General features: G+C 43.7%; 7 protein-coding genes and 1 long non-coding RNA gene across 17 annotated transcripts; 4 read left to right on the plus strand and 4 right to left on the minus strand.

Annotated features, from left to right (window-relative positions):
* Positions 1-10,156: 10,156 nt before the first annotated feature.
* LOC147527952 (uncharacterized) lies at positions 10,157-15,114 on the minus strand. Of its 3 annotated transcripts, none has more exons than XM_086619196.1 (2): positions 15,090-15,114; positions 10,157-14,717 (listed from the first exon to the last, which is right to left on the minus strand). In XM_086619196.1, exon 2 carries the CDS (start codon positions 13,056-13,058, stop codon positions 12,027-12,029), a length of 1,032 nt encoding a protein of 343 aa, XP_086475322.1. In that variant the 5' UTR covers positions 13,059-14,717; positions 15,090-15,114; the 3' UTR covers positions 10,157-12,026. The 3 variants fall into 3 exon arrangements, with proteins under 3 accessions (XP_086475322.1, XP_086475321.1, XP_086475323.1); XM_086619195.1 differs by lacking the exon at positions 15,090-15,114 and adding an exon at positions 14,839-14,896; XM_086619197.1 differs by lacking the exon at positions 15,090-15,114 and having other exon boundaries at positions 10,157-14,298; positions 14,451-14,896.
* A 3,890-nt stretch (positions 15,115-19,004) lies between these two features.
* Positions 19,005-205,179, minus strand: LOC147527953 (uncharacterized). Its single transcript, XR_015222483.1, has 3 exons — positions 205,129-205,179; positions 116,763-116,893; positions 19,005-19,265 (listed from the first exon to the last, which is right to left on the minus strand). It is a non-coding gene; the product is annotated as an uncharacterized LOC147527953 (long non-coding RNA).
* On the plus strand, positions 100,061-199,927 carry FGD5 (FYVE, RhoGEF and PH domain containing 5). Its single transcript, XM_086619078.1, is given in 22 exon segments — positions 100,061-102,888; positions 130,563-130,692; positions 141,081-141,139; positions 141,248-141,278; positions 154,861-155,012; positions 158,062-158,150; positions 158,153-158,217; positions 162,045-162,132; positions 164,850-164,900; positions 168,145-168,207; positions 174,879-174,949; positions 176,458-176,496; positions 176,498-176,527; positions 184,510-184,593; positions 186,235-186,314; positions 190,586-190,685; positions 192,365-192,502; positions 193,585-193,687; positions 195,504-195,634; positions 197,393-197,521; positions 199,025-199,173; positions 199,891-199,927. Coding segments are annotated over 22 exon segments (4,632 nt in total). The 5' UTR covers positions 100,061-100,075.
* A 505-nt stretch (positions 205,180-205,684) lies between the features above and the next one.
* On the plus strand, positions 205,685-243,298 carry NR2C2 (nuclear receptor subfamily 2 group C member 2). Of its 6 annotated transcripts, none has more exons than XM_086619337.1 (15): positions 205,685-205,735; positions 208,980-209,063; positions 218,051-218,161; positions 221,826-222,026; positions 223,222-223,324; positions 224,368-224,547; positions 226,657-226,804; positions 228,496-228,589; positions 229,001-229,134; positions 230,764-230,941; positions 231,950-232,071; positions 232,584-232,723; positions 235,592-235,729; positions 237,252-237,357; positions 239,540-243,298. In XM_086619337.1, exons 2-15 carry the CDS (start codon positions 209,004-209,006, stop codon positions 239,712-239,714), a joined length of 1,890 nt encoding a protein of 629 aa, XP_086475463.1. In that variant the 5' UTR covers positions 205,685-205,735; positions 208,980-209,003; the 3' UTR covers positions 239,715-243,298. The 6 variants fall into 6 exon arrangements, with proteins under 6 accessions (XP_086475463.1, XP_086475466.1, XP_086475467.1 ...); XM_086619338.1 differs by lacking the exon at positions 205,685-205,735 and adding an exon at positions 206,046-206,073; XM_086619339.1 differs by lacking the exon at positions 205,685-205,735 and adding an exon at positions 210,396-210,495 and having other exon boundaries at positions 209,029-209,063.
* A 6,782-nt stretch (positions 243,299-250,080) lies between these two features.
* Positions 250,081-260,623, plus strand: MRPS25 (mitochondrial ribosomal protein S25). 2 transcript variants are annotated; one of them, XR_015222487.1, is made up of 6 exons: positions 250,081-250,230; positions 250,361-250,467; positions 250,875-250,962; positions 251,202-251,440; positions 257,882-257,997; positions 260,585-260,623. XR_015222487.1 is itself a non-coding variant. In XM_086619329.1 (4 exons), the coding sequence occupies exons 1-4, from the start codon at positions 250,097-250,099 to the stop codon at positions 251,392-251,394; spliced, it is 522 nt and encodes a 173-aa protein (XP_086475455.1). In that variant the 5' UTR covers positions 250,081-250,096; the 3' UTR covers positions 251,395-251,684. The 2 variants fall into 2 exon arrangements, 1 of the variants encoding a protein (XP_086475455.1); XM_086619329.1 differs by lacking the exons at positions 257,882-257,997; positions 260,585-260,623 and having other exon boundaries at positions 251,202-251,684.
* On the minus strand, positions 252,452-267,504 carry RBSN (rabenosyn, RAB effector). The gene is made up of 11 exons (XM_086619328.1): positions 267,345-267,504; positions 264,567-264,710; positions 262,643-262,743; positions 261,957-262,002; positions 261,664-261,825; positions 260,519-260,760; positions 259,564-259,634; positions 257,835-257,921; positions 257,313-257,415; positions 256,804-256,878; positions 252,452-255,901 (listed from the first exon to the last, which is right to left on the minus strand). Exons 1-11 carry the CDS (start codon positions 267,502-267,504, stop codon positions 254,765-254,767), a joined length of 2,328 nt encoding a protein of 775 aa, XP_086475454.1. The 3' UTR covers positions 252,452-254,764.
* Positions 267,505-278,375: 10,871 nt separating this feature from the next.
* TRH (thyrotropin releasing hormone) lies at positions 278,376-280,349 on the minus strand. Its single transcript, XM_009985253.2, has 2 exons — positions 280,139-280,349; positions 278,376-278,962 (listed from the first exon to the last, which is right to left on the minus strand). The coding sequence occupies exons 1-2, from the start codon at positions 280,332-280,334 to the stop codon at positions 278,376-278,378; spliced, it is 783 nt and encodes a 260-aa protein (XP_009983555.2). The 5' UTR covers positions 280,335-280,349.
* A 32,870-nt stretch (positions 280,350-313,219) lies between these two features.
* On the plus strand, positions 313,220-415,949 carry TMCC1 (transmembrane and coiled-coil domain family 1). 2 transcript variants are annotated; one of them, XM_086619131.1, is made up of 7 exons: positions 313,220-313,261; positions 315,588-315,834; positions 332,283-332,339; positions 335,039-335,750; positions 405,268-406,202; positions 413,034-413,169; positions 414,766-415,949. In XM_086619131.1, exons 4-7 carry the CDS (start codon positions 335,205-335,207, stop codon positions 415,078-415,080), a joined length of 1,932 nt encoding a protein of 643 aa, XP_086475257.1. In that variant the 5' UTR covers positions 313,220-313,261; positions 315,588-315,834; positions 332,283-332,339; positions 335,039-335,204; the 3' UTR covers positions 415,081-415,949. The 2 variants fall into 2 exon arrangements, with proteins under 2 accessions (XP_086475257.1, XP_086475258.1); XM_086619132.1 differs by lacking the exons at positions 313,220-313,261; positions 315,588-315,834 and adding an exon at positions 317,101-317,137.
* Positions 415,950-437,248: the final 21,299 nt, after the last annotated feature.

Below are 437,248 nucleotides of genomic sequence, written 5' to 3' on the forward strand. Positions count from 1 at the left end.
AGGGTGGCTAGGAGGATCAGCCCTCCCATTTTGACTAGTGGACTGCTCACTGTAGACTGGGGCAACAGCTGTCCTGGAGGAATTGGAGAAAATTCTATTTCTGTTGGTTCTTCCTCCCAACTGGCGTACCCTTGCCTCTAAAGAGGAGGTGGGTTTTCCATCCCACCTTCTCATGTCTTCTCCATGATCACGCAGGTAGAACCACAGCTCACCCCGTGATCTGTACCGTCTCTCTTGTCTCTCTCGAGGAGGGTAACGCCTGGTTCTAACAGCTGAAATTCTAGAATGTTCAGGTGGTGGGAAATCTACTTTTTCTCTTAATTCTCGGACCTCCTCAGACAGCTTTTCCACAGCCGCAACACAGGTTCGTATAGAAGTATTATCATCATATCGTCGGAGGTAGGTGACCAGATTACCTACGGATAGTGGTGTATCATCGTCTCCGAAGTCCATTATTGCCAATGAGGTGGAATATGCTGATGGTGCACTCCGTAGAATCTTTTGCCACATTGGTCGTGTGCACCAGACGTCATCTGGATCTTCGCATCTTGGTCCGCTTCTCGAGTCAAGATAAATCAACTCTCGCACAGCCAGTTCTCTCAGATACTGAATAGCTTTTTCTATGTTGGTCCACTTGCTTACATTACATGGCACCTCGTCCTTGTAGGGATACCTTTCCTTTATAGCTGCCAGGAGCCGTCTCCAGAGGCTGCGAACTTGTGTCTGTCTTCCAATTGCTTTATCAATGCCTCCATCCATGGCAAGGGCTCCTAGCTGCCTGGCTTCGTTACCATCTAACTCCAGACTATTGGCTCCCATGTCCCAGCATCTGAGCAACCAAGTGACAATGGGCTCACCTCTAAGACGGCCATAATCTTTTCTAATATCTCGCAGCTCGCTCATTTTTAGAGATCGGGTGGTTATTGTCTCATCTATGATGTCATTTCTCCTCCATTGAGATTTTCTTTGGGGTGAGACAGAACGTTCCCACTTCATCTCTTGTGATGGCCCTGGTTGATCTTCATCATCATCATCCTCTCCTCTGCGTCTGATTTGCGCACACATTTCCTCGGTTGCTCTTCCTCCAATCATTGTGATGGCCCTGGTTGCTCTTCTTTGTCTGGTTGTTCTGATGGCCCTGGTTGCTCTTCTTCATCTTCTAACTTTTGTATACATTTTCTTTTCCTTACGGGGGCAACTGATACCATTGTAGTCTGAGTAGCTATAGTGCTTGTCATGGGAGTCGAGATGGCAAGCACAATAATCCGAGAAATAAATTGGTATACACCCCTAAATGGCCGATTGACTTTGAATATATATATAATTAAACATATATTCAGGAGACCTTGCAGGACAATCAAACCAGTTAAATTATTCCAATGATGTTCAGCATTATCAAAATTGACATAAGCTTTTGTAAATGAAAAGTCACCAGTATAATTGGCAATGACATCCACCAGGTGACACTCAAAATTAATAAACGAGCTCCACATCACCATCCCCCTGTGCACTGCAGAATACAAAGACTGAGCCGGTTCCAGCACCGATGATCTTATCAGTGTTACACCATACAGTATAGCAAAACCCTTAATTAACGATAACATACTTTTCATACCGGTCCAACACCCAGAGCCAGAAAACCGCATAAGCATTCCGCCTAACATCATATAAGGTAAATAAGGCAATAAATTATAAATGTCCAGTAACATGTATGCAAGCATAACAAACAGCATTCCAGCCAGCAACATCGTTATCTCAACCCCGTCAGGCCCCACGTTGGGCGCCAATTAAGACTGTTGTGGGTTAGGCCACTCCAGCAATCAAACCACCCCCCCCACAGTCGTTGACTCACCCTCCCCCAGCCCTAGGGATGAGAGAGAGAATTAAAGGAGAAATGGGATACCCGTGGGTTGAGATAAGAACGATTTAATACAGATGATTTAATACACAGTGTAGATGCTCACCACCCCCTCGTATGCGAAGCCCATCTCGTCCCAAAGCTGCAATCTCAGATGAACGCGAGGCCCCGAAATAGAGGGGGGGGGGAGAGAGAGATAGTACTCTGAGAGTGGGCGTACTGGGGGGGGGGAGACAATAGAGCAAAAGCGCAGCAAGCACAAAAGAGCAGAAGCGGCAAAAGAGTCAAAGCGCAAAAGCCCTTTTTTCCGGCTGTCCCTCACTTTTATACTGGGCATGATGCTGCATGATATGGAATACTAATTGGCCAGTTTGGCCTCAATCTTCAGTTTCACCACAAATCACAAGGGGAATCGTGGCCCCCTTGTCTCACCATGCTTCTGCACTCCGACACACTGAAAAGTCCTTGGAGTCTCACGTCCAACCACAAACATCAGCTTGCTATCAACATCCTTCTCAGAGCGAGCCTCTGAGTAAAACCAAAACATGGAGCTCTTCCAGCTGCTAAAAAGAAGAGCTAACTCTGTCCCAGCTAAAACCAGGACACTGACCAACCCTGCATTCTTCTCCTTGCCTGCTTTTTACTGACCCGCCCGTCTTTTTTCTTCTCACCTGCTTTTTACTGACCAACCCTGAATTCTTCTCCTCACCTGCTTTTTACCAACACACCCTGCTATTATTTTTTCTCCTTCCCTGCTTTTTACTGACATGCTCATCTTTTTTTCTTCTCATCTGCTTTTTATCGACACGCCCCATCTTTTTTTTCTCCTCACCTTCTTTTTATCGACACGCCCCATCTTTTTTTTCTCCTCACCTGCTTTTTATCGGCACGCCCCATCTTTTTTTTCTCCTCACCTGCTTTTTACTGACCCACCCTGTTTTTTTTAAACCTCCTTGTCTGCTTTTTACCAACTCACCCTGCATTTTTCTACTTCTTCACCCACTTTTTTCCGACCTACTATGATTTTTTTCCTCCTCACCTGCTTTTTACCCATCCACCCATATTTTTTTTCCTCCTCACCTGCTTTTTACTGACCCACCCTTTTTTTTACCTCTCCACCTGCTTTGCCTGCTTTTCACAGACCCACCCTTGTTTTTACCTCCCTGCCTGCTTTGTCTGCTTTTTACCCACCCACGTTAGCCAACACAGGCTTCCAGCTCCCACTGCCCTGTGCTGCTGTTCACTCTGTCCGGGTTGTCTCAGGGCTATCCTTCCTCTCCGCAGGAACTAGCTGTAGGCACCTGCCTTTGGGACCCCCTGGATTCTTTAGGACCCCCAGGATTCACTCCTCAGCCACTTCCCCTCCATCAGCCCCCACAGACACATGTGCCCAGCCAACACTTTTTATAGCCGCAGCCCCACCCTCAGCCTCACTGCTCACACCTGGGGATGTCCCAGTCACAGATGGAGCCTGTTAGGAAGAGGAGCCAATGCCTCCAGGATTTGCCTAGGGGGGTCTGGGGGCTTTAAGAAGGATCTGGGGGCTCAAGGATGCACATGGGAGGTGTAGAATGGATCTGAAGAGATCAAGGGGTCTCTAAGATGAGTCTGGGGCTGTAGGAGGGGTCTGGAAAGATCTGGGGGATCAAGGAGGGATCTGGGGGGGTATAGAATGGGTCTGGGGGGATCTGTAGATCTCTAGGATGGATCTGGAGAAGCGTAGAATCAGACTGAGGGCATCTAGGGGTCTTTAGGATTGATCTGAAGTCTTTAAGAGGGGTCTGAGCTCTGTAGGAGGGGTCTTGGGGTGTGTAGAATCGGTTTGAGTGGATCTGGGGGTCTCTAGCAGGGGTCTGGGTACTCTAGGATAGGCCTGGAGGGGTGTAGAATAGATCTGTGGGGATGGGGGCTCTAAGATTGGCCTGGAGACCGTAGAATGAGTCTAAGAGGATCTGGGAGTCTCTAGGAGGGGTCTGGGGGATTTTGAAGAGGGATCTGAAAGCTCTAAGATAGACCTGAAAGGGTGTAGAAGGGGTCTGGGGGGACCTAGAAGACTGTAGGAAGGGTCTGGGGGCTGTAAAGAGGAGTCTGAGGACTCTAGGATTAGCCTGGGAGGGTGTAGAATCCGAGGGGGGACGTGGATCTGGGGGTCTCTAGGATAAGTCTAAATGATCTAAGAAGGGTCTGGGGTCTCTAGGATACTCCTGGGTGGATCTAGAATAGGTCTAGTGAGATCTGGACTGCTGTAGGAGGAGTCTGGACTGGGAAGGTGTAGAATGGATCTGGGAAGATCTAGGAATCTCTAGGATAAGTCTGGGCTCTCTGGAAGGGGTCTTGGAGCTCTATGAGGGATCTGAGGGCTCTAAAATGGGTCTGGGGTGTAGAATGATTCTGGGGCGATCTAGGGGTCTTAAGAATTGGTCTGGAGGCTTTAGGAGGAGTCAGGGGGGCGTAGAATGGGTCTAGGGGGATGTGGGGGATTCTGTGACGGTTCTGGGGGCTTTAAGAAGGTTCTAGGGGCTCTTAGAATTATCTAGGGGGGTGTAGAATGAGGCTGGAAAGATCTGGGGGGTCTCTATGATGGGTCTTGGGGCTTTAGGGGAGGTCTGGGAGCCCTAGGAGGTGATTGGGGGCTGTAGGAAGGATGTGTGGGGTGTGTGGAAAGGGCTTGGGGGGATCTGGGTGTTGTTAAATTTAGTCTGGGGTATCTAGGACAGGTCTATGGTCTCTAGGAGGGAACTGGGGAGGCATAGAATGCATCTGGGGGTATGTGGGAGTCTCTAGGAGGGGTTTTGGACCTCTAGAAGGGGTCTGGAGGTTCTAGAATAGGCATGAGGGATGGAGCATGGGTCTGGGGGGATCTGGGAGTCTCTAGGATGAGTCTGAGGGCTCTAGGAGGGGTCTGTGGGGTGCAGAATAAATCTGGAGGAATGTAGGGGTCTCTGGGATGGGTCTGAGGGCTGTAAGAAAGGTCTGGGGATTCTAGAAGAAGCCTGAGCGGGTGTAGAATGGGTCTGGGGGAATGTGGGGTTCTCTAGGATGGGTCTGGGAGAACTAGGAGGGGTCTGGGAGCTCTAGGAAGTGTCGGGGGGTGTGCAGAATGGTTCTGGAGGGATGTGGGGGTCTCTAGGATGAGTCTGAGAGCTCTAAGAGGGGTCTGGGTGCTTTATAATACACCTGGGGGGTGTAGTATGGGTCTGGGGGTATCTGGAGGTCTCTAGGATGAGTCTGGGCGTTCTAGGAAGGGTCTGGGGGCTCTAAGATAGGCCTGAGAAAGTGTAAAATGTTTCTGGAGAGACGTGAGGGTCTCTAGGATGGGTCTGGGGGCTCTAGAATAGGCCTGGGCGCTTGTATAATCTTTCTGGGATCATCTGGATGAGGTGTAGAATGGGTCAGGGAGGATCTACGGGTCTCCAGGATAGGTCAGGTAGTTCTGGAGGACTTCTAGCCCATAGAGTGTTAGTACGGAGGACTGAACGGGCACTTCCGGTGTCCTGGAGGACTTCGGGCCCACAGAGAGCGAGTTCGGCTGACTGACGGGGCACTTCCGGTGTCCTGGAGGACTGCCGGCCCATAGAGAGTGAGTTCGGCTGACTGACGGGGCACTTCCGGTGTCCTGGAGGACTGCCAGCCCATAGAGAGTGAGTTCGGCTGACTGACGGGGCACTTCCGGTGTCCTGGAGGACTGCCGGCCCATAGAGAGTGAGTTCGGCTGACTGACGGGGCACTTCCGGTATCCTGGAGGACTGCCGGCCCATAGAGAGTGAGTTCGGCTGACTGACGGGGCACTTCCGGTGTCCTGGAGGACTGCCGGCCCATAGAGAGTGAGTTCGGCTGACTGACGGGGCACTTCCGGTATCCTGGAGGACTTCCGGCCCATAGAGAGTGAGTTCGGCTGACTGACGGGGCACTTCCGGTGTCCTGGAGGACTGCCGGCCCATAGAGAGTGAGTTCGGCTGACTGACGGGGTACTTCCGGTATCCTGGAGGACTTCCGGCCCATAGAGAGTGAGTTCGGCTGACTGACGGGGCACTTCCGGTGTCCTGGAGGACTGCCGGCCCATAGAGAGTGAGTTCGGCTGACTGACGGGGTACTTCCGGTATCCTGGAGGACTTCCGGCCCATAGAGAGTGAGTTCGGCTGACTGACGGGGCACTTCCGGTATCCTGGAGGACTTCCGGCCCATAGAGAGTGAGTTCGGCTGACTGACGGGGCACTTCCGGTGTCCTGGAGGACTGCCGGCCCATAGAGAGTGAGTTCGGCTGACTGACGGGGTACTTCCGGTATCCTGGAGGACTTCCGGCCCATAGAGAGTGAGTTCGGCTGACTGACGGGGCACTTCCGGTGTCCTGGAGGACTGCCGGCCCATAGAGAGTGAGTTCGGCTGACTGACGGGGTACTTCCGGTATCCTGGAGGACTTCCGGCCCATAGAGAGTGAGTTCGGCTGACTGACGGGGCACTTCCGGTGTCTGGAGGACTTCTGACACATAGAGAGTGAGTTCGGCTGACTGACCGGGAACTTCCGGAGTGCCGGAGGACTTCCGGCCCATAGAGAGTGAGTCCGGAGGACTGAAGAGGCACTTCCGGAGTGTTGGCCGGGAGTAAATAGTCCTCCGGTTGCACAAACAGGCTTCCAGATCATAGAGGTTCACCGGGAGCGGTTGGAGGACTTCTGGGAACATCGAGACAAGCCTCCAGAGGCACAGACGGGCTTCTGGATCGTAGAGGTCCACTAGAAGCCTTTCCTGGTCTTATTGTGAGCTGTTACCAGGGTTTCACACCCATCTGTGCCCCCCCCCCCCCCCACCGCCCCACCCAAGCAGTTCCTCTCAGCTGCTCTGCACGATTCCGCTGTCATTCATGGCAGCCATCATCACTTGTGGCACCGAAGACACCAAGAAACGAGATTTTACTGTTGTGCTTCAAACAGCAACAGGGTGTTGGGCAGAAAGGGAGGAATTAAAACATTAGAGAGAGGGAGCTGGATAATGGAACAGTGTCAGAGAAATTAAATATCAACAAGGTACAAAGAATAAAGGGAAGAAATTAAAAAAATCCAGAAAGGGAGACGGATAGAGGCCAAGGTGGAAAGAAAATATAACAGTGATCTAGGACCAGAAACATGGGAATATTAAAAAAATAGGGAGGTGGGTAGAAGGAACCATAAAAAGGGAATTTGTGCAAGAAACAGAGGAAAGAATTAAAAAAATAGGAATAGGGAGGTGGATAGAAGGAAACATAAAAAGGGAATTTGTGCAAGAAACAGAGGAAAGAATTAAAAAAATAGGAATAGGGAGGTGGATAGAAGGAAACATAGAAAATTTAAAAGGGAAATTTTAAATTTTAAAAAGCATAAAAGTGATAAGAAAACATTGGGAAGTAAGGACATGGATGAGGGGATACACAGAAAGAGAAACTGGAACATGGCAGAGAACAGGAAATAATATTACATTAGGGACAGGGAGGAAGATAGAGGGAGAATTGGGGGAAAAAATCAAAAAGAGGGTAAAATTCACACTGCTGACAATTAAAAAGTAAGGCCAGGAAGTCGGGGGGGGGGGGGGGGGGGGGGGGGGCAGGGGGCGAGAGAGGGAGAGATCGATCAATAAAACTTTAAAACCATTGGGGGTAAAGGAAGGAGCAAGAAGACATAAAATATAGGAAAAGGGACATATTAACAATTAGGGTCAGGGAAGCAGATAGTGAGAGACATGGAAAAAAAAATTTAAAGCAACATTTTGACATTTTTACTGGTCCTTATCTGCAAGGCTTTCTCAATACACGGCAGCTCCTGGACTTAGCCAACAGAGGCTCTGAGCTCCTGGTGCTGTGTACTGGTGTCTGCTCTGTAGGGGATAGCTCAGGGGGATCCTTCCTTGCTGCAAGGCCTGGCCATTCCTTGCTAGAGGCAGCAGCCTGTGGGACCCTCTTGGATTCCCTCCTCAGCTGGTTCCCCTCCATCAGTCTCCACAGGCAGGTGTGCCTGGACAGACTCTTTTATAGCCACAACCCCTTCCCATAGCAGGGCCAGCCCCATGCTCAGCCTCACTGGCCACACCTGGGGCAGCCCCAGCTGGAGCCCACTGGGAGCTAAAAAACAGGGACAGAAAACTGGAGGAATAAATAAAAGAGGGAGCAGGAGAGAAAGGCAGAAGGGACCAGCAGGAAAACAAGATAGAGATGAGACAACAGACAGGGAAAATTCTGAAGTTACAGGGGAAAAGAAACAGAGAAAAAGTAGAAACAGGGAGCCATGTAGAAGTAGACATAAAACTAAAGTTTTGAAAAGCAACAGGGTACAATAAACACGGGCAAGAAGTAACAAATAGGGAGATGTAGAAGGAAAATGTAAGAAGTGACAGGACAGAGGGAAGAATCAACATTTAGAGACAGAGATGGCTAGAAGGAGAAGAGGAAAGGAAAATTTGAAAGCACGGGATACCAGCATCATGAACAATTAAAAAGAGGTACATGAAGCTACACAGAGGGAGATGTAGGAAGAAAATTTGAAAAGTGACAGGGTACAAGAAACATAGGCAAGAGATTAAAATTAGGCCAGGGAGACAGAGAGAGGGAGAGCTAGCAAGAAAATTTAAAAAGCAACTGGGTTCAAGAAACATACACAAGAATTTAAAAAATAAGGATGGAGAGGCAACCACTAGGTTTCAAAAGCGATAGGGTGCAAGAAACATGGGCAAAATTCAGGCAAAGGAGCCTGACAGAAGAAAACTGTGGTGGGTTGACCTTGGCTGGCTGCCGAGTGCCCACCAAGCCGCTCTATTGCTCCCGCTCGTCAACAAGACAGGAGGAGAAAATACAATGAAAAAAGCTTTTGGGTCAGGTAAGGACAAAGAGATCACTCACCGACTACTGTCACAGGCAAAACAAACTCGACTTGGAGAAATTAATTTATTGTCAATCAAAATCAGAGTAGGATAATGAGAAATAAGAACAAATAAAAAAAAAACCCTTTCCCCTTGCCCCTCTCTTTTTTCCTGGGCTCATCTTCATTCTTGACTTCTATACTTCTTCTCCCTGAGCAGTGCAGGGGGACAGGGAGCAGGGGTTGCAGTCAGTTCATCACATGTTGTTTCTGCTGCTCCTTCCTCCTCATGCTCTTCCTCTGCTCCAGCATGGGATCCCTCCCACAGAGCCACAGGTCATGTCAAAAATCCTGCTCCAGCATGGGCTCCTCTCCATGGGACCACAGGCGCTGCCAGGAGCCTGCTACAACACCAGCTCTCCACAGGGTCACTGCTTCCTTCAGGCACATCCTCCTGCTCTGGCATGGGGTCCTCCACAGGCTGCAGGTGGATGTCTGTTCTACCATAGACCTCTGTGGGCTGCACAGGGACAACCTGCCTCACCATAGTCTCCACCACAGGCTTATAGGGGAATCTCTGCTCTCACATCTGGAATGCCTCCTCCTTCTCTGTCTTCACTGACCTTGGAATCTGTAGGGCTGTTTCACACTCATATTTTCTCTGTCACAGCTTCTATGTAGCATTTTTAAGCAGTTCTTAAATATGTTGTCATAGAGGTGCCATCAGTGTTACCGATGGGCTCAGCTTTGACGAGCAGATCTGTCTTGGAACTGCCTAGAACTGCCTGTGCCAAACATGTGGGCAACTCCTGGTGTCTGCTCACAGAACACACCCCTGCAACCCTTGCCTCCACCCCCAGTTAACAAAACCTTTCCACGTAAACCCAAAATGACAGCAATCAGCTGCAGAGCACAGAGCGTGAGACAGGGGATTGAGGAATAGGCAAAGGGAGCCTCAAAGAGAGAGGCAGAGCAAGGGAAAAATATTGATGGGCTACAGGCCAGAGAGGAGGAAGCAACAGGGAACCAGACTGAGATGGAGAAAAAACAAAGAATAGTGATGGGCCACAAGGAAGAGGGAGGGATTTAAAAAGGAGACAGTGAGGTGGACAGAGAGAGACTGAGAAATACCCAAAAAGTTTTGATAAACTAAAGGGGAGAGGCAGAGGAATTAAAGAACAGGGGCAGAGATCCAGACAAAGGATGATAAAGACAAAAATGGCCTACAGGACAGAGAGAGAAGAAAATAAAACATTAGGGACAGGGACCTGGAATGAAAGACTAAGAAAGAAAAAGTATACATAGCATACAGGGCAGAGAGAGAGGAAATAAAAAATGGGGACATGGAGCCACACAGAGTCCATGGGGAATTGGAAAGGGCTAAGCAGCAGACAGGGAGGAATTTAAAAAAAAAAAAATGGAGTATGAAGGCAGACAGATGGAGAAAGGCAAAAACAGCGATGGGCTTTAGGACAGAGACAGGGTGAAAACTAGAGGGACAGGGAACAGGACAGAAGCACAGAGAGAAAAAGAAAATGGAGAGGTAGAACAACAGAGAAAAAGGGGGACTTGGAGAACAAGAGAGGGAAAGGATTAGGGAAGTGAAAAAAATGACAGTGATGAGAGAAATACAAGGGAAGGCAAAGAGGGATCAGGATGCAGAAGAGGGGTGACATGGGTCCAGGGGTCTAGGACTCACCACAGCTCCTGCTCTGGGAGAATTTGACAGTTTGGACACATCTTTGTCTATCTGTCTCTCTCCCCACCTCCCTTCCTCCTCTGTAGCTCAGATTGCTTGACTGTCATCCAACTAAAAGAATAGATTGGTGTTTTACAGCTCTTATGACACGAGGATTGCCAGATACATAGCCTCATGCACGGACACAATACATGCTTTTGGTCATGCATACAGACCCTGCCGTGCACGTTGATGATCAGATCTGCTGAGGATTACACTTAGGGATCCTTCCTCACTCAGAGAGACAGGCTGTCTACTGTCTGTAGATGGAGGCAGCTGCCAGCTGGATCCTCTTTATTTTATCCTTCAGCTGTTTTAACTTTCTCTGGCCTCTCCAGCTTCAGTCGTGGCAGCTCCTGTCCACAGCCAGTAAGTGCTCTAGCTGTCCCTTTTCTCTCATGCTGCTAGGAGAACAAGGCCAAAGTCAACCTGTGTAAACCTGAGCTAGGTGCAGTCAACATCTCCCTCCAGAGAGGAGCTGACAACTGCGTCCTCAGTGCTGCCTCTGGGGGAGATAAAGCACAAGCAACTGTTATCCATTGGGATTACTGTAGCTCTCCTCAAGCAGGAACCCCTCCTTCAGCAGTTGCTTCTGGAGATGCTGCTCCTTCCCCAGACTGAGGCTAGTGGCACCTGTGTTTATGGAGAATAAGGCATATTCAAGGGCCAGCTTGCTGCCTTGAGGACAGGGTTTGGGGGCAGTCTGTCACTACAGGACAGGCTTCAGGGGTGGTGCTGGAGCTGGAAGCAGCTGCACAAGGTGAGCAGAGCTGGAGGAGTTTTGTTGAGTTGGGGATGCACCCAGCACCTTTTCCAGGGGTTGGCAAGGCCTCCAGGTACCCAGAGGGGTGGGGGCAGCCATCTCCTTCCCCTCTCCCTGCTTCCTTTCTATGAGCGCTCAGAAAATCCCTGGGAGCTGCCCTGGTGGGGCCTGACTCCAGTTGACCATCAACCTGTCGTTTGGAAACATCCTTGCATCTTGTCGGTGTTCTCAGGCAGCGTGCCCCAGCAGCACCATCCCGTGGGTCTGCAGCTCTTTTACACAGAGGAGCCATCACCATCAGCCTCACTGGCCCCACCTGGGGCTCCTCCAGCCCCAAACCCACAGCTGCAGCCATGGTCACTGACACCCACTGTGTAATCTGCTCCCCTGGACTCTGTGACAGCCACTCACCAAGTGCAAAGGACTACAAACACAGACATGAGTGCAAAGGAGACAGCAAGTGTTTATTTGTTAATGCTTATAAGTCCTGAGAGTGAGTCTGCTCTGAGGCTCAGTGCCTGTACACTCACCCTTCCCTGGGAACACTTGGCAGTTGTTACTGGGAACACTTGGCAGTTGTTACTGGAGCAGCAGATACAGAGAGCGAATATACAGCGATGGGGAGCAGGGCAGAGGAACAGAAAGAAAAAAATTAAGTGAGGGAGGACTGAGGAGCAGAGAAAGAAAGGTACAGGGAAAAAGGACAGTGAGATGGAGAAATCAATTTTTAAAAAAAGGGATGAGAAGCCCTGCAGGGACAAGGCAGAAGAAAAACAGGGTCAGGGAACAGGACAGGAAAGACAGGGAAAGAGAAAGAAAATGAGCGGGGAGCAGAATAGACGGATCAAGAGAAAACCTGAATGAGAAGAATACAGAAGGAAGGAGGGACGGGGGGGAAAAAAAACACACAAACCAAAGAGGGAACAAGCCAGCAGGATTGAGGGAAAAAAAGAGAGACAGATTGAGACAAAGAAAAACCAGTGCTGGGCTGCAGGATGAGAAAAAAGGCTAGGGAGCAGGATAGAGGGGAATAATGGGACAGTGAGCTGGGCAGGGGGATATAGCAAGAAACGATGGGACAGGCAGTGGTATATACAGACAAAAAGTTAGGGGGAGGATAGAGGACAGGGAGAATAAGAGAAAAAGGACAGGGAACAGGACAGATGGGTAAGGAAACATTAGAGATGGAGAGAGGAGGAGAGCAACAGGACTGAGACAGAGAGATGGAGACAGACAGACAACAATGATGGTTAGCAGGCCAGCGGGACAAGGAAAGACAGGAGTAAGGACAAAGCAATATAGAAACCAAGGAGGAACAGGGAGCCAGAAAACAGGATACTGCAAAAGAGAGAGGGACAGGGAGCAGAATGCTGGGATAGAGAGCCAATGAAAGCAACAGAGAGAATGATGGAGAGATGGAGCACGAGAGAAAACTGGGACAGAGAGCAAGCCAGAGAGGTGAAGCAATAAATAATAGGGCCAGGGAGCAGGACAGAGGAAGAGAGACAGTGAGAGACTGACAGGTAAGACAAGATATAATTATAGAAAGAAGAGAAAGAGAACAGCACAGAGGGTCACAGAGAGGGATGACAGGAAGAGAAAAATAAGATGAGGGACAAGGACTGAGGAGCGGAGAGAAAAAGTTACAGGGAAAAGGACAGAGATGGAGAAAACAAAGAAAGACTGGAAGCAGAACAAAGGGAAAGACTGATGAGGACAGGGAGAAGGATAAAGGGATGGAGGAGGAAGAAACAGTGACGGATGGCAGGATAGAGGAAGAGAGAGAAAAAGAGCAAGAAGAGCAAGAGAAGGAGAATGACAGAAGGATGCAGAAAGACCTGGGCATGTAAAAGGTGGGAGTGGGGGACATATACATCAGAAGAGTAGAAAGATAAAGAGAGAGATGAGGAGCAAGAAAGTGTTATATAGACAAATGGAGGGAAGGAGGGAGTGGGATGCAAGGATACAGAAAATCAGAGGTACAGGGAAAAGGAGAGAATGACAGAGAGAGAATGGGGAGATCAGGAGCAGGGGACAGAGATGGAGAACTAAAAAGCAGCAATGGGCAGAACACAAACACAAAGAATTAAAAAGTACTTCTAGGGAGCAAGTCAGAGGGATAGAGCAAGAGGGAAAAAAAATCAACAGGGAGAAGGATGGGTAACACACAGCAGGACACTGGCGGAGTGAAACGGAGAAAACACAAAATAGGACAAAGGGATAGAGAGTGGAAAAAAAATAGCAACAGGAAAAAAAGTAGAGTAACGGGGGTGGGGGGCGGGGACAGAAGAGGAACTGGACAGAGATGGGCAGCAGGACAGAGAGATGGAGAAAGCAAAAACAGGGACAGAGGGATGGAGAAGCAAAGAGAGGGACAGGAACCAGGACAGTGGGATAGAACCAAAGGGGATTAATGGGAACTGGGGCAGCAGGATGCAGACAGCAAAACCAATGATACATAACAAGACAGAGGGACCAACAGAGAAGTAAGGGACAGGAGCCGGACGGAGGCGTGGAAGGAAAACAATACTGACAAGCAACAGGACAAAGGGATACAGACAAAAAGAAGGACGGAAAAGGAAGGAGACAAAGATGGAGACAAAGCACAGGACTGAGACAAAAAGCAGGACAAGGAACAGAACACAAGGACAGTGAAAGAGAAAGGAGAGAAAGCAGAGAGGAAAGCAGGGACACCGAGTGGCACATACATGTGGAGAGAGAAACGAATGTCAGAAAACAGGCCAGAGAAATTGTAGCTAAAATAAGAGATAGATGCAGATCAGGACAAAGAGATGGAAAAGTGATGGGCTTTTCAGAGGCCCACAAAGACAGAGGATTTTTTTTAAAAAAAAAGGAGAGGGAGCAGGACACAAGAACAGAGAGAAGTACAGGGAAGCAAAAAAAAACCCCTCAAAACAGTGCAACAGCATGGGAAAGAGAGGAAGCCAGGGGAGGGGCAGGGAGGGCCCAGGACACACAAGAGGGAAGAAGGGCCCTGAGGGCCCAGGACTCACTGCAGCTCTTGCTCTCAGCACTGCCAAGAAAATTTGATAGGTCAGGCACTTCTTTCTCCTCCCTTCCCCTTCTGTAACTCCAGTTGCTTGGCTGTCCTCCACCTAAAAGAATACATGGGCGTCTCCCAGCTCTTACAAGACGAGGCTTCCCAGACACATAGCCTCACTTGCTCGTGCACTGTGTGGACGTACTGCCCTCGTGGTTATGCATACAGACCCTGTGGTGCAGACTACGAAGAGGAAGCCTTCCTCACCTGGAGACAGGCTCTGTCTTGTCTGCAGGGGAAAGGAGCTGCTGGCCTGATGGCCTTTGATTTCTTCTTCTTTACCTTTCTCTGGCCTCTCCAGCTTCATCCGCAGCAATTGCTGTTGACAGCCAGTAAATGCTTAGCCTGGCCCACTTCACCCCCATGCCACAAGGAGAGCCAGCCCAGGCACAGACAAACCACGCAAGCCTGAGGTGGGTGCAGTCAACAGCATCCCCAGAAGAGGAAGGGACAACCGCAGCCTCAGCATGGCCTCTGGGAGAGGGAAAGAAGCAGCAGCGATCGTTATTAGCCTAGATTGCCCCTGGCTGAAGCCTGTCCTTCTGCAGGGGCTTCTGGAGTTGCCACTCTTTCCCCACACTGCTGGTAATGGCACCTGCACTAAGGGAGAACAAAGTGCATTTGAGGGCCAGCTTGACGCCTTCATGACAGGGATAGTGGGCGGCCTGGGGCTGTGCAACACGCTTCAGGGGAGCTGGGGTCTCCTGCACAGGGTGAGCGGGCCTGGGCAGTTAGGGAGACGCCCAGCATCTGCGCCTGGGGTGACTGCCGCCTCCTTCCCTCTTCCCTGCTGTCAGCTCCCGGGCAGCTCCGGCCCAGCTCGCCTCCAGCAAACCGGGAGCCTACCGCAGCGCGCACTCTGAAGCTCCCGGTCTCGCCTCCTCCGGCAGGCCAGCGGTCCAGAGGCATCCCTGCGCCGGCAGAAGGGGCTCGCTCGCCTCATCGGCGGCCTCGACCCTTACCCGCCACGCCGCGCCGAAAGGGCCGCGCACGCAGTACCGCGCTCCGGTCACGAGGCGGCAGCGAGCGCCCGGCGGGCGGTGCTTGCCCAGCGGCGGAACCAGCGCTGCGCTGCCGCGCGTGGGTGTGGAACGCCCGCAGACAGCGAATACGCGGCGCAGCTGCGGCGTTTGCTTAACGAGGGAACCAGCCCGCGGGCACTGCAGTATCGCACTGCCGTTACCGGCGGACGGAAACGTCCCTGCGAGTGCGCGGCGCCGACGTGCCGAACTGCCTTTTGGTCGCCGTGCGTCATCAGCGAGCGCGGCGTCGCGCGCCATCCCGCATGCGCAGCTCCCGAGCTGCGGTGCCGACGCGTGGTCGCCCGCGGGCAGCAGCGACAGCGCTGCCACACGCCACCGCGCATGCGTAGCAGCCCAGCGGTAGTAGCTGTGTTGGCGGCCGGACGCTGCGATCGTCTGTCGTAGCGCGAGACGAGCTGAAAAGGCTCATTCGGTCTGTGAAATACCGGGGGTTTGCTACCTGTGATCACTGCCTGGCGGCTGTTGAAGAGTAATAGCTTGATTGTCTGTCTGTATATATCTATTTATCTACCTATGTGTCTATCTATCTATCTATCTGTCTATATCTGCCTATCTATTTATCTATGTCTATCTGTGTCTGTCTGTCTATCTGCGTATCTATCTGCCTATGTGTCTGTGTGTCTATCTATGTGTCTGTGTGTCTATGTGTCTATCTGCCTATCTATGTCTATCTATCTATTCATCTATCTGCCTATCTGTGTGTCTGTGTGTCTATCTATGTGTCTGCCTATCTATCTGCCTATCTGTGTGTCTGTGTGTCTATGTGTCTTATCTGTCTATCTATGTCTATCTGTCTATTCATCTATCTGCCTATCTGTGTGTCTATCTGTGTTTGTCTATCTGTGTGTCTATCTATCTGTTTACTTTGCTTGATTACTACAGTTACTATTACTGAAAGCACCTAGTCTTACAAAGAGCAAATACTGACTTTTTAAAAGCTTTTAGTGATTCCACAGAATTGGCTTTACTTTTGATAGGTTGACAGCTTCTTCAAACCAAGCTGCAAGAAACACTTTACCTTTGCGGCACAACCTTCTGCTCCTCCAGTAGTTAATGACAAACCTATGGTTCACTATTTTCCAGTAAAATGTAAGTGCTACAACACCTTCTCTAAGGGAACTAACTACTATATCCCAATCACTGCAGGTTTCTTAGTATCGTGTTGTAATCTGTTTTCAATGCTTTTATGTAAAAGACAGACATCAAAATGAGGTATTAATGGATTTAACCTTTATTACATGCACTACCCTGGTGCCATGGAGGATGTGCTTTAAAGCATCAGTAACACATGATTTTTCCACTTGATCTCAAGTATCTCTGCACATAAAAAGCTATGAAAATGTGCCACTAGGTAACAAACCTAGACAAGCAGTTATTCACTCTAATCCTTGGTTCTTGGTACTTCCACTGGATTTAGTCAAAGATGTCTTCTTCACATTCTACTAGCTTGGGCCTTCCTAGAAACTCCTGCAAGCATATTACAGATGAGATTTAAAAGGTAGAAATTCTGTACAACTGGCAAATGTTTTGCAAGATTGAGATAAATTGGATTTGCACAGAAACCACAGACCTTTTCATACAGTCACAAAGGTGTTTAGGTATTAATTCATATTAGCACCAAAGGAAATAAGGCATCAAATAACCTTTGAGGCTATATGCTTGTTCAGTTTTAGAACAAGAAAAATAGCCAGTCCTGTCCTGTCCTCCCGTCCAAGAAAAGACACAACTGAAAGACATAGATAATCTTGTTAAAAGAATGAGAATGTAAGACATGCTGTGCATGGCACTCAGACATAATCTTTAGACAAAAACCATGAAACTCTCTTAATTAAATTTGATGCCCTAAAGGGTTATCTTCTTTGTGGCACAGTACTGCTCGTACATAAGCAGGCTGCCTTCTTATAATGACATCTAATACCAGCAAGGAAACAATGAAAAATTCAGGAAACTACAGCATTTACCAGAAGCACTTCCAATACATTTAGGAAACAATTTTAAGGAGAAGATCATACAAAGCATACAACCATAAATAACGCGCTGCATAAGGCTTGAACTGACCAGCCTAAGGGATGGATGATGTACTCATTGATTGTGAAGCCCATTTCCGGAACATGAGTTCTCATGTTTCTATTGAATGTATCACTGCCTATGAAACAGTGCACCACAGTAATCCTGATCTTGGGGCTTAAGTCTGGAATAAGAGTGAATCATAGAATCATACAATGGTTTGGGCTGGAAGGGACCTCCAAGACTCAGTATCTCCTTCCAACCTCCCTGCCATAGGCAGGGACATCTTTGACTAGTTCAGATTGCTCAAAGCCCCCTCCAACCTGAGCCTGGACACCTCCAATGGCAGGGCATTCACAACTTCTCTGGGCAACTTGCTCCACTATCTCACCACCTTCATAGTAAAGAAGTTTGTCCTTACATCCAATCTAAATCTATCCTCTTTATGGTTTAAAGCTGTTGCCCCTTGTCCTGTCACTAAAGGCCCTGCTAAAAGCTTCTCCCTGTCTTTTCTTATAAGCCCCCTATATATCTTGAAAGGCCACAATAAGGCCACTCCCCAGAGCCTTCTCTCCTCCAAGCTGAACAACCCCAACTTTCAGCCTTTCCTCACAGGAGAGGTATTCCAGCCCTATGATAATTTTTGTGGACTTCTCTGGACCCACTCCAACAGGTGGGAGTCTTTCTTGTACTGGGGTCCCCAGAGCTGGATGCAGTACTCCAGATGGAGTCTCATGAGAACAGAGGGGGAGAATCACCTCCTTTGACCTGCTGACCACAGTTCTTTTGATGTAAGCCAGGATACGACTGGCTTTCTGGGCTGCAAGTGCACATTGCTGGCTCATGTCCAATTTTTCATCCACCAGTATCCCACAGGGCTGCTCTCAACCCATTCATCGTCTGTATTTATAATGGGGACTGCACCGACTCAGGTGCAGGATCTTGCACTTGGCCTTGTTGTACTTCATGAGGTTCACATTGGCCCACTCCGTGAGCCTGTCAAAGTCCATCTGCGCGGCATCCCTTCCCTCTAGCAAATTAATGGTACCACTCAGCTTGGTGTCATTTGCAAACTTGCTGAGGGTGCACTCAATCCCACTACGTATGTCACTGATGAAGAAATTAAATAGTACTGGTCCCAGTATGGACCCTTGAAGAACATGACTTGTTACTGGTTTCCACTTGGACATTGAGCCATTGACTGTAAGTCTTTGGATGCAGCCATTCAGCCAATTTCTTATCCAGCTAACAGTCCATCCACCAAACCCACCTCTCTTCAATTTAGCAGCAAGAATATTGTGGGCCTTACAGAACTCCAGGTGGGTGACATCCATAGCTCTTCCCTTTTTCACTGATGCAGTCACTCTGTCAGAGAAGGCCACTGGATTCGTCAGGCACAATTTTCCCTTGATGAAGCCATGTTGGCTGTCAATCACCTCCCTGTCTTCCATTCTTCCATATGTTTTGACTCATCTTCCAGCAGGATCTGTTCTGTGATTTTACTGGGCACAAAGGTGAGGCTGACCGGTCAGCACTTCCTAGGGTCCTCCTTTCACCCTTTTTAAAAAGGGGTGATGTTTCCCTTTTTCCAGTCATTGGGGTCTTTGCCTGACTGCCATGACTTTTCAAATACAATTGAGAGTGGCTTGGCAACTTCATCAGCCAGTTCCCTCAGGACCCCGGAATGCATCTCATTGGGTCCCATGGACTTCTGTATGTTAAGGTTCCTCCTTCACTTACAATGGGAGGGACGTCATTCCCCCAGTTCCTGTCTTGAGCTTCAGGGGCTTGAGAGATGTGGAAAGAGAGATTACCATTGAAAACTGAGGCCAAAATTTGCTGAGTACTTCAGCCTTCTCCATGAAGGTTTCCACTAGTTCTCCTGTCTTATTCTTCAAATCCTTTGCCAAATTCAACTCCAACTGTGCCTTGGCTTTCCTGATCCCCACCTCTACACATCCAGGTAGCATCCCTACATTGAAAGAAAAGAACATATTGAAGACAAGTGTGAGGTTACAAGTCATATGGAATTCAGCCATCCAGGCATTCTAGATTTACTGCCTATTTAAGTGTATATATTCCAGAATTCTGTACACTTCACTTTCCCAGAGGCCTGTTGCAAAAAAGACATGCATATTCAAGAAATGTCCAGCACAACTGCCCTGACCTAAATAACCACTGAACGGTTATAATGCTAGCATTCAAAAATAAGAAGAAATGTCAAAGCAGCATGACAAAGTAGGACATAATTCTGAAACTGGATATAAAGAGCCATCTTCCAGTTGTGAGCTGAAGTACAGTATTTTCGCTAATGAGATTATAGAGACCTGCAGCTGTACAGTGTCTTCCATACTACACAAAGACACCTAGTAAATGCTATGTTCAGAATGTGAAAGCAGAGATTTGAATGTAGAATTTCAAACAAATGCTCATGATGTACCAGACATGTAATGTATTCTTAGCTTTTGTGGTTCTTTTACGTGCACAGGCTGCTCCATCTTCTTTATTTGGTAGCTGACAGACACTGTGTGAGGAAGCAAAGCAAGCAAGAAAATAAAAATGAAATTAACCAGATTTGAGATCTATCTTACAGGATTTAATTGATTCCCTGACCCCCAATCAGCTTTTGAAATGCACATTTCCAAATACATGTAATTCTGCAATTGCCTGTATTCTGGAGAGGCTAATAATAAATGGCACTTGTGGAACAGGCATGAAATTGTAAACATAAACCTCAGAACTGTATGAAGCCAAGATGAAATTAGAAACACTGTGTTAAAGGTTTCCCAAGCTCCTTGTTTCATTCAGAAGCTGGAAGCTTTTTGAATACCAGTTATAATGTCAGCTATACCAACTGACATTTTGGTATAACCTCCCAAGCACTGCTTCAACTTGATCGTTATGAATGAACGACCCATGTGTGAAAGACTACCTGTACAGATGCATCTCAGTCATACACGTGCAGACAGAACATTGAAGGGTTAAAAAGAATGGTGTTCTGAAACTCCCTGGTTCCCAACCCTCCTTCCTTAGGTCCGGACCTTCCTCAGCACCTGGATGAGGTGAAGCTGTTCTCTTGATCATGACCGTTCAACCTCCAGAGGCAGATGCTGAAGTGAAAGGACAAAGCCAGCAACTGCAGTCTCCTACTGAGCAGCATTCAGCCCTTCTCACTTACCCGGCTGCAAATTTGCTTTTGCCTGCTCAGGGCTTGAGTCAGAGGAGGCACATAACAACCAATGTTTTGTTTAAAGGCATAGTCCATCTGGCTATGTTCATTATTAACTCAGCTGTTATTATTAATATAGATGTCTATAATTTTATAATACACCAATTACAGAATAATACACTACAGCCGCCAAAAATGTTACTATATAGCATAGAATATAAATGAAAAATTCCAAGCGCTTACAGCCTGCTGGGTCCTGTATGTGACACCTGATGTTAGGCCAAGGCAAGTGACCAGGTAAAGCCATAGCTCTCTCCTTTGATTTTCAGAGATGGGATTTCTTTTGGGCTTGCTATGAGCTGGAGGGGAAGTCAGCCTAATTATCTACCTTCTCAAACTCACGTTGCAGGAACTGTCCACCTTCTTGGCCAATCCACAATTGAGTCCACACTTACTCTCCCCTGTAGGTGGGGAACGGAGGAACATAAAGCCATTCATATGTACCATTGCCCCCATCCCATTGACGTGTTACTGGACTCATACTGGTAATAGATTAGAACCTCTTCCATTTTGGTTCTAAGGCATGTTTCTTTTTACCCAAGCTCAAAATCATTACTTGGCCTCAGTATCACCATATATATATGAACTTGATTCCCATTTCCCCCCTTTTTTTCTTGCTTCTTTTACTGCTTCTTCCACCAGACCCCAAATTTCTTTTTTACTCTCTTGTAATGTTTTTCCATTCCCACTGATCACCTTCAGGATCTTTAGGGTCTCATGTGTGGGGCATGGGCTGTCCAAACAAAACATGCTATGAATGTAAACTTGTGCATGAGCCTGTTGCTATTTCTTAAAGCTGCTAGTATCACCGGTAAATTTACCTATCTCCTATCTTCTATCTTATGCTAGCCAGTGATCCATACCAACAGCTGATTTCCTGAGATACGTATTTTTTTACACTTACAGCTGTTGTGTTTCTTTTAGTGGGGAGTCTTCAACCCATTCCAAAAAGATCTATGTGATGATAAGCAGAGACTATTCCTTTAATTTAGAGCCATTTACATAAACCATCTGCAGTATTTACCAAGGTCTCCAGCTTCTCCAATGCAAGACATGGGAGCCTGGGTTTATTAGGTTGCTCACAGAATTCAGCTCAGTAGAGAAAAATGAGATGGCATGAAGCACCTCCTGGCAGTCCAGAGCTTCGCCTCCACATACACACCCCCTTCAGTAAAAATGGACTACAGCATGAAGCGCATAACTTGAGATGCTCCAGCAGATCACCGGGTGATGCACCCCTCACAGCCAGCGCCTGCTCTTCCTCTCGGGAAAAGCTGCAGGACCGGAGATCGTCTGGGTGGCTGAAAAGTGCTACTGATACATGTGGGCGCCAAAAGGGTCACAGGAGGGATCTGTGTGTGGGAAAAGGCAGACGTGTGCTCTCGTCTCGGACTCCCACCTCTGCTCCTATTGTCCAGCAAGCAATGAGGGTGCTAACATGCTCTGGAGGAAGAACGTGTAGCAATCAGAGCACCAGAGACTGCGAGAAAACAGATCTAAGCGCCCTGAGCAAAACAGGAAAGGGAAGACGTTCAGTCCAAGTCTCTGCATTTGTATCTTTTTCTGTTGCAGAGCAATGTGGGTCTTACCCCCTCCCCTTTCTTCTTCCTGACTGTTTGTCAACAGATGTACACTAGAGAGGAAGCCGGTCTGCAGGGGCTGTGTTTTCAGCGGATATGACTGCAGTGAGAAGAACCTGCTGAAGCACATTGGCAAAGCTTGCCTCGGCTGTAAGACGGGTCACTTCCTGATGGACAGTTTCAAAGTTAGGTGAAACAGGAAATGAGGGGGAGGGAAACCCAAGTCACATGAGGTCTGTTTGCCACAGGTTCTGGACTGAGAGGAATTGGGGGTGGGTGGAGAGGGACATGGCCAGGATAAGGCAGGTGACTGTATTGATGAAGTCATAACCAGCTTCTTCAGTTAATAAACTATGTAAGTGGAAAAACAGGGGAAATTAAACACATACAAAAATTAGATCTGGTGAAATATTTTTTTCTCAAGTACTTCAGGTTCTTGGAAAACTCTTGAAGCGCTACACTTAATGTAGAAGGGAGAACAAGCTGTAAGGATAGTCTAGGCACTCTCAGGGTGCCAGCTAAACTCATCTAGTGAGTGCTGGTTAGGAGCCTCCAGGACTTGTGGGGAATTTGAAGGGGAGCCAAGACATTGCCATTTACTCAGGAAAACCCGTTTGTTGGATCATACTCTGGGGTGAGGTTTGCAACCACACCTTACAGATTCAACCACACAATGGGAAATCACCTTGAAGCCTACCTGGAAACTAAACTCTTTAATTTCTTTGGTGTCAATGGAAAACAGAAGTTCTTTACTTTACAGAGGTCCTTCCCTTGCTGATCTGAGGGATCACAAGTCAGAGGAGCTGATCTATTAAGTAGTAGTTGCTGGTCTCAATCCACCATGGAAAGCTTTTCTTTCTCTAAGCCACTCTGACAGGCAAATATTGCTCTGCTTCTCCACATCTCAGATTAGGGTAAAAATATGGCAGAGCAGCGTGTAAGCTGCTGGTTATGACTTCATCAATACAGGAGGCATTCCAGCATTCCCCAAAAGTGGGATGCATTGGGTTTTCCTGAGTAAATGGCAATGTCTTGGCTCCCCTTCAAATTCCCCACAAGTCCTGGAGGCTCCTAACCAGCACTCACTAGATGAGTTTAGCTGGCACCCTGAGAGTGCCTAGACTATCCTTACAGCTTGTTCTCCCTTCTACATTAAGTGTAGCGCTTCAAGAGTTTTCCAAGAACCTGAAGTACTTGAGAAAAAAATATTTCACCAGATCTAATTTTTGTATGTGTTTAATTTCCCCTGTTTTTCCACTTACATAGTTTATTAACTGAAGAAGCTGGTTATGACTTCATCAATACAGGAGGCATTCCAGCATTCCCCAAAAGTGGGATGCATTGGAGCAGGCTGTTAAATTTACTAACACACAGCCTTCTTTGCTGTCTCTCACGGTTAAGGTGGCTGCAAGATGCTTGCAAGGCATGGCCAAGGCATGAGGAACACCTCTGAGAAGCACTGCTTCGAGTATAGACAGGCTTTGGCTGTGAATGATTACACTTTCCAAGGTCTGTGTGTTTGCTTGTACAGCTTTGATCATCTTCAATACCCTGTATCCAAAGCATGGACATTTAAGGACAAGATCCTTACAAGAAATGAGAGCTCTTGCTTCTGGGGGTCAGCAGTGTGTATAACTGGTATTTGGGTAGCTAGAACATGGTTTCTAACAGCTAAAACAAAGTCTAAATCTGAACCTAAATCACTTGAGAGTTTTTCAGGAATCTTGCCTTTATTCCGTGGCTGAACCACAAAAGGAGGGGAGCAGAGTCATCATAACAAAACCAAGAAAAACCAGTACATTAAATGACAGACTCAAGACAATAAAGGTAAACCAGTAGCAGTAAGTGGAAGGCAGCATGATCCAATGATTAGTTAATCAGTAGGTAGCTAAATCCTACAAGGGCAGCTGGGACTTACTGGAAGCGTTGGACTTCCCATGCTTGCTCTACGCAAAAGACCTGAACATTCATGACAGGAAGCACTTTGGAAAATCTTAGACAAAACAAAAGATAAAAAAATTCCTTCAAATTCACCCAGACAAACTCTCTGGAAAAGCAGCAGCTGCTACGCAATAGGAAGATGTGAGGGAATCCTCTGTTTCCATACATGCTTTCCATCATGATAGCAAACGCAAACTCTGTGGTCCCAAGGATTGCATTTAGGACACCTAAAGGGTTAATCAGGGCTGGTATCTAAGGATGACTTAGCAACAAAAGAAAAAAACAGCCCTGCAGCACATATTTAGTGATGGCATGAGCATTCTGCATTTTTACAAGAACCTTGTTCTACTGGTGACACAACAGTTACTCATTTTTCTGGTATTGTTTGTGCTGATAATTCTCTGTGAGGTGGGAGTGAACATCATTCAATGTTCACTCACACAATGGCAGAAGAGCTACCTCCTTTTCTTTCGCACATTAGGCTGGCTGCTTTTGGACCTGATGTGGAGACACCACTGTGTCCTGGAACCTGTGGACTTGCACTTGTTTGATAGGGAAGTTAAACTTTCACTGTGGAGACCAAGTTGTTTGCCTGAAGGGGGACTTAGGTTTCTGTAAAACTATGGTATTTGAAACTGCACCACTCACAGGAGCTGCTTAAGAAATTGCAGTGCTTGGCTCATATGTGCGCTCTTCTCCCAGCATCAGACATTTCTGTGTGCACAAGCTCTGGGCCAGATATTTTACTCATTCCTTACTTCAAGCAATCTTTGGTTTTGAGTTCAGCAGATGTTTTTCTGAGGAGGGGTAGCAGACATAAGGGGATACTTTTTCTGGTAGATGAGTTACACCAGGATTGTTATACTATAGGATGTTTCTCACATTCTTCCAACACACTCGATAGTTGAAGACATTACAAAATAGATGGCCTAGGAAATTTGTCTAAGTGTGCCAATTCTTGTATTTTGATGAATTTAACATTGGAGGACATATTGATCTCGCCATACTGTTAAACTAAGAGTCTTTTTTTTAAGCTCCTGCAGAATAGACTTTTTACAAAATGTTCACATAGGATGGGTCAACTTCTAAAAGTCTAGCACTGGATTTGGGATACCATGGCTAGCTCTAAGCAAAGCTTTTCCCATTAAGGAGTGACAGGCAAGGGGAGGCTGGATAGCTAAAGAATTGGCAAATTTGATAAACAAACAATGGGTGTAAAGGATATGGGAACAGATTTGAATCCAGCTTGTGATGAAGATGTGATGAATCCACGTTTTATGATGGAGAAAGCTGAGAGACTGAAGATGTCATTTCAAGCTGTATCAAAATCCATACCTTTTAGTTGTTGCTGGAGTGGCCAAAGCAAAGATGTGCGACACAGGTCAGCCCCAAATGGATGAGATCAGAATCACTATAATAATGTTGTGAATATGGAAAACTATATTGATATAAACAAGGCCAGAGCAGCACTGTCTTCCCATCTGATGGGGGCTAGTGTGGGATATCTTAGAAATACAAAATCCCAAGCACATTGCCAGGGACAGGCAGTGAGTCAGAAATGTGAAAGCCCAGCAGATGTTTTCTCTTCTGTTCCTGTCATTGTGAGCAGCACAAAGTGGCAACCAGAAAGTTAGCAGATTGCCTGTGTAATATGATACATTTGACATAGAAAACAAATGATGAAAAGTTGAAAAGAACAAGAAAAATTTCTGAAGTCCAAAGGACAGTGAGATCAAAGTCAGTACTGAGTTTTCAGGAAAGGCTGAATGTGGCCAAAAATTTTTGATGCATTAAATGACTTGTCCTATTTGTTCATATAAAATCTCTTCTCTTCCAGTGATCTGTAAGTTCAGTATTCTTGTTGAGGGAATCGTAGAATAGTTTGGGTTGGAAAGGACCTTGGAGATCATCTAGTTCCAACTACCCTGCCGTCCCTGCAGGGACACCTTCCACTTAAGGCTGCTTAAAGCCTCATCCACCCTAGCCTTGAACACTTCCAGGGAGGGGGCATCCACAACTCCTCTGGGCAACACGTTCCAGTGTTTCACCACCCTCATTGTGAAAATTTTCTTGCTTAGTTCTAATCAAAATCTCCCCTCTTTCAGTTTAAAGCCATTGCTCCTTGTTCTATGACTACACACCCTTGTAAAAAGTCCCTCTTAGGCTTTCTTGGAGGTCCCCTTTAGGTACTGGAAGATTCAACATATAGCAGTATAGCATGTAGGCATTTTTTTCTGAGAACTTTAGGTTCAAGATGTATCCTTGTTCTGTATAAGCACGCATGATCTCATTTTTTGGTTTAACTGTACTAATGCTGCAACAGTATTTCTGCAATGAATGCATCACCACCCAATAAACTAAAGAAAATGGCATTACCCTATGTGTCTCATGCAATGAACAACCTCCCTTCAGTTGCATTGGGATTAAGGAACTGGGTTATCCAGTTTATGTTTCAGATAGTGATGGATTATGCATTGCACATTTATTGTAAATTTCTGCTAGTCTGCATATTCAGCTGCAATAAATTACCAGAATGCCAGAAGCCCCAGCCCTAAACTGCATTCATGCCTGTGCAGTCTGTCAATGTCTCTGTCCATTGGTGTGAATAATTGAGTGTAGTGACAGAGGCTGGAACTTTGCTAATAGTTAAAATACTTTTGAATTAAAGCAAGTAATGGAGGGAGGAGGAGCCTGTCTGTACAGATTACTTTGCCCTTCGGGGCAATCGTCAGAGCAGTCAACCTCTTTACAGGGAAAGTGAAGCATAAGAAGGTTATTAAATAGGATATTTTGGTGGACGTTTTTCTACGAAAGCAGGTTTTGACAGAAAATGTGGTTCTTTATGGGAAACTTTTCATTAAAAGAAAATCTGGAAGACATTTGGCTGAAAAACAACATATCGCAAAAATAGATGGCTCCCATCTCCTCTAGACATCAAGCAAGAATTTCATCTTCCATGACCCCTCTGTGAAGCTCTGCCTCTTGTTAGTCAAGAGCAGATTGCGGTTCAATATGAGAACTGTACTGCAGCACAAGCCTGCACTGTTGACAAGGTTAGAAAGATGAGATCACAAATCACAACTCCCAGAAAGTGCAGCAATGGCATTCCCAAACATACTGGTTCAGATTTAGCAGCAATATTTCAGTTTTGTATTTCCCTTTTTCTGGAGGTTATGTTTTTACATCCAATCAATTCTACTGATTTTCCCAAGGCCAGATGGCAAGCTAATAGTAGCACTGAGAACAAAGATGCTTGGCCTTTCTGTCCTTTCCAACCTCCAACATCCAAACAAGATGGCCATCACCTGAATAACATGGAAAAATTAAGTCAGCAAAGATCGTTCCTTGTTCCTGTCGAAAAAATTGTGTAAAATGCCTCCGTCTGATCCTATTTGGTAGCTCCTGTTCTGTACTTAAAGAGCAGTGATATAACTAACTTTCTGGTGTATATGCAAATGAACTGATAAATTGATTGCTTTTTGATTATCAGTACAATCCTGTTGAGTCACTCCGATTCAGAGTGTGATTGCTTACCTTTTGCTGTTAGCAAAAAACACCTACTCTTAGCATCAATAAACTTCCGTCACAAACAATAATACAATGACCAGTTGCCTATACTGCTTCTGGGAAATTATAATTTTACCTTGAGATGGCAACATGGAATATGCTCAGTCTATGCCTATGCTTTACAGGAATATAGCAAAACCCTCACAGTTCCTGAGAATGTAGCTTTGAAGTTTAATTTCCAGCTGCTAACCTAAGGATAAGTTTAGTTGCGGTGACTAGAATCGCTAGAGCTAAGATAGCTAAGCATCTCATTACATTACAGCCAAGATATAATCAGTATCCACAGGGACAGCTGGATTGCTGGAAATTGAAGCCATTAGCTCTTAAAATGGAAAAAGCAGTAGCTTCATCGCACAGCATCACCAGTTGGATGTCCAGATCTCCCCTGATAGCAGAAATCTCTATTGCTAAAGCTACAATTCCCTTTCTGGGTCGTTGCAAGAGAAATTTCATTTTGTTTTATCAGAACAATCAGAAGTAAAAAAAAGCAAGGAATGACAGATAAAACCTAAGGCCTTTTTGCATGTGAAATCAGATATCTTTCAGCAAGCCTTGAACCTCCACAAACTGTCCTACAAAGCAATGCGATAGAAATACAAAGAAAAAGGTGTCATACCCAGTAATGCCTCAGGGCCCAGTTGATAATGTTCCACTTACTGGGTCAAGATGCAATATAGCCCAAAAGGCATCTAGCTTGCAGAGGCTTCGCTGCACACTAAATCCAAAGGCAGCTGTAATCAGCAAACAGTTACAGAAATCAAACCAGGCCCATTGTCAATCCTGGTGGCCTCTTTGAAGAATGTCTTAACGTTAGTACACTGGGTGTCTGCTGGAAATGTGAAAATAACAAGATTTTAGCAAGGAATGAAAGTTGAAAAAGGCTCAAGATAAGAAGAAAAAAATCTGAATCCACTCCTAGAAAATTTACAGCTATGTGTTTCTTGTCTACCAGCAAAGCAGTACCAGTAGTATTCTGTAATCGACTCTGCTTATCACTTCATTAGCCAAAGCTATCAGCCTGCATTAGTTTTACGAAGTTTCACTCCTAACTTCACCCTTTAGAAAACTTTTGGTAATTAGGCTGATTGTATAACTAGGTCTTGAGGCAAGTAAGGGTGTAAAGAACTACTCAGGAAGAACACATCTGAAAAAGGAAATTACTATGCTCAGCAAACCCCAGTTTGTGTTGGTTCTCTCTCCCCTCCTATGCCCTGTATTGTTCTAATTAGTTCTCAAGTGTTGTCCTCCACATCTTGTTTTCTTCTCCATAAGCACTGCTCAAACAGAGCCCGAAAACCATGCACCACTACCAGTAGCCTGTCTCACTGAAGTCCTTGCCATTGTTTAGTTGTCCTACAATAACAAATTGCAAGTTCCTTTTAATTCTTTATCAACATAGATCTCACAGAGTGCTACAGGAATAGATAAACACCATTTTATCCATTTTACAAGGAGAAGGGATCACATAAGATACCACAATGAGTCACTGGCATAGGTTTAATAGCATCTGTGTTGTGTTCTCCTCACTGAACTCAGGCTCCATCATCACAAACTCCTGAGAACTCCTGGCAGGATGTTTCCTCATCTGGGAAGAGGAACAGATTGCAGTTCCTGCCTAAAGGATGAGACAACAAAGGCCTGGCTTTGTTTTAAATTACACAAGTGTCTTCTTCAGAGAGCGCATCTATTGCTCAGAAATGTGACGTAACTATAGACATGCAGATCAAGTGTCATTCAATTTCAAAGCAAATATGGGCTTTCAGGGGGAACGAGATAACTCAAGACCTTCAGGAAAAGGATTTGGGGAGATGGGATTTTGGGGCTTTTTTTGGCTTATGATTTCTACTTAGCAAAAGTCTTTTTTTTTTCTTTATAATGACACTTGGTCTCACCTCTTGGAGTGCAGATAGATGCTTGCTTGCTTGCTTATAGAAGCTGCATAGAAGATTCAAAACTATTATAAAGCATAGCTGCCCAGTGGTGTTGGCTCTGAATCATTAGTAACTGCAGTACAGAGTGACAAGAGCTCATGTGAGATCAGCACCACATTGTGGGGTCAAGTCACGCCACATCAAAACAGACCAGGAAATAGTGGTCAGATGTTTAAGGATTCATGGCAAAACTTAGAACAAGGACCTGGGGCCTTGCACTCAAACCAGTGACCCTGTGCTTATGTGCTGCGCCTGGAGCTCACTTGCAGGCTCGGTGTTTTAAGACAGGTAAGAAGGCTTGCCACTTCATGCTCCTCAGGGGCCAGAAAATATTGTCGTGGTGAAAATGCTTTTCTTTCCTTTCTGGAATTGCTGCTCATGAAGCACCAGTGAATGCTTTTCTCTCTGCTTCCTCAGTTCTGTCCCTGGGGAAGACCCTTTCCAAGAAACACAGAAGAAATCTAGGGAAGATCTTTTGAGAAAGGAATAAAAAAAGACCTAAGTCTGAGCATTTACCATGGGAAGTCTGCCCCTTTGCTACCCCAGAGTAAGCCCATTAGCTGCCACCTGTTAAAAAAAGAAAAAAAAAAAAAAATCTCTCTTAAACGAGATATTGGGGGTTTAGAAATGGACAGGCCTTAGGAGAATGTTACTTTGCAGGTTTCTCTTAGAAATGGGGTTTCATTCAAACATCTCTTATTCCAGATTATAACCTCCTTCTTATCCAGTTTGTTTTAGAGAGCAACAACAGAATTCATTGGAATCTCTTTGGATTAAAATGAAATTCCTCTCCTTCTAGTCCATGGATAAGTTAGGAGAAAATGATGTGATTCTGAGTAATCCTGTCTTCTGTAAGAAATGCTGAGAGGATTGATGCACAATGAAGTCCCATAGAAAAGAGGCCATCTGCTCTTGATGAAAGTGTTATTAAATTAGTCAAACCTTAACATCGTAACAACCATAGGACGACCAAGTCTCCGCTATACTGAATCTGTCATAACAGTGACTGAATCATTAGAACGTAACAGGAGAGGTACTTCCAGCAGAGGAAGAAAAGCAGCCACTGTACATTGTGCTGGGGAAACCTGATCTGCAGTGCTGTTAAACGTAGTGGTCAGGAGAGAGGAACTAGAAGGGAAGAAGAGCCAGCCTCACCACTGTTAAACTGGAGCTAAATGAGCTTGAGGTCAGAGACTGTAAACCATAGTTGCCTCTGCTAGCAGAGAACTGCTGCAAGCGACACAGGAGGCTCCTTTTGACCTAGTGAGAAATGAAAGAGTCTGCTGTGGAAAGAATTATCCGCAGTAGTTTGGACAGGTGCAAGATCTATAGCATGCCTGAGAGAACTGCTCCTTCACTGGCTGTTATAACTGAATTTGAAATGGATGCAAGAGCTGAAGCTCTGGGGATTGGTTTATCTTTCTTTTTTTTATAAGTCTTGTTATCTTTTCCCCATTTGTCTATCCTTTGTCTGCTCCAGCACAAGTAACATCCTCTCAGCCAGAAACTTAACAGGAGATGAGACAATTCAGGAATATGAAGCCCTGGCAAAGCTGTGTAGGGGACCAGAAGGCAGGAATGTATATCTCTGTGTACCACAAGATTATGATGCATTTAGGGCACACTGGCTGGTTGATCTACGGAGCGAGCAGAGGCCTTTATCTTTGGTAGAGCGGCTGGCAGGTGCATCAGTGCTGCAGAATCAGTGCCAACTGTATCTGTGATGGTGTTGAAAGCAGTTTTAAAATGTAGCTGCCAGTAAGCAGATCAGACACCTATTCCCATGGGAATTTAGCTTCAGGGATTTCTAAAGGAAGAAAAATGTCACTGTTGTTTGGAAAACCCTGGAGTGATACTTTTCATTTTGCTACTTTCTAATAAAGAACACAATCATTAGACAGTGGTGGGTTTTTTTCGAAATCTGTGGAATGAGGAAAGAAAACAGACCGTTGGTCAAAATTCTGACAGAAAGTAAGTGCTGTGCAGATAGACTTTCCAGAAGAGCTGGATCTTCTTGCTGGACATTGAGCATGAAGAGAGACAAAGGCATGGTCTGAAAAGCTGGAATCACTGCATGGAACTCCATTCCATAGGCAAGATCTCTCTCTAAGATCTGAAGGGTTGGGACAAGGCAACAAGAAAAACAGTTTGAATGACAATAAAAATATCCCAGCTCTACATTTCTTTGAGCCAAATTCCATCTTGGCTTGAACACATGAACCTCCCAGCTAGAACAAGTATCAGAATGCCTCAGAGAAGAATTTGTCTCACAGAGCCTAAAGTGAGAGACGGCAGACCTTAAATTGGCATAAATTTGCAGAATATTTACTGACCTGACAAAAGTTAGCCTACTATAACTAGATATGCCTTCAGTGTGACTCAGTTTTGCTTTATAGGAAAATTGCTTCATCTTTCCAAAGTTAAGGCAAACCAATCAAGACCCATTTTTGTCTTCAGATCAGCTCTCCACTAGAAAGGTAAGCTTTAGAAAAAGGGTAATTAGCATAAGTGAGTATTACTGATATTTAAATCAATGTGCTTCTCTCTCTCTAAGGTCTCCTTTTGGGTGGATGTCTCAGGTTATGTTCCTGAACTTTCATTTTCCTACCACACTTGATTTTCATACAAGAAATATTTTGACTCTGATTAAGACACATTTGGAACAATTTGTTCACCCCACAAAAACAGTGACGCAGCCACCTTTATTACCTGAGTTTTCCCTATTAGACTGTAGAATCTGATGTCTGTAAAGAAACTGTTACTGATGTAAACGCAGAAGAAACGAAACTGAGTATCTCAGAGCACTGAAAAAGATCCCTGAAAACTGATTTCGGCAAACAGCAAAGCATTTGGCAGGCATGTTCACAAGGCAGGCATGTACATCTCTCAGTTCTGCCACAACATGTTTTTCGATTTTCAGTTTGATCAATTTCGATGCTTTGGCACTTTCCAAATCTGAACACAAGGTGATAAGCAAATCCGAGCTACATAATTTGATTGTTTGGGGTTTTTTACTGAGTGATAAGTCCTAAAGAATGAAAGCTGCAGAGAAGAATGAGAGAGAAAACAAACAAGCAAAGATTCACCTGGAGTGTTTTGCCTTAGCCAGTCGGAAGTGCTGTTCTCAGGCATCCTTGAAGGAAAGCATACAGCTATGAAATGTGCAGGGTCTGAGTGAGCCTGGACCATAGAACAGGCTTTCAAAAAGGGTGAAAGAAGCAAAGGAAAGTGAGGATAACAGCCTGTATGGATAATTCAGTACCAGAGAGTATAACAGCAGACGTAGTTCTATATGAGTGATTGATCTCAGGACTGTAAAAAGAAACAGAGAGAAGCTGAAGAACAGTGTTTTAAAAGGGATACAAGTGGAAACTGCTAAACACAGCTTAATGGGAGCCCATATATACTGGGAGACAATGCTTATGAGGGCGTTAGCACAAGCTGATAGACTCCCCCTCCAAGCCTTCACTGCCAAATTGCTCCCACAATCTCCGGGTGGAATCAGATATGTCCTTCAGATATGCCCTTAGTCTTTGTGGTAGCCTCTGTGAGCAGCAGGATATGTGTTATCTCCCTGTCTCAAAGTGAGAGGAAGGGTCAGGCTCACTATCTCTGCCGGAAAAGACATCATAGAAGCATTGTCAGGGGCAAAGAGGTGAAGCTTATTAAACTTAGATATAGAAAAAGGCCATATTTGCCTTTAGTTTTAAAATTAGTTCCAAAAGTCAGCAATGAATGGCATTTGCCCCAAAGGAGATTGCAACCAGTATGCTTCGCCAGACTCCAGTTTCAGAGGATGCAGCAGCCTCCAAGAGTCAGAATCTGAGTCCTGCTGACTGAATTTCAGCTTTACACACTCGTCAGAAACATCTGTATATACTGCCAGCAGTAGTAAAATGCTGAAGTTTCCATTAAACGACCCCTCCACACACAGTCTGCATCCCTAGCCTTCAGCAGCTGGCTTGGTAACAGTCGTGCCCTTTTCAAGTTAATGTATATTCCTGTGGGGCTTAATCTCTCTTCCATCCCCCGTGCTCACCCTAGTAATGAATCATCACCAGTTGTTGACATTAAGGTTCTTCCTTTCCAACTGAGTGCCCCCTGCAGGATCCCATGCACTATCCATTTCTTTGGGGAGTGGAGGAGTGAGTGTTTCATAGGGCAGAAAAAACATTTTGACGGAAATTTCTTTACCATGGCTGTCTGGAAGAGCTGAAATTCTCCATTTCTTTTCCAACAAAATTCTCATTTTACTTCCTTTTCATGGCATACTTTTGGCTGCTACTTTTAAATCAAGTCAGTTAAGAAATGAAAAAGCATCATTTATTCTGATGGCTGAAGCCAGATAAGATGTCTTTATTTTTATTTTTATTTTTTTTAATGTGGAAGCAATATTGTCTTAGCACGTCTGGGATACAGGACAGTGGGACTAACTGTAAATGGAAAATTAAACTGATCTCTTTTGTTTCCGGTTCCAAATTACATGAAGTCTAAAAGGAAGGAAAACACCATCATTGGAGGAAAGGCATCAAGTTTTGGAGGGTTTTGTTTTGTTTCGTTTTTTCTCTGTTTAGAGGATTTGTTTTAAATGCTTCCCAGATTTTCAGTTCAATCCATAGGTTTGGAATTTGTCCCATATTAGAATCCATCATGTTATTTCTGCACTGACAGTATCCTTTTCATTTGTGTATTTAAAGGTCACCAAAAAAAAGTGAATGACTGGAAGTGGGTATAAGTGCATTTTTAAAGAACAAATGTATGTTGTGTAGAGAGTAAATGGCTAATGTGCACATCCCTGCAAGAGCCCCACCACTGGGGATACTCAGCCCCTCCATAAAGCTGCTAAACCCCTGCAATAGCCCAAGGGAGACTTCGAATGCTCAGCACTTCTTGAGAAATGCTCAGCATTTCTCAGCATGAGCCCTGTCCTAGGGTTTATAGCAAACACCTCTATGTTTTAGTAACTGAAGGAGGGCATAGGGCTGATGAGAGGCTCCTGCTAGCAGCTGCTTGTGCTGATTTTATTCTTGGCTTCATCTGATGATTTTCCCTGTCATGTTTTGTTAGTATTGGCAGGGAAGAAAATCAGTACCATAAACTATCCATCAGATTATAAATTGCCTTCCAAACCATAATTCTCAATTATTATCCAGCTGCTACATATATCCTGTGGGGACTGACAATGCAGATGGTCAAGGGAGCGCAATGTAGTAAACAATTGTCTAAAACAAGCTGTAACTTTTATCCCTTTTCTTTTTTCCCCCCTACCTCTCACTTTTGTATTTCTTCTTTGTCCTCAAGGAGTAAAACAGGAATCTTTAAATAGAATGAAGGACACACTAATAAATGCCTGCCATGAGAAACATGTTCGTTGAACTGGTACAGTGCAGCACGAACTGTAGTGCTGGAAATTGTGGATTTAAAGTGCTCACCTTTGAAACGATGATTTGCCCTCAGCACTGCACCACGAGTAGCAGGGCTGCCAGGCCTGCCTGATTGCAAACACTTTTTTTTAGTATATGTTATTTTGCAGTACTATAGAGCAGTTGAGAAAAATTATTAACCCCATCTCACAGCTAGAGGAAATAAATATCAGTTAAGGTATCACTAAGGTCGAAATGCAGTCTCAAAACCTGGCTTCTGCTCAGTGGTGATGCTTTGGGAAAGCACACCGACCTAGTGCAATGACTTCCTCTACCACTTTCTTCTCCCTCCCTTTCATGGTCGGGTTGTGACCTCAGGCCTGAGTAATAGCAGCAGTGCGAGCAACTGGTGTTTTTTTCTACAACTCCTCAGACAGGCCCCTAGACTCACAAAAGAGAAATCTGCCAGAGCAGTATCACCTTTGTGCTGCATGGTCTCGCGAGCCAAGTGCACAGGATGACAGAGGAACTTGTCGTAAAGAATTCACTGGCCACAAGCAAAGGCGGTCACTCAGCAAGGCTCATGGTTTGTTGTAGGTCAGGATGTGCTGTGGTCAATTTGTCTCACCTTTTCACGTCTCTGCATGTGACACTTGCCTGCTAAGTTATGACTCCAGCTAAGACGTGTATAGGTTTCAGTCAGCTATGGCTAATTAAACGTGCCTTCCCTTTATCTGAGAATGCCCCACACCGCAGCGAGAGCTGGAGAGCAGGCTCCAGGCAAGTTGGCTCTGCCAGGGGACTGAGGACAGCATTGCTCAAGGAGAAGAAGGTTGTCCAGGGGAACACTGCAGGTATTTGCACTATAAGTGCCTATCTTAATGGATTTTAACTAGATCTTAAAGAAGGAATGCGCCTTAAATGGCTTTGGGCCAAAGTTATGCGATTGATCACACTTAGAGCTTGTGGCCATTGGAAAGGAGACTAGCAGACTGAGGTGGGGAGCTGTGCCAGTCTTTCACTGTATGGGCGGTAAGGATGCTAGCAAAGATTAGCTTCTGCACTGGCCCTCTAGCACCACCATTCCAGGGCCGTGTTATCCACACAGGAGAATGCTTAACCGCTGTGGAGCTTCATCACTCTTCTTTCCACAGGGTTTCATTCCCATTTCTCTCAGTCTGGTGCACGAGACCTTGATTCCAACACACACCGAGAAACACACCATCAAGCTCCTGCAGCCACAGCAGGGGAGGTAAACATGGCAAGGACATGCTTTCAGGGAGGAAAATGGTATCAGTGAGGTCCAAGTTTGCAAATGGAGAGGATGACAGTGAGCAAAGTTCTCTTCTTCAGCCGGCTTAGCTCCTGACCCCTTCTGGGAAGTTAAAAGTCACAGAATAGATGATTTTGCAAGCCTTTTCTTATGGGCTAAATTCATCCTCTTGAAGCTTCTAAGAGTGATATTTAGTGAGTGTTCAAATAGAATATTTCTTGTATTAAATACTGAAAGTTCTGGGGATACAGAGATTCTCAGAGAGAAACCACTATATGAAAGAAAATTAGACTATGTATAATGCACATATTCAACAAAGATAGCAAATCACACAGGTTCTGGAACTACAGGCCAGTCAGTCTCACCTCTGTGTCCGGCAACATCATGGAGCAGATCCTCCTGGCGACTGTACTAAGGCACATAGAAAACAAGGAGGTGATTGATGACAGCCAACATGGCTTCACTAAGGGCAAATCCTGCCTGACTAATTTGGTGGCCTTCTATGAGGAGGTTACAGCATTGATGGATAGGGGAAGAGCAACTGACACTGTCTACCTGGACTTATCCAAATCATTTGACACCGTCTCACACGACATCCTTGTCTCTAAACTGGAAAGACATGGTTTTGATGGATGGACCACTCGGTGGATAAGGAATTGGCTGGATGGTTGCTCTCAAAGAGTTGTGGTCAACAGTTCAATGTCCAAGTGGAGACCAGTGACGAGTGGTGTTCCTCAAGGGTCAGTACTGGGGCAGTGCTATTTTACATCTTTGTTGGAGACATGGACAGTGGGAATGAGTGCACCCTCAGCAAGTTTGCAGATGACACCAAGTTGTGTGGTGTTGTGGACACGCTGGAGGGAAGGGATGCCATCCAGAGGGACCTTGACAGGCTGGAGAGGTGGGCCTGTGAGAACCTCATGAAGTTCAACAAGGCCAAGTGCAAGGTCCTGCACGTGGCTCGGGGCAATCCCAAGCACAAGTACAGGCTGCGTGGAGAATGGATTGAGAGTAGCCCTGAGGAAAAGACTTGGGAGTGCTAGTGGATGAGAAGCTCAACATGAGCCAGCAATGTGCGCTGGCAGCCCAGAAAGCCAACCATATTCTGGGCTGCATCAAAAGGAGCATGGCCAGCAAGTCAAGGGAGGAGATTCTGCCCCTCTACTCTGCTCTCGTGAGACCCCACCTGGAATACTGTGCTCAGCTCTGGAGTCCCCAGCACAAGAAGGACATGGAGCTGCTGGAGCGGGTCCAGAGGAGGCCACGAAGATGATGCGAGGGCTGGAGCACCTCTGCTATGAAGACAGGCTGAGAGAGTTGGGACTGTTCAGCCTGGAGAAGAGAAGGCTCCAGGGTGATCTTATAGCAGCTTTCCAGTACCTACAGGGGCCTACAGGAAAGCAGGAGAAGGACTTTTTACAAGGGCGTGTAGTGATAGGACAAGGGGCAATGGATTTAAAGTGAAAGAGGGGAGATTTACATTAGATATAAGGAAGAAATCTTTCACTCTGTGGTGAGGCAGTGGAACAGGTTGCCCAGAGAAGTTGTAGATGTCCCATCCCTGGCAGTGTTCAAGGCCAGGTTGGATAAGGCTTTGGGCAACATGGTGTAGTGGAGGGTTTCCCTGCCCATGGCAGGGGGGTTGGAACTAGATGATCTTTAAGGTCCCTTCCAACTCTAACCATCCTATGATTCTATGATTTTTTTGCCAGATCCGGGAGCTTTTTTGCTCTTTACCTTTCAATAAAGCTGGCAAAGCATTTGACAGGGCATCTTCATAACAAAGTACTCTGTGGAGAGTGTGATAAATTAATATGGGCTAGAAAATTGTTGTCATTAAAACAACATTTTATTGATGTGGGTGTCTAACTATTCCCCTTGCAAACTCATTTGCATTAACTAAGAGATGCTGCATGATTTTACTCAGCTATATAAATCTGCAGGGTGGGGGGAGAGGAAGGGGAGAGAGAAAGAAAACAGTAAGAGATCCTCATGGACTTCTAAGATCAGGAGAGGACAATCCATTTTCATCTGCTAAGTAAAGTACATCTCCCTCCCCATGGGAGCCAGGCATTGCAATTGCAGTGGGCCATAGAAAGGTATCTTCCTCTCTCCCTTCATTGCATGCAAAATGTTGGATTTCTGCCCTAAGATCTAACCTTGTTAAAGCACTGACTGTAACGTTAGTAGGCCTGAACCCAGATAGCACCCGTGAGGGAGAAAATAGATATGACTCCTGTGATGGAGTGCAGTTCTGCACTGGTGGAAGAAAAGGACTCTGCCTCAGATGTGAACACATTAGCACAAGTATTTATCAAAGATTTAATGTCCCAAGAGTTAAATATACCTGTTCTCTTTGCAAAGTCCAAGCAGCCAAAGGAGGTGGTTCTGTGCAGCTCACATAATGAAATCATGCAGCTCCTTGCAACAGGGCAGGTGGATGCCAATAATTTAAGCAGATGTCAAATGGGAGTAGAAGTCTGAATAGACAGAAAACTCCCCTCACTCTAGGAAATCTTGGAGCCACAGATCTCTGGAGAATGGGAAGTTAGCCTGGAGGATTATCATTACCTACCTACAGTCTCAAAACATCTGTATTTGCTACTCTGGGACACAGAATGCTGGGCTGGCCAGACCTTTGGTCTGATCTGCATGGCTGCACTTACCTCCTTAGGCACTGGATGAAAGTCCTGAGAGACTCCAGGAGAGTGGCACACGCCAAGCAGGACTGTCCTGCAAGACCACAGGCAACACTAACCAGCATGGTCCTTCGCCATTGGAACATCTGGTCAGATATAGGCTACAGGCATTTTGTGCCTCTCACCTGCCTGAACAGTGATTCTCACCTGCTGGCCCAGTCGCAGAGGGCAAGGTGTCCTCTAATGCCCTGGAGGGCAAGGGAAAGCCCGCAGTAAACAGGCCATCGCCACATAATCCATGCTCTTTTGACTTTCCTTCTTCACTTCCAACCCAAGCGATTCTATGATTCTCCTCTAGCTGGAGGACTCTCCAGTTGAGACTGGACTCACTTCCAAGCGTGAGAACTAAACTAAAAGCTGGTTTTGCAATAGCAATACTGTTCTGCAGAATCAGCTCTCCTGTCAAGAAAAGCCACCTCTGCCTCTGTAGAGGCTGCTCATAGTATCCTGCATCACATGGACCAAACCAAAGGATTTCTCACCTGTATCACGGGCTGCTGCCTTGAGGAAATGGACACTGCACCTGCAATGGAGATACCCTTCACTGTCTCTCCATAACAGAAATACTGACAATTTGGGTGTCAGGAACACATTCCCATAATGGGGCCTAATTCCAGCTGCGAAAATGTAATTTACAGCCTCAGCAGCTCAAACCCATCTGGAGCACTTCAGGACCATATGTTCTGCAGGCAGCATGGATTATTCATCCTGAAAATCTTTGATGTAAAACACATTTAAGCCTCCATTTAGTATCATGATGTGAAAGTCAGTATCTTTTAAAGAGGTTACTCCATGCTCTGTCAATGTGGGAGAACTTCAGCCAGCAGGATCTACTGATTACAGCAAAAGAGAGCAATCCATAAGAGCTAAGCCTGAGCTTTCACATCTGTGCCCACGGCAAACCAACGTGTGATTATGACAACTAATGAACAGCTGCAGAGCTGCAGGCATAAATAGGGCCTGCACAGAGTTCTGAAGTATACAGATACAGTATTAGATCCTCCACTAACATGACCTTGAGCCAGTCTCTCCAGTCTATCTGGGCCTTCATTTTCTGATGAAGCAAGAAATGAGAAATCCTTTCTTTCAAAAGAAGCAGGATACCTCTTTTGGTCGAGCAGGTCGAGGGGGATGATTCTGCCCCGCTACTCTGCTCTCGTGAGACCTCACCTGGAGTCCTGTGTTTACCTCTGAGGCCCCCAACATAAGGACATGGAGCTGTTGGAGCAGGTCCAGAGGAGGCCACAAAGATGATCTGAGGGCTGGAGCACCTCTGCTATGAAGACTGGTTGACAGAGTTGGGGCTGTTCAGCCTGGAGAAGAGAAGACTCTGGGGAGACCTTCTAGAAGCCTTCCAGTACCTAAAGGGGGCCTACAGGAAAGCTGGACAGGGACTTTTTACAAGGGTGTGTAGTGATAGGACAAGAGGCAATGGCTTTAAGCTGAAAGAGGGGAGATTTAGATTAGCTCTAAGGAAGAAATTTTTAAAATCAGAGTGGTGAAACACTGGAACAGGTTGCCCAGAGAAGTTGTGGCTGCCCCATCCCTGGAAGTGTTCAAGGCCAGGTTGGATGAGGCTTTGAGCAATGTGGTGTAGTGGAAGGTGTCCCTGCCCATGGCAGGGGGGTTGGAACTAGATGATAACTTTAAGATCCGTTCCAACTCAAACCATTCTATGATTGTATGATTCTATTAAGAGAGCAGCTGCCAACATGGCTAACAATTTTTCTGAGCACTGAAGGCTGCCAATGAGAGGCACCATGAAAATGAAAAGCACCTCTCTCCGTCTTCTGCAGAGGAAAGTACCTTCTGATCCAGCTCACCTGGAGCCACGGTAGAGTGGGCTCTGCCCCAGGTGCCAGGCAAGGGGACAAAGCTCTGAACAGCTCCAATTCCAAGCCCGTGCTCTTTCTTCTTGCTTCCATGATGCTCTTCTAGTTTACTCTAAAGACCCCAGAGTTAGCTAGGGCTGGCATCCCTCTCAGCCCTCACACCTTGGGGATAATGTCTATGTTATGATACAGTACATATATACCTGCAACCCACTGGAGAATGCCTGGTGCACATTCATATGCAGCTGTCGTTGTGCAGACCTCCTCAGCCCAAGCAAGGCCCAGGTTTTCCCAGCCTCACTATGGCTCAGTTCTCAGATCTACTCTGCCACTGTGGTATGCTCACTCACAGCCCCAGACGAGCCAACAAAATCTCATCAGCTGCTACCACAACATAACAGCCGCTCCTGGAAAACACCAGTAACAGTTTTTAGGGCTGAACTGAGCAGGGACAGGACAAGGTACAGGACAAAATCCTGCACAGCTAGGAAAACTCTGTTAAGGGAAATGCTGTATGCATTTGCTGTTACGAGGCTTACACATAGATTTTGAGATCGAATTAGTGTGTGGAACAAAGTAGCATCTTAGAGAGGACTGACCAAAGCCATTCCTGTATACTGGAGAGAGAAAGGAAAGACCGCAATAATTCAAGGACAATGATACCTAGTTATGGGATGATCTGAGCCAGACCTGAGATACTGATCCAGGAGGAGGAGGGTGATACCTAGGGAAATCTATCTTGATTTTAGGAATCAGATAGCCAGAGAGAAAAAAAAAGAAAAGTTAGATGGAAAAGGGAAAAGCAGACTTACTTATACATGCTAAGATAGCACTGGCGAAAAAATGGGAAACTGGATAAAAAAATCCATCCAGATTTATTGGCTGTAATAAGGCTGGGAAGTGAGCAGTTAAAAAAGATTAATTAATCACAGAATGTGGTTATCTCAGCAGCCCTGTAGGACACTATCTATTAGAATTTATAGATAGCAATGTTACCCCAGAGGCCCCTTGTTGCGATTAGCAGCATGCACTTCAGCTACGATGCAAAAGGCCAACCAGGCCATGGAGATGAAACTATGTGCTGGGTTTACGGGAGGGGCTATGGAAATGACCCCTGTAAGTAGCTGTGAAAAGCTTCACTGGCTCCAAAACCAGTCGGACCAGCCTCTGGCCAGGTCAGACTCTCCCCATCCCCTCAGGCCAGGGCTGAGCCATCAGCGCCTCTGCGAATGCCCTATTTAAGGCAGGGACAAAGGAGCCCGAACTGAGGCTGGACCTGCACTGAAGAGAGAGGGGAGGCAGAGGACTGACCCCCTGGCGTCCTGGGAGAGTGGCTGCCCACGCTGGGCCGCTGCTACCAGACTGGAGATGGCTGTAGCAGCACAACTTGGAGAAGCACCCTGTTGCCAGGACACCCTCTGGGAGGACATCTTGCCAGGACTGCTGAGGTTTGTTGAGAGGACTGAGAACTGAGAGAAATGGCCATGCAGACATCAAAGACAGTTAAGATGGAACAGGAGGTGGTGTGCTGGAGATGAGATTCCTCTGCAACCTGTGGTGAGACAGCAGGTGGCCCTCCTGACACCCATAGAGATTAATGGCGGAGCAGAGATCCACCTGCAGCCTGTGGAGAACTCCAAGCTGGAGCAGAGATGCCTGTGCCTGAAGGAAGTAGTAGAGAATGTTCTCCATGTGCTGCTGGAGGCTGATGATGAGACGGAGAGGCATCTGAAGCCCGTGGTGAACCCCATGCCAGAGCAGGTGGCAGCTCCCTGAGAAGCCCTGACTTTGTGGAGAAGAAGCCCGCGCTGGAGCAATCTGATGGGTAAGGATTGCATCCTGCGGGAAGGACTCACGTTGCAGAAGTCTGGACTGTCCCGTGAGGAGGGGATCCACTGGAGAAGAGGAAAAGAGTGTGAGGAATCCTCCTCCTTTAAGAAAGGAGCAGCAGAAACGTGTGATGAACTGACCTGCAACCCCCCCATTCCCTGTCCCCCTATGCCACTGGGGGAGGAGGTAGAGCGAGGAAGAAGGGAGGGGTGAGGGGAAGGTGTTTTTTGAGTTCTGGCTTTGTTTCTTGTTACTCTCTCTGAATAAGCTGTTAACGAATTAAATTGATTTGTCCCCAAACTGAGTCTGGGTTTTTTTGGGTCATGCCTCCCTGTTCTTATCTCGACCCTCAGGCCTTTTGTTACCCTTCTCCTCTGCACCTCAACGAGGAGTGAGAGAGGGGCTGAGTTGTAGCTGAGCTGCCGACCAGGCTAAAGCAGGACAAACTACCATTTAATCTGAGAGGCAGATATCAAGGAGAAGAGTGGAGACATATGGGTAAGGGCAGAAAGGGCAGCAAGTGCAATAGGACTGCATTTAACCACCTTCAAGTGTTCAGCTGCCTGTTAAACCTGAGCCAGCCCAAAGTCCTGAACTGGCAGGTTTAAAGGGTATACATGTAAACTGCAGCCACTGTCCTGCCAATGTCATCCTGAGCCCCAGTGTGACAATACAGTAATATGATTTTAGATCTCCTCCTACACCAAAGAGCTGGATCAAAACCCTACAGTCACCTAACCGGTGTGCTGTGCCAGCCTGAAATGATGTATTTCGAACCGCTTTAATGCTGGTTCTGGTATTGCCTACCTACTCTGTCACAGCTGGAATAAAATTATCTAAACTCCGTGTTGTGTACAGATCTTTCAATGAATCAGCCCCATTCTAAAGTATTCTATTAAAAAGAAATCAACTATAAGCCAAGACTGGTGAAAACACTGTACTCATGCCAGGGAAGGTAATTTGGGAATTCTCAGCACACATGGAATTTTTTAATATTCAGTAAGTGTATAAATGTAATGCAGCACAACCATTCAGCAGCATTGTTTTTTCTTTTCATTTAAACCAAAACAGCTGCTTTTAAATAGTTTTTTTATCATTCTTCCACTCTGCTTAGTCCACAATTTTTACCATCATGAACCTGAAAGTGAAATTGGCTATAAAGCAAAATGAAGCTGACTGTCTTGCTTTGCCTTTGCAGAGGCAGGCAAAGAAAGCAGCAGACACTGACTGTGCACACAAAATTAGATTTCAAAAATTGTGCAGTTGGCTATACAAAGACCTTTGTTATGCAGATTTTAAATTGACAGTGTTGCTTAAAAAAAAAAAAGAGGCCAAAACTGAAAAAATAGAATGTAAATCTGACACTCCATTTCTATAAACACTTTAAAGTAATGATACTGCCAATGAACGCTGAATTACAGTGTAAATCTAATAGATCAACTCTTGACACCTAGATTATGATGACAGGACTTTATCAGGTGTAATGAATATACCACAGAGTCAACAATGATTATCTCATTATGTTAAAAATGTTACCTGTTTTTCTTTATGAATGAAACATTCATTTTTCCTTCCAACAAAGCAAACACTTGAGGAGCTCCTGTTAGCTTCATACCACAGGTTCTGGGATTTCAGCAGTCATCTCCTCTGGATTACTGCGAGGTATCTAAGGAGGTGCAAGACGTCTGACTGCTTGTTGCTGTCAGAAAGAAAGCAGTGTTTTCAAATGATGAAATATCTAATTAAGGAGGCTTGCTTGGTTGCATTGAATAAGTTTCACTTTCCTATTGTGCTTTCCACCTCAACTTTGTGGCTTTTTCTTATTGATTTAGCATTGGTATTTTCCAGGAATAGTGGAAAATGAGGTTTTGTCATTTTTCATAGAATGAGGACAGTAAAAGTGAGTCAGCATGAGGTGGCTCTAGCACAGGCAAGACGTGTTTTGTCAACAGAAGGATAAGGATCAGGATTGCCAGAGCTGACTGCTTTGCCCTGGGAATGGGGATAGGACTGGGATGAAGGTCTAGGGGCTACTGGACAGCCAGAGGAGCCAGGCCTGTCACTACAGGGACAGAGTGGGTGGAGAAGGTGGCTGCTGCTTCATGAAGAAATGGGGAGATATGGGAGGATCAATGAGCCCATGGTAAGCTTGCCTGTGCTAGGAGAACTGAGAGATGGATGCAGCTTTAGAAACTAGCCGTTGCACCAACTGTGCCTCCACCATTGCATAGATATGACTCTTAGTGACAAGACTTGGCTCAGATTTGGAGCAACAGGGTCATCTCCCCTTACCTATAGAGGTACTTGTATATCAACTAATAATGCAGTTCATAGACCCCAAAATAGTTTTCAACAGAGAGGTATTAGCAACTAAATGCTGACAAAGGAGAAGAATGAGTGGTTCTCCCTGTGTTACATAGAAAGGCTTTAAATATAGCCACAAAACCCCCTAGAATATGCTAAAATAGGAGATATCTCTGGAAGCCTTTTCCATACTCAGTGGTGTGGGATGCACCCTTCATCTGAAATGCCTGGAGCAGGGAATACCTGCAGGGAAGAAGCCAGGAAGCAATCTCAAGATTCAGCAATGGCACTGTATGCCATAGTCCCTCATAAATACTTTCTCTGGTCCATTTTAAAATCATATGGTGCAAGAAGATGGGAAAAACACACTGGAGGAGAGAACAGGAGTCTCAAGTCCATGGATGAGGCAGAATCTCCCCAAGAAAGAAGGAAGAGAGCTGATGAGGCTGATGGATGGATGCCGGTGTTCTTGGTCGATGATAGAGCGGCCAGGCTTTTTTCAGTTCTTGCTTTAGTAACTGAGTGATGAGTGAGACATGCAGTTCCTGACTTAGACGGGATGCACCCAGCAGGAATCTCAACGCCACCCCCACCAACCTCACCAACATAACCATATAAAAATTTGCTGCTCCGCCCCCAGAGTCTTCAGTTTCATTAATGACAATTACCTGGGATGTATCTGTACCTGCCATCTTGCGGTAACATGGGACATTACAAAAAATATCTGTGACCTGTATTGCACTGTAAGCAAAATCCTGAAACTTCAGTGAAGTGAAGAATACTGTGGCTGTTCCAGAATAGAGTTCTGTTGTATTCTAGCAACAGACTATTTTACCCTGAAATAGGTTGCCCAGTAGCATTACATGTATCATTGCATTACAGAGTGTCTTTGAACACAGATGTATAGTCATACATTTGCATAAACTCATCAGTTTGCAGAGGTAATGCTACAGCAACATGTTTGTAAGAGATGGTTGGCTTAAGAAGAAAAGATTCTATCCTTTCCTGACTGAGTTTCAAACTCAGTGATATTCCTGTTGCTGTGTGCTGTTTTATACTGTAAAGCATAATGACAAAATCCATTGAACTGGCTAATTAAACTGAGTTTATGGCTGCATGGTATCTCTGGAGAAGCACAGAAAGCAGGCAGAGCATTCTGCTGTACATTTATTATGATTTTGTAAAGTATCATAAGGTATCTACATTTGCCTGGTCTTATATGTCCCTGTCCACCAGTTTGCATGGTCCAAAGCATCCACAGTTGCCAAGTCCTCATGCACAGGATTTTTTCCACTGGTGCAGATATTACTGTCCGGTAGCTCTGAGTTCACTCTGACACTTTTCTCCGAAATCAAAAGCCTTTGTTCTTTATTCTCCTAAGTCTAAAAGTTCTTATGGCTGCTGTTAGCTAAAGCTAACAAATACCCTTCAGCAAACCATGCATTGCAGGAATTTCCTTTTTGGACCATATGTGGTCTGACTCCCACTTGGAGCTATTTAAATCCAGCTATGGCTCAGCCTGCCTTTCAATGATTAACTATTTCTCCACTCCTCTCAACTGTGTTTGAAAGCTTAGAATAAGTGCAATCCTGAGCAGACACCCAAGAAAATGCTGGTGCTGAGCGCTAGGTCTTACTGTCTGATCAAATGCTGTCCAGTGGAAAGCGGCTGCAGATCCACCCAGGAGGAAGGAAGTGATACTTGTCTACAATGCTTTGATTTTGACCCAATATAGATTAATTTACAGCATGGGCAAGACATAAGGATCATGCTCACATCACATACATCTGTCATAACTTCTGCCTTGACTTTCACAGTTAGAAAAAAGCTCTCAAAAAACTTCTCCATGTATCATGTGTGCAAGAGAGTTCTCTTCCCTCCAGCACCAGCTAAGAGCAGCCAGTGTAGCTGGGGCCCTGCCCTGCGGCCCTGCTGGGGCAGGGAACCTTTGCTGTCCCCAGCTAGACGCTCATGTTCGATCTTTGACTACATGAGAAGCTCTCTCATCAACATTTCTTCTTTTTTTCTGTTTTGTTTGTTTGCTTGTTTGTTTCCTGGTATTTGCTTTAATTCTGTATTTTTATCTCACATAGTTGGAATCAAAACTCTTCGAAGGAAACTACTATCTTTGGATTTTACTGTGGCACTAGGAGTAAGTATCTGCCACCAGGCCTTGCACTCAACCACATCTGACACAAGTTTTATGATTCTTGCAAGCACATTGACTATCTGATGTGGTAACTCCAATAATCTTCTCTCTCAAGTCTTGGGGACTGCTGAGAAAGGCTAATAAATCTTCATTTTTATTACAGACTTTGCTTTATCCATACTCTGTCGAGGGAAAGGCAACATTTAAAGCCAAGTGAAATTTTACAGCTCTAGGGAGGAGTTCAATACAAAGTGAAAATTACAGGCTATGGAAACAAGGAGAACAGAGTAATAGATGCAGTGTTTTCTTAATACCCACAAGAGCCTGACTCTGGAGTGATATTTTCAACTGACACCAATTATTCTTTAAAGGTTGGTTACTTGATGATGTTTATACAGTTATGGTGAAGGTCGTTGGCAATTAGGGCTAGAGATCCAGGACCTATAAAGGATCCCTACTAAATAGCTCTCCACACAAACCTGCAGGTGGGGGCTTTTTGCCTTCTTCAGGTATGGATTCTAGATGTTTCTGTGCTGATATGGATATCTGCTTTGGTCCAATGATCACAGTGTTTTCTCTCAAAGAGCTGGCACGTAATTTCAGATTTAATACTTCTATTTCAAGTAGCCCAAAGAGTTGGAGAGGAAGCAATTAAAGTCTCCATTGTGCATGGTTTGCACATGTCCCTCATAAAAGGCTGCAATAGCTCCATTCCTGGGAGTAGCAGCTGCTCTTGCAGACAGCAGGTATATGGATTTTTAAACATAAGTAGGCAGGGAGAAACTTAACATTTAAATACACTTGCCTCCCATACACATAAATGTAGACATATATAGATTGGAGTCCTGTATCACAACATATATGCCCTGAAAGATTTTATAACATCTAGTCTCTAATTAGATTCAAATCCTGCTTGGATTTGGGCCTATTTCTGATTATTTTAATGATATTGTAATCACGTTCAAGCCTGCAAATGCACTAGAAAGACAAGTGACAGAGAAGAACTATGTCTCTTCCTCCAAACATTTAGGTGATTTACTGATATATTAATCTGTCTCACTATTTACAGGATTTATCCCCCCTTCTTATTCCAGATTTCCTAGGAGTTACATGGGAAGAGATTCATTGCTGTTGAAACCTGTTGCTGTAAATGCTGTTATGGTGTATTCTTCTGCAGGGGGAGGATTAGCTCAACTGTTAAGAGATATTGGGGACCTGCTAAAACCAGGTCGCCATGTCCTGTTCAGTGAATGTCAGCAATGAGCTTTGCTGTCAGTTTGCATCTCTTGTTGGCCTCATCCCCGGCCAACTGAAATACCTGCAGTCAAAGTACCTCTGTATGTTTACCTGGCTTGACAAATCTACTGTCTCTGAACATTCAGACAGAGATGTTACTTTTCACTCTATTGTCTAATATGAAAGGCAGCATCCTTGGGATGCAGACAGGCTGTGGCTCTTCATGAGGGGCGGGGAGGTGGTGGAAGGCATTTGTGTGATAAAAGTGCATCCCTGCCTCATGGAAAAGTACCTCCTCTTTGGGGCAGGCCTTCTTATCCCTCAGAGTTCACATCAGGAACCCAGAGGTGATTGCCCTCGGCACCTCTTAATGCTGACAAGGAAAACCTAACCGTACATGAGCAACATGCTTTGCCTATTTGCAATTCCAGGTTCAAAACCCTCTTCAAAACTTCCAGTGCAGACTGCTTGGAGATGCACAGAACAAATCAGGCTGCAAAATGGAAATCAATACCACAAAGGTTTCATACATTTAGATTATTCTCTACTATCATGCCCTGATCTGGAATTTAAAAGCCCTGTGCTTCCAGCCGTGCTAGAAATAAGACTCGAGCATGCAGTCATCTTCTGTTATTACATTAATGTTATTAATTTTATTCATTATTTCTGGTATAGTCATAGACATAATCTATACTTGATTACCTGGTCTGCTGTATTGATCCTGTAACTGATTGTGAAACTCATGATCCTGTGTGTGACCACTGAAGCTATGTCATTGTTATTCCTTGTCCAGTAGAAAATCAGTCTAAGTTCATTTACCTTTTCAAAACCTTCTTGCTAATGTTTGTAACAACAAAACAATGAAATTCAAATTGCAATGCACAGTCTCACAGCCCTCCATGTCAACAGGAACAGCAAAGTTTGAAACAGCTCCATTGCATTTTGTTTTTTTAGCCTAGCAGAGATTCACATCTAGTTTCCAGAAACAATTAACTTTTACAAGGGAGTGTTACAACCCAAACAGTCTTCCTGAACCCAACCAACTGTATGTAACTATACATACCTGTGGGTGAGAGAGATACACATTGCCTAGAAAATTGATTTTATTGCTGCGCATAAGCCTAATTATAGAGCAGAAATATATGCTTATAGAGGACTAGATGGCTCATGGGTCTGATAATGATGTATAGTGCCTTTCACCTGTAGGCTGAAATTCAACCCAGATCAGCAGCAAGCAATGCCATTACTACCTAATGACTGTTTGGCAGCCTACGGGAAATGCATGCGTGTCATGAAAAATTACAGCTCCAAACACACCTCTCTTCACTCAAACAGACATAGAGAGCTGACTGGAGGTGACTCCTCAGGCTCAAGAAAGGCTGAAGGCAACTGTCCTGACTCTTTGCACTGACCATACATACACTGGCTACAGCTGTCAGCCTCAAGACCTTCCGCCAGCGATCAGATCTGCTAAACAAATGGAAAGACCACTGTTCCTGTTGTTTGTGTATGCAGTAACCATGAGCAAAAATCTGTCACACTTCTGTTTTTTCAGATCTAATCCCAGTTTTATCAGTCTCCCAGACCTGAACAAGGAATTGCTTTGGTTTTTTTCTATCTACAATGAGCATTGAAGTTTAAAAAAAGTCAGGAAGAGAGTTTTACTGTCATAGAAACCAAACACTGAAAGTCCTTATATGAGCTTCGTAATATGCATTGCAGGCAATCTTCTTATTATAGAGTGATTTAAAAAAGCATAATGAGAACACCATTAGTTTGGAGTCATGCTCTTTCATTGTGCGGCAGCATTAATGGATGATACAATTAATTGTTCTTTTTCATCACCCATAAACATCATGACAAAGGGCACGGGCTCCTTCCAAGCTTCAGCCAATCTTCAATCCTTGCAATATATCTTACAGCACATTCAAAAATTCATATAGTATGTATGATGAGAGGGGAAATTAATCAGTACCACATCTCTGGTTTATGAGTCACTGTGGTTCCTCCGATCATATGTGAAATGTAGAAGAGAGGTGGGGTAACTCACATCTGACAAAAGCAATGGTTACTATTCATAACCATATGGGCAAAACAAATGTTATCTGATTGCTTTGCAGGAAATAATCTTCACAGTCTCATTTTTTGATCTGCACTTCGAGTCTTTTCTTTCACCCTTTCTTTTCCCCACCTAAATTAAAATGTTTTGTTGAATGAAACAGACACAAGCCAGGCTCCATCTGGGAGAATAAATGCTGAGATCACCCACTCCTTCTCTTGGTCTCAGGACAAGACTATGGACCATCTCTCAAATCAGTGCTGATTTGGACATGTTTCAGGTGTGAAAATGTTAGACACGGTTCTGGCCACTGTGCAATGTGAAAAAAAAGTCATCCATTGATGGCCGATTCTGAGCTTTAAGAGCAAAGTCTCGTGCTCAGTTGGGACTGTAAGTGAAAACGCCTAAGAATTTCAGAGCTTTTCCACATGCATGAGCTTCCAACATGAAGTCTTGCAACTCCACTGCTTCTAGTGACTCAGGCACTATTATTTCTATTTTGTACAGGCAGAAGCAAAAGCACAGAGGTCCATCCAGCAATCAGATAGAAAGACTAATCAGTAGATTTCAATAACCAGAGATTATTTCTGTCAGTTATTGTACTAATTGCTCAGAGGAACTGATCTCCTTCAGTTGGAGATCCACTGCAGCTAATGAACACAGAATGGGTCTTCACATGTCTATCAGCTCAGGCATGCATTTTCACAAGATATCTGTGACCTTTCATTTACCTGTCCTCACTCGAGTGGTGGAAGAATACCTCTCTTCATTTAAACCTGGTCCTTCTAATGCTAGTCAATGCCCTCTCATTCTTCTAAACCTTTCAGCATTACTCAAGATAGAACTCCTAGGTCTGAATCTGAGTCTCCTTGAGTAAATCACAGAGGTCAAAACTATGATGATCAATAGACAATGGGTTTGCATCTAGTCTTTGAGGCAACTAGTTGTTCTAAGCCAGGCATGTTGAAGTGGAGATGACCCCAAATATTAGGTGTCCCGTAGTACAGATCCCATAGGGATCCCAATCTATATCCCCAAACAAATAACCATCTTCAGTGACTTAGGAGTTAGTTTCTTTCCAACAAATCTTCATCTGTTAAGGGTATGTTAAAACTTCACTCATGTCTGTAAAGTGCTGCAGGATTTTTAGCTGTATGGTATGGTTATTGTTCATCTTGCTAGCTGTTACTAACTTGTGACCAAAAACCATGTAACACAGCACACATGCAAACCACCTGTGCTTTGAAAAAAAATACCACAACAATGAGGACTGCACTGGAATTGCAGGTCATCACTGGCATATTGAATTCCTGGGCATAACTGTACACTTATGAATATGGAAGTCTGAGTAAGGGCAAGACCTTTATAGTGGGGTGAGAAGTCAAAACAGTCAGGATTTTTACATGGACATTTCCACATTGGTTACTAAGATGGCCCAGTGCAATTAGAGAAACCTCCTATGCCAATAATTTTTCCATATTCATCCTCACATCTAAGATCATCACCCTAAGGTTACAAGGCTATTGATTTGAGATCCATTTCTCTGAAAGACAGACATTTCCCACCACAGCAAAGGCTACAGACAATAGGCAAGATGCATCATAGATCACCTTGGCAAGTATTAAGCTCTCCCCCAAAAAGTTATCATTCTGCAGATGTCTTCAGCATATTCATCTCATTACGCCATTCCTCAAGCAGCAGTTTCCTTAATTAGGTGTCAGAGTGCTATGGAGGAAGGCCAGATGTCTGAACAGAACTATAGGAGGAAGGGGGCACTGTGGATGTTATTTGATTGCCAGGTTGTATAAAATTTCACCTCCTACTTCCCAACCTCCCACAGCTCTTCTTCCATCCTTTACTCTAGCTGCACTTTCTCTAACTTCTCTTTGCTGACCCCTCTTACTACCATCATGATGTGAGCTGGCAGGATGTATTTCACTGTCAGACACATCGGTGTTCGTTTTCCATCCTGCTGCTCCACAGGGAGTCAAGGAAGCTGTTGGCATCTTCTGTGTGATTACTTCACATAGCCCTTCGTAGGTTTTGCTGCTAGATCTCAAGGTTACTAAACAGGGTTGAGATACACTGTGGTGGGCCTCTGGAAGTAGGATGCAGGCAGCTCTTGATATATTGAGTAGCCAGGTAGCTCATGTGGAAGGGGAGACGTGAATAACCTGCACACAGGTTGAAGGACGTCTTGAGCCTGCTTCAGTGCAAAACCACTGAGTATTTACTGCATGTAAAACACAATTCGGAGAATTAAGATCATTACTTGACTTAAGTCAGTATAATTCCCTCCAGCCAACCAGCTAAAGCCATCTTATCAGTTCACTCCTCCTCCCTTTCAAGTGGAGTAATGCTGTCTTTGTGCCTCCATGGGAAGATGTGTCCCCAGCAATCCTGCAGGGAAGAGAACAAAGAATTCTCTCTGTTTTCTATGGCAGCAGTTGTGAAAATCCCTAGGGATTCTGGCCATCACATCCACAAAACCATAAACCAATACTCACTCTTTCTAGTCCAGACCATCACATTTGTTGTTTATTCTTACTGATAATCTTCTGTCAGCCTACTCAGGTAAGAGCACCAGGGACAAAGACATAACAGACACTGTTTACCCATTTCCCAGGGTATGTACTAAGAAACACTCATGATCTCAACCTGCTAACATGCACGGTGTAGTACTTCCTAATCCCAGGCAAATGATTCTGGCAGGCAGCTGAACCAGTGAACTTCTTCCCCGGCTAAAAATCATAGAATCATTCCAATTCAGTATGTGCGCTGCTGAAGCAAACCTTGCACATCAATTTATTAAGCAGTTTAATAAATTGTTTCTGCCACGCTGGGAAGATATCAGCCCCCAAATGGTGGTTCTCACTGTGCATGACATCAGTGAACTAGATTCCTCATTGTTGGAGAGATGGCATGCACACTATTTACCTGTGTTTTAAACCTTCTCAGAACACAGCATTTCTTACCCTTCTTCTCTGCAAAAAGGTTGCCTGATGCTGTCAGAGCACAGGCCAGATGGCTATATTGGCATGTGATTACATCTTCTATTATGACTGTGTAAATCTGAGTGCTGGGCTTGCTAGTGAACCTACTGCATGGAGAAACACTTCTGCATGGTGCTAGACAAAAGGCTCTATGTCTGAGTTCATGAAAGTACAGTTGAGGAAGCACTCTGGAAATACAATGTGTTGTATACTAGATGATGCATTAGGGTGAGTACTGTTCCAGTAGATCTGAATATTGAGCACAGTAGCAAGATAGAAGGATGAGAGAGACAGAGAAAAGGTCGTGAAAGACACATGGATGGATGTCTGTCATAATGCTCTGAGTCTTCTCTTCCAGAGCTCAGGCTTGTCCCCCATTGAGTCAAAGGCTAGCCAAAAGCATCTCAGAAACACGGGGAAAATTAATTTAATATGAATTTTAGGATAAATTACATGTCCTTGAGGACCTAGCATTGGCATGGAGAAATAGACCAGTTCCCAAACATTAATTCATCCTCAATGTGAACAGATATCATGCAGGTGCCAGTACACAACTGCAGCACAGAAAAAGAAGGCAACACAACCCAGAGGGAGAGTCCCAAGTTCATTTCCCTCCCACATACACTCACTGTGGTCCAATCCATTAAAATTTCATAGGAACCTTTATGTGTTCTGGTAGAAGGCAGCATATCGTCAATCTGTATGTTACAGGTGACAAGGGAGGGCTTACAATGGACCAGAAGATCCAAAGGAGTAAGTGTCTGTGCAGCAAGTCATCTTTGTGGGCCAGGCTCAGAAGGCAGTTAACCATTCAGCCACTGAATTTTTAATGCTTTATACAAGGATCTGAGGCAGGGTTTGTACAAAGCAAACAAGCAACAGAACCTAATACAAAAGCTGCCAGCCTTCCCCAGGTCCCTTCCATCAGGTCCCATCTTCTCCTGTCTCAGCCTAGCAGTTTCTGAAAGAGGTGCAGCAGGCCACCAGATATTGCATAGGGGCGGCCTTTTTCCTGCCTGTTGCACTCCCTGAAACAGCACAAGTCAGTATTTAAAGATATTTAATACTGTTTACCAGAGACTGATGTTCATATGAGTTCCCCCTCCTTGTAAACATCTGATTCAGACAAACTTACGGTCTGTGCTTTACCCTTTCATCACTCAACTGCAGTACTTAAAATGCCGAGAAACATAACATAAAGCATGACATAAATCCATCCAAACAAAGAGACACAACCATGAAAGAACAGCTTTGATGATAGATAAAATATCAACTGTAAATAAGTTACTGTAGCTTAATGTAGCACCAGCTTTTACATGATCGAGGACATGGAGAAATGCCAATATGGCATGTCTCGCTATGAGGCTGGGTGGCTGTTCTACTTAGCAGTGTATTTTGGAAGAAGAACAAGGATTTGGTTTTAAAGACTGATGGGCAGCATCTGGTAACGGGAGATTACAGAGCTATGAGTTATTTGGGAAAGTACAGAACTTCATTTCCAAATTATCTGCTTCTTGTTTTTTCAACTCGTATTCTTGCAGGTGAATCAGCAAGTAGTGGATCTGAAAAAAACAAATAGCAGTCCAGGCAGCTCAAAACTCTTTTTCATCAGATTTCATAATCTCTCTGCATAGAGTCTTATCCTCCTCACAGAAGTCCTTCCAGGATGGGAGGAAGCAATGTTCCCTCCTCTCTTGACAGCCCTACTAGGACGGGAGCTACTCTTCATGTGTAATGCCATTTCACACATGATGTTTGTTTGTTTGCATTGGACTTACAAATGCAAATAGGAACAAGTCCAAATTAAACAGACTGACCAGGCTGGACTTGTACTAACAGTTTACACTCAAATGCTGCTGTACTCAAGCACATGTGAAGGCCAAAAATAGGATGTATAGCTGTATTTTATAAATGTTCCTTTATCTTTATAATGGACCCCGAAACATCTGAGTATCTGGATATCCCACCACAGTGAAGATTAGCACTTAGGAGCTTCTAGACCCTGGCCCCATGTGCTGGCCACACCTAATTCGATATCCAAACAGCAGAAGGACTTTGTTTTACAGGAAAAGTCAGCAGCTATCATGACAAACAGGATGGCATTTTCCCTAGAAACGTGATGTCACAGTGCTACAGAACATGTGCCTACCTTGTATTTATAGTGTATGCAAAATTTCTGCTTTCATATCAAGAGCAATTGCTCCTGAAAACCATATTCTCATAATGTTTTTACTTTCAAACCTCTGAAAAATAATAGATTTTTGAAGAGTATAGAGAGGGGTTAAATCTTAGTTCCGTTTCACCAAACTATTGCGTAACAGAAATATTGGAAGCAGCCCTCCTTACAGTGCTCCTCCACTGCAGTGAAAGTCCAGAGGAATAAGAAGCTTTGCTAAACCAATTTTGATCACTTTAGGAATCTAGGAGTCAGAGCTGTGTTGCAAAACTTCTGGATGCTATTTCCAGGAACATTACCACCTCCCAGCCATACCCAGTATGTGGTAGCAAAGGAATGTTCTGCTTACTCACCTCTGACAGTAGAGAAAGTGAGAAAGTCTACCAGTAAGTGAGATCTTCCAAATCTAAATAGCCTTCAAATGTCTTCAGAGTTCATCTTGAGAGGCTGGATGTTAAGCCACAGCAGCTGTAAAGATCTATCTGCCCATATAGTGATTGTGTGGCGTTCCTGCCTCTCACCCCTCCTTGATACATTCTGCATCCTTTCTCATTCCGGGGAAGCCCTAGGCTGAATTCACTTTTGGGGAATACACAGTGAAAACACCAGTCCCTCAGTGCACTAAGACTTTGGCCTGAGGAGAGTCCTATGTAGCAACTGCAGCGTTTGAGACATCTCCCATCCACACGTGCAAGCCCACATGCACAGCCGGAGGGAAGAACCCTTGCCCAGGTCTCCATGGAGTATTTAGTTCTGTTTCAGTGCCTGTTGAGCTTATTTCTATTGACTTGAACAAGTGCATGGGTCAGGTTCTAACAGGGACAAATCTGGAGGCAGAACCTCTCTTTGGGGTCCCCAGAGTCTGTAAATGCCATTCTTATCATAATGCAAAACGTACAATTAAGTATGACTGGTGAATACTCTATGCCAATGCTAGTCAAAAGGACTGAATTATTACATCCAGAAAGCTCTTGCTGAATTCTAACAACATTGCCTCCACTGTGTCTGGGCAGGACTATCAGAGAATAGGGTAATTAGGAGTATGGAACGTGATTGTTATCTCTAAGCATGAGAATTGTACAGTGATTAAATATCCATTCCAGGAAGGTTTCCTAAATAAATGTCAGTCATTAGAATATACTGTCCTTGAATAATTTGCAAAGAAAAGGAATTAATCTGCACTGTTATGCAAAAGGATTTATGTTACTACTTGGGTGTCCTAGCAGTCTTCCTAGAAACACTAAGCAACCTTTACAGCCTGAGTTATGTCAGACACTCCTTCAACAAACTGACTTTATTAAATGCTCCTTATGGAAGAACCTGGCAATGAAGGAGGAAATTTGTTTATTACAGGCTGCAGAGAATCACCTGCATGTAGAAACAGGGTTTACTGAAGGAACTTAGCTTAATTGGGGATGACGGAATTAAAACTGAGAACCAGGAGAGCTAATGATAGCATAAAGATAATCCAAATGTCCTGGGATGAAACGTAGCAGCCATTCGACACTGCAGAACAGCTTAAGACAGGAAGAGGAAAACACTGTATCCAGCAGGAATAGCCTGGGAAGGGAATTAGAGAAAATATAATTATGCACATGGAAAATTAGCTCAGTGACTGTGCCTAACATGTTTTCTTTTGCAAAACATGCTGAAAGATATCCAAGGAATCAACCTGACTGAGCCACTGTGCTTCCAGCAATGTCGCTTTCTCAGTTGGAGCAGGCGGGGGGAACAAAATTGATTCAAAGGAATGTACATCCTTTGTGAATTCACCCATACTGTGACAAAAATGTGTACTTATTTCTTTATTACAGACTCATAGGACCCCAGGCATTCTGCTAGTCTGTTCCTCTTAGGAGATGCTTGCCTATCTGGCTCTCAAAGACTCTGAGCGATGGAGACCGTGCAGTTTGCCCAGCTGACCTACGCAAGTCTTTCCCTCACCACAGACATGATTTTCCCCAGTCTCCTCCTGTCCCTGTACTCGGCACTGGTGAGGCCGCACCTGGAATATTGTGCCCAGTTTTGGGCCCCTCGCTTTAAGAGAGATATTGAGCTCCTGGAGCGGGTCCAAAGAAGGGCGACTAAACTGGTCAAGGGGCTGGAAAATAAAACTTATGAGGAGCGGCTGAGGGAGTTGGGGCTGTTTAGCCTGGAGAAGAGGAGGCTGAGGGGAGACCTGATTACAGCCTACAAATACTTGAGAAGGGATGGGGGGGAGGTGAGGGAAGGGCTCTTTACATTAGTGTTGGGTGATAGAACAAGAGGAAATGGGCATAAGCTTAGTCAGGGGAGATTCAGGTTGGATGTTAGGAAGTATTTCTTCTCTGAAAGGGTTGTCAGCCACTGGAATAGGCTGCCCAGGGAGGTGGTTGAGTCCCCATCCCTGGATGTGTTTAAGAATAGGGTGGATGATCTACTTAGCGATATGGTTTAATGGGGATTAGGGACGGTTGGACTCGATGATCTCTAAGGTCTTTTCCAACCTAGAAATCTATGAAATCTATGAACACTCCCATTGTCATTTAAATTCACCACATCCTTCCCTAGCAACTGTTATAAGATTAGATTGTTTGCTTCTTCTTTCTTTGTAACATTCTTCTTCTCCTACAGTTCTTTTCTTGAACGACATTAACTTCACCAATGTACTTCTAGGCCATACTTGCAAGACCTGTATTTGGGTTATCACTCTTCTCAAGTTAGGCCACATCTGAAATGTGGAACCCAGCCTGAGCATAAGCTTCCAACAGAAACCTTACCAGCACTAAGGGTGGAAGTATTACTTCACAATTACTTTGCAGAATTGACTTAGGCTTAAACATCCCAGTATTTGTTCATCTTTTCTACATCGTCATAACACTGTTGACTCACATTCACCTTGCACCACACATATACAAATACAATTTTAGGTCAGATTAGTGTGAGTTGATTAAAAATAACTTTGTTGCAAGGACTTCATTTTGGGGAACAGCTCCATTTTGATACAGCAAAGAGATAATCTTTACTTTATAGGCTCAAGACACTTGCAAAAACATCTGCTCGTATGAGAGTTTTTTAAACAGATAGGCTGCTCTTCAGAAGGTTTGCCTGTCTCTAATTCAATCACGGAGTTTTGCAGTTATCACTCATAAATAATAGTTCCATTTTCCTACCTTCAGACTGGATATTAAAGAAAATAGTGAGGTTTGGATCTGTCATGATATTATATAGTCTAGCCTGTCACCATACCTCCCAATGTGCCCCAAAGCCATACACAAGATAAAGTCTTTTACTTTTCCATCTTTCTCTTTTCTTAACTAGGAACTGAACTGAAATTCTAGACGGAAAATTCCCTAGTCTTAGAGGAACCTACAATACATGGCTGGATTACAAAATTGCAGCTCTGTGTGAACAACTCTACGTCTCTCTGCATCTTTAATTTGCATTTGATTCTGTTTTGCAGAACAAAGCAGAACATGAAGTAGACTCTTGAAACTTTCATATTGCAGAGAATTTCAATGAAACCTTCCTGGTTTCTTTATAATGACTCTGCCTAATGCTTGACTACATTTACTGTTGCCCTCTAGTGCTTTCAGCAATTGCCTCAAGATGTAAACACGCTCATATATCAATGTAAATCCATTAGATTATGAAAAGAGAGGTCACTGCAAAGGGCACAATCAGCTACTGGTCTTGGCTGTGAGAGCTCTGTCCTTCATTAGTTGAGTGTTCAGAGAAAGTTAACTTTCTTCTCTGCAGAAGTCACCTGTGAGCCTCTTTTCCTTCAAGGAAAGGCCAAATGCAAGATACTACCAATGAAGTTTGAAAGAACCATGCTTATGTACAGTATAAGCAATCAGTGTTTGCTAGGGATGCTTTCTGAATGGGGAATGGAGATGAGGGACAGGCAGTTATTATCAGCCAGCCACACTGAGCATTCCCAGCTTGATCCTTAGCACTGAAGAATTCTTCTGAGCCTTGAATGTATGAAATCCAGATGCAAGCCATGATCTGGTGTTTATCAAAGTCAGCCTGGGGCTGAGGAATACACTGGAAGTCAAATTCTTCCCACTTCTATACAGGTCTGCATTGTGCTTGTCAACTGTTCATCATGCTAAAATTGATCCTTCGATAGGTATTTAAAATACAGAGCTATGTTCAATGTCTGCAATTCTGCTATGGAATAGATGTATTTGATAATGGTCAAAAAGCATGACAGCTGCTAGGAATGTTTAGAAGAGGAAGAAATAATGAAGCAGACATCATTATTCCAACAGAAAAAGCAATGCTGTGGTAATACCTTTAATACCATTGTCTTGCCCCATGTCAGAAAAAGGCTATAAAACTAAAAAAGGTGAAGAGAAGAGTAAAGGGGACAACTAAATCTGGGAAGTGATTTTGGTTATCCCAGCAGCTATTTGCCAGGCTGAGGACACCTGGTTTGTTTAACTGTTCTTTAGGCAATGTGTTCAGCTGTCCTCTGATACTAGAACAGAATATAGCAAATGAAGCTAGAAAATACTAGATTTAAAATAGACAAAAGTGCTTTCAAGAAGTGCTTTCATACAACGCGTGGTGAAGCCATAGTAAGATAAAAAGGTTAAATAGATTCAAAAATTGATTAGGCACATCCACAAAAGAAAAATCCACCACAGGCTTTTTTAACACAAAGATACCATTCTTGGCTACAAATGAACTAGAGGATGCTGGAGAGTGAGTGTTCTCAAGGAGGACAGTAATACGGTCATTGCATTCTCGTACTTCCTGCTGTTCATTCACTTTTGGCCAACCAGGTACAAGACACCAAGCCACTGGTCTGACCTAGTACAGCAACTATTTATGTTCTTATGATGCTGAAGCTAAGCAAACCTTTTTCCATGCCTTCCTAGGGTGTTACAAATGTATTGCATTATCCTTGCTCCAGTTGTGTGAGAGAGAGGAGAGATAACCTGTTGTTTGATCCCACCTTCAGTCATTTCAGAGACCAGTCAGGCGCGAACTGGAAACTTGAGCTGAAAGACTCTGAACTTCCTGTATCTCTCTCTCCACTTTTCCTGCCTGCATTGATCCCTGCCTACCCAGATCAAGTTCTCCCCCAACACAGTCTGTATGAAAAAAACATGGGTTTGCACGTTTTGCCCCATTAAGGCATTAAGTAATGGCAAGCAGGCAGCCAATTAACGGAATAGTTACTAAGATTCCAGCTGTAAGAAATACAACACACTTTAGCTTCTCAGTTTTATTGGGTTACCCGTGTTTGTCTGAGAATCAAAAAAATACCCTCCCCAACACCCAAACACATTTTAAAATGCCAACTACTCACTGCGAGTGTTACAGCAGCAGGGAAAAAAAAAAGAAAACAATCAGCCTGTAATTTTTATGGGCTCCTTTGTCACACCTGTGCCTAAAATAAGTCACCCAAATAAAGGTTTTAATTCCACATTAGTACATACAGCAGTTTATTGAGTTTATGGCTGATGGTTAAGCTTTACGAACGCTTAGTATTTCAGTGCTACAACGAAGGAAGTGCTGAGCACAGATGTTTGCAAAGAGTGATAATAGGATAATAAATTACTGCAAGGTAAAGACAAACTCTCAATGCCACAGACTTATTGCTCTTATTTATGCAGCAAAAAAATCTTAATACATTCAGTACTAAGTTGTCAGCAATGCCTGGCTGGTGCTGCAATGGGCAAAGATACAGCACACTATGCCTGAGCACTACAGTTTTGCCATTTTTCGAGTCAGCCTTGTGGAGGCATTTCTCATATCCAATTCTTTGAGTTTTCCTTTGCTGACAGCCCCAGCTGAAATCTGATAAAGAAGTAAGTTTTGAAGATGACAGAGGCTGGGAGGGGGACGAAGGAGTTGTGTTCCCTCTTGAAGAGCAAGGCAAAGCAGTTCTCCTCATGCCACCACAACTCAGGGGAAATGAAGGCTGAGGAATAAGAAGGGGGTTTTAAAGAAATGGGACGGATGGCTCTATTAGGAGCACAGGATCTGAGCCCCTTGAACTTAAGATTAGACCAAGAAAATAAATTTACAGTAGATCTGTGTCTGATTTCTGCCTTTCTTTCTTTTTACCACCTGTTCCCAGTGTGTGCTTGATCTAGAGTATCAAAACTAGACAACCTATTTCTGAGATAGACCTGGATTTCACAGCACATACTCATTCTGACTAACACCATCCTGCCTGCAGGCATTCCACATTTGCCTAGCCAGCTACAGGAAAACATCACGTCTACTTTTAAGACATGAGTACAAGAACACTTGTTGATCCTCTGCTCGAGTCAGTTTTGTACATTCAGTATGGACCAGGTGGGACAAGCAGGGAGTCCAAGCAGCCTCTCTGGTATGAAGCATGTCACTTCTCACAATCACCCTCCTGCATATTGGCTATTTTCTGCTAGGGGAGAGGAGGAATGTGAATTTTCCTGGCAGCAGCCATGTTATGGTACATGCCACCTGGGCACATTCCTCAGCATGCCTCTGGCAGCTGCCAGCACTCAACACTGCTCAAAGAGCTCTCTGCCCAGTAGGGATTTTCTGATGTTCTCATTTCTTCCCAGGAGATTTTAAGTGAACCTGATGGAGCAGATGGTGAACAGAACATGTCTTTGTGAGCACTGGCTTGGTTTGGAGCACAGAGTTTAACTCCAGCTCAATATCATTCTGCAATGACCTATAAATACAACCAAACTACATCAGAGGCTGCAAGTGAGTGAAAAGACTAACTAAACCTCCTCTTATATTTAGAAGACAGAAACTCCCTAGGAGACAACTGTATTTAACAAGCATGGGAAAAAAGATACATTAGGAGAGATCAACACAGAAAAGGTCCTCCTCCTTTTATGCCAGTTTCACTACTTTTCTGTTCCTTCTTTAAATCGTTTCTCTAGACCTGTGAGACAAAATCTTACAATGAAAGGAGTTTTCCTGTGTCCCTCATAGGCAGGAGACAGGGATGTGTTTAAACACTGATCTAGTATATAGGAACCCTTCTCACATAACCATAGGGACATAATTTATATATCTGGGTCTTACCCTCCCACCATAAATGACTTTGAAACCTCTCAAGATGGGAACACAAAGACAAATCCAATCTTGTGCACGTACTGCTCAGACCCTCTCTCCTCATAAAGACATTTCCCTCCCGAGAGCAGAAAGATGTAGTGCCACTGTAGCATCACAAGAAGCAGAATACAATGGAGGAGGAGGCGGCTCAATAGGCAATATATTTACAGCATTGTCTGGTCCTTCAATAGTCCTCTTAAGTGCAAAAGAACTATCTGTGACTTTTGACATGAAGTGACAGCCACTGGCACTGACGTGTTGCTGGCTTTGATTTCCAGCACCCATAATATTACCCTGAAGGGGTAGGAATGTTAGGTGTTTGCTCCTGAAAAGCTGCATTCTCTCCTAACAGAGGCTACTCCTTTCAGAGACTTGCAGGCATGTCCTGTGGTTGCTTTTATTTAGTGCCTTCCTGTCACTGGCAGAGGTTTTCCTTCTTTGACTGACCTATTTGTGTCAGGGGACCAGAGAAGGAACACATGCGAAGGCTGCTTGCTTAGATCTCTGTACAACAGGCGGCAAGGCAGGAGTGAAATATCTACAAGTGAGTGAAATATCTACAATGGTGTTGGAAATGCTTTTGTTTCCAGTTTTATAAGTAGCTTCTATCACAGAAGAAAACAGGTGGAAAGGCTGAAAGTGCTATTTCCAAGTGAAAATATGTCCATATCACAAGCATGCAATGTCACCTCATTTTACCACGTTAAACAGTTGAACCCACAATGTCACTTTAATTCAAGCCTACTGATAATGCTGGTAAAGGAGGAGGAAAGCAGCAACTACAAGCTGAAAATAGCACTGTGTACACCTTTGTTTCACATTTGTGATGAAGACGGATGGAAAGTAAAGCGTATTAAATGCAGGTGCATGTATGAGGTGGCTGTGTGAGTCACACGTGCATGCTGTGTTCAGTTGGAACCTGACCTGAGAGTATTGACTGGATACTTGTTTATCCAAAATTGGCACAGTCCTTTACACAGTTTATCCATGTGATCATGGTTTCAGAATTTAGTCAGCACATTAGGCAACCAGCTATTGGAGACCTGCCCTAACAATTTTTGACTGACAAAGTTAGATGAGGACTCATGCAGGAGAGTGAGGCATGGCTCAAACCAGGACCAAGAAAAACCTCGGCAAGGCAAAGAGGTGAATCTTCCAGCCCCACAGCCAGCTACAAGCCAAGCAGCCACTAGGAAATAATAAATAGTCACTGTTGCCTGTTTTAACCTATGTGATATTTCTCATACTCAGGAAAGAGACTGGAAGCAGGCATTGCAAAGGCACCATTGTCGCATCCTTCATTTTTTAACAAAGTTTTTAAGTGACATGTTTGTTTGTGGAAAATTAAATAATTTCCTTTTCCCCTTCTTCCTCCTCAAAACATTTCAGAGAAACTGGCCTTTTTCAATAGAAATTCCTTTTAACCAAAGTGTCCTGAGCGGCTGCTCTTGTGAATAGAGCCCTGAGATATCAGTACATAGGAACAACAAAGTCTCAGCCCAAAGGCTATTAAAATCTTGAATGGAGCTTGATGTCCATCTCAGGCACCAACGTGCAGAGGCTAGAACAATAGCATTACCTCCCTATTTAAAAAATTCAGCTCTGGAATGGAGGTGGACAGGGAGAGGGGTTTCTCAGAATTTTTTATGAGCATTTTGTCACACAAGCAACTAAGTAAGGGTCTTACTACTCTCTTTGCAGATATATGATAATTCATATGTGGGTAATTATTTTCTGTGCATCTTGCAAATATGAGAGGAGTCTAAATTGTCCCTTTAGTTGATACCTCTACTAAAGAGAATTAGTCCAGAAAAAAAGGCTTAAAAATGTCTTAATTTCTACAGTTGAATTTATTTTTCCTCATTTTGCCTGGGAAATTTTAAAGCCAAATCCCTGCTTATAGTTTTCCTATTGGGAAAGTAATACAGCATCAGTGGACTCACTCCCAGTCACAGCTATCAACCCAGCTTGAATGTTTCATACTGGATACTCAGAGCTAGCTCTTAACCCATAGACATTTTTAATATTTAAAAAAATGTCGAGCAATTTGCCATCTGCCTAAAGACATTGCTCCAATTTATCTGTTTGTTCATTATTAATTGGTATAAAATACTCTGAGGCAGATTGCACATACATGCAAAGCAGAATATAACAAAGAAAGGAATCAAATGCAGTCCTCTTGGCTCTTTGGTTTGTTACTAAACCCTGATGACAGTTCTACTTCTGCCACACACCTCATAATTTAGTTTATAAATTCATGATTTCCAGTGTACTCTTGCTGGGTCTTGGCACAGGTGCAGAAAAAGCTTGTGCTCAAGCTGAGCAATAAATAACTGCACTAGCAATCATGAGAACTAATGTCAACACTTCCATGGCCATTTGATAGTGGTCTGTGTTGAACCAAGGCATGAGATCTCCGTTCTTTTATTAGCTCTCCTGAAAGAGATAGGATTGTTAATATTCATCTTCCTCTGATATGATTTGATTTCAGAGACTCCATGGGAACCAGCCAGATTAGAATAATAAAATAATAGTAAATTGCTTGTGGCAGAAATTGTATATAAAGTCCCTCTAATACATTCAGTCTCTGGACAGCAACAAGAACATGATAACTGAATTAGGCTTTTAACAAGATTTTGACGATTGATGAGGCAAATACAACCTTTAAAACAAAAAATTCCCTCCCCCTCTAGTCATGTCTGAGCTGTTAGTAGAGAAATCTGGTCCACCTCCTTCATGAATTAGTCTCTCTATTTATGTATTGCCTTTCTCAGTGTTTCCCATTTGCTACAAAACTGGCCAACCCAGCTTATTTTGTTCTGGCATTATTAAAATTACTATTACAATTGCAAATGCTTCCAAGGGAGATAATATTAATAACAGTCTCTTCCATCAGATCCTGTCAGTTCCTGGAGTGATTAATATTCCTGTCTGCAAGAAGCATTATATCATTTAGAGAGAGAATATTGCTTGGCTCATCGGCTATTCTTCATGGTCTGTGATGAGTGCATTGTGATCTGCCATTATTGCATTACTGTTTACGCAGCTTGAGATGCCTCACAAAGCAGTCAGGAATGAGCCCAAATTCAGATAGATTCAGATCTGGGAAATGAGAAAATCTGACACAAAGATCTTCAGGCTGTTTGGCCCTCTTCATCCCCCACATCACATCCCCACTGACTGTTGCTGTCATCCTTTCCCTACCTGGGATGCAGATGGCAGCTACATTTCTGTATGTATGGCCAGTGAACCCATCCTTGCAAGGGTGATCATAGGCAATCTGCTGGCTGCAAAGCACCGTGGGCTCCTTGCAATTGTTTTCTACATAAATACCATACTGTGTCTGTGGGGAGCTGCTACTCCATTTTGAGACAGGTCACTTCAACTCCTTGGCAAGAACTGTCTAGAAGGAATCAAGATCAGTTTTTATTTTCATGGAGATAGCCATAATCTGGATCTCCCTAGGAAGTTTGGTGATCCACTCTCACTTGTATAATACAGACGTGAGTGGAGCAATCTTTATTTTGAACACAAGCTGTTCATGGAGTCTATTCCTGAACACTCAATGAAATGTGCACTTTAATTTATGCAGATCATACACAGCAGGTGGGTTCAAAAGCAAGTCACCAAGGCAAACCCAAGGGCAAATCTTGCTTCACAAAGTCTGGACTGTGCCATAAATGATGGCTGAAAGCATCTAATTTTCCAGTCTGGTCTAAAACAAATGTCCAGGAAGATTTGTCTTCTCAACATCAAAGCCAGCTGATAGCTCCTATGCCTTTAGTGTGTAGTCTGCAGATGATTTAGATCACCTTGTTTCTCAAGTGATTGCCAGCAAAGATCTTTAAGGAAGCAGCCAAACCTTGCTGACATCATGGGGTCAAGGATGCACAGGACAGGAGTCAGGTAATCTGGAAGCATGAGTGAACTGCCATTCAGTGACAGTTTGGATAGAATCATAGAATCATAGAATGGTTTGGGTTGGAAGGGACCTTAAAGATCATCTAGTTCCAACCCCCCTGACATGGGCAGGGAAATCCTCCACTACACCAGGGTGCCCAAAGCCTCATCCAACCTGGCCTTGAACACCTCCAGGGATGGGACATCTACAACTTCTCTGGGCAACCTGTTCCACTGCCTCACCACCCTATGAGTGAAAGATTTCTTCCTTATATCTAATGTAAATCTCCCCTCTTTCACTTTAAATCCATTGCCCCTTGTCCTATCACTACACGCCCTTGTAAAAAGTCCCTCTCCAGCTTTCCTGTAGGCCCCCTTTAGGCACTGGAAAGCTGCTATAAGATCACCCTGGAGCCTTCTCTTCTCCAGGCTGAACAGTCCCAACTCTCTCAGCCTGTCTTCATAGCAGAGGTGCTCCAGCCCTCGCATCATCTTCGTGGCCTCCTCTGGACCCGCTCCAGCAGCTCCATGTCCTTCTTGTGTTGGGGACTCCAGAGCTGAACGCAGTATTCCAGGTGGGGTCTCACGAGAGCAGAGCAGAGGGGCAGAATCACTTCCCTCGACCTGCTGGCCACGCTCCTTTTGATACAGCCCAGGATACGGTTGGCTTTCTGGGCTGCCAGCGCACGGTGCCGGCTCATGTTGAGCTTCTCATCCACCAGCACTCCCAAGTCCTTCTCCTCAGGGCTGCTCTCAACCCATTTTCCGCCCAGCCTGTACTTGTGCATGGGATTGCCCCGAGCCACGTGCAGGACCTTGCACTTGGCCTTGTTGAACTTCATGAGGTTCTCACAGGCCCACCTCTCCAGCCTGTCAAGGTCCCTCTGGATGGCATCCCTTCCCTCCAGCGTGTCCACAACACCACACAACTTGGTGTCATCTGCAAACTTGCTGAGGGTGCACTCATTCCCACTGTCCATGTCTCCAACAAAGATGTAAAATAGCACTGCCCCAGTACTGACCCTTGAGGAACACCACTCGTCACTGGTCTCCACTTGGACATTGAACTGTTGACCACAACTCTTTGAGAGCAACCATCCAGCCAATTCCTTATCCACCGAGTGGTCCATCCATCAAAACCATGTCTTTCCAGTTTAGAGACAAGGATGTCGTGTGAGACGGTGTCAAATGCTTTGCACAAGTCCAGGTAGACAGTGTCAGTTGCTCTTCCCCTATCCATCAATGCTGTAACCTCCTCATAGAAGGCCACCAAATTAGTCAGGCAGGATTTGCCCTTAGTGAAGCCATGTTGGCTGTCATCAATCACCTCCTTGTTTTCTATGTGCCTTAGCACAGTCGCCAGGAGGATCTGCTCCATGATGTTGCTGGACACAGAGGTGAGAGTGACTGGCCTGTAGTTCCCTGGGTCTTCTTTTTTCCCCTTTTTAAAGATGGATGCAGATGTTGGACACCTTAGGTAAGCAAAAGCAAGTTCAGTGATTCACAGCAGAAGAAAAAAGAGCAGCAGCAGCAGAAATAACATCTTAAAGACCAAAGGATTCACTAATTCCCTCTCTCGGATATAACACCCTGTAGATAAGTGTAGGAATGCAGGTGAGACAACTTCCCCTCTAATCCTAGAGCAGAACGCAAGCTGTGACCTCTGGTTTTGTAGATTATCCAGCAACAGGGAGGTGGCAGGGAGTGTATGATGCAGTGTCACAGAGCAATCATGAGAGAGGACAAGGCTGGCAGCTTCAGAAATACTCTCCATGGCTATGATAGTGTGGCTGTAAAAGGTACTCTATAAGACACAAAACATGGCAAATCCACTTCAAACATTGATACAGGAGAGGTATTCAAAGAACAGGGACTTGTTATTAATCTCAAGTGCCACTCTATTGCCAACAACTGGAGCTGGCTGTTCATCTTTATTAAACTTTTTGAAAATAGTAAATGAACCAAACTGGAGAGACATGGGCTTGATGGATGGACCACTCAGTGGATAAGGAATTGGCTGGATGGTCACACTCAAAGAGTTGTGGTCAACGGCTCAATGTTCCTCATGTTCCTTCTTCATTCTCTGCTAGCTGTACCTGATCTTTGCAGTATGCCCTATTTCCTCATCTGAGGCTATATCAAAGCCTTCAGTCTCAATATTCACACATCAGGAAGCTCCATACTCTCTTTTTTATATATTGAGAGTGGCTAAAAGAAGATGTAAAAACATAGTGGTATTGACTTAATAAATCTTAATGAGTCGTAACTTAATATATACAACCAATGTGTTTTGTATATGAGACTGTTGTGAATATAAAGAAAAATTCATGCAACTTTGTTTGCACAGAAATCTGTATCTCTGACAGCATACTCCACAGTGGTGTATTGCTTGTCATGACAAAGGAATGAAAGATATGTGGAAATACATCTCTCTGAAGATCACCACAAGTAAACCATGCCTGTGCATACTGGCAGGAACAAGAGTCATGCTGTGGAAGCAACAATATCTCAGTGTGGTATGATGTCAAGGTGACTTTCAAGTTCCCATTCAGATTTTAAAACTACTGTCAAGTAGTAGCACTCTCACCTCCAGTGCAAAAAGGTGTTCTGTTTTATCCCTCAAGAAAAGGCAAAATGACAAATGCTCCCATTTTACAGTGCAGGCACATGTCCTTTCTGAGGATAAGGCAAAGAATTTGATGGACTAGGGAGTATAGAACACGCTTACTGAATTTAATTCACAAGTCCTTGGGTATCAGTAATACTTAGGACAAGTATGACATAAAGATTTTGCTTTTACTATAAAAGGGATATTAAAATTTTTATCTTTGGCATGGGGCTTATAGTATCCCCATGGCTTGCACTGGAGCTTGCCTCCACTGTAAGACATTTCAGAGCTACCAGCAGCAAATGTCAGGTACTTAACAGTGCTTATGTTACTGCTGTAAGGAGATACCATTCAGAAAAACTAGAGAAAAGGCCTCTAAATTTCTAGCCCATCTGCTTATGCAGCATGGATCTGCTTAGCCCCAGTGAAGAGCAACAGAGCTTCACTGACTTGAGCAGAACTGCTGCCGATTATATTGAGAGATGTTTCTCTCCATTAGTTATACATAAATTACCTGTTCGCCCTGCACCACTGCCTTTATAATGCCATAACTCTGAGACTGCTAAAATAATTTAATAATAACTTGTCTCATCCTTTTTGGGGGAAGCAAACCTCCCTAAGAACTACTTGCACAGACTATCCATGCATAGAGAACAAATGAGGTAGAAGGTAGGTCAGAAATGTGCCGTCTTTGTGGTTTTAGAAGGCTTCACATTCTTCCTTGTAAACGCCCATGAAATAATGTCCTTTATTTTACAAGCACATTTCACCAGCAGAGAACTGCTAGAAGTGTATGTCATATGTCTATTAAAGGGAAGGCTGTCAAAGAAATTCCCTAGTTATTCTTAGTGGTGGGTTACTGTTTGTTAACAGGGCTCTCTTTCAGCTTCTTGAAGACCTCAATATCCTCTGTTGAGTGATAATTATGAAAGTAACTTTGGAGAAATCAACATACTGGCTGAACCAGAGAAAAGGCAGAGAATATAACTGGTCTCATTTGTTCCCAACCAGCAGTAGCCATCAAATCATCAACTGCTCATTTGCATCCCCTCAGACAGTAGTCAAGACAACCAAGTCTTGGTAGAAGAAGAAAGCTAAAAGATTCCATAAAAGGGGAGGACTAAACAAAGTTGAGCATTAACAGCCATAGGATGGTCCTGGCTGTTTAAAGACTACGGTGACAATCTTGCACTCAAAGGTCACCATTGACATGACTCTGCTAAGCCATTCACCAGGAAGCAGGAAACTCTCAGTGTGTACAAAGCAATATTTGAGTCCTCTGGTCATGTGTGAGCATTGGCAGGTGTTACAGGCTCTCATGGCTGAGCTGCTTTTGTCATTAATTGATGCTTTAAGGAATAAAAGTGTGCTGGTGACAATATCTCCAAGGTAAATAGAGGCACAACGAATCCAAGAACCATACATCTCTAAAGCTCTCCCTTGCTCCAAACAGACAGGCCTGCTATCAACTCTTACAGAACACCCAAATACTTTGGGCAAAGTCTGACAAACAGCTCACCTTTCTTGAAATGCTTTTGCATTCACAGCTGCTTTGTTGAAAAGTTCAAATGTTATAAAGTCAGGATGCTTCAGAACTAATCTCTGTTCTCAGTCCTTTTCTATTCACATCTCTTTCTATTCCCACATGAGACTTTTTAGAATTATAACAAAAAGTCTGTTTCTAGAGTCTCTGTTTCTGCCGTTCTGCCAAAGTCAATGCACTTGGGTGTTTTGCAGCCTAGCCCTTTCAAACATAGATATTCATATTTAGATATGTTCTATCCAAAGTGCTCACACAGCACTCAACCCCAAAGTGTCCAAGTGCTTCACAGAAATAATCAAAAACTTATCAAAATCTTTTGTAATATACTTTTTATTGTTGTTTTTTGTTTCTGTACTTGGGAACAAGTGCGGGGAGAGCTGGATGACAATTCATGCTTGAAAATAAAGAAAGGCAGAGAAAAATTAGGCTAGAGACAATGACGATTATTTCATCACCTTCCTTATTATTTTTGAATGAAATACTATGTCTGGTATATTAGTTGTAATTAGCCATTGGATTTCTCCTTAAGATGCTGTTCATCCTATAATTGTAATTATGTTCTTCCCTTGTTGGCTTTCATAGGTCAATAAATATAAGGAGTACAGTAGCTGCTTGGTCCATAGGAGAGGTTCTCCAGCCCTCAGGAGGGCATCAGTGTTAGGACAAATGGAATCACCGGCATAACCCTGGCAGTTGTTCTTAGGTTGATAAAGAATTCTCCATCAAAGACAGATTTCTGTCTGGTGCATGTGAATGAGGAAGGTTTTCTAGGAAGGAAATTTTTTCAAATGTTTCTCAGAGCCTTTTTCCTGTTTTCTGATCGTCTGGCTCTAAAGTGCCTGTATTAATCTTCCTCCCAACAGACAGGTAGAAATTGCTGGTCTTCTTATGCAGCTACTAAATCCTGCATTTGGTCTGTATTAGATGTGTGGCAAGAGGACCATACTATCCAGTGCCTGACTGAAAAAATAGCTCTGTCAAATAAAACAGAGATAAGAGAGAATAAAGCATGAAATGAGAGAGAAGAGAAAGAAAACAAGAGGAAATTAAGCAAATGTGAAACCAATTATGTGTATCTCTGAATTTTGTTAAAACCAAAGAAAGAGATAGGGAGAGAAAGTTTCATCCTTATGGGCATATTTTACTGTAGGAAGTGGTTTAATTGCTTTCATTCTAAATTCAGGCGAATAATCACTATCACAGCTTTCATTGAATATTGCATTATTGCAGAATCATCCCAAACCAGACACAGGGCAGTCCCTTGATACTATACACAAACATAGCAAGAGGATCCTTACATCAAAAGGGACCCAGTACAACAAAGGAAACAAGAAGCCAGTGCACGGAATCTTGTTATGCAAGTGCACGGTGCCCACAGGACACTGTCATGCCGTACTAAACTGAGATTTGGTGGTGTTTGAAAGCGTATAGCATTTTCACATTTTTTAAAAGAGAAAAATTGAAACTTGTCATAGAAAGCAGATACTTTCACAGGAACACATCTTTTGCTGAAAACTCTTTTTTTTTTTTTTTTCCAGCAGAAAGTTTTTTTCAGACAGTGGATTCCAAGCTGGATTCCATGCAGTGGTTTGTGAGGGCACAAAAATGATGCTCCGTGGCCAGTTCTCTATGGAGTCATATTACATTCACAACTTTTTCAATTAAAGCTTTGATGGAAAGACTATTTAGTAGAGTCATTTGCATATGAAAAAGAGGATCCAAAAGAGTTGGGGAATCATGAGTCTAGGTGAAGCATTTTTAAAATGCTAAGATGTGGAGGACCAATGATTTGGTGGTTATATACTATATACTAAAATACTCCTTTAAATAGTAATTTCACCATTTGGAATAATTCCCTGTTCCATCTGTGCTTTTTTGTAAGACTACTACACACAGAAACACCAGAAGCCAATGAAGACTTAATTACTTTAGTCTCTAGATTTAACCTAGAGGTAGGTACATGTTTTTCGCAAGTCGCTGAAGAAGAAAAATGCATATTAGCGAAATCTCTGATACAAATTGCTAATAGAAAAGCTTAGTTGGATAAGATGACCATTCAGAGACAGCACCCCAACTCGAACTATTAGAAGTCAGAAGGGTGCCTGCACCTTATCATCAAGCTTGTTCTGAAAGGTCTCAGAAGAGTTGGAAAAATATGAAGGCTTTCTTTTATCCTATGGCTTGGCTAAATGACCTCATTATGGAAAACAAACCCTGTTCCAGCCAGCTGTTATCTTTTCATTCCCACCCGTCTTGTTATCTCCTTTGAAGCTGAGCAGAATGTAGAGATTTCCAGAGACAATTGTGAGCTCCCCATGCTCTCCCTTAGCTAAACAGTGTGAAGAAGCAGCTTCCCTCCCATACGTAATCCTGACCAAAAGTCTCACAGCTGCTCCAAAGCAATCCACAGAGTCAGTCAAGAAATGCTTGTAATAGAGCAGTCAGGAAGATGCTGAGAAACCCAAATGCTGTTACTGGGAAGAACACATTTCAGTCCTTCACATCTGGATCTCACAAGTGGTAGGGTCACCTCATGTGTGAGATACTGCCGACATACTTAGGAAGTTCATTCCTATCTTTCAAAGGCCACACTGCATGCAGCACGGCAGAATCAAAATAGAAAATACAACTGGAGAGCAGAGCTATAGCAAATGGGGAAGAGTAATTACATCTCCTATATTTAGCACATCTTTTCAAGTTGTTAAGTTGGAAAGACAGTTTTGAAGCTCAGCTGTAAAAAATCATATCTCATTTTTGTGCTTTTTAAAAATTGTGTTCCACAAAAACATGTGAGTCACATTCTTACATATTATGCCAAAAAAAATCAAAACAGAAATATTTGTCCCAGGAAAACAACTATTTTTCTTTTCATTTTCAAAGTTTCTTTAAGATAGCATACGCATGTTATTTTCTTGAATTCTTCTTAAAAAACAATTATCAGTGTGTACATATCTATATATTTATACACAGTAAACGTATGTATGTATGTGTGCACACAATAGTGTATGCGTGTAAATATATATACAAGAACATATGTGCAATGTTCTTGTATCTATAAACAGTAAGCATATTATATGTATATTTAGATGCCTTACTGTTCAATTGAGGCTGATCAAAAGCTCACAATCTTCAAAACTAGGCTGTAAACTAACAAACCACAGGCACTGTGAGGTTGTTCGGTGGCCAGGTCATACCGATACGGTAAGATATGATACATATCAGCTACCATGATCAGTCACTTAAGCTGACCTAACGAATCAGTAGTTTAACTGAGGTCAATTACATAATCCTTAAAGTTATGTAATTATGGTAGCACAGTCCTGGGAGGTGCCTTGAAGACAAACATAGGGCCAAATTGTCTCCTGTTGTAATCCTTGTGAAGCCATTGGAAACCTGCTGAGAATAAGCACATCCTATTAGGACACGAGAGCTGTGTACTTGTTCAGTGGCAGTTATTCACCCCTCTGGAGGGCACCGGTTTATCCCCCTCATCTTTCCAGGAGGTTTATGGAAGGCTTTCTGTGAAGCTCAGGGCAGATATATCCAATGTGCCAATTATACCCGGATCCATAGTCCTGAAGGGCAGGTACCATAGTTTCACCACTGTGGTAGCAAACCTTGCAGGACTACACAGTACCTGCTAAAGATGGAACGGTTCCCTCTCTGTCCCTGGATTCTACTGCAAAAGACAACTTTGATAGCCAGGCTGCTAAAAAGCTGTGCAATTCTTTCCAGGAAGCGTCTTTTGTCATTCTGCCTTCAGGCACAGAGTGCACCCTAGGATCTACCACACTGTGTCCTCTTACAGACGTTCTGCTCAGAGGATGCTTGAAACTGAGCCAATAGCAACAGAAGTAATAAAAATATCAATATTTATCAGCTGCTTCTAGTCTGTTTCAGTTTTATTTCAGATGTTAGCTCTTCAGGTAGGAAAATCTATTTTTGCTTGGCATGCTTAACAAATAATAACAGCAAATGACCAACAGGTCTTCAGGACACACTGTATCTGTATACATGTTCATACTTCGCTGCCCCATAGGTTCTAGTCATATAATAACATAATATTATGTTATAACAAATAACACAAATTATCATCTTGCTAATTAAATTCACATGTGGACCCATGCTATATAGATGCCATTTCAGCTGGTTATTTTATCACTTTTTGCACTATACCTACAAAAAATGTTTTGTGCTAGATTAGTACAGATTAAGCCAATTAGGGCCTAGATATGTGTTGGCAGTGTATATGATACGAGGATGTGGATGGATAAACATGCACATATTTTTCCTTTGAATTGGATTCTTTGCAAATCACTTTCCTAAATTCTCCTTCCTGTCCATTAAAGAAAATTATTAATTGATTAATCTATATCTGGTCTGCAAAGAAAAAGGAGGCAGTAGAAAAATTTCAGGAGCTTACTCCTGGCATAAAAAAGGCAAGAAATTCAGCTGGGTAAGGCAGTTTTACAGGTAGATCATATAAATCGGAGACTTGCAAGCAGGAGAAAATCATGCAGTGAAAAACTGTGGAGACAGAGATAGGATAATTGCTGTATCAATTATGTGAAGCAGAAGATAAAGCATGAATTTGAAAAGGATAGGAGACAAGCAAGGAAGGTGATTACCAGCTTTGTTTTATGCAGGCCATGATGGGAGAACACGACTATTACTAAATCTGAAAATGAGGAGGCTACAGTAACCAGGAGAGAAAAGTGCTAGGGTTTGGGTAACTTTCCTGTCTGAAAAGAAAAGACAGTTAAAAAAAAATTCCTAGAGGTGAAAATTATTCTGGAAAACCAAGTCACAATTCCCTTGTAGCATTCATAAATAGCCTAAAATCTTGTTTACAGTTGTACTTTCTATTTGATGGAGTTATTGCCAAAGAGATCAGCAACTCCTTTCAGTTCAGAGACATTTAAATTTAGCAGCAGGAAAAAGAAGTTTGTTGAGTGTGGAATCCACCCCTGCTGCTCCAAAACAATCAGAAACAGGAAAAAGTAATCAGAAGGGAGTTTTAATGAGTTATAGAGCTATTGTTTACTGGGGAGGGCTGAAAGCCTGAAGCCAAGCCTGGAGGACCTCTGTGACCCTGCAGTGCCTCTCGGTGGCAAAATATTTGCTTCAAATTACGTCAAAACAACACGATGTGTGTGTCCGAAGGCCATGGGGAGGCGGGGAGACGCTGAGAAAAATAGTGGAAATTCCCCGAGTCTCTTGAATGTACCGAAGGCTTTCCTTGGAAAACAAGGCAATAACCAGCAGCTGCACTGGCACAGGCCGGCTGCCATCGGCAGTGCCGCCCCGGCGCGCACAGGGCACGGCCGTGTCGCCCCAGAAGCAGCTGCAGCCCTTCGCTCGCGGCCGCCGGGGCCCACGGCCGGAGGGGGCAAGTGCCGCGGGCAGAGCGGCGGCCGGCGCGCGTGCCGGGCCCGCGGGCCCGTGGCCAGCGGTCCCAGCGCAGGGAGAGGCTGTCCGCGTCCCCTGGGGCTGCCGAAGTGAAAGCTGCGCCGCGGGATGAGTAAGCTGTCCTGGAGAGGGGCTGAAAACAGGAAGCTAATTCTTCCAAGGAAATAGCTATACAGAAGTGCTGGGTTTTTGAGGAAGGAGACGTTTGTTGCTTTCCCAGAACTCTCCCTGAGGTAAAAAAGCACAACATTAACTCAGTGTTCAAAGGCAACAGGACAATTTTACTGCGGCGCTCATCAGCCATTACTTAAACAGTAGCATGCGTCTGAAAGCAGCCTGCTGCACCTGCCTGCCCAGGGAAAAGTACCGTTCGTCTCTGCCTGTCCCTGGCAGCTTCTTGGCTGGAAAAATCTCTGCCAAAATGCTCACGACTGGCATTTAATGCAAGTCACACTCCAGGGAATGGGTACAGACCCCACCAGCCTTCCCAAAAGCATCTGAGCAGGAGCAAGTCAACAGATACAAAAATAAGCAAAAAGATGAATGTTTCCCAGGGAAAATGGGCACATTAAAAACCAACAGCAGACCTTCCCCTGCAGGAACAGCAGTGAGTGCTGTGTACTGCTCAGACAGCGGAGTCAGTGGTGACAGGAGTGCAACCTGTAGGCTTAAATTATGACATTACAGATTACCTCCTCAGCCACACACTGCATGACCTGGAGAATTTGTTTACCTGTCCATCAAAGTAATATTCTCGACACAACAATCCCACTGGGACACCAGCCAGATCCTTGGGAAAAGTACAGTAAGTATGATGGTCATGAGCTAGCTGGCTTTATCTAGGCATTCATCTCCTGCCTTCTACAAATTGCACTCGTCCTGGTTGGTGGCACCACGCACAGCTTTGCAGCATCCCAAGAGACTCCCCTGGCAGCTGGCAAGGGACGAGTTTTGCCCACTGTGGAGCTACACAGGAGGCGATTCACAGCAGCTTCCACGTTAACAGTCCCCATGTAAATTTTGATTCTTGCAATACCCAGCTAAAAGGCAAGCTTTCCCTTTGCATATCACACTCTGGACAGCATGACGTCACTAACAACCCTTAAATTTTGTTATTATTGCCACAAATAATCAACTGAAGAAGAAAGATGAGAGTCAGCTGCTCTACAGGTAACAGGGAATGCTATTTGACACAGTACTTGACGTTTAACACACATTAAATTGCTGTTGCTTTGTATATCTGTTTCACCAGACAAACTGTCAAGCCAGACCAAGTATTCTTATTTCACCAGCACCTACTACACTATGAACAGGCTTGTTAAGCCCCTAGATTTTATTTCACTTTTACCTTTGTTAAAATTCCAAATAACCATGTTTCATCCGCACAAGATCACTTAAGTGGACATATAGCTTTCCAGGGAAATGTAAAACAATAACTTTGTCTAAAGTCATATAATTTTCTCTCCACTCATATCACTCTACCAAGAAGCCAAGAATTTTTAATTAAAACATGTAAAGTCAGGCTGTAAGGAAGAATTTAAAAGCAGAAAACACTCATAAAGTGGCCACTAAAATTTAGATTCTTCAGCTTTTTGTAAGGCAAATTAAAGATTTTTAGCCCACTAACATCCACAGCACCTACAGCTGTCACTAGAGCTGTAGGCAGTCAGCATTTCTGCAGGCCAAGTTCAAATGAGCTGAGGCTGGACTCAACAAAATTAAAGCATTCAGGCCCACTGACTGCATCTGAAAATTTCATACACGCTCAATTGTACATTTACATGCACACGCCTCATTTTCTAGAACATGTACAGTCATGAGCAGTGCTAAGATCTACTAAGGTCTTGCACCACTGTAATTAGCATCTGTAAGTGTAGTTCCATTTGCTGCATCTACGCCACATATATTAAGAAAAGGCTCACTGTGATGTTATGCATGTGTTTAAATAAGACTTAAGATGTTTGTTAGAAGTTACTCTGTTAGAAGTATAATCTACAATAAATGCAATATCAATGAGCCGATACTACACAGTTTCTCAGCTCTTCTCATGCTGATAACTTCAGGTCCATTATTGAATTTAGAATCAGATTATGGATTTGCACAGACATACAAATACCTCTAAGAACACCGTGTTTATATACACAAGCAGACGCCTAATTACAATAATTCTTAATATTTTTGACACTTACTCTTCAAAATCACAAGCCCTCACAAGCACTCATTCAGTTGCCAATCTGGAAAATGCCAGCATGTCTCAAAATGTTATTTACAAATGAAATGCAAGTCATCAGCTTGACCTTTGGAGCAGAAGAATATATATATATTCTTAAGTTGGCAGAAAAAATAGCTGTAGTTTCGTTTCTTGATCAAGGAAACATGTTTTGCCTTGTCTTGTATCTATAAGCAAAACTGGATTTGGGAAAAAAAGACATATAGTAAAAGGCACAACTACCCCGCCTTCCTCACTGCCCGCTCTCTCCTGCCATTGTGTAAAGCAAGGAAGTAAAAGGCTAGTAGAGACTGCAAAACATGTTTTTCTTTGAAAGTGCATCCGCAGAAATATTTATCAGCTGTTGGCAAAACACAAAAAAAATAATTTTCTTATAATATAAATAAAAGCCAGAAAAAAGTAGGTCCTTTTTTCACTGAAAAATGGAGGACGTTTGAAGTCTGTGCTGTGAAAAACATGGGTTTTATTTGCTGCTTTTATTTTTTTTTCACAGCTTACTAGAAGTCACTGAGATCTTTTGCTGCTCAGATCTGCAGTACTAACCACTGTATTTTTGCCTCCTGGCCAGTCGCAGTCTTCCTTCTTCACAAATGGATGTCACCAAAGCTATCCATGGGGAAGAGAATCAAAAAACCCCACTCATTTATCCAGATGCTGTCAATAATTGGCTAGTAGAATGATCAGCCAAGGATGGGTACGTGGGCAGAGACAGGCTGTGTCCACACCGTTCAGAGTGACTGGAGCAATACAACTCCTGGCAGACTGCCCTCAGAAAGGTGCCTATTTCGGAGGACGAAGAAGCCACAGTGGGGGCTGTCTCTGTAGAATACACCAGGTCCACAGTCCAGCCAAAGCCAAACCCCAAACCTTTCTCTGGTTTAATGTAAGCAGCCTGGCTAGTCTCAGGGTCCCGGATGGTCTTGTGGGTGTATAAGGACATCATAAACTAGGAGCTCAATCCCTCCCACAGTTCACAGTGAGTCCTAGAAACAGATCTCTTTCTTCCAAGCCTCTCTTGGCTCCCTTCTCTCTTCAGCTTGCAGCAGGGAAAGTTGCTCCCAAGGGAAACACACTTGCTTTCTGAGTCCTTCCACACGAGTGCGCAACAGGATCTATCAAAAATCAGGTACCAAACAGGTACCCAAGGAAGAAAAAAAAAGGCAGAACGAAGTCCTTTTCTTTGTTTTCCCACTTCATTTCCTCAGTATCTCAGTGCTGAAATCACAGCACTTCACAAGACTGTGGAGAATCCTTCATTAGGGCAGGTAGAAGGATGCTTAGAAAATGGGGAGAGGTGAAAAAATGCCCCAGAACTAGCATGACTTAAAGAAATTTAAGGAGGTCACTGTATCTGGATTTTAATGATAGGGAAGTAATGCGCTAAAACCACCCTGACACACAACTGGTTCCATCACTGTTGCCTTAGGTAAGGCATACAAAAAAACCAGCCTCACACTGACCATGAAAAAGGTCTGGTTCAGCCACAGCTAGAGGAAACCAAAGGGGTCCTGGAGTGATGGAAACCCACATAAAATATTGTCTAGCTTCCTGAAAAAAAAAATCCAATATCCTGATTTTACAAATGCAAAGTACTTTTAACCCCATTGAGAATATACAAGCTAGTGGATGCTTGATAGCTCTGAACAAACAGTCTGAAAAATGGTGCAGGGCAGGAACATTTGGGAACACACCAGAGTCTCTTGGTTACATGCACTGAGAAGGGATAGAGACAATGATGACACTGTCTCCATTAATAGAATCAATTATATGAATGGATATATGAGAAGAGGGAGTAGGGAGAGGCCAACTGCTTCATAGGCATATGCATAATAATGAGGTGCTAGTGTGTCATATCTGTCCTTATAAATCAAAACACTTAAGAAAATTAAATAGCTTCTAATAATGTCACTCAATTAGAACATGTCCTTCTTTTTCTCTGCTTGGAAAAAAAAGTAGATTCTGGGACCTCCAACCCAGTTTTAGAGGTACCATCAATACTATCACCCAGCATGTACAATTATTGTGTGTTTTGTCACTTCAGTTCTCCATATTAAAATCCTTCAGCTGAATGTTTCTCCTCTCCTCTTGATACCCTGCCACTGAAGATCTGAGTCTGGGATTGGCACGTAGACAAGAGAGAAAGAAACAGAGTGTAGGAGAAGTTGCAGTATGAGTCCACTCTTTATCAGACAGTAAGGAATTCAGGAAGTTTTTTATTTAACAGCTCAGCTGCAGGGAAGATCTTTAAATCAGACTTCACGTTATGTTTGACTTGAAAGGCAACCATGACACAAATTTATGAGAAGCCAAGGTTAATTAATTCCAGGGCTCAATACTTCTGAAAGAAAGTACTGCTGGAAAGTGAGCAGTAGATACTCTTGCTCTACTTTGACAAAATGATTGTTATAGACACTTCTTGTTTTGTGTACACCTTCTTCCCCTAGTGATGTCTAAAAATGTTCAAAATATACAACTGGGGACTGATTCATTCAGGAACAGTATTTATGTGTCAGTCGTGCCTATAGAACAATAAAGTAGTGCTCCAAAGAAGTGAGCCACTCAGATATCTGCCTCAGAGAAATCCTCGTGAAGTCTGAACCTAATGTCAAAATTAGGAGTGAAAGTGATTTTACATCCTTGAACAGTTGCAATGACTTGGAAATGCTGCTAGAGGCAAAGTCATATTAGGCAGAAGAGAGAGATCTCAGTGCTGATGCTCCAGATGAGGAGCATACCTGAGTGCATTGGTTCCATAAGGCTTGCATGCATCTTATGTTGCTTATCCAACAAACTACGATCAATACTGGTGTGGCTTCTCACCACACATACCAGTGCCCAAGAGCAAGCTGAAAAAGTTAATTGCCTGGTTCAGAGACAAGTGAGTCAGCATTGCAGGAATGCTTCACACCCTTCCTCACATGTACTTCCACTTGAAGCACATTGACTTGCACCGCAGCCGGGCCATGGAGTAACACCATGGAAGCTGGAAAGCACTTGACCTGCTCTAGAAATGGAAGAACAGAAAAAAAACAGAGGCACTGAAGAAACAAGGAGGGAAATGCTCAAGATAAGAAATTTTTGGCATTTCAGAAATTCATTCCAGTTTTGGCCCCCAGAAGAGCTGGCTCCAGGGAACAGATACATCACCAGCAGTTTATCCCACAATCTGGGCCATTGTGAACAATGTTTCCATATTGTGATCACACCACTTCTATATTACCTCTCCTCATGCAGCGTAATATCAACTTTCAAGAGCTAGGTTTAGGTTTTTTCCCTTCAAAGAACAAGTCACAGAAACAGTGATGAACTGCAAGCATCGTAGCAGCAATCTTGTGTCTCATTACGTTCTTCTGAAGTTTATAACTATGCTGAAACAGAAAAGGTACATTCAGCTTGTATTTAGCTGAAAATCTACTGTTTCGTCACCTCATCTGGTGAGAGGAATGAAGGTGAGCTTGTTTGCTTTAAGACCCAGATTGGTCAATCTATCAAAACAAATTTCTTCTCTCAGCAAACTTTACTTCTCCCTTTAAAAGAAGTCACTTGCAGTGAAAGGACAAGCTTCTGTGTGTATGAAAATCATAGGAAACTTAATGAGAAACCCTTCTGCTATAAGGCCTCTCTCTCCACTACTGGCAAAGGCATTCAGGTAGCCTGGGTTACAGCAGACATAAGCCAAAAGTACGTAACAGCTTCCCCTTGTGATCAGTAATACATAGCAGAGTGCTGTAGATATAGACATATGCAAAATAATTAGCTCAGATTTTGAAGGCAGCCATTCTAGGATCAACAGCATAGCTTGCTGGCAGGAAATCGGACAGTCCGAGGCGATCCTCCCCTGTAGCACTCTACTCTCAGGAAGTATTTGGTGAGAAAGGAGCTGAACACAAAGGAAAGGATAAATTCTGAATGTTGCTGTGTCCTACTGCTCTATTTCCTTAAGCCTGAACACCAGGAAAAATACTCCGACATCCAAATGGCTCAGTTTTATGTGTGGAGCAGACAGGGACAGCTCTGTGGGTCTGCATTTGCTATCAAAAGGTGATCGGGTAGGTAGAATTTATGTCCAAAACCAAAAATAAGAACAAGGATTTCTCACTGTTTACCATTTTCATTTTATTCTGTGAGGTGCATTTTAATCCCGTATGAGATAGAGCTAACCTGCGTGCTCTTTTAAAAGAACCCACCAAATTTGAACTCTAAAACCAAATTTTTGTCTGTCTGTGCAAATACAGAATTACAGAAGTTAATATTCATTTCAGCTGTGCTCCACTGACTCTGCTAGCAATGGTCCTTCAATGATGCAAACTGCCAATTATACGCATGTGTGTGGTTTTCTCCAGGACTATAACGGACCGCATTCAAACTACGGGTGATTTTCTGAAAGCTCCACTTCAGACTTCTCAAGCAGGCCTGATCATAAGTGGGAAACTACTCAATGAGCAAAGCATGAGATGTCGATACTTTTTAGTCATATGATACTTGTGAGATACAAGAAGCGGTCGTTAAAAAAAACAAAAAGGCCTACATAATATTAAGATACACCAATGACAATGTGGTCATGTTCAGTCACCTCTCCAATGCAAAGGTGGAGGGACAATATTACAAAATTATGTTCTAGAGGTTGCTGACACAGCCAATATTTAGTCATGAAGATGAAAAGCATTTACAAATGCTTCCAATGGATAGTATTGTCATCTGCTAATTAACCTCCAGACTGTTTAATGAGGCAGCAGCATGGGCACAGAGTGGTGGGAGCAGTGGTGCACAGAGAGGCACTTTCCAGCCTTCAGAGTAGATTATGGCTTGAATTATGACCTCCCACTGTATCTGTTGTGGCACCCCAGTGGTTAATAGGAGCCTTCTTTGTCCAGGGGTTGCTGCGGAGACGGTTCCTGTACCTCAGGAAGCAGAGAGAAGAGAAGTTTCCTGTTTTGAAGAAGGTTTAAGAACTATTTTCCTCCAATCAGGCAGCAGATGCCTGGGCAGGAAATGGGAGAATACAGCTGCCAGCCGCACTCCGGGTCAGCGGTGGTGCTAATCAATGCAGCCAAGGTTTACCAGAGCCAAAAAAGCCCCAGTGATAAGTGGTTTGCAGAGTTAAGGGGGGGACTTGTGGTGGAAGGTGCTGGAGCGAGACTGTCACTGGAGTGAGACCAAAACAAATCCAAATACTGAGAGGAAATGGGCGTTCGGCTTCCTCCCTATATGTACCTCTCACACAGCACACTGCACCCAGTATATGGCCCTGATAAAAACGAGGTGTGTAATTAATTGTTGTGGTTCAAAACAGTGCTCAGAGATAGCAATAGCCATTGTTGACGTAACCTTTTCTCTCATTGATAATTCACTGCTGAGGGAGATTTGCATGTATTGGGGGTGTCAAATGCGTGGCCCCATCAAATGCAGGAAACCAGTCAAAATTTCTCCAGCTGGATATTTGGGGTTTTTTTCCCTTTTCCAGATGAAATGTAGCAAGAGTGTTTGCTGACCTTGAGGAGTGAAATTCAGCTCTGGCCCCAGTGAGGCTAGAACTGCTGTTGACTTTGTTTATGACAAATCTCAGCCTTTTTGACTCAGTGCCAAATTTTTCCTTCACTGACATCACTTTTACACATGCATAACATTTGACCCTCAATGGCATTGCTCCTCACTTACACTTGCTCACTTTGGGTGATGTCTGAAGCACCCATCTGCTGTCCTTCAGCTCCCAGCTCACAATTTGATTCTCTATGCTGTTATTTCCTCTGGTACTTTATGTAACAGATAGCATCTGAGCGAGTGTGAAAGGCTGGAGAAAAACAAGACTAACTGCAGTAGGTAAATCCACAGAAGTGTATTTTCAGCTGCTTCTCTGTTTGTTGCCGGTAGAACTGTACTGATACTTTGCAAATATGGGCACCAAGAGCTTTGGAGTGCAGGATCATCACATCCCATTGAGTAAAGATAAACATGTTTCTGGACACATCCTTGTCCAAGCTAAGTACATTAAACAAAGCTTTGCCTGGGTAAGACATGGGCCAAAACTGAGCAAAGACTTGAGAATTCGGCATCTGGGCAGCTGAGAAGGAAAGAAAATCTCCGTGGCAGTGACGAATGAGTGGACCCAACTTTGGCATTGTATAAGCTCCCAGATTATGTACCATTGCCTATAAATATTCTTTTTTTCTACAAAAATACTAAGCAATAGAAATCTCAGAAACCTGATGCATCAGAGGAACCTTGATGGCACTATGAACCTGAATGGAAGCACATAAACCTCCTTCCTGAGAGGACTAGTGCTCTTGCTAGGGGCCCTTTACTGAAAATGGTGAGTGAAACAACTAGATGTTCATTCATTAACTTCAAACTGCAGGATCCTGGAGTGCTACAGTACTACTAACCTAAGACATGCTCCTGCCAATGCACCTTAAATCCTAATACAACACTTCTCTGGCAACAGCCCTCGTGGCTCCCCAGGCAACTGGCCAGTGACAAGCTGTCCTGACTATTCTGGCTCTGAGCCTCTCGGTGTCAGGCAGAGAGGAAAAAGAAATCAAGAAAGTGAGAGAGAGATGACATACCAGGCACTGCAAGATATACAAAGTTCCACAGACACAGGAATTTGTCATCAGGCAGCAATGACATCAGTCTACAACTGCGCCCAGTGCTATTCCATCGCAGCAAAGATAAGTATCTAAAAAGTGTTTACCAACAGTATTTACCATAGGTGGCTATTACTATACTCAGCTCATCACAGCTGCCCACATCTTACATTTAATTTATCTGCCATCCCAAGGAATGTATGTGGTTATTAACATGCATTTACTTTTTTCCATACCGTGTCACTAAATTTCACTTTTTGTGACATGCAGCACCAGTTTACCCATGAATAATTGAAATGCTGAAGTATAATAATGTTAAAGCAGGCCTGATCAGCTTTAATTAATCCATGCCAATGTAACAGACTTTCCCCCATATATAAAGCCTTTCAGATGTCCCAGGCACCCTTAGGGGGATAAACACAAGAGATGAGTTGCCTTATATACTCTGTCTATGGATCTACATGCTTGGGCTTTGCCAGATCACCAACAGGGATGAGTGCTGTTGAACCATCTCTCCCGGTCCCATGGTTCCCTGGGTGGCATACTACCAGCTAGAATGCAGCAGGAAATATCAAAATAACATGAAAATAGGTGATTTCTCAGGCAACTAAGACCAGATGCATGTAAAGATTTATAAGGTGATGCTGGTTTCTGAAATTGCCCCCACTACCAAGTTTGGTTCAGTGTCATTTGTATTCTTAGTCTGATGCCACAAAATTTCTTTTAGTAAGGCCTCTGACACCAAAACAGTAAAAAAGAAACCCCAAAACCCGAAACCCAAACCTATAGACCCTAATGAAGACAAGATAGCAGGGTGAAAGGTCATGAAAAATGTCCTGAAAAACTGCTTATAATGAAGCAGAACTCATCTTGAAAAACGCTTCTATGTAATAACATAAAGAGGCTTAAAAATAGCAATTAGGATGCATAGGTAGTGTAGTACGATAGACAGTCTCCAGAGCTTTGTTAAAATGGCAGAGTGCTAGTTTATGTTACAATGACAAAAAATAAGACTCCAACATGCCAGATAGCTCTGATCTAATAGGGCACTTAAGTATATGGAGTAGCCCTACTTAAAACAGATTATGCACTTGCTTAGTTTTAGGCATGTACTTAAAACATGCTCGATGGGGACCTATAAGCCTAGAATCATAGAATCATAGAATCACAGAATGGTTTGGGTTGGAAGGGATCTCAAAGATCATCTAGTTCCAACCACCTTGCCATGGGCAGGGGCACCCTCCACTACACCAGGTTGCTCAAAGCCTCATCCAACCTGGCCTTGAACACTTCCAGGGATGGGGCATCCACAACTTCTCTGGGCAACCTGTTGCAGTGCCTAATGTTCATCTGAGTTTTAAAATTCATCAAACTTATTAAGTGGATAGTTGGATTATGTTTTGAAGGAAATCCTTTGTTAGAAGTCATGTTATTATTAAAAATTAGTTGGAATGATTTAAAAATATGTTTCATTTATTTCAGTAATTGAGTAATTAAAATAGATGTGTTGATTTCACTTCTAGTCAATTAAGTCACAGATTCTCCCTGGGGAAGATGATTCCTCTGTGCTGAACTCTACTTGCTTCAAAGAATCTTTTATGTGGTGTGGCCTCCACCCTTCAGTAGTCTTCACTGCAGTATATGCTTGCAAAAGTGGAGATTCCTCTTTTGGCTACAAAAGTTTGGTTTTACCCTTCAGCATCTCCTGAACAGGTTCACATGCATTCACCTTCCCATTCTTCCATTTGTAATACAGATCATTCCCCATTATTTCTGAAGAGTGTTAGAAGATAAACTGACAAATTTCAAGCAGTTATTTTATGGTTCTTATTTGCATTTAGCTATAAAGCTCTAAAGCTTTTCATCATTTCAGTACAGGAAATTATACCCTAGATTGTCTTTTAGACTGACAATAAAGAGAATATAAACCTTTTGCTTACTAAATATACTTTCCTTTTTTTAAGATAGTGATCACTGCACAAATGTTTGTTTCTTTATCCCTGTTGCACCCAAATTATAGCTTAATTGGCTATCTAGCAGAGTCCGTGGGTTCCAAAATTAGTCTGAACTGCACCAGAATACATTCCTTGGTGAACAGTGCAATATCTTGTAGTAGTGCATGTGTTGCGTTTTCAACCACCATAAACCAGTTCAAAGTTCAAACCAATCAGATCTGATGAAAGAGAGGAGTCAGCGACTCCTGGAGGTACCCTGGCACCCTGCCCTTTGTGGCAGGAAGCAAGATTTGAGAATAAGCAGACAGGAACTTGTAAGAAGCACTCACCCTTTCATGAGCTAGGTCACAAAACTAATCATGGGTAATGCTTGCGCCTCAGCCAGACTCCGAGCTACTGGCATAGTGTGAGGAGCAGGAGTTGTCCCCTTGTCATTACGTATAGGGTTCTGCTGGAGTGTTTAGCTCCTTTCTCAGAAAACAGGAGAGAGAAAAGAGTCATTCTTTGCTCCATAAAATTTTTCACAAATTGGTCGTTTGGATCACAGTCTATGAAGTATCATGGTTCTTTACCCTACAGCAGGCCAAATAGAACTTTGAGTGAAGTGCACGTTAGAAGTACCACAGCAACTACAAGACCACCTGGTCTACTTGCAGAATTCCTTTTACAAAGGCTTTGTTTTGCCAGTAACATACTTTAACCAACATTTTTCCATTATGTATCTAGGTAGGAGAAAACTTTGTTATCTAAACAATGTTTTTCAAGTTATTAGGAATATCCCCCAAATTCTGCAGTCCACATTCTCAGTTCTTCTATGAAAACCTGTTTCTTTCCTTTCTGCTGCCCTCTCCCCTAGAGCACTATTATTTTGCAGCTGTTTAACCAAAAAGTTATCCTCCTGGAAAATATATTTAAGGATTTTTTTACGAATCACCTGTACTGTGCTTGATTTTTTAACTTACGCTTTCTTTTCCACCGTGTGACATAAACTTTTACCCACACTTTGCAAGACCCTAGATCTGTGTTCCTGAAGCTGCTTCAGATGATGTTTTCTATTGACATCAGTTATTTGTGTTGATTGACACAGACATCAAGGCTGCAGGTGGCAAGAATAAATCAGGGACCAGCACATGAAGACCAGAGAAGGCCAAATGACCACTGGTCACAAGTGGGCCAGGGAAACCCATGCACCAGGGCACATACCAGGCATGTTATTCTATGAGGGAAATACATAGGCCTTTCCATCTCCTCGTCTGTGTCAGTCAGACTAGTAATGAAAGAGCTGCTACTGTGAATTTATGCATCTCCAAAACCATATAGGATTGCAAGTGCTTGCTTAGAGGTGGTGTGATATGACCAGGGTCCCCTAGAGGACCAGAACCCAGCATTCCTGGATACCAGCCTCAGTGAGAGAGACTCAAGCCCACAGAAAGAAGAGTTTAATTCCCTCACTGCTTGCTTTCTCTGCTTCAGAGGTCTGTGCACTAATGTGCAAGGCATTCTGCAACCCATCAGTCACAGTGAGACACCACTGAAAGGTCAGGAAAAAGAGCTTTGACTATGCTACAGAGCACCTGTCAGTAAGATGATGTTAGTTATTAGGTACTTTGCGAAAGCAGAACTAACAGCATCTAAAATGAAGTTGCTCTGAATGGTGTTAGCAACAGTCTTGATTTCTCTGGGATTCAAAATGTCAAAGCAGGACCTGACTGCTTCACATTCCCCTTGGCCTGGACACTGGGCAGGTACAATATGCTGCTTCTCCTGCTCCCCAGCCTGTCAGCATGCAGGGCTCTGGGATGGCTACAAGCAACTGTCCTGCCCTGGGGAGGAATGGCCCCTTCCTGACTAGGGAAGTGACTCTTGGAGTCAGCTCAGCCCTCCTGGGGTGTCTTTGCCAGGGGAGGGAAATTTGCAAAGTTGCTCTTTCTTGCGTGAGCAATACAGGTTCCGCTCAGAAAGGTAGCAGGGCTACATTAAGCCTCCATCGAGAGGAAGGGGGCGATCCAGCCTTGTCTGGGGGTTAGTGCTGCTGCCAGCCCGAAAACAGAGAGAAAGGCCCAGCCTGTGTTAACTTCATTTAGCCAGGAGCCGGTTTATGGGAGAAGGGAAAAGATAGCAGTCTGCAGCTGCCCGAAACTGCTCGCTCTGAGCAAGCGTGGTTTGTATGCGAGGGACAGTCCGCGGCTTCCCTGCGCTCAGACACCGCTTCCAGCAGCAGGTGCTGTCGGCTCCGCAGGGATGCTCCGCGCCACGGGAAAACGCCCGGGGCGAGGCGGGGCTGGGGAAAAAGGGGGCTCCCCCGAGCCTCGTTCCCTGGGGGTTCCTAGGCGGGGACATTCGTGTCCCACGGGGGAACGGAGCGGGGGTGTGCGTGTGGAGGATGGAGGAGGGAGCGAATGGATTGGAGAGGATGGATGGAGCGGGGGAAAGGATGGACGGGAGGAAAAGGATGAAGGGGGGAAAAGGATGGAAAGGGAAAGGATGAAGGAGGAAAGGATGAATAGAGAGGATGGAAGGAGGGAGGGGGGATGGAGGAGATAGGGAGGGAGGGAGAGGAGAAGGCGGAAGGGGGAATGGAGAGAGGAGGACCAAGGAGGGTGCAAAGAGGGACCAAAGGCGATGGAAAGGGAGCGGGGAACACGCGAAGCGGGGGACGAAGGACAGGGCGACCCGCGGCGCTCTCAAACGTTCGCGCCCTTGGGCATACGTGCCGCGCCCCTCGCTGCTCACCAACACCCTCCCCGTCCCCGCACCCCGCGGCAGCCACCGGCCTCGCTCCGCGCCGCGGATGCCCGCGCAGAGCCGGCGCGCCCGGCCCGGCCCGGCCCCGCCCGGCCCGCCCCGCGCGCCGCCGGCCATGCGGGGCCCCGGCGCCGACCGCCGCCACCGCCCCCCGACGGGCCGCGCGCGGGGCAGGGCGGGGGCGCGCCGCAGCGCTGACCGCCCCCGAGCCGGCGTCGCCGCCTGCCCAGCCCGCCGCTTCGGGTCCGGCTGTGCCCCCGAGGGGCTGCGGGGCCGGGCGCGTCCGTGAGGGGCGAAGGCGGCGGCGGCCCCCCGGGACCATGCTCTGAGCGCCCGGGGCAGCCAGCGAGCAAAGTTGCGGTGGAAGATGAACAACGCCGGTAAGTGCGGCTCCGCCGGGATGGCTCTCCGCCTCCGGACATCTTTTTCTCCGCGGCCGGCAAACACCGGGAGGGCATCCTCCCTCCGGTACCGGCACCCTCCTTCCCTCGGGCCGGCACACCCCGCCTCCGGGGCCAGTACCGCCGGGATGGCACCCCCCGTCCGGGCGCAGCTCCTCCGAGGCTTGCACCACCCCCGTCTCGGCATCCCTCCTTCGGGGCCGTCAGCTCCCGGGTCATGCCACCAGGGCCGGCACCTCTCCTCCAGGCACCCTCCGTCCAGGGCTGGCCCTCCTTTCGCCCCCGCCCCGGCAGGTGCTCACCGGCTCCCCGCCGGGACGGGGACAAGCCGCCAGCCCGGGCGAGGCGGGGGGTTCCGGGGACAATGAGACTCGCAAGTCGGGAGGGCTGCGCCTGCTGAGGGTCGCGGGTCTGCGCCCACTCTTCCCTCGGACACACTAAACCCATCACAAAGCCCCTAGGAAATTCGCTGTGACTTTCTTTCCGAAAGTCTGTTTTTTTGGGAGGTAATGTTTTTTGCAGAATTTTCTCTCCAAAGCAAACCTAAACCCTTCCTCCTTCCTTCTGTTAACTTCCCAGAATTTTTCCTTGATGAAAACTGGGAAGGTGAAAGAGACAGGATGAGAAGGGAACAGAGATTAAAGACAAGATGTTCAACAGTTAAAGATTAAAAGAAGTCACTGGAAAATTGGGGCAGACTTTAAATTCTCCACCAACACTTTCTGATTTTCAAGGGTGAGGCACGTGTGTAAAAACCATAAAAATCCAGGAAACAGTTATTACTAACTATGGAGTTATTTAGAAAAATCTAATGCTGCATCTAGAATTAAAGAGGAGGAGAAACAGTCCCTTTGTGTTAGCCTTAAAATTTTCCACTGTGTTTGCTTGTTCCAGAAGGTGAATGTTGCTGGGCACCTCACTTGCATGGGTACGTTCTGAAGCCCAGAGATTCTGCCGCTAGATCCCTTGCCCTACAACTGTAATGTACTGGGAAACTGTGAATCATTGTTTGCCAAAGCACAGGAACATAGGATCAGAAAGGATCTTTTAGGTCAAACCCAGCCCTCTGCTGTTCTATCAGCATGTCATACCACTCCTCTGAGTTTAAAGCAGAAGGTTCTCTTTCCCCTTGGAGCATGGAGTGAGGCACTGTCCTTCCCAAAAAGTGGTGACATTTCATTCTATTTTCTGATCCTATATGACCAGGCTCTGCCCCTCCCAGGAGACAAACTCATTTGAAAGTTAAGAGCCAGCCAAAAATTGCTTTAGCCATGATGCTCCAATCCCTTTCTTCATTTCTCCGTTATTTAAAACAGACCGCTGGTCTGATCCTGTGGAAGCATGGTGTAAGGAATATCAGATGTATCCATTTGTAAAGACTTACATTTTATTAGCAGTTTTTATTTTTCAGGAATGTAGGGCTGAATGAGATTACCTTCATTACCAAAAGCAGTACCCATTGTTACAGAGCACAAGGTCGTATTACTCCTTATATTAATTCATCAAATTATATCTTAAACCAAAGCTTTTTTATGTAGCTCTCCTGCTATTACTCTTACAAAACTGAGAACCTCCTACCATTGCTAGTTCTTCTAGTTTCCAGACCAGATTCATTGCCATTTTTTCTTGTAATTACATTGTCCTTTTGCTTAAAAATAGTTCTTTTCCTCCTCTGGTGTTTACCTCCAGGTTGTATTTATAGAGCGCTCATATCCCTTCTCAGCCTTTGTTTTGTACGTTCACACAATGCAAGGAATGTCTGTCCCGTAAGTACAAAGCAGAACTTCCTACTGAATCTGAAGGAGAGGGGCATTTGCTAACTGGTGCAACTCAGGGACCAGCATTAATCATCTTTGTATTACAGTAAGTAATACATAGCACCAGTAAGAAGAGTCATATGTGCAGGCATATATGGCAGCCTTGATCCCACAGAAGTTAAAATAATGACAGACAGAAAACAGGAAGGGAGATATGGATTATCCTCAGAGATGTGGAACTGATATGAAAAGAAAGACGGAGCAATCCACCCAAGGTCGCAGGAAGTCTGTGGTAAGAGACCAGAGACAGACCCCCATCTCCCCGCCTCATACATATCACCTTCCAGTCTCTAAGTACCGATTTGTTTGCCAGGTGCTGAAACGAAGCTGCCCATAGGAAGAATATACAGATGTTACACCTCTGAACAATCTGGAGTCTAAGCAGACTGTATATCCTTTCAGCTGCTACTGAAAGTGATATAGGAAAAGCTGCCATATGTACCTGTCAGAGAATTTTAACCAAATTTAACCAATTCTTTGGCTCCTAGGAAGCAATATATGAAACAACAGGTGAATATAAGCTATCTGCTGCAGTGTGAACTTCCTGGTGTGAAATCACCAAACTGGAAACATCACAAACACTTGCAGTTACATGAAAAAGAAATATGTGCCAGTAGTTTAGAACCAAGGTTATTTGTCAGGTACATGTGGTTTTTCATAGTCAGGCCCCCCAGCCCTACCAAGACTTGTATGTACAATCGGCTAGAGACAGTGAAAATGCTGGAGAATTTTCAGGATCAAGATTTTTTGCTGTTGAAATTAATCCTTTTCTGATTATATTGCCTTTAGATTTTTTCCCCTTCCCCAGCAGTGTTTCTCTGTGGGATGTTATGCTGTTGTGTTGTATTTACAGATGGCTGCAATAAAGTTACATAGTAAGAGAAATTTGTAAGCTATTGATCTGATATCCCAGAGTCATAATGCATTGATCTAATCATAGAGGATGGATTCCAGTAACTGTACAAAACAGCATTTTATTTCTGCAGAGTGGGATGTGCTCTGACAGCCCAGCTGTTAATATTTCAATTAAGATTTGTCAGACAAAATTCCCATGGGATAGTTACTACTGACTATAGGTCTGTCTTCACACTAGTGGGGCCTTCTTGCTATATACGGAGTACTTTTGATCACACATTTGAAGAACATGCACTGATAAAAGAGTATAGATGTTTTTCAAAAGTACCAGAGACTTATGCAGAAGTTGAAATATAATTTTCATAGTCTGAGGTGTTTAGGAGCCAATGACCTGCTGGCTTTGTACAGGGCCTCAGATCTCAGTGCCTAAAGCCCCAATTCTCAGAAGACACTTAAGTATCTAATTCCAGTTCAAGTCAAAGTGGGAGCTGATACCGAAATCTAGACTGAGGTCTCAGTTGAAAGGAAGACTTGCACTCCTATGTCATTAGAAAATCCTAGTCTAAATACCTTCTCCATTTCAAGTGACTGCCATGCAACTGTTTTCATTTCTTCTGTAACTGTTGTCATTTCAAACTTTTCTCTGATAGTGTGAAATAAGTGATGCATTTACATCCTGTCAAAGAGAACTACTTTTGCAGTGAATATTGCAAAATTAATGACATCTTGGTTATTTACAGTACATCCTGGTTCCTACCAGTGACAGCACTGGTGTTTTATGAGTTGAACCCCTCAAAAGGATTATACTTTCCTTGTAAATCATGCTACCTCATCTATTTAATCTCCAACATATTGAAGCAGGTTACACAGCTTATGCTGGGTACTTAATTCAGAATGACATTAAAATGGCTTATCTACATAGGCAGCTTAAACACACCCTCACTGTCTGACTTGGACAGCTGGCAGAATTGTAATTACAGGTTGGAACCTACAGCTTCCTATACTAGAAACATAATAAATGAGTTTTAGGACTCTGTGCTTGGCTTGCCTTAACGTTCCTGGCAGCATCACTGGAATGGCTGCTGGTGCCCATGTTCTGGCCAGGTCCAAAACCAGCTCTTCATCTGCAAAGAAGAGCTGTCCGTTTCACTTACAGTGAAGCTCCATGTGTTACTTTGATAGGAAACTCTGTCTGCCATTCTCTCAGAACAATTTATTCTCTGAGGAGTAAGCACCACGGTGAAAATATAAACCCATGTATTAGATAAGCTGAAATAGACACAGGTACAGAATTTCCTCTTTGGCCTGTTTTGTAAGAACCTTGGTGGTGTTTTGGTAGCTGAGGTGTGGAAACTTCTACCTATGACTGTACAGTGCAGTCACATTGTTTCCATGAGTTTCTGGGTTTGTGCAGCACTTAGCACACGTGGCTTTTGTTAATGGTATGAGCTCTTAGACAGCAGTTATGCTCTGATGTGAGAGGGGGCGTGAGCATGATGACTGCTGGTATAGGATAGGTTCTCTGTGTTTCATGTCATTGCCTAGTTTATAAAATAGAAATGCTACCGTAAAATAACTTCCATCCTTCCTGACCCAAATACTTTTAATGTCTATAATAGTGTTTCGGCAAGTGACATGTAAATCAATTACGACGTTTACTGCTATTCTTAAGGTTGCTTGTTCCCATTTCCTCAACAGTGGGACTCCACTTGTTTCAAATGCGGAATTTGATCCTAGTCTTTGGAAGAAGTTACAGATTTGCTTGAGAAAAGTAACAAGACATAGATATAGATGCAAAGACATACATTGATGTCTGTGTAGTATTTCAGTAGCGCATTCTGATCTAAGATAAAAGCATTTATATGACACAAAGTCTGGGTTAATTAGACTGAGGATTGGCTAACTGGCAGTAGCAAATCCCTGCAGTAGTTATCTGTAACATTATCAAATGGTGGTATGCCTAGTGCTGGGACCAGGATTATGTTCATACTGTCCAACGTTTTCCTTGGTAGGAAAGCAAATAGAAAAGTATCAGATGACAAAATTCACTTTATGATGTCAAGATTGGTGGAAGGGTAATTAACAAAGTCAGCAGGGCAGTTATATAAACTGACCTGGATCATTAAGTTGGATCCATTCAAACAAATTACACTTAATGCATATTATAAAGCTATCAGTTTAGAGACAATGACAGGCAACACAGCCTTGGGAACAATTTAGAGGTCATAATGGACAAGCAAGTCAACCTGATACAGTAACAAGCTAATACAGAATAGCAAGAACTGGGTCTAAGAAAGTACAGAACTCTGTAGACAGCATCAGTACCCACTGTGGAATTCTTCCCATAGTTCTGCCTCATGTATTTTGTAGGGGTTACTGGACAATTGGAAAAGGTTCAGAAAAAATCCAAAAGACTTCAGGAAAGACGAAATTGTCCAACTGCAAAGATTTAATGAGTTCATTTGTTTAGTTTACCAAAAAGAAGAATGTATCAAGACATAGCTGTAGGGAAGTGTATGTCTTCCCTAGAGAAACACTGAATAATAAAAGGGTCTTTAACCCAGTGGAAGAAACAATAACAAATGCGGGAGATAGAAGCCAGGCAGCACTAACTGGAAATGAGGGCTTTATTTTAAAAATGAGCTATTTATTACAGGAATAAGATAAAGATGATACTAAGGTATATGCTCCACCTTTTGCTGACTTCAGAACAAAGCCTTCAGAAGACAAGTTTTAAGTTTATTCTGATGTAGCTAACTGAAATTATACCGCTCCTGATCAGAGCTGAAGGAGACTTTCTGATGCCCTTGTCTGGATATTCTCCCTCTACTTCCTGTTTCTCAGGCACTTTCCTTCTGTGGATTCCAAGTCCTTCTTCCTGGGAAGAGGCAGTAACAGACAGGACTTGCGTGCATTGGTTTTCACTGGGATTCTAGGTTTGGTGCAGTCTCATCTTACTGTTGCAATGTGGTCTCTCCACCAGCATTGTCATTTCCATCCAAAAGCTCTCCAGATCCCTGAACTATGCAGTGCATTCACTGTTCTCAATGTGTCTCTCATTTTGACATATGTCTGAGTTGAATTAATGCCAAAGGCATGAATAAAACACAGGTCCACCAAAGTTTGTTGGTCAGGAAAAGCTACTTTCAGCATCTTACGAGCTGGCTGAACTGGACTGTGGCACCAGCCAAGCCTGAACTAGTATCTGCTCTGTGGAGCTAAGTCATTTTTCTTGGGCCTGGGACACGTCTATGAATATCCCTGCAGATGTGAAACCTCAGTGTTTAATTAGGTCTTCAACCCAAAATCAGCTGCTTGATAGGGGGTGGGGGTGGGGGGGGTGGGAGTGGTGGTAGATGTGGTCCCTTACAAGCCTTAATTAAATTCTAGTTTAATTCCTAAATCTGGAGAACATTTGAAAGTGGGTAGAAATAGTGTTTCAGACAACACCTCACTATAAAATGTCTATTGTTTCAAAGAAACACTTGAACAGTGAAGGCTGTATGAGTTGACTGCCATTCCAGGAGAGCTGCTAGGCTGCTGTTAACTGCTTAGAAACTTGGGAGGGGAGGAGAGTAATGTAATTTCATGTGGGCCATGGCAGAAATGAAACCATGCTGAAATGCAGGTTAGCCTGAAGGAAGGTGGGTAAGGAGAGGAAGTGGTCCTTGTCAGTACAAGGAAGCATTGAACAATAAGGGGAGGAGCAGGCTAAAGAAATTCCTATTCCCCAAGAGTTTCCTTTTAAGCACAAGGTGGGTGTGTCTCCCTCCAACATAAAATACATCTTAAAATAAACATGTACAATTATTTGTGAACATACACATTCCTTATGGTGCAACGGTGTTTTGTGTCCATTTAGAAGTTACAGCCAGAACCTTTCAAGCGGCTCAGACAGAAAAGGAAGCAGAAATTGAAGCAGAATGAAATCGTGGTGATAAAAGGCAAACAGTGGTGCTTTCTTTTCAGTAATTGTTTGGGTTATTTTTTAAACAAACACCTGTACTCCTTCAGCCACCTCCCTACCCCCTCCAAAAAGAAAAAAAAAAAAAAAAAAGGGAAAATTGTTTAAGGAGCCTTGTGAAAGGCAAGATCAACACATGTAACAGTTAGGAAAAAAATATGGAAGGAATCAGTAGTGGCCAGTAGCTGGCACAAGTGGGTAAGAGGAGGACACCAGGATCCGTTACCGTAAGTTCTCTTCCACTAGCAATATTACTGAAGGTAGCAGAAGGAAAAACTCAACATTACCTGATTCCTTTTCCTGGAAGAAATTATCACTGGAGGGAAAGTGGGTAACTGTGTTTAAGCTTTTTTTTTTTTTTTTTTTTTTTAAGTTGATGTCTGCATGGTTATTTTACGTAAAGGAAATTAGTTCATTACCTTATTTTATTTTGAATTTGTTTATAAGAGAAAGCTTGGGAGATCCTGGCATTCTCTACAGTCCAGTCTTTTTCTCATTACTCAGTGTTTCAGTACAGACACTCTGTCTGACAAGAGCAAGAATGAGAATGCAGAGACTGTGTTCAAGCCTGGTCACATCCCAGGTGTATTTGTGTCCTACTCTTGGACTGACATTCACTCCTAGGAAAAGCCAGACTCTGCAGAAAGTGGTATAATACCTCCCAAGTGATGTTTCTTCCTTGGAGTTAGTCCTAAAAATGCCTCATTATGGTGGTTAGGGGTCCATTGCTGATTTCTGGTGGGAAAGGTGTAAGGACTCAGTTTAGCTAATAAAAACGTAATGCATTTTACTACCAGAAATTTAGTTTAGGATGTTCAGTCATTGCAATAACTGATCTAAAAATCCAAAAGGTAGATCTGGCTGGGGAGCCAGGTTTAGAAGATACTCAACCCACTTCTATTCTCTCCCTGTTTTTAACTGTCAACAGTTTTCAGCACTCTGCAGCCTTCATCTGCTGCAGACTTGCTGCTGGCTGCAAGAGAAGCAATAGTACTTCAGCGCCGGTGAAGTGTTCGGCACGTAACGTCTCTGAAATAATCTGGAGGGAAAGATTAGCTACCCATTCTGTGATTTCAATAATGAGATAGATGCCCTGCAACTCAAAGCAGCGGTGGATACTGTGAAACAAGAGTACACACTACAGTACTGGAGACTGGCAAATACACAGTTCTCTCTCCCTCCTTTTCCACAAGTTATTTTAAGCCTCCCACACGTGAAGCTGGATTGGATAAAACCCAGATGCAGAATAATTCTTAATCAGTATATGCGATGAGGTGCCTGATTAGAACAGACTTTCTATTCCTGCTGGGCTGAGCTGAGATCACTGAATCGGTTTTATCTTAGATGAAGTCTCTCTGATGTCTCATAATTCTAGAAAGACTGTTTCCTGCTACATCAGAATGCCAAATTGTCAGCATCTTTCTGAGTATTGGAAGAAATTTCAGCAAGGTTAAGAAGATCAGAAGAAACAGCCTCTTATGTCTCTCAGAGTCAAACCAAACAAATATGCCAGTATTAGTTCAATACAAATTACTCCAGCTGGACTAAGATTACAGTAAGAAAAGTACCATGACACCAAATATCAGAACAATCAGAGAATAATTTTTAAGCAGTTTGCATTCAGTATTACTTTATTCTCAGTATGGTGCACAGCTGAATTTTAATTGTCTTCACTTCCACATGTCAAAGCCTGCATTCCGAAATAGTTATAATATAACAGCACAGTAGCTACACTTCCGGAACCTTATACTATGATTTAGGGTAGGATTTTGCATAGGAACCATGTCCCAAATGGTGTCTCTTGAGATGCTCTTCCCTTATGTCCTGTGCGTGGGACATGAAGATTTTGCACAAAGAATAGTTCCTGTCTCTCTCATGGTGAAATAATTTGTCCTGTGCTTTTCCTTACAATGGAGAGCTCACCTTTTTCCACTAAAATGTATTAATTAAAATTATAAAAGTAATTAGAGGTTTCTGATTGATTAACCATGTAATTACATGTTGATGGCTAGGAAACATTAGTAAGAGCAAAATCCTTCTCTTATTACTATCTGTAACCATTTGGTGCGCTGGCTTCTTCACACCACATATTTAATCTCATCTAAAATCTCAAGAGGGAGGATCCCTATTGTCGCTTATTCATTCAGCCTTTCAGCATTTCATTTAGTTATTTAAAGAATATTAATTTCAGGACCAAGGCAGCTGGAAATGGCGGTGGCACATAAACTGTATTGTGAGTAAAATGGCCATACATGACTTAATTCATCTAGCTTCAATCTAACTTATTGTCAGCGCTTTCACTTGAAATAGTTTAGAGACCCTGGCTGGCCTTATTTTGCAAGATAACTCACTTTTTAAAAGTATATTTTGATGTTCAGAGAAGATTGTAATTGCAGGGGGTCCTGGGGGATCTTACGACTAAAGAAAGGACTGAGGAAGCTGTACGCTGAAAACTGAAGTTTAAACCAGTAACTCTTGAAGTTTAAACCTTCGTGTTTAGGTTGAAGTATTTCATTCAGTGCATTATAGCTCAGCTGCATCATCAGTGTAAACTATTAGCCAAGCTTTTAGCAAACTGTCTTATCCCTCATGATTATCCCTCGTCCAGGTTGGACGAGGCCCTGAGCAACCTGATCTAGTTGGAGATATCCCTGTTCCTTGCAGGGGGGTTGGACTAGATGACCTTTGAAGGTCCCTTCCAGCCCTAACCATTCTATGATTCTATGATTCTATGATTCTATGATTATGTTGTTTGACAAACAAAATGTAACTCCATATTTTGTTACCGTGGTAATGGCAGATAGGAAGACTGTGTGTGAACACCAGGTGTTCAATTTAGTTTGGCTGGGTTGAGTTAAACCTTCATTTGTTGGTAAATCTAATTTTGTTCAATGCTAAAATTCTGCAAACTACATATTGAAATTAAAATGATTGCTACAAAGTGTACTGTGTTATAAGAACAGCTACTGTAGCTGAAAGGCACTTCTTTCACTGCAGTGAAACACTTCAGCATCATTGAATCAAAGTGATCATACTTAATCTTAGGGCAGACAGATTTCTGGGGCAGAATCAAAAGGTCTCTAATGTCATTAGTACTTCTGAGTGCAGGTGGTATTACTCATCTGTGGATATCTGTGTATGATACCCCCCTGGCTCCGCAGCTGTACATCTTTGTCTCCCCAAGTGTGCCAGGGCTGCATCTGGTTCAGTTCAGTTTTGACCTCAAGCTGTGTTCCCTGGAATAGCGAGTGTCACATGGAAGCACAATGCATATGCTTTGCTCCTTCAGTTCTCTTTTCAGAGTGGAGCCTTTTATTGGCTGCACTCCTCCTGCATTACAAGTCACTGGTATAAGATAAAGTCTACTGTAGGATATATTCTGCTGGCTTGAATAAGAAACCAAGATTACTAACATAGCTTTTCTCTCTTTTCTCCAGAAATCACAAAGCCACCACTAGCACCGAAACCAAAGATTATTGGTCATCTTTCTCCAGTAGCTGTCTCCAAATTTTCTCCTTCACTGCCAAGGGCTGATATTACTCATAACACGAACTCTATGTCCAGGGGTCCCAAACCACCTATTGCTCCCAAACCAAAATTCTCAGCTGACACTGAGGGCACATCCAGTGTTTATACTAACAACAATTTAAATAAGTGCTCAAATGGGAAACTGTTATGTCTTGATGGAGATGTCTATGAAGGAAAGCAATGCAATGCTGACTGCCCAGAAGCTGAGGCACATGATGAATACATTGTAGTTCCTGAAGCTCAGCTGACCAGCAGAGACTGTAATGACTTGGAACATGAGAATGATCAGAACCTAGATACCTCTGTGAAAAATGAAGTCTCAGAAATTCCAGAAGAGGTAGAGAAGAAAGAAGATAACATTGCTAATGATGAGGATACCAGTAATGAAGAAGTCACCGAAGATGAGCACCATAACTCTTCAGATATTGCTGAACGAATGGAACCAGACTCTGAGGAGTCAACCAGAGACTGTGACGAGTCCGAAGCACTTTGTGAGGAGTCCTCAGATGCCCCTGATGTGGATAATGATGCTTCCAAGAATGTAGATGAAGATGAGGATGTTGTAGGTGATTGTAGTGAAACCAAAAGCAAGGAGGAAACTTCTAACAACCTGGAACTGGTGAAGGACAATAGTGATTGTAAGACTGACAGTGATAACATTTTGAATAGACATGAGGAACTAATGGGTGATATCTGTAAAGATACCATTGTAATGCCACTATCCGCAGATGAATCAGTCTCAGGTTGTGAGAAGGCAGGGCAGGAGGAGGAACTGCCTGAGATTTTCAAAAAGGGAGATAAGTGTCTAGCACATGATGGTGACCATAGTGCCCATGCAGAGCTCGATTTGAACATGGAAGGAGAGTTAGAAAATGATGACTATGCAAGGCCTGACATGCTGCCTGATGAGGCCAGTGAAGAAACAGCTCCTGGCTTAGAACCACGTGAAGATGAACCCAGTGCTGAAAATGATTTAGGAGCGTCCATCCTTCAAGCAGCAGCTGAAGAGGAGGAAGCAAACCCCAATATTACAAACATAGGAGATGCCAATGATGGCTGCCAGATCACTGAGAGGAGAGGTGAGGAGAAGACATCAGAGGTAGCCTGTGAAGCAAGCAAAGACTCTGGGAAAGGGGAGGAAGAACCTGGGAATGCAGAGAATATGGATGATGGCTGTCAAACTGCTCCTTGTGAGAATGAATGTGGTGAGGAAATACTCACAGAACATTCAGATGAGAATCTTCAAACAGAAGGGACCTCTCTGGATGAAGATGATGTGGTCTCTGATAGTCTACTTAGTAGTCCAGGGATGAAGCCAGAGCTGGAAGATGTGACTGTTGAAGAGCATAGTGAAAGTATTGTGGAAACCTCTAAGTCAGATGAGCTGCAACTTGGAGACAATGAGGTGGAAACAAACAGCCTCAGCAAATGTGTCCCCAGTCCACCTCAACAGGTCCCACTTGAGGAAGAGTTGGAAGTCTGTAAGTATGGTAAAATGAATGTAGAATGTGGGACCAAACATGTCTTGCATGAAAATCTAGCAGTCCCTGAAGTGGTCATTGTGCCTGAAGAATCAGAGGAAAGAAAAACCAGCAATGATTTCCTAGATGACCCTTATGTGCTTCCTGCAGAAAATGAAATTGCTCATGATGGGCAGACTGATTTAGGAGCTAATCACAGTAAAAGCGATGAATTAGGCATGGATGGTGAAAACAACTTGCTGCCCATTGATCGTAAAACCATTGTCACTAGAACACGGTCGCTCTCTGGGAAGATGCCAGGCTATGTCCCAGAAACAGTTCCAGAAGAAACTGGAACTGAACCTGATTTACCATCTTCCCGCAATCGCTCTGGGACAGAAGACTTAAGCAATAATTTATTTTCAGTGGAAGGAAAACCAATGGAAGCCAACAAGGCATTACCAACTAAGTCAAGATGTTTCATTTTATATCCTCGATCTTACTCTGTTGAAGGGAGAGAGATACCTGTCTCTGTTTACAGAGAAAGTGATGGCTGTGTACTGGATGATAGAATAAAAAGGACAGAAGACAACTTGTCTTTGCCTTGTGTCAATGGTTCTTCAGGTAGTTTTTCCCAGATAAATCATTTTTCATCATGTGGCATGTCTACTCCATCCTCAGTTGTTGATATACCACCTCCTTTTGAACTTGCCTACATCACCAAAAAGCCAATCACTAAAAGTTCCCCTTCACTTTTGATAGAGAATGACTCACCTGATAAGTATTCCAAGAAAAAGAAATCTTCCTTTAAGAGGTTCCTCACTCTAAAATTCAAGAAGAAAACTGAAAGTAAAGTCCATGTAGATGTTAATGTTTCCTCTTCAAGGTCCTCATCAGAGTCTAGCTATCATGGGCCTCCGAGGCTGATGGAGCTGGACAGGAGGAGCCTAAGTAGCTCACCTCAACTAAAATCACACGTGGGGAAGCTCCGTGCATCTGAGTCTCCCTCAGCTGTTCTTTTCTATAAGGATGGTAAAAGAAAAGGAACGCCCAAGTCCTTCAGCAGGAGCGTATCAAGGGTGGAGTCATTTGAGGACCGGTCCAGACCTCCTTTCATGCCACTCCCATTAACAAAACCTAGGTCCATTTCTTTTCCCAATGCTGACACGTCTGACTATGAGAACATTCCTGCTATGAGCTCTGACTATGAAAACATACAAATTCCTCCTCGAAGATCCACCCGAGCAGGAACTTTTACGGAGTTTTTTGAAGATCCCAGCAGGGCATTATCTGCTGCTAATGAGAATGATGGCTATGTGGATATGAGCAGCTTCACTGGCTTTGAGAACAAGCAGCAAACTACAGACCAGGAAACAGAAAGGTACTGTAATAAATTATTATGTAAGACCTGCTAGCCTTGGCCCAACAGGCAAGGCTTCCCCTGCTAGGTATCGTAGGCAGATCCTCCATGTTGCTTGGCTTACACCCCCTCTCAGGAAATGCTTACAAGAAAGATTGGAAGAATACAAGATAAGCCTTTATCAGTGAAAAAAAAGACAGCAAATTAACTCTTTACCTTGTAAATGTATACTGGCAAGTCCCATGGATCTGGATCCTATGGTTTACAGATACAAACCAAAGAACGTTTTAAAATATTTGGTTTATCCAATGGATCTAATTTGTGTGAGCTGGGTACATGGGGAGAGTTTGCTTTTTTCTCCAGTAAGAAAGGTTTCTGACTTCTTCACTGAATGAAAAGACAGCCTATTTGCTGGAAGGGATTCTACTTCATTTTTTCTTTCCTGTCAATTTTTCAAAGCAACCATATGTATGTATATAGCTTATCTTTCAAAGTATATCAGTTAAGTATAGACCAGAAAATCCCCAATAATAAACTAATCAGACTAGACAGTCAATTTGAAAAGTTGCTTTAAAGCCTATCATTATGGCCCTTTGACAGAGCTGCTGATTTATAAATGAAGCAAATAGCTCTGTCTGAAATCATATGCATTGCTAACATTAATAACAATCCTTCATCCCATTCCATTAGACTATTTGCAAACAAGAAAATGTTTTTACATAGTTACATAGGAGCAATGCACTCAAGACCTTTGAATTTGATTTTCTTGTCAGATTATAGCGTACAATCTGTGGAGTGCAGAGATGTAAGTCAGAAGAGTGTTTTCCATTAAGTTCATGTCAAACAGGTAATAAGAAAACAAGGTGCAAAGCAAAGGAATTAAAAGGAATGTCTTTAATGCCGTTGCATTTTGTTAGAGCTGTGTGAAAAAAACATCTCAAAAGCAAGGTTTTCATGTCCATTTTCATCCATCATTCTCCTTCTAAAGATCGAATTATCCTGGTTTTTTTCAACATTTATTTTTTCCGGTCCTCTCCCCTGTCATTGTGAATGGAACAACCCATGGGCATTTCACACATCCCTCTTTCGATATTTCAGACTTCGAGAGTAAAAGAACTTTTCTTTAACACCTCTGAATGAGTCTTGCAACCCATTTCTAAGACAAGAACGATGTACAGTGCTTTGTCTTTCTGAGAGACGAGAACTGGCAGAGGTGGGTGAAGTGAGTATGGACAATGGGGAAAGAGATTGCACCAGTTCTTAAGCTGTGGATCCAACCGTGGATCCAGACGTGCCTGAAGCTGACGGGGCTGGGACACAGGCCTGTGGTTTAGCTCTTTGGAGGTGCTGGCAGCCTACAGCGCTGGGAGCCCCAGTGGTGCTGACACTGGGACATGGTGGAGCACAGTGCAGCTTCACAACGCACACAACCGCATCCTCAGCACAGCGCCCAGCAAAGCTGGGCTAGCAGGGCCTGACAGCCATTAGTCACACTGGTTTGCATTGCACCCAGCACACTGACGTCCGCCCTTGGAAAAGCTGGCCAGTTCTTTGTGTGCACGAAACACCGCCCATTTAGGGTAGTTCTTGAAGAGCCAAGTTAAAAATACTAAAACTACGTCAATTGCTGTGACTTGAGCCCATTTATGAACTTCCTGTGGAAGCCTGTTGTTTCGAGGGGAGAGCCAATCCAAACTGGTTCAGGAAGTCTCAAGGTCAAGGCGTGAACATAATTTTTCAGTCTGCTGCTTGTTGTGCATGCAGTTTTTGCTGTTGGGGAAGAAATGAAGGCTAGGCTCCTGAACAACCCCTTTATCAAGATAACTGGGGTGGAGGGGAAGAGCATCAGGCGGATAGCAATATACATACATTACTGCTGAGATAGCTATTATTTGCTGCATTTGTCAGGATGTTTTGGACAAAGACATGCCTGAAAAGCTTTGATGAAATGTAAATGGGTAATACATATCCAGTGGCATAATATACTTGGAGAAACAGTGTAAGGTCTAATCGTAAAGCAAAGCAAATCGTACAAGTACATGAACATGAACCTATTTACACATGCATAGATGATATATGGACATGGATGTTTTATTTCCTGCTAAAGCAGTTCTGCCTAAAATATCTCTCAATGGATTTAAGCTTTCTAATATGTATATCTGTCAAATACAGCTCTGCCACAACCACACAGGGATAAAAATTACTTTGAACTCCAGCCTGGTCATATCCTGAGGCTTATTTCAACCATTTGAGAGTACAAGGGTGTTGGATTAAACCCTTGCAATACATGAGACTTGAGCCCATGAACTTATCTTTGGTGCATTCACCTGCAGAGCACTGGTATTTAGCATCTGCTCATACCTTATGGAATTGCTACATTTTTGATGAATGGCCAAGTACAACTCTTTTATTGCATTTCAGAGAACAGAATGTGAGAGCGCTATAAAAGATGATAATAATCCAGAAACCTCCACTACTGCGTGCGACTGGGGAAGCAGGTGGAAGGGAGGCTTACAGAAATTGACAGATTAGAAGATTCACTGTTTAATTTTCTTGCTTAAAAGGAACGACCATGTGGAGTAGATTTAAACCAATAATTTCTAATTAGAAGCAATTGCGTTTATAGAAAAAGTCCAATAACAAAAGTGTTCTAGAAATATATCTTAACTTAGAATTACCATTGCCATAATAGACCTGGGAATATTGTCCCCTGAAGGGCAGTTATTATGTATTCCCAAAATTTAGCTATCTAGTATTAATAATTAAACTCCGATTCGGATGTATGACAATATAGATCATCATTAGCCTTCTGTACAGTGTAGAAATAATGGGACATAAGTGGAATTGGACAAAATTTCCCTGATCTTTCCCCAGTCCACATAGCCTAAATCAGACTCCATTTTCATTTGCTTTTGAAAAGTCACTTTCTAGCCCCTTTTCTCTGAAGAGCTGCACTACAAATTGCAAAGCAATACAAACCAGTTGTTCAGGCTGAAAGCAAAAGACGGCTGCACCCCTGTAACCTATAGCACTGCTGTGACTCTCAACAGCTATAAGTGAGAGCCATTTCACCAAAGTTACTGGCTAAACTTTCATCAGATGAAAGTCAGTTAGAATTGAAGTATTCTGGCACATATCTTACAAGAATAGCTTCACTAACCCAGTTTGACCTTCAGTGCATCAGCCATGCATATGACAGCATGATAAACATCAAGGGGATGTACCTCAAACACTCATTTCATAGTCAACCACAGTGCTTTTAGGACAGATGGAGAGAGTTTTATCAGGGTTTAGATAAGGTCAAGAAGATGGCATAGGTTGGGTATTTTCAGAATTTCTTTTCCCCTTTTTGCTTTCTACTTAAAGTCCATAGTTTGGATTTACCGGGTTTGCTAAATCTCAGTCTTTGTCTCTGCTAAGATGCTCAAAATCCAGAAAGGAAAGACGATAGGGAGAAGAGAGGAATAAAAGGAGTATATCTGCAGTTCCACAGCTAATCCCACTGTCATGTTGGATATTCATAAGAAATGAGCTAAAAACCCATGTTGCTGTTACCTGTACATTCGTATATCCTTCTACATAAAATGGTCATCCATACATACTAGAAGAACCCCAGTCTGATTATTGTACTTAACCAACAGCAGTACTTGCTCAGACTTTGACTCTCAAGTTAATTCTTGGGGGGCCAGTGTGGGGATTCCAGGGCTCTGTGCAATTGCTCCAAGGCTCATGGTAATTCCTAATAAGTCTCTAGAATTGCAGTCTCATGCCTGTAAACTACTCTCAAGGCTCTGACTTTCCACTGCTTTTAAAGATATATAGCACCTATCTGATGCTTCTTAGCTTCAGTACAATCAAGAAAGCTCATCGCTTCTTCAGTATCCTATTCCTTTGTAAATGTGTTTTATTCCCAAGGGTTCTGCTTCTTCAAGAAGAAGATGAAAAGAAAATTGTCTTTAGTAGGAGGTCAGGAAAAAAACATGGTTTATGTGTGTCAAGCAAGTGATACCTTTCCTTTAATTTGGCCAGACTGAAGCAGGAACACACAGGTGCTTAGAGACTGATACAACAGTGCCAGCATCTGAAATGCTAGCATTGGAGAGGATGCTTCATGGGTAAGCAGCTACATTAAAAGATTTGTAAGCAATCCTCTGCATGTAGCCGTAGTCAGTCTGGGCTTCTGCCAGGCCTACACGCAAGATCACAAGGACTACGTCAGTGCAGACCAATTCCAAAATGTATACCAAAACCATATTATAGTTACACAGCAATAGAACCACTGCCTGTGGTTGATGGGCCATAGAGAATGCAAATCTCTCTCCTTTAAAAGGAGAAAAATCCAGTGGATGAGCGGTTACTTCCCCCTCCAATGAGTATTTAGCTGTCCCTTTGCCTCACCACTGGATTCATCAACCTATGTTCTATCAAATTATGCCACTTCAGCGATTATCTCCTCTCTGCTCCCTGCAGGTCATCAGTCACTGATCAGCTCCAACGTGCGGTCAGGGACAGTCTGTATGACCGCCTATTCCCTGCCCTTCTGTAACATACACAAAAAAAGCCTAACAAAAGCTGAGCCTAACAAAAGCGGAGCATAATAAACATCTTAGAACATGAATTCTCTGCCTAAAAATAGTCTGAATAACATGCTACTCAGCCCTTCATATGCCCTTAAGCTTAAGATGAAATTTAAACCATTAGAGTTAATTTCCTACAACATAGCACATATTTTTAACCAATAAAATCAAGATGTCATATTCCTGGCTCTCTCTGCTCCTTCAAATGACAAGCACATATGTTATAGAAGATTAAATCACCAACTCTTAGAAAGGCACAGTGTGGTATCTAAGCACAGCATATGAAAGATAAGGTGAAAATCTAGAGATAATTATGTAATGGAAGCTTCAGTGTAAATAGTTCAAACACCAAAATAGCAGTGACCAAGAAAGGACAATCAGTGCTGTCATATTTAAAATAGTAAAAGAAATATACAGGAATATTATATATCTCTTGTTATAGTTGTGAATCAATGTCATTTATATAACCTCATGGAAATTCACAGTGCTTTAATTTACACAAAAGACCAGTAAGCTTCCAAATAAAAAGAAGGTTCTTAGAAAACCCAATACAGCAATACTGCAAGGTTTGTCAAAGTGGCAGCATGTCAGAGGTGCTCAGATACTGTAGTGAAGGACAGATGGGGAAGCAAGCAGAGAGATGCTTATTTGGGGAGAAACACTCATGAGGTTAATAAATGTACGTGATATGATTTGAGAATAACTACTGAAAGAATCCACCAGCTCTTTATCAAAGGCTGATGTGGAATTGAGTTCGACTCTTTATCTGCATCGCTAGTGTTTAAAAATCAGACAAGTACTTGCTGAACTGAAGCTGAGTAAGGGTGCCAGTTAACCTACAAGGCTATTATTTAATGCTCAGAGCAGAGAGGCACAACTTGAAAGTCTGATGCATACAAGGGCAGAAGCAAATGTTCAGGACTGTTCTTCTATGAAATCCATCAGAGTGAGCTGAATTAATGCCACTGTACACATTAAAGCAGGGGGAAGCTGAAGCTGCTACCTTTTCATTTCTTTAAATTAGTTGAATAAATCAGATTTTGATCATCAATTTCTTCTCCCCACTCTCCATTTTCTTTTTCTTTCAATTAGTGAAGACATTTGAAACAATTTAATTTAACTTCTAAAGTAGGTTACCCGCACCACAGAGTTAATCCCCAAGCATGATATGACTGAAGCCTCTAAGAGTGTCTGCCTTCAAATGCCTGCTGTAGATCATAGCCTTTGTATACTTTCCTCATTGCCAAAAAGTTCTGGACATCAGTATTTTGTAAAGTTGTGGCTCGCATATTTAATCTGTCATTCAAGAAAATGTACCTATAATTGTGGTTCTTGCGTTAGAAAAGCAAGCAGAATGGTTTCTAAAAGGGTGGCCTGCTTTACTGCTACTTCAAATTCCCACACTTAAACTCATTCCAAGAGTTTGAGAAAGCCGAAAAGGTTTCTGTAAAGGATATTGGAAGGGATTTCTAACAAATTGTGAAGAGACTTCCCTTTCATTCAAATATTAATCAGACAATCAACAAAGACTTTAAGGGATTCTACAGGAGATGGCTGAGACTAGAGCCTAGCCCTGCAGATCTCTATTGCTTGTAAGCAGAAAGCACTTTTTCTTTTTTTGTAATAAATGTCACTTGACCATTCTTTTCCTTTAAAGACTCTTACCCTTTAATAAGAGTAGGCAAAACCTTCCTCCTTTCCAGTGATCACTGGCCCCGTGTGCTGTAGTCACAGATAGGTGTGTTTGTAAAAGCCTATGTAAGAAAATGGATGAGAAAGAAAAGTGTATAGACTAAAAGAGGAGATGGTCTGCATACTAGGGAGTGAATTGTAGAGCTCATGCCATCCAGTGTCTCTGGCTGAACTATGTAGCACTCAGAAGTCCTTAAATAGAAAACAGTCTGTTCAGAAGGTTATTGCCATTAAAACGTGAACATAGGCTAATTCCCTGCTACATTGGATGCAGTTATGAGTAGCTGAGCTTGGCCCTCCAGCCAGTCATTCTTCCATAGACACTTCAAGTTTGGAGAGTCAGTGGAGCTGATGCTGGGGTGGAGTTTGGCCTGTAGTTCTGTCAGGAACATTGTTGTTTCTGCCTCCACAAAGAGCAAATGAGGGGGAAAAACTCTAAAGAGAGAAGCAGAAGAGCCTGATACACAAGAAGGACTTGTGAAAAGTGAAGCAGCACCAAATTTCTAGATGTTTCTGACATTTTCTACAAGACAAAGGCAGAAGAAAGTCACATGATCTGTTAGCTGAAGAGCAGGTTTAGCTCTGCAATATGCTCATATCAGTATTACTCTCATCCCAAAGAGCTGTCCAGTTACATAGTTTCTTGTTTAGGATAACAGTCACAGAGAATTTTGTCAAGAAGATAAAATCAACTCATGCTTTGTTTTTTCTGCTTGTCAGAGCTAAAGCAGCTCACTACAGGCATGGCTGGCAGAGGATATTTGAAAAAGATCCCCATTTTCAACACTGTTCAAGCTGTCTTTTGGCTTACTGTTGTATACAATAATAGCAATGCTGCTGACATTAGTTCATGCTATTTTACCCCACACTTGGAGTAGAAGCAAGTTAACTCTGGAATAGACCTGGAGAAAAACCTAGACAAAGCAGGCTTTCGGGGCATCTGGGCTTGGGAAGAAAGTTAAGCCCTGAGATGCAGATTCAGCCTAGATTTCAGGAAGTTGTTTGGGGAGAGATGTTCCCATCCCTTCCTCTTTTTGCTTTCTCAGAGAAACAGATCCTAGGTGATGATTCCATTCAGTTCCTAGTTCTCTGCCCTATACGTCCCTGCTCTGTGCCTACACTAAGCTAGCAGGCACCCATAGTACTGATAAGAAGCTTTACAAGGGAGAAAATTTCCTTTTTATAGGTCAAGCTGATGATAATATTAATTATGGAGGTAGCACAGAAGTGGTCTACTAATGGGGCTCAGGTCCCTTAAAGACCTGTATCAATCTATTGTATGGAATTTTGCTGACGGTTATTAAGCCAAGGAGAAACATGGTGATCATAAGCATTGTGAGAGGTCTTTTAAAGAAACATAAATTATTTTTAAAAACTTATAAATCTATACATAGCTTTTCTTTGTCTCAATGTGGAACATGTGCTGCACTGTGGATTTTGTAGATGAGAAAAAGTCCCATAAAAATGCCGTAACAGTGGGAACGAGGATCAGGGATTGAGCCTAGAGACAAGAGAAAGAAACATGTTCACTTGTGATCTGGTGAACATGATGGAAAATAAAATCTCATCAGCTTTCATCAGTTGTTGTACTTTGCAGCGTAAACCTGAAAGAAAGTTTGGTAAGTTCATTGCAGAGCAAGGGATCCCAGTACTGTACCCTGGCTTCAGGCTGTGCACAGCCTATTGAAATTCTTGACAATAGCCACAGCCAGCTCTGACATGAGTCATGTCTTTACTTCTGTTTACTTTAGTATTGTCTGAATTGCCACAGGGAGTTAGAAGGTGATAGCGATTAATGCAGGACTTCCAGCTGCTGGAGACAGGGAGCAGTCTGCGGGAGATAACCCCTTGCTGCTCAGGTTTGGGCACAAGTAATGCTTCACCTTGTATTATCAGGTATTAGAGGGGCGGGGAATTGTCTTTCCAAGACAGCAAGGACAGAAAGACAGCTATTAAATGCTCTTCGATGGTGGAGCTTTTCAAACAAGCACCTTTGAGAAATGTCTCTGGACAGTATTAGTAATGTCATATTGATACTGAAGAAGGAGAGATTTTAATGTTGTCCAGATTTACATATCAATCTTACATCAACTCCATGACCACTCTCATGTTTCCTGATATCCATGGAGCTGTTTGTCCTGGTTCATGCTGGGGATGCAGGTCTGGGAGGCCAGTATAGGTAGTCAGGAAGGCAATGTGCTCCCCCAGCACAGGTTTGCATTGCATCTCACCATCCTGCACACACAGCAGATGCATCCCAGCATAGCCTCAGAGGGATGCCACTGCTCAGCCACAACATGCTGGATCCAGCCCTGGCTTTGTTTATGAGGAATCACAGTCCTATATACCTCCCAGGAAATGGTCCCAACTCCTCAGTAGATGTTGGTTTTATTAGCAGCTGGACTCTATTTTGATGGCTACTTTTCTGATCAAATCACAGTGCAGAGAAGGAGGACTGTGTACATGCGGCCATCTTCATGTCCTGAGGGCTTATAAACCTGGGTAGACTTCTTTGTCTTCTCTGTTTCCATTATATGAACCAGAAATATATTTCAGTGGGGTTACACAAGAGGAGAGAGTCTGCTATGTGTTGTGGATTTGCCCTGGGTGATGTTTATGGGGCACAGAAGTGATATTGGTGTGATATAAGCATTCCTAGCACCACACAGAAAAAACCACCATACTGCAGAGAGGGTGATGAGACAGCAGATTGGCAAGATGCAGCCTGTTTGAAATGGTAAGGTCTTTCACTGTCAATGAGTGTCCTGTGCATGTCTCTCTCCTAACCCATCCCCACTCTGAGCCTTACTGAGAAGATTTATTGAACGAGAGATTGCACATTACAATTCTGCAGCCTTTCCAGAACCTACTGCTCAATGATATGGGGTGTATCTCTAGATTAGATTTGTAAAAAAAACAACAGAATGCTCCGGCATTTTAAATGCAAATCTAATCTAGTAGTTTACGGTTTGTTTTGCCACCCAGCAAAGTTATTTATAACGTACAGCACATTTTTAATTATCCTAAAAGAATTCTTCTTTTACAGGACCCAAGGGGGGTTAATGTAAGAACTGCCTTAAAGACTTGCTGTTCAGTGGCATAGAACAATTAATTTTATCTTAATCGACTAATTAGAGTTAATGGATGGAAGAACATATTTAAGAGGCACTGTCTGTTTTGCCAGGACCCCCCTTAAAGAGCTTATAAAAGGACCCTTTCACTTGAGTATTAGACTGGATTAATTAGATGCGATCCTTCAAAGGCCTAGAGCAAGCAGATTAGACCTGTCATCAGGAACACCTTTTGATGATCTGACTCATGCTGTACCAGCTTTATCAGTATCATAGGGATGCCCTCACACTTCTTTTTCTCAAAGGAAATACGGTTAGGTCCTGATGAACTGAGACAAGTGACAGTTGCTTGCATCTGTGTTCAGCAGTTTCCATCCAGCCATTCTCAGCTGTCTCAAATTAAATACCTCTTCAGTCATTTGGTAGTTTGTCCTTATGTCTTGAATACATTTTTTAAGTTTGGGCCGAAACCTCGAGTATTAACCCACTACTCTGCCTGATGGGCCCTCTAGGCAGAGTAGAATAGCTAGTTTGGTGTTTCTGATGAAAGTTTCTCAGTGAGGCTTGTTGACCCTCTTACATTTCAGGTATCAGACTCCATTCTTAGTTCTGAGAGTTGGCTAGAAGAGCTCAGAAAGGTCTCTTCCTTAGCACACGTGCCTTCAGAAGTAATAGACTACATACAGTACAATACATCTTTGATTTCGAATCCTCTGGTCTTAAATAGATAAGGACAACATGTGAGCTAAAACTGAGGACCTCAAAATCTTTCCTTTAAACTTTCACACCGTTGGGCTTAAAAAATCCAGAGAGTGGCAGTGAAATAAAAACATATCACAGTGAATACACTCAGGGTAAATATCCTCAATGAGAGTGACATATAGTAACATGACAAAAATATAAAAACCTATTTTAAACTGTGCTGGACAAACAATTTTTCTTGCTATTTGTTTGCAGTTCTAAGGAAAAACATTGCTTCAGTGGCTGAAAGAGAAATGAAATATATGTGTCTAGCTGAGAAGTCCAAGGAAAAAAACCCAACAAAATAAAGGAATTCAGTAGTTCCCAAAATTTTTTATGATTTTTTTCATTTGCAAGTAAAAAAAAAAAAAAGATATTGAAGCAAATCCTGAACTAAAACATACTTCTGAATTGCAGAATTAAGATGGTTTTGATTTTACAGAATTCTTGGGGGAGAGGGGGGGTCAGATTAATTAGTAGATTAATCCCAGCCAAATGTCACAAATCTCTGCAATTTTTCATCACTCTAAGCCTGATTTTTTAGCTAAAGAAGTTTCAGCCAAGCAGAACTGCAGCCAGCTCTAATTTTAGTGAAGGAACTGATACTGATGTCTTAGGAAGCAGAGGAGAGCCATTGAGCACTTCCATTCAGCTGTACATATTATCAGTTAAGCTCTGTTTTAAACAAACAGAGGGACTTTTTACAAGGGTATATAGTAATAAGACAAGAAGCAATGGCTTTAAACTGAAAGGGGGGAGATTTAGATTGGATATAAGGAAGAAATTCTTCACTCTGAGGGTGGTGAGGCACTGGAACAGGTTGCCCAGAGAAGTTGTGGCTGCCCCATCCCTGGAAGTGTTCAAGGCCAGGTTGGATGAGGCTTTGGGCAGGCTGGTGTAGTGGAGGGTGTCCCTGCCCATGGCAGGGGGGTTGGAACTGGATGATCTTTGAGGTCCCTTCCAACCCAAACCAATCTATGATTCTATGATTCTATGATTCTATGATTCTGTTTCTCTCCTGGAAATATTAGGCTTTAACAACTGGGTGAATCTCTGAAATGCAAGAAAATGCAGTTCACTTGATGTTTCCCCCAAACGTCAGGAAAGAAAAGCCAGATAAAAGGTCTTGGTTAGTTCAGAATTCTAGGAGCTCTGTTTTTCTGGTAAGGCTGCAGGATAGTTGAGTCTCAAATCAGATTTGTGCTTTCAAGTCCAAAGGGAATCCCTTCTGGAAGGACAACCATGAAGATAAGAGTTTCTTAGTAGTGTCAGTTCCTTTCATATGTCCTCAAATTTCTCTGAAAACTGATAGGAAAAGCTGCCAAACCTCACTGCCCTTCTGATAGGGAGGTATTTATGCACACCCAGCTTGCAGGAACTTTAAAACCCAAGAGACTGGGCACTGCTTTGTTCGGGACTGGTCTTTGGGGGGGTAGAAGCATTCCGGACACCGTCTCCCTCTCACTGCCTGAGGTAACTGAACACTGCAGCACCAGCATTAAGAAGCACTATTACAATGATGCAGGAAAAAGATGACTGCATTTTTAAATCTTTTTCTACTTGACAACCAAACGACAGGACAAGCCTATGCTGGCCTGAGAGCAACAGACAGCTCAGTTTTCAGCTTGTGTTTTGAGGGATCTGCTATCTAAAACTTCCCAACTCTTTCCTAGTAGCAAAACAATGTTGGGGATCTTAGCATGAGACTAACACACATTTAGCACAAACTACCACAGCTTCAGAAAGTCTTTATGGAAGAGATTTAGGCTAGGGCTGACCATCTATGAAAATGGCCCTCGAGCGATGGATGTTTTGGTTGATAACAAGACAGGTTGTATAATCTGTACCAATTCCTTTGTGGCTCTGGCAACACAAATAGCTGAAGTAATGCTGACAGTGCTAAGAGAGGAGTTTGCCAAGTCTCGCTCCAGCCGAAAATACTTTGTTCTGTTTGTTTGTTTGTTTTTTTAATAAGGAATATTACTATTGTCATCTAGACAGGTTTCCTTCTGATCCTAGCTTCACTGCATTTTTCCCCTGGTTTGTTCCCAGACCTGTCTGCATGGTGTTGATAAAGCAGCTGATCTTGCTAGTACAGGGAAATGACAACTCCCCTTCCATCTTAGGAGTCCTGCAGGGCAGCATGGTGTTCATTATTTTGAACTTACTATGAATATTTTCCATGGAAATCATGGAATAATGAATTGGCAATAAAATGAAAATAGAACATAAAGACTCTGGTTCCAAGTTTTAGTGACTAGGTTACACTGCCAAAAATAAACAAAGAATAATCAGGAACATACTGCAATCTCCAATCTACGATATGTGCCATGTCATCAGACAGTTTCCTTTTGTGAAATGTATCATCTTTTTCTAACTGGATCCAGAACTTGTAGTCAGAAAAACATTGGTAAATGTGTCATAGTCAGAAAAGTGACTATTTAAGTGGAATCTGGATGAAAAAACAATACTGTGACAGATGCTCATTTGGGGTACATTGGTATGCTCTGTTGGTTTGTACCTCTGAGGACCTGAACAGCTGTTTTATGATTTGACTGCCTTGATAATTCAGGCTAGCACCTGAAAATAAAGTGAGCTGAAACATTTTCCAAAAGGGAAAAATTCACAAAGCATTCTATGTGAACAATATATCTATTTTGACAAAGTTTAAGGGAAACTCCTATATGCTGCAGCCTAACATACAGAAAACTCAGCCTCAGCTTCTCCCGGGTCTGGTTTTTGTCCCAGATCACTTTGAATCAATCAGCACTGGGAGTTAGATTCTGAATTTCTCTCAACCTAGCGTCTAAAACACTAGCCATAGGCAGAAAGAAATACCCACAGGTTTTGGTCTCAGGGCAACCAAAAATGGACACAGTTCTGCTTCATTTCTAGAACATCTGAAATAATTTATTTTCAGTTTTCTGAGGTTCAAAACTAAATTGCTAAGCTTCAGATGTTGCAGCAAAGAAAAACAGCTGTGTCCTGGTAAAGTCCTCTACAAACTGAACTAACAGTCCAGATTCTACAGTAATCAGAGTTTGCCATTCTACATGTAGCAAATAAAATACCTTTTTCATCTCTGCTTTAAGCTGAGGAGTTCAGAGTGTTTGACTTTCATAGTCTGTGTAAAAGTAAGTGTCTCAGATTAAAAGCTGGGTGAATGGGATGACAATTCAACCAAAAAGCGTCGAGGCGTAAAGAGGAGCAATACTGTAGCAGGATGCTATTTTAAAAGTTATCTGAGGACTTTTCACATAGATAAACATGGCATTACTTGGACCATGAAATCTGTGTGACAGGCCAGGGACTTCAGAGAATGGGACCATGATGGGAAGTTGGGAAGATCTGTTGCAAAGTCTTGGAGCATCCTCTACTTAAAGATACTGATTTTCATTTCATTGATAAGTGAACAGATTATTTAGGGCAGAGAACAGTGTACCTGCTGCAAAACATCATGCTACACCACATGGCACAGGGCCAGACACGATCTTTTCAGAGTGGTTAGAGTTACTTCTTGTCCTTTCACAACCTTTTTTTGCCAGTGGCTTCAACATCAGGTTTTGTAAAGCAACGTCTATCTGCAAAGGGGTTGTTGAGCATATCAGTCATTTCCCCGTCAGCCAGCTATTTCCCCATGTCAGCCATGTAGCCAACCTGCTGGGAGTGTGTGAATCACTCAGGTTACCACATCTCTTACTGTACCGGTGTACATTCATTCCTAGAGTAGAGAGAGAACTAACAGCCATGCTTTGATGCTGCAGACAGAGGGCAGCTGCAGAGAATCACAACATAAGATGGTAAGAGGGCATACCTGGATACTTTCACAGTAGGAGAGAGAGTAGGCAGCTTCACTGCATTTTCCATGGCTCATGGGGATACCGCCATTTGTTACACTGGTCTCCTTTCTGATCCACTGTATGATCTTCCTGCCCACGGTGCCCTCTGAAAAGTAAACAGCACAAAGTGGTTGCAGAATACGCTGCAGAGATAAGCAGGACTGTGCGTACACCAGGATACACTGGTGTGCGTACACCCCCCAAGGTCGCACGGCCTTGTGCAGCCCACGTTAAACCCCAGACTGTGGTGTTAAAACTAATTTAAGCTCATCTATTCTGCTGCTGCCTAGTCCCATCCTCCTTTTTGACCATGGCCATATCCTCTTCCTCTACGTTGTTCCAGGGTCTTGCTTGACCCCATTCAGACAGCTAAATGGGCAAAGTTTACTTGCTTTTCTGGTGCTGAGCTAGTTTCAGGTCGAGGACCCAGGCCATGCACACTAGCTTTATTGGTCAAATGGTAATGGAGGCACAGCCTCACTCTCCATAATACAGCTATGCTGCCAGGTCTCAGACTGTAATACACACATACAAAGAAAAAGAGTTTTGTCCTCTGGCAAGTGAACCAATAAATGTGGAGCAAATCCTAAATCTGCCTGCACATAGAACACTTTATTACATAGATAGAAGCAAGATTAAGGCACAGAAAATCACTTGACAAGGGTTCTATTCCTGCTTCAAGCTGTCATTAATTGGGCCATGGCTTCTCGCCACATCATTACACAAACTCCCTGGGCTGACAGTACTGATGCCGCTTATATTGCTGGCTGCTTCTACTTGCCCCTGGAGCAGAAGGCTGGGCTGCACTTTCCACGTTGGTCTGTTGGCTGAGCGCCCTGCCACATCAGTGAAGTCAATGAGGTTGCCACTTGAAGAATGATGGCAAGAAAATGCTAGTTTAGCCAATGTGGGAGGTGTAAGCACAGGGTCATTTGATCTGAGAGGGGACAGAGGAACACTCTCAAGCTCTCTCGAGCAATTAGGGAGGCTGTATTTAAAATGCTTCTGAGGCTTGTTCCTCTACCCTTATTGCATGGGGTGCTGTTTCATAACAGAGCTCATTGCTCATCTTTTCTTGTTCCTTCATGGTTTATAAGGCATATGTTACTCCTCTTACTCCTAGGTCAGGAAGTCTGCCACAAATTGTCTGTCTGCCTATCTAGGCATTTAGACTTGTTTGCTGCCTTAATACATGCAGCAGAGGAAAGTTCTAGCCCCCACTTAAAGAGATTCCCTGATACCTCTAACATATAAGCATTAAGGTTTGAAGCTTTGGGACTTTTTTTAATGTCAGCATTCCAGTTCTGGAGCTGAACAATAAAGATACAGGAGTGTTAAACATCTGATTGCAAGCACCAAGGTTTTGTGTACCTGTGTCATTGTAATTTGTCATTTGCGTGCCTTGAAAAATTCCACTTTCCATTAAAATCTGATGTCCAGCAAGTATGCAGATCAAAATAGATAGTATTTTTTTACCTTCTTGGCTGTTGCGAGGCACATGTACAACGTGGATCTTAGGGCTTGAATTTGAAAGAAATAGGCTGACAGGTTTACAATATTTTGTCCTGAAAATGTTAAATATCACTTTAGACCCCCACTCAAATAAAAATTCTGAGCTGTAACATTAGCACCTGAACTTCATCCTATAAATCCACTTCATTATGGCTTTTTTTTCCCATAAAGTTTACTTTTGGGATCCATTAATAATTTGGAACTTTAAAATCATTCATCAAGCCTCAGAAAGCCTGACAGTCCAACCAAATTCTTTTGATTTATGGTAAGTTGAAGCCAGTCTTGTATACATGTATGCAATCCTGCATGGGAGCTACTGGTTCATTCTTTCTTTTTCTGCAGAGTTGGTCGCCTAGGATGCAGTTTGACACCTTATCAGCATCCACTGTTTCTAAACCTCTCCCTTAATTCCCCTTCAACCTCAGTACCATTCTCAGCCTGAGGTACATGTCAAATGAAGGGTTTATGCCAAGTTACTGCAAGGTTAATTCTTTAATTTCAGGACAGAAATATGTAAAGCTCTGTGAGATCCCCTTGCCAGCTGCTACTGAAGGCACTCAGACTGCACACTTGGGCACTCTTCTACTGCTGGATCTGAAAGACTGATGTTACTGCATTGAAAGGCACATCTTAAAGCCATATGTTACAAAGGCCTTTTCCTCTTTGGAAATGACAATTACAAATCATAGGTATCTTAATGTTCCTAATATCACTTTCAGAATTCCGTGTTCTGCCCTTAATTGCCCATGCGCATAACCATTCTACTTACGTGTGAATGAAACGGACATCAGTAATGCCATAATAATGCTTAGAGAGAATTCTCTTATTTGGACTTACTGTCATGCAAGGTGTTTGTAATTGGACTCGTAAGCAAAGCAGTACTTGCAAGAAATGCATGTATCATCTGAGTATTGTAGTGGATTCAGACTTTCTGAAGTATTAGTGGTGTGTTACTGCTACTTCTCCTAATTTAAGAATAAAATCTGCTTTTTTAAAAGAAAGAAAAGAAAAACTGAAAACTGTCATTACCTGCTTTGGAAGTATCATTTTCTCTGTTATCTTAAAGACTTTAGGAATACTAATTTTAGAGTCTTTTCTCGCCACAACCCTGAACAGCTTAAAAAAATCCAAGCATGTTTCCTGCCACAAAACCAAGCCCTCTATCTTCTACCAGTTCTGCTGTCTTTTGGAATCAGGTGTTGAGAATTCAGATTTCTGTTAATAAAGCAGATCAGTAAAAAGTCTGGCTGCAGCAAATGATGAGTGATTCAAGTTCAGTTTTATGTTTGTGCTTCACTGACACCATTTCCAAGCTGGCATGCTCCTTTAAGTTTTCACTTCTGTTATCACTTAAGATTTATGCTAAGCTGGATCTTCTGAAAGGATTATAACGAGCTGGATCCATTTGCTGCTGTAATGATCACATTTGCCTAATTGACACCTAATCACATTTCAGACCAGGCTAGATTCCAGAATCAATAGTGTAGTCCTGGAGGTACTCTGAATCTCAGGACTACATGTGCAAAAGTACAGAGCAGCTGCTGTATTGCACAAACCTAAAGACACTAAGGAACAGGTTTTGTAAAGATGTTCTAGTTCTGCGTAGCTCAGGGTAGTCAGTAACCTCCTTGTGCAGCCATGAAACACATCTGGACACAGATTCTTACCTATTTAAAACTTTAGAACTCTTTATTATGCTTGCGAGACAGCAGAACCAGTCCACCAACACTGAGCATCTCCAGGAGAGCCCACTGCACGTTACAAACACCTTTGTTCTGCCTAGCTCCATTTGCAAAACTCCCACAAAATGATTTATGCAGATCTTTTTCTTAAGTGTCCATCTGCAGTTTTTTTATAAATTGCAATTCCTTGGGCAAGTAGTACTGCCTAAATCTTCCATTGTTGGTGTTCTTCTCCAGTGTGCGCCTTTGTGCAGAAATGATGCCAACTTGGCTGCTTGAAAGCAACGGAGAGCCTCTAACTCAAGAACCCCCAGTCCCAGCAGAAAACAGCCACGTTAGCAAGCATGACTGTTAAATGGTTCCAGGTAGATTTCTGTAACTCATCTTGGCTACAAAAACGTAAGCATTACTCTGTGCCTTAAATTAAATAAGCATGGGCATGATCCTGGGGTATCGATCCCTCTTTGACTCAAGGACTGGACCACAATAGTGAAATCCCTTTTAGTTTGCAGTCAACAGGAAGAACAGAAGCAAAACTGTGCACCAAGGGAGATGGACAGAGCAGTTCTGTTTGAGACACTGGTAGGGATCTACAGTGTCCAAAGCCTTCACCACACTTACCTGCATTTTAAACATGACATTACTCCGGGATTGACCACTTTACACAAATGACAGCCAAAGCACAAAGAGGTTAAGAGACATGCCAGAGATAAGTAATTTGTAGTAGGGCAGAGACTTCAGCTTTGCTACCCAGACAGGAGTCTCCCTACAGAGATGTGCTTCTCATACTCCGAGATGATCATCAGGTGACTAGCTGAAGGTCACCTCTTCCAGAAGATATCTTTCCCTTCTCCTTATTAATGCAGTTCTAGGTGGTTGGCTTATTCTGTCACTGATTTATGAGAGGAATAAATCTTACAAAGAGTTCAGAGTGAAATCAGAGAGTCTTATTCTGCTTAAAGATCACAAGTATAAATATAAAGTGACTCCACTGAAGTCAGGGTGAATTCCTCCCAGTTTTACACCACTGTATCCAAAGTCAGACTGTCACTAAGATAAGTCACTAAGATAAGAGCAGAATAGGGGAAAACTGCTGAGTGGTTTCATTGTCAGAGGCCATTTGTGCTGTGACTAGGGGTTGCTCAGCAAATCACTTGAAAGCCATCCTGATAATTAGTGGATGTTTTCCTTGTTATCTTCTATCCCTTGACAGATGTGCAGTATGGAAAGTTTCAACGTGATGCAGATGTATGCCCTGCATGGTCTGTGAAGGAAGATGAGTTTCACAGCATGAAACGAGACTTTTGTCACTGCCAAGCACTTGGGGTTTCATTTTACCCCTCTCAGTTCAGGTTTCCAAGCATTGCAAGGATTCAACATAGCAAAAGGTTGCCAGAGATGGGGAAAAATTGGATGCTGGAGAACAGCAAGGCTGTAATTTAGCAAGGGAAAGAAGGAAAAGAGAAGTATAAGAAGAGCTGTGCTGATGCCCTAATGATTTAATGAAAGCAAAAGCTCTGTGGTGGCTGACATACGATGTCAATAATGTGCTCAAAGGAGTCTATAAAGGGCAGAGCTGCCTTTAATAACCTATTATGTATTATCAGCCGCCCCATTGTACCTTCTGGCATGGTGGGGCGTTGGGTGCGGTGCGGCCGAGCGTCAGCTGTCGCTAGTTCATTGCCAGGTCATCTCTGGGGAGGAAGTGTTCCCTGTTTACAGGAAATGCAGGACAAGGGCCGGAGGGCCAGGCTCAGCACAGGCTGAGGCTGCCACAGCTTACCGCCTTTCCAGTGTGCCTGGGAGAGCAGGGAGGGGGTGTGCCACTTGTCTGAGGCCCAAGGACACCGTGTTTTGTTTTCAGGCATGTCCAGCTTTTACTGTTGCTTTGTTTTTTCTAGTGGTTTAAAGCCACAGTATCAGGGAGGGGAACGATGCTTGCAGACAGTGGTGTACGCCGGGGTACATGTAGCTGAGCCTGAAACATGGATTGGCTCTGCAGGTTTGTGCAGGTGCCTCAAAGCAAGAGCAGCCCATCCATCCCAGTACATCTGGGACATGGCTAGTGAAACTACTTATACTGCCCCAGGCTGGGCCAGAGGACATTCCCTGACATGGAGCCTAAATCCCTGTGTGCTCCTCAGTGCCTGCACTCCCTTCCAGACCTAGACCTGCACCGGCACCACTTTCCTCTGAGCACCTCCAGGAGCAGTGGTTGAAGGTGAGAGTTTTGTCCCTAAAGTTGTTCAGAACAGAGCAAAAGACTTACATACCTGACCCAAAATGCTCTTCTCCTCTCCTATACCCTGCACTACACCAATGCAAGAAAGACCAACATTCAAATTAAAACGTTTGTGGCATGAGGAAGAACTCCTTTCTGGCCTTGGCAGGCAAACAACTCATGCTTCAGAGTGTGAAATGTGATTATCCCTGTGTTACCTTGCCTTATCAGGCTACGTATGTTATTAGCAGATATCATGTCTTTCCTGCCCTTTTCAGACTCTGACTGCAATATTTGCCTTGATGATCTGCCATAACAGGGAACTGACTGGCTAAGCATATGCTGCACTAACAGGCATTTTCTTTTATTGGCTTTAAATGCATTTGGACTTTAATTTCCTTCAGTAATGAGCCTTCCTTTTGCAGAATGAATTTTAAAAATCATTTACAAATGGATAAAAGAAAATAAATAATCAGTTTTAATAAAACAGGGTCATTCAGCGCCCCATTGCCTCTCCCAATTACCATCACTGCATCGAGTTAATATGATTTTAATTTTTTGCAATAAGGATGTCACTGAGAAAGATAGGGTTTGAACTAGTAACTGCTGGGCATGTGAGCTGAAATAAAGCCAGGGATAGGGATACTACCTGTAGAAAAAAGTTGCATTCAATCCATTTTCTCCAATAATAGAGGTTTGTTTTTTGGTTTGGGTTTGGGTTTTTTTGGGGGGTGGGTTGGGTGTTTCTTCCCTCCTCACTGGATGGAGGGGATTTTATATATGTGGGCTTTGCATAATCCAACTGTGTCCAGGTGAGATCTGATCTTCCTCTTGGATCTAGTACGTTATATCCAGTTACGAGCTAAGATCTCTATGACAGAGCAGTCAGAATGGGCACAGGCTGGGGTCTGTGGATGGGAAGGTTATGGCAGCAATTTACTAGTCATTTGCAAACTGAGTATATATGATTCCAAGTTTATGTGTCAAGCTCATCACCACTCAGTTGGCTTCAGGGAGGTTATACTTCCAGAGGACATACCTCACAGAGAGAGAATAACTGTTTGTACCTTCCTAGGTAGTTCCTACAAACCCGCTTTGGTGACTCAGGGCAAATAATCACCAATGCAATCACCAATAGACATAGAAAAATATTTAGGGTCATAGCTGGCATTCATTTCAGAGCTTTGGTGGATCTAGGCCTAGCTGAACTCAACAGCACTGCCTCTCTTTAGCAAAGAATTGAAAGAATTGTCTTTAACCATCCAGAACCATGGTTTCGCTAATGAAATGATGAAACATCCTAGACAAAAAGACATTATGTCCCCCACAAAAGGCAGAGCAGGAGCCAGCATTTACCCCAGAAACCCAGAGAGTTCACTTACTTCCTATTCCCACTATGTGGAAACAGTGAATATGGTGAGCCATGCATTGATAATTACTGGCAAAATCAGCTTCTAATAGCAGTTGTTCCACTGTAGGAATGAGACCAAGGATGTGGTTTCTAGCCTCTTCTATTGCTTTCTTAATCTTGTGATGATATTTTAGACCAAATACTGCTTTGATCTTTACTTGCAGGCACTTTTGAAACCATAAGAAATTTTCAGGAATTTTCAAGTATGTTGGCAGTAATTAAGTTGCATCATCTAACTTGCAGTTTGCAACAGATGCAAAGAAAAAAAAATAGCAAGATCTGTAGAAAAAAAGGTTCTCTCTTCCCCCCCCCCAAAAAAAAATCGTATTGAAGATAGTATCAAACATTCTTCTCTTTTTCTCTGTCCTGGCACTGACTAGGGATGTAGAGTGAAAGACAACAGGGAGGCAGCAGGGAGGTAATCCAATTGTCATGAACTGAATGCTGTCACAATGGTTAAAACCTGAGCACACCCTGGACTCTGTTTCTGGAAATCATTAAGCAAGGTTTGCCTGACCTCTAAGTATTACTAGCTTGGATCATCCTTTACACTGTATATACCTTATGGAGAGAAATTATGTGTTCAGTTCAAATCTGAACACAGCAGAGGTTCCCTAAGTGCTGCACTTGTTCATACTGTTCTTTAGACTGAAAGTATACCGAAACTTACTTCCAAAAGAAACCATTTACTCCAAAGAAGTTAACTCAGGCTGGCTTGTGAGAATGTGTTACATTCCTGTGATTAATAATAAGCCACCTAGTCTCTTTCTCCAGAAATTGCATTTTGGAATACTGAAATCCAATTTTAGAAGAAGTTCCCTGTCCCTGAAGGGACACATGAGAATGACGGAGGTGCTCAGGAACTGGGATGAGGGAATCTGGATGTCCTCACTGGTCACATCACACTTGCTTTGCCGTGGAGATGGGTCCAGTCACAGGAGTCTGTCACTGGTCTGCTCCCTCCCATATGATTAACACTGGGGGAATCGCTGCGGCACTAAAACTGTGCATCTGAACCCTACACAAATGCTCACTGCTTCAGGGAGATGCTGAATTGCTCTTGACTGACCAACAAATTTCTAGCAGACTTATGCTGTCTGAGCAGGCTCAGTTGCAAGGCAGAAATACGTTGTAAGCCTGTCCCACCACACACGATCACACCTTACAGACACTGTGATGGATCTGCTGCCCTGGTATTTGAAGGGCCATTGCCAGCACACCTTAACAGCCTAACCAGCTGCATTTCAGATGTATAAAGAGCCACTTGATGGAAAGGATGGATACTCCACAGGTATTATAAAGCATAACTGAGAGCTCTAGGGATACATGAATATAAATACCTTACAGGAAAGAGCACTAGGCAGGTGAGATTTATGAGCCTTTCTTTAGGATGCACCACTTGATGTACACATTCATTGAAAGCAAACTGCTGGCAATATGATCCTCACTGCTACAGAGGACTTACATCACCTAGTGGAAGTGACAGACCTTAAGTTTAGATTTCCACCAACTCAGCTTTTTTTTTTTTTTTTGAGACAGTTTTTGATTCTGAAGGAGGAAACAAGACATCACTTTTCTATGTGGCCAAGAGATGTGCATACAGCCAAGGGCATTTGTGTTGTTGTTTAAGCAAAAATACATGGTCTTCCTAGGCCTTTATTATAATAACCTTGGCTGGGTATGTTTGCCACTGGTAAATTCCTCAGTTAAACTCTTACATCTCACTAATGCCGACTGAATAACTTCTAAAAATCCTAAAGAATTGGTGTGATAATTGCTGAGGAATGGGGTAGAATTTGCAAGATCATTTGAAGGATAAATGTGGAATTAAAAGACGGGCAAGTATCTCTTTGAGAATTGCACATTTAAGCCAGACAAAATACAGTATTTGGCAGCCTGTGAATCATGTTCTATGAGCTCTCACACCTGTTGGGTATCTCCACAGTGCTCCCTCACTTCCCATGCACATATCATCTGTGCTCAGACTCGTCTCAACCTGTGCTATGGAGGAATCATAGGTAGTTGAGACTTGTGTCTTGACTTTATTAACAAAGGAGCTAGTACTATTACAATGATCAGTTTGGCTTCTCTCTCCTTGATGGCTTCATTCTCTGCTCAGTCCACAGATCCTTTTCCTTTGAGGTCAAAGGTAAACATCACTATAGGGACAGGATAACCAGAGAGTCTGTAGACTCCAGAACACCTTTTTCCAGATGTACCGATACGTGTTCAGAGGTAAAGGTACATAGGTAACTAGTGGAGTGCATCTATACAGCAGCTCCCTACTCCCTGCCTATCAGCAGCTCTGCTAATGGTAACTGGTGCCAAACAAAAGACTTCTGTTGCACTGCCTCCTTCTGCATTTATTCAGTCAATTTAAGGTTACACCATCCCAGCAGACACATTACTTCCTTTGCTGTGCTGGCTAAGTCTTGGAATGATCATAGACAATTGCTGGAGGAGCAGCAGATTATGTGTCTGCAATCTGCTCCCATTCACCCATGTCATTGCTACAAGGAAGAGAATTAGTTGGGAATTACCATGTCTGTTGAGATACTACCAACTACTGGGACTAATTCTCTCCTTATTCTCCACACCCACACTTTTATTAGCATCTTCCATTGCATTAAAGTTTATTGCTTGCAATAAGTTTATTTAGCAATGCTTTTAATCAGCTAAAGAAAAATATCATTTATCAGAATAAAGAAACACAAGGTTTTGAACATTTATGACTAATATATAATTATATATTATTATAATTGTAATAATTATAGATATGAAATATATAATTATATATTCTATATGCACAGTTATTTAATTATAAGTTATATTCTACATAATTATAATGGTTAATTTTATAAAAAATCTCAGCCTTGTTGCAGGTGTAGTAATAAATTTGTCATGGTGTCATCTTACGCGCACTTAGATATGCCCTGTAAGTCACACAAAAGGCCAGGATCCATTTGAACTCTGAGGGAGGAAGAGAAAACTGCTGAAGCTGATGAACAACCATGTTGTTTCTATAAACACTGATGTTATTATGGCAAGCTTTTAAAGACATTGGGCTTTGAGGAGGAATAAAGAGGGAAAATGAAGGTAAGATATCCTTTTGTGACAGATCTATTTATTTATCCACATTCTGAGACCCATTAGAGGGACATTTTCTTCGAAGGAGTTTGACAGTAAACTTAGTGAAAGAACAAATAAAACTCTGCTGTGGGTTGTTGTGGGTTTTTTCCTTGCAATTCAGCACAACAAAATAGTAGCTGCTTCCAAAAAAACACGTTGACTTGCAGTCCAATCCATGCTGATTATCTACAATGATTAGGAAGGGGTTTTTTTATACACTGTATTTTTGCTGCCCTCAAAAGTAGGAGGGTTTCTTTGAGCACTGGATGTCTAGGCTTGATGGATTCACAGGCAAACCTTACATCCCCAGTGCTGAGGGGATATCAACACCAAGACATTCTGCCTTTCTTAACTGAGCGCTAGGGGACAACCAGGTGGCAGCTGAGCTGAGAAATGCTGCAGTGCTGGTAGGTCAAGGTACTGAAAGTTCCATGCAGCAGCTGGTATCAGTTCTGAACAGACTGTTTCTTTTGAGAAAAGACAGACGTTAAGTTCCTAACCAGCTATCAGGGAGTACCACTGTCCTGCTTGATCTGGATTCAAGGAAGAAGCAAATGAAATAGCAAGTGACTGGGACATCTAGCAATTTGTTGTGTCCCAGGTTTATGCAAGAAGCAGAGTTTGTAATTCAAACCACTGAGACTTGCTGGTGAGGTGCAATGGAGATTAAACTGCTTTAGAAGAACAGTAGTGCATGAAGTTGGCTGTGACTATTTCCCCAGTATTAGAGATGGACTCTTGTCATGATCAGTGGTCACATCTCATTAATCTTGGTGACTCTATCATCTTAATAAAGCAGTTTATTTTTTGTTCTCAGATAGCAAGTTGGAAGGCTCCTCCATTAGTGGCAGTTTACCAACATCAAAAGCAACCTACGTAGTCTCTTGGAAAGTGCTAAATCATGTCGAGGTGATTTTCACAGGGTGCACAGCGGCTTGTACTAAGATGAATGACTTAATATGCAATTATGGTAATTGTCTGGGCATACCTGAAGGGTTTGCTCTGTGGGTAACACCTTGCCCTGCATTAAAACTACTCTTTTTTATAAAATTTCCCAAAACCTGTTGGGCCTCAGAAGTCATCTGCCACCTATCCCTTCATCCTTGGTGTTTTTCTCCAGGCACCTGATTAGTGAAGACCAGGCTGCCCAGGGCACCTTCACCTGGTGACCAGTTCCTGGGCATAGTTCAGATCTTCAGGAATTAGGATTGCTAGGAGACCACAAGAGTGTAGACATATATAATGGATGAAAGGATGTGAATTCATTAGAATAAAACACATGCTGGGTATCAGGAAAGGTGTGCTGCCCAGGAGCTCTACGACAATATAGAACAGTCTCAGAAGTGAAGACCTGAGTGCTGCTGGAGTGGCTGGAGAAGGGCAGGATGGAGGGGGTGTTACAAACATGTCTGTGGCCATCCTGTGTGCAAATGAGACCCATAACGTTTTGGGACTTCTCTTTAACACAAGCCAGTGCCACTGGATTGCACGTCTACTACAAATGAAGCCCATGCAACAGTTCAGCAATATTGCAAGTTTTGCTGCTGTATGAGGCTGCTGTATAATGCCATTAATAATGCTCACCAGACTAATATACTGAGGCATTCTTCCCAAATTATAATGTGTTCTTACATTAACATAATGCAGTCATTTATAAGAGAGAGAGAGGGAGGGAGGGAGGGAGGGAGGGAGGGAGGGAATTCATTTCACGTCTGCTGGGGCAGACAATTACAAATTGCAGAAGGGCTGTGCAAGTAAGGAGGGAGACTGGCTAAACTATTAACAAGCCTCCTGAGCTGATCCTGTACCTGCCTTGCTCTTGCTTTCACTTGTGCTGAGGCCCCTTTGTTGTTGTAGCTAGGCAGGGTTTCGGAAGTGCCATGGTGCCGCCCACACTGAAAAATTGCAGACACTAATAATAAACAAGAGAAGACAATGGTGAGGAACAAGCACTGCTGCTTGGCCCTTTGCTCAGCCATGGCAAATGCACCGGGCAGCTTGCAAGAGCTCCTTGACTCCGTGCATGAGGGAAAAGCTGGCGGCATAAAAGAAAGGCTGGCAGCTGCACCTGCATGGGAGACACAGAGCCCTGTTTGCAGCTTGGAAGTGAATGCAGATACGTAGGGAGTTTCCTTTCAGAAAGGAAATATGAGTCTGGTCAGTGACCTTGGGAGTCTCTTTCTTCATTGCCCTCCCACTTACAGTAACCCATCTTTGCCCAGCCTCTCGTTACTCTAGCATTGGCTTTGAAGCTTTGGATTTGTTCACATCTGGGATCCCCAAGTGGGAGATCAAAGCAAAATAAAAGAGATGAGGCAGAGCTGTGAAAGCAAATCAATGTTTCAGAGGAAATGAGAACTAAAGAAATCATATACATTGAGTAAGCCAGACCCATGTTACAGACCAAACTGGTTGGCCAGAATGTCCTCTGGAACACACGGAGATGTCAGATTTTGTTTCTCAAGACAACAGACTTGGTGTATAGTTGGTGCTGAGACGTTAAGGACCTTTCAGCTTCCCATGTTTTGCCAGTGTGCAGGAGCACAACAGGCTGGGGGGGAGCATGGCCGGGACAAAGAGCCCACAATTCCTCTTATGATTTGAAGTTAGATTCAGGAGTGAAGGCCTGTTGTACAAGTTGGCTGAACGCTGGAACCTACCCCTGGGAATGTAAAAGGTTTGGGGCCACTGTGGTTGTGTAAGCTGTATATAAGCTCCCAGAATGATATCGTGGCCAAAAATACCAATCTGATCCTTGAATGTAAAGACACCATAAAGTCAGGAATAGATGGATGTTACCACTGGTATACTTGGCACTCCTTTTGCCAGTGCTGGAATATTGAGTCTTGTGTTGCAGTACCAAGAACAGTACTAAAACTGGCTGGTAGTAAAAACTGGTGCTAAAATGGTTAGTAAATGGGGTAAAGTTCAGAGATTTTAGAATGATTAAATGATAGGAAGCATGACGTAGTAAGACATGAAGACCATCACCTATTTCACATAAAAGACAAAATGAAGGGACGACCTGAATACAGCCTGTGAGTACCTGCACAGTTTGGAAGATTGCCTCCAATTCAGCAGACAAAAGTTTAACAAGACCCAGTATCTGGAATTTGGAGCTAGGCATATTTAGATCAGCAATAAAAGACACCTTTCTAAGGCAAAGGGCAGGGACCATCTGGAGAACCTACCTCTAGTGATGCTTTGCTAAGAGAAAGCCACTAGCCTCTATTACACACCAGATCCAGTACTCTCATTGCATGATGATCTCTGGGTTTCCGGAGCTGAATTCAGATACCCTTGAACCAACTCAAGGCCTCTGGGATCTGAGTACCTTATGCTCTAATTGATGCCATTGGTATTACAATTATATTTTTCTCATCCTTTTGATGTTTTCCCAGAAACCCCATTGTTACAATATCTAAATTCAATTTTTAATGAGCACTGAGATGTCAGTATGATTTTATTACATCCATTCTGAGGGGTTCACTAGGGAGGAACAAAGCAGGTCTGGTTGCAATTAAGTATGAACTTTTTGCTACAAACTAAGCCAGAACATTGATCCTTTGGGGAAGCTTGAACAAGTTCAGTTAACTTCCCACAGCTCCTTTCAGATCCTTCTACTTGCCTGAACGGTTGCTGTTGAACCTGGCAGCACAAAATCAAAGCTTGAGAAATCTTGCTTTCCAAACGTAGCAGGTCTGCAAGGATTCCCTGCCCCCTGACTGGTTATCTCTGGGCAAGGTGTGGATTTATGTCTGAGCAATAGCAAGTGTCTGGGAATAACACCAGTGAGCTAATCTGTTCTTTCTCTCTGCAGTGCCTACACCGAGCCCTACAAGGTGTGCCCAGTCTCTGCGATACCAATGGAGGTCGTCACATCAGATGAGGAACAGAAGAGTTCAGAAGATGAGGAGAACAGCCCAGGTGATCCCAGCCTCATCAACAAGGTAAAAGAGCTGAAAAGGGGGAATGTGTGAAACCTGGAGAGGGACAAACAATTTGCAGAAGAACCTGGATTCTCAGCTCTCTCTGCTCTTTGCCTGGTGCTCGTTTAGAAATGTCAGAGCCATCAATCCTTTACTCCTGCAGTCCACTAGCAACAATTTACCCCCATAGCATGTGGCAAAGCCAAAGAACTGCAGTCCTAAGATGGACAGTTGAGGCAACATAGCAGTAAAAGTCTGACTTGAATGTCAGGAAGAATGTCTTAGAAGAAGGATTTAACTGCAGTGTTGCAAAATTTAAAACTACATTGAATAAAACAATGACACATACATTATTGAGACCAGTTCTGCATTGGCGAGGAGATGGAGTAAATTATCCAATAGGTCTCTGCCATCTTGAAAGTCTCTCATCGTGGGAAAATACACTTGTGTTTGGGTTTATTTTACTGACTTCTCATGAATAAAACAGCTCTTAAACAAATTATGGAGAAGACCGTAGAAATGTGACCACAGCCTAAGAGCATACAAGGCTGTTTTAACCTCCAGTAAGCTGACTAGTAGTGCAGTTGTTAAAGAAATGGCCTTGAGCAGTTTTAGGCATATCTTTGTTTTTCATATAATTTGTGTGTGTGTGTGTTCTTGAAACCTAATATGAGTCTAACAATCTAACGTTGTGTCTCTGAGTACAAGCACGCACTATGTAGCCCATTCGGTATGCATGCAACAAATTGGTATGTTCTTCTGAAGTCTTGCAATTTGAGCCCAGGAACTAAGGCTATACAGGAAAAGAGCAAATCCCAGTTTCCTACCCTTCTCTCTGCCATTCATTTTGGCCTGGTCTCCCAGTGTCAGCACAGCTATGTGGCTTCTTGATTGTAGATAACTTGTGTCTGGTCATGGGCACATTTCAAAGCCTGCAAAAGTTTGTGCAGATGCCCCTCCAAAACCAAACGATGGTTGAGTAAGGGCCAACTCTGTCAAGGAGAAGCATAAGTATATTGATTCTAGGAAGATCAGGTCTCTTCAGGCATTTCCAGAATGTGAAGCTTTGTTTAGAGGCAGATGTAGAGAGAGGGGAGCAGAATTTTCCCTTACCAGGATACCAGTCTTGAGTTTCTTGAGAAACAGAAAAAGAAACTGCAAGCGGAATGACAGTGAAGGGCAAATTAAATTGCTGTAGCTCTAATCTCTGAGGAAGAATAGGTTCCTTTGATTTCCCTGTATGCTGTATCACTTTTAGGTCCACTCTGCAGAGTGCTGAGCTGCCTGTGGTACCAGCGAAAAAGACTATGGCTGGATCTCCTTGCTGTCATGAAACAAATCAAACAGTTGCAAGCAACCTTATCTTTTTTCCTCTGAGATTCATGAAATTGTTTTGGTTGGTCGTTTTCACACTGTTTTGGAAAGAGAAAAGCCTTTAAATTTCTGAGTTTCCCTGTTAAATGAAAAATATTTTTCCTTTCAGTTCTTCTAGTTAGCCCTGTGTGTCCCAGCTGTCCCCAGGATCCAATCTGTTAAAGGAAACACCTAACCTGGGCAGTCAGAGGCCACCTAGAATCAGGACTCTCTTGCCACTCTATAACAGCTTCAACATCACTGCTGCAGGCTGTGGGAAGCAATAGTCAAAAGATGGCCAGGGAATACCCAATTTCCTCGGGAAAACGGTCAGTGCAGGGTTCTGACATGAAGGATGCAATATATTTAACTGTAGTCTTTCACCCATGCTAGCCACAGATTAATAGTGATACGGGACTCTTCCAAGGTCTCATGCAGCCCATGCTGCAGATTCTCTGTCAGAGACAAGGGCTTCCAGTTCATTGTAATTAAGAGTGAAGGGGATCAATTCCATCTGTCTGCACCTCTTGTCTCAGAAAGCACTGATGTCTTTACAGAGAACTGACAGAGGACTGTTTTTCCTACCCTACTGCTCCTGACTCCTTTTATTGTCTTCTCACACAAATCTTCTGGGTGCCAAAGGAACAGTAAGCTGCCCTGTCAAAACCTGTCTCTGTAAAAGAACAAACTCGTCCAGCTCCCCAATGAAGTGATGTATCCCTTGGAGCAAAATCCTCAGGCCAACACAGAGTGGCTGTACAACATGAAAGAGTTCAGAAGCACTGTCACTTGGGGAGAGTTGGCAGAGAGGTTTTGGTCTGAATGCCAAATACAGTACTATGGATTTCAAAATGAGCTAATCTTGTTAAAACAACTGTTTGGGGCTGGCCTACTAAGAGCTGAATTTGGATTTTAAAAACCACATACACACAAAAAGAACCCTCTGGTGTTTGATGGTTTGATTTCTGTTTTTCTCCCCCTCAGGGAAACTTAGTTTAAATTCAGGCATGAAACAGCCTAGATGATAAAATCTCCTCCCTGTGTTCAGATATATGATTTTCATTTGCATTGAACTGGATTCGACCTGCTGCTTTCACAGTCATGAATGAAGTCCTGTACCAAAACGCATGCGGCACGCTTTAGTTTTTCTCACATGCTTTCTCCGAGCCTGCTTGCTGGATAATCGCAAGACATCCAGTGGCAGCAAAATTTTTTCCTCTGATGTTTCTTTTTAAGGCTCTTTTTAAAAAGTAAATATAATTTTTAAAATAAGCTTTGTACACACATTTCCTGGCATTGTTTCAATAGCTCGTCTCCTTTGAATCCCTGCTCTCATGGGGCCCAGATTCACACAAGTGCGGAGAAATTTTGAGGGCCTACTGGAACCCATGTTCTGTATTTGAATCATAGCCAATAATATATTTGGGTATATTGAGGTATTTTTTACATTATCAGCTTTATTTTAAAGAGCAAACAAAGAGAGCCTTTCATCTCTATTGTGTTACAGGAATTTTTATTACTAAAAAACTACTTGGAATGGGGCAGGTATAAAAATGTAAAAACAGGAGGTAAGTTTCAACTTTTTGCCTTTATGCCACTGGGAGTACCTCAGACCCTGAGAAGCTGAGCATTTGTCATCAGAAGTCACCTGGTAGTTTTGATTCTTCTGTATTAGACTAACATTGAAAATTAATTCTTTCTGGTTAAATAAGCACTTTATTTCCTTCTCTTCAGTCTGCTGGCATTTGATAACAACTTAGAGAACTCACAGGCAGGGAATGCTGTAAGTTTTCTTAACCTTTGTGATTCTACATGGTTTTATTATAAAAAGCCATGCCCTTCACTTACACTACTGATGGAGATTCACTCTTTTTTTTCCTCCTGCTAAGCTAATTTAGAAGAGCTTCTGGGCCATCTCTCATTCATGTGTCTTTTATATATGTTCATTTAATTAAATCCCTCCCAAATTATCAGAAGGTGACACATGGCTTTTCTGTACTGGGCTCTCAAGGTTATATGATGGCATCTGAGCTGCCTACAGAAAAAAAAATATTGGAATTAAGGATTCCAGTTAGGAACAAAAAACTTGCATCAAGTAAAATAAGGGCTTTCTCTTTATCTCCTGCCTCTGAACGTTCACTCACTAGACAAATGCTCAAAGTCCGGAAAGTAGAACTCCAGATTCTTCCTGTCATCATTGAGCTAGATTTAAACCTGAACTTCATGATTTTTTGTTACTGCTAAAAACAGGTAAGTCCATCTTAGACCCATTCAGCTAAGGAGCATTAAAGGAATTAAAGGAGAAATGAGCTTAATAGTTCAGATTTGACTAGACATCAACTTCAAAATTAGTTCCATTTGGCAGAACTTAGTTTTTGTAGCAGTCTCAGAATTTCCAGTTTCAAAGAGAAGATCAGAAACAGAGACAATATAATATTGTAAGTCTACTTTTGACAAGGTCAGCTGCATGCTTTGAAATGGACTGAAATGAACACATGCTGGTAAGTTTCACCTATTGCTGGTTACAATCTGAATTTTTGAATTGCCTTGGTAGTTTGAGGAAGATGCTGCATATGCTGGATCATCAGTTACCCCTAGTGACAGAATCTTTAAGCAAGAGTCTTCAGACAGTTCCTTTCTTGTGGGTTCTTTTTAAGACTGGTTCTTCTGGCCAGTTGACCCTTTTTATCACTAACCTCCTACAACCTCCAGTTGCTACAAAACTGAAGGGAGCCCCAAGACAATTCTTTTACCACACCTAACCCACTGCCTGGGTGAAGATAAAGACCGAACAGGGAGGAGTGATTTTTATGCTGGATCCAGAGAAGAGAAAAAAAGATCTGATGCATATTAGACCTCAAACTTGAAGGCAAGGCAGAAAGCTAGGTGCTAGCCGTTAGGTTCATTGTGGGAACATCCAGCCTTTCACGGGATTCACTGAGATGATAGTATCAGGAATGCATCTGCCTTCCTATCACTACGTTAACAGTTCTACTTGGGGAAGTAGGTTAGGCTGGGGAAGGGCAAACACCTGTGGGACAAACCACAGCAGGGAGATGCAGCAGAGGCCCCATGGTAGCATGAAAATTTTCTGAAGAAATACACGGAGATGAAGCACAGGTTTGGGGTTTTGTGGGGATGGTTAAGGGGCAGGAACCCATCTGCCAATTTAAGAATTCATTTTTCCAGCATCTTGTGCAGATGGTCCTGTAACAACACTATAAAATGTGTTGCCCTGGACTGGGCTTCAAGAGTTACTTCCCTGCTTGATTCAGACTGTGTCACACACATGCTAAAGGTATGCTGATCAAACAAAGTAACAGGCTTAAAAATAACACCAATAGTCAATGGAGGGCATTTAGATTGCCATCAATGGCACAATTCGCACCACAGTGATGAGAGGCTGTCTTCCTTTACAGAGTGCCTTTGGAAGAAGAAAGCAGTGGCTGGGTAAAAGGGGTGCTAGGAATATTGCAGCAACATCAGCTGTTTTAAGAACTCTGTTATAGCTAGGAATGACATAGAGCAAACCCTACATTAATACACTAGGAAAAGGAACAATTAGAAATGCTCTCTTAAACCTGTCTCTAAACACAAGAAGGAGTTTGATCTGAACAACCGAAGGGAATATCATAAGAAGAATAAGAAAAGAATGTGATTAATCTGGGTGAATACCTGTAAGAATTATAGTCTATAAAGCACCAGGAAATAAATTAATACAAATCCTAGAACAAGCAATAAAGCCACAGCTGGAACACAGATCTGCCTGCCAGTTAACTGTATGGGAAATCTAAAAGTGCATCAATTTGTCTGCAAATACAGTCAAGTTTAGTTTAAAACCAGTAATATGTTACAAGGAACTGTATACAGCCAACATACAAGAGGTGTGATCTTGTATGCCACCCTCCTGGCAAAATAAGAAAGTCTGTAGCGAGGTGTATAGCATGTAACCAGAGCAAAATGGTATAAAAGAAAGGGAATTCAGACCAGATGCGGCTGGATTTTATGCCAATGAAAACCCAAAGCATTCCGGCTAGTCATTTAGGACTTTAGGTTTAATATATCCAATTCTAGTCAGACTGGAGGGGAGCTCATTGCCATTATATGGTGGTGTGCTGGGGGCCAGGGCATGAAGAGGAACTTCATACAGAAACGATCCCTAATGCTATACTTGTGAAAAGGCAGCACTGGAGGTAAGATGCACCAGCCTTCTCCCAGGTATCAAAATAAAAGGCAGTGGATGACGAGGGAGGCAGCAACCCAGTATGGCAGATGGAGGGGAACACACAAACAGGGAATACTAAGCTTAGCCACAAAGGTCTCACAACAAGCAGGGCAGCTACTGTCTCATGGCAGCAGTACATAAAACTGCCTTTGCCGCTCCTTATCCATTTCCACTGGGTGGGCTTGGTTTCCAGATTCCATTAATCATTCTGTTTTGCAAACCTTTAGCCTTCACATATTAAAACACACACACTCACACACACAAAACTGAAACGTGCTGGAGTTGGGAATGACAGATTTGTGTGCCTTGAGGAAGCATGTAATTCAGATGCCTTTCAAGGGACAGCTCTTGATTTATATAATTACACAGATTCCCCAGGAGAGCTGCAATCTAGCTCTTCAAGGCAAGGGCCTGGGAGACAGGAGATGTGGACTGCTTTTCCTTCTCTCTCACTGAAAAAGTCACTTGTTCTTGCAATGCCTCAGTTTACTGTTGGCACCAGTGTGACATCACTGTGAACTGCTACATAGTTCATAATAATTACAAAAGGGGCATTATGAAGTCATTCAGCTCAGAGGCCGAAGCTTGCAAACTACTGATTGTGACAGTAGTGCTCTTGTGCTGGGTACCATCCAGCTGCAATGCACCTACCCTGAGGAGTCTGTGAAGTAAGACACATGTAGGAAAATGCACAAAGAGATGCAGTTTGTTGTTGTCAGCATGGCAAGCCAGTGGCACACAAGAATGGAGCTGCTGCTTCTACATCTTGACTAGTTACCCTGCTTTTGAAATACAAAAGGTTACCCCCTGAGTACTCCAAATGAGTAGTTTGCACAGTACTAATGCTTCAGTTTTACTGAACTGTTCTGTGATCTACTTGTGCTGCTCTTAGGCCACACAGCCCCATTCCAGACCACGGAGGCAGATTCGCCCCCAGCCCCACAATTTTTTAAGATGGATCAGGAGACCAGTCTGGTTCTGATCAAGGTCCTGCACTGGGCCCAGAGGGGAGTGACCAGCACTGTCACCAAAGTAACACCTAATCAAAGCGTGGCTTGTTAGGGCCAGTGTCAGATGCCTTGGCATTGCTCAGAACAAAGCCAGAGCATATAAATGACTCAGCGTGGAGATGTCATTAATCGCATCACTACCACACAGAGAAGGGAATTCTGCAACAGTTAAGTGCCACACTCAGCATGGGCCATTAGCCACCTTTCTCCACTGTTGACTACTTGCCCCTTCTCAGCCCAAATGTTTGTTCTGTCAGAAGGCACAAAAGGGGCATGAAAGCCAAAGTTTCTCAGTTTGAACTATCTAAGACTGGTACTTCAGCTGTGCTCACACATGTGCTCTGTAAAGAGCTGCAGGCTTTTGGGTCTTTGTTGTTCTAAACAAAAGCTTTCTGGTGGTTGTGTGCTTCATTATAGATTGGGAAACACTGGCTGTTGAAGAGCGAGAAACTCTGAGCAAGTCACAAGTTATCCCTAGATCTTAGTTTTCCATCAGTAAACTTGGTATCCATTTGGAGTTTGTTAGCCAATGGAGAGATGGTTGCACAGTATCATCTTTGCTTCACCCTTATCAGCTGTAGCAACCGGTACAAGCTCCTAGCCTGGTTAAAGCTCTTTTATGTTTGAAACCTTCCTGGAACTAGCATGTTTTTCAGAGTAGAGAGAATGGGGAGATATTTCAGTTACATATTGCAATTTTATATTGTGTATTGCAAGCATTTTATTAAGTATTTGGTTTTGAGGAGGATGAAGTGATGAGGCTATGAATCAAGAAGACTCAGCAAAGCAGAAAACCAAGGGTCCCCACATGGCTGCATGGCCTTCATCTGCTAAGCAGAGGCATGCAGTGAGGCCTGGAGTGGGAATTGGGAAGGAACCTGAGCTGCTGAAGTGGGAACTGGAAAGGAACCATACTGTGGGGCTGGGCAGGGGACTGGCTGCCAGGAGTAAAGATTGCTAAAAAGGTGGCAGCTTGGTGGTGTTATAATAATCACTTGGGCTTTGTTTCAGAAACTTGATGCTTGAGGGACCTGCATCCCCTCTATCCCCTATTCTCACAAGTCTGTCTCTGGACACTGTCGTCAATCTCAGAGTTCATTTCCTGGTTAAACAAACAGCAATTAAATAACACGAGACAGGCAACGCCTAGAGATACTGCCTGGAGATGCTGTCTCAAACTCGCTGGAGACAGACCATGTGACACTGAGGTCCCTGTGGTCTGTCTTTTGGCTAAGACATACGAATGGTAAGAGGAATTAGAGCGGGCACATGCAAAGCTAAAGCGGGCCTGGCCTGCTCGGGAAACGCACTCTGCTTTGTGGCACTGCGAAGCCAGGCTTGTTCGCAGAGGACGTGCCGGCCAGCAACGGGCCAGGTCACCCAGAAAGAAACACACCCCCTTTCATTTGCTCTGTTATACCTGTGTAGAGAAAATGAGAGAGAATAGAAACTCAGTCCCTCTAGTATGTTCCTTCAGCAGTTGGGACAACCAGGAGAGGCACATCAAGGTCTTCAAGAGTGGAGACCAGTGGGATCCAGAAGTGGAACCAGAGGGAAAGGGGCAATCAAATATTTGCTCTCAGCAGAGAAGTGAAACTAAGGAAAAAATGTAAGATCTTTCTAGTGCACTCTATTTAAACTGTAGTTTAGTTCTCCAAAAGTAAGCGATTCAAAGCGTGCTCTTTGGCATCCATCAGCTCAAAGGAACAAAGTGCTAGGGCAGACTCCTGGTGCTAAAGGAGAGGTGGATTAGACACCTCAGACTGATGAATAAGTTCACTCTCTATATTTCCTTTAGATCTTGCAATCTTCAGTTGCCTCTAAGTAGAAGTACACAGAAATAATTTAAAGATGAAAAAAAGTCACTGTGACACTGTTCATTTTCTATACATGAAGTCTCACTCATTTAGCCCATCATCATCAGGTGCAAGGACTTTTTATTTCATATTTGCTATTGATCAGATTGTAATCCTCCTTGGGGTCCATCACCCCCAGGGTGAAAACTCACAGAGCAGTAAGGGCTCTTTAGTCTCCTCATAGAAACAGAAGCCTTTCCTTTGCTCGTGTATGCAGTCCATACTGACATCTGTTTGCAACATGCTTTGACTGGCCCTTTGTTCCTCTGCAACGGGCAGTGGTGAATTCACTTGTTGGTGCTTGAAGTCCTTGCTTTTGCAATGAATACCTAAAGTTATTAAAATCAGAAGAATCTTAAAAATATAACTTCCGTTCCATCACATATTCCTCTTTTAATTTGCAGATGTTGGACAGTGAAATTGCTTCTATTAATTGACCTTGCAACTGGGTTTTTTACATTCCAGGTATCCACATGACTGAATTTCAGCTTCCAGCACTTCAGGGAATGTTTCATTCTTTCCTACGCAGTTTGCAGCTTACTGCGGGCAGAAACTTTGGGAGGGGAATAAAATCTGGAAATCCAGAAGTTGATACCCCTATAGATGCAAAAGGTGACAGATGGTTCACCGTGATGATGGAATGGGACTTTGAGCAACTCAGATACTTCTATCATGTACCAGAACACCCGCATCCCAAGGGAATGCTAATGAGGAGAAGGGACAGAGAATAAAAAGTCTATAATGCATTTAACTTGAACTGGCTTAGACAGTTTTTTACTGCTCAGATCTGCTATATAAATCCCGACTGTGTATCTGATCTATCAAGTATGATTTGGGAAGTCAGCATTTGTGGGAAGCTGAATTTGGGTTCAGGGTCCTATCAATACTTTTTACGAGGGGTCCCAAATTAGCTTTGTGTTCCCTGACCCCTAGCAGCCCCCTCATGCACAATTCGTGGAGGAAATATAGCCACTAACTTCCCACCTGACTGTTATACCAAGAGACTGCATGATACCTGAGCAAGTCCCAGTCTCTCCCGAGTAGGCTTTCAGAAGCAGGATCTGCAAGCAATGGGTTTGCAGCATACCTGGTCTGGCAAACAATGTTGCCAAGTCCTGAACTCATCTCCCGAGTCCACTTCAGGGCACTGAGGGCTGCTTTTCTTTACTATCACTAGACTACTGTTTTAGCTCTCTGCTTCTCCACTGCTAAAGAAGTCAAACTTTTCCCAGTAGATTCCTTTCAGTAAGTATTTCTGTGCTTTGGTTATTTCTTACCATAAGGATGAGTCATGAAATAGGAGTAAATTATCCTAATTAGCCACTTGTACCTCGGAGCCATACACTTTGCGTCTTTCGCAAGTTTTCTGTGTCTTCTGAAATGCCTACCAGTTAAGTAGATGCCACTAGGATTTCAAACAATGTCTGCTAAAGGACTGAACTGTTTGCTTTCTGCACATACTTATGGCCATTTAGCTTAGACATTTTGTTTAGCATGCAATAAAGCCCTTTGCCCCATTTGCTTCCACAAGCAGTCAGAACAGTCTGGAATATCACCATTTTGATAAAGAACTCCCTTTTCCACGTAATTAAGAGTACTAAACACATGGCATGAGCCTCACCAGCCAAGAAGCTAGCCTATTCAAAGCTAAGCACTTTCTGCTTCTCTGACAAATTTCGGACCTGTAAAAATCAACAGAAAATTTCTCCTTCAATAAGAACACATTTTTTCAAGCTTGACATCTGCCTTAGCAGCTATTGTATTGTACCATATTACTTGTATTTGAATGGTGGAAACACCCGGTCATGGAAAGGACTCCAGGACACCAGACACTGAACAACAAAGAATGAAAGCCTGGTCGCCAGTTTTTACTGAAGAGTATGTCAGTTCAAAGTGCTCCCTAACACTGCTTTATCTCTTGGAATGAGACATCTCTTACTCGTCTCTGTTTTTTGCTCTTGACAGAAGGAAGGCCAGTCCAGAGCTTACCTCATTGCCCAGGAGCTGATGTCTTCAGAAAAAGTGTGAGTTCATTGTTACGTTATCTGTTGCTCTCCTAAAACTGAAGCTACGCAATCCCGCCTTCAGCATTGGTTTGATGGCAATTAATAAAAGTTTGTCTCTTTCCCCAGATATGTGGAGATGCTCCAGCTGTTATGTATGGTAAGTAACTCATTTTAATCACTGAAATTTAATTGCCTTTTTACTTAGCTGCAATTTAGAAGACAAAATCTTTGAAGGGACCGAGATGATTTTGAGGAGGAATGGCTTACTGTGAACCATTGCGAAAGAATATGTCTGCCACTAATCTGCTCTTGGTACAGATCTTCAGATCTAGCATGTCATTCATAGGAAAAAGTGCTGGCCAGTAGTGCTTTCTGGGGGTCTGAGACTGGTGTAAGATGTGGAATAAGCATAGTGCAGAGAAGGAAATCGTGATAAACAGGGGTGAACTCTCTCTCTTCAGAGAGAGACAGATAGGAGCAGAGCTATGAAGCATGGGGATTTGGTTTGAATGGATTCACTCTGCTTCCTTGTAAGCTTCTTTTTTTCTGATAATGCAATATCAGTAATATCCAGTGTGGCCTAGATATCCACACTGTGATACAGGTAGTCACCATGGGCAAAATATAGGCTGGTGTCAGAAACTCATGAGGGAAGAGACACAAAGAATCACTTGTGCATGGTATAAACCCACTGGTGGCTTTGCCCCAGAAGACTTTGTGTCCCTTTAACAGAGCTGCCACTGCTTTCATGGAAACTGGTACACAGCTTAAGTAGCCTCGCTCTCAACATCTCTTCCTTGACTGTTAGTTGCAAGGCAGTAGGGAATAACAGCCACCACACAAAGCACGTCCACTGCTACTTGGAAAGAAATCCCCCAAGAAGGCAAAAAGTTGTTGCTCACCAGCCTGGCCTGCAGCTCCAAGGACGCTGTTCCATCTTCCACAGCCAGGAGGAAATGGCCTGCCTTTTGTAGGCAGGGTCTGTACCTTGGGTTAATTAGTTAATTCAGTCCAGCTGGGTAATAATGATTGGATGCCATAATTCCTCATTTTTGTTTTACAGTTTTTTGGTTTTAGAGGTTTTTCAAGAAGGCTTTATGGTGAGCAGAGACCCAGTCCATTCATTCCAACTCCAGCACACTTCCCTCCCGTGAATACCACATTGGGGCTTGTGGCTTTACCTTCTTCACCAAAGGGCTCTCGCTCGGGCTCTGGCTCCAGCTCTGGCTCTCAGCTCCGGCAAGGGAGTCAGGGCTTCTCAGAGTCTCATGGATGTATCACGTTGGGGTCACCAGTTGTTGCTCACCAGCCTGGGCTGCAGCTCCAAGGACGCTGTTCCATCTTCCACAGCCAGGAGGAAATGGCCTGCCTTTTGTAGGCAGGGTCTGTACCTTGGGTTAATTAGTTAATTCAGCCCAGCTGGGTAATAATGATTGGATGCCATAATTCCCCATTTTTGTTTTACAGTTTTTTGGTTTTAGAGATTTTTCAAGAAGGCTTTATGGTGAGCAGAGACTCAGTCCATTAATTCCAACTCCAGCATGCTTCCCTCCCACAAATATCACATTGGGGTCACCAGTTGTTGCTCACCAGCCTGGGCTGCAGCTCCAAGGACACTGTTACATCTTCCACAGCCAGGAGGAAATGGCCTGCCTTTTGTAGGCAGGGTCTGTACCTTGGGTTAATTAGTTAATTCAGCCCAGCTGGGTAATAATGATTGGATGCCATAGAAAGTAGCCCCAGGTTGGCCTTGGAGGACACCACAAACCCTGTCAATGGACAGGAACTCTGATAGAGAGAAAAGTAATGAGGTCAGCATTGTATTGCTGCCTGCTTATTGTGCCTCTCAAGGAAGCTGCTAAAGCTTAAGAGCCTTCTCAGGCTTGGGCAGCAGAGGCAGGAGAGCAGCCTTAAATGTGACAAACACCTTGCGGATGATTGCATTTGAGCAAATCAGAAACTGCCAAGCTGGTTTTTATATATGTTTCAGTCCTGTAACAGAATATTCCACTGAATCCTATTTTGCCAGGATTTTGTTTCCCTGCCTGCCCATCCCACTGAAGTAGAGGGATCTTATGAGTTTTGCATATGCTCATTATTTCCTTAATTATGAAAGTCAGAGCATCAAAAGAGGACTTAAAATTTCAAATTAAAATAAGAGATGAGCCTAAAGTAAATCCTTGAATGAATGCATTGGTTTGCAAAGTTAAGCCACTTAACAGGTTGTGAAGTGTCAGAAGCACTGTAACCATGCACTCTTCACTTTCCCTGTCCCAGTTGCCATTGTCTCAAGTTAGAAAGTTCAGAAAGATCTGCATCAATTTTAAGATGAGATTTTGGGTACACAATTTTGATTAATGATTTTCTTCTGCAGTGGAAAAGTATCCTTCTTGTCCTGTCACCAAATGCATACACTCCTTTAGGGGCTACTGGAGGCTTTTTTCAGCAGAGTCAACAAGCAAGTTTCTCAAATAAGATTAAATTACTTCTATGAGTTGGCTTTCCTAAGTAGTGAGGATATATGAATGGCACCTGGGTTAGAGACTGAGGGAGAGGAGAGGAACAGCCAGTCTGTTTTCACACTTGACTGCTAGTTCAGGCACTCGTTAGTTTAGAAGAGATCAAAAATCTTTATGGCAACAGGATCAGAGGGTTCATTTTTGTGTTTTACTGGGTGCCCATAGCCCTAGCATACCCCATCTCTGCTGCTATACGCTGATGTCCGCATGATAGTTACCTACTGCAGTGGCACTCAGAAATCATCTGCAGGTTTCTCTGTCGCAATCCCGTTCAATCTAGAAAGCCACAGTCCCAGCACTGTTAACTTTCCCACCTCAACCACCGTTGGATCTTTATATTCACCCGTAGCCCACTGTATTATTCCGGAAATCTAGAGAAACCATTGCCAGTTTTACAACATGTAAGTCCCTCAGACTGCAGGGGTATTATTGCCTAACTGAGGCTTTTCAATACTGCCATAGTGCAAAGAGTTACAACGAACTAATTACTCTCTTTTGCATATTTGAGTAGCATTAGGCATAGTCACATCAGTCAAAAATGGTGCTTCACTGTGCACTTGCTGTTGACACACATCCTCTGGCAGATGTCACAAGCAACCACCAGTGACCACAGAGTCATCAAACTGCCCTCAAGGTACAACACCCCATTCAAGGCCAATTAGGACCAAAGGCGTCCTCGACAGCATATTTCAGCTCAGGCAGACATTGCCCTCTGTTCCTCATCACCAACTTTCTCAAGAAAACAGTTTCTAAATGCTTGTCTTGAAGTCTCAAGTCTCATCTTTTTATATAAATCCATATGTTGGTAAGAAAGGCAAGGAACTAAACCACACCCTAGCTGCTTTCAGAAAGGAAAAAAAGGCTTTTCTTAAGCCTGCAGCAGGAGCAATTTCCCATCTCATTTCCAGGCTTGGCTGGAGCTGCTATTCATTCAGCATAACAGAATCTGTTTGGCCTTTTAGCGTAGACTTTAATAAATTGATTGATTGCCAGAACGATGACATTTCCATACACCCACTCTGCTATTGAACTGAAAGAGTGGAAACATTGTGTTAGCTCACAGACTCGTATCAGTTGGTGTGGTAGTAGTGATAATAATCTAAAGGGTTAGCTGTTATTTGGCCTACTCAAAGGTAATGCAGCTCTCTGGAGCAGGGAGTTAAGAACTCATTCTGGATTGAGCAGATGGGACTGGCAGGGCCTTGCAGTTCAAGTCTCTGATCTCTTGGTACTCACAATTTAGTTTTCCAAAGTTGATTAGTCTTTGCATTTCCTTCAGGGTCATCTACTCCTCAAACTTCGTCATTCTTTTCTCCTATTTTCCCTCCCCAGTAATGCAGGCTGCACTTGTCATCTTTTTCTTAGTGCTTTCTCCTGAAGAAAAAAGCTGCAGGTTGCTTTCTCAGCCTAATGTTTCACACTTTAACTTCAAGGACCAAAAGTCTGGTTTATGTGCTTCCCTTCAGCCAGTCCCATTCAATTGATTTTACTAGATGTACACAAATCAAACTTAGTGTGACTCATACTGCCTCAGGATCCCAGTCTGTATGGGCTCAAGTATTTGCTTGATAGAGTACTGTGTTCACATTTATTTTGTCTTTGGCTTCTGTACATAAAATCACCTTTTTGTGCATAAACCCCTTTGAAGTCATTATTACTTCCCTCTGAGGCATTTACTGAATTAAGGTACCTAAAAGGACAGCTCTGCACTGAAAAAACACCAGGCCCAACACCTCCCTGTTCAAAGAAAGTTGATCCTGTTTCCTAGTTTACATTTTCCTCATAACAATGGGCCACAATTCTTAGAAACGCCAAGACTCAGATTTATGCTTCCTCAGCATTTGAAGATATGGATATGAATATGACATCAATAGATTTAGATGTGCTGGTTCTCCAGTCTTCGGAGCACTTTGAGATCCAGCCCTGCACTGGGCATCTCAAGGCTTCTGACTACAAAATAAATCTTAGGAAATAAAAAAAGAACAAAATCATCCTGGTACTCAAGACACTAACTCAAAGGTACCTAAATGCAGATTATCATGAAGTCAGGCTCACTGGTTAAACTCTACTTTGAGAATTCTTGTGGGCAGCACATTCTCAAGAACAAAAAATAAACATCTGATTTAATAGTCACTATTACATGTTAGACAAAACAACTCCATCTTTCTAATTATTTACACTTTCAGTGAATGATTGGCTGAGCCTTTTTTACTACTGTGAATTTCTTGGATGATGTTCAGCATTCTGCTGGACCAATCAAGTCATTACTTTCTTAATTAAATACTTTAGTGAATGGAATGTGCTGGCTAAATGAAGAGCTAGCTGACTGTTAGACCCTCTGAAGCTCTTACAAAAGCCAAAAGATACACTGTCACAAAAGAATACCCTGCCCTCACTTAACAGTAGGCCTTTTTTTTTTTCATTTATTTATTCATTGTTGTTTTCATCAGCAGTGGGAAAATAGCTGTGTATTGGCCAGGGAGCTTCTGCAGTGGGAAGGCTGAGCCAAAATAGCTTTCAGATAATCTGTATATCTCTAAGAGAGGGAAGTCACATTAGCACATTTGGCATCAGGACACTTCCCTGGTAACAAGCCCCGCTGATACAGTATTCGCAATGCATACTGTACAGCTTGCCAGTTCTAAAGATCATTTTTAGTGTTATGGACGCAATATTTGACTGCATGTGAGCGTGCGTTGAGGTCAGGGTTCCTAACCTGGATTTTACCCTGCAATGGCAGGATAAGAGACTAACTGTGTCTGCTGTGATAGTATTTTGTGCTATTCATCTGGCATTGCTTCTCCTGAGCTCAGTAATGAGAAATTTGGGAAGATCACTGCTCAGTGCGGGTCAAGGGTCACTCACTTTTTTACAGAAGATGTGCCACTTTCTAATTTGGGGTGCCACTTACACTTTCGTCATTAGGAGAGAGACTGCTGGCTGTAATGAAGATACCTCCAAGAACCACCCTTGAGTCAGACTTGGCTCACGGCATACTAGACAACATCTCGTGCCTATATTCAGCTTTAATATGGAGACTGTCTTCTCCCCCTTTGAACTCTTCAGCCTCCCCTCAGGTGTAATGCCTAGATGTCCAAAAGAGCCTTGGATCCTGCAATATGCAGTATCTGTTGAATTGACTTTCATTTTAGAAGTGAAAGTGGTTGTAAAAGCCTGCAACGTTTTATGCAATCCGTGTAGACTTCAGTTGTACAAAGTTTGGACTGCAGTAAGATTTCATTTTATCCTTCCTGGCCCACTCACAAAGGGTCAAATATGCTTACTTCCCAGTATTACCAGTTCATTAAAATACCAGCTTGACTTGGGAAGCAATTACAATTCTAGATATACATGCAAAATGATTTTTAGGTGCATGTATGTTTCATTATTTATTGAAAAGTATAGAAGTCTGGGTGCCAGGTGGGAGTTGTGGTGTGAGCAAGGTAAATACGCTGTGTGCAGATGTGATTTCTGCAGCTGAAGTGCCAGTATCCCCACCTGGAGACTGAGGCAGAAAAATGGCCATGGTTTTCCACTAATGTATCTGCTCTGTGCCCTCCCTTTTTATTTTTTTTCTCAGCTGTGTTCCCTACTGAAAACTCACATATCTCCCCAGCCAGAACTCTCCTTGAAAACTGTAGAAATATCTTAGGTGAGGTTATTCACCCATCAGTCCTTGCCTGTTCTTTAACACAGAGGCGAGGTATAAGCAGGGAACCTGATTCAGCCGTGACAGCGTTAGAGGTCGGACCTTCGGTATAAATTTATATAGTTTTTCTCTGACAGGTAACTGCAAGAACAGCAGATTATTAGCTTTGTCAAAGCACTGCATCAGACTCCTTTTGAGTTAAGATTTCTTTTCCTCATTATCAACTTCATGAAGATACTTCAGAATCTGGGAAGCAGTTGAGCTCTTTTCTGCTTTGTGCATTATTGCAGGTAGAAGCTTCCTTCCTTCCTCCCTTCCAGTGAGACAATGCAACAAAGAGCAGATACTTTGCTTCAGCACCCAAGAAGTGGAACATACTACTTAGACCACAGGCATTCAGAGCTTTTTTAATGTAGCCACACAGTCTAGCAATCTTGTCCTTCTACTATAATATGCACTTTTTGGTCACAGAAATATTTTTCCCTTCAGGTATTTCTCTTGAACTGTTAAAGTGTGGCTTTACGTGACAACCACAATCTTCTACTAGAAATTCACAATTTCTGGCTCAAATGCAGGCCTGATGCTAGGAACACAGTGCTGAGAGCCAGTGAGAAGGAACCTCCATTCCCACCTGCAGAACAACTGCTGGTCAAACTGTAGGACTATAGATTACAATTGGCAAAGTCAACGTAACGGTGTTGTACTCCCTTCTCCTCCTGTTTTCCTGCCACTGTAGTCAATACGCAAGAACTAGGATTTCCATTGGGTATGGATTAGCATCTTATACACTGCTGCTTTAGAAGATGAACAAATAACAGAAAACCAAGAAGATCTAGCAACCAACCAGCATTTCTTGATCAATTTTAAAAGGTTTTCTTTCAAATAGATCTATCTGTTTAGCTGCTCCTTTAAGTCAAAATCTTGACTTTCTCTCCTCCAGTCTACTCACTTTTCTAATCTACATAGTTGTTTTCAGCCTATTGCAGGTGGCGGAACCATCAGCTTTTTACAGGGAAGGCAGAGATTGATTTCAGTCCTGCCATTTCCTGACTACCTCTACTAGACTGGCTGCAGTAGTCCCTGGTTCTCCAGGGATCCATGGGCCATTGGATGAACTGATATAACTTGGCCTACTCTGTTCTACACAGAAAAAGCAAACAGATATTCTGGATCCAGACTGAATTACTGTACCCTGGATTATTTTCAAGTAGAAATTAAAGAAAAGAAATCACCCAACATAGCAAATATATCTATATACAGGCAATTTTTTCTCCTAGGTAAACTACTTGCCTGAAGCAGTGGTTTAGCTGACAAGAGATTGTTTCCCTTCCTTTCGCTAGGGTCCTACAAGGTTAAATGTTCTCAGGCTAATACAGGCTAACTGGCAGCAGGGCTGAAACACAGAAAGAACCACAATATGTATGCGATGTATCCATCTTGCAAAATGGCTGTTGATATGCATACAGGATTGCTACAATTGATTTTTGCAGCTGGACTCTAAAGCACATTCAGCCCCGTATTGGGGAGATTTAATACACAACCTCACCATTTCTGCATCTGCTTACAAAACCCTAGAGGCAAAACTTCGAACTAACTTTCATCCCACTAACTACCCCTTTTGCCTTTGGATTAAAATATCATGTTTCACATAGATGTTGAGTCCTGCAGAGAACTTTTTTGCTAAGTGCTCTACCAAAAACCTCTGGCTGCTGGCATTGCTGACTCCTTTGAAAGAGTACCTGGAGATAACTGGCTGCTACAAAGGTTTCCAGGTTGTTGATCCCAGGTAAATTGGGCTATCTTTCTGTAGCCCTGAGCCAGGTACTTAAATCTCCTTTTTTTCCACAACTCTCCTGGAATCACTCTTTCTTCTTAGCATTAGCAGCTACTGGCAGCATCTCTAAAGCATCTCATATCCCAGCACCCTACAGTGAGCCTCATCACCTCAGAGAGGGTATCGGATTCTACTCCAAGAGCCAAGCACGTGACAATTAGACAGTGCTCCACATAAACCACAAGATCTTGTTGAAACTAACCCCACATCCCTCCTTGTCTCATGCCCTTATAACAGGCTCCAGGTTACAGTCCCCATTTCCAGCAGAGAACAGAAGTTCTTCAGAGGCATTCCTGGGGGAAAAAAATATAACTTGTGCATGCTAGTGATGTGCACAAAGAAAAGAAGAAAAAAAAACAAACCAACCAATCTTTGTGGCTGTGGGTTTTGATCCTCTTTGTTTCACTTAATTATTTGTAGGGTTTATTTCAGGGATGTTAGGGATTTGGCCATTGAAGGGCTGTAAAGGGCTTATTTATGGGTGCCCAAAATGTATTGAAAAGTTTTATGTTTCAAAAATGTATTTTCGTAGCATAGTTGCTAACCTTCTATGTCACCTAGCCAGCTTGGGTTATGCTTTCACATGCACATAGAAACACTGGTGCAGGGCAGGCATAAGACAGGAGTGAAATCTGTAGGCTCATATACCCCTGGATGAGACTGAGCCTTGTGGCTATCATGTCAGAGCCTTGAACTGAACCACTTCAGTTCATGCTTCTGTTCCAAGACAGCTTCGGCCCAGCAGGGAATTACATGGACTCAGTGTTTGGACATGGGGCTTGGGTTACAAACCTGGCGACCTTCAGGGGCCATAATTGATTAGAGTTAGTGAGACTGCAAAAGCACTTTGCAATTGATTAATGGCTTCCCAGACACTCAGCATTTTCAATAGACATAATTTTTTTAAAAAAATTTATATTTATAGTGATGCCTGTTATGCTGCAGGTTTTTTATTAATCATTAGGAAGGTGGCTACCGAGGCAACTGGAATAAAATAATTTGTCTGAGAATTCATTATAATCAAAGGGGCAGGCAATTAATGACTAATTAAATCCACTGAGATGCTACGGGAAAGGAGTGTTAATCTTGTTGCTCAGCTATGATGGAAAGTGGACAGATATGGAGCTGTTTGATGTTAATTTGGAAAAGATGACATTTTTATAACATAATAGGTTACTTAAGCACATCAGTAGTGAACATACTACAGCTATTCACTTCCCCAGGCACAATAAGCTGAAAGAACCCTTTGGATTCTTTCTCTTTCCTCAGTCTGGATTAATTACAATGACTGAGGACTTTGAAAGGTTGCAGATTCCTTTGAGTTAGGAAAAGCATCCAGAAGATGGAATGACTGGCTCAGTTGGTTGGAAAGACTCTGGAGTGTGTGCTGGATGAAATATGTAGTTAGATAGGCTCACAAATACATCAGAAAAAACAGGAGCTGGAATAGCACAACATCAGGATTATTTGTGGCACTGGGGTAGGACACGTGGAAATCAGATCCAGATAATTAGGAAACACAATAATAACTCTTTCAGAAATTTTTATGATCTTGTTTTATCCAGGACATAGTTAGTCAAAGAGAAAATTGTCATCATGACCTTTTTTTTCCTAGTTCTAGTGGCTTATCAGGAAACAAATGCTTCATCTGTCATAGCTCTAAACAACAGCGTATGTGCAACTTTCCTGTTGGCTAGTGGCTATTAGATACTCCAGTCATTCCAGCTCATAGTGAGGCAGTGTGTATACATTGCGGTTGATAGTGTCAAAACAGAAAAGCCAGGAATGAATCTGAGGAGACTAAGAACTACTTTTGCCTCAGTCAGTTCCTACTGGTGAGGAAAGAGGAATTTTGAAGTTCTTTGTCCAGAGGCTCTCCTGCTCCTTATAGAACCTTTCAGCAGGACCACAGTCATACCAACCAGATCCCCAGCATGCTGAAATCAATACAGCTACCTTGATTTAATCAAACTAAAGTGAACCATCTAGTCATAGAATCATAGAATCATAGAATGGTTAGGGCTGGAAGGGACCTTCAAAGGTCATCTAGTCCAACCCCCCTGCAAGGAACAGGGATATCTCCAACTAGATCAGGTTGCTCAGGGCCTTGTCCAACCTGGCCTTGAACGTCTCCAGGGATGGAGCATCCACCACCTCTCTGGGCAACCTGTTCCAGTGTTCTACCACTCTCATGGTAAAAAATTTTTTCCTAATATCCAACCTGAACCTACCTCCCTCTATTTTAAAACCGTTACCCCTTGTCCTATCATAACTGGCCCTCCTGAACAGCCTCTCCCCATCTTTCCTGTAGGCCCCCTTGAGGTACTGGAAGACCGCTATAAGGTCACCCCGGAGCCTCCTCTTCTCCAGGCTGAACAGCCCCAACTCTTTCAGCCTGTCCTCATAGGAAAGGTGCTCCAGCCCTCTTATCATCTTCGTGGCCCTCCTCTGGACCCTCTCCAACTGGTCCATGTCCTTCTTATGTTGGGGACTCCAGAACTGGACGCAGTACTCCAAGTGAGGTCTCACGAGGGCAGAGTAGAGGGGGAAATCTAGTATAAAATACGGATCCCCAGTGAAACATACTATGTTTAGTTGCTCATACCTGGACATTAGCAAGTTTCATGAAATCAGTTATTTCAGATTCCTCCTTAATTACTCCATGTACTTATAAAACTTAACTAGACAGAAGCTAGAGTAATGAGAAATGCTGTGGTAAATCGTGGTACATCCCAGGGAAGTTCATGAGATTGTCTCTAAAAGTTCAGGGAACAGAATTTGACTTTTTGGCAATACGTTTCATGATCACTAGATCCTGACAGAGGAAGGTACTTAACCTATCCCATCCTGGTTCAGGGCCAAATAGAAAGAGCTTGGCATCATTCAATGAGCTGTGCGACCTTAGAGGTTTCTTTTTATCAAGCCCCTGCTTCCTTTCACAGCACATTTGGCCACATCACATACAGTGGGGTAGGAGGCCAGGAAATGGTCTCTCAGTGGAAAAATCTAGCTGCCATTTCTATTAACTCATCCAGCAGAATCACCTTCTCGGCTATTGTTAAAGCAGCTGCATTTTTTTTTTCTGCTGAATTGGCTTCTGTGGGCAGACAGAGAATGTTTTTAATATATCTTTGAAAAAACACTGGTTTTAATAATAACTCACCGTTTGCAGAGTAGCGTGTGAAAAAATACATTCACAGCATGGATCTGGCCGGACTGGTCAAGACATTAAAGCCTTCCTTTACGCTAGATCTTGGGCTGAAGCAGAGCTCAGTGCGAACCTGCTGGAAGAACAACTACTGGTGTGATGGCCTTAGTCTCACAGGAAGCAACCAGGGCTTTAACACCAGCTCTGCTGTGACTAGATGCTTGGGCTTTGTATGTGGTTATGAGCTACCCGGCCCTTCATGAGATCACCAAAAGCCCCTTTAGGGACTTGGTTGGGTTTTCTTCTCTCACAATATCCAGCATATCCATAACATGTGGTAGATTCCCTCTTAAATGTAAGCCAGTTGTTTTCCTAATGCTATATTCTAGTAAGTCTTGTGGTCTGGACTACTGACCAGACCACAGTAGATCATATCCTATCAATATGATCCCTCCTGGCTTCAAAGTCAGTGAACCTAAGTATATTCAGCTACAAAGCCTCCATTTAAGTATTTTTAATGCTGAATTTAAAAACAATACCCAATTTGAGGTACTTACTGGAAAAAACAGCATGTGTAGGCTGGCTAGCAGTAAGAGAGAATGCTGCAATCCCCTAGCCTTACCTTCACACACAAAAAAAGAAAGGAAGGTCAGATAAGAACAGATAGTATTTTTATAAGGAAAGAAGCTTTGCCATCTCCTAGTCTGCAGCTGCTGCACCAAAATGAGTCATCAAGAGCCTTCAACCATCACAGTTAATGTGGCTTCTCTACTGAGCTGTTGTTTTGATTATTTACTCTGGTTTTCACTCTCACCCCTTTTTTCCTCATCTTGTACAACAAAAACTCCATGCACTTCATGGCTTATGGGGATGTGGAAAAAGATTGGAAAAGGCACTCACAGAATTAGTTTCTAAGCAATTATATATGAATCCCCAGTTTCTGCTCTCATCACAAACTGGGATGCACTTAAGCTTCTAATTGTTCCCTGATTTTCACAGAAAAACTGAGATCCAGATACTTTGCCCATGAAGATCTGACTAGCAGAAATGGGAAATTCAACAGTAAGAACCCAACCTGACCCTTATGGAGGAACACACAGAGTCATATCCCTGCAGGGAACAGAGAGTAGAATTAAACCTGTAACAGTTCTGCAGGACCATCCTCAGGCAAACACTGAATACGATACTAATGCTTTTCAATTACTTGTAGTTTCACCAATATTGAAGAAGCAGGTGCTGAAATCACACCATTTTAATTTAACTGAATGAAGGCTGCTGCCTTTGAACACCAGATACTGCTATGAAGATAAACCATCTAGTTACAGTGCCCTAGCTTCTGGCAAAGGCTGCCAGAATCCCTGGCTTAGGAACCTGCCTCATGGCACTCAGCAGCAAAGCCTTAGTTACACCTCTGCACAGCGTCAGCTTTCCTGCCCTGCTGTGTCGTGCATTGCCTTGCACCCCTGCCACAGCCTGCGTTCAGACCTCCACCAAGCCCGGGCAGCTTGAAATGCCTGAGCATCTCCAGCCACTGCCTGTGAAGAGAGGATGTGTCTGGCAGCAGCAGCCAGGGCAAACAGCAGTGGCTTGTAGGAACCTGGACAGAGCCAGAGCACCACAGGGGCCAAAGTCTCTCGAGTGTATCCAGGTGCCAGCAAAGGATCCTGTACAAGTCTAAAGCAGAAAAGGTGGATTCTGTAGGATTCAGGCTTTGACTTGAAAACATCTCAGCATCCAGAGCTCTGGATGAAGGAGACTTTAAGCAATGTTTTGCACACAAAATATTCACTGTCTGCTGTTGGGATGATTTCCTAATGCCCAGGGATCTAATACAAATTATCACTGTAGTTTCAGATGGAGGCCTTATTCCTCACTTCCAAGTCAAAGCTGGCGAAACACTTTGCTATGCACCCTTAAACAGGTGCCCTATTATGTACCAGAGCTGGCTACATTTTAACGTAGAGGAAATTACTCCTGTTCCCACATAATTTATAAACGACTTCAAGATCAAAGCCATTTCTAAGATGAGGAAAAAAGGTCTCAGTTAGGTTTCATATGGAAAATTGTTTGTTCCATAGCTTAAATGTATAGCTTCTTCCTCTCTTTAAGTTCAGATTTGGAGACAAGTATTGCAAATTTTAGCACAAGACATGTAGACGTTGATGCTTTTGTGGCAAGCTGTTGGACCCAATGAAGCGATGGAATAATCTTGTCCTTCATTTTGAAAAATCATGTTTCTGGTTAATAATAAAAATGAGACCAGCTACACCTAGAAAAGCAGGCAAAAAAGGCAAGGTAAATAAAAAGATACCAAAGTCATTGCATGCATAAGGTCTGATGGTTTGTTCAGGTGAAATGTTCAATTTTGGGCTGACAGAATTGTGGAATTCAGCTGAAAATGTGTATGAACTAATGGACGGAGAAAACATATGCTATCATCTCCTTGCTATACTGAGCACATGCTATCACTATTGATGGCATATCTTATAATTCCTAGAAAGCATAGTTTAGGAGTCAAGAAATTATAATGATAATTTCAGAACAGAGATTTTAGGTCTGTTTGCCTAATTTCTGTATTGTTGTTTACAGGATTTCTATGAAGGTATCTTGAAAGTGCTTGGTGAAGAAGATGAAAATGAACAGGAGGAAGTTAAACTCAAGCAGGGCTTAAGTGAACTCCCTGAAATTTATGAATTACACCAAGACATCCTGGGAGAACTGGAAGAAAGAGTCCTTCAGTGGTAAGTATAGAATGGCATGGTTTGATGGTCTTAACATACCCTCCAGAGCAAGTGGGTGAACTCGTGAGTGTGCCCTTGACCCCACTAGCAGGGAGGCTGGGATTCCAGCAGAGAACTCCCTTGGCAGATTTTGCATACAGGCAGGAAGGAAGTAAATGTAGAGGCTGTCAGACCAAGAAACCAAATGCTGAAACATCTGCCCAGTGCACAACCCAAGACCCCAAAATGGCTCCGTCAGTCAGTGTGAGGACAGCCTGCTTCATATGCATTATTCCCTGACACCAGTTCATAATCATCACCAAGTGGCTTCACATTCATGGCCTGAAGGTCACAGACTCATGCCACAGGAGGCAGGAACAGAAGACATCAGAACTGATCCTAAAGAAGATCAACACGAGCTGGCAGCGTGCGCTTGCAGCCCAAAAAGCCAACTGTATTCTGGGCTGCATCAAAAGAAGTGTGGCCAGCAGGTCGAAGGAGATGATTCTCCCTCTCTGCTCTGCTCTTGTGAGACCTCACCTGCAGTACTGCATTCAGCTGTGGGGTCCCCAACAGAAGGCACATGGACCTGTTGGAGCAGGTCCAGAGGAGAACCACGAAGGTGATCCAAGGGCTGGAGCACCTCTCCTACCAAGAGAGGCGGTTGGGGTTGTTCAGCCTGGAAAAGAGACGTCTCCAGGGAGACCTTCTAGCAGCCTTCCAGTACCTAAAGGGGCTTACAAGAAAGCTGGAGAGGGGCTTTTTACAAGGGCGTGTAGTGATAGGACAAGGGGTAACAGCTTTAAACAGAAAGACGGTAGATTTTGATTGGATCTAAGGAAGAAATTTTTTACAACGAAGGTGGTGAAACACTGGAACAGGTTGCCCAGAGAAGTTGCAGCTGTCTCATCACTGGAAGTGTTCAGGGTCAGATTGGATGGAGCTTTGAGCAACCTGGTGTAGCAGAAGGTGTCCCTGCCCATGGCAGGGGGGCTGGAACTAGATGATCTTTAAGGTCCCTTCCAACCCAAACTATTCTATGATTCTATGATTCTAAGATCATCTGCGTACAGAAATCTGTGTAGCTTGGATAAGGGATACCACTTCGCTCCCAGCACCAAGGCAGGGCTCTGCACAGGTTAGGCTTCCAAGCCAAACAGACGCTGTCAGACTGTTGAGGGACTCCACCTAAGCCAAACGTCCTCACAGGGTGAAGTGTTTCCATGAGAGAGTAAGACCGTGCCTAGGACAGACAAAACTCCAAAATTCATTCATTTAAGGAGACTTGTGACTTAAGCCAGGCTGCTAGGCTAAGAATGTCTAAGAGGAATTAAACTGCAGAGCCAAGCTGACTAAACCTACAGCAGCGAGCGCAGCCCCTGGCCTAGACTGAACTACTCTGGCTCTGACAGCTTATGATGGACCATGCAGCCCCACACTTTCACCCTGATGGGCTCCAGGAGGCCGTGGTCACTGACAGTGGCTGATCCTATCCCAGCACAGCCACTGAGCAACTAAAGAAGTCAGATCAGGCGAACTTTTCAGTAACAATCCTAAATGCAGGGCACAGCTCTCCTTGTCAGCCCTGCACTTTCATATCAAAGCACACAAGAAGGAAAGAAAAGGCTAAAGGGAACTGTATATTGGTTTGTGTCCACCAAGAGACTGTTACAAATGGCAGAAAGACTTAAAAAATTTCATACATTATTTATGATTCATACGCTCCTAATACAAACAGAAGTAGTGTCTCCAGCTGGGATCTAAAATGACTTGTATCCTACAGAAGTCGCAGCCCTACTCTAGCTGCATGTTACCTGAGACAAAAGGGACACAACTGGAAATGCCCTAAGGTTCTGTCCAGAACTACTCTGAGGCACTGGGGAAAAATGAGGGCTGTACTGCAAACGCTGCCAGCACAACACAATGGCACATGGCATAGGGCTGCACTCATGTGGGTTCCTAGGTCACCACCACCCTTGGACCTTCCAGTAAGTCCTTCCCTGTGCCTGTGCTCCCCTAGACACTCTGTTGCTGTGGGGACTGTTGGACTAGGGTCCCCAACATAAGAAGGACATGGAGCAGGTCCAGAGGAGGGCCACAAAGTTGATCTGAGGGCTGGAGCACCTCTCCTACGAAGACAGGCTTAGAGAGGTGGGTCTGTTCAGCCTGGAAAAGAGAAGGCTCCAGGGAGACCTTCTAGCAGCCTTCCAGTACCTAAAGGGGGCCTACAGGAAAGCTGGAGAGGGACTTTTTACAAGGGCATGTAGTGATAGGACAATGGGCAATGGCTTTAAACAGAAAGAGGGTACATTTCAATTAGATCTAAGGAAGAAATTTTTTACAGTGAAGATGGTGAAACACTGGAACAGGTTTCCCATAGAAGTTGTGGCTATCCCATCCCTGGAAGTGTTCAAGGCCAGGTTGGATGAGGCTTGGAGCAACGTGGTGTAGTGAAAGGTGTCCCTGCCCATGTCAGCGGGGTTGGAACTAGATGATCTTTGAGATCCTTTCCAGCCCAAACCGTTTTATGATTCTAATCATAGGAACTCATGTTCCTCTCTTAACTATGATTACTCTTTTGCTATCTCAGATTTTGTCCTTGTACATGCTTCATAAATATTTCAATATTGTGCTACTGGGTACTGAGACAGATGACGGTGGGGCAATGCTGAAAAGGGAGCAATGAAGGAGAGGTGAAAATATGATGTTACAACTGCAGATGTTGTATTATCTCCCAGAACCAGTGCTCAAAGTATTGCAGCAGCTGGAAGGTCTGTTTAGAGAAGCGGAAGCTGTGTCCAGAAAGGAGACATTCTGCCCACTATGGACACACAGTGCTGCCATGGCAAAGGCACAGCTGAGCAACCAGCCCCTCATGGTGCCCCTTCTACAGCAGCCCATTTTGTTGTCCAGTATATCAGTGAAGCACTCCCTCTTTCCTGCTATTTTACCTAGGCTTTAGGTCCACAATGTCCTTAGCCATTGTGGGTCTAATACAATGAGAAAGAAGTATGGCTCCTCTTCTTTAATTTTTATTTATTTGCTGCTTCTTTTCTTTCTGTGGCCTTAGGGAGGAACAACAGAAAGTTGCTGATATTTTTCTCTCCAGAAAATCAAGGCTGAATCACCACACAGCATACATTATGCAGTTTGATAGGAATTGGCTTTGCTAGATGAATCCTGCCTTAAATATTCCCAACTGGCTACCGTAATTCAGGAGTTTGAGGTAAGGCTCCCATGGTTTTTTACCTGCACTAACGCATGGCTGTGCCACAGGACTTACTCAAAAATAATTTTTCTTCAACTCCACCAGTGTTCATATAGGGCAGAATGGGAGAATAGCTCTCTTCACACATCCTGGTGCTAAAACTGAAGTGAGATGTTCACATGTGCATGATGTGTTTCTGTTTCTGTGTCCGTGTCTGTTGTCCACACTCCCCTGTGTTTGCATACAAAACGTATGTTTGTGAACCTACATCTATCTGTGAGTATATTTCGCTGAAATATATGCACACAGTGGAGTAGTTTCTCAGTCATAGCTCTTTGAGGATGTATTAGAGTTAATAACTATTATTATTAACCAGGCCTGGAAGTGTTCAAGGCCAGGTTGGATGGGGTTTTGAGCAATTTGGTCTAGTTGAAGGTGTCCCTGCCCATGGCAGGGGGGTTGTAACTAGATGATCTTTAAGGTCCCTTCCAACCCAAACCATTCTATGATTATTACTCATATCTTCCCTTCTTTCATTGCATTTTCCATCATTTCTTTTGTTCTGGGTCTGGCCAGGATGAAGGTAGGGCCAGCCTGTATAGGTGCTTAGCTGCTGGCAGCGATCAACCCACTACATCTTTACAATGGCATTTCTATGTGTTTTTAAACACCTGTTAACTGTTTCCTCTGTTTACAGAGGATGTTGTGACAGGCAACACTGAACTGCACAGGAAGACACAAACTCCACTGGCCAGACACATACAGGGTTCTTTTCATCTAGACTCCCTGAATGATCTGTAACTTCTAGGCCTGTAACCTCTGGCCCTGTAGCAAGAAACACTTAGTTTCCAGTTGTGTTAACTCACTCATCTATGCTGAGTAACTGAAAACCACCACCAAGACACGTGACAGAAATTCCATGATTCCTGATTATATTTTAAAGTATTGGCAATGTGGCCACTTCACATAATTTCAAAAGCATAAACCCGTAAGTGAATGGGAAAGTTCAGTTGAACTACACTGACTCTCTTGAGCTAAAATGGTTAAAAGATCTGTTGCTTTATTGTAGGTTTCTTATTGTCTCTATCTGATAAGAGAACAATGTTTATTTGAGTAAGAGAGGGGTTATAAGGATAAATTAGTGATCAGACCAGCTCTATGGGGTATGGATTGTGTTTTTCTCTGCAGCACATGTGAAATATTAAGGATAACAATTCAAAATGCATTTGGAAGTCAGCATTTACAGTTACCTTGCAGTCACCACAATTATTTCCTGTTAGCAGCTGAGGGGAGCTCTGATGGCTCACACTGCTCTGAACATGAACTTGGCAAAGAGCCTGTATTCACAGCATCCCTCCCAGCCACATGCCTATACACTTCTGTCCTAACTGTCAACTCTAGGAATTAGCTCTTTTTTCAGAGAAAGCAGATGAGGCTTTTCCTATGATGAGATCAGCAGGATTTTGCCCTAGAATCAGTGAGTTCTCGAACTTCTTGCCCTCTTGATGCATACACACACCTCACAAATGAGGGTGAGGTGTCTCTCAGTCCTTTCCTATTGCATTTTTTTAAAGCATGACCATTATTAGCTTTACAGTCTAACAAAACAGAATGTAGGGCCTCATCTTATGTTTCTGGCACCCTTTGACTTGCATATAGGGGACTGGGAACGCTCAGCACAACCCTGAATGGACATTTGGTGAGAGTAGTCAGCCAGTTAAAGGAGTTATACAGTAACATAAAATATCTCTACTGCTTTGGAAAATACTGTCTCTTGCCAGCCTTCCTTTAAACAGTTAGATCCCTATTTTCCTTTTGTCCCTTCACAAGTGGCAAACACTTCAGAAATGTTGGTCAAAGAACACTGAAACCCCATGAAACTTGACTGAATTTGGACTCAGACCTTGTAAGGAACCAGCTGGGTTTTGTGCCACTCCTCTCAGGTCCTGTAAGCTTCTGTTTCTTAGTGCCTCTGGAGATGTGAAGACTTCTAAGGATTGAGTTTTGTGGCTCTGCTTGTTTTTGCAGCAATGTTGTGACACTTAACAGATACCCGGCAAGTTTCCTATTTTAATTGAGCCCTTATAGAATAGAATCATTTAGGTTAGAAAAGACCCTTAAGATAATCATGGCCAACCGCAAATCTAACACTGACACTAAACCATGTCCTTAAGTGCCGTGTCTTTTAAATACCTCCAGGGATGGTGACACAACCACTTCCCTGGGCAGCCTGTTCCAGAGCTTGATAACCCTTTCAGTGAATAAATTTTTCCTAATATCTAATCTCAACCTCCCCTAGCACAACTTGAGGCCGTTTCCTCTCATCCTATCACTTGTCACCTGGGAAGAGAGACCAACACCCACCTTGCTACAACCTCCTCTCCTCCAGGCTAAAGCACTCCAGTTCCCTCAGCCGCTCCTCATAAGACTTGTGCTTCAGACCCTTCACCAGCTTTGTTGCCCTTCTTTGGACACACTCCAGCACCTCAATGTCTTTCTTGTAGCAAGGGACCCAAAACCGAACACAGTTTTCCAGATAGCAGCCTCACCAGTGCCAAGGACAGGGGACAATCACTTCTCTAGTCCTGCTGGCCACACTATTTCTGATACAAGCCAGGATGCTCTTGGCCTCCTTGGCCACCTGGGCACACTGCTGACTCATACTCAGCCGGCTGTTGACCAACACCCCCAGGTCCTTTTCCACCAGGCAGCTTTCCAGCCACTCTTCCCCAGGCCTGTAGTGTTGCATGGGGTTGTGGTGACTCAAGTGCAGGACCCGGCACAGCCTTGTTGAACCTCACACGGTTGGCCTTGGCCCACCGATCCAGCCAGCCCAGATCCCTCTGTAGATCCTTCCTACCCTAAAGCAGATCAACACTCCTGCCCAACTTGGTGTCATCTGCAAACTTAACTGAGGGTGCACTTGATCCCCTCATCCAGATCGTTGATATAGATATTAAACAGAACTGGCCCCAGTGCAGAGCCCTGGGGAGCACCACTTGTGACCGGCCACCAACTGGATTGAACTCCATTCACCACAACTCTTTAGGCCCAACCATCCAGCTAGTTTTTTACCCAACAAAGAGTATGCCCATCCAAGCCATGAGCAGCCAGTTTCTCCAGGAGAATGCTGTGAGAAATGGTGTCAAAAGCTTTACTAAAGTCCAGCTAAACAACATCCACAGCCTTTCCCTCGTCCACTAAGTGGGTCACTTTGCCATAGAAGGAGATCAGGTTAGTCAAGCAGGACCTGCCTTTCATAAACCCATGCTGACTGGGCCTGATATGAGGCAGCATGCAATGGGTCAAACCTAAAGGGTAAAGGTAATGAGAAAAATGCTACTTCTTTTCCATGTGTGTGTTAAATTAGATCACAACCTCACTTTATTTTCTTGTAAACATTCTGGACAGTCAGTTCCAAGTCAATCACAGGGAGGTGCTTTGCTGTGTTTTGCTCAATCCCATGTCTTGAAATAAGATACTAAAAAGTTGCAGGCAGAAGAAATTTGCAGTCCAAAAAAGGAACAACAATGACAAACTTCACTGAGGTCTGACACCTCTGTCTTCAGATGCCACCCTAAAATCTTTATCTTCACTTTCCTTCCTTTGCCTTCTGAGTCCCAACTATTTGTGAATGATGCCACAGGAATTAAACTATTTACAGTACTTTATAGTCACAAAGACAGTGCCCCCTAGCAAGCTGGGTAAACTGGGAATAGTTCAATGGAATTTGTGCATGCAACTGGTAGAAAATTTTTTAGTACACATCAGCTGGAGATGACAATTCACTGCTGAGCTGACACATCCCTGATCTTTGTGTTTCCTTTCCCTTCCATTGAGGACAGCAGAGCTGTGGTGGCAGCCCTCAGAGTGTGAAACACCAGCTTTTGAAAGTGGTGCAGCGTGTCTTCCAGTATCGTGTGCTGCTCACAGGTCAGTAAAATCACTCTCAAAGGTACTCAGTGGAAACCCTCTCATGATGTTCTGTGCCTCGACTGCACCACACGTTGACACCAAGACAGCTAAAATAGGGCTGAAGCAGTGCGGGATTTCCTGGGAACTTCAATATGCTTAGTACAGGATTCAGGAAATGTCAGGGAGCCTGGGAACGAGCAGACACTTCTTCAGCACAACCATGCTGAAAGGTCACAAAAAACACGTAAAGTCAGGTGCTTTTAGCCATTCATTCTTGGCTTTTTCCTTCTGTGAATTAAGAGAGGCAGAGTTCAGCCTCATTGCCAGCAAACATGTTTGATTTTATTTATGTCAAGGGCAATTATCAGAGACAGTAGTCCCCAGCAAGGGGACTCTGCACCACATCCTGTATGACAGTGGCAAGCATCATCTCCTTCTACTCCATTAACAAAGCAGTTGCATCCAGTACAGCACTCTAAGCCCCACCTAAGGCTAGTAATAAGTCTAAGTCAAATCCCAGTCCAATTTCTCTGCATTGTAGGAGGCAGAGGTCCAAATTTACATTACTAGTACATTTACAGATTTTACATTTACAGTAACACCTTCCCTTTACATTCAGGATCATATATATCACTCCCACCTAGAATCTCTCCAGGGGGGTTTGTGTTCTCTCTGGTGGCTCATTCTCTGCAAGCCACAGCAAATCTAGGAAGTCTGAGCCTGTGAGGTGAGCAAGCTTTCTGGAGCAGGTTGTGGCCCCCAGAAATAATTATGAAGTTTACGTTTGTAACTAATGAACTGGTTGGGGAAGGAAATAGTGAAATGTAACCATGAATCTCAGTGTTGTCAAGTAATTTAGTCAGATCAGAACACAAAAGAGCAAGGATCATAGACATAAAGATGGAGAAATGCTTTGGGAATATGTATATATGTGGGTGGAGATGGATGCAAGATGAGTTATGCGTGGGACAGTAAAAAGGAAGCCATAAACCCAACCCATAATCAACAGCCGAAGAAGAGCACAGCATATTGGACGGGACTCCAATAAATGCAGCAGAACAAAGTGACCATATGAAGTCTATTCACAGCACAGATTAGCAGCAGTTTCATCTTGCTCCAGACACTTCGATCAAGGATGCAACTCATTATTCACAGCTGGTTTTGCTTTTTTAGTACAAGCAATACAAATGAACACCAGATTCCAATAGTAGGACTTTTTTTCTATCTGACTTGCTTCCCTCTCTGGAGTGTCTGCGTTAAGGGGTGCTTTTCCATACTTGTTAGTTGCACTACTTAGTAATCTCACATGATCCTTACAGTGTTTTTAGAGCATGCATACAAATACTGCATCTAAGAAAAAGGACTTGGCATGTCCCTGTCAGAAATACCCCCACTACGTTCCACTTTCTCTGCCCATTTCTGTGGTCCACACGGGTGGGTCTGGAACAGTGCAGTCCTTCAGATTCTCTAGAGAGTGTAAAAAAACCTTAAAATATGCAGGTGTACTTGTGTGTTCATAACTGCCTGTTTCTACAAGATAAGGCAGGGCATTTTCTGAGGATATTGGTTGCCAATTGCTGCACTACAGCCAAAAAGAGTTGCCCACTCAGTTAAATGTCTGTAGCCAAGGACAGAGCTTGCAGCTGTGAAAAGGAATGCTAAATGTTGCCTGATCACACAGCACAACCCCTTCTTGCCTGAGTGAGTACAGGCGGATGCTTCCCTGAACGCATGTTAAAAGCCAGGTAGGTTTCGAGGCGCCAGGGAGGGCACAGCACTAGAAAGAGAAACGTGTAAGGACAGGAGGTTCAGGGGAACACATATCCACGCACGGCACCATTCTCAGCACGCGGGCCTAGTTCTGCCCAGGCAGAATTTAGTACCCTAAATAGAAAGATAAGAATGACGTATTTCAGGATTAGGCTTTTAAAATGGTGGCACTCATATCCTATAGTCATTAAAAGTATAAGGACTCAGACAAAGAACAGATAGATGATCCAAGGCAAGCAGCCCAAATAAACCGACAGGTTCAAGGTTTGTATATAATGCGAATATAATTCCTGCAAATGTAAGTCATATTGTGTGTATTTTACAGAACCTATTTTCAGAATGTGATTGAGTTCGGTAGTAATCATTGAACTCTGCATTTGCAGAACCAGAGTCTCCTTCCTGTGTCTACAAAATGTATATAAATCATTTACTATTAATATAGAAAATCAGTCATTACAGCCAACACCATTCATTCAGATGGGAAAACAGAATTCACTGGAAGAACAATTATTTGTAAAGTGGTGCTACTCAGCAGTTCTCTTGGCTGAGACACAAGGAAATATTTTTGTCACTCCCTGTTTATTCATTCACATCTGCCAAATTATGTGATGAATCCAAATCTGTACCAATGCTCTTGCATTCTCAAAGCAGAATGCGGTCAAAGATAAGTTTTGCTTTGGAAAGAGGCTATATACACTTAATTATTTGAGAATAAAGTGATATGGGACATTACTGTGGATGCCCCATCCCTGGAAGTGTTCAAAGTCAGGGGCTTTGAGCAACCCGGTGTAGTGGAAGGTGTCCCTGCCCATGGCAGGGGGGTTGGACTAGATGATCTTTAAGGTCCCTTCCAACCCAAACCATTCTATGATTAGGATTTTATATTTTAGCTAATAACACTACAAATTATGTGGATCTGTATTCTAATTACTGGATGTCTGTGTGTGTTTGATTGTTTTCTACAGATTACTTGAATAATCTTTGCCCTGATTCTACAGAGTATGAAGCCACACAAGGTAAAATGAAATGGGTAGAACCAAAATTCTGCATTGCTAACTCTTGCTTCTAAGGAGGTAAAGGATCTATACTGGTAGTATAGATCTATACTGGAAGAGGATTATTTTCACGATTTGTGTTAATACGTTAGATGTAAGATCTGTAAGAACAGATTACTAATTTAGACAAATTATTTAGGGCAAGAACCCTATCTTTTTTCACTGAAACATATGGGCTTCCTATAGTTTTGACACAATGAAATTACAGAAGAAGAAATTACCATCTATACAAGCGTGGTGCAGATATTGTAGTTCTGCTCCAGTCCTAGTCCTCTTTGGCTCCATTCATATTTGAGCTGTTCATTGTAAAGTCAATTGAGATGGCTCCACGTGCTTGTTTGTGTACCATTATTGTGCACTCAGTGTTTGCTGGCAAGTGCTCTAGCCACTGACCAAGTCACAGAAGGAGAAGGCAGAGACTGGGAGAATGAAGAACCACCCACTGTAGAAGATCAATTTTGAGACCATCTAAGGAACCTGAAGGTGCACAGGTCCATCGGACCTGATGAGATGCATCCGCGGGTCCTGAGGGAACTGGCAGATGAAGTTGCTAAGCCATTATCCATCGTATTTGAGCAGTCATGGCAGTCTGGTGAAGATCCCACCACCTCGAAAAAGGAAAACACAGCCCCCATTTTTAAAAAGAGAAAAAATGAAGACCCAGGGAACTACAGGCCAGTCAGTCTCATCTCTGTGCCTGGCAAGATTGTGGAGAAGATGCTCCTCGAAACTATGCTAAGGCATATAGGAAAAAAGGAGGTCACTGGTGATGGCCAACATGGCTTCACTAAGGGCAAACTGTGCCTGACAGATTTGGTAGCCTTCTATGATGGGGTTGCAGCATTGGTGGATACGGAAAGAGCAACTGGCGTCACCTACCTGGCCTTGTGCAAAGCATTTGACACTGTCCCACACAACATCCTTGTCTCTAAGTTGGAGATACATGAATTTGATGGATGGACCACTTAGTGGATAAGGAACTGTCTGGATGGTCGCACTCAAAGAGTTGCAGTCAATGGCTCAATGTCCAAGAGGAGACCAGTGACAAGTGATGCTCCTCAGGGGTCAATATTGGGACTGGCGCTGTTCAACATCTTTGTCGGTGACATGGACAGGGGATTGAGTGCACCCTCAGCAGATTTGCTGACAACACCAAGCTGTGCAGAGTGGTCAATGAGCTGGAGGGAAGGGATGCCATCCAGAGGGACCTGGACAGGCTGCAGAGGCAGGCCCATGCAAACCTGATGAAGTTCAATAAGGCCAAGTGTGAGGTCCTGCACATGGGTCGGGGTAATCCCAAACACAAATACAGGCTGGGCAGAGAATGGATTGAAAGCAGCTCTGAGGACAAGGACTTGGGAGTGTTGGTTGATGAGAAGCTCAATGTGATCCAGCAGTGTGTGCTTGCAGCCCAGAAAGCCAACCGTATCCTGGGCTGCATCAAAAGAAGTGTGACCATCAGGTCAAGGGAGATGATTCTCCCTCTCTACTCTACTCTTGGGAGACCCCATCTGCAGTACTGCATTCAGCTGTGGGGTCCCCAACAGAAGGGACACGGACCTGTTGAGCAGGTCCAGAGGAGATCTGCAAAGGTGATCCGATGGCTGGAGCACATCTCCTATGAAGACAGGCAGTTGGGGTTGTTCAGCCTAGAGAAGAGACATCTCCAGGGAGACCTTTTAGCAGCCTTCCAGTACCTAAAAGGGGGCCTACAAGAAAGCTGAAGAGGGACTTTTTACAAGGGTAGTGACGGGACAAGGGGCAATGGATTTAAACTGAAAGAGGGGAGATTTAGGTTGGGTATAAAGAGGAAATTCTTCACTCTGAGGGTAGTGAGGCACTGAACAGGTTTCCCAGAGAAGCTGTGGATGCCCCATCCCTGCAAGTGTTCAGGGCCAGGTTGGATGGGACTTTGAGCAACCTGATTTAGTAGAAGGTGTCCCTGCCCATGGCAGGAGGACTTGGAACTAGATGATCTTCGAGGTCCCTTCCAACCCAACCTATTCTACGATTCTGAGTTTATCTATGGTATGCCTGCTGTGCTCTGTGAACTTTGGAGAAACTCAGGTTTGAATCGTATATCTGTATTCCTTTAGCCTAAGTAAACTTGAAAGACATTGCATAAAAATCAGTTCTTCACAATAAAGAACAAACCCAGATGTTCAGTTGCTAACACCATCCTTTCATACACATCAGATGGATAAAGCAGAATTCGCTTACTCTCACTGAAGTCAAAGCAAGGATTAGCTGTGGCCTCCTGGGAGCAGCTTCCAAGTTGGAACAAGCAGGAATAGCTTTGTATTAATGAAACCAGTTCATCGCTCTGTTACACTGAGTGTAAATCCAAGCCAACTCGCAGCAATAATGTCTGTGACTGACTGCATGTCAGTCTGTTCTGATGAAGAGTAGAGTGTTGTGCAAGATTCAGGACCCTAGTCACTGACAGTGGGGCTAGAGCTATACCAGTGATTTAAACAAGGCCAGGGAAGACACTCAAGCCCTGTAGCCACGGTTGCCTGTCTTGGTTCTGGTTAGCACATGCTTGTCACATTTCTGGCCTGCGATGGCTAGCGTGCTCCCGGATTATGCCTAGAAACAGAGAGGATGCTCTGTTCCACAGAGGAAGGGATCTGAGATAAGGAGCTGAACCATGTTATGCCACTGGTCTCGGGGCCAGCAAGCATGCCCTGGCCCAGGTTATTTGCCAGCGGAGAATCCAAGTGTTGATTCAAGTCACCACTTCATACACACTTCTGTCAGAAAGGGATGACCTGGCCTCTCCCTCAGAAATAAAGGGAAACAGATCACCTTAGATGGCCATGCTTTTGGATGGCTAAAGGTCGGTTACCTTAATCTCTCCCTACCACAAACTCCAATTGTCAAAATCTGCAACTAGAAAACATCATAAAAAGATTTCGTGCCATGTTAGGTGCTTAAAAGGGACCTCACGAGCTCTCTTGGTTAGCACAAGTATGAGGCAGAGTTTCCCACAGGAGAATGATGAACGGGAGGGGAACTGACAGCACTGTGCTGTGTCTTAAGTTTGCTGGGCAGTTGCATTCGGAAGGTGCCAAAGAAGTTAAAGGAGCTGCTGCTGAGGATGTTGTTTGCTTTTTTTAAAGATGCCCTTGCAAACAGAAGGGATTTGTGTTATTTTCCTACTCTTTTTTGTGATTTATGGTGTTCGTTTTGCTTCATTCCTCAGCTGCCTTATTCATTGTTTCTGAAATCACAGACCGAGCCAATGACAGCATGCTGCAAGCGGTGAGTCCTACCATGACACATGCTCTCCTGATCGATAGTGTCTTTTCTGCACATCAGCTGAAGTGAATGCCTATCTCTGCTAAATTTTGAAGCGTCCTCCAGGGTGAGACTCAAGGGCTTACAATATTGCAGATATGGAGTAGGTCTATGCCCTTTAATGCAGCTGTGCAAGATGTAAATCACTGTAGAAAGCAGCATAAAGTTTTTTTCCCTCTTGGGTTGCTGAAATGGTATGTGGAGCAACAAAGAGAGACATGATTCTGTTTCTAGCCTGGGATGTTGTTAGATATGAAATGTTGGAGAAATCACAAATGTACTGTCAAAGATAAATTTTGAGCTCATTTACACAATTCTTCCACAGTTCTGGAATCCCATTTTACTTCAGAAGAATAGGTCATAGTTTACAGTCTTGCAAATGATCACACAATGAAACAGACTAGCCAAGGCTTTCATAGGTTGGAGTTCATGTCTAAATTCAGATTTAGGTATCTTAAGTAAGTTACATAGTTTTCCAAAGTCATCAACAGTTTCTGTGAGGTCAGTGTGATTTATTAATATTGCTTACATGATATTAGAGTCCTAATTTACTGACAAAGATAGCCTGCATATAGCTGGTCTTATGACCATTTGTTTCCAAGGATCTAGGTTTGATTTTCATTCAAGATGATAGGAGTTTTCTATTGACATCAGTAAGAAGCAGTGTTGGGAAGCATAAGAGGCAGCAGAAAGACTATCAGACACAGGATCCAGCAGGTTCCAGGGGAATTCAACTTGGACCTCCGGGTAATAACTAAAGGCAATGCCTTTCTTTTTGTCATACTAGCCACGCACATCTTGCAGCTAAATTCTCTCCTGAGGTCCACGTTGGCTTTAGCAGACCTAGCATTCAGCTCAAGTAGGTAGAAAGAAGTACCTACGATCTTTGCAGTCTAATGAAATGTTGCTAAGTAGGTAGTTTCAGAGTCATTCTATAGATTAGCCACATTACAATTTTTTTAATAATAAAACTCTATGCTTGTTAGACTTAGAAAATAGTCATAATAGAGACCAAAATTTCAAAAATGCCATTTTTAAGCACTTTTCAAGGCATTTAGATTACCAAGGAGTGCGTGCAGTTGCTAAGGAAGACAGTTTGTGTTCAACAGCATGCATGTTAGAGAACAAAGCACCTCATTCCAGGCATCCTGCATTTTATCCAATACCGAGTGGTTACACTGAAGTGCTTCTTTCTCATCTTAAGTATTTTACCATTGCATTGGGTCACAGGGATTTCAATTGATTGTGAATGTGGCATATCTTTTGGGAAGCCTTCACATTTTATTTCTCATTTGAACATTGCTGAATTTAACATCCGGCATTGGGATTTTGCTGTGCCTTTGGTAAATTAAAGATCTCTTTGGCATTGCAAACATCCTTCCCTATGTTTAATTACAGATGGCATTCGATTCACTTCTTTATTATTTCACATACTGAGCAGAGAGAGGGTTGTTAATCACTCGGGCACCAAAACACAAAATTCAAGAGACAAAGAGAAAAAAACACCTCGGCATCAATGCAGACAAAAGAAGAAGAAACAAAATGTCAACCCTTCTTAGTAAGAGCTTGTTTTCAGGTAGGATTTTAAGGTTGAAAGAATGAATGCACAGGAATTGTTAGTGAAAGACTCGTGCTGGAGGCCACTACCGCTACACACCAGCACTGCTGACTCAGCATATTCGCTTTAATGCCTTTGCCCTCTGCCTGCAGGGGAGTGAAGCACTTGGTGAAGCAGTGAATTCAGACTGTGTGACATGGTAAAAACACAGTAGAACAACTAGATGAAGGATGTTTTTTGCAGTTGCTTGGGAGTTAAGAATGAGAGGGTCTCAAAACCCAAGGTGCCCTTCATCTTTTAAAATTGAAGCTTTCATGCTTTGTTCAGAGAAGTGGAAGCATCTGCTTGCAACAAATGAACCCAAGAGCCAAGAATGTCAACTTTTGCTCCCATCTGGAAATCTCTGCTGCTCAGGTTTAAAAGTTTCTCATAAGTGTGCCAAGGTCATAAATGGAGCCCATGTGTTCATTGGCTGTATCAGAGCACCAAGTTCAGTGATGATCTCCTCATGGTCAGCAACAGACAAAACCCAAGCCTTCTAATATTTGCATCAGAAGGATAAATTGTAGTTGAAACTATTTCCTGCATAGAGAACCTATCTTCATGGATCTGCCTCCTTCTCCGTCTGATAGCTAGAAATTGAGACTGAGGCTCTGAACCTGCTTCTCCTGAAGCCAGGGGTAAAATTACCACAGATCACCATGAAGTCCAATTGGTGGGTTTTTGGTTTTGTGCAGAGATGATCTAAAGCCATGACAACAGATCAAGATTTTGAATATTCTAAAGTTAAAGTTTTTTAAGGTCAAAATTCAAAATTCGGATCTGTGTTTTCACTAAATGCAAACTTTAAAAAGTTTGGACTCATTGATTTGGTTTGAGTCAATTTCTGCTTTTCTGCTCCAAGCTTTTCCACCCCCAACACTATCCTGGCATGTCTACCTCACAACACATTCCCCCTTCATACAATAACATCAGCCCATTTGCTGTGCTGCTGCTGCTCTGTGACAACCTAAGACCTTCAAACCTTAATTTTAAAGACAGTATTTTTTTCACTCCTCCGGATTGCTAAGGAAAAGTTCCAAACATGAATTATTATTGCACACTCTACTTGAGTAAGCAGACACCTTTGCTGAGTGTAAACTATCAATCAGCTACACTGATCTCTTTGGTTGCTTATTCTCAGCTTTATTTCAAGATACTTTTGGTATCAGCACAAACTATTTTGTCATCAGTCATTATAGTAGATAGGATGGGGACAAATGTTGGGAGGGAAGTCTTTGTAGATGAAACAGTAGTTGCATTACAGCCAAAAGTAATGGTGAAGGAGCAGAAGGAAAGGAGAGAGAAAGCAGCATAACAGACGTGCAAGACGCATGGAAACAGTGATGCTCACACAGACTAATTCTGAGAGATGTTCAACACTGACAGCAATAACCAGTAGTTAATTACTACATAAACACTATTCGGGTACCAAGACAAAGCACAGATGTAGATTGGAGAAGGATGTGGTCTAACAAACCTAGAGTTTTATCATAAATAGAAATGTAATCTGGCCACTCTACAGAATGACTCTGAAACTACAGACTTGCTGAGCAAAGTTTTTAACTGGTTTGATTCTGATTTTCTTTTTTCCTCAGGCAGAAAATTTATAATCATATTTTTCCATTATTAAAGCAGTCTTTGTAGAAAATAATAAATATTTCATTATAAAACTGAGATCTCAGGAAAAGCTTCCACAGTAATCTCAGAGCTTTAGGGATACCTGTATTAGAGGCCAAGAACTGTAAGAGCTGAGTTCCTAACAGATCGAGGTCACACATCTTTTTCTAGCACCTGTATTTCCTTAGATTAAACTCAGATTTATGGGACATTTTTATGAATGCTTTTCTGAAGTTAGAAGTATACATAATTGGCCAAAATAAAATTTGCTGTGTTGCATTACCATGCCATGTTTTTATCTCCACTAAGCCACACTTTAATTTGAAGAACATCACCATATCGTCTGAATTTTACAGATGTCACAGACTGTATCATAATTGGTATTAATAATGTCTGTTTTGGAACAATTCCATTGCAAATTCCAAATAGATTTTTACACTTCATTTTTTATCATATCATCAGCGCATGTCTGCTCTTTTTCAAAACTGTGGCCTGGAAGAGATGAAACAAAATTTCCTTCTTTCCCATCTGTGTGAATGCTGTGGGTTTTGTGAAGGTGCAGGTTCATGAGAATCAAGGTTCAATACTCTGCTAAACCAGAAGCTGTCCTCCTGTATTAATATCCCATCCACAAAAGCCACAACCAGCAGTTCTTTTCTTTCTCTCAGATTTTAAAAAATGCAAAGAATTTAAGAAGCTACTCTAATTACAAAACAAATTGAACAACACTACTCAAGGTAATGATTTGTACCTGGCTGAAGTTCTAGGCGATAATTTAGACTTGGCATGAACCTGGAAGGGGGAAGATTTCTGCTGCTGCTTATCAACTCATCAAACTACACTCCAAAAAGCTGACAGGAACATTGAATTATTACCTACATTTTCTGCAGAATATCAAGGATTCATTATTAGCTTTTTTGTTTTATGATAATAACAATCTAGCAGTTTTTCCCTTGGGAACTATTAAGCCAGGATTTTCAGACACATTATGACATTAACTATCTCCACAGCATTTTCATCAAGTAGGAAAATATTATTCACCATTTACAGACATGCAGGCAGAAGCATAAGGCATACCATCACCACATAGCATTAAGTCTATCTGTAATTCTAGGAAACATTCACTACTTGAATCAAGCAGGGTTTGTACTGCTCTCTGAACTTCTACAATCTGTTAGAGGCCCTGAGATGCTAAGAGCCATAAATCATTGTTGCTATTAACAGCTGGTGAATTCCTTGAGGAAGAATTACTTTTGCATAGACATAATGATAATATGATGGAAGCTGCAGTTCACTGCTAAAACGGCCAAAGAAGGATTTCAGCCACCCACATCTGCAGTACTAGTTGAGTGGAGCTTTGTTTTTATTTTTAATCATAGCTTGTGAAGGATATTTGAAAGAAGAATGATGACAGTTTTGAGGAGAATGAAGAAAACTGTATAAACAGGGAATTTTAGGGGAACTGTAGGGAAACTATATCCCCCTCAGCTGCCCACATTCTCAGATAAATCACTGTCCTTCACATGTGATGGCAGTTTACCTTCCTACAGGAAATGTGTTTGATACATCTCTGTCCATTTCCTGGTGAACATGTGTCCATATTGCAAACATCAGCATTACAACAGGCGCCTCTGCCAGCAGTCCTAAGGAAAAGCTGAGGTGTATCTGATTTGCTTCAACTCCTCTCACTCTTGTGGAAACCCCAATGAGTAGTACTAGCATTGGCCATCAGTGTGCTCACAGGAGGGCACTGCCTTTTCTGCGGATGAAGAATGGGTTTCCATTGTTGAAGCTGTGAATTGGACAAGTTTTGCTAGGGCTGAAATCCCCTTTAGTGATGGGAAAGTCCTTTGCAAATGTCAGCTGTCCTATGATCCCTGGTGTTTCCTGTGCTATTAGTTTATACATTCTGTTACCATTTTGCTGGCCTATAATATTTTAGAAGTGATCTGAAAAATTCTGATTGTTACTTCCTGGATTGCAAAAGAGATACCTGACAGCTGAAAGTCTTGAAAATGTGTCAGCTGCCAGTTACATTGCATGGTCACAATGCAGCCCTGTGCTTAAGGCTTGTAGGTGTTTCCATATGTTTGAAATGCTGTTACTGATTAAGAACTAAACTTAGTATAATGCTAAACAAGCGTAATGTTCCACCAGGGCAGTAACATATGGAGGTATTTCACGCTTATCTCAAAAAGCAAGCTGCGATAGGTACAATAATTGTGATAGCTGAAATCCAGGGTAAATTAGCCTTGACAGACCATCATGTTGACATGGATATGCTCCTGGTATCTGTGATAGCTTTCTTAATTAGCTGATTCCATAGACAGCACTGATTTGTATCAGGCAGATACACTGTACAATCTAATTGAGTCTAACTAAGCCCAGGAGTATCTTAATGCCAGTCAATGGAGTACAGGAAAACAGACTGTTATCTGTCATAGCAGAAAACTGTATTCAAAGGCTCCCAGCTCATGAAGCTGTATCAAATATGGACCTTAGTCTGTACTTTTGAGTATGTGAGGATTTAGGATACAATGGCTAACTTAGACAAGAGACTCCTAAGTTTTAGATATATTCCTATGATGACTTATTGCTGCTGTGCAGCCCGTTCTGTTATTCTGACTAGATAAAACCACAGTTGAATCCTATGTACAAGCTTTGGTTTTAGCAGCCTCACCTGCTAAATGGAAGGAGATTTGAAAAGACTCTAGCAATATTACAAAGGTACAGACATCCCTTCTTCTGCCTTTGTATATTCATCCAATACCATCTTCTTCTATGAGAGCGCAGGCTTAGCTAGATTAATTTACCATCTTCATAGATAAGTTCATGTCACAGGCCAGTGCCCACTGACTGACTGTGCTTTAAGGCCAGGTAGCCAGCTAATAGTATCAGAGTTTGATAATTAACTTCCTGATCTTTGTAAAGCATCAAAAGAGAGATGCTGCCTCATTGCCTGCTTACTGGTTAACCTTCTAAATCTCCTATTGCAAAGCCATTCATCTGTTATCACAGAATATAAACCTCCAGATAATCCTAGCAACAGTCTGACAATATCAAAGCATGCTTTGGATTATCCATGTCATGCCACTAATGCACAGGTCTCTGGAGCAGATATGTACTTTGTCTCTACCGTATGGAGTTAGCAGGCCCTTCTGAAGGTGAACTGAGGTATCAGAGGTAAACAGGAGTGTAGAAGACCACAGTAGAGATGAATGCAGGTGATGAGGTTTTATAAAACTTGCAAGGCTAGAAGACTTTCTGGGTGTAAAATCCCTGGGCTCAGTTCTCTCTGAAACCTAATTCTGTAATACCACTTTTAGAGAAATAAAATGATGAGGAGGGGTGAGAGAATGTTTGCCTGCTTGTCTAAAGAAGCATAACCATGCAGTCTCCTAAACACTGTTTCTCTCCTCTAGGAAACTTGCAGAAGCTGGTACACATTGAGCACAGTGTGAGAGGGCAGAGTGGCCTCCTCCAGCCAGGAAGGGTGAGTGCTGCAGGCAGACCTATGCTGATAAGAGCATTGTTTCCAGCCAGCTGTATCTCTGATGGTGTGGATGGCCAGATTTCAGACGTCTACAGGTGTTGTTTACTGAGCTACTGTGATAAGAGTTAGACCACTGGTTTGTGTAAAAAGCCATCACTCTGGCAGTGTGCAAAGACATGTGCCGAGAGCCTCAGGCTGGGAAAGACATGCATGCCCCTGCTTTCACACAGAGCAGCCATTTGACTTTCACTCCAGCGGTCCTCAGCCACCCCATGTGTAGTGTGTTTTGATGAGGCTGCTGTTTTCCTCCCTATATGCTCTTGTTGAAAGGTTGCAAGGCTAGCAGGAATCACTTGCAGCCTGGAAAGACTGAGAGTTTTATTTGGCCGGGTAAGGGTCTTAAATCAGGGAAATTCTTTGTTTTCAAATTTTTATTCTCACCATTCCCTAGGGGTGCTTTAATGCAAGACATTATTTCTAAGAAACACATGAACAGAAATGTGGGAGAGTGCATAGCTCTGTCTTGCCATCCACATCAAATGCAAATTTCTTCTCCTGGCTTTCAAACCTGTCCAGTTTCCTCAGCTCCAACACTTGAAAAAATTTATTTCTTGAGTTCTGCAACTCTAAATTTCCCTTCAGTCCACTAATATCTTTAGCAAAACTCCTGAAGCAATTTTCAAGGCATGCTTACTTGTAATGTAAGAAACTTCACCAGCCAAATTCTGCCGTCAACCTCTATTTTTTTCTCTAGCATCAGTATTCTCATTCACCCTTGCCAGGTAACGCTTTAACAAATTTTGCAAAGCCCAGCATACAGAATTTGCGGGATTGCCCTCCTGATTATAAATTGTTCTAGAGGGGAAAACTGCACCAGATTCTGTTCTCCATCCAAAAATAGTAGATGACCGTTAATCCATTGATGTAGTTCAGTTATTCTAGACCTTTTCAAATGTTATTGCAATCAAGTTCTAGAATGCTGGTTTAGCTGCTTAGGTACATAGTCGTAACTATGTAACTACATAGTAACAATATGGACCAACAAACCATTGTGTTTGCAAACGTATACAGATTACGTATGCAGGCAAAGTTAGGTGGACGTAGTGTGCTGAAACCAAAGATTTCATTTTTTCTTTTGTTCTGTCTATTTTAAAGGATTTTTAAAGACAAAATTCTTTTCTGAAGCCCATTACATGTTAGCTCTGCAATCTGTGACAGTCACCTCTGAGCACAGTCCATGGTGCAGAAGAAGCGGGCTGAGGACAAGTGGGTTTCCAACCCGTTCCGTTCTGATACAGATGCAAGCCATGAAGAGCAGCAGGGCTAACCCAGGCAAAAACTAAGCAGACCATAAACAGGAAGGCTAGAAACAAGTGTTGAGGTATCTGTCTCTTCCTGTGCTGATGAAAGCAGTTAGAGTAGCTCCTTCCCCAGGAGGAATATTCTCTTGTCTCAGTAAGATCAAAATGAGAAGTTTTAGGATCACAACCTGCTGTTTTCTCCTTCAGATCTTTGTTAAAGAGGGAACGCTGATGAAAGTCTCTGGCAAAAAACAGGCATCCTCGCCATTTGTTCTTGGTAAGTTTCTTTTGTATTTTTACTGTTTCTCTCATATCTTCTCTTGCAATTATGCAGCCCTGATCCCTGGCAGAAAACTTTCAGGCTGCAAGCCATTTAACCATCAGCAATGATGTGGTGAGTCAGTTTCTGTTGCTAACGGGGCTGTAGTCCTTCTCACACATGTCCCACTGGCCCTGCATACAGGAATATGGGCTGTGTAGCTGTCCATTTGTGCCACAGCTACGTACAGCCGTGACTAGGCCATCATTTTGCAAAGGAGTGCAAGTTTCCAAGGTGATCAGGAGGATGGGAGCTCCTGAATACTTGCAGCAACTAAGCTTCACACTTGAAAGTCCAACCCTAAGGTCTTGGGAGATCTGACTAGAAACGACAGAGAATACCCTACTGCTAAGCTTATGAAAGCTTTCTCTGGACTCGCTTGAGAGAGATTGTATCCTTGAAGCTCAAGGACTGGGTTTTAGTTCCTGCTGTCCACATCTATGTAAATTACCTCATTACTGTGTATTGCCTCTGTATAGTCCCTGTGAACACACACCTCCAGCTTCCTGTTGATTAGAGCAACTGTTTTCAATGAGAGTTTGCAAAATTCTTCTAGGATAGTTAGGAAAAATGAACCCTTCATCAGTTGGCTGGAATACCCTTCACAAGGGTCCCAACCCTGCTGCAAAAATTGCAAGTATTTGCAAATCAAAACAGATTAAAACCCACTGTTTTGGAGATAAGCTATTAACACTCACGCCTTCAGTTTTGCATTACACAATATATTGAGCAGTTAGAGAGTACCTGAGACTCGAGGCTCCTGGGCTCTATTCTCAACTTCTCAGGGAGCTTATTGTGTAACCACAGGCACTTCTATGCATTTATCCGTATGAAGGGGAAAATAATACTTGCCTGTGTCTTAGGACTTGGTTACCTGCTAATGTCTGAAAAATTCTTTAGAGCTCCTTCCCAGAAAAGAGCCACAAAGAACTGAACATTACTGCTGTTGTTAACATTAAAGTACTGTTTGCAGAATTTATTTTAAAATAAATGGCTTACATGCCTAGAATACATTATTTGCTGTGGCCTCTGTAAGTGCTGACAGCTCTTCACCCTGGGACTATTGTGAGGAGGAGAAATGGCTTATTACAGAAGTCATGCATTTTGCCATTAATTCTTGTTATTTCTCCTCTCTTACTAATATTTTCCTATTTGTACATGAGTGGATGCACAATCTTCTTTGCGTCCTCAATTCATATACTGCAGTCATAACCAAAGATCAGATGGGATGGGACACAGTGCTGACACTGCACTTTTTCTGATGGCTTCATTGGTTTCTGTGAAACTTCAGACTTTCATGTACCTAAAGTGATGGATTTCACACAAATCTTCAAATATGAGATTGCTGCAGTGCTCTTTTACTGAGTCGGCATCAATGGACTGAAACAACAGCAATAAATGTTAAAATCATGACTTTGTTGCAGCCAAGAGAAAATGATCATGCCAGAATCTCCAGGAGCTGGTCTTAAGAAAGTGTTCTCAGCAGTAGCAACTCTGAAGCCTACTGATGAACACTTCATAATAGATCATACTGCTTCCTTACTGATCTCTCTTCTGAAACACTCGCCTTTGCTAGTATTACAAAAACATTGTGGAGTTGTGGCTAAAGCTGAGACCAATTCCAAGAAGTTGTTACCAATTTCGTCGGCCATCATAATCCACTACTATGGCAAATACTGAACTGTCACAAACCTAGTTATTATAACGGATATAGAGAATTTAAAAGGAAGATCAGAAAACAGGCTGGTAATAAACGTTTAGAGGAAAAGTAATTTAAACTTGAGATAAACTGAGATAAATTTCAAGTAGTCCGAAATGGTTGTATCAGCTGAATGTCACAAGAGGCTGAAAGTATTACTGGAACAAAGAAAGCACAGAATTTAGGAACTACTTTTGATTCCTGGGGAGAGTTCAGCTGCTCAAGCTCAGATGTTAATTGCAAAGAGAGAAGTGTCTATTGGCAGCTGGAGACATTACAGAAGCTAATGCCCTGTAGTTAACAGATTCTCTCAGTATTCAGAAACAGTGTTTTGTTCTTCCTTTCAGTCAGAAAGGCAAACTGTGACCAAACATGCTGTCATGGAAAGTATGTGGTGGAGCTAGACTAAACCATAGCAGTCCACTCTCAAGAACCAAGAGACACATAAGACTGGCTTCTTTCCTGCTCTAACACACTAAAGTTGCAACCACTTCAGGCTTCCTATATTATGTCTCCTGTTGGGATGGGGCAGGGGTGATTGGATCTTGGAAATAGTTTGAAATTTATTGGCCAATATCTGCCTTTGGGTTCAGTGATTTTTTTTACTCAGTCTTCTCTACCCTGAAAAACTGCTTAGGTTGCAGAGCAATGTCACGTCGGTGAAACTGCAGGAAAGCAAGTCACTGTGAAATATGGTAATTCCTGCATTGACACTGGAATGGTTTTGCATTATCTGCTTGTCACTGCTAATGCTGTTGATTCTATGTCGTGCCACACTACTCGTGCATTGCTTAATGGACTATTTAGCCTGTGGATACATTAAGACAACTACTGCATAGCTATGGCATCATATTTTCATCTTGGCATATAGCGTCTTTACTGCATAAGTCTTGAGGCTCTACCAGCCATCACTGCCAACGTCTTTTTGTAACAGCTGGGGCCTGCATGAACACATCCTTCCCTCTACCAGTGCATCTAGCCCAACCCACGTGCTGTCTTGAGTCTGATGCCTGTGGACATTGTGCGGAAAAAAACTCAACCCAAACCCACAAAACCCCGAGAATAGAATAATCTCCTCAACATGGTCTCTTAAAACCCACATTTATTTAAAGCCCTTATCTTCTCAGGACCATATCATAATCCTTTGAAGCCACTGTAAAAATCAGGTAGGATAAGAACTTGTCCTAATGTATAAACAAAAAACGTTTCAGAACTGGCTTTTTTTTGATGTTTCGCATGTCAGCTGCCACTTAAAAAAGATCACCAGAGGCTAACCTGTAGAGGTGTAGTTTGATTTAGCTTTGGATGAAATAAATGTATTTACTTTAGCTACCCGAAACAGATTTTTACATGAACAGCATTTTCTGAAGTTCTTAGTAGCGAATTTAGTCTTGACTGAAGCTAACTCAAGCCCAGGTCCTGGAGAGAACTTCAGTAAAAGAGTATACGCTGAAGAAGAACCCTGAGAAGGGTAACTCCTACGCATCCCAGGAGATGAGCCCACCAAACTCAAGTTGTAGTTAGAATACGCTATAAAAAATTGAGTGTGTGCCAGACTCCTATTTGGCCTGTGCATTCAGGGTGTGCTTCGGTGGTGTATGTGCTTGTGCTCTGAATATATGCCCATAAGGAGCATCTGTGTGCAGCCCATATAGGCATGAGTGTGTAGGACACACATTTAGGGGCTTTTGAGGCACATATGTTTCTGCGGTGTGTGTTGTGTGTATCACAAGGTTACTCGAGCTGGCTGTTTTGTGCGGGCTGATTGTATTGTGAATCTGGTGTTTCCTGGCAGGATGTTTGGTGAGTTTGCTGCACGCCTGTTTCCTGAGTCCAGTCTCTGTTTACAAGGATGTTGGGGCCTCTTTGCAGCACAGTATGGGCTGCTGACACTGGCAAGCCCCCTAACTGCCCCCAACCACAGGACTTTGCAACTCAGACACTGTCTCTTATCTCACCCTTCCAAGAATTTCTCTACAAAGGCTGCTTGTGTTGCAAATGGCGTGCGGGAAGCTGCTATCAAATGGGAGACTGTTAATGCTCTAGCTGGCAGGGCTGGAATATAGGAGATTTTGGAGTCAGAGCTTGGAAAATGCAAGCCCCAGCACACATTCAGGCTGCTCCACTGACACTCAGGGGACGATTAACACAGATTTAAATAGAACAACAAAGGGACTACCCTTTAAAACATTCAGAAAAAACAAACAAGTGGTAGGAGCTTTCGGACAGAGAGTGCATTACGTATGGATGCCAGCAGTTCAGCAGGGCATAGATAAAACTTGTTTGGATCAATAATTTGGACACTGTAGGTTAGAAAACTTGCACTGGTCTCTAATGTTACTGGGTTCCCATCTCAACAGAGGGGATAATAAAAAGAAGGGAGGAAAAAGAAAGTGGCAATGGAAAAAAATAAAATGAAGAGCAGATTTATCCTTCCTCTGTGTTATTAACTGTTGTTTGGGAGACTGTGTGTGTGCAGAACAGGAATATTTGCTCCCATATCAATATCTGAGCAGTTTAGCAATCCAACTATTCAAAAGTTTTCTGGAAAACAGGAAGTGGGTCTGAAGCTGAAAGACTTGGGGATTGTGGCAGCAGATCTCTTCTACCACAGACTCCTGGAGGCTGCAAGGTCAGCTTTTATCATGGCCCAATCCTCAGTGCTTCAGGGAACAGTGTGCAGTGTGAAGCAGGACTATGCATGAAACCACTGGTACTGATACTAGTTCTGTCCATACCATTCATACAGCCACCACTCACATCTCCAGTGTAGATGTGGCAAAGGAGACAGCAGTTTGCAGCGAGTGCAAACCTTTCCTTCTTCATGAATACGTATGCCTTGCTTAGCAGGGTCTGAAATATTTGTCATACTTTCATTATGTCAAGCTGTGGCTGGTGGGACCTCAGTCACAGCCCACCACTATATACTGTGGGGGAGAAATACAGAAGGAGGAAAAAAACTCCAATGGGCAATTAGAAAGCAAAGTCATCATTAATGTTTAATAAAATTTTGGGATATTGACCAGAGCTGTCATGACAATGGTATGTACCAGGGTGTCATCTTTAATTAACAGTAATAAAGAATGATCTGCTTTTTAAGGAAACATGTAACTTTTAAAATAAATAAAACAAATGAGGTTTGCAGTTCAAGAAACCCAGTAGCACGTTATGCCAGAATCCTGAAAATCTCTCTTAGGAGTTCACTTCCTTGGGCTTAGTCCCCATAACTAGTTACCTCTTCTTGTGGTTTGAAATAGCCTTAAGTACTGGCACTGATGAGTGGCAGAGGAAGTCCTGTTTTCTCTTATAATCCTTTGAACATTCAGGAGATAGCAGAATCACCAGGCAAATATGAGATTTCGTAAGTATTCTCCTAATGTTAGCAATAAAGTCTGCTTGCCTTTTTACTTTTTCCCACCTGGCTGCTGGAGTTCTAGTTGCTACTAATAATATCAAGTGAAAATAGCTTTCATCTGCTTTTCACTGAAAGATTTACATTTGCTCAGTTTTTTTTCTACCTTAGCCTCCTAGGTACTTAGTGTGCAGTAGGTTGGAATGAATTTTCTGGTTATGCATAGCCCTGGTTAAACTGGGAATCATCATGTGGTCAGTACTATGCAGGTGTCAATGTGCTGATGAGATTAATGTTAGCATGGAGGGTAATTTATGGAGTAATAAGTAAATCATAGAAAAACTGTGACAAGCCATTTTTCACCTTGTTCTAAGGAAATTCTACCGTGTTGTTGCAAAAGCAGTAAATACTCTGTTTTAGACTACAGAGAAGAGAGCGTGACACTCTATTCTGACTTCACAGTATGCTTTTATATCCTCAGTTGAGAAGTGTTTTCTATTAAAAGAGCTTTGAACTTTCTCCACGAGTTAAGGACTTAACTAAAAGGACACAGAGAAATACACAGTAGAGTGGCCAATGCAGGAGAGCATGGGAGACTGTTAAAATGTTAGAATGAAATGTTTCAGCATTTTCTACAAAAATATTGGCTGATCCTACTCAGTAAACTCAATTCAATTTTTAAAAGTAGTAAAATTTGAAGTAAAAGTTTTGGAGAAAGTCACTCTTCAGTATATTTGCCTCACGTTAATGGGACTCTGCATTTTAAAGGTGGGCAGCTAATGCACATAAGCCTGATTTGCTGTGAATCAAGCAGCTACTCATGAACTGGTGTCCACAAGTGAACTCATGACCCTAATAAGGCACCAACAGTTTTGCTGTTAAGTCCAAGGTGATAAGGATTTCATCCCATGAGTATTAATTCTATGTCATTTTTCTTTAACCATTGTTCCTGCTCTGTAAGAAAGCTGAACTATGACCTTTTAAGAAAACATCTGGGTTTTTTTCAGGCAAGCAAATTAGTGAAAATTTTACACCAGCAGTTTTAGGTGGTCAGGCAGTACTATCAAGACCCCGACAATCTCAGTCATACAGGATACATTATTTCAGTGCCAAATCATTCTATAGTTTCCTCTTTTCTTCTGTGTCTCTCTTATCACAGTTTTCCTTCCAGAATATAGTATTATTACCATCCAATTTGCTAGATTTAAATGTGTTTTTTTTCTACAGAGGAATCCAAGTTAAACTGGTTTCTGTCTACTTTTAATTTCTTGAGAATTTCTGCATTTAAGATGCCTTGTCTCTGGCATCACACGGTATTATTACCTATGCCTTAGTTTTACATTGCCTTGCACATCTTTGTTCATAGTATCATGGTACAGTAATCAAGGGGCTGTCTGTGTTTATGCATATTGGTACTGATGTGAGAGGCCTGGGAAGGTGAACAAGAAAACATGACCTGCTTGCTCAAGTAAAGCAGAGAATGTGTACATACAAGTATGTATACAAGTATACATGAAGATATCAGAGGGCTGGAGCACCTCTCCTACAAAGACAGGCTGAGAGAGTTGGAGTTCTTCAGCCTGGAGAAGAGAAGGCTCCGGGGAGACCTTCCAGCACCTTCCAGTACCTAAAGGGGCTACAAGAAAGCTGGAGAGGGGCTTTGGACAAGGGTGTGTAGTGACAGGACACAGGGCAATGGCTTTAAACTGAAAGAGGGGAGATTTCAATTAGATCTAAGGAAGAAATTTTTCACTCTGAGAGTGGTGAAACACTGAAACAGGTTTCCCAGAGAAGCTGTGGATGCCCCATCCCTGGAAGTGTTCAAGGCCAGGCTGGATGAGGATTTGAGCAACCTGGTGTAGTGGAGGGTTGTCCCTGCCCATGGCAGGGGGGTTGGAACTAGATGATCTTTAAGGTCCCTTCCAACTCAAACTATTCTATGATTCTGATTCTGTAAGTGTTATTTTGGCAATGTTAAGGCCCACCGATACTGCTACTCGTTCTAGTACCAAGGGAAGGAGAGGCTAGCAAAGACCTACAAGGTGCAGTTCTGCTGTTTCGTTTATTTGTTTGTCGGCATAAAGGTAAAAGGCTGCAATAATGCCTATGATTAAGTTAGGTAAACAGCACAGAAGATCTGATCCTATTTAGTATGAAGCTGTTTGAAAAACGTGCATTCTGCAAGGAGCTGTGAGAACTATGGAAATATTTTAGGCTTTTAAGGTACATAAAGGTTTCATAAAATGAAAAAAAGTTTCTCATTCTTGCCCTTCCATGGCTTCTGCTGCAGCCCACAAACTCAGCAAAGCTGTTGTATATCTAGGCAAGTTTTGCTAACAATGAAGTACAGTTACTGTTCTCAAACATCCAAACCATTCGTCCCTGAATCATTCCTCCAGACTGTGGCAGCTCTCTTCACCGCCACGTCCTTTTTGCTAGAAAATGGAAGTCTTTGATGCCCAGCCCTACCCCCTGGGCTCACTGCAGCTTCACTGTCAGGGAGGCCCTGAGACAGTAGAGCTGCAGCATCCTGGGCAGTTGGTATTGCTAGGTAGTAAATGCAGAGTCTGCATTCCCAACTTGAACATACCATTGCCCTTAAAACAACCAGCTGTTTCACCTGAGCTGAATAAAAAAGAGCTGATTATCTACTTGCTTAGGCGTTAGCAACAGTCAAAATTAGGAAGACATCAAAGTCCGGGATGCACACTCCCCCGAGTTCTGTGGAAACGCAGGTCTCGATCCAAGCTGTGTGGCTCGGGCCTGTCTTCAGTAACAGTCCTAGCAGTTCATCAGCTTACTGCTTGCTCTGCGTATCCTCCCCAGGAGGAATGGGCAGGCCTGCAAGCCATATTGCAAATTATTGATTTTGTCTTTCTCTTCATATAGATGAATGATGTTCTGCTGTACACATATCCCCAGAAGGATGGCAAGTACCGACTGAAAAACACCTTGGCTGTCTCAGGCATGAAGGTAATGCCTCAACTGTATTATAGTTTGGAATTAAAGTTGTATAGTGGGCTGCTAGTGCTTTGCTGCTTTATGTCTCACATCCAGCTGAGGGCAAGGGGAAAGAGCAGATGGAGCTGTTATCAGGCAATTACCTTGTCTCTTACAGGAGACAGAAGGAAAAAATAACATAAAGCAAACATATAAAAGATTATCTTTAAGGCTGTGACTTAGTACAACAGCCTTATTCAGGCTGCACAAATAATACAAGCCAAAATCAGATTTACCATCTGATCATGAAACTGGAGACAGAAAAGATTTATTATCCCATTTTGTCCATTTCTCTGTTCATGTCTCCAGCCAATACATGGTTGTTCCTTACAACATATTCACTAGGGCTTAGTCTGTCTGGTTTTAAACTCCTGCCACTCAAAATTTACATAAGCTTTCATTTGCCTGGTTTTCATGTGACCTTTAACTGTTTTCATCAAAAGCATTAACGGGTTCAAAAAGTGATTAACCAACTTTATGGGAAAAATGTGTACTGGGAGCTATTACATGCAATGATATAAACACAGGCTCTTCTTCAGTAAATTTCTGAATTGCATATTACAGAAACTGGACACAATTTTCCTCTTCTTACACTCTTTCCCTCAATATCTATTGGCACCAGTACCTGTGCAACAGGAGATACTAGACTGGAGCGGGTCTTTGCTTCTTACCTAGCCATCTATTACATACCTTCCACCAAGAACCTTCATTAACTGTTCTACAGCTAATATGCCAAGTTGTACTTATGTGAAAGAGGAACTGAAGTGGCAAGTCAGGAGTCTGGGGATCTACAAAACATGCATGATGAGAAGTACTAACCATTCATTCCAGTGGAATGACATGGGTGGGTTGTGGTGTTATGAAAAGGTGGAAGGCTGATCACCCTAGTGACCTGATAGTCTAAAACTGACTATGGGATCCCAGCTGGTGTAGGAATTGCCAAAACACTCTACCTTTAGGTGAAAAGGAGTTGCAGAGCAGATATGTGTTGGGGTACATTCAAAACACTGATCACTGGCATAATAAATGCTTGTTAATAACAACATATCAGTACCATGAAACCATGTTTCTCCTAAGTAGCTGTTGCTGTTAGTAGGCAACTAATACACTGCATGGCAGGGAAAAGGTTTCAGCTGAGCTGTAGCTTTTAAGTATTTTTTTTGCTCTTAAAAAGCCTTGCTGCAGGGAGGCATTCACTGAACTGGAATGCTTCCCTGTATAGTGTCTGCACTGCAGGAAGAAAGTTACTTTCATTAATTCCAAGAACAGCCAAATCTTTTGGCCAAAATGCTCTGAGACTTGCCAGACTAAACCTCTCCTAAGCTTGTCCTATTAAAACTGAACCTTGATTGATACTTTATCCTTACCTTTATAGTTGCATTTAATGATTTTTTTTCCTTTAGCAGCACCACCACCATATTGAAATAGAGAGCATTCCTCATTACACCAGCAAGACAAAAGACAGAAAACTCTTCCTGCCCATCTCTTTCCATTGAAATATGAAATGGATGGCTGGGACATCATAGATCCATATGCATTGAGACTTGTATGGTGTACTGGTTATAGACAGTTTAACTCATGTCCACATTCATGTTCATGGCTTTTATTTTTTAGGTCAGCCGCCCAGTGACAGAAAAAGCCCAAAACGTCCTGAAGATTGAATATGATGAATATTGCCTGACCCTGTCAGCAAGGTACTGTCCCCAAACAGCCATGGCAGAGGGTGTTACATTTAGAGCTGTATCTCTAGATTAGTCTAACCAATACCCAAGACTTACTGGTGTCTAATTTTTTTTTAGCTCATTTTCAGTCTGTGCTATTCTGGCAGAAAGTGACTGAGTGCTTGATGATACAACGAAGTTACTAATTATAAATATGAAGCTCATAAACTGTAACTAATTCAACTCATATACTGAGTAAAGATTAGAAATCAGCTCTTGAAAACATCTTTAAGAGAAAGGAAAGAGAAGACAGTCTGTTACGAAGAAGCCTGAGTCCTTTTCATTATCTTTTACACTTATTTGCTGTGACACTAAGAGTATGTTGTATCTCCCTTTTATAAGTTCACTTGTTACCTCATGCCACTAGGGTTGCAAAACTTCTGGAGAAAATCGTAATTAGGTAATACCATGCAAGAGATATAAACCCATTTAATAGTGCTTAAATGGCAAAGCCAAAATTAAAACTTACTGGCAACTTCATGGGTCTTTCTAATAAAATGTCGCTAATGAGTTTGTGTAGTGCTAGTACTGATTGCAACTGGGAGTCAGTTGCATCTCTGTCCTGGGATCACAAGCTAACACCAGAAAGAGATTATAGGTCAGTTTCTGATGAGAAGATAGCAGTATACTGTATTTTTTCATTCTTCTAGCCCAAAATTACCCTGAAAATTCACCTAGAGCTACAGCAGAAAGGTGGCTGGCTTGATTTTCAGGTGTAGTTTACTACAAAAGACATAGCACCCTAGCAGTAAAATTAAGTCTTCCAAATAACAAGGTCTTCAGTGCTTTCAAGTACTGACTTTCCTACTATCAGCCTGGAACCACAGCATGGCTAGAAACACAGCAGACTTCCCTAAACTACACAGTGCAACAGAAAGACAGGGAGGGCACTTCAGAATCTGAATTTGGAGCTGTCATCCTTCCCAGAGCACTTGCTATCTGTGGGCAGTGCTCAGATACCTATCAAAGCCTTTTTGTCTACTTTCTTTTATAATCAGCAAATGAAAAAATATCTGAGATTTTCTTCCAGCTGCATGCTCATCACAACCCTCAAAATATACACACAGTACTTCTGAATTACCTACTGCCAGTTACAAAAGCAGGATGTGTACAGTCCTTCTGTATGGTAAAGGGGAAATAACTGCTGCATGTTCCCGTTATTCAAAGCAAATGAAGTTGGCATCTCTAGTGAGAAGACTGGGATGTTCTACTTGCATTGTTATGCTGTTTCTTTGCCTTTTGTACTCTTGTCAACTCTGTGCTCAGTTAGCCTAAACAAAGCACGTGAGGCCACCGCAAACTGTATTTCTTTGGTAGTAGATATAACCAGGGCCTGAGACTAAGGTTGCCCATCTGATAACAGCTAGATGGAGACTGACTCTTATCAGAGCACTGGGATAGAGCCCCTTTCCCTTTCTTGTGCTGCTTGTTCTGGGACCAATCTGCCCTAAGTCGCCTAAGAACATTTTTTCCTCTCGTTTTCTGCACTGGCTAGCAGAGCTGATGAAACAGGGGACAGCATGTTCTCCTAACTCCGCTGCACAACACCCTTGGCCTCCTATACTCACCAAAAGGAGCACCAAAGACAGGAAAGTACCAGAAGGTTTCAAGCGTCCCTAAAGACTGCATCTTTTAGTGCTCACACTGAGGTGCTGCAAGTCTGCACTGAAGGCCAGCTGTTAACAATCACAACCCAAACCTCAATGCCTTTACATCTGTATGAGACAAGGTGAATGCATGGAGGAAATATGGCATGAGTGCCAGGGTCTAAAGTCAGTAGAATAAGGATGACCAAAGCTCAGAAGTCAGTGTGGCTATATGAGCAGATGGCACTGAAAGCCTTCACATCTCCTGCTGAAAATGGCTCACTCACTCAAAGAGCCATGTTATGGGCTTGCAGTGAGCTGATACCAGATCTAAGCACAGAGCCTTTATGGAGAAGGCTCATACTGCTCTTATACCTTCATTTGCATTTCAAAAATGTTGGGTTTGGACACAGAGGTAACAATGTGGTGCCCATCTAAAATACCAGAGCACTGGGAGAACGCAGTCAGTGTTACCTCCCTAAAAGGCTAATTCAGAGTGACAGTGATTGCACTTTGACAAAATCCCATCCCATCCCACTCCAGTTTCTGTGTTCCATGGATATCCCCTGCTGTCCAGGAGACTGCAGTGATAGTTTGACCTTCTCTTTCTAGTTGCTTAAGGAAGAATGTATGAGCAAACACAGACAAGAGAAGTTGCCCAGAGAACTTATGGCTGTGGCTTCCATCCCTGGAAGTGTTCAAGGCCAGGTTGAGAAGAGGCTTTGGGCAACCTGGTGTAGTGGAAGGTGTCCCTGCCCATGGCAGGGGGGTTGGAACTGGATGATCTTTAAGATTCCTTCCAACCCAAACCATTCTATGATAACTGACAGCTCAAAAATCACACAAGGACTAGATGTGGCAATGGTGAATCAAGGTCTGAGCTTCTGTAAGCCTCAAGATGTTCTGCAAAAATTCCTCTGAGCCTTCATGCAACCAACGAAATAGCTCATTAAGAACAGGCCAGTGCCAATTGACATAATTTATCTTACTCATCAGCAGACAGGTGTTATTCCCACATTTAGACCCTAATAGCCTCTGATTACTGCCTAGAAATGTTTAATAGAATGGAGAAGAGGTTAAAGGGGCCAGTTAGATAGCAGGCTTTTAATAGCAGATTGTCCCTCTCATCTGTCTTTCTCAAAGTGGCTTTAATTTACATCACTATATGGGCCATGGTTTCCTTTGTTTATTAAAATAATATCTTAATTCTCAAGTGAAGAGAATTTCCAAGAAAGAATTAGCAGGAGAAAGGTTGAAGCCAGGACTTCTTTTAGTGCCTCGCAGGCTGCAAACACAATTTGTCTGGAAGACACAGACATCTTCAGATTTCTTAGAAAGTAATTTGGTGACACTTTGGTGGTAATAAGGACTGACTAGTAGCGTGACTCTTGTCAGAGATTATTTCCTGTAACATAGCCCCTTGGCTTGCGAAGGTTAGCCTATATGCAGTAGATAAACTGGCTCAGTTTCTGCTCCCATTTCTGCTACAGGCTTGTTGAATTTTACAGAGGCTGGTGTTCTCAGACAAGGGCTTATGCTTATGGTGTAGAGGGATGCTAGGTCAGAGATCATTGATAAATCTGGCATTTCCTCTCCTTTTGTGCCTTTTTTTTTTTTTTACCAACCACAAAAGACAAATTGTTCTCAGATGTCTTGTTTGGTGGCCTTCATTGAGGACAGTATGAGGAAATCACAGCTGAGCAGCAGCTGGCAATGATGCTACCGCTAATTTTTACAACAAAGTCTAGTGGGTAGCTTTAATGTGAGTGGTTGGTATGACTCGGGGAGGGAAGACCACACTGAGTCACATTCCCTCTTGTGACTGAGGCTGGAAACAGCTAGAGCTGTGCTCAGTTTCAGATGGACAGGAAGCGCACGGTTTGAAGTCACAGCAGGAAAACCAGCTAACGCAGGCAGGACAGCTTATGGCCGTAAGAGAGCGAATGCATCTGGGAAGTAACAGGCACTAAGAGCTCTGCTGCTTCTCTGGGACAGCTAGACTGGCAGGGAAGCACTAAGTGCTCACTGTTTTGCCTTGTGCAAAGAGGGCATCTAGGGGCCAGTCTGGAGAACTGCTGGCCTCCATGCGTAACTGCAACTACAGGGAATGCGGAACTTCCTTTTCAAATTGCTGTCCTGGCATCTTGCCAGGAGACTGAAGATTGTCTGTGGTGGAGCTAGAGGAAAATCAAAGCATTCACATCTCTACCGTGCATTGCCCAACATGTTGATGATCTTAAGCATCCTACTGCAGAGATGAGCATAAACACGCTTTCTTTGAGCAAACCATGCCAACACTACATGCCCTAGAGTGCCTAAAAGCTAGGGCAGACATGACAAAAAGAGACATTTCATACTGTCCTACGCAACCTAGGATTGAGCAGCTTATAGCAAAGTCAGACACTACTTCGAAAAATTTTCTGGGCATTTAGTTCCTTCTCAGTCACAGTCCTAACCATGGATACGATATAACTAATCATCTGGCTGAATACGTCCAACAGTCAATTTTGTTCCTAGTTGGAAAATTACCAGTTCAATGCAGTAGTGGGGGAAAGCAAACATTCATAAAGTGAAGCTTTTCTCCTCTGATCCAGAAACAGCTTGTTTCAGTCCCTGCTGTGCATGTCAGTGACTGCTCTGCTGTATTTCATTCCACAGCTCTTGCTCGGAAAGGGATGACTGGTACAGCTGCATCAGCAGACATATCCCAGATGACTACAAAGCTCACAATACTTCCACTTTCCACAGCAGTGTGGAGGTAAATGGAGGCTAAGTCTTTCAGTGCTTGAAAGGGGAAGGGGGAAGAGAGAGAAAGAGAGGAAAGGAAAAGAGTTATAAAATGCTGCATTCAGTTCTGGGCTTCTTAGTACAAGAAAGACGTGGAAACCTTGGAAAGAGACCAACAAAGGGCCACAAAGATGATGAAGGACTGGAGCATCTCTCCTGTGAGGAAAGGCTGAGAGCTGGGACTGTTCAGCCTGGAGAAGAGAAGGCTCAGAGCAGATCTCATCAATGTGTACGAATACCTGAAGGGAGGGAACAGAGATGATGGAGCCAGGCTCTTCTCAGTGGTGCCCAGTGGCAGGACCAAAGGCAATGGACACAAACTGAAACACAGGTTTGGATGTTCCCTCCAATATCAGGAAACACTTTTTCACTATTGAGAGTCACTGAGCACTGGCACAGGTTGCCCAGGGAGGCTGTGGAGTCTCCATCCTTGGAGATACTCAAAAGTCACCTGGACACAGTCCTGGGCAGCTGGCTTTAGGTAGCCCTGCCTGAGCAGAGTGGTTGGACCAGATGACCTCCAGAGGTCCCTTGCAACCTCAGCCATTCTGTGATTTAATTTCTGAAGACTTCAGAAAGTAAAAAATGGATTCAAAAAAACAAAACAGGTTTTCTTTCTGACCTGAAGCTAATCTACTTTCAAATATTTAACAAGAAAAAATTATAAATTGGTTAGTATAGCAACCTAAACCAAATCCTTTTTCAACAAATGAAAAAATAATTTTTTTTTGCAGCTCTGCTTCTGATGTAAACCTGAATGTGCACAAGGAGAAATTTGGAGGAATTTGATTTTTCTGTGCTTAAATCTATTTATCTGCAGAAGTCTCATTTCCTCATAGGAAACCCTCCTAACAAACAGTCTTTCAAAGGCACAATAGCTTGTACTACTTGTGCCAAACACTAAGCTGCTGTGAACTGACAGTGGGGCACCCATAATACTTTGGTGCTGAACCTGAAGTAACACAGCTTCTCAGCATGGCTTATTAGAGTGAGTTCAGTTCCACACTGACCATGGCTCCCTGGCCTTAGAGCAAAGGCACCTGTGTAACACTGCAACATGGTGCATTCCAAGAAATAGGAACAGGGATTAACTTTTCTAAAGCTGCTTACATATATTGAGATCAGCCATGGAAAGCATGGATCACATTTGGATTGTCTGTGGGTAAATTAATTTTTGGTTTTATTGTTTTCTGTATTCTCTTTCCCATCATAGAACTGTCCCAAGGTGTAATGACATAAAGAGTTCAGGTCCTTTTCAATTGAAAGCTATAGAGCTTTTTATGGATATTATTTAAAAAAAAAAAAACAATGGCTTTAACTCATGTTCTTACCTGCAATTTGCATATGCAATGAATCAGATCCTTGTCTGATGTGGAAGAGTGTCGGTGCCTGACCAGTAACAGACCTATATGGCTTTTTACGTGCTGTGAATCTGGCTTTAACAGCACTATGTACTGACTGGCCACAGTCTTTCAGTGCTGAAGGAGCTGTAGCTCACTTACAATGTGCATTAGGAATTAGAAAACGTCAGGATCTTAGCAGGTGAAGGTAGACTGAAACGAGAGGAGAATTGTATGTGGTGGAGCAGAGCTGACTGAGTGTACTTTGGAAGTGTGGATCCTTCTTCATTTGTTCTTGTTTGATTTTAAGCTAAGGGAAAGGCTTGGAATACCCTTGGGTGAGAGACCTCCTACTTTGGTACCTGTGTCCCATGTCATGATGTGCATGAACTGTGGCTGTGACTTTACCCTCACTTTGAGGCGACATCATTGCCATGCCTGTGGAAAGGTAAGAGCTGTACAAGCGTCTCTGGGAGGCTCTATTCACACCTCTAGGACACTGGCTGTCACTGCTGTTAACTTCTACAAACTTGTAGCAGCATCAAGACAAGAATTTGACTTCTCACAGAACCTGTTAGTGCTTTGCTAAATTAGGTAATTAGGTATCTAATGACTTTAGTAGGAACGATAGTAACCATCCCTTGAGGGTCAAATTAATTCCCAAAGGCTAACAGCTGAAGGCTTACAGGATAACTGTTGCAGAGTCTGGCCATTATACCTGATGCACAGCTGGCTCTAGAGGTAATACACTAAAAATACAGGCTCTGTTCTGGATCAGAGCAGTAGCACATCTAGTCCATAGCCTGTCCCTAATAACAGCTGGTAAAATTATCTTCCAGGAAAACTGAAGAAACTCATCAGTAGAGTCTGGTTTGGTCAGTGATAAAAGGGAAAGTTTCCTCTGTGCTCCATTCAAGAGCTGCTGCGTTTTGTGCTAAAGCCAAGGGAATCTATAAGCTTTTTTTTGTTTTGTCCCTTTATCACTGACTCTAGAGATTTGTTTATACACATAAACCTGCAGGCCTGTTTTAAACCATGGCTGTCTTTTAGCCTCAGTGATTTTTTTTTTCTTTTGTTTCAAGCTACCAGTGATTTTTGCTAGTATGAAAAAAACGTTTACTTAATCTTTTTTCTAATTCCACAGGGAAAATCAGTCTGTACCTACACAGGCATAGCGGGAACATGCATTGCTTAAGGAAACAATGTTACTAACAAAGCTATAAAACCAGAAGTAATATTAAAGTGATCTTTTCTGTGATTCAGTAGGAGGGAAGGTATAAAATCCTGAGGAGATGAGCAAAGCAATGGTGTGCAACCAAATCCAGCCATCAATTCTGCTTGGATTACGACAGTGTAAACCTACAGCAATCACATTTCAGTTAATAGACTCACCCTGACTGCCACTGTGTTAGGAGAGAGTCCTATCTGGTCCACTATCTACCTTCCTCTCCCAAGCAGCTCATGGGATTTGTTTTGTATGTGCCTGTATATAAATTTAAATTATATTCATGTGCATCTCTCCTGGAATAGATTGTATGTCGAAATTGCTCAAGAAACAAGTACCCTATGAAGTACCTCAAAGATCAAGCAGCCAAAGTCTGTGACAGCTGCTACGTGGAACTTAAGAAAAGAGGTAAGGTTCCTTCATTCTTGGTAAAACTGACAAATCCATTTCCTGCCTGTATAATGAGGAAGCTTTAGGATCTGCTTACCATGTTGTGTTTTGTTAAAGAGGATTTCTCATTTCAAGCACAAGGCATGTGTATTGAGGAGTGCCAGGCAGTATGGCAGCTAAAACTGTTTTAACAAGCCAGGTTCTCTGAGGGCTCCCCTGGCCTTTCAATAAACCAGAATAATGATAAACCTATGTCCTATGAAGAGCAGCTGAGGACCCGGAGTTTGTCTAGTTTGGATGAAAGGAGGCTGAGAGGCTACCATTGCTCTCTGCAGCTTCCTAAGGAGGGGAATTAGGGATTATGGATTATTATATTAATGGGGATTAGGGATGGTTGGACTCGATGATCTCTAAGGTCTTTTCCAACCTAGAAATCTATGAATCTATGAAGTGGAGAGGGAGGTCCTGATCTCTTCTCCCTGGGATCCAGGGACAGGATGCCTGGGAATGGTTCAAAGCTTTGCCAGAGGAGGTTCAGACTTGACATCAGGAAACATTTCTTTACCCAGAGGGTTGTCAAACACTGGAACAGTCTTTCTAGAGAGGTGGTAAATGCCCCAAGCCTGACAGTGTTTAAGAGGCATTTGGACAATGCCCTTAATAACATGCTTTAACTTCTGGGCAGGCCTGAATTGATCAGGCAGTTTGATTAGATGATTGTTGTAGGTCCCTTCCAACTGAACTATTCTATTCTGTGATGGAGTTACAGGTGATAGCTCTTTCTTGTAATTTCTAATGAATTATCCATTAAAAGAAAACAATGCCTTTACAGTTCCTCACTGTCCTCATCCATGTTGTAGCTTTTACAACAAGAAAAGCAGAGGTAAAGCGCAGAGTCACTAAGAGCTCTTCTACATGGGGAGTTAATCTGGATACAGATGAAAGCATGAATTCAAATCAGAAGAGCTACTGCCTAACTAGAACTCCATTTTATTGTCCTACTGTATCAGTTCCTTTTCCGATTTAAATATACATCCAAATCAGAAATAAAAGGAGAGACAGGGGCTACATATATAGGAACAGGGAATGAAGAGGAAATATTCTTGCACCACTATTCATGTAGACAATCTCTAAAAGTAGGCACATCGTATTGTCAAGGATAAGAAGGTGAGGACAGATGAAATTTAGTTTTTCCATCCTGATGAAAGAAATGCACACTAGACAAGCAAACACATGAATGGATGCTGTCACGACAGCAAAAGAAGCATCCTCAAGCCACTGTGTGTCCAAGAAGTGATAACTCAGATTTGTGCTATAACAATGCTGTGCTTTACTAAGAGCTTCCAGATAATGTGTGTTGCCAGAAGTGAGACTATGAAGATACAAACTCAGGCAACTGGGGTTAATGGCGGAGACAGAATAACTTTCTCCCATGCAGAACTCAAAGAGAATGGCTCATTCAGAAAGAATGTCCCATTAGTGAAGCTATCCTGCAAAGGTGTTATAGAGCGGATAGATGGAAAAGCCATTCGCTTAATGCTGATTTTACATTAGAAGAAAACAAGCAGTATTTTGTGCTTTGTCAGCTTTCTTGCAGGCTTCTTTCAAGTATCTGTACTTTACTACCATTAACTTAGGGTGCTATGAAATCCACCCATCTAATCAGACTTAAAGAGGTGATTTGAAACAAAAGTTTAAAAAAAAGGCTATGGACATGGCATGGCATGTTCTTTAGTCACTTTCATTGGTGCATTGTGTGTCTGTTATCCCCAGTCTGATGTACACCGGTTTATCCATTTCCCCCTTCCTTTTCTGAATTTTCTTAATCTTGCAGAGCGGCCACTAAGCATGAGCTTCCCTCCAACCTCATCCAGGTGTTCAAGCAGTGCCTTCTCCTCTGTCTTCCACAATATTCATTACTCATCTTTTAAGAAACAGAAGAAGATCCCTTCAGCTCTTATGGAGGTAGGACCAAGCTGCCTCAGAAAGGCAAGGAACTGTAGAGAACTATATGCTCATACTTCAGCAGCTATATTTATAACTTATCCTGTGTGCGGGGGGCCCAGCCCATGCCCTGGTCTACTTTCATCATGCAATTATTTTTTTCTGTTTTTCACAATAGTGTTCAAAATACAAAATACTCTGAGCTCTGAATATACCACAGAAGCTTCTTGAGCCCAGTGAGAAACTCAATTAGAGTGACGTACTTTAATTTGCTCATCAGCTTGTGAAGTCTTTAGAAAACTAAGACAACTTCAAGGTACTAGATAGTACAACAAGGCAGAGCACAGACAAGTATCAATAGAGCATGATATACTGTTGACCAGTTACCTTTTTGACAAGACCTTTACTTCTGACATCTTACTTCAATTTCAAGAGAAATAAAATACCACTTAGGGAACAGACTTTAGTCCTTGGCAATCAACTCAGGAGCATACATGTTTAATCAGGCACTTTCCCTCCAGCTCAAACCAAACTATTTCAAATTAAAGGGTAAAGATCCCACTAACATAAAATTCCCACCAACTTCAATGGGGTCAGGATTTCTCCAGCTGTATCAGTTTTCTTTACAGGAACAAGGTGCCAATTATGTTGATGTAGTCTAGGTAAGTTGCCCACTGAACTCAAGTGCTGTAGGGCACTCCCATTTCACTGAATCAGCAGGTATTTATCGTCATATTAGAGAGAACAGAGTACAAACATCTTGCTGAACTCAATGTACAGTTGAGACACTGGAATTTCTTGAGGTCTGCTTGCGCTCTGGTGAAACTGAACCATAGCTACAAGCATGTAATACAAACACACAAATGGAATACTGAAGGAACCTGCAGGCAAAAATTTCAGCCCCATTAGGAAAAAAGCACTGCCCTTCTATCCTCGGGGAGGCAGTGCTTGTTTATTAGTACGAATCATCTCACAATAGCATTGCTCCATAACTTTTTTAACTTGCTCTACCCAGGTCCCGGAACATTTCTGTTCTGCTGCAAAACGCTGCTATATTACCCCTCAGTCTTCTCTTGTGTCAGTGCTACAAAAGCTGGTTTTCAATCTCTGCCCTTTGTTTCTAAATCCAATACTGTTGCAGTTTACTATTGTAATTAATTAACAAACGCTGCATTGTGTGTGCGGGTATAGTTCCATCTACTCAAAATCTGGATCTTTAAGAACATTAAGCACTTAGATCTCAAAATACTTCTGTGAGAGGAGTAACTTCTCAGAAATATTATTTCACAAATGAAATGAAGTCATAGTCAAGTGGTTAACATAATTGATACAAAACCATTGCGAAGTCCTAAAGATACTTTCATCTTAGAAGTGTTCAGCCACAAGGCTGTAATTCCCTTTTGGAAGCATGTACTTTTAACATATCAAAAAGCCAGACCTGAGAGTAGGGTCAAGTTTGGCTTCTCAGAACACAACTGTAAACTTGCTGACCTCAGTAATAACTCAACTGCATAGTTTCCAACAGAGTTACTGAGAACTCACTTTAACCAGAAATCTTCAAACAGCTAAAAAGAACCATAATACCACGTTATATTTTTTTGTCTCGATATTTTTAATTTACTTTACTTATGTGTTTTTGTTTTGTTTTGTTTTTTTCATACAATCTACTTATGGTTTCACACACATAGACCTGGTTGTCTGGTGAGATGCAAACATGCACAATCAGGAGGGGAAAAGCCTTTACTGTTACAAATCCTGATCTCTCCTACTCTGCTCCAGGTGGCGGCCTCAGGAGAGGGAGCTACCATCAGTGGTTATCTCAGCAGATGCAAGAGAGGCAAAAGACACTGGAAGAAACGCTGGTTTGTTATCAAAGGCAAAGTCCTCTACACCTACATAGCAAATGAGGTACTGTGCAATCTGACTTGAAATAGTTTCCTATCTGAGTTCCCTTCTTTACTCCGTACAGGCAGCACGAGGAAATGTGAAAGGTATAAATGGCAGTTCTCACAACTACCTGCATTCTGAGACCTGGTCCTAACAGACTGAGTCCCCAGGGAGCTGTCCTTAGCTGAGGGGCCTAGCTACAGCCCTAGCTGGACCTCGGCAGCCCTCTTCACAAACTGCCCTTCATTATTGCACTTCTTGCCATTCGTGCTATTATAAACTGTCAGCCACTGTGAACCTGAATCCACATACACCTATACGTATTTACACCTGAAGACTTCGAGGTCCTTCGGCATTCTCTGGTGCACTTGGTAACTGCCAGATATTTACTTGTAGAGAGATGGTGCTATGATCCATTTCTGGTGGGGAGGAGAATCTTGTAGTTTTGCAAGTATAAATAGGAAATATTTGTCCTACCAGTACCAACAGGGAAAGACAGTCCGCAGAGGTGAGAATACTGCCTTGTGTATAGGCCGGTAAGATCCTCCTTACAGCCAAGGAGGTTGGATATCAACCAGGTAATTTTTTCTGCATTTCGTCCCTTCCCACTCCCTTATTTTAATTTCTTGTCCTTTGTGAATAGCTGCAATACAAATAAACTTGAAGTAAGTGTGATATAAAGTTTGGTTGTAACTGACAGATTTCATAAGCAGAAGCATAAAAATTCACTGTGCTGAACAAAGGACACAGAATGCAAGAACTGTAGTAATAGCAATATTTGGTACTTTAAGACTTCAGAACACTTTGCAAACATCAATCATTTAAACTTTCATCACCACTGTGATGGTTGCATGTAGCAATAGTATCCTCTTTAAACAGATGAGGAGAATGAGGCACAGAAGAGTTAATGATTTGGCAATTCAGACCAAATTAACAGCAAATTCTGTATCCAGTACATTTACCCTACCTCTGCTAACCTTAAAAGTGATCATTTCTGGTTCAACAATAGGGAAAAAGCAATGGATGGCTAATTACACTTTGCAATCTCAGTTTGCAATTTAGCTTCTAAAAGCAGAGGCAAAGGCAATATATACATACATAAAACATTATCTAAACACAGTGATCAAAAGTGCAGCTGTCAATAATATCTAAACTGCAATTCGATTAAGGCTTATTGTTTTCTTTAATTTGTATGTAGCAGCGTCTGGCAAGCAAAATTCATGGATGTTTCTTGGAAGTAAATAAACAATTAATTGCATTACCAGCTCAGAAATTTCAAAGCAGCATTTTCGAAAGCAAGTGTGCTGTTCGAGACAGTGCAGATTTCTAAAAAAGTTGCTAGTGCTATGAAAGGAAATGACAAGGTACCAAAAAGACTACTATTGGCACTCAGCAAATAAAAACGGTTGAAATGGAACATAATTGGGAGAGAGGGGTTATGTCATTATTTGGTCTTCAGAAAGAGCCCTCAAACCATTACAAGCCTTCTCTCTTAATTTTGGTTCACTTCTTGTTTGCTTTCAGGACAAAGTTGCCACAGAAAGTTTGCCTTTGTTGGGTTTCACCATTTCCCCAGAAAAGGAGGAAGGAAGTACAGATACAGTTTTCCATCTCTACCACAAGCAGACTCTCTTTTATAGCTTTCGAGCAGAGGATAACAATTCAGCACAGAGGTATGGGTCTAGACTTCCACAATAGCCAGTGTGCAGGTCCAAAAGTTTATGTAGGGCTTTTCCCTCTCCTTCACTTCATAATGCCTTCAAAACAGAGGAAACAAACAGCTGATTAAGCCCAATTGCATGTGACTCGCCCAGGTGACATTAAAAATCTACCTGGTGCTTTTCAGTTTCTTCGGGAAGAAAAATTTGCTCCCCTGTATAGGTAAAGAGGAGGCTCAGTCTCAAGATTCATGCTTAGAAGTCTGTCAAATGTGATACTGTACAGGAGCTTCTCTGATTGATATCTCTTAGTTTCCTCATCAACAAATAATTGTTTAGATTTCCCATTCTAATGGGAATACAGTCATTAAGTTAGTAATAAAAATGCCAGCATCTCAAGACACACAGGGAAGGAAAAGAGTGTTTATGGGAGTTTTTATTACTTTTACGCATACTTCGGTGGTTTCGTCTTTCCTATTCCAAGACAGCACTCATACTATCTTTGAGATTTTACAATAAATTACTGTTAAAGGTCGTACTAGAACACAAGAGTCCTGGTACCCAGTTCCCTGCTTTAATCACAAAACTCTAGCTCCTCATTAGAGCTGGGATGGGAAATACAGTCCTCTTCAGGCTTTACGTTCTTAAAATACTTACTTTTCCTGAAATACACACGTTCTTAAAATGCATATGATTTTATATGTGCCACTTTTTCTTTCCTGCCCTTTTTAGGTGGATTGAAGCCATGGAGGAAGCATCCATATTATAGCAGCTATCACTCAATGGACTTCAAATAAATTCTCAGATTTCTATACATTCCCAGCAACCCTCTTCTGTCTTACAAAATGGAGCAGTGTATTTCAGGCAAACTGGCTACATACACTGGATATGAACTGTTTCCAAATTGCTCTTTTGCTTCCTTCTTCTTACATCCGCATTTTTGCAAGCGGAAACTTTAAAATAGAGAATATTTATGGTGATCTTTATGCCTGTGCAAGTTCAACCCGTACTATAAGCTTCAACTCTGATACCACAGTAAACCAAGTCTAACATCAAGACAAGAAAATAGATGGAAATACTGACTACACTAAGTAGCAGGCTCAGTTTTACTTACTCTAGAGCACTATCATATTTCATTAGGTTGGTTTTGATGTCTACCATTAAATGAGGAACAATGTAGTAAACAATGAATGCTCATTTAAAGCACTTTATTATTTTTATTGAACTACAGCTTCATTTTTTCATGTTTCTAAGGAGTTCTGTGGTCTGATTTATTATTACTCATCCATTAGCAAGTGCCAGCGTGAAATTATGCCCTGCATACACTAAATTGCTTCCACAGAAAATAAACGAATACCATGTTCAATTTACCTGGTCTACCAACACTTCACTAGCTATGATCCAGGATAATTACTGACTATCAATTTATAATTTTACACAGATCACTGTGTAATTTATTTTGAAGGGTTTAATTTCATACCACTGCAGTACTTTGAAACGCACTCCAGTAGCTCTACAAATCCAGACGCTGAATAACATCACTTCTCTCTAAATAGTGCATCAGACTTGAAGGTTATTTTTAATTTATTATAAACCTACAGACAGTTTTTATTTAACACTAGTCGACCTAGTAGTGTTAAGATTTTAATCATCTATTTAAATAGTCTATCTTTATTTTCAAAGCTCCTGTTGTTTCTGCTGTTCTTGTTATGAGAAACGTCATCAAACATTTAATGCACATAACCAGCACAACATTTGAAATACGCTGATCGGCTGAAATGCACTTGTCTGAACCTGCTCTGCTGGAGTGCTTTGGAAGCCCTGTGGACAAATGTGTCTTACACCAGACTGCTGTCGTGCACTACAGCTCCAGGGCTGGGCTCTCAGCAGCCTAGTGTCTGTATGACTTCAAAGATGCTGTGCTGCTCTACACCAGCCGAGGGTATAGATCTCTGGAGTTCGGGGGTTTGGGGTTTTGTTGGTTTGGTTGGGTTTTTCTGTTTTGGGGGGATTTCGGGGTTTTGTTTGTTTGTTTGTTTTGGGGTTGGTTTTTTGTTTTAGTGTTTTGTTGTTTTTTTATAAAGAAGGTTGAGAAGTGGTGTTCTAATCATTGCAATAAAATGGTTTTATGTCCTATATTTGTCATAGTACTTGACCGAGGAATAGAATGGCATTTATGATTAAAATATATCTTTGTATAAAAATACCATGTTCAAGAAATTACTTACATTAAAATACATGGAGGGGATTTTTATTACTTTCACTTTTCCCTTTCTTCAAGAAGCTTAATGGATATCTGAATTTTTGACCCTAACAAACTGTTTAGAATTGTCTGTATTTTTAAAGGTCTATAATATGTATCCAAATGATAAAGGTAGTTCAATTTATCATCTGGAAAACTGAGCTTAAAAAAACAAATACACACCTACCACTAAATAAAAATATAGTTGTTTGGGGGTTTTTTGATACATCTGAGTCTAATAGTTTCACAAAGCATAGGTTATCATGTGCAAACGGAAACTAAGTATGAGAAAAGTAAAACTCTTGTCTTCAATTAATGGATGAACGGGAGTGGTAACTCTTTCACAACAGAATCATGGCCTTGCTACCAATATACTGTAAATGTTTATTCCCCCTTAAAAACATTTTGCACTGACAAAAAACACTCTTAGATCTCTAACCATGGTCCCAAACGAAACAAAACTGCACTATAGAACAACAGTATTACAAAGATTTAGGTGCTGACATTTAGTGACTGTCGTATTAAATTTTCATTTATAAGCAGGAAATGAATACATGAAATATTTTGTTGTCAAAAATAAGATACAGTGCTATTAAACATTGTTTTAAGTAATGTGGAAAAATAAAAGAGCAAAACATAACTGCAGTTCTATAGGCTTTTCCTTTACATTCTTTTTACCTTCTTTAATTCCAGCTTTGTAGTTCCAGTTACTGTTAACAGACACCTATTAACCAATTCTCTGACAAACTAAGGAAGAGCATGAAATCAGAAGATGGTAGAGAAGGCCTTCTGACAGAAACAGGATTTAGACCTAATTGCTATGAAGAAGCGTTTCAGTCCACACTGCGTTTACCTCCTGTAGAGCCTGCCTACCATTCAACTCTACTCCAGTTACAGCTATAAATGGTCTCAATAAAGCACAAAGAAAGAGAAAAAAATGAAAACATCCTCACAATTTCAGTCCAACTATTAATCTAATTTGAGCAAAGCTAAGCACCAGAGACAGAAATTCTCTTCATTTCAGAGTCAATCCAGTAACCACCTTTTAGAAAATTTTAACATCTTAGAATAGAGGTATATAGATACTCAGTTTACTCCATGTCATTTACTTACAAACAGCTCCTTCTTCCTAACTTGTAGCTAGTATTACTTCTTCAAAACAAAGATTTTGTCCCACACCTTCACAAATGTTTCAAAAAAAAATTCAGTAATATTTGAACTATGGAATTACAATGTACTACTCAGTCAATAGCTCAGATGCAAGCTGATCTGATTTGTTGCTTCAGTGTTCTTCTGCTTATTTTGCTACTTACTGAAAAGCATGAAAATTATTAGCCATTATCTGCAACTAATATTTAGATCTATCTTACAGTATACACCTGGTTAAAATCTCTTTTTTAAACTAATTAAATTATTTTTCCAAATAGAAGTACCAGTCATTCAGAGTTGGAGAGTGTTCAGATATGACAAGATCCCATGACACTTACACAAGTACAACTGGTATGAAGCCCTGGGACTGCTACCTTTCCTGAGCTGATTCTGTGTTGCTTTTACAATTGATGAAAAACACACAGCTACAAATACCAATTAGAATTTTCCTGTTTACATGCTACTTTGGTATAAAAGCAATAAAGACTACTTTGGCTGTAACCACGTTCGGTGAATATCACTGCTTGTGAAGGTAAAAAAAGCGCCAATACTCAGCGAGAGGAAAAGTTATTATTCCCTTGTCGCTTTGAGAGCCTCCTACACTTACAACACTAGTCTAACTTCACAAGTTACTTGGGAACATAACATACAAACTTCTGTGTATTAAAAACTGTTATCTTCAGTCTGGATAACACTGAGACACCACTTTTGATCGAGTTTTGACAAAGCTTCTAGACTCCAGGGCAGGTCTTCTCCGTTCTCCTACTCCATTTGATTTTTAGAGTTGTCTTTACGAGCAGGAATGCCAGAATATATAGAATGGGGAAGAAGTAGGCTAGGATGCTTTCAGTTAGTTTTTTGCTTTATATAGAAATCCCTATAGTAATGATTTTTTTTTTTTTTTTTAGCTCTTCAGGGAAATAAAGTGTTGTTTTTCCTTGATAATAAAATATGTTTTAAATTCATTTACTTCTGCTCACCAGTGAATTCTCTTGCCCACACCTCTTAAAAGGGAGGTCCAGCATTTCTATAGCTTTTGACTGCTAACCTGTTCCTTTTTACTTTTGTGATATCTGGCTATCAGTATTTGGATCGAAATTTTGAACTTTTCAGTTGATGCATAGAGAGAGCCAGGACTTTTCAAGGACCCCCAAATAACATTCCTAGGTGTTTGTGTTTTGGCATTTGTTCACTTTTCTGTAGTAGTTAAATTGCTTACCAGCTAAGTCGTTTTCCCACAAGTCTTCTCAACCCTTTTCACTGCTCTATGTTTAGAAGCATGCAAGAATTAAATACTTTTTATTTAAGATTTAAATACTTTTCTACCTAACCATGAACACAGGTGGTGTGAAAAAAAATAAAAGACATTTATTATGATTCTGATGAAAACATTTTAGGATATCAAATAGAGGACAAAACTAAAGATTCAGTTTAAATTTGCTTACAATCATGATCCAACAGATGCACATCTCAGTTCAAAGCCAGAATAGCAATTTATTCCCTTAGTTTATTTAACTTTAAAAAAAGGTGGGTTTTTTTGCCAAATCCACTATTAAAAAAACCAACCACCATGCTGTGCTTTTAGATGCTTCTCCACACATCATTATCCTTGATTTATAACAAGGGAAACACATTCCTTCCTTAACATTTAACCTAATTCCATAGTAAGACTATTACAAGAATTTTGAAAACCCTTAAAGGTATCTGTTACAAAAATGTATTTACGCTTTAATCATATGTTTTATGAAGTAGAAAAAAAAAATCTGCTTTTGAAGGTATGTGCATGTTCATAGTTTGAGAATCCGAAAATTTTTAATGTATTTAACATAATGGTAGTGAACTAACACCAGAGATGTTTTTTAAAACATTTTCCTTTTTTTATGTATTGCAAACACATCTGTATATCATGTGCTTTAATGTTATTAACTCCGGTTTTATAACAATAAGGCTATAATTCATAGATGTAGTTCTTCACTTCTCATATCCTTGACCCAAATACCCAGTTCTAATAAAAAAGGCAAAAAAACAAGAAACAAAAAATCAGGGTGCTGAATGTGTAACTATTCAGACAACAGCACCTCCTGTTTAAGCGATTATTGCCTTCAGGTGCTATCTCTTCCGTGCATTTCCTCTCAGGAGTTACTATCACGTCACATGTTCCAATTTCACTGTTCATCTGACCACTCTAAGTTAGCTTCTGTCAAAATTACTAGACTTAAGAGAAACTTCCTGAAGTGCTAAGATGCTTTTGACAGGGAAGAAACAGCTGTACAGGGTTACGACAGTGAACTGGGCTCACAGGTCAACACAGATCGCCTTGGCAAGCTATGCCACATACTGGAAGGTTCTAAGCTCTGAAACCACCTGGGCTGCGCCCAAACCTGGCTCACACCTACACGGCACGTTCAGAGGCAAAACAGGCCTCGCTTGCAGCCAGCTCCACTGGGAGAGCCCACATGGATGACACTGACTTCACAGAAGAAAAACTCGGTCTGGCACCGGCCTTTGTGAAAACCAACGCCAACTGCAAGCGGGCTTTCGACTCCGCATCCTTAGTAAGAGCCAAGACTTGCACCCACCTGCGCACACAGGAACCACCTCCGCCTGATTAACTCAAGCTGCGGGCCACAGAGGAGCCCCACCGGGCACGGGCCGGGGTCGCGGCGGCTCAGGTGCTGGCTCCACACCCGCTCCCGCCGGGGCGCGACACGAGCCGAGCGCCGGGCCCGGAGCCGCCCTCGCGTGCGCAGGGCACGCCGCCGGTGCCCGGGCCGCCGCGCGCTCCCCGCCGGGCCGCCGGCGCGGAGCGGCTCAGGTAGCCCCTCCCCGCCGCCGTCCCAGCCCCGCCCCGCGAGGGGGATGGAGGGGGCCGCGGCCGGCCTGGTGCTGGGAAGAGGAAGCGGGGAAACGCTGTCGGGCGGCGGCAGCGGCGGGCGAGGTCACGAACTCTGACCTTTCACAGGGGCACGGCACACAAAACAAAACACCACCCCCCCCCCCACCCCCCCGCGGCCCCGTAATACAGACCCGGCCCCCCCTGCCCCTCCGCGGACCCCGTTAGCCCCCTCACCGCCGCCGCCCTCACGGGGGGAGGGAGGGCCGCCGCTGGGCACCGTCACCCAACACCGGCCCGCCTGGGCCCGGGTCAGGGCCACCGCCAGGGCACGTTTGGCGCCAATTCCTGAGGTAAAAATCGTTTTTTAAAATTGAGGCGGCCCGGTTGGGTTTCTTTCGTTGGGGCCAGGAAGCGGGAGGAGGTGCGGGGAGGTGGCATCGGGGCCCTGTTCGGACACCCCCGCGAGCGGCGAAGGGGAGGGGTAACGGTCGGTTTAAGGGGAGGGGGGATTCTAAGGCTCCGGTATTCTGCTGGTAAGCGAAAGCCAGCCGTGCTGTAGGCTGGCCTACAGCGCCCGGAGAGAGCGAGGACCATTGTGAGGTGCTGGGTCGATCCGGTGCGGGAGTCCCGTTGCGGAGCCGCTGGGCTAGAATGTGGGCTGCCTGAGGTCGGAGCCGGTCCGGTCTCGGTGAGAGCAGCCTGCTGTCCGGGGGGTTGCAGGGGCGATGGTCGCGGCGATGACGAGCTCGGGATGCGGACACAGAGAGAAGATGGAGTCTGAGCGGGCGGAGGCGGCGGCTTGAACCCGACCCTTTTACCTTTGCCACCGGGAGGGCGGAGGGGAGGGGGCGGCGGGTACTTTGCATACGGGGCTGAGACCGCCGCCATCTTACCGGCCGCTTCCCTACTGCCATGACCGGGCCTCTCATAGCCTGACATAAGGATATACCGGAGGGGAGGGGGAGGGGGGACTAATGGCGGCGGCAGCAGCCCCGCCTGGGACTTGGCCGCCAGCCAGCGCCGCCATCTTGTGCTTAGTCGCGTCCCTCGGGTGTTTTCGCTGCTGGTTGAGAGGCGGGGCCGCCGGCCGTACAGGCCGTTCCCGTAGCCAATCGGTGGAGCGGGGGAGAGTGCTGCGTCTTCGATGAGGTCACCGGTTGGAGCGGGAGGCGGGAGGGCGGGGCGTGGTCTCACGGCGCGCGGGGCGCCAGTGCCGAAACGCTCGTCAGTGCCGGCTGCGCGCGCGCTGCAGCCAATGAGGGCGCGGCGGGACGGAGGGCGGGTGCTGGCGGGCCCGGCCCGGCCCGGCCCGGCTGCGGCGGCCCGGGATGCCGCCCGGTGCCGCGCGTCCGAGCTGCTGGAGCCGCTCCGGGCGCGGCCCTCGTTGTTTTCTGTCGTGTCGTTGCTGCCAGGATTCCTGCCGGGCACTGTGACACTGCCGACACGGTGACAGCCGTCACAGGGGCTCTCGGTAGAGCCTCACCTGCGAGCCCCGCCTTTCCTGTGGCTCTGCCCGGACTCCCGCTGAGGAGAAGCGAGCGGGCCTGCTGTTCGGTGTAGCTGGGTCAAGCACGTAGCGTGAATAATCGTGTTTTTCTTAAGACAAAGGAGCAAATGGCAGAAAGCTTGAATTCGGCCTGTTGCCATATATCTTACTAGGGCCGTACCCATAGAATGTCTCAAATGGAGAGTATGACTTTCTTCTGGGGTTTCCCTGCAATTTAGGGAGAGGTTAGTGGGTTTATGCCCTATTTTGGACAGCGCTTTATCTACAGGTACTGAGTTGGCTGCCATCCTATTATACCGAAGATATTTTCCTGGTGCTCCAGGTGCTTCCTTGCAGTTTTTAAGTTCCACTTTTTCTGTTGGTTTGTTTTGGGGATTTTTTTTTTCCCCTTATGAGCTCTGCTGCTCAGGGTTTTGCTGGGGAGTCAACATCATTAACAAGCTTGCTTGGCATGGCAGTGCATGGTCTCTGGGCTTCCAGTTGGATTTGATCAGATAGCCTCAGCTTATTGCTGTTTTGGGAAGGTGGAAAGTGCAAAAAACCTTGGTGGGTAACAACACCAACAGCGCATCTGTCAGAGCCTTACCACAGCAAAGACTTCACTGGGTCTTAGAAAGGTGTTCTTATAAACAAAATGTCTCATCTTCAGGGCTTCCTTCATCTTCAAGCACTGAGAAAACAGCATGTTAGGAGCATATGGCCATCTTCCTTTCTGAACATAAAAATTGAATTTAAAATAAGAGAAGACAATGAAAAGGAATTACTGAACAACTGAGAAAACATCCACAAGCTGCAATATTAAATGGGTCTGGTGGAAATGATTCATAAGCTTACTGTGCAACTTGAACACTTAAATAAAAATGAGAAAGTAGCATAAATATGATTTCCATAGGAAATGTCTTGACTTCGGTTATGCATTGTTACAAATGGTCTTCTGTTAATTATACAAAATAATTTTCACATTTAATTTACCATAATATGATTTAATTAACTTAATGAATTTTGACATTTTCAACAACATTAGCTTTGTAGAAGTTGCATTTGAACAGGGAGGGGTTGGTGCTAGAGACATGCATGTATTTTTCTGTTGCGTGTTTTGCTATTATTCATGGCATGTTTTAGTTTTATGTTAAATGATTGCTCTGCAAGTACCAACAGAAGGTTTTCAATAAAACATCAAATGGGCCAGCATTCAGTAATGCCTTTTCATTACCTACACCTGGGTCAGAATCTGAACTCTGGCTCCATAATGAGCAAGTCACAATTGAAAACTGAATGCATGAATTTGAAATCTTAATTAAATTTACCCTTGGAGAAACACAGCCCTAATAATGATCATTAAAAATATGTTGGAAGTGTCTTTTTTCTTGTTTCTTCTTTTTTCTATTCATTTTGTCTTTTTCTTTTTTTAAACCCTGAAGAGCATGAAGTTGAAGGTACAGACACTCACAATAGGATAAAAAAATTCTGCAGTATTTTCTCCTCAGAGTGATAATACTATCACATTATAAAAAAAAATAGTTTAGCTAATAGAAAATACATTTTAGATGTGACAGTGTATTTCCCTTATTATGCAAGATTACCAGAAGAATAGGGATGAACATGGCAGTTTGATGGAATGACTCAATAAAAATTTGCTCAAAACAGCATTCTTTGATTGCTGTTTCCTTGTTCAGCATGTAGTGTAGAAGCAGTTTGACTGTAAGGTTTCTCTTCCCTTCAGTTGAGGAAAGTGCCTTATAGATCTGAGAATTCCACAAACTGCATCAGTAGTTGACGCTCAAATTAGTCCTTTCTAATTCATGAAATATCTTCTTTGGAGCTTAAGTAACAATAAAAATAGTATATTAGAGGCTTTGTAAAGGAAAAGAATAACTATGTGCTGCAGCTTTTTGAACAGTGTGGTTCCAGTATGCATGTGTATAGATGTATGTGTGCACACACACACATCCATGTCATATTTTCTCATTTATCAGATACATCAAACAGTAAATTATCAAAAAGTCATATCAGAGCTTTCTTTACTAGTAAGAAAAAAACCCATAACTTTTGTGCCTGATGGAAGTTGCTGGCATCTTTTCAAACAGGTTCTCTAATGATCTTGCTTCACCATGGCAACCAATATGGAGGTGCTGGCTCAGCAGGTAGTGGAGACTCAGCAGGTGGCTGAGGTGAGTGACAGATGATATCACAACAGTTGGTATATGAGCTTCTGAAATGAAAAACATGTTAGGGAGACCTTGCTGTTTACAGTTAAGCATAAATGGAACAGAGAACCTTTATAGAACAGTATTGCTTTACGCTTGGGGACAGACAAGAAACCAGTGCAACCAGTATGTGGTTTGTTTACCTTACTTCATTCTGGTGGCCCCCATACTAGGAATGTAAATAGGAAATTCAACTTGAGCTATAGATAAACTTGACTGTATTATAGATTGATAAAAAATTAATACAACAAAAATTCTGGTCACTTGATCATTAGGTTGACTATTTTGGACGTGAGAGGTTTCTGCTTATCTCTTGGATTGCCATCTAATTCCAGAACAGTGTTTGAATTTACCTGTTCTACTTATGCACTCTATTGAATTCACAGTAGGATGATTAATTTAAATCAGGCTTTATATTTGCTGCCTACATGTATGAGAAAAAGAGCACAAAATCTACTTAAAGTGATATTAAGTGATGTCTTGATGTATATTCACTAAAGCTTGGATGCTTAACAGCTAAAATGTCTAAATCCACTTGTAAACACTAAAACTACATGTGATCATGGCCACAGAAATAACCTATTTATGTCCTTCAGTATGCAAACTTCAGTCAAAAAATAAACTAGAATTTTGTCTATTTAAAATTATTTGGTTTAATATCCTTCAAATTTACTACACATCTACACACATATATGTATATGTACACAGTGGGCAAGTCAGTTTAGTAAATTAGTATGCAACCTGACTATATATGGTTATGAAGGAAACCTATTTATTTCAAAGGACATAAAAGTAATGAAATGTCTAAAGAAGCTTAGCTTCAAACTACTGATTTTATGTGTGCATGTATGTACTTTATATATACCTATATATCAGAAAATTAATAAAATTAAAATATTTTTAGTCCTAGAAGAAGCTCTATATACGAAGGAAATACGTGGGTTATTGTGTTTTCGGAAATGGATTTGAGATTCCTTACTGAGAGCAATAATTTTGATTCTTTTTAAGTAGTGTGGAAAATGGCCTACTGAGTATCCTGGAAATAACATCTAAAGGGTAGTTTCAAAAAACTCTATGATTTCCCACTGAAAACCAACAAGCAGATTTTCACTCTAGTTTACTATACCAGATAGCAATTTGGCAAGCTGCATTTTTTAAAAACACTTCCAAACAAACTTGGAAATAAAAATCTGTAATGGAAATGCTGGCAAACCTTATACTATTTTGGTAGAACTTGAGTGCTATAATCACATCTAAGGCACATAAAATATGTGACATTTGTAATTCCTCGTGCAGGAAATGCACCGTGGTAACATAGTGTGATGGTTGTATCTTGCCACTGGAGAGGTCGCTCCATCTCAAGAGTGTATGAAGCTCTGTGATTTCTTCCTGGCCGGTGGGTAAATAGAGGGCTTCATCTCTTTATAGTATTCAACTCCTCCTTAAGTTATATGCCTGTCCACTGCATAACACCACGAAAACTTTGCTCATGGAAAAACAGTTAGAAGCAGCACTATCTCATTAAGAATTAATTTGTGCTATGACTGTGTTGATGTTGTACCATTTCTCTATGAGTGGCGGGCTGCCTGCCTGCTATTTGTGTCTTCAGTCAGATACAGTTTTTAATATAGGTGACTATGTTACTAGTTTTCTTGCAGTATGCTAAAATTCTGTTTGTACTCACTGTTTCGCAGAGAGAATGTAGCGTGAAACTTGGCACTGGCCTTAATAAATGAGAGTATTTTTCAGAATATCATATTTTTCATTGATGAAAATTAAATGGAAGGAGAGAGAGAGTCATTAATCATGCCCTGAATTTTAAGTTATGAATGATGAGAGACAAGTTGCAACAGGATAATTTAATGCAAATATTGGTGGGTTTAGCTATGTCTGCATCATTTTTCAACATAATTGCCACATATGTATTGCATGGATTTATTGAACCTATGATGCCAAGCACCAGATCAGACTTTCATGTCTGATAGGTAGGGCATACGTGTTTTTTCTGACTTGAGCAATAGTTCATCAGGTTTGGTTTCCATGAAACTCTGAATGTATCACAGAAGTTACTGAGCGCACTCCAGTATTGCATGTATTTTGTAGTTTTTCTGTTTTTAGGACTTTATAATCCTTGCAATGGTTTCAAATGGTTTCACTGCTGTTGCTTGCTTCTGCTTTATAGCAGTGTTGCTTGTTGCATTTTTCCAACAGCACATTTCTGAACAGATTGGGTGAGAAGAGTTCCATTTTTAGTGTTTGCAGTTGCCTTTACTCACAGTTCATGAGACCGTAGAACAGAGAGCAGCCAGGGGATTCAGAGGGAATTTCAGCAATTCCTCCTCATCCTGAGTAGCTTTTGAAATGCATAAAAAATGCTTTAGCCTTAATGCAAAATAAATAACACTGCATTTGTCAAGTATTTGTTTAGTACTGTCTGTGCAATATATCAGTGGCCCAGGTTCAGCCCCAGCACCAACTTAGGTTTGATTTGTATGTTGTTTAAGAAAACGTATTTGATTATGAAGTGGAGATGTATTCCCTGTGCAGCGCCCTAGTTTTTAATGCTAAGTTTTTAAACAGGTCTGTCACGTGGGGAGGAATAAGGGCTGTTTCTTCTTTCCAACATCAGCTCTGATGTGACCAGGAAGAACGTTTAATGGGTGCTCAAACTGTCCCCTTCCAGTTAAGTGACAGCCACAAAGTATTTCCAGTGCATCCTTTTTATCTGTCAGAGGCTATAGGAAGAGACTCAGAGGAGATGACTGTATTGAGCCCTGTGCTTACTGGGGTCTCTTTTATGCCAGCTGCATTGCTGGAGGATTTCAGTTGCGTTCAGTTCCCTCAGTGCCCTGATAAGAACCTGTCAGAACCTTGGACCTTTCTGAAAGTATGTTTTGCCATGGGACTGAAAAAATACTGCATATATGTCACATAAGGTATTTCTTAACCCTTTTCAGATCTCTCTGACATGGTACGTCATAAGTAGTTCAGCAGTTTAGGTTTAAGTCCAGATGAAGCACGCTTTGCTGAAAAAGGAGAGTAGAAGCACTACTGTTGTGATGGAATAGGTTTTTGCTTTGTTGTAAGAATGAAAGAAGTGTGAAATAAGGCCATTTATGTTTAATATTATTACTATTGGCTGTTTTCGCATTTCTGGATGAATTTTCAAGGTGGATTTTTGATGCTGAGTCTTCTCAAACAATTTTTGCTTCAAATACGTCTTTTCTCAAGTTATTGTTAATTGCATAAGACCTAGACATACTGTCAGTCTGAGAGGCATCTTGCTCGAAGTGCGCGTTGGAGTAATGAGATCTTGCCTGGCTCGTGCAGTAAGCTTGGCAGCCTCTGAATTCAAGAATGTGACCAGATGTGGCATGGCTGCTGTTGGAATATAGGTATTGGGGTGTTATGTAAGACATAGTCTATGATTTTTTTAGGATGCAGATGTGCCAAGAATTCTTCCATGACTGTTGCCTTAATGTGGCTCATACAAGATATTGCATGAAAATCCTGTTAGGGCATTTAAACTACAGATGAGTTCTTTCGTGGTGGATCTAAATTTTATGTGCCATTATACAAAGGGCCCAAGTGGTCAGGACAGTTAATTCCAAAGAGTATCGCTGAAACCTTTTTTAGATATATCTTACATCTGTAAAAGAAATATATTTAGACATTTCTAGGCAGTACATAAATGACAGCTTTGTGACAAAGCTGTTAACTACATTAGTAACTAATTAATGTACTACTAACTCCTACTACTACATTACTACTAACTCTGTTAGTACACTGTAGTTGACAGGTTTCATGTTTTATTTGAAATTTAGATTACTTTGCTAGCTTGTCTTTTGATTCAGAGAACAAGCAACTTTTTAGTCTTTCTTTCTTACTATGTGTTTTTGTATCACCTCTACTGAAGTGTTACAAGGATTCCACCATCTCCTTGCAATACAGCTATTCCACACTTTAGAGTTGGAAAGTCTGCTTCTGAACAGAGGGGTACGTAGTGATAAAGTATTCAGGATTTTGGTTTTGTCCCAGGAAAAACCAGCTGTTAATCAGCCATCATAAACATCTTTCCTGAATTAACTGGACAAATGAAAGTCTAGAGTGACATGGTTATTAAATGTGATATCAGATAATAAGTACAAGGAAAATCCAACTACAGTTTCATTGCGTTTTCTCACGTTTTAGGTATAATACTTTCCCCAACACTAGATCACAGTTAGTTGATCTAACATTCACCTTGTACCCATGCTGTAAATATACTCCTGTAGTTATTGTAATTATTCATAGATACTATTTTTAGAGAGTTGTACAACAGATAATTGTGTTTTCTATCAAGTAGAGAGCCTAATTTCAATAACTAGCACATTTCTGTGCTAGGTTTAAGAGTCCTTGAAGTTCCAATAAAATACCAGTGCTACTTAAAATTGACACCTAAGTCATGCATTTGTTGCATAAGGCTTTGTAGTGGAAGTCCACTGCATTCAAGTTCACTGTTCTAAAACGTGTCAAGTACATGGTCATTTTTCCCAAAACTTTATGTACCATAACTTTAACAAATTTTACTTTCTCAGAATTTAAAAATGTTTTCTCTTTTCAACTATTTGTCAGCCTGCACTGCAGCCTCATACAGATGTTTTGTTATAGAGTTTAAACTAATTAATCACACGTGCGTCATGACCTCACAGTATGAATTCTCGCGTGTATTGAGACTGATTATGCTACTTCATATTTGAGAGCCCTAGACTAGTTTAGAAAGGTCTGTGTTCCTTTAAATACGTTAGCTTAATGAACTTTAAGGCTAAAGATGCTCCACAGGGAGGAGGAAAGGTAAATTCCTTTCAATTTTGCTGATTTGAAAATAATGTGACATACAGGCGAACTCTTTTCTCTGATTTCATTTTGCTGGCTCACAGTTGAGAGAGAGCAGGCTGAGGGGCTTAAGAACAGAGCATAGGGGAGCTTGATAACCTGGGACTGTCTTCCCAGATGAAATTAATCTTACTATTAGACAAACTCCTTCAGCAGCTGGCAAAACAGCAGGAACACGTCAATTCTGCTTCCTTGGTTACAGGGAATGATAGTGCACTTGACCTTCAGAGGAACAGGGTCATAAGAGAGGGCATTTTAAAACAATACTGGCTGCTTTCTGTGGTGGCAATCCTCAGTAATGGAGACTGGCTGAAAATATCTGTGATTTGACTAAAAGTGACCTCGACATTTCTCTCGGATTGTTTTGCCCTCAGAGGTTTGCTGAGGAAAAATGTAAATAAGACTGCAGGAAGAATTTGACACTGTAAGTACGAGAGTCTGTACAGTGTACAGCTAAGGAACTCCAGGAAGCAAACAGTACGAAGTAATTAAAGCAGATTATTTTTCCCCGTCTCTTAAAAAAGTGTTTGATGTGTTTTGTGTAGGGAAATCAAGGGGGTTTGAGCTATCTTGTACATTATATGTGTTATTTTCTGACTATGTCTGAGCATAGTGTTAGTGGTTACTTTTAAGTGATTATTGATCAAGCCTCTGTAAAATGTGGTGTGCTGAAGTTTTCTATGATATATGGCCTACTTTGTTTCTTTCCTCATTTCTTGAATATGAAGTCTTATTTGAGACTCTTTCCAGTCTTAAAGAAATTAAAGTGTATTTAATTTTTAAAAATATATTTTAAAATTACAGAAGCATACCGTAATTGACTTTGGAGGACTAGGTTTTTGTGCACACAGCTTCCAAAGCAGTTGCTTTAAACATGATACAGGTTTCATGGTGTCAAGTTTCTTCTGAACAACAGATTAGAATAGTCAGTTATGTTTAATCCTGTACGTGAATATAATGCTAAACTGCTAAACTTATCTTCCTGATAAAAGTACTTAGAAGGCATTTGCTTTCAGATGGCTTTGATTCAATTTATTTGGGAGTCTAGTTAATGATAGCTTAATTTTTCCTATAGTATTTATATAAGCTATCTCAAGTAAGTGTTACATATTCTGGGACTACTAACAGTATGTTCAATTTAGGTATACTTTTACAGTATATGGGACTACTTATGGTACAGGCAATAGGAGAGTAGAACAGTATAGCTTTAACACCTTTGCTTTCCCAAAGAGACTGCAATAAATTTTCCTCGCTATCTGAACTGTTTTTTCTTTCTTAGCATCACAGGAAATCTTACAAAGATTTTTATACACAAGCTTAAATAATGAGTAAATTGACACTACCCTGTTGTCCAGCTGTGTAGGTTTTGATAAACAAATAATTCCAAGATTGCTTAAAAGAAGATTTAATAAAAACAACTTGTGAGCTTCCTGGTTTTGCCCACATGTCAGTGCTGATATCAAACACTAATTTGGCACTCTCGAATTCCCATATAGAATGCAATTATTACAATACACTATACACAATCCTGTAGATTCTGTGGGACAATGTAAATGTGTATTTAGAAGGTATTTTTGAAAACCCAAATTACTGTTTACAATCACAATTTACAAGTATTGTAAATGATACAAATTACAATATAAAATTATTTAAAATTATGAAATTATCAAAATGTAAAACCTGTTTAAAATGTAAGTAAGATTTATTTAGCATGGGGCAGACTTATGTAAAAATCTAGGCTGCTAAGTCATTGACATTATAGAACATTTTTCTAAAGAACAGAATTTTGGCCTATATTCATTGCTGTCAAATAAGTAGTTATGAGTTAAACTGAGTGTAGAAATTTATATCATATTGTAAGAATTTACAACACTTGTTATTCAGATATTTTGCATTTGTAAAATTTGCTGTCAGCAGTCTTAAATGATACTGTGTTTTTCCATCATTTTATATAATAGTTTTCAGTAAAGAACGTGACTGAAAAAGTATCCGTGTTTTGCTGTTGACTGCAGACAGTAATGACACCTCTGGAGTTGCTGTAGTCTGCACCAAAATACTAGTGTCTTGTATGCAGTAACTGTAGTTCAAATATTTTTGCAACTTTTTTGAAAATACTGGTGAACATATGGCTTTAGAACCAAATTCTGTCTTTTGTTATGAATTTTCTCACGAGTGTCAAAACATTGAGCCATGCCACAGACCAGTAACTTGTAAAATGCACCAAGAAAGCAGAGCTTCCCTGATGAGTACAGCACAAACAGATGTATGTAATTTTCTTCTAGTTACTATACTAGAAGTAGCAGAATGATTCAGCTTTCCCTTGACTCTACTGAAAACAAAACAAACAAAAAGAAATCTGGAACTAACCATGTTCTAATTCTTCAAGAACTTCCAGGATAATTTTGATATACCTTGTTTTGATTTTGTTCAATTAAGCCCTATTTTTTGTGTGGTCAGGTTCCAACCTAAGAATGGCAAAAATGCATGTGAGAATAGTGAAAGAAATACATGTAGACATCTACATTTACAGATACTTCTCTATGTTAAAGACTGACGTAATAGCTTCAGCTCATGTTTGTATCTGAAAAAAACCCACTAACTCTAAATAAGGTACTTTTCATAAGCATCTGTGTATCCTAAGCTTAATAAACATGAGATTGGATGGCTGTGGGGAGTGGCAAGCAGTACCTTTCTACCTGTGAGCTGACTGTAAGGACTAGAATACACGTGCTTCATCTATACTACATTTACAATTACTAAGAAGTAACAATTAGTGCTAACAGTTGCGTCAATAAATCTGAGAATGAACAAGCACAATGTCTAAATATGCACAACTGCAGAATGTGTGTAAATGTACATTGCCAATGCCATATCCCTTCTGTAAAGAGAAGATAAATGCTGTCAAGTCAATGTTATCTTGCATATTTAATTTAACATTTAACAGTTTTGCTCTGAAAATAGCTATGCAAGGGGTGTTTTTCAAGCTTTTTCTAGGAATTCAGAACTAGATTTGCATTGTAGTTTGGTGTTCTAGAATGATATGGAATAGAACAAGAAACAATAGTGTTCAGTTGTAGTGCCACATTCAATCTCTGTCATGCTAGTGAAATCCTCGCTAGAATAACAAGAATTAACCACATACACCTGAACACATGCTGAATGTATTGGTGATCTGTTGGAGTACAGATTCTGGAAAAAAATCTGCACCACTCTGAAGTAGAAAAATAGAAATTGGGGGACAATAAAAACTGGGGAGGGAATATGAGCACACTAAACAACTCAAATTCTGATTTATTCTACTATCTAAACCACAGATATCCAGATAACCAGCCATCTTAATTTTAACTTTTTACCTTAAAAATACTGGACAGTTAAAATTATTCTTACTTCTTCTTGAAAAATGAAATTGCTGTTTTCTCCAAGTGAGCTGTATAGACACCACACTTTCAGAAGGCTTTATCGATGAAATAAGGTCAGAGAAAAAAAAACTAAAGGCCGGTGTGGCCAGATAGGAGTTCTGTGCACTATTCCAGCAGATCCTATATATCTCTTGTCCCATATATGTACCTGGAGTTGAGGATATTTTTATTTAGGTGCCTAGAGAAAGCTTTTCTAAATTTCAGCCACCTGGAAATTAAAAAAGTAGTTCACAAAATACTTCAAAATTATTAAAAGCTGAAATATTTAACGTTATAAATTATTATGTATATGGTGTATTTGTTTTTATAGAAGCAAATAGTGAGGCAAATACGTAATCGAAAGTTGAAAAAAGTATTTCTACATTTCAGTAAGCTGAAGGATCATATAGTAATTATCCAGTGATTTATTTGGGATGGGGTGGTGATGGTGGTTTGGTTTTGTGGTTTTGGTCATCTGTCAGATTCATTCTGTTCCCCCAAAAAAGCCAATATTCTGATAATTCATTGAAAGCAAATCCAAGTTGGTTAAATGACTGTAACCTTTCCAATAAATTTAGATTCCATGCTATAGGGACATCTGATCTTTAATAAATATATGTATTTTTTAAAGTGTTTGGTACTGTAACAGTAAATTAAAACTCTCTGCATTATTTACAGGTGCAGACTGTTCAGGCTTCAGTATCTGAATCTCCAGTGATGACCAACCCTTCCCAACGTATCCAGATAATTTCTACAGACTCCTCTGTAGCTTCACCACAACGCATTCAGGTAAAAATTCATTGATTAACTGTTACATGTTCTTTTCTTTCTCATCCTTCCACTTAGGTTTATTAAAAAACATGCTGAAGTCTATGGAAGACTTCCTTAAATCTTGTGAGAACAGTTCATCCTTAGTGCAAACTAGAATTCTCCTCCCTCAGCATGTATTTGGTGATGACTAGCTAGCTGTACATAATAATTGTATTGATGATGTGGTCAGTGAGGAATATTTGCAGAATTTAAACTTAGCCTATGTGTGCAAGTCTCCTAAGCTTTAGCCACAGCAAATGGACAGACATTTGTCAACAGAACACCCAAGATCATCTCCAAGGGCATTCCTCTTTCTCTCTCTGTCTCCCGACCATTTTTATGAGCCAGTGGGAGACTGGATAAAGTTGGCCTTTGGGAATGCTGCAGAGTGGGTTGTTGTTACTGATAGATGATACAAAGATACCATTCGTGTATCAGAACGTATGCAGTGAGAAATTATATAAGAATTGTTAAGTATTAATGTTACTAGAGCGTTGCAGTACTGCACTACTGAGCTTCTGCCCTCCTCGTCCTTGTTCTGGTCCAGTACAATAATCCCATGTACTTCTGCCAGAGGTGGTGCTGGAGAAGAGGATCTTCTAGTCCAGGGCATTTGGAACAGTCCTGGCAATGCAGCCTCCTTCACAGGACAGATTCTTCTTGGAATATGTCTTGATCAGGGTGGCTGGGTAGTGCCCCTATGAACAGCTCTGAAAACACTTTATAAAAGGTTTTGACATTGTCATTATACTTACAGAAAAAATTGTGTCACGTATAGTAATGTTATTTTCAAAGATTCAAATTGCAGTATGTATAATTACATACATCGTTAGTTTTCTTATGGACCTAAATGTCATTCATTTCTTATCCAGCCTTTTTCTTTAATCTTAGTTATTTATTATCATCAGTGCTTATATCTGATCCATGAAAAATTACAAAGAAGTCTCTATGATTTTTCTTTATAGACAGCACGAAGGAGATGTTCTTCAGGTATCAACAACTTTTAGCTATATATGTTATCTAAGATGTTATTCCTTAATGTTATCAGCAAAAGGTGGAATCAGGCAGCCTTACTGTTTCACATGCAGATTCTCAAGATTCTATTATGATGGAAGGTTTCTATTTTTGATACAGTTGTCTGGTAACATAATCTCTATTTTACCTGGTAGAGTAACCATATCAATATGTATCAATATTTCATTGCAAGGTAGATGTTCTCACAACATGTATAACTGAAGCGTTCTGAATATTCAGCATTCATAAGGTAGGTATTTACATTGTAATTTTTGTTCAATTCTGCAAAATAATCTACCTCCTTATATCACTGATATATCTGGAAAAATGCTGTGACTCCATGATGAAGGAGAATACTAGGATGAGAAAAGAGTATTCCTGCTTCCTCGAAACAACTACAGGCAATATCGTAGTGGTGTCAGTTGTAATCCAAGATTAGATTTCACTGTGAATTGTCCTGTTAGTTAAGATCTGTATGAAAATGATGGAGACTGAAAAATCTCAACAAGGAAAATGCTGGGGAGCTTAACAACTTAACAGTTGTACAGCAATGGGACTGAGGGGTAACGATTGTTCTTTAACTTTTGAGCTTCTTTGGAACTTTATGTTTGCAAACTCCATGTGCTTACGCACTGAAACGTTTATGCGTATTAGACCTAAAATAGTTTATTCTATTCTGTAAATACAAGAATCCAAAGAGTCCCTGAAAAGCTCTGTCTTGTCCAAAATTCAGTAGTACTCACCTTTGAGTACCATTTCCTTTGTGCAGGTTTCTTTCGGTTTGTAATCACAAAATGTTCTTTCCTGAAGAGTTTCTGTAATCTAGAAAAATCATCAGCTCTGTAAATTCAACTCCTGCTTTGGGTAGTTCTAATGCCTTTTTAAGGCATTCTAGCTTAGTAAAACTGTTAGCATAGTCTTGCTATTAAACTATTATCATACTGAACTTACAGAAAGTAAGACATATTACACAAAAAGGACATGACAGCTAGATGGAAAGTCTAGATAATGAAAATTAGGGAAATAAATGCACCTTATACAGTCCATTTAATATGTGTGTAAATTGACTTCACGTTTTATTTTCAGTAGGAGTTTTAACTCTGACATTAAGCCAAATACATAGATCAATTGTATCAAAATAGCTTTCACAGTCAGGTGCATACAAAATGAATACAAATCTCAAGAATGTACCACTATTTTTTTGGTTGTCAGCTGGAGTAATTTTTAATTTAATGTTTTTATAAATGATCTGGAGGCCCGAGTTGAATGTACATTAGATAAGTTTGCTGATGATACTAAACTCGGAGGAGCTGTGGACTCCCTTGAGGGTAGAGGGAGAGAGATCTGGATAGACTAGAGAGCTGGGCAATCACCAACCGTATGTGAAATTTATTTCCAGAGCAACTGCTGGATTATGCACTTGGGACAAGGTAATCCTGGTTATACGTACAGCTAGGGGGAAGAGAGGCTGGAGAGCAGCCCCACAGAAAGAGATCTGGGGGTCTGCGTTGATGGCAAGTTGAACAGGAGTCAACAGCTTGCCCTGATAGCTAAAAGGGCCAACTATGTCCTGGGTGCGTCGAGCACGGCCAGTTGAGGGGGGTGATTGTCCCACTCTGTACTGCACTGCTGCGGCTCTGCCTCGAGTGCTGTGTGCAGTTTGGGGCAACTCAATATAAGCAAAACATCAAACTCTTACGAGTGCGTTCAGAGGAAGGTGACCAAGATGGTGCAGGGTGTTGAGGGCAAGACTTACGAGGAGTGGCTGAGGTCACTTGGTTTGTTCAGCTTGGAGAAGGCTGAGGGGTGCCCTCATCACACCCTACGACTTCTTCGGGGGGGCAGCGGAGGGGACAGTGTTGATCTCTTTCTGGTGGCCAGTGATAGAACATGAGGAAATGGAATGAAGCTGCTTCAGGGGAAGTTCAGGTTGGACATTAGGAAAAGGTTCTTCACTGAGAGGGTGGTCAGTCACTGGAAGAGGCTCTCCAGGGAAGTGGTCATGGCACCAAGCCTGTCAGAGTTCAAGGAGCATCTGGATGATGCTCTTAATCATACGGTTTAGTGTTAGGTAGTCCTGTGAGGAGCAGGGAACTGGACTCCATGATCCTTATGGGTACCTTCCAACTCAAGATATTCTGTGATTCTATGAAATTTCTGTGATGCCGTGTCACTAGGCAGAGTGTACCCTGCATATATACCTGCGATTCATCAGCTGTGGTTCTTAACATTACGTTTTGTTCTTTACACTTTGTTCTTATTCTATCTGGGATCCACTATACCTAACTCCTTTTGAACAGTTAAATATGATTACCAGATCTCCACATATCTCTTCATTATTAACAACATCAGACTCACACTTTTCACAACTCTGTCTAGTATTTTCCATCTATGCAGTAGGTATGAGATACGTATGTATTATATACCTATATGTTTAGTTTGATTTTGTTGTTTTGCACTTATGTAGGTAGCTGCAGTAACTTTGCACAAGTGTAATAAATGTACAAATAGCAAAATAATAAATAACAAGGACAATTATCAGAGTGTATCATATAATTCTGAGACAGAATGAAAAGTTTAAAACATAAAGTTTATTGTGGCTCATAAAATTCTTCGATATGTTTTACAGATTGTGACAGATCAGCAAACAGGTCAAAAAATCCAAATAGTGACAGCAGTGGACTCAGCTGTGTCTCCAAAGCAACAGTTTATTTTAGCCAGTCCAGATGGAACAGGTGCAGGAAAGGTGATATTGGCAGCACCTGAGACATCTAATGCCAAACAGCTTATCTTTACCACCACGGACAACATTGTGCCAGGCAGAATTCAGGTAAGTACAGTAACTGAGATAGAACAGATTTTTGGTTTTCAGTTTTAGGTTTTTAGATTATTTAAGTCTATTGCTTTAAGACAAATTGCAATAGTTTTCTAAAGATCTAATGACATGGATCAGACCATACTAATTGTAGGCTTTGCTATTCAATCATAAATCCTCCTGTCTTCACATTCGTCACGTGTTCCGTTGCACTCGTCACCCCTTGTTGTGTGTCCTCATTAAAATTCCAAAGACATGAGCAAATACTTAGATGATGCTTGTGAGGAGTGCCAGGATTTCAGACAGTCTGCTCAAGATTCGCATATACGTAGAGATACAACTCACCTGAGCAAACTTACGTTCACAATGCAGTGTCAAGACATTGCAGTAAAAGCCCTCTGGAGCAGAAGCTGTTCTCTGTTGTTTGTGGGTCTTGAGCATAGTCCAGACCAATGAGAGCTTTGCAAAACAAATTATATAAACAGTAATCTATCTCTAGTGAAATTTGAGATTTCTTCCTAGCATTCTTTAAAAAAAGGGTGCCTAGTCGCTATTGCTACAGTTACAATAGAGAATATTTTACAGGGAGAAGTATCATTCTTACCTAAATATTTGATAAATTTTATTAAGTCTTCTAAAATTTATTTTACTATGATAAATGGATTATCTGATGGAGGGGTGGATTTTTTTTAAATTTTTCTGTGTTAAGTGGAATGTTCTGAACAGAAGTTTTAGAATCCAAGGCCTTCAGAAGCTAAACTGTTTCTGTAATGAAGCTCAGCTTCATTATCCCCATTATTCATATCCCCTCTGAACCATATGCCCCTAATAGCTAGAGAAAGGATAAATGTGAACAGCATCTGAAATACAACCATCTTTAGCTAAAATACAGCAGCTGTTTAAGAGTAATTGCAAGGGAAGGATACTGTTGCCTGCACAAGTAAGGAAACTTATTTGTAATGAAAAAAGCTAGGAGTTTTATTTGGGATTTGTTTTGCTATGACTTTAAACAGTCTCACAGTTGACATAAAAACTCTCATTAACTTGCATTTTATACTACTTAATTTCATTCCACATGTCATACTTATTCTTAGATTCGGCCACCTCTTCCCAGTTTCTACACCAATCTTCTGTAGGCAAAGCCTCCTTACTTTCATGTCAGAAGAAATATTGGATAATTACCTCCTTTTGTTCTGGAATTTTGTTTTAGATAGTGACAGACTCTGCTTCGGTGGAACGTTTGCTGGGAAAGGCTGATGTTCAGAGGCCCCAGGTAGTAGAATATTGTGTAGTCTGTGGTGATAAAGCATCAGGTAAGGAAGCATAGAAAGTAGCATTCAAGAAACTTGATTGAAAGGATGACTGGGGTGAAGGGAGGAGGTTTCATGTATTTTGACTGATTTCAGCCTTGGTGATGGCAAAAGCAATTGAGTCTAAAATGGAAAAAGATAAGATTATACCTTGTATTTGTACAGAATAGTTAAACTCCGCTTGGAAGAACATCAGTTTGTACTTCGACTGGAGTGTATGATAAATCAGCATGTGCTGAAAGACAAAATAATGATTGAATAGCTCCTGATAACTAAAAGAGACTATTTAAACCATTTAGTCCAGTTCCTCACAGCTGTGGGCAACCGTGCAATAAACACGTCACCTAGAAAAGCCTACATGCTCCAGGAAAATACTTCTTAGTGCTCTCTGACAAACTTAAAGACTTCCCACTAGATTTTGGTCTTTTACTATCAAAGAAAAAGGCAAGTATAGATGAAGTGAATCCTCAGCATTTCAGATCCATGCAGTAACAAGGAGTCTATGAGGTAAAATTTCTACATTAGCCAAGGAAGCAGTCTGCACTTTCATGCAACGGAGAAGACACCTTTCTGTCTTGCTTTATTTTTTTAAGTGTTTATGTAATTAAAACAATACCAGAATTGATATGTATAGGAGTTTTAAATTAAGATTGCATTTCAAATTTTATTGTAAAATTACTTATATTCTGAAATTACTTAAACACTTAGCCTGTATGTTCTTTTAATGTATCCTGTAGTCTGTAACAGCAGATAGAATTGCATCTGTACTTGTCCAGAATGGGAACTACCACTTCACAGGCCTCTCATTCAGAAATAGGCTTAGCCTTCCTCTCTTCTCTCCACTCTGCCACCAAAAAAGCCCTGACAATAGGTAAACAAAAAAACATCCTGTAAGACTTTAACAATGTTTTCACGGTCCAAAATGATGGTAAGAATACAAAATAAATTTACAGGTGACTTTTACAATGCTTTACTTGCTTAAGATAAATATTTTTATGTTAAAATATAAGTAATTTCCATCTGGTAACAATATATATGTTTCCTAGGTCGTCACTATGGTGCTGTCAGTTGCGAGGGATGCAAAGGTTTCTTTAAAAGGAGCGTAAGGAAGAATTTGACCTACAGTTGTCGTAGCAACCAGGACTGTATCATCAATAAACACCATCGGAATCGCTGCCAGTTTTGTAGGCTAAAGAAATGTCTCGAGATGGGCATGAAAATGGAATGTGAGTGTTAAGTACCCAATGTGATACTGTGCCTATCAAATAATAAATATGTGGACTACCACTTTTTAGTGTGTTCTCTCCATTTTGGTATATGTTGTGTGAAGGAAACAGAACTCTCAGCAGCTAAAGCATCTACTGCACCTTTCATCACCATTTTCTGTCTGAGGTGCAGCAGTGATTTATTTTAAACCCTGTCTCGTACTACTGTAGTCTTTGAGGAGCCCGCTTAGAGCCTCACTGAGAACGCATGTTGCAAACACATTGTATGTTTATAATACAAAATATTTTAACATGGGTGGACACAATCTGAGTCTAATGTTCCATGTTCAGAATCCACTTTCCTTCTGTTTTAATTTTGCTGCTTTTTCATCCAGTGACAGAAAGTAGTTGATGTCTTTTTTTAATGATTTTTATATTAATTTGGTCATTTGTGAGCATTGTATTACGAGGCATTGTATAAACTGTCATATTTCAAGCAATATACTTTTATGTTTGTATGCAGTGCTTCATACAATTCTAGTGCTAGCATTCAAACACCTCTTTCAGTATATTTTGTTGCCAGTTTATGCCACCTCTGCTTCTTCAATCCAGCACTTCATGAAGCCTGTTGTCTGGTTGTTCTGTGGTAAATTTATGGAGAATTTCAGGTGAAGAAACAAATACTTCTTCCGCTCTGATCTAGGCAGGATAAGTTCCAACCACTGAGTGCAAGGGAGGCAGAACTTTAAGGTGTCAATAGAGACGTCTCTGTTGTATTTGCACTCTGGAACTCCAGATCTGTAGTGATGATTGTTGTGCTTTGCACACACTGTGCTGAGTATAGAGGGAGACATTTGTACAAGAGAAACTGCTTCATTTCCAGAAGCTAAACCTTTCTTATCCCAATATGATTAGGATATATGCTCATTGACTTTATTGGACGTTGGATCAGGTTTCTGATTAATATGTATCCATCAAGCCAACAAAATGGATATACCTACTTTTAAGCCCCTAAATTTTACTGACAGTAACAATATTAGCAAAAATAAAATCAGGAACTAAATAACTCTTTCTGGTTATGAGGATAAAGGGAGACATATTCATGTGTTTTACTGTTACATTCACAAGGGCTATAAAGGAGGGTTGAATTTTTTTGTTTGCTTGTTAATAGTGTTAATCTTCTAGAGCAATAACTGCTGTATGATTAATTGCTACAATGAATAGCACAGAAATATTGTCTTCATTTATATTATGCCTTACATTTGCAAAGCATATGGGAATTAATATTAGTACAACACACTTAAAAATTCCTTATATTATTATCCTCATTTTCAGGTGAAAAATCTATGCAGTCAAATGTTATGCCAAGCTATAGAGGAGTTTGTAAAGCTTAGTGACTTAGATTCCAGATAACTTTCTGTATCTGTTTAATAATGATACTTTAATATTATAAAGATGCACCTTTCACTTCCTTTAAAATTACAAAGTTACTGTTTCTTACTATTTTTATCAAAAGTTTTACCACACTTGTTTGGCACATTGGATCCTAAGCTTATTTTACTCTAGTTATCAAGTAGAAATATTTTAAATTCTGAAAAGATTAGTTTTGGAACACTGTTCCCTAACTGGGTGGAATGAATGGATCTAAGTGACTTGTGTATCACACAGAGACTCACCTCCCACGGAATTAACCTGCATCTCTCGTGTAACTTGTCTGTCTTGACTTTTTCTGTGTTTGTTCTGGGTTTGCATTGTTTTGAATCATCCAGAGTATGACTGCGTCTAACATTTAGGTATAGCTTTACCTGTGAAAAATAATTTGAAGATACATTTGCAGAATGTTCCATCTTATTAAATACCAATGAAATAGCAAGTTTTGACTCCAGTTTAGCAAAACTTAAAGCAAATAGTCAATCTGTGACTTTCTTAGTTAAAAATGTACATAATCACAGTTACATTAAAAGTGGAGCCTGTGTTACTTCAGTCTTCATATTAAGTTTCCAGTTTTGCACTGAGCTGATACACCATCATAACTGTGCGAGCTGAAATCCTGTGAGAATTCTACTTTCTTTTTGTATTTTTCAGTTGAATTATTTCCTTTCAAATCTGCATGTTTCTATCTTTATGTAGCGGTTCAAAGTGAAAGAAAGCCTTTTGATGTGCAACGTGAAAAACCAACCAACTGCGCAGCTTCCACTGAAAAAATCTATATCAGAAAAGATCTACGAAGCCCTCTAATAGCAACTCCAACGTTTGTGGCAGATAAAGATGGGACGCGGTGAGTACTTCGGTTTTAACAGGTCTTATTTAAGGTTATTTGTGCATATTGCTTTGCAAGCACATCTGTGATCTTTTCTCCCCTCTGCTCTAAAGAATTGGACAGAAAAGAGCTCCAATTCACAAATCATCTGTTTCCCTTACCAAGACCAACCCAGATTGTTCTGCTTCGCATGAAGGTTTTTATGTCTGAGTACAGCTGAGTGGTTTTCAGTTCAGAGCTGGCTCTTGACCAGGCAGGTCAAAGCACAGACAGGGCAAATATGTGATATTCAAGCAAAAGGCATCTAGGCTTATGCTGTGATGCGTTCAGGTTAGCACTTCTCTGAAATCAAATCTGCAAATGGCAGACTCAGTCTTCCTTCTCTTAAAGACAGTAATAAAAGAGACTGCAGTGACTGCTGATTCAGATCCCAAGAGACCAGTTTCAACAACACCAAAACAGCAGCATTTTCCTTTTGCTGTATGGAAGATACTCTGAGACAGTTCCCATGCTCTCAGTTGTCTCCATAGGCAGTGGGTGTAGAAATGCATATTGTTATAAATAGAAGCAAGATTTGTCCTTTTCTGAGTAGAATAAAAAAGAACTCCAGGTTAAATTTCACATTTTTAAAACTGTAGGTCCAGTTAGTTTATGAATGGATAATAACCACCTAAAGGTATTGGATCTCAATATTCAGATGGGTTTTTTATATATATATATATGTTTATATATATATAAAAACATATGTATATTTTTTGTTGTACAAATGACACTGCTGTTAGGAAGTCTGAGCTGCAAATTTCTTGGAGAATTGTTTTTCAGTGTTCTGGTCAGATATTTGCAGGTCAGATTGTTCAAAAGTACTGCTCACAGACACATCTGCTTCTTTGAGGTTTCCTTATGCTACAGATCCCTTACAGTCCTATTAACAATATTATAGTCATTAAGTGTGACTATACATATATAATCCTTTATTAGTAGGATTCAGATTTGCATAACACATGATAATTTGCTGCCTGTGGTAGTTCACAATGGTAGTTGTTAGTCTCAGATGCCTTAAACTATAAATTTCCTGCCGCCTGAACCTGTGATGAGTGCATTTGTATTGGGTTACGTAGATGTGGAGTGTTATGTAAGTAACAAATCAGCTTATCCTTGCTAGCTGCAAAGACTCCCCACTGTCTCCCTAAATTAAATACAGCAAAGGGAAAGAACGTTTAGTGAAAAATCAGCAGAAATAAAGGCAGCAGAGATGTTACACTGTATTTTGGAATGTAAAATATATTTTCTTGACATAACTTTTTTCTTCAGTGCTGTCCATTGTCTGACTTGAAATGCACAATTAGACCTGCCTCCAAAGTCTAATGCAGAACTCTAGAGCTATTGAGTGACTTCTGAGAGCATGAGAAGACAACAACTTTTCTTAAGGCAGAAGAAAACAGCATGAAAAGCAAATGAGAAGAAATCTCTTTGCGAAGTTGTCATTGCTTTTGCACAGGAAAGGAAAACGTATTCCAGTCTTTCTGTCTTTCAAGCTACTTTTTGGAAACTTGTTTCAGAAAGACTTAAGTCCTGATGAATGAACTCTGAGCCTCCTTAAATTGTTAATGTAAAATTGGTAATCCTTTATATTCTAACATAGGTTGTTACACATTCTTCTGATTAATGTCAAATAATACTGACTGTCAGATGCCTTATGCTTTGAACAGGTCAGCAGGTCTTCTTGATCCGGGAATGCTTGTGAATATTCAGCAGCCTTTGATCAGGGATGATGGTACAGTCCTCCTAGCTGCTGACTCCAAGGTATTCTTTCAGTTAAGTTCTGAACATATATTTATTTGTTCAGATTATTTTAGCTATGTACATAGACACAAGTAATTCTTGCTCTTGAGAAGATAAGGTTGGGGTAAGTCTGAAGATCTGTACAAATGGAGGTAATAAGCTGATCAACAGGAACTTGACTTCTTTTCACGGGCATATTTCTGCAGAAGGTCAGCCACAGGTAGTTCCCCACATGATATGTCAGCTGGGGCTGGGGTTGATGATTACAATAGGATTTAAAGATCATTGTGAGCCACTGTTCTTCCTGTAGGTGTTCAGGAGGAAGGAAAAGGTATGTAAGGGAAAAAGACCGCAAAGATTAAAAATGGGAAAAATTTATGTATGATACGTTGTGTATAATTTTGATGTACTAATATGGTTCTTCCTTTTTAGGCTGAAACAAGCCAGGGTGCTTTAGGAACACTAGCAAATGTCGTAACATCTCTTGCTAATCTCAGTGAGTCTCTAAATAATGGAGATACTTCTGAAGTTCAACAAGAAGAGCAATCCGCAAGTGAGATTACACGGTATGCGTTTATATTTGCGTCTTATTTAGCACTTGTATTCTGCATGGTGTATACTTGCACTCGTTCATTGAAGTAATTTGGCGTTGTGGCACCGAGCACAGTAAAGATTGCCCCCTGCTTTGAAACAGGAAAACAATTGTGTGGAAATCCAGATTTGGCAGTTGTCCTCTTGTGAAGAACTGTGTCCTGTGTTATAAATGTAGTGTTCTGAAGCTAGACCAGATTTCATACTCAGAAAAATAATAAATGACTAGCTTGGGACTTTGAGAGGCTCTGAGAATAGCAACACTTCAATGCTATTTCGATAGGCTTGTTATATGGGAGCTTCTCCTGCACAATGCGTATGCCCTTAGTCCTGCTCTTCAGGGGTCTGTATTACTGCAGATTTCTTTTTGAGATTGTGTTGCCATAGTACCCGCTGGTAATGTAGGGAAAATGTAGTTAAACTAAGATCAATAAACTTTTTTTTTTTAATGTTTAGAAAGTTTGAAGTCTTGGTTGTCTTTATTAATGAGAAAAATGGGAAAAAGGAACATGGAATCTTAACATTTCCAGTAGAGCTTAAGACTTTTACGGTTGGGTTTTTTGGTTGGATTTTTGTTTGAGGGTTTTTTGTGGGGAGTGGATGGGTTGAAGGACAACATAAATTGGCAATATAGTGAAATAAGAAAAATACTTGGCCTCAAAACTGTTCCTTGTTTCTCAAGTAGAAGATTTTTAAGGGGAGCTTTACTTCAGGCTCTTAAGTCTTTTATTTCAACTCTTCGAGTCAGTGAACTGATACTTAAAAGTACTTGACACCACAGCTTTGACTTATGTCAACCTTGCACTCTTTCTTTAAAGCAGAAAAAAAAAAATCCCAAACTGCCCCTCCCAAAACTTTTTGACAGAAATACTGTTAAAACAGCACTATACCATAATACTGTCCACTGGTATGAAATTGGAGCACGAAATTCTTCCTTAAATCTAAACTCTGTTATCATAAGAAGGGAGTTTCCACTGCCTTATTGTGGCAACAGCCGAGCTACAGCTTGAGTAGAAAGGAGTCCAGGGACCAGTCTCTTTTTTATGTTACTGTCATAAGGTTTCTAAGGTTCTTTCTATACTGTGAGATCAGGAGAGTCTGGCCATATCTCGTCTTAAGGGAAAGGAAATTCAGGCATATTGTCTAGAAGAGAATCACATATTCTCCACTGTTTCAAGAAACTGGACATCAGGGACTGCAGGGTGTTCTCCAGAGTGCATCGGGTCTATAATTCTCACATAATCTGTTAAACATTCCAAGGAGAGAGAAGGGGATAGTGAATATAAAGTGCAAGAGACCCCTTTACTAGAACAATACTAGCATAAAACTATTATAGCAGGATTTACAGTAGTAAAATGTTCCCCCCCTTACAGGGGAGATCTTTTAGCAGTGATATATGGCAGATCTGTTCCTTTTATTAATGTCCGAACAGCCCAGAGAGGCCAGCTTGTAATGAAAAGTCTGAGCTTCTGTCGCAGCATAACCAGTTCCTGTATATGTTACCTCTAAGGGGAAATGCTTTATAGGGTTACTTCGACCACTACTCTGAAGTTTTTTGAGGTGTAAGGAAGCACTCTTTCATTGCTTCTTACTTCGTTTTTCAGGGCATTTGATACTTTGGCTAAAGCACTTAATACGACAGATGGTACAGCAGCTCATAACTTGGCAGATGGGATAGATCCTACAGGAGGAGGGAATATTCATGTAATCAGTAGAGATCAGTCAACACCAATTATTGAAGTGGAAGGACCCCTACTTACAGATACACATGTCACATTTAAGGTATGTGCTTCTTTGAATGTCTTACTAAACAAACTAACACTTAAGACATAAACAAGGATAAGTTTACTATGTTTACTTTATTCTTATATTTAATTTTGGCAATATGAGTCCGGATAAATCTGCTGTTTCAAAGCTTCTAATGCAATTTTCACTCTTACATGCTGTATCTAAAGAGTATAGGTGTTATTTTGTAAGATCTTTTCATAGACAGAAGGATGCTTTAAAATTTATTTCACTTTCCAGTGCTGTTGATAATCACTTTCAATATCATCCATATAGTACGATGTCTTGTTTAATTCATTTATAATTCTAGATAGTGTAAAACTTTCAGCTAAAAGATTTCTTCATATAAAGAGAGATTACGGTGCTGCCTTAGATGTTTATTGTTAGACCGCTGAAAAAGGTTTTGCATTTTAGAGGTGCTTCAACTGAATGCCAACACACACACACGTTGATAAACAGTGTTCGAGAAACACTAAGGGTGTTCATCTTGCTGTAATCAAGCTGCACTGTTTCAAGAAATGCAAAGATTGTTACTGAAATAAGTAAAACTTAATGTAGTCAAACTCTTGTTATAACCTTCTTATTCCCACTAGTGCTGTTTTGTGATTGTAGATTCCTATGACGTGACCTTCCCATTTAGATATTTAGATTTTAGATTTTATTTTGCATCTTTTAAAAGTTTTATAGCACTGTGATGCTAGCTAACACTCCACAGAGCAATGAAATTTATAGATTTAATTATTATTAAGTGACTATTAAAGCATTTTAGCAGGAAACATTTGAGCTCTCTCCCACATAATTTCTTCTCTCCTATTCCCATTTTGCATTCCTTGCCAGTAGTAATGAGTTATTTAGTACAGTTTTCCTTTGACAATTTCTTGTCACACAGTTGCTTATGACAGACTATGAGAGTAGTTTGAATGTTTTTGCTGGTTATTTCATCGGTAATAAAAATTGGTTTATGTCTGAACTGTGCATATTGTACTGTACTTTTATTTTTTGCAGTTGACAATGCCCAGTCCGATGCCGGAGTACCTTAATGTACACTACATCTGTGAGTCAGCATCACGACTACTTTTCCTCTCTATGCACTGGGCTAGGTCCATACCTGCATTTCAAGCTCTTGGGTAAATGGACATATTCTGTTGGCCGGTTTGCTTGCTAACGCATTTAAGCACTGATCTGAACACTTTTCAGTTATTTTGATTTTTTTAAATGATGATATTGTTTAATTTGTAATGAATTCTTTAAAATGTGTGAAGACTGTGCAATATTCTCCTTTTTGAAGAATAAAATAGAAGATTGCAGAGGAGGGGATAACTACAATATCTGATGTTACTGCGGTTACAGAAGCTAAAGCCGAATCAAAAGCAAGCATTTAATTTGTAGAAATATATCTTGGTAAAGAACTGGTGAGCACCATTTTACAGATAATCTGAAATGGTTTCCTGTAGTCAGCCTATCACTTCTTTTTGCTTTTTCAAATACTTGTAATATGCTAATATATGCCTTTTAGTAAAGTGATTTGCAATACATTAATCCTTGTTATTAATTGTTACAATTAACATAATTACACGTAGGGCAATACCAACCTGATATGAAAACCACCTACAGTTGTTTGATTTTCTGTTGTTTGTAGGCAGGACTGTAATACAAGCCTTGTGCGTGCCTGCTGGAACGAACTGTTTACCTTAGGCCTGGCACAGTGTGCCCAGGTGATGAGTCTGTCTACTATCCTAGCGGCTATTGTCAACCATCTCCAGAACAACATACAAGAAGGTATGTTTTCAGTGTGTGATTCTTAGACGTGTTCAGTCCTGTCAACACTACAAGGGCATTTGTATAACATTTCTCACGAGATGTTTCTTAATCAGTGGCAGAATTGTTCCCCAGGATCCAGGGAAGGAGAAACCTTCTCTTGCATAATCACCTTTCCTCTGGTGATGTACAACTTGTGTTGTTGCACTGACCTCACAGATCTCTGTGGGATAGAAGTGTTCATAGAAGAAATGGGGATAAGGCTGGAGGACGAATTCTTCTGTCTTCTACATCTGACTGGCAGTATAGAGAAAAACAAGTACCTCCTAAAGTTGGGTATGCTCACAGAGCTTTCCTCTCATCCAGATGTTTGGGTTTTTTTCCTCTTAGAATAATGATGTCTTCTTCCAAACCACAGCAGATTTTTTTCCTTCTAGAACTTTCCTTCTCCTCTTCGCAGTGTAAAACTATAGCATTTGCCAAGTGTCACAATGAGAATATTCTTGCAAGTACAATGGGTTTGGATACTGCTATAATGCAGTAATAATGTATTTTGAAGTACCCTCTGAAGCGTTAAACAGCCTATTTTCTTGACACTCTTAAGAAGATTTATGTAATTTTATTTTTAATTCAGTGTTGGCCTGTTGATAATGATGACTATATCTAGAATGGATTATAATCTGTTATGGGTTGTTTTTTCCATTCTTTTCTTTCAGGATGCTCCCAATCAATATGATTGACTAGCATGAGAATAACATCCCATTTTTAATAGGAGGAAAAAAACAATACTAGCAGCTTTAAACTCTGCAAATACAGCATATTACATGAAAGCTAGCTTAAGTTTAAGTGTGAGTTAAAAGTACTATTGATACCAATTTGTTTGATGTTTTTTCTGGTGCCATTAGGGTGCACACAGCAAAAACTGGAAAATAGGCTTTTACTGAGGAGAGTAAAACTTGATTGTAGAACTATGAAACGTACAAAAGTAGATAATCTGAAAAAAATGTTTAATATCCTTCAATCATAGTAAAGTACATTTGTTTTAATCTACTTTATTATCTTCATTATGATAAAGTAAATCAGACATAAATTTAATTCTTCAATGGATAGTGTGCTCTCATAATGAATATAGAGGTTCTTTTCTTCTTTATTTGTAATTTAAGAGAGCCTGAACAGCCCTCAAAATACACCAAACTGTAGCTCGTGTCCTGCAGAGAGAGAGGCGAGAGTTTAAAAGACCAACACGGAAGCGTGCACATTGTATGTTCTGCACAGAGTTGGGCTTTTAATTGTATCTGTCCGAATAAATAGAGCTGTTTATTCCATTTACACCCCAGACAATGAGTTTGTGGAGGAGTAAGTGGTGGGACTGTTACAGCCTTAAGGTGGCTCCACTTCTATTCCCATGTCTTAAAAAAATTAAAAAATAGATTTGTTCTACAACCTGTACTTCCAGTCATACCATGTTACCTGGGACTGGCCAAGAAAAGAGGATGATTTGTTTGATTATGATCTGTTTTATTTATCTATTCTGCGAAGTTATCATATTATATTGTGTATTATAACTTTAAAATTGTAAATAAAGTGAAGAAATTTCAGAACTTTATCTAGGAAGCATATTAGTGATTAGGCTATTTGGAAACTCTGGAATTGAAGTTCATTTTTCCTGAGTATTTCTGCACCATCATTTCCTACTTAATATAGAAATAAAAACATTACATCATATTTATCTTGATCCATCTTGAGTAACTAACATTTCTATCACAATTCATGTATTTTAGAAATGTAGATTATGCTTTCATTCTTATTTCAAGACATTGTGCACAAAATGTTTCTTCCGTTCGATCTTTTTATTGCGGTTTCAGAAAATATGTAAAATAATAATAAATTACATTGAAGATTCAGTTTAAGGCACATGGGTCTAAGCAATCATCTACACTATTAGCTGTACAGACAAAGGTAAAATATTTAAGTTATAATGATATGAAATATTAGCATTAGAGATAATGACTGGAATAAAATTATTCTGATGTGTTTCTCGAGAAAAAGATTTATCCCTTGTGAACTGACTTATCTCTGAAGTTTGGTAATAGTAATTATATATTCTAAGATTTGCCTTAATGTAATCTCTAAGATTTTAATTCTTTTACTAGTCTGCAGATACGCAGTAAGAGAGAAGGTATATTTACCAAAGTAGAAATCTTCCCTTCCCTAGCTGAGCAGCTAATACCACTCAATTGTAACTTATCCACAAATAATACAAGATTTCTTCTTAAATCAACATATTAAGAAAGAATATGAAGCCAAGATAAGAAAGATGATGTTTCAAATGATGGAAGAATCTGTATGAGTGAACTTACCCCGTTGGAAGGAAAAAAGACTATTTACCATAGTAAATGAAAAATTCATTTCTAAAAGTACAGATAGAGGAAAAAGTAGCACTATCATTACTGCTCTTGCATTCACTTCTGGAAAAGCTAACTCAATACTGTTTGAATTTAAAATTAGGATTGCATGATAGCATCTGTTTTAGGCTTCTGTTCATTCCCAGCATCACTCTAGCCTTTCGTAGAATAACTCATCATAATTTGAGAGTCTGTGCTCTGAACAGCACATCACTGGAATGAGATTGGTTTTACAGATTATGCTCTACGGGCAAAATTATGCAAGAGTTAACATTCTGTTTGCTAGCCCTATGTCTGACTCAGCTTTATAAATCTTCACTTCCACAATCATTCAAACCATCCTTAATATATTAAGTGGTTTTAAGAGAGCAAATGACACAAAAGACTTTAAAATGTCACTTCATTTGTTTTGATAAAAGAATATTGGTTAATATATCAGATATACTTTAGCTCCCATGAAATAGTAAGCAATATCTTTTCGTAGATAAACTTTCTGGAGACAGAATAAAGCAAGTCATGGAACACATCTGGAAACTTCAGGAGTTCTGTAACAGCATGGCCAAGCTTGATATTGATGGATATGAATATGCATACCTTAAAGCTATAGTCCTCTTTAGCCCTGGTAAGGAATTTAGTAACCATATCTTTTTAAATAATAATGTTTTAGCGATTTTTTTAATGAGACTAATGTCTTGAGACTGATCTGTTAAGCTGCAGATAAAATGATCCATAATGATTTAGCACAAATCACAAGCACGTGTTTTGAAAATAACTTTGGAGCAACATAACCATGTCTCTACAGTTCCAACATATCAGGTATTTCCTGTACACCCACCTTAGAAGACTAGACTCTCAATTATCTTCAGCTGAGAATCCATGAGTAATAAGTTATCTGGGACATGTACTAGCAGTATTAGTGAAATAAACAGCAGGAAGGATTGGAGGAAATACATTCTCACAGTGGCAAAAAGAAATTTGCTTTGATTTTAATATTTTGAATACATCATATGAGGGAACGCTGAAATATGAGCAGAAATACAACTGTATTTTGTATAGAACTTCCACAAAATCTCCAAAACTAAATGTAAACAGGCTGTCTTCCATTTGTTGCAAAAAAAGTGACAGCAGACAAGTAAAGCATGATCAACAGTGTTTGTGAGATAGGAGGATTTACTCTTAAGACGACACTTGAGATTTTCTGGAATGATAAGGTAAGGACATTAAAGGAGTGGGAAGTGAGAGTCTCTTCAGCAAAGGTGGAGAAATGTTCCTAGGACGCAGAAAAGTTAATTAAAACTGCTGACTGAGTGAAAGGGGAACTCTTGCTCAGAAATGTAAATTATTTACTTTAATTCAAAGCTGTTTACCACTTTAATAAAATACAAAGAAAAGGAGTATCTTATCAGGGGTTTGGGGTTTGGTGTTTTGTTTTTTTTTTTCAATGATATTATTTCTCTCTTTGTAAGAAAACTTACTTTAATTAGAAGATATTGGTGTCCTGAAATTCGCTTTTGAAATTTTTTTGCAGATTGTACCATCAGGGTTAGGTTTATTAGGGTTTTTATTCAAGTTGGATGAGCAAGAAACTCTCCAAACTAAAGCTAGCTCTATCCTGTTTCAAGGGAAGAGCATTGGAAGACAACACTGAAGATATTTGGGCATAGTCAGATATGTGGTATTTTCTGTTTTTTTCTGTTCATGTGACTGTCTTTGAGGAGCTGTGCCAGCTGGAATTAAAACATTAGACAGACTCAGGAAGATGAAGAAATTGATCTGTCAAGAAAACAACCCTAGATACTGCTCAGTCAGCATAGTTAGTTGAAATCACAGAGGCAAACACATTTAAAAAAGCAAGATTAGAAACACAAACTAGGAGTGTTATTGCCTGGTACATACCTACAGGCTTAATCTTTTTCCACTTTCTTGTGGATACACACAGCTATAGAGCGAAAAAGTGAGCAAGCTAATTCTGAAGCCAGGAAGCAAATGTTCAATTGAGTGGTTTCCATTATACAGCTAACATGTTAAACTTCACAATACAAGGGAAATATTGAAATGAAATTTTATGCGAGAATCTTATGACTACATATATTTCACAATGTATAGGGAAACAATCGACATACAGAAATGTTTTGTTTCTTTAGATCACCCTGGTCTGACCAGTTCAACCCAGATAGAAAAATTCCAGGAGAAGGCACAGATGGAATTGCAGGACTATGTACAAAAAACCTATCCAGAAGATACTTATAGGTATTTATTGTCTCTAGTACCCAAAGTAATATTGTGGGCCATAGCTGGCAAAAGTACAAAATAACATCACTGATGTAAAAATTTCCTTTTTAATATCTTTTTTTTTCACTGTTGATGAGAAAGAACTAGAACCTTGTTCATAAAAGCAAGCAGCTTTGTATAAAGATAGGTAGAAGTAAGAATAGCTGTCTAGTTTCTTCCATGTATGTTAAACTTGAGTACTTTCTTTTTTTTTTGAGAGTCTCATTGCCATGTTTAGAAAAGTAAACTTAATTTATTAGAAGTCTCAAGAATAACTGCCTCAACTGCCTCTAACTTCTTTAATTCAAACTGCCTCCTTTTCAAGTCAGTTGTCAGAGGCTTTGAGATAATAAAAGGTGATTATCATCCTTTAAATGTTTAAGTTACACATGCAGCAAAGTATTAAACTTGTCAGTTTATAAATGTTGGAACAATAAGGATTACATGTAAGGAACAGTAACCAACTCTTAAGCTTCTATTTATTAGAAATTCCCATGTCCTACTTATTTTCTCCTTTCTTTTATTTTAAATTTCCAAGGACTTCTCTTTGAAAGGGTCTAACTTGTTTTTTCACCTCTCAACTGTTCCTGATTCTTACTTGCTAGAAATAATGATCCTATTTTCTAGTAGTCTCCATCAAAACTGTTTTAAATTTCATCAACACAATGATTCTCTGCACTACAAGGGAAATTCTGACTTCTGTCTAGCAATATATCCTAGAACATACTCTCCTTTACTGTGAAAGGTATACCCATGTAAAGAAGCATGCAATCTTATACATTTAAGCAAGGTCTGAGGATGGTGTGACTTCTAAAAAGACAAAAAAAAAAAAAAAAAGCAGCCTGTAAAAGAGAGAGCTTCTCCCATCTCAGAAACTAGTTTCTGCACTGACTTAGAGAGCTAACGTGTTGGGCAACAGAAAAGGCATCAGGATTCTCAGGTGCAGTGAAGATGGGATTCTCTACTTCAGAAATGTCCTCAAATCCCAAATTCTTCTTCTGTGTACAGTGCAATTATTCTGGTTTTAGGCATGAGCGCTGGATATCTGCCATAAAAAAGAAATACAGAATTTGTTCCATATACTCACTTCTCTTAATAGTGGCTCAAGGAGGAAAATCGGAGTTAAATTTCCCCACCAATGACCTGTATTTTAATTGATATTGTCTGTATCCCCATGCTTACCCATAGATACGTTTAGAGTACAAATCTGGTTCTTTCTGAGCGACTGAATGCTGGCACAAATTGAGATAGAGGTACAAGTGTTATAATTTTCACAGAAACAGCAGCATAGCTTGAATCTTTTTGCAGTTTTCCCCTGAAGTTTACGAGATATGGTATGCTCGCAGAATCGACTTGGTATATTTCCTCCGTAGATATTCAAGCACTTTCCAGAGGCCTGGGTTCAGTGCTGCCTAAGGTTTGCTATTCCATGGCTCTGGTTCAGGAAATTTATTGTGGCATTCGTGATGCACATCTGTCATAGAAACAAAGCAGATGTGTTTTCATCACTGTCCAAATTTCAAATGCATTGAAAGTCCAGGAATTCAATGCTATCACTTCTTTATATTGGATGTCTCTTAACACCCTGATACATAAACCCACAGCATTTGGCGATATTTATAATAGCACATCCCTCCAAATTCCTCTTCTCATCAGAAGCAGATTCTCTTATTTCCTTTTATACATACCCAGTCCCATTCTTGCTATCTGGTTTGTCAGGAAGTTGCTAGGCAACTGAGGACTATGCTGTTGATGGTTTAAACTTTAATTAAGCATTTTACTCTTAAAATTGTGCAAATGTTCTCACTAGTCAGTATGAATATTATTAGTCTCAGCAGTGTCCTGAACTATGAAGTGTTTCCAGAGCTGGGAATTTCAAAAGCAGACCGGGAGAATTGTGTGTTTGTACATACATGTTGTATCTACAAAGGGCATTAATATGTGCTTTTAACTGGAAAACCACAAAGAAGGATGATGGGTTTTCATTTCACTTGCAGAATAGAAAAGTAACCATTATTTTTGCGGTAGCTCAATTAGCTTTAATTGCCTCTACTCCCATTCACGAGTTAAGGTAATAATAAAAAAAGATCCAGCTCTTTAACTACAAAGTATTTTAAACTGGTATTATATGTATTTATAATCCACTGAACTTCTTTTTCAGGCTAGCCCGGATTCTAGTTCGCCTACCAGCACTTAGGCTGATGAGCTCTAGCATTACCGAGGAACTATTTTTTACTGGTCTTATTGGAAATGTTCCCATTGACAGCATAATCCCCTACATTCTCAAAATGGAAACAGCAGAATATAACGGTCAAATAACTGGCACGTCTGCGTAGTGTGAACAACACAATATGATGGATGGAAGTAATTTTCATAAAAACATACAATTATGAAGTTAAAAGAATAGCTTTTTGGTATGTACAGATATTTCCAACTTGTTATCAGTTTCCTGTCAGATTTATCCTTGTCTGTTTGCTGACATTGACAAAATTTAAGCAGCTATGAAAAGACCTGCTATAGAACCTTTTCTGCCACAAGGAATATTTTTGATGCCTTTCATTTAAAAGGCTATAGATTACTGAACGTACTTTTCACATGCCTTGTATTTAGAAATTATCAGTGGTTAAAAATAGAATTTTATAATATTGGAGATTAGTAATAAAATTACTTTAAAAGTAAAAGGAACAGTATGTATATATTTAAAAATATCCTTGGAATTAATATCTAATAAATGCCAGGGCATAATACTAGCACTTTGTAAGCACTTCTTGTCAAAGTGATGACGTCATCAACATCCTGCTTATGAGTATGGAAAATGAAAAAAATTGCGTATGTCCTTAGCCAAAATGCTAGTTATTTCTGTGAAAATGTAGAATGCTACAGAAGACAATCATTTATTCTACGAAAAGTCACTTACTCTTATGTTGTGCATGAAATATTAATGTGGATTCTTAAATAAGATATCCACGTTATATGAAACTATGTTCTGTTAAATTAGTGCAGTTGAATTCACAGTATGATGCAGTCATAGTGACTATTACGTGCTTCAGGATTTACCCAAACTGGAAGAAAAAAATGTGTTTCTTGCCACAGTAATGATGAAATATTCAGGTTCCTTAAAGTTTCTGTTCAGACCAACACAGTCATGACAAATGTTATTCTAATAGGAAGCCCTTTGATCACTGAAAATCGGTCATTAACTGGAAGAACAGTCATTTTCAAGTAGAGCTGTGTGATGCTCTTTGTATTACAAATTTATTCCTTCTCTCTGTACTCCTAAACACCCTCGTCACCCAGCTAAAGGTACAATTTAAAACCTGAAATGTGTAGAACCTCTGGCTGTGGGCGAGAGTATATGGCAAAGCTCTTCTTAATGTGGCTCTCCCCTTCCCCGACTGGGCACTCCCAGTTTCGCAGTGCTCCCAGTCATCCTGTGACTCAGTTTGAAACTGAAATATAGTTAGGATTTACATTGTCACGGACAGTTGCAGTTAATGACTGATATTCTGTGGAGTTATAAAAGTGTAACTACTTTTTAATTGTCTAGAGTGATGAGCCATCAACATGCTTTCTAGTATTGGCCATTAGCTGCTAGCATTGCTTTCATTTTAGTATAATTTATTATTATCGACATCAAATATTTTAAACAATCAGAGTTAAAAAAAAAAAGTCATGGCAATTAATACCTTCACCTGATCCTTGCTCTTTAGATGCATCAATTGTTTTACTTATTTGTATGGTAGAGGCACTTTCTACTTGTGTATTTTTATGTGACAAAAATCTAATGGTAAGTTCAGCACTTTTGTTTTTTCTTGTTATTGACATTTATTTAGAAACACCAACCAGGTTGGTGTTTGTGTCTTTTAAGGGTCTGAATTGTAACCAAAAGACATTAAGCAGCTCTAGAGGAGGCTTCTGATGTAGTAACAAGTCTTGACCTGATACACTTCATTCTCATTAGGAGGCTTACGTTTGTAGCACTCACTGTCACACAGAAGGCTATTTAATTTTAGCTTCTGGATGCATTAGTCTTCTACAGTTACCATTGTTACACCATTCAGAATCTTCTTTTCTCAAAAGGGTGTTATGAAGAGTCCAATATACACGCAGAGATTTGTAATATTGCACTTTCACTTCTCTAGGCTTTTGCTATAGCAGAGGAAGTTGTCATATTTTTAAAGTGACAGAAGGTCCGCACGCTGAATGTTAAGTAAACTGGAATGCAGAATTTTGTACTGCCTGTTTTATTGCAGTGTAACTCCTTGTGTGATTGTGTCAGCACTTCTGATGCAAAGTCCCTGTTTTAAGGGTATACAACTTAAAAATTAATTGTGATAGTAACAACATCAGAAGTAGCAGCTACCTTGGAAAGAGTTGTCACCATTTTTTGTTAAAATTTTATTGGATTAGGTCATTGTTCTAAAAGCAGTATGCATTGAACTATTGTGATATTTTTCATTGAAAAAAGATTATGCAGTTTAATTTGCTTTCAGTATTTTGTAAAAATTATTTAAGCAGCTAAGTAAGCATTGTTAATGACAAATGAAATATTCCTTAGCACAAAAACTAGCCAGTGGAATACTTTTTCCCAAATTTGAATACACACTAGCTGGCTTTTTTATTACAAACATAATTTCAACTTCCAATTTTTAAAGTAAAAGGGCCCCATTTTCTGTGCAAAAATTTGTTTTCCTAATTTTTCTTACTTGTGCTGTGAGCATAGCAGTTCAGGAAAGAAAATAAGGCCACTACAGTTTTTTGGGAACAGAGGGATCGCATGAATTAAAAGTTAAAATGCGTGGATTGTATTACATTTGTAAATCAAAATGGTAAATGTCATGCAGCTCTGTTTCCAAATAAACTACATTCCCTACAAATGCAAGGCCACATAATGATATCCTTGAACCATCTCTGGTAGTCACTTACTCTGCAAACAGTTCCCTGGGCTCTAGGGATAAAATATTGATTTGTGTAAATGAAGTAACAACAACTCAATCCATATCAAGGGTTCATTTATTGAGCATGCATTTCGTACATGGAATGAAGCCGTTCCATACTTAAGATTCTGATATTACCACCTAAAAGCTCTAGTCTCTCTTTGTATAGCATCATGAGCATGATTTGCTGGCTTGCATTAGTCAAAATCAAGCTGATTTAGTCTTTATGCCATTAACAAAAAGAACTTTCTCTAACTATGTTTTGATTCCAAGACTAACAATTTAGATTGTAGAAGTGTGGAGAGCAAATGGTAGATCTAGAGCTTAAGAAATATTCAGAATCTAAAATGTTTTGCATATTTCTATATTAGCTATAAAGAAAAAGATAGAGATGATCAATAACCTAACACTTCTTTCTCATGTCCTGTTCAAGGCCTGTCATAAAAATGAGCCAAAGATTTGGCATATGATGGAGAGACACTGAAAGGAATCACCTAAAACACTGCCATATAAAACTATAAACCATCTTCTCCAAAGCAGTAGGGCTCCTTTGCACTAAATATCAAGTGCCATCACAGAATGGCTGAGGTTGGAAAGGACCTCTGGAGGTCATCTGGTCCTACCACTCTGTTCAGGCAGGGCCACCTAGAGCCAGATGCCACAGACCGTGTCCAGGTGGCTTTTGAAAATCTCCAGGAATGGAGACTCCATAACCTTCCTGGGCAACCTGTGCCAGAGCTCACCCTCAAAGTGAAAAAGTGTTTACTGATGCTGGAGGGAACTGCCTGTGTTTCAGTTTGTGCCCATTGCATCTGGTCCTGCCACTGGGCACCACTGAGAAGAGCCTGGCTCCATCATCTCTGTTCCCTCCCTTCAGGTATTCGTACACATTGATGAGATCTGCTCTGAGCCTTCTCCTCTCCAGGCTGAACAGTCCCAGCTCTCAGCCTTTCCTCACAGGAGAGATGCTCCAGCCCTTCATTAGCCTCTTTCCAGTAGGTCCATGTCTCTCTCGTACTGAGGAGCCCAGGCTGGACACAGCACTCCAGGTGTGGCCTCACCAGTGCTGAGCAGAGGGGAAGGATCCCCTCCCTTGAGCTCCTGGCAACGCTTTGCCTAATGCAAACCAGGATACCGCTAGCCTTCATTGTGGCAAGGGGATGTTGCTGGCTCATGTCCAACTTGGTGTCCTCCAGGACCCCCAGGTCCTTTTCTGCCAAGCTGCTTTCCAGCCGGGTGACCCCCAGCATTTATTGGTGCCTGGGGTTGCTTGTCCCCAGGAACAGGACTTTGTGCTTCCCCTTTTTGAACTGCATGAGGTTCCTGTCAGCCCATTTCTCCAGCCCGTCGAGGTCTCAATGGCAGTACGACCCTCTTGTGTATCAAGCAGTAAAGCTGCTCTTCTGTCAGTCATCTCGGTGTAATCTAGCAGTGAAACTACTTCAGCTCGTTCAAAGAAATATTTTTCTTTTCCTTGTATGTCCATCGATAGAAGACAGATGTTCAAGAGGCGCAGGACTGACGAAGGGATTCTTTCTGCCGACAGTTTAGGTGTTGCTCGCTAGCAATAGGAAAAGGCACATCTAAGGAAAGTGGGCCTCACAAAGTTGTTCTTGCTCTGTGTTAACCTTTGACGTTATTTTCAGCCTCTTCTGGTGACTGGGCTTTCAGGCCACTCGAACACAGTGGCGGTAGAGCAATGTACACAGTACAGTTGCAGACTCACGCAAGTTTTAAACTGTATCTGCAGAAAATACTACAAGGCTGTGGTGGTTCTTGTAGTTTCTGAGGTTTGTTCCATCCCCTGTGCCATTAACTGGAAGATGGCAACAGGCTAATCTTACTAGCTTTGCTTTTGAATTAGTTGCATTTTGTTTCTTCTTTGCAAGTGCAAACTTTTGCCTATGAATATGGGACGGGAGATTTTATTATTGTAACAATTATTGAAAAACTGTTTCTGGATTTTAAAAGTATGGAAATAGCTTGTTTTTATAAAGGCCAAATTTCAATGCCAAACTTAGGTTTACAGAACTAGGAGTCAAAGGATCACAGTCTGAGAGTGATTCCAGGAAAACTGACATCTCACTGAAGCTGTACTTAGTGCCTAAAATTCACTCTCTCTAGAATTTTTGAGGTCCTGTTTCTGCTGCTCTTGAAATGAAAATATTTTAACTTGGTAGAAATATAGTGGTAAACTATCTGATTAGCTCTATCTGAACTTGAGTGCATGTGTATATTAGAAATAATTCATTCAGACAAATGTTAGAATTCTGTGCTGACTGGAACTGGGGCATACAAAGAATGATAACGAGGCAATAGTGTCCATTCTCCATGTGCTTCATTTCTTTTCCAATTATTTTGAGAAGGAAATGGATTAGGAGCTTGTAAATAGAAAGAACAATCATCAATAACTGTGTAGGAATGTTTTGGGTTATCTTTGTAGTAATGATTTTTATTGCATTTGTGACAAAGGCAAGAAGGTGTACTACTTTACTTCCCTTAATTTACTTACTTTGGACAAAAGAGGCATGGAGCTAAGACGATGTGCAAAAGCCATCTTTCTCTGCCTGTTTACATTGCTTGGAAATGAGATACAATGCTTTTGGGGCCAGTGGAGTTACTCTGGCATGGAACTGTTAGCGGACAAAAAAATAATCTCCAAGGAGAGATCCTGCAAAGACATCATTCAAGACTTTATTTTAGCTGCCTTAAAATGTTAGAATATTAAGGAGGCTCAGTTTTCAGAGCACTCTGAGGCAAGAAACTATTGTCGTTCACCACTGATTACTTGGTATCATTTACCACCATCTGAAGCACTTGGCCCTCAGGGCAGCCGTAATGCCTCCAGGGAATAGCACTGGCTCTGTGCTGAATACAGCTGCCGCGGCATTATCGTTATCGTAGCCTTTGGCAAAGGGCTGTTCTGGGATGGGATAGTGAAAACAAGGCCGGGCTGAAGCTTCCAGGCTTCCAACTGTGTTTCTTCTTTGGCAGAGACTGTAGAACACTTCAGTGGTTTCCTTGTTGTGTATAGTACACAACTTTCACAGATTCCTGAGTGATTTCATCCAAGATGCTGAAGATATCAGTAGTTTTCCTGCCTAATAAAATTAAGAGGGTAGTTAGGATTCTTCCCAGATTACCTGCTGTTTAATTACTAAAGGATAACTTAAAAAAGCACCAGATAGCATGAGTAGCAAGGGTATCAGGAGTTCAGTTTAGCCAAGAAAAGGGATCTGGAAATTATCAGGCTGAGGATACTGCCAAAGAAGCGGTGATGAAAACAGCTTTCTGCAGTAACAGCACCAGTCAGAGGCCCAGCTGGAATTGGGTGGTGCGAGCAGTAGAACAGGCAGGTCATTCACACATACACAGGTGCCCCAGCAAATACAGACAGGATGATATCACTCTGAAAAGAAAAAAAAAAAAAAACCACGTTGTTTTTCTATTTGAAATCCCTCTCCTTCAGTTACTCTTTAGAGTGCAAAAGCAGGGTAGGTTGGTTCTTTTCCATCTACTCTTGTACACAAGAGAAGCAGAAATACCAGGCAAACATCTGTTTGCCACACTGGCCATACAACAAGAGAACAGCTGCTGTGGTGCCTTGCTCTGACGTAAGTATGGGCCTGCTGTGAGAGCAGCACACATCATCTGCAGTCCTAATGCCTCCATATAGCCAGGGAGAATCAACAAAATGAGGCTGTGTTCACCCGAGAGGGGAGAGTAAGGGGCAGAGGAAGGACGAATTGCCAGCATCTACTGGATCCTGAATGACAGAAAATTAGTTTAAAAAAACAGCTTTATATGAAAAAATATCAAGAGGGCATGGCAAAGGGGAGAAAATGAAAATATTTACTTTTTGCCTCTTTTAATTCTAAAGTTGCTGAGTTGTTTTAACTGTAAATTCACCTGAACTAAGTTCAGGCTTATTGTTTGATGAAAAATGCCATAACCTGGCTTGTTGTATAATGCTACAACCTTATTTCTGCGGCAATCAATGTTATCGACACTATATGGGAAATTATTTGTGAAAAAAAAATTTATAACATTATTTATACTGAGGTTGCAAGTTAGAGTAAAATTCTTCGTAAAGTTTAAATGCTCTAAGTCTAAATATATTAGACTTGGAAAACATCAGACCCCAGACTTACCTTATTACTGAGCTTCTTGTTAAGTCATGCTAAGTCCAGCCCAGATAATACTGTCATAGAATTCCCACCACCTGTTTTATCCTCTGAGTTACATGAATGCTTTGAAAATGTCTTCTTATTGTTAAATTCCTACCTGTCTTCCTTCTTTTTAAAGGGTCTGATAGATTTTTACACATCTTTATTTTGTGCCTCCCACCATTGTGCATTTCTGCATGTTCAATTCTAAAACTCACTTGAGCAGCTAATGCGTATGTACATAGTTGTATGTATGTGTGTATGAATGTATGTTTATACCTGTCAAAATATATTATGTACAGTGTATAGAGGTGTGTAGTGTATGTATATATGTACAGATATGTAGCCAAGTATTCATACTGTTCTGTAACTTAAAGCTTTTCATTTATTTGCTGCTCCAGAGCTTCCTAGATTTCATTTATTAGCCCAAACTAAGCCTTGCTTAAGCAGGTGAATCCTCATGAATTTCTGAGCTTTGCACCATTTTCTAAACCCAGCCTGAATTTAGTATTTTCTGTTCAGAAATGACAGATCTATTCCATGAATTTTCTGGCCTTTGCATTACTCCCTTTACCTTTTCTCATGTGACGTGTAGAAGTCTGCCAGTGAATAGTTAATTAACATACAATGTCTGTTAAAAATAAATGAATAAATAAATAACTACAGTCATAGAAAATACTTCCCTGTTTTCAATATATACTCATTCTCTTTCAGCCTTCTCAGAGACTTTTTTGTAAAGTCTTATTTTGCAGTGAAACTTGGTAAGAGATTGATTTTTTTTTTTTAAGTCTTCAGCAGTGGCTAATTGGAAGAAAAACAAGTTGCCCTTTATCATTGAACTGTAGCACACAGAACAGGATGCAATGGATGCTGTTTAAAAAAATCAATACTTGTGTAACCATAATGATAACATGAAAGCAAATCATTACTTAAACAAAGACTATGTCCTCTGTTGAATGAAACCATGACATTTCTGTTACAGTGGTACTTAAATAAGAGGGAGATTGCAGTTAGTTTATTTCTTAGCAAGCATCAAGACTTATTTAGGATTTTCACAATGTGTTTCAATTGTGTGTTTACTTTCCAAAGTTATTCTCTTTTGTCTAGCTTAAACTAAGCAAAGCTGGTTTGTTCATTTAGTTGTCAGACTAATGTTCATTTTCACATTCTGTCCTTTCCTGAAACTGTCATCTGTGCAGATCTTGCACTGTGTGTGTGAAGTTCCCATTGCTCACACGGGAGCGGGACACATGGCGCGTTTATGAAATTAGACTTGCAGTAAGACGATTTATTACTCATAGTGAGTATTGAAACATGTAAATTATCAGAATATAAGTAGTTCTTGTTCCTTTTCCCTTCTGATGACTTAAGTTACAAAAGAAAGCCTTCTGTAAAAGTAATTTTATTAACCTTATGTTTTAAAAAAAGCACTTAGACTGTGTAGGGGAGTGGTCAGCAAGTCTTGTTTCTGTCATATTAAAAAGACGAAGTGGAAATTTCTGGGCATTTCTTTACACCTTGTGTAGAAAGATGTGGCAAAGATTTGTGTATATTTAAGCAGATGAGCAGACACCAATGAAAATAATGTGAGCTTCTTGCATGCTTAATGTAAAACACAAGTCTCTTTCGGAGTCAGGCCCTCTGCTTGGATGACTTTGCTATGGAAAATGCGAACGATGTTCTCTGTTTCTCACTGTATCGTTTAGTCAGCGCTTGTACGCTTTTGTTTCAAATGTAGCAGAAAACCTCTAAAACATCCATTTGAACATTTCAAACCTTATTTTGAGATTTTCAGCAGGAAAATTATTTAAATGGCAGGGATTCCTGTGACGCATGGTCCTTCATTGATGTCCTGACAATCAGTGTCATTTCAATAATGTTTGTTTGCCTCTTCAAAGGCTGAATGGCAACCTGAACGTCTGTTCACTACCCTGCAGAAACGTGAGATTAGGAAGCCAATTGGAATATTGATCAGGATTGAATCTGTTTAAAAAATCAGTTGTGAATTTAGGAAAAAGAGCGTACCTTAAATTTCTCAATTTGTTTTATATACATATTTGAATTGTTCGTATAGCGAAGGACAAAATGCGCTCGACTTTAAGTGGCAATAAAGGCTGTGTTGTAATATAATGTGGAAGCCACAGAATGTGAAATCAGCTTTCCGTATTTGATCACAGAAGGCAAAAGTCTGTGAAGCACACCCATTTCCAGGTATCTAACACCCCTGAATAACTGGCTTCTCATGTTTTTTAATCTTAGACAAATTATAATAAGGCGCAGGTCCATTTTAAAATATTACTGATGATTGTGAGTCAAAAGTAGAATTGAATAAATTTCAAATAAAAAAGATGTTCTTTAATAAGAAAACATAATTTACAGAGCATATTTTAAATTTTTCATACATGGAACCAATGTAAAATGTGGGAATATTTTTAATTATTAATCTGTACTCCAAAATACATTGCAAGCCAGTGTTCAGTTTCATTAACTGAAAAACTGCACACGGTGTAAGTGTTGTATCTATTTGGCACACCAGGGTGTTCTGAGCTCCTACAAAAATAGCAAATTTTCATAAAAGGAATCATCTACTTTTACTTCTTTGGGATATTTTCTGGAAGCCTCTATTCATTATAATTTAGGAAACTATTGTTTATGTCATTATATTTTAATTTCAAGTTAAAAACCTTGCAACAGTTATTAATTTCTCACAGCTTCTTTTGTGAAATCAGCATTGTTATGTGATAGCATTTAAAAATAATAGCATGTTCTTTTTTTATCTGAATTTTATATCATCTGAATTTTATATCTATCAATGTCTTCAGTCATGAAGAGGAATTTGCATTGTTGTGTTTGTATATAGAGTATTGCAGTGCATGATTTAGCTTATGCATTTTATTAAATGCTGTTTAAATGTGGCATTATATTGTTGTGGCTTAATAGTACTACCTAAATGAGGTTTATACCATTAAAGTTAACTACAAATATAAATGCATTTTTGAGTTTTATTTTAAGCTCATTTAATTTCTTCTTAAACATTAGGTATCCAAAGCAGAAAACATAAATTACTATCTTTTAGGGGGAAACAGTATTTTCCCTTCACTACAGTGATTGTCTGAGGAGCGATTTAACCGGATCTAAGACGGAAGATAAATCCCATGAACCTTCCTGACATCAGAGCTACTTCTAGAAGGAGAAGGACCTTTTCTTAATTCATCTTCTTTAGTCTTCTGTTTTCTGAGGTTTTTTGAGGCGATGAGATGATTAGCAGACAATGTTTGGTGTTCACTTGTCCCGGGCGGCTGCTCGCTGTGCCCGTGCTGCAGTTACGGTGCTGCCCTCGTGGCTCCCCTCGCGGCCGCGGTGACGGGCTCCCCCCGGGCTGTCACTCGGTGCTGCCGCTCCAGCCGCCACCGCACCCGCGCGCCGGGCCCTGATCGGACCCTTCGCGCTGCCTTGGCTCCCCGAGCGGTCGCTTTGCCACGCGCTGACGGGCTCGCACCAACAGCGCCCGCCCCGCGGCTGAGCTGGCCGCGCACGCGCACGCGCCCCGCGCCCCCGGGGGCGGAGCTTCCCGCCATTTCCGCGGCGCGGCGCGGCGGGCCGGGCGCAGCCGCCATGCCGATGAAGGGCCGGTTCCCCATCAGGCGGACGCTGCAGTACCTCAGCCAGGGCGACGTCATCTTCAAGAGTTCGGTGAAGGTGATGACCGTGAACTACAACACGGCGGGGGAGCCGAGCGAGGGGGCGAGGTGAGCGCGGAGGCGCGGCGGGAGCGCGGGGCGGCCTGCGCCTTCCTCAGAGGCGTCTCGGCTTGCGAGGGGCCGCGCCCTCCTCAGAGACGCCGGGGTTTGCCTCGTGTGTTCTTCTTCTCCTTTCCAGAAAGTTTGTGTTTTTCAACATCCCCCAGATCCAGTACAAGAACCCCTGGGTGCAGATCATGCTCTTCAGGAACATGACCCCCTCGCCCTTCCTCCGCTTCTACCTGGGTAGGTGCCCCCGGGACCGAGCAGCCGCGCCGGCCCCGAGGCGCTGCGGCCCCGGGGCTCCTGCCGCGCCCCGGGCCCCGCGAGGCAGCGCAACGGCCGCGCTCGTCCCTCGCAGCGCGCTTCGAGCCCCGTTTCTGTCGTTCGGCCTGGGCCGCGGCCGCTCGCGCAGGAAAGCGGCGTTGCACGGAAGCAAAGAGGCTGCGCTCCCCGCTGTGCCCCGCTTCTGCCAGCAGAGCTAGAGCCATCCTCCATGGAGACTCTGCTTCTCCTACTGGAACATACACTGGACATTAACTGTAGTGCAGAAGCAGAGGACTTCAGTTTTGTGTGTTTAAAACGCTTTTTGCAGCTATTGTGAAACAGCACGTGTTACTGCGTGACATACTATTACCAATCTTTCTTGACAGACAGTGGAGAACAAGTTTTGGTTGATGTGGAAGATAAAACCAACAAAGAGATAACTGAGCACATTAAAAAAATCTTGGGCAAAAGCAAGTAAGTAATACTTAATAAGCTAGTGTACAGCCTCACATCCATCATAATACAATCCCTACAAACTTTTGTGAGATATACAGAAGGAAATGCCACTTTTCCCAAACAAAATTGACATGAGCTATGTAAAGTCCACCACCTAGGAATGGTGAAGCCATCTTTCTGGTAAATTGGGTTCAGGGAAGGGAAAGGAAATGTTGCCATTCAGGCTGCAGATAGTAACAAACAAATCTCTTTTCTAGAGAAACACTTGAAAAAGAGGAAAGAGAAAGGAAAAAACTATCACATCCAGCGACTTTTGGGCCCAAGAAGTATCATCTGAGAGAATGCATGTGTGAAATTGAAGGCCAAGTTCCCTGCCCTGCTTTTGTGCCGCTGCCCAAAGAGATGAGGGGAAAATACAAAGCTGCTATGAAAAATGAAGCATCAACCTGACGTGCCGAGTCATGCAGTTGTTTTTCCTCAGGGCCCGATGATCAAGGTACTGCAGTGAGAGACAAGAGCTAACAGCTCCTAGAAACAGGAGTTCGTGTAATATAGACAACCTTGTCTCATAATTCTTACAGCTACAACTGAAATAATTCAAGTGAAGAATAAATAAAAGTTAAAACCCTAGCTTTTTTTGGTGCCAGTTTTACAAAGCATTACAGTCAACACTGCATAAAAGGAAAGCAGAACAAGGAAAACACAATGACTAGAGCCCTATTTGCTACTCCTGCCTGCAGGTATGAGGTTATGGCAAAACCAAGATCATGTTTGCTTTGGGATAGAGAGACTAGACTAAAAAGTTACTTTGTCTTAGAAGCAGCACAGAAGCCAACAATTTATAGGAAGTGGTGTGAAAGCGTTCCTGGCGATTGCCATCTTAGATACTAACTGAAGACAGTCCAATGATAACATACCTGAAGGATCAAACTACATGTTGAATTTTAACTGATTTAGTTACCACTCAGAAACAGTTAAAAGTCTCATTTACCACAAGACACAACTTCTGTAGTTTACACTGCATCTCGGAGAAGCACTGATCAAGTCAAGAATATCAGCAGTAAAGGAGAATGTGTAAGTTGGTATTTGAAAGATACGCTTTACAATTATCTTTGTTACCCTTCAAAAAAATATAAAGCTACTCTTAAGACAATTTCCTAAACAATCTTCCTTTAAAAAAAAGCCATACAAAGGAGAACTGTGTCTAGATTTATCCAGTAAATAATTCTAGCCAGCAAGTCCATTATGCTTCAAAGCCCAGTGCTGCTGTACAGAAACTCCTCTTACGTCAAACACCCCTGCACATGGTCAAAAAAAACCTTCTAAATCATCATAGCTTCTGCCTCACCAAACAATTACACTACACCTATAATAGTATATAAACCACATGATGGATTGTACTATATTGCTTGGAATTTGGTAATTGCACATAACCTTTAAGTCAGGCTTATAAAAATTCCAAACCAATTTAAGCATCCCGTAAAAATTCTCCAGAACAAACACAGCACAAAATAAACACATTGTTTTATTTAATCTGTTTACAAAGTTTCCATACAGAGTAGTGCATGCAATTTTAACAAAAGTCAATGCTAGTTATTTATTGAGCTTTATAGTTAAGATGTCTTCATTCCTTTGCGCCTTGCGAGTCTCACAGCAGTTCAAATACCAGCATAAGGTCTTCACTGGAGATGAGTTTAGTATCAGATGTCCAGTCTATCACGTTTAACACTGACAAAGATCATGAGGTATGCTAGTCTGTTACCTGCTTGTAAAAATGCATTATTACATGTACAATGAAGATACTTTATTAGTGTATTAGACTGAAAATACAAACAAGGCAGGATAGTTGCAACAAGGAAAAGACACTTTTTAAAAAATGTGAAAGCTGAAGCCACTGAAACATTTTTTTCATGTTGATACCAGAAAAATACCCTTTGGCTTACGCTGCAGGGAGCAGTCCTCTTGCCTAGCAAGCAAGTCTGTCTTAAATAATGACCTTATAGTATTTCTGTTAAAACAATTCCGGGGATTATATTCGGCTGTCTCAACATTTACTTTGCTGCCTTTGTAAATCTGGTGCCACAGTGCACATTTTGTTGGTTTACAACCTTTCAGAATCCTGTTCCTCATTTCACTTTGTGCAAAATAACACTCAGGGGCTCGATCAACTCTAGTAAAACATCTCAGTATAAAAACTTCATGGTTTTAAGACAACCTGTTCTGTGCACCTTTCAATTTCAGATTTCGGCTACATCAAGAAGAACATCAGCTGTCCTTAACTGGCTGCTCTAAGTCATTGATCAGTTACTAGTGCTATTAAGTGAGGATTTAGGTGGTTCCACAAGTCCCTACCTCTACTTATTTACAGCAAAATAAAACTAGAGTTCCTGCTCTTTAGGTAGTGTAATTATTTGTGTCCCTAAAATACTATGCAACACGTGGGCTACAGCTATGCTAATACATAACTATCAGAGACCTAGTTAAAAGACATGTCCATAAAAGCTTACACTTTTTGAGTAAGCCCACTAGTGTTAGTGCTATACAGTGTGATCTGCCTGATTTTCCTCTATTTCAGCTTTAAATAAATACAATTTTTATAGACCAACTCCTCCCCACCACCCTTTCAAACACTGATGCCTGATGACAGACCTCTGCCTTTCAAAGATAAAAATCAGAGCAGCTCAGGCTCCATCTTTCACAAAGAAACAGGCTGACATAACCTGCAATGATCCTATGTTCCTGATAACCCGTCTGCAGAAGCCCAGCTCTAAGCCCTCCTGCCTCACAGGTGCTGGCCATCACCTAGTCATCCCCAGGACCACAGGATCACGAGATGACTCCAACTGGAGCTTCTTTTTTAAGACAGATGTGCCTGATTCTTGTAACAACTTCTGAGGGGAATCAAGCATGAAAGAGAATTGCTGGTTGGCACTACTGCAGCCACAGACTGTCTCCCAGCTTTCACAGAATTCCAGTTCAGTGGCACTTCAGCTCTTCATTGTAAACAAGATTTTTGTTCCTTGAACGCTACAAAAAGAGGGTTCCAGTCTCACTAATATGACAAACATGATCATTCTGTCACCCAGAGAATTTAAAGGAATGTGTAGATTGTAAAAGATGATTAGGAATTGGAGGGTCACCCTTTGTGTTATTTTGAAACAGTGCTAGCCTGATGCTCTTTTCCCTGGAAACAAATCGCTATTTGTGCTGGCACAAGCAGGTCTCTGAATCCAGCATGGCTCTATTACACTTCAGTTTGTGCTCAGAGGAAATCAGCACTGCACAAAACTGCTCTGCAAGACCTGCAACCTCAAAGAATCACAGGAGCCTTTTAACAGCACTTTACCTAACACCATCGGGCAATCCAGCTAGCCTGTAATACTGCACTGTGTCACTGCCAGAGGACGCAGAAGTTTTAGGAAAGTTTTCGTCTCCCGTTAGTCAAAGACCCACTTGAAAGGCCAATACTACAACAGAAAGGGGAAAAATGACAAACCAACATCACAACCATTCCCAAATCATACTTCCCTATTAGCACTTAACCACTTCGACCAAAATAAACACACAATAAGACCAGGTAGCATTAAAAGAGTGTTGACACAAGTTATGTTAGAATTTCTTAGTATAAGCATTTGAGACCAGCAGCATACCTCAATAATTCTGTAAGACTGAGTAGTAGTGGAAATGCCTAACTGAAAGTGCATAAAAGTCAGGATTCTCCCAATTCCCTCTTGTGATCTGTACTCCTCTAAGTACCTGCTCTACCTTCCCGTATTTAACAGCAGACTGGAAATAATTATTACACAGCCCTTTTACTGCTTCAGCAGTGGGATTTCTCCTTCTGCTTTGCTAATGTGCGCTTCAATTCCTTTAAGTTCTCTGTCAGTACCTCCACCTCGTCCATTCGTCCGCTATGTTTGGCATCAAATATATAAGCTTTGATATTATCTATCTGTTGGAGAAGCAGCTCTTCCTCTATAGCCTCCTCTCCAGAGATCTCATTGCCATCCTCCACTTCAAAGGGATTGGTAGAGGATCCTTCCTCAAATGGATTCCCGGAATTCCAGCTGCCCTCAGGCTTTTTAAATGGATTTTCATCCTCTTCAAAAGGGTTTGTACTACTGCCAGGTGCTCCATTAGTTTGTTCATCCTCTTCATCGTTTTCAAATGGATTATATTCTTTTTTATCACTTTGCAGAGCTACATTAGAGAAAGAAATCATTGGAGAAGTGTCTTTGGCAAATGGGTTAGCAGGATCTTCCTCTAACTGAGGGCTATCTGCTTCATCTTCAAAGGGATTTAGACAGGCTGTCTGATCTTGGTCTTTGTCATGCTGTGGGACATTCTGGGGTCTGAGCGTGAAGATCAAGCGCTCTTTAGTAGGCAGCTGCTCAACAGCAGGAGTTTCAAAACTTCGCTTCCCTTTGATCTGAGTAACATCCAAATCCAACGCATGTGCTGTCAAGTTCTGATTCTCTTTTGCAACTTCATGCCGAGGCTGCTTGACTTCTCTGAAGTCTAAGGAGCGTGTCCTTGAATGCTGAGACATGAATTTGTGGTGTTCTCTTTCCCACTCTTTTTCACGAAGGACCTGAAGTTCCTCCCTCTGCATCTCTTCCTCTTCTGCCTGTTTTTTAGAAAGCTCAATAGCTTTCAGAGTTTGTTGTTGATCATATTCATCCTGAAGCTGCCTCAGGTTCTCTTGCAACATATGGACCTCGTCTATCCTATTAGCTGCCTTTGCTTGCTTAATAAAGGATGTGATATTGTCAATCTGCTGAAGAAGTGGGTCTGCTATCCCACTCTCCCTCGATATGCTGGATGTAGGTAACCAGCCTTCAGATTTCCTGACTGTTCCTTTTTTCAGGTGAGTTGCATCACCATTAACTGCAGCTGCAGATCTGGAGATAAAGTCTTTCTGCTTTTCCTCTTGTTTTCCATGTGTTTCGAGAGCCACCTAAAACAAAAAACACGTAGTAAGAGAACACCATGAGCTTGAAAAATTCCATTCTAAATATCCATAGGTACAAGAAGTTAGCTGATCTTTGACATTGCTGGATGACACTGAAAGCTATCGGCTGCATTTTTGGTTACTTTGCAGAAAGTGATGATTTTCATAATATTACCCAAATGCTTCCCTTCAGTTTGTGATGATACTGATCAAAATCCCATGACATCTGCCTCTACAAACTTGTAGGCAAGAAGGAGCAGTGACAGTGCTTTCTATAGGGGAAAAAAATGCTTAATGCAACTGTGTAAAGAGTGGTCTAGATCGACTGGCACAGTAACCGCATCGCATCTGACTACAGCAGACACCTGTAACAGAACACCCGTGTTAAAGGTCACTGCTATCATTCGCTTTTAGAGTGAACGATTCTTATTTCTCAGCTTCCACCTGGTGAGTCAATTTTACCATTAATGATGTCCTCCCTCCGAACTGAAAAACCCCCTCTCTCTCTGAGGAGGCATCCGTATTCTAACGTGTCCTTTCTCACCACTGGAAGAAGTCTACGAATTCTACTTGTGCAAATGCACTCCAGAGCGCGATCTGAAAATCCCCATAAACGACCACATTTAGTTTAGGGCTTGCTCTGCATGCACTGCAGCAGACACAGCATGTGCAACCGAGTCACTGCTGCTTTCTAGAAGCGTTCAGCTGTTCATACACACCTACTTATGTTCTGGATAGAATACAATGACGGCGTCACATGAACCCCTGAAAAAAGGTGTGGAAACATCTGCATAAAAAACCTGAAAAACTAAATCCAGTGTTAAAGGCAACTATTCATACACGCAGAGCTACTAGGCTTAAGCCCTTGAAGGAGGCCCTGATACAAGATGTAACACAACCTATCTTACCATATGCAGTCTTCTCTTCTTCAGTTCTTCATACTGATCTTTGGTTGGCAGGGACATCAGGCCGAGCAGTTTTTCCTGGCAAAAATTTAAATATTTACAGTGTTTGTTGCTTGCAGGCATTCAGCCCATTTTCAATTACTTGAAAAGAGAGATACCACCAACAGAACACCCCTCAAACAAATAAAAGGCACTTCTACACTGCAGTCACTGCTGCAAGTCTGAGCATGTCTTTGCTGCTGTAACTATGCTGCTAGTTAGGTTCACACCTCAGCAAGAGACAAAACCAAGATTCGCACATTCTCTTCCGACCTTAAACTCAATGCTGCTCCAACTACACTATCTGTATTCAAGCTAGCTCATTTAAGGCTACAACACATCATTAGGGGAACTACAGAAAACACATGGAACTAAACCTCCTGCCAAAAGAGTTTCAAGCCACAGAGATGCCTGGCAAAGAAGAAAACGCTATATAAAATTTACATTCAGCTCATAACATATGCTCCACATACCTGAACAAAAAGCGTAGCTGAATATCTTATCATTCTCTGAAGCTGTAGTGTTTTAGGATGAGGTTGGGGATCTTCACGCAAGCCTAGACTCAAAATCTTCTTACTGAATCAAAGCAAACATACAGCCTCATCAGTTCAAAAACAAGGGCGAGCAAAAATGCAACAGAAGGGGAGACAATATTGGACGAAAATTCTGATGTTCTTTTAGGTAAACACTTTCCACTCCCACTTTTAAAAAAAAACCAACACACACTATTTATTTCCCATGTAGTTGGTTATTTCCACTGCAGAGGAACGCATGATTTTAAGGCTGGAAAAGGAAGTACAGATTGAAGTGCACAGGAACAGCATCTATCTTTTCACATCCTCTGTACAACTGAGCAGACAAATTGATTATCCATATGAATAAGGAGGTACATGGTACACAAACAGACACCAACAGTTGAGAAAAACCACAGAGAAATTGTAACAGCGGGAGATACACACATGCTGGGTGGGGGGAAGGGAAGAGCGATCTTTTACCTTAAGGCATCTATAAATTCATACACTTTTTGAATCTCCACCCTCAGGTCGTTTGCATGTTCAAGACTGTAGGTCGTCTCTCCAGCACTAAGAAATAAATACAACTTTACTGTAAGTCATGCATCCAGCTAACAACACACGGAACACGAGACGTTATCCCAAGGTAAGGAAGATTCAACAATGCTAACAACAGCTAACACTAGAGGGGTTGAATGATTTTATTAGAAGCTCATTGTGTTTAAAAACTCCTTCGTGACGGAAGCGGAAAATGACAGCCATCTGGTGAACACGAACATTTCCTAGGAGATCACTATATTTATGATTGTATTATCATTTATTATTATAGAAGAAACTCTATTTTAACACAAGAACACCACTCTACCAATAATATCTAAAATATACACATACTTAGCAAATGCATCTATCCGGTGGTTTTTCCAGGCAACTGAGTGTGGAAAAAGCAGTGACGGACTGAGTTAAGTACCTATACCATTAAAGTAAAATAGTTCTCTCTAACATTTGTCAGAGAGCAAAAGCCTACAACCCCACATGGGTACAATATTTAAGACACTAGTAAGTGTCCACATGGGGACACAATCAATTATATGCACTTTACTAGAATCTCACATTTACAGATAAATTAGGATTTAACAAGGAAGAGTCTTCACCAGTTTTTGGCCTCCCTCTCCTTTTATATCACAAATATAAAAGATAAGGATGACTCTCTCAAAAGCAACTTCACTATCCATAGGATTCCAGTTTCTGGGACTCACTACTAGTGAGAAATTTTTCATTTCATCAGTAAAGAAGTCTGTTGTTTTCTGACATGTGCTTCCGTTGTCCAGGAAATTCATATTTTTATTTTCTCCAGTTGTCAAGCCACATAACACCAGCCCCCAGGAAGCCATGACAAAAAGCAGTAACAGCTTAGCATGTTTTTCACCTTCTGTACTTCTTTCTTCCTTTTGGGAGGTGTGTTTTTACCAAAACAGTTCTGTTACGATGAATGACAGCCTAGTTTTTCTACAACTGTCAGATCTAATGGACAGGTACAGAAATATTTGTTAACTTGAACTTCCCAAATGGACATACTTCATAGCCTAAGATCAATGTGTGTATTTCTCTACTGTGCAAGCCAGAAGTATAACCTGACAGCCTCTTACAGGTACAGCTGGAGAGGTTTACCTTACCCCAGTGAGAGAACACTACGACAGAAGTGGTATGTGAATGCACAGCACAGGGCAGCCGCATCTGGAACAACTGTCAGGTGAAGGTGGCTTGCTTTCCACAAGAACGGATGACAACATTCAAACGATCCTGTGCTGGGGGCACTACTTGGAAGCCAAACCATCCAGCTGAGGGCAGGAATACCCTACTTCAACTGTTTTGAAGAGGCTCATTTACATAACAAGAATTGTAGCCTTGTATTTCCTTTTTGCAAAGGTGACATGTCAAAGTATGACAGTGGCAACTCACTGGGAAATGGCTTTAAAAAAAATGAATCAGATTACGTTTCTACATGCAGTGTTACAATTAATAACTAATTCAGTACTATTTTGAAGAGCATCCAAAAGACAACAGATATCTAACACTGCTTTTTCTTAAAATTTTCTTAAATTTCTTAAATTTACGCACTCTTGTCTTAGCATGCCACTTCCTTACTCCTTCCCACACTTCTGGAGAGGAAAAATACATATATTCATAAACAAAACCAGTGAATGGGGCTTACTTCAGTGATTCTGCCATCCTTATGTATTCTGGTGCCTTCTGGTCAACCTTCTCCATGCAGAGTCGAAGTTTCTTGTTTAGAACAAAGCGTATGAAAAAAGAACTTGCATTAAAACTGATGCAAGAACATGCTGATGTAAACATTTCACGCTGCCTGTGCACATTCAGAGTTAACCATGATGAAAGCCATTTAACTATTCAGGATGACAAGACTCTCCAGTTATCTTCAGGACACAGATGGTGTGGTCAGGAACAGAGAAAGATTCCCTGTAACCCTGCAAGGTGAATTTTGAATTCAGAAGCTGTTTTAATGGATGACTTGGACAACTTCTAGTCTTAAATCTCTTCACAAAGCGCACCAACAGAAACCCCTATAATACTAACCTGGGGGGGTTGTAGACTCTTCTGAAAAGATACCTGATGATTGTCAGTACCTGCTTTCAAAGCATATTTGAACACAATGTTCCCACCATGCACTGTTGATTGATGTAGATGGTTCAAAAAAGCATTTGTTATCAGTGTGAGGACAAACAGTGCTGACAACATTAAGTCCTACAGTTCCAGTGCAGCCCATCAACAAAGTGCACAGCGTATCAATGGGTTAAGCAAGAACTGTTCTGAGGAATCCCAGCTGATACAATTCACAATTTTAAGAGACAGTCATCTCAGAACTATTAGTTCCAGATTATGAGAATGAAGATGTATCTTACAACGATGTTTGAAGTTACTGTGGGATAGAAATACTATACGACAACTGGCTCCATCATTTCAGGTACATCTTTGTTACATGGCATCAACACCCATTGTCTTAGGTGTTGAGAGAGTCTATTCTAACACAAGTGAGTATTAAGTCATGAAGTAATTTGAGCTTGGACATGAGATAACAGGCCAAAAGTCAAGTAGTGACAACTGCAGATACATACACCGAGGATGAAAGCAGCAAAGGGTTTATTTACCTCGTAGAGTTTCACAATCTCTGGAGTGTATTCCTTCTCATCAATCTGTTGTTCTCTTTTCAACAGAGTATCTTTGCAGTGCCGACAACAACGGATTCGGTCATCATCCTTCTCATCCAGAACTGAGCTCACGCTGCTTATGCTGCTAATGCTGCCACGGCGGGACCCGTGGACACTATTAGGTGAGGAGTTGGGGCTAGTATGAGAAGCCAAGGACTCTTTGCTGGCACTAGTGAGTTTACCTAAAAATTATACATAGGTATTTTTCCAGTGATTGGAAAATAGTCAACGGATTTTACCTACACAAACAAATTGCACTTCAATAGAAACTTTACATTCAGTTAACAACAGAAAACCAAGTTGAAACAGTCTGCTGAAAGACATGCAAGGAACCTCTAACAACCAAGACTGCAAGTCATAATTTGGGTCTTAGCTGTAAATCCTGCTCCATTCTAAAAGCAGCTAGATAGCAGCCTGCTAAGAACCACCTACTCTGCTTATGCCTATAGGCACTCTCCTGTTGGATCTTGCACAGTTATAATGTGTGGAAGAACAGGTATGTCAATGCTGACCATGTTTTGTGCTTGAATGCTCCAAAAAGTGCAGTTAATGTCATTTATTTCCACAGAAAATACAGTCTCCTCTCCATCTCGCTAGATGAGGAAATTAAAGTTCAATGGGTTTCTTAAAGGCCTGTGAATGAACTTCCTTGATGTCAGCATTTGGACAACCATGGGCAAGACTGGAAATGTCCACAATAGTTTTAAATGTCAAGAACCTTGGCAGTTTTAATTCCTAAAGTTAATACTTTCATAGTTATGGTACTCGGCAGAATAAGACACTAAATATTGATTATATTTACTAGTAGTATATACTGCTACTACTTCTCCTAGTAACTTTTTCAGTGTTATGTGATGCTTCCAAATCTGAAGAAGGAACAGAGATAAAGAATGGAGAAATTAGTCTTCTTACTCTGTTTCACAGACAAGTATCTGCATGAAACTGAATGACACATTAGGGACCAAGTTTTCTGCACAGGCAGAATATTGCCAGCAGCTTTTTCTCTAACAGCAAAAAGCCAGAATGCAGTTAGCACCCTGAGTGAGGTAAGGAAAGAAGGAATTAACACTACACGCTACACTTACTTGCCAAAGGAAGGCTGACAAGTTCCATGCACTTCTTGCACATAATAGACCCACAAAGGCGGCAGTGGTGACGTCGGTTTCGAATACTGAACTTATTGCCACAGTCTGGACAGAACGGAACATCCTGATCACTGACCCAAGGCACAACAGACTTCTCTATAGCTGTGATCGGGCAAGAGGGGAGGGAATACACACAACGTAAGGTAAATTTATTTACCTTATGGTTAAGGTTAATAACTTAACCTTATTGGTTAAACTACAGGAGCAAAAGCCTGAGGTAAGCTCATACCAACCTCTTATTTTAGCTGAGTCTGTGTTTGCTCTGTCAAATGATGTAAGCTGGTAGAAGAGAAAGAATACATTCAAGAAAATTGTACTTTTGCAAGAAAAAAAAAAAGACTAACACAACCCAGCCCAACAAGAAAAAAGAAACCTGACATTTTTAAGAGATAGGAGTCAGCTTGTTTTACACCAGATTCCCACAATTTTCCTATTTATTTCTAATGCCATATTTATACAAGTAGTGCTAGACAATAACTGCCAAACCTGTACAAATCAGAGCATTTTGGACATAATCCTTACAGCATCCAGCATTACAGCATCTGAGCCAAAATGTAAGTATATCATTGGTAGATTTTGAAGAACGAGAAGCTGGAAGAATCATGACAAAAACGTTAGGGAGTAATTTCGCAAAGTAAAAGATGGAGAGAACATACAGGAAAACAGGTTCTTGAAGCATGTGGAAGTAGCATCTTCAGCTTGAAAATAGTACAGAGAAACAGAAATCATATCCACAGTACAGGATCAGACCAAGCACAGTACTCAAGGATGAAAAAGGCAGAGAGTCATAGTTGACTATGCTCTATGCACATATCAAGCGCACTGCTAGATAAATGGGCACACTTCATACTAAAATACTTTTTTTTTTAAATCTAGGAAACATTCAGAAGGCTGGAATATTAAAAAGCAGCAATTTTACCTTTTCTAATCTGATTATTAACTTATTGACTTCAACTACATAGTGATCAATCCTGGCTGCTCGGTGTTTCTTGAAATCAGAAAGATGGCTTCTCATAGCACCTGGCAAGATAGCAGACAATTTTCATAGTTACCCAGGTGTTCTTTATGGATTTAAATACATTTAATGCCTCTTGAAGGAAAGCTGTAACTTCTTTTCACCATTTACTTCTCAGGTTCAGATCAAATTTTAGGGACACATTAGAGTCCTACATTTTCATGGTGCTGCTCTAAATAAAACATGGAAGGTTAAAGCCTCAACTCCAGGCTACCAACAAACAGTGTTTTATTTCTACTACAGAAAACAACAGGCACTATGTTAAAGAGAACATCTGCAACATTTTTTTTTCCTCCTCTTCATCCCTCAGTTACATTTGGCAAGCTATTATCAACCCGTAGTATTCCCCAAACCTTTAGTTTTCTGCCTAAATGTTGAACGAAGGGAAGAGGCAGGTCCAATGATTATTGGGAGGTCAATGCAACAGCAATTTCTCTTTCAGACTTCTGATCATCCTTCCACCTTCAGGGGTGGGTCTGAATCGAATCCTTGATGACAGTTCAGGTTTATAGAAAACTGATCACCAATTATACAAAAGAACAGTACAGCATCTATTTAAGAAATGTACAATTCATACTTGACAACATTGGTTTCAAGGTTAAGTTTTGATCCTTTTCTGAGTAAGATGAGCCAGGTATTAAAAATCAAAGTTACAGATAAAATAAGGATAACAAATAAAAATCTTCCTTCTGACTGGTAGAACACAAAATCAGATGTTGCTTTTTGATACTACCTGCGTAAGTGAAAGAATCTCACTTCTCATGCTAATGAAATAACCAAAAAACCTCCAAAGCTGAATTCACAGGAATGAAAGGGCCCCTCTGGGTAACTGAATTCAGCCACTGCTTTGGAGACATCACGTAGTCCCTTTCACGAACCCACCAAATCCCATCCTAAAATCCGTAAGGTTCATCTCCACTCTTATCAGAAAAAAGTTCTCACTTCTCTAACGTTCAGAAATCTTCTGCTAGTTCGCTGCCTAAATTTATTCTTCACTAATATTTATTCTACGATTGCTGCTGAAATAGTTACAAAGTCAGAAGTATAATAAGCTGCAGAACTCGGACTCTGCAGACCCAAAGGACTAAGTCCTAGTCCTAGTAGCACAGGGAGACTTTCCCAGGATCCACCAGAGACAGTGCTGCTTCCTCCCTCTGAAAGCAACCATAATATTTCAGTAAGAGGCAATCTCCAGTAGCAGTATTTGTAATTACAGACTCAGTCAACTTGTCCTTGAAATTCTACAAATGTAGATTTATATTCGGAGGGTTGGGGTTGTTTTTTCTTTGTTATGTGTTTTTTTGCTTGTTTGGCTTAAAAAGTAAATCTCTTTTCAATGAGATGATCTACACCTCCATTCCAAAGAAAAAGCTGAAAAAGTTTAAATCAATGGACAAGCTTTTTGTCACACACGTAAACTAACTACTTTAAGTGTGGCCCAAAAGCTGGAAATTTACATAGCTTAATTATTAATTAGTGCATTATCTGCTTTGTAAAAAGCCACAACACGGTTGCAGAACACCTCAATGAAGCTAGGTGCACAGAGGTAAACAGATATCCAGCAGCAGGCCTCAACAGCTCAGGCACAGTGACATGACAAACTGTCCTGCTCTGAGATTAGCTGGGGTACTGATTCTATACCTCCCCCCCCATTATCTGCATCCCCCCACACAGCATAGGCAGGCTGCACGATCCATAACCCCGTGCTACAGCGAATCAAATCAATATGGACAGGATTCCATGCAACTTTGCCAACACTGTAGCACTTTCCCAATTAAGATTAAAGAAAAAGTTATCCCCCTTGCGTATTGCTTTCTAGCTCTCCTACCTACTTCCTGGGGCTCCCACATGTATGGATCTACTCCACCATAGCTGAATGACTCATATCGTTCCTGAGATCCAGAACCAGTTCTATCATCTCCTTCTCGTTTCAGCAATTTCATCTTTGCTCTTTTGGCCTTCTGGACTAGATCTGAAAAAGATAAACCTAAGTAATCAAATGTGGCAGATTTTTGTCACATGAAACCAGTATGGAATATTCTTCGTCTTCGAGCCCAAGTCTTCTTCCTTGATGACAAGTTTATCCTCAACACGTTCTGTTTAGAAGCAGGATGCAGTTCGGAGAATCACGGATGACACGCAGTGCTCTTTGTGTTCTGTAGCACTAAGGTCTGCATGACATAACAGTAGTTTTTGACACCACATTCAGGGATTTCATTGTAATACAGTGAGCTGTCTTAAACTATGGGACTTGCTTCACAGCGTTCTGGGACATCATACACAGATGTATGATAATATCTTAATTCTCTTAATTCCCAATTATTATCTTAGGATTCAAGGACATTCAACACTGTCTTTGTCTTCAAACTACAAACTAAGAATTTCAGTGTTCTTGTACACCTAAATAATTTCAAAAGTACTAAACAGCCCACGGCATTATCTCATACGAATGCTAGTGAGAGAGGACAGTCTCCTGTGCCAAAAAAAAACAAACACCAGGAACTTGAAACTTCAGAGCTTTCATTGCCCTTGCAGCTAAGTTCCTCTCTGGACGCCAGCAGAAGTTGAGGGCACTACTTTTCTTGCCAAACACATCCAGTATCTCATTGAACTAGACGTTTTATACATCCAGCTTTCTAAAAAGCTGCTGGAAATCATGAGTTAGCGTGTCCTTTCATATTTTTAACTTTCTTATTTAGTGTCCAAACCACTGGAATGTCCACCTTGACCTTACTGGAGGTCATCTCCCCTGAGCTTCAGCCACTAGGGCTGAGCCAGCAGGCCCCTCATGTAGACATCATGCTTCCTAGCAGTTTTTCAGCTCCTGAAGTTATGCTGCCTCCCAAAAATGACACTGTGATATAAAACACACTTCTCAGCAAAACCGTGTCAGGTTGGCAAGAGCTTTGCTAGCACTGTAACATCATCTAAGAAATAGTGTTTCTCCTCTCCCCACCTACTCTCAAGCCAGCACAGCAAATGCCAGCTACACACTGCAGTTTCTTAAGTGAAGATTACACTATCTAAATAGAAAATACTCTTGCACTCAGGACTTTGAAAGTCTGACATACTCCAAAAGTAAGGATGCCTCATGGCTTTACCATAGACACAAAAGTCTTTCAAGCAAACTTCATAATCTTGTTTGACATGAAGTCAAATTTAACCACCTCAGTACGACTCAACTGAAGTAATAAGGTGATGTGTAAGCATTTCTAGAACTCCACAATTAGGATAGCTGGAGCTCAGCACAAAGATGTGCAACCACTTGTGATGCAGTTTGAAAACCAGTCCCTAAGCCAGGTAATTTACATAGGTGACTCTGCCGGCCTTCCTTCTAGAATGGACTTCACTGGATAGACCTTGACACGAGTAACTAGGACAGAGAGCAAGCAGACAAAAGCAACATCCCTTATGCAAGAACACACATGAAAGACAGCCTGACAAGTCAAGGTACGCTGGTTTAGATTAAAAGAACACTGAAGAGAGAACAAAATAAAATGCAGGTGTTTTGTACTATATAAAAGAAGTATTTGGGAAATTTTACCAAGTCGAAGTTGTTCTTTTCTTTCATCACAATGAAAACCATATTGTTGTTCTGGTTTAAATGCTCTGTGGAAGCATCTGTGATTCAGCTGTGACAGCACTGTACTCATGATGAGAACATGACTGCAGTACTGACCAGTCTACCTTCGCTGGCAGAAGAAAAGCACAATGCTAAAAGCCAAGTAGCGGCCAGACTGATGGAAAGCAACCCAAAGACTCATGACATATTCAACTGTACTACCCTTAAGATCGGCTTGTCAGAAACACACACTTTTCACTGAGAAAACAGACTTTTGTAGTAATAATCATCAATCTCAGGAGAAAAAAAAAAAAAAGTAAAAAGTCAAGACTTCCAGGCCAGTCTCTCTAGTATAATAAAACAGCCAGAAATTTTTTTTTGCAGGGAACACACAGAATTATCACCAGTTTTTGCATATTTTTCTCTCAATGTAAATTGACACTGTGTACACAAGCGGGGTAAAAAAAGGAAAATGTTTCAGTTAAACAGAATTCAAGGGATTTTTCAAACACCAGTTAAGAGTTGGTAATCCATAGCACAACCCCAGGACACTCTCAGCATATACGGCCAGCCCCACCACCCACATTCTCTTCCATCTTTTCCCACCAACAATCTTCCTAACTTTAACCACAACTACAGTTTTATCTACTGTCAAAACAAGGGATTAATCAATTGGTACCTGGCAAACGCCAGAGATTCCCCATGTTCTGCAAGGTCTTCAAGTAATGCCTGGGAATTCATCTGGGTTACAGTATAAATCAGAGTTGTCAGATAAAAACAAGCAAAACCCCCAGAAGGCCAATAATAAGAATGATGCATAAAATCAGACATTCGAAGAGTGCCGTCTTTTTAAGTGTCTGCTCCAACAGGTAAATTCTAAAGCATCAGAAATAACGTAGGCGTTATTGGCCTAAGGCCATTAACCCCTTCCCTCGCTTGTGACTCAATTCCATCGGGTTTTAGCCGACACTCTGGCAGCCCCTGCCGAACGGACTTTTGACGCGGCAAAACCAAACGCATGAAAAGAGCTGTCGAGCCTCTTACTTCGGAGCTGCCCTCTGACATCCCTGTCCTCACTGGGATGCTCCTCCTCGTAGTGCGCCTGCAGCTGGCGGAGCGACTGCAGGTCCTTCAGGCACAGCGGGCACAAGAAGCCTTCTCTCACCTCCGCCGGGTCGCCGAACGGCGGCGGGCCGGAGGCCATGGCGGCGCGGCCGCCCGCGCACAGCGCTCGCTCCCGGCTTCAGCAACGGCGTAAGAGCGCGGCGCACGGCCGCCTCGCGGCGACGGCGGGCGGGGGCGAGCGGCGCGGGCCCGGCATCGTCCTTCGCGGCTTCCTGCAAGACACCCGGGCAGCGGCGTCACCCCACGCCTTTCCTGGCCCCTCCGCGGCCCGCCGGGCGCCCGCGCCGAGGCCCCGGGCGCGGCGGGGTCCGCGTCCCGCCGCTCCGCATGCAGCGGCCGGCGCCCCCGGTACGCGCCCCGCGCGGTGCCCGAACGGAGAGGCCTGTTCGCGTCTCCGCCTTGGGAAGGGCGGGCGGGCGGCGAACCGGCAGCAACGAACGGCGGGTGGCGGGCGGGGCGGGGCGGGGCCGGAGCGGAGCGGGCCGCGCGCCACCCGCCCCGGCTCGGCACGTCTCGGGGGCAGCTCCTGCCTGCGCAGGCGCAGGGCGCAGCACGCGCCGGGCCCGTTGCCCCCCGCGCGGCCCAGGCGGGGGGCACGCAGGGGAAGGGGCGGGGCTTAACGCTCGCGCCGGAGGAGCGGCCGTTGGGGCCCCAGCCCGCTCCGGGGGCTGTCAGTCCTGAGGCAGGCGGGCGGCCCGGCCCGGCCCGGCCCGGCCCCGCCTCGCCTCACCTCACCTCGGCGTCTAGACGGGAGGTGCGTGTCTCCAGCCGCAGGGAAGCCGCGCTCCTGCCCGCTCGGGAGCCCGGCTGCCCGCCCGGGAGCGGCGGAGCCCGGCGGAGGGCGGGGCGAGCGCCGAGATATCGATAGGCGGGAAGGGCGGGGACAAGGAGGGCTCATCCGGGACCGGAGGGACGGGGGAGGCCGAGCTAAGGCCTGCGCTGCCAAGCGCAGAACTATCGATGGCGGGGCGGCGGCGGGGAGGAAGAGGAGGAGGAGGTCTGGCCCTTCCTAAGGGCGGGGCGAGTGGCCGCTCCCCTGTTTGCGGCCGCCCTGCAGCAGGCGCTAGTGACGGGCCCTGCCGGAGCGGCCCGCGGGCGGTGTGACAGGATCCTCTCGGGGCGGGGTTGGCCGCCCTCCTCGCGCTGCTCCGGGCACCGCGCAGAACGCTCCCCTCTGCCGCCGCCTGCCCGGGGCCTTGTGCTTTGTGTCCCTGTGGCTGAGCTGCGGGACGAGGGCACCGTTGCCGAGAACGGCAGTCCCGGTGCGCCCGCTCTCGGCCCGCCAGCCCGTTCCGAAGGTATGTCCCGAACCGTAAACCATGGCACCTGGTGGCGCTGCTCAGAGCCACAGGCAGATCTCAGGAGTCCCGCTGCTGCCTGGCTTCGCCGCCTGACTAGTAGTTGTGTATCAATGGCGAAAGCTTTTCAATATTCCCTCTCTGGTGCTAGTTCCTGTTCAGTCTCAACGGGCACAAATCTGTGCTGTCTCACGTTCTGTAGTGCACGGAGGAAAAGGAGTGTGAAACAACACACCTGCGTTATCTGTTAGAGTTGCAGGCTTTTGGAGGCGGAGGTTTTCTTATGTGACAATGCCTTTTACACTGGAGTCCTGTCCGTTAAAGGTGGATTTTCACTGTTAATGTCCTGCACTTTTATCCTTGAAGTTAAGTCCTTTAAAACATTTTCAACGGATGCGTGCGTGTATGAGTGTCCTCCAAGTCGTGAATTGTAACTAGGTGCCCAACTCCCGGGGACTTCAGATCCCAGCTAAAGGATAGCAGATGTCCCCAGGTGGGATAAAGGGTTCATCCGCAAGCTGATTTTAGTAGCCATTCTAAATTTTGGGTTCATTCCTGCAGTGTGGTCTTTGTAGGCTGTTACATGGCCACTCTCAGCACCTTGTCACATCACCAATGAGTTTCAGCTGGTTTGTATTTATAGTTCCATCATGCAGCAAAAGTATAATGGGAAATCCATGTCTTAAAACCGAACTGATTTAACCATAGGAGTAAACGAATGTTATAAATTGTCAGACTCTCTGATTTTTACATGTACAGTTTCCTGGTATGCTTTGGTTTTCAACACTGTGCAGTCTCGGTTCCGTTAGGAATAGAGAAACAGGCAGCTGTGGAAATAATGTAGAGCCCCAGTTACAGTCACCTTCCTGTTCAGCGTGCAAAACTCAGACCCAATCTCTCTTTGATAGTAAAAACTGACAAGAGATACTATAATCCTGTAAAAGCTGCCCTGGTCCAGGACTCTCCCTGCAGTGCACTCAGGTAAATTACAAGCTGCTAAGCTTTTTTAGAAGGTATGATCAATTGTTAACCTCTTTATTTAATAAGCTAAGGGACTGTATTAACTCCAGGGTCTTAAGAACCTGGAGATGTTCTTAAGTGTTATCGGTTTCGTTTTAAAACTTGCAAAGTCCTCAGCCTATAGGACTAGAAGTGACACTAGCAGTGTATGTAAAGAAAGAAGGTACTTTAAGGATGAAAAGGGAAAAATGCAAATAACCATCTTACTTTTCGTATTGCTTTTGCTATATAAAAAGTATGTTTCTGGCCTCTTCCAGACTTAGCTGGAAGAATTTAGCCATGCATGAAACAGGCCTGCCAAGATGTGCTCGATATACTCAGTCCTGAGCTGGCAAAGCCTTCTAACGTGCACATCTCATCAAAGCTCCTGGGTTTTCTCACTGCATAGGTCTAGATTTGGAATTGGGGCTTCAATTAATAAGCATCTTCTCTCACAACTGTAATCCTTTACTCTCCTCTTTTTTCCCCTAATGCCTGTTTTCTGATCTCTTTTATTGTGTTCACATCTTAAGAAGGCACCTTTTCCTACAGAAGTATGTCTTGAATCCAAGCAGTGTTAGTCTCCTGTGATCTTTCTAAATAGGGAATGGTTGTCTGCATCAGTTTTGCATCCGAGACTTTAAGCCTTGTCTGAAACAGGGAAGACCTTGAAACAGTCATTGTGGAATAAAAGTTATTCTACATTAGCTCCTGTATAGACTCTCTACTCTTCCTGTAAGCATTACATTCAAGCACACATGCTACAGAAAGAAACAGACAGGGAACAAATTTGGGATAGCGACAGTACTTTGAATTTCTGCTTTCTCAGATTCATATTAATTCTGAGAGTGTTCCTTATCTTGGCCAATCCTGAGATTAAAAACTGTTGAATGCAAGAATTACAATATTCGCTTGTTTCTCTAATACAACTAGCAGATTTTTGGGCATTCAAGTATGCTTCTAACAGTAAGTACATGTGCTTAATGCTGGAAAATTCAAATTATTACCTCTTTGATAATCCCAGCAGAGTCATTTCATGCCATTTTTTTGGGGCCAGCACACACTTCCTTCAAGGAAAGCATTAAGAAAGTGGATTATGCTCACAGTTTTGAAGTTGTCTTTAAGTCTGTACTATGTGAGTTGTCTTTTACAGTTCTGAAAGAAGTCAAAGGAAGGCACTTCAGGCAAGATTTAAGGGAACAGTTTGTACATCCTATTGTATTTCTCTTTGATTCACTAACTGTGAGTTTGGCCCTCAGCCTCCATTTTTTCCACTCATTCATGTCTTACGATGCTCACTTATGCAGAAGTATCCTTGTATTGCCCCATGTATCTGCTGCATCTTTCAGACTGGAAGCTAAGGATTGTGCTAGCTTGTCCACAAGGCAACATTTCTTTGCAAAACAGACCGGAAAATCCAGGGTTTAATTGATCCCCATCCCTGATGAGGCACCTGTGTATGGGGTAGGAGGAAGTGGGCAGTTGAGGATGCGAAGGAGGGGCTTGCAGTGTAATACTTGAGGGAGGCAAACCTGGAGCAATACAGGGTACTGTTTTTCTCCCTTGTGTTCCTGTTCTTCGAGGAAGAGAGCAGGAACCAGCCTGAGGCTCAGTGCCCTTGAGAATTCACCTGCTGCGGTGTCATCCTCCTTCCCCTGGATTTGCTGGATCTGGGCTGTTTCCTAGCACTGAGCTGTGCTTGTGCCTTGGGAATGCTTGGATTGAACCAGCTACCTCTCCCTTTGTTGTTACCTTGCTAATTTTGTCCCGACCTCTGTTGAGGCCAGGGATTTATAACTCCCTGAGCCAGTGAAAGAATGCTCCAGCAATACCAGTGTGAGAACTGCAACATCTGTGCTTGGATGGGAGAGTAGGGCGATAGTGGGAATAAGTGAAAAAGAAAAGACGAGTAGATGCAGGGCTTGTGGGGGAGTATCTGTAGGCATTTCAGTTTTCTTGTTCCTGTTTCGTGTGTGTTTTGTTCATTTAGCGGGTGTAAGGAAGGGACAAGAAAGGGGGTAGGTGGGGAAGGGAATACGTGCCTGTCACTAGATGGAACGTCAAGCTCATCTGAGATCAGCCGGAGACCTTCTGGGGACATTTGCGGCTGCAGTGGTTTCATCAAAGAAAACAAACCACAAGTGCCTTCTCACGGGTCTAAAAGTAATCTCAAGGCAGGTAGATAACCCAGTTTTCTCAGTCTGTTCTCAATTCTCCCCATCTGTTTTTATCAGAGGTCACTGTGTTCAACCTGAGTCCTTCCTCCTTACCTTGTAGGAGTGGGGAGTTCATGCTGTTCTTGTTGGAAGGGGCAGTGGGACTTCTGCACTTTAATGCAGATAGTCCACATAACCATTTCCTAAAACCAGGAAGATTTCTTTGTGTGCATCTTTTGTGTCATGTCTCTGTACAGCCTAGACCTCACCCAGGCTCATCCCTTCTCAGTGCCTCTGCACTTGACTGCTTTGGATCATAGTTTTTATTCACCCAGTGTCCTGACTGATGCTTTAAAATTGCAGCTGGCTGTTTAATGTTAACTAAGTGAGTTACCAGGCAAGCAGTGACTCTACTTCAGCTATGGTGATGATGTTGTTTTCAAACTTTCTCCAACTAATGAGTCATTCAAATTAGTAATAAAGGGGTTTGTTGGGGCCACATGTCCCTTGGAAGCACTCGGCCCATGCTAACTGCAGTGGGTTAGCACAGAGGTCGAGACTGATAAGTGTGTGGGAGGGGGCACAGAACAGTAATGGTGAGAGGAGTTGAAAATAGTTGCAGGAAATGTTAATTATACAGCTTGTTCACATCAACTTCCTCTCCCATTGAAAACAAAGCTCATTTTGAAGACGCTTGTGAAAGTTGCTCTTTAGGCATCAAGCTCCCTTATGTCTCAATAACCGGTAATATGCCAGAAATGTAAAACTGCAGTAGAGCAAACAAAGAACTCATCTGTGCGCAGTTGTTTTAGGCTCAATTAAAGCTGGAAATAAGATTTTGCATGACTGTGGTGCCACATTAGGGCCAGCGCACAGCTTTGCTCTGTGGACCTAATTCATCTGCTGCAGAGGACAGGGGAGATTTTTGCACTGACTTCTATGACCTTCGGCCCAAGTCTGCGATTGATTTGTTGTCATTCCTGAAGAGCCACCGTCCCGCTGACAGGCAGATAGTGCACTGCATCAGGGAACTTTGCAACTTGAAGACCCTGTTCTGCAATTACCAAAAAGTGCAAGTACATCTAGGTGTGTGACTGAGCAAAGCTAGTGACACGTACATGTCTGCAAGGATTTAAATTCTAACAAAGATGACGGCGAGGGGAAGTCTACCCTAAAAATAAGATGAGAGATGTGCGGTTCTTACCTTATAACTGAGTAGTGCATGTCTGTGTAGTTGATGGCGCTAAGAGATCGCGTTGTATTTACTATTCGAAGAGGCAGAACATTCTAGTATAGAAGCTGCTGCTTCTCTGATTAGTCCCTTAGCCAAACTCTAGAGCCCAAAAGTTTTTAGGGCACAGGTAAATCTGACAGAACTTAACTTCAGAACTTGTCCTTATGTGTGTTTCATAGTCACAAAACTGTCAAATCACAAATGTCAGGTGGTCCTCTGAGAATGATGCCTGCAGAAGAAAGAACATTGTACTTGAATGGTGGGGTGTCTCCAGTACTGTAGAAGAGAGGAAGAAATTAAGAGAGGTGAAATTTTCATGCGGATACTGAGAGAAAATGTGCTTTCAATCAAAACGAAAATCTGGACAAATTTTGTTGGCAAGATTGAAATACTGTTTTGAGCTACTTTAAAAAAGTAGGAGAATTCTTAAAATATGTAGTCTTTTTCCTCAATGAACACCCTCTCTTTCCGTTTCTTGAGTGACAGTCTGTTACGCAAGAAATAGAAAGACTGAATGATTTTCTCAATTGAAAGTAAATGCTATCTTTTTAAAGGGAAAATTTAATATAAAATGGAGAAAAACAGGATTTTTTTTTTCCCTTTCTGTAAATAATCTTATGTTTCAAAAAATCCGCGGGATTACATAAGGTTATCAGATCCCCACCATGTGCAAGTTCTAACCTACCTGCAAAATTTGAATTCAGTGATTAATTTTTTTCTCTCCTAGGTTGCACTTATAGCTCTACCTCCAAGTCTTTTCAAAGATCATGTAGCTCCATGAGCCACGTTTAGCATAATCAAGATAATCATGTAAGTGCAGGAAGTCTGGGGTTAAAGAGAACTACAACCAGCTATAATTAGACAAATATCTGTGAAGGGTTCAGACCATTCTGCTTCGTCTTCTTGGGATTTCTGTCAGGGCCGTCACTTTTCTGGCTACTTGGCAACGATGGTTGCGTTTTTGCGGTGCCTCCGTAGCAGATTTGCTGCCTCTTTTGACTGTTACATACATGGGAAATACGATGCAGGAAGTTGTCCTGTATTCAGTTCTGTTCCCAGGGTCATCCTCTTTGAGTTTCTAGAGTTTTCACACTCAGGTCACTGGCAGAAGCTCAGGACTTTTGGCTTATGTTTCAGTCTCCAAATTATTCTGTTTTCTGTTCGTGGGCATGTCAGGCCAGCATCAGGACCCATACATGTGCTTTCTCTGGAAATCCGTGTCTTGTCCTTTAAACTGGCTACTGTCCTACACAGCTTGGAAGGGGGTCTTTCACATGGGCTCCCATCCCTGTCCAGGAATCCGTGAGAGTGTTTCTGTCGTTTTCCAGAGACTTTCTGCTGGAGTAACAAAGTTTTTTTAAAGTAATTGAAACGAGTCAGAGCTCTCCCAGTATCTGCTCACATTGCGCCTCTCCCAGCCAGGCAAGTGCATTTTCAGCAGCTCTAAGTGAGGCAATTTTTAAAAACTGCAGCAATGATAATAATGATGTGATAAATCTGATTTGGTGTAAAGTGCTGTCAGATCAGGCTTGGATTTAAAAAAAAAAAAAACAACACAAAAATCACCAACAAAACAATTCAAACCCAATAGAAATAATTCCTTAAAAGATTATAATAGTGATAGCCTTGTTTTCGAGCAGATGACTAGCCCCTGAGAGAACTTAGCACCTCTGAATATACTGGAGCACTCAGAACCTAAAATACAGAGGATGGAAAAATTAGACTTACATAAAAACAGTTGTGCTTTTCGCTGGCCACACTGACAGGAGAGCACACTCTTTCCTTTTTAGTAAGTGATTGATTTATTGATAATCGTAGAGTCATAGAATGGTTTGGGGAAAGGACCTCAAAGATCATCTGGTTCTAACCCCCCTGCCATGGGCAGGGACACCCTCCACTACACCAGGTTGCTCAAAGCCTCATCCAACCTGGCCTTGAACACTTTCAGGGATGAGGCAGCCACAACTTCTTTGGCCAACCTGTTCCACTGCCTCACCACCCTGAGGGAAGAATTTCTTCCTTGAATCTAATCTAAATCTCCCCTCTTTCCGTTTAAAGCCATTACCCCGTGTCCTGTCGCTCCAGGCCCTTGTAAAAAGTCCCTCTCCAGCTTTCTTGTAGCCCCTTTAGGTACTGGAAGGCTGCAAGAAGGTCTCCCTGGAGCCTTCTCTTCTCCAGGCTGAGCAACACCAACTCTCTCAGCCTGTCTTAATAGGAGAAGTACTCCAGCCCTTGGATCATCTTGTGGCTCTCCTCTGGGCCTGATCCAACAGCTCCATGTCCTTCTTATGTTGGGGACCCCAGAGCTGAACACAGCACTGCAAATGAGGTCTCATGAGAGCAGAGCAGAGGGGCAGAATCCCCTCCCTCGACCTGCTGCCCACGCTGCTTTTGATGCAGCCCAGGATACGGTTGGCTTTCTGGGCTGCGTGTGCCCATTTCTGCCTCGTGTTGAGCTTCTCATCAACCAACACCCCCAAGTCCTCTCCTCAGGGCTGCTGTCAGTCCATCTCCACCCAGCCTGTACTTGTGCTTGGGATTGCCCCAACCCATGTGCAGGACCTTGCACTTGGCCTTGTGGAACTTCATGAGGTTCTCGCAGACCTCTCCAGCCTGTCCAGGTCCCTCTGGATGGCATCCTTTCCCACCAGTGTGTTGACCACTCTGCACAGCTTGGTGGTGTTGGCAAACTTGCTGAGGGTGCACTCAATCCCCCTGTCCATGTCACTGACAAAGATGTTGAATGGTGCTGGCCCCAACATTGACCCGAGGAACCCGTCACTGGTCTCCACTTGGACATCAAGCTGTTGATCACCTCCTCTTCTCCCCTGCCTGTCCTTCCTAAGGAGCCTTCCATTCCAACACTCCAGTCATAGGATTCATCCCACCACATCTCCGTGATGCCAATAAGATCGGAACCCTGCAGGCGTGCTCACACCTCCAGCTCCTCTTGCTTATCCCTGTGCTGCGTGCGTTTGCGTAGAGGCATTTCAGTTGGGCCCCAATGAAGCCGACCTACTGGCTGGAGTGGCTGGAATTCCTTTCTGCTGCTCTTCAGGTGCTCTCAGCTTGTCTTAATCAAGCCTGATATTATCCCTCTCCCCCTTCAAGTCTAGTTTAAATAATAAAGTGCATCTGAGATTTACTCAGAATGGTAGATTTTATAGGCAGTAGTATCCTAACAGCTTGAACCAGCTGTTTGTAGCTGCACATTAAAAACTTTGACCTTGAACTTTCATGCTTCTCTCCCTTCCCCACCTTGGCTTTCTTGTAGCAGCCACAGCAGCATCCTTTCTTGCAGGAACTGTGATGCCTTTTTGCTGTTGCCCGGGTTTACCCACTTGGTAATTTTTTCTTTCCTGTTTTTCATTTGTTTCGGACATTTTATAGCAAGTGGTGATGGTCCTGTGTAGTAGTGTTCCCTGAGGTTTAAGAGCATTCATTCATTGCCAGAAATGCTATATAAAATGGCTTTCTTTAGAGAAATCTTTTTTTTCCTTTATAAAATGCAAATTGAATATTTAAAAAGGCATCATATACAGAAAGTGTGCTGAAGGAAGTTGAAGTGTGTGAATGCTCCCAGCTACCTCCTCTGAGGATTTCTTCAGCACGCTTGTTTTCCTTGTTAATTAGAAAACCTCTGTCAATAGAAGAGATCTGCCAGTTGTCACATACATTAGACAGCATATTATCTCCAAAGGTAAAAATTGTTCGATAGACCACGTTAAGTGTCCATCAGCCTGGGAGCATCTAACTTCAGTGGGACTCACTGAGATGAATAATTGTGCTTCTTCAGGTATCCAAACCATATGGCAACACTAACTTAGTAACTGAGGAAGTGCTGGAGGCACTGAGTAGCCTCAGCCGTATTTAAAAGGAACATTCAAGGCACTTAATGTGTCTTGTGATACTGAGAAGGATTCGTGTCAGTGGAAAACATACTCATTTGTTTATAGAAAAATAACATTCCAGCAAAATATTGACATGCTCTCACCTCTTTGAATGTATAAGAACTGATACGAATAACTCAATGCACTCCACAGCTGTGCATTAATTGCGCAAATCTGTAAGTCTGTCGGTTAGACCTGTGAGCAGGAAATCGGACCTGTAGTACGTTTCCCTGTGGACTGGGTGCAAGGTTGCATGATTTTGTGTGTCATACAGGTAGAAGATTTCCAAAGGGAATCTGTCTATATGCAAATCATCCTTCCGCTTCGGTAGCAAAACAGCTGTGTGTACAAACACGTGCTGACCACCAGCATGCGAGAAAACTCTGCCTAGAAAAATACCATTTGATGTTAATTTATTTATTTTTATGTAGCCTATGTTGGTTTTTCACTCTATTACAGTATGTTTGCACAACCAATAAGGACACCCAGAGTTGACTATTGATGTTTATTGAATCATTGACATCAAATAAACACTTTTGGGAGCCTGACCATGGAAGTAAAAGCATTCCTTTGAGAGGGGAGAAATCAGAAATCCTTACTGGGAGAAAAGGATGTCTGCTTGTTTCATTTTTAAATGTCTGAGGAGAAGGCATGATTTCGGGTGGCATGACTGAAATGTGGACACACCAGGGTGGGACTTCTGGTATGGGGCATAAGCAGTCAGGTTCCCAACTTGCCGTTGAGATGCTCTGAGATGCATTAACCCTTTACACTGTGCAGCCTCTTAGGTGAAAAAGGTTTTTCCATGCTAGTTCCAAGTCAAACTGTGAAGTCAGTCATCTAATCTGCTCCAACTGGAACAGTTCCTATCCCTCTTTAGTGCTTACTGTCTGGACAGATTGTAGTGTACAAGGGTTCAGGTCTCATTAATGTGTCATTTAGAATTGAAAACCATTCAATTTCAATTTGAAATAATTGGCATATGTTGTTCTTTTTTGCTCCCTATTTACTGATTTCACTGACCTGAGAGGAAACCATCTAATTATTCCACTTTAGTAGCATCAGAACAAATACTTAAGAGCCTGTTTTAGTCATTTGGGAACAGAAAATTGGACGCGCATAGTGGGATTATTCTGCGGTCTGGGCGCAAAAGCAAAGGAGCACTCTTAAATTCCTGAAGTGGGGGAGTTGAAAGCTCTCAGTACTGCCTGTCCCATTCAACTGGATCCTTTAGTGTGTGACAAAGCCATTCACTTAGATGGGAACATTAATGCACTGAATGTCAGCAGCAGGAAGCCAAAAAGGAGTGAAGAGAATTTTTTAGTGATCTGGCAGTTTACTTCACCAAATGCAAATGATACACAATTATTTTCTCATTGCTCTGTTTCACTCTCCCATGCTGATCTCTTTCCTGGGTGCTGACGTTTTTTTTCTACCCTGTCTTTGCTAACATTTTCTCCTGAATCAAGCAACAAGCTGCCTTTCTTACAGGTGAAGGACTCCTGAAAGTTGCAGGGGCCTGCATCATCTGGGCTGTCAGAATTCCAGTGCCTTTTTCCAGGGCGCTGGCGTTCCTCACCATACTGGTCATTTAGGTCTACCTCATCATTCCAGCCTCTTTTGTTGGGATGCTGACGCTTGTACATAAGGTACCTTCTGCCTGGATGCTGTCTTTTGAATAACTGATTCAAGTAGGTTAGCTGTGCACTAGGGATGTCAGCATACTGATCCAACAGTGACCTCCTGCCAGGATGCTGTTGCTTTTTCAGCTCCAGATAGCTATCCAAGTCGTCTTCTATCTCTCTTTTTCCTGGATGCTGCCTCTTCTGAATGTCGCCATAAGATGTGTCTTCCTCAACATCCCTTTTTCCAGGATGCTGTCTCTTCTCCAGGTCACTTAGGTACTTTTTCTCAGGGTGTTTTCTTTTGGATAGCCATTCTGGCAGAAGGGCATTTGATTCTGTCCAAGGAAAAGAATAATGTTAATGACCCCCCCATAATCCTCACTAAGAAGTTGAAATGGGAATTTGTGGAGTTCTATGGTGCAGGATCATAATCTGTTGCTCATTATGCCCATTTAATTGCACAGTTAACTGTATAGTCTTGAATTTGATCACTCTGGATGGCATCTGTCAAAACATTTCTGGCACATTTTTAGCAAGGGTGGATTGACACACTAGGAACTGGCTGCAGCCAGATGGGAAGACATGCAGTGACAAAACCTAATGTGTTGGTTCAGGTAAATGTGTCAGATTCAGGTAAAGGGAGGTAAGTAAAAACTGCTGAGCAGCTGGAAGAAATCAACTGCAGAAGCTGGGTATTGGGAAGAGCTGGAAATCAGCGTGAGACAGGGAAAAGATAGGGCTTAGACACGAGTAGAAGCAGGGATGTGGACATTTGAAAGCCAACTCAGTATTTCCAGCTATCAATCATAACTCTATTAATAATCTCTTACTCATTCTTAAGTTCTTTTTAATATTTCAAGTCCTGGATAGACATGACCAACTCAGATTCATGTGAAGAGGGCGGAAGGCTCTTTATAGCTATAGACACGTGGGGCCAGCTCCACTTTCCACTTTGAAAGGGCTCTGTGCTCCTTGTTGGTGACAGGCACCTCTGTGCTGCTTCTTGCAATCCCTGAGTCTGATTTGCCTCCACTGCGGTGAGTAGTGAGAGCAGAGCATCCGTAAGCTCGGAGCAGCCTCTGCATTCCTAGCCATGGAAAAGCCCACCTCTTGAGGTGTAGGTGGGTTGAGGTAGTAGGTGAATGGCAGCACTGCCACCTCCAATTAACATTAGGTACAGGGTCCACAACAGGGGAGCGTCCTCCACGTGTCCTCTTAGAGCTTCCCTGAGGAAGTACTTGCCAGATAGGCAAGTTTTCTGACAGGCTTCTACCTTCTTGTGCAGCAGCTGCTCAGTGATGGTACAGCATTGCCTGAGCAGGGAGACCTTGGAAAGCACCTTTGGAGAACTCTGGGTCAGTGTATTGCAGCAGACCTCCTATCCTTACCTTCTGCTTAGTTAGGTTAATAAATATATAGATTAGAACCTGGGAAATAGACACTGGATCTGATGGGCTCAGCCAGGTACTATGCCAGCATCACCAGATGGATGTCCCCAGTGTTATATATACCTTTATTCATCTTTTCTTCCTTTTCAGCTTTCTTGAGGACAGACTGAAGAATGAGGCTTTCAGACCTCTGCAGGATGTCATCCAGGGGACTTCTTCCTATGTTCTCACTTCCATCTGGAAGCGGCTGCCCCCCACTGAGGCAAACACCACACAAGGTCAGGCAGAGGAGTAGCAGTGGCAGCTGGATAGATGGCATTGTGGGATGGGGGTTCCTGCAGCTTCCATGGGAGAGAGAACAACAGGGGACAAGGATGGAGCAAACAAATCTAGCAAGCATAGCAGTATTTCCAGACATTGACAAAGAAATATGGCATTGCTGTAGGGATTGAACTCTTAAGAGAGTCCTTCCTCATTTCTGTGACTAACCTCTCAGTTTATTTTATGTTCTTCAAAGAATCTGTATATTCTTCATAATTAAAACCAGGCACTTTTTCATTTTTCTGGCAGAATAAATATGAACATTTTGAACACCTAAACTTCCTGATGCACAGATAGTTCTGAAAGCCAATGATTTTGCTTTGCCTTCTGCCAAGAGGCAAAAATAATTTCTCTCTGGAATTCTGTGTTAACTGTTGCCCCATGTGAGGCACACACTCATACACCTACACTAACAATCTCCACCAAGTGATTCCTTTTGCTAAGGATTCGTTTTAAAATAATACTGGGATTTGCAGCACTTTTCATTCCAGCTTCGGTTAAAGCCTAGCTTTAATAGCTCGCTCGTTCCTTGGTATCTATTTCTGAACGTTTAAAGCAGCCGTGTGTCTGTGTATTGGTCAGGGTAAGAAGATATCTGTGCTCCGTTGGTCGGGGAGATTTCTTGCACAGGGGAAGCACCTCATATTTTTTCAGAGCTGTAATAATAATCATATCTTCTATTACCTCTTGCCCAGATAAGTGTTTTTCTATTTCTTCTAGCTAGCACTGGAATTCCTAATGCACTTATCATGGGTTTATTTCACAGAAAGCAGAGTTCCTTCAGTAGAGTGGAATACATATTTAATACTAGTATAGCAGTCACTTAGCTTAATTATATCTTCAGAACATGAAAGAAATGCACAATTTTACCAAGTTCTACAAATTTTTAAAATAGGAATGAGTTTATTACCTCTCTTATTGGCAGGTTTCTATCACTTCTGATTAAATCCTTGGATAACAGCTCTAAGAATATCACATAGGCTATTTGGCTTATAGCAATCTTTAGAAGGAAAGTTAGAATCAGTTAAAAAGGAAATGATTTGGTAAATTACCTGGTTTGCAGTTTCAGATTTTTGCTTGATGCATCTGCCAAGAGATTGTTTAGTCCGTTAAAGCTGTTTGCACATCTGAGCTTCAAAGTTGCCTTTTTTCTGCTACAGACACACAGAGCATCCAACAGAACTGTTGCTAAGTTCTCTGTGGATGGCTTGTGTCTCCCTACTTATACTGTACTGCCTCTGGACCCTTTATGCAAATAGCTGTGAGGTAATTTAGGTGATGTGTTGTTTTCTTTTTTTTTTTTTTACTGATGTCAGAGATCTGCATTTTGAATGCATTTTAAAACTTTGATAGTTGTTTACTGACCTCTGTATATCCATGCTCGACTCCCAGAAATTGCTATTTTTCCATTCTCTAAAGAGACTATGTCGGATTTTATGTAACACAGCATAGAGAAAAGGAGGTTTTTCTCTGCTTAACAAAATGAAGCTTGTACATTCTCTATCAAGCAAGCACTGTGGAGTAAATGCAGAGAGGCAGGTAATTTATTAAGCTAAGGAAGAAAAACAATGAACAAAATAGAATTGATTATATTTAGACAAATGTATACCCTGGGTTCTTATTCTGAATGACACTATACAGTTTTTGGCTCTCAATTCCGTATTTTCTTGGCATAGGCTTCCATAAGCAGTACATTAGAATATGGGGTGCATAGCATTAGATATTAAAACGTGGTTGTGTTACTGCTGTGTCCTTCAAAAACCATTGTACTATTGCAACTAGAAATAAGACTCCCTCTCTTTAACCCATCTGTCTATTTAAGATATTCTTTCACATGGTAGTACTGAAAACAGATCGTGCAGGGAGCACAGATAAAGAGTTAGCCATTCTTTCATAATCTTAGTGATCCTGATGACATGTAGGACTAAATCTGGAGTATGGATTCCTCACAGTATTGAAGCAATTCAGGATTCTTTTATTGTTACTACATGGAAGGTTTCAACCAGGTGAAGTCAATGTTTTTCTGCTTTCTCATTTACTACCATTGTCAAGAGCACAAAACTACCTTTGTGCATCCTTCTCATCACTGCCATCAAAGTGTTTGAGTTAAAATTTGTCTTCAGCAGTAAGTAGTGACAAAAACTAGCAACCTGTCACCATGGCTTGGGAACACCTTTCTTGGTAGGACGCTGGCGTTTTAGCAGCTTTCTAGGGTACCGTGCCACAGCCTGAGACAGAAGGCATTTTGGGGGTACTCTTAAAAGCACTGCACTTAGAAGTTGATCAGTTATGCTTACAGGTAATGGGGATCCTCATGTGGCCTGTAAAATTTTCTTTAAGGCAAAATGCATTTTGTATCTGAATATATGATGGAAATACCACATAAAACTAAAAAGGGGTGAAGTCAGTTGCTCTCTATCAACCTATCAGAATTTAACAAAAAACTGTCATCTTACAGAGCTTTTTTTCTCCACTCCATTCAACTTTATATGATGGATCAGAAAATGCACAAGAATAATCTTGTTTTTGGTTCTTTAAGAAATGAAAGCTAACTTCTTTGGGGTAACTTCAGTGGAATGCATCTGTTACTTCAGTTTTGTTCCATGAGAGCGTGGTCATCTCCTGAATTTTGTCTTAATATCTCAGGAAAAATGCATCAGTAATTGTATCCAGATGTGCTTTTTGATATTAATTACCCTGATGTAATTTGAGAAGAGTCTTGGAGATTGGGGCTTACAGCATTATAACTGCATTTGTAACAATTATATTAAAAATGGAATATATTTTCCCTCTTGTTTGAATTTCTAAGGGAGTTTGAGACGTCATGTACCTTATGTGCAGAGCACATCTATGGCTTTATGATGATGTTGTCTTTGTGAATCTCAGACCATGTCAGTATTGTTTCCCTGAGCAGGCGTCAGAACCAAAGGTCTGCAAGGCAATTCAATTCAAAGATCAAGAGGAAATTTACTATATTGGGCCAGTAAATGACTACTGGTCAACTAATAGTGCCTTATCCAAAGCAGAGATCCCTGTAAAGAGAGTTCCTTTGTATTTTTAGTTTTAAGCAATGCACATAAGGCTTTCCAGGAATCTAAAGAATGCTAGGAAGTGTTTTAAATGCTTTCATTAATACCAGAGTTGCTTGTTTAACAAAGCAGTAGCTGTCTGTAGCTTAGTCCCAGGTTTGCCTGGGACTAACAAAATGCCCAATCTAGAGTCCACTGAAATCAGCCAAATTTCTCCTTTAAGTGGGGTTAGCCTTGGAACTTGCCTGTCTCTGACTTGAAACGATCCACATACTGAACTGAATTTTAAGAAATCCTCTCACACTTTGAAGCATGGCTCTTGAAAAACGTAGAGGGGAAAAGAGAAGGTTAAACAGGTAGAACACTTTCACATATACGAACTCATATAAGCAAATTAACTCAAGGAATAGCTAAGAATTTGATATTAAAAATACCTCCCATATGAATGTATTTTGTCTTAGCACTGAGTGAGTGAGTCAGATGTCACTTGTGATACAGCAGTTGACATACTGAATTTCTCAGCTACCTAGAAATTATGGGATGGCTAAGAGTTACGCTTTAGAACTTTGTATGACTGCAATTTAATAAATCTTCATTTGCCACATGTCTCCAAAGTGCAAATCCCCATAATATGTAATTATGAGCTGGAAATAATTCTTATCATGTAATTCTGCCTCCGCTCTGGGATGAATGCAGAGAGTGTAGAAACCTGGCGTTTGTAGCTCCAGCTTACATACAGCAGGAGCTGCTCCATGCAGCAGCCTCTTACTGAGTCTTGCAATGCACATGCAGTAACGGCCGAATGCATGAGACTGTGTCACCCAAACCTTGGTTACTTTCTTTCTAAGACTCTCCAACCATCGCACACTAAACTGTGCCTCCTTATTTCTCTGAACAAGCTCCATTATGCTCTTTGTAGCATAGTCACGTACTAATGCCATAGATGTGGGAACTGCTGTTGCATCAGTCACAGTGAACCTCAGTACTTCATACTAGCTGTCTGGCATCTCCTTGGAGTAGTAACTCCTGAAGATCTCTTACGGTATGACACCTGAGTTGAAAAACCTAATATATTGACCTGTGAGTTAGAGCAGATATTGATGTAATGGGAACTGCGTTTTTAAACATGTCTTTAGAAAACTGAAGCAGAACAGTGAAGTGGTTAAGAATTCTGTTGCTGGCTTCCTGCAATGCTTTCTTGATAAGCTGCTGGAACCATACATGCCTTCTAAATAAAAAAAAAAAAAAGATGTTTTCATCATTACTTGAAGGCTTCAGTAATTCTGAATAACTTCTTAATCTTACTTCATTGCATTTTTTTTCTTCAGTAATCACAGTCTCTATTCTTTGTACGTAAAAATATTGGAGCATTGTGACTACTGTCACATAGAATTTATGTGACTTCTGCAAGGCAAGAATATGTGAAGTGAATTGGCTTGTTTTGGCAGGGTATTTTAAAAATTAGATTGCATGTTTTGGATCTACATATTGCGAAGAACCAAGGTTAAAAATTTGTCTTGCCCTTGGAGCACAAGATGGGGTTTGTACTGATCGTTATTTTCCAGTGGAGTTTATCCACAAATCTTGAGCCAATCCTTTAATCCCAATGGGAAGTTTTCTTACCTGCACAGACCGTCGGGCAGCCTCGAGCAGTTGGGAAATCTGAGCAGTTGTCTTGATGATTGTGTTTGGGGCATTGGTTCCTCAGCAGCCCTGCTAGGAAGCTGCTCTCAAAACTCAGGGAAATTTTTTTTTTCCAGCTAAAATGCATTTACAAAGCATTTCAGTTTTGAAAAAGCGTTTTCTGGCAGAAACTTGTTTCTGTGGTACCTCCGCAGTCAGCTCTTGCAGATGGGATGTTCGTATTACACCGCCAGCCCCAGCCCTCTAAATCACAAACAGGAACAGGTTTGCAAGGCAGGCAATACCTTCAGTCCCATTATCTCTGTACTGAGGGTTACCAGTAGGGTTACCAGTACCCCCATCCCAGCCACAGCTCGTGTCAGTCTCTAGTCAAAATGTCCAGCTATCATCCTGTTCAATTTAGCATTCCTATTTAATTAGAGGCATGAGGTGCCGTGGTTACTGCCTTGAGGGCCTTACACATGGAGAAGACAACAACGAGGTGTTTTCTGTCTTTATGCTGGTAAAATCGTAAGAAGGACTAGCACCTGGAAGCTGAGGTTTAACATTGAGGTAATTTTCCATATGTAGCCTTGATGTTGTTTGGAGATTTAGTTATGAAATTAATTTTCTTTTGGCAGGACAAATGTTTTACTAAGTCATTTGAGGAAAAACGTTTAGGGTGAGGAAAGTGTTTTTCTCTGAGAATGCAAGAATCTTGGTGGCAGTGGACCGAGGTTCTGCTCTGTGGGCCAGTATCATCAGGGCATCTCAGCAACAAATTCTTTGTCTTCATAGGTACTGAGATCAATGTTTCCCCAGCATGTGGCAATCTAATCTCCGGAAACAGAAATACTTTAGTCTAACAGTTTTTTAAAAATCTGATTTAAAATACCTGGGTGAAACGTAATTAGATTAGATTTAGCTAATGACCCTTTCTGTTCTTCTGAAAGGAGGAGCCACAGCAAAACCTTCTGCTCTAACTGTAAGCCTCAGAATATTACAGTTTTGCAAACACAGAGTGTTGAAGATGAATCTTTTGAATTCCTTGAAACTAATAGAAAATCCTTTGAGGAAACTTAATATAGGGAGAGATTAGTTCTTCTGTTTTAAATAATGAATAGGACGAGTATTGAATGAGATGAGAACATTAATTTCTGCGCAGGGAAGCTCTTAATAGAATTACCGAGTAAATTCCACATGGAACACACACAGCTTCCCTCACCAGTTTCAATCCATAAAGGTCAGGGAAGGCTATTACATTAGAGAGATGGAGGAGTATCCCACGTAGCATTAAAACTATTGCCAAAAGGACAATAAATAATGTGTTGCTTATATCAGCTAAATTGTTTTATGGTTTCATGAGGAAGCAAAACCAAAGCATTATGACATTAATCCCGCATACTGGTTTACTGACAGACTTTTCAATACTAAACAGCATATTATGGAATCAGAACTTGACAGGCTTAATTGTATACTTAAGAGTCAGTTTAACTCACAGTTTGTTCCTTCTGGGATGGTGGCAGTTTGGAATTAAAGATCTCAATGGATTCACTGTAACGTTTCTTTATTTTGTAATTATCTCCACAATATTTATGCAGGGTCATTTCTATAGTTTTCTAGTCAAGAGAACGCTGTGATTTAGGAAGAAGGTGGCCATCTTCAGAAAAAGTATCATTGTACTGTGTCTCTTGCTTCAGGCACAGTCCAGGATCTTTCAAACCAAATAATGTCATTTAATGAAACAAGCAAGACCCTATGCCTCCAGGCACCAAAAAAATGCAGCTGTCCAGCCCATTGTTTTTCCACAGCTGCCAGTGACAGCACTCGAGATTCTTCTTCACTTCCAACATGGAATGTTGAACATGTTGATTCCCAGCACGGAATTAGTCATTGGACAAAGCAAATTTACAGCTCAGTACACCTTGTCAAAGTACTGTTTTTAAGCTGGGGTGAGTCTCATGATGGAGCAAGAAGAGATGCAGGAAAATTTGATTTGGTATGATAGAAATGGTAGACATCCAGCTTCCTTTTAAGAATTAAGTCTGAGTCACATGGTCAAGTAACTTGCAAAGTCAGTTGGAGGTTTGTAAAGTAGGAGGTCACTACCTCCATAAACGATTAAAGGAGTAACATGCTAATTTGTTTCCTCTTTGCTGTTCCTTAAAGCTTGCTGCTAACACATCCTAATTGTGATAGAGAAGTCATAATTGAGTGTGAAAAGGGCAAATTTGTGAGTGAGAGAAGGGTCGATAAGAGATTTAGTGCTTGAAGCAAAGTGTGTGAAAATGCTGGTTTGTATTTTAAAGTCACCAATCCTCAGCTTGCAGCTCCTTCTCCTGTCACCTTCACTGGGAGCAGTCAGCACAGAGCGTGTTTGAAAATCCCACCTGCCAGTCCCTGCCTGTTCAGATGTCAAAGATACAAGGCTCAGAGGCTCCTGAAGGCTTGACACACATAATGCGTGCCCGAGCGGTTAGAGATCAGAGACCACAGTGGGAGCGTAAACAAGAAGACAGAGTGAAAGCAGGGAGAAGCTCCAGAACTGGCCCTGTGGCTGACTGTAGAACATCTTCCTCCTGAAATTCAGACGTTTCTATAGCAGCTTTTAAAATGAGAGAATTGTTATTTCTTGTTGTTGCTTTCAGTTGCCGTAAAAGAGAGCTGTTCGTTTGTATGATTATTCAGTAAAGTGCCCCCAAGCCTTACTTTAAGGATGCAGTGCAATGTGATTTGCCTTCAGGTGTCTGTGTTGATCTCATAAGAAAAGTGAGATAGGGCCAGTGCAGGACCACTTCAGCAAGGCAGCTGCCGTTGTGCCTACCTGTACACAACACCCAAGAGCAGCTATTCTTAATGGAGGGCAAGCTGGAATCAGATGTAAGAGGAATTTTGAACAGGGATTTGGTGTTACTAACAAAGTTAATTTCAGGTACTCGGTCATATCTGCTGATCGGTTGAAATAGGTAACAGTTAGTTCAAGTATTGGTCCCCTCACCTCTCTTGTTTCCTGTGGGCCTCTGAGTATGCACATGCGGTATGTGTGTGCTTTTACTAAATAGACTGTTCCTGACCTTTTTTCTAGTGGCTTTATTGTTCTTAGTAGTTACTAAGTTATTTAGTCTGCTCATTCTGTGAGGGCTTAAATTTGCTTACCAGGTGTTATTCTTCCGGCAGTAAGATTATCATTTTATCTTTTAGGGCTACTGGTTTTCAGAGTCCTCTAGCACAGCAACAATGAAGATCAGAATCCCATGTAAGTACATACAGAAGTAAACTGAACACTGTCATTCCCAAGAGAGTTAGAATGAAATGTAGGTGTATATGCATACACCTACATATGCACTACAGATGCATATATACATACACCTACCATACTATGTACATACACCTGTAGGTGTATGAAATGATAAAGCAAGTGAGAGAGCGGAGTAATCGTGTCAGTTGTGTTGGGCATAAATATGAGATTTCAAGAGTTGTGGTAGCTGTAGATCATCAGCAAGCTAATCAGCGCTAGGTCACTGTGTGATTGGTAAGCTTTGCTGCAGTGTTTCAAAAGGACTTCGAGAAAGAAACAGTCCTTTATCTTGGCAAGGATTACTTGCCAACTTAGAAGGACAGGCTTACAAGAAAGCTGGTCACTTGGCATTACCAGCAGGGATGAAGCAACTGGAGTTTTTGCGCTCCGATTTCAGCATGAAACATTTATGGGAAAGTCTTAACAAATAGTAGTGATACAGTTACAGTTTCTGGTACTTCATTAGTCCCACGGTGTCTGCAAAGCATGTAGCAAAGCGAATAGTTGGGGGCTCTTATTTCTGTCACTTGCACCCATCACTAATGGCACCACTGAAACTGGAAGCTGTTACTTAAAATCCAAGCCTTCACCGTAACAAAGGTATGGATTAGTGGCTAGAAATCAAATGGGAAATCCTACAGTTGTACTTGGCAAACCACAGAAGCCACCAGATCTATATAGTGCTGAGATGCGTACATTGTGTTGAGCACAATAGGTCAGCAAGTCCCTTCTTTGGAGGACTGAGTGAATTACCTGGTTATATGAAGGAAGTTCACAGAGTGCTCAGTTTAGAACTGTTCCCCTGCTCATCATTCTAAGTCATGTCGATGAAGCTTGGTTGTCTCAGTTTTAACCTGGCTGGCAATCAAACACCACGCAGCTGCTCGCTCACCCTCTCCTACTCCTTGGGGACGGGGGAGAGAATCAGAGGGGTAAAGGTAAGGAGTCTCATGGGTCAACATAAGAACAATTTAATAGTTGAAATTAAAAAAAAAAAAGAAAGTATAATAATAAAATACACAAATGAGCAATGCACTGTGCAGTTGTTCTCCACCCACTGACCATGCCCAGCCCATACCTGGCTAGTGATCCCAGAGGAGAGAAATCTCGAAACTGGCAATCCTGAAAGAGAGAGAGAACTTCCTGGCAAAACCCTCATTTATATATTGGGGAGGACGTCTCATGGTATGGAATATCCCATTGTCCAACTTGGATCAGTTGCTCTGGCTATATTCACTCCCAGCTTCTTGTGCACCTGCACGTTAGCAAAGCATGGGAACTGGAAAGTCCTTGATTTCTTAGCAACAAGTAAAAACATCAGTATACTATCAGCATTCTTTGCATATCAAATTCCATACTAAATCCAAAACACAGTGCTGTTCTAGCTACTAAGAAGAAAACTAATTCTATCCCAGCTGAAACCAGGACATTAATGCACAACAGAGAGACTTATGGGGGGGAGGAAGACAATCCTGTTGATCAAGTAAGGTTCCTGTTGAAACCAGTTGTTCAAGTAGACGATTTTCGTATTGGTACTACTAGCTGCATAACTACAAAGACCTTTATGTAATTTGCATCTTTATAACTTTCATAGTAATTGTAATAACAATAGACTTCTCCACTGGTGCTTAATGGTTTGTTTAGAAGCAAACAGCGTGAAGTGAGAATCAGTGGATATTCAGCTGCCATTTGGGGACAGAAATAATAACTAAAAGCTTTCTGTAGGCCAAATATTGGATGTCATGCTTTATGGGACAATAAAGGCACATACCGGTGAGGTATATGCTGAGACCAGGAGTGGTATTGGCTTTTAGAAACAGCTTCTGTGATCTTCTCGTGGCTTCCTCTTCACATCTGCCCAGCTGGCACACTGTGCATCCTTAGGGAAGCTGAGTGAATGAACTTGTAACACTGGATTAAAAGTTCCTTGAGTCATTTGATACCTGCTTCTGCTGAGAAGACTGTGAAGCACAATGTCTGTATGCTTCTCAACTCGTCACTCCCTTCCCCCCAGGCCTTTTCAGCTGAGCCTGAATATGAACGAAGATACATTTAAAAGCAGTTAGAGAATGGTTTGCAGATGCAAACTACAGCAGCTAGTGTATTTTTATAAGCACCAAGCTGGGAGGCCACATAGTCATTTGGTTAGAATGGAGTCTGGGAATTGGGACAGCTATATTCTATTTCTGTCTCTCCCATTGAATTGCTCTGTGACTCTTAGTGGTGCATTAAGACAGAAATCCAACTGTAGTTAAAATCAGAGTCAGACTGGTCATAGATGGTATCTGAAATTAGGTAGACCTTTAAATACCTGAGTTTTGTGTTCCCTGTCCACAAATAAGCGATGGTGATACAATACAGTGACTTTTGACGCTTATGACATGCTTTGAAAGTCCCAGATGGTGACAAGAGAAGTCAAGAGCGTTGTTAATAGTTGAGTTAGTTTTTTTTAGGAAGTAAGTAGGATTCACCAAGCCCCATGGACCTTGCGTGCAAATTTAAGTCAGGAAAATGGTAAATAGAAAAGTTGTGTTTCATTGGACTCCAGTGAAGCTTTGGTGGAACTGTTTGTGATATGAACACTTGGCCCATAAACAACGATGTAACATCCTGTTAAATGAGCAATTTCACAGAATTCTTTCTACAAACTATTGATGACTTTTAATAAACAGTTTTCTCCTCCAGATTTCTTTCTTTCCTGTCTATAGCAGCTATCAGATTGAAATGTTCTATGTTGGCACCTAAATGGTATGATGGAATTCTAAAATGCATTCCTGGAATGGCTGGTGATGGTCTTCATGGCCTTGAATGTAGAGATGGCTGTAATGCATCAGTGATTTTAAACTTGTGCTACGGGACAATGCAGGGTATGAAATGACTTCAAAGGGATGAGTAAAAGGTCATTAATAAAAGCAATCCTTTTGTTAAATTTGCTCTGTGATGGCCACCTAGAAAATGTATATAGATCTAGACACTATAAAAATAGTAAAACAACTAGAAAAAGTAAAAAATTATCCTTAGAAGTCCTTTTTAGACCTGCATTTCCATGACTGATTCAGAGGCCATCATGGAAGATGCAGAGTTAAAACTTTTGTAACATTACATTTTTAAGTGTTTCTCAAAAATGTGACCCAACATTCTGACATTTGAAATGGCTCATCAAGAACAAGAAGCTGGTAGAATTTTAAAATACTTTCTGGAAGATTTCAGCAATAATATCTGATTATCTCTGATCCTCCTCTGCTCATGTTGAGTAAGTGAAGTTCAGGTCTTATTGCATGGAGAAATTATGGAAATGCCAAGGATTGCTGGATAAACAGGTACTGCCATTGATCACTGACTGTACTTTATAAACATAGTACCATTGTCATTTGAATCACAAATGATCTCTAAGCCAACACCGGAGTAAATCTTACTGACCTTTTACAACTACTTGTGCTTTTATTGAAAAACAGTATCTCCATCTTCATTAGAATCACTTTCAATTCTATATGGGGCCAGATACTGAGCAAAGTAGCTGTATAAAACAGGTACGTACTTGCACAGGAGGAAGGAAGGCATGTAGCAGTTTTCTTTACTTGAAGTACGTAGCATTGGTCACACAGCCTGTAATGGGGAACTGAAGACAGTGCTATATTGATGCCAAGTTAATGATAACCACACCTATGAGTGTGTTACATAGTTCATATTAAGTATTTCATATCTCCTACTGTGGTTTGCTTCTATCAGTGATGGTTCAGCTACTTTTTGACACAGTGCTGTGAAAAGAATCTGGAGACTTCAGCCCAGCACACTGGCCTGGCCTTAGTGATGTATACCTTTGTCACCTCTCTGATGGACAGGAGTAACTCTGATCTAGCTAAGCATGAGATGTTTAGAGAATTCTGCAGAATAAAGAATTCTATACATCCCTTGTCATTTCTGCCTATGAGCACATCACTCCAGGTTCGGGGTCTGCCAGGTTTTCCAATAGTAAAAACTAAGTAAAAACTAAAAATTGTCTAAGGCTCCTGGGTAAAGGCTGGTATAAGACCTTGTGTAGATTTAATAAGAGAGACGATCTTGCAGAGAGCTGCTTAAAGGCATTTATATTTTGCATTTCTGTCTCCTGTCTGTAGTGTGAGATGGAAACTAGGAAAAAGTTGTATGCAGGAGTCCCAAGAAAAAGTGAAATTCTCCACCTGAACTGCTAGACACCCAGTGTTATGACAGACAATGTGGATTTTGCCTTCCAGAAGCAAAACTTCTTAAAAAAAAAAATAATTCCATCTTACTGGGGCTAGAACCTGTGCTGTTACCTCAGAGAGTAGACGTGAACTTTGTCTCACATAGGGAGTTGTAAAAGGGTATGAAATCAAGGGACGGGAGGCTTGCCGGCGGAACTTTCTGACCACTTGGACATGGCAGACTGCCTAGTCCTCGTGTTGACTCCATCCCGGCCAAACGCCGTGCAGCAGTAGATACAGAGGAGCCGGGAACTGCTGGTAAAGCCGCTCGGAATTAGCACGTTTTTGCTGGCTTGTACAAAGAAGCCAGTTTGCTGGTCAAGCCGGGCACCATGTGCTCACTCTGTCACACACACTTACCTTGCCAGGCTGTTGGGTCCTGTTGCCTCTGGTGGCTGCAGACCACTTACTTACAAGGTCAGTGATGTATAGTAGTAGAGAGCTTGGGGTTCTCAGCACAGTAAAACTGTGTCCCGGTTTCAGCTGGCACAGTTGGTTCTTTCAGCAGCTGGAAGAGCTCTGTGTGTTGCTTTAGTCCGGGGTTCGCCATGAGAACAGGGTTTTCAGCGCACTGATGCTGGTAGTTGGCACCGAGGCCTCAAGGGCTTTTCAGCTTCCCGTGTTCTTGCTGGTGCGCAGGAGCACAACGGGCTGGGGGGCATGGCCGGGACAGGGGGTCTGCAACTGCCCTTAGGATTTGGACTTAGACAGGATTGAGGGCTGAATCGGCCGATGGAGTATTCCATATCGTGCAGTGTCATGCCCAGTATGTAGATGTGGGCTGACCAGAAAGAAGGGCTTTTGCTCTTCCGGGGGCTCTCACTCTTAGACTCTCAGAGTGCTCTCTCTCCCGTTCTCTTTTTGGGCCTCTCTCTCATCTGGAATTGTGGTGTTGGGACTTACCTGTTTTGGGATCGTTTACCAGCATAGAACAGGCGTTGGTCACTAGGTGGTGAACAATTATGCTGGGCATCATTTGTTTGTATATTTTATTATCCATGTATATATATTACTTTTTATTATTATTATTAAATTGTTTTTATCACAACCCATAAGTATCCTTACTTTTTTCCCTTTAATTCTCTTCCCCATTCCCCGGGGGTGGGGGAGAATGAGCGAGAGGCTGTGTGGCGTTCAGTTGTCGGGCCAAACCGTGACAAACAGTATCTGATTACACAACAAATCATGTCTTATTTGGACTTCTGCTTCAGAATCCTGATTACGTGCTATTATTGTTTGGACTTTCCTACTACAATAATTTAGGAGTCTGCAGGACTACAACAGTTTTGTTACCAATAAATTCTGGTGTTCAGATTTCTCAGCTGCCTGGCAAATGGACAACATGAAAAATTAAAAACAAATTAATGACCATGAATTGACAGTTATGTGATGAAATTTCAAAGATTTATCTTTCCCATTTAGACAAAAATGAGGTAGCTGGGTTTTCTGAAGTAGTCATTGTCCTGGGGACTTTTGTCTTTTGAAGATCCGACAATAATATGTAACAGTGGCAGCTTCTAGGTGCCAGGTATGTCTGACAACTGTCTCCTCTTTCAGAGGAGTGTCAGAGTGGAAGCAGAGCCCTGCTGTAGCACGTAAATCAGCTTCAGCCCTTAAAGTAGTACAGATCCAGAAAAAGTCTGTGATTTTAGCAGAATTTAGATGCTATCTCCTGGAAACCCAAGTGAAAAGATCAAGTTCAATGAGTGATACTGTATCATCTTATTTGATATCGCTAGAGGTTGCTAAAGGTCTTTGGTTATTTAATGTTTTTCTGCTTCAGAAAGCATGTTAATGTCCTTCATCACATCCATGCTTCAAAGGCACTGAGATAAACAAATGACTCATGAAGCGACTGCGTATTATTTTTGCTGCAATATGGGGTAAAAAAAATCAAATTAAGTTGATGTCTAGTCTCAAAAGAAAGTTTCTTTATAGTGATGCTAAAGACCAGTTTTGTGAAGCTTAGAAGACTCTGGAATAAGTTTCCTCACAAAGAAATCTCATTTAAGCATGTTCAGTGGATGCTACAGCAGTTGGTAAATCCTCTATTTTAAATTGGCACCAGCAATATTTGTTAGCCCAACAGATCCAAATTTCTCCCTGTCAAAACTCCCTTGATCTGAGGTTCAAGACTGAATCGGGGTTGGAGTTGAGGCAATAATTTCAGCAGAGTTGTGTAGTGGATGAATTTACTAAATTTTTTAAAAAAAATAAGATGAAGATTAAATAGCATGAGGCTAGAAGTCTAGAGGTTTTTTGGGGTTTTGCTTATGAATAGGAAATAGTCTTTTAATCGTTTCTGGTTCAGTCTGGAGTAAATTCCCTATCTGGTAAACAACAGCAACTCCCTGTTCAGAGGCATTTCTTTCCCGGATTTGGTCTGCGGCAGCTGTGGCAGGCTGGCAGAGCTAACGAGGCACTTTTCAGAGGATTGTACTTGCCAGCGCTGCTGTGCTGTTCAGGGCCCGGTGAAGCAAATGGGACCTATATCCATTATATATCATCTTTAGCTGATATAAATTAATATTGTCCTTGTGTTACTGAATTTTCGGCATCCAGATGATGCTGAAAATTTTCCATCCAGATGTGCTTTTCATTCTCAGGGAGCTGTTCTGTTTTTTTTTTAAATCTCCTCTAAGCAAGATAAGCCATAGGTTGTAACATTGACCCAAATGTTTCAGCTGCTCCTGTGGGTCTGGTGTCAGTCAGTGTCAGAAAGAGCAGTAAGATAACGTGAGATCCTGAGAACTGCAATAAAAGAGAAGTTGAGTAGTTACCTTTGGGGCTGTATTAGAAATGAAATGCATGATCCCGAATTGAACATCGCAAGATACAGCTGTGCTCTTCCAAGTGCTATCAAAGCTCCTCCCAACTGTGACTCCCCCCGCCCCCCCGCTTTCTCTGCCCTTCTCTGTATACCTCCTCCTGCTTCCCTTTTGCCTCCTCTCTTCTTGCATTCCAGCTCTGAAGTCAAACTCTGTCAAACTAGTGACAACAGCAGTCAGCCGTGTGACAATAAGCTGCTTAAATGCTCACAGTACTCAGAGTCCAATTTCATTTTTCTGTTGCAGCTCTAGAAGCATTTCTTTGTTCAGGGAAAGATGAACATAGTAAGAAATGTTTTGCTTTGAGCAATCAGATTAAATAATCAGCTTCCTGGCTGTAAGACCAGCAGGCTGATGAGGGAACATGAGGGATGAGATCTACAATGTGAAGACAAAACCATGCAAAGTTTATTCTCACAAACTATTTGCTCTATAAGACAGGCCTGGTTCTAATTCACTCAAAACAGGAGCATGCAGAATGGCCAGCAGGTCACAAATGTCAGGCGAGACCATTAAGCAGGCGTGCAGGCAGTAAAAACTAATTATTAGGCTCATCTAAATAGTAATAATTAAATTTGAATCAATCTGTGAACAATTAATAAAATGCAAAACAATGAAAATGGCAGTTAAACGTGAATTCAACCACGCCGTACCGTTTAGGACGTGTTTCTCAGATTACTGTTGAAAGGCCACTGCGCCGTGCTGCGTTCCCGAAGCGCACGAGCAGCGCTACGCGGCTCCTGTCCCCGAGCGAAGGGATGGAGCCGTGCTGGATGGGGAGCTGGAACGCGGCTCCTGCCAGGCGGAGCAGTGGCGTCGCACTCCATTCACAGGCTCGCCCTGGCACTCCTGAATGTGTATTTAGTATTTAATGGCTGAGCAGTTAGCACAACATGCAACTTTAAAAGTACTACCAAAATAAATATAGTTAGCATAGTTTGGGGAATACTAAGACACTTTTCAATAATTTACGGTTTATAATTTCAGAACCTCAAATACTTCCAAACATGTAACCGTACATGGAAGCAAGGATTAATACTTGTTTCACAAGTGATAGGCCCATTAGAATTTCACAGGATGTGGTTGTGGAGGATGGGTTAGAATCATAGAATCATAGAATGGTTAGGGCTGGAAGGGACCTTCAAAGGTCATCTAGTCCAACCCCCCTGCAAGGAACAGGGATATCTCCAACTAGATCAGGTTGCTCAGGGCCTTGTCCTGTTAGACTCAGTACTGATGAAGACAGCTGAATTAACTCGTTGGCTTTGTGCTGATGTAGGAGAAGAGCAACACAGAGGACTACAAAGCAGCTCTACTGAAAGGCAGTCGCTTTTAGGGAAACGTAGGCAAACAGATGGGCAACAGTAACCTCCAAACCATCTGTAAGCATCACATCCATTCAGGCTGAAAGGTATTTTTCTATTACCTAACTATAATAAATAAATCTGTTTCTTATACATGGCTACCTATGTAGCTCAACTCTTCTCCTCCTATTTTATTTTTTATTGTGCTTTCAGATATCGACATATGTAATTTCAGTGCTGAGCCTCCAAAGAGGCTTGAGCCAATATTTCTCTGAATTATTTACATGCATGGGATAAGAGTTTGTCTATATAGCTTGAAAACTGCAATGAGCTTTTCTAGAAAATGCACCCTCATGCCAAGAAATATATAATAATAGACTCGTGTTTGTTCTTCACAGCGAAATATTCATTTTCCTGCTTTCAGTGCCCTTCTGTATTTCCTGAATCTCAGCAGAGTTCCCAAGGATGACTGAATTGTTTTTTCAGACTGATATCTGTAAAAAGATTCTTTAACATTCTGCTATACCTGTTTAGAGGTTAAACCAGCAGATCAGTAATATTCTCATCTTCCTGAGAAGACCAACTTACAGTTTTTCATTAGGCACATTGACTGGTGTTCTCAATGGGATTGGATTTTTTTTTTTTAATTACAGGTTGTTTTCAGATTATGTTCAAGTATCAAATATTCCATTATGTGCAATTTAAATTTATGTGAAAGCATTAACCTTAACTCTTGTGCTTACTGTCTCAAGGAATGGGGAACAGAGCAGCACAGGAACCATCTTTATACAAATGCTTGTTATGAATGGAAACACCACTTCTGTCCTGTTCTAGTGGATGGCAACACTATGACTACCTTAATGTTCTCTCCTTTGAGGACCTAATTACTTGTGTATAATATATTCATTTGAGGACTTAATTTGCTTTTAGATTCTGGTTATGGGAGCGACATTTCTGAAGTCACCTTCCAGAGGGACCTAGGTTTCATCCTTTCCAAGATTTGGCGTAATTAAGATTTCTGCCTATAAAATGGATGGGGTTTTAACAGATCTCTGTAGCTATCTATGCAGCTATTGTGAAATGTCCATACATGAGGATTTTTTTCTGGGTGGGTTCTTCTCCAGGGTCCTTGAAGATGTGTTGCTCACCAGCCTGGGCTGCGGCACCAGGGACGCTGTTGCAATCTTCCGCAGCCAGAGGAAATGGCCTGCCTCTTGTGGGCAGGATAGGTACCTTGAGTTGAGTAGTTAATTAGTATAGTTCATTAGCTCAACTCAGTCCAGCTGGATAAGAATATTAGTGCCATAAAGATGCTTCTAACTAAGCTAAGTTCCTGGCCCAAACTTCTGCATCTCTATTCAGTGGCAATCCTCCTGGTTCTCAGGACTGTGAGAGTTTAGGCTTGACTTTTGAAACTCTTATTTTTCATTCCAGTAATGTTGATACAAGCCCTACAGCCTGTCTAGCAACAGGGACAGAGCACAAATAAGTTTCTTCTGCTTTTAAAGAGACTCACACATCCAACTAAGGAAAAACAATCAATGACCATTTAGATGTTCCTGACTGAACAAGACGTCTTTAAATTAAGTCTCGCTACTTCTCATATGAGGCTTGAAAATAAGAACACTCTGACTGCCTAATTTAGCCACTAAGCAGTAGAGAAAGAAGTTTTATTGGGTTGTTTGGCCAGGTGACAGGCTTTCTACTTCCACCAGGGTTCTTTGTCAGGGAAGCATTTTTCTTTAGGGTATCTGTCACAGTGAACAATCTACCTTTAGAGAAGCACAAGGACTGAGGAGAAAACTGAAATACTCAATTGGTGACCTTGTAATTAAGCAGCAGTTGATGATAATTCTCAGATTGTTATCTTTGTTCAAGGAACTCATTAGTTTTATGACTAATTGCTGGTGCAAGGGACAGAGCATAGTCACACAGCTGGAGGCATAGAGAGGGTAGAATTGTGGCAGCCTGGTTTTAGACCATCATCAACTGGGTCACTGTTAAGCATAATCAGATCTAATTGCAAATAATCACTGAAAAAGACAGTTTCATTCCTCTTTCTTCCTATTCATACCATATTCTTGCTTGCATAAATTGTAGGGACTGCTCAACCTCAGTTGATTTAATTCAGCATACTGATCAGATGGATCCAGAAGGGTCAGAACTTCTTGGCACAGGGCTGGACATTCCCAGGACAAAGACTGAAATACTTACTCTGCCTTTATCTTGGTGTAATAAGATCTGCTTCTCAGTGCAAGTAGTACTAGGATTGCAACAAATCGTGCTGTTGATCTTTGCTTATTTTATCAAGGGCAGGGGCCACTGTTATCTGCTTATTTAGAAAACAAAGATCCCAAATGTTTATTTAATTACCGCTTGCTGGAGAGAATTCCAGGGCCTCTGGGGCTGCTCTGTGACATTGTTCTTCACAGGATGCTTCCAGGTAGAATTGGAACACAACTCAATTATGTTTAACTATGATGAGGTAATGAAGTGTGTAGTAAATATTATTGTTTCATTAGCAGCTCTGCATTTAATTTAGATACGTATTTCTACACAAATGAGAAAATGTTGTACTCTTTAATGAGAGCACTACCCCGTGTACGAATTATGGTTTGTACCCCAAGCCAGACACTTCTGGCAGTGTGGGCGCACCCTGCAAAGCACTCAACCCCTGACCTAGGGAGGGGAAGACAAAATGCAGGGACATATTGGGAGCACATCTCAGACAGCTGTTAGGTGTTCATTAGCAGAAGGAAATATCTTTCCTGATTCTCTGTTCCGCGTGGGTAACAGCTCCTGCAGGCAGGTTGTAGCCAGACTTCTGCCTGCTCTTTTCTTCCTCATCCACAATGTGATGACCAAGCAAGGCCAGCGACTGTTGCGCCAGAACTCCGCACTGGAAGGTGACAGTTACATTGCAAACTGCAATGCCTTCGCTTTTTCTGTCCTTAGATCAGTCTGGGAACCGCGTCTTCAGAGCTGATAAACTCACTCTCAAAGATATTGTATCAGGCATCTGAAAACATCACACCAATTACCTGAGTGCTGGTTTTTTTAGCAATCATTGTTTTATCAGAAGAAAATCTAAATTGTTTTCATGCACTGCTCTTTCTGCTTATAAGAACACTCCATTTACGACTGTAGGGGGCTTCAAAGAATTTCTGAGAGCAGAAAGTCTTTTGTGTACAGTTTGTATCTTACAGAGCTAGACAAAAGAAGCAGCTTAAATCCCTAAACAGGGTAGATCACAATAGGGAGAAATTATTTGTGATAAGTCACTGCTGCATCCCAACTACTTCTATGCTGACAATCACAGAACCATAGAGTGTTTTGGGTGTGAAGGGACCTTAAAGATCATGCAGTTCCAACCCCTCTGCCGTGGGCAGGGACATCTTCCACTACACCAGGTTGCTCAAAGCCTCATCCAGCCTGGCCTTGAACACTTCCAGGGATGGGGCATCCACAACTTCTCTGGGCAACCTGTTCCAGTGCCTCACCACCCTCAGAGGGAAGAATTTCTTCCTTAGATCTAATCGAAATCTCCCCTCTTTCAGTTTAAAGCCATTGCCCCTTGTCCTGTCACTAGACACCCTTGTAAAAAGTCCCTCTCCAGCTTTCTTGTAGCCCCTTTAGGTACTGGAAGGTCTCCCCGGAGCCTTCTCTTCTCCAGGCTGAAGAACTCCAACTCTCTCATCCTGTCTTATTAGGAGAAGTACTCCAGCCCTTGGATCATCTTTGTGGCTCTCATCTGGACCTGCTCCAACAGTTCCGTGTCCTTCTTATGTTCAAGGCCCCACAGCTGAATGCAGCACTGCAAATGAGGTCTCATGAGAGCAGAGCAGAGGGGCAGAATCCCCTCCCTCGACCTGCTGCCCACGCTGCTTTTGATGCAGCCCAGGATACAGTTGGCCTTCTGGGCCACGGGTGCCCATTTCTGGCTCATATTGAGCCTCTCGTCAACCAACACCCCCAAGTCCTTCTCCTCAGGGCTGCTGTCAGTCCATCTCCACCCAGCCTGTACTTGAGCTTGGGATTGCCCCGACCCATGTGCAGGACCTTGCACTTGGCCTTGTGGAACTTCATGAGGTTTGCATGGGCCCGCCTCTCCAGCCTGTCCAGGTCCCTCTGGATGGCATCCCTTCCCTCCAGTGTGTCGACCACACCACACAGCTTGGTGTTGTCAGCAAACTTGCTGAGGGTGGACTCAATCCCCCTGTCCATGTCAGCGACAAAGATGTTAAACAGCACCAGCCCTAATACCGACTCTTGAGGAGTGCCACTCATCACTGGTCTGCACTTGGACATCAAGCTGTTGACTGACAACTCTAAACAACTATTCACGTTGCTTTTGGGTATGTTCTTGGGATCTTAGAGCCTGGTGCCACATGAGGAGCGGTCTTGGTGATGGTTTTTGAGTGATCTGGTTGACTTTTAGCCTTCTCTAATATTGGCATAGCTCCCTGGAAGTCAGCAGACAGCCACAGAAGGACACATGGTGTGGCCCGTTGTGGCTTGGAAATGATGACCAAGACTGACTGACTGCATTGTCACATGCCACACTGGTTTTTATGTGCAATAGCCATACTCTTGTGCATGGTGCTGTACCAACATGTAAAACAGTATCACTCAGAAAATGTTAGCTGTAACCCTTTATACAAGCTTAATTTCCCTCCCAGAGGTAGCTGTGATCTTTTTTGGTGTCTAATTTATGCCCTAGTTTATCAACTTGTTCTTCTCTCAGTCATGGCGCTTGGGCACAGAAAAGAAAATGTCAGCTATGCAGTAACTTTGTTATGGGAAATCCACCACTAAGCAATAAAACAGTACTTTCCACTTTCTTCTCCAATAGGCCAAATGTCTGTTTCTTTTAGGTTTTAATTAAAAGTTCCCTATTAATCAAGCTGTTAATGTGTATTGCTGATGATAATTGCTGAGCAGAGGATGGTGGGCATAGGAATTCACTTGTGTGTAGGGAGATTACAAAATAATTTGTAGGGAAGCCACTGGCAATCTCAGCACCTCATAGCACACAGTTTGTCATACAGTACTGTCTTAGACCAGTGGTCCATCAAATCCAATCCCTTGCCTCCAGCATTGCACAAGATGTACTGGGGTACTTTATTTACTCTGTTCAAAAACATTAACGCTTTTCAACAAAAATGTCTTACAAGAGAGAAGTGAAAACAGCCATAGTGGTAATACATGAGAACATATATTTCCTTCCCACTTACATGGAGTCAACAGACTTACTAAAAACTTTTCATCCCAATGCCTGTCCTCCTACCCTTTGGCTTCCCCTGAACATCTGTTGAAACAGATGTCTCTTGGACCATATCCAGCAAGATAAGATGACTGTGGTCCCAAAGACTGAGCATATTTCAAAGGTGAACATGCCATGATATCCTAGCAGTGGGATTCTCTCTTCCAGTTTTATCCTGCGTGTGATGGTAGTTGTAATGAAGAGATATAGGGAGAGGACGGAATGGAAGATGGGCTTTATATATCAAAGTCTTACTCTTATAATAGTTGTATACTCACACAGTGAAATAGGAAATGGTGGAAGTATACGCTATCCACTTACATTGTGTGGCTTGCACTTTTAGCAGGGCTTCATCCAATCTTTTGTTTGTGTGGGTGTCTCGTTATAGCTACTGGTTCTGACCTGAAATAAACCATACGTGCTAGTGTTCGGAATTAAAAGCCTTAAAAAACTCTCTTGGACCTGCTACTTGTTTGAGCCACGAAAAGGGAGCTGCCAAGTTGCTCTCATAAATATCAAAAAGTTTAATCTGGTATGGAAATAAGAGCCAGAGTGATTAAGAATTGATTTGCAAAGCAAGGATTACAAGCTTGTTTATTTTCTCACACCTGCTCTCCCCCTCAGCAGTACAATAAAGCAAGGCGTAGCTAATGCACCTTTTCCCTAATTGGATAGTGTACTCAAGGGAATATGATCAACTGAGGCTTTTAAGATCACACCACCATTTGCCCAATTATACCTAATGACAACACACTGTTCCTGCAAAATGCGTCTTTATTCCTTGGTAGGTTATGTTTCCTTTCAGCTCTTTGCCTATTGATCCTGCAGGACCTCATGTAGAACAAACTTTGTTGGCAAGTCTCGTTTATGAGACCGGGAAAATCTCTTATGTCATCTTCTCAAGGTCTGACCACGTCAGTGAGAGAAAAAGCTTGTTGTATGGAGCATGATAAATTTTAGCTGTCTTTGTAGAACAAAGCAATAAACGGAATGTCTGTATGGTCTGGGCTATACAGATATTTCATGTTCTGTGTTCACTATTTCTTGTGTACTTGTTGCTTTGATTTCGTAAAGCATCTTCAACTATGTGAAGAAGGTGCCTGCATGACATTCTTAGAGTAAATGACAGTTTTAATCTTGGACTCCAAGTAGCTATAGACTCACTTCATGGCAGTAAATGAGATGTTGCTGAGCAAAGCTGCAGCATCTGAAGCTTGGGGCATATTCACTTCATTTTTTTAAGGGGGTGGAGGGGCTTGAAGAAAACTGGTGAAATGTTTGTTTTCTCTGAGCATTTATGACTACAAGTACAGGCTGATGAGTAAGGGCAGGGTTGGATTCTGATTGCTCTCACAAATTGTATCCCTAGTTATTTTTACTAGTTGTAAATGACAACAGAAAAAATACTTTTTTTAGAAATGCAGAGCCATTTTATAACTTCACAGTTGTTATGCTAGCTCACTACCATAATTCAGCACTTTCTAGTGGGGTTAACCTCAACCCACTGCTCTGGCCTCCAGACCCTTGCCTAAATCAAAAAAACGCATCCTTGCCCTTTCCAAAGGTAATCCTGATTCTTGCCCGACCTAACTGCAATGTAGTTCCGTTGCGGAGGGCATAGTTTCAGTATTGGCCTGCACTCTGCTTCAGTTCTCAGTAGTTCCCCCCAGAGCCTGCTGTGGAATACGAGCATTCCTGTGTCACCCACATATTGCCCCCTCCATGTTGTCCCTCTTCCCAGCTCTCCCCATGGGATAGCTGAAGCTGGTTCTGTTGACTTGAGTGATTTTATTAGGTCTCTTCTGCAATCAGACGAACTTCAAGACTGAACAACACACCCAGCCAGTAGGTCTTACAGTCAGGTAAGTTGTTTGTCAGAGCCTACACTGATATAATTGAGATCAGTGTCTGGCCTAGTGGGACTTACGGCTGCTCAGAATGAGCCCTGGTAGGAACTGGTTTTGGAGGATGGAGTAGCAGTTCTGACTGTGCAATGCATGCATTAATTCCCAACTAATTCTCTTCAGGCAGCCCAGCACACATGTCCCTTTATCAGGCTTTGAATGTACTCTGCAATGTAGGCTGGCATGTGCAAATGTCTTACAAGCCTTGCTCAAGATCCTGTAGGAGCTCAGAGACAGAGTGGATTAATGTCAAACAGCAATCCCCTTCGGGCAAAATCCCTCTGCTGCTTATGTACTGAGCTATATACAAAGAAACAATTAAATTGAAGAAGAGTTATTTTATTTAACGACACTTCATCTCCCCCAGCACAAACAGAAATTACAGATTTGATTGCTGCTTTTGGCTTCCCTCTGTTTGCATTTTCTCATTCGTTACTACAATATGGAGTACTACATGGATCTAGAACAAAAGGCCTGGTGAACCTAAATGTCTCAGGATGTCCCATTAGATAGGTAATCTTATTCTACTCAGTATAGTCTCATCGTTATTGTTGTCTGTCCTTCCAGCATTTCTCCTGAAGTGCTCCCTGTGCAGGAGCTCTGGCCCAGCTCGCTGGGCTCCTTCTTGTAAGAACATTCATTTTGGTTCTCACAAAGGTTCTTACCAGTAAATTGAGCTGGGGGAGTATACATGGGCATTGTACTTCCCTTGTGAAGCCTGAAAGCACTGAGTCTCTGAGAAACGCAACTGAGTATGCTGTGCTCACCTGTCTGAATCCCTTTTGACTTCATTTTCTGCATGCATCCTCAGAAAGATGGCAAACCTGGCAAGTTTTACTTACATTGAAAAATGGAAACGTTTTTTCCCTCCCAGTGTATGTGAACTGAGAGTTTAGCACTCATTGTCACAAAGAGAGAAACTCGTTATGCCACCAAATCATTCCTCCCAAACTGTCTGTCTGAGTATTGATCCCTTGTTCCTGAGTAAGTAAACCCCGCGGTTGATCATAATTATTCTGGGACATCTCATTCCAGTGACTTGATCAATAATGTCTTTCATGGCCTCCTGCTGTGTGTTCCTGTCATGCCTCGGCACCTCTGCATCACCTGCTGTTCATCAGGAGCCCAATGAAATAATTTGCCATGGTGGTGAGAATGCTGTCAGCTACTTCACACTCATTTAGGTCTCAGCCAGGACACGACATGAAGCCTTAGATGTACGGCATTTGTAATGAATGTCAGTATTAACTTCACGCTGTCCCACACATTGGGGCTGGAAGATTCGCCTTTGATGTCATGTTAAGTCATGCCTAATGCCCGTAGGGTGCTTGTCATGAAGCTGCCTTTGAGCTGAAACAGGGATAAATATCCAAGTTCTTCTCATGCAGAGGCTCAGAGTAAAGCTGTCAGGGAGCAGTGAGGCCAGGGGCTCGCTGAGGGATGGAGAACCAGGAGGTGAGTGGCAGCAAGGCCAGCGGGCAGGGACCTGGCTGACCAAGGCTCTCACTGCAGTACCCGAGTGCAGCAGGCAGGGCAGGCCCGATGGTGGCAGCCAGGGTGACACGGATCAGCCGGGCAGGTGGTGGTGATAAGGTCAAGCCAGGTCACGGTCAGTAACAATGACCAGGGTTATTAGACACAGTCCAGTGATTGCCAGGCAGGTCCATAGTGACAAGGCAGGTTTAAGGTGAAGCTGGCAAGTTAATCCATGGTCAGGATCCAGATCAATGGGGCACAGCTGAGAAACAGCAAGAAACTGGTACACTTTTGCTGTGGTCTAGTCCAGCTGGCAACTAAAGGCCACACAGCTGCTCACCGTGTGACCTTCCCCCACCCCTGGGGAATGAGGAAGAGAATTAAAGGGGAAAAGGGATGGAGACTTGTGGGTTGAGATAAGAACAATTTAATAATAATAATAGTAATAATGATAATATATGAATAGATATAGATAATAATATATACAAACAAGTGATGCCCAGTATAATTGCTCACCACTCAGTGACCAACACCTGTCCCATCCCAGCAAGTGATCCTGAAACAGATAAATCTCAACACCGCAATCGCAGATGAGTGAGAGGCCCAAAAAGAGAGTGAGAGAGAACACCAGGAGTACCAGAGCGCCCATGTGGAACCCCGTAGCCTCTGCTATGATACATATGTGTTGTGTGCCGCCCTCCAACGAGTGACCTGCTCCCAAAGGTTTCGTTAGTCCACCACCTCCTCAGTGCAGGCATTCTTCCCATTTTATACAACAGAAGGATGAAACCATTTCTCTCTTGATTCTCAGAAATGAGTTCATTGCAAAAAAGTCTGAGTTAAAAATGCAAACTCAAGGAAAAGTGCAGTAGCAGTGCAAAATAGAAATGGCGGAAATGTCCAGAATGGCTGTAGCTCAGATCATAGCTTGTTTTTTTACAGGAAATAATACTTGCATCCACCTCAAGTCCAGGGTACAGCTGTGTAGGAAGCAATAAATGACCAAAATTAAATTCTAGCCCAGACACTAGATATGAAACATAGGTTTGAGTGTGTAACTCTTCCTGGAATATTGCCAGTATGTGCAGTTCCAGTATGCCCTTTTTATCTTTTTTTTTTTTTGTATGTGTGTGTTCATAATACCCATTGTATGCAATAATAGTGTCTTTCTGCTGCAGATTAGTCATGCCAGAGCGAGCTATAGAGCTTGCCTGTCTGTTTCCAGAGGTTGGTCATGTAGACATATTCTGGGCAGCTACATCCCAAGACTTTCATTCTTTGTTCTTCAAAGGAATAAAATTGTTTTTTGTCTACAGTTAAAAAAAAAAGTTCTGTATTGCCTAGTTGAAAGATGGAAGCTCCAAGCTAACAGGAAAAATGAAGAGGCATCACGTGACATGAGAGTGCTGATATACGCTGGTATTGTTCTTAATGATCTTCAGGGGCAAAGATTAAAAAGTGAAGTGATCTGTCCAGAAATGACAGTGATGGATGTCTCATGTTTGGCCAAAGAAGGCTTTGGATTTTGAGTAGCCTTAGATGCTGTACTTGATCAGCTCAGAAGAACAGCTAGAGGCTTTTCCCAGCTACTCCTTAAGAGGCCTACTGGTCTATATAAAGGCTGCTCACAGCAGAAGGAAGTTGTCATCTACCTGTGCAATTAGGGGGTTTTATGCCTGCTGGAAGAGGATTTCCAGCACACCCAACTTGCAAACTTGCCTGTAGTTAAAAATCATGCTTATAAGCTCTGCAGGACTTCTACGGACACTGGAATGACTACGGAGAAACGCAGTATTTTTCTCTCCTTATAACGTTTGCATCCTCAGTGGGGGTTTCTGTGTGGGGGAGACCTGCAGCACACGGCGGGTTTTGGGCCGGCTGCTGCGCAGCCCAGCCCAGCCCAGCCCAGCCCAGCACAGCACAGCACAGCCGGCCGGCTGGCGGAACGGCACGGGGCGGGGCGGGGGCGGGGCCGGGCCGGGCCGGGCCGGTTGGGGCGGGGCGGGCGGGGCCGGGGGCGGTTGGGGCGGGGCGGGGGCGGGGCCGGTTGGGGCGGGGCCGGGGCCGGGGCGGGCCGGTTGGGGCGGGGCGGGGCGGGGCGGGGGGGGCGGGGGCGGGCCCGGGGCGGTGGGGCGCTGCTGCCCTCTGCCGGGGCTGCTCGGCAGCGCGCCCGGTGGGCCCGGCGGAGGCGCAGCGGTGCTGCTCGAGCGACGCAGGCGGACTCGCCGTCCTCAACGGGGACTTAAAGACCGGGGCTTTTCCTGAGCGGGTTCGCCGATCCGGTAAAACGGGCGGTAACCGTCACCGCTGCGTGCGCACCCCGCCCCGCCCCCGGGCTGCGCAGTGTGCGGCACGCGCGCGCGTACATCCGCGCGTCTGATTCCTGAGCGCGTCCCGCGCTTGCGCGGCGGAAGTGCAGAGCGCGGGCCGTGTGGGGGCTACCGGCGCGTTACGGAGGCGGGCTGCTGGGTCCGGAACACCGGCGGGGTGCTCAGGTTTGCCGTGTGTTCCAGGAGCACGCACCGAATCTGTTCTGCCGGAGCACCGGCAGCGCGCGAGTCAGGCCCACGCCAGAGCCCGCTCCCGGTGCTCCACGGCGTGGCTTTCTCGCGCGTACCGTGCCTGAGGACCACGGCACGCGGCTGCTGGTGATGCCTCTGCAGCACCGGTGCCGTGGGCTCCTCAGCCGGCGGCTCCGGCAGCCCCGGGCCGGGGCGAGAGGAGCTGCGGGACTGCAGGGCCCGGGCGGTGGGGAGCTGTGCCCCGCGGCGCGCTCGGCACTCGGCCCGCCCTCGCCCCCCGTGTGTGCAGGGGGCTGTGGGAGCGCAGGGCCAGTGGGCACGGCCGTGCGGGGGGCCCCGGGGCGACGCTGGGCTGGGCGGGGGGCGATGGCGAAGGCGCCAAAGCGGGCCAGGTGCAGCGAGATGGCGGGGCGGGAGGTGGCACTGCTGGTCCGGTTGTTGCGCTCCAGCTGCAGCTGCGCCTGAGCGCGGCGAGCGGTATATCCAGCGTTTCATGCTAGTTCTCTGGAGAGAGCTGGGAATCGGCGGCCGTTCACCGAGTAAGGAAACGTGCCGGTGGAGTTCAGGTCAGCTGCGGAGCCCGGACGTGTTCCCTGCGGGGAGCTGTGGTGCCGAGATTGTGCTGGACTGGGCTCTGTCCTCTGTCCAGATAAGCACGTGGACTAGGAGAATCCTTGTTGCACTGTACCTGACACTGCATCCTTGAGAGCAAACAAAACTCCCTTCCCTGAAACTTGAGTTGCGTGAGTTCAAATCAGAGGTACAAATACTAGCTGCAAAATTCAATCCCCATCAGTTTGAATCCAGTTTGCCCATAGCATTTGGTATCTGACCTGTGACAAGTTCACTCTGGGTTCAAAATCCACATCAGACTTTAGAGTCCTAACTTCCTGGTGGTCTTTCCTAGGACTCACTGCTGCCCTAAGCACTGATCTGAGATGACTCGGTCTCTATCTGAATTGATATTTGGTTCTTACTGTGTCACAGCTTCCAGTGGAATAGTCTCAGAGAACTTTATCTCCTATATTATCCAGTCTTTCCAGATTTACCTGATTAACAGGTGTCATTTTGCCAGGTGTACTTGTGAAAATCCTCTTAGGGAACTCCTGACCCCTGTCCTTCTTTCTGTACTTCCAAGCTGATGGCCTGTTTTCAGTTAAGCCCTGCACACTAGCTCTTTTTTTGCCCTTCCCCTTTTTTTAATGGTGAGCTTTGCAGCTCAGCGCTTTTTATTCCTGACATGATAGCAAAAGCAGTGTTATGACTGCTGACATTTTCGTCAGAGCACGTCAGTGAAGGTTAAAAGATACATGAAAGCAGCTGCCATTGTATTTGCAAGCAAGGCTCAATGTTCTGCTTTATTTCTGATTTTCAAAGAACGGATATGGTTTCTTCCTGCTCTTGGGCAACTGCTGATGTGGCTAGAATTTGTCAGAGAGCAGTAACTTATTTAACCTGAACTTTATGGTATGTATGGTACATGGTACATTCCTTCATTGTGAGAGCACTGCAAAACTGAACTGTGTGACACAGGTATTGCAACACATCTGTAATGTAGCTGTGTCTTCTGGCGCTATGCAAGAAGGAATGAAATTGCCATGTGAATGTGAAGGGAATCAGATATCAGGGAGACAGCAGTCATAAAACAAACTCATGGTTGTCGCTATATGGCCTCCCTCAGAGCTAATGCTGAATTAAAAGGTACGTTTTTTCCAGGTCAGATCAGTAAAGATTTTCCACCATTCCAACCAGAACTGCCCTCCTGAGCTTGAGCTTCTCTCTGTAACAAACTCCCAGGGTAGATCATGTCCTTTGTTCACCATTTCTGGCAGTATAGCTGATACCTGCTGGTGCTTCTGAAATGGTATAGCAGCAGTCAGGCAGGGTCAGTTTCTATAGTGACTGGCGATTAAAGAACTAAATTTTCATCTGAATGTAACTTATCAGCCCATTACATTCAGTTCACCTGATTATTTCATGTCCATCTTCAGTTTGCTACTTGGTTTCTTCCCAGCAACTCGCTATTGGAAGACCAAAAATTATAGAAAGACAGGACCAAAACCCACCAAACATCTGGAGGCACAAGGGTTCATATCTACATGGCTGAGGACTCTCATCGTACTGACGGGTCTGGCAACAAACCAAGAGTGCACCGTAAGAACTGACCAGGGTGGTGTAAGTAATGTTTTGAGGAAGGCACAGAAAGGTCTAATCAGTCCACAAACTGGTTTTTTTTGTTGTTTTTTTCCCCCCCGCAGGAATCAAAATCGATTGATTTTGGGACCCTCCCCAGTTTCAGCCCCATGCAAGCTCTTTGCTCTGGTGTTTTAGCCCAGCTTTCATCCTCCTACATTCTACTTAGACCCACAGACTGTCACGGGACTTTCCTGTGCAAATGAACATTAAGAGCTCTGCTGAATGCCACCAGCTCAGAAAAATAACTGCTGTGCTTATTTTGCATTCAGTTTGCACTGGCACAAGCCACTGTGTTGGACAGAGCCCAGTGAGGCCCCAAATATTTTCTCCTGTAGGAGGAGGGAACTGATTTTAAGTTGGCACATTGATCACCTGGAACTCTAGAGCTCTACTACAGTGACAGCTCTGACAAGTGTCCAAAAAAGGTCTCTGTACTAAGTGTTGGCTCCTGTCCAGATACATGCAGGTCTACAAATCTGGATTGTGCATGCACAAAAACATTGTCCTGTCTGGCTTTCAAAGATACTGAGCTCCTTTGGCTTCAGTTGTTCTGAAAAAGAGAAGATGCTAAAAAGCTATGATACAAAAGCCATTCCCTGAGTATCTACTTGTAGATTTGTAATGTTTCTCTCTTTGAATTAGTGAATATAAAATATTTTTTGAAAATGAATTACACAGTATAAGATCAAATATGTAGAAATATATTGCAGGAACTCCTATTACAAAGTATATAAAGAAGGAATATAATTAATAAGCCAAAACTTCAATACCCAGTACCTGCAGAGAGGGATAATTACACTCTAATTACTTCCTTGGCTACTTGGTTGAACACTTCTGTGTGTTGTCTAAAACCACAGATTTCCTGTGAACTTTTGAATTTGGTATTCTTAATTATGTTGTAGTTATTAGATGTATGTGTTTAAAGCCAAATGTAATGTCAACCGCAGATCTAACACTAACAATTTGTTACTTACGTGGACATTTGTTATTCATAGGTAAGAAAAAATTGAATGAATATTTGGAATATAAATGCCACCATGTGAGCTGTTTGTTTGCTCTGAAGTTGGCCAGTGAAATTCCGCCAGTCAGGCTCACTTTCTGTTCTCCTGCGCTGACACAAGATCCCGGCGCTTGGGTATTCAGCTTTGAAAAGGAGGAGAGCTGAAAAATGGTTTGTAGAGAAATTTTAAAAGATGTCTTACTTTTACATTCTGTAAAATGTTTTTTTGTGGTTTTTTTTAAGGAAAAAGGGGAAGGAACAAAGTTCTCGTCAGCTTTACATAAACTGTTGTCATGTCCTCGATCCTGCAATGCCCAGCCCGACCTTAGATGACCCATTGTTTATGAAAAGGCATAAGGCCTATTTGACTACTGACGCATCAAAGGAAGGCGGGAGGGAGGGAGAGGGCCTTCACAGAGGGTACGTCCATCTCACTCCTCACTCAGTGGAGCTCTGACTGTGTCAGTGGTGCATATTCGCCCTAGTAGGCAAAGATTCACCATCTCTTATTTCCTGCCTTTAGATTTTCTTGGCATGTCAGGATCCATGTCCTCTCTGCACACTCTGTGACTGTAACCTCAAGTGGCAGTGCTTGAATTCAGCATGCAGCTCTTGCCTTCCCTGTGCACCCCAGCGTGTCGCAGCCAGGCCCTGCTCTAGATGCAGGACACACTGGAACGTGACCTGGGGGAAGAAAAGATAGCTGGGGGCAGTGAGGAATGGATTCGAGTGGGAAAGATACTGGCTGGTGTTCATTAATTCTTGAGCTTTAAGAGAAAAAATGTAAGAAGTAACGAGCATTGGTTTAAAATAAAAGTCAAGCTGTATAAATTCCAACTTTTTTGCGGCTAAATACATTAACTGCATCAGACAAATACAGATCAAGGCAAATTTTTCATCAAATCAGCTTCCAGAAAGGGGGCGGCGTTCTAAAAATACACAAGCACAGTCACCCTGGATAACATTGCTGTTCGGATGAAGAGGGGTGGTCAGGTCAACTGAAGCAGTGTCTTTGAGCTCCTGGTCTCTGCTGTCTTCTCAGAACACTTCATCTGACTCCCTGTTAGATGAAAATGATGGTGGAAAACGAGAAGCAGCTGATCACGGAGTTTTTCTGAAGTATGTACAATACAGTTTGACTATTCTAGAAGTTTCTCTATGGTCATCACAACCCTAAGCACTATTCCATATGGCAAATCAGAGGTCACAAACCAATTTGCAACCTGATACCATCTATGAATCCTTCCTAGAGAACCTCAGCGACTGCCACCCATCTCAGACTTCAAATGGGAGTTCATATAACCATTGTGTTGGGGTTGAAGGAGCCATTGCACACCTGCACCATCGGGGCCATAGGAGTTACTGGTGAACAGCCCCACAGCCGAGCGCCGGCAGGCAAAGCTGTTCCATAGGAGCCTCTCCCATGGCAATGGTTACCAAGCCCACAGGGCCCAGCAGTTGTGTGTATGGGGGAAGGAACAACAGAGTAGAGGAAAAAAACCAGTTCAAAAGGCGCCGGGGGGGAAAGGGGGGCAAAGACGTGTTGCCCGCGATTCCGGATGCTGGGAGGCACCACGTTAGGAGCATACAACCGTGTTTGTGCCACTAGTGGTCATCCCCGCAGGGCCGTGCCCGCGGCTCCGCGGCCAGCCAGCGCCCGTACGCGTGTCCAGCCTCCGGTCCCGGGGAGGCAGCGGGCCGGGCACGATGCCCTGCGGCGCCGGAGCCGGAGCCTTCCGGTGTCCGCCGGAGGGGAATCCCGTCGCCGGGGCTCCCCGCTCCTGCTAAGGGGCAACAGAAGTAACCTCGGCATTTCCCGGGGAAGGGCTCTGCGCGCGGGTGCCGCGGGGCTGGCAACGGCAGGGCGCGGGCCGCGGCCCGCTAAGGGGGGCCTCCCGGCAGGCCGCACGCGGGGGCCGCGGCAGCGGCTGGGCCGGGCTCAGACCCGGCAGGACGGGCACGGGCACGGGCACTGACCGCGCCGCTGGGCCGCACCGGAGGAACAACAGCGGCCACGGGCACCAGCACCGCCCGGCCCGGCCCGGCCCGGCCCGGCCCGGCCCGCAGCGACCGCGGTCAGCGCGGGTGCGCCCCGCCGGGGGCGGCGCCTCGAGGCGCGCAGGGACGTGCCGGGAGGGGGCGGGGCCTCCCCGCGCGGCTGCGCGCTGAGGTCGCGCGCGGCCCGGGAGAGAGGTCGGGCGGCGCGCGCGGGGATGGAGCAGCCGCCGCCGCTCTGGGGGCGCCTCCGCTCGGCCGGTGAGTGACCCCGCGGCCGCCCGGGGACCGGCCCCGGTACGGGCAGGGCAGGGCCGGGCCGGGGCTGAGGGATCCCCGCGGGCTGGGGGGGATGCGGCGGCTCCGGCTGCGCCTGTCGTGGGCGGCCTCAACCGCCTCCGGACCCGTCGTTCGGCCGCAACTTTCGCGCCCCCGCCCGGGCCGCCGGGTCGGAGCCCCCCCAGGAAGGGGCCGTCTCGGAGCCGCCGGCCCGGTCCCCCCCATTCCGGCCCGTCGGGGCTCGCGGGCACCGCTGCCGGGAGCGGGGGGAGAGGGGGCGGGCCGGGGGCGCAGGTGCGCCGGGCGGGGGTGGGCACCTCCGGCGGCGCGGGCGGAGGGCGGCCCGGCGGGCGGGCGGGCGGCAGCGCCGCCTTCTCGGCCTCGGCAGCAGCCGGGGCTGGCGCTCGCCGCCGAGCTGCGCCGCGGGAGGTGTGAAGCCTTCGCGGCCGCCCACCCCCCGGAGGCTGCGGGGCCCCGAACATGCGCGCAGAAACGTCGGTAAGGCGCCGCTGCCGAGCGGGTTCTTTGTTTGGAGGAGTCGGCTGCTCTGACCTGACCGATTTTAAGACAGCCGAAGTTGGCATCTGGGCTGGCTGGATCGGTGGGCCAAGGCCAACCGTGTGAGGTTCAACAAGGCTGTGTCGGGTCCCTGCACTTGAGTCACCACAACCCCATGCAACACTACAGGCCTGGGGAAGAGTGGTCTGGAAAGCTGCCTGGTGGAAAAGGACCGTGGGGTGTTGGTCAACAGCCGGCTGAGTACAAGCCAGCAGCGTGCCCAGGTGGCCAGAAGGCCAAGAGCATCCTGGCTTGTATCAGAAATAGTGTGGCCAGCAGGACTAGAAAAGTGATTGTCCCCTGTCCTTGGCACTGGCGAGGCTGCTGTCTGGAAAACTGTGTTCAGTTTTGGGTCTCTCACTACAAGAAAGACATTGAGGTGCTGAAGCGTGTCCAAAGAAGGGCACGAACGAAGCTGGTGAAGGGTCTGGAGCACAAGTCTTATGAGAAGCAGCTGAGGGAACTGGGGTTGTTTAGCCTGGAGAGAAGGAGGCTGAGAGGAGACCTCATCGCTCTCTACAACTACCTGAAAAGAGGTTGTAGCGATGTGAGGGTCGGTCTCTTCTCCCAAGAAATAAGTATCTTCTCCAAAGTATCCTGAGCAATAGGACAAGAGGAAACAGCCTCAAGTTGCACCAGGAAAGGTTTAGATTGGATATTAGGAAAAATTTCTTCACTGAGAGGGTTGTCAAGTGTTGGAACAGGCTGCCCAGGGAAGTGGTTGTGTCGCCATCCCTGGAGGCATTGATTTGGATTTAAGCTAGTAAAACATGAACTCTTTGGGGCAGAGACCTTCTATTCTGTGTTTGCATTTCATATACTGTGGCAGATCGAGGTTCCAAATCAAAGCCGTTCAATTTATTGTGACACAAGTTTTCGTACTTTTGGTAGAACAGTAGGATTCTTCTTTACAAATAAAGAGTCACCTAGTTTTGCACTATCATAAAATGCTTCTGAAAGTATGAAGAGATTTCATTTTGAAAAAAAAAAAGACATTTAACTCCATGCAATCACTTGTTTCCTTCTTTTCTTTTCCTTCTGTGACCTCTTTACCATGCTTGGCCGGAGGAAAGAGTCAGCTCACTGTGCTGTGACAATATCCAGGGTCTTGACTGTTTAAGAGTTTCAAGAATTTATTTTAAGTATTTAAAATCATAGTATGTGAAATGCAAACACAGAATAGAAGATCCCTGCCCCAAAGAGTTTACGTTTTATTAGCTTAAATCCAAATTAGATAAATTCAGAAGTACGCCAACACTGCTGAATGTTTTATGCCATCCAGGAGCTCCCCTAGTATGTACCTTGTATCCATGCTATGTTGGACTTCCATCACTCTGTGTTGGTCCTCATTTGGACAGCAGCTTAGTTTTGTAGTGTGACACGGGTCACATAAGCGTTTTCCTGTGTGAAAACAGACGGTGAACATCGAGGCATCTAACTGAAGCTGGGAAGTTTTGTCTGAAACAAGGCACTCTGCAGTGTGGCATTGTGTTCCATGTGCTGTTGTGATCAAACGTTATCTGAATTCTTAGAGACTTTCCTTCTTGAGATAATACATCAGGTTAAAGTACTCAGAATATGAGCTAATTTCAGAGCCTGCTTCTGATTTTAACTACATCAAAGCTAGCAGAAACTCAATATTTCAAATAAGTTAATTCTTTTCTCTGAAGGAGACTCTGAATCTGTGGTGCTGTTTTGTTGCTTATCAGACGTTAATTGTCTGTTTTACTATGCTTGTTCGTTTTGGCAGGTCTTTCTCCTCTACAAAGAAGCTTTGTTGCCAAGATCTACTCTGAAAATGACCTACACTACTGACTGCAGATGTCTGCAAATGTAGAAGCTGATAAATCGTATCTCCTTCCCTCCCCTGACTTTCCTGTTTCCTGTGGAATTTATACTTCTAAGTATTTTTAAAATCAGACCTCTGTTGAAGACATTTGGATTACAACTGTGAGCGTGTCTATGCAAAGAGACGAGCTAGCCTGAGCAATTTTGAGGTATGTATGCCTACTGTGACTTGTAACAAATGGGAAGAAAAGGCCATCTGATGATAGGGTGAAGAGAACTGTAAGCATACATTTTCTAGATTCAGATCCATCTGCACCATTATTGATGGTTTTAGCAGTGGAATATACATATGTACAGTGAGACTGTACGAGCACCAGAACAGCCAGCTGGCATTGTATGGAGAGCGACCTTGTTTGAACCTGCCGTGGGACTATTCAAAAGATTCCTTTCAGAAAAGCTTGTGTTGCATGACCTGAGCCTGCACTGCTCACCCATTCAGTTCTTAAATGCCACCAAGGTCTGTAAAGATTTTCTTCTTCCAAGCATTTGACAGATGTTAAGTAATCATTGAAATGCACTGCGTTTCAGTGGTGGTTTCTGTTAGATGAGGCATTCAGATGAAGTTAGAAGATATCTACCTTAAATTAGAAAGCATCTTTGATGGCTAGAAAAGAAGTAGGTCTTGCTTGCCTTCCTACCCACAGGTCATAGTGCAGTGGTCTTTTTGCTCACAGAAGGCAGTAGTCTGGTAGGGCAGAGCTGGTCTTTGCTTTGTGACTCTGCAGCTGTGTCCCACTCGGGTACCAGAAGGTGGAGAACCTTAGCTGTTTAAGCATGCAAAAATTCACCTTCTTGAGCAGCTGTATTTCACCTTAAGGCTTTTAGCTGTACTTTCTTATTGAATTCTCAACCTGGAATGAGGAAGTCGTCCAACTTCCTCTGTATGGGCCTAGAAGAGGCCAGTGTGCACCGATAACATCTCTTGACTCTCCTTTCGTAAACTACTTGGACATGGTTATCTTTTCTGTGATGTAAGTGTTCATGCTGACACTCCAGGCCGGTGGCAGTCTTACCAGTTCGTTGTGGGTTACAGCAAAAGGTAGCCAAACAGGCATCTGTCTTCCAGAAGAGACTGATTATTCATTAGACCTTTTTTTTTAAAAAAAAACCCAACTAATATGCTGAAAGTAGATACCTGACCGAATCATTCCACATGCTACATTGCTGGACAGCATGTATTTAGGAGCCACGCTTTTCTTAAGAGCTTTTATTCATGAGCTTAAGTGATTCAGGCTGAGATGGTACTGGAGGGACACAGATCTAACCTACCTACCTGTCTGGGTTAGTAGTTGTTCCTACAGCAGGAAGGCAAAACGGACTGTCTGCAACGCCAGTGTAAACCGTGATTGGCAGTGAAGTGCTGCGGTTGAGAAGGGCATCCTCATCTGTACTGCAGTTATTCCTCCTGTCATTCCCCTGCCAGCAGAGCCAGGATCGAGGGGTGACAGCTTGGTACGTTCCTCTGTTATGGGTGGGCAGAATTCAGTGCAGCAAACTTTAAACATGTTCCTCAGTCTAACCTGGACGTTATTTGGCTGTGGTGGTATACTAAAATAGCATCGGGCAGAAAAGTGTCTCTTCTGTGAGCTGCTTTCATGAAAACTTGGAGAAACACACCAGAGCTTCAGGAGTGAAATGGTTTGCTGAGCTGCCTGTTACGGTCTTAGTGCGTGTGTTAGTGCACCAGGGACTGGGATTCTGTAACTAACTAGGTGCCTTTTTTAGTTGTGTATGAGTAAGTTATGGTCTCTGTCAGTCTATCAGTTTAGATCAGTACACATTTACCAAAAAAGCTGCTGTTCTGTGAAAATTGAACGATTCCTGCAGTAGCTTTGAAAACCGTAAGAATACATAGATTCTGTGTGTCCTTGACTGTACGTCCCTAAGCAAGGTATCAGCTTTTATTTCCTTATCTATAAGATAAGGTTGATCTACCTTTGTAAAACATTGTTTCATGAAAAGCACCATGTAAGCGTGGTTTGCAGGAACTGCAGTGTCGTTATTCAAACTTGTGTGACTGAAAGTGAATATGAATGTGTGGAGCGGCAAAGAATTTGAGTGCAAGACAAAGTTTTCTTTTGATATAAAGGAATGGTCTGAAAAGTGAAAGTGCACATTGGAGAGTGCTGCTCTAAAACTGCCCTACAAGGTCTCTCAAAAAGTTTCCAAGAACGTGAAAGGGCACTGGGATGTTGAGACAGATGGTAGTGCCGTTGGTTCAGCCTGGGTGGTGGGTTATGATAAGAAGTTTGCAGATGCCTGCTTACAGTTTCTTCAGAGATAAATTCGAGAAATTTCAGTATTTTTCAGATTTCTGTGAGCTGGTTGGTCTCCCTTAACAAATTCCTTAGTGGCCTGTCTTTGTCCTGGAATTGTTGGCTGTTGTTTTCCTGGAAGCTAGTTGCCATGGTGATTATCCTGTTAGCAAGTAAATGTGTTTTTTCATGATATCCAGGTATACTAGTGTGGAGCAAAAAGACTGGCCTTTTCTGGGGTCGACAGAAGTACTGCACCCACAGAGGCTCCGTGTTTGTGAATCACTGCCTGTGGGAGAGCGCTGAGCAGGCGTCTTATGCTGTAGTGGGTCGTAGTAGTAAGGTGTCATACCCTGGTCTGCAGGAGCGGTGAGCGCGTGTTACCGTGAGTCTGAGGCTGAACAATGGTTACAGTTGGAGACATGGAGAAAGAGTGGTTTTTGGTCAGATCCGTTATGGCTGAACTGACCTGATTCAGACCAGTAATGGTGACTGACTGAAGCAGTGAAGGCATTGTTGGTGGTAAACAGGCCCTTCCAGGTGTGCCGTACTGCCATCCATCGCTGTGTCGGCTTTCAGCTGAGAGAACCTCCAGCTCCGGCCTCCAGCGCTGCTGTTGGAGCTGGGGTGCTGTTCGTGCTGCACTGCTGTTTTTCAGCCCCTTAAAGCAGGGGCACTGGGATGTGGCCCTGCTGGACCTGCCCGTGCTGGTGCTGCGATGTGGGAGCTGCAGCTCTCCCAGCCCCCTTCACGTCTGTCTCCTCATGCTCCTCCAGAAGTAGGTCCCAAAAGAGGAATGTGCCTGGGTCACTGCTGGGGGAAAGTACAGGCTGACATGGCTTGGTGGCTGTTGATTAACGTTGAACGCTTTGCTGGGGAAGAGCATGAACTGGATACGTGAGCCTTTTCTTAATGGGAAGAGCTTGGTTAGTGCACATTGAATACCTGTGAGAAGTTGGACTTCTTTGTCTGTCCTGGTTTTGGCTGGGACAGAGTTAGTTCTTTTCAGCAGCTGGAAGAGCTCTGTGTGTTGGCTTTAGTCCGGAGTTCGCCATGAGAACAGGGTTTTCAGCGCACTGATGTTGGTAGTTGGCACCGAGGCCTCAAGGGCTTTTTCAGCTTTTCTTGCTGGTGCGCAGGAGCACAACGGGCTGGGGGGGCATGGCCGGGACAGAGGGTCTGCAACTGCCCTTAGGATTTGAACTTAGGATTGAGGGCTGAATTGGCCGATGGAATATTCCATATCGTGCAGCATTGTGCCCAGTGTAGAGTTGAGGGTTGAGTGGAAAGAAGGGCTTTTGCTCTGCCAGGGACTCTCTTCCGAGGGCTCTCTCGGACTCTGAGTGCTCGCTTTCTTCTTCTCTCCCCCCTTCCTCCACACCTCTCGCTCATCTGGGATGGTAGTGTCAGGACTTCTCTGTTTCAGGATCATTTGCTGAGAATGGGCAGGTGTTGGTGGCTGGGTGGTTGGCAGTTACACTGTGCATCACTCATTTGTATATGTTATTATGTATATTCATGTATTATTATTTTATCATTATTACTTTTAATTTTATGTTATTGTTGTTATTAAATTGTTCTTATCTCAACCCGCGAGTCTCCTTCCCTTTCCCCTTTAATTCTCTTCCCCATTCCTGGGGGTGGGGGGGCAGTGAGCAGCTGTGTGGTTTAGTTGCGGGCGGGGGTACCCCGTCCTGGGGCCGGGACGTGAGGCTCGTTGTGCGCTGGGGATGGGGAGGCTGCAGCTCTGCTGCCTGCTGGGCTGGGGAGCGCTTTCCACACTGGTCACACGTTTGCTGAGAGTGGTGTTCGCGGGTGGTTTGTTGTGATGAAAAAGTCAGGTTTGGTTCCAGTTTGCCAAAGTCCTTTAAATACTTCAGGCGCAATTCCAGTTTGTGACAGGAGGAAAAAATCCAAAGTGGTTTTTGTTTAAGTGTTGGTTAACTTGATGATGAGTTAACTCCTTGATTAGTGTCTCAAGTTTTCATTGCTAAAAAGAGTCTACTCCAGTTAAGGCAGTCTAAGAAAAGAACATTGAAAAAAAAAAAAAAAAATTTCTGTGTGTGTCACAGGTGACACTCCCAGAGTCACTTGAAGACAGCCACTAGTTTTTAGGATCAGCCTGGGTTTAACCCCGATGCCCAGAAGATGCCAGTTCTGACTACTAAACTCTAAGAGCTTCCAAAAGAAGTGTGCCTGTTGAAGGTTCTTTTGTTCTGGCATCTGTCACTTGCTGGGAACGCGTCCATTTTCATGGTGCATTCCAATAACTACTGACTTCAGTCCTTCTCTGCTGAAAATGGGCTCCCTCTCCTCCCCTCTGAGCGAGCAGTGTTCTCCAGAGCTTGCCCAAGGAAGCCTTCAAACGCTCACGTGAACAGCAAATCTGACGAAGTCCTGTTTAGAGAACAGTCGGATACATTTTTGGTCTCTGCTAAAACGAGGTAAGGAATTCCTGGCTCCCCCTGCTCTGATTCCTAAGCTAGTTTTTCTCTTTAAATTAAATTTTTGATCACTTTGAAGAGCAGAGTTAGGGAATTGAGCAGACAACTCGCAGAACAGAGAGAATGGCAACCTCCAGTGGAGGATGACAAGGGGGGCAACAACCATTTTGCTTGTTGGCTGCTGCCAGTTTGGGCTCATCTGGCTGTGCCCTAAGTTACCCTTCATCTGTAAGTAGTTTAAAAAGAAACTCCAGGTAATAGGGTACTTCTAGGTCGTTAATGGACAAGCATCTTTAATTGTGCTGACACAGTTAGTGCTTGTCCTTATGGTTTAGTGATACAACCTCACAACTGTGGATATTCAGATATGCAGGGAAATATCTTCATTCATTTTGCAGAAGTGTAAGTTTTTAGTGAAGTATGGTTTTTGTCCAGGAAGTAGAGTCATTCTTCAGCATTTTTTAGATGATTTTGCTGAAATAAAAGGTCAGACTGCTAACTTCCACCCCAATGGAGTCAAATAACCTAATCCAATGACGTTAGCCATTTCTCATTATTTTTGTGCATGTGTTTGTGGAGATAACAGTAATCAGCTGAAGGCTGGCTGGAGTCGAGCATGAAGCTGTATCAACAGTGAATTTTGGCCTGGTCTCCTCAGGCAGTCTCTGCTGATCACAAAATAAAACAATACACTTGCACAGAGAATTGCTGTAGGCACTGACAGTTGTGAAACTTGAAGGAGGATCTTTACCACTTTAAATTGGCACTTAACTTTTTTTTTAAAAAAAAAGGCTTATGTTTTAGCAAACTCCAGGAACTGGCAGTGACCCACTACTGCTGCCGCACCTTTTTTTGTGCAGGATATTAATGAAGTGCTGGAACAGCATGGGTTTTCTGTTCTGTGCTCATGTTATATGAGACTTTGAGAAGGTAAGCATGTGTTCCAAAAAGAACAGAACTGTCACTGTTTCTAACCTTGTTCAGTTGCTTTGAGGATGGCAGCTTTTAGATGGAGAACCACTGTGCCCTGCTGATGTCGGAGCTTCCACCCTTAATTCAGGAGAAAATCCAGCAGAGGTGTGTGATTGGTGCAGGAGCTGTAGCCTCACTTACTCATGGTCATCACAGAATGGTTTGGGTTGGAAGGGACTGTCAAGATAGTTCCAACCCCCCTGGCATGGACAGGGACACCTTCCACTACACCAGGTTGTTCAACGCCTCATCCAACCTGGCCTTGAACACTTCCAGGGATGGGACAGCCACAGCTTCTCTGGGCAACCTGTCTCAGTGCCTCACCACCCTCTGAGAGAAGAATTTATTCCTTATATCCAATCTAAATCTCCCCTCTTCCAGTTTAAAGCCATTGTCCCTTGTCCTATCACTACGTGCCCTTGTAAAAATACTCCCTCATTAGAAGACAACTAGCAATCATTTGAACACTCCTAGTTCAATGTTACCTACTTACAAGCTCTTGCAGATAATGGTAAAAGATGGGATTATTATTGGATAGAACGATTCTTGGGCTGGCAAAGTAATTTTGTCTCCTACTGGTGGATAATATAATTGGACTGTTCCAATCTCTAAGCTAGTTTATGTAGTTCTCTGTAGCACTGCAGTCCATAGAATTGTCTGGTTGGAACAGACCTTCAAGATCATAGAGTCCAGCCATTCACCCTGCACTGTCAGGGTCCCTAAACCATGTTGCTCAACACCAAATCCACACGGTTTTTGTCTATATGTTAAGCAGTACTAAAAAAAGCTACTTGATTTCAAAGACCACCATAGAAACTCAGTGCTATCTTACATCCTGAAAAGTGTATTTTTGTCCTGTTAGAAAAGATGAAAGGCAATAGTTGGTTGCAGTGATGTTTCTCCATTTGAAGTAGTTCCCCAGATAGGGATCTGTGTTACTGATGAGATGGCATAAGAAAACTCATGATTTGGAGGCATCCTTGTATTCAAGTTGGTATTTTTTTCCTCATGTATTCATGTTAATTCACTGCCTGAGATGTTCTGTCTTCGTGCTTTGCATCAAGATCACCCTGACTGGGTGATCTCAAGAGTAGATACCGGCAGTGTTCAGTGAGGCTGTGCTTTAAAACAGCAGTTGGTGTGGCTGTCTCATGAACTAAGTTCTCTACTCTGGGCCTTTGGCACTTAATGTCATGATGCACCATCAGGTTCTGCTGATTTTTAATGTAGCACTCTAAAAGAAATCTGTAAAAAGTTCTGTAACAAGGATCATGCTAAATTGCAGCTGAACTTTTATGCATATCCTTTGGTGGCAGTGGAGAGCAATTGATAGGTATTAGCCAACAATTTGATGTGAAAAAATGACATTTACTGAAACTGGGACTTCCTGAACAAATTTGATCTTAAGTGAGTTTGATCTTAAGTTTCAAGGCAACTTGTTTTCAAAACAGAAATGCCGGAGAAAGGAACCTATTGAGCAATAAAGATTACTAATTTATCTTCTGACCAGATGCAATATTGGTGTGAGAAAGATGTGCCTTTTTTACACTGATGGATGGAAGTTCATTTCTTAGGGTTTTGGAATTGGAGTTTACTGATTATTTTTTTAATTGTTGGAATTCCTCTGAACAGCTGCTGTTGTAGCCTTTCAGTACCCATCATGTAGCTGCATCTGTGCTGCTCAGATTATCCTTGTTCCTTTTTTTGTTGGCGATGTCACTACAGAAGTGTCTGTTATTTGCCCCCAGTGCAGCACATTTGAAATTCTGGTGTAGGTACGGCTCTCTTACAACGGCAATTGCTAGGGAAGAGCCAACCTGAGATCATGCTACTTGGCTGCAAAACCTCCGTCAACATCTCCATAGACCTTGGAGGAGGCAAAAGTGGCAAGGAAAGCAAAGTTTAAAGCAACAACGTCTAAAGGAAAGCTGACACTCCAAAATCTGCGACTGCCCATGCTTGGGAGAGAAATGGAGACTGTGGTGAGCAGACTGACTCCTTCCTCCTAGTTCCATGTTTAGGAATATTCTGGCCCCAGTATGTGAGCGCTGTTTTGTTTGAATCTTCGTACCTTCTTTTTTTCCTCTTTTCAGTTTTACCTTTTTTAATCAACTGGGGAGGTGTTCACCTATGAAGGTGTTTAAATAAACATTAATAGTCACGAATATTTGAAGTCTATGTGGAAAAAGTGATGGAAGGAAAACTTCCTGAGAATTAAGGCTGAAACAGTGTAGGAAACATTAATCTAGATCTTCTGAGAGTTCTGAGAAGTTCATTGATAACTGAACCATAGAGGGAAGTCATTAAAATTTCGTTTGGGAAATGCTAAATATGCTTGGGAATAGGCTAGAACATGGACAGCTTGCAATAAAAATGTAAATTGAGGGGAAGCTTTGAAAGTGAACCACAACTACATAACCAAACAGGACATTATTTTGTCTTCATGTTCAGATGCTCACCAGTTCAATCTTGGTAAGCATTCACTTACATAAACCTCAGGCATTTTATGATTAAATGGACAGACTAATAAGGAAATAATAAATTCCTATTGGAATAAATAAATTCCTATTCTATAAGAAAAGTCACTGATGGATTTCTTCTAGATGATAGCTGTTTTTCCTTAAGTTACTGATAAAACTATACTTTTGATAACTTCTGAAATTCGGAAGACATCAAGATATGCAGTTCAAGAGAAGAACTGCTGGCTTTCTTGGTGAGGAACATGAGTTCAGACTCTTTGTGAGACACTGATCGATGTTGCTTCTCCAGACCTCCGTTAGTGGATGTCTGCCCCTCGCTGGGGCCTGTCAAGCAGAATTTTCTCTGGAGCTTTGGGTCCTGTGTGTTTGCTTCCCATTTGTTTTTGTTGGTACAATTTTCTTGATCTCCAGGACATGGTGAAAAGCCCGAGTAAATAATAGGTGAGGAACAGGTATAGCAGGTTCTAGACCAAAGATGTCAGGATGAGTAACAGACTTCTCTCTATTCTAAGAGCTCTTCAGTTACATTACTGCTATAGCTTTGTAATGATGCTGTTGTGTGTTTTTTTTAAAAAAGTTTGATAATGGAATTTGAGTAGTGGGAGAAGTCTCTAAAGATACAAAACTCTTGCATATTAATCAGCTACATGTAAAAAATTCGTTAAAACTCTTTGTGTGAACTGTTTCATTCTATGTCTCTGATATGAGAGGGAAATCTGAAATGACCGCCCAGTAGAAATTGTCAAAGAGTGAGTAATGAGAGTGGTGGAAGGGCTGGGTGTTCTGAGCGTTTTGTAAAAAAACCCTGTAACTGCTTGGCCTGGTCATTTAAATACAGCTTTGGAAAAGTATCTGGTGATTGCTTTCTTCATTGTGGTCCTCTCAGTAAAGATGAGCCTTCAAGTATCTCAGATCTCTGTGACAGTGGGAAGGTCCAGAGCAAGAAAGTCTCCTTCTTGGTGAAGGAAGACCAGGTTAGGAAACACTTAGAAGTTGATGGGCATAAGGAAGTTGGTGATACCTGATGGGATGCATCCATGAGCACTGAGTGTGCTGGTTGATGTTATTACAAGGCCACTTGGTTGTCTTAGAAAGCTTGAGATGATCAGGCAAGTGCCACCTCTGTCTCCTGGAAGGAATCTTTTAAGAAGGAGGATCCTGAGAACTGCGGATGGGTCAGCTTACCTCCATCTTGGGAGAGGTGATGGAACAAGTAATACTGGAAACTATTTCCAAGCATGTTAAGGAAAAGCAGGTGACTGGAGTAGTCAGCATGGCTTTAGGAAGGGGAGATCACGCCCGACCAGCCTGATAGCCTTCTGTGGAGAAATGACTGGATGGTGGATGAGGGGAGAGCAGTGAATGTTTTTTACTTTGACTTGTTTTTTACTTTGGCTTTTAACACATTCCCTCATAGCATCCTCATGGACAAACTGAGGAAGTACGGGCTGTGTGAACGCTGAGGTGGGTGGGAAATAGCTCAGCCAGTTTCCCACCCACCTCAGTGTCCACATATCCAGCCTGTACTTCCTCAGTTTGTCCATGAGGTTTGTGGTTAGAGCAGCGTGAAGTCGTGGTGGAGGCCAGTCACTAGTGGAGTACCCCTGAGGTTGATACTGAGTCCAGTAATGTTTAACCTCTTCATTAATGGCCTAGGTGATGGGGTCGGGTGCACTGTGAGCCAGTTTGCAGATGATACAAGATGAGAAGTTGATATACAAGGTGATGGTGCTGCCGTCCAGAGGTACCTGATAAGCTTGAGATACAGGCGGACAGGAACCTCATGAAGTTCAACAAAGGGAAACACGAAGTCCTGCACCTGGGGAGGAACCTCTCCATGCAGCAGGTGGCATACCCTGCATGGGCCACCTCATCTACCTGTGTGTGTGCTGGCGGGCTGGAAGGCAGGTCTGCAGAAGGCGACCTGGGAGCCCTGCTGAACCCCCATGTTGGAGAACGGTTCTGTAAGGAGCAGTTGACATGGGTCTTGGGTTTGGATGCAGGCTTATAACCAGAGCTCCTCAGGAGCTTCTTCGGCCTTATTTCAAACAAATTGCTCCTGTTGTGTGCTGCTTTTGTAAAGATTTTGTGGATTTTTGTGTGTGTGTGTGGGCTCTGCCATAAATGTGGGAGAAAACATTCTGGTTTTGGCTGAGGCTTTAAATGCCTGACTGTTTGATTCCCATTGCCAAGCAAGTCATCAAGCCCAGTTTCTTTCACCGAATTAGCCACTGTCTTTGTGCAGTTGGATGTGGAGGTGGATATTGAAGAGCTGGCATATTTGTGTGTGGCTGCTCAGCTGGGCTGTGTTTGTGCCGTTTATGTGTGTTCTCTCTAAAAAGGTTTGATTAGATCTTTTAGAAGAAAAGGACTGTAGATGGGCATCAGTATTTTTATTGCTGAAGTCCAAAAAGCATAGGCCTTTAATGCTTTTAAAAGCCTTTGCAAGACTGGTCAGCAAAAGTTGAACGTGTCTCACCTTACAGTGAAATACTAATTATATCCATGCCAAGAAAGGTGATTAAAAGTAAACCTGGAACAGTGGTTGTGCTTCTGGAATATCAAACTTGCTCTAGAAAGGTCCCATATTAGTGCACAAGCAATAACTAGACCTCTGCATGCTTGGCGTGCCCATGCCCGCGGTCCGCCGCAGCTCCCGCGTGGTGACAGTCGTGTCTGCGGCTGACGCGGGCTCCATCCTGAAACGCGTGCTGCGGCCATGCCGGGTTCTGTCCTCGGCACTAGAGGAGAAGCCTGGCAGCATGCCCGTGTCCTTCAGACAGGTGCTTGTGCCGCTGCTTGTGCCGGTTCCGGAGGCACGAGGCCTCTGTGCCACTGCTGCTGCCTGGCAGGGCACGTGCTTACGCAGTCGCGTTGTTCCTTGTCTCAGGCTGTGCTTGAGCCACCTGAAACGTGGAGAAGTGGCTATGATGAGTGTCCCGGTTTCAGCTGGCACAGTTAGTTCTTTTCAGCAGCTGGAAGAGCTCTGTGTGTTGGCTTTAGTCCGGGGTTCGCCATGAGAACAGGGTTTTCAGCGCACTGATGCTGGTAGTTGGCACCGAGGCCTCAAGGGCTTTTCAGCTTCCCGTGTTCTTGCTGGTGTGCAGGAGCACAACGGGCTGGGGGGGCATGGCCGGGACAGAGGGTCTGCAACTGCCCTTAGGATTTGGACTTAGATTTAGGATTGAGGGCTGAATTGGCCAATGGAGATCATCTTTGTGCCCCTCCTCTGAATCCGCTCCAACAGCTCCATGTCCTTATGTTGGGGACCCCAGAGCTGAACACAGCACTGCAGGGGGGGGGTCTCATCAGAGCAGAGCAGAGGGGCAGAATCCCTTCCCTCGACCTGCTGCCCACGCTGCTTTGGATGCAGCCCAGGGCACGGTTGGATTTCTGGGCTGCCAGCGCACGGTGCCGGCTCATGTTGAGCTTCTCATCAACCAACACCCCCAAATCCTTTTCCTCAGGGCTGTTCTAAATCCATTTTCCGCCCAGCCTGTACTTGTGCTTGGGATTGCCCCAACCATGTGCAGGACCTCACACTTGGCCTTGTTGAACTTCATGAGGTTTGCATGGGCCCGCCTCTCCAGCCCGTTCAGGTCCCTCTGGATGGCATCCCTTCCCTCCAGCATGTTGACCACACCACACAGCTTGGTGTTGTCAGCAAACCTGCTGAAGGTGCCCTCAATCCCCTTGTCCATGTCACCGACAAAGATGTTGAACAGCACCGGCCCCAATACCAGCTCAAGGAACACCACGTGTCACTGGCCTCCACTTGGACATCGAGCCGTTGACCACAACTCTTTGAGTGTGACCATCCAGCCATTTCCTTATCCACCCAGTGGTCCATCCATCAGATCCATGTCTCTCCTCCTTAGAGACAAGGATGTCGTGTGGGACAGTGCCAGAATGTAAGCCATCAGTTTGTTAGTGAGTCCTGTTAAGTTCTGATTGGAATTTGCCTATCTTGCCAGTTTTGTGTCACGTTTTAAGCAATAACTAATGCAATGGGCTGCCAGGTTTTACAGTGGGTTTTTCCACTGACAGTGGTTTTTAGCTGATAGAGCTTTCAGGTATCCTTCTCAACAGCACGGGGAGAGCTATGACATGTGAGATGCGTATTGCTTCTTTCAAGTCCCAAGTTTTATGTCTGTAGGGGATGGTTAAGGTACAATGTTTAGACCAGTTATATTCATGATCTGGGTTGCAGTATGGGGCTCGTTATCAGTGTTTTGGATTAGTAGACTTTTCCCCATTTGGGGACTCAATATGGTTTGAGTTAGTCTTTGTAAAATATTTGAAGTCAAGCTTCTACTTTGTAACTTATGTGATGCTAAATATCGGTAGAAGGCTTTCATATACCTAATATCGAGAGCACCTGAATCAGTGGGAAAGTGATTTTGCTGAGCCAAAAGAAAACTTCTTTTGATCTGTCTCTTAGTCTCAGTAAGTTGAGTCAACGCTTCTGAAAGATCAGAGAATTAATGCTGGTTTTGAGTCATCAGGGGGAGTGTTTTACCACTCTGTGCCAGCTTAGTTCTACTTTCTTCTCTCACAAGTTGTTGTAAATATGATACTTTCCAAAATTCAGGGCTAAAAGCACATGTTAAAATTGCGCGTAGCGTGGGTTGCTGGTAGATGGTATCTTTCTTTGCAAGCCTGCTAGTTTAACTTTCTTTAACCCTCTTACAACTCCAAGCCTGGAATAAACCTTTCTTTGAGAGCTAGAGGTGCTAAATCCTGCCAGCGTCTGTGCTGGCATTGTCACAGACGAATCTGCTAGGAGATTAAATGTTAAAATGAGAGGCCATCTCTCTCTCTCTCTCTCTCTCTTTTTTAAAATGATTAGCATGCTTAAGAGTCTCCCTGTAGTGCCTGAAATAGCTGTTTGTCGTAACCTTTGTACCTTTGCCTCCTTGGAAGTGGAGTGAAAACATCTGTATTTCCACTTCGGGGTTCACTTCTCTCCTGACGATTTAGTCAGGCTTTGACGCATTGAAAGTGAACATCTCCTGGCAGAGAGGCAATGAGGGTAAGAGCAGCTTTGATCTCCTCTCCCCTACCCTTCCTCTCCTGGAAAAGATCCTGCCGGAAGTTTGGCAGGGCCAGTAGAGTGTCGTGTTTTTCCAGGAGGCTGGAGAATCTGATCCAGGTAATTGCAGATGTTAAGAGCAGGAGTGCAACTGACTACGGAAAAGTATTGAGATGCCTTCAGTGAATTAATCTGTCCAGGGAAAGTTCCCTTAAAAGAGGAGGAAGCTAAATTAAACTGCATTACTCCTCTTCACCTTGCGCGTGAAGAATTCGTTTGGTGTTTGAAGGTCGGCTTTTATTGTTGCTATGGCTCTGAACAGGCCCTGGTTCTTTTGAACTTCACGAGAATTCCAGGAATTCTTCCCTGGGCTGAATTTTGGAGAAGGAGGAAGAAGAATTATGTCTTGAAAACTACAGATATCCTTTCCATTAAAAATAGTATTGTTTTCTGGTCTTTTTTCCCCAGTATTCTGTCATCTTACCTATGCTCTTTGCATTTGATTATTTCTTAGACATATTTTTCTTCCTTTCTTACCCCGGTTCTCCACTCTGACTTAAAAAAAATTGTTCTGTTATATTATAACAGCTAAATATACCTGTTTCTCCAGGTATTGGCTAGTCATGCCACTATCCAATTGTTTTGTGGATCAAATTATTTACTCTATTATTGTTGTCTTCCTCTTTGAATGTTTTCCAAACCGTAGCCCCCTTGAATTTTACACCTGTTCCAGTTTCTCGTGAGTTCCTTTTTCTGACAGAATTAGCTGTGAACACCTGGAGCTTTCTCTCCTTATTTGCCCTGCTGCGTGTTGCTGCTGAACAATGATGCTTTTGAAATATCTTAATCCTCCCATGGATATAAATCGATTGCTAGTGTTCCCAGTTCCCATAATACGTGGTTTTCCAGTATGTGACTTCCACCCCTCTAGTCTTTCTTGCTAAACTGTTTGTCTTGATACAGAGTCATGTTGGGATGAGTTTCTGAAAATAGTCTGGGATTTCTCAAACTAAGCTGGGCAGTTTCTTAAAAAAACCCCACATTCGTATCCTGAAGCCACTGAAAAAATGTTTTTCTTTTGCCAAGTAGGAGGAACGGGATCATCTCCTACCTGAGCTCCCTGCTAACTGTGGCTGCAGCTCTATGATGAGCTATTTAACCGACCTGTTTATGGAATAAAACAAACATGAAGGTTCCTTGGAAAATTTTACTTCAGTGTTAACGTTAGGGGATTGAGATGTACAGTATAAATAATTGGCATTTGAAATATTCTGTAAAAAGACAGAATCTTTTCTGTTGTTGATTCCTGTTGCAGAGAAGTTAGGTTTGAGGTGGGTTTCAATGGTAACTTCAGAGTTCGTTTTGTTTATAAAGAATTGTAGTTTTGAAGGGAATTCGTTAAATTGACGCATTTACTATGAACTAATAACTATTTACTTGAATAAAGTTTAACTAAAATCTAATGGGCCGGAGTCTTTTCAGACTTCTGATCTGGGTCTTAGATGCTTGACAAATTTTTGAAATTTTCATGTTACGAAGTATTTGTGAAGAGAAGTGGAAGAGTGGAAAGCAACTTTTTCTCCGTGTAGATGATCTAGCTGTCTGGAGCAAAACACCGCCAGCAATGCTTGACTTATTTCTGCAGCTCCAGGTTCTCTCTCATACGTATGTGTAGCGTCTGTGCGAAGTCAGTGGCTCTGCAATAGAGCCATTATGTGTGGGAGGAAAAAAAAAAGTGCTAAGATTGTGTCTACTCTTCGTAAGCATAGGAAGGTGTAGGAATTCTGATTAGCCCAGTGCAGTGGCTTCTCAAAGGTTAGAAAAAAATGGAGCTTTTGACGGAAAATGGGAGATTTGGTTTGTATGTTAGTGAAGGCCGTGGTGCACAAGGGAGAAAATACAAGTAGTTTTCATGACCTTACGTCTCAAAGCCCACCTGTGAGTGCTCCGGAAAGCAGACTCTGCAGTATAAAGGCTGGGAATTAATTTGAATCAAAAGTATCTGTTGAGCCACAGGGTCCTGTAATGCTGGAGGACATATCTGATGAAGACCTTACTGGCAGAAGCTCTTCCAGTTCATATGAATAAAAAATAACATTAAAACTAAAAGAAAAAGGATGAGTCAAATGGCTATAAATTATGTTAGTGGCACCTCGTATGTTAACAGTGGTTCACACGTTGTGCCTAGTTCTCCACTCATATTATTGCAAACATGTAATTTCTTCTTTGTCAAGATGTTTTTAAAAAATGTGTTTATTCATTTTTTTCTAAGTTCTTTATATATTCTGTCATCACTCTCTTCCTATTCTAACATCCCACTTCAGTGGTTCTGATTAACATTTTCTTTATCTCCGCTGTCATCTTGGAGGCGGGAACCTGGCGTGTAATAAAGTAGTCAACATGCCCCATTTGTGCAGAGTCTTGCGTTCTTCTGAGTGCTCGTGTACTCTGAAGCTTGTGTTCCTGTTTTCAAGAACTAGTCGGGTAACTAATCACCTTTGGAAAATCTGGGTCATTTAGCTGTGTTTCAGGGTAGAGAACCACAGTCGTTGTATCTGCTCTCATCTGTCCTCTTGTCCTCTGCTGTGTTCTTCTAGCAGGCATCTGCCCTTTCCTCAGGCTTGTCGCAGAAACGTTCAAGAGATATCCAAATGCCCTCGAAATGCCCTATTCCCTCTGCTAGGAAAGGAAAGCAAGGCCAGGATGGTGTCCTGGGGCCCGCTGTGCTTTGCCAGGTGGGACTCAAACCTTTGAGTCCTTCACACTCGTTCCGTGTGAGGGCCGTGACGGATCCGTTGGGACGTCTGCGCCCGGAGGGGTTCCGTAGGTGGCCGGCCGTTCCGGCAGGGTGCTGCTGGGGTTGCTGCTGTGGCAGGTGGGTTGGTTGGTTGGGTGCCTCCTGGCCAGGGTTGCTGTTACTGCAGTCGCGGTCCAGCCCGTGTGACAGCAGCTTCCCTGGGAAGTGAGCTGGAAGGTGCTGGTGTTTCGCAGTGCTCCCGGTTCTCACCTCCTCGGAGGTGAACTCCAGATAAACAGGTGCCAGCTTTGAGCTGTGCCCAGAGCATCCTGATGGCTAAGCAGGAGGCGCAAACAAGGCTGTGCGGAGCAGCCGGACCGTGCAGGCTGGAGCCCTGAGCTCCCTGTGCTTGCAGCATGTCCTGCTGGCCCTGAGCCCCACGAGAAAATGTTCCTTCACAAGAACTTCTTGATTAACTCTGTAAGATTCAGTCTTAACTTCGATTATATTTGTATCCCCTCAGTTATTCAAAAGAGTTTAAAATAGCCCAGCTTCCAGAGGCGCTTGCATTTAAATGAGAAAAAAAAAAAATTAGAAGTTGGAACCATGCTCATTGTTGTTTGTGTACATCTTTTCTCCCATCAGGAACTGCATCTCATACCCAATTTCTTTTGCAGTTTTGTTCAGTGGAGGGACTGCTGTATGTCAGCCATGCTAAAGGGCAAGTGATGGAGGCAAGTACTAGTTTATATATTCACAGTTATCTCATATTGTTTTTGCCAGTTTCTCCTGTTGAACTGTTTTGTTTCCCAGTGCTGCTGTGAAATAATTGCACAAATGAAGGACTATATTAGCATGTAATAATGTTATAACATCTGCTCAGGGCGACTGTATATGGAATTTTGAATTTTGTCCCTGATGTATTGTATTCTTGTATGAATAAGAAATGTATATTTTTGAACTTCATGCTATAAAATATTCCATTTCCTCCCTCAGAACATAAAGGTTGTTATAAGTGGAGAAAAAAACAAGCACAGAACTTGAATCCTAGTGCAAATAAATGTGCAAATTAGTTCTATTGATTCACAGTTCTTCACGTTTATGAGGAGTTTTTTCCCCAAAAGTAGATACTAGGACAGGTAAGTAGTTTAAGGATCTTCATACCAGATATGCAATTTCAAAAGCTCTTTTCAGGCTCACAGCAGGCTCATCATATGGAAAGATGATGAATAGGCAGATGACCACAGAACTCCCTCCAGGGGCCTCTTAGAGATAAGAGTCAGTGTAATTTCCGAAATCAGTCACCGAATACTCGGGGGTAGTGGGGACTTGCTTGTGAGCCAGCTGTAGAGTGATTTGTTTCAGGGTGGTTTGCAAATTGACACAGGGCTAACTTCAGCAGGTTAATGGTTTCCAGCAGATAGTGCATGGAACTCCAGTTAGACTGAGGTGGTGGTCTTTAAGATAACCATATTACCAGTGGTAGTCTGGATCAGAAGTGTGCAGGAGATCAAAAAGATACTGGTTAGAGAGTATATTGGGCATCTTTGATATGAACTACAGTTCTTCAGTGAGTCCAGACTGAAAAATGAATGCTGAGGGAATCAGCTAGAACGAGAAAGGCAGTTATGGGTCAACTGTTACGTATTATACACTAAATAATTTTGGGACTCTTGCTTTGTAGCCAGTGAGGTTTGTTCACTGAACCGTTTGGGCTATTGGATGAAAAGGAAAATCTAGTTTTGCCTTTTTTTTTCCCCAAAACTTAAACCGAGTGAAGACCTGCAATTCAACTTTCTAGAAAACCTGTTACATGAGAAAAAAGAAATATTAAGAAAGCCAAAGCATAATACTAGTTGTAAAGGCTCTTGAAGTCATTTAGGAAAATATTAAGTGTGTAAAAATAAAGGGTTGGTTGCACTTCTTTTTTAATTCTGACACACGGGTTCTGCATGAATATGGGTAAATGTATTACATTTTTCTGAGATGTAGTTTATTACTTTGCATTTAATGTGTTATTGTTTAAACTGGCCAATATATTTAGATGCAATGCTTATAACATGTTCATAGTACTGAGATAAAATCCTGTATGATTCCAGTGTTTTGCTTTCTGCAAGTACTGAATTTTATCTTGCCTCCAGCTGATAGCAGTGACATTTGAAAAAAAGAGAGTGTGAGGCAGCTCTTCTGATATTTTTGGATGCCAATTTGCAAAGCATTTTGGGACATCTGTTTAACCCTTTGTGTCAGGTTCAGATGCACAAAATTGAGAGCGCTCTGATTGTAACCTCAATGCATTATGTTTCTGCAGCTGTTTTAAGATAAAAATGAATGCTCTCAAATCCGAAACACATGTTGCATTTCAAATGTTTTTTTTTTTAAAGCACAGGCTGCTTTCTGCCAAGATTGAGGTAGACCTCTGTGGTCTGGTTTCTGTATTTGTAGAAGCCTAATCAAAGCTTTCTCCTGCAAGAAAACTATGATCAGCTTCCGAGCATGTGATCTCATGGTGCTGATGTGAAACTCTTTCAGATACTGTGTCCTTCCTTCCTTCCTCATTCCTTTGCTGTACTTCTCCAATAGTGTGTTGCTATGTAAGTGCTCAGCTGCAATGTGGTGTAACCAACTCCTGCCTGAGCCCGGCTGGTAGGTAAGGTTGAGCTCTCTTGGAGAAAAGCTGCGTGTTTTCTCACTGCTGGAGACTGAGCTGCAAGTATGTGGTGCTGCTCCCTTTCAGATTGGTTGCTTAGTCTACTTTTTAAAAGGCGTTTTTGTTTTCTCTGAGAACTATGGACAAGACTATGCCAATTAAAACCATTTCACTTGCCTGTTCTTGCTTGAAGACAGATTTTCACATCTAGTTTCCAGTGCCATCAGCGGATGTTGGCAGTAATAAGCTGTTTCTTACTCTTTGGAAGTGCATACCTGATTTGGAAATGTTCTGTTTACTTGCCTATATTAAATACTGTGAAGTTAGGCATTCTACAGGAAAATCAGGTAGGCAGAGCAGACGTTACATTTGAAGTGCAAAGTACCAGATCTTTGTCAAGGAACAAAATTAATTCTGCCAAAGAGACTAACATGCTCTTCAGAAGTTTAACCTCATGTTCTATTAGATATCGTTATGGGCTTGTTCTTAATAAACAAAAACCCACTGGTTTCTCCCTGCTTCTCCCCCTTTTGAACAGCTTTTTTACCTTTCTTGCTTTCCTATATACCCTTTGTGCTGGGCTTCTTCCCATAGGTGATGAATGACGTGTCTCATACGAGCTTTGGCTTCTGCAAACAGCCTAGATGCAACTAATACCACATGGAGGGATGCTTGGAAAACTGATACGTTTTGTTTTGTTAATGGCATGTTTTGCGCATTGGATTTTTTAACCCACTACTTGCTGCATGGATGTATAATAATGACTCTTTTGTTTAACATTAGATAAGCATGAGATCACCGTGGCACAGCTGCATGTGTAGTCACTCTTGAAGCAATTGCACACCTAATTGGCTGACAATCTTGGCATTTTTAAAACAAACGCAAGCCTTTTAAAGACAGGGGACGTATTTATGTATGAATAGTCAAATAAACCTGTTGAGTGTCATCCATGGAGCCCGCTGGCACTGAACAGTTGTGCGATGACCCTGATCCTGGAGGCAAATCCCAAGATCAAGAGACCAAAAAGCAACATGAATCAGAGCAAAAATTATCCAAAATAACCCATAATGCGTTGGAGAACATTAATGTGATCGGTCAAGGCTTGAAGCACCTTTTCCAGCATCAGCGCAGGAGGTCATCAGTTTCTCCGCATGATGTTCAGCAAGCTCAGGCTGATCTGGAGCCTGAATTGGATCTGGAAAGCCAAAGCGTCTGTGCTGACATTGATGGTGTCTCCACCCACCCCACAGCTCTGAACCGAGTGCTTCAGCAGATCAGAGTGCCACCTAAAATGAAGAGAGGGACGAGCCTGCACAGCAGGCGGGGCAAGGCAGACGCCCCGAAAGGAAGCCCGCAGATCAACAGGAGGTCTGCCCAGGATATTCAGTCGGGTCGGCCCAGATCGTCATCTACTACAGATGCTCCCACAAACTTGTCCGTGATGGAGATTGTTTCTTCTGTCTGTGTAGGTGGAGAGGAGGCCACAGCGGCAGCAGTAAGTTACTCAGATTTACCTTTGGTCTTTATCATCTCCTTGTATGTTTTCTTAATCCTTTTAAATCTTGTTTTTAAAAGCAAGTTTCTTTCAGCAAACACTAGTGCTATTGTGTTCAAAAGCGTCCTCAGTGGTGAAGCAAAGAGCTCAAAAGATGCAAGCATTAAGTCATTTTCTCACATGGCATGTGACTTATTTTATGTGTATTTTGTCAGTGAAATGGGAGCTGCTTTTGAAACACGTGAGGTTGGTTGAATGGCACTCCGCAGTCAAACGAGGAGTGATGGGAAGAGCAGCAGCCGGAGTAGTCCTCCTTAGCAACTGTTGTCTAGTTCCTGCAACAAAACCTTGCATTTACGTAGATGGGTTTTTTCTTTCCCCCTTGTTTTATGGTGCATTTTATAAAAGTGAGGAATTCCAGTTTGAGTGAATGGTGCTGTTGATCTTCTCAGCTGTTGAGAGGCTCTGGCAGCGCTGGCTGCAGCCTGTGGCCGAACTGCCGGGCGAGGCTGACTGGCTGGTTTAGCCTAGTCTGGTTACTGTGCTGATACGGGGCCGCTGCCATCCCTTTTGGTTTGTCTCGCCTGTGTGGAAAAGCACTGGCCGAAATGGCTGTCGCTGTTCCGACACTTTCTTGCAAAGCTGTGCGTGTCGGCTTACTGATGACGTCAAGAACCAGTGCTCGTCTTACCATCTCTCTTCTTTCCCAGATCAACTTAGTTCATTGAAGCACTGCTTTTTTTGAAAACCTAGGTTTCTGATTTAGCTTTAGCTATAACCTGTGTTTTCCTAAAATTCTTCGCAGGCTTTTTCGTTGAAGGACAAACCCTTTGATAAAGATAGGGAGCACCGTGAAACTGATTTCTGGTTCATATGCTTGTAAAGAGGCTCTGACCGTGACTCTCAGACCAAGAGAAACAATCCTGATAGTGTTTGATGCTGTTGAGATAGCACGGTCCTGAAGCTTACGCAGAGTTTTCATTACAAAAACTTGTTCTCATGTACTACAGTTTCTTTGTCGGCTAGGTGATGGTGGATTGGGGCCGAATTAGAGCTCCTCGGTCATCCGGAGGTTGCCTCACCTTGCCTCTGCGGCAAGTTTGTTCCCTGTACATGGTTTTCCTCCCCTTGAAGCTTACTTTGAAATACTGCAAGTGAAAACCTTTTCAGAGTATTCGGCGGTATAATACGCGTGCAGTGTATTTCCCCGATAGTCATCCAGAAATTATCATGTCTTGCATTTATAGATGGCAATTACAAAGTATTAGCATAAATTACAATATCATTCTAAGGCAGTGAGTAAAGTTTCCTTTTGAGAGGAGCATTGAAGGAGTCTGCCTGAAGCTGTAATTGAGTTTTTTCTCTGGCCAACAGTTAAAATAATAGGAATGGTAATAAAGAAGTTAGGAAAAGCATATGCTCTCCTAGGATGGGTTGACTTTGCAATTGAGCTGTATCAATTGAGCTGTTAAGAGGCCTCTTCATAAATAGCTGCAGGTTTATTTGCTTACTTGGCTCTCTTTTCATTGTGAGTGAACTCTTGATCTTTGTTTCAGGAGAATTTTGGGGAAAGTTGATAGTTTTCTGAGTTTGTAGCCGTATCCAGCAACTTAAGTTTCTGAAGCAAGCTCTAGTTTGTTAGTTTAAAATTGTAGTTCCTCTACTTTGTGTATGAGTGGGGAGATTGAATGGGCCTAAAAATATTGGGTAAGTAATAAGGGAATATGGGAAAAGACCTGGAGCGAGGTGTCCGTTCTCCCTTCTCCCAGCAGTGCCAGCTGATCTGATGAGTTGTTACCACCTTTGCCTAAATCAGTAGTTCCGAGTGGGGTGTGCGCCAGACAATCCATTGGGGTGTGGGAAGAAAGCATTTTTTTGTACCATTAATAAGTAAAATAATTTTTAAAAATAATGTTTGTTTTTCTCTTTCTTTTCCTTTTTATTTTCTGTTGTTGTGTATGTTTTATGATGTACGTAGTGCGTTAGTTCAGTGGTACATGTATATAGCTTATAAATAAATACAGATGTATCGGCAGTCCATGCTCAGAATTTTTTACTGCTGGGGTGTGCAATCGGAGATTGGAAACCACTGGCCTGGATGAATTGGATCGGTTAACAGGAGTGACTGGAAAAGTTAGAACTTTTAATCTGATAGTGTTTGAGTGTTTATGCTTATTATTGGCTTTCGTGGAGTATCACGTTCTGCCCAGAGGTGTGACGAAGCAGGGACTTTCTTGATTGTGCGGAGCTTTAAGCGAGCTCAGGAACCCGGCTGCCCTCAGGCTCGTCAGCCTTTCTCGGGGAGCCGAAGGCAGAGGCCTGGGGTTGTGTCCAGCCACAGGTTGCTGCAGAGACTCGAAGTGCTCAAGCGTGCGCTCACCCGAGGCCATGCTGACTCTGGCTGTGCACCAATTTACACGTGTAAAATTACAAGATAAATATGGCCTGTTGTTTAACGGCATTGAATTCAAGAGGCAATTAAATGATCTGTTCCTCACCATAGTTGCTGTTCTGCAGTTGTACTTTCATGTGATGTAATTTTTTTTTTCTTTTATGAAGAAGACTATGGGATTAAATAATCTCAAATACAGTCTTTCCCCACCCCGCTCCTGCCTAAAATGTTTTCATATCTTCATGGAAGATGGGTGTGTGCATAAATTGTAAATGTATCTCTAACCAGCTTCAGCTGTGATCCAAGTTGATTAGTGTCTGAAGGAACATCTGGTTCCTGCCTAAGGGTGGTGGTATAAACAGATGCTCTAAATAACCAAGAAAGTAAGAGAAAACAAAGTGCTGTAGATTCCAAGCAGTGACTTTCTCTGGTGCGTAAGATATCTAAACAAGCAAGAAAGGGAGAAAATTGGTTCATGCTTACACTGGCTGCGATGATCCGATGGAGGGACTGGGAGAAGCTGTGGTAGCAGTGGGGAGCTGTGGCTGCTGTTCCTGTCCCAGGCGGTGAGACTGTGCCAGCACGCGCAGCATCTCTCTTCTGTGTGTTGAAAAAAGGTGAAGTAAAAGCCATCGTTGTGGGAATCTATAGTGGCACTGTGGGGCTTTGCTGTTGCTCACTTTTGTTTTCCATGGATGTCTGTTTCCAGAGTTGCTCACACTACTTTTCTTTGAGCTGAAGCAGCTCACCACTGTTCTCCCTCCTTTCCCTCCACATTTCCTCAATCCAACTTCTTTGTGCTGGGTTCTCTGATAAGGAAATGGAAGCACTTAAATAATTCACCCGAAGTCTGCAGAAAGCAAGCAAGCCTTCAGCTCAAACGGCTTTGAGCAGAACCAACATGGTCAGCAAGGTATGCCACAGGTTGTGGTGAAAGGGAGAGCACCTGCTGAGTACTGGGGTTGTTTACTGACTTTACAGTATGAAGACGTAATGCATTTAAAAGTGAACTGTGTAAATTTGAAGTCACTGATACAATTACTAGCAGAGTTTCTTGGTTTATGGTTCAGTGAAATCAGGAAAGCATGATGCAGCCGTTTGTTAAATCAACCTTATAAAAGACAGCAGTGTTTTTGGTGTTGGAGAAGCCAGAATTCACTCTGCCACACTGTTGTGATTTTTGACTAAACAAATTGCTAAATTGCTAAAACTATAACTCTGTGTTCAACAATTCGTGTTGTGAAATTAGTTACAACACAATTTAAATGGAATCAGTAAAGAGCCAGGTGAAATCTGAAATTATTAGAGCAAACAAATGCAACAGAGAAAGTTAAGTGTGAACTCAAACTTTAAATGCTGTCTTAAAGTTATGAGACATCTGAAGTTGTTCCACATAGCATTACTTTAACCCTAAACTTTCCTAATTTATTTCATCTTGTTGAGACGAAGTTATTTAATGAAACTTAAGAAACAATAGTAATTAATTTAAAGTATCTGGCAGATGACATTCTGTGATGAGGGTTGAGAATCCTCTGGACCCCTTGATTCTACAGGAGTCTGTATGGAGTGTGTATACAAAAGCAAACCTTCACTTGCTTTCATTTGTTTCATATTCGCTTTCTCAAGACTTCACCTGTTTGTCTCCTTCAGCTCTTCATGATCTTACCTTGTAAATAAGTTGATTGGCGCTTTTTTTTCTGATAAAACACTATCAATTTCTCTTCCTTGATTTTGCTGTTTGACAGTGAATAAATACTGACTCACCTTGCCTCAGCAGGGAGTATTTCCTTTGAAGTTATTTAAGAATTTCATAAATCCAACAATAATTAGAAAAATATCACTGAGCTACAGTGTTAATCCATCTGTTGTGAACATGCGGGCTATACAAGCTACAAGGACAAAGAAATGATGTATGGACTGGAAAAGTTGTGATTTAATAATGACAAAAGCTGCATAACATGGGAATGAGCGGTGTAATTCTCGTTTTTCTGATTCGTGTCTTCTGTCGTCATTCGATCTGCTGGCCCCTGTTGCGACGTAGCCCGTTTTTGGCTGCAGTAGGTGTCTGCTGTCAGCGTGGAGCTCTGCTGCTGCCCGGTCAGACGTTTGGTGGCCAATGGTACACGGATGCTCCGAGTGCCTCCCTCCGACCCCGTTGCCCAGGGGTTCGTCTCTGCTGCTGTGGTTGGTACCACTCTTGTAGCAGAAATTCCTGCTCTGCTTTCCCTGCTTGCTTTGTTTTCCTCCTAGGGTTCAAATTTCTGTCATTTGGAAGAAGTAATGGACGTTTTGTTCTCTTCTAGTGATTTCTTGTTGCACTATGGTATGTTGAAATCCCTGGCCATGTGTTCTGTAAGACACATCCTGTAGCTACTGCATAATGCTGCACAGCGTCTGTGGGTTTTGAGTCTAAAATTTGCCTGGGACTGCAAAAGATTTTGCTACATGTAGACGTAGGAAGTCAGCAGACTTGGATTGCTGAGAAATTAGCATTCAGTTATATTTTGAGAGGCTTCTGAAAGCCTTTGTCAGTGCTTCTTATTGGGACGGCAGGAACTTTACCAGTTGCAAATGTATTTGTGGAGCATGGGTGAGCAGGAGCCCTCGTGCTTCTGTCTAGAGTTTAGATCCAGACTATATCCATATCTTCCATTTTCTGTGGAGTTGAGCCTTGAGCCTCATGCTTCTGTGCAAGGCAAGGCTGCACAGGGGTTTAAGTTTGGAATAATATAAAAAAATACCTGCAGTCAATGTCTGTCACTCCTGATCCAGAGTTTCTGGCGTGCCAGATTTCTCATTAGGCTTCATTCTTCGTTTTCCAGGAGCTTCCTCTGTCTGCAGCCTGCTTATTTCATGTGAGAGGGTCAGTTTTCAGCTGTGTCCTGATTAGACACACCTACACTTTCCTTTTCATGCCTATAACCCTGTTACATCCCTCACACTAAACACTGCCAGAAAGTTTAGGAGATTCATCTCCCCAAAATATTGTTTTGTTAACCCAAGAAGGTTTTTTGTTTGGTTGATTCGCTTTTTTTTCCCCTCTCTATGTTTTATTTGTGAATGCTGCAAAGTTTTGGAGACAAGAGTCTTTGTTTCATGTCTGTCCCGCACAGCCCCCTGAACACGGTCTGGACTCGTGGGGCAGCGAGTTCCTGCGGTGATCGGCTCAAACCGACGTGTTCAGCGTGTTGTCACTGCTGCACAGAGGCCGAAGAGCTACCTGGTTTGTGTGTTGGTGTGATTCAGAAGAGTTCTCTTACCATTCAAACAAAAGCGTGATAAAATCTCCGCTGTATCTTTACAGCACTAGTTTATGGGAAGGACAGGGTTAAGTCTGGGGCAGCTGTCAGTTTGTCAGTCGGTGGGATCGTCCCTTTCAGGTAGACATCGAGAACCCTGGTACTGTTTTAACTTTGCTTGTAAATAGGTTGATGTTGTGTTAACTCGTGTTGGTGTGGTTCTCCAAAATAGCAAGTACTGGATGAGCCTGGCTCTGTGTGGTGCAGAGATCCTCTGCACCCAGTGGGAATTCGGGACATCGAGGACTTTGTGGCATAAGGGAGAGTAAATTCTTAATCCTCTGCACACAAAATATTTTTAGTTCATAGTATTGTTCTGTTCTCTGTTCTCTCAATTTGTGGTTGAAATAGAAGGGCAAAATGTTATCCTAAACCCGCAGATTGGATTTGTTCTAACACCTCATTTACATATATTTGCATGTGTAGTAAACCTGCTGCATGTTGTCAGGCTTTGTATTGAAATTGAGAAATGAGATTGTCATAGCATGGAAAATAATGTCATAATTAAAGTCTCTTACCGTGATACTTCACTTGGTCTTGCATTTCAAGCAGTCTAAATTTAAGTATTTTTGCATAAATCTTTTCTTGTAGAGGCAACCCACCGAGCTGAGGAATCAGGATTGTGGTGGTGTGAGAACAAGTGAGCTGGCATGGGTCTCGTTTGGGTTTGCTGTGCTTTCGGAGCCTTTTGGGGGGTAATGAGTTACATGTGAAGACAGGGACAAACAGAAGGATACTCCGGTTCCAGAGATACAACAGTAGCGGCGCTTTGAGAAATAATGTCCGCACGGACGCTTACCGGCGCTGAGAAGGTAATGGCAGTGCCCAGGCGCTGCGCTGCGCCCAGTGCCTCTGCAGTTAGTGCTGGCGAGGGTCACCTGGAGGCTGGCGCTTTCATAGGGACAGGGGTGTCTGAATGGTGTCCTGCTCCCTCCCCTGCTGCCAGGAAGATGTGTGGGAATCACCAATAAAGACAAGTGTTACCCTGAAGTCTTACCGTAGTTGTGGCAGGAATTCAAATGTTCCAGGCACTTTCAGGCAGTCCTAAGGCTGCGTGTCTGCCTGGCAGAAGGTGCAGTGACCTGGGTCGGTCTTTCCCTCGGCACGGGCAAGAAGCGCTTGACGCTGCCCCAGCCCGTGGTCAGTTGTTCCATCCCGGTTTGACATTTGGCACGTTACTGGCATGCTCTGTCTGGATCCCGAATATACTGTAACCAGTCATTTTCTTTAGGTTGGGTGACCAGTGTGCAGAGCAGAAATGTGGCAGGCAGCCCGTAGGTGATCAGAAAGGTAACGATGGTGTATGGGAGGAATAATGTCAGGATTACCTCAAAGGAAGAAAACCATTAAGAGTGTTAAAATAACGGAACAGAAGAATGGAGGAAATCATACTCTCTTTAATTAAAAGAAGGGTAAAAGACCTATCTACTTCTACTAGAAGGACTGGCATTTGTACAGACTTCCATGCTGGAATAGTGAAACTTTTTGACATTGTTAGTTTCATGGAAAAAAATACAAAGTGTATCTTACTGAAACAGAAATCATTACGAATGTGCAATGCTTTGTTTTTGTGTTTTTTTTGTTTTGGTTTTGTTTTGTGGTTGGTTGTTTTGGTTGGTTTTGTTTGGTTGTTTTTTTTACCGCTGAGATCTGTACATGTTTGCTGTCACCTGGACTTCCACCCAGACACTGGTGTTAGAGCGAGGTGGTGGTGAGGGCAGTGAGTTCGTTCAGGTTTCTGTGCGGTGACTTAAGCCCTTGGCTGACACCTCCTGGTATCACTCAAAGGCGACTGACCTCAATTAAGGCAGCATCACGTTGTTCAGTGGCTTTGCAGCTTTTTGCCTCCGTAGGCCTAAACGTTTCCAGTTGCCGTTTGTTTGCCTCAGGGCTACAGGAAGGACAGGAAAAAGGATTTGCTGTCTTGCAGCGAGATCGCCGTAGGGCACCTTGCCAGGGCACCACTGTTTTCACTTCTGCTTCGTCCTGATGGGACTTCATGTGTCCTCATCCTCTCTCCAGTTTTGGTGATCAGTTTTCATAAACATTTCAAATATCTTTGGATTTTGCTCAACAGCTTAAATCTCTCTTCTGTTGCTGTCCACATTTTAAAAATTGCTACATATGCTTTTGTGGAATAACAGTTTCCAGTCTGTAGTTTGCAGGCTTGTCAGTATTTCCCCACTGTTGACCCCATGAGTGTCAAGAACCTGCTAACTATAAGCTTGCTTTTCTTAGTTACTTCTAGTGACTCTTTTCAGTTGGTCACACTGGCCTATAAACTACATATTAACATAAACAAGGCAGCGTATTCATCTGCACCACCCTTTCGGGATACGTAGCAGAGTTGTGGATGAATGAACAGTTTCCCTCCAACCGTAAATAGTCTTTTAAAGCAGTAATTTATTTGCCAGAAACGTGGCAAATTTTTCACAAATCCTTTTGTCTTAAATACCATGCGATACATTTGGGACAACCACCTATGAAAAGAAAAAAGATGGAATTTTTTATAACATTAAAACTGTGTGGAAAGTCTACAGTGGCTATAAACAATATGTTTTAGATCTATAAAATGTCTTTTAGGCGTTAACTCATTTCCCAAAAGAACAAGCAGTCTTTGTAACATCATACTGTAGTGTTTGCTGTCCCGTTCAACTTACGTAGGTGGTAAACATTGTGGAAACTTTTTCATAACTGATCCTGAGTAAAACATTTTGTAGCTTTGGCCATAAAGGACTGGTTTTATATTGAAAATAACGTTTATCATATAAATAGATGAGGTTAGTCACGAACCCTTCTGGCAATAATATGTATTATTTTACTTCCAGTACTTGCAGCTGCATCATGTTGAAACAGCACTAATCTTGCAGAGTTACTGTAAAGGGTGGGCTTTTACTTGTTTGGGAGGGTGGAACAGGACTTACCTGTATCCTGACAGCGAGGTGTATGGGAACCTGAATGGATCGGTGTACGAGGAGCGTTCCTACGAGGAGCGTTCCAGGACAACAGCAATTTATTGTCCTTCTTAAAACTGGTGCTGCAAACACCTGGAGCTCCGGATGTGGGCTTCCAGCAGATGTGAGTGGCCAGCTGTGTGCTGCGTTGAGTGTGGCTAGTGCAGCTCCAGCCCTGCGGCAGCCAGCCCTGCTCTCCTCCCCAGCAGGAAAGCACAACCCTTGTTGGTGCCTTGTACAGCGATAAGGTTGCGTTGTTTGCGTCTTGCAACAAGATAAGATACTGGCAGATCACTGTGATGGCTTAATTGCAGATTGAGATAGGTCAGGAGTGGGCTAAGGATTGTTTCACAAGCTCAGAAGTTAATCTTCAGTTGCTTAATTGCTCTGAAGACCATGCTGTATCAGGCGCTGCTTTTCCCGGGCTGGTGACAGCAGCCTTTGTGCAGCACAGTCTTGTGCAGCTCGAAGTCTTGTTGATGGGCAAAGAGGATGCACCTTATGTATAAGGAGAGCCAAGAATTTGATGTTAGTCTAATTGAAATCTTGAGTCTAATTGTTATTAGTCCAGATCTAATTGTTACAGAAAATAAAAACATAATAATGCTGTTGAAATTGTTATACACACCCTTCTTAATTTGTGAGCCCTTTCTTCGGGTTGTGCTCAGCCTTCAATGTCTCTTCTGCATAATTCATGTAATTTAAACTTCATCTCAGAGGAACCAAAATTTCTAGAAATCTTTTAATATGTTTATCTATCTACAAGTGTATGAGTGTTATTTCTGATTGTTGTCTTTACTTTTGGAAAGTAGCAGCTATTTTCTAGTTTGCTTTGTTATTTTTTTTCTCTTCCAGAATTCAGTTCCATGGAGGAGAACAGTAGATCATCTGAGGGTTTTAAAGATTCCTTTCAAACCTGTTTTTTGCAAGGTTCTGCTGGGCATGCTTTTAACTTGGAAGTTTTCCAATCCGACTGTCGATTCTTTTCTCTCATTTTCAACTTGCAGTACTTCTCTGTGTCTGATTTCAGAAAGATAATCTTTTTCAGCTGAGAAGTGTAGGTGTGATTCTTCTGCACAGTTCTTTTTCCAAAGGCCCACAGACAGCCTTGGGTCAGGGAGGCTTTCCTTCCCCCGGGCTCTAGAAGCTGTCATCTACAGGTATCAGGGAAGCTCCTTGCTCTTGACAGATCACAAAAATAAGGAAAAGTGCCCTCTGGAAAGGACTTTTATACATCTGGAAATTTAGTGGCACTGTAATTATAGATTTTGCTAAATAGGTCTATTTTAGTGTAGTCCGGTGGGTTTTTTGAGTCTGAACAGGTCCTCCTGTCTGACAGACAGGAAACGAAACACATTAACTTTCCATAATAAGCTTGCTAATACTTTCTTGAGCAAGTGTGCTGTTTGGTCATTTGAGGATTATGTCCTCACACTGAATACTTAATGTTATCTCAAGTTACTGGCTTTTCTCTGCGGGTGAGAGTTGCTTTCCTAGCAGGGAGTAAAAGGACACCAAGGCTCAGTGTCGTAGATTGAAATCCCTTTGCCAGCCTGTAGTTTGACTGGTCAGATCCAGTGTGGCGAACACCTTTTTCTACCTGAGCTACTTTGTCTTCTGGAGTAACAGGGAGACACTGTTTATGATATAATTACCTGACACTTTCCAAAGCTTTCTGCTGCAGTATTATGGATTAGTGAATAGTAGTATATGCTGTAAAATGGGAAGAATAATTCATTATGGTTAAGGGAGCATCAGTAGATACCAACAGATCTTTCTGATACCACAACATGAAATGGACCAAGACAATATAAAATATAATGTGGGTGAACAATCCACACTGGCTCGAAATTAGATAGAATGACTTGATAGGCATTGAGCATCTTCAGGTTCCTGGTAATATGACATGGTGCTTTTTCGGCTGAGAGCATATGCTGCTTGTGGTTAACTCTTTCTGCACAGCTGACTGGTTACGTGGTTGCTCGATTAGAAAGCTGAGAATTCAGACTTCTGTAGGTGGTGCTGCTAAAACTCAGCCATACAGCTCTTACTGACATCGTTCAGAGTCACAATAAAGCAAACTATGGAGATGCGTATACGCTGTAACTGGTAGCAGAGCTACTGGAGCTGTGTAACCCGTATTTTTGACAGGTTCACATCTTCAGATTAGAATACCATCCAAGGTCATGCCCAAATCTCCCTTGGGACAGGAGTCAGTTGCAATAAAATGGTGATTTGAGCAATTAGGAAATGCACTGAACCAACTTCATCTGGTGATGTCACCAAAGTTAAAGATAATGCTTTGTTTGGCTCTTGTTCAGAGTGGCAACACTGTGTATGATAGTTATTGTGCTAATATCGAATTCCATGGCAACTCAAAAACATTTTAAGTCATTTCCAATTGTGAGATTGACTGGGATATGTATCTTTTTTATAATCATTCTTGCAAAATCGTCATGAGTGCTTTCTGAAGCTTCCTGAAAGTGCTGTTCTGTTGTAACTTTTAACTGTTATTTAGTTGGAAATTAATGTTAAAATCATAAAACTTCGGCATTTCCTCTGCAGTAGCCCCTATACCTCCATTTGCTGTTTTTCAGATGAAGAAGTGGGTGGCGCAGAGGAGAGGTACCCGTGGTATCGCGACACTCCTGCCAGAGCGCTCATAGCAGTAGGGCTCGTGGCGTTGCGTTCTGTGCCGATAGGCGCTGTGCGCTTTGCAGCCAGAGATCCTGAATAAAAGAGTGAGAATAATCTCCTGGTCCCACGGTGTGCAGGGACATGGAGGTTTTACTGGGGTACGTTCAAATGTTGGACAAAGAGGGGAAGGTCATGACTTTACTGATGAGAAGTGGAGAGTTGCCGTACTGGGGCAGCAACCTGGCGCTAGCTTGAAACAGAAATACGGTCCCTGGTAAAACTCCTTCTTTTATCTTAAAGTTTAAAAAAATACATCTAAGCAGTGTCCCTGTCCCGCTTTCTGCCAGCACTGAATGTAAGTGGGACCAATGAGTCTTACCCGAAGTAAGACAGCCTAAACCAAGGCTGGTGAGGAAGCCTGAATTAGCAGGTTTTGGTCCTCCCGGCAAAGCAAAAACGTGCCAACAGCGGCAGCCGCCCGTGGGCCTGAGTGCCAAGGCTCTGGGGGAGGAAGCGGGTTTCTGTTTTCCACTCAGTCATTACCTTTATTGGAAACTTGATTATTTCTGTGTTGCTGTTTGAGATTTTCTTAGATGGAGATGACATGTTTTATATGTGAGAGTGTTCTGGTGATCCGTAAAGGTAAAGGGCTTTGATAGGAAAAGGCACTGGAGGTGGTTGGTGCCGGTGCGGCAGTTGCAGACAGCGTCTCGGTGCCTTTCCCGTTCGTGTGGGACGGGGTCCTCCATCACCACCGCTGGCGCGACGGTGGCACCTCGAAAGCCAAACCGAACCCAACCGGAGCTGTTTGTAAGGCGCTTCCAGTTCGGAGCGGGGCGTTTTCGCAGCAGCGTGTCCGTCGACGGAGGGAGCAGAGACTTTTCTGAAAACGGGCGCAGAGACACCGTGCTCGATCCGTCCTGGAGATGGAGCGGTTGGAGCAACTAAATGGGCCTTCAGAGATACTGCTCGCTGTCTGTGTGACAGGTGAGAGAGAGAATTATCGTAACAACGAAAGTGAATGCTTTCTGGAAAATACAAGCGATTATGGAAAGTAGTTTAATTTAAATAACCCGGAAGAAAAATATTTAAACACCTTTCTTGGATCTAATTTTGTTTTCCTAAAGCACAACAAATCACTGCCTGATGCATTGATTTTATTTGCCTTTTTAAGGCTAAAAATACCCACACATTCATTAAAGAAACTTTTTTGTGGCTGAGCGTGAAAACATACTGGTTTGCATTGGTCTTCAAAATACGGATTATAGATGTAGTCAGGACAGAAATACTGCAATTACGAGTTAGCACTACATTCACAGAGCATTCAGCTGGTGGTTCTGGTGGTGGTGCAGAATGTGCTTTGTGGTTAAGTAGTACTAGTCAGTTGTGAGTACTTTTGCCATCCCAAGCAGACTTTTTGATCTAATTCCATGTTCTGAGTTGTGTAATGACAGCCTCTTTAAGGCTTAAGTTTTACTGGTAAATGAGGCTGTGTGGTTGGCGCTGAATAACTGCTGCTGTTGTAGATGATTGGAGCAGATGAGCTGAATGCTGTTTGAACAGTGAGCTTTTGTTTAATTAGACTTGGAATGTGAAATCTTTCGTGGCGGGTGGTTAGCTTAATCTCTGCCATCTGACAACATCATCCATACTGGTGACGTCATCTTTGGATGTCCAAAGTCAAGTAACATATATATGGGGAGGAGTAATTTATGTGGTTTTAAAACTGAGACACAGAAAAGACGACGTAGAAGCAATCAAGTAGAGGAAAAGTTTCGATATTTGTATGAACAAATTCTTGTTTCTTCTGTAGTGACAAATACTTGTCTACATATTCTGGGCAAAGCATGCCTGTAACTTTGTCTCCAACATGAAAGGAATTTCTGAATAGCATTTCAAATTCACTGAGGTGTGGTTTCTTTTTCATTTCATTTTGAATAATTGCTTTTGAAAAGTGGAATTTGAGTCTTTATCCGTCAGGTTAAAATGTCAATCTGGTACTAAAGCAACTCCACAGTGTCTATGGCCAATATTGCAAATACTGGGCCAAAAGGAAGGCACAGTGGTTTTTGCATCCCCTACAAAAGTCTGGCCTCCATCGGTAGTGTTTTAGCTCAGACAATACATTTTTTAGGCTTTGTGTCGTTAAGGACTGTCAGACAATACAAACCCAAAAGATGGTAAGGAAACGTGCGCTGTTCCTCTCCTCTCCGTGCGGAAGGCAGTGCCCACACTGCAGCAGCAGACCAGTGGCACTGACGGGCACACATGCTTTGCCTTTAACAGAGGGAGGGCTGCGTCAGCTGCAGAGATGCTGTAGTGCTCAGCACCTCTTTGTCCCGGAAGGCACCAGCAGTGTGAATGAGAAGAACTAGCCGTTGGAAAGGGGATCGTGAAAGGGGATTTTTTCCTACAGTGTCCAGGACTACACCCGCATTCACCATTTAACAACTCCAGCGCTTTTTACGCCTCATTGTTTTCCAGGCCAGGGAGAACTCAGCTGACAGGGTATTCAGCAGACGTGAGTCACCTTAGCCGTGGAACTCAAACTTGCTGGTGAGCCCTGCGTGCAAAGATAAATAGGGACTGAGTGCCGTGAAGATCATCTGCTTGCAGAACAGGTACACCTGCAAGTCCGTCACTGAATTCTGTTAGTATTAGCAGAAGTCCAAGACAGAGAAGTGCTATAGGAGTTGCGCCTAGTATTTATGAAGCCTGCCAACTCGAGCCTTTTGCATGGCGTACAATCATTTTTACAAAAGTTTTGTGTCTTCTCGCATGGTGACTGAATGGAGGACTAACCTTGCTCTCAAACCTTGTGTGTGTTACACCCTTTCCCGCACAGGAGGCTGAAAAATGTATTCTGGGAGGCAAATTTTACAGAAGGGTACTTTGGGATAGGATCCGGTGGTCTGAACTCCAAACCCTGTTCTGGTATACTACTTCAACACAGACCCCAAGTCTGGAAACTCGGTGTGTCTTTGCTTAAGTCATATGCTACTAAACTACGTAGGGGGTGTGTAACCATCTCAGATAGTCTCACGACCTTATTTCTATTGCTCTTATCTTTTCTGTCGCTTGCTGCAGGGTTGCGTCGAGTGTCATATTTAAGTGATGGTCCGTTGATGTCAGTGAATGCCTAACTTACCTGTTTGCATTGTCTGCAGCGATTGCAGTCATTCCAGCAATGAAATACGTGCCATACCTTGCAAGATAAATCCTTTCAGCACAGGCCATGGAGCTGAATTCAGGCCTTCCCCTGAATTTGCCCATTTTTCCATCCGTTAAATGGGGCAAGTAGGGACACTTGAGAATTATGGAGCTGAAAGTGACATTTTGCTGGAATTCTCAAAACAGTTGGCACTTGCAGAGTTTCATGCTTGATGACTTTGGGATGATGCTTTGAAACCAGCCTCCCCACTTCTTTCAAACAGAATTGTAGAAAATCTCCATCAATTTTCAGGTGTCTGACTCTGAATTGCACTTAAATCCAGATATAATGCATATGCAATGGTTTGTATGCCTTTTTTTCTTTTTGTGTAAGAGGAGAAATGGAGAATGCAGGATATGCCTTTAAACTTCCTAAATTCATTTATTTATTGTATATAAAAAGAAGTAGGAAAGCATTCCTGTTGGCTTTTATTCTATAGAATTTTATATCTCTTCAAAGGATCATCATTTTTTGTTCAAGTGTACTTGATGTTTTCACTTTATTGCCGGTGCTTTGGTGGATTGTGTGGGAAAGCTCCTGCCATGAGTTCATTCCAGAAAAGCTCGGGTGAGGCGAGAAGTCTGTATGGGAGAGTCACGAGGGATGTTTTGATATCCAGAGCCGGAGCATGCAGTAGTTTTAAGTTGGAGGAATAGAAAGAAATGAGAGCAAAACCGCAGGCAGGAGGCAGTTACAAAAGGGCTTGGAAATAAAATCCTAAGTCATCCAAAATGAAAATGCTGAGACATGAGAAGTTGACTTATTTCCAGAGATTTTTGAGTTCCTCATTGTGTTTGGAATTTTCAGATTTCCTCCTTCTCCTCTAATGAAAATCCTGGCAGATGCCTGAGCCAAATTATTGAGATCTGGACCTTTGTCTAAATGGCACAAATTGGAAATGCACGTCCTTGCTGCTGGTTTCTTGAAACCCCTCCGAGCATTGCTGCAGATATTGTAGCAAACTAATGCAGTCCTATAATCCCCTTTTCTGCATGGAGATGGTACCGTGTCCGTCACCCACTAATACTGTAAGGGGAGAAGGAGCAATTTGAGGATTCGGAAGCCACTCGTACCGAGGCATGTCAAGAAATGCAAGTGTTCCAGACTATTTCAGCATAGATCTTTACTGCGTATTTGTGATGGGGAGAGAGAAGTGTTTTCTAGTGACTGTAACGGTGCTCGGTGCCGATTCTCACAGAAGAATCAAAGCTCCCGTGCTGCAGGACGCCAAGGCAAGTGGAGGGCTGCACAGAGCGGAGCCTGGCCGCGTCCGTGACACCTTCCTGGGGATTTTGGCTTTGGTGCACAGTGTCTCTGCTGCCGCGGAGTCGCAGCTCGTTTGTGCCGCTGTTCCCCGTGCTGTGCAGAAACGGGGGTAGCGGGACGTTCCTGCTCCCGGCCCGTGTGGGGGGCGCTGCCGCGGGGCCGGGCCGGGCCGGGCCGTGGCGGTCGGTGCCGGGAGCCGCCGGGCCCGCGGCAGCCCGCAGCGCAGTGCGGCGCCCGGCCGGGCCTCCCCAGCGCGCTGTGCGGGGGCCGAGGGGGGGCCCTCTGTCCCGGAGAGGGCAGGGCCGCGCTGGTGGGAAAAGCGCCGGGGCTGCCGTGGCCCCTGGGGGCACCGGGACAGCCCGGGCGCCGGCAGGGCCGGGCTGCGGAGGCGCGGCCGCGCTTCCCGGCGCCCGCTTCGCTGCTCGGCCGCGGCCCGGCCTTGCCGACACGGGCGGGCCTGCCCCGGGAGCGGTGTCCCTCAGCCCGGGGACGGAGCTCCTTCCCGGGGACTCCGCGGTCGCGCTCGGGCCATCGCCGCCCGCAGCCACCCGCGCCGGGCCGGGGCCTGGCTGTGCCCCGCGGGGGCAGCGTTCGGCCGGCTCCCCGCGGGCACGGGCCCTCCAGGCCGCCGCTCCGGAGGCTGCGGGGCCGGGCTGGGGCGGGGCGGGCGGGCGGAGGTGGCGGTGCCGGTGCCCGCCCCCCGCAGCGGCAGGCGGGGAGCGCCCTGCCCGGCCCGGCCCTCCCTGCCCGGGCGCTCCTGGGCACCGCAGAGTGAAGTTTCATGCGGGAGGGCCCCGGCTGCGCCGGCGGCCCGGGGATGCGCTGCCCCCGCTGACCGCAGCCCGCTGCCGCCCGGCGCCCTCCATGCCCCGCTGCGCGCCGCCGCGCCCGGGCACCGAGGCAGACCATGGTCCAGCGCTTCAGCCTCCGGAGGCAGCTCTCGAAGGTGGGTCCGCCGCCGCCGTGGGGATCCCGGCAAAGCCGCGCGCCCGCGGTGGGCGAGCCCGTGCGGAGGCAGCTCCGGCTTTTGTTCTCGGAGACACAAAGGGGGCTGTTGGCTGTTGGGTTCTCGGGTGTTCCGAGGCAGACCGTCTGTTAGCAGGTACAGGTTTTGTTCCTCTGACACCCCACTTATCGTGTGGGTTTTCGGGGAGGCGGCCGCGTCCTTACTGGGCTTAATCTCGGGGCTGAAAGAAGGGGGGGGGGTGTGAAAAGGGGGAACGTAAGTACAGTCGTGCCGATGTGCGGGTGTGCAAGACAGCTGCCTGTGATGGTTACTTAAACCTGTGCCGTATACCGGCTGTAGCAGTTGGGAATGTGAATTGTCCCAGCGACACACCTGCAAAACCAGGAGGAAAGCTTGTCCTCCCCTCTTTGAAGCGCTCTGCAGCGCTCACCGTTAATACGGTATTTAAGAACAAAGGAGTTGCTGTGAACAGGTTTTGCCGTTTAATAATTACAAGTGTTCTAACGTATTTCAAGAAGCTGCTTTAGAGGAGAGAATACTTAATCCATGTAGTCATGCAGTTTTTTCACTGAATCAATCCAGTGCGTTTAGTTCGAAAAACATTTGGAAAAAATCAATCCATACATAAAGCGAGGCTGCGTAGTGCACTACAGGTAAGAACACTGGTACAGAGCTGCCAGCACAGCTCTGTTCCTGCATCTGACCGTTCCCACTGAGCAGACTTGGCTCTGGACATAGGAATTACAGTACTAATTGGACACTTAAACGACAAGCTGAATTTTCACTTTACATTTAAGCTCTTCTTCCTTCCCCCCCCCCCCATGTGTGCCTATTTGTAAAGGTTTTCAAATGCATTCATCAAAATTTTAAGATGCTGCTATCAGCATTTAAAATAGGTCAGAATTCACATCCTGCAGTGTCTTGGGAAGAGCTGTGGCTTTGCAATAATTTGATGTTGTTCGTGTTTATTTGTGATTTTTTTTGAGTGTCTCTTTATCTTAAAGAAACTGGTGTGGCTGTTTTTAGGGGGTGTGAAAAAGGAAACTTGCATTCTTTAATGGTTTATCATGTTCAATGTCAAGAGCTGTGCCTGCAAGCAGTAGAAGTCTCCACAAGCAACAGAGAGTTTAATCTTCCCCTCAAAAGAGGCTTGATCTAGTGAGTAAGGAACTTCGAATCTAAGCTCTGTTTATACGGGGCATCCAAAAGAGCTTTAAATTTACTCCTTTGGAGAACTCCATTTTAATTCTTGTTTGTTAAGGCGGGTGGGGTGATTTGGAAAAATGTTTATAGTGGTTTTTTACTAAACTGTTTCCAATTTGTTTTTCTAGCTTGCTCTCCGTTTTTTGTGTTGTCTGACACAATCATGTCTTGCACTGAATTAGCACTGATTGTGTCGAGCCTACTTTAAACAATTGTCTAGCTTTGACGGCTTCTTAACTTCTCTACTTGTAAAAGATGTGCAACTCTTACAGTATGACGAACTGAAGGGAAAAATGAGAGCTTGGTCTGTATTTACCGAAATGAAAAGGGTAGTTGTATGAAGCAACAATCAAAACAGATTGTGTTTGCCTGGGTTCGGCTGTAGGATGAGGACCTCATCTCCCTGTCTCCTCACTGCCCTTTAGAATGGGACTGGGAAGTCCTGGTGTGTTTGGGTCTTTGTGGGGTGGGGGTAACCAGTAGCAAATGGTGTTTTAAAGCACTCTGTCATCTACTGGAGGGACGCTATAGAAAAGTCATAGAATTTCTGCTATAATATTTATCAGCCAAAACATAGTGACTGCCAGACCATATAAAATAAAGCAGTACTTTATTAATGCTACTTGTGCAAAAGTCTTGATTCTTTCATGGTTGCTGGCTTAGACTTCAAAGTTGGCGAACATCTATACAGTACCTGGAGCACCGGCTCCCAGGATGTATTCACTTCTTGGGTGAAACAGGGTGTTATTAAATGGTGTGCCTGTGTCGCACAGCTCCAAGGTCAAAATTCCAGTTCTAACCATGTTTAATGGTGGAGGCTTCAAGTAGAATGTGACTGTGCAGATTTGAGAGCTGCAAACTGAAAAATGCTGCCACCAGCGTGAATAAAACTTGAGCAAAGAAAATGTAAGACTTCATGCAGGAAGGAAAAGTATGGCTTTGTGATACAGCGTTTAGCCTCAAATTGCTGGTTTCCCTTTCCGACATGGCTATTTGCACTGCATGACTTCCACCAAATCCTTTCAGCTTTCCCAGTCTCTGTCTTCCCTCTGTGAATGGGGTTAATGCCTTTCTCTTCTTTACATAATGGCTGTCACATTTTGAAATACTGTTCTGGGGAGAGCTGTATAAGCACTTAGCCCTATACTGACTTACCAAGTGTTTGCGTTGGATAACTCTTTTGTATCAGGAATTTCAGAAAGTTTTACACAGACTTAGCTTCAATTGTTACTTATTATTTCACATGTACTAAATCAGTATTTAGTATTTGTGATTTACTGCTTGGTTCTGTGTTAGTTTGCCAACTCAAATGTCTGTAACTACTAAAAAAAAATGGGTTATAAATTATTGTACCTTTACTGTTAAGACTTAAAGGGAAAATAATTGATGGCTTTTGGATTGGTTCAACAAATGTCTTCTCCAGGCCCACTCAGATTGTTCACTCTGTTTCCCACTTCCTCCTTTTTTTTCCCCTTCCTTCCTAAGTATCCAAAGTATTTTCCAAGTATTTTGTTGGAACCTCTCTCCATCTTGTACTGTTTGGAAATCCTTAGAGGGCCTGTGATTACTGTCACCCAAGACCTCAAGAAGTGCTATTGCTGCTGTGTTGTGTTTAATTGGGGAATTACCTCACTCCTGGAGTGATAGTACAAAATTATATCCAGCTTTTACTCAGCTGGACTTTGTCCAGATGTTTTAGCTGGGTTTATGAAAGTAAAATAATGGAGATAAATTGAGCTGTGTTTGAGGAAGTTATTTCCAAGTTAAAACAAATACCTTTTCTTTTAAAGCTTCTACTCTCCCAGAAGAGATTCAGGTCAGCAAAATAGTGCTTTGATATGTGGCTGAAGCTTTGACTAGAAAAGGCCAGGTTCAATTTAAAGAAAGAAAAGGCCCCCAAAACGTATTTTTTGTGAACTGAAATGATACTCAGTTCATTTAACCAGCACGTTAAATGTTAGAAAGTTTGCACTGTACTATTTTACTCTTAAGTACTATATAAGTTTTTTAGCATCTGAACTGTCTCTGTGTTGTCACTAATGTGGATTTAGTTTGTTTATAGGAAAGGAATTTCAGTGGATTATACCAAAATAGTCTTGGAATACTTTTACTTGAGCTACAAGAAGTTTGTTTTCATCCCAAAAAGAAGTCCTTCTAGCCTGTCTGAAGGTTATAGCAGGTGAATGCTGATAGCATAGTCTGTGCTCCTCCTCGTTATTGATACAGGTAAGGCTTCTGCGTGCAGTGCCTCCTTGGCGTCCTCTGGGTCACGCTGCTCTTGCGTCATGTTTGGTCTCGGGCAGATACAACCCAGCACTTGATGTCATACCACGAGTGGGTTGTTCTTCTTCAGCTTCGTTCGTTACCCAGTGTAGATGGATCGCTTCCTTTATTCTTCATGCTGCTGACCTTGTATTTTTGTGGGTACAGGGTCATCAATGGGAGTCTCTATCCGCAGATAGAAGTTGTTTGGTAAAGATGAACGTAGTATAAAATAAGTTTTTTAGCAATCTGAATTTACTATGAACAGGTACGGACTAATATTAAAGCAATTAACTCCTTAAGACTATGTCCCTTAAACTGTCACTAAAGACGTTCCTGTGCAGAATCATGATGCTTGAGATTCAAAAACTGTTTGTCTTGGAACAAAAAAGATAAATAATGGTCTTTGCTAAGTTCTGTGGATTTCCAGAGCGTATTGCTTGAATTGTTCATGTGTCTGCCTCTGTCTGGAGGGGGGAAAGTCCCTAAAGAAGCTTGTAATGTGAAATAAAATCACTCTGTCCTTTCTCAGGTCAGCAAAACAGTTACCCAGGAAGTTAAAAGTAGAGCGATTTGATTCTCCTGAGCTCTAGGGCCAGTTGTTTTGTGGCTGTTTCCTGTCTGTCAGTGTTCTTCATGGAAAATGTGTTTTTATTGATAAGATCCACTATTGGAGGTGTTCAGCTCTTACGAATTTTTTCATATCTGGAGTAATCTCGTTTGTACAGCAGCATGTTATATTGGTAAACCCTTGCTAAACGTCAAGAAATATCAGGCTGTGATAACCAGTTTATCAGGGCAGAGCTCTCCTAATATTCATTCAGTATTCAAACTTTTGTAGCTAAAATGGTCAAAAGGTGGATGCTTCTGTCTGTTTGGCCTTCTCGATTTTTAAGACATAACATAAAAAATCCTATGTTCAAAGTGTAAATGTTCACTATTAAAGTGTATGAAATAATAGCTCTCATTGAGTTCTTAGTAAAACTGTTCATGGAGCTGATATCTTATGATGCTTGGCTACAGTTAATAGTGGGGGAGAGTCAGAAATAAGAGGAGAGTTTGGAAATCTGATGCATTTCAACTCTATTTTCATGTTCAATAGAGCAGCAAGCAAACAGTTTTCCTGTGGCTCTTCAAATTCTGCACTGCTCACAGAATAGAAGTAACATCATTGTACCCACGGCTGAGCGAAGCCAGCTGGATGTGTCGATCTGATGGGACCTTCAGGGGTTAGAAGGACTCATAAGTTACCACGTCAGCTGCTCAGTGGTAGATTACCTTCCCATTACCTTTTTCTCGTGGTAAATGTGGTGCATCTTGAAGCAACTTGCTGCTTGGGGGAACTGGCAGAAGATCGCTCACCTTCACCGCAGACTTTCTGGTGTGCTGCAAGTCTGTCCCTGGCATGCCTCGCCATAACTGGACGTCAAGCAGAGCTTTAGCTTACCACTGTTGCTTGTTCAGAGATTTCCTGTTGCTCCTAATGGACAGGCACGTTGGCTCGTGTTGGCCGTTCTGAGTGCCCTGTTGTAAACAAGCTAACTGGAGCATCTCAGTGTATTACTCATCATGCTATTTAGTTTTGAATCTCCTCTTGCACGGATATTTTGTAAGATTTACTGGGCAAAAGGCTTGTCTAAACAAAGCCGAGAGCTGGGGGGATGTAAATAGGTCTCCAAGCATTGCTGGCCGTGCTGGTGTTGAATGAGTGAGTACCAGCAATGATGAAAAATATCATGGATTTTCTAGGCAAGATGGGTCCCTCAAGAAGGGAACGAGCTTCCACTGCATCGTCTTGCTCAGAGGAACATGTGGGAAAATGTTCCAGAGATACCACCTTCATCTTACAAAAGGAAACTGCTTCTGGCACTCTGCTTTAAGACATAGGAGCAACAGGTTTCCTGAGGAGTTTGTCCTTTCTCAGCGTAACAGCTTCAGGAATGCCGTGACAATGCAGGAGTGAAATAGACTTGGAGCATCTTCTCAGGTTGGTAATTGACAGGGTATGTGAGCCTGCACCTGCAGAGATGTTAGAGGTAGGACTAGGGACTTCTCTTTATGAAAACACATTACTAATAATCCAGAGAATTACCCCTACAGATGCCAGCAGGGCATCTGAATTGCGTGTGATGGCTCATTGCCAAATAGACTTACGATGAAAACACAGACTGCAGGTGGAATGCCGCTTACGTAAATGCATCTTTCCTTTTAATAATGAAATTCCACAGCTCGTGGCAGTTTGCAGAATGTCGTCGTACTTAATAATAGGTGCTTACATGGGGCTGGATAGCAATAACAATTGGAATTTCCTACCAGCAGTGATCAAAGGAAGCGTTACAAGTGTTGGCATCTTTACTCTGAATTAGTTACCTTTAGGGGTCCTTTGTGGAGATTTTGGCTTGCGTACTGTTCACCCCTCTCCCCTCAAATTCCCTATGATAAACCAGCTGGCTTCTTCCTCAGCCAGCGTTTCTTCAGGGCAGAGAAGAGTTTGCTCTCATTTTTCAAATCTTTCCATTCTGGATGTGACAGTCAGTGATAAAACTGCAGGTGTAAACAAGGCCCTTTTCAGAAGAGATAGAAAAGCTTTTATGCTGGAGGAAGGCCTCAGAAGTTCAGGGGAAATTAAATAAAAAGAGCAAGAGAACTTGAGTTAGTTTCAACATTCCTGTGACATCCAGTTTGGGACTCCCTGTCTTGACAAAAGATATGACAACCACCTCCAAAATAATTCTTATCAGAGATAAATTGTAAACACTTGATAAATTTTTATCAGAGATAAATTGGTGAGCAGAGAAACGGATGGTAGAGTTTTCATTCAGAGGATTTTGGTTGTTCAAAGATGGGATTTGCCTGTCCTGTCGATCGGATCTGCTCAGTTTTCCCAAAGGCATCCCTTGGAGGCAACTGTCTGCTGTAAGGTGGGTTGAGTGTTGCAGTCCTGTTCCTACCAGACTGTAACTGCATCATAATATACTTCTGCGATGGGCACGTGAGCACCTGACTTGAATAATAAAAGTTCTAGAGTATCACACCATGAGTTTCGTATGTGCGATTGTATTTAAGATAAATTGACAGGTAGTCGGGCTCCTCCATGAGTTCTCTCTCCGTTAAACTGGCTTCTGCCTTTGGGGCTCTTTTTCCAGCTTCCTTCGAGGTAAATGCAGTCTTTGTTGCAAGAAGATGCTTAGCACGGGGTGATTTTGAATGTAGGCTTCCCTCCTCCCTTGCCGAGACATCGTGTGCCCGGTGCTTTAGGGTTATAAAACCGTGGCTGGACGGTCCATTTCCCACCCCTGCCCGCACCTGGCTGTGGCAGGGCTGGTGCCCCTGGCTTGTTGGCGCAGCTCAGCTGTGCCTGCCATGGGCTCCGGCTGCGGGTGCTGCGCCAGGAGCTGCTCCTGGGGCACAGGCGGCTGCAGCTCCGTCATGGACAGCCGGGGACTGGGCAGGCACCAGCCTGCGGTGTGGCTGAGCTCTGCACCACTGGCACATCCACACCAGGCATCACCCACCCAATGGGGCTGGCAGTGGGTGTAACGTGCTGCCCCCGGTGTGTGAGTGTGCCAGGTCTGTGTGAGGAAACACGTCGATGCTGGCAGTCCCAGGAGGGATAGCAGCCGAGATGCTTCCAGGAAGAAACAGTCAAAGCTTTTGTGGCTCAGGGTAAATGATACGGCAGAGCTTCCATTCTTTTGGCAATCCAAAGGGAGTCCAGAATGCCAAAGTAACCCCCTCCAAGCCCACCAAATGCCAGCGTTCCGAAGAGACCGTGGACGTTTCTTTGTTGTGGATGGCAGCACTTGGCTGTCCGAGAGCGCAGCATTGTTGCTGTGGGACTGGCGGGCTCAGCACGTCTGTCACAACATCTGTCTCTGTCGGAGTTTGGCTAAAAAATGAGATTCTTCTCCACAGCAGCCTCTGTCTCTTCGCAGACCCCGTGCTAAATAACGCCTATGCGGAAAAGCAAACAGATGATGGAGCGGGCGGGCTGTGCGCGTGGGGCTGCCCTGCGTGCCACCATGTGCCGCCACGTGCCGCCACCGCCACGTGCCGCCACCGCCACGTGCCGCCACCGCCGCCTGCCCCCGCTGCGTGCGCAGGAACGCGCTCCTCTGCAGCCTCCCGGGCTGGGCCGTTCCTTGGCAAGTGTCCGTGTTTCGGGGGGATGGCTTAAAATTTGGCTGATAGAATGCCAAAGGACGACAGGACAGACTCTTTCCCCGATGACTGGGACCGCCGTAGCTGTCACTTATCCCCTCGGGGGTTCATAAGGACACAGGATACCTTTTTCCACAAACTGTAGTCACTGGATGACCTGTTAGTTGGTGTGAAAGCTCACAGCCCCACGGTGTGTTACCTCGTACTTAAAGAGAAGGGGACAAGTGTGTTCACGGTAATTACAAATTAGCAGAACCTTGCAAGTGAAGTTTCTTGCCTGCTTTTTGTTTATTATTTTTAAATGTGGCTTTGTATCTTTTGTGTCTGAGAAAATATTTGGTTTTTCAACACCTGATTTAGATGTTACAATAAGTAAAATATTAATCCCAGTGCTGTGTGCTTGCAATTTAACCTTTCTTGTGTTTGGATTGATTCTTTCTGCTCCATCCTTAAAGAAGTCTTCCAGGTTATAAAACCAGTCTCCCTGCAGAATTCACAAGAGGAAACTGGGGCTAATCCCGTCAAATAATGCAACCCATACTGAAGTTAAATTTTAAATCAATGGAAGTTTTTGTTAATGTACAGCAAGCAAGGTTGTGGGCGCGGTTCAGAGTGCGATGTGTCTGAGTAGCCCATCTTTTGAAGACAGAAATTAATTCATTTGAAAACGTAGTCTAAGTTCCAGGACACATTGATAGACATTAACAGGAAAAGTAGAGGAGCAAGGCAGTTGTTTGGTTTTGTGTTGTTTGTGGTTTTTTTTTAACCGAAGACACAGTTTGGATACAACTGAGATCAACTGGATTTTGAACAGGGAATTTAGGTTAGAAAACATTCCCTTCTGAAATACAGGTGCATGTACTTGAGTTGCCAGCTTTGCGACTATTTAAAAGAGACAGGAAAAACTGCTAAGGAAACGAAGCAAGGTTCTAATCCTTTAAAGAATTGCTATGAACGTTTTAGTATGCGTTAAACCAGAGAATTGTATTTAAATTTGAAATCAGAGTAATAAAATGTTTCAGCAACACATTGTGAGTGCTATCATTAGGCTTTTTTGGTAGGGCATTCAAAGGGCACGTATTTAGCAAGAATGGAATCCAAGATCATAGGAATGCAAACTGTGAAGTTTTACTGCAAGGACTTTTTTTGGTTTTGTTTTTTCTTGAGTGCTGTTGGTAAACACTCAACTGCAGAAAAGTGTTTTCTCCATGTTATCTGCATACATCATCATCATACTTAACTCTCAGAAGCCTATGATCACCGATGTCATGTTCAGAAAATCCGTAACTAGTAAAAGTTTCAATTCTAGAATAAGTAACTAATATCAAAATTTGAAGGCAAGCTTAAATTAGCATGGGGTAGCCTTTATGCAGGCACATTCTTTTGCTTGCTCAAGCGTGTCTGCCTTGGGGGTGTGCTGAAACCCACTGCTTGCACCACCAGGATCCTGGTGGTGGTGACAAACGCTTACAGGGGAGAGAAGTATTTTGATTGTCAGAAATAAATTATTTCAGCCTAATGACATTGGCAACAGGACAATAGGAGCAGAGGAAATGAAGAGCTTCAAGTTGGTGAGGAGGAGGTGTTTCACTGGAGGCTGGATTGCAAAGCATGTGAAATATTAGTGCTGCCCACAGGTCTTCGGTATTTGGGACTGCTGTTTTGGGGTGGAACTGAAGTTTCTAACAGTTTTCTTCATTTAAATAAGCTTTTCGTTGATATGCGTTCTTTCGTTCAGTGAAATGTCAGTTGCCTTTGTCTTTATGCTAGACACCCTACCCCCCCCCTCCAAAAAAAAAAAAAAGAGAAGCATCTCTCTGCTTTTTATGCAGAGCCATAAAGTTTTTAGCCAAACTGAAATTAATGCAGAATGCATTAATTTCACTAGGGGTGGGGCGTATTTTGGAATGCGGCCCATTAATCTCAAAAAATAATAGTGTATCACAGAGGCGTGGAGACTTGGAGTCCTGGAGCTGAGTAGGGAAATTATGTCTTAGTCATAGTTATTATGTGGTAGGATAAAGTGCTATAAATTTAAAGACTCTTCAGCTTTGGAGCTATTCTCACATTTGTTAGTGCTTTCAATATTAATGTTCTGAATAAAACAGTTCCTTAATTAACATAAGGTATTGGCAATACTCTGATAACTTAATCTGTTTCATCCTTCAGTCTTTTCATTGGGTTACATATGAGTTCATTTAATTTAGATTTTTTTTTTTTCCTAAAATGCTGTTTAATACCAGCTACAGAAGTTCAGGGGTATGCTGTAGCCTCTATATGTTATGTAGAATTATCCTTTTTGTGCTGTAATGGAGCTGAAGACAGACAATGTTTGTACGTGGACTGCCAGAAAGAAATTGTTGCATAAAATATGACATCTTAAGCACTCAAAATGGGACATTTCAAAAATCAGATATTCCACTGAACAGGTACAAAAGGTTGTGGATTATCCAAACAATTTAGCTAATCAGTACTGAGGACAGAATTTCTCACTGGACAAATGAAAGCCTTCAGACGTATTCTTTCACCTGTGTCTTGCTTTAGAGGGAGGGGGATGTCTCAGCCTGGGACGTTGCTGATGCTGCAGTGAAAATGTACATCCCTTGGTCCCGGCGGTACCAAGGAGTTACACAATGTTAATGCTGGGAGAGAGGAAGGTGTGTTCCAGCTACTCCTGCTGCTTCGTACTGTTGCGTCTCTAGCTATCAGATGTACCTCGGAGACCATCTGTAACCAGCAGATACATATTCTTTATATATATCTTAAGTTTCAGCAACTGACACGTTACTCAGCTGAGTACAGTTTTTCATTCCGTTTGGTGTAACTTTTGTCTGCCATACACATCTGACTACCAGAACCGCTACCAAAGAGCGGAGATGTTTGAACCTTTTACGCATAATTAGAGAACTAAAAAATAACCATAATAATAATCTGGATGAAAAAGGCGTCCTGGTTCTGTAGTATCATTCAAGCTGTTTTCTTCTAGCATTTTAGTAGTAAGCAATACACATCTGAAAGACTGTTGTAACTGTGTTTTGTTGCTTGGCCAGAAATGTCGAAGCTTTGAATGCTTTCTTGACACTTGAAAAATGCATGTACTATTGATCAACTTTAGCTTTGCTTTTCTGATATTTTTGTAAGTGGATATGTAAATATTTGCGTGGTGAGTCGGTGCTCCCTATGCAAGCTTCAGCATCTGGGCTGTAAATTGAAAACCATTCAAGAGTGCCAAGAGCCAGCAGCAAGCCAGCAGTTCGCACGTACCTGGGTCGGAAGTGTGGTCCTGTTCCTGATGGGTGCTGATGGCTGCAGTGCTGCTGGGAGAGCTGCGGTGTGGGGGAAGCGGAGTGTGTGACCATCCTCAGAGACCTGTGCCAGGTGGTTCTGCAGTTACGCCACCGGCTGACTCATTGTGCAAAAAGACAGTGATTGCGTTCCAGGGTTGAACCTTGGCTATCTAAGGCTCCATATAAAACCAGACATGGAAGGAATTCCAAGGTTTCTTAATCGTTTTGGGGTCTGTGGTATCTTGCGGATTTCAAAGGCAGCTTGTCATTTAGATTGGCATTTTGACCCGTGTCGTACACTGAAATCAAACTATCACAGTATGTTGCAACCATACACAGCCTCTAGGCAGTGTAGTTAAAGCTCTGGCATTCATTAAGAGAAAATTCTAGGCGTTACTTACCAAGATTAGATTAGGATGGGATTTGAAAAAACTGTGTGATAACTTGCAATACTGAATGTAATAGTTATCTACAGGAATTCCACACATTTCTCTTAAATCCAGATACTGTACAGAAGGGAATCCCTGCAAGAAGATGCATTTTTCACATATTAATGGAGAATGAACTTCTTTTCATAAACCTTATTTTTTTCCATAAATGGTACATGCCAGTGATTTGTTATATGTGGAGATGGAGCACTTGCAGAGCACAGCTTAATGTTCTGGTGATAGCATTTGAAGAAAGAAAACATTAGTTATTTCAATAAAATCTACAGACTTGCAGTCCACTACACATTAACTTTATTTTCTACGTTTGTACATCAACACTGGTCCAGAGAACGTGCTGCAGGTAGCAGCCATGGTGGTACTGGTTTGCCAGGCAGAGAGTTAAAAAGAGCCCATCTCTCGCCGGGCAGCATCGCTGCAAAGAAGCGGCGTTAGCAAGAGGCCTCGTGAAGTTATCCCGACACTCTGCCTAAGGGTGGGATCTCCAGGACCATTGCCTATTTCTATTACTGAACATCACTTTTGAAAAAATCACAATCCCTCAACAAGGTGGAAACCTCCCTGTATTGCAGTGTGGGCGACATGAGTTGTGCACGGACTAACGCAGGGCGTGAGCTGCCAGCATGGCATTCCCGGTGTCCCGTTGGGGGGAAGAAGCCGTGGAGTTTCCTGCTTTTCCTTGGTCCCGTACTGGGGATTCTCATTTACTCAGATGTTGTCGGTGGCTCAGTGCATGTGACACAGTTAACATGGACACAGTTCCTCCGAGCTGGTAGTCTCTTTTCTGAACAGTTACAACTACATGGTTGCTTTTAGTCAGCAAAGCAGCCCCTCCGTGCCTGATCTCTCACATCTCTGAAACCAGAGAGAAGGCTGTTGGTGCCCTTAGCAAAGGCCTCTTCAAACGCCAAATCAAAAGTTCAAATATCCAGTCGGGGAGCAGCGTTCAAGATGAATTTGACTGACATTGGCCCTTGCAGCAGAGCAGCGGTACTCTCTCGTGCCTGGTAAGCGATGCCGTGTTTCTGATTGTTCATTGTGCAGACATCATCCGAGCGAAGGCGTGATGCACCCAGCCTTCAAGGGAGAGGATGAGAACATAGGTTAAAACTGCCACGTAACAGCCACTGTACATTAAAACCAGTTGGGTTTCAGGCTCGCTAACAGCAGTTCTACAACAGCCAGGTTCAGAGGAGGAGTATAAAACCATCTGTTTCAGGGAATACTTTAAAAAAGATCAAACTGATTTTTGAATGTACGGTTCCTTATAGAAGCATTTAGTAGAGAAATAACAGTGGGATACATCATGTCTCAGCAATCAAATGATGAGCGACATGGTGTCATGCTTTGTCTGTGGATTAGTTGGTTGCTGTTGCTTCTCGGACATTAACCCAACCCCGTAAGAGCTCTGCCGGGCAGGGCTCGGGGCTCAGCCTGCTCGCTGTCTTATCTCAAGCATGGGAGCGCAGGGCTGGGGAAGTTAAATGCTTCCAGCTTCAGCTCTTGCAGGCTGCTCGCCGCTGTTGCATGGTCCAGTCCCCTCCACACCTGAAAAGCCGAGTAGCTTTCACTGAGGTTTTGCCATTAGCATGTTCTGGTGGTTTAGTGAGCTGCTAATTAACTGACGGTTAATGCATCATCAGCTGGCTCCAGTCTTTGTTGGGTTTTCTGAAATGGATTCAAGCGTGGTAAGTGTGCTTGGTGGTGTGGAGTGAGTTTCACTACTCTTGCTTTTATCTGGGATGCTCAGAGAACTGGTTCCCCAGAGAGGAAGTTCCCATGTTAAATACAGAGCACTCTGTCATCTCTCTGCAACCCAACAGCCTGTTGTCTTGAAGAACTATTCGGGACTATTAACAACTGACTGGTCTCTTGTATTGTTCAGGACTAGAAAACCGTGTTTCTAATCTGTCTTGGTTACAGTTCAGGCTGTTGATGGGGAAGGTACTTCTGCAGATGTGGGAGGAAGAGAGTTGTCTCCGTCGTGCCGCTGGGGTGTTGCTGTAAGTTAGCTCAGGCTGGAAGGCATCTCTGGAGTTCCCCTCCCACTGACCTGCTCCAAGCAGGGCTGCCTTCAGCGTTAGATTCCTTTCTCTTCGCAATCTGTGACGGGGCAGATAAGCTCCCACACTACTAATGAGCTGCGAAATTCCAAACCAGGAATGAAGATGTGTCTATTATGTCAGACAGTGATTTCACACATTTAGGTAATATTTGCTGTTCGTATGCTCATTTTCTGAAGAATTTTCTATTTCCGTTTCTGGAGTGGATTCGTGTTCCCGAGTTCTGTGCTTTGGCTGTGGTGGTGGTTGTGTTCTGCTTTGGGAGTACACAGCAAACCAGCTGCTGGCAACTACTTCGGTAGTTAATTTTTCGAGAGGGATGTGCACAGCACAGTATCCGTCAGTTCTGCAGGGAGAACGGAAGGTGCTTTTGCCACTTCTCCATGAGTGAGGCTCTCTGCAGAGCTGCTGTACCGGCACAAAGGAGAGGGAGCAGAAAGCCTCTGCAGGACTTACTGCAGGACTGGCTGTAGCCAACCTCTGGGGTGCTCCGCTTGATGAAATACCTTCTGGTACGAGGGGGGTGGGCCTACTGCACGGTTATGCTTTCATAGTTCCGTCACTTTTTCTCTTAACACCCACATTTCTTCCTCCCCTCCTGCTTTCTCTGAAAACGTGGGACTCTTGATGCAAAGGAGTTTCCAAAGCAGAGCTCCTTTTGCAATTTAGCGTTGTCGTCACTAAAAAAAAAGTAGAAGCAGGCGTTGCACATCTTTTATGCATGTTTCCCTGTGATGATCAGGCACGTTGCAGGTAGCTTCCCTGAGGTTTGGCTGTGCAGCACCTGCGCTGGAGCTTGATCAGAGCAAGCTATGAATTATTGAGTGCACCAGTCAGACAGGAGGAACATGAAATGCTGCTCTCTTCTGCATTAGGAGCTTTAACCCAATTTCTTACTGTGAGATACCAATTCTTTAATGTTAGAGTGTTTTCTTATAAAGGTATATAGAATACAGTGATCCTTCAGATCCACACGGTTTTCCTTAAGAAATAATTTAAACACATTTACACTCTCCTTTTAAAGCTAGAAAGACAGTTTTGACAGTTTATAATGCTTAGGAGGTAATATTGTATTGACAGTCTTATTCTGGGCTGTGTTAAACATCCTGACTGGATCTCGTATTGTTCAAGGAATTGCTGAAAAATCACAACCCTTTTAACCTGTCAGATCACTTGTTCCAAACAGGCCCAGTTCACGTGGGACTGGAATTCTGTTGCAACCTGGGCACTGCTTAGACTTGTACAAAAAAAAGGTATGAAAAGGCGTTAGAAACCAGAGGGGTCATCCAGCACCATAAGCTGATTTGGTTTATGTGGAAATGAAAAATTAAATACATTAAGCATGATTTATTCGGATGCATCTAGTGAAGACGAGGAGTGGCTAATGCGCTCTGTGCATGGTAATTTCCCTTGTGTATATTTCTCTTCTGTTTTGATTTAGAAGCTGGCAGAGGCTTTTCTCTTTGTTTTTCTTGGTGGTACTTTTGGAAATCTTAATTTCAGTAAGGAGTTCTGTGGGTTTTCTTACCAGAAGCCCTGTAGAAGAAACCACCCTGGTTTTGCAAGGGGACAATGGGTAACTGATGTTACAGCTAGTGTTGAAATGGGGTGCAGCTGCAGAAGAGGAAGGAAAGCAAAAGAAATGGCTTGATAAAGAAGCTAGTAGGCAACTAGCAGAAATATGATGTGGACAGACATTACATAGTCAAGTATGATGTCTGTCAACAGAAGTTAACTTATTCAAATCTCCTGAACAATCTGGAACTGCCACAGTGATGAGAGTCTTTGGGCGATCACAGATTCGATTGAAACGATGAACCGTGGAGCTGCAGCTCACAGGTTCTGTACCTGGTCCTAACGAGCTTGAGCAGATAGATGGCTCTAAACTGTTGTGCTTTGGTTTTGCTTCCCCTGAGACCAACTGACCCCGCTGTAGGAGATGCTGTTCCCCTGCTGCTGCTTCTCTTCCCTCCGAGCAGTGTCCAGCGAAGCAGCTCCTGTGTGGCTGCACATGTTTTGGCACGCTCGTGGAGTTGCAAGCTGACGGTACTGTAGCTCAGACATAGTCTTAGCAAGGCTCTGTGTTTGTAACGTTTTGACAAGCATCTACCCACACTTCCCATGTCCAAGAGCAAAGAAAAAAAATAACCTGACATTTTGTGTTAAACTACTTTAGTGCAGCAGTACCTTGGCTGTTAAAACACGTATTCGCCAGTGTTCTTTGTCTAGAGCTTCTTTGCCAGTAACTTCTAAAGCAGTCTTCTCTTTGAAGGGAACATTTATGCGAGGTGGCTTTGGAGCGGCTGTCTGCTGTGATCCACAGACAGGCAAATTCGCTCGGTACTGCTGTTGGCCTTAGTGCAGCCAGTTGGAGCAGCCCAGAAGTCTGAAAAAGAAAAGGTATTACATGGGTCACACGTGATCGCGATCTTCATTGTGGGAATACAGTGACAGTCAGATATAGGACTTTTTCTTTTCTTCATTTTAGCCTATAAATAACGTTAAAGTATTTTTTTAGCAGGGAAGAAAGAGGCCGTGGCACCCATCTGTACATCGATAGCTATGCTCACGATTCCAGCTTCAAGAAGACGCCTCGCAGTGTTAGCATGTCTTACTGCTGGGTAAGGGCAGTGGTTTTCCTTCTGCTCTGCGGTATGCCTCACTCTGTTTCTCTCTCTCTATCCCTCTGTCTCTCTGCTGAAAGTTAATTGTGGTTGGATGTATCCTGTTCCAAAACAAAACAAGAAATGTAGTTGGAAGGGGAGGAATAATAACAGGCTTATTCCCAGGTTCCTTCTGTTCTTAAAACTCCTGGACCCCCATTACTGTCCTTTGAGGAATTCCAGCATTACGCCCGGGGACCTTTGTTTGTGTTCGGTGCTCCGGTGCGTTGCTTCAGGTGTAGCAGGAGCGAGTGAGCCGGGCTGTGCCTATGAGCATGGGCTTGCGTGCTTGTGCGTAATGTCTGATGCTCATTCCAAAGTTTTTTAGAGTAACTTTCATCGTAACCTAATACAGTGGTCACATGAGGTCACACGATTGTGTTTTTTGTAAGGGTCTGTCCATGCTTTCAGTCTTCTAGGAAGCTGAAATACACGTGGTTTTGGCCCAAGCCACAAATACGCGATGCGTTTCAGTTTTAGTTGAAGGAATTGCTATGCAGTGTCCCAGGGTGTGCTGTCCCACCAGAGCCAGCCTGGCCACAGCAGTATTTGCTACTAACGGGAGCAGACCCGTGTGCCATTGGAGCTGCCCTTGGGTTGGATCTCGTGGTTGTGCAGCTGTGGGGAGCGTCAGTTCAGCTGCTTTATCCAGGCAGGACAAACTCGCTGAGCAGAGAGAAGGGAAGACAGTTTTCTCTTGGACGGGCCGCTGGGGCCAGCTCACCGTGCCATGGGCATGGCGGGAGCGTGTGGGAGATGGGGTGTGAGGAAGGGCTGGGAGCTCCCCTTCAGTGGCAGTGTTCTGTTAGATCTGAAAGGCCACCTTAAAAAAGTGAGTGGTGGTGGCTGCTTTGGAGGCTGGGGAGGTGGACGCACAATGCTCCGTGTGGCAGTTCTCGCTTGCGGGGTGCTGCCAAAGGGACGGTGGGATACATCCTTCGTGAGCGTGATCAGCCAAACTGACCTTACAGGAATCTTTAAATAGATCGTTTCTTTAAATTAGTTTGCAGTTGGACTGAAAAGTTGATCCTTTATTATTATTCAGTGACTTGTGTCATACATAGTGGCTTTGGAGCTTGTTGATTTGTGCTACGCGTGGAGATGATGAAGAAAACGCTGCTTTTCGTGCCAGCAGTGAGCAAAAAAGCTAAAGTCTATCCAAAGAAATCATTGTGCTGTTTTAGACTTGAAATAATTGGGTCTAAAAATGCCAGGCAAGGAACTCTGGTTGACCGCTGCAGTTGGGTCACGGTTCACGTAATGTGACTGCATCTCCCGTTTGTTCATAGCTGAAGAGTCCCTGAAAACGTGTTCTTTCCCCAGGGCAATGCCGAGAGCTTGCAGGGCTCGGCGGGGAGTCGGGCAGCGCTGGAGCTTTGCGGCTTCGATGTTGCAGGTTTCTCAAAACAAATGCCTGTTGTGTGGTCGGCTGGCAAAACCAGAAAGCTATTTGCTGCAGGTTTTTGGTTTCAGAAATCATCAGCTATCGTTAAGCTGTTTTCCACACTGAACATAATATTAACATCTGGTTTAAAAAGAAGTCCGTCCTACATAAAGAATAAGGTTATAGGTCTGGTCTGGTTTGGAGTGATGCTCATTCTTCCTTTACAAATTTTCTCAAAGCCATTGAGATTTGTTGGTCTTTTCTAGTTCTTCACTAACTACTTAATTTCTGCTTATTCTTCCAGAGTTTTCTTATGTGAAATATCATTAGAAAGTCTTCATTCACTGTGCGGAAAAAATTTCTGTGGTGAACTATGAGGGACAGTAGGTCAACTTTAGCGTTTTATTGTCAGTCTGTGTGGGTGGTTTTATTGTCCATGTTGATGGAGGCAGGAGAATTGTGAAGATTCAGAGAATATCCTTTTACTTGAGCCTAGACCTAAGTGTTTTGTTAGATATTTGAAGTTCAGGACTGCCCTATGTGTCATATTATCTTGCTTAATATTAATAAAATTCAGTATGCACTGCACTTTACTGATGTGTGTGCAAAAATACAGTCTCCTCTGAGTATTTTCAGGATTAGACTATCCGAACCAGCAAGAGTACAAATGGTGACTCCTCAAAGATGGAAAATGATACTAAGTGATTGCCTGTATAGGACATAGTCTTTTGTTTATCTGAAACACCGAACCCAGGTTATAGGCATATAGATCATCTCATTTCCTCAGGAAGTATGGAGCTTGGTACTGCTGCTCAGAAATGTAGGAAATGGACCTTGCTGCAGATGTCACTGGAGAGTCGCTGGAAATTAGTGAGACAGATGTTTTTCCTGCTGCTTAAACTTTGAAATTGTATCCTTTCAGAATCTTCTTGTCTGGCAAAATAAATGTACCGTGGGCAAGTAAAAATCATGAGTTCAGATGGGTGGAATTATTGTAGATTGATAGCATGAGTGTGGAAACAGAGGACAGCCGTTTGCAGGCACTCTGCTGGCATTGCCTTTCTCCAGTAATCCTGCTGTTACACGTTCATGCTACAAATAATGTTCTACAGTGTTTGGTTCTCTGTGCTGTCTTGAGAGAATGACTTTGATTTGCGTGAATTTGTGCCAGAAGAAGGCACTTTGGTGAAGCAGCTGTCCGCAGGTGTTTCTTGGAATGGGTCCTGTTCCTGCTGCCCCAGTCCTGCGCTGTGGATCCTCTGCTGGTTGCAGTGTGATTTCCTCATAAGCTGAGCTGGAAACGTTCCCTCCCTTCTGCCTCACTCACTAAAAAACCCTGGATGGGTGGGGGAGAGAGACTAAATAAGAATTCTTAATTATGCACCGCAATTGCATGCTTTCGTGTCCTTGGCACGCAGGCTCCTTCCCTCCTCTCCCTCTTTTGGTGTTTTTTCGTTGTAGCTCTTGGGCTCAGCTGCCTTCCAGAGTAGTTGAGTGGACAGACGAGCCTCCTGATGTGTTTTGGAGTGATGTCATTACTTATTTTTCTTCATGTTCTCCAGCCCAAACACCCTTCCGGCCTTCTGTCTCCCATAGCAGTATTTTGAGGTATGGTTTCTTTTCTGGTGTTATTTGGTTACATATTCCATGTGTTATTTGACAGAGCCTGGTGCCATTTACATAGCTGTTTCATCTTCCAGCTAAATGAGGGGGGGGAACCCCAACCCTTCAGTGCTATCAGTTTCTTATTTGTTCGTAATAAAGATTATCTGAAATGTTTAGAGAGAGAGATTTTTAATATTAGAAAGTTCAAAATGAGACTCGTTAGCAAACTGAGGGGGAAGAACTTAAGTTCTACTCCTCTGGTCTCAACAGAGCCAACTTATATCTAGTAATGTTTGTTGTCTTCTGTCTTTATTTAGGGAAGGACTCAGAACTCTGCTGTGGTAGCTTGGGAAGATTTCCTAATCTGGCATTTAATTTCTAAAGAAGCCCGTATTTTTAGATGCTTCGGTATATCGTGCGGTGCTCTGTCTTCCTGGTGTCTGGCTCAGTCAGTGCCTGCGCTGCACACTGTGACTGCGTGTAGGGGAAGCAGGAGCCCACACAAATTTGCCTTGGTCAGAGAGCTTCATGCAAGTGAGTGAAATGATTATACTCATTTTGAAGTGTGAAGTTTGGTATGAAAATTCAACTTTATAATAATTTATTCCTTATTCTGCTGTGTTGTTTCCATAGTAGTTCTTCAGGATGAGATGTACTGTCATTCTCCTGCGCAGAGCGTTGGTGTTGCTGGGGTTGGTGGTTGAGTTGCTGGCTGGCACGGGCTGGCGGGTTTTGTATAACCTTCCATGTAAGCTGGGTTAAATGTATATAGTGGTGAAAACAGGATAATGGAAGGGACAAACTTTAATGTTGCTCTCAGCGCTTTTCACTAAAGAAGCTCTTGCATTTAGTTTCTGCGGACAGACTAGTCCCTAAGTCCGTTTTTTGCTGACGTTGGTTGTCTGCGTCCGTAGCGTTTGCTGAGTTGCATGTGTGATCGGCCCTGCCGCATCGGTGCTGGTGGCGCTGGGATCAGGTTCTTGCTGACAGCTGCCCGGGGTTGGATTACCGGCGAGATCACGCGCCTTGGCAGGGGCAGGGGAGCTTGGCTTTCCCTGCCGGGGTAGGGCACCCCGCAGCCGAAGGCTCATTCCCACGGGCCCTGGCTGCTGGGATTTGGAAGGAGAACACGCCTCTCCTGCCGACATAGGATAGAAAACGTGAGACTGGTTAGTGAGCCTGGGGCAAACTGGGGAGGAAAGACAGACCAAAGCGCCAGCTCATCTGCTCACGTAGGGTCTGAGTGTAGAAGCCAAGAAGCTCTGACCAGTCTGGCATACGATGAACAGTTAGTGAGGTTTGTGCAGCTTTGCGGTACCAGTGCTCTATTTAGCAGGACTGTGTTTTGCTGACTGTGATGCATTAAACCTGATTGTTCAGGCTGTTCTGTAGTTTCTAGATGTCATCCCTGAAATCTAGTCACAGTTCATCTAATGGGCAATTTTTAGAACACTTGAATGCTTCTCAAAGATCATTCTCCTCTTACCTGCTCATGCCCTGGCCATTCGTGATCAGGTTTCATTGACACGGTTTGTTTCAAGATTTTTTTGTTGATCCAACCATCTAGAAGTGGCCTTTGTATTTATTTATGAACTGTGTATAATTAATGGTTTTAGCAAGATAAACGGAAATTTGATGTTATTTAACTTGAAAGTTTAGAGACAAAAAGCATTTAAAGTATTATATTTGTCAAAGGGCATATAGGTATACTATGTAGAAGACTTGTTAAGTTTGGATGGTTCAATCTTACCAGTCAGCGTGATGACCTGATCCTGCATCCATGACCTCCTTTGGGCCTCTCCTGACAGGACACCTCCAGACCGGAGCCCCACGCTGTCCCAATGTATGGCTGGAGCAGCAGATTCTCCCCGCTGCAGTGATGCAAAGGCAGCATTTAGCTATTACACTGGCATTTTCCACCTGAGCAGTTGCATGGCATGAACACGCTCCACAAGGAGCTGGTTAGTGCTCTCTGCTCATCTGACGTCTGCTTACAGTAGAGGTTCTTCAGTTTCATAAGATTATTTTCTTTGCAATTATTCACACTCTGTAGACATTAATTTTGTGAGGTTGGTGTGATTTGTTATTGATAAATGATGATCTTGTGGCTGTATTCATTTGGCAGTAGATCTAAAATTATGTGTGCTGAAGAGTTTAAAATGCATCCCAAAAGTTGGAGAATCACAGAATCACTGAAGTTGGAAGGGACTTCTGGAGATAGTTTAGTCCAGCCCCCATGCCCAAGGCCAGGGAAGCTGAAGCAGGTTGCCCAGGACCATGTCCTGGGTTTTGACTGACTCCAGGGATGGAGTCTGGGCAACCTACTGCAGTGTTCGATCACCCTTGCAGTGAAAACATGGCATAGTTTTTTTCATTTGGGGTATAGTTTTGGTTTTGTTTTTGTTGTGGAGTTTTTTTAATGTTCAAAGTGCCTCCTGTGCATCCTTCATAACTTCATAACAGTGAACAGCTTCAGCACAGCCAGATCTTTTAAGATATTTGTTCTCCTTTCAGGACTTAAATTTTCTTTGAAAATTGCAGTTGATTTAGTGCTGTAACCCAGGAGTCCCATTGTACTGAGACTTTGAGAAGCAGAATTTCGGTGGTAGCACGGGTTGTAAGGGGGATACAGAGCCCTCTGCGCCCTCATAGACTGAAAATGGTTACTGAGATAGCAGGAGGGTAGGAGCCAATATTTCAAATGAGGAAGCACATAACTGTATATGGCTGTTCCTCCCAGAGCCCTGCAATAAAAGTAATTGTTCAGTACTTGATGTAGTTTGTTCCAGTTAGTATGTGAAAGTTTTCTTCATATTTCTTCGGTTTTCTGAAGTTTCTTTAAATAGAGATGAAATAGTAAGAAAATCTGGAAAGAAAAACTCAGCTGGATTCCGTGAAATACAAGCGGTTTGTGCAATATGCAGGGTCTGTGTTACCGTGAAGATTGTGTTTTACACGTAGCTCTTTTCAAGCAGTGAGTATGTACACTTTGAAAAGAAAAATGTCATTGTGCATCAGCTACTATCTGTTGCTCTGTCTAGCCACGTGTTTCAGGTTACTGAGGATTACCAGTCTAGAGTTTCTTCTGCTTCCTTCTGAGTAAACCTGATTTCTAGATTGAATGACTGCTCTGTTCCAGGAGGTAATTACCCGAAAGATTAAATAGCTTGTGTGTAAAGCATGGTGCTGATGTCTTGGCAGCCACGGTAGTATTTCAGGTAGAGGCTTGCTGCAGAGTACTATAAACATAATTTCTATTAATTTCATTGCTGAAAAATTAGCAAACAGTATTTATCTCACGGTTTATAGAAAGGGCAGTAAATTGCGTTAGATGCTTTGTTATGCCATGGAGAGTCAACACTTAATTATCCCAGTGGCTCAGTGGGTATTTTGACTGAAACTCCATCTGCCAATGCAGAAATTAGTTCTATTTTTAACAACATGAGACACTCTTCTGCAATTATTCAGCAGAGTTGCTTCTGAGAGGGTATTTTCATGTGCTACTTTTGATTGTCTCCTGGGCGAGGTTTGTGTGTGATCTTCTGGGTATGCTCTTTGTTGTCTTACAACAAAGCCGAGCTGTCTTCAGCTAATCAGTGACGGTTTTCATTAAAAATGTGTGGAAAAACTCCAGTCAGGAAGCAGAAAACAACTAGGTACTTTCAGAAGAGTTTTACTGTCTCCTTTGAGGCCCCGTGTTTGAATGGGGAGAGTGGTTAAGCATTGTTGTTGATGCATCGGGAAGGCTGAGCCGTGATCGGGATGGTGTTACGGAGCCGGGGACGGCGGAGCCGTGGTCGGGATGGTGTTACGGAGCCGGGGACGGCGGAGCCGTGATTGGGATGGTGTTACGGAGCTGGGGACGGCGGAGCCGTGGTCGGGATGGTGTTACGGAGCCGGGGACGGCGGAGCCGTGGTCGGGATGGTGTTACGGAGCCGGGGACGGCACAGACAGAAGCTGCCTGGAGGGAACATGCGTCCGTTGGCAGAGGAAGACGCTGCCTTTGCCATTTGGTTTCTAAGCTATTGATTAAAAGTAATGGAAGCTTCAGAATTTCTCTGAGCTAATTCCTGGAGCAACAAATTTTACTTGAGTGCCAGTTCAAGTGTGTGTGTGCGTTTGTGTTCTGCTCATGGCACTGCCACGCAGCCACAAAACCTTTTGGAGCAACACGTGCTGGGAGCATTTGTGTGCGTGTGGAGCCGCCATGGGCTGGAGTGGGCATCCAGAAGCGTGCGGTGCCACAGGCAGTGGCTGGCGACGCGGTCAGGCTGGTGGTGGCTTGGCATGGCACTGTGCGGCTGTAAACGCTGCTCACCAGGGGATTGGAGAGGTGACCTTATCTGTGGGGGCTTGTTGTGACCCAGGTGGGACCTTACTATCCATCTGAGTAGTCATCAGTACTAAATATTAGGCAGAGCTTGTATGGTTAAGTTGAGAGTAAGAATGAATTAATATGTATTGGGATCGATGCATTATTACAGTAAGTCCTAGAAATGTACCAACTTAACTTAGATCAAAGCTTCCTTAATTAATTGTTATGAATTTTTTTTGAACATGCTTTAAGTTGACCTAGACAGAGACACATGAAAATTTCTAATTTTTCTTTAAAAAAACAACCAAAAAAAGAGATGGGCACAAGAAAGGACTTGGTTTCCAAATATTCAGCAGTATAAAAGTTTAAACCAGTGTGAGGGTAAGGAATAACATGGTAATTCTGGAGCATTATAGGATTCTCAGCAATCCCTCCACTATGCTGGCTTCTGCAAAGGTTCACACGCTCATTATGGATTTAGAGCTCATTCAGGATTTAGTCCTGAAACTACCTATATGCTTGCTGAGCAAGAAGATGGGACAAGGTTCCCTTTAAAAGCTGACTGCAGTTACTGATCAGTTGGCAGGGACTTCTGTGAGAACAAAAGGTGTGCTCACTGCCTAAACTTGAATTGTGTTTACTTCCCAAAACTGCAAACCCAAGCGAGGCAGCAGTGAAGTCAGAAAGCCCAGCTCATGTTTCAAGGTTGAGGGGAGTGGAAGGAGCAGCACACCAGTTGTCGTTAAGCCCATCTTTCGGCAGCTGTTGCACCTTTCTCATTTTCCTGCCTGTTAGCACGGCCGTCGCCCTGTCGCTGTTGAGCAGGGCTGGGAAGCAGAAGTTGGGGAGGTTGGGAATGGTGGGCAGGTTGGCACTGGAGGCTGAGTCCTGGTGGGCTGCCCTTAGGACAGCCTGTAGCAGAGCAATCTTCTCCTGAAAGAGTATCATCATGAGCTTGTCAGACTACTGCTAAGTAGATAGTTATGACAAATCCAGAAAATATACTTAGGGAGATTATCCGTGTTTGTGACCTGAAAAACTATGAGGGAAATACACAGTGTGGTGTCTCTTAGACTTAGCATCCACCTCTGCTTTCCTTGGATAAATATGGTACAGACAACCAGGGCTGATTAGCAATTAACAGAATCCATGTGAAAACATGCCTGGTGAATAAATTAGCATCTGTTAAAAATAACTTTCTTTTTAAGGATAGATCAGTTAGGACTAGATGACGACCACAGTTGTCTGACTGCAGAGCAGTAAGCTATGAAGGAACTTCTCTCACTTCTTCTTCCTCAGAAGAACAAATAGTCTCACCGCCCAACAGTTTCCCCAAACATAGAGGGTGTGCTTGCTGTGCTTACTCAAGGCATAAAATAAAAGCCTCATCTTGATGTGTTTTCCCCAGAGGGCTCGTTCACACTGTCAGAATTGCTTGGGATCCGTTCTGCCCATCGTGCCGTGTGGGTTTGCGTGTGGTGGAGGAGGGCAGGAGAAAGGTTCCCAACCTGCTTCCCAGAAGAACCTCGCTGTCTGTCCTGCCAGGAGGGGACAGGCAAATGCATCGCGTCTCTTAGCCATGTTTCCATGGCTCGTTTCCGTCGGCTCCTTCTGCTTTTCGCTGGGTAGCATGACTGTAGGGGGGCACCCTAAAGCTGCTCAGGGGTACCGGCCAGGTGACAGGTGTTTCACATGTCTCACCCGGCACTGTGCAATGCACAAGGCGTCCGTGCCGTCTTCGGCAGGGCAGGGTTTGAATTTGTCTGCAGTTAGCTCCTTAACTTGGACAGGAATCGGAGTAACCTCCTGCAGCAGGTTACAGGGGAAGAGGTTTTGAGGTTATGCCTTGCCCAGAGCTCTAGGAGTGTAAAGCACATCATTCACCGCAGAAGTCTTCCTGTTGGAAGAAAATTTGAGATGTTTTCCTGTTCAAGACTATGTTGGGGTTTTGTTTGTTTTGGTTTTTTTTTTTAAATAAACTTCCAGGGTGGTTGCCAGCAGATATGTTTTGCTTTTCAGCTTCATTTTTCTCCAGAAAACAAGACTCTCACTTCAGACGTGTTCCTGACGGGGTCAGCGATGAAGTATTTTTAGCAGGCTTGACAAATCTTCTGCAGCGCATTCATGCCTGGCTTGCTCAGAGCTGCAGTTGCTGTCTCAAACATGCATTCGGGGCTGCTGCCAAGCCACCCGGGTACTGCATCGTGTTACAAGGTCTTGCTTTGTCCGGGCAGGGCTCAGCCTGGTGGGGCTGGAGCTGGTCCCCACTAACGTCGCTGCGGTACAGCATGTTCGGCTGGCGGAGCGGCGCTGGCTTACTGCGTGCTTCCCTCGCCGCGCTCCCGGCATGGAGGGCTCGCCGCCTGCCTCCCGAACCGTACGTCTGGGGCTTCTCCTTTCGCGGGCGTCAGTGGTGGTAGGGCTGTGAACACGGCTGGTCTGCTGGGCGCGAACCCGGGTCACTGGTGGATGCCCAGGCTCAGCGTTTTTATTGGCTGCCGCTGGGCTTTGCTTTTTAGAAAACGGTCTGCGAGCTGCTGCCTGTTGCGACGCCAAAAGGGTGAAATCAAATATCTTCTGTCCGACCTCCTGTGAGACTGGATTAGAATTTTTTCTTTGCTGTTGCTCTGCAGTAAGCAGTGTTTGTGGCCCAGCTTGGGCTCAGTATTAAATGAAGGAAAACTGCTTGCACTGCTGAGGTGCTGTTTGTCTTCTAAGCGTTTGATCCGTTCTGCTGTGGGGGTGAAGAGTCTGCGTTGGGACATTCCCCGTGAAGGCAAGGAATCTGCAGTTTGAATGGTTTAGTGATTAGAAAAGATTTCTAATACCAGAAGTCTGTGTCTTTTGGGCTTACGGTTAGAGCTTCTTCAGTTATGGTAAGTGATTTCTTCCAGGGAGCTTCGGGGTCAGGGTTCGTCATGGCAGTCCTCCATAAAGTATTCTGGAATTTGTCCCAAACAGCACAGAATGTAGAGAATTTGTCAGAAGGTGCCGTGTACAGATTTAGTGAACAGCAAGGAATGTGAACAGCAGAGGAAACGTGACTGAGATCAACCTTAAATATCGTTCAGAATCTCTTCAGCGTTCAATGATTGTTTTATCAGGATAGTAAGGCAGTTCTAGGAAGCTCCTTGTTCCTCAAGACAGAAATGCGTTTTTGAGAGCCTCCCTGCGTATCCGAGTTTCACTAGTAATATTTTGGTTGACTTTAAAATTGGGTGCTCCATTTAGAAAACAATGGTGAAGCCCATAGCCGTTCCCCTCCCTTGATCTAGAGGAAATTTCATCACTCCTGGGGTTGCTGTAGGTCGGCGCTGATGTTACTCCCTGTCGGCACTGGTGCTGTGCCGGGCGACCTTGCTGCCGCGCTCACCCCGGCGCTGCCGGAGGCAGGTGCTGCCGGGCGGTGGGACCCGCTGGCTGCCGGCCGAGGGCCCTCCCTGCGCGGCTACGGCGGGTCAGGCCGGGCCGCGGGTCCCGGCGCGGCGGCCGCGGTACCCGGGGGGCGGCCGCGGTCAGTGGTGCTCCGTAGGGACGACAGCAGGAGAATGACACGCTGTGTTCGGCCCACGTACGCTCATTCCCAGAGCACAGAGCTGCATTGTTGGGACAAAGAAAAGTGAAAATACGAAAAGCATTCAAACTATTTTCTTTTTCTTCGGGGAGCCTTTTTCTTTTGTGGGGCTCTGCGCAGCGGCCAGACCGGCGTGTAGAGCCGCTGACAGAATTTGAAGGTGAGCTGAGAGTGGAAAGAACGTCTTGGCTTGTATGGTTTTTGCTTTTTTGCAATTCACAAGGAAGGGGGTTTATATTTTTATATGTGACATTATCAAAGCTAGGCTAAGGTGCCTGGAGAACCAGTGCAAAAGCTGAGTGACGACAGATGTCTTTAAAAGGAGAAAATATTTTTAGTCAATCTGTTTTCAGCTTGTTTCATGGTATGTATTCCATTTCAGTGACTTAATATTTTGGGTTTTAAAAATTCAGCTTTCTTGTGTTGTCAGTTTAGCTGCAAGTATCTGGGTCTTCAATACCTTTCCAACAAAGCCAGGAAAGATCCGACTTTCTGCTATTCATATTCCTCCAGTTCAAGGAACCGTGGGTTAAAGGGAAGAGTTTTTGTAGGGGAAAGGACATGTTATGTGTGTTCTTTTGTAAGCTGTCAATGGGAAAAATAGCACAGGGCTACATGTTTGAAAAATATTTTGAGTTGTGGGAATTTTTTGTAAAACAGAATAGTGCATGTTTGAGTTTTTCTGGGTTGTTTGTTTTCTTGTGGTTTTCCTGTTTTTTTTTTCTTTTTTTTTTACTGCTTTGACATTCTACTTTCACCAAAGCCACCAAGAAGTATCAATCTAGGACAGTGACTTTTTGTTCAGCATGATTTGTCATTGCTATTCAGGATGCTGCAGCTTCCTCACATTAACCAAGCTATTATATTAGCAGGATATTATAAATTGGAAGCTTCGTTGTTGTCATTAACCCAGAGAAGATAGCCGTTAAAATAGCCAGAGCAAACAGCAGTTTGTTTTTTCACAAAAACCGACAGAAGCGGTGCAGAAGTTCAGAGGGGAAGCAGCGTGCAGATCAAGCTTTCAGGGGAGCAAAACCGAGCTGAGGATGAAGCCTCTCTATGAGGACATAATACAGTAGGTTCAAGGGATATTTCCCATGATTTTTGACTGTGGAAGTGAAGGTAGAGGTGCTCTCAAGGCTAACACTAGGTAAGAGAGCTGGAAGAAGAGCGTTGTCCAAAAGGACAGATGTTTGTAAGGTGTCCAAACGCATAAAGCAACACTAAAAGTCAGTACTGACAGTGGGTGTAATGTGGGAGACAAATCCGTGAAAAAAGGTTAAAGACAGTGGTATCTTCCTGAGCAGGCCATACTATGAAGAGATTTTAATCAAATAAATTAAAGAGAAGTGCAAAAGCGAATGCTTCCTGCTTTATCAAGACCTCTCTTCCAAAGACAACATCAATTTAGCTGATTCTTATCCATCAATAATACATCACTTTGGATTGAAGGTCATGTCTGCTGTAACCCATAGCCTAGTATTTATTTGGAAAGGGAGCAGATGCTAATTTGGGGAAGACTGATGGAGAAGACAAATACAACCTGAAAATACTCAAACACAAGTGCTAGTTTCTGTGATAGCCAATTGCCCCTATAGCCTGTGGGAAGGGACAGAATTTCCTGCTTTCTGTCAGTGATAGGAGCTTGAACACATCTTGAGAGCATTTGATCATTACACGGCTCTCTGCCCACATGCAGTGGTCTGGTGTGATGTAATTCCGTAAGCTTCTAGATAGGATCACTGTGAGCAAAGATTATTAGAGCTCACGACTTCTGCATTGATCGATCGATGAAGTTGCTCAAATTATTATTTTGTCCTTTGAAGAAAGGAGTGAATAGAGATTATTGTGTGCCAGCCAGTGACTTCGGCAGCCTCTTGCACACGAGGAACCCGGAGCGCGCCCACAAACAGAATCCTCATTTTGTTCAGTACTCGCTCTGAAACCTCCAAGAGCAACAACATTTTCTTTTGTCTGAATTCATCCGTGTAATCAGTGGCCCTCTTCATAGTTTGCATTCATGTCTTGGTTTTGTATTTTGGAATGAAGGAGCCTTCTCTCGAATGTATTCACATCTTATTTATGACTTGTGGGGATCTCCTTTCCTCCACACGCGTTCTGTTGTGACATTATTAGTTCTAACTACAGTTTACTTCATATATCATATTATGCAAATCTGAGATGAGCTTGCTGAATTTTATGTGCTTCTATCAGTAAGTTTCATTGGCTTTTCTGGTTTTAGGATTTTTGTAGAAGCTCTGCAAGTTCCAAATATAGTTTCAGATTTTCAGTGATGCTGGGACTTTCATCTGCTTTCATGGCAGAAGAACATTCAGAAGCAAAGAAAGAAAGAAAAGCAAAGCATACTGCTTTGCAGAGGAAGTACAGCTGTAAAGGAGCTTCATGCCCACAGTCATTTAGAAATCAAGAAGCATGTTCTGAGATTATCTTTTACTTTTGAGCTGAGAGGAAAGCTATCAAATTCATTATATTCAAGCCATTTAAATGAATGTAAGACCGCAGATATATTACTGAGTTAACACGTTAGCCTGTGTCAGCTGAGCCGTAGTAACCCATCGTGTCATGTGCTTACTGCACACTTTAAGCTCATCGCAAGGTAGGAACAAAATCTTAAATCGTGATCTACAGACTTTAGGTTCAGGCAAATGCATCCTGCGTTGCAGTGGCCAAGACAACTCATGTTTTCAAATACTGTGATGAACACACAGCAACTCAGTCTGTCAATATGGGCTCTTTGATGACACTAAGTCAGGTCGCTGAATGCTAAACCACCAAGACAGTTGGTGAAAGACAAGAAGATGCTTTTTGCGAGTTCTTGTTTTTGGTGGTTGTTCTTCTTTCTTTTTCCAATATTTCAATAACAAAGTGTATGAGGGTAAAGTTTGGTAGTTCAAAAATGTTTAACTGTGTGATAACCAGAAATAATTTATTTGATATGTAGATATCAAATAAAACTGAAAGCTGACAAGTTAAATTTTGTTTAAAGGAAATGAAAGCAATTTCAACCACAGCTGCTTGCCTTTCCAGTTGTTATTGGGGAAAACATAATGTTAGGACTAAAAGAAATGTTTTTTTGGGGAGGTCGGTATATTCTGTGTCAGTTAGACTTGTATCAGACACTGAGGCGATGTTCATGCCAGCAGTATTGAGAAATGAAGCACCAAGCCTACTTGGAAATTTTCCATTTCAGCACTATGCAGTTTTCAGGTTGCAGCTTTATTGGTAAACTTAATCCTTTACGCAGACTGGGCATTGTGCCTTGACTGTGGTTTCTGCTGAACCAAAGTGATGTTGCATAGTATGCTAAAAGTCTTTATTTTGTACTTTACCATGTCAGGAAGAAGGAATATGGTTTTTTATATGCAGATTTCTATCAGGTTAACTGATTCATTGCTTATTTAAAAAATAAAGACTGTCACCCATTTACTAATCGGGTATATTGCACCTTAGACTGTGTCTAAAATTGGAACTGGATTATGAATGCTCAAATTTTACATTTGGTGCCATTTGAGGAAAACAGGAGGTGTGAAAGTAGATATACAGAGAATGAACGACATTGTCAAGATGGTCTTCGCACTGTCCTGTATGTAACGGTGGCTGTTGTGGCTCCTGGGACGCAAGTGGCAGCCTGTCATCGTTGCTCGGAGGCAGGGAATAGCGGCATGAGGTGCCCTCAAAACTAAAGTGCTGTTTCTTGTCAGCAGCCAGGTGCTTCGTGCCCAGTCTGCCGTTACTGAGAAAAGGACTAGTCCTGGAGGCACATCTTCTCCTGTTTGCAGGCAGAGTTATTCCTGGATAAATGTTACTCTTGGATCAGCGCAGCCAGTGAGACAGGAGAATATGGGATTTGGCTCTCAAAGCTGCAAGTGTTGGACTGTTTTACCTAACAAAAAGGCACAATGAAGATGAAAAGTAGAAAATTAAAAAAAAATCTGTTCTGAGGAAATTTTTGTGGCTTGTGGTGAGGATCTAAGAGTTCCGTAGACTTAAAGAATAATTACCACTTAAGAGCTTTGATCTGAAAGAAGTTTAGAAGGGATACCAAGTGTGACCATCTCAGCTGGCAGTCTACTCCATGGCGTTAGCCAAAGTCTTACGGAGAGGGACAGCTCCATTGCCTTGCTGCCGAGTTAACCTGTTACTACCCACAGCAGGTTTCCAGGTACCTTCCTTGGAACTCTTTGCTCACTCTTTGGGCAGAGGGGACATTTTCTGGCTTCTGCATGGCCTAGATGCTCCTCGCTTCTTCATTCTCTTTCTATTTCAGAGACCTCTGCCCTGTGCCAGGGGCTCTCTATGCCTTGTAGTTCCCCTCCTTCCTCTCCATCCTCTCCCTTCTCATTTGGAAGCAGAGGAGCAGTTCAGAGTGTTAAACTCTGGAGGCTGGTCAGAGCTAGGATAGAGTGTTATGCTGAGAAATGATGGTGGGTGCCAGCAGCTGCCCTCCTGATCTGTTAGCTGGTGAGAGCGGGTCTGTGCAGGACAGACCTTGGGAGCTCAGTGCATGTTCCCACATGCCCTCTTGTTCACCATCAAGAGAAAGTCTGGAATGGATTGCAGCTAGTGATCAAACACTGCTGTTAGAGATGAGCAGAAACGCCACCGTTTTCGTTGCTGGACATGTTTACCTGTGGCCAGCTCAGTGCAGCACCGGTGCCCGTGGCACTGTGGGGCAGTGGGGCTCCCAGCACGGCGGTGGGCTCCCGGTGTGGCGGCAGTGCCACGGGGCTGCGGGGGCCTCCCCAGTGGCAAACAGGACCCGCCGTGCTCACGGGCCCCGCTAGGTGCCTGTAATGATCGGTCATTGATTGTAGCAGAGCAAAAATAACCGTGCTGTTACACACTCGCAGGTTTACGGGCAAATTGTCAGTGATATCCTAAAGCGGTATGGGTTTTTATTTCTCAGTACAATGACTTGTACCTTAGTGGCATAACGTGTAAATGTTTGCTGTTCCAGGATTTTTCTCGTCGTGGGGTGTCAACACGGCAGTGGCTGCAGTAGCAGAACAGCCGGGAGTGCTGGCAGACCCGGCCCCGCCAGGCTCCAGAAGCTTCCCTGGGGCAGCATGCAAGCAATTTGGCAGACAGCAACCAGATTTCTCTCATCGTTACTGCAGGGAAGTTGATTTGATGCAGCGGTAATCAGGAGAGTACCCTTGGGCAGTGTCCTTGTTGATAGTGTCCCAAGGGATGCCTTGCCCATCCCAAGGGATGCTCTGCCCGTGCGTACGAGGTTCGTCTCTGGCCGGGACCATGCAGCCATCTACAGGCTAATGACAGCTCCAACTGCGCATTGTCCTCTGGTGGTACTTCAGTTCTGAGCTGCATCATCACAGCCTGTATGGTCTCTTCCTCGAGATTCAGAGCGTTGGTATTTTGTGCTGAACTGGTAAAAAGCACCGTCAATACGGTCACGCTTCACATCAGGGCTACAGCGTGCAATATATGCAGGCTAACTTCTCTCTCTCATTCAGTGCGAGTAGAAACGGTCTGAGTGCTTCTGGAAAGGTGTGTGGGAAAGGAAGGGCTGTTTTATTACAGTGATTGGGACAAGAAACAGCGAAGAGTAACAAGGAAAGTAAGTCCTATACAGAGCATCCTTTGAGTGACATCTAAAGAAGACAAACATAGTCAAAAGTAGCTTTAATCCCAGTGGGTACGTACAGAGGAGGGGAGCTCCAGTTCTGTGCAGTGACTTTGAAGTCTAGGAGCTTAAATTAGAAGGTAAATGTTAAATAATGCATTATCTTAAAGTGCTTCTGATCCAAATGGTACCTTATACCATTAGGTTTTTGCAGCTTTTATAATCACACACGGTTTTGTGATTTGTATCTGCCAGCAAGAACACTGAGGTGGCTTTAGCCCTTGTCCCTGGGCTGTGAGCGTGGGAACAGGCTGTTGGCTTTCAGTGTTTGGGGTTAATATGGATCCAGCCCAGATATCTGGGATTAGGTCTTCTTGCAGCTGTGCAGAAACTTACTAATCGTCATGTAATTAACCAGAAAGTGTTATGCAAGATGCCTCATATCAATGAGATTATTGATCTAGGAGTGGCGTTTGATTATTAACTCTTCACTGGCTGTATAAAGTTCTAGTCAATAAAGGCAAGTCTTGTGGCTTTGAATTTTCAGTAACCTATGTTCATTTTTAAGCTTTGTGGTAGCAAGTCATTTGACTTTTCCACCTGTTTATTTAAGCCAAATATTGTAAATTAATTAACCACATGGATACTGTTACATCCTTTTTGTATGCGTTGGTAAGTTTAGAGGATATAAATCTCGTTACTAAATCTTGCCCTTTCAAGCAGCTCTGTGGAAATTCTGCAAAATTATGAATCCAAAGTTAACTATAACCAATTTCTGTATCTGGACAAAACTTAGAGGTGAACATCCAGCTCTTAAATATTTAATATCACATACTGCAGAAACAGATGCAAAAATTCAGGTAGATGTTTAAATAAAATTATTTTGAAAAACTCCATTAGTTCCTCCCACTACATGCCGAAATCTGATTTCATGGTTCTCCATCTGCACTGAGACAGTGGAAGACATCAATACCTCCTACCAAGAGACATGCTTGTTCAGCTTGAAGTGCTTATAAGTTTGTCAGCAGCTGCAAAACAGGTACAAAACTTGGGCTGAAACAGCTTGTCGGATGATATTTTCAGCGTTACCCGTCAGTAGTTGGCTTCCTGAGATCTTTACCTGAAGGCTTAGTGCTTTACCAGCTGTGAAGTAGTAGGTAATATGGCTCATCTTAAACCTTCACCACAAACTATCACCATGTTGCATCATTTTATAGTAAAATTATCTTTTATTTGTCCAACAAACAAGATTTTGAAGTCAGTGGTTTTTAAGGGGGATCCTCGTTGCCCCGAAAGTGGTGCTCGTAGCTTTTGAAAAGGTTAGATAGAAAGATTTCCTTTCCTGAGAGAGAATACCTGTTTGTGGGTCCAGAAGTTTTGCTGAGCGCAACAAATGATGTTGCTTTCTCTGTCCTGTTTTTCTTTCCTCTTCTGTATTTTATGAAGCTGATGTTTTCAATGTGGCTAAGATCCCTTTACCCCAAGTACAAGGAAAAGCATACTCAGAAAACTAGGACCTGCAAGTAAGACAGGAAAACTTCGCGGTTCAGCCTTGTGTCACGCAGCACTTCCAAGCTGAGTGAAACATTTTAAAGAGATGAGTCGTGTCTACTGCAGCTCTCAGCGTTAAGGATCCCATTTACCCTGACTTAGACAAAGCCACAAAACTGAACTGTTCTTCAGGAAGGAGCTAATGAAAAGGCAAGAAGGATGACACTTTTTGTTGATGGATTCAAGTGCCATATCAAGAATAGGGTTTGCAGTGTTATTAAGAGGTGCAAGATAGTTTCTGAAGATCCGTATTTCTAGGGAGCCTGTGTTTTGGTTAAGGAATTAAAGCTGCTCGAGCATCTTCCTGACTGCTGTCTGTCTGAACAGAGGCCTTTGGAGCTCAAGTAATCTTTAAGTACGCTGTAGAGCAGGTGTTTTGTGCTCCTTGTATAAAAATACAGTAATTCTGGATTTATCTAGGGGGGATTTCCTAGTTTAGTTAGAAGAAAGCTAAGTCTGTTATGTTTCAAGCAGATCAGGAGAATTATGAATTCTTTGGACTTTAGAATGAATGTTTTCTTTCTGAAGTCCTAAAAAAGGAGTTGACTGATGTTGAGTGCACAGTCCCAGTTGAACTCTGGCAATGTTTTCTGATTTTGATGAGCTTTGGTTTTAGTCTATGTGCTCCATGCTTAGTTGCTGACACACACCTCTTTAGTTGAACTGGCAGGGGAAAAAAAAGCTAGATGATATATATTATTAATTGGAAAACTGTGACAACGTTTGCAATAATTTTGCTGCAAGCAAGTATGTGCTTGTGTGCACACATTTCCGTCCTTTCATCACTATACATATATATACACATACATACACACCTTTACTTTCCGCTCGCTCATCTCCTCCTCACCCTGCCTGGTGGTGACCAGTTAATCGTCTGGAACTCGCCGTGCGCGGGCAGTTGTGTGTAGCATCTCCCTGTGGACTGTTCCTCCTGCGGTGACCAGCTTTCCACTTTCAGCTGCACCTGCTCTTTTATCCTACACTACAGTCTAATTCCACTTGCCTGGGAGCGGAGGGCTGGAGCTGCATCCTCCATATGTTAATAGCTGATTAATGCTTACATTTAGAAGAGTTCTCTATTTGAAGTTTTAGTCTTGAAACTATTGGGAGTGACAGAAGCAATTTCCTCAGCTGGCTTTTTATAATTATCATTCAGGATTTGTGAGCTGTACACCTGTTCAACTGCTCCCTTTGAGGACAGACAGAGGTGGGTGTTTTTCCCTGACATAACTAACTTAAAGTTTTTCCTCTTTATAACTACATTTGGAAGTGTGAAAAATTACCAGATGTGTGAAGAGACAGAAGTTGTATTGCAGGAGCCCTTGCATTCTTGGAAGTTGAAGAGTTTGTCGTGGTCTAACCCCATTTTCAGTAAGACCTGTCTTATACATGCAGTTTTGCTTGAGTGTGTTTGCCCTGCGTTTGTGTCCGCTGATGGAGCTGAGAGTCCATCACCTGTGAGAGTCTCCTAACCTGTTGTGACGTTTGAGATTGGTTTTGTCTGCATTTGATGCGGATGAAGAGGTGAAGTGATTTGGGCGTGAGAGAAGGCTGAGTCTGATTTTTGATTTATTTTTTTTAAAAACATCCCCCCCAAACCCCATTATATTGGTCATGGGATGTCTCTAGATGTCTAATCTCGTATTTGTAATTTGATGTGCTGATACCAAGTGCTTGCACTTCACTGCCTTGTAATTTGGTTCATAGCACTTGCCTGGCTTTCTGCCTGTCCTTCTTACCCGTCGCCCTTCCCTTGGAGATCCTGATTCAGAAGGTTCAGAGATCTTGATTTCATGAGCCTTACAGTTTTCCTGTACCCAGAAAGAGAGAGTCAAAGGGGCTGATACTCCAATTTATTCTCCTTTTATTGAAGTGTTGTGTGTGAACACTAGGTTGGCCTCTTGGTAATCCTTCCTGAATCACTAAGAAGCAGGACCTGTACAGGTATAAAGCCTGTGTCTAAACAGGTATTCCAAACCCAGGTTCTTAGTTAATGACTAGTTTTGGTACTGAATTAAAAAAACCAACCACAAAACCAAAGGCTGTACACTTGCTTTGCCACAGATTACTGAGCTTCTGGTTTGTGCTTGCTGGATTCAGAGCTCAGCCTCTGTTTCTCCAAATGTTCCTCTCCGATTCCATGTAGCTTAGTATTAAATGGAGCAATCCAGTCCCTGCTGCATGAGAAGGCTCTGCCAGGATAAGCTCTGATGAGGATTCAATTTTAGCAGTAGCACGCAGGGTTTGAGCATGTGCTTGCTTTTCCCACTTACTTCTGCTGTCGCTTGTACCCGCTATTCCGGTGTCTTTGCGTGCAGTGCTCTCCAGCGCCGGTAACGGACTTCAGAGATCTGAATCACAGAGCTTTGGAAACAGCGACGCCCCAAGTTACAGCGTACGTGTCACAGAAACTAGTGAACTCTCAATCTGATTCTGCTCTAAACATGCCCACAGCACTGTGGGCCTCAGACCCCGTGGGGTGCTGCTGCGGGCACGCCGGTGCCCCGCCGGTGCCGGCGTCCCGCTGCGCTCTCCCAGGCACTCGGTTTCGGCAGCGGCTTAACCCCGCAGCGGGGCTGTGTGTGGAGGGCAGGGGCAGCCGCCCTGTGCCAGGCTGTGCCCCTCAGTGCCCAGCCCCGCTTTGGAGCCCTCTGCTCCTTGTGTCTGTTGAGGACTCGGAGCCAAGTCAGGAATGTCCTGCTACGGTGCTGGCCCCATTTTCTTCTCGTAATTACAGTCGACCTTTTTAGACTCCTCTGCCGTTTCAGTTTTAGGGTTTTGTCTTCCTGTGACTATTAGGTTTTTGTGTCCCTGTTTTCCCAGGTGCACCGGTGCCGAGCGTGCTGCTCAGCCGGGGCTATGCGGAGCTCGCTAACACCGGCTTCTCTTCCCATCTGCCAGCTGTGCAGCTCCGGTGTTCAGAAAAGGCCTTTCACCTGTGCGACATGCTCTGGGTGAGGGAAGGACGTGGTGGTCACCTTTTCCTCACAGTCTATGCACCACTTTAGGGAGTAGCTCAGTGAAGGAATGATCACAACTCAGTTCTTGAGTCTTCCTCCAGTTTCTCACACTCTTACTTCATATTTTGCGTTACTTAGTATTTGACAGCATTCAGATTGCCCCAAATATATGGATCTAGCCCTTACTGTATTTTTTCCCCTAAACTTCTCGGTTTTAAGGGGTCTTGGAAAGAGTTCTCATCTTGTTGTAGGGGTCATATGAGCATCTAATCTCCATAAGTTTTTAAGCTGCATCAAAGCTCATTTGCCTCTCCCCCGCCCCATCCCTCCTCTCTCCAGTTTCACTAAGTAACTCCAGGAGCGAAGTGCTGTAGGATGCAAACAATCCACGCGTGGCTGCACCTGAGCGCTGCTGGCAGCGCTGGGGGAGGCAGCGGCGGCGGAGGGCCGGCACCGGGAGAGGGCCCTGAGCAGCGAGGGGTTGCGTGGGGGCTCGGAGCCCCCATCCCCTCCCGCCGCCCCCAGCGCTGCCTCAGTTTACGAGGCCGCGCTCTGCTGCGCCAGGCTGCCGGAGAGCGGCGGCGAGGGCGGCAGCTGTCGGGAGTCGCTGCAGCAGAGACTGGCGCGGGCTCACGGCGGGTGCAGCTTGCCAGAGCTGTTCGAGGTGCGTTTGCGTGCAAGAGTAGCTGTCGGTGCTCTTTTTATGATGTTTCTCTTTCTCTGTGGATCTAGAAGTCTACTTTTAACAGTGTGGAACATCAGTGCGCTGTTGCCGTGGTTTGGGAGTGTAGCAAAACTCACTGAAGAAAACGTGCGTTCCTCTTCGAAGAGGAGTGGAACTGGTTTCTCTTAATGGAGGTAATACTCAGCCTGGTAGGTTGGTTTTGGTTTTAATGCTCTGTAAAGCTCATGAAGGCTGTATGATTATATTCAACAGAATAAAGTATTTTCATGAAGTTTTGTGCTACATGGCGAAGTGGTTTATCTGAATAGTAGCAGAATTTCTGTTAATCAAGTTTGGTTGTACCCAACATAAACTGCTTCCTAAATAAGGCTGATGACATTCAGTACAAGAAATTTCACCTCCCTTTCCTTTCACCTCTGTTAGATGAGATCTGCTCTCATTAATAGACAAAGGTTTTAGAAGAGGCTTCTCAGTATAGATTTCTCAGTATAGATACTGATTTTTGAGAGTGAAATCTGCCATAAGAATATAAAACAGTTCCTTGAAAAAGTGAATGGTGACCCTTTTCTTTTTTTTTCCTCCTTGTCATTATGTTAGTTTGTGATGCAAAATCTAGTGTGTGGCCTGAACTTGCACAAGTATAGAAATGGTTTCAGTTTATTTAGCCTGGACAGGTTTTTTTAGCAGAGTTTTCTCACAGAACCATAGAATGGTTTGGGTTGGAAGGGACCTTCAAGGTCATCTAGTTCCAAGCCCCCTGCCATGGGCAGGGACACCCTCCACTACACCAGGTTGCTCAAAGCCCCATCCAACCTGGCCTTGAACACTTCCAGGGCTGGAGCAGCCACCACTTCTCTGGGCAACCTGTGCCAGTGCCTCACCACCCTCAGAGGGAGCAATTTCTTACCTCTGTTCCATAGTTACACTACAAGTCTAGGGTAAGACATCCTTCTTCTAAATTCAACCATAGAATATGAGGTCAAATGGGATTGTTGTGATTGCTTTTTCTTCCTTCCTGCACGCTCACTAGACTCTTGCAACAGAGTGGATGCCTTTTGGCCTCATTCTTGCTTCTAGTTGGTCTGGGGCACAGGTGATAAAAGTCAGAAGTTTTCTGGCAGCGCAGCGCAGCGTTGTGCAATGCAGTGCATTGTTGTAAAACTCTTCTGCGTGCCCCAGGTGACTGGCTGATTTCAAGATTTTGCAGATGTGGGGTGGGATCCTCATTTGGTATAGGTCAGTGACTAATACCAATGTTTCTTTTTGAAAGTCTTCTCTACAACAGCTTTGCTAGTTTGAATTCAGTGTGCCATTTCTTAGAGCAGCGCTCTTGTGATCAGAGAATCTCAGTATCTAACACTCCCATAAGGTAATCAATTTTAGAGACCCTCTTACCACTTAACCCTGAGAATACCCACAGAGAAATGGCAATACAAATGTCAGTTGAATTAGATTTCCTATAAGTTGTGGTTTTTGCAATCGTTTTCATGGGACTACATTGCAGTTTTGAATATATGGTAATATGGTAAGTTATGTTGGTTTTGGTTTTATTCATGTTTTGTGCAGGTTTCTGGTTCAGTTACTGCAGTAGTGCTTCCTGGGATCTCTTTACCTAACGCACAGACCTGCTAAACAAGGAATGGCTTTGAGGCAGCTTATGTTGTAGCAGTGCCTTACAGAATGGGATTGGGAGCAGACGTTACTGATACAGCAATGCTGGTGCTTGTTGCTGCATGTTCGTGCGAGGCAAAATAACAGTAACTCTCCCCTGCGGAACTCAGATCTATACCTGAGACTGGTGCAACGTATTGAGATTTGGTGACTGCATGCAGCCCAGTTGCAGAGTTGCACCACCTTCCTTTTTCCTTTCCCTTCATCCTTTGCCCTTCATGTCCTGTTCTCTAACATGACAAAATGCTTTTGTGGATGTATCTTTTAATATCTCCACACCAACATGGCTTGTCTTCTGCATGAATCAGACTTTATTGTTCCTTTCTATGTAATGTTTTCATTCTCAATTACTGTTCTAAATGCCCCTTAAAATATACTTGCTCTTTCATCATAATGCTTTTCTAGAAATGCCACCTGACATACCAGTATAATTTAGGACAATGGGAGTTCTTAGCTGTTTTTCCTCTAACCCTGGTTCCTACAGAACCCATTTTCAGGTTTTAATTCCTCTTTTTTTTCTCTTTTTTCCTAACAAAAAATCAATTTTTGCTCTTAGTCATATTTTCTTCCACGTTGCTGGTGTTTTGAGTCAGTCAAGAGTTTTCTCCTCTGTTGCATTGCTGAAATTTATGAATTAACATTTCAGTGCGGAATTTCTTCACATTACCTGTGCATTACTGCAAGTTAAGAGAGTGATTTAAAACAAAACCCCTGAGCTTGCCAAGCCCAACCACTGGAATGTCTGTCAGAGCCTCTAAGAGTCATTTGGCTCAAAGGGACAGAGGAAAAGAAAACTTGGAAAGTTATGCCCTTGTATCCGTGCTGGCTGCAAACACGCTGCATGGTGAACACAGTGGGAAACTTCTAAAAGCCCGCTTTCGTTCCGCCGTTCTGGGTGGTTCCAGGTGTTTTAGCCTTGGGAGCACCTTGCATATTCTGAATTAATGATTCTGAAGATCTCAGATTACATATGGCTTGGCTTCCTGATACCTGTCTCTGTCCTAGGTGATTAATACTATTTGCTACAAACAGGAAATATCAGTGAGACAGAGAAGAGCAGGGGGAGATGCAGCCATGAGGGGAGGGCGGCTTTAAAGAAATGGGTCTGAAGGAGCAGGGCTTGCTGGCATGAGGTGCCACGGAGCAGAGTCGCCACGGACGGGGCAATGAGCCTTTGCTTTGCGTGTTCTGAGTACGACATGGGAGGTGGTGAGGTTTCTTCTTGCGCCAGGAAAAGCTGTGGATAGAACGCGTGCGGAGCCGGCGCTCCCGGCTGGGGCGGAGGGCAGAGCCCTCCTCTGCCCTCTGCCCTCCGCCCCGGCCGGGCTGGGAGCGTTCTGCCCCGCTCTGCCCGGGGGTTCGCAGCGGCAGCGCTGGGGCCCCGCGCACGGTGCTGCTGGTTTTGGCAGGGGCGCTGCGCGCGCGCGGCGAGCGCCCGGAGCCCCCTCGGTGCGCGGGCGGATGGAGCCGGGGAGGCCGCGCTGGAGGCGGCCCGGGCGGCACCCGGGGCCCGGCTGTGATGTTGATGTGGTGCTGCTGCACCTGCGTGTGCTGCCGGAGGGACCGCTGCGAGCCCGCCAAGGTGAGGGGGTCGTGGAGCATCCTTACCGTGTGCGCCCGTTTTAGTTCGGTCTCCGGCAGAACTCGACCTCGTTTTGTGGCGTTCAGCCCTGGAAACGCTGCGTCTGCCTCCAGCGCTGCTGTTGAATCTCTGGGGTGGTTTTTTAGATAAGCTTTTCTTCACTTCGGAAGCCAGGAAGTGTGAAAAAGGCTCCTGTCTGAGTGAGTGTTGCAGTCTGCGAACAAGATCAGTCACGGTGTTGCCTTTGGGGGTTTTCTGTTTGCGTTGTTTCGGGGTTTGGCTTCTGTGATGCAATGAACGGTGAAAGAAGGGGCTGGGAAATGCAGCCCGATGTCAGAGAGAGATGTTTGGATTGGTGGCTGTCTAAACATGACCTCTTATTTTGCTGTTTTAGCTGTGCAAAATGTATTTTCAGGAAGTAGTAAAGAAACTGCAGAATCATATCTCTCCCCCAGGTGAAAAGAGCAAGAACGTACTGCTTCCCGTGGAGTCAGTGACCTTCAGAGATGAATAAGTTCTTTGCTTTGGTTTCGGTTCGCTGTGCAGCCAGGCACTGCCCTTTCACAAGTCCGAGCTAACAGTAAGCTCTATTTCCCCACCGCATTTATTAAATATTGAAGAGACACAGTAAGGGCTTTGACGCTCTGATCTCCAATGCAAAATAGAAGCTATTTCTCTTCGGGCTGTTGGCAGTTAGCTCTCCAGTGCATTGTGGCTCCAGTGTTCGGAGAAAAAAAGGAATACGGGTTCCAGACTTTTTTTTGCTGTTTGCCTTTGCTGTAGATGAATGTTTGCCTAGGGTTTGTTATCATCCATGGTTGAAAAATTGTGTAGTGTTACTGTTGTGTTTGGAGCATATATGTCTAATCACATTGGTTTGATAGGCTTACAATTTTCCTTTGTGCAGGTACGGATCTCCTGTCCCCTGGGGTGTGTACTTTTTCTCACTGCGTTCATCAGTCTCCATAATAAAAGTGACACACAGGTGGCTGTTGGGAACAGCTCTGTTAGAAACACAAAGTGGTACAGACCGCTGAGGGAAAGGACAGTAAGACAGGAGGAGTTTATTCATATTCCACATTCCACGTTGATAGGTCTGCACACTTTGCATCTCGGCATGTGTAATGTCAGGCTAATACATCACTGCTTGAGAGCTGGGGAAGAAGTAGTGGGAATGGGATACTGTATTCTGTGCTCTCTAAATCAGGTGTCTGTTCTGCTGTCAGGGTCGCCTGAGCCTGCGCGCTGTGTTGTGGAGATCCTGCCACAGTAAGGTTTGTCTCTAGCTGGAGTTCTAGATGAGGCTTCTGGCTTTTTACCATGCTGAAAGCAGCACAGTGATTTCAGTAGTTCAGTGTTGGCTGTGGATTTCTAGGCAAGCGCCCTGCTGCCCTACTCTGCCGGGTATTCGTCATCCATTGAATGCACCTTCCTCTTCCATATCTCATTGCTTAGTGTTTTCTTCTTCCAGGTTTCTGCAGGCACACGTGCCACGTGTGTGCAGCCCTGGGGAGCGTGCATATTCCTGTGCTGTAGTGACTGCGCTTGCCTGCGTGGCTTCTCCTTGTCTTTGACAAGCTAAGTTGGCCACTTTGAGCAATCTTACAGGTTTAATTGGGGCTGATGTAGGCGCATCCTGCAGCGCTTGGAGCTGAACAAAACCTACGATGCAACAGGAGAGGAATCTCTGAAGCCAGCTCTATTGCATAGCTTTCTGGCAAGCGAAATATGAGCTGACGTACCATGCGTATGTTGTATTAGAAAGGCTTTAAGTGAGGGAACAATATGTCAAGAAATGCTATACAGGAATGACGAAGTAGTATGTTCACAGGAAAAGTGAATCTTGCTGTTCCGAAATACTTATCTTTTCATATAAACTGTTGATTGGATCAACTCTGGAATACTGCTTCCAGGATGAGTTTTGTTTACAGTCACACTCTTGTGTTTTACCTGCAGAAAATACTACAAGTAAAAATAAATAAAAAGAAGTTACGTAAGTGCAGGAGTGCAGTAGTTGTGCTTATGTACAGGAGCCCTTTAGCTGAAACACTTGGAGATAGCTTGCATGTTAAACTTTAACAGAGGAAAATCTCCTGAAAAAGGAGGGAAATCCTTGCTCACACGTGGTTATTCTGTGCAGAGTGATCATGCAGACACGTTTGTTCTCGCAGACTCCAGACCCAGTTTGCTCCATTGCTTTGCAAGTCAAATCTAACTTGCAATCTGAAAATTAAACTGTTCTTTACAAATGAATATGTAAGATGCAATAATTATATTTATCAGAAAGCAGCTTGAAGCATAAAAAAAAACCCCAAACTACTCTCTGGGAAGTGTGAACGATCATTTTGTCTCTAAGGTAATGAGATGTGATTCAGACATAGAAGGGAAACCAGAATGAGTTTTTTCTTAAAAAAGCAAAACACAAAAAGACCATGTCATTTTACGTAGTCACTTTCTGATGAAAGCTTGTGTAAACTTGTTTCCAAATCCACCCTCTCCTCCCAGTTCCTATACTTAATTTTTGTTCAGCTTTACCTCATTTCCTATCCTTATTATTGTAACTTCTGGCCTGATTGGCAGTCCTCCCTTGATTAAAAACCTGCAGCTGCTAAAATAAACATCCATGAATGCTATTTTGGCTGTATCTTTTGCTGTGTCATCCTTTTTTACCTCAAAAATCAAGTTCCTGCAAGCCCTTGTATATAATTCAGTTCTCTCCTGCTTTTCCATTCAGATTGTGTTTTATTGATTCCCTCGGACTTGCCGTACCCATAACATCGGTGTTACCGCTCTGTTTACTCGACCAGCACCGCTGATTTTCTTCTTGACTAGTCTGTAGCTTTGGAAAACCATTGGACCACTGAGCCTTACTCTTTTGTGTTCCAAAATACCTTTTATCAAGATTTCAAAAGTTTGGGGTCAAGAAGGTAAGGTCCTTGGCAGCAACTGGATTTTTAAAAAGAATAAAAGGAGCCAGAGACGACATCTTCAGGGAGATGGTAAACGCCGTGTCTGTCAGTCCCCTTCTGTCTCCAGACCGTAAATACACACTCGCAGCAGAGCTGGTGCCTGGCCCTGCCTGGCCCCATCCCGTTGGAGGAACCAGCTTGCGGGATGTTCTCCGCCTCCGCCCGCGCTCCTGGCTGACCGGCAGCCAGCGACGCGACTGTGTGAGCCGCAGGTGGGGCAGGTGTGAGTCAGCGGGCAGCATCAGTTACCTCTTCACCAGCCGGGCAGTGCCATTCGCTTCCGAGAGGCACGGTGCCCCGAGCAGGTGGGTGCAGACAGGGGGGACGTGTAGAGCCTGCCCAGCTGTGCCACGCTGGAAGCGCTGTGCTGTGGGGAACGTCCACGATCAGCGATTGTACTGCACTAATGCACTAATGGAGACTTTCCTGCAGCTGCGGAACAGGTTGCGTTTGTGACGGATGCTACGTGCAATTCTTCGTGACAAGTACGATGTCACGTGGCAGCAGCATCTTCCACTGTTCCCACCTGCCCCCAGCAACTGCTGAAGTTGAAATATTGGTCTCTTTTTGGGATTTCTGCCACGGACAGATAAGAGGAAAATGCATCTGGTCACTCTAGCTCAGGTCTGTTTCTGACACTTGAAGCAGCATATGTAGCCACATCTCCATTCCACATCGAATTAGTGACAAGGCTGTGGGAGAGTTCACGCTGCAGCTGGCTGTGCCAGACACCGACCTGCGGGTGAGGGTTTGTGTGTACCTCAGGCGATGGCGTGATCTATGTTTCTTTTGGCACCGGTGCCAACTTAAGCAGCCTCAGGTCACTTTCCCCTCCTGTAGTGTTGCTGCCATCCTGCTGGTACACAGTGTGTAGAGCCTCATGGTGAACCAGGTCTGGGAACTTAGTGAGAATAAAAACATCTCTGAGTTCCTTACAGCTGGGTTATTCCTGACGCGGGACGGTCCCAGGTCAGCTGTGCCTCGGCCCCGTGGGCAGTTGTTCCTGCTGCCCTAGCACAAAGGCGGGGAGCTGCTCAGCGTGGCACCCCCACCAAAGACAGGGAACGCAAAATCGCCTGCGAGTTTCGAGCGTGTTGTAAAGCGTCGCTCTGCTGTGGCTGCTGGCAAGCCCTGCTGTCCCGTGTTGGGCATCTGCGTCCCTTCCCCTTCCTGCAGGGATGTGCTGCCGTGCCGCAGTGCTGGCGCCGCACGCGTGGCTCTGGGCCGGCAGATGTACCGTGAGCACACACGTGTTGCAGTAATTGTCACTCGTGGTTGTGTAACTACTGTGAGTAAGGTATAAAGCCATTTCCTCTTGGTGTTACCAGCATTGGTTCCTTGCTCTAGCTGTTACCTTGTGCAGGCAAAGGGATTGTATTGGAGTTTTTTTCTTGTTCTTTTTTAAAAGTAATTTCTCATTTTTGTTTTCTCATGGTGGTTTGTTTCCATAACCAGGATGATCTTCCCACCTTTCTGAGGGTTAATTGCCCACAGACAAAGGCTGTTTATCTCTTTTAGAAACCCCAATTATAATTTAACCAAGGAGCTGTACTGTGAAAAATACACAGTGAGGCTTCCTTGAGCTGTCCATCTGTTTGTATGCTTTCCTTAGCCAGTTTGGGTTTGGATTTGGATTTAGAAGCGTAATAGAGACGGCTCAAAACAGTTGCTGGCAATGATGACCAGCAGTTTTCTGTGGGTAAGTAGATGGAAGCCTGTTAAAATGCAAAGCTGCTATAGTTTCTGAAGATTCAATCAGCCGGTAAAATTTTGCAGGATAAGTGCACACCGTGTCATGAGGAATCACACTGGACCTGTTCTTTGTTTTTCTTTTGCATTCTCTTGGCAGTAAAGCCAAGGCAGACGTTTGGCAGTGCAGGAGCACGCGTGCGCGCCGGGCGCTTGCTGGGGGAAGGTGGACTCTTAAGTGAACTCGCCCGTGATGGGCTGTTGTGTTTCTAGGGGTGGTTCAGGGCAGCGTATTTGGATCTTCTGGCTGTATTTAATTGAGGGGTGAATGAACAGAAATCTTCTCCCTTACGTTTGCTATTACTCAGGCTTTGCAATGATATAAACGTGCAATTTGAAATAAACAGTGAACCAAAGAGTTGGTAGTATCAAATATGTGGCAGTGTTGCAGCAGACAGACACAAAGGGTTACAGGTCCAAGTTTTTATTACAGGCGTATCCACAAATGTAGTGTGTGCATGTGGAACCTCTGTTCTTGGACTCCTTGGTGGCCCTGCTTGAGCAGGGGTTGAACAAGATAACCTCCAGAGGTCCCTTCCAGCAACTGGTCTGTAATTCTGTAACATCTTTTAAAAAGCAAAGCATTAAAAAAGCTATCTGAACTGTAGGTCATAAATAGCTTATTGCATCACCCGGGTGGGCCAGGAAGAGTAATTTGTATTACTTTTGCTGTTTACTTCAAGACCCATGATAAATTTTGCAATGTGCTTTGTCGTTATCAGATACAGTTGGGACAATACGCAGTCTGCTCACGTGGCAGGAGGGTTGATACCACCTTGACTCAGATGTTTAAAGAATCATGTGCTGCAGGTGTCATGCCGGGAGGTGACTTCAGGCTGTCGATTGCATTTAATTGAATACGTTGAAGGTACCTCATAGTAATTCATGATGTTTAAATATCTCTTCATTGTACCTCACAGAGATTCTGTGCATGGCTTCATACAAACGTGCGGTATGAAGAATGCAGATGATAATGGATGGTTGAACGCAGATCTGAAATGATAATGAGGCCTAATGGCCTCAGTACATTTTTTGCGCTGTACAAATACCAAAGTAGAGAGAAATGAGGAAAAATGCAGGGCCAAGTGAAAAAGTAAAGTGTGAGTACAAGACACTGAGGTTACTGCCCCTGTATCAAGCGTCGTGGTTTTTCTACAGCCATAGGTCGTTGGGCTCTCAGTTTCATACCTAAGTACCTGCTCTTCTTGAAGTGCAGGACTTGTGGAACTCATGTGAATTTGGGGTGGGTATTAATTCAGTGGAACCTGCAGCAGCATCCAAAAGATTGACTCGGCCTCATGTGACACGATTCGTTGAACAGATGTTTCTGTTCTAGTGTTCAAATCACCGCTGTGTGAAAGCAGTAAAAGGTATTCTCCTTAAGCCTACTTTGACTCCTCAAAATGAGAAATATTGCCAAGAACGTGTTGGGATGGAAGCAGGAAGATGAAAGCTGGATTTGAGAATCATGCAGTTTAAGTAATCTCAAGCCTCCTTTTCTACACGTCTCTTCCTACTCACAAAATTTCCTGAATCTAAAGGGACTTGATCCTGAGCATTGTCAAGATCTACTTAGTTCAGTTCACCATCTTTTTGCTTTTAGATGGAAAAGCAATATACAATATTCCATGTTGACAAATATACAGGAAAAAGTCCATTGAAAACGTGAAAATTTACCAAGGTCCATTCATCCAGCTATGGTTTGCAGCAAAGCAGCAAGTAAAAAAACCCAACTTTTTCCCTGGTATTTAGTTTCTCCATCAGTAGCAGACCTTAAAAAATGGGTCAAATAAAATATTTTCCAAAATAATTTTGATCCTATCTGTATAGTAGTACTGTCTATTTTCAAAACCCACTTTTTTGTGTGAGTTGTGGATGTTTTGAGGTGTTTTTTTTCCTGCAAAGAACTCTCTCAAGCACTTTTATTTTTCACTGTTTTGTTTATTTACATTATTTTGTGGTGGGTTTCTCCTCCCCTAAAAATTTCATATAAAGGCACCTTAAAATAATTTGTCAGTTTGGAGTTCAGAGACACTGCTCAGCCGACGGGGTCAGGAAGGAAATAATTCTGTACCCAGCTGAAAGTCTAAGGAGACTTGAGGGAAGTCAGAAGTATCACCTATATGGAGCATTCAGTTAATAATCCTAATAAATACAGGGCGTGTCCTGGGATTACAAAGGGCAAGCCGTCAGGCGCTTACTTCGTGTCTCGGGTCAGAGAGGGCGCTCCGCGTGCCTCCCGTGTCACCCCAGGTCTGGGGTAGGACGTTGCTCCGCGGGGCACTGGGCAAGCTGGTCCCGGCCTCGCGGGGTCTGACGGAGCGGGGCTGGGACGGACACACGCCTTCGGGCGCTGTTCCTCTGCAGACGGAGTCAGACACGAAGGACTCTTTTTTTCCTTCCCTCTAATTTTTATTCCCTGTAAGATGTTAATTAAGAGATCTTTTTTGCTAATGAACCACCTGCCTTGTATCTGTCGTCGGAGGCGGCAGGTCCCCACAGCTGCGTGTGCCGGAGGCAGGAGACCATCTGCCCGGGCGGTGCGGAGCCTTGGCCGAGTCGCTGCGCCGTGGCTGCCCCGCGTCCCTGCACGCCTCTTGGCCGGTTAACGAGGCATGTTCTCCAACGGGAAGTCTAAATTAGAGTCTCCTGGATTTTTCTACTTGTATCGCTGCACTGCCTCGGGGAACAGGAAACAAAACAATTTCTGGATTTTTTCGCGATTAGTTTTCCCTGCCGCTCGAGGTGCTCAGTCACCAGGAAGCATGATTAATGCGGGCGTTTTAGGCACCGTTAGCTGCCTTCCGGGGCTGCTCTCCGCAGTTGTCTTTCTCAGCTCCCCTGTCTCACCTTGCCCTATATATTTTTATTCCAAGTAACATGACGCTTTTCAGTCACATCTTTAAAGCTCCAGATAAGGGAGGAGGAGGCCGGAGCTGAGCAATCTCCTTACAGAAGGCTTGTCGGAATTCTGCTGTTTGCTCAAGCCACCTGCCCTGCTTGTTTAAAAACCAGCGATCCGTCTTCTCGGGAATGACTCTGTGGTGTGCGCGTTTGCTGAAGCAGTTTTTAAAGAAGGGTGAAAGACCTTTAAAGGAACTTTAAAGTGTCTTCAGCAACGCTAAAAGGCAAAATCAAAGGTTCTTTTTGGACTGTATGTTGTGGAATAGATGTATAGAAAAACTTTTGCCGGAGGGAGCCTGACAGTGTTGAAAGTGCTGGGAATTTGGTAAGATCTTGAGGGGAAGAGAGCATGAGGTCCTCACCTGATTTCGTTCAATTCATGGCGTAACGCGGGCGCAGTTTTCGGCATCCTGCCTGGTAGGAGGCTATGCAGGTCCACTCGGTCTGGACCGAGTCAATATACTGGGAAATTGTATTGCAAGGGAGATTGACTAATTGAATTGCAATGTCTATTTTTATACAAACATTGACCATTACAGTGTTTCATTTACCAGCATCTTTTCAGGACAGATTGTCAGTCATCTTAATAATGTCACCAGCATTTCCCAGTGCTTTGAGGAACATGGTTTGTACTGAGCCTTCCCTTTCTACAGCCTTGTCGATACAGAGAAAGTACTTAAATTACCTCAGTTCTGTTCCAGAATATCACTTTGTACAGCCGTTTGCTTTTTAATTGGGAAAAAAAACCTTCTTCTCATTCCAGAATAATATCCACACAGCTGGTAATTATAAAGTAATTATCCCAACATGATTTATTCTACTATAGCTGTTCTGGTTTATTTTCTGTCACAGGTATAGGAAAATAACCAGAGGAGATATGCTGAAGTCAATTGACTTTAAAAGGGGATAAGAGAAAGTTTCTGCAAAATTTTTCTCTCACAAAACTTGTGTCTGAGAGGAAGACAGTACTATTAGTGTAATTTATAGTTAATTATACACACACACATATATACACTAATTAGACCCAACTGGGAGTAAATTAAGCTGATGGAAACTCTTTATTGCAAAGTATTGTTGAAGTCCAGTTAGTTCTACGACACTGAAAGGTGCAAATTTGAACCCAGAGCCAGTCTGTGCTCTGAAGAGCTGACAGCCCAACATGATCAACAGTTGTTTGGTTCTGGGATGCTGGGTCAGTCCCACTCATACTCACCTTTTCGCTGTCTAGGTACAAAAGTATTTATTTATGAAAACAAACCAGTTATTTCAAACTACTTTCTGAAAAATTTGCATCAAATTTGTGGATCTTTCTTTTTTTCAGCTGCCTTTTATTCTAAAATTTCCGTCCTCTTGAGTAGATGGAGATCATTACAAATGGGCTGATATGGTTCTTTTTGAGAAGCCAGCTTGTTTTGTAAGGCTGTTAAGAGGAGTACTGAGATTGTATCAGTGGGCTGAACAGGAGAGTCTGCCCTGTGCTGCTGTACGGATTACAGCAAGTCGGAAAAGCAGAGAATCGAGCTGAGTGCTGTTGCACAAAAAGCGGCGGTGGACAAGGAGTTAACCAGTTACGCCACGGGGAGTTGGTTGACTCTCCAGATCAGGCATGTCCTGTGCATACAGCATCTTCGTTTCTTTCTAGACCATACGAAGAAGTCGGATCACTGACAATCCTAGGAAAATCTTAATGAAATTATGAATCCCGAGAAGAGGAATCTTACCATATGTGCACTACTCTGAAATACACAGGTCCCTGGATCTCAGAGATGGCATATTCTCTGTGCAGTACTAATGTCATGCATCTTGTTGAGCCCACTGATTGATAGGAATTCTCAGCACTAATTTTCCATTAACCTGTCAAGAGATCTAGTGCTCTACAACTAAACCCGCTTAAGAAAGCAGCTGATATTCCTGCAGTCACTACAGACTGAAACTGTGGTTTCCAGCAACTGAACTCTTCTAGAGAATAGATCAGTTTAGTTTTCCGTATGTCTAATTGGTTTTCCTGTTGATGTGACAGCAAACAGAACCTCAGTGTAAGAGTGCTGGGAGGGAGCCTTGCAGACCCTGCCAGCACTGGCCAGTGTTGCTGCAGCACAGGGCCGCGCTGCCTGTCTGCTGCAGGGCTTTAGTTTTGTTTCATTCAATCGTACATGAAAGATTACTGAAACTAGAGAGAGGGATACAATTAACACTAATAGCATCTTTTGTTTTGTGAAGTGTATGCTCACAAGACAAATATGGAAATGCATTCTGCATTTGGAGAGTAAGTTATGAATTGACTGGTAATTGTTTAAATAGAATAATCTGGGATGCTGCCCACTGTTTAAACCAAGCTGCTGGGTCTGGGGAGAAAAACAAACATGTACCATTGCTAAACGTGTAGGGCATGAATCACAACCTGTTTATCCAGCATGGTATAGGGCTGTTTGCTGCGTCGACAGAAGCCAAAACGTGTGCTTGGTTTTGCATGGTTTAAAACCAATTAAACCAAATTTCTTTTCTGCAAATACAAATGGAAGTGGTACCGAGTATCAGTTTTAGACTTTACCTTTCCGACTACTGCTAGACCTCAGTAAACACCCCGGTGTTACGCGCGAGAAGTGATGGTGACGCGATCTGGAAGTAAAGAAGTGGTTTGTGACTGATGAGGCTCGAGAAAGGGGGACGGCAGGGGCGCAGCCGGCTCCGCAGGAGCGGTGCCGGGAGAGGCGCTGCCCCCCCTTCCCGCACGCTTCGCGCTCGGGGCCGCGGGCAGCCGGGCTCTGTCCCCGCGCAGCCCCCGCTCCAGACCCGCCTCGACGCCCCTCTGCAGCGCCGGGACCTGCCGGGTGCCCGCGGCCGCCCGCTGCTCTCCGACACGCTGTCGGCCGCGGTCGGCGTTTGCCCGGGCGGGGCGGCGGGAGCGCGGGGCGGCGGGAGCGCGGGGCGGCGGGAGCGCGGGGCGGCGGGAGCGCGGGGCGGCGGGAGCGCGGGGCGGCGGGAGCGCGGGGCGGCGGGAGCGCGGGGCGGCGGGAGCGCGGGGCGGCGGCGGCAGGGCCGGGCAGGGCGGCGGATGCTCCGGGCGGCGGATGCTCCGCTCCGCCCGGGCCGGGCCCGGCCCGCTGCCTGCCGCGCCGGGCGGGCGCTGCGCCTTTAAGGGGCGGGGCCGGGCGGGGCGGGGCCGGCCCGGGCGGCGCGGCGGGGCCGCGGCGCGGCCGTGCGGGAGCGCGGCGGGAGCCATGCGCGGGGAGCGGGCGCTGCTGCTCGGCCGGGCCAAGGTACCGCGGGCCGGGGGGCTCGGCGGGGCGGCCCCAGCCGGGCCGGGGGCCGCCGCGGGCGCTGCGCGGCCGGAGGACCCGCTGCGGCACCGGCCGCGGGGCTGAGCGGGCTGGACCCGCGGCGTTCCGAGCGCACCTGGCCCGGGGGAGGCGAGCGTCGCGGGGCGGCCGAACTGCCCGGTCCTCCCTCCTTCCAGCCGCGGGGCGAACGTCGGCCTCCTTCTGCTTGCTTGGTGCGGCTCGTTCGCGGTGAAAGGCGTTTGACTTTCCTCTGGCTGGCGGGATCTGTGCCCTGAAACTCGCGGCTCCCCGCTGGGGGCACTTGCCGGCGGGGCGCATCGCTGCCGGCGGCGCTGCGGGCCTGCCGCGGGCGGCAGGGCGTGTGCTCGGGGGTCCGACGGGCTCCGAGTTTCCCTTGTAAGCAGCGGCCTTAGCAGAGCGCTGGTTTGCTGGTAAGTTTCCTTATCGCTTTCCTACAAACCGACGAAGCTCCGGGATAACTCGGGTTTGCTCTATACTTGGTGCGTGTGGCTTTCGCTCGTTCGCAGATACCTTCTCTTTTTGCTCGCTGGCTGATAGAGCTACTGGCCTTATACCAGAACTTCAGAGAGCTCAGCCTGCCAGAGTCGTGTGCCCTGTCTTGCTTTGTGCTTGAGTTTTCAGTTGTTTGAGGCCATTAAGTTGGCTTAAGCACAAGGGGTGCTGCTTTTCTGTCAGCTTGTACTAGATGTCTGCAAAGCACCTGAAGCTCAACGTCACTGACACCAGTTGAAAAAGGCGCGTTTTTGCAGAAGTACGTTTACTTGTCAAGTTGGTTGGCACAAAGAAGGAAAGGTTTTATATTAGCAAAGCTGGTGATTAGCACTTACATTTCTCTCTCTCCTTGCCTAGATCGAGCGATTAGAAGTCAGCAGCCTAGCACAGACCTCCAGTGCAGTGGCCTCGAGCACTGATGGCAGCATCAATGCGGACTCTGTTGATGGGACCCCAGATCCTCAACGTACAAAAGTGGCTATCACACACCTGCAGCAGAAGATACTGAAGTTGACTGAGCAGATCAAAATCGAACAAACAGCCCGTGATGACAATGTGGCAGAGTACCTGAAACTGGCCAACAACGCAGACAAGCAACAGAGCGCCCGCATTAAGCAAGTGTTTGAGAAGAAAAATCAAAAGTCAGCCCAGACCATCTTGCAGCTGCAGAAGAAATTAGAACATTACCACCGAAAGCTGCGAGAGATTGAACAGAATGGGATCCCTCGGCAGCCGAAGGATGTCTTCAGGGATATGCATCAAGGTTTGAAAGATGTTGGAGCAAAAGTCACTGGCTTCAGTGAGGGAGTAGTAGACAGTGTAAAAGGTGGGCTTTCCAGTTTCTCCCAAGCCACACATTCAGCAGCAGGAGCTGTGGTTTCCAAACCCCGGGAGATTGCCTCCCTCATAAGGAACAAGTTTGGGAGTGCAGACAACATTGCTAATCTGAAAGACTCCTTAGAAGAAGGCCAGGAAGATGGGACAGGAGCCAAGGCTCTAGGTGTTACTCAGAACTTTCAGTCAAGCCCAAAATATGGCAGTGAAGAGGATTGCTCCAGTGCCACATCAGGCTCAGTGGGAGCCAACAGCACAACAGGGGGCCCTGTGGGAGCTTCCAGCTCCAAAACAAACACTCTGGATATGCAGAGCTCAGGGTTTGATGCAATACTGCATGAAATTCAAGAAATTCGAGAGACACAGGCAAGACTGGAAGAATCATTTGAGGACCTTAAGGTTCGCTATCAGAGGGATTACTCATTAATAATGCAGACTTTGCAGGAGGAGCGGTACAGGTATGTACTTTTGTACTTCGTTTCAGTGCTAAGTACCGTGAGTTGCAGAGCACCAGGGTCCTGGGTAGTACTACTCAGCAGGCGGTTCCCAGCAGCCTAATTCAGATGGGAAGATCTGTGGTCTTCTCAGGATTTTGCGTTCCCAACTTTGTCTTTTGTGAATGTTGTTATCTTGCTGCTCATTTCCCCTTCTGTACAAGAAAGAAGTAGCAATATTCCATAGCGTTTTCAAGATGGAAAGGCCAGACAAAGAGATTTGCGAGTGTCCCTGGTCCCAAAAGACCGGGAGTACATCAATGCAGTTACTATTGTCCAGACAGTGCTTTGCCCTGCAAAAATCCTGCAAAGGTTTGGGTCAAGGTAAGATACAGGGGACTACATGTGGACAGAACTCTGACTCTGTCTCCTCCAACACTGAGATCCGTATCTACCAGGGAAAGAAATACCCAGCTTTCTTAGGACTCTCCAAAAAGACATGATCTTGCCCATGTTCCAAAACTAGGATATCCCCTTCCCTTTTCCGTTCAGCCACACAGAGGCAACGTTCAATGAAATGAAGTTAAATTATGTGTCAGATATTCCTGTGCTCTTGTGCTGGAGATCATGTGGCTCTGGAAGTGGGTAACCCGTGTTTCCATCAGACTTCACCTTGCTGGAAGGAATGGAAAGGCAGAGGAGTTGCTGCAGCACTGCTGGTTCGTGGTCAGGTCAGAGGGGAGAGGTGACGGCCTGGGAGCATGGTATGGCAGCCTGCTGCCCCCACCACCTACCCCCCAGGAAAGCAACCCACGGAGGGGAGCTGCAGGAATGCTTTCCCTTCCCCGTCCGTGCTGGGTGGGAGAGAGCTCTGGGCAGGCTGCCTCGTGCTGTCCAGCGAAACGTCTTGTGTCCTCCTCATCACACGCTGGGAGCTGGGGCTCGTCCCCGTGCTCCGTGGGGAAGAGCTATGGGCTGCCCTTCCGCAGCCATTCAGGACACTGTAGTCTAAATCAACAGGATTCTTAAACTGCACTTTTAAAACTTTGAGTAACAAATGCAAGGGGCCCAGCTCCTCATTCTGGTGGAGGGCAGCAGGCTTTTGTAGTGAGGTTGCTTATGGCCTTCATCACCTTGGCCAGGCTGTGAAGCACAACCCGTGAGGCTCAGCAGAGCTGCTGGGTGTGGGGACGGGCTTTCTGAAGCACCGAGTGCCACTTGCTGCGTTGCTTTGCACAGCGTGACGGGGAGTTGCCCTACAGCTCTTTAGACATGTGGGCACCAGATCACTGGAAAAACATTTGAAAAGGCTTAGCCTGCTAGGATCTGGTAGAGACAGCGAGCTTTCTGTGTGCTTTGCAGAGCTTGGATAGATAAAGCCAGACCAACACCGCTTTCTAATCCCACTTTGCAACAATCAGCGGTTTGGCTGAAAGCGGTGCCCAGCACAGCAGCTTTGGTTCCCAGTGCCTCATTGTCGTGAAGCCGCATAACGAAGTGATGTGGAGTTCCATCTTCCCGGCAGAGAAGGGTCCTCTTGTCTGTTGGTGTGTAGGTTGTTGTTTCACACGTACAGCAGCAGCCATTCATGGTGGAATGCTATATGCACAGTACAGCTGAAGGAGTAGCCTGAAAGTACAGTAGAAGACCTTGGGGACCGATGGATGCTGTCAGCTAAACTGGCTAGTTATTCCCTGAAACCGTTCAGTAAGGTTTACATGGGTCCTTGTCCTAGTGCAGTATGAAGTCATATCTGCCATGTGCCGTTAACCTTTACCAAGTGCTCCCCCGAGGTGAGCCCAGAGCCCAACCACTAACCAAGGCAGCCTGGAGGGAAAAGCTTCTGGGAGAATCTGTATTTGGCTTATAAATGCTTAAAAAGATAGTAATTTAGACCTGCCATTTGGAATGTTGATGCAAATTAATTGAAGGTGTGACCTTTAAAGAGGACCAGTTAAACCACACACAGTGCCCTTGTCTCCATGGGCTGTCAGAGGTGAGCAGGTGACTGCATGATCCACAAGGAGCTCATGGGTTAATCGCAGTGGGATTAATACCATATTGTACAAATCTAGGTCTTTGTTCGATAGCTTCCATATTTTAAAACATCATGAAGATAAAAGCCAACATCAACCTGAGAACTGGGAGGTTACGTGATGTGTTCGAGGGCAGGGAGGATGCTGCTGCCTTGACGGAGGAGGCTGGCACCTGTTTCTCTGACCAGGAACCCCTCTCCTTCCTCAGCTCTCTTCAGAAAAATTGAAAAGATGGGAATGGAGGTTGAAGCTGGGAGGCTGGGGATTCAAATTAATCATAACTGGCTTCAAAAGCTATAAATACCTCATAACTCTGCTCTATTTCTGGGAAGCTTTCAAAAACAAGTGCTGAGTTCAGAGCTTAGAAAAAAGTATTTTGGAAAAGCCTTTGCTGGTAGGGCAACACTGAGTGTTTGTATTGTACCTGGAAGCTGGCACAAAGCATGTCCCATGGCATTTTCTCACCCATCTTTGTCCATTTCCTCTTTCTTAGGTGTTGTGTTTTGTCGCAGGTTCTGATCTTTTTTACTTGTGTGTTCCTGCAGTTTCCGTCCATCAGCCATGGCTTGTCTCGCAAGTTTTCCATGACTTCCTCAATCTCCTCCCTCCCTCTCCCTGCTCCCAGATCTTGGCTATCAATCTGTGTAGCTGCTGGTTTGTCAGCTGGCTCCGGGGCAGGGACTTGCTGGTGCAGTCGCTCCAGTTCTCCCGCCCCGGCACTGCCGGCAGCACGTGCTGGCCGCGGAGCACCGCGCCGCTCTGCCGGGGCTGAGTCATGGAGGAAGGAAGATTCCGGCGGCGCCTTGGCTGTCGTTGGGTTTCTTCTGCACCAGGAGCAGGCGCTGAAATAGCCGGTTGCTTATCTCATCGGTTGGACAGTGGCGGTTGTTTACTGATACGAGCAGGGACTTTCTGTGCTATTGAGACTGAAATAAAGTTCCTGCTGAGTATTTTCATCTCGCATGTCCCTTTAGGAACCTGTTTGCACGCGGTGAAATCATGAGCTCATATATTTGGAGTGTGGCCAGTCTGAAGGTTTGGGTTTCTTCTCGAGCCTGGCATCCTTGGAAAGGGCATTCAGGTCTCCCATGCTCGTGTCAGGAGAAACCCGTCAGCCAAACTGCCAGACGCTGGTGCTTGCATTGATCTGATTTTTGCTGTAGTCTAATTGTTGGACTTTAGTGTGTTCTCATGATTTGTTTTAAAATAGATCAAACGTGCTAAACCATTGAGGTTTCGAAGGGTTGAAGAGGCTGTTTTGGAGCGTGGCCGGGTGGTGAAGGCAGCACGTTGGGTCGGGCGGGCGCTCACCAAGCCATGAAAACGCTGAAACGGCCCTGCAAAGCTGTCGTCTTCCACCACGGGAGGTTCGGAGCGGGGAGCGCAGCGTGATGCCGACAGCGAGAGCCGCTCGTGCTCTCTCGGGAGCGAGCTCTGTTCCTCGGGTCTTATCTAGCTGGAGGACTTGGAGTGTATTGCAAATAGATGCTGCTTTTAGCTATTACTCCACTATTAAAAGCACTGTGTTCGGTAGCATAAAAAATGTATCTGGATGACAAATAAAGATCAGATGAAATTCTGTATGACATAGCTATAAAAAAAAGGTCCATCTTGAGAGATGCTCAAAGAGAGGTATTAAACTCCGTTCAGCGTACCGTGAAGATCTTTTAGCGTCAGTTTGGTCAGAGTTTCTTTACTCGCCAGAGCACTTACTGAATGCAGATAAAATGCCCTTATCGTCATGTCTCTCCCCAACGTACGCTGTATTAGCCATGTATTTTGCAGCTATTACTTTAAAATGCCTTAAAGCACTTTAAAAAATGAGATGGTCATAATTGTGTTTCTTCACCTTTTTTCACATCAGTTCCCTGATTCCCAAGCAGTGTGCCTCAGAAAATGTGTGGGAATCTGACCTGGCTTTTTTCAATGGCGTGTTCCCGTATCCCACACTTCATCCCAGCGCCCCGGTGGTTTACCGGGTGTCTTCCACGTGAACATCTCTGGTGATCTCTAAGATAATTGTGACTGTCAGCACAGGTCTGTTAGAAAAGTTTCTGTGCTGGAGCTTGTTAATCCAGAGGCTAGTAATTTTAAGGAGAAATTTCACATTTTAGCTAGTGGGAAAAATAGTTACTGGACTCCAACGAGAAGTTTTCTGTAGCCGAAATAAAGTGGGATTTGATCATTCAGGGCGCTGCTATAGTCACAGACAAGTTTAGAGTCTGTTGCGTAGATATTGGTGGTCGTACATCAGAGAGGGAAGTGTGAGTATAATCCTGACCCTCTTCACAAGTCTCCTCTCTCTTTTATTTTTGCAATACCTCTGAATTAAATGTGAACAATTCTTCAATAGGAAAACTCTGGCTTTGGGCCCTGTAAGTCACATGAACCCCCTTAGCTTTTCAAATTTGAACAAGAGCAGAGGAAAAAAAGATGATTTGCTAAATTGTAGGTAACGGGACAAGGAGATGAATGGAGGAAGTGTAATTTCAAAAATAACTCTGGGTAAGTTGTGGTGGGTTGTTTGTTTGTTTTAAATAACCAATTCCAGCAGCTGTCTAACACGGCAGTTTTTGAAAGCACAGCTGCTTCTTGGATCCAAACTGCAAAAGTTCTGGAGTCGAGCAGGGAAATGAAGCGTGGTTCGGGAACGGGCCGGTAGTGCTGTGCTCGGGGCAGGGAGGGCTGGAGCCAGCCCTTTCGCTAATCGTGTTCTGCTTAAACTCTTCACTGTACGCATTTGCAGGGCATCCCTTTGTTTCCTGTAGATGGAGGTAATTTTGAAGGTACTAAAATATAATTGTTTCTTGTTAGAGAACAGGATTTAAACTGCCTGGCAACAGCTGTTTTATGAAGGGCGTTTATGTGGGAGGAGGTTAAAAGAATAATCATGATATTTTCAGAAATGCTTAAGTCCCTTTTTGTGTAATAAACCCACTGGAGAATTTCGTAATATATTAACAAGCCAAGTATGTTTCAAGCAATTGATGCTGCCTTTGGGACTTAGAGTGGGTCTAGTTGTGATTTCTTGGTTGTTGGCAAGTTGGGTTTTTTTGAAGTTGGGTGGGAACAAACAGCAATATTAATTATCCGGGCTCCTTCTTCATTAGCCAGTCTTCACATGGCTATTGCCGTGTTTGCAGCTTGTCATTCCTGGAAAACCAGTTCTCTTGTGTGTCCTGTCTGGGTTGCACAGCTGTTGTGGCACCTTTCTGGGCTGAGCCGTGTCAGCTGGTGGTTGTCTTAGTCTTACTACTGCTTGACCACGTGTGTTTCATGGCTAGAAGTTGTCATTCTGTCTGACTCCTAAGTTAAAAGCAATATTGCATTGGGGGAGTGTAAATGAAAATTCTTTTCAGACTGTTGGGTTAAAAACAAAACCCCAAGACTATTTTTAAAGGTTGGCTTTTGCTCACAGATTCAGAATATTTAGCTTGTGAAGCACCAAAAAAATTGGGGGGGAGGACATGGGGGGACAGGACGACAGAAGCAGGATTTTTGTCTTAGTTTCAGAACTTGTAATTAAATTCTTTGTTCTGGATGAATATTGTTTATTCATTTATGTGTGTGTTTGTATGAATTAAATTCAGGTGGAGTCAGAGGGGAACTGAAATTAAAACAAGTTATTATCTTTGTGTTGAATTCCGTTGAATTTCTCAGTTATTAGTATCAAGGGTCAGATGATAAGAGCGGTACAGAAAGCTTTTCCCATGCTGTTACGGTGAGTAGACAGTCAGTGGAAATCAGAGTGGAAAAACCCCGACGGCCACCGTAGCTGTACCCATACCGTGGTCGCCATCAGAGCTGTTGCTCATAATGAACCAAGAATGAGACACGAGTGGGGAGCATGGTGGAAGAAGATGGTATGGGTGGTGCCCAACTGACCACTCCTGACCCTCGGGCTAGTGGCCCAGCTCTCCATGTATGTTCACCTTTTGGAAGTAATAGAAATACTTGCCTGATTTTGAAGGGGTATTGAAGCATGAATTGCTTGTAAATTTGGACTTGAAATTCCAAGAATGAAGTGCTACATGCATATGCAAAGTATCCCTAATGTATTTTGAAAGTGCTAAAATAACATTATGGCGCTGTCATCGAAGTCAATTTAAAACTCCCTCAATGAGAAACAAAACTCTCTCTCAAAATTGTCGTAGCTCAGTTCTTCGGGCAGGGCCCTTCCTCAGGACCGCTCCCAGTCCGTTCGTCAGTAGCAAACCGAAAAATAAGCCTGCAGGTTGATGGCTCGTATGCCCTTCTTATAAATAATATGATGGTCTTTGCTAGTTAAGATGAGTCATCCATGGGCGAATAAGAAAAAATAAGTCAAAGATGTCCATCTGACCTCACATGTAAAGATCAGACAGGACTATCGTGTTCTCTGAGGCATCGGTCACGTTAGATTTCGGTGCCACTTTCATGCCTGTTATTGTTCTGAGTGCAGATGAAACTGCTTAAGAGCTCATGGTATTAGAAGGGGGCCGTTTGGTTTGAACGGGAGTTTGGTGAATGCCTTACTCTGTTCCAACTCTGTCCTTCATTTCTCGCATCACTTGACAGTTGTCATTAACTGCTCTGTGTGTTTTTCCCCAGGATAGAAACAAGATTAACGTAACCCTATCTGGTAGAAAATTCCTTAATTCTACCTGGTAAGAAATTCTTTGATTCCCAGGGAGAGGGCCTTCCGTCGCAACGCGAGCTTTTGCAACGGCTGAGGCCGTTTTCAGTAAAAAGTCTGTGATGTTCGTTGCTCGATTGTTACTGGTGTGGTTTTGCCGCCCTCTTCTCATTAGAGCTGCTGTGCCATGTGTGTAATTTCTAGATGTGAAAGACTTGAGGAGCAGCTAAATGACCTGACCGAGCTCCACCAGAATGAGATCCTCAATTTGAAACAGGAGCTGGCCAGCATGGAGGAGAAGATTGCCTATCAGTCCTACGAGCGAGCCCGGGACATCCAGGTGGGTGACAGACAAGGACGCTCGGTCCTGCCTTCCTGCGCTTTCTGGAACTCATTCGCTGTTGAAATGCTTCTGTGGTTCGATGATTGGTTTTAACAATTCTCAGTTGTCACAATACTCAGGTTTTGTTCTCCCCTCTGATTTAGCACGGCAGGCAGAAGTAAGGTTAAAAACATAAACTGGAGCGGGGGTTTCTCAATAGGTTTTTTTAATCTTCACTTCGATTCAGTGCTTTTAGTGTAAACTTGGCAACTGGGACTGACTATTCCTCAGCATTGCTGGGGAAGAGGTAAGTGTTGACTTTTCTTGCTTGAAGAACTAGTTCAGAACATGAGCTGATGTTGCAGAGGAGCAGTGGCAGAGATAAGTCTGTAGGCAGGGAGTCCTCGTTCCTGTCCAGCGATCGGTCGGAGTGCTGCTGCTGCAGACCTTCCCCAGAGTTGGCCTTCGGGTCTGAGAAAAGCAACTCTGAGGGAGGATTAATGGCAAAATTGTACCTTTGTATCCAAGAGCAGAGCTGTCTCCTTACACTAACTGCCTTGAAAACCCTTCCCCTTACCCCTAGCCCACCTGCTGCGTATTACCAGTGTTGGACTGTGGGTTGGTCCACTCCAGGTTCAGCGTGGTGAGAAGGGCTGAAAACGTTTGCTCCCGAGTCAATGGTGCTTCAGGGGTGATGTTTGGTATGGGCTAGTCTTCTCCTTCCACGTACTTCTGCTTTGCCTCTTCCTAGAGGCGGTTTCAGAAATCTCATGCTGCTTACCCTTCTCCCAGACATCCCATGTCTCCAGCCCTCGCAGTGTCCCCTGGAGCTGTGCCAGCGCCACAGCGCGCTGCAGCCCAGAGGAGATCTTCCCCCCGTGCCCCCAGCTGTGCGGCCCCAGTGTCGGTGCTCCTCCAGCCTCTCCCGGAGCTCATCCAGCTCGCTTAGCAGAATGCCACCAGGCTTTTTTGGTTAGTTATTTTTGTTGACTTAGTTTCCTGCCAGGTTGACCAGAGAGTTGAGTGGGCTCAGAGAGGGCCCGACAGGCATCAACCGGTGCAAGGACAGTGATGGAAATGGGAGGCTCTGGGAACACACATCCCAGAAAAGGAAGGGAACGGGGAGTGCTGGCTGGACACAGCACCTGTTCCCTCAGTGGTCTCCTGAAACTAAAGCTGCAGTGGGCGGCTCGCTGGGTGCCCCCCTTTCTGGACAAGGGCTGTCAGCATCCCCCTTGCCCCCGTCCAGCAGCCAGGCAGGAGGGGTGGTGAAGTCCCACCGTGGCACCACATGCAGGGACACACAAAGTGGCACCTGAAGTGTGTGTTTTAACACAGCCTGACTTCTGCCCAGCCCGTCGTCTCTGTCGAGCCTCTCTGGTGTGAACAGGGCGATGTGGCGTGTGACAAACGGCAGTTAACGAGGGGCTCCTCACCCTCTGGCCTGGCTTCCTCTGCTCCTGCTGCGGGGCATGAAACCAGCGTAGTGACTGGTGCAGGAGGCATGTGAGGGGTGAGGAGGTGGTCCTGGCCCGGCGGTGGGGCAGGAGCCGTGGGCTGTCCCCGCCGGGTGACGCGGGCGCTGGCGGCCCAGCAGTGTGCTCTCACCTGCAGGAAGCACTGGAAGCGTGCCAGACCCGCATCTCCAAGATGGAGCTGCAGCAGCAGCAGCAGCAGGTGGTGCAGCTGGAGGGGCTGGAGAACGCCACGGCCAGGAACCTGCTGGGGAAGTTCATCAACATCCTGCTGGCTGTCATGGCCGTCCTCCTCGTCTTCGTCTCCACTGTGGCCAACTGCGTCGTGCCCCTCATGAAGACTCGCAATAGGACGTTCAGCACTTTATTTATAGTGGTTTTCATTGCCTTTCTGTGGAAGCACTGGGACGCCATCACTGGCTACTTGGAACGGTTCTTGTCCCCCCGCAGATGATGGCCGCAGGAACTGGCTGCGTCGCCCGCCGCCTGGCGCTCGCAGCGAGCACGCGTGGCAAAGGTTAGTCAGGAACTACTCTGCTGAAGTTTTAAAGTGTCCGAGTGAATTTGTTTACATTTAGAATAACGTTTTTTCTCTGCGAGATGCATTGCAATAGTATTTTTTAGATTTTATTCAAGAACTCTTTTTGGCGAGAATCCTGGATAATTTTTATGTAGCATGGTTCTCTTTGGATGCAAATCTTAAGATTCTTTGAAGTGTACAAAAGAAATAAATAAAATACAGAAATTTGGAGTATACCAATGGGCAATTTAAATTGTGGCTTGAACTACTGTACTAAACCTGTCAGGAGGAAGAGAACGTGGTTCGCTTAAGATGAGCAAAGCTAAATCTAGTGCACAGCCTTGAATGATGGTACCACAGCAAACCTGTAACACTAAACTTTTACTGTGAAGTCTGCTCACATTCCATGTCCAAATGTATGCGTTCAGAGTGGTTTCTTTCCTTAACAAGAGAAAACAACAATGTGTGGATCTCTTCCCCAGCTCAGCGGCTGGGCTCACCGCTTGTGCTAACCTGACTTAGAGTAACTCTCTGTAAGGCTGGCTGACTTGGCTAAGCGTAGGAAGTGGAAGCCTCATGCTGTACACAGTAACTGCACAGTCGTGCTACAGTATTTTGAAGTAGTCCTTGAAATACTTGTCTTTAAGCAGAAGCCCTTGGTCGCACTTTTAAGGTTTTTTTTATATATGTATATTCACAGATTTAAAAAAAATCCAAACAGCATACTTGAAGAGTGTAATACTCAAACTCTCAGTGCTTCCTTATTGTTTCTAATAGGATTTTTTATTATAATTATTATTATTATTATTGGGGGTTTTTTTTTGGAAGGGGTTGGGAGGGTCATTACTTTTTTTTTTCCTTTAAAATAAAGAAGTGATGTTTTTAAATGAAGAAATGCGTGAATAATTGTGAGCTGTCTTGTCCTGAAACAGTTTTGAGGAGGGCAGAGAGTAGTTTCTAGTGCCAGCCTGTCTGGAACACAGTGCTATTCACATGCCATTTATCTGTCCTCCTGAGCATACCGATGCAGCGTCATGAACATCTGTCTTCTCCACATATTTTTGTCATGCAGGGCTTTTTTTTTCTTTCTCTAGATGTGAAGGAGAGCATGTTTGTATTTCTCATTTCCACATCATCTCTCATTCTTGGCCTCAGGATAAGAATAAGGAATTTTTCTTCATCCCTTCCTAGGGAAGAGACAGGTTCTCTTAAGGAAAGAAATACTGAATCAACAGTCCACTTAAAAGAATGATTGTCTCAGAAATATCTTTGATTTAATTTTAAATAACCCCCTAAAAATTGAAACCAAAGTTTTCCTCCTGTCAGGCTCTGGTAAGATCATTTGTGTGTCTGCGTTGAGATCTCTGTACGCTGTCTGTGTGCTGTGCCATAGAGAGCATCCTCTCCAGCCGTGGGGGCAAATACTCGGTGTGGGTACCTTTCCGAAGCTCTAAAGGATGTACCAGCTTTGAATGTAGCTTCGAGTCCTGGTAACACACTGTTGCTGGCGACCTGTTGGTACTGGCAGGCAGGCTTCGTGTCCAAGGAATCTGCATTCATTCGCTCTATGCTGTTTTTTTAACTAGTGTCCCTTTCACTATAACAAGGCCAGGATCAACTTCCTTCTCCATGAAATCCAAAAAGACTCCAGGATTCTCTTTCAGATCCATTTATGGTGTTTTGTTAGATCTTACAGTTTGCCTTCCTTCCAGGTTTAAGTTCCCTCTAGGAACCAAATGGTGCCCAAGTGACCTAAACCAGTTGAAATCATACATACACATACATGGAACATTTATATCATATACATACACTCGGAAGCCTAGGACTTTATGCTATGATGCAAATTTTGGGTTCTGAGAAACTCCTCAAACTATGTTAACAGCCTTGAGAGTCTTCTGATTATGAGCGGAGGCAAGCCCTCTGCCGTCCGACCATCCTTCTTCCTTCAGAGATTGTTTTTCCACAGTCACAGGAAACTCAGGTACCCCTCTCCCCAGGGATCCCAGCACACCCCCTTCATCACCATGTGCACCAACCTGCTCCTGTCCTACTGAAAACACAAATTGCCAATTGCAACTGACTCGAGCCAAAAATAATCGTGCTTTCCACAGATTGCAGACAGAGCAAAGGTTGCATAAACATTCCCTCCCTAGACCACGCTTCTAGCTCCAGTGAAATTCCGTTCTGCTTACCACCCTTCTCTGGCTGTTTCAAGTTACATGGCTAACCATCGTCTTCCCATTACATAGCTTTTGTCAGAAACAAAGGTGTGAATAACGGTAGGAACTGATTTGGCACCTAATTGAAAAGCTGTCTTGCCTTTATTTCTGAAAACTGGCCTTTGCACCTCTGTTTTTCTTAGTTTTGATCACACTAGAATTGCTCATGTACGTTTTTACTTGGCCAAAGCAGGAAAGAGTTGAAAGCCAATGGATCTGGACACTCAGTGCCACTCGTCCGTAGTATTTGAAAGAAGCATTTGTCCCTCTTCTTCTTTATATCCGAATTTCATTTAGTGTCTCAGTGTCGTCTTTAGTAAATACCCTTTGCTAATTTGCCAGAAGGCACAGGCTTCATAGAAACTTATCACCTCAAAACTGTTTGGTGAAGGCCATGTACATACGGTTCTGGACAATGTCTGTCTGTCTGTCTCTTTCTCTCTCGACAGTTTCTTCCATTCCGGAAAGTTGTCTGCAGTAATGCCATATGTGATGCTGCATCCACTTTTCATATCCTAACACAACTGCCACGTGTTTTGCCTTTTGCATTAGCAGAACGTTTTGGGGTTTTCCTCCCTCTTCAAGTTGAAGGTCTGTGATGATTTCTGATAGCTTAACAATGATTATATTGTTGGAAATGTGATTCTAGCTTTAAAGCCCCCTTTCCTTGTAAGTGGTTGTGTTGGCTTTCTTGATGAAGCGTTTCTGGATGACGTGTAGAAGACAGTTTCCGCCGTGGATGTGAGTGTGCATGTGAGTACCTTTTATTAGCCTTCCTTATGGATGTAAACTTTTTAGTGACCATCTCTGAGTTGCAGAATGTTTCCCGAAACATTTCATATTCAGAGTTGAAACGACTCTGAAATTGCTTAGATATGTTTAGCACATATCAACTTGGCATATAAGAAGGGAAGAATATAATGGCTTGTGTTAATCCAAAAAGCAGCAGCTCTTCATTGAAATTCTATGGTTCAAGTGAAGTTCATCTGTTTCCCCCATTTGCTTTCTCAGTGTAAAGAAGAAAGAAAATCTTGATGCCAAAAAAAAAATTATCATGTTAAATTTCATAAAGTTCTCTTTTCTCTCAGCCTCATTAGTTCAGTTTAATGATACTCAGCATGCTCACAGCAATTATTTCATTGGTTTATTCCAATCCCATGAGTTTTTAGGGTCTGATCAGATTAAATGAGTTCTGTACCTGTCACACTGGGACAGAAAAGCACTGTCTTTCAGCTTTGAAAATATACTTTTTTTTTTTAATTAAAAAAGCAGCATTATAACAAAAGAAGCCAGGCTACAAAGGGGTTCAAGATTGGGTAGTTTTGCCAGTTTTAAAGTGAATTCTGAATGTGGCTAAAGAGTTACAAACCCTGTGTGTCTGTGTTGTGTATGCCAGGTGGTATAGTAGTAGGCAATTGACTTAGCTGTAAGTGTGTTTTAAAAGTGTAAAAAAATAAACAGAAAAACTCACTTGCACGGGTTGAAAAGTACAGAAATGACACTTGTGAACGTAACACTGTAGTTTATAGATCTTAAGCTGCTAATTGTTGAGAGAGATTTACATTTGTCTTGTCTGATTGTCGCAGATTTATCTGTGACACTTTTACTGTATATAAAAAACTTTAAATAAAGACCTCAGCTATTAACACTGGCCTAATTTGGATGTTTCCAAAGGGGTGAGGGCATGGGGGAGTGGTCAGGGGAAAAAAGAGGGGTGTATTAAAACTGTGCTGAGCCCTAAAAAGCTTTGAGCAAGTTCTTCACAGATCTGGTCACCTGGGCACGGCGAGAATAAACTGGCTGCACTGCTGGGTCTCTGCGGGCAGGGGGAACAGCAGCACTGTGCTCTTTCTCAGCCGTTGCCTTCCAGTCCACCCGGAGCCTGGGAAGCCTCTGCAGCGTCACCACCGTGCCCGCAGGTGCCCGACCGGTTGGTGTGGCTCGCGCATCACGGCGTGTCTCTGCCCTCCCTACCTGCAAGCCTCAATTTGGAGGAGGGTACAATTAGGCGAGGTGACTTGCCCGAGAGGTGTTTTGAAGAACTGGGAGTTGCTCCTGTGTTTCCCACCTCTGAGCAGGTCTGTGACTGGGCTGCCCCGGCCGAGCAGGGGTGGGGGCTGCCTCGTGCCTCTTTGGATTTTTTCCTTACTGGGTTTGCAGCGTCAGCTCTGTGCAAAGCTGCGCGTGCAAAGCTGCGCGTGCAAAGCAAGGCGTGATTCTAGCCTCGCCCGGGTTTCTCATGTGGATCTTGTGATGGAGCAGCTCCAGCCCCCAACTCAGCTTTGACCAGGAAGAATTCAGCTGCTGGGATGGAATCCACTAACCGAAAGCCTGCTCCCTCTTCCTCTGAGGAACGGCGAGAGCCTATATCGTGTTGGTTGGGCCACCGCTCTACAGATAAGTATTTTGTCTACCACGTTTCATAGAAGACTTTCTGCATTCTTTAGCATTTGTACAAGCGGGAAGTGAGCAGATTCCTCACTGACGTGGAGAAAATACTTGTTCCTCTTTTTGATGCTGTGGCCTTGAGAACACAGAACCAAGGAGGGAATAGCAACAACCTTTTTAAGGAGAAGGGGACCGCGTCGTTTTCTCTTTTCACGAAAAATGCAAGTGCTGTAAAACCAGCAAGAGATCTAAAAGCAAATGCAGCTGTTTGCAGTGATTTTCTCTCCATAGTGTCCCCACAACCAGAATGCAAATTCCAGAAGATTACGGATGAAGCAAGTGCATGGGGCTGCTTTTGCCAGAGCTGTCTGTATGAAGATAAGACATGGGTGCTGGTTGTGAAGTGTAATGTTTCTGTTTTCTTTTGGGGCGCACCTGATGGTGCTGGTTGGACTCAAAATGGGTGTTGAATGTGGCTCAGGATCAACAAGGGCTATGATGACCAAGGGTGAAAGCAGAGGCCTTCTACTCCCATGTCAACAGTTTTAATCCCATAATTTAGAGGATTAAGAGTCGTTACTCAGCTTTTTGGTTAGTCTGTGGGAAGTGGTTTGATAGCTCCACCCAGGTCCTGGGGACAAAACAGGGATGTGGCAAAGTATGGCTATGCTGGGTTGCCACAGTGGCGATGAATTGGCTGATCTTTCTCCCTGGAGCAGTCGTTCTCCCACGTCAAATCGCAAATGCGTTGATGTGTCGATAGTGGAAATTGGGGCAAACAGACAGCTCCCCACCACGAGACATCTGTCTTCGAGTTGTTTCTTGACAAACACCAAATCCACTTTCTCCTTTAAGGACAGCGTTGGTTAGTGGTTGGTTGGCCTCGGTGAGCTCCGAGCCTACGGACACGCAGAAAAACAAATGACCCCTTTGAACTACGGGAATCCGGCCTTCCCCCGGGAAGCCCGGGGCCCCGGCAGCCGGGCGGGAGGAGGGGCCGCCCCGCAGCACGGCAGGGCCCGCGGCGCCCGGGCCTCGCGCAGGGACGTGAGCTCAACCGCCCCCGCCTAAATCGCGTTAATTGTGGGGCGTTAACTAAGAGAGCGGAAGGGTTCGAGTCTAATTGACGCTCGCCCGAAGAACGCGAGACCTTCCCCGGCGAACACCCGCACCGGAGCCCCCCGCGCGGCCGGCAGCGACGGGGCCCTCCGCCCGCTGCTGCCCCCGCCCGCCCCGCCCCAACCGGCCCCCACCGGCCCACCGCCCCGCCCCAACCGGCCCCGCCCCAACCCGCTCTGCCGCCACCTGGCGGCGGCAGCCGGGAATGCGCACGCTCCGGGTCCGCCCCGCCCGCGGTCTCTGGCGACACCTGGCGGTCGGGCCGGGGCGTGGCACGGGCCGGTGCCCCCGGGCCCCGGGCAGGCGCGGGCAGCCGCCAGGCAGAACGGGCTGGAGCAGCCGCCCGGGCTGGGAGCCGCTCGGCAGCCATGCCAAGGGCCAGAGCGGGGCAGGGACTCCCGGGCCCGTCTGTCCCACAGCGCCTGCGCTGTTTGCCAGCTGCGCCCTGGCACCGCGCCACCGGGCTGCACGAGCTGACCGGTGATGGGAGGACACGCAGCGGGCATGGGAGCAGGCACGAGGAGCGGCGCTGGGTGTTGCACAGCCCAGCTCACCCCGTGTGCAGCACGACCATATTCTCTGGGATGCCATTGCCGTTTCCCAGAGCAGCACGGTGACGCGGAGACCCTGACCCACGCTGTTACACAAACACCTCGCGGATGTTGCTGTGGGCTCCAGAGCATCCCTGCCATACAAACGTCCCAGCCCCTCTGTCGCTGGGCCACAGGCAACAACTGCAGCAGCACATGCAAGACCCTGAGCTGTTCCTATTGTGCAGGACCCGTCTCCCCCACGGCTCAGCATCACTACAGCAGTAACTCCATGGTTATTTCTGCTTGAATCCACTCCCGTATCCGATGCTGGCCCAGGGGACGAACAGGATCACTAATCCCTCTGCAGATCCTGCACACACGCACTTGCCAGCACAGCAGCCAGGCCCGCGCTCAGCTCTGATGTCTGCACAGAAAGGGATTGTGCGGCCACGGGCCGTAGCGCCGCAACGCGTCATTGCCCCGGCTCTGGAGGGAGCTATTCTGAGGCATAATTGCTCACGGCACACGCTGATGGCTCTCAAACCAGCTTCCACACACGGCTGAGTGCTCTGCTTCTGTTGTGTTAAGCGTGGCTGGATCTGTGATTACAGGGAAAAACAGTCATTTGTCTGATCTGGAGCTTTCCTCTCCTCTCCTCAAAGTGGAGCTGGAGTCCACAAAAACTGGGTGGCATGCTCCTCTCTGCTCCATCCACCATAGCTAGCATGCCAGACAGGCTCTGTTGGGCACACGGGGCTGATCTGCTGCCGCTCTTGTTTCTGTTTGTGGCACAGTGTGCATTTGCTGATAGTCCTGGCTCGCGCAGCTCGGTGCCTTCTCCAGCTCCTGAACAGCACACTGGCCTGTTTCCTGACTTGCCCCAGCACCGAAGGGGCACCACACCGACTGAGGCTCCAGGAGGGCCGGTCTCAGCCCGGCTCCGGTGGGGCTGTGTGTGCAGCAGCAGAGATCTCACACAAAGGCGCCTTTTCTCTGATGCAGGGTAGGCTCCTATTGAAAAAAAAAAAGGGGAAAAAAATCATATGAGATTTGGAGGTTTTCTGGGGACAGGACAGAGAGCGCGCAGGAACAACAGCCGCATTGATAAATTCCCCATTTCCTGACGCTGGCCAGGAAAGGAGGGACCTCTGCAGTGGCAGTGCTGCAGAGTGGTGGGAGCGGGAGGTGGCAGCTGGGCCAGCTCAGCAGGGAGATGGCCCACCGGGCACGCAGGCACACAGCAGTATGGGCAGAGCTGGCAGGGACGATCTGCCTGTTCCCCCTGGGGCAAGATAAGCCTGCGGAGGTTCAGGCTGAAGACACTCCTGTTAGAGAAATGCCCATCATCTTTCTGCCACGTCCCCCTCCCAAGCACTGCTCACAGCTCACACCTTTTGTCAAGTGCTGACAGTGCAGTTAGTTACTGGGGGCAGAGTCTGGATGCAGCCAGCACCAGTGAGGGTGCGGTGTGCCAAGCAAGGGTGTGGGAAGAAGTCATGGCTGTGAGCTGGTAAAAGCAGGATGCTGAGCAGGAAATGTCTTTTAACTTGGCTGCTAAAAATCCTTCCCCTCTCCCCATCAGCAATAGGAAATGTGGGGCTCCACTGTCCTGGACATTCTTTTGTTTTGCTCTGGCACATGGACAGTTGCAGGAGCTGCTCATGGAGCCCCACCCGGGAATTCACTGACTCAAAAAGCGAGTGAGCTGGCATGTCCCATTTGACCCCCAGACAACTCAGGTCCTCCTGTGTTGCCCAGAAAGTCTATGAGCAGAGGCTTGAGCCTGAGGCTGAGACTCAGTGGTTCTGGGGACGATGCCTTGCAACAGGGCGTGCTGCTGGCACAGCCAGCGCTCGTGATGTGCTGCGGTGGTGAAGCCGTTCCTGCGGCGGGTGTTTGCGGGGAGGCCTCCAGCTGCTGTGGAGTGCTGATACTCAGGGGAGCGTCTGCTTTCCTCTCTGATGCACTGGCTGATAAGCACAAAGTGTATGAAGAGGAGAGGCCAAGATGGTCTTGCCCCAGTCTCCACGTCTGATGCAGAAACATGGGCAAGGCACAGTTTGCCAGCTGAGATAATAGCTCTTGCTAGGCTAACCTAAATGTGTTTTACACACAGATGTAGCAGCGAGCAGGAGTGATAATGGCAGTGGAGTAGATAGATTGCTACTATCTGGATTACAAAAGGGCTTTTATTTAATTATGCTCAATTCGCTTCCTCTGCCTCTGGATTCCTGCACTGCCAGCGCAGGGCTCGCCTGTGCCTGCCGCCCGAAGGCAGCAGCACGCAGCGAGGCAGCGGGTGCCAGTGCCCTGGGGACCTGCCCTGACGCTGCCCTGGGATGGTCGGAGCAGCCTGATGCGGGCACCGAGCCCAAGCTCAGCGCAGCGGTGCTGTAGGACCCGTCGTGCATCAGCCAGCTTCCCTGGGGGACTGCGCATGGATGAAGCCTGCGCCTCTCCTGGCTGGCTTGGCTCAAGCCCCGTGCTGATTTTATTGCGGCTGCAGCACCTGGCAGAGCTGGCAAGTACTTCACCGCCTTCTATTTTTAAGACTTCCCTTTGAGCATGTGCACGGGGTAGCTGCTGTCCCTGTGGCTCTCCTCGAGGTGATGGTGAGGCTCAGCTGCCCCACCCTGAGACTGGAGCACCCAGAAAAGTCGCAGGTCCAGAGGCAGCCGGGGCCAGCGAGGACAGCAAAGGTCCTCCCGGCCGCACCACCCAGCCCAGAAGGCTTCACTGGGTTTCCTTTGGCTGAAGTGTCTCCCCGCAACGAGACCGCGGACGCAGTGCGGGGAGGGCCGTCCAGGGTGCCCCTGTGTAGCCCGGGAGCCAGCGGCGCCGCTCAGGCCCCCGGCACTGCGTTGGCCCCTGGTACCAGCTCACGGACCCGGCTGTGGAGCGGGGACACTGTGCTGGTGCCTCCGAGTGCCTCCCCCCAGCGCCACCGGGCAAGGCCACGTCCAGGCTCAAGGCACAGACTGCTGACCCAGAAGGTCCCACCCCCCAGGCGGGTGGCACTGGGGCCCCTTGCCCGCCCCACCGCTGGCAGCAGCCGAGGCCCCTCCGGCTGAGCCCTGGTTTTGCTCCCGGAGGGTGGAGGTCTGGTGCTGGGCCCCAGCCAGGGGTCCCACCCTGCGGGCGCGGGCTTTGGGCAGGGAGCGGGGGCAGGGGAGATCAGGGATTAGCTTTTTTCCTTGCTGCATTTCCCATTTCCGCTGCTTGTGGCCATCCCTGCAGCCCGAAGCCAGATGACAGCTTTTAAAGGTGCTGGGTTTGCTTCGCTGTTAGCACGCTTCAGCTCTGACTCACTTCCTTTCCCACCGCCGCTCATCCCTGGCGAATGCCGAAGGAGGTCCCTCTGCGCGGGGGAGCCGCGCCGCGCGGGCTTTGCCGTGTTTCCTTCAGCGCCAGCAGTGTCAGTAACTTGCCGGGTCACCGACGCACAGGCTGAGGTTCGGGATACATTTGTGCTCCCCTAAGCCCTGTCCCCCACCCAAGGGCTTCTTAGGAGGAGCCAGCCAACGCTACTCAATGCTCATGGTCATTTATTTCCTTTTATTGTTGGCTTTGAACTTGTAGGCTCTCACCCAGGATGTTTGATTTTTTTATCTGGAGCATCCGGAAACCCTAAGGATTTCAGGCAGTGCAAGTAGTTGTCACAACATACAGGTAACCCATCCCTGCCCTTTCCAAGAAGGAGGATCTCGGGAGAGCTGAAGTTTTTCACCAAAGAAGGTTCTAGCAGATGCTTGAAGCTCTGGCTGAGGATGCATTAATTAATCTTCATGGCCTCCTGCCAAGTAGCCTGGCAGAGCAGCCCTCCTCCAGCCAGGCAGAGGGAGGTGGAATGACATCCCCGAGGTCACCGACAGCGAGAGTGGCAGGTCTGGGGATGGGACTCTTGAGCCCTCTGGGCCCCTGGCAGAAAGCTGGGCTGCTCCTGCGTGAGTGTGAATGGGAGCCACGTGCCAAAGGGTCTCACGCTGTGCCCATGGGTGTCACACTGTGCCCACCACTGGTGCTGGGTGCTCACCCTCCCGAGTGGGCACGGGCTGCCCTGATGGTGCTCAGAGCCTCCTTCTACGTCCCACTGGCGTGGCGATAGGCATGGTCCCTGCTCCTCCAGTGAGTCACACCAGTCTCCAGCCACTGCCTGAAGTCTCTTGGAGAGGTGGGAGAGATTTTGAAGCACCCACCAGTCCCCAGTGCGTCCCCTCTGCCCTGCGAGCTGCAGGCAGGGGCAGAGAGCAGTTTTTGTCACGCTCAGAAAAATATCACATGAAGCCTGGCTGCTTTTCCACTTTGATTTACTATCACCTTTGACAAGCTCTGTCTCTTGGCTCTTCCGATACTGCCAGCCGTGTCTAATGCTGTTGATTTGATAATATATCTAATCTGGCTTTCTTGCAAACGCCCAGTATCTCAGAGCTGCTGTTCTCCTACTTGAACCATCTTCCTTCCTTGCCTTCTTTCTATCTTTCCCAGCTGGGGCCAATCTGTCTGGGAAATAGTCCAATTTGCCTCCATCTGATGGGAGCGGATCCCAGCTCCGTTCCCTTCATCTACTCCGGAGTCGAAATCAGCCTGGGTCATTATTTTGAAATCCTTCATTTTTCTTCTCTGCATTTTTGCTGCTGCTTTTCTCCCTCACTGGAGGCACTGGTGAAAACACTTCTCAATACTCTTCCTTCAGGATTTTTGTAGAGCAACTACCGCCCACTTGGCACGCACGGGCATTTGAGGTCTGGACAAGATATTCCCCACTTTTTAGACCCTGCTGTGGTCTGAGGAGGAGCACCAGCACCCTGTGTTAGCTACAACTTAAACGTGCCAGTCTGGGCCGGGCATACATCTCCCTGCAGGTGCCCTCCGAGGGCCAGGGGCAGCTGATGCACATGGAGCCCCTCGTGCGCACACGGTGCACGGTGCCTTCCATCATGCACCTCCCGTGGCTGCTGGTTGCCGATGTGGAGGCCAGGGTCTCCATCACGTGGTGGTGTATTGCTGGAGGACCTCTTGGCCCCTCTCGCTCCATCAATGCTCACTGGACGGGACGAGGAAGGTCTGTCTGCGCTTGCTGTCAGCCAGGGCACAGGTTTGGTGTCGGGCACCAACGGGCCCTAACGGCCCTGAGCAGCCCCAGCTGCAGCCTCCACCCTCTGCCCACAGCCTGCCCAGGGCCAGGAGCCCATTTAAGCCCAGGGCTGAGCCCTCAGGGCTGGCTGGGATAGGGCTGTGAGTGCTGCTCTCCAGCACTACCTTCTGCATGGCCTGTGGCCACCCTGGCTGGGCTCCCTGATGGCACGTTATGTCTTGTCTCTGGTCTTGTCTTTAGCCCTGTCTCCTGTGTGGGCTGTGGACCTGTGCTGTAGGCTTGTCTCTGATCCTGTCTTTGTTTGCTCCTGATGGAATCCCCTGGCTTAACCCTGGACCTGGTGCAGTGCTTGCCTTGCCTGTGGCTGCTGATGGACCCTGTCACCAGCACCTGCCTCTGCTCACCGTGGTCAGACCTCATGGGGCTGCAGTGGGGGCTCTGCCAGTGCTGGGCCGCCCTTGCTGCTCCCCAGTGCCCGGTGTGGGGAGAAAGACTCACTGCTTCTGCACCACCAGCATCCCTGGTGCACCTTCTGCCTTCCGTGGTGCTCAGCCAGGGCTGCGATAGCTCGACCCCCGGGACTGCCATTTAAATAGAGCCATGAGCTCCCTCGGTGCCGTGTGTCGAGTCTCCAGATGCAGCACGAGCACGTTAGCGTTATTTACGCAGTGTTTCCTGATCCGAAACATGGCACTTCAGCCCTCCTTTGCAAAAGGTGCTGTCTCTGCTGTAAGAGGACTGGCAGAAGGGGGGGAGGCTGTGGTGTTGTGCTGGGGCTCAGGAGATGCAGCCGCAGTTCCCTGCTGCCCTCTGACCGTGGGCACAGCGGGGCCTGGGGCGCTCCAGTGGCCTGGGGCAAGGAGACCGCGGTGGAGGAGTCCCCAGATGGAAACACTGCCAGTGGTACAACCACGCACGGAGCTGCACCCAGAGCCCTCCTTTAGCGGTGAGACCCCAGCCTGTCCTGTGCTGCTCAGGGATCTGCAGAAGGTGGGGGCTGCGTGATGGACCCACAATTGAACGAGTGGATCCGTCGGCCCCAGGAGGCTTCATCGGGAGAGATCAAGGGTCGCTCCTTGCACTGGCCTCTGGAACATGGCTACACGGGGTGAGCGCAGCACGAGGGCAGGCTGCAGAAGAGCCGGATGCGTCCCGCAGAGCTGCAGGTTAGTGGTGTGCGAATGTGTGAGAAGGTGCTGGGACACTCTTCTCTTACTGGGTGGGTCTTTGACTGTTAGAACTGCAGTAGTGTTGACCACCTGTGTCTGCTGTCCTGGGGAGCTGAAACTGATAACGCCAATGCATGGGGCTGAAATGTTCTTGTTGGGTTGGGGGTGTCTGCTTTGGTGGCTGCGCTGCCTGCAAAGGACAGGCTGGTCATCCGAAACAGTCACTGAGATTTTTCTGACTTGTGGCGAAAAGAGAATTGCCACTGAATTGTCTGGTTTATGGATCCACCAAGTTAATTAACCGTGATTGATAAACCACTGCCAGAACGAACCCTGCTGTGGGCTTATCCATATAATCCCTGTTTGTGTGCTTAAAGACTGATAGGAGAGCCAAAAGAATCCATCGAGACAAAAAGATAAGGCTGAAGATGCATGGTGATGTCTTGGAAATTTAATTTAGCAGGGAAAATATCCTTTTAAAAACTACATTATTAACTGCTGTCAAGTGACAGCCGTTTGGCCTTCACGTGCCGTAGATGAATTCGGCCAAGCCGTGCAGGGCTCTCTGGAAAGCGCCGTGTGTGCCACTAACCGGGCTCCTTCCCGGCGCCCTGGGTGCATAAAATCTGCATGATTGCTTTGCGATGGGGCTTGTCAACAAAGACTGCAGCTGGGTTATGAATCACTTTAATTTGTCATGTGAGCTGGTTTCACACCAATATCTCCGGAGGGAAAATGCTGGAAAGTCGGAGGAGGGAGGATAGGCGATGTCAGATGCAACTCCCCCGCCCTGGTTCTTGATGGAAATGTTTCTCCCTCTCCACCAGCTAATGACTAGTCCTAATTTAATAAAATGGAGCGGAGTGGCCAACATAAAATGTATGTGTTTTGTTTTCACATCTGAGCCTAACATGGCCACAAGTCATAGTCTGAAATGATCGGGGCTGTTATCAGTCACACAATCTGACATTTTGCCAAGAGGTCTCTTTTGTCTCTTCTCCGAGTTGTGAAAACAAGGGATGCTATTTGTTGTGTTCTGTGAAGAAAAATGTGGGTTGCAGAGTCTTAAGGAGCCATTAGATGAAGGAAACCAAAGGAGGAAAGAAAAATCAAGACTTTTTCCTTCTGATAATCACACAAATACCAGACCTCTAGGGACACTTAATGGAAAATGTTTTTAGGAAGCACCTGAAAAACTGCCATGGAAACTTTCCAGTCCAGCCGTCGTATTTTCTCCTGCATCCTTTGCCAGGATAAGCTTGAGAAAAATAAAAGAATCTGATTTTTTTTTTTTCGGGAGGGGAGGAGGGGAAGAGGTTTTATTCATTTATTTATTCACTTGTCATTAATAATAATAATAAGAATGAAATTGCCCACCCCTGAGTCTGAGATCCCTTGACACTTAGTTAAAGTACACAATTATGCAAAATAGGCAGACTCCCAGTGCACGTTATCCCAAGCAGCAAAAGCATAAACCAAACATAAGCCCCTCCACAGAGACAAATTACTCACCCATCAAAAGAATTACTCACTGTGGACAAGTAGACTTTTACAAGGGTGATTTTAAATGTGCAGATGAATGTTACAGCTGGTAAGAATTCATTAGTCAATGAATCTGCAGCAAAGGGAAAGATAAGGAGACATAAGTCTGTTTTTCCTAAGCAAAAAGGGTCTTATACTGTGCTGCTCAAAAATGAAATGCCCTATTCTCTTCCTTTCTCAAATCAGGAAGGTGTTTGATCATGTGTTGAGCTTTAAACTCACAATTAGCCCTCCTGAAATTAAACGAATTATATGTTTTCTTCAACGGGATTGTATTGTTAGACATCTTACAAATATGCCTGCTCCTGACGAGAGGGGCAATGAGTGCCAGCTGTAACACAAATGCCTTTTCTAGCACTCCCTCAGCATGCCACTGCTTCTTTCTTGGGATGTACAGAGCCAGGGGTCTGTATGGCCACCTTGCAGCCTGGCTGCTTTGTGGCTCCGTTGGCATTTGCCAATGTCTGGGCTGATTAACATGGTATTGAAAACCATTCCCTCCTGGTCCTGAGCAGCCAGCCCAACCCTTCAGCTCTTCCCAACAAATTACTAATCTGGCCTTGCAGCAAGCAGCTCCCCACCGCAGCCTCCTGCAGTCCTGGTAAACAACATATGTGAGGATGAGCTGGTGAAGCTGCCGTAAAGGCTTTTGCTGCTTCCGAATTCCAGCTCCTGCCTGGCACGCAGACCGCTGTTGCAGCGAGCAGAGCCCACCTGTTGGCAGCATGAACACAGAGGGCAGGAGTCAGCGTACTGCGCCTGTGGTGACTGCAGAGTCCCCCCGGATGAGGACGATTGGGTACTGCAGCAGCTGGGCTCACCTGGGCATCTGGTTTCATGCCGTGCTGAAGCCTGTTCTGTGGCTCATGGGCAACATTCATGATGTCCATGCCCAGTGCCTTTACCCAGCGCTGCATGGACGCAATGCTAATCAAAGCTGCGCTGGGACCAGCTTCCTCGGTTACCTGATGTTTCCTAAATCCATTTGTTCTTTGGTTGCTGCTTCTGATGATCTCCCCGCCTCCCTCCGCAGGCTGGAGGTTATGCACAGGAAAGGAGGGAAGAACTGGCGCCTTAGGGAGGAAGTAGGCATTGGCATTTTTGTTTGATTCTGGAACAAAACCTCCAGCCCAGGAGCTGTTCTCATTAGTTCTTAGTGTAAAACAGATGCAAAGTTTCATGCAACAAGTGGCATAGGAAAACGGATGTATTTTTACATGCTATCTTTCCCCATGTCTCGCTGCATGGGATCCAGAGCTATTAGATCTGAAGCTGATTAAGTGTGAGACCCCAGCACATCAACACAAGTATTGGCCACCAGTCTCTTAATGATCATCTGGGAGCTGGAGTGCAATGTTCCTTTGAAATACAGGCCAGAAACAAGCTCTTCCCATTTTTCACTCCCCACTACTTTCTATCTGAGAATAAAAGAAACACACGTTTGATGATAGTGATAGATCCGGAGGCAAGAGGTGCATTTCCATTCAAAACCTTGCATGAACATCCTGCTGCAAGAGTTTCCAAGCAAGGCAAAAGCTAGTGAGTGACAGAAGTTGGACAATTGCACTCATTTGTCTGCCTTGTTTTCACTGAAATAGTTCAGGCGAGGCCAACTGTGTTACTTGGATTCTCTAAGGTATAATTTAGGCATGAGATGTTTACAATCAACTCTCATTTGCATCAACTGGGAGGAAAACATGGGATTTGTTGGATATTTCACCTGGTGGGTTAATTACTAGTTTAACCACTAATATTTATTCAACCTTCTGCATCTGAACAGCCACCGGGCCAGATCCTGCCACTCTTGCTGCAGTGCTTACTCCGCAGGTTTCATGCAAGCAGGAGAGGAGCGCAGGACAGGGCCCTGCGAGTGCGGTTCTAGTTTTGCGAAGCAGAATTGGTGCCAGAGATGGGTGTCTGACTGAAACGTTGGATCTGCAGGGAACAACATGCCCTTCCTTTTTGCAGTCCCAGGAACAAGCTTAAACAAAGCTACTGTTTACTATGGGGAACGCTCCGTTGTCCCAGCTAGCGATGATGCTTAGCAAATAGCTTGATAAAATCAGTGGGACCACTGGTGAGACAGGAAACCTCCGAGTGTGCAAGGAGCTCAGGGACTGGCCCCCAGACTCTTCCGTGAGCGCTGCGCAGAGGAGTCTAGACACTGCTGAGCAAGGCTGAAACGAGCAAGGCAATTGATGGCCAGTTTTGATTGAAACCAGAAGTTTTGCTGTTTTTTTTTTTTTAAACCCAGGCTTAAAGAGACATCACTTAGAAGAAGAACATCGATGGAAAGATAAACCCAGTGCATGAGAAGACCCTGAAGGTGAAAAGTACCATTAAGTAGGTTAAAGGAGCCTGCCCTCCTATGACAAGCTGTTCTCTGTGTGAGCCGACAGAGAGCACCAAGAGGGAGATAAGAAGGTTACAAGGTCAGAGTCCAGATTACTGAAACCTCGGTGGCTCGCGCCATCTTGGGCACCTCTGCATGGGTTGCAGGCAAGAAGCTAATGAGTGCCAGCTGTGATGCTTTTGGTGCTGCTTGCACCTCTCCTCTGGGAACTGACCCAAAGCCGTCAGCTAATTCCTATATGCCAGCAGCTCTCTAGGTGGGAACAAATTTTGGATATTTAGGCGCCTGGCCTGAAAGGACTTGCCAGCAGGGAGAAGAAAGGCCCCATATTTCATGACACATCCTAAGTCACCTAGTGAAGTGCGTGTTTTCCCACCGTGACCTCTGACAGACCCGTGGTCACTTCCCCCCGCTGGTGGGGACGGCCGAGGCACTCGCCGAGGAGAAGTGAAAAGCAGCGGGCTCAGCCCTGCGCGCTCGGCGCTGGGTGGCCCTGCAGTGTCCTGCCCCCGTTAGATGTCCTGCTGCTGATCGTAGGAGGCAGAAGTCAACGGGTGGGAAATTCCAGGTTCAGGTCTGGGAGGATGCAAAAGCTGATGGAGCCCAGATCTGACCTGACGGTGTGAGGTTTGTCTGTGTCCAGCCCCCGGTGCACAGACCCTCCTGACACACACCTCGTCTGGAGAGGCAGAGGAGCTCAGTGCCCAGGCTGGCACCTTCAGCTCAGCCAGCACCTGCCGCTCATTAGTCCTCGTTATTATTGAAGCTCGTTATTGCTCTCTGGTCAGATAAATGCTGTGAAGTGGGGGCTGCTGCTGTTTCCCCAGCCTTCCTGGGGCTGAGCAGGCCGTTTCAGTCAAGGAAGCTATGTCACTGATGTTGGGCTGGGTAAGGTGGCCGTGTCATTTGTATGATTCCTCCGCCCGTGTGTGGCAGAGATGCTGAGAAAAGGGAGTTCCCTGTGACATCCGTGAGCTCCGAGATGCACTGCACACCTGTGTACGCAGCGATACGCGGGTGTGAAAACGGCCAAAAGAGCGATGCTCGGGCAGAAAGGTGGAGCGGCTGACATGGAGCCATAGAGGTACCTCAATCTTTGACTGCATGGTGTTTGTTTTAAAACAGGGTGAACGTTGAAAGGTCGTTTTAACTATTTAGGCTGTTTGATTACCTTTTCTTTTCCACTTCCCTCAGCCATATCAGCAGGTTGCTGCGTCTCTCTTCCTTTACCACTATTTCTGCTCAGTTTCAGGTCATGTTTGCTGGTGGGTGGAGCACTTAGGGTGCCCATTCTACTGGGTTATCCAGATAATCCACAGAAAAAGCTATTTTCATGTGAATGTTTCCATTAGTATGCAGTTTTGTTACATCGCATATTTTACATCCTTGATCTTGTGGTGAGTTCAGACACAAGTACATATATATATATGCATGCAGATTGTACATAGATAGTATCTTTGCAAGTTAAACTGAAACTGCCTGATAGCTCTCCTTTACTGCTTTGCTGCTACAAAATTCGAAATGCTACAACTAGTCCAGTATAGGACTTGCTGACATTTTATATGAGTGTGTGCACACATGTCTTTTTTTTATACATATATGTGTGAGTGTGTGACTTTTACCTTTGGCTTATCTCTAAGATTAATGAATGTGTTGACTGCACATGAAAAACGTGTAAACCTTTGAGACTGTTGGGGTCACCAGGAAAATGTCAGGAACAAGATCACACTGTTTACAGTATGTCCAAAAATATACAACACCAGATGACACCCCACAAGTGACGTTACAACGAGACACAGCTATTAGAGGCAATGTGAAACACATGCTGCTGGATGCCGCACGTCACAGATGTATCTCACAATTGCAGATAGCAGGCCATTGCAAGGCAGAGGTATGGACACGTTTCGGGTTTCCTAGTTAAAACCAGCTGGGGAGCAGGCTGGCAGGGGCTGAGTCAGCACTACAGCTGGACACAGAAGCTATGGGACAGCACATAGGGCTGCCTTTGGCAGGGGCTACACGCCTGGCCAAGGGTCACAGCAATGACAACCGACTTGGAGCTGGGGCTGACCTTGACAGAAGCCCATGAATTTGCAAGGGCCCTGGGTCCAGCAGTGCCTGTGGAGCTGTTCAGGGCAGGTGGAGGCCATGGGCACTCAGCTGTGATTAGGACAGGGCCTGTCAGAGGGAACTGAGGATGTAGGATGCAGCTGGGAGGTGCCACTTGGGGTATACAGATGTTTACCAGCAACAGGCCCTGCCAAGCTGAGGGCACATCTGGAGCTGGTCTGGGGTCTACTCTGTTCAGTGAGGTGGAGACCAGAGATGCTTGGAGCTGGACACACTGAATACAGAGTTGATTCAGAGCAAAATGTTGTATCTTTTAAAGCAATATGAAATTTTAACCAAAATGCTTAGGTTTGTATTAAGATGTGTAAAACAAACAATAATTTTATGATTAACCAGGTCTAACCCTTTCACTTCAAAGCACATAATGAGCATCGACACTGAAGCCTCAACAAGCTCGGTGAACATGGGAGAGAATAACATCGAAGCCACTGAGGTAAGTCAAATTGGTTGGATTAACAAGGGTAGTGTGGGCTGTAATAATGTATTTATGGCCTGGTGATTATACTGTGGGAAGGAAGGGAAGGCGATTAAATCCCTGTTTAGTTTAAGCACGTTTTAGTGCAGTCAGTTCTTCAGTAGTACACAGTTAAAAACGAAGTCTGTCAAATCCCGCTGACATATTTTGGCAATAGATATTTCCTCTAATTGAAAGCAATCGTTGTGTTGTAAGCTTCCCCCTTTCCCATTTGTTTTGGTTAACGGGTGGTGGTGGCCTGACTGCTGAAGTACGTATTGAGCAACTGCTCACTGGAAAGTTAGCGTGGTGCCGAGAGCGTGGCACGATCCTGCCTGACTTCATAAGGAAAAACTTCCTCCAGGCCTTGGCGGAGGATGTTCGAACAAAGCTGGTAGGATCAGCCTCGCTGGTTGTTATTGCAGGGCTTTGCTGTTGGGGTCAGCGAGGGCCTTGGTGTGTGCATCCCGGGGTGAAAACCAGGCTTGCTTCCAGTGCAGCCAGGCTTTGTTTTGAACAGTCAGCGTGGCCCCCGCCGTGAATCCCAGGAGGGGATGCTCTGCTGTGTGTTGCGTTCGCTTCCTTTGCTGGGAGCCAAGTACTGCATCCATCCCACACGGCTGGCACGCAGTCAGGGCGCGCAGGGCCCATGGTGTCAGTCACTGCTGCTGCTCCGGCAGGAACCTTAATGCCTTAAGTAGGTGGGCAGGGCCCCACAGCCCAGGGGGCTCAGCAACCCCTGCTCGGCCACACCAGGCAACACAGCACTAAACCCGCAGCGACCGTGCCAGTGCTGCTGCCTCCCCGTGGGGCTGCGCCTTTGCCAGTCCCGTGCCCACGGTCCTGCGCCTGTGGACCCCAGCAACTCTGCTGGCACCCTGGCCGCGGTGCGTCGTGAGCTGGGCAGTGGCGTTTGTGGCTCTTGGGACCTGATGAGGAGCATCTGCCTGGCCCCAGCAGGGCGTTGAGGCTGGTGCTGGGTGGGACCCGCGGAGCAGGGCCCGTGCACCGAGGCGCCGGGGGCTCGCGTCCTCCCATCTCTGTGCTCTGGGGAACGCGCCTGTGCTGTCCTCACGGAACATCAGTGGGGCTGCTTGGTCTTGAAACACCCTCTAGCTGACACCCCTCTGAAGCTCAGAGAGATGCTAAATGCATCTCCAGCTCTGCCCTGGGGGAAATTTAGCACGTGCTGGGGCTAGTGGCTGGATGAAGGCAAAATCCCTCCGAGCCCCAGCCTTGCACCGCTGGGCTCTTGTCCGTACCTGTCCCTTGTCCGTGCAGCCTGCACGCCGTCACAGGCAGGGTGAGATGCATTTCAGCTCACCAGCCATGTTTCCAGCCCTGACTGGTGTGAAGCTGGGGGGATTGAGTGCTGAGCCCTTCCTAAGCCTCTAAAGAAAATAAAAGCGACAGGTCACCGAGGAGACCTGCGGCAAGCTGGGGAACCTGCTGCTTTTGCATCCCAGCGGAGCGCCCAAATGGTGAACGTGCTCCTTTCCACCCACGGCACCCGGTCAAACCCCAGCAGAGCCTACTAAAGACACGTTTTTTTATTGCCTTGGGATAAACCTCCTGGTCTGGAAAATCCTGCCATTATTGTGTGTGTGAACTTTCACCAGCACCGAATCTGTCATTAACCTAGAAGGAGACCTTTTCGTGCTCACAGCCTCTGTCTGCACAGCTCCTCTCTGGAGGCGAATCCCTCACGGTGAACACGTCAGCCGGCTGCGCGCTGCAGACAAGGTTATGACTGCATTACGTACTCTGAAGGGAGCAATGCTCTATATTACACTGGGAAAGGTTCATCTTTGAAAGCAAAGAGGCTTGAGGAAGAAATAGTGTGACTGTACTCAGAAAATGCCTCAGGTCCCCATAAATCCCTCTCCCCCTTGCTCAGACCAGGGCTGGAGGCCGGCAGCAGGGCGGCAGCGGAGCATGGCGTGCCGGTGCAATTATTCCTGCTACAGCCGTTTGCAGCGAAGCCTGAGACCACACCGGAGCATGTGTTTAGATTAAAGGACGTTTGGGAAGGGACCTTGCCTTAGTCTTTCTGCTAAAGACTCCCAGTGTGCTAAATCATTAGTAATAAGAGTAATGACAATCTGGCCTCCTTCTCCATGAGCAGTGCCTGCAATACAGATTAATAACAATAAAACAGGGACTCGGACCACGCTCATCCAAAAGCATATCAAGGTTTGCTAATCAGTCTATTTCCAAGCCCTCTGTTATTTCTGAGTGCCCTGAAGTGCCTTAGCGAGCACTTTGCGGATGCATCCAGCCTGATGACACGAGGCGCTAAGGACCGACTGGACAAAGGCAGGGTGGCAGGCAGGACTGGAGAGCATCTGATGAGTGTGGTGATCAGGGAACAGCTCTTGTTCAGGCGATGATTTCTCTGTGTCTAAGTACTTCTCAGCTCTGCTTGTGTTTCCTCTCCGTTCAGAAATGCTGCTCCAGGGAGAGTCCTGTCCTGGCCAGCTCCAGGCTGGGCTGGTGGAGACCAAGTGGGACTAATCCGCTCTCGCCTACCTCTTACCCTTTTGGATAACCGCTAGCGGCCTCTCTCAGGATGGGAAAAAGGCACGAGTTGGACCCCTGCTCTGATCCAGTACAGCTATTCAATGGCCATTTTCCATCATTATGGCTTTCTGACAGGGAAAGCGAGCAGCCAAAGGGATTCAAAGCACGTGTCTGCTAAGCGTTTGTGAATGCACCTTACGGTCTCCTGCCAACCTGCCCTTCAATCATATAGAAAATGACCCAAATAGCACACTTGGAGGCAAAGAGTGAAGGAGATGGGAAAAAGAAAGAGGACTGGTTGCCTGGGCTGGAGCAAAGGGACCTCCTGACCTGCTGCTGCAGCAGCAGCCGGGGCTGTCCCTGCAGCAGCTCCGGGGTGGCTGAGGCCGTGCCTTGGCTTTTCCTCTGCCAACACATCGAGCGGCCCCTCTGCGGTGGCTGGTCCCTGGGGCTCGTCTCTGCTGGGGGGCTGGGCAGGGCAGAGGAGGGGCAGCCGCTCTGTGTGCTGGCCCGTGCCGTCCGGTCAGGCCTTCCCGACGTGCTCAGTGTCACAAGCACGGACACGAAGCACGTTGCTCTT

The sequence above is a fragment of the Tauraco erythrolophus genome, chromosome 12, assembly GCF_009769465.1.
Source record: "Tauraco erythrolophus isolate bTauEry1 chromosome 12, bTauEry1.pri, whole genome shotgun sequence".
Lineage (NCBI taxonomy): Eukaryota > Metazoa > Chordata > Aves > Musophagiformes > Musophagidae > Tauraco > Tauraco erythrolophus.

What these genes read in the sequence shown, in the direction of transcription:
- RBSN (XM_086619328.1), bottom strand. Translation starts at nt 267,504, where the DNA reads ATGGCCTCCGGCCCGCCGCCGTTCGGCGACCCGGCGGAGGTGAGAGAA. An exon ending in TGTCAGAGGGCAGCTCCGAA is followed by an intron (nt 264,711 to 267,344) that starts GTAAGAGGCTCG and finishes TATCTTTTTCAG; the next exon opens with ATCTAGTCCAGAAGGCCAAA. An exon ending in CAGCTACGCTTTTTGTTCAG is followed by an intron (nt 256,879 to 257,312) that starts GTATGTGGAGCA and finishes AATTTTTGCCAG; the next exon opens with GAAAAACTGCTCGGCCTGAT.
- TRH (XM_009985253.2), bottom strand. Translation starts at nt 280,334, where the DNA reads ATGCCATCTATCCAGCTGCCACTGCTACTCCTCTGCCTGACCTTGTGT. An exon ending in GGAAGAAAAGATGAATAAAG is followed by an intron (nt 278,963 to 280,138) that starts GTATATATAACA and finishes TTCCTTGGACAG; the next exon opens with AATCAAATGCCCTTCTGCCA.
- TMCC1 (XM_086619131.1), top strand. Translation starts at nt 335,205, where the DNA reads ATGGAGCCCGCTGGCACTGAACAGTTGTGCGATGACCCTGATCCTGGA. An exon ending in AGGAGGCCACAGCGGCAGCA is followed by an intron (nt 335,751 to 405,267) that starts GTAAGTTACTCA and finishes CTCCTTGCCTAG; the next exon opens with ATCGAGCGATTAGAAGTCAG. An exon ending in AGCGAGCCCGGGACATCCAG is followed by an intron (nt 413,170 to 414,765) that starts GTGGGTGACAGA and finishes TCTCACCTGCAG; the next exon opens with GAAGCACTGGAAGCGTGCCA.
- LOC147527952 (XM_086619196.1), bottom strand. Translation starts at nt 13,058, where the DNA reads ATGTATATGTCCCCCACTCCCACCTTTTACATGCCCAGGTCTTTCTGC.
- MRPS25 (XM_086619329.1), top strand. Translation starts at nt 250,097, where the DNA reads ATGCCGATGAAGGGCCGGTTCCCCATCAGGCGGACGCTGCAGTACCTC. An exon ending in GAGCCGAGCGAGGGGGCGAG is followed by an intron (nt 250,231 to 250,360) that starts GTGAGCGCGGAG and finishes TCTCCTTTCCAG; the next exon opens with AAAGTTTGTGTTTTTCAACA. An exon ending in AAAATCTTGGGCAAAAGCAA is followed by an intron (nt 250,963 to 251,201) that starts GTAAGTAATACT and finishes TCTCTTTTCTAG; the next exon opens with AGAAACACTTGAAAAAGAGG.
- NR2C2 (XM_086619337.1), top strand. Translation starts at nt 209,004, where the DNA reads ATGGCAACCAATATGGAGGTGCTGGCTCAGCAGGTAGTGGAGACTCAG. An exon ending in GATGGGCATGAAAATGGAAT is followed by an intron (nt 224,548 to 226,656) that starts GTGAGTGTTAAG and finishes ATCTTTATGTAG; the next exon opens with CGGTTCAAAGTGAAAGAAAG. An exon ending in CCAGAACAACATACAAGAAG is followed by an intron (nt 232,724 to 235,591) that starts GTATGTTTTCAG and finishes ATCTTTTCGTAG; the next exon opens with ATAAACTTTCTGGAGACAGA.